The sequence below is a fragment of the Polypterus senegalus genome, chromosome 11 (genome assembly GCF_016835505.1).
Source record: "Polypterus senegalus isolate Bchr_013 chromosome 11, ASM1683550v1, whole genome shotgun sequence".
Lineage (NCBI taxonomy): Eukaryota > Metazoa > Chordata > Cladistia > Polypteriformes > Polypteridae > Polypterus > Polypterus senegalus.
Window position 1 is genome coordinate 49,328,149 of NC_053164.1, and position 576,716 is coordinate 49,904,864.

The 576,716-nt window shown below is 38.4% G+C and overlaps 4 protein-coding genes across 11 annotated transcripts in view; 2 read left to right on the forward strand and 2 right to left on the reverse strand.

Annotated features, from left to right (window-relative positions):
- Positions 1-5,938, forward strand: part of LOC120538942 (protein phosphatase 1 regulatory subunit 3C-B-like) — an 11,080-nt gene extending 5,142 nt beyond the window's left edge. The window contains exon 2 of the mRNA XM_039768570.1: positions 4,611-5,938. Coding sequence (XP_039624504.1) covers positions 4,611-5,583 — 973 coding nt within the window. The 3' untranslated portion in view covers positions 5,584-5,938. The remainder of the gene's footprint in view (positions 1-4,610) is intronic.
- A 23,540-nt stretch (positions 5,939-29,478) lies between these two features.
- Positions 29,479-58,219, reverse strand: LOC120538943 (phytanoyl-CoA hydroxylase-interacting protein). Its single transcript, XM_039768571.1, has 5 exons — positions 57,900-58,219; positions 52,745-52,917; positions 38,506-38,680; positions 37,175-37,292; positions 29,479-30,600 (listed from the first exon to the last, which is right to left on the reverse strand). Exons 2-5 carry the CDS (start codon positions 52,907-52,909, stop codon positions 30,057-30,059), a joined length of 1,002 nt encoding a protein of 333 aa, XP_039624505.1. The 5' UTR covers positions 52,910-52,917; positions 57,900-58,219; the 3' UTR covers positions 29,479-30,056.
- A 29,792-nt stretch (positions 58,220-88,011) lies between these two features.
- On the forward strand, positions 88,012-116,598 carry polr3d (polymerase (RNA) III (DNA directed) polypeptide D). 3 transcript variants are annotated; one of them, XM_039768580.1, is made up of 10 exons: positions 88,012-88,182; positions 95,158-95,330; positions 95,453-95,496; positions 98,109-98,263; positions 101,759-101,883; positions 102,560-102,734; positions 102,835-103,085; positions 105,299-105,451; positions 108,331-108,464; positions 114,209-116,598. In XM_039768580.1, exons 2-9 carry the CDS (start codon positions 95,169-95,171, stop codon positions 108,448-108,450), a joined length of 1,185 nt encoding a protein of 394 aa, XP_039624514.1. In that variant the 5' UTR covers positions 88,012-88,182; positions 95,158-95,168; the 3' UTR covers positions 108,451-108,464; positions 114,209-116,598. The 3 variants fall into 3 exon arrangements, with proteins under 3 accessions (XP_039624514.1, XP_039624513.1, XP_039624515.1); XM_039768579.1 differs by lacking the exon at positions 114,209-116,598 and adding an exon at positions 112,115-112,856; XM_039768581.1 differs by lacking the exons at positions 88,012-88,182; positions 114,209-116,598 and adding an exon at positions 88,223-88,500 and having other exon boundaries at positions 108,331-109,276.
- A 4,810-nt stretch (positions 116,599-121,408) lies between these two features.
- On the reverse strand, positions 121,409-416,628 carry ank1a (ankyrin 1, erythrocytic a). Of its 6 annotated transcripts, none has more exons than XM_039768574.1 (44): positions 416,417-416,628; positions 363,409-363,510; positions 303,596-303,694; positions 300,010-300,108; positions 286,741-286,839; positions 284,409-284,594; positions 283,922-284,020; positions 275,459-275,557; positions 275,251-275,349; positions 274,855-275,052; positions 274,547-274,645; positions 269,245-269,343; positions 268,306-268,404; positions 258,994-259,191; positions 258,754-258,852; positions 257,199-257,297; positions 256,644-256,841; positions 253,301-253,399; positions 252,187-252,285; positions 251,669-251,767; positions 248,187-248,279; positions 248,022-248,094; positions 245,669-245,689; positions 227,802-227,913; positions 226,219-226,306; positions 221,589-221,701; positions 219,242-219,466; positions 218,706-218,860; positions 215,695-215,906; positions 215,402-215,606; positions 215,152-215,248; positions 213,904-214,132; positions 202,022-202,150; positions 199,748-199,867; positions 184,892-184,976; positions 184,420-184,494; positions 182,433-182,564; positions 177,835-177,981; positions 149,573-150,098; positions 148,795-149,131; positions 132,067-132,150; positions 131,389-131,544; positions 131,063-131,158; positions 121,409-126,262 (listed from the first exon to the last, which is right to left on the reverse strand). In XM_039768574.1, the coding sequence occupies exons 1-43, from the start codon at positions 416,441-416,443 to the stop codon at positions 131,087-131,089; spliced, it is 5,781 nt and encodes a 1,926-aa protein (XP_039624508.1). In that variant the 5' UTR covers positions 416,444-416,628; the 3' UTR covers positions 121,409-126,262; positions 131,063-131,086. The 6 variants fall into 6 exon arrangements, with proteins under 6 accessions (XP_039624508.1, XP_039624507.1, XP_039624509.1 ...); XM_039768573.1 differs by lacking the exon at positions 416,417-416,628 and adding an exon at positions 385,640-385,675; XM_039768575.1 differs by lacking the exons at positions 245,669-245,689; positions 416,417-416,628 and adding an exon at positions 385,640-385,675.
- Positions 416,629-576,716: the final 160,088 nt, after the last annotated feature.

The following is a 576,716-nucleotide window of genomic DNA, read 5'->3' on the forward strand; positions in this document are numbered from 1 at the left end:
GTGATCTCAACAGTTGTGTTTCTTTGACTTGTCCTCTATTGTGTAACTTAAAAAATCCCAAGTGTGCCAAAAGAAGAAATGACAGAAAAGGAGTGATTGTGTGGAAATTTAATGTTGGCAATGTGACAATGGTTCAGCTGAAAGGTTTAATCAAGTAAGTGTATTCTGATTTGAAGAACACTGCTTTTGGAGTGATGCTTGTGTAAAGTTACAAGTGATATGCAATGTTCCTCCCATTTAGAACTTCTCTTTAAGCCAGTCCTCTAAAATTAGGTGCTCCTTTCTCACTACTGACTTACTGGTAGATGAAGGCAGCTCCAGAAAGAATAACCATTCCTGTTTTGTAAGTCACCTTAAACTGGACACCAATGGGAGTCTTTGCGGCCATCTAAATCCTCTGGCCTCATGGGTCTTGGCAGTCCTGTGTAATTGAAGTGAGAACGTGTCATGTTTGTTGCTTCTGCATGACAATTCCTCGTACTAAAGGATGAATTCTAGGGGGTGTAAATGGCCCACTGGGCTGTGGGAAAACCTTACAGTTGGTGGATATTTGACGTGACCACCCCTTAGGTGCTGTGCAGTTAACGGGGTCAGCATGCTTCCCATTGTTTCCTAGGGTGTGGATCTGCGGCTTTGGCTTTTCACCTTTTGTATTGCTGGCAAAGCTGCTGCTAGCTAGAAGACTTTGGAGTCTTTATTTGCAGTTTGTTTTTTAGTGTGTAGTCACACAATCACTCATTGAAATGTTTTGGGTGGGACGGAGTAGATTTTTGTAGAAACTTGTGCATTTTATAGTGGAGTGGATCAACCAGAAAGCTTGTTAGGCCAGTTGGGACGCATTTGTCAAGTTTCTTGCGGTGGGGGGATGGTTTTGGAGATTTCTGTTTTGCACTCTGCCTGCGACAATAAAGCCCAACATGGATGCCTCTGCAGTGATTTTCTGTTACCATAGAATCTACGCTGTACTTTGCTACATTTTGTGTTTGTGTTTTTTTTCTTCTGCTCCTTTGCACTGCAGTGATGAAAGGGTTTCATTGGAAAGACCCACCCATTTAATGAATGAATAACCTTACAGGGATTATTAGGGGTGTGAGGTAGGAATCTCCCCTCACACTGCCATCTTGGGCCACACTAACTCGTATGGGGCCAGTTTGGAGTCCTCGGCTGACTTAACATGCGCACCGTGGTATCCAGGGAGGAAGCACAAGCACTTTTCTGTTCTATGGTGCCGGGACTGCAAAGCAACCCATTTTAAAGTGGCCAGTTAAATTCTGCATGTTTGGGGGATTAGTTTAGGTTGAGGCTCCTGATGTAAAATGCATGGCCAAATTAGAATGAAGCAGTTGGCCTTCGGGGTAAACCTTTGTTACAGCTTAAGCTTTTGTAGCTTTTTTTTTTCAGATTTTAAAATCTATTTTTATATTGAGGTGGTTGAAATTTTTGTTCTAGTTTGGTTAGTAAACTCAATTCAGTTTATTAAGCACATCTACCCTAATATAACATAGAATGAGATGTTTGAATACTCAAACCAAATGAAACAATGGAAGCTTATAAGATCTTCTCAGAAGTATAAATGAGTACATGTGCCCCCTTTTTTTTCCCTTCCACCCCCCATATTACTATAGGTAATTGTTTTTAGGTCTTCAACCTCAGTTTCTGTATTATATTACATCTTGCCCGAAGAAGCGGCCTGAGTTGCCACGAAAGCTTGCATATTGTAATCTTTTTAGTTAGCCAATAAAATGTCATTTTGCTTGGCTTTTCTCTACGTTCATAATGGCTAACACGGTACAACACCCTAGTACTATAGGTCTTCAACCAAAATATATTAAGGGAACCTTGATGAACAACTTTTTAAACCTCTCATTATCTTCAAAGTTATTCAAGATCCATCTTGAATTGTTTCCGATGGGGCTTATTGTTGCCCAACTATTTAAATCCTGAGGGATGAAGTTGAATAAAGGACCATTATGTAACAATGCAAAGAGGCAGACCTCTTGCTATCACAGACGCCGACAATGGATTGAAATATCTGACTTTTAAAAGTAGTCTGATGCACATTCTTTCTCTTCGGTCTAATTGAATGCAACTCATAAGGTAAACCTCTCGTTTATGTAACTAAATGAAAACCTTGAAAGAGCACTGTAAATCACTGGCAGCAGCTCTAGCAGGAGTTTGCTATGAGATGGTAATGGGCCTTTTAGCCTTGAATTAAATCCTAAAACCAATGGGCCTTCTCTAATATTGCTAGGCCCTATAGCTCAAGGCTGCACCCCTACGTTAGTTTGATTTATCCTTGGAATATTGAGGAGACCTGCATTTTAATGTCCCCCTGGAGTAGAGGGGTGTGTTCTGTACGGTAAGGGGAAGCTGCACTATTTGACTTTAGAAAGAAGGTATTTTATTTGCCTCAAGGTGAAATGTGAACTTTTATTGAAGCTCAAGGAGTAACCAACAACAGCCACCCTCCAAAAGCACATGTAACAATTACAAAATTGATTGTAGGTGTAACTAGAAAACGGTGAAGTGATTTAAGAGCCGGAGTTCTTTGTTCCAGTTGTGATCCTTGCTGCCGTGTTTTGAAAACGCTGCACTGATTTGATTTAAGCAGCCTGAACATAAAGCATTACAATTGTCCTTTGGGCTGCAGGCAAGTAAATGAATCGGCTCTTCAAGTTCCTGAAGCTGCCTGACCATATTAAAGTAATTGTATATAATGTTAATACTCTGGTCTGTCAACGTGGTTATGGTCAAATTCATGAGGCTAGACCAGGGGTGGGCAAACTCGGTTCAGGTGGGTGGCAGTGGCTGCAAGTTTTTGTTCCAACCCAGTATTTTTAGGGTGCTTTCACACCTACAGCATTTGGTGCGCACCAAATGTGTTTGGTCCCTTGGTTCGGTTCATTTGCGTTGATATGAATGCTATCTCGGTACTTTGGTGCGCACCAAATTAATCGATCCGAAACCTGCCTGAAGGGGTGGTCTCAGACCGCTTTATCTGCTCTACTTTGGTACGGTTCGTCTGGTGTGAAAGCAACCAAACCAAATCTGACGAAATGGTATAGTTTAATGCACTTTGGGTATAAGATACGGGGTTGTGGGTAAAATTCTTTTCACTTCCTGTTGACACCATTAAATTTTTCAAGCTATCGACTCGCGATTGAAATCAAACCGCGGAGAAACATGGAGTGCTGAAGAATAAGTGCCTCGTAGATATATGGTCGGATGAGTATATCCAAAAGCAACTGTCCACGGCGCATAAAAACGGCTGCATTTACGCGCTGTTCAGTAAGCAGCTAAGGGAGAAACGATATCCTCGGACAGTTGAACAATGCCGTATTAAGACAAACTTTGGGCGAAGTATATAGAAGTGCGTGATGCACTTGGCAAGACGGGAAGTTCTGGAAAAGAGAGAGAAGTTTCCCCGGTGTCGATGGGCTTCGCAGTCTATTTTGGTTTGTTTAGAACTCGGCATATGTGAAAGCAAACCGTACCCACGTCTGTTTACTACATTGTAACATTTTTCTGACTGGTGCAGACTAAAGCAATCGAACTATAGGTGTGAAAGCACCCTTAATTTAATTAGACCAAATAGTGTGGTGTGAATACACAGGTGTAAATGGAAACATGCTAAATGGAGGACTGCTGGTTTTTGTCATTTAAATCTTATTGCTAATAAGGAGCAATTTAAAAATCGCATACATCTTTAAGTCTAAAATAAGCAATCTTCTTTCGGCTGCTCCCGTTTGGGGTCACCACAGCAGATCATCTTCTTCCATATCTTCCTGTCCTCTGCATCTTGTTCTGTTACACTCATCACCTGCATGTCCTCTCGCCACATCCATAAACCTTCTCTTGGGTCTTCCTCTTCTCTGGCAGCTGTAACCTTGGCATGCTTCTCCCAATATACCCCGCATCTCTCCTCTGCACATGTCCAAGCCAAAAATAAGCAATAAAATTTCAAAATCCTAACAAGTGAATTACTCAGATGTGTGTTAAGCACTACTTGGGCTCCTTCATACCAACAGCATTACGCCTGCATGATGCCTCACTCTGACAGCCAAGTCGGAAGTCTTTTTCGTTATTTGGGTGTTCAGACCACGCATGTTTTTCTATTTAATGAGCTTCTGTAAAAAGACAAATTCTATTATGGGTCTGAAGCTATTCCAAAAATGCTATGTATTTTTGTTGGTACGTTTTAATTCCGTTCAAGTTCACAGCGTAGGTCTCATTGCTAAAAGTGACCAGTGCATGGAGTCGAACGCTATCGAGGCTGCAAGTCTCAGAATGTGCCTGCATTATTGATGCTGCCCAATGGCTGCTTGGCCTTTGGTTTGATTCTAGGTTGAGATGCCTTTTGGATGGAGTTTGTGTCTCATCTTGGCCTTGTCCCCAGTACAGTACCCTCAAGGTGTACTGGCATACCATAGGTTCCTGGGTTAGTCTTACCTAACCCACTACTTAATCACCTATGACCTCTCTGTGGAATTGCCTTTTCTCTTTTAAAAGATGTGCAGCTTGGTTCATTTCAGCCTAGTTGAGTGTGTGTTGAGAGCTCTACTTCTCTGCAGTGTTCCTCGCACTAACCACCTACTTCTCTCTTAAAACAGGGTCCTGCAAGTGTTTGGTGGTCGTCCCATCTCCTCACCCGTGATGCCCGTGGATTTGGCCATGCGGCTCTGCCTGAGCCAGTCCCCTCCCTTTTGCCGTTTCTTCAGCTCTTATGAAGAGCTGCGAGGAATGGGGGTCCCTTCGTTGAAACCGCTGCGACCCTGCCTGAACCCCAAAGTGAACCAGCAGCCACCGGAGTCTTTATCATGGGAGGACCATCAGAAAGCACCTGAAAATGAGAACTCTAAGAAGAAGAGGGTGGTCTTTGCCGACTCCAAGGGGCTCTCTCTGACAGCAGTACGCTTCTACTCGGAGAAGGAGGAGGACCGGTTTGACTTGCCACTGTCTCCATCAGATTTTTGGCTAGATGACCACAAGCAGGACCTCGTAGAGAAGCCACCAAAGACCCTTATTCTTGGATTTTCTCCTCCCTCTGCTGATTATGTGGCCTTCCGTAGCCGGTTGCACCAGAATTGTGTTGGCTTAGAGAGCTGCTCAATTCACGAGCGCTCCATCAACGGCACAGTGAAAGTACTCAACATGTGCTTTGAGAAGGCCGTCTTCATTCGCATCACCTTTGACTCTTGGGGCAGCTTCCGTGACATCCCTTGTGTTTACATGCACCATGGCTACGGTGGGGCCGATACCGACACCTTCACTTTTGATATTGCTTTGCCAGATCTGAACCCCAAAGAACGCATTGAGTTCTGCATTGCCTTCTCCGCTGGCCAGCAGATCTTTTGGGACAATAACGCTGGGCAGAATTTCAAAGTGGTGTGGGCAGGCTCTGTTCCAGAAGCTAACTGCACTCGGAATGTCCGGAAAGTGAATCCTGTGGGTCAGGCTCTAGGTAAAGCAGGAAACAAGTTGAAGAAGCTGGAGCCCCTGGTTGGGTCCCGTGCTGCCTCGGAATTCCTATTACGCCAGCTCCAGCAGTGGAGCAAGATTGGGAACGTCTCCCCCTACTGGTAAAAGGTGTATAATCTTCTACTTAAACTGCCTTCTGAACTGCTGCCGCCTTAACTGACTCATTTCAGTCCTCTGAACTCTGGTGTTTGATGGACTTGCACTGAACTGTAGCTGTGCTTTGAATTTTAAATGCAAAAAAAATTGAAAAAATAGCAGAAGAGAAGCTTTTCCCTCCGTTTCACATGGACTAAAAATTGACATGATCCAGTTTTCTCGGGCTCAAGTCGTAGAGTGTAAATTTTTAATATTTAGCCCACAATTGACTGCTGCTCTACTTTAAATTGCATAGAAATATTTTTTTAAGAAAATACAGTATTTATAGTTTTTTATGAATAAATAGTATCAAAATAAAATCTGAGCATCTGAAGTGTCAGGTGAAATTTATTTATTTTTTGTCCAATTATTCTTAGCTGGTGGGGCCCTCACAAGGAGCTGGGATCAATCCTGATCAGAAATCTGTACACCCACCATCTCCACAAGGTGGTTATCCACTGCACAAATATAAAGATCTGAGATCCACCTGTGCAAATGAAAGCCATGACAAGCTTGTGTGAAAAGGAGGTGTGACATGCAGGCCATCTCTGTGCAGAGGAGATCAGAACCTGAGAAACAGATGTGACGAGGGTGGACACTTCATTTCTATGGGCAGATTGAAAGTGTAGAGAAGGCACTCCATGTAAAATGCAACTCGTGAGAGAGCCTGCAGGTCGCCATGACCAGTTTTGGATATCTGAAGTATGTCTGGTATTAAATGTGCATTGGGGATGCCTACGTAGTTTAAATCTAAGGTTGTTTGTTTTTTTGTGGGAGTTTGCCAATAACTTGGATGTATTTTTAGCCCTGAAGTTCAGGTATGCTGACAAAGATTACAATTTAAAAATCCCTCTGGCTCCAGTTGGAGCTTTAATTCATGCTTTTACCTCGGGAGATCTCTGGTGGTGATGCTAAGCCATTCTAAATGGATTGCTTTTCCTCATTTAGACGGTTTATCCTGCCCTACCATTTTGCTTTGAGATGTAACACTGAATTAGTGTTTTTGTATGCATTTCCTCAATTTTGGTAATGCTTTGGTTAAAGAGACCAAGTGGAATTGATTTACTGTGACCGAGTGATAATTACAGTAATGCTGATAAAAAAAAAAATCGGCAACATGAATGTATGTAGTGAATTTTTTAGAAAAAAAAGCTGTAGTGGGTGCTTACCCACATGTCTCTGTTGGTAAGCTGTTCACTACAGGGCACTGCTGAGATTACAATACCAGCCTTTGCTAGTTGGGCTAAGGTGCAATATGAAGCTTCGTGGCTGCTGCTGCTTTGTGTTTTGTCTTTGTGCTCATGTACCTGACATCTAGAGTAACTTAAATAAAATACAATCTGACACAGTTGTGAGATGTTTCTTTTTCTCCCGCACCCTATTGAAAGATTATCTGCATTGCAGCCTGGTCTGTCCTTGCAGAGCTAGTGTTGAGGAATCCCCCCCCCACTATATTCAAAGAAATCCTTCTCGGAGACCAGACGAAAATGTGGAATGATTCCTCATTTGCACTTGGATATGCACAAATATCTCAGGCAATGGAGTGAGCAATCAATTCCTTTTTTATACTTTTTTTTTTTTCTTTCCTATTACAATATCTAATACAACGCATCGTCTGACTCTTAATAGGCAGAATTCTACTGTCTTCGCCAATCCACTACATTCTCCAATTTTGTATACATGTTGATTCTTTCTTTTAAACATTTTTTTTTTCATTAGTTATGGTGTCCTACTGCTTTTCCCATTAATCATATCACCGCTTGTAATGGGCTGTCTGGACGTTCTCACTAGTTTTGTTCTTGCTTTTTAAGGCAGTGTTCATTACACATCTTCATTTTAACCTTAATGTCTACCTTGGTGGCTCCTTTTTAGATGAAGCAAAAGCCTCACATGGCCAATCGTTAAGCCATGTTTAGTTAACCATTTAGTCCTTTTCCTTGCACTTTTAATAATCCATTGTTATAACTTAAGTATATGCTTTTATTAAATTATAAAAAAAACTAGCAGACTACCTGCGCTTCACAGTGGAGAAGTAGTGTGTAGTTATGAAAGGGAAAATTTAAAAAAAATAACGTAACTTGATAAGGTAATTGTTTTGTCATTGATACGAGTGGTGTTGTCATATCTATCTAGCAAAATACCTGCGTTTGGCAGCGGAGAAGTAAAAAAGGAAACATTTTAATAATAACATAACATGATTGACAATGTTAATTGTTTTGTCATTGTCATGAGTGTTGCTGGCGTGTGTGTATATACACATAAACATATATAGCGCAAAATACCCACGCTTTGCAGCGGAGAAGTGTGTTGAGGAAGCAATGAAAAGGAAATATTTTGAAAATAACATGATTGTCAATGTAATTGTTTTGTCACTGTTATGAGTGAGTGTTGCTGTCATACTATATATATATATATATATATATATATATATATATATATCACACACACAACTATTGTATATGTTCAAGTTCTGCTTAAATTTTAAATGGAAGGAATTTTTATTTAGTTGACAGAATATTATTCCGGAATAAATCAACTCAAACCTTAACTTATTTTGCACTCCATAAAAATATATCCTGTCTAAATTATACAAGTTAGAAATAAAGTAAGCGTTAAAAGAACAAACATTCAAATTTCTTTACTCTTATGTAATTTTATATAAAAATAAACTTAAATTTTAAATATCCCAAAAGATTTTGCTCTCCATAAAAATATATCCTGTCAAAATTATACAAATTCAAATATGAACATGCTGCATAACAAAACCTGGAAATATAAATAAAATGTGTTCTTTCAGCAATAACAAATCAAATCATTCAGTTGTCTTTGCTCATATGTCATTTTAGAGCTGGACGCCTGGCATCTTTTTGGCACAAGTTCGTTTCTGTTTGGTGTGAGGTTCTGTGTTGTGGAGATTCTCAGGATGGACTGCAGGTGCTCATCAGTGAGGCGACTCCTGTGTGCTGTTTTGTTAGTCTTTATCACTGAGAAGAGCTTCTCACACAGATATGTGCTACCAAACATGCACAAGGTTCGAGCCGCATGTAGAAGGAGCTGGAGCATTTCAGCGGGAATTGAGTGAATAAACGGTGCGGGCCCTGCAGTATCGTACTTTGCCTTCAGTGTGCCATTACACTGCAGCTCAATCACCTCCATCTGAATCTGCACAGGTGCAGTTTCCACATCGACGGCAAATGGGTTGCGAAACAACTCAAAATTCTTTTTTTGTTCTTCAAAGTCACCAAAGTGCCGTGCGAACTGAGTTTATCAGCAAAGTGCATATTTGGGAACACCGTAGTGCCGACTTGGTTCAACATTACTTGGCAACAGGGAAAGTGGGGCAAGTCGCACTGGTGCATTTGTGTCTCCCATAAAAGTAGCTTCACTTGAAATCACTTTGTGATTTTGCACGGTAAAACGCTGCTGAAGTGTCAGATTCTTCTTTAACTCTTCTGCTTTCTGTATCTTGTGCATTGCATTCAGGTCTTTCAGGTTATCTTGATGTTTTGTCTCATAGTGCCGTCTTAGATTAAATTCTGTAATTACAGCCACATTAGCTCCACAAATGAGACACACGGGTTCAGTAAACATATACTCAGCCTCCCATCGGTTTTTAAAGGCTCTATGTTCAGAATCACCTTTTCTCTTCGGCATCGTGTGAGCTAGCTTCGCAATAACTTGCAGCATCATAAGCTAGACTTGATTAACGCGGTAAGTGTTCGGCAAGGCAGCTGAAGTGCTGCATTATGGGATCTGTAGTTTATTGTTACCAGCGCTTCATATCCCCGGGCCATTAATAACAATAATATATAAAATGATCTTGCGGGCCGGATATAATTACGCGGGCGGATGTGGCCTGCAGGCCTTGAGTTTGACACATATGGACTAAATAGAACTTGAAAAGATATATTTTTTCAAATGTGATCGCGCAATTCAGATCGAGTTGACGCGCACTACAGTACATCGAGCCCGTGTGCTATTGTGCTTTTGCCTGCGTGCCTCAATAAGTGATCCTCCCCTTGCCCTTACTTTTTTACCGTTCATCTAATGAATACACTGAGTATGGCTTTACCAAAACAATCATTGATGGCGAATAAAGTATCCATTATTCATAAAGCTTCAATTGGTGATCTGTCTTTCTGCTTTAACCGCATATTTTTTCATACGTCTCAAACCAAGGGGATGCGAGGCTAAAATGTATCGGGAAGCGCGCGTACATACTTAGTGTATCCCCTCTCGGGAATCAAACCTCGGAAGCCGTCGCTAGAGGCAAAGCCTCTACCATTGCACCACGGCGTGTGGTTTGTCTATTTGAGCGTAGCAGTGTAATTCAGTTTTTGTTCAGCACTCTTTGGAACTGTTGCTTTTTGTCTGTGCACTGCGTCAGTTCATGTGAGCCGCTGAATATGGTTTTATATGTCACTCGCTCGCTTCTAATTGTTTCGCTGCCTTCTTAATTATATAATGTATGTTTTCTTCAGCGGTTTTTGGAGCTCTTCCTGGTTTTCTACGTTATGTGTGATTACGTGGGAGGCGTGATGATGTCACACAAAACTCCGCCCCCCACGACTTTCGAGCTCAACTCCATTACAGTAAATGGAGAAAAATGGCTTCTAGTTATGACCATTATGCGTAGAATTTCGAAATGAAACCTGCCCAACCTTTGTAAGTAAGCTGTAAGGAATGAGCCTGCCAAATTTCAGCCTTCTACCTACACGGGAAGTTGGAGAATTAGTGATGAGTGAGTGAGTGAGTGAGTGAGAGAGTGAGGGCTTTGCCTTTTATTAGTATAGATTATGTATTGGTTACAAATATTAGAACTCTGTTCTGGTAGCATGCCCATTATAAGGCACATCACTACTGTCACTCAGTTTAGAAATTGCCTTTTAACTTGCATTATCTTGGGATTAAGCCCAAAATATGGTGGCAGTAGTGGTGGCCATGGTGTCCTCTTCAAAGTGTTGCAAACTTATCTTAGTTGTACAGATTCCTAAACACAGGATGGCAGGACTGAAGGATGTGTAATAAAATGTCTGTTGAACATCTAAGGGGGAGTGCATGGTGGTTAGTACTATTGTCTCATAGTTCCAGAGACCTGGGTTTGATTGCTAAGAGTTCAGAGGTGTATGTTTAGATATGTTAGTTTGTGTGTGTGCGTTAATCTATTTCCCTCCTACATCAAATGGCCTTTTTCTCAGCTCTAATATAGGCCAAAAATGAGTCTTGATATGTGACGCAATGGTTTCTACTGTGGAACTTTGAGGTAAGCAGATTGTATGATTTTCAGAATTTCAAAATGCAGTTGCTCTATCTATCTACAAGGATGTTGGGCTTCTGGGATGACTTAATCTCAGTCTCTGGATTTCATTGGGCTCATGTGGAGGTTTTATTCCTATTGTCTATCCCTGTCGTGCTCCTGCTAAGTAGTATTAAAATAGAAACATTGGATGGGCTTATCCTGCAGGTTTTTTTTTTTGCTGAGCCTATGAGTTTTCAGCTGGATCTCCTTTATTCTCTCATTCCAGCCCTGCCACTGTTTGATTTCCTCATCTTTTGTTAGGATTTTGTCACATTTTTTATAATACTTTATCTTGATTCCTCTGAAATACGTTGTCTTTTGAAAGTCCCTAAAGTCCTAGTGTCTGCTACCATGCTTGGTATTTTATTCCATGTGTGTCTGGTTCTCCGTGTGAAGAAAAAATATTTATGCACAGTTGACCATTAAATTTCCAACTATGTTCATGTATGAACTCACTTTAAAATAACAGTGTCGATCCACTGTGCTAATTCCCTTCATAATTTTAAAAACTGCAATCATGTCAACTCTTAATCTTCTTTTGCTTAAACTGAAAAGGCTCAGCTCTTCTAATCTTTCCTCATAATTCATCCCCTGTAGCCCTGAGATGAGCCTGGCCTCTCCTCTCTCGTCTTTTTCTAGTGCTGTTCTGTCCTTTCTATAACTTGCAAACCAAAACTGCACAAAGTACTCCATCTGAGACATTGCCAGTCCATTATAAAGCTTGAGCAGAACCTCCTTGGACTTGTACTCCACACATCAGGGCGCTATATAACCTAACGTCTGTTTGCCTTCTGTCTGGAAGTTGATAGCAATAATTCCACTATGACCCCAAGGTCTTTCACATAAAGTGTATTTTCAATTTTCTGACTAACATTTTTACTTACGTGAAACACTTTCCATTTACTTTAAGTTAAAGCTTACCTAGCTTGGTATCATTTGCAAACTTAACCATCTTGATGTTTGTATTCCTTTCTAAATCATTTATATACAGTGAATTAAAAAAAAGTTATGGCCATAGCACTGACCCCTGAGGGATGCCACTTTTTATAATCGCCTAATTCTGGTTGGGTTCCCTGCACCCTACTGTAGCTCTCTGCTTCTCTGCACCCATCTATGCACTTCACCCTGAGCTCCCACTTATTTTAGTTTGATGTCCAGCCTCTCATGTGGGACTTTATTTATTTTCTTTGTTTCAGGAAACATTTGATAAATAATATGCACCACTCCTTTTGTTGCTTCCTTATAGAATTCCAGCATGTTGGTAAAAACATGGCCTCCCTCGTCTGAACCAATGCTGACTGCTCAGTAAAACTGTTTTTGCCGTGTGTTGCTCAGTCTTATCCTTAATAATTCTTTCCATTGGTCTCTCCAATTGATGAACTTCTTTTTTGTGGAGACTTCTTTCTGCATTTTGCTGTTTATGAATGTCATTGTCCCAAACTCCAACTCTTCTCTAGGCACTAAAGTGAATAGCCAATAAAGTCTGGACTAGACAGTGATGTGGCATGTAGATTTTTGTGTTACAGTGCTCAAAGGATGACCCCACATTACTTGGTGTCGGATTCCCTTTTTTATTTGTGAAACTGTTTACTGCAGATAAAATCTTTAGAATAGAAGACCATCATCTCATGAGCAAATTGGCTCACTGCTGTAGCCCAGGGTTGCATAACTGACCGCTCCGGACTGAACTAATTTTGGAAGCTGCTGGGCGGCTTAGTGTTTTTTTTTCCAATGAGCTTTTTGAGATCACTGCTTTTAAAAGGGTTACTGTTTTCATCCCATCTAATAAGCTCAAACCATGACCCTTTAGGAGGGATGACTTTAAATGGCACCTTAAAGTGTGGCTTGCCAACCACTTAAGATGTTATTGTTTGCCCAATTTTAGCTTACAAGCAGCAGAAAGAAGGCCTGACACAGTGTGAGGTTATTAAAGCCTGCAGTCTTCAGCAGTCAACCATTTCACTTACCATCCACGCAAGGCTGCAGGGATCTGATGTAAACTGTCACAACTGAGCATGAATCGAGATGTGGACCCACATGATAGCTTGGATAACTTGTCTTTGGAATTATTAATAATTTTACTGCACTTAAATCTATTTCCCTGTCTGTTTAGTCCAATTAAGAGCCATAACAAGTACCCAGTTTCCTCCCACAGTCCAAAGACATGCAGGTTAAGTGCGTTGGTGATTCTAAATTGTCCCTAGTGTGTGCTTGGTGTGTGTGTGTGTGCACCCTGTGGTGGGCTGGTGCCCTGCCCAGGGTTTGTTTCCTGCCTTGTGCCCTGTGTTAGTTGGGATTGGCTCCAGCAGACCCCCGTGACCCTGTAATTACTGATATAGCGAGTTGGATAATGGATGGATGGACAAGTACCCAGCCCTAGATAGGGTGCCACTCTATTGCAGAATGTGCTGACATCAACACCCATGCTCAGGCATACAGGACAAATTTGCAGGTAACTTTCTAAATAAAGTTGCTTTTAGGAAGCCTCATGAGTCCCAAAAGACCCAAGCAGATGAAAAGGTTAAAAAATGGCAGCTGTATTACACATAAATAAGGCAAACTGGTGAAGCTAAAACAAGGAGTAAAAAATAACAAAATATTAAGAATGAAAAAAAAAGGTTAGATAGATAGATACTTTATTAATATCAAGGGGAAATTCAGGTTGTTGCACTGACTAGCTTATGGTGGTCCTAGTGAGCTTACTCACAGCCTATCGCACAAAAACTCCTAACTAGAGATGGGAAACCTCTGGGGTCAGCAGACCTCCTCCAGCTCCACCGAGGCATCTCCACAGAAGCCTGGCCAGAGCGTGTGTGCCAAAATGTAGCTCGCAGTTGCCATCTACTGGACGGATTTCTAATGCATTAAAGTGTGTCTACGAAATGAAAGGTAATGTATTGTAATAAAAAATCTCAACTACCATTGTGTTTAGGGTAATAATTGTCATGCGTATGGAGAACTGTAAAATACTTACTTGTATGTACTCATCTGCTTTCAACAAGCCGCCACCCTCTGGTACCATAATTAATGAGGAGAACTATCTTACCTTAACACTTCTGTATTTGTTACCTTAAATAACTACCTTACAGTAAAACTTCTTACGAAATGATAATGTTGGCCCACTTATTAAAGTCCACGACAAGCATATTTATATCGTTAACAAGATTTTACTCCAACATTTCAAAAATTGTGATTTTTCTGTTAACATCTTGTTACTTTAAGGAGATTACTAATTAGTTTGATGTTGTTAACATTTTTGTTTATTTCCAAATGTACACTCACCTAAAGGATTATTAGGAACACCATACTAATACGGTGTTTGACCTCCTTTCGCCTTCAGAACTGCCTTAATTCTACGTGGCATTGATTCAACAAGGTGCTGAAAGCATTCTTTAGAAATGTTGGCCCATATTGATAGGATAGCATCTTGCAGTTGATGGAGATTTGTGGGATGCACATCCAGGGCACAAAGCTCCCGTTCCACCACATCCCAAAGATGCTCTATTGGGTTGAGATCTGGTGACTATGGGGGGCCATTTTAGTACAGTGAACTCATTGTCATGTTCAAGAAAGCAATTTGAAATGATTCGAGCTTTGTGACATGGTGCATTATCCTGCTGGAAGTAGCCATCAGAGGATGGGTACATGGTGGTCATGAAAGGATGGACATGGTCAGAAACAATGCTCAGGTAGCCCGTGGCATTTAAACGATGCCCAATTGGCACTAAGGGGCCTAAAGTGTGCCAAGAAAACATCCCCCACACCATTACACCACCACCACCAGCCTGCACAGTGGTAACAAGGCATGATGGATCCATGTTCTCATTCTGTTTGCGCCAAATTCTGACTCTACCATTTGAATGTCTCAACAGAAATCGAGACTCATCAGACCAGGCAACATTTTTCCAGTCTTCAACTGTCCAATTTTGGTGAGCTCGTGCAAATTGTAGCCTCTTTTTCCTATTTGTAGTGGAGATGAGTGGTATTCGGTGGGGTCTTCTGCTGTTGTAGCCCATCCACCTCAAGGTTGTGCGTGTTGTGGCTTCACAAATGCTTTGCTGCATACCTCAGTTGTAACGAGTGGTTATTTCAGTCAAAGTTGCTCTTCTATCAGCTTGAATCAGTCGGCCCATTCTCCTCTGACCTCTAGCATCAACAAGGCATTTTCGCCCACAGGACTGCCGCATACTGGATGTTTTTCCCTTTTCACACCATTCTTTGTAAACCCTAGAAATGGTTGTGCGTGAAAATCCCAGTAACTGAGCAGATTGTGAAATACTCAGACCAGCCTGTCTGGCACCAACAACCATGCCACGCTCAAAATTACTTAAATCACCTTTCTTTCCCATTCTGACATTCAGTTTGGAGTTCAGGAGATTGTCTTGACCAGGACCACACCCCTAAATGCATTGAAGCAACTGCCATGTGATTGGTTGATTAGATAATTACATTAATGAGAAATTGAACAGGTGTTCCTAATAATCCTTTAGGTGAGTGTATAATGTACATAAAATTATTTAATTTCTTTATTTAATAGTGCTGTGCTGCAAATCTAAAATATGATCATTCTCAAACCTGCTTGATCCAACACAGGGTCCTGATGGACTGGAGCCTATGCCAGCAGAAGTGGGCAGATAGCAGGAAACAGCCCTAGACAAGGTGCCAGCACATTGTGGGACCTGAAATTGCAAACCTATATTTATGATGGCACGAAGGTTAACGTGTCCATTAGCTCCTTGAATAGACCAAGTTCATATACCTTGTGTTGGTCATTCTGCTAATGGTACTGCCTCAGAGCTACAAAGATGACAAAATAACAACACCCAGGATTGCCGTTTGGGGGTGGCTGTTTTCAGGGGACAAACATAACAGGTGAATGTTGAGGAAAGGTGAAAACGTAGACAAATGTATGTGTTTTTAAATGAAAATGCATTAGTGTCGTCTGGGCCTCAGAGTGTATTTAAATGCCAGAGTTGGGATTAATAAAGTATCTATCTAAAAACAAAAAGAAAGACTTTATGATACTGTATGTAACATCTAAAAAGAAGATCCATTAGATATCCCGCAGGGATACAGGGGTCTGCTGGAGCCAATCCCAGCCAACACAGGGCGCAAGACAGGAACAAACCCCAGACAGGGCGCCAGCCCACCGCAGGGCACACACACACATTCACACACCAAGCACACACTAGAGACAATTTAGGATCGCAAATACACCTAACCTGCATGTCTATGGACTGTGGGAGGAAATCGGAGCACCCGACATGGAGAGAACATGCAAACTCCACGAGCAATCAATGTAATATAATATTTGTGGTATTGATGGTAACAATGTTGTAACAAAATAAACAGAGCACAGGTAAAGGGTTAGGGACCTGCATGGTAACTCCATTTAATGCAAAAAACATTAAATCGAAATGTACCTTGTAAATAAACACGCTGTAATCTCATGGACCATCATTCTGTAACATAACAAAGGCTGTTTAGCCAATACTAAAAGAACTCTGGTGACTGAAGTTCTGTCCCCTGCCAAAGCTGGCGCATCAATAAGTGATGTTCTCTAGCGTAGACTTTACTTAAATACCAGCCAGAATGGGAGAGACAAAGCTTCCAGGAGATGGGTGGAAGTGACACAATGCGTTGGTGACATCTTCCTTCACTTTAGAGGTAAGGAGGTATAAGAAATGTGTGACCTAGTGGTGTAGCTAGGGGCGGGCAGAAGGGGAGGTCCACCCTGGGCGGCATTATTGACCAAAAGGCTCAGTACAAGTCATGTGTAAGCAGCAGGGTTCAGAAAAATATCATTCATGAATGAAAAAAGTAAAATTCTCTGATTTTTATCCACAAATGCTTTAAAAATAGTTTTCAGACTGTCCTTCTGGACAGACACAGTAGTTGAAATTTATGAGGCAATAACAAAAATAAACATAAAGATTACACCAATTATAACTTCTAGGAAGATAAGCAATTAATTTATAATTTTGTTTTGTTAACAATCCAAATTCGTTCTTGCTCTGCGCAGAAAACATCCCCACCTATCATTTGTTTTCGCAGCGTAATTTTATTAAACCAATAATTAAAACACGGCTTATCAGTGCATGTATACTATATTCTTGCTTAGTTGATGCTTATAAATAATTATATGTGAAAGATTATTGATGTTTCTCTATATATGAATTAATCTATGCAAAATGTATCTTCATTTTTCTCTATACATCATTTTAATGTTTCTATTTAAATAGCTTAACATTTACAGATGTGTTGGAGGCCAGCAAAGTTTACCACCACCCCGCCCCAAGCGGCACGAACTTGAGCTACGCCACTGGTGTGAACTTGTCCGTGGGTCTTACCTATTCAGAACTCATAAAACACTCCCTATGCTCACATGTTGGATAATGTGTAAATAATATAAACAGTATGCTGTATATGAAAAAAATGTTTAAATAAGCATAAAGCTTACTGAGTTGACAGACCATAGTCACATATTGAATTTGATAGACTACATGGTTGCCTCCTTGACCTCTATCTTCTGGATGGCTTGCTCAGTAAAGTTCAGCCATTTTATGTCACATTTACTTGGGTTATCCCTGCATATTCCTGTTTCTTCTGGCATCCCAAGGAGGTTAGATGAAGACCCTGCACACTGCCTCAATATGGTGTGTGGATGAGTGTGCCCAGTAACAGAGTGCCAAGCTGCTCAGTGTTGATTCCTGGTAGCGTTGCCTTCAACTCCTTGAGGCCCCATAGTGGAAAATTGTTGTGTGATGTAGCAGAGCCCCAAGTCACAAATCAGAACATGATGGTGAATGTGAAGGAGTCATAACAGCCCTACTCTTTAGGAAGAGTGAACTCCTTTCAGTCTTTTCCACTTGCATGTATGGTGTTATGGAACTTAATGTAATTCTACCCATGCAGTTCAGGAACAAAGGCACCCCGGAGACTCAGGAGGATCGAAGAAATTAGGAGTCCCAAATGGGGTGCCAGTCCATCTCTGGCACCTCAGATTCACACTTGCCCTGCCTCACGTGGACCAGTTTAGAGACTTCATATCGCCTAACACTCATACAGTACATCTTAGGCATGTGGGAGAACACTTCATGAAAACAATTGGCGCTTATAAATATCTGAATTGAAATAAGAAACCTAATTGTAAAACACAGACAGAGATTAAATTCAGATTTTTTTGTATAGCACTCTTCACATTGAATAGAGTTCTACAGCAGTGGTTCTCAATCTGTGGGGCGGTCCCCCCAAGGGGTGCGCGAAGATATGAAATAAAGAAAACAAGAATCAAAAATATGAAAAATATATCTATTGAAACCAAAACAAATTAACTTAAACTGCATTCTGATACTAGAAAAATAAATATAAAGTTAGATATATATCGATAAAAGTTAAGTAGGTATAATAAAATATGCATCTATGATATACAGTATCATTAATTAAAAAAGAACAAATTGGTATTAGTGGGCTCCTATCAAAAAAATATTAGGGGGGCGGTGAAGGAACAAAACTAATACATTTCAGAAGGGCAAAGCAGACAGAAAATACTAAATAAAGCGACAAGTGATACAAAAGCAATAGAAATCAATAAATATGTAACTTCATCATATTAAAAATAAACCTCACATATAGAGATTATCCGACAGAATAACTAAAATCGAATTATACATATACCTGAACTACAGTCATTAACACTGAAGTGGCACTACACACGGGTTCATCATGGATTCTTGCTGAGCAAAGCATACAAATTTTGGTTCATATAAAGTTTCATGAAATGGATACTAAAATTTATTTGGAAGGAAATTTACCATTTGCAAAACGTGAAACTCAAAGTGTTTATATTTTTTAAATCTTAAAGAATTTTAGGTTTGGAAAACAATGAATATTGCTCACTAAATTCTCCTTCACATTACTGTGTTTAGCTGTGTTCTTCTCTGAGCTGTGTAATTCATGAAATCTGTCACCAACTGTTGAATTCATTAAGTTTATTCCTCACATTCAAATGACAGCGGAGAACAATGGTGCGCTTTTTACTTTGGACCCTTCACCACCATAACCTATCATCTTTGCGGGAGAAGCGAAAGCTTGAGATTCATCAAAAATGTAGATCTCCAGTTTTTGACAGATCTCGACGTTTTAGGGTCCCCTGATACGGAAACATCAATATTTTGGTGTGTGTCTGTGTGTCTGTCTGGACAGAAAAATACCTCGAAACTTAAGCCTGTTATGAGATGACGATGTGCTGATTAGTTTTTGAGCCAAATCATGAAAGAGAAAGAGGCACTCTAGATGAATCCTCAAATACCGTAATTCTGCAATTAATTATGAATTCTTCTTGACAATTGCTATCATAATGACCTATTTTATGTTCAGAAAGATCAACATCAGAGCTGTAAATAATTACTGAAATGTTACAGAGTCGTTCAGGTAACTTGGTCCGTAGGGCGCAAAACCTACTGACACTCACGTCTGAATTTTTAAAAATGTGACATGCTGCATATTTTCGACATGAAGAAAAACCAGAATGACCCACTCTGCACATTTCTGTGTTTTCCTCACCGCACCTCCACACCAAACGTGGTGGGATGCCTTTAGCCTATACATGAAGCATATCAAAGGAGTGCATAGGAGCCTATTGTTTCTTAAATGTGACAAATAAGTAAAAGATCAAGAGCTACACCACTGTACAAAAAGCCAGGTCTGACAGGCTGTAGTACCTTTTCGAATGGTGTAAAAGAGTGCTTCCTATAGGCCAAGGAGCAGACCCCCTCTTACCTCCCCTGCTGGCCCCTCTGATGTTTAGATGGCTCCTTCCCAGTCTTGGCCCATATTAATTGCTCCTAACCCACAGATAAATATCTTTAGCTTCTGTAAATTGAAGTCTAGACTGAAGTCTATTTAGCATTTTCGCTCATTTTCTTGGCTCACTCTGATTCTCTTGAAAGAGGTGGGTTTTGAAGCTCAGTAACACTCCACATTATTGGTTTTTATTATTTTTTAATTATTGTATGCCCTGTCACTTTGATGGGTCATGGAGCTTGCAATTCATTAGATTTTGTAATAAAATAACTTTCAAGTCCATAGAGCTTCCCTTTTCTTTTCTTGAAATTGCCATCGTTTTGGATGACCCTCACTATTCCATTCTACACTTTGACAATAATGAAGTCACACCCTGCAAGCCCTGGTTTACTTGAGACCTGTTTGCTAACTGTCCAGTCAGTCCATGCATTGTCAGGAGACATGACGGTCAGCTGTAGAGCAGGTGTTCCCAGACCCTGGGAAAACAGAAGCTCTTAAAGTTGACATAAAGCTTGAGTGTTCCCTTCAGAGGAGTGTGACGTGTCAGGCTGTTTCTCAGTCTTAATTCAGTGTATTCATATAGAACGCTGTACACGGGCTCAGAGCACTTATACCAACTCACAAATGTATACATTCTGTACATACACATCTAACATGCAGTACATACCGTACTGATTTAAATGGACAGTATGAGAAATCATGGAATTGATAAGTGGGTTGAGGTGAATAAATGAATGCATGAATGAATGGCAGATGCATAAACTCTGACTCTACATTTCAAAGAGAAATAAAAGACTGTACAGTCTAGATCAGAGCTTCCCTAGACCTTTAGAAGATTATCATCACCAGATGAAACCAGACAGGTGACATGGTGAGAATACTCAATGAAAACGCTGAAATCAGAGGTCTACATGAAGCACCAAACAAGCAGCTTAGGAGGTCAAATCCCAGATTTATTTACAGGTGAGAAGTAGAATACAGCTCAGTCGTCTACTAGGTGCTCTCTCAATGTCCTCCATGAATTCCAATTTTGGAGAGAGGGCTATGGTGATAGTTGTTTAAGGAAATGTCTGAAACTGAAAATAAACTTTTTAAAAAGTGGTGAAAGTATTAGAATTTTTCATCATCAACATGATTTCCTGATTGACAAGTGGGGCCGTTGCTCACATCCAGTCGATAGCTGTAATGTACTGTATTTACAAGGTGATGTCATCTGTTTTGTTGTCTTTGGATCAAATTACTCAGTTGGTGGGATCTTCTTCTCCAAAGTGTGGGTATGACAGATGTGGAATGAGACACCTGCACTTGTGTTGGAATAGTTTATCATTCCCTGGCTTCCCCTACTGTACTTATGGCTCCTGCATCTGTTGAGGTCAAGACGCAAAATAAGACAAAGGAAGATACACCTACTTTATTACATCAAACGAAATGTATTTTTTATAACATTATTATGCCACTATTTCATTTGTTCTTTACGAGCACAAAAACTGCCATTTTGTTGTTAACGACTGTGCCCTACTGCTTCCTTTTGCAGGCAGTGCCAAAGAATTAGTAAAAACCAGAAAAACACAAAACTTTAAATTTATCCAAAAATGTATCCTACTGGGTTATGACAGAGTTTCTCAACCTTTAAGTATTTGCGACCCGAGTTTTCATAACAGTTTTAATCACGCCCCCCAATTTTTTTTTGAAATGTAGATGCATATTTTATTATACCTAGTGTAATAAGAATGAGTCGGAGACATCATAAAGATTTGCGACAGCCACCCGTATAATTGAATCGGCTGCAAAAAGTAGTTTTAAATAGCACAATGTGCTTAGTTTAGAGTCCAGAACAGAACTGCCTGTACTGAGGCAAGATGGCAGTTTTAAAGGGCTGGAAGGGAAATGACGTCATCTATGCCGGAACTGGGAGTGGTGTCCTTGTGCCCGGAAGTGACGTCATCCTTGGGGCCGGCAACATGCGGGATTTCCGGAAAAAGTCTGCAAGGGACTGAGAGAGATAGTCAGTACACTCCGCCACCCCCTGGCCTGGCGTAGAATTACTAGTGTTTAGGCCCTTCAGCTGATTCCCATGCGCACATGTGTGACACTACTTAACTTTTATCGACATTTATCTAACTCTATATTTATTGTTCTAGTATCAGAATATAGTTTAAGTTAATTTGTTTTGGTTTCAACAGATTTTTTTTCATATTTTTGATTCATGTTTTATTTTTTTCACATCTTCGCACCCCCCTTTTTGTTACTTCACGTCCCCCCTAGGGGGCCCGCCCCACAGGTTGAGGACCACTGGGTTATGAACTTACCTTGACAAAAGAAGGAGGTATAGTGTGGCATGTGAAAGTAGGTAATGGGACAGCATGGGTGCTGTTAAAGGAGGCTGCACAGGGAATCACCATGGGTGAAGGTTGCCAACATTTCAGCATTGCTTAGTGACGCTGTAAAGCATCAGGTTAGGTATTAGCTAGAAATGATCTGTGCAAGAAAGTGAAAGATCCTGAGAAAATGTTCAGGAGAGAGTTACCTGAAGAACGTTCAGAAAAAGTGAAAAGTGAAGGTTCATTTCATGTGTTTGCATGCGTGTATGGGTTCATTGAACCATAATGTGGGAGATGATTGTATGCAGCATCACATGTATACCAGTGTGCAAGTCTATACGTGGGAATGAGAGTGGTATTCAACCCAGATTGGCTGAAGAAATCCCACTAGAATATTTAATGGTGCTACTGTAAGATAGAGTGAGGAGACTTTTCATATGATTACCTGTGGAGTCAATCTGTGTGTTGTACCCAGGCAGTCTATTGCAAGTTCATTATTATGAGGAGAAGGTCTTGTAGAGCCTAAGGTGAAATCCTCCATACTGTTGTTAAAGTGAAGGTAGAAGCTGTGGTTGAAAGAGGTTGCAGATGATGGTGGAATTCATCTCATCTGCTAATCCTGAGTGGTAATTTTGTGTAGTGGGCTAATCATCATGGTGAGCTAGATGTTGTTGTCATCTGTTATTTCCATTGTACATGACTGATTTGTCTTCCCCTTAGCAGTCTTCAACAGAGGAGAAGAAGGGGAAATGAACTCATCTTTTATTATCATTATTATTTGCCTCTTATTTTTTATTTGCCACACTTTTAATAAACATTTGATAGTTTTTTCATAATTTTGGTCTGTGTCTTTCAGTTCACTCTGGTTACTTGAATCTAACTCCAAATGCCCAGAGTCCGAGTACGTACAAAGGTGCCATTGCAAGGGGGCATCACACTACCATGTGATGGGCACAAGTTCTGACACATGACATCATCAGGTTGTCTCCTTTTAAGATGGTGGCACACTTTCAGTAGCCTCTTTATATTAGGATTGACAAGCATACTTTGTCTCATTATGTTATAAATATTTTTTTAGTGAGTTTCATGTGAAGTTTTGACTTTGGCTTACAGTTAACATATTGAGCTCTGATGTTTTTCTATTTTCTCAGACCCCTGCTTGTTTTTGTTTCTTTTTTTTGGCTTTATCTCCTAGTCCTGGAAGCCTATTTGACTTTTGGTTTCTCCACCTTGGCATCATGGAACGAACAAAGGAGATTTCTGAGGACCTCAGAAAAAGAGTTGTTGATGCTCATCAGTCTGGAAAAGGTTACAAAACCATCTCTAAAGAGTTTGGACTCTACTGATCCACAGTCAGACAGATTATGTACAAATGGAGGAAATTCAAGACCATTGTTACCCTCCCCAGGAGTGGTCAACCAACAAAGATCACTCCAAGAGCAAAGCGTGTAATAGTCAGCGAGGTCACAAAGGACCCTAGGGTAACTTCTAAGCAACTGAAGGCCTCTCTCACATTGGCTAATGTTCATGTTCATGAGTCCACCATCAGGAGAACACTGAACAACAATGGTGTGCATGGCAGGGTTACAAGGAGAAAGCCACTGCTCTCCAAAAAAACATTGCTACTCGTCTGCAGTTTGCTAAAGATCACGTGGACAAACCAGAAGGCTATTGGAAGAATGTTTTGTGGATGGATGAGACCAAAATATAATTTTTTGGTTTAAATGAAAAGTATTATGTTTGGAGAAAGGAAAACACTGCATTCCAGCATAAGAACCTTATCCCATCTGTGAAACGTGGTGGTGGTAGTATCATGGTTTGGGCCTGTTTTGCTGCATCTGGGCCAGGATGGCTTGCCTTCATTGATGGAACAAAAAATTCTGAATTATATCAGAGAATTCTAAAGGAAAATGTCAGGACATCTGTCCATGAACTGAATCTCAAGAGAAGGTGGGTCATGCAGCAAGACAACAACCCTAAGCACACAAGTCATTCTACCAAAGAATGGTTAAAGAAGAATAAAGTTAATGTTTTGGAATGGCCAAGTCAAAGTCCTGACCTTAATCCAATCAAAATGTCATAGAAGGACCTGAAGCGAGCAGTTAATGTGAGGAAACCCACCAACATCCCATAGTTGAAGCTGTTCTGTACGGAGGAATGGGCTAAAATTCCTCTAAGCCGGTGTGCAGGACTGTTCAAAAGTTACCGGAAACATTTAGTTTCAGTTATTGCTGCAAAAGGGGGTCACACCAGATACTGAAAGCAAAGGTTCACATACTTTTGCCACTCACAAATATGTAATATTTAATCATTTTCCTTAATAAATAAATGACCAAGTATAATATTTTTGTCTCATTTGTTTAACTGGTTTCTCTTTATCTACTTTTAGGACTTGAGTGAAAATCTGATGATGTTTTAGGTCATATTTATGCAGAAATATATAAAATTCTAAAGGGTTCACAAAATTTCAAGCACAACTGTACATTTGGATGCCCCTTGGTCTTACCTAAACGGGACAAGTTCTTCAGTTTGCTGAGACCTATTTGTGGGGGCATGAATACCTGGAGAAGCCTGCTATAAAAAGCAGCACTTCAATCGAGTCTCTTGGCTTCTAAAGCCCTTCGTCTTCTTACCTTATACCCAGTGCTGCTGTGATCATCACTGGCTCCCAGTGACCCTAAACTGTGCAAATTAAATGTACTTCTCAGCACATGCAGGATTAAATACAGTATATGCCTATAACTGTGGTTCATTTTTTTTTTTTTACTTGACTTCACACTATGCACATGCTTAACTTCTTCCTCAGCTGTCATCAGACATCCATAGTGTGCATGAGCACAATGTTCCTCCAACAGCAGCAGACAAAGTCTTTGTGAAAAAGGCAATACTTTTTTTTTTTTTGGAGTGATGGGAATAATCTCCCATAGTAAGGCAGTGGTGCATATCTGTTTGGTTTTTTTTAATGCAGGCATTTTTTACTTTAAGAAAATAGTTTTTAAGATACCTTACTTTACAAAGTCATCAGACTATGTAATGCATGTTAGTTTTAATGTGTGTGGAAGAAATTAAGTTGCAAATATATTAAAAAAAGAAATCTTGTCCTCAAACTAGGACCTCTTTGAGTCAGGAACCAGGCAGGAGGAAACTTGTCCATTACTCAACAGCAAATGCTGAAGAGGGTCATTCATCACAGTAGTCTGTTGCAGAATGGTCAAAGAAATACTGAATTTTACATAATAGTGCTGAATTAATGCATTAATTTAGTCTGATTGGTTTGTTGGCTTAAACCCAAATAACTTAGTCAAATAAAAGTTGATACTATTACATTGTTGTTCTTCTCATATCTTTTAGGTTCAGCTATTACTCTTGAAATTTCTGTTTACACAACAGCTGTCCAGTCTTGTTGTTTACAGGACATCTGCTGATCTCTTAATCATTTCCTAGTACATTTTGTGTATTATATCAACTTTCTCCTAGTACATTCTTGTCTTATATTTATTTAAAACAAATGCTTATATACTTCAATATGCAGCGCAAACCAAAATACTTAACTATTGTTACCTCTAAATTATTCTTTCACATGTGTTACCCCTAACACTGTTTGTGTAAATATATTCTTTTATCTTCAGACATTTCATTTTAGGGCAGCACGGTGGCGCAGTGGTAGCGCTGCTGCCTCGCAGTTAGGAGACCCAGGTTCGCTTCCCAGGTCCTCCCTGCGTGGAGTTTGCATGTTCTCCCCGTGTCTGTGTGGGTTTCCTCCGGGTACTCCGGTTTCCTCCCACAGTCCAAAGACATGCAGGTTAGGTGGATTGGCGACTTTGAATTGGCCCTAGTGTGTGCTTGGTGTGTTTGTGTGTGTCCTGCGGTGGGTTGGCACCCTGCCCAGGATTAGTTCCTGCCTTGTGCCCCGTGTTGGCTGGGATTGGCTCCAGCGGACCCCCGTGACCCTGTGTTTGGATTCAGCGGGTTGGATAATGGATGGATGGATGGATTGCATTTCATTTTATCACTATTGTGGTCATTTGATCTTGCCACTGTTTTGTTCTCATTTTTGGCGATTTGCACTCCAGTTTTGCAATGATGCCAGTCTTTTCAGACAGTCATCATGATTACCATAACATCGAGAGCATGTTGAGTGACATCATTGCGCAGCAAATATTTAAGTCTGCAGTTCATCACAGCTTTTGGAAACTTTCTGCTAAAATCTCTGCATTTAAATCATGTTTCTTTAGATTTGGTTCTCGAACGTTTACTTTGGTTTTGATTTGTACTTTGAAATTTAGATTTATAACTGAAATTTCCCAAGGATTTGTTTGCCGATTTGTTTGATTCTGATCAAAAATGATAGTTGTCACAGATGACTGGGGTTCTGACCTGGCAGGGACGCCTAAAAAGACCAGAAAGTCACAAGAATAGCTTCCGGGCCACGAGGGGGCAACTGCCCTGGAGCAGGAGAGGACCATGGGAGAAGAACAAAGAGCTTCTGGCCTGTTGGGACCCGTGGCCTCTGCCAGAGGGTGCCTCAAGCCTCGTAGGACTCGGAAACAGTTACTTCCGCCACACTCGGCAAGATTGTGGAGGAACCTACCAGGGACGCCCGTAATGCATCCGGGGCAAAGGGCAGCACTTCCGCCACACCAGGAAGTGCTGCCGGAAGGATGTCATCAGACACCTGGAGCACATCTGGGCAGGAATAAAAGGTGCCGCCTTCCAGCAATCTGGGAGCCAGAGTCGGGAGTGGGAGTAGGACAAAGCTCCTATGAGGAGACAGGCGGCCAAGGATTGAGAGAGAAAGGACTTTATTGGGGTGATTATTGCTTTGTGCATTGTGTGTTGGTGTTCGGGACTTTACTCCTGTGATTACTGATGAATAATAAACATGTGACTTTTATAAAGATGTGGTCTCCGACTGGTGGTGTCCGGGCTAGTCTCATGTAGTGCTCCTTCATTCTGTGATCTTTTCTTTTACAAATTCCCTTATGGTGCTGACTGTTTTCAGACAGGCCATAACATAATGGAGACTGGGATAAGAGAATAAGAGACTGAAAATTAGGGATGAATGGGAATGAAGCAGTATGGGATATTTCTCAAGAGTAGAGGAACCCAGGAATAAGGAGTTTTTGGTAAGTCATCTATCAGGTAAAATGGAAATGAAGTCTGTGACTATGTGAAAGATCATACAGGTCTAGAAAGACTCAGAATAAAGTAATCTAAACACCACCTGCCAACTGAACAGGCAATAAGGCTGTTTAGCAGAAGCATTGAGTGTTATTTTAATAGAAACAAGTGAAACTGGAGATAACGTGAGTCTAATGTAAAGGAATTAAAGATGTCTTAGGTCTCAAAAGATTGAGAATGTGACCTTGTTACACAGTGATGGCCTCTCAGCCAAGGAGGGATGGTGAAGAGAAAACTCTCTGTAAACCCTGACACTTGAGCCCTGCAGTCCCACAGACAATGGTGACAGATGCAATTTCCTTAAAGAGCTGTAAATTTTACTGGCATCAGTTTAGCGCTGATAGTGTTGTGTAAACTCTAAATATTTTTCTGAAATGGCGACTGACTGCACTCAGTATATCGAGTCCTACTACAAATGAGGAATAAAGTGAACTTCAGCAGTCAAATTCAAGAAGACTGTGCCCTTTGTGTGGAGGATTAGGATAAGAAAGAAGTATCAAGTCACCTGTGTCTGACGTCTGACTGGTCTCTTTAAAGACTGCATCCCGATGCAACACCTCAGCTGTGAAAAGCGCCTCTAATCTGAAGCAATATAAGGAGATTTACTTCAGTCTGAATTAAAGTGTTAAGATTACTGTTGACCCTGGACCCATTGGAGGCAGGCGAGGGGGGTGGCAGTTGTGTTGAGAAAGGGCTGATCCTCCTGGCATATGCTCATCATGGGTTGACCTCGACAGTTACAACAGCTGAGGAGAAAGTCTGTGAGTAATAAAACCTGCCGAAAGCACTCTGTAAAAGTCAGGCACAAGTGAGTAATGGCTTCTACCATGCTGCCGCATTGCCCGAGCCACAGCATTGCCGTGTCAGCTCTGCCTCCACATTATATCATCTCAGTCTTCAGCGGCTGCAACTCTAAAGAAAGACTAATCTGTCTCTTCACACCTCTATGGTGGACCAGCATGGTCTGCTAGGCTGCATGGGATGAGGATTTTTAGAAGCTCACATTGTAGGCTCTGTCTTCTCACATCTCTCATATCCTTCTCACTTATTCTGAAAGCACAATTTAAAAATGAGTGGGTAAGCAGCTTATCTCTTGACCAGAGCTGTGCTGTACACAGAAGCAAGTAGAATGCCCACCACTGTCTGACTGTGTAATGTGACACTGAATAAGCAATGCCAGCTGCCTTGTTTCATTTATACAGAGATGACTGTTCTCATGATGGCACCGTGGATAGTGGCTAGTGTCAGTGGCTGCCTCATATTGATGCATCCAAATTCGATTCATGATTGCTGTGCATTCCATGTTTAAATTTCATTTTCTTCTTACATGTCACTCAGGGTCCATGCTCAATTCATCTAAATTGCCATGGCATACGAGTATATCTTGAATGGCACTCTGTCCAAGATGGGTATTTGCATAGTGCCTGTTGCTGCCAGGTTAAACTCACAAATTGCTGACTACATAATTTGATCAAGAAAACTTACTGAGCAAATACACACTTGTAAGGCTGCTGAATTACAGCTCCAGAGCCCTGGAGACACTATATAAAATTTTGATTGTCTCTTATCTTGGCAAATTGGAGTTAAGTATCTTCAATGACCAACAATATGGCCTTGTTATCTGATAACATCTAAGTTGGATGAAGCAGGTTGCAGGACACTTAGCATGGAGATGTCACTGTTGTACGGTTAAAGGGACGTGCCTCATTAGGACAAAGGGCAAGAGTGGTTGGGCTGAGATGGCAAACACACAGCCACCTTGGATTGCAAAAACTTCTTCTTGACACCAGACCTTCAACATGTCTCACAAAGGCTTCCTGAGACTTCCTGTTTACCATTGGTCTACATTGAGCTTTCACTGCTTTTAGATAGATAGATAGATAGATAGATAGATAGATAGATAGATAGATAGATAGATAGATAGATAGATAGATAGATAGACAGATCAGGAAAGAAAAAAACTGTTACTTCAATTTAAACAAATTAATCAATGGATCAGGGTCCTTTGACATAAAGGATTTAGCTTTACCAGATACCCATTACATTCTGACCAGATACAGGAGCGTGGTCTGACAAACTCGAGATTTATTCCATTTCAGGATGGGTTTAACTAAGCTCTGTGGGAGCACCTCAGGACATTCTTACTGGATGTTCATCATTCATATATGACAAAAGTGACACCTCTCTCCCATGGCTAGCCTGGACAACCACAAAGTGCTTCAGACTTTGGAGTCCTGAGATTTCCCTCTCATACTGTAGAACATTCAATTGCAACCATTTATTAATGCAAGACAGAAGAAATAGCTTTTCTACAACTAATCACAAATTAAATCTCAAGAATGTACATTTTGTTACATTGTTATATTTGTGCTTCACCATTTCATTTTACTTGTCCTCCCTTTGTCCGTCTGCCTCTTCAGAGGATTGCTTGAGCTTTTTTTGACCCTGTAGTTTCTTCACAGTATTACGCCACTCTGCTGCCCTCTACTGCCCACTTGTAGAACACTCACTTTCCCATACATGTGCTATGCATTCTTTTGTAGATGACAAAGGAGTAGCCGTGGCTGGAAAAAGTCTGCCATGACTCCAGAGATTTTTTTTTAAGAAGGCAGTTTATCAGTCTGGACATGCATAAAGAAGGGAATTGGGGCCAGTCATGGCACACCAGTTAATCTGTTTGTTTTTGAGTTTCTGTGCATATAGAAGCATAAAATTTTGTGACGCCACTGTGGAGTCTCATAAAGAGAGCCTACTGAAAAAACACAATGACGGTGCAAGTGACACTAATGGGGGCATGACGACACACTCGAGATGCACTTTTGGGTCACCAACATGTCTTAACGGCCTACACTAATGTTGCAAGTCTTACAGCTAGGGTCCTTTTTGGCATTGGCTGTGGACAGGCTCATCAACTGATGGCCACTTATCTCATTCAGTGTGCCATAGCAAAGGGACACTGGTTCAGTGAAGATCACCTCAAGAATGACATCATGCGCGTGTTTGTAGACCGGCTCTGCCTCCTCCGTCTCTGGGATGGTGTAAGTCAAGAACGGGTTGTTGGTAGGATCCAGTTCTGGCAGACAGCTTCTGCAGAAGACATCTCCTTCAGAGTTGACAGGCGCCAGCACCAGCACCACGTAATGGTAGGCAGTGTACATGCAGTAAAAATCAGCAAAATACAACCGAGTTTGAGGATTGAAGAGGTATCCAGCAGGGATCTGAAATCTCACAGGTCCATAGGGAGAATCATTAGGGGGCATGCCAGTGTCAAATTCGGTGTTACAGCTGAAGAAGATGCCTCTCAGGGTCCCACTGATTGGAGAACCATGACTGCCACTGTTGTCCTTGAGGGAGGGCTGCATTACTCCGGTACATTGACTCCTAGTGGAAAAAAGGCAAGAAAGTCAGTAAGGAAAATGAAAGGCAAAGATTCTTAGCGCTGTATTATGGATTGGTGATCTACCCGGGGCTGATTCCTCCCAGTGGCGTAGCTAGAGTCCGTGCTTCAATTTTCCACCCTCCAACATATCTGAATATTTTAACCTATTTAGATAGAAAATTAAAATGATGTATAGAGAAAAATGAAGATACAGTTTGCATTTATTCATATACTAGGCTGACCCGCCTTTTAAGGCGACCAACTTTTAAGTTGACCACTTCTTAAGGCAATTCAATATGTAGATCAATTTGGTATTTTATACAAACTCATTAATTTGGTTATATTGCATTTGAGCGGTATTACTTTAATACTCGTAGTTTCTGTTATTTTTTGTGATTAAATTAAAACTTTTTTTCTATATTGAGGTCGGCCTTTTGAACCCCCCTGATATTTACTACGCGGTGAGGCATTTGTACTCCATCAACATTAATTATTTCTGGAGACATAATTTTGTCTATTTTTCCAGCGCATCGCGCACAAAAGCAAGGGAACGATGGGAGCACCAGAACTCTGCTCACATCATGTCGCTTTGTACCGCAAGCTGCAAGTAGTAAGTCTGTGATAAGCAGAATACCGCTACACTTTCCACTCACGGGACGGAAGGACAATCCCGACCACTTTTATATAGTAAGAAAGAAGAAGAAGAAGATATCGCACTGTCTGGAGTAGAAAATCATCTTTTACCTGGAAAAACGAAACTACAAATCCCATCGTGCATTTCAAAATGGACGGGGTGTGTGTCAAACTCCGCGCCTGTGTAGCACTCACGGGACGGAAGGACAATCCCGACCACTTTTATACAGAAGGATAGAGAAACAGCAATAATTGTTCACATATAATTATGTATAAGCATCAACTAGACAATAATATAGTATAGACGCACTGATAAGCCATTTTCTAATTATTAGTTTAATATAATTACGCTGCGAAAACCAGAACCAGTGTCGTGGTTCATGACAGGTGGGGATTTTTTCTGCGCAGAGCAAGAATGCATTTGGACTGATAACGAAACGAAATTATAAATTGTAAATTAGCTGTTTATCTTCATAGAAATTATTATCAGTGTAAAGTTTATGTTTATTTTTGTTATTGCCTCATAAATTTCAACTACTGTGTCTGATGCCATCACAGAAGCACAGTCTGAAAATTATTTTTGAAGCTTTTGTGGATAAAAATCAGAGAATTAAATTTTTTTCATTCATGAATGATATTTTTCCAAACCCTGCTGCTTATACAGAAATTGTAATGAGCCTTTTGGCCAATAATGCCGCCCCCAAAAATGTGCCGCCCGGGGCGAACCGCCCCCTCTGCCCCCACCCCAGCTAGGCCAAAGATACCTCCCTACCACTGGTACTGGGATAAGCATAATGGATCTGCATCTCTTTGTATGTTTCCTGACATGAATGATACAATAAAAGTTTGAGTCCCCAGTAAGAAGTCAAGTACCCAGCCACCCAACAATGGTTCAAATGAGCACTTGATGACAATCATTACCTATCAAAAGAAGGTAAATCATATATATAGAGGGAGACTGAGATATAGAAGGTCTGCGGCTCAGAAGAAAAGGCCAGTTTTTAAATATTCTGTTTCGCCGTGTCAGTCCCCTTGGACGCGATCGTGCAGCCTTCATCGGCTTCCTGCAGTGCGTGATTGAGGTGCTGCACCCACGGTAGCCGTATAAGAATGGGCCGGCACAGAAGTGAAAAGGGACGTAAAAGAAATGAAAGAAAGGCTGCGAGAGTGGATAGCGCAGTCAGGGGTCCCATGTGGAGAGAAGGGTCGGCTCTTTATGGAAGGATTGCTCCCACTGATGATGTAGAAGAGTGGGTTGATCGTGGAGGATCAACATTATTATAGACAATATAGATAATAATACAACATTATAGACAATAATGGCAACATTTCAAAAATAAGGTGTCAGTTTTCAAGGTGTGCAGGGATAGTTTAGATTGCTGAAATCCTAAAATGGAGTCTGTGGATGTGAATGCATTATGTTGTGTTGTGTTATGTTTGTTACATTGTACTATATTATTTTCTATTATTTTATGTGTGTAGTTATTACAAAATAAACAATATAAAGTAAATTCAATGTGCATGCTCTTTGTCATGTTTTCTCAAAATCTGGAGAGAGTCTGGTCTCATGTTTACCTTGTTTAGATTACATTTTATTCAGTATGGCAAACAAATGCAGTTGTTTCCATAGTATTGTAATCAATTTGTCGATGCATGTTGCTAGAGACTGTGATGGATTGAGTGATTGAAGCATTTGTGCTGCAGATGACTTGTGTGAAAAGGAGAATGTTTAAGATGGCTGTTGCAAACACCAAGGATGTAGGACTTGCCATTTGGCTCTGGGGCTGAAAGAAATATGTACAATAAAAAAGAATCTGATTGAATTGAGATTTCCAGGTGACTAATTGGAGCTTTGCGGACTGAGTGATTTTTAACTCTGACTCTGGGATTGCTTGTCTTAAATCAGTTCAGCCGATAGACTTAGCTGATCACTGGTTAAAGGCACCATGGAGAAGGGAAGTTTGGTTTTAATTACAATAGGTGGAGATAGTGAGCTGAGCACAATGAGTATTGTTATGGGATGGTTCAATATAAAGGTAGGGAAGCTTTAAATGAAGCCAGTTTTTTCATTAATGATCCAGGGAGTGGTGATTTCATTGTAATAGTTGATTTACATTAATGAGCTATATTTGAGTTATTCTGTGTTTCACTTAGTAATTAACAATTTGTGTACTTTCTTTGCATTCTTTTTAGAGGGAAACCTGATTGTAAATGGTATCCAGGATCATTTAATAAACCCATAAAGGGTATTTTAAAAGGGTTTATAGTATTTTGAATTTTAAAGTTCATGAATTTTCATACTCAAACCAGACCCACTCACTGATAAACCAAGGTGGTGGCAGCGAATGCTATTGTCTGACAAGTAGCTGCCCCTGTTGGGTAATTCTGGTTATTGCAGCATTTTGAGCAGCAGGACAAGTGATTTATTCAGGGCTACACAGCGTGTCTGTGATAGGGAATGTAGCAGAAATCTTGAATTTCGTAGGAACACTTCATCATAGGTGACTCTCACTACATATTTACATCTTGTAATAAACCACACAATTAAAATGTCATTTATTGCTTAACACTAGAAGCACTATGGCTAATGCCAACTGGCATTGTGTTTTTGAATATTTAACTGTTTCATCAGTATATGTGTCACAATTCTTTCCTTCTTGATTTTTCCTAATTTGTTGTACTACAAATGTCCATGTTATTGTAACTGAAATTCTGTTCAGAAAAAGTGATTGACAAGATTTTTCTTTGTCTTTGTTTTACACAAATGACCCTCTATTACTGCTGTGATCAATGCCATTGACTTTGATACCCAGGTGTGAACTGCAGCTTCTCTCGTTCAACTCGTATTTGAATGCATCTGCATATCATTTTTATCTCAACAAATCTTCTCCTACCACTGTTATTGACATTACTGAGCATTGCTCCCCAAATGTTAATTGCATTCTATCTTTTGCTGACAACTAGAAAATAACATCTAATTAAATGTCACAGTTATAATCACTTGCATTGTTTCGCTACCTGTGATGAAGAAAATAATAGACAAATTTGAAAACTGTGGGTGCTCCAGTTATATCCATTAGGTAAAAATATATATGTAGAAACTTGCCTGAAATGACATTGCAATGTTTTTCACACAATTTGGAATATAAAGTACATAGTCAGCACCAATTTGACATGGGGAAAGGAGAACACACGAGCTGGCACATTGTGGACAGAGGGAGCCATAAGTGAAGAGCACAGTACTGGAAGGCAGCTTATAAACAAATTTTAAACAGACACAACAGACCTTACAAAATCGCAAATGCCAGAATAAACAGGAGACATTTCCCTTTTAATACAATATATGAATTAATTCTATGTTTTGCTCTGAATTATTATATGTATTATTAAAATAACTAACAATTTTTGAAAATTAACAGTATGGATATTAAAGCTTGCTGCTTTTATGTCATATCATGTTACATCACTGTTCTTATATTAAGAAAAAAAGCATTTGGCATACAGAAAGAAAATAAAAAGACAAATCCTCACAAAAAACTACCTGTAATCCCTTAGGTTAACAGATCAGCAGAGGGTTAAAGAAATCTCACTTTTATTTGTGCCTAGTTAGAGCTCAGTCTAGAGATATCATACAACATTGGATCATTCGTGCATCAATAGTCACCCATTGCTAAGCACGGTTTTAATTAAAAGGGTCCACTATTATCCAAAATAATGTGACTTTTGTTAGCAGTAAAAGAGATCCAAGATCATGTTCTTCTTTGCATCATAGGGTTTATATTAGTGGGTTACATTTTTGGGGACCTTTACTTTAAAAAGGTTTGGGAACCCCTGGCTTAAAAGATAGCATCACACGATTGATACAAAAGCTGCCCAATCTGTTTTTAAGCAGTTGTTGAAAGTGGGCTCTTTACAAAGAAAACAGGCAGCAGAGTTGCCAAGCAGACTGTGTGTTTAACTGCACGAAAGGAGGTGAATTAAAGAGCTGCTCTGTGTTACGAGCAAAGTAGAGAGGGTTCAGTGTAAACAGTTTGGAACTTGATCTGGATAAAAGATGAAACAATGTTTCATAACCAAGGTTTTTGAAGTAAGTCTATCTACCTAAAAACTTCATATGGTTAGTGCTAGAACAATTCTAACTAGCCAACCCACGGCGTACCATACGCCACATAATCAGGTCGGTTTTTTAATGATTTTTAAGCACAGGGAGAAAATTAGCATTTGAAAAATCAGTAATGTAATAAATCAGCAAGAAAAGCAACATTATAACAATGCACGGAATGAACCAACACAGTAAAACAGTTTGCTATGGTGCACACGGTCGTGCGTCGTAACCGAAAACTCGTTTTTTAAAGACTGCTTACTTCACTGTGTTTTAACCTCAGTTGTAAACGATTGTTTTGAGGATCCCATGGGATACCCCTCGCAAACCATTTAACACGCTGCATATGGCGATTCACCTCCGCGAGAAACATGCCTCTATGGACAGTCAATGTGGCTTGAAGGTGCCAGGAGTTGGTGGGCGTTGCTCATTCTGCGTGCGCCATAGGTGTCTTACTTGTCGGCGGCTCAGTGAGTCCACGCCCCTTCCGGCGTGCTTTACATGGTTGTGTTGCCTTTGTGAATTATATATATAGATATTTAATATTTAGGCACCACTTAAATGCTGTTTTTGCCATCTGCTGATATCCACAGTTTCTGTCTGATCTATTGGGTTTCACTGAGTATGTTTTTCAAATAAAAGAAATCACAATGACTAAAGCTATTTATCTTTTTGACAATCGGCTTGAAGAAATTAAAGGAGCTCTCTAGTGTTGCTAATTTATATGTGTCATCGTCTGAGAAAAGGATGTGGTTTATATCCTCTGTGGCCTCGTGAGTGTAATAGTTTCAACCAATATTTCATTACTTGACACAAGGGCTTTAATCTGTCATCTCAAATGATCGTCTCCCTGCCCTTGCCTTGCCTTTTTTTCTTTACTGAAAGTAGTTTGTCTGTTATTTTTATTGTTGCTGCAATTTTCAGTTCATTCTTATTAAGCACATTTTCACTTATAACCACACTGCACCACATAGCACAAAAATTACAAATATACTTTGAAAAATGAAATGCGAAACAAAGCACAATGTTGAAACAGAGAAAAGTCACACATGCACCTTAGGATCACCTTCAGGGCTTGACTAAGGTACGTGATTCTAAGACTAACAATTTCCTCTCTTCCATCCACTGTACCGAGAAGAACTTTGGCACCTGACCCCACCCCTGAAGCTCAAAGAAGCAGACAAATTTAATTTTGTTAAAAGTTATACTCATTGCTGTGGCTGATTTTTGTTATTATGTAAGGCTGGATTGGCCAACTTTTCTTTCAGGGGTGAATAACACATTTTCCTGTTTTATTATTTGTTTAAACAAAGTTTGGAAAGGTCTACTTTATGCTTGTAACCCTTAAAAAGTATTCAGTTTGACTCCAATAATCCTGCAAGGCTACAAACCACTAGCTTTAAATAGGAGCCAAATCTTTATTGTCACCAAGAGGTAATCCATGTGGACCAACTTTAGTAAGGTTCAAGGGTTTGGTTAATTCTAAGTTTCAAAGTGCAGAAACAGGACAATAGGACATGACTAATAAGTTAAAAATATGGATCAGCCTTTCTTAAAGACTAGTGAAGTTAAAAACTGAAGCTGAGTTGTGTGGGCCTATACTGTAGGTCTTCTGGAAAGAGAAGGCTGCCAGGACCACCCCTTAGACACTAGCTGCCCTGACACTGGGCTCACTGGGTGTTGAGGCACATTGACCTCAATTCACTTTTATGTGTCTTTTACTGCTTTGAATCCATCTCTAATGAGCTCAAGAATAGCACTCTCTGATACCTCTTTCATCTGCTAGATTTACACAATATTTTGTGAGCTCCTGTTGGTCTTGTTGACTTTGCTTTCCATACCTCATGTATTCAAAGTACTCCTGATGCTGGTTTCGGTAGAAGACTGAAAAGTTTAGCATTCGGCCAGCGACAGATTCTGCCTTCTGTTGTAGCTGCAGTAGGTGGACCATGGTGTAGTCTGCAAGAGTGAAAGAAGGACAAAGAGGTAGACATTATTACCTTGCTTAAAAACACCCTGACTGAAGCCATTTAGGCACAGTGTTCAAAAAAGATCTAAGTTAGAATCAAGCAAGGATCCCTGTTGTCTGATTGTCCTTAGACTCATTCTGATTAACATTGGATGAGGAGATCTTTGTGGTGGGTTGATCCCTTTCAACTCTCAAAAAGAAGTTGGAAAAACTGCAAAGCAGTTCATCAAGAAAAGTCAGTCTTTTAAAGTTGTACATTGCTGATCAAATTGAAGATATGAAAAAAATACATGGCAGGATCAGTCTTCTGAATGGTGATTTACAGAAGCAACCTGAAGTACAGATCTACTAGATAACTGTAAGCCCATCGATATACCGGTATAGTATTTAGCCAGAGGCTGGTTTGTCCTATTTGTCGAATAGAGATTGACCACATACCAACATGGCAAATCCACTCCAATAAAATGCAATTCAGGGGAATAAACATTAGAGAAGAGGCACTGATTAGGGGTGAATAAAAGCCACTTACAGAAAGAGTAGGGAAGATGCAAGAGTCCAAGGCAACATCAGTAATTGGGATCAATTAGTGGGGTTAGGTGGTCAGAGGTATATTATGGACATGGTCTGGCAATCCCAGTTCAATGCCAGGGTTAAACTATCAACAAGTAATTTAAAGACCTGGTCATCAGTAAAGCGATGTATAGATATGGTCATCAATGCAGGTCCACAAGCAAGATTAGATGGGTGAATGTCAGCTTGTGAATAAGGCCTGCAATATTTAACTACTGGCATGGTTGGCATAACAAATGATTTTCCTTATATTCCAGAACATTTGTATAATTAGACTGATAAAAGTGAGTTTATAACTATGTCCATCAGAGATTTATAGTATTTACAGGTTTAGTTATAGATAGATATAAGGAGGAAGACTTTTTCCCCTATACCAAAATTCCATATATTGAGTAAAAAAACAGCAGAGTGGAAGTTATGTATCTAAATATGTCATCTCTTTCATTTCCTTCAATATGTGGGTTGAGTAACAATTGTGCAAATACAAAGAGATGTCAAACCCTTTTTCAAATGGAACCATTTTGTGCTGCACAAAATTAATCTGGGCCATTAGTTCATTCGGGTGTCACAACAATAATAACTCATTAACAATGAATTTGACATCTCAGAGCTGATGTCTTCTTTTGTTTTTACCTCCAGTGCAGAACTCCACCACTTCACTCCAGTCTGACACCAAATACTCCCCATCGGGCTGCTTGACTGCCGTCTGGACAGACACACTGTATTCTGTTCGAGGACTCAAAAACCAGTGGCCACGAACCATCATAGGCAGAGGAACAGCTTTGGCTACTAGTTTTGTGGGGACATCCTACATGATAGAAGGACAGAAGCAGTTAGAAGACCAGCAACTGTGAAATACACCAATAATTTCTACATGTTTAATAATTTGGCATATGAAAGACAGTTTGTCTGTTTAATGTTTTCTTTAAAAATAACAAATAAAAACAGGAATATTAGATAATCTGTAATTTGAATGTACACCAAAATTCAATAATTTCTTCACTCTTACTTTCTTTGACAGTAAATACAGTACTGCATACATGGTAACCGGTCATATCATGACAGTGTCTTGAACATTGGTCACTAGTGAAAGGTTTTTCATATCTCAGTGTGACTCATGAATTAATTCATGTGGGTGTGAAAAACAAACTGAATTTTTTTCATTGTTAATGTTAATTTTTAAAATGCTATTCTTATGTGAACAAAAACACTTTGTGAATAAAAAATGTAAGATGAGTCAACGCTCCATGGGGCCTACGACTTCTGGAATAGTTCACATGTGGGCTGTCAATTCCATTCTGAAGTATGGCATTTGTTTAGCTGTTACAGAATTAAAATAAACATCAAATCTGCAGAATAACACATACGACAATAGTTAAAGGCCTCATTGAAAATGCTCTGAATTAAAACATTATGTAATATTGTCTATGTGGGTTATCTTTCAGCATTCAATGAGTAACATGTAGGCTAGTGTCTAATTAAAACACAGCGGTATGCATGTGTAGGATGGACATTTTCAAACTGGGGATGATCTGCATATTCAGTACACACTCTAATTTAGAACACTTTACAATAGAATATGTACTAGCTCTTAAAGTATTCTAGAACATTTAATATGTGCTAGCTTTCATGTGTGCGCATACAGAAGATCACATGACTGTTCTTGTGTAAGCTCTCATATGATATTCTAGATTTTCCAGTATCTGTTGAGGCCTCTTGGCCCAGAAATTACATTTTACTGAGTATATTCCAGTTATCAGGATATTGAATGTTCAGTTAAAGATTTGTCTATTACAAAAATTATGCAGTAGACTATCTCACAGACATATTTATTGCCAAATAATAAATATTTGTGCTGTCTTAGCTTACCCCAGAGATGTAATTTTCTAAAAGACAGTCCATTTATTGGCCATCTCAGAATACTCACAAATCTAGGAAATCATTTATTATAAAATGCTCTAAGAGATAACCATCAAGATAACCCAAATAAGAACATAAGAACATGTTTGATGGGAATGGGCCATTCAATCCAGCCTAGATCGTTTATCCACTTTCCACCTATTTCTTTCAAAAAAACATGTTGAAATGTGAAAGTCCACAAAGTACTATGATTTACTCCATTAGTTGGTCACGTCTGCACTGTATCAATTGTTCTCTGTGTGAGAATATTCTAGGATAGTGTAGAAGTGAACGTGCAGTAATATTCAGGAATATCCTGATAAGTTACAGTATGTATCAACCACTGGCTACTGCTTAAGTGTCTCATTTGAACATTCCATGTCGGTCAGTTGGCAGGCAGTCAAAATATTCTTACTTGGTTGCTTGTTGATGGGCACACACCCGAGGAAGGCTCAACATTACCTAAATGTTAGTCTTCTTTTGAGAATTCCACTGTGACAATAACTTTTACTCATATATTAATTTTACAGATCGATAAGGGTCCCTTTCTCCAACTTTATCTGACTGTTCCACAATAGCCTCTCTTTTTTGATATATCCTTGATGAGTGAATATTGCAGTTAGTAACAATTTAAAATATTTTACAGCAGTCAGCAGGATGAGTGGTCTACAATATTCAAAAAGTGTGAATTAGTGTAAGCCATCCTGATTCAGGGTGTTCATAAGAAATGTAATGATTTATTTCTTGAGGTGGATGTACATTTGAAATATTAAAATGTGTGCTTCAATGTAAATGTTTAGAGTCTAAATATTCATGATTGCGATAGAAATTGGTAATTTTTTACCCTCTGATAGATGTCCATAGAGGGTTAGATCCCTAGTAAAATATGAAATATCAAAAATAGCACCATATTAATAATCACTGACCAAGGAATAGTCAAAAACGATACCCCACATGCTTATGCTTGAAATTTGTCATTTATAATCTTCTGGGAGTGGCTCTTGGAAGCCTAGGAGAATGGAGGAAGAATCAAATATCAAAAATATAATTATATGCAGAATCAGGAACATAGAAATAACATTAAACTTTACATCATATTGTTTGTATTACTGATTTTTGTGGAAAGGACTAACTTTGACCCCACATATTTCATTAAGGGGTGGACTCCTGGGGGTCAGTTGATGTGGCATGCATCAAGTGCTACTGATCATTTTTGCTGAAAACACCTATTGGTTTAGATTTTATCATTAAGATGTAATTTCCTGCAGAAAGTATGGTCCAAGAATAAGTTTTTTTGGGTCTAGCAGGTCAACCACTAAAAGCTTGATGTCTTCCATAACTAGAGATCAAGACGAGTCAAATGATATTTCATATGTTGGGTTTTTCTCGTATTAATTAGTCACAAGACGCCAGACAGAAAAAAGCTGAATTGATTTCAAAACATTTAGCAGAAATTCTTACAAACTCAAAAATATTCCCACATATTCAACTCTATGCTAGGAAACTCTTTAAGAATTGTATTACACCAGGAAATGTCAGAGGTAAATGTCAGGAGGGAGTTTTGTTATTTCTTAGAAAATGAAAAAAAAAGATTTACAAAACAGGATTATTTGTGCCACTGTACATGTAGAAAACTCTGGGTTATCTATAATCAAGAATTTTTGAAGTATGTTAGAATAAAATGCAAAAAGCAACAAATGTTGTTGTTATGTCTGTCTGTCCATCTGTCCTGTGAAGCCACCAGAGGGCGTACAGCCACCCTAACCCGGACATACACGGGCAGGACACAAGTTCAACACACAACAGTTTTTAGAGTGCACAAAACACCAACACCGCAACACACCAATACGCAGCCCATCCACCTCCACTCTTCCTCAGGCTTTGTTATTTTCCTCCCGACTGTGGTCTCTCAATGGAGTGAGGCAGCTCCTCTTATTCATGTCCCAGGAATGTTCCAGGTGGCTCATCAATATCACCTGTAATCACTCCCAGGTGCGCTGGAGGTCCTTTATAGGGCTCTGCAGCTCCCCCTGGCGGCCCCCCATGGAACCCAAAGGCAACTTGGCTCTCAGTGGACCAGTCTGGTACATTTATTTTTCAACTACATTTTCAATGAGATACTTTAAACAGGATGCTCTGTACACATTTTTGAAAATTCAAAAGCTGCCAAAACATTGGCAAATTTTTGAATTCATTTATTTTGCAACAGAGGAACATTCTGTACAATCTCAATTACTGATTAATTTGCTTTTTCAGATTTACATTGAAAGTAAATTTTAACTTGTACATTTTCCTCATTCCACACCCAATAGCTGCTCCTAATGAGTCAGAGTTCTGGCACAGTCCACGTGTGTGTAGAGTTTGAACATTCTCCTCTTTTGTGGTAAGGTAATAAAACATTAACAGTTTTACTCCTTTTCATGACAATAGGTGTGGCAGAAAAGTAATGAGACTGGCAACACTGCACGCGATCTGGCAACGCTGCGCTGTTGTCCTTGATAGAGCACGTGTATCAGTACCCTCCCATAGCTCAGTGCGAGTTTCAACTCCTTCCGTTAACTACGTGATTTTTGTGACTGCTATTAGCGAAGTTGTGTTTTGGTTGTGTGTCACGCAAAATGGAACAGCGGAATTTGGAGCAATGTTGTGCCATTAAAGTTTGTGTTAAGCTTGGAGAATCGGCAAGTGTGACGTTTCAAAAGTTAAAACAGGCCTATGGGGAACATTCTTTATCCCAAGCTCAAGTTTTTCGCTGGCACAAATCATTTTTGGAAGGCAGAAAACACGTTGAAGATGAACACCGTTCAGGGAGGACTTCAAGTTCGAAAACCAATGAAAACATCGAACGTGTGAACACTCTTGTGAGATCAGACCGTCGTTTAACATTAAGAATGTTGAGGGAACAATTAAATTTGAACAGATTTACCGTTCATCAAATTTTGACTGAACATTTGCACATGCGAAAGGTCTGTGCCAAAATGGTGCCGAAAAACCTCACAATTAAGCAGAAGGACAATCCAAAAAACAAGTGTCTTGATCTTCTTGACAGAATCGCTAATGAGCAAGATTTCTTTAGTCTTGTGATCACAGGTGATGAATCATTGATTTTTGAATACGATCCTGAGACCAAGAGGCAAAGTCAGGAGTGGCACACTGCAAACTCTCCTCGACCAAAGAAAGCTCGAATGAGCAAATCGAAGATCAAATCAATGCTGATTTGTTTTTTTGACAAAAGGGGAATCATCCACAAAGAATTTGTTCCTCCCGGACAAACTGTCAACCAAGTTTTTTATAAAGACGTCCTTGAAAGGCATAGAAAAAGGGTCATTCACGTGAGACCAGACATTGCAGATAAATGGATGCTCCATCATGACAACGCCCCATGTCACACTGCCCTCTCCATAACAGAATTTTTGACCTCAAAAGGCATTCCTGTGGTTCCTCAGCCCCCTTATTCACCTGACCTCAGTCCGTGTAACTTTTTCCTTTTTCCTAAACTGAAAAATGTCCTCAAAGGACGTCATTTCGGGACTTTAGAAAACATCCAAAAGAGTGTAACGGACATGCTGAAGACCATACCGGTTGAAGACTTCCAGCGCTGCTACCAACAGTGGGAACAACGTCTCCATCGGTGTGTAGCTGCCCAAGGGAACTACTTTGAAGGGGATAACATTGATGTTTGAAAAAAATAAAAACTTTGGTAAATAAAAAATCAGTCTCATTACTTTTCTGCCACACCTCGTACAACTACAGACTATTCATAATTCTATTTTCCACAAGCTGTTGCCAATAAAAAAAATCTATGACTATCCATTAGATGACAGCATTGTAGTTGGTAACTTAAATGCTGCAGAACAAATCACCAGCAAGCTACTGCATCTATCATGGCTGTATACTGAGATATGAATGATATGACAGGCTCAAAGACATACAAGTTAACATGTATCTCACATTCAAAGTGTTAAACTGAGAAGGTTCAACTCCTTTAATCTTTCCTTATAACTCATACTTGCAATCCGAGAATCAGTCTGATCACTCTTCTTTGGACTTTTTTCATGCTTCTATGTGCTTTTTGTTGCTTGGAGACCAAAACTTTACACAGTACTCCAGATGAGGCCTCACCAGTGCATCATAAAGCTTGAGCATAACCTCCTGTGACTTGTCCTCTACACATAAGGGCGCTATGTAATATAACATTCTGTTAGCCTTCTTAATGGCTTCTGGACACTGTCTGAATGTACTGTCAATAGTAACGAGTCCTCTGTGACTCCCAGGACATTCTCATAAGAAGTGCTTCAAAGTTTTAGACCTCCTGTTGTCTTTCCATTTACTTACATTAAATTTCTTCCAGGCCTGTGTGCTGCCCAAGCCCCTTTGTAATAATTAAATTGATTCCAGATTATCTGCCAATCATCTTGTTATCATCTGTAAACTTAACCAGTTGCTTATATTCCTTTCCATATCATTTATATTTAAAAAAAAAAAGGTAAATGATCTCCGTAACCATAAAAATAAAAAATGCAAGCCAAAAAACAAAAAGTCACTTAACTTTCCTAGAAGTGCTTGGAAGATGAAAGCACCTCCATTAACATGGCTCAGTGAGCTGTTAAGCGTACAGTGAGCAAATGTACGCTTAGCTTAAGATACACTTAAGACAACCTCACAGCTGCATTACCAGCAGATTATAATAATTTAATATTTTACTGACAATATGATTTACTGGCAAAGCACCACAAAGGCCTGCTGCACAGCATGTCAACACTATTGCAACCAATAGTTTTAACTTGAGATTTCAACATAAATTGTAATTCTCCATCAGGTACTTCTTTCAAAAATATTTTTTTAAGAAATACAAATTACATTGAGCCTTAGATCGACCACAATAAACAACGAACAACTAGCAATAGGACATCATCAAGTTTTTCATCACTTGCCGCTGGACAAGGCAAGGTTATCTATTAGGTGAATGAGAAGATCAGAGCTGTAAACACAGCAAAATTAAATAACAGAAAATCCATGAATCAAATGGCAAAGACAAAACACAAAGCAAGTAAACTTGGAAATAACTCAGAAGCACCAACAAACTTAAATTTCACTTTCCACAATCTCAGATACATCAGGCTGTGCAGCACCAGTTATTTAAAGCTCCACACCAGTAACATCACACAGTATGACATCTGAGACTACACCCCAGGAAACTGAGCGATGCATCCTGATAACACACAAAATGGCAGTAACTATGGAAAGCACAAAATGTTTTTGTGGTAAAACAAAAAAGTAATAATGATCTTTACTTAGTTCCAAAAGTTTAAATGTAATAATAAACACACAGAAAAAATATACTGAATGGACTTGGCATCCATCTTAGAAGGAAACTGCTACCTGCAGAGAGAGTCTCTTTGGGCTCCGTTTTTGACTACAGTACGTTATATTGTAAATTGCCTTTAGCAGACATATATTTTATGTCTTCTAACAACACATCTAATAACAGTCAATTCTCATTGTTTTCAGGAATGTAATGGAAGAATGGGGCTAGTTCTGGTGGGATGCCAGCTCAAAGGACGATAGGATGCAGCAGACATGCCGGTCCTCCACTCTCTTCCATTAAGGCTTGGAAAATGAACCTGCTACTGTTTCAGCTATGGGGACCTTGTTGCAACTTTTATCTCCTGTATAGTCAAATTCGTTTGTCTTCGAGGCACTTTGCCAGAGACCGTAACAGACCACAACAGGAATGATCTGAGGTCCTAACTAAAACATTCAATTGGTAACAGTTACAGACAGTTTGTGCAAAGTGCAGGGACTTATTCAGTATGAGTTTATGGGAATTCCTTGGAGTACAATTGCAAACCCTGATCCCCATTATGATTGGAGTTCAATGGCTTAACCACGCTTCTCGACACCAGGTAGACACAAGCTGATCCATTCAGTATACTGTGTAGTGTTAAGTTCTGGACATCTAAGGGACTATTATCAGAGCTGAATCTACTGTGAGGGCATTCTAGGTGTGTGTCCAGGGGCCTGTGGTGGAACGGAGCTTTTTTCGCTCCTCTACAGCCCCAACTGCTCATGTGAAATAACGCACATCACAAAACTACCAGGTGTCTGCACACTACATTGTTATTAGTATAATCAGCTCTCTGTCGAGGAACTATGTCAGCCAGTGGTCTGTGGTGGTTTTAATCCAGGTTGGCTGGGTATTACTTAATTTTCATATATCGCTTAGGTGATCGGCGGAGTGGTGACTCTGAGGCTAGGGTTTTGCACTGGCAATTGGAAGGTTGCCGGTTCAAATCCCGTAAACGACAAAAGTGACTCTTCTTCATTGGGTCCTTGAGCAAGGCCCTTAACCTGCAATTCCGCCATCCTGGGTATGACGTTAATCTTCATCCAGCTCTGTATGTAGGCCCTCCAACCTGGAGGGAAAATCTTGGGGGTTGGTGGAAGAATTGGCACTCCAGCCACCATAAAAAACCTCACAATGGTTCTATTCCATCTGAACTAGTGTGGTGCTGGGGTGTCACCTGTTGCATGGCTGCACTCAGGTCCTAATCTGGGATCCCAAGTTGGATTGTCATGTGGTGGGTCCAGCAATGCACTGTATCAGCGTATGCTTCTAACCTCTCTCTTATGTGAGTAGACCTGGGTGTTGCAAAATGGGTTACACTTTTACAATAGTGTAGTAAGGATTTACTGTACATTCTGTTCTTACTCTAATTTTTGACCATGAATCAATATTATGAAAATAATTAATAACAATAATTATGATGTCTGTCTTTGATGAATTTTGGTAAATGAACCAAAATTTTTAAATGCTCCAACATTCATAACAGTCCCCAAATGCAGCTAATGTCATGCCTTGTAATATTTTCTGACTTGCCTTCTATTAACTTAGTTGTATTGCTATTCTCTAACATGAGGTCAGGCTTCCTCCGTTCCTGCAATTCTGAATAAGCCTGTGCTTTGCTGCTCTGTTCGTTATTCTGGGGACTCATTCACATCTAAGAGTCAGAGAGATAAAAGTGACTTACAGTTAAAAAAAACACCCACCACAATGGCTCCTCAGGACTGGAGCAGAAAGTCTCCAATTTACACTCTTCATGTCAATTCTTAAATTTTCTCACTGTTTTGTACTGGTTGGTGCTTTCAGATTATGAGTCTCGTGGCACACTCAATGATGTGTTACATTCGGATCACGTGAAACATTTAATTTAACCACACAGATCTGGTAAGGCTTCAATGGTAAAGAGAAAAATGCAATTGGTGAACAAAGTGACATTTTGGACAAATAATTGTGGTCGGTTTCATATTTGCAGCATAGCTGATTTAATAAAAGTATTTCTTTGACCAACGGTAAAGTCTTTAATCCTGACCTTATTAAATGACACTTTTTGCTTGTGGCTCCCAAATCTGACATTTAAGTTGCTATTAAATCTCTGAAGCATTATAATTTCAAATGAAGTGTGCCATTTGTAATTCAGTATAATGTGCTGAGTAAAGGGTTTTGCTGGGATCCTCGTTGATCCACATGGCGGTCTTTCACGTCGATTACACAGCTGAGATCTCATCAGGTTTTGGTTCTCTTGCAGAATGCTGCAGTGCTGGAGAGAGATACAGAATTGATCGACGAGAGGCTACATCACTCACCCTGGGAAGAATAGACTGAAAATCAATGGACTGCCACAAAAGCTTAATGGAGCTTGAAGAGAGCATTTTGAAATTAAAAAGGAAAATCTGTGGAAATGAGCAAATCCTACAAAGAACAACAGCTCTTTGTCTCATTTAGCCTTGTTTTAATGATGTCCACAAGTGCGAGCTGGACGGCCTGAGTGTCCTTAATTGAATTGAATTAAATTCAATTTAAATTAATCCAGTTTTGTTAAACAACAGCCCATCTTCACCTAAATTAAAAAAGAAGTCACAGCCAACAACAGGTAACCATAAAGCTGAGGTGACAGCAAAATAGATCACAAGTCCCCTCTCCTCCCCTCATAAGCCAGAAGATATCAGATACTCTAAATAAAAGAATGATGTGAACATCCAGAGCAAGGTGAAAAGGTCATGAGAAACAGAAAACCAAATGGAACAGCATGAAAAATAACAAAACAGCCAGAGCAATAAGAAAGTAGCTGGGACATTAGGATGTGTCTGAGAAAAGGACGGAACAACATGAGACCAACATTATGGACATGACCAGGAAAATAGACAGAGCAGCTGAGATGATTTGTAATTATCTAGAGAACAGAAGAAATGGCAGATCGGAATACAGTACAATTAACTGGGAAAATCCATTGGGGAAATATTGGAGTGGCCAGCTAAGCATGAAACAAGGGAGGTAAATGAGAAACCATGCTGGGAACTATGGAAAATTACTTAGGGCAACATGAAAAATACAGAAACAGACCAAATGAATGGGAAATTGAGTGAGGTACAGCACAGAAATATGGGAATGGCCAAATGAGCACACAATAAGCACAGAATTTCTCTTTTGTTGATTTCTGCTGTTTTGGATTTGATTAATGACCATTTGACTTCTTGAGGAATGAAGCTAAAACCACCACTGTCTCCAGTTTTTTGTTGCACAAAGATGCTTGCATATTGTAAAAAGACTATTATGTAAATCTCAATGTATAACTTCATTATGGCCTCTTAATTAGGTATACTTGCTCATTAAAGCCAATAGCCTCCTCATAAACACAGCTAGACATCTGGATACAACTCAGTGTCTAAGTCACTTTGAATCAGTGCAGCAGCAGAGAACTGTTTTGAGGTCCACTTCTGTCAACCAAAAACTGGAAGATGAGGCTACAAAAGGCACATAATCACCAAGACTGGATGAATGAAAGTTAGAAAAATGTCAGCTGGCCTGACTCTTTGCAGTGTGTAGATAGTCACATCAGAATTTGTGTAAACTGCAGGCATCCATGATTCCATCCTACCTTATGTCAATGGTGCCAGCTGGTGCTAGTAGTATAATAGTGAGGGGGCACATAAAGCCCCTTAATATCAGCCAATTTTCATTTGAATTCCACAGTGTACCTAAGCATTGTTGTTGATCATGTACATTCTGCCAAGGCTACAGAGTCCATCGCATGTTGAATGAAAATTTGTAGCAGGATAAAGCACCATGCCACAAGGCTTGTATTATCTCAAGCTAGTTCTATGAATATGACTGTGATTTGTTTACTTTAAGGGCCGGTATGGTCCCCAGACCACGACCCAATACAATCCCTTAAGATGAGGAGGGCTGGAAGTTTATGGCTGGAAAATCTGCTAGAGCTGCGTAAATCCATCAAGTCCCTGTGGAATGTTTCCAGAACTTGTTTCTATCAATGCCTTAAAGAATGTGCACTTAATTCTGGGATAAAAGGTCACCCCGCACAGTACTAGAGAGCTGACTTAATAAATCAGTCACTGACTGCCTGCATGTATATTGTATCAGGAGGGGCGAGAGGATCAAGGTGGACAGTGAGAGCCTGGTGCTGTGTAACAGGCACCCGCGCACATAGAAGGCTGACCTGCCGTCGGCCCTAAGAAGTTCTCCTTTAGTGTGACTGGCTAAAGAGGCTGTTTTATGAATTCTAAGCCCTGAGTTCAAGTTTAGTCACTAGTGCTGCCTTAAGGAGGACAAAGTAGCTGTTGGACATCGCTCTGAGCAAATATACTATTCTATATGAAAAAGAATAATCACTTATTCTCTTATGTTTTTATAGGAACACTTCATCAAATCAGTTGTTTAGCAGCTTGAAGAAACTGCAGTGCAAAACAGGATTGTCTTTTGAAATAAAGGACATTGGATTTGTGAGGCTTCAATCAAGTCCAGCATTATGCTGTGACAAGTTTGTATCCAGAATTCTTCACATGGTCAAAAAGTGAATAACACCTTTCTTTTAACTATAATTAACCTACCACTCTAAGACAATAGTACAGGAGAAGGCCAGCATTCATGATGAAAACCATGAACTACTTCTTAATTGGAAATCAGGAACTTTCGAGCTGTTTATATGGGCAAAGCAGAGTCATTTCCTGGAAATGACTCAGAGGTACTTGGGCAACTTATCTATCATTCAGCCAATCAATCTAAATTTATTAAGAAATCAAAAAATCAACACAAAGCAACACAAGCAAGATAGCACAAAACAATCCAATTGAGTCAGTTGGACAGATTGGCCTCCTTTGACTGCATCCATTCTTGTGGTCCTCTTTCTTTGTTTGTGATGCTGTGTTGATCCTCTCCTACTCTGCGTCTCCTTAACTTCAGCTCTCCTTTCAAAACTAATAACATGAGCTCTCTCCAATAATGTTTGTGTAGTCATTATTTTTTGGTGACTAGCCCAGTTTTTTGCAGCTTCTTGCTATGTTGTAATATATATCTTAATAACGTTTTGTAGTTCTTCCAGAGTTATGAAGTAGATTACACAGTAATAGTCTAATTTAACTATAAGAATGACAATGATTTGGTGTTTTTGTAAGCTCTGAAAATGCCATAATCTGCATGGATGAATGCCTGCCATCTGTTTCTTCTGATTCACATGTAACACCTATCTCCTGTGGTATCCCACAGAGTTCCTTGCTTGGTCCAGTTCTGTTCACTCTTTGTTACCACTACGATAGCTGATTAGGCAGCATGGCCTTATGTTCATTTTCATTTTGATGATACCCAAGTCCTACCCTAATGACAGAAGTTAAATATGTTTGCTAGACTTCTACAAATGACTACTAATTTAAAACATTCATTTAGCATGGGGACTTTAAGGGCTTCCTATAGTGCTTCTGTCACTTTTTTCTAAGTAACGTAAAAGCCTATGGTGAGATCTTGTTGCATAGCAGTGATTAATATATATGATATACTTTAAATACCCCATGTTCTAAACTGTTGTCAGGTTTACTTTGCAAATTTAAAACCATAAAAGCATTGTTGACAGTAGTAATAGTGTAAACTGTCTAAAACATGCGCGTAAGTAGCTCCATTTCCAATCTTGAAATCAACAAGCTTGACTCCTTCTCAATGTATATTTAGTTCTGCAGTCCTTCTTTAGCAAACACTGTGGAATCATATTCAGAAGCAGTTTCGCTCTTTCTGACACAGAAATAAATCTCACCGAGTTTCACCCAATTTCTCGAGATAGATGTAGACTATACAATGTTAGCGCATCGTGTAAGCTTCTCAGTGGTTTTTCAAACCTGCACAAAATCTAGAAGAAATCAGTAAAGATCATAAATTCCCTACTTGCAAGGTTTGAGATACATTCTAACACAATCCAAGTGGCTTGTGGGCTCCTAATCATTTTTTGGAGCTTGAGTTTATCAGAGGTCCTACAGGTCGGTTCTATATTTCAGTTAACATTGACCAATTAGGAACTCTGTGTTCCTGGTTTTGCAAATACATCTTCAAAATATTTGTGGATGAATGGGAAAAAAAAGGATAACTTGCTTGAGTTGTGGAAAAAGAACCATTCACTCTATGATGTTTCTTCTAAGAATTAATAATACGATCGGGTCTTCAAAGAAGAAATAATGAGAAACATTGTCCGGCAGCTACAACTTCCTGATAATATTGCATGGGTTTACTTTTAACAGATTAGTACAAGTGTTATAGCCCGAAAATCATAAAATACAGGCTAATCAAGTGAATGAAGATGGCAAGCTCAGGTACATTTAACCTAGTGCAAAGACAGAGATGCAATGCTATATTACATTATTCTTCACAGTCTCAGTTTGAATGGCTACCAAGGTCTTGCCACACAGTCGCGTGAGATTGTTGAAAAGGCCTCCAGACATTTGTGACCCCATAAAGACTCATAAAGTATTCCGACTTCTGATCAGCCATCTGTACAAATGAATCATTACATACGAGCGGACCCCCAAACTCCAGATAGTGTACACCTGTTACACCCTCACAACCTCTCAGCTGGTTAAGTGCAGTTTACTTTTAATGGAGACCCAAAATGAAATATTAACTGAGTACAAAAGTCTCAAAATGCTGCTGCCCGAACCTTGCCCTCGATCAAACTAATTAATTTTGCCCCCACTGGTTTCTAGTGTAAATAGAGAATCTTCTGCTCCACACCCACAGAGCTTGTGACAGACAGCAGGATACAGCCAGGATAAACCCTGGCAGGAAGGATGGACAGGGGATGATGGCAACATTTCTGTGTCAGTATGCCCATTCCTGGGCCTGAGGCAGGAGCCTGCTGGGAGTTGCAGTGCCATTGGGTAGCCGTACTAGGCTCTATGGGTGCCAACAGGGTGGGTGCCTGACCAGGAAGTGATTACTCTTTGTCACTAGGAATTACTCCTGGGTGTGGAATAAAAAGGGCCACCTCCGTCCACTTGGGGACTCAAAGTAGAGAAAGGAGTCAAGCTAAGCTGGGAGGAGTGGAGGGAAAGAGGCTTCTGCTATAGTTGTGGGCTGTGAAAGAAAGAGGAATTTGTAAAATAAAACTTTCTTTAATATCTATAAAGTTGTGTCAAGGGTTTGGAGGCCTTGAGACGCCCCTACAGGCCACAAGCTATAAATTCCACCTCCTCAGAGTATCGGCTCTACTGTGAGTCCATTGAAATCTCCATTTACCAGCCTTCTTACCAGCACGGATTCTTTCTATGCTGCTTTGAGAGAGCATTTATTTAGTTTTGAGACTCCTACTTAACTGAACTGGCCATGGCATTCAAATTTCACCTACAGTCCAATCTTCTGCATGTGTTATCTGCTCTTCTTGGATTTACTAATCTTTAACAAAATCACGGGAAACTACAGGGTACAGGCTGCTGTGCATAAGTTCTAATTTTCATTCATTTCAATTTGGTGCCATATTTGTAGCCATTCACTCTTTGTTATCGATCTTTGTTTCCAATCATCTTCTAATCCATCTTGTCTCGCTTTGTTTTGCATTCTTATGTTCTTTTCTGGTTATTGATAAAAAACAAATATTGATTGATTTATATTGTTCTTATTTAATAAAAATGTACTGACCCTGTGTTTGAAGCGGTTGGGGTCTTTCACCTCCTTTCTGCTTAAATCAATAAAATAGTGAGTGACCCTGCTAGTATCCTCCATTGACATCTGCCACGAGATTTTAAATGAGTCGCATGTCACTTCTGTGATCTGGATGTCGTGTGGCATATGCAGCATGTCCATTCTGGTCGCTGGGAAGGAGAACAGAAGCAAAATTTAGAGAGCATATTAAGAAATGTCACTGCAGGGATCATGACAATAAAAAAGTAGTACATAATGATCTCACAACAGCTTCAAAATTGTGACACCCGACAACAAAAACAGAAGTTCTCAAGTGAAACCCCTGGAATGCTGCCCACCATAAACAGATAAATGAAAAAAATGAATCATAATGTCTCCTCATATTTACTTCAATCTGCTCCATTTAATGCATTCTGATAGGCAAGAATGGCACAAAACAGAAGAAACGTTGCTGCAGATGTAGCTGCTCTTCACTTTGACACGTCTCTCTGCCGAGTGTACCTCCACCAGGCTCCCAGGACTTGGACTCAGGTTCCACACCTCTCACCTCACACGAACAGGTGAGCCACAGAAGAACTGCAGGAGCTCAAGTGACTATCAGGCTTTTGAACATGAGGATGTCTCCACATAACAGCAGGTTCTTTTAATTTGAGTCTCATTTAATAGATGCACTTCTCAAATTTACACAACAAATAATAATATCATTAATCATAGTTTCTGGATATTTTATTTGTCAATACAAAAATGGATTATAGTAATAAATATTAACAATTGTATATATTGTAACATGCACAGTATACTGCAGTAGTGACACTATAGTGGTCACTACCACAAGGCTGGTGGAGGCTATTGTGCTTGTGTGCTCACTCATTTGATGGAATTTTATGGTGGGTTAGAGTTCAATTTTGCTGTAGCAAATGGTCTTTCTACACAGCTAGCAATAACAAAGATGTTATAAAATCTCTCAAAAATGCACCCAAAATTTTACCTAATAACCTGAACTTGCTATACTTTGATGCATCTAAGTTGGAATAAGAAAAAACGACTCAAGTTTAAGTTTAATTTCATGTGTGCAGCATACAATAATTTTTTTTACAATTAAAAGCAGAATTTCATTTAGGAGTTCATGGTCAGTGCCTCCAGATGATTGTGGTGCACAGTGAACAAAAAGAACACAAGTGACCAGGAGAGTCATGGCATCTGGATATATCTGTTTGGTAAATTCTTGTCTTCATTTTTATCTGAAATTCTCCTCTGCCATAGTTATCTGTTGCTCAAATTTTGTGTTAGCATGTCTACCTGAAAGTGTTGATTCAAACCCCTCTTTAATCACAAGAGCTGAATTTCATTTTGGTCCATGAAGTGTTTTTTTTTTTAATACTTCTCAAAACTGTTAAAATCACCTAGAAAGGATTTGCAAAAGCAGACCGTTTATGTGTTGCGCTGTAATCCACATCAATGATGCTCTTCTCATCAGTTGCAGGTAATCCATTAATTAAACAGTGGGTTCTTCTTAAATAATTTAGGCATGTATCCTTTGTGAAGTTAACTCTGCACTTACGTATTATCTTTTAAATACAGAATTTTGCACTTGATGTCTGACAGCTTTTAAAGCAAATAGCAGTTGAATGTTTTTGTAAAGGTCATATCAAAGAGAAATATGAGTCCAATATGTAAAAAATAAGTAAATAAATAAATAAAAGAGAGACAGAGCACAGAAGTGGAACGTGTAAACCATAAATTGGGACTATTGTGGAGAAGCCTTTCTAGCAGTTGCTACCGATTTAGTAGACTTTAATCTGAAGTTACTGCCTCACTGCATGAATTCAACAGTGTAAGGATGTATATAGCACCATCTATTGGAATGTAGTGGAATTGCTGACTGCATATCTCTGTATGTATAAAATCCAATGTCTCTCTGTCTGTCTGTCTGTGTGTAAGCATTTCACGAGAGAACTACTTAATGGATTTAGATCGGGTTTTTTTCTACAATATGCTTGAACATTCTGGTTGATTTTGGGACTTCTGTCATTGAGCTAAAAATCATAGTTCGCTTGCAAAAGCGATATATTCACACTAATCCGAGACAGAGGCTGCAGGCCGAGAGGAGGGGTACGCGCAACATCAGGATTGGGGAGTTAAATTCATGGCAACCCCATGTGCTCTGTGTCTGTTATGAAGGTGGAACTCTCTCACGTTAAGGCAGCTTAATGGAGTCCTGCTGAGACTTGTTTGTGGATAGCTGCTGGAAAATTACGGGCAATTCAAAACTAGAAAAAATAGTAAGTGTCGTAATCATTGTGAGTAAACAAAGTTTGAACAATGAAACAGGCAACAACTAAGAGTAAAGAGCAGGGCGAAAACAAAATTGAAAACAAATGACCATGGAGAGCAACCCAGTAAGATTTATAGAGAATCCGAAGCTAAACTGACTGAAGCTAAGGGATGGCTGTGAGTTACCTTACAGTTAGGTCCATAAATATTTGGACAGAGACAACTTTTTTCTAATTTTGGTTCTGTACATTACCACAATGAATTTTAAATGAAACAACTCAGATGTAGCTGAAGTGCAGACGTTTAGCTTTAATTCAGTGGGTTGAACAAAAGCATTGCATAAAAATGTGAGGCAACTAAAGCATTTTTTAACACATATTGGCACCCATCCTTAGCTAAATGGCACAAGTGAAAGTTGAAGGAGGGGAAGGCGTGTGTGTTCTAGAGGTAGTCCGCACTGCCAGAAATCACCTGGAGAGATCTTTCATAATCAGATTTCTTATGTTCCTCCTACAAATTGTATCTGTAAGCAATGCCACTAGTAGAGGCAAGCACCATTGCTGTAGTGTATCTGCAATGACGGTTGAGGTTACCAGAAGGGTGCACCACATGCTGGCCTCAAGGCTTTTCAGATGCGCTCAGAATTTTTTATATGGCCTAACATCATTGCATTTGCAAACATTTTCACCACTGTTTACATGTCTGAAAAAAGCCATTATGTTTAAGACCTATTGTAAAAAGAAATTCAGATGCATATTACATGCCAGTAGAAACTGAAGCTTCTTTAGAATGAAACCCTGATCTGTTATTTTCAGATATAAATATTTATATCTCGTCCACGGTGTTAGATCAAATGGTACAGATAATCCGAGTCGAATAGTTTCTTAATGCAATGTGTGTTGGGAAATGATAAGTCCTGGCCTCTATACCGTTGTCACAAGTAATTAATTTAAAAACTGCAATGGTGTGACATTTAATTCATCAAACTCCTTTATTAGCACATTTTGCAGCTGGGTTCTCTATCACACGTTTTCCTTTTTTCCTTACATAGTTCAAAAGAGGTGTCTCTGTGTTGGGAAATGGAGGGGAAAAATGCATATATAAAGATTTCTTGAAACATATCTATTGTTCTCATAAAACTCTTTTACATATTACATATAAAACATGTTAATGCAGTTCTTGTTATTTTCTCTTTTAAACGATGTCCTAACTATCGAGGAGTACCAGATATAATGGATACATTTAGAGTACTGTTGCATTTCTAAATATCAGTCCAAAGATGGCTATAGTCAATGTGTCTAAAGTTTATTTTTGAAGTTTAACTTTTGCTGATCATATTTTGTAAATCTTTAGATTTCCCTTTCTTCTAGAAGTTTTGCATTTTTTGGATTAAACAAATATTACTAATAAGAAAAGCTCACCTGGAAGTTTACCCTATGTTCCAAATGTAAACTGAAAAGTGTCTTTAATTCTTATAACGCACACGTCTACTTATAAGCCATCTACACATCCATACATTAGCATACATGCTTCATCCATTTCAGGGACATGAAGACTGGAGAGTTATGCGGAAGCCATGAACCAACCTTGGACTGGATGCCAGTCCATCACAGGCCACATTCACTCATGATGGGCCAGTCTGGAGCTGCCAATGAATCTTAAACCTGCAACTGTGGAATACAGGAGGAAAACTAAAGTAAGGGGGTAAAAATTACACAGGGAAAACATGCAACCTGAACATAGACATTGAGTGGGCCCGGGTTCAAACCCAGGACTCTAGAGCTGTGAGGAAGCAGCACTAACTACTGCATCACAAAACATAATGTTAATACACCATCAGAAAAACATGCAGTATGCTCAAAGAATAATGTATATATACATTATATACAGAATATATGCAGAATTATTTCACCTGCACCTATTATTCAGTCTCAGTAACAGAAGGCAGTGAACCAAAGGATGACAAAACTGTGCCTAATGAGTTCAGGCCTTTAAATACATGAAAAATATATAGTGCCTTAAATTTGGAAACATAATATTCAAAATAAACTCCCAGTGGCGTCCTGTGTCGTTCTGCAGCTTCAACACATTTAGGTGACTCTCAGGCTAACTTAGAATGACACAATGAAATTTATAAATGAATGTGTATGACTGATCAATCAGTTACTAATTTATGCATTGTTGCTCACCGCAGGCAACACCACAAGCCGCTTTATATAGCAAAGAAGAATGCAATGTTGAGCTGATCCTGACTCCAGATGACACTGGGTAAATTGAGAGATGAGGGAGATTACTGACTGAGATCCCTGCTGAGGTTTTTGTGACCAGTGCCCTGCCTTATATATGTAAGTAGACTGGTTCCTCCTCCTTCTGCTTCTTCTTCTTCTTTTCCTCCTCCTCCTCCACCTCTCACTGTCTTTACTGTCGTCCAGTTTCTATTACATTCTCGCTTTCAGTATTTTAAGCTTAAACTCACTGCAGAAGATTGCTTTATGATGCTTTGGGCGACTGCCCCGACTTCTCTTCTTGTCTGCAGTTCCAAGAGAAACTCAGAGTCACTGGGTTTTGTTTTTGCATGAGCCCACGACCCTACACCGCCTACCCCAAACAATCCAAAGCTTCTGCCATCTCCCCTTACATTGCAAGCAAATGATACCAAGGTGGACCATGTCAGCTAGTGGCCCCAGAAAACTGAGGGAGCAGATTGTAGGGACCTCTGCAATGCAGTTGCTAATGACAGCTGTCTCAGCTTTACTGGTTTCCACAGTAACCAGCGGTTAACTCATAAGGGATATCACATCACTGAGGGCTCCAGGATCCAAGTCTGTACCCTTTGTGCGGCAGCTGCAGCGAGGCTAGAAGGGGATCAGAGTCTTACCTGGCGAAGGAAGAGGCTTCAGCGAGAAAGAACAGCTTAGTGTGCTCTTCGTCTGCAGTAGAAAACAGATTTCCCGGGAAAAGTAACGAGGGAGTGAAGTCGTCCCTCTGCCTCTTGCTCTGTCTCCCTCACTAGCAGCGCTCTGTGGACGCCGGGCTCCCTGCGTTGTGTTCACTTGCCTCTCTTTGCAACCGCATTGCTTAAACACACGAAAACACACACATACGCATGCACTTGCACACAAGGACAGACCCCGACACCCCCTCTCTCCTCCACACTCCTGCTCCTAGCCAATCACATCTCTGAGTTGCCTTGCCTCGACGGGAGAGATGTCAAATAACTCATCCACACTTCAGCGGTGCAGTGCGCTCAGCTTCAAAAAAGAAAAAAAAGGAGGAATTAAAAAAGGCACTCAACTCAAAGCATTTACCACTCTGCAGCAGCAGGGGTGTTATCACTCATCATAAGCCCACAGCCGCTTCTTTTCTCATAAGTGAAAAGCGTATCCTACAAAATGAGACCTGCAAGTTTAACTGCAGCATACAGAAGTACAGGACTGAGAGAATTAAACTCTAATTACGCACACTGGGCCAGAAATCTGCCCAGCCTTGTTGACAACCTGAGGTGTGATCAGGCATCTAACTGTGTCAGACAATACGTGATAAATGTCTGACAGCATCAGGCACCTAAGCATTAAAGATAAATGAGGGAAACGAATACAATTGTACATGGTAGAGCTACAGATTTGTAGAATCTGACAGGATCAGACCACTCAGTGCTAAAGTTGCAGGCATCTGATTTTTAACAGAGTCAAACTTCAAGTACTTGAAGCTGCGGGCCAATGAGGTCTGCCATGTTCATACTCTACACGTTACAAGCTGCAAGCATCAGAGATCTACCAAAACATTCAACAGCAGAAAGACGAGAGCTTATAAGAAGCAACACAACTGGGCGCACTGCTAAGAACCAGTAATTCCCTCAGATCAGAGCATTTCAAACTCCACATGGTCTGTCATGCTCGGCCATTAAAACATTAAAGCTGCAGGCTTGTGGGATCTGACACAACCAGATTTTAGTGTTATCATCTCAGACTTCATGACCAAACATCAAAGAGTTAAGTCTGGAAACACAGATATTTAACTTTAAAAAGTTAAAGCTGCAGGCTTCTAAGAGCTAACAAGATTAGGCAAAGTGGCAGAAACCTGAATATCTCAAAGGTATGACTGATTCCTACTTCATGATAAGCATGAGATTCCAAGCCGCAAGTTGGCCACATTCAGCCTGTACTTGCTAAAGCTGCAGGCCTTTGAGTTTCTCCAGAATTACATTCCACAACTTAAAGACACAGCAAGCTGCAATAAGACATGATCAGATTTAATCCTGTAACACTGCAGGTCACCAAATACAGCAAGTAAAGTCTGCAGCATGAACATCTAATAGAATTAACACCTAAAATGTAATGGCCTCAAAATTCTGAATCCTTCAAACTCCAAATTGCAAATTTGCAGGCTCCTGAGATCTGGCAGAATCAGGCATCAAAGAGATAAATCAGCAGGCCCCTGATTTATAGAGTTAAGTTTAGATCTAATATGTTCATTCTCCGCATATTAAAACTGCAGCAATCTAACAAGATGAGTCTTGGTGCTGTAAACCACAAAGTATGCTGGGGTGACAGTTATCGGGTATTTATTAACCAAAGACTCAAGACGATGGAATGGTTATTTTTCAGATTAGTTTCATTTCACAGTTACTTGCCTAAGTAAAGGGTGAGCAGATCCCCCCTAACAGAATACAGGTCTGGGCCTGCATACAAATACATTTACGCTGCTCATATACACAACAGCTCTAAAGAATAACACCAGACAAACCCAGCCTTCAAAGCCATTCTTACAATCAAGTACTTTATTATCTGTGTCCTTTAAAAAACAATTTATGAACATGCTCGGGCTTTTTATTAGTTTACAATGCTATCTACAACCACTTTGACACTGCTTGCCTATTGACTTCAATTGAATTGAATTAGAAAGCCTTTGTCACACATGCACATCAGAGGAACATCTTCCTGGGTCATCACAGGTATGTAATACCCCATTCTGACAAGAGGAGGGCGCTGTCTCACGCAGTCTCATCTTGAGACTTCCTCTCCAGCCACAAGAAGACATCCCTTGAGGAAAATTAACCCCATTCCTTTCACCTGAAAGGGTTCTAAAAGTCTGACGCCTCATTATTCATTATTCATGGGAGTATTCTTTTATAATTACCAACATAAATTTGTTATTTTCTGTGCTAGTATGGTGATGGGTTTAGCTCACCTATTTTTTTGTTTAACATTAGAACATTCAAGACGAGAACAGGCCATTCAGCCCAACAAAGCTCGCCAGCTCGCTCATGTTGTCAGCATCTCATTTGGACCCAATCCTGATAAAGGATGGAACTCCCCATGACTAACCACTCTCTAAGAGCTAAAATAAGAGCTTTATTGCGGTTATTTATGTTTTATGCCTGCCAGCACCAATCTTGTTACATTTCTGTTCAAGAATTATAAAGAATGACCCTGCTGGCACCCCAAAACATTTGGGACTCATCCTGCATTTATTCACCCATCTACACCTTACACAGCCACTCAGATCTTATTTTATTTATGCTGCTGAATGTATGCAAAAATCCCCTACATGTGCATAAATTGTGTCTGCCTCAAGTCATGGCCCACCTGGCAGGTATTACTTCTTTTAGGTGTCTTTATGTTTTTTTGCCATTGATATGCAGAGTAATTGTAAGAGCCATTTTCCTAGTTCTATAAAATGTATGAATATTTACTAGATGATAATGCATAAAATATGGGAGGTTCCTAAAACCCCCGTGAATAGAATTGAGTTGGTATTTTCCTGTCATTTCTTAACAGTTTTTGAGTAAACAATGTTCTATAGTAAGTGTTTAGCCTTACCTTGTGTAAGGTACAGAGGCAGACGGTTTTTTAACCGTGTCCTTGAAAGAATTCTTTTTATGCTCGCGTTCGTGCTTATGCACGGTATTGAGCCTGGCGCATATCTAAGTGCCAACGGCCTAAGGGTCTTTTGAGTGTAAAGTAACTCGTAAATTAAAAGATCTAAGTTTTGAACTGTATGTTTAAAGCATACAGAAGAAGAAGAAATAAATAAACTTTAAGTACAGAAGTAACCAAAGTTTCATAAGAAAAACTAAGTTTATAGAAGATACATTTTTCCCTTTTTTTGCCTTTATTCTTTGTGTGTAACTATTTTTCTTTTTATTCTTGTATGGATTATTTGCCTTTAACTTTCACTAAATATTTTTAAAACGAACTTTTGGACTGAGAGATTCTTTACCCGTGCCTGACTTCACCTTACGCAAAAGCGGCTACAGTAATATCTCTGAATTCTCCATAATAGGACATCTATAACCACATGTTTGGCTTATCAATTTGTTTTTTTTCTGAACTTTTATCAGAAATTTAAATTGTCTCTGAAATTCTTCATTAACTGCGGTGGGCTGGCGCCCTGCCCGGGGATTGCCTTGCGTCCTGCGTAGGCTGGGATTGGCTCCAGCAGACCCCCATGGCCCTGTATTAGGATATAGCAGGTTGGATAATGACTGACTGACTGACTGATTCTTCATTAATCGAGCACACACATGTAATCATATCGATGGATTAAACACAAACCTTTATATCTAATCACCTTGATATCTCACTTGTGTAGCTTTGTGCTTATACTGTAAGCTTCGCTTCATAATTATAGAATATCGTGAGGATTGAAGTGGGGTGGGGTGGGGTGTGTTTCCTGGATCATGGATTGCTGGAAGTTACCCTGATAGTAAATCAGACATCTGAAGTCTATCAAGATCACCCATGATCATGAAATATTGAAAAAAGTCTAACAAATTCAAACTACACAGCTTTAATGTGCAAGTTCATCAAATCTAATATAATCAGAATTCACTCTTAAAATTTTAGATTCTTCATCATCTAAACGGTTCAAGCTCTGAATGGTAAAGCTGCAGGATTCAGAGGTCTGGTATGAACTAGCATGAAAGTTTTAAAGCTATTATCTAAAAATCAAACAGAATCCAATAGGAAAAGAGTAATGCTTGCCTCTGAGATGAAGCTTATTAAAGCAAAAAATGTTTGAAATCTTCCACGATAAAGTACAATTCTGTAAAAATGGAAACTGCACAACATAACATTCCTAAACCCAATTAATTCAATTGAATGTTATAGGGGCCAGAGCCTATCTTGCCAGAACTAAAGAATTCTTTTATCTGATTGGATGGCCCAACACTAACTCTGCCATAGAATGCCCAGGAGAGGTTAGGCGGCTCCATGACTTTGACTATGTCTGACTTTGTCTTTGACTCTCTCTCTCTTACAATTCTGTCTCCTCCTTTGTCAACTGGCCATAGTTCCACAATTAATTAATGGACAGATATTTGTGTGTGCTAGTTCTGTATTTAGTGATTGGTATAATTTTTGTATTGCATTTTTCCTTGTGAGTCATTGCCTGCACTTAGTGAGGGCCGTTGTGCAAGAACAGATTATATTGTATTATTATATTGTGTTTCTGGGTGGCAATGATAGATTGGCCATCTAGCTATGTGAACAGAACTACTTATAGTTTGTTTTGTGTGTTGCATTGACCTCATTTTTGACAGCCATTGCACGTCTTAACTACCAGGAATGACGTCTCTCTTTGAATTGTCCTTTCCCATGATTTCTTCCTCTTCTTCCTGTGAGGTTTCCAGGGTTTTTTTTCGTGTCTTAGAGAGTCAAGGCTAGAAGGATGTAAATTAACAGGGCCTTTTGAACCCCATGAAGGCGTTCTTAGTGTGATTATGGGATATACCAAAATAAATCATTGTTGTTGTTGTAAATATAAGGCAGGGGACAGACCTTGATGAGGTTCTAGGCCATTATAGGGTCCACTGACATGCACACCCAGTCTCACGATTTAAAATGGTTAGTTGACCAAACCTACACATCCTTGGTGATGTGGGAGAAAAACAATGCAGACATCATACAAACTCCACAAGGGTTCCCTCCACATTGCAAATGATGGGTAAAACCATTTTTTTTTATTAAAAAAGCACAGAAACGGAATAATATGTCACCCAAATTTTTACAAAAGGCAAAATATATTGAATGCTATGATCATATTACAGGCTCCAAACAAAATAAATTTTGGGGTGTCAACCCACCTATCCCCATTTAGCTATAATTTCAAATTAAACATAATGCTTGATGGCAAAAATGTAAACAAAAATCAATGGCCACCAGAATAATGTGGCTAGCATTAGTAAGCCTTTCAGGTCTTTCGGGTGAAAGTGACATCTCATTGCAGGTGGTGGTGTTTTTATCACCCAGGGACCGGCGGGGTGGAATAAGTTTCTGTTACTGAGTGGCTTCTCTGTACTGCAGAGGGAGAAAAAGACTTGACAGTTAGTAGCAGCGCCCCCTCTCGGCCTGAGGTAGTATTACATACATGGAAAGAACTTGGAACGTGATCCTCTGACATGCACTCGTAAGACAGAAGTAAAGTCAGCATTAAAAATTTTAAAAGAGAAAGTTAAATATGAAGAATGAACACAAGCCTGGGGCTAATGTGAATTTACCATTAGTACTTGAAATATTCCTGAATGGGCCTAAGCCATTCATAAACCTTTTTAAAGTCCCAGTAATGTAATTAAATGAGAGAGATAAAATGAATCCCATAAAATGAATTCCAATTGGCTTGATTTCTACCTTATATAAAATAACTGAAACTATAGTTAAAGACTTTAATATAGTAAGTAGTAAAACAGGGCTTGGAAAGGGAAGATCATGACAAACAGATGTTACATATTTTTCTAAGGCACCATCTTAGGCAAATGAGAAAAGCAAAGCAGGTGACATGTGTTTCCACACTAAATCAAACATACTGGCATTAAAAACTACTTACGACAATGTCCTGTAAGCCTGAGGGATATGGTTGCATGATAGTTGGCACTGCTGCATTATGGCTTCAGGAGATGGAGCTCAAAGCTCACATCCAGTTGCTGTCCCTCGGTGTCTGTGTGAATTTTTCCTCCCACCTTGCATGCATGTGCTTGTTAGGGAGTGTGGAGACTTTAATGTCGGCCTATTAGAGTGAAACTGAATGTTTGTGTGAATTTGTCCTGCGCAGAGGTGGGTAGTAACGAGTTACATTTACTCCATTACATTTACTTGGGTAACTTTTTAAAAAAATTGTACTTCTAAGAGTAGTTTTACTGCACCATACTTTTTACTTTTATTTGAGTACATTTGTGAAGAAGAAACACTACTCTTACTCCGCTACATTGGGCAACACTCGTATCATTACTTTTTTTTCCATTAGATACGCTATATTTTTGCCAGAGAAAAGCCGCCAGTGGATCTACTGCATGACTGTTTCACTAATCAGACGTATCAACAATAATCACAAGACTCTGTTTCAACAATCAGATGTAGCAACGATGATCAAATGGCTCCATTTCACAAGTCAGATGTAGCCATGCAGTCACATGACCACACACAAACTGCGGCATCATAGCGGCACAAACTCCTTAAAGACAGCGGACAGGGAAAGAAAGAATACATGAAAAATGAGAGCCAACTCCTGCTGAAGCTTAACCATCACTTCACTGAGTGAAGAACAAACACATTTTAACCAAACATACACAGACAGTCAAGGTAAAGTGAGACTTCTTGTACGTGCACAACCTGCCTTGTTCTAATGTTATCTTCAATCAGCTGTGCTATTTGGAGGGCAAGTGAATATGCAGTATTATACTGTCAGTGTACAGGATATCTTGTCACTGTAAGTAGTTTGCTCTGTTCAAACATGCATGTTACCTACTGTAGGTATTGGCTTCAAAAGCTTTGTTGTGAAAAACTAAGATTTGGAACTTTGTGTTATTTGTGTTTTATTTTGTAAAGATGGTATTTATTTTTACTCATTTGTTTATTTTATTATTTGGAAATAGCAGAAATTGCACATTATTTTATACTTTTGTCTGCCTTATCACAACATCTATAAAAAATAAATCATTTATTATGTTCAAACAGTTTCTGAGCACTTGAGTAGTCTTTTCACCAAATATTTTTTTACTCTTACTTGAGTAAATTTTTTGGATGACTACTTTTTACTTCTAATTGAGTAATATTATTTTGAAGTAACGTTACTTGAGTACAATTTTTGGCTACTCTACCCAGCTTAGGTGCTGTGGCAGCTGAACATATGTGTTTGACTCCTGACTTGTGCCAAATTTGCCTGGGACAGGCTTCAACTCCCTGCAGCTCTAAAACTGGGCTACGTGGGACCAGTAAATGGAAATCTGGCTGAGCTGTAGAACTGTACTTGTATAGAAATAACAGAGCAGAGAGAAGAGAAAAATACCTCACTTGGACTGGGGTCATCAGTGAAGTCTCTGAAGGCTGTTAAATGTTTCACTTTTGCAATAATGGCACTGATTCAGATTTAGTGAACTGGGTAAACATTTGGAAAATCCAGGTGAAGGGAACATTTGTTTCAACAGAAAACCAAGAACTTGAGGACATTGATAATGAGACATAAAACCAAGGCCCTGACTGTGGTCATCAATGATCCCTGGGTATCTTTTGAAAATAATCTGGTCATTCCAACTCCCTAATCATCATTTTGACCCCCTAATCATTCCCATTTCTAATTGGCTAACTCTCTCTCTCTCACACCTCTTCACTTCTGGCACAATGATCAGAAGAACTAATTTGCAAAACCAAAAAGCTAATCGAAATTTCCTATGTCTATTATGATTTTATGATTATGGAAGGGCAGCATGGTGGCACAGTGGTAGCGCTGCAGCCTCGCAGTAAGAAGACCTGGGTTTGCTTCCCGGGTCCTCCCTGCGTGGAGTTTGCATGCTCTCCCCGTGTCTGTGTGGGTTTCCTCCCACAGTCCAAAGACATGCAGGTTAGGTGCGTTGGCAATCCTAAATTGTCCCTAGTGTGTACTTGGTGTTATGGGTGTGTGTGTGTGTGTGCATGTGTGTGTGTGTGTCCTGCGGTGGGCTGGTGCCCTGCCTGGTATTTGTTCCTGCCTTGTGCCCTGTGCTGGCTGGGATTGGCTCCAGCAGACCCCCATGACCCTGTGTTAGGATATAGCGAGTTGGAAAATGACTGACTGACTGACTGGTTATGGAACTCTACTTTTGTTCTATTTTGTGGTTTTGCTGTCTTTCTAGACATGTGGTGTTTTTTATCATTTTTCTTATGTTTACCACACCACCTTTTAGTTTTCTGTTTTCTGTAAGGGGTGCTGACATTTTATGCTGTTTCTTTTGTTTTTGGTCATCACTTTGTCTCTGAGAAGTTGTAGCACATGACATCACAAGGCTGAAAAGTTCTGGATATTCCTGAACAAATTTTTGTGAGTTTCTAAACCTTATTTCTTATCACGTTTGGTGTGATTGATGACTGTGTTTTTCTTGTACATTTTTTCAGGGATTTGCTAATTTTTTTGGGAAAGCAGGTTTTTCTTTTATTTCAGAACACAGGGAAGTCAAATATACTTAAACCAGTAACGGCACACAGCACGATGACATGTAGTGAATACACTTGACTTGAGCATTCCTACTTTTCATCATTCTTTCTCTGTACGTTTACCATTTGTTTGCTCAGAGGATGATGCGCTTGCTGCTTCCTGAGCAGCTCTACTTTTCTCCACCCTAGCAACCCACTGCTTCTCTTAATCCGTCAGCATCTTTTCATGTTAAAACTGATTAAGTCAGTGTTTTTGTTGCAATTACTTAGTACGTTTTCTTTAATTTTTCACTTAAGCTGGCATTTAAGTCTTCAATCTGCCTCAAGAATGATTTAAGATATGAAGAGGTTGGGGAAGTGACGGCGAAGGTGGTAGGGAATGAGAATGGCGCTCATACGCATGCTCCGCATGGCCGCCCTGCTGGCTGCTGCCAAGAGTTGATTCTATAAAATAAAAATAAAAAGAGGAATAACATTGGAGGTCAATCATCACCCCAAAAGCAGATAGTAGACGTCACGTAGTATAAGCACCTTGAGCATGGGAAAGGCGCTATACAAATAAAATTATTATTATTATTATATGTGTACCAAATTTCAGGTCAATAGGCCAAACGGTTTGTGAACTACAGGTGATTTAAAATCATGGACAGACAAACGGACAGCCACAGTGCAGTATTATATACAAAGATTGTTTTATTACATTTATATTTGAGGCTCATTACATATATTTACCATTAGGTTTTGAATTTCACTGCTCTGTCACTTTGTTTCCAATGGGCACTTCCATTTTTAGCGCCATTTGCTATGATGCAATGACAGGTTGCTTGAGGGCCATTTCCTGGAAGCTGTGTCATGTGATGTCATCAGCATGGCAGTATAAAACTTTGTCCAGGTCTGTGGATACTTCTAAGACTCTGTTCTAGAGTTGCTCATTTAGTTTGCTGGTCAATAACTCTGCTTTTGTACTTCCTGTCATGATTTGTCGCCAAAAAAAAGAAATCTTAAAGGAGATGGAAACAATCAAAAATGAAAAATCCTGATAAAAAAACAAAGAATTAAATGTTTTTAATAAAAAAGTGCAAAAACCATAAATTCCTAAATTCAAAGTACAAAAATTCTAAATTAAAAAATAGCAATGTTGAAAAATGATATATACATTGAAAATCAACCCTATTCTTTACATATAAATTGATAACAAAATTCCAAAACAGAAAACAGAGATTTAAAAGCAAATTTCACAATCAAACATAATTAACAAATGCCAAAATTAAAGAAAAAATCCAAAATTAACAAGCCTAATCAAAATTCAAATAAGCAAAATTTATAACGAATTCCATAAGAGATAGAAAAAGGGTTAAAACAAAAAAGACAGAGGAGCCAGCCGCTAAAGAAACAGTGCCACTCCATAAAAATGGAGCCTGCAGCCTCTTAAATAATTCCCAGGATCTTAAATAAAAAAGCCTTATAACAGCTGAATAACGACAGGCAGCATGGGAGGGCCAGCTACACCAGGGTCAACAAGGCTGTTGGTCGGTGATTTCTGTGTGGTTTTGCAAGTCTTTATTAATAACATGCTTGCCTGCTTGAGAATGAAAAGGTTAATGGAGTTAACACACCCACAAGCTGCATAAAGCTCAGTTGTGACTGCTGACCTTTTAGCTAGCTTATGTAACTGACATATCTCATTAATCGTGTGTCATTTTAATCAAATAAATTTAATTTTATAAATTAAGTTTTACATAAGGGGATGTTATTTATTTATTTATTTAATTGTATAGCCCATCAAATTCTAAGGCTACAGCCTTACAAATATCTGCTTTTAACAAAATGCTCTTGTGCATTGTGCAAGAGTTGAATTTGAACCTGAGTTGCACTGAGTCTCACATCCTTCTGAGCTTATGCTTTAAGGCTGAAGCTGTTATTTTATTATTCACTATGATAAATGCATTTTTTGTTGTGTTTATATAACACTTAAGAGAAAATGTTATATCTTAAGGTATAATCATTTTCTATTGTAAGGCTTAGTACTACGTTTCCTGTTGATGTACCCAGCTGAATTATAAATGAGACCATTGTTTGACAAAACCATGAGAAAAACATGATGAATGTGCAAAATCTCACATCTCTTAAAATAAAAATAATAACAATACATTTAAAAAGTCAAATACATCCTAAACTAACAGGACTTCCAAATCAACATGCGGATGGAGTTAATTGTGGTCATTTAAAGTATCAACGTTTATCTTGTCCCTTTAGCAACTGGGTGTAACCAATCACGTTATAGTTTTCTGATTATTTAATGAATCCTTTTTGAGTAGTGATCTAATGAATGAATTGTATAAATGCAGCGCAGTGGATGCTCTTTTCTTTGCAACACTTTTTAATAAAATATGCCATTGCCTCTTGCAAGATTTAGATAAAAAACAATATTGCTTAAACCAGGGCATTCCGATGAGGGGTGTCTGTTTAAAAATTTTCATGAACAATTATTATTACTTAGACAATTTATTTTGCACTTAATTTTGTTTCAAGGTCATTTGAAAATTTTAGAAGGTTTTGCAGAGGTCAGAAGCTCCCTGTGTGGATGGCTACTAATAGAATAATTTAGAGTAATAGAGTAATAGAATATTTAAAACATATTTTCTATCTCTTGCCCTAAGTGTACTTTCAGCGTCTTTCCTCTGTATTTACGCATGTGAACTTCTCTTCACTGGTGCTCCCTCTTTTGAGCACATTCCAGTAAAGTCTGCTTCTCAGACTCTCTCCTTTCTTGCCTCCTGTCCAGTTTTATTCTTTCTGCCTTTGAAGGCACCTCTGTCAGCGTGCTTCATACACCTTTACTTCTTCTCATGTGTCACTCACTCGCACGTCCTCTTGTCGTGTGTCACCAAAGCCCAGCTGACCAATAACACCAAAGCCAAACCGACCAATCAAATTGCTCAGAGGGACTGGACACACATACCTTAATGTTTTATTATATAGCAGATTGTCTCTAGTCATTTCTTGATAACTATTATCAGTATGTGTTTGATTTACTGCAACCCATTTTGTTTATACATTGGCCCTGCCATTTTGAGTGGCTGTTGCTTGAATGCAAATGTGGGAAGACACATTGTGTGCTTTAAAAAGCCAGGCGCCATATGCTCTGTGACATCTGAGATTAGTGTTAGTAGTTTCCAGTGTGCATGCTTCATCTAGTGATTGTCGGTTTAAGAATTATAGCGAGTCCTTTTTTCACTATGAATTTCCAAAGCATTTTTGTATTGGTGCCAGGATCTCTTGGTCTTCTGGTTTGACTTTTGCTGTGTCCAAAGTTATAATCCATCATCTTTTTCGCCAGCTTCTTTTTGTAGCAGGGAAGTTTGGCTTTAAAAAAGCAGATGTGTTTTGCTGATGCTGTGACGCAACTGAATCACTAGCTGTTATTTGTAACATTTATGTATTTTTATTTTTGCCCTATTCATTTCCGTGGAAGTACATGCATATCACCATTTGTTAGAATGGTCCTTTCCATCAATGACATGGCAATGCTCAAGCACAGAATACGACAGCATCTATTGAGCATACACTCAACACAATCACAACAGAATTGATGTCACATAAATAGCGACAAAAATAAATTACAGCAAAAATAATAACATAAATATGTACAAAAATTTTAAAAAAATTGATTGGGGCAATTAACTCCATCTGCAGTGGTTTGTAACCCTGATCTTGAGGACTAGGTGTGGTTGCTGGTTTATTTCTCAATTACTTTCTTAATCAGAAGCCAAAACAGGTTGTTAATGAAATTGTTTGTTCCTGTGCTCATTCTGCAGCATCAGAAATTCCTAGCCATGTGGATCTTTTATTCAATTAATTTTTATTTATCACCAGCATACCTTAGAGCAGTGGCATTTAAAGGGTTTTCTCTGCTGAAGCCATGTAACAACAGACCACCTGTTAGCAAAATTCTGTGATACATTTCCCAAATGTATTTTACAAAAGGCTTTTGTGTGAAAAATACCAAGATTGTTGAATTAGCTTTTCAAAGTCCCAGATTTTACCCAGCATTGACCGCAAATATCAATTAACAGGAGGCAGTCTGTCAGCACTGATACTCACGTCACGAGCGATATGGAGTTAAAGGACTGTCTTGATCAGACCTGGGCTCTCCAAGATGACATCAAAGTAAGTTTAACCAATAAACTAAAGCTGAAGAAGCATTGAATGGGACAGAGGGGTGACCAGAACAAGCACTCAGGCGTTTTGCAGAAAGGTGTAGAATTGAAGCCAAAGATGCTACCATCCACAAGAAGTTAGATGGTGTACTCTGTGGTGGTAATTTAAGAGCAATTTCGAATATATCTAAGAGTATCAGTTAAGTATCTCCGATAACCTCTAGCAGCAGCCTTGGTTGTTACAAATAAACACTAAGTATATAACAGATAAAAATATCTGAACAATTTAAAATTCCCTTTGCCCTGATGACTGTCAACTTGCAGACCACCTGACTCACACTTGAGGATCACTGGTGGCATGTGGACTACACTTTGTGAACCACTGCCTTAGAGTGCAATTAAGACTTGCTGCAGAAATATTAAAGATACAGTGACAATATAATAAATGTTACAACACCATGACAGGAACATATTAACAAAAAAAAGGGATGACAATTAATCAACAAAACAATATCAAAAATTAGTAATGAAGCGACAACAATAGTTTATTTTCTTGGGTTTTACAGTGGAGTGATTTTGGTAACATGGACACGTACATTTTCACAGTTTTTGATCTAAACCATTTACTTTTACATTTGCATTTATTTGCCGCTTTTATCCAAATCAACCGACAAAAGTGGTAGAATTTGGGTAGGGCCTGTTTGTTCCGTAAGTGTAATAGGACAGGTAACAAAAGTTGATTCCTACAATTGAAAAGATATAACTCATGCATTTACAGTCATAGATTACAATCACTAAAGTAATTCAACTTAAACAAATTAACCAAGAATGTAAAAGATATTGCAGAGCATAGTTTGTTTTTCATCAATTCAAGAGATATTCACAGAACAGATGGGTCTTCAACCAGTTCTTAAATACATTGAGGGATCCAGCAGTATGGATGGAGGTGGGCAGCCCATTCCACCAACTAGGAACTACACAGGAGAAAAGAGTCTGGATTGAGACTTGATACCACACAGTGTCACAAGACATGGTTCCCTGGTAGACCACAGTGGGAGAGAAGGAGTACAGAACTTCATCAGTGTCTTCACATACACAGGAGCTGATCCATTGCAAACTTTGTAGGTAAGCGTCAGGGATTTAAACTTAATGTGTGCTGTTACAGGGAGCTAATGTAGCAACCTCAAGTGAGGAGTGACATGTGTCCGTATCGGCTGGTTAAATACAAGACAAGCTGCTGCATTCTGGATCATATGGCTTGATAGCAAATGCAGGTACTCCTGTCACAAGTAAGTTGTAGTAGTCCAGACATGGCAAGACGTGCTGCATACTCTGTTAGATAAGGTCTGATCTTGCGGGTGTTGTACGAAAAAACATTAGAAATGTGGTTAGAAAAGGTAGCTGCTCATCAGTCATCTCCCCAAGGTTGTGTACTGACTTGGCAGGTGTTGGTGAGACTGAGCCAAGCACACAGTGAACCACCTTTGCCAAGTAGAGCATTTTTGTTTTTTTCACAGTGTTTCATTTGTGCATTGCTTTCATTATGTGAGCTTTGGACCTTCAAGATAATGGACCAGTCACAAAATGTCTAGTTTGTATTCCACTGACTTCCACAGCATATCCCTTATTTTTTTTAAACTCTGCTGCCTTCAAAAATGGCCGCTTATGCATAATATTATAAAGACACTAAGGTACAAGTGGAAATCTCCATACCCCACTGGGGCTACAGTTCAATGAACTAATGCTGTACATGGTATACTGAACTAACCATCTGCCCCTTGGCTGGCCAGGCTTTCCAGTGAGTGAGCCAGGCTGCCATCTGTTAGTCTTCACGATTTGTGGAGTGGGCACAGAGGGAGATCTACTGAAAGAGAAACAGAACCACAGGGTGAAGTGCTGAGAGGCTGGAAAACTATACAGAGCTGTAGAATGACTGCCTGTTGTTTAGATTGCATGACAGAAAGATCTAAATATATAAAAGAAACAGTCATAAAAAATCCCACAATCATCCAAAGGCTAACCACTCGTGTTGACATGCCTCAACATAAAATGTCCTGCAGAATTTCCTTCTGTGCTCTCCAGTGACCTAATCTGAACTGTAGATTTGTGGTCTTGACTGAAGAGAACCCTGGGGCGGGTAAGACTGGAGGAGACAGAAGCTCTCGATGACGTCATCTAGTGATGGCTGGAGGCTTTCCAGATCAATGCTGATCTCGACGCAGCCAGCCATTGTAGGCTGGACGTCTGCTTAATATAACTCTCGATTTTGTTACATGCTTTCAGAAGCTAACCCACAAGCAAACTCCCATGGAACTCAATAGGAAAAAAAATCTCCACAAAAGTGCATATGCTGGTATATGCAAGAGCTAATTTCTGCTCAATGAAGCATTTTACTTTGCTTTGACAAACATTGTGTCATTCTCATGATGTCCTACAGACAAAAACCGCAGTGGCACACACATTCTTCTGAAAAGTGCTTGAAGGTAAGAAACAGACATGCCTACTCAGCTTTTTTCCCCTCGAGGAAACATAAGTGTGACTGGAGAAATGGAAACTTGCCACTCAGTGCGGGAGCAATAAAGAAATAAAAATATGAGGAATTGTGCAATTTTTCCAGAAATCCTTCATAATATCTCAGTCCACTGGAGATACATCAGCTAACTTTTGCAAGCCCAAAAAGAAAGATTCAAATTAGAGCAGTCAGTTATAATAAGCTGTCACTTTGGTTAGAGATTGGCCTAACAAAAGAATGATCATTACCGTACAGCACACAAGAGTACAAAATGCTCAGACTGTCATCATGACAGTGTGGTGGACCCAAGAAATTCTGGTTATATGTAGTTTCTGTGGTGTTTACATAACTCTCCCAAGTGACAGGTCCTAATATACATAAGATTAAGGCACTGTCCACACGGGTGTTCAAATTTCGCTTAAATGAATGCGCTCTGAGCGGCCTAGGCGTTTGCAGTGGCACTTAATTGACTTCAACATGACGTTACATTTGCATTTGTTTGCCTCTGGTAAATGCCAACCTGCAATCCAGATTGTAGTTCTATGTGTTTACCTGTGTGGGTCAGTTATCAGGCAATCCAGAGTGTTTTTAACCTGTGGGCATTGATGTTCATCCTTCATTGGTTTTGCAAAATATGGATCAGTTAGCTTTATTAGACCTGAACCTTGACTTCCTTGTGTTAAAAATCCTCCTGATATGGTGACATAGGCAGAGAAAACATTGCCGCCACTACTGGGTTCACACTCTGACAGCACAGCTTTTGTGTAATGAAAAAATGTGACGATTTCACAATAAGTTCTACAAATACTGTTGATATCAGTTTTGAGATTTGATTGGCTGACAACACCATATTACATGGCGGTCAACCAATATGCAAGTCAGTGTTAGCCCTGAAGCTAAAAAGGTTTGAGAATATTATGTAAAATGAATGTAGCAGCTTGGTGAAGATGCATATATCAGAATCACCGCTCTGAACTCATCTATGATTTATTATACTTACCTTTAAAAACAAATCATGTTCACTGCATTATTTTTCAAGTAGCTGACCTTGCAAACACATCTGGAGATTGTATTGTAGAGTGCTCTTTACATTATTGCGTGCCACTAAGTCGCAAACCTGTAGCTGCAAAGAGGTGCCTGTCACGTGCCTCACTCCTCCTTTGGGACAGCTTAGACATTAACTAAACAAATGGGTTTGAAGGACTGAATGATCTCCTCTTGTCTGTCAAACTGCTTATGTTATTATGTGCTACTGCTGAGATGCTTAAGACGTTCTGCCACTCAGTCACTCTTACATAAGTACAGTAAGTAAGCAGCGAAGGCGGACTGGGGTCTGCCAGAAAACAATGCAATAACAACATCAAAACACAAAATTTGCACAAAACACCAAAATTAAAAATAATCAATTGATTTTATAACATACCATTACATGTAATAACTTCTGGGGAGATCTAGACTCTTGTATTACTCTATTTGCCATCAGTCCAGTGCAATAAGATTTTTGTATGAATTTAGCAGTCTACGGATTTATTCTGTAACATTTACCATCTGCTCTTACATTTTCTGTTTCATTTACTGTTCCTTAATACTCGTATCTACTGTAGTTTAGTAGTTCAAGGAGCTCAAGAGACTGTGGGAGAGCGGCAGGATCAAGTCCTGGATGGGGTGGCAGTTCATTGCAGGTCCCACATCCACACTTACTCATTTGAGCCGAGTCTCCTGTAGGTGGAAGGCAGAAGTGATGATCATGGTGTCATTGTGTGACAAACTATATAGAGGGATGTAGAAAAAGGAGGAGTTCATAAAAATATGCATGTGAAAAAAGAGATGACCCTAATTAGAATACTAGAACAATTATGACAAGAAAGGGCCATTCACCCAACAAGCTCGTCTGTCCTATTCAGTCGATATTTGAAGGTCCCTAAGGTCTTCTACTCCACCGAACTACCTGATAATTAATTCCATGTGTCTGTGTAAAATCTGCCCTCAACAACATGTCCCTGTATTGTTGTCATTTTAAAGTAACAGCTGAGATCCAATGTACTAATTCCCTTTATAATTTTAAACACCTTGATCTTGTCATATTTTTATTACTATTTGTTTAAAACATAATTTAAAGTACAGATTTGTTCACCACGCTGGTGGCTGCCTTTTACAGGAGTTATTTCTATCATAGTTTCTTAATTTTTTTGGACAACTTTCTTTTTTTTACGATTATTAACTATTTATTTTTTCTATTAATATCAATTTTTGTCCTCTGCCTTCTTACTAATAATCTTAAATTCATTTCAAATTGAAGATATTCTGCCATCATCAAAGATTCAGACCGAAGTGTTCAGGCTGTATCAACTTCCTTTTGGTCAAGCTGGGAACTTGAAAGTTGTCACAAAGTGAGAAAAGTCTACCTGCATATATAACATCTGAGAATGGGGACACAAACAATCTGGACTGTTGGAATGACAATGCCTTTAAGGGTAAACCTGCAGTACAACTGAGCAGATCTGACCACAGCCACCTACAAGCCTGTGATAGACAGCAGCAGCTCTGTTATTCAAGCCAGAAGTTCTTATGTGTAAGTTTTTGTTGTTTAATATACAGTATATTATATGTTTTATTATTTTCAAAAGTTTTTGTTAGATATTAATATACTTTGTCTTGAGACTTTGGTTTACCTTTGGGAAAAATATACTACATCTACTGTAAAATGATAAAAGAGTTGAGGTACCACTTTAGCAACCCTGTATAATTTCACAGATTTTATAGAAATAAACACATAATTAGTGGAGGAAATGTCTTGGCAGACACAAGCCCAAAACAGAACTGAAACAGGTAGCTGTTTTTCTGGGTTATAAAGAAAGATGGTAAGAAGGGGAAGGTCCAGGAGAACAGACATAATGGAGAATAACATCACTGATAGAAGGGCTGTTAATCACCTGGGGCCTCATGTATAACGCTGTGCGTAGAACTCGCACTATAACATGGCGTTAGCACAAAAGCCAAAATGTGCTTACGCACAGAAAAATCCAGATGCAGGAATCTGTGCGTACTCCAACTTCCACTTCCTTCTGCTACATAAATCCCGATCAGCGTGAAAACTAACGCTCGTGCACGCATATTATGTAACGCCCCAAATCCTCCCAGAATTACGCCTATTTGAATATGCAAATCAATATAAATCGCCCTTAAGCGCAACCTTCTGTGAAAAGACAATGGGAAAAGCACGGGGGGAAACATAAGAATTTCAGCGAATACCAAGTGGAGGCAAAGGAAAAACATACTATTTGTTCAAATAAACCGTGGTATAATCAACAAAAGGAAGTTCATCGAGTGACATAGCGTGTTGGAGAAACATGAAAGCTCACATCCACAAAATCGCACAGAGCCGGAAATAAAAAAGAAGTCACATATCGAAGTCGCCGTGGAAAGCCAAGTTGTAAGCCCACTGTCTGAGTGTCATATGAAAGCTTATTAGGGTACAGAGAAAAAAGCCACACGGTGGGGAAAAAGCACTAAATGTCTACTTCAATCTCGACATTTCCACTTTAATCACGTAGTTCATTTTGTCATTAAAGTAGAACATCATAAAATTCATCTTAAAATTGTTTAATTAACCAGTTTCTAAAATCACATCGTAATTAAAGTAGCACGTTAAATGCTTTGTTTTGTATTTGATTTTCTATGTGCTCTATGTGTGTGAATCACTACTTGCTTCTTAAACGGCTCTCTTCCTCCAACTGGACACAGAGTCCATTACATTCGTGATATTACAGCTCTCTGAATAACTAAAATACTGAGATGTATACGTGATGTCTTTTTCATGATGATAGGAGTTAAAGCACGTTATTAAACATGTTTCACTTCGATGAAATAATGTATTGCAGCAGTACTCAGGGGTGGCTCTAAGCTTGTGGTGGCACTGGGCAGAGGAAGAATCGGTGGCTCCTTCGCCCGCCAATGTCATGCACGGTGGATGGCCACGTATGTTGCAGACACTAGCCGCCTCGTGCTCATGACACAAGCATTTAACTTTTGCCGAAATTTGTCGCTGCGTTTTTAGCTGTGTTGTTATTTTATCTTTCTGTTTTATATTCAATATATATTGGCGTAGCCGTCACTGCAGTCAGTGCTTTTCTTTCCCCAAGTAACCGATCGCCATACAATCAGCTCTGTAATAGACGTTAAGCCATCTGTAAGCTTAGCGCCGATTCTTCAAAACGTTTAAAGAACATTGAAATATCTTCGTAGTACATGTTTCCATCCATCCATCCATTTTCTAACCCGCTGAATCCGAATACAGGGTCACGGGGGTCTGCTGGAGCCAATCCCAGCCAACACAGGGCACAAGGCAGGAACCAATCCTGGGCAGGGTGCCAACCCACCGCAGGACACACACAAACACACCCACACACCAAGCACACACTAGGGCCAATTTAGAATCGCCAATCCACCTAACCTGCATGTCTTTGGATTGTGGGAGGAAACCGGAGCGCCCGGAGGAAACCCACGCAGACACGGGGAGAACATGCAAACTCCACGCAGGGAGGACCCTGGAAGCGAACCCGGGTCTCCTAACTGCGAGGCAGCAGCGCCACCGTGCCGCCCCTAGTACATGTTTAATTATTCTATCCTTAAAGACACTCCCAGTGAAGAATATAGATTATTTAAATGAAGTTAAAGTTTTATCTGTATAATTTAACAAACATATTTTGCTGCATTTCACCTTAAAAATGATATCGTCATCATATGTAAATACGCGCTTTATAAAGTGGCTCAGGTTGTGCGATATTATAACTGTAGTGCAAGTTTACAGTGGGGTGATTGTACTTATAAGTACAAACAGTTCTACAAGGAGCACTTGATTGGCTGCATTTAAAGTTCTTGGGATTAAACTGTTTTGAACCGCGAGGTCCGTACAGGAAAGGCTTTGAAACGTTTTGCCGTGGCAGAGACAGCGTGTGCTTAATGCCGTATACCGATAATTCTCTTTCTGATCAGCTGCTGCTGTGATTCACACTCAGATACAGTGATATAAATACTCCGAGTGGTGCAGTGAGAGAAATATGGAAAAAGATGATCCGCTGCGGCAACTCCTAACGGGAGGAGCTGAAAGAAGAAGAAGAAGTGAGAGTAACAACGCTAAAGCAGTTATGGCATTTGGAATACTATGGCTGTTCCCTGGACCATTATATTGTTACGAGTTAATTACAATCAGATGCATTACACTAATAAACAATATGCGGTTAGTTTCTGTGTGTTTATAAAGCCACGTCATGAAAATAATGAGTAATCACACAAGAAAAGTACCATTGCTTTGACGCTGGGTGCCGCCAGTTTGCAAAACTTGGCGGAGAACTTGCGTATGACAAGGCATGAGGTACCGTGGAAAAGTGCGTGGCTTTACGCCAAGTGTAGGTTTTATACATTGCGATTTGAACGTGGAAAAGTTCTTACGCAACATTTCTGTGCGTACGCACCGTTTATACATGAGGCCCCTGGTTTTGCAGAGGAAGAAAGAGAGATAGGATCATAAAACAGTGGCAGCCTCTGCCTTGGTGGATAAATATATCATTTAGAGCCCTTAAGCCGTCAACCATGGGCATGTGTGTGACACTATCTATCTATCTATCTATCTATCTATCTATCTATCTATCTATCTATCTATCTATCTATCTATCTATCTGTCTGTCTGTCTGTCTGTCTGTCTGTCTGTCTGTCTGTCTGTCTGTCCAATATGTAGTATGAAAATAGTTCATTTTTGCAGATATCTCTTCATAAAGTTGATCAGCTATCATTCAGTTCAATGTTCATTGTTTCTTGTCTTTCTGATTTTAAATTAAAGTAAAATGTTATACCTGTTTATGACAACAGGGAACAAATAATGTCTGGCATTTATGGGGGAGCTCACCCCATATAAATGAGGTGGCCAGTATGCAGAGTGGGGCTGGGTGAATTAGAGGCTGGGTGAGGTCAGTTTATCTGCTCTCAGTACATGATGATCCATAAGAGATAAGTGCTCTTCTGCGTCACAGTAGACACACAGGCCATTGCATAAAATTGAAATTGAGGAATACAAACACATGAGATCAACAGCGGCTGACACACACGACCTCATGAGTTGAATGAAGTGAAGCAGTAGTAAGCTGGGCCTGAAGATTCACAGCAGTACATTCATGCAGAGATTTGGAATGCATGTCTGGATTTGAACGCAGTACACTAGATCCATAAAGCAGCAGTGTTAAGTATTTCACTTCCATGTCATCCCATAAGAAACTCTTATTAGTTTTACTGATACATTAAAAAATACTATATGCTAACTATAGTAGAGTTTTTCGCAGGGTTTTTTCCACAAGGTTTTGGATAATGGGAGTATAGAGACAGAGGTAAGGATTACATACAGTACATCAGGGGCCTCATGCATAACGCCATGCATAGAATTCACACTATAACATTGCGTAAGCACAAAAGCGGAAATGTGCGTATGCACAAAAAAAATCGAGATGCATAAATCTGTGCGAATGGTCAGCATGAAAAGTAATTGACTGTGCACAAGCCTGCTGTCCCACCCCGTCTCCTCCCAGAATTATGCCTCTTTGAATATGCAAATCAATATAAATAGCCCTTAAGCTCAGTGTTCTGTGAAAAGGCAATGGCAAAAGCATGGGGGGAAATAGAAAAAGTTCAGTGAATACCAAGTAGAGGCGAGGAAAAACATACTATTTCATATGAAAGCTTATTAGGGTACAGAGAAAAAAAAATAGGTACACAGTGGGAAAAGAGTATGAAATGTCAACTTTAATCTCAAAATTTCCACTTTAATCACGTAGTTTATTTTGTCATTAAAGCAGAAAATTATAAACTTAATCTTAAAATCGTTTACTAGTTTCTCAAATCCCATTGTAACTAAAGTAGCACGTTAAATGCTTTGTTTTGTATTTGATCTTCTATGTGCTCTATGTGTGTGAATCACTACATGCTTCTGGACTTTCTCTTCCTCTGACAGGATACATAAGCCATTACATTCATAATATTACAGCTCTCTGAATAATTAAAATACTGAGATGTATACTTGATATCATTTTGATGATGATAGGAATTAAAGCATGTTATTAAACATGGGAACACTGTGGTGCAGTGATTGTGTGCGACCTTCGATGAAATAATTTATTGCAGCAGTACTGTCTCTTTCAAACATACTAACCCCCAATTCCTGTCCTTACTTTTCTTCCTCCAAATACCCAATTGCCACACAATCAGTTCTGTAACAGACGTTAAGCCATCTGTAAGCTTAGAACACTGATTCTTCAAAACATTTAAGGAACATTGAAATAACTTTGTAGTACATGTTTAATTATTCTATCCTTCCAGTGTCACGCAGTCCCAGCATGCATACAGTGCGAGGCAGGAACAATCCATGAATGGAGCGCCAAATCCTTGTTAGCGCAGTGACATCGTGTCCTCACATGTTTATTTATTAACGATATAGATTATTTAAATGAACTTAAAGTTTTATCTGTATAACATAATAAACATATTTTGCTGCATTTCATCTTAAAAATGATATTGTCAGCATAAATAAATACGTGCTTTATAAAGTGGCTCAGGTTGTGCAATATTATAACTATAGTTCAAGTTTACAGTGAGGTGATTGTACTAATAAGTACTATGGCAAGTGCATTTATAGTTCTTGGGATGAAACTGTTTTTAAACGGCAAAGTCCGTACAGGACCTTCCCGGGCTCCATGAGGTTTAAGGCACCTCCTGGCGGTGGCCACGGGTCCCAATGGGTTGGAATCTCCTCATTCCTTTCCCGTAGTCCTCTCCTAACCATGGGCGGTTGTCCACTCGTGACCCGGAAGATATAAACTCCACTTTCCGGTCCTTCCAGGCATCCCGGCTGGGTAAGGACCCTGCAATCTGTGACAGCGGTTAATTTCAGTGTATTTATAAAGATGTCTCAGGGATGTGGATCTAAAAAAGAAAGGGAAACCACACTGGAACAGTAGCACTGCTTTGACGCTGGGTGCTGCCAGTCTGCAAAACCGAGGGTATGAGCTACCGTGGCAATGTGCGTGGCTTTACGCCATGTTTAGGTTTTATACATCGCGATTTGAACGTGGAAACAGGCTTACGCATTTTTGTGTGTACAACATTTTTGTGCTTACTCAACATTCATACATAAGGCCCCAGATCTTCTGAGTTGTGTTTTCGATTAAATAAAATTGAGCTATGTATTTCTATACCTTTTTATTTATCATTGCAGCAGACAGTGACAGCATGTTGCATGTTAGAAATGTAAGTAATAATTTGACTGTCTGTGGAACATGACAATTCTGCTAGTACTAGAACTGCTTTTTTTGATGGCATTGTGATCCAGGGCTGACAGAATGATGGAGAGAATGAGGGCAATTTGAACATGAAAATAAAGTGTAAACAGCCTTCTGAATAAACATGTTTGACAAGCTGCTGTCAGTGTGGACAAGAAAAAGACCATTGTAACATTTAAATGCCAAGATGACAGCCTTTGGGTAAGTGGAAGAGTGCAAAGTAAAGCTGGAGGACTGGACCACTACATGCCACTGATATTAGTTCAAAGCAATGCATGTCTTATCTTTCTTAAGTGCAAGAGGCTTCAAACCTTAAAAACCTTATTTGAAACTGCGTACAGTACATACTGTACTGTACCCAGAACTTGGTTACTAGAAAGTCTTGAAGTGCAGTTCAGCCAAAACCATCCAGAAATTTCAGGCACAGGTTTAAATGGTCATTATTGGTGGGTTAACAAGGCCACTGAAATCCAACCCTATGCAGATGAAAACAAGACCTAGGAGTTCTACAGTGCCATCTAAGGAACTTAAGGTCCTTCTTGATGTAATGTAGCTCCAGACTGGACTTTACATGGAGCAACACTCCTCAAAGACAAGCAACAGATTTTGGATCGTTGGGCAGAGCACTTTTGAGAATTGTTGAACCAAAAGAACCCAGCGAATCCTTCAATTCTCGAGAAGATCACCACACTCCCTCAGGTCCCCGAACTAGATGAGTGTCCAACTCTCCACAAAGTCCAAATTACCATCCAAGCCCTTAAGAACAAGAAGGCTGGTGACAATATGGACTTTATGGAGAGTTGGTGGTGAAGACACTATACATGCCAAAATATATAAATATGGGGGACTTAATCTACTTGTCAAATTGACCGATTTTTTCACTCTGTGCTGGAAGCTTGGCAAAATTCCCAACTCATGGAAACATGCCACCATCATAGCCATCTACAAGAAGAAGGGGGACCAATTGGACTTTGGTAACAGTCCAAAGTATTTCACTGCCTGGATGTTGCTGGGAAAATACTTGGCCGTGTCATATTTCTCCGGCTATTTCATCATGTTGCATGAATAGTAACATCCTGAGTCACAAGCTGTCTTTCATCCCAAAATACAGCACAATTGACATGATCTTCGTTATTTGCCAACTCCTGGAGAAGGCCTGGGAACACCAGCAAGACATCAGCTTCCCTCTTCACCAACCTGTGGAAAGCATTTGACACCATTAACTGTGAGATGCTTTGGGAAGTACTCCATTAGTTTGGATGTCCCCCATAATTCCTCACTATACTCTGTCTCTTCCATGATAGAATGAGGGCAAAGGTCCTTGTTGGCAGTGAAATATCTGCTTGCTTCGAAATCACTGTTGTTGTCAAGCAAGGCTGTGTTCTGGCTTTGGTACTTTTCAACATTTACCTTGTTGCCATCATTCTTCTCTCCAGAAATGTGTTGGACACCACTAATTGAGTGTGGATCGGTACCAATTGGATGGCAATTATGTTCAAACTCTGAAGATTATCAGCCCACTCAAAAACCTCCTTGACAATCATTTATGAGCTCTAGGTTTGCTGACAATGTTACCAGCATAGCTTTTCACACTCAATCCTTTCTGTACCTTGGAAGCATAATATCTTGTGATGCCTCTGTGTCTGAGGAAATTGTGCACCACCTCAGACTAGCCTCCTCTGCATTTGGCCACCTACGCAAGCATGTCTTCTGTAACTGAAATCTTTGCATGGCAACAAAGGTTGTGGTATATTACACAGTATGTATATCAACATTTCTTTATGGATGTAAGTTCTGGACTCCCTACCGCAAGCAAATCTGCACACTAGAAGCGTTCCACATCCAGTGCCTCCAGAAGATCCTGTGCATCACTTGGTAGAAAAATGTTCCAAAAAATAAAATTCTGGAACACTGCTTATCAACTAGCATTGAGGCTATGCTGCTTAACCATGTCCTCCACCATACCAGACACGTTACCCATATGGTTGAGTCTCGGCTTCCCTGGATGGTCCTTCATGGTGAACTCACTGATGCGTCCTGACTTCAAGGTGGACCACATGAATCATTTTCTCAAGGCCTGCTCCATCCTACATATGCAGTTTGAGACACTTGCGGAGGACTGTGCGCTTTGGAGACGGACAATAATTGAAGGAGTCCATCACTTTGAACAACAATGGATAGTATTACTATCTAACCTCAAAACTTTATTCTTCTTCACTTGAAAAATCTCGAAACACATTTATCATAATCTAGCAGCAACAAATTATTTCTGTAGTCTGTATCCTTATATCCTTGTTTTTTATGTTTCTGCTGCTGTATGCATCTGAACTTCCCCATGGGATTAATAAAATTGATCTAATCTAATCTAATACAACAAATGTTATAATACATTCTGTTACTTCAGCAGCCTTCAAAAATGGCACTAACAGGAAAAGCCTTATTGTTTAGCTATCCTAAAATCCATATAGCACAAAAAGTACATAGTTTGTGTTGAAAAGCATCTTAGAGTAGTATGCACTTATTTGTTTCACTATAGAGGATGCTGCCTTATTCTCTTTCAAGGATACCGAATGTTTCCAAAGCTATAAATATAGTCAAACTGCCAGTGACAAATCATAAAAAGGAGGTGACTTAAGATATAAGTTTGACACGGTCATAACTTTATCAGTGGCCAGATCTGTATACAAGGCTGTAGCAGCTGTCTCTCTGAATCATAATAATGTTTGAGCCCCGCATCACTAGATTCATATTGAAAGGCTTTTATGGTGCACAACCCATGAACTAGTTTAATCAAGTCTCTGTGTTCAACATAGAGTGCTATCTTCTTGGATGAATCAGATTCAATGCTGGGAATTATACCGTGGAAAGGCCAAACTATATAATGCACTAGTGAGACCACATCCAGCATATATTGCACTGCACTATAAAGCCATTAACATCTAACTCTCCTTAGCAATAATTGTATTTGGAGCTTGATTAAAAATTATGAAAGCTGTGGACATTGACAAGTGTTTCAGCTCTCTTGACATATTTAAAATAGCAACATCCAAAAAGCACAACCTGACAGATAAACTGATGTCCAGTACTCTTCACAGGATTGAAGCTCTCACTCCAGACTTCATCTTCCATTCAAGAACAGAGATCAGTGATCTGAAAAGGTCTCAATTTAAGCCTCTAATTACTATGGCAACGCAGATTTATTTTTCAATCGCACTGTTACATAAATATTGTGGTCTAGTGGGTAATGTTTTGAACTGCAAAAGCATCGCACCCACTGTTCACTTATGGCATGGCTTTAGACTAGTCACTTAACCTGCCTGAACTCTGATTTTCATAAATATACATAAATGTAAACAATTATAACAAAGCTCTGAAGTGACTGGTCTGGGATTAGAGTTCAAAAGAAAATAAAATAAATGTTATTAAGATGTAAGAATGGAAGCAAATAATTATATCTTATTTTATGTAGTACCTTTCCATATTGGACGCAACTTTTTTTTTACTCATGGAGCAGAAGCAGGTTAAGTAACTCAGATGTTGTCACGGGCACAACGTGACCTGTTCATCTCCTGACAATGACACCATATGTGGGAGGAAATTGGAGGTGGTATAGCATGGTGGTGGGCTGATGGACAAGTCAGGCCATGTGCAGTGAGATCCAAAGGGTAGTCAGTTTGCATCCTTTGTCTCTTTTGTGCTTTGGTTTGCTCCCAATACTCATCCCTCCCTGTGTCTTTGTATCTTTAATAAACATGCCTTTTTGAATTACTCTTGTTTGAAGGTGCCAACATATATCCATGTAGTTTATTACCTTGGCTGCAGAAGATTAGCTTTAGATTAGCTGGTTAGACTTGCTGAAAGTCTGCAGCAGGCCTGAGTACATAAGGGTCAAAGTTTAATACCAAGCGAAGACAAGATGCAGCAAGAGCTAAAGGTGCATTTGGACTGTGTTTCAATGCTGTCCAACCCAAACACCATTCAGTGACAATGAGAATTTAAAAGGGGCCAGAATTTACTGCGGGGGACTGCTGCTGCTGAGTGACTTCAATGCCTCCAGGGATGTTTGAGTTTTATAATTGTGTTTAATCTCTGACAGTTGTTACAATTGTGTGTCCGGCCTTATGTGGGTCTGGTAAAGTTAAGATTTAATCTCAGGTATGAATGACCTACAACGGCTGCTAATGATGAATCCAGTTATGGTTATAATATTAAAAATCAAGGCAGTCCATTAATCCTTCCATCCATTGATTTTGTCAGACTATGTAGTCTATTACAGATGGAAGATCAGAACTGATGCGCTAAAGAAATAAAGCATGTATTATCCACCTATCCATTTTCTAAACCTGCGATTTCCTGAGCAGATTCACAGGGAAGCTGGAGCCTGTCTCCATAGGACTCAAGGCAAGAACAATGTCTGGACAAGGCACTGGCCCATCACAGGGTGAATGATAAGACATTCACTAGGGCCAATCCACCTAACCTCCATGTCTTTGGACTGTGGGAGGACACCAGAGCACTTGAAGGAAACCCACGTGGACATGGGGAGGACATACAAACTCTGTGCAGGAGGGACAGGAATGAGAACCCTGGTCTTCCTGTTGTGAGGCTGCAGCACTTCCACTGCGCCACCCAAGGCATGAGTTACTGGCATTTACAACTATTTGTTATTTTTTATTTCAACACAAAATTAAAATTGCTAATAACAAGAGTGGATAGAATGACAAAGAAAAGAATAATAAAAACAGTAATCTGGAGTATTGCATTGTATGGAGCAGAGACATGGGCAGTGAGAAAAGGGGATTACAATGGCAGGCAAAATATTCAAAAAATATCGAGGTGCTTGAATTTCACGTTAAACACTGCTGGATCCATCATCAGAAAGTGGAAGGTTCATTACAGCACCCAGACTCTTACTATAATAGACCATACCTCAAAACTAAATATCAGAGCGAAATGTTAAGAGATGAGAGAGGCTACTAAAAATGATTGAAACTGGAGTGAAGCTGCATGGTTCCACAATTTCAAGAGCGCTCTATAAAACAGGTGTCTACAGAGGGTAGCAAAAAAGAAGCCATTTGTTAAGACGGTACACATAAAAGCATGTATGGTATTTGCTATAAAGCATGAGAAAGACCCAGTTAAGATGTGGGAGAAGGCTTTAAGGTCAGATGAGGCCAAAATAGAACTTTCTGCCCAGACTTCAAAAAGGTATGTGTGGAATAAAACGAACACTACCCACGCCTCAAGGAACATCATAATTCCCGCGAAATATGGTGGTGGCATGATCATGCTGTGGGGATGCTTTTCATGTGCTGGGACTGGAAATCTTGTCAGAGTTGAAGGGACAATGGATGGACAGAAATACCACACAACATTGTAGGTGAACTTGTTCCAGTCTGCTATGAATCTACAGCTCAGGAGAAGATTCATCTGTCAACATGACAATAACCCTAAGCGTAAGGCCAAATCAGCACTGGAACAGCTCAGAAACAAAAAGGTGAATGTTTTGCAACGGCCAAGCCAAAGTCCTGATCTTAACCCTATTTAGAATCCGTGGCACTATTTAAAAACTGCTGTCCAGAGGCACAATCCCACCAAACTAGAGGATCTCTGTAAATTCTGCTAAGAAAAACTGGGAAGGATCACTCCTGAACAATGTGCAAAACTAGTACATACTTACCCCAAAAGAATTAATGTGTAGGGCTTGAATACTTCTCCAAAAACTTGAGTTTTGAGTTTTTCATCTTCATTTAAATATCCAGGAAATGGCTTATTTTTACTTTGGAAATGTATTGTTACAGCATTAAGAGTTCACATTAAAAATACTGTATGGGAAAATGTGTACAAATATTTTGTCATTCAGAAAATTATGATGACTTTCAAAGGGATTGAATACTTTTGCACACTCCAATAGATTAGAAGCATTTGTGCTGTGGCAAAAGAGAAGGATGGAAAAGATCAGTTGGATGGATAAAAACAATATTACAGAATGACATGCCTTTACTGTATGGCTGACTGTATTTCCTTTGCTATAAAACTTTAATATACAAACAGTTTCTGCGACGTTCTTTTTACTTTCTTGTATACGGATCCGAAAGTACATTTTTGGAATGATGTATGTGTGTGTGTGTGTGTGTGTGTGTGTGTGTGTGTGTGTGTAAACACGATAACTTGAATACACTTTCACTTTGGTCAACCAAATTTTGCATACAAGTATTAGGTACAAAACGTAGATTTCTATCAACTTTTGGGGTATTTCCAATAACCGGAAGTGGTACTTTACCTTTTATTCAAGCCCGATTTATTCAACTTTACTTTTATAATCAATATTTCAAGATATTATTAATTTGATTTGTTGTTGATGGTTCTTTAACATACTTAATATAAAAATATAATTATTGTCTTGCGATTTACTCCTCAAATATCCATTCGCAATATCTGAATATAGCCTACGAGAAAGTCTCAGGGAGACTACTCCCGATTTTTTAAATTACGTTTCCTCTCCGTGTTTCATCTCCCTGCCCTACTCAACCTCACATCCACCTACCTCACCAACATGGCGGTACAGTGAGGCTGCCTCGGCCAAGGGTCGAAGGTTATAGGTGACGCAGCATGTCTGCCTCCTTGTGACCGTGTGTTACACGAGGAAGTCGGTAAATAATGGAACCAAAATCGTTTTAAAGCGATTTTTAAGGCGAAGGTGGCACAGACACTTGGCTGTTGCAGAGGCTGAAAAAATTAAATCGGCATTTGTCTTAAGGTAAAAGTATTCATTCCGATTTGAAATGGTTGAACCGAAGTGAGGGTTTAATTATAAGCCGACCGAAAAGTTGGGATACGACAACATTTATTTCTGTAGCACATTTTCATACACAAGATTCATCACAAAGTGCTTTACAGGATGTCTAAAGGAAAAAAGATAAAACGAGAACATGTTGTTGATATAAAACTAGTTACTGTGTGCACTGGTTAAAAAGCCAGCGAGTGTGAGTGGGCAGGTGCTGCCGCGCTTGGAACGGAGGCGACGGCCACCGGGTAGCTCGACACGCGGCGGTGCACAGGACTGCATCTATTGAGGGTATACACAGTAAGACTGACGTGTACCGAGCGGCGCATTGCACACGTTCGGTCTCGGTAAACGTGGGCAGCTTGCAGAGGGATGAGTGGGCGCGGAAGGGCCGCGGAGCTGCCTCGCAGCCTGCTTGCCTGGAGTTAGTTTGGCTTCTTTAGTTTTCCGTTTCCGTCATCGCGTGACATGTCGGTGCCGAACATCCATACACGAAGGACTCTTTATAGAAAACGACACTTTATATATAATCTGTTTTGCGTTTTTATCAGAGCGCTTGCAGTGTGCCGGTCGGCCGAATGTAAGGGTTAAACTGTGTGGCTTTACGTGGAGGTTAGTTAGGATTGCTACACACATTACAATTTTTGTTCAGACTGTTAAAGTTAATTTTCTAGGTTGCTTCTGATTATCATAATCATTTAATATGACACTAGCTGAATTACCCAGCGTTGTCCGGGAGGAAAGCATTTTTTTTTTTAATTGTTTGAGAAAAATATAATAAAAAAACACAACAATAAAAATAAATTAGCAAACAATGAAGACTCACTAATGTGTTTGTCTTGTATGTATGTTATCATCCAGTTGACGCTCGGAACCAGCCAACTCTATTTAACTTCAAAAGCAACAGGGGTGCGGTTGATTTCACCCTACAGTATTTTAAGTCGATCAATGAGAAACTTGTGTACCAAGTGTCATGAGAATCGCTCCAGCCGTTCGGAAGTGATGCTGGAACATACATACATATACACACCCACGTACATTGACTTAATGAAACAGGACAAACTTTAAAAATCAATAGATTTTGGCACTGTATATGATCATGTTCAGCTCTGATGGGAAGGTGTTCCCCGCGTGGGCAGAAAAGCACATGCCCGTGAAATCTCTGGCAATTAGCAGCTACCCTCTAAAATGCACGTAGCTCTGATCTTTCTCACAAACACGTCAAACTTTACTCCTTAACAATCAGTTGATGATAATGTCTTTTGAACTAACGGGTATCGCTAGCTAAGCGGAGGCAAAGTGCACTCCAACACATGGTGGGTGAGACGTAGACTAACTCGAACAGAGGCAGGCGAGGGAATGAGGAAGTCCCCGCCCCCTGCTCTTGACCCACAACCACTGTGTTGGATTTGCATAAATACATCGGTACCGCAAGCGAACTATGGTACTTAGCACGATGAGAGAAGTCACAAAATCAACCGGAAAGTTCAAGCAAATTATAGAAAACAACCAGATCTAAATCCTTTAAGTAATTCTCTTGTGAAAAGTGGACAGACATGCAGAAGGAACACGCTTGGACCGTGAAATTTTTAAAACTGTTTCTTAGCGAGCACCTATGGGCCAAGGGTAACCTACATTACAAATTTCAAGTCCTCATGGTTTGGGAGATTTCATGATGAGTGAGTCAGTGGTATTTGGCTTTTATATATATACTAGCAAAATATCCGCGCTTCGCAGCGAAGAAGTAGTGTGTTAAAGAAGTTATGAAAAAGAAAAGGAAACATTTTAAAAATAACATAACATGATTGTCATGATTGAGTGTTGCTGTCATCAAGGATTTGATTATCATTTCTTTCAATCAGGTTCGTATTTGGAGGATTATCTATCTATCTAATCTATCTACACACACAAACTGTGTAAGCCCGTGCTGTTAAAAGCACAGGATCGTAGCAAGTAATGAAATTATCAGAACTACTCTGGGCATCTCTCTCCTAGGAGGATTTGTGTTGCCGACTTGATCACATTGTTTGTGTATTAGCAGCTAAGCGACTGTCTTTCTTCGGAGGTTTCCTTTTGCCAGTGTGCTGGCCTCGCTTGCATATTCTCGGAGCTGGAGCCCTTACTCCGACTCCTCGTCTCACTTCCGGGCTTGGCAGACACACACACACTTCCACGTATAGACGTTTATATATGATGTATATGGCTTTTCGAGTCACAAAGACAGAATGAGTCCTAAAATTATATTTTTATATATATATATATATATATATATATGATTTATAAAGTACCATACAGACTTGACACTATGTTTTGCAAGGTTATTGTGGTAGAGGTTAGCAGTATCATTGTATTGTAGTCCGTTGTGTGTTGTTCAAGCAACTCTGACTGGAATGGTAAGGCGACATGGTGTGATAAAGTCCTAAATATCCAACGTGTAACAGTATGCCCGACTGCATAACTGACTCCTTAAGTAATGTGTTTGAAGCCAAGAACAGAAAAGGAGGGCTTCAGCTGGTGAGCGCCACCATCACAGTCGTTTTCATAAAATCGCCTCTCATTCTCCTCAACTCCTAGATACTGTATCATTATGATACATGAGATGATGCACTTAATTTATATTTATGTAATACATATCACTGGACAGGTGTCTCAAAAGAGTGGCTTTTCTTTTCTTTCATTCCATCAATGGAATGAATCGAACAAACAGATTATTTTTTGAGATGTGAAACAATAAATGAGTAGCAGTAAAATATACAAAATTGGCAATTAAAAAACAATAAAATGTATGAAAGTGCCAGAATGCTTTCTCTGCTCTTTAAAGTACTGCTTTCCATTGCCACACTAGATGGAGTTCTCGTTGCAACTTTCCAGGCTTGTCGTTTTTATGGGCATCCCTGCCGCTGGTGATGGAATGCCAGCTCATACTATAGTTGACTCATTCCTGGTTGATGCAACTTGTCAGTGCCTTTATATAGACCACCTTTCAAAGTTACTGTCCCTAGTGACTACTTGTTTGAAATGGTTGGGTGGTCTTTGTTTCTTCTGCAGTCGTGTGGTCACTGATAGCAGCACTTCAGCAAGGAGTTTTCTGCAGTTTGCTGTTAGGTGGCACTGCATGCATGTGAAGTGCAGCACTGTCACATGGTGCCTCCTTATGTGGATCGGCAAATGTTCCAGTCGCTTGGCTGTTTTTCTTTATTAAACTGTCACTGCAAACACCTTTCCAGGTCTTGGCTTTGAGGCTCTCCCTACGCTGCTGCTTTGTAATGCCACTGCAATCTGCCTTGTGCCAGCATGGTTTTATCATTGACTCTGCTTCACACACCTTGGCTCAGGTCAGTGATAACGTAATCTATCCCCCTTTTTCTAGTGCACCCAGGGCAATTGACCATAGCAGATGGAGAAGTGTTAGTGGGGCTGCAGGGGTAGCAGTCTCTCAGCTGTCTTACCTCCTGTACTGATGCTGGGATCGACACTCCACACCCCAGATCTTGATCCTGAGAATCTCCAGCAACTCTTCAGAACCGCCAAGCAAATTCACACTAGATGAAATTCTCTTTACGGGCTCGCTGTTTTTATAGGTGTCCATGGCACTGGTGATGAAATGCAAGACTCATCCCTGGTTGATGCAACCTGTCAACGCCGTCACAGTATAATATGAAATTGAATGTAAAACTAAATTCCACTCTATCACACATCCGCATGCTGTTTCAAACTGCCCGGCTAAATGACTCTCTGAACCCAGGCCTGTGTTCAAAGCTGTGCTCGCTGGTTTTATTGTGTGCACAACGCAACTTAGAATTAAGATGTCCTATTGACCAGTGTTTATATAAAAAAAAAGTAATTATCTAAATCAGAATAGCAACAGGCAAATATAAGACCCTAATAAAAATGTTTAAATAGAGAAACTGTAAAGGGTTAAGGGCACCACTCTTATTGAGATGTGAGATGTGTAGAACTGAAACCACAGAGTGCGTTGAGCATTAATGGAAGAGGTATGCCATTACTTTTGGGATAGCAAGCAGGATGGTGACTTAAAAGTGTATTTAGGATTATGTGTTTGGGTAAACAGTACCCTTTTTTTACTAAAAAGCTGCAGATTTCATACAGAGGTGTCTATTATTGTCTTGAGTGACGAGGGTAAACTGGATCTGACCAGTACAGAAAAAGAAGGGGGATGGCCCAGATACACATACAAAGATAATACCATCAGAGTGTATAGGTTGACAAACAAATGCTCTACAGTTCATCAGTTGGCTTCTTCCTTATGAAAATACTAAATACCAGTGTCTAGTATTCTCTGAAACAGTAAACAGATAAATTTGGGATGCTGGCCTTAGAGGCAGAGTTTCAAAGAAAAAGCCATATTTGAAACTGGCAAATTTAAAAAAAAAAAAAAGGTAAAAATGGACTGAAGAACTCCAACACTGGACAGAAGATGGTTGGAAAAGTATATTATGGTCAGCCTTCTGAAGTTGTCTTTTCACTTTTGCAGATTACACTGGTATTTGGGGGAAGAAACCACTGGAGGACCTGTAAGGCATTTGTTTCCCAAACTACAAACTGATATATTTACTGTATCCTCTTAGACAGTTGTGCACCTGAGCCTTCCCCTTCTGTCACTGTTCTGCTTAGATCCAGTTTTTTGCCTTCTCTTAAGACATTTTTGTAGAACATCTTTATAGTTTATTGGTAGTTTGTCACATGGAATAGCTTTCATTCTGCAAAAAAAAAAAAAAAAGAACTGTCATGTTTCTTGAGAAAGCGTATTAAATTTTGGCCAGTAATAAACCCAGAACTGAATTTTAGGAAACTAGTACCTTGCAGCCCAAGTGAACAAATTAAAAGGTTAGAGCAATGACAATGTAATTGCTAAAGTTTCTCTAATAACCAGTTAGCATTTAAAATGACTAAATAAGAATAAGGCAATGGAGTTTGACCATTAGGATGCTGAAAGGAAGGCTGCTGAAAATTGGACTTTGCAGTAATATGTGAATAATAATAATTTCAAGCAGTAATTGCCAGTATCAGCATTAATAATGCCTTGGTTATATTTTTAAATCTAATACCTTGATTTAAAAAAATTAATTTCTATGAGAAATATATACATTTCTGTCTAAACCTTTGGAAGCGTGTGTGTGTGTGTGTGTGTGTTATTCAGGTATATACCTGAATATCTCCATACAGTTGAAGTCAGAAGATTACATACACTTAGGGTGAATTCTTTAAAACTCACTTTGTAACCCTTCCACAAATTTTATTCTAACAAACTATAATTTGACATATCTTTTAAGATATTATTTTGTGCAGTGTAAAAATTATTTTTTACAACAATGTTCACAGATTATTTCAGTTTTTGTTGGCTATATCACAATTCCAGTGGGTCACAAGTTTACATACACTTCAATAATTGTGCCTTTCAACAGCTTGGAAAATTTCAGAAAATGATGTCAAGCCTTCGGGCTATTAGACAATTATCTTTCTGATAGCCAGTTAGGCTAATTGGAATCAACATATGAATGTATGTAAAGGCCTACCATCAAACTCACTAACTCTTTGGTTGACTTAATTCGAAAATCAAAAGAAATCGGCTAAAACCTCAGAAAAAAAATGTAGACCTCCACCAATCCGGTTCATCATTGGGAGCAGTTTCCAAATGCCTGAAGGTTCCACGTTCATCTGTACAAACAATAATTTGCAAGCACATGTGAGCAAGGAGGCCTACGAACCTGTCCCAGATACATCAGTTCTGTCTGGTGGAATGGGCCAAAATTCCAGTAACTTGTCATAAGAAGCTTGTGGAAGGCAACTCAAGATGTTTGAGTTAAGTTAAACAATTTAAAGGCATTGCTACCAAATATTAACAGTGTATGTAAACTTGTGACTGGAATTTTGATATAATTATTTCACTTTTTATTGATCTGTATTTATTTATCTGTGAACATTGTTGGAAAAAATTACCTTTGCCCTGCATAAAGTTGATGTCTTAAACGATAGGATAAATTCTTTAAACTATTTTTAACCCCGCCAAAGATTTTATACTAACAAGCTATACATTTGTCATAAGTGTATGTAAACCTCTGGCTTTAACTGTATCTATCTATATTGGAAGTGAAGGTCTGTGATACAGTTTATATATTTGTAGCTAGTAATCTACAAAGGGGGAAAATGAATTGCGTATCTTACACAGGAAAGTGATTAGACATAACGGAATCAACAGCAGTATATAGCAAATAGGCAGGTGGTGTGGATCAATAAGGTGGGGTTCAGAGGGTGTTGGTTATAAAGTCTTTATTTTTTTTCAGGTGTCCTTCTTTTTAAGTCTGCTTATGCTGGTTAATTGTCCAAATGTCTTCTGTTGATGTTTCCATTTGAGAGTAATACTTAATTCAGCTCTCTGGCACTTTTAGTATTAGCCCTGAATTTACTTGAACAGTTTCCCAGTTAAAGGTATGTCTGGTTGAACTTGTTTGTGCTTGTATCAGAAATTGTTGTTCCTTCCTTCTGATATTGTTGCGATATTCTTGTGTATGTCTTGTAAGTGTTTTAGATGTTTGCCCCACATATACCTGGGCATGCATTGCATGGTATTCTGCATACCGTGTTCCTTGCATCCTTCCATCTCTGATGTAAATTTTTTGTTTTTGGCATTAGAAAGAACAGTTTGTGGAGTGTTTGCAGGTTTATGGGCAATTTTGATGCCTGATTTGGAAAAGATGCATGCTGCACCTTCTGTTTGCTGATATTTAATTCATTTTCTCCCTTTGTGGGTTACTAAGTACAAAAATAAATAAATATATATAATGGAGGTGAATTTAGATGTATATGGTTCACTTTGATTCCGGTATACTGTTACAGAACTAGAAGTGTTTCTGTGGGAGATTCATTTTATCATCTTGGACTGTGTCATGTTTATTTTGTTTTCTTTCTATTCTTTAAATGCTAAAGGGTGAACAGTTATGTCAGAAGGATCATCTGGGGATCCTGGCACCCCTGGGGGATGCCGACCTTCACTGTCCATGGGGAGAGGACTTTTAGGTAGGAGACCATCAGTTCCTACCACTTCCAACCGACTGCCCTCCATACGTTCCCGGGACCTCACCCTAGGAGGAGTTAAAAAGGTGAGACAGGGCAAAAACAAAACATTTGATGCCTTAACTTGAGTGAAAGCCCTTGTTGAATGCAGTTAACTTGTTTAGTGAAATACTATGCCTGCATCATCATCTGTTCATTTTTATTGCAGAAAACCTTCACTCCAAATATCATTAGCCGCAGAGTGAAAGAGGAGTAAGTATTTATACCTTTCAGTTCATACCTTATACCTTTCAAAAGTAACCCAGACTGCAATAGGAGAAAAGTAGGCACTTTTTAGGAGCAAAAAAATCATGATTTAAGTGCGCATCTGTCTGCTATTACAAGCCAAGGCAGAACATAACCACTACGAAACACAATCACTGAGGTGAAAGTAGGAATATAAGCAGAATATAGTTTGGCTCTGGGGATTTCACACTAAAATATTGATAAATTAATCACCTCATTAAACAAAGGTAGCCCATAACCTGTAACCCATTCATAGAGGTTTGTGGTTGTGAATTGAAGATCAGACTCTTGTCCATTTGTTTTAGGAGAGAAGCAGGTCTTCATTTTAAAAGCGCAGCCCCATGTGAAAAAGTTCCAAGTTGTGAACTACCTTCATTTTAATGGACAAGTCTGTTTAACAGTAGTTTATCAAGAAATGCATCCATTTCGCATGTTTTGAGCGTTCAGCTGGATGACTTTGCGTATGTGACAGGAGTAACATGAGATTTATACATGGATGTTTTAATATTGCTTGCTGTTTCCAGCTTTGGCTGCTATTAATTTCCTTTGATGCAAAATCTATTAGCTCCATTTTGCATTAAAACATAAGATCAAAAATTTTCCTTGGCAATCACTACAAATTATGTAGGTTAAGTAATATTGAAAAAAAAAAAAAGGCTTTCTTCAAAATGAGACCCTAGTGTCCTTTAGCTCCATTAAAAAACAGAAGAGCTAGCTAGTGTTTTTTCAAAATTTTAAAATATTTCACTTTAATTTAACGCAAATTAAATTACACCATAATCACAAAGAAGTAACTTGGTGGGGCAAAGTTAACATTGATGCAGTTAAATGAGGCTTTAGTTTCTAGTCTGTATTTATGTATATCACGTGTGTGGCCTTAAAAAGTATCATCTTATCCCAGTAATCCTGTTTGTTGGGTTTAATTGGTGTCCTGTATTTGTACCGGTGTTTCTTTTACATTTCCATAACACTGAACCAAAATCCGTTACTCCAAGCATTCAGTAAATTGCGGGCATTACTGCTGATCCATGGCTTGTTACTATGCACAGGAAACAGATTATTCTGATTTTAATTGAATTGTTTTTTAGGGGGAGAGGGGAGGGATTAGCGTTCATGCTGCAAATGTCCCGCATTTGTTGTCATTCCTTCAGATTCCCTTGATACGTCATGGGACCCAAAGGAAGATCAGACTAAAATCATTGTGAGAAATATGCAGGGTAAAAAAAAATCTGAAAGTTGGCAAAAATGTATTGTGTGTGTTATTGTGTTATTTTTGATTAAGCTGTGGGACAGTTGCATTCTACCAATATATCCCTGTGCCCCTCCAAAGTTTATGATTCGGATCCCATCTTAAAGAAAGGATGAAATGGAATTTGCAAAATCTCCCTGTGTCCTCTTGTGTTTTCTCCAAATTGTCCACTTTTTCTTAAACCCTCCAAAGACATGCTATTTGGATTAATGACTCTTCATTGACTCAGTAAAACTGATGTCACCTTATGTGACTTATTGTCATAGGGTATGAGGATTTGTTCATCACAGTTGCTAATCTTGTTGTACCATATCAAATTACACGACTGGAAATTGCAGCTCATGTCACATTTGCCAACTGAACACCAGTCTTCCAGCACAATCACGCCTTGGATATTTTTACAAAAGCCAATGGAGCTGGCACTAGTGTGACATAAGCTTAAGTGTGGGAGTTGATGTTCCTATCCAGAGTTGGTTTTAGCCTGCCACCTTATCTGCTTGGAATGACTCTAGTTTCTTGCCTTTCAGCTTTGGAGTAAAAGCTATGTCAAATTAGACCACTTTTCCAGCAATTTCAAATCGATTGTAGCCTTTATTTACATAATCTTGTCCAATCTGAGTTAGTTGCCAGCTGATTGTTTAATGTGACTTACCCAATGACTGAGAGCAACTAATATGGCTAGGATAAAATCAAAGAGGTTTCTGTTTGATTTGAGGAGCATGTGAGAGTTGAGAACCAAAGAGCATTCAGCGGGAAGTTCAATGCGTAGAATGTAGTGATGAGAAATAAAAATGCATGTTTTTAAAATAGACGTTTGTCTGTCGCGTGTTTTATGTACTGAGACAGAATCAAAAAATACAGCCAGAAATTGCTGTGGAACTTGCTGCAGCTATTAACACATCACTGGCTTCGTCTTACAGGATGCTGTTGGATGTCAGAAAAAGGGACGAGCACAGCTACACTAGAAGGTTGCGCTAATTCAGTAAACATGACTTGGGTTGCAATTACCAATCATGTAATTTGACATGGTGCAGCAACAAGATCAGTGTGTAATGGAACATCGGCTTAAATGCGTTTGGAAAATGGATGGATGTATTTTTGGTGTTGCAATAAGATGATTAAAATGCATCTCTATTCAAAATTAAAATTGTTGCTTCCTGTGAAAGCTAGACTGTGTAAGAGAGACAGAGTGGCAGAATGTTTTCAACAGGTAATAATTTGGTAGCTCCAAACTTCTTAATTGGTTTTATGATGGTTCTATATTGGTATGATCTGGCAGTGTGGTTGGCACTGATTTTTTGCTATTAATAGTCTTCTTGCATCTCTTTAGATCCAAAGATGATGAATCTCGGAAGAAGCAAGCAAAGGAACGAGACCGAGATCGTCTGAGAGAAGGCAGGGGCCGAGGCCGTGGTCGAGCAAATGTCATCCAGTCTCACTCCATTTTTGAGCAAGGCCCATCAGAGAGCATGGTCAGAAAGAGAGGTGCTTATTCTTTGCCAATTCTTAATGGACAACTTTTATTTAAGAAGGAAAAAAAAAACAAGGTGCTGGTTTGCTGTGTGAACATTTTATGTTGATTTTAAAGCAGAGTTCAGCTTGTTTGGGATGATGGTTAACAGATGCAGCAAGTGTCTGAAGTTTCTGCTAATTATGTAGTTGTTCATATTGGTGTAGCTGATACAATATCAGTAATCCATTAAACAGTCAAGGGGCCTTTTGGGATTTGTAGGAAATCTTAATTTTTCTTTTAAACGTTCTCTGCAGCTTGTTACACAAACAACATCTATATATATATATATATATATATATATATATATAATTCACTAAGGCAAGACACCCATGGAAAGCACGCCGTAAGGGGCATGAATTCACTAAGCCGCCGACAAGTAAGATACCTATGGCACACGCAGGGAGGAGCCATGCTCACCAACTTCAAGACCATTGGATACAACGACAACTCGCAGAGCCACGCCTACCAACTCGGGTGTGATGACACAGAAAGAATGCCATCCTTTATATTCGTCTGTCGTAGAGGCCTCATCTTGACTGTTCATAGAGGCATTTTTCTCACGGAGGTGAGTCGCCATATGCAACGTGTAAAACAGTTTGCGAGGGATATCCCATGGGATCCTTAAAACAATCCTTTACAACTGAGGTTAAAAAAAAAAAAAAAGAATTAAGCAGTGTTTTTAAAAACCGAGTTTACAGTTACGACGTGCAACCGCGTGCACCATAGCAAACTGTTTTACACGCTACATACAGCAATTCGCATCTGCGTCAGACATGCGTCTTCTTCACTCACGGACAATTATATGTTGCTCTCTCCAGAGTTCCATCTTTTCATTTACTTTCTGTTGTATCCTCAAACCCTCCCTTTTTAGACAACTGTGTCTTTCCAGAAGTGTTCAACCATCAATAAATAATTATGCGGCGTTTGTTATGCAGCGGGTTCGCTATTGTGTTGTATTTTGTTCTCTCCAGAGTTCCATCTTTTCATTCACTTACTGTTGTATTCTCACACCAACCCGTTTTAGACAACCGTGTCTTTCCAGAAGTGTTTAGCATTCAATAAATAATTATGCATGAGATTGAGCGTGTTTGCGACCAAACCCTTTGTGCACACCCACCTCGCTACTACTGTGGTTGGGTGGATTATTATATAGAAAAGCAGTCAACGACTCAAGTGACAAGTTGGAGGTGGGCACATGAGTGGGCAGTACATACTGAATGAGAATTCAGCAGACTAGCATGACGGAGGGAGCTGAATGGGTGTCCTACTCCTCTCCTCCCGTTCCACACTCCGTGCCGTGCACCCCCATCCCTCCGTCTGGCAAGAGAAGGCGCGTTTGTGGTCCGCCAGTTTTCAGTCACGGACGATTGTGTGTTGGTTCGTTCGTACATTGTTACAATGTTGCTTTTCTTGCTGATTTATTACATTACCGATTTTTCAAATGTTAATTTTCTCCCTGTGCTTAAAAATCATTGAAAAACCGGCCTTATTATGCAGCGTATGGTACGCCGTGGGTTGGCTAGTAAGGTATAATGTAGCTGTCCTTGCCATGTTCAGTATTTGTTTTTTGGAAATTGCATATTTATTTATTTTATTTTATTTTATTTGAAGAGTTAAACAAAGAAATTAACATTTCAAGCAATCTAGTCGAATTTAACAAACCAGAGTTCAACCTCCCCCTCCCCCAGCATGATCAAATCTCTAAAAAACAGCAAAGAATGATATCCATGATATAAATGTGTATTCTAAAATTTTATTAACTAGATCGATATATTTTAAAGAAGTTTTGAGCAGATCCTCTAAATGATTTTTTTTTTTCCATTTTCAAATAGTATAGAACATCAGTTATCCACTAGGCTGGGATTCTTGTAGTTGAGCAAGATACGTTTGCATGCTAGTAGTGAAGTAAAGGCAATTAGTTTGTTTGTCCTTCTCCACATTTGGGAGTCCATCAAAAACAGCTGTTAATGGGTTAGGAGTGATTGTGACACCAAGGTTCGCTGATAGGCATTCAGAGATTTTGCTCAGATTGATGCCAGTTTGGTGCACACCTAAAACCTATGACCCAGTAAGGTTGGAGCACGATTGAAACATTCACAGATTGAATTTTGGCTTGGATACATTTTGGACAATTTTAAATGAGATAAATGTGCCTGATAAAACATTTTAAATTGAATGATTGAATGCTTTGTGTGTATGGAGCTGGAGTGTATTCTATGCATGGCTGCCTTCCACTTGTTTTCTGAAATGTCAATTAAAATATCCTTTCCCTGTACCCTAGGATCTTTTGAAAGGAAGGCACTTTAATATGTTTTTATATATTATTGAGATGCTGTCTAAGTTTTCAAGACTGATAAGCCTTTCTTCTGGAATTGAAATGGGGGGAGGTGAGGAAAATTGGGCAGGTTTCTTCAGGAACGTTTCAGATTTGAAAATAGTGGAGAAATTGTGTTGATTAGAAGTTAAATATGAAGCATAATTGTTCATAATATGCAAAGACATTATCTATGTACAATTCTCTAAGTGTTTTAATCCTGGATGTTTTCCAAACATTAAATACTGTGTAGGTGTGAAAGTTTGCAAAAGTTGATTGTGTGATACTCTTGGAAAAAGGTGATTATCATGTAGAGGTGCAACAGATAAAAGCATCTCTGCCCTGAAATGCTTCCTGCATTGGTTCCATATTGTTTGCATTTTTATTATATCAAGATTTCTATTAGTATTAATACGAAGAATACATATTCATCAGATCCATTTCATGGGCTTAATTTAAAAAGAAAATGGCATTCAGAAGCTGTTTAGAAACCACATAAACACAGCAGTGAAGCACAATATAACAAAAACCTTGTGGAAAACTGCAAAACCACTTTTAAGGGCTTGATCACATAGAAAACAAAATCATTTTAACACTGTGTAAAAAAATCTATACTCTAAGAGAAGCTGCCAGAAAATGTCAAAATGTATTCCCTCCCAAATTTAAACTTGGGGTCCAAACCTCTATCCATGATATCATCTGCTGTTCATCTTAAAATTAAAACTATTTTCCTTGATTGGTTTGTCCCATCATGTGGAGACAAGGAGCAAATGAAAGCTTAACAAAAAAAAAATATGCTGCTCCTCACTAAGACCTAGAAATATGTGGTAATGCAAGTAATGGTGGAGAGCTCAAGATTTGACTGATGCCTGCTGATCATGCTCTTGTATGCACCTGTCTTGATGAGGTCCATATACTGCTGCTTATCATTATAAAGTAATTTAAACACCTAGTATCCCTAAATAAATTAAAAGCCTTATCCATTTAACTTAGTTGACATACAGTGGTAGCTTTCTGTGCAAAATGAGTAACAATTGAGGTAAAGTTGAGCTGTCTGATATTTGCAGTATGTATGACTAGACTGACTGTCACAAGTGCACAGATCTTCCAATGTATTTTTCCATCAGAACTGTATTCCTTCAATTTCTTGCAGGAGAGTGGGACAGTACAAAAGATGTTCCCAACATGGGCCCTTCACCTATCATCAACATTAAAAAAGAGAAGAGAGAGACTGAAGAAGAGACCAAGGAAATTCTCCGCATGCTTGAGAGAGACAATGTGAGTTGTTCATATGTGAAAATGTGGTTACTGTTTGGAGGAAGTAGCCTATTTTGATTCATTGTAACTCTTGAGATCTTGCACCCATGTTTAGGGAGTGTTTGTCTCAAGTCTCATAGATGACCTCGGGGCTTTCCTTCAATATGCCCTGGTTGAAAACACAAAGGCTATAATAGGCAAATGCTGACTTCTGTTTACAGGTTGTGGTTACCATTTTAGAGCTGTCAGTTTCAGTCTAACCAGTTTGTGACAGTTGTTCTTGGCATTCAAACTGTCAGTGCAGTCTCCTTATTTTTCCTTTGAGTAATGGAGTTTGGCAGCCTGTTGACAGTCACTTCAAGTCACTTGTCACTGAGGGAGAAAATATTTTGTGTGAGAACTATGCAGCATAGAAGAGATGAATTAAAAAAGCTCCTTACATTTTTCATGAACAGATTTTGAATTATGCAGAGGTGCCAGGTCTGCAGGTAGCGCGTGCAGAGCAGTCAATATCACAATAACTAATAAACTATGCTTATTTTTCAGAAGCTTTTGGTACTGTTAAGATAATTTTTTTAAATATCTGTCTTAGTAGAATACTGTTTTCCACTTATGTTTCTATTAGACTTCTCCATAATTGTGGCTCAAGTTTCACAGAATTTCATCCTGATGTGTTTTATTTTCTATTGTACTTCAGTTTCTGGATGATCCCAGGTTGCACAATGATATTCGCAGTTGCCCTGTCCAATTGCCCCTGGCAGTTTCAGGGTGGCTTTTCAAAGAAGAATCCAAAGAGGAGGAAGAACCTAAAGGGCAAATGTTTAAGAAAGAGGAAGTAGAGGATATGGAGCTGGAGACGCCTCTTGTCAAAGGTAAAGTTTGAAAATCGCCACTAGGTTTCACGGAACAGTGCCATATCAGTTTGCAATAGCAGCTCTGCACAGTTTTTCTCTTGTTTTTCATCATTTATAGTGAAACAGGAACCACTGGAGGAAAGTGTGTTGAAGACTGGACCACTTTGCAAAGCCCCTCCCCTGCCTCCATCTGTCGGACTACCAGAACTGCTAGACAGTTGGGCCCAGTGTAAAGAAGAAGAACTTATTTTCCTGCATCTACCAGACTCCTTGCCTGGACAGCCACCCACTCAGGATCAGAGGCCAGTTAAAGGTGATGTGCAAATGGAAGATGGGCAGGCACTTTTGGTCAAGTCGGACAAAACTCAGGTAATCCCTATCAAAGAAGCAGAAAAGGCAAACTAGTGAAATTGGTTTCTGAAGGGGAGCTGGTACTAACACAACTAATTTTAAGCTAAAGTTTAATACATCCTAGAGTGACAGGCTCGGGGAATTAAACATGTTTAGTCTCAAGTGAAGGAAACCGTGAGTTAATATCATTAGGTCTTCATAATTCTCATTCATTGATAAAGTAGATCCATCCAAATTCTTTGACGAAATGGCATATCACATATGTGAGGACACCAGTGAAAATTAACCATAAGTGCATTTAAGACTTGATGCCAGCAAACACTTTACTTGCATTTGTGGGAATTTGGAACAAACTATATAGTTGTGTAGTTGAATCAGAAACTTCGAGAACATTAGATGAGCCATCCTGACAGCTTAGTTATTAGCCAAACAAACAACCTTGATGGACTGAATGGTCTCCACTCCTTTGTCAAATTTCTTATGTTCTTGTAAGTTACTGCAGAGGTACTACTGATCCATTGTCTGCTTTGAAGTTTAGAACCCATTAAGTAAATGGTTGGTCTCGGAGGACATACAGTGCATCCAAAAACTATTCGCAACGCATCACTTTTTCCACATTTTGTTATGTTACAGCCTTATTCCAAAATAGATTAAATTCATTTTTTTCCTCAGAATTCTACACACCCCATAATGACAATGTGAAAAAAGTTTACTTGAGGTTTTTGCAAATTTATTAAAAATAAAAAAATTCAGAACGCACATGTACATAAGTATTCACAGCCTTTGCTGTGAAAATCAAAATTGAGCTCAGGCGCATCCTGTTTCCTCCGGTCATCCTTGAGATGTTTCTGCAGCTTAATTGGAGTGGCAAATTCAGTTTATTGGACATGATTTGGAAAGGCACACACCTGTCTGTCTATATAAGGTCCCACAGTTGACAGTTCATGTCAGAGCACAAACCAAGCATGAATTCAAAGGAATTGTCTGTAGACCTCTGAGACTGGATTGTCTCGAGGCACAAATCTAGGGAAGGTTACAGAAAACTTGCTGCTGCTTTGAAGGTCCCAATGAGCACAGTGGCCTCCATCATCCATAAGTGGAAGAAGTTCGAAACCACCAGGACTCTTCCTAGAGCTGGCCGGCCATCTAAACTGAGCGATCGGGGGAGAAGGGCCTTAGTCAGGGAGGTGACCAAGAACCCGATGGTCCTCTGTGGAGAGAGGAGAACCTTCCAGAAGGACAACCATCTCTCTGCAGCAATCCACCAATCAGGCCTGTATGGTAGAGAGGCCAGACAGAAGCTACTCCTTAGTAAAAGGCATATGGCAGCCCGCCCGGAGTTTGCCAAAAGGCACCTGAAGGACTCTCGGACCATGAGAAACAAAATTCTCTGGTCTGATGACACAAAGATTGAACTCTTTGGTGTGAATGCCAGGCGTCGCGTTTGGAGGAAACCAGGCACCGCTCATCACCAGGCCAATACCATCCCTACAGTGAAGTATGGTGGTGGCAGCATCATGCTGTGGGGATGTTTCTCAGCGGCAGGAACTGGGAGACTAGTCAGGATAAAGGGAAAGATGACTGCAGCAATGTACAGAGACATCCTGGATGAAAACCTGCTCCAGAGCGCTCTTGACCTCCGACTGGGGCGATGGTTCATCTTTCAGCAGGACAACGACCCTAAGCACACAGCCAAGATATCTTCAGAACAACTCTGTGAATGTCCGTGAGTGGCCCAGCCAGTGCCCCAGCCAGTGCCCAGACTTGAATCCAATTTAACATCTATGGAAAGATCTTAAAATGGCTGTGCACCAACGCTTCCCATCCAACCTGATGGAGCTTGAGAGGTGCTGCAAAGAGGAATGGGCGAAACTGGCCAAGGATAGGTGTGCCAAGCTTGTGGCATCATATTCAAAAAGACTTATGTTCATGTGATTTTTCAGTTTTTTTATTTTTAATAAATTTGCAAAAACCTCAAGTAAACTTTTTTTCACGTTGTCATTATAGGGTGTTGCGTGTAGAATTCTGAGGAATAAAATGAATTTAATCCATTTTGGAATAAGGCTGTAACATAACAAAAGGTGGAAAAAGTGATGCGCTGTGAATACTTTCCGGATGCACTGTATACAGTATATATAAATCAAGGTGCCATCTTTCCCATTGGTAATATATTTTCAATGTGTATAAAAACAGTGCTCAGCTTTTTAATGGGCCCATATCTCTCTTTATAGGATGTACAGCAGTTGGACAACATGTGCTCACTAAAGGACCTAGCAGAGGGGCAGGTCGGCAAGCTTCTTGTGAGAAGATCAGGCCGAGTACAACTTGTCTTGGGCAAAGTGTCACTGGATGTTGCCATTGGAACACAATGCTCATTCTTACAGGTACTTTATAGTAGGAGTGCACAGCTAAAACATTAACTTTGTTCTTTTTCAATTTGTTGTATTTTGGGTGTGCTCAGATGCCATCATCTGCCTAACTTTACCTGTTCCAGTGCATGCCTTTCATCATAAAACATCACTTTACACGGATGATATTTTACTGTTAGTTGGAAATGTATGGCGTTATTTCAGTGCCACTATTCTGAGTGCACGTAAAAAAAATATTGCAAGTGCAAGTGTTGCATTTTGAGGAGAAATTTATTTTGAGCGTACAAAAGCTGAATTTGAGTGAACAAAATTCATTGCTGCGTGCAAAAAATGTATTTCAGTGTTTGCGCTTATCCATATACACACACACAATAGCACCTCCTCTCGCTCAGTTTTTTCATTTGCGCTTGCTCGTAATGTGTTGCTTGCGCTCACAACATTCTCTGCTGCGAGCGCTCAACTCTCTGTACACCGTTATAAGTGTGCCACAAAACCAACCAATCACAGACTTGGTTTCAAAAATTCTGATTGGCTCTTACGGTTTTCAATCAGCTGCTGTTCAGTATTCGACGACATAAAAGAGAGCTACTCAAATATAATTTGGAGAGTCAGTTGGCATGGTTGTATAATGCAACTACATTATACTACACCAACGATAGTCTTAACAAATAATATATTTTAAAATAAAATAATTAAAGATATTATCCGCAAATTGGGGTTTAATTGAGTTTAGCTGGATTTAGCTACATTTCGGACTGTTTCCGGAATGCAGCAGCTAGCGAGCTGATTGGAGACCGTAAGAGCCAATCAGAATTTTTGAAACCAAGTCTGTGATTGGTTGGTTTTGTGGCACACTTATAACGGTGTACAGAGAGTTGAGCGCTTGCAGCAGAGAATGTTGTGAGCTAGCAACACATACGCAAGCGCAAATGAAAAACTGAGCGAGAGGGTGCTATTGTGTGTGTGTATATGGATAAGTGCAAACACTGAAATACATTTTTTGCACGCAGCAATGAATTTTGTTCACTCAAATTCAGCTTTTGTACGCTCAAAATAAATTTCTCCTCAAAATGCAACACTTGCACTTGCAATATTTTTTTACGTGCGCTCAGAATAGTGGCACTGAAATAACGCCATAGAAATGCTTCTCTGTATCCTCTGCATATTCTGAACTTGCTTAAAATCTTTCAAAATCTATTGGAGTATAAGATTAATGGGGCAAAATTTGTCCCTGTCCTCCTGAATTCTTTTTATCAACAAACTGTCTTTACCTCTGTTCCACTGGCCAATTCAGTCAAAAGTCTTTGTCTGGTAGGTTTCCCCACTTACTTTCAGATGCAACAATTTCAAATTATCGTTGCAGCCATCAAAGTGCTAAATTTTTACAAACATTATGATCTTCCCTTGCTTTGTTTTTTTCGCTCTAGATTAGCAATGAAAATTAATTCACGGCTACGGTCCAATTTTATTAACACAATGCTGCCTCTCCCCCACCAGTCAAATGTTGGTCAGAAGTTAAATCCTTCCTCTCCTGTCTTTGTTTTATTTTATTTTTGGCTGGAATTGGCTCCAACAGACCCCCGTGACCCTGTAGTTAGGTTAGGTTATTTCTGGAAATGTTATGATTGTCCTGTTTTTTTCTTTCTGGTTTAACATTGAAACCAACATGGTGGCTCCTTGGATCTCTCTGCTCTTAAAGTTTAAGTTGAGATCTTTAAAAGTAGGTGCCATCCTCTAGTACTTGGCATTTTGTCCAGAATGGATGTTCTTTTACCAACAACAGGGTAGTAGTGTGTGCTACAACCAGTACCCTCCAAGTCTCGCTTCGCTCACCAGCCCCCCCAACCTGTGCTACGCGCCAGCCACTTTGTGTCTCTGCTGCTCGCGTATGGGGATTTCACTTTCACCTAACAACAAATCTTTTAATTCTCACAGATACGCCTCTTCCTTGGGAAGAAACACCACTTCCCTGATGGCAACACAAATTAGACATAATCTACAAGTTTCCGACTATTTTATAAAATAAATAAATAAATAATACAAATGTCATGCTATAGCGCTTGCTGGGGACCTCCTCCTGTCATTTTATTTACACAGTTGACTTTTGAGGCATTATTACATATGTTCTGGGAGAGCCCCTCATCTGCTCTGCACTTTCCAATGTTCTGTAATCTGCCCTACTGATTGTCTTTCCTTTCTTGCTATAAATCTTTCTTTCTCAGACTTCTTGTTCTACTTACCATTGGAGACTGTTGTGCTTAGCAGCAGTAACAACAGACTTTTGCTTGCCTCATGCTGGAAATCCCCTGACTGCATTAATGTTTAGAAATCTGGTCATCTTAATTTAACCTTTTATGAGCTCTCCGTGGTTATCATCAATCAGGCATATTTGAAAAATGGCTGTTTTTGGTGTAGCAGGTTCAGGGCCGAATGGGTGATTGTCATTACCACACGTCTTAACTACTGATATTTCAACCAATGTCAATGCCTTTCATTTCTTTTGCAAGGTTCACCTAGTGGTGTTTGAATGGGTTGCTGATCCATTTGTTTATTAATTGTTTAAATTTTTTATTTTTTTTATTTAATTTTTCAGAATTTTATTACAAATACAGGTTTAAGCATACAAAAAAAAATCTACCAGTCTAACAGTTCCTAGAATGCTGCCTGTTCAGAATGCCGGTGATATGAATGGGCATATCAGTCCTCTGTGTTCTTTGGCATGGAGAAAGTCCAGAGACATTGGTTTCTTTCATGGTGTGTCACTTGTGGCTTTACGGGATCTTCATTACTTTGTTGCATCTGCTGCTTAGAAAGTCATTTTCACCTTTTCTCATAGAATGCCAAATCCTTGAAAATGGCCTGTGTTAAAGCTCAGTTCTCATTTTGTTTTGTAGGAGCTGGTGTCTGTGTCGGTTGGAGAGAGTCGTGTCGGTGACCTAACTGTTCTTGGACATATTAAACACAAACTGGTCTGCTCTCCAGATTTTGAGACTTTGTTACAACATAGGCAGTGAAGGAAGACTGAAATGTGAGTTGCCTCCAGACTGAAGTTTCCATGCAGACATCTCGGCATTTCCTAGAGAGTGGGGTATCTGAATGTGGAAGGTGTGGCAAAGCACTGTATCAGTGACATCAAAGCTGTTTGGTAATGTGGACATTATGGAGTGAACTCCTGACGCTCTAAAAGGGAAAACCTGGCTGTGGGTTTTCTGTCTTGTTGTGCATGACTTTCCTCCCTTAATAGGGTTGCACTTTAAAATATTTAATCAATATGGTACCTGGACCAATGGCATTGTGCCAGGCAAAACACAGCATGCCACTTCTGTGCATACACTGCACTTATTAACCTGAATACCACTAATATTCACCATAAGGTAATATATTGGAGTGAGGATTTCAAGAGATTTTATTGTTGAAAGCCATTCATGTCGACCTGTTGGGCACCAAAGTGCGTTGAGAGCTTGGAGTGCCAGCAAATACTTCAAAGTGTTTAGAGGAGTTGGCGTTGGATTTATCTTTTTGCCATTGTAAGCTTTTGCCAGTAGAGGGTGCTGTGTCCTTTATTGTCCATGGGTGACTTTATCCATTGCATCATTGTGCAATAGTAATAGGGGAAGGCTTTATGGTGGAAAAGGTGCAATTCTTTACTTAAAATAAAACGTAAAATTGTATAATTAAAATGTGAACTGATTTTTTTTTTAATTCTGAAAGGCTTAACAAAGTGACATTCTGCTGATGGTGGGTGGAAGAGTGATGGAGGTCATTAACCAGTAGTAGTCTACAGCATAGGGGTGGGCGGTATGACCAAAATTCTATATCACGGTATTTTTCTAAATTATCCCGGTTTCACGGTATTTGACGGTATTTTTTCCCCCATGCATGAGTGGATGTTAACCACATTTTCCACTGCAATTACTGGCTAATAATAACCTATTCCACTGTCAAGAGTATTGTACATTGTACAAAAAAAAACCAAAACATTTTAATGTGCACACAAATATTAATACAGGTTTGCATTGCCCCATAAAGTGATAGTTTTCAAGGGGGTGGCACTAATGGAGAAGGTATCACATTGCATGACAGATGCAGTCAAAATATAGAACCTTTTTATTGAACAACTTTTGCAAAAACAAACCATAATTTTGACAACGTATTTTCAACCATACAAAGAGGCATTTAGACTTGTCAAAAATTGTATTGCACTTAATATGTCTTAGAAAAGGAATAAATAGTAAATATTTCTTGTAAACAAACTACACTTTCTGTTAATGTTAACAATCTCTGTCCACTGACACATTAAAGTGACTTTTTAAACAACTTTATCATCATTAAACTGCATAATATTTAAACTAATAAATAATAACAATAAAATAAATAGTATTATTACTGATAGTTGCACTATTTCTTCAAGACTTCAAGCCCAGGTGCATTACACAGTATTCACCAAATTAAAATAAAATAAAACAACTGCAACTTGGTGATGACATCTTTAGCAACTGAACCATCATTTAGACAAACTGCATTAATATTGACCTTGCTTCAAGCTAAGCTATACTGGGAAGAAAAAAACAAACTATATGTCGAGAACAAAGTCAACATTTGCACTTTATTCTCGACGTTTATGTTGAGATTAAAGTCGACATTTCCACTTTATTCTCATAGTTTACTTCATAATTAAAGTAGAATGTCGTAAACTAAACTTCTTACTAAAATCAATGTTTAATCAATTACATAATTTACCCCGCCATAAATTAATGCAGCACATTAAATGCTTTGTGTTACGTTCCCCGACCCAGTGGTTAATCACTACGCTTCTTAAACTGACTTCCTCCGCACTAAGACAGCAATCACCATACAGAATCCATTCATTTCATGATATTCCTGCTTTCTGAAAATTTAGAATGCTAAGATAAATGCTTGATATCATTTTCATGATGAAATGCATTAAAGCAGGTATTACACATGCACGGTAGTGAGACGGTAGTGCTGCTCCCTCGTAGTAAGGGGTCCAGGTGTATGTTCAGTGTAGAGAACTTTATGGCAGGTGTGACGAGGCTCTGATCTGCTGGTCGGAGACACGAACACAGAATTCAATGCATGTTCTTCTGAGCGGGCTATCTTTATTGCATGCATCCTGTCTCTATCTGACGTACCAAAACCCCAGTTCCTTTTTCCTGTCTTCCTTTTTCTTTCACCACATAACCAATCACCACACGATAAACATCTTTGTGAAATTAAAACTAGCTATAAACTTAGCCCACGGAGTGTTCAGAACTTTAAAAATATCTTCGTTATACATGTTTAATTATGCCATCCATTCAGAGTTGCGCTCATCTCTGAACGAGTCGCCAGCACATCGTAGGATGAATACAAGCAAAACATACACTAGCAGGGTCAATATAGCACAACAAAACCCCACATCCTACATGACTTTGAAAGGAAACTGAAGCATGGCCGAGTAAACCCACCAGAAAAACATGCAAATGCAAGGCAGGCACGCCGCCGTGCCCCCATATGATTAATGCATGCTTTAATGCATTTCACCATGAAAATTATATTAAGTATTTATCTTAGCATTCTAAATGTTCAGAGAGCAGGAAGATCATGAAGTGAATGTATTCTTGCGGCGATGCTGCGGCCTCCTCTTAGTGCAAGAAGAAGTCAGTTTAAGAATCACTTAACACAAAGCATTTAATGTGATATATAACTTATGACGGGGTTTGAGAAAATCTAGTAAATTAAATATTCATTTTACGATGAAGTTTAGTTTACGATGGTGTACTTTTAATGACAAATTACGAGAATAAAGTCAACATGTCGTCACACTATTACACAGTACCCAGGTACATTACACTGTATTGAAAACGAGTATAACTTGGCCTGCAGTATTATCCAGTAGTATAGAAACAGTATTTACACATCTGACCTTTTAAAACTAAAGTTATCTCCAGGCGACGGACGTGACTCCTTTTTTTCGGCAAAAGTTCTTCTGTTCATCATGTTCAACTTTACTTTTAGTTCAGTTTCGGAATGCTCTCTGTCCATTTTCACCGCCCACTATTTGGTGATGTAGCAGTGAAAAAGCCCTAGTGCAACAAATCTGTGTTTAGCAGTGTAGCAGTGATAAAGGTCCCCACTTGAACAGTTTCCCGCTGCGCCACGTTCTGAACGTCGTTTAGGCAATTTAAACCGGTGTTGCGGTATAAGAAAAATCCATATCATAAAAAAAATAAACGGTTTTCAATATGAACTGGTATACCGCCCAGCACTACTACAGCAGTCACTCTTGTTTGGAATGGCCACAGGTTTCAGGAGGTTAGTGGATGGAGAAACTGGATCTGTCAAGGCCAAAGGTCACTTGAGTCACCAGAAATGCATGGTGGGAGTGTGAAATTCTCACAAGATTGAATTAATATTTCTGGCTTGGTATTAAAACTTTGACTAGTTAATGAAAACAGAATACACAATTTAAAAGGGGACACATTCAGCACAAGAAAGCTTGCCAGTCTTCTACGCCTGATTTCTCCAAAATAATATCAAATCAAGTTTAGAAGTTGAATGACATTAAATAAGAATGTTCATTGAGTAGTGGTCACTGAATTACTCTTTCCATATATACAGTATTTGTGTTGTAATTATTTTTACTTGGAATTTATTCATAATAGTTTTTTTTTACAGATTTGAGAACTTTACTCTGTCATGAGAATGAAAAATCTAAACATCCGCAAAACCAAAGAACCTGTTATTGATTTTCGCTGCACCAAATAGCCTCTCTGTCCAGTCGCTTTTTAAGGAGTGGAGGTAGAGGGGGGGTCCACATAAATTGGACTGACCTTGGAACACAGAGGAACTATATAAGTAAGGGCAGAGCAGGCTCTTCTTCCTTAGGACTGTGTTCCTTTAGTGTGGGAAGTGACATCCTTCACATCTTCTACAACTCTGATGGCCAGTGTGATTTGCTGTGCAGCAGTGTGCTGGGCTGGTAACATCACTTCAAGAGAAGCCTCCTGATTCAACATGCTCATTAAATGGCCAAGCTCAGTTATAGGACACACTCTGGACCACCTGGAGGTTGTAGCAAAAGAGATAATGAAAACAAAACTGCGTGTTGTGAACAATGCTGCACATTCTCTCTTTGACACAATAACAATGAGGACTATCAGACAGCAAGTTATTCAGCATAAGTGTGTCAAGAAACACTATGGGGGCTCCTTTATACCAGCAGGAATACGTCTTCATAATGGCTTGCTGCAACTGGGACTGCAAAGTCAGAACTTTTCCTTCTTTTGAATTTTCTTGCTTTATAGTCATTCTGGTGTGTGTATGACCAAAGTGTATGCTTTATTTATTTATTTAAAGACCACCTGTATGAAACCAAATTTTCCCCTTAGGACAAATAAAGTTCTATCTGTCTAATGAATGGTGAGCAGCCTGGCTCTTTGCTGTAGTGGCTAAGGGGATGTGTAGCTGCCTTTTCCCAAAATTACCAAAGTTCAGCAGCTCTAACTCAAAAAATGGGATTCAACAAAAGCCTGACGCGCAGAAATGATTCCACAGACAAAATGTTTGTTTTTAAAAGTTTAGTTAAGTTTCAAAATAAAACAGTTCATACAAAAAAGAAAATTAAAATAGCAAAAAGAGAAAAAAATAATGTTAAACGTTTAGTTCTAAGCTTAATCTTGTTACATCTCATATCGTTACTATTTACTTAACATTTCTGAACCATTTCAAAACGATTTTTCCAAACCATTTCATAACGGTCAGAAAACTGTCTGCTTCTCCCATCTCTGAGTAGAAAAATCTGTCTTTTAAGTCCCTATGTACTGGGACCTGTTCTAAACGCAACAGCTGAGCTATTATCACACTGTATCTCAGTTATAGCAAGAAGGTTCTATCTCTTACTAACTTATTGGGGGGGAAAAAGACTATACCATTTTCTATGACTATGGAAGAAATTTATATTCTATTCAAATTAAGCAAACATTAATATGAGTTTAACTCAAGACTTTAACTTTCTAAGATTGGCTCTTGCAAGATGATTTAAATTGGCCATTCAGTTTGCAGCTCTGACTGCTTCTTTATGACCCCAAACATGTTTAACTGACTAGGGATTTTATTAAATAACAAATCTAAAATAGTGCTATGCTTTCAAAAGGCCACAAGGTGGAGTGTCCTGTGACTTTTCCTCTTTTCTCAAGTTTTAATCAAGGACAGCATGTGTATGTGTGGAGCTGAGCTCCTTATTTAGATGGATGTTAACATTTAACTAACGAACCATAGTTTTATGTTGGTTAGGAAGTTCAGGATTTGTCTGTTTTTAAATTTGCTGAGGGGAGCTGTTGGTATTTTCCATTTCTTTCAGAATGCTGGTTACATTGGTCATCAAAGATTTTGTCACAGAACAACTTAGGGTTTCTTTAAAAGTACTTTTTAAAGCTGATTTAAGATGTGCACTCAAATTTTCTGTCACCTATAGTTTAAGTTATGTCTATTTTAGGCTGTGTATAAATCCTTATTGAGGTGTATAGTTCTTTTTTAAGTTACATTTGTAATTAAAATGTTATTGCTGTTTGTTAACATTTTATAATTTTCCAGAGGGGCATAAAATAAGCCTGCTGTGCTGGAGTTTGCAGGCTGTAAGACATGTGGACATTTTGTGGGAGGCACAACTCCCTGCCAGTGGGTGGTCAGATGTCAAAGTGTAAACATCTACTGTATATGTCTACAGCTTTAAAAATGCATTACTTAGATTCTCATCTGGACTTTTCCCAGGAGACCCTTCAGCGTTGAGGGATGAGCGTGGTGAACTGTTTCATGAGGACATTTCTGAAATGGAAATGTGATACCAAGGCAAGTGGAGTCCCAGTATGCATGCTGACTACTGCTGGACCCTTTAAGAGGGCAACCCTGAGGCCAAGAACAGCAGGACATTGTGCACTTCTACCTTTTTAGGTGAGAGGCTCCCAGCACGTGTAAAAATCTGTTTCATTGTGTATTACTTAAAATCCTTGTGTGATAAAATCTGATTAGCTGTTTAAATTAAGGACACAAATACTGCAAGATTCCCCAGCATTCCTATATTTAATCACGTGACAAAAGCCAAGTTGAATGTTATTTAGTGGTGTTAGAGTGGTGAGAGCACAAGGTTACAACTGACTCTCCTTTATGGAGGGCTGCTTCTAGTTCTTATTTCTAAAGAGAGCTTTGAGCTGTTGTAGTTTGGTTTTTGCCTTGTATGTCGAGACTGACTTTGTTTAGCATGTTTGTCAGATCCATTTATAAATGTCAAGTTTAGTAGCCATTAGGTTTCTAAAATTGTTCTGCTTGTTTTCACAATTAGAAGAAATCAGAAACTCGATTTGTGCAAAAATAGACCTTCACTCCATCATACCAGGCAGCACAAAGTCCATGTTAACCTGTGCCCCCCTTCTAGAATGGAGTAATATATATGCTGCATTGCAACACCCAGGAGCTCCTTCGTGTTTGTCCACACCAAGCTTGTCAGTGGACTTGCTGCTTAATTTGCAGAATGTGAAATGAATTCCTGGGATGGCCCTGCCTGCAGCTGCTTTGCCACCTCTGAAGCAGGAGGCCTCCTTTTACCAGCTCTGAGGGCATCGCCAACAAGAAGCGAGTACCTGAAGTACCTCCATTATCAATTCTGATGCCATATTTCGATGGCCTGTTAACAGGTGCTTTTTCTTGGAATGAGCTGTTGGGCTTGCAGCAGTTTGAGGTAATTTGGATTTGCCTTGAGTGCAGCTGTCACTTTAACTGGTGAATCCCATAAAGGGCAGAATTAACACCAAGCACTTAATTATTTTCTCCAGTGTTATTGATAAGTGACCTAGCATTTGAAAATGTCATTTTCTTTAAAATATTGTTTTCTCAAAATATCAATATGAAGTTTTCGGAACTGCTGAGTACTGACCACAAGTTTAGTCCTGGTGTCCACTGCAGCTGAAAGTTTTCATCCCAACCAACTTCTGCTTCTAAATGGACTAATGCCTTAGTTAACCTCTGTGGCATTAGCCCTGAGCGTGACTCAGGCTCTGAATTCAGTGTTAATACAGTTAAACCCATGTCAGACTCGGGGTGGCGTGTAATGATATGCTTTATGGTGTTTAGCCCAAATAATGCTCAAGGCAGAGTTGTGCTCCCAATTAGGGGTTGAAATAATGTCAGACTCCAGGAAGTCATGAATATTATGCATTCTTTCACTTTATGGTAACTCATCTAAATTAATTAGTCGGGCGGAGCCTTCAACATAAAACACATTGGCAAATGAAAGGCTTGTAAATCCAGCTTTGGCGCAAACAAAGAAACTAAACCTCAAAACTCAAAGCAAGTGACCGTGATGATGATGATGATGTTAATTGGTCATCAGACATAGCACCAGTTTCACTATCCATGTCATATGGCACTGTACTGTATGATTTTTTTTTCTTGTTTTTCTGTGGGGTAAACATAACGCAAAAAGCTGTTACTGCTCCATTTCTACAACTTAAAGTGGGTCTGCTAGTATTTTCTTGGAATGTAGCTTGGTTTTTAAGGTTGTCATGTTCAGCTTTTCCAGGTGTTCTGGTCATTAAAGGTGTCGTTCAAGTGGATCCTTTACTGGAGTAGCTGCGGCTTTTGACTTTCAGTGCTGTCTGTTGCTGTGTTTCGTAATTGTAGTTATTGGCCTAAAACTAAGAGAGCAAACGTCACAAAAAAAAGTTAATAGCTAACAAAATAATTTTACAGTTAAAGTTACAGCTGGAACATAAATATTTCTAAATGTCTTATGTATGTAAATCTCACACTTGGGTGTTTTCTCACTGAAAACCATGAAGTTTGTTTTCAGGAACCAATGAGCTATGTTCTTGTGTTCCCACTGCACAACAAACTGTAACATTTATGCAATTTATGACATGCAAAAAAGAGTGATGTGTTGCAAAGTGTGACATGATCGAGATACCCCTACCTTTAAAATGATTGCAAGTTTACAGGGGCTATTGTTTAAATGTAGAGCAAGGTGTGGCACTCCACCTTCATTGACATTTCACTAAAGTCCTACATTTACTACGATTACTACTATGGTTCCTATATTTGTGATCAACCAATGAACACAATTCATCATCTGTAAAAGACTCTCGAATAAGAGCTAAAAAAAAAAAAAAGCATCAGGAACTACGAATGGCCTGTGGTGGAAATACTAGAAACTCAGGAATCTTTGTTGCAAGTCCAGGGTTCCCACGGTGGGAAAGCACATAATGTAGCTCTTTTGTAAATAGATTGTTGCGTTTTGGGTTCAGACTTGCACAAGTAACACTCAGAAGAGTCCTTTTAAACACCCTTTATTTTTGAACTTGGAAGAATGATACTGCATGCAGTCTTTTAAAGGCACACCGCAACTGTGATAAACTTCTTCAGTCGTCCTGTAAATTAAAGGATTTCAAATGTGTCTCCATCAACGCAGTCATGCTCCATGAACGGTCTGCAAGAGCGGAGTTGTGAACCATTTGTGTTTGTACTGAAACAGTAATAAAGTTTTTTTATTAACTTGAGGTGTGAGACTTGTGGATCTGCTCCAACTGTTAATAACAGCAGACTGTCTGACGGTGGAACAACAAAAGTGAAGGGTGACTGCTCAAAAGACAAATAGCTGGAAATAAGGAAAAATGAGCAGCTAATCCAGCAACATGATGAATTCAAGGTGCAAATGATATGCTGATTGTCACACAGACTGAACTTGTGATGTACTGGGGCAGCCAGCCTTCTCAGCAACTATTAGGGGCCTCAAGGTGCAGCAGTGTGTTGCCCTTATTCACGATTGTCCCCAAGATGACAGTGCAATGGGGAACAGACCTCTTCCGTGTAAAACAGTTGAAGGTCTGAGAGTCTGTCTACCCCCGGTTATCTCCCACAGCACCACTTTTTGAAGAGGAGGTACTTGGGAAGAAGGCTTTCTAGGCCCCTGCTGGTAAGACTACACCTAAATGGTGCAATTGGGGTCACTTAAAAGTTCAGAGAGATCTTTCAGCACCTCGCCAGAAGATATGCATTGATGTGATGTTCTTCAGATAACAGGAGCTGATGACTGTGAAAGAAGAAAGGCTGCAGCTGCTTCAGTGTCAGACCTGCTAAGGTGCTTATCAGTAAAATTTGGAATAGGTAAGCAGAAAATCTAGAAAAGCAAAGTGAAAATCATGATGATGAAGAAAATCTTAAAAGAGCATGTAAATAAAACATGTAACACACAAATCCTTGGCACATTCTACTAAGAGCTGACGAAACTTAGTTTTGTGATTTGCACATTGACCCCCCGTCGTAGAAGCAGGGCATTCCCAGAGTACAGTACAACAGCCTCATGGGGTCCATGGCCGAGTTTGAGAGCCACTGCTTTAATGATGAAGTTCTTTTATATGCTGAGTGCACAGACAAGTAGACGAGTCGATAAACTCTTAATGTAACATAATATGGTGGAAGGTGCAGTAAGCTGCCTTCTGAAATTTTTCAGATAAGGAAGTCCAAAATCTGAAGGTGTGGTTGTTCTGCTGCCTAATCGTCAGAATTTTCCTGGACTCTAATGACCCTCAAAGCTGAAAGATTCATTGTAGGCTCATGACCCCCCATAATTGGGCTCTCGCAGGCTGGCCTGAAACCTGATTGCCTGTTAAAAATGAAGTTGTCCAGTTCCCGGTCTTTTCTATTATCTTTTCTTTCATCCCAAAGTCTCCATTTCTTTTTTTTTTTTTAATTTATTAAATTAAAGTTGAGTCCATGTTGAGGTCTGTCTTATGGTGTGGACTGAGAGCAATAGAAGGAGAGCAAGTAGAAGAAGGAAGTGATACGGTAAATGAGAGCCCAAAGCAGGCACTGCAGGACTCGACGATTAAACCTGTGTTAAGGCGCTCTCGGAGTATTGAGCTCTGAGTTGTGATGTTTCACCTTCCCACTTAAGTGCGTTCTTGTGGGTTACTGGTCAGACTTTCAGAGAAATGTGAGATTGCTTTTGATTTGTTACTTGGTCTGGAAAAAAAAGCAAATAAATAGCAAAATCAATGTATTAAATGTGTATCACTTCTCTGCAAATTCAGTTTGACAAAAAAAATAGCATTTTGTGCTGACCTGGTTATATGTTTTATTTTAAACAGCTGACAGAAGTGAAAGGTCAGCGCCACGTCACAATTCAGACTATTCAATTAGCTTGGTTTTACCGAATTGTCCGGGTTGTATTTCTGAGTTACTAGAATGTTCACATGGAATTTCCAACTGTCCGAGAGCACGTGAACACAGCATAAATCTTGGCTCCCACCTTTTGAATAATAAGAAGATGATGACGACAACAACTAAGCTCCAACCAGGACAGACTACAAGTGGAAAATTTGAGTTTCGAGAACAGCGAGGGTGACCTTATTTCTGTAAGGTCACACATGACATACAGCAGCTCCTTTTGTCCACACTATTCTTCTTTTTTCAATAAACTTTCTACACTCATGTGCTGTCAGGATGTTGCTGAACCGAATTTCTTCTGCTGATTTTTGGCCAGCTCATTTCCAAAGAGTGAATGGGAACAAAAAAAAAGATGAGTCTGACAAACAACAGGAGGCCATTTAGCCCTTTAGGCTTGTGTGGTCTGCTAATTCCTAAGCTGTTCCACTGTTACCTCCAGGCTCTTTTTAAAGGTCTTCAAGAGTTTCATTTCTTTCTTTCACTTCCATGCTTGTGTTGAGTTGTCACAAGGAGATAAAACTATTTCAGGGTTTGTTTACAGTTTTATTGTCTGCTCATCTTCAGTTTAGTTGGTTCAAGACATTCCTGTGGTCCTCCAGAGCTTAGCTTGTGCACCCACTTGATGGCCAATTCAAGTCACCCACCCCAAATCTGCCATCACTTTCTGTCTGTATGATAGACACAACTCTCATACTGTTAGGGCCATAAATGATTTTGCCTTGGCCATTGAAAGTTACCTCCACCAGTGAATTTTGTTGCCGAGTTAGTAAATTCTATAGCACCTTAGCTTGACTGGGTGGAAGACAAGACGTCTCAAAATTCACTGAAATTCTAGTAGGTGTTGGACCCATCCATTGATTTTTACAAAATCCCCATGTCCAGTGGCAACACTGGATTTGAGCCCAGACTAGACGAATTCCGGCACAAGCACTTACTCATAAGCACATGGGAGGAGAACCGTACGGACATGGGATTTGAGCCCAGGACTTGGAAAATGAGTGGAAGCAGCATTCACCAGAGTGCTCTCCTCTTGTCCATCTGTTTTCTTTCTAAAGCTTCTCCCATGAAGGAATAAACATTTTAAATAAGGAAAGCTGCTTATTGCCTCAGTTTTTACCCAAGGCAATCTATTTTAAATCTAGTTTCTTGTTCCTCAAATATTTGTCCCTTCATCTTGTAGATGTAGTCCATCTTGTTGGAAAAGAAAAATGTTTACAGTGAAAGACATTCCTGTGACTGAGGAAAGAAACATTTCCTTGTTCCCTCAATGCCTTCATTCATGCTATATTATGGCTGGATGTTAAGTTCTGTTCCTGTAGTTTTTCTTCCTGGATTTCTGGGATGATCACCGTTTTTATTTTGCCGCTTAGCTTGTTTTGAGGTTCTCTGTGCAAGGAATATGCACTTGTCTTTCTCATATCATTTGTTCCAATATGAACTATAAGCAGAGGATCTGCACCTGCCCTGGCCAGTATATGGTCCACTTTTTAGGGTCCACAGGGGACTCTCACTCCTGGTAAGCAGCACACTGTTGTTGACTCCCACTGTTGTTGACTGGTATTTCCCTCCTTTGCCATTCATTCACTTACTTTAACTTGAATGCAGAGTTTAAAACATTCCAACTTCAGCCAGACACCCAACCCCCCTAAAAAATCACTAGCCCATCTTCCTGTACGGGGCAGGGGTTGGCTGTTCATTTTCATGTACGGCTTTGTTAAATTGTATCAAGTCACGTAGCAAAGCAATGCACAAGGCCATCTTTGTTTAAATTCTTTATTAATTTTTGTAAATTATTTCAGCTGGTGTAGAGGGTAAAATGATCTATACATATTTTTATTTTCAGAATGAATCTGATTAAAAGGCTCTTCTTTCATAACAATAGAAAAAGAAATTAAATCAATTTAAAATTCCTACAAAGCATTTATTTGACATGTCTCCTGCATTCTCCATGAACCTACTTTCTTGGAAGCTAAGTTGCTAAGTACAGCCGTAACATAGCTCTAAGTCCTGGATAGCAAGTAATAGTGCATAGGCATTCTAATTAAATAGATCTTATATATTTTATATATGTGTATGTACATAGGCACACATACATACACACATATACTGTATATATATTTATACATATATAGATAGATATAGATAAACTTTAAAATGTATTTTTTTTCTGTGCATGTGCGTAGAAGCATTCCTTAGTCAAGAATAATATACTATTGCATTAATTAAACTTCAAACCATTCTACAGTAGTATGTTTGCTATAATTTGTTTCAATATTTGTACATAAACTTTTCTCTCTTATTTCATAAATATCCATAACAACAGAAACCCTCTGCCCTTTGTTCCCAAAGTGTAGCCTCCTCTCATGCTGAAGAGATGTGTCATTTGTAAAAGTTAAAGGGGTTCCCACTCCAAACCCCTCACCCCTCAGAGCTATATGCTGGGCCCACTGGCCCCCCATCCCGCCCCCAAGCCCTTTTGCAGGTAAACCTCCTCATTGGTTTCAAGAATTGAAAGCCCCACATTGTCTTTTTCTGTTCAATAGGCGTAATGAGAAAAATTGTGTAAACTGCTGAACGAGTTAGGAGCAGCAATGAGTAGAGCCTCAAGTCCGACATGGCTGGCACGATGGTTCAGCTTCCTTTAAAATTTTCAGCTGCTGTTTGAAGTTCTGGAGACGTTCGATTAACTCCTTTTGCATATGGAGTTACTAAGACCGAGGACAGGCATCCTCTGTGAACTCTTTGTACTGTAAAAGGGGACAAGACACTCAATGAATTATATCCTGTTTAATTCAATTCAGCGGTCCCTCCAGCCCAGTGACAGGCGTGTCAGACAGTCTTGGGCTTTGATCAAGATGTGTGCTTTCCAGCTCGCCATCCACGGCCACCCTCCCTTTCACAAATGGTTGTGATGTTAGAACTATCAACGTGAAACCAAATCTCACCATCTCCTGCACTTCAACACTGCAATACCGTCGGTGCATAGTCGCATCTGTAGAACGCAAAAGAGCAGAAAGGAGTTTACCCAAAAATATCACAGCCAATGAAAATTGAGGTATTAGAAAAAAGCAAAAAAAAAAAAAAATCATCCCAGAAACCACTAAAGTCCAGTATTCACATTAAATTTCCTTTTTGACTTCTGTAGTAAAGTTCAATCCCAACCTTCTTTTAAATATTCATGAGGTCCTTCTCTTCATGTTGCTTTCCTAATGTTTCCTAGATGGTGTAATTGTTACTGGAGTGCTGCCAGATAAAAGGGAACATCTGGTCAAAGCTGCTGCTGCCGTCAGCCCTCCAGGGCCAAAGATCAAGAGCGAGTTTATGGTGGCGGTGCAGTACCCCCTGCTGTTTTAATCAAATCAGAGTACAAACTCCGTGATTCTATATTAACTTGATACTGAACCATAGGCTCGAGTACTCACAGGCAACTTTTGGTTTATCACTGGCTTCATTCAGTTTATGGTGATCAGGGACTGGCACTGCTAGATATAAGGCAGGAACCAGTACTGGATGGGGTGCCTTTTCAAAGGATTCACTGCAGCCCAAATTAGAGCCTCTATTCAATGCGACTGTGCGTCTTTCAATTTTAGAGAAAACTGGAGAACTTTGTGAACATGAAATGCAGATGGCATGTCAGCCGGGATTGCAGTCGGGCCTGAGCACTGTGAGAAACGTGCATGAATACAGGAATAAGTTGGCAGGCTTTACAGCGATGGTGAGTGGACTGGGATCTGAATACAGAACTCCAGACTTCTTCCATTCTGTCCCTAATTAATTAAATAAAGGAAGAAATGGATGGCAATCAACGTGATGGATTCTTTAATGCAATGTAGAACAAACAACCCACACGCTCTTACTGCATGGTTAACACAAGACACCCCAGACTATTAATGCACTGCTGGAAAAGAATGTTTGCTTTTATTTATTGTCACAGCATTTCTTTAATAGATCCTGACAACTTAATTTCTCCGTCTCCGCCCCTTCTCTGCCAGCCATGGAGGAGCCTGAAGGCCTGGAAGATCAGACTGCATGATAACATTGGTGCCAGTTGCTTGAACAGAAAAAGACCGATCTTCAGAATTGAAATTCCTTCATTACAAAGGAAATTTAAGCCCATCTTGCATTCAGCTACAAAATAAAAGCTTATTGGCCGTGTAACGTGAGTTACAGAAGGCACCTGAAGTGCCACTTGGTGTTTAGTATTCTGCATAAATTGTATTGAAACCTACAAATCCAACTCTGTGTGACAAAGCAAAGAGTCTAGTAAAATACGTAATTGCTGAATGGATTCTATTTCCACTTTGGCCATTTCACGATTTTCCTAAAATGCCAATGAGAACTGCAAGCTGCTTACACTACCAAGGTTAATTAGTTTTGATGCCCCCCTCCTCAGCTTATGATGCATCTCTGATCTCTACTCCCCATCTGTCAGATCATAAGGCTGTTTAAAATAACTACTAAAAAAAGACAATCTTTTTGCACCTTCTGTTTTTTGCTGATTGTGCTAATCTATGCTCGTCACGGGTAACAGAACTTGACTAGCTTAGGGGAACCTCACTCCATTTTACCTCTACATTAAAAGAGGAAAATAATAATATTAAAAAAAAGATATTCAAACAGATAACTTAAAGGAAAAAGAAAGAAAACAAAAAGAAAAAATATCCTCTGGACTGAGGAAAAGCTCCAAGAAAATTATGGTCAGTGCAATTTTTTCTTGCCTCCTTGGAGGACATAATATAGTGCCATCTTGGCTTTTTGTTAAACCCCAGTTGAGACTCTTGCTTGGTTTAATTAAGATGGTTTGAGGGTGCATTTTCTTTTTCTCTGCAATGCAAGAAAAACAATCAGCACTCAAAATAAAAATAATTTCTGTTTCTTGGCAGAATGCTGGATTGTGATCCAGTCTTTCTCTTCCTCCTTAGGAGTTCCTGATATTTTGCACTCCTCTAATGGAAGTTCTTCCTGATGTACTTTGTTTCGGTAACCCTGTAGCCATCATTATGCAGGTGGGAATGGTGGTTATAGGGGGCTAAAGATATTCAGATTATCTGGATAAGGGTTCTTTGACTTGCCCCATTTGCAGTGCTCTTCATGTTATCTACAAAATAGAACTGTGCATCAGCAAACCTCAGTTAAAAATGCCTAATATTTTGTTTACTATCATTCTCCGATATTAAGTCCCTGTTACCCTCAAACAGGTCATAAATAAATTTGAGAAAGGAAAATTTGTTCTTCTTTTACTTAAAAAAGTTTGCTTTGCCATACAGCACCCACCTCCAGTGTTGGCTCACCAGACCCAGCACTGGTCTGCAGGCTCCAGATGGTGAGAGTAGGTTTTCGAGTTTGTATTTTACTGTTATATTTAGCTGCCCCTCTTTCCTTACCTTTTTTACTTTGCTTTTTTTTTCTTTTTTTTTTTTTGGATGAAAAAGCCCTGACTGTGTCAAGAATGGAAGCACAAGGATGAAAAGTGCAGGGATTTCCTACATATTATTGCTGTGAAAAAAAAAAACCCAACCCAAAAACAGTATTCAGGCCAAAAGCTCAGCAGATCAGTGTGAGCACGATGAGTGGTGTAGCAACTCATCCCCTCTCCCTGACCACGGTCCCCCCTGCTCCCTATGGGTCGGTCCAGCATCCTGAATCACAGTAGTGGGGTCGATATGATCTGCGGTCACAGTGCTTGATTGCTGCAGTTGCTGTTACCAGCTGACTCCTGAGTCTGGACACATCTGGCCTTTTTTGTTTGTCTTCCTTAACCTTTAAACAAAGCTCAAAATGGGCAAAATGATTTACTACAGATAGGCATCATGGCAACAACTGGGTGTACTTGCAGTGTCCCATTAGATGCAGCAGGAGGATAGACGTAGTCTGCCATGCAAGTGACATTTTAGACAATTAGAAGTCATGCATTTTTTTTTTCTTATTGTAACACATTGCAAGTCAAAGGACTCAGAGGCTCCTTAAAAACAACTCTGTTCAGGTAGGAGTTCTGGGGAGTGAAAAATAATTGAGCAACCTGGCAGGAATCAGGAAGAAAGCACCACCGCCCATTCTGTCTGTGGATACAAATACAGCAGCCTCAGACATTCTGGGTTAGGAGGCTGTGGAAGACAACTAATACCTTGAAAAACAGCATAGTGAATAAAGAAATAGATGGAGATTCGGTCCACTTAGCTCATCTCTGCCCTCAGCATATTTAACTTTTTAAATACTATGTTCATACAAAAAATTATCCAGCATTTGTGATACAATCAACAGGAAACTTTGATATAGTCATATGATCCAGTCTTAAAATTATATCAGAAGTGTAGTAAAAAAAAAAAATAAAGCCAAAACGGCTCCAAAAGCTCCACATGGAATATTTGCAAATGTTATCTTAACACCAAGTATTTGTGCCTCTGGTTTGGGAAGGTCAGCTCCCGTCCGATGTCTACACTTAAGCATAATAGCTACATTGGCCATAGTAGAACATCAGATCATGCTGTGCTGCTTTCCTAAAAGTAGAAAACTCTAGGATAACCCATTAAAAGCAACATCTGTTTGGGTAAAATATAAAAATCAAAAATTTGACTAGGAGATGACATCAGAACAGCCATGGACGTGTCCAATTTAAACATTAGATAAAGCCAAGTTGTGTTGCTCTCTCATCACATTTGTGTGAGAGCGAAACTACAGGATGTAAAAGGCAGAGTTAGTATAGCCAAAACTGTAACAACTTAATGATTCTGTTTCCAGTGAAGAAGTCTTTCAGCTGATAACCTTCTTTCCTTCCCTATCCTGTCAGGAGGTGCCTAAGAGATTAAGGAATGGTGTCCTTTTTTTTATAGTCAAGAGTCTCGATAAGGAAGATGCAAGGGCAGACTACGAATTTCCTCAGCAATCCCAAAATAAGAAAATGTTTAAAGGGAAGGTTTAGATTTCCAACCCCAGCCCCTCGATTAACAAAATGAATGTCCCAGGTTTCAATTGAAAAAATGATTTCAGGGAAGACATAACAGCCTATTAAGCAGAATCCCATCCTCAGCACCATCCCCCTATTTGTATGGGATCCAATGTTTTTCTTTTTGACGGCCAAATATTAACCAATATTGAGTACTATGAAAACACTCGTAACAAGTGGTTGACAGACAGGATTATTCTGTTCCCAAAAGGCAGGTGTAAGGGCCTTTGAGTGGCTGGACACAACACCAAAGAGCTGGCTACTCGAGGCATGGGAGGACTTCTCATTTATTAAAATGGTCCTAGAATCTCCCCACCACCCCTACCCTTCTTCTCACAGTCACACGCACACACACGCACACATACACACACACACCCTCAGGCATTGGGGTATTAAATGTCATGCTTTGGCAGTCTGTCATGCTGATGCAGGATACAGGAAGCTCTCTTTTGGTAAAGAATTCATGCCTCTAGCCTATTTAAAAAAATAATATAACAAAACTGTAAGCAGATCCTGATTCAGCTTGTCTATATTTCTCTTATTCTTCTTGGATTGTTTGTTTATTTTCCCACTCCTTCATTTGTTTGGGATCTTCCTATTTTCTCCACTTTGTCCAAAAATCACATTGTTTGTTCTGTCATTTATTTAGGGGTGGATGTGATGTCCTGGAAATATAAAAAAAAAGAGAAGAGTCATGAAAAATGGGATCATGTGTGTTGCAGTCAAATGTCTGCCCGCTAACTGCTACAACCTAAAGGGCACCCATAGGTTGCCAAACAGTGCCTTCTTAGATCCAAGCATGCCATCACATGACATGTGGCATCTTTGCTATTGTTTCAGAAACATAAAGGGCTATTTATATTGTTTTAGATTGGGGAAAACAGTCAGTAGCTTTAGTGAGGACTACCATATTTCTCTGTTATAAGCCATTGGTTATGGGATTTGTAAAAGCACTGTTAATAGTTGTGATCCCCCATCTTTTGGAATGACACATGTAATGTACTATATTTTTATTACTAAAAATGTTTGTGATGTGCCATCTATTGCAGTGACAGAAAAATAGCAACTGGATGGACACACAGACAGCCACACGGACACTTATCCCATTATTAAGGTAGATTGTAAATGTTGTGTTAATACAGATACCTTGGTAACAGCTGGTGTTCAATATACCTGATTCTGTGTTTAAGGGTCATGCGTTTTAAGCAGTACTAGTAGAAGCAATGTTACACGTACAGAGTCCAGGGAAAGACTTACTTGCATGCTCAACTAAAATGCAACTTGTTGACACTCCTGATGCCAATGATAAATAATACTTTTTAATTTTTGTTGAAGGGCAGATTATATACAATTTGTGTGGCTGATATTTGCTTCTTCTTACTCTTTTCCATTTACTATTATAATGGGTGCTAGACATTAAAAAGCCTGAACTTATTCTATAAAAATGTTACTGGGTGGTTTCTGAGGTTGCCATTTACAAATTTATACATTCTTCAAGCTCATCATTCCAATATAAGGGCAGAGAAGACCACAGTTTATCATGGCTATACTGGGAGTAAGGAAGAAACCTTCTCAAGATGGGATGGCAGGCTGCTCCAGGGCCAGATAATTTGGTTATCAATAAATCTAACCTTCATGTTTGTAGATCGTGAGGTGAAACCGAAGAAAGTCCAAGCACACATGAGCAGAACATGCAGATTGTTTAAAGACAGTGGCAAGCAGCCAGAATTATATTATTAATTATAGGCTACTTTTTGGGGTCCCAGAGCTCAACCAGATTTACACCTTTGATAACTTCCTGATTAAAAAATATATATAAAAAAGGCCAATTTATTTTTTAATTATACCAAAATTGGAAACACATTAATGTTTAGCAAAATACAATTAACACATATTGTTTTCAGGTGAAATTGTAAACATATCCTAGTTGAAGAAGCACTATAAACTTTGTGACTTTAGACCTTGCCCCATACGGAAATAAATTATGGTTATGCATCAGTATTAGGAAGTGTTGTGGATCACCAGGAGGTAATGGTGAAGGAGAGAATTAAAACAAAACTGAGTGCCATTATGAACAATGCTGCACATCCTCAATCTGACACACTAAACATGAGGACTTTGAGCCAACAAATCATTCAGCAGACGTGTGTCAAGAAATGCTACCGGGGCTCCTTTATACCAACAGCAATACGTCTGCATAATGGCTCACTGTGACAGCCAAGTCAGAACTTTTCTTTCTTTTTAGTCAATTTTAGTCAAGTGTGTTCAGACCAAAGTGTGTGTATATTTACTTATTTATTTAGCTACCTATTTATTAAAGCTTCTATAAAAAACCACACATTTCCCCCTGGGGACAAATAAACGTTTTCTTTCTTTCTTTCTTTCTTTCTTTCTTTCTTTCTTTCTTTCTTTCTTTCTTTCTTTCTTTCTTTCTTTCTTTCTTGTCTGCCTGTCTAATAAATGCTGTTCAGAGCACTGCAGCCTATACTGCCAGTGGCCAGCAAAATAAGAGAAGCTGTCTTAGATGAGACTAGAGCCAAGTCACAGGACCTGACTTAACATCCTGTGATGTGGGAGGTAACTTTATTGCCATGGGCAGCACTGAATTTGATATTAAAAACCTTTCTTGGTCAGCTGTCTAAGCTCCAGTTGAGGATCACAAGGGAGTGAGATGAGCGTAGAGTGGCACATTTTGAATGTCAGAAGGAGTAGATGAAAAAAACAAAAAAAACTAAATCAGTCTCACACAGTCCTCTAGATGGGATACCAGTCCATCAATGGTTAGGATCATTCTGGGCTTTAGAGATGACATTTGGCCTGGGAGGAAAGCCATACGAAGTGTGCAGAATCAGAATCCAAGAATAATCACAAATAACTGATTGTGAGACTGATTGTTTGGGCCGATAAAGAGCCTAAGATGCAGCTGGAAGTCAATTCCAATTAAACTGGTAAACTTCAATTTTTTGTACAAAACTAAATGCAGTAAGGCTTTGTAGTAATTCTACTCAATGCTCATGAGTAAACTGAAATCAAGAAGAATGTGAATCAGAGACCAAAGTATTTAAAGCTATTGGCCTATCAAGGTATAGCGTGTCTCAGAGCAAATGGATTTGTATTCAGTTTCAGCGGACTGGAAGTCTAGAGGTTTTTATACACATGCATTTTTATAGCAGGAGCTCAGGGGGGTGTAGTATTTTTGTTAGAGATATACAGAGAATCAGAGGTGGGGATTGTTATTGGGTGGTTTCTGAGGTTGCCATTTACAAATTGCACTAATGTATGTGGCTTCAAGTACAATGCTCAATCCTCTATGCAATACAGCAGAGAGTAACAAATATTTTTAAAGAATTCTTTGTCACAGAGTGACTACTTGGGTCCCTTTATGGGGATGAAAGTAAATGGAAAAACAGATGGTGTGGTGGTTCAAAGCCAAGAAAGTAATATTCCTGTCAGCTTCTGCATTGGCATCAACACCACAGGCAGAGGTGGACAACCGATCCTGAACATCATTACATCCATCAATATATCCAAAAAGGAGACTCCTTCCCTCCCACAAATGTCTCTTCAACCCAGAGCCTAAAATGACTGTTTGATTGCAAAGGGAAGTCACAATGCACTCATGAGAAAACCAAGTAAAGGATAAAGCGACTGTCAGCTGTGTGCATGTGAACCTTACTCCTTTACCCCTCTCCTAGTTCTTCTAATAAATGGGGAACCTGTTTTGGTCCCCAAATCTTTTCCAGTGCATTTTGAAAATGTATTTATAGCTGATATTCAAAGGACTAATGCGAAAAGCGTAATTTGAGGCCTTGGAGTCTGCAGTAATGGGTTAAAATGGCTGCCTTCAAACTCTTGGGTTTTGAATTCCATTTGAGCAGGTGTGGAGTTTACACATTCTCTTCCTGGCTGCATGGGTTTTCGTTAGAGATCTGGTTTCCTCCTACAGTCCTTGCACAGAATGTCAGGCTGCCAGTGGATGTGAGTGGAGCAGACTGAACAGCTTCTTTTTTTGGGATTAGGTATATTGATGACCCTGTTGTTGGCAGGATTACTCACTAATCACTCTTTTCATGTTTTTATAGCATATAGTGTATTTGTGCTCTTATTGCTGACAATATCATATTTATTGAGTGAATTGAAATGCTTTCAACAGGCTGGATTTTTTTATATACAGTAACTGCTTTAAACAAAACACCTCATTGATTAATAGTGTTGGAGAATGTTACTTGTAAAAGTAACTTAGTTATTTAACTTATTACTGACAGAAAAAATAACCCATTATGTTTTATAGTTACCACCAAATGTAATGCATTACAAACGATATGTTACTTTTTCTTTTTTGTAGGAAAACCTGCACATTTCACTGCCCAATATTTGTTACTAAACCCTAAGCTAAGCCCATGTGTAAACCTTGATGAAAATGACCTGTGGTGCAACAAAATGTAGTAATTTTTAAAAAAATGTGTATTGTGCTTTCATTCATGTCCAAAGATTGTGTGTCATAACTAAATGCAAAGCAAACCTATCTTAGTAGCAGTCTGAATATACTACATTTCAGTTTGAGACCACACCTTAATCTTGCCAAAACTAAATGTAATTAAATGACCAATCAATGTCAAAATATGTTACTACAACCTCTCATTTCATTGCTGGACCCAGGACATGCTAAAAGACCACAGACGCTGGCCTCTTCAACACTGGGAGTTTTGAATTGTGGCTATCCTTAACCTTTCAATGCTCTAAATTGCTGTATACTCTGACAGCACCTGGAAAAAATAACCTAGAGCACCTCAGTTACCTGAGATATTCACTCCTGGCCAATTTTATCAGGCGGTCTTCTAACAAAGGCTGACAGTGGATTTGTATTCTGAAGAAGTCTTAGGTGCTAGCTAGTTTTAAATTGATTTTTTGTGTGATGAATGATTTCTGTTGTTGTTATGGTTATTGTATATGTTGTGGATTTTTTCACAGAGTGGTTTCCAACATGGAACCAGGTTCATCTGTGGAGGTAATATTCTCTGTTGGACACAATAGCCCTCCATTCTGAGGCTGCTGGCTGAGCCGGGGAGAAGCTCATCCCCAATTTGTGAAGCACTAAAGTTGTCGGGTTTTGATTGTGAATATTGTATAAGAAATAAGAAATACAGCCTTAGGACATTTAAACAAAATACAGTGAATTTGTCACCATGGTAGAACAAAGTACAGGAAAATGTTTGAGGGATTATTGAGTTAGTGGCAGAGGGCACAGTTATAATTACTTCAAACATCTTACTGACTCTGCTGCACAAATCTCTCAGTTTACTCCTACCAAAATAATATAAGCACCAAATATATTGTATTCAAACGGCAGTTCAGAAGGAAAATAAAGCATCAAATGTTAGTAAAGAAGATTTGAAAATCTGCAAAGACTAGATAAAATCTCTGTGCATTCAGGATGGGATGGCATGCAGAACACAGAAGGGTACCTGGTCTGTTTGTCCGCCTGTGCCTCACTGCTTTACCCGTCTCACACTGGCACACTTCACAATTTGAGCACCTTTCTTTCCTTCCTTTACCTCAGACTAGGAGGGTAGGGTGGACAGACAGGAGCCAAGGCAGTGAAGGTGATGAGTAGAGAAAGGGAAAGAGATAAACAGACAAATAGAAACAAAGGAAAAAATGCAAGTCAGAAATGAAAAGCCAGAAAAATAGGGTTAGCATTCTCTTTAGCAGTTAGTAGAGCAAATATCAGCCATTGTCTGAAGTTCAGAGCCGCCTCACCTCTGCATGCCCATTGATATCATGGCCTCACCTTGTTGCTGTTATCCCGCCTTAGAATGGCATAATTCATCAACTGCTCAGCTTCTGCTTCAAGCTCGGCTGGCTCCTGCAAGGCACCTTCTATACTAACTTCCTTTTCCTCCGGTTCATTTGAAGTTTTCACAGTTCGCACCACCTTTCGCACAATCTGAGAATACAGTACAATAAGAAGTATTTAGGTCTACACCTAACAAACATGGAACTCTGAAACAAAGAGGTCAGTTAATTGAAATGAGGCAGAGGTAGGTGATGAGCTGGTGAAGTCAGAAGTAAAAGGCTTGTAGACTGTAAGGACCAGCATGCACAGAATGATAGCTTTAATCATGGCAATTGTGGCATGAGGAGGCCAAACATTTTGAGATAATAAATTGCACATTTTGATGTCAAAACACCAGAACATGTAGGCTAGAAACATTATAAACATCACTGTATAGATGATGTCAGGTTTCAATTGGCAAGTTATACTGGTTAAGAATCCATAATTTTTGATAATACATTGAAGATTGTAAGCACTAATAAATAGTTAACAATGACCACAAGGTTGAACATGGTAAAGGTTAATTATTTTTTTTAATCTACTCGTTAAAGGAATATTAGACCTGCACAAATTGTAAAGTACAAGCTTCTCTTAGAGAATTAGACTGCACAGACATAGATTTATTGTTCTTACCTTTTTGGTGACGATATTCCCATGTTCGTCAGTGAATTGCTCCTCACTAACCTGCTCCTCTGGAATGTCCTCCACTTCATCTCCCTAAAACAAACAGAAAAGTGTCATAGTTCTGTTCCTTCAAATTCAGATTCCTATTCATACTTCTAATTAACAATTTATTTGTTCTCTTAACTATCACAAATTGTAAAAAAAAATGCCAGCCCTGGCTACTGGATTCTGGACTGTAAACTAACACACTTTCATACTGCCCTGGAAGAGCCAAGCAAAATGACACCTTTTATTGGCTAACTAAAAAGATTACAATATGCAAGCTTAAAGAAGAAGGGGCCTGAGTTGCCCCAAAAGCTTGCATATTGTAATATTTTTAGTTAGCCAATAAAAGGTGTCATTTTGCTTGGCTCTTCTCTACATTCATAATGGCTAACACGGTACAACACCCTAGTACTACATATTGCCCTGGTTAATTGTCCTTTCCTAATTTCAACTCCATGTAAAGCAGTAGTTCTCAACCTTTTTGCCTCTGGACCCAAATTTTTTCTGTTTTTGGTAACTGATGATGACCCCGGCAGCATTTTCCCCTGTAACATTTAATAACAGCGTACATTGATGAAATACAAAATATTCTGTGTATGCAATTAATGACTCGGGGTTATGCCACTTGGAGTTTTGAGTTCATTGGTATGCGTGTGTACATCAAACACTCGGGGGCGGTCCCCCAGGATCGATAGATAGATAGATAGATAGATAGATAGATAGATAGATAGATAGATAGATAGATAGATAGATAGATAGATAGATAGATAGATAGATAGATTGATAAATACTTTATTTATCCCCAAGGGGAAATTCACATACTCCAGCAGCAGCATACTGATAAAAACAATATTAATTAAATAAAAATGCAGTGCAAGTAAAAAAATGCAGAGCGATGCAGAGTGTGAGGCGGGTATAACAGACAATAACTTTGTATAATGTTAACGTTTACCCTCCTGGGTTGAATTGAAGAGTTGCATAGTGTGGGGGAGGAACGATCTCCTCAGTCTGTCAGTGGAGCAGGACAGTGACAAAAGTCTGTCGCTGAAGCTGCTCCTCTGTCTGGAGATGATCCTGTTCAGTGGATGCAGTGGATTCTCCATTATTGACAGGAGCCTGCTCAGAGTCCGTCGCTCTGCCACAGATGTCAAACTGTCCAGCTACAATACAGCCTACAATAGAGCCTGCCTTCCTCACCAGTTTGTCCAGGTGTGAGGCATCCATCTTCTTTATGTTGCCTCCATAGCTCACCACCGCAAAGAAGAGGGCGCTCGCTACAACCATTACAATTACAATTACAATTGATGTAATGAACACAATAATAAAAGTATTTAATATATGAAGAACTAGGAGGAATTCCTCTTTGGTGTTTTGAGTGCGGACATATATTAGGGGGAGCTGGGTGTTTGGTGTGTGGGGTACTCATACACTAAACTTAAGCTGGTAATCCATTGGTTGAGAAACACTGATCTATAGAAAGTGTGATGATGTTTGTCCTGAGCTTTGATTCTCCTTATTTTGTCATCCATCCATCCATCTATTTGGTAAAGGACTTTGGGTGTTGAACCTATCCTAGCAATGGAAGTGACGCTGGATGTAGCACTTGTCTATTATCCATGACGCATATCTACTTTACAGTCATCAGCTATGGCAAATATGAATGCCTATGTGTCACCCTCATTTGTCCCATTTTCATTAATTTGATTGAAATGCTTAATGAAACTTGAATGCAAGACAGGATCTTCTAGAAGTATTACAGTATATTTAACAATTTCCATCCATTATCCAACCCGCTATTTCCTACCTACAGGGTCACGGGGGTCTGCTGGAGCTAATCCCAGCCAACACAAGGCGCTAGGCAGGAAAGGAACCCTGGGCAGGGTGCCAGCCCACCACAGGGCACACACACCCATACTAGGGACAATTTAGAATCGCCAATGCACCTAACCTACATGTCTTTGAACTGTGGGAGGAAACCGGAGCACCCGGAGGAAACCCATGCAGACACGGGGAGAACATGCAAACTCCACGGAGGGAGGGCCTAGGAAGTGAACTCTGGTCTCCTAACTGCGAGACAGCAGCGCTACCACTGTGCCACCTTATTTAACAATATTTTACCAAAAATACATGTATTTGGGATGTTGTGAGCATATGACTGGATAACTGATATGGATTATGCAACACAACTAAATGGAAATTTTTTCATTGACATTTTGATATTGTTTGCTATTTGTCCAGTGTTGGTCCCCTTATAAGCCTATTATGTCAGAACCGTAGCTGTCTACGCTCACCATAAAACATGACATTATAAATTTGTCTCGACCAGCGCTATAAACACAGACTAGAGTATTCCTTAAAATCTGTTTACCTGGGTATGTTGCCGCTGGCAGGCTCAAGGAGGATCCTGGCTTTGAACACCAGTGACCAGTGTGAGGCTGAGCTGGAGGTATAAATGCTTAGGCAATGAAACTGAAAGATGGCAGCGGCATTGGTGGACAGCTGAGGAAGGAGATGACCTCCAGTAAACCTCCCATGAGGAAGCAAGAAAAAAATACTGTGTTTCACATTATTTTAGGCTCCTGCCTAAGAGGTGATGAAACGTCATTCGAATCAGTAAAAAAAAAGTTCAAGCACCAAAAGGACAGTATTAAAAAATATCATCATCAACATCATGTATTCAACACTGAAAGCAGTAACACAAATGAATATTCATCCATTTTCTATTTTTGTTTAAGGGACAATTGGCTAAATCATATTGTATATAAGTAATCAACACAATTCATGATAGTGATTACAACTACTCCAAAACAGCAAGACGTGCAAGTTCACACACTTTGTGAATTGTGTCGCAAAAAATCAATCAATTGCTTACTTTTAAGGGTTTGGCCTTCAAGGCCCAAAGAAAGAACTGAAAAGTTGTGGCTGAACATGTCTGCCCAAGCAGCCTGGAAACAGGTTAGTGGCACCAGGCAGAAAGAAAATTGCACATAATCTAAAATTAGATATTTTTCTAGACAAGAAATTGCATTGAGCATATCATGAAAAATTCACAAGAAAATAATTACGATAACAAAACTAAGTTTACTCTAAACAGTTTAATAAAGCCTCAAATTCTTAATGTGAGTTTACTAACTATTAAATGTTGCACACCAGCTCCACCTTCTGGAGGATGGGGGCCATGCACAACCTCCCCTTAATGTAGAGACACCACTGCAGAAAAGTATGTGAGTGAGGCACCTCAGGTAGTCACCATGCACTGCTGTTAAATAAGAAACTACACTGACATTCAGAGGAGACTCAGAAGTGAGCACAAAGTCAAACAGAAAATGTGTGGATTCTATTTGTCAGGATATTTGACCACAAACACTTTAATGATTTACACTGTACTTGATAAACATTAGAGGCGTGTAATCTGGTGGGAGTCATGGGCTCTTATTTAATGCTTTAGCAGCCTGGATTGAACTTTGCTTTGTGTGCAAGTATAATGAAATACTATGAAGTTGGGTATGAAAGGGATTAAAAATAAAGTCCCTGTAGCCATCTACTTTGATGCTTTGATAGTTTAAGCTTTTACTCAGAGTGAAAAGATTGTCCCACATCCAATACAATATAAGACTATAGGGAGTTGGTTTGTGCTTAGGTTGCTTATAATAATTTATAAGTGTTATGTATCCCACTTAATTGTCTGCATTTGTGAATTGTGTCAGGTGATCTACTCAAAGAGATCAATAGTGATGGGTATATTCAAGCATGTGAAAAAATACAATGTATTATTTGTAGAAGAACTGAACAAAGTGAAGACAAAAAGGCTGTATGTCCTCATTCTAATCATTGCATCTCCTGCCATGCCTCTAAATAGTGTTTAGAAGGTGCAATTCTTCACTCTTTAAATCCAAACTACATTGTGAAACTTCTCTAAGCGCGCTACAAATATGGTGGGAGAGAGTTCAAAAAATGTATACAAGTGCAGGTGTTATTACTTAGACAAAAATGTACTTAAGTAAAACTATTTGATGTGGAAACAACTCGAGTAAAAGTAACAAAAGTAGGCTCAGAAAAATGACTCAAGTAAAAGTGCAATTTAGGCACTTTAGAAGACGATATTAACCTAAATTTGAAAATATCCTCAAATATCAATGATGGAAGCACTAGCAGGACATACATAGCCATACAACAGATTGTATTTATCAAAGGGCATATTAGTGACATATATAGGGTGGTCCAGATCTAATTATGCAATTTTCATTACGCTATAACTTATTAAGTTTATTACATAGAGAATCAGCCGAAAAATCCCGGACCATCGAGAAGTGCGCGAACTGACGACATGAAGAATCGTCTTTGCGCCAAACTGGAATCGTCCCTGCATAAATCAAAGTCATCCAGATGATCTGGATCTGCATAATTAGATCTGGACCACCCTGTATTATATATAAAGATAAAACTTTTCTTTCACGGGTCGATCTTCTTCTCTGTCCTCGCTACTGTCATGTGCTGTGTGTACCGAAAAAATGAGATTGCAAATCCAAGTAACAGAAATGCCATCTCATTGCAGGGTGCCTGGGTTGACACTTCATGGTAGGGCGAGAAGCTGAAAAATTCAGGAGAACCTCAAGGTAGAGTCACTGCTTCTCTGGATTAGCTTCTGTTTAGGCACGTCCCACTAGTTGGAGACTCTGCAGCAGAGCCAGAACTCGCTGTAGGGAGTATATGTCTTATCTGGTTTGGAAATACCTGGGAGTTCTACAAGAAGAGATGAAATCTGTAGCTCAGGAGAGGGAAGTCTGGGCTGACCTGCTTAGCCTGCTGCCACTGCAAACCTCACCAGGATTTCAGGGGGAAAAAAAACATGTGTTTTTGTGTGTTTGTGTGTGTATATATATATATATATATATATATATACATACACACACAAACACACAAACACACAAAAACACACACACACACAAACATACATACATACACTTGTGTAGAAGGAGAAACAATAAATTGTATTTTATTTTATATGGTGCTTCAATTCCATTGTACAAACACATTAAGTCTGTAAATGTCTATAAAATACCAAACCAGTTTGTAAAAAAATCTAAAGAAACCATAATAAATCCTTACTGATTTCAGATTTTGTACACTTCTAGCAAAATTCAAGTATATTGTACCCACATCACTTGAACAACATCTAAACTAATGAAAACAGACAACATATTTTTATTGCTCGAAGTACACAATAATAATTAAAATATGACTTTAATATGGTTCTTAGATTTTTGTTTTACAGGTTTGAGTAAATCCAAAGTTTTTGGGATATAGAGTTTACGCTGCATGATAAAGCTATTTTGTTTTTTATCCCTGAGACTGAACAGTCCTTCAAATCGGTAAAAGGGATATACTTTTCCCTTTTTGTAAAGAGCACTGCTGCCACCACTACATGGGACCAATCTGCCATGTCTTCCATTGTACAAGTATCCTCACGTGCAGCAGAAACAAAGTCACTGTAGTCTGTAATGAGGCAGAAACATCTTGAGTGTGTACTCAGTTATTGGTCAATAGAATGGACTGTCACATCATGATATACTTAGAGCCAGAAAGAAATACGTGGCCGTTGTGTTACTTTCTCAAACGCTTAGTGTGCCTAGATCATAAACTATGATCGCAAAAATATTTGCATTTTATTTTAATCTGCCACTGTGAACTCTAGATTTTTAAACCCTGACATTCCACTGTACTTTTTAGCAACTGCCTAGAAAAGTAGAATTGTTATTAAATAGTATACTGTACTTTTTATAAAGAGTAAAAATGACAATTCTCTACATAATCTTTTCAACTACAGTATCAAGATTAAATGTAACTCGTTAATTTACACCACTCCCTACAAGTCACTACATTTTGGAACAGCTGACTTAAGAAATAATATTAAAAAATAACACCTGTTAAAATGGTACAAAGTTAAGTGGTAAACTGGCTGTGGTTAAAAGCAAAATCTGAAAAATAATGGAATTTTTAGAGTTATACAAAAAGACCCTTTCATGGAATTAGTAATAAATTAAAAACGTATAGATTTTCTACAGCAGAGGCAGTTAATTGAGCCTTGAAAGTTGATGCAAAGAATTCCTGCAGGTGTCCTGTCTTTTGTTGATTACTTGTAAAGCTCCCATCTGTACTCACAGACTCTTTGCCTTTCTTTGCAATTTCATAAACGAAAGACCTGCATTTTTAAGGGTCCTAGTGGACATAATAGCAGCAGTGCAATACAGTGCAATACTGTCCAAATAAGCTTCAGAGGGTGTAGAATCACAATTTGTTCCGACACGACCTTTACATAGACTACTAAGTGTTTAGGCATATAAAGGGGATTTATTTACAGTTTAGTAAAATTGATCATTCGTCAAAAAAACAAAAAACAATGGACATTTTATTGAATGTATTCTGCTCCCCTGTGGATGCAGCATGATATTGTTGACTGCAGGCAACCATATAGTTACATTTATTTATTTAGCTGATGCTTGGATAAACTTGGCTTTGAATATCTAAATGAACTATAAAAAATCAAAATGATCATACATTTAACTTCCTAGTAAGGGATGTATTTAAAGTTGAATTTGTCCTGAAATTATATTTTAGCAGTAGAACGAGGCTAAGGAGAAACCTTTACACATATTCAAATAACAAAAAATAAAAAAATAAAATACAAAAATCCCAAGAACAAATATAAAAGAAATTAACTTAGTGTATTCACAATATATTTAAGTGGTGTAGTGCTGGCATAGACAGAAGAGAGTCTCCCAGCTTGCTAAGACACAGACAGGTAAGATGACAGCCATACCTAAACCTCCAAGTGAAAGCAGAGAGCTAGTGAGAGCTCCACAGAAAGATCTACAGGCCACTAAGCAGCAGCGGTAGTATTGTCACATGAAATTCATATATGCATGTCTGACCAACATTAAACAAGTCACCACCCACAGCACCAAGAGAAATAAGAATGCATTAAAACACATAACAACAGTTTATTTAATAGAAAACGCAAATCATCTGACCTAATGTATTCCTTTGCATTATCTGACAGTACTTTCTGCTGTTGCCTCACAGCTGTTATGCTGGAGCACGTAAGCAGCATAGGAAACAGGATCAACCAGGAGAAGAGTCATAGTTAAAAAACCAAAACTTAGTCGGAAAAGTCAACAATACTAATACCAAAACCAAAATATGAATCAAAGTTCAGGAAACAGAACTTAGATTATTAACCAGGAAATACTTTAAAAGATAATTTGCTGTACAAAGTTCTTGTTCTTATCCACAATCTCATATAAAGATCTGAGAGTAGCACTGACTTTTAAACCAGTCACATCAATGACATCATATGACATGTTTATCTGGTTTGTTTTATTGGAAAACAAAATGGCATTGAAAATGATGCAAAATAAATTTTAACATTTAAACTGCTGCAAAATTGGAATTCCCCATGAATCTAAAGCACAAATGGGTTTAAAATAAAATAAGCACAGAACAAAAACCTCACAAAAATAGAAACAAAATGAATTTATAGCGATAACTTTAAGGAAATAATGCATAATCCCTCACTTAGGAAAATGAGAGTATAATTCCTTTTAAAGAATGAGGTCAGGGTGGCAAAGCAAGAGTATATGGCCACTGAATGGAATGTGTTGGACCATGATTACTCTTTTAAGAGCTGTGCAGGATTCAGATAAAGTTTTTCTTTACACAAAGAACGACAGACACTTGGAATAAGCTACCAAGTAGTGTGGGAGACAGTAAGACGTTAGGGACTTTCAAAACTCGACTTGATGTTTTCTTGGAAGAAATAAGTGGATAGGACTGGCGAGCTTTGTTGGGCTGAATGGCCTGTTCTCATCTAGAGTGTTCTAATGTTATAATTAAAAAGCTGTATGCAGTCAGAACAAGATGCCTGTGATCAATACGGGATTCTGGGAGAGTTTTATAAGCCATCAAGCCAGAGACACCTTGACCCTAGAGTGGAATATAGAAGTAGGGTGAAGAATCACTAGCAAGAGGAACAGAGAGCAAGATCATGAAGATCTGAGGAGAAAACCGTCTCATAGTACTGGGGGAATAACCAAGCAGGTGAACAAACTAACCTGTTAATACTGAGAAGAATCTATAAAAACTAGGCAACGTTTGTTAGGGTTTTGTTTCTGTTTTCATTTCTTTTGGTATTTTTTATTATTCTCTTGTTTGTGTTTTGTTTTGTGAAATAAACACACAATTATGACTTCTTGATATTCTGGTGTGTATTACTTAATATATACATGCATTTTATACACAACATACTTCACAACATTTTCATTTAACAGGAGGCTACTGGAATTAAGTATTAAGCAGGAAAACATGTTGTGAAATAGTTTTGTATTATTTATTTTAACTAGGGGGCTTAGCCCCCTGCTCGCTTCGTTCGCCCATCCCCTATGGGCGCGCTACTCACATTGTGAAGAGGGGGGCTGAACACACACTAAGGAGATGCGGTCACTCCTCCAAAACACCCTCTTAAACGGTGATACAATGGGAAACAAATACATTTTTATTTTACCTCCTCTTTGTTCGATCAGCTGCTGGATTGCTGTTGCTGCTGCCGTGCTGTGTGATCTGCATGTCACTCAGCGCTTTGAACATTTAAAAGACTGAACAGCAGCTGTCCTTTTGTCTCACTACCTTGTCTCATGGGACGTTAAAGTGTCTCAGAGAAAATTATGTCTTGTCTCCTTCCAAGCCTTCTAATATGTTATTTATAATAGAGAGATACACTGTACATTTATTTTGTATAGGTAAATTACTGAGGTTTTCTTAAGATGCATATTGTATAGTCTATCCTGTTTGTGACAATCAGAGCAGTGGCTATAGAGAAGGACACTATGCAGTAAAGGAACAAATAAAAATGCAGCTGATTATTCTGTTAAAATTAAGAGTTCAAAAGGTTACCTACAACAGTTGACTACTAACACTACATTATAGGTTCATTCATTAATTTTCTGGCGTAACTTCTTTCAGTTCAGGGCAAGGCAGGACCTAACAATTCACACATTTAACTGTCAATCATAACGGGGCAGTATAGAGTCACCAGTTAACATGCACACCATTTGGAAAACACCCTCAAAAAATAAAAAAAACTTCATAAAAACCTACACAGCCACAGTTGAATGTACAAAACGTACATGGACATAATGCACTACCCACTGCACCATTTCCATATCACACACAAATAAAAATGTTCACACTTGCTTTTTGCCTCTCAGTTTTCATTGCTTATATTCTGTCTTTTGGACAACCATGAAACAGACTGACATACCAACCAACATGCCCTATATAGGGGAAACATTAGAGGATATACCACAGAAACTCTATTCACATTTCCTATGCAGAACGTACAATCACCTGTTAGATTTACACAAGCAAGTCTCTAATTTTCAAAACATATAAACAAATCTAACAAGTCTATACAAAGACATTTTGATGTCAAATATTAGTACATCAAGCAGCTTGGGAGATTATCACAGCATGAGTACAGGGGATTGAATCTGAACAAATGAGCACTGAGTTGCAGGCTTTGCTCTACACAAAGATCTATTTCTGGCTCTGTTATTTTTAAATACACAGCATAAAGTTTTTTTTTTCTGTTCCCTTATGACTGTCTTTCTTCAACTCATCTCTTACTCTCACAGTGCACAGGCAGATACCTTGAGGATGACCCTACGGCGCACGACTCGTGTGGTCACAGCCTCCTCATCGTCGGCGACCTCCTCCCCCTCTCCCAATTCCTGGTCGAGCTCCCGGTGGATATACTTGAGAACAAATTGGATGGAGCTAGTTACAATGTGCAGTACATTTTGACAGCTGATCACAAAGAAACCCAGAAGGACCAGGCTGATGAGGAGCTCCGTGAGCAGCGTCCACATGCTCCCGGATGCAAAGATGGCCAGCCACACGTAATCTCTCTCCCCCTCAAGGGTGTCCTGGTGCCGCTTCAGCTCAGCTGAAGTGAAACCTAAGCTCCCCCATGACAACCAAACTTGCAGCCACAGTGTTTCTGTCACCCAGACCCTGACAGGCTCCTAGACATATGACTACCAGCTTCAAATTCCTCCAGCAAGTATTTCTGAACACATGCGTTACAGCAGCACTGCTGCAGATTCTGTGCTTACCAAAACAATCAGGATATCTTCTGACTTTGTTTTAAGTGGCATATGATAATTTTTTAAAATAAATTGAGCAAAGTCATCATGGCGTTGTTCTACTGTAAAGGTAATCAACATTTAAGCATCATTTAAATTTACATTTACTGGGGGATTCACAGATTTCCCCTGAGTAAAGCACATGTCAGAATGTTCTGCCTTTTTACTTACTTGTAAGACTCCAATGCAGAGAGCTTTAGTATTGACCTCTCAGCACTGCAGTATACTGACAGATGCTGGTGGGCATAAAGAAGGTTAATAAATAGTTTGAGTTTCACATACAGCAATGCATATGCACCAGTCTGTTGACGTATAACAGAAGGAGACTGGATAATGCCCATCTAACCAGCTGTACCATGACCTAACCTACTGAAAGAAGATTGACCAGTGATCCTTAAAAATTGCAGTATCATGAAATCTGCTTGGCAGAATATAACATAAGGTGACTGCCCAAAATACTACCATTATTATATAGAATATGACCCATTGAGGTAACAGATGGCTGTCCTTAATGTGAAATAAAATAGTGCAAAGGCTCCTTCAATTGAAGGTCAGCTGGTAACACCTTTTTTCCAAAGATAACATTTCTTACCACTATATGACAACACTTACTAGACGGCTCTAACACAGCAGGAAACAACTAAAAAATTTTACTTAAAATGTGGATTCATTATAGGAAAGCCAATAGCTTAAGTAAAGAATGAATGTCTTTGCACTGAAAACATCTGAAGTGATTATGCAATGAAGACATTAGCCTGCTCCTCCTCTCTTCAGTGTGGCTATTTAGTGACACCTAACATCTTTTGATTTGTTCAGTTAATTTTGTAGCCAGATATGTTTTCAAAATAACTGGACTTAATACGTCCATACCCTCCTCTTTGATGTTCCTCACATCCCTTGGAGATATCTTGTAATGATTTTCACTCATAATCTATTCACATTGTCTTCATAGCTGTGTATATCCCTTTGTTGTCCATTCTTCATTAACCATTTGGAAATTCCTTCTGACAATCTCTTCTCAAAACCTAGCCACATGTTCCTCTTGGTTACCTCTCATAGACCTTCACATCATGTTCTTGTCCGTCCTCCATATCCCAATTACATATTTTTCTTGTTTGTCCTTCTAAACGTATTTACATATTCCTTTTACTTTACTAGACCAACTTCTCATTCATTACTCATAATCCATTTGTCATGATTAAGGCTGAAATTTGAGGTCTTATAGCCTTTTCCTTTTATGGAAGCCATTTTTGTATACCATTTTCACGGTCATGTCCTGAGTTTCTAGGAGAATGGTTCTCGGGGTCGTAACCTTGAATTAATCAGCAGACAGGATAAAGGGTCAGCCTTTTGCACTGAGCCTTATTTGATCTGCGGATAAAACCTTTTTGAATTCTCTTTGTGATTATTTTCATGTCTTTCCTGATTTTGAGACTTATTGCCTGATTATTGACTGTCATCTGGGTTTTGGTCACTTTGTTTTATTTTTTATTTTCATTTGGTTTGCCTTTTGCACACATTTTCTGGCTTAACTCAAGAAACTAGTTATTTGTTTTCCTGTCAAGTCAGGACACCATTCCTATCTTCCATATGACTTACAACCAGTTCAAGTATTGTTTTTAATACCTTTCTAAATAATATGATTTGTTTTGGGAAGTATCTACTGTAGATTACTCCCTAAACCAGCTGAGCAAGTGCCCTTTTCTTATGTCTTTCCCACTTTAACTTGGTGGTTACCCAAGTTCCACTAATTTAAGATTATTTTTAATCAATCTGGATTATGCAGTCCAGGAAATGCTTTTATGTTTTAGTCTCCCTACTTCTTCTTCTTTTTACTTTCACACGGTCCTCAGTAGGACTACAAATTAAAATGTCATTTCCTTCATCATATTCTTTTCCTGTCTTCCTCTGTCTTTAAATATGAGTACTGTCTCTTCTGCTTATTCTTCCATTAGTCCATCCACTTTTCCAATTACAGGTTTATGGGAGCTACAGGCTGATCCTGGCCACAGCAAGAAGTAAACCTGAGAGAGAATGTCATTGTATCCACTTCATCTCTGATCACCACTTTTTTCATGGAGTGTAATGCATTTTTTTTATTTTCTATGTTTTTTTCTACCTTGCTTTCTGTTTTATTAACTCTTTAACACCCTAAGTTATTCAATTGAGGGGTGTGGATGGTTCTGTGAGAATTTAGTGGGCTGAATTCTAGAGACACTGGTATTTAGGTTACTGCTACATTATTAAAGTTAGTACCTATGGTTGTACTTCCAGATTGTCATTGTAAGTAATGCTATTTGAAGGAAAATGCTTTCTGTCTGATTCAATAGTTAAACTAATGCATATGTGCACCTGTCTTTCTGATGCACTCTCGTCCACTGATGGCAGCACTTACACTGAGCATAACTTTTTATCAAGCACAGAAATTTACAAAGATAACTTGTATCTCTCAAAATTCTTGACTGGGTGCCAGATTTATCAAGATATGCAGCTGTTGTCTCTTACTCAATAATAAAGCAGTGGTCACAGCCATGACAGAGAAACAAGGTCACACAGTCCATCCACTTCATAAATATCAACATAACAAGGAGTTCATCTTCATTTTACTCTAGGCATGGGGATTGAAACTAAATAGATAAAGGTGTACCAGAGGATACAGGGATTAAAGTAAGAAATTTAAAGAATACACCAGGGCTGGGCATAGTCATGTTAAAGCAAGAGATTCTGACTTTGATTTATACTTTTGACACTCTCTATTTGGTGCATTCTTAACCCTGGCCAAGAATAAACTGCAGTTCAGCCTGTCCAGGTTAATCTAAGTGAATTGACACTCCAGATCAGTTGATTTTAGCTATGGGTCTGAAGACTGAGGCTAATTTCTTAATTGGAACCTAATTTATAGTGCATACAGAATATGCAATTAAACTAGGCACATTACTCTTACCCCCGTGGTACTACCTTACATTTCCAGGGACTAATATGACATGGAGCAATGCTTGTTAGTACGACATTAAGGAAACAGGGTTGAGTTAATTTCCTCACTGTTTGGTTACCTTTTATTAACTTCCTTAGTGTTATGTTTACCCCTGGAAAATTGAGACACAAGTGCTGACTTCTTAAAAAAAAGCCAACAACACACACACACACATTATATATATATATATATATATATATATATATATATATATATATATATATATATATATATATATATATATATATATATATATATTCTGTTGCTTGTGCATGACAGAGTAAAATATCAGTGCCTGACCCATGCGATCAATGCACTGTTATGTTACTGTAGCCTGCCTACCAAAGTGCAAGGCATAGTGACTTTCACATTTCCCAGCGTGAACATTGACAGTTGCTTCATTGTGAACAGTGCTTTGGGGAAAGAAGTTTTTCTTGTCCTCCACTTGATTGCAAACATTAATCTTTTTGCCGCACAGCTACTGCACCATGCTACAACATGAAGTGTTCATGCAACCGGAGTCACCAGGTGTATCGTGGCACTTAGGTCATACAATGTCATATACATCAGTCTAAAATTTCAAACAGATGTAGAAACTGTCCCTCATTATATTGTAACCTTGGTCAAGAAAAGTGTCCAGTAGTGACTGCACAGATGACGTGCTATATTGACTGTACTTGTCATATCACTTGGTCTATCAGTGTAAAGTATTGCGTTCCAGATGTACCCAGAGCTTGTTTTACAAAGCATGTATACCTTCATACCAAATCGTGCCAGTTTGTATGCAGTGTAATGCATCCATGAAAGCCTTCCCTTGTAAATATACTGTATGTGTCATTATCAGGAACACACATCCTCTACATATTTTTGATGATTGCCAGATACACATCCCACAGTTTGTATAATTCTCATGCAGGCTGATTGGCTTCATCATAGTCATCACTATTAGTGAAATGCAGGCACTTCATAATGAGTAAAAAATGTCACTCACTCATACTGTAACTTCACCAAAATGGTTGTCTGCAACATGTGGACCAATACCATCTGTGCAATGGTATACTCACTATGTCCTGCAGTATAAAGAAACTGAAAAACACCAAAATGTTGTCTCCAGTGACAGGCTGCCAGTGACTGCAACAAGCAAATGGTTTACTGTCACTTTTCCTACACTGCTCAGCATAGCGGTTCGTTTCAACAACTATTTTCACTCAGGCTTGACTCAGGCTTAACCTTTTTTTACACAGAATTCTGAGTCTGATGCTCTGAGTTGATGCCAAGGAGATTAAGAAGTAAGTGGACAAAACTGAACCAAAAATAAAACAATATGGGAATTTCTTGGATTACAGCTAGAGATATCGAAAAATTAATCTAATTTCTTAAATAAAATCACTTAGGAACAGAAACTTTTTTTTTTTTACAAAGACAGTGGTTGAGATGAAATATTTTGCTGAATCCAAATTGTTTTAGCCAGAGGGTGCCAGAAAATATCATGGTAGAAACAGGGTTAAGGAAAGAACCAGCTGAACATATGGTGCCATCCACTATGGAGTGCGTTCAAAAAGAAACCTGACTTACTCTTAGCAAAACAGTTTAGAAGCAACAAACAAGTTAACCTTAACATTTGTGGTTTGTTGCAGGAGAAACAAAGGTAAATACATGAAAAACTATAAGGAGAAAATGCAAAGTTAACTACTGTGCCAATAAGACGTCCCGACAGATAGCCTCATTTATGACTAGTGATGTACTTGAGAGATTTCAGTTTATAGCACCTTCACTTACATGGCTAAGGTGGCATCCTCATTTAAACAATAACAGTGAAGCTCAGGGAGCATCTCACTGTTGCAAGGAAGTTACTAAACAAGAGCCAGCTCACATCACAGATCAGTGATGACATCAACATTTCTTTAATAATTTTTATAGAAATATTTATAAATACACCTTTGAAAAATAGCATTGAACAAAGAGAAACTAGAAAAACTTTTGACAGTTAAGAACACCAACTACGACCCGTTTGTTTAATTATAATTAAAAAATTACCTTTATAATTTACTTCAGCATTATTTTCCCATAAATTACAAATGCTTATATTAGTGAACTTTCTGGTGCTGTCGTTAGGAGATTAATTCTTTATAGTCAGGAGACAAGTGAACAGTTATAGTAGCAGATATGACTTAATTTAGCATATTGGAGAAAAGGTGCACTCACAAATAACAAAATTTGCCTGCAGTAGTAGCAGAAAACTGTACAGTAAATGGAATAGATAACTTCATATAGCTAGCACTTATTTCGTACGAGACTCACTTCATCTTTTAATTTCCCAACTCCCAGATTTAGAACGCACCAGCTCTTGATTGAGGTCACCCCCTCTTTTTGTAAGCTCTTACTCCTGACTGTCTGCTGTTAGCATTTTCTAGTCAAAGTCTAAGGTGATGAACACAATTAGAAATACAAAATATTCTAATAGCCAATTTAACAGACAAATTGTGAGAGAATAACAAGCCTTAAGATATAATGCTGCATTAAACAAATGATAAAAACAAACCAATGCAAATGATTTATGATTGCACATCAATAACATCCAGAAGCTTGTTTGTGCTGTATGTTCAAGAGAGGCAGATCGCAGGTTGAGAACTTTGGATGTGGATTATCATGGGTATGTGACACTAAAACCTCTTATATTCGACATGTAGGAGAAATTATGATTTCTAAAAGTGCATGGCATGAATATCTAACTGCCAAATGCAACTACATGTTTGTTCATAATTTATAGCATTGTAGTGGATGGCCGGGACCCTTGCCCGGCCAGGACGCTCCAAGTGTGAAAGGAGCGGGGAAAAGAGGATTGTCAGGACAGTTTCTTTCCTGGGCCAATAGAGGGCAGCCCCTTTGGTTTTCAGTGGGGTCACAAGTTATGAGCATGGAGACTCAACCCTGTTGGAACCCGTGGAAACCACCAGGGGGGCACATGGACCTTTCCAGGGCCTTATGTGGTCACGCTTCTGCCACACCAGGAAGTGTGGCCAGAAGAAACTTGTGGTCAGAGTCGGGAGGACAGGACAAAGCCTAAAGAGGAGTGGAGGGAGAAGGACTGGCGGCAGAAGGGACTGAATGGTGTTAGTGGTGTTGTGTTGTACTTACTGGTATTGTGGACTGGTAAAACTGTAAGTAAACGTGTGGAGTGTGGCAAAACTTGTCTCCTGCCTTCTTGTGTCTGGGTTAGGGTGGCGGTATGCCCCCTAGTAGCTCACAGCATCTTAGTTTCCAGATATTCATAAAATAACTGGCAAGACATGTGGCAAAGACCTCTTAAAATGTACTAATAACAATTGGTGAGTTTTTATATTAAATTTCAATGTATATTTATTAATAAAGCACATTATATTTTTATTGTAATTTAATTTGATTTTCTTTCTATTTGTATTTTTTTGTAGCCTGCATGTCCTCCAAAGATGACCAAATGGATGAAAGTTCAGAAGATGAACAAAGGCAGATGGACAGATGCCTCTTTCCACTTCCTACCTGAAAGGTCCCTCGCAGTCGATCTTCAGCTGTTGACATCCATGTTCTAAACTCATCATCTCTGTGTTGAAATCCCAGACCTTTTTCAAAGGACTGTGGACCAAAATAATGCCCATGCAGTATCTCAGAATGGCCCATGTCTCGGACAGACTGGAGTAATGACTCCTGTGACACCCGTGGGTGTCCAGAGTCCACAGTCTGCCCCCCTAACATAGAGGTCTCTGTCAAATGTGGCTGAGACCAGCTGTGTGATGACTCTGGGACAGCTTGCCAAGAAGCTACTGACTGATCCTGTATGTAGGACAGGAAGGATCCCATGCCAGACTTGTCCAAAGACCTGTGGAACAGAGATTAAAACTCAGAAGGAAAGAAATTTACAGAAAAATACTGAACTAACTGGAAACTATTAAGACAATACGGAGTTCAAAACACTAAAATGATATTTTAGTCATTTTAAGTAATATTGCAACAAGTATTAAGATGGAGAAAGGCTAGTGGTAGATACATGTCCAAATGCATTTGCACCCATATGGTTAGTCTGGTCTTATGGTTGTAACCTAATAATCAAGTCATTGTTCCCACATACTGCAGGAGGAATTCAGCTGTTGAGAAGTTAACAGTGTGACCTTTACCAAATATAATTGAAATCCTGCTATGGAAACATTGCTTAGATAGACTTGTTAGTATTAGGAGATGACAAAGGTCAGTCAATAGTTCTTTCTAAAGCTGTTTGAATGTTTATACTTCACTCTGCAAGGGCACAGAAAACTCAACTCACCTCTCTCCATTCCTCTCTGGGACTCGACTGAGAATGGGAGAATTGCTGAGCCGAGCATACACCCGCTGCTGCTGTCCTGAAATAAGAGAAAGTCCATCCTCGGTACTGAGCTCTGTGGCTGTGGCCTGTTCTGATAGCTCTTGCAACTTGTCCTCCTGTTCCAACCTTCTGACCTCTGACCTCTGACCCTGGTCCAGCCCGTTGGAGGCTAGGTCCAAATCCACCACCTCATCCTCAACAAGGTCCAGTGAGCTGCTGATGGCCCTCCCTTCTAGTGTGGCATCTGAATCCTCTGCATTACTGCACTCCAGCGAAGAGTCCTCTACCACCACTAGTGATGGGCTTGCCCCAGAGGGCCACACATGAACGTCCGACATCTCCATTAGGGTATCTTCTTCCGTGGTGGCAATTGGAGCACATTCAAGGCTCGAAACCTCCTGCCAGTATGGGTCAGCACCCAGTGGGGATGGGAGACTGTACTGCATTGAAGCAGGGGAGAGGAGCTCATCCTGAGCCGGAGAGTAACCTAAATGAGGGGCAGATAGAGCAGCACACTGACAAGGGCCCCTCTCACTTCTAACACTGCCGCCTGCTGGAGGGGCAAATAGCCTTAGGATATGGGGAGCACAGCGGCAGGAGGGAAGGTATGAGAGGGGTAATGTAAGCAAGATCAAACAATGTGCAAACAATAAGATGCTACAAAGAAGAATAACAAGGTAAGAATTGACCTTTTGATGCCAAAGAATCAGGCTCTGGCTTGAAAAACCTGCAGAAAGAACATAAATGTTATTTACTCCCTTCTTACCTGATAACACCACTGTGCGCATCAGGCAAACTGTTAAAAAAAACAAGAAAACCACACAGACAACTAAAAACAAAGTGTTAATTCCTTCTTGTGGTCCAGGATGAGGTACGGTAGGTAAAAAGAACCTATAAACTAAACAAAAAAATAATAACGTTTACATATCAAGTATTTAAACTGTTCAAAGAGCAGGAAACATATTATCCATTCTGCCACGAGTTCTGTTATTCTTTACACCTTTCTTAAACGTAACACTTCGCTGCAACAAAATCATAATGTTGAGCCAATTTCAAGGGTTGCAACTACCTGATGCAAATTCTGAAAATAACAGGTTCTGTTGACCTACAGCAAGAGATTGCAGACATTTAGATGAAGATCAGGACTGGTCAATCTATGTAATGAAAGATGTCATGATCATGGAAAGCTTTTTGCTGATGTGGTTTCCTAAATGTTTCAATGATCCTAAAGAGGCAAAGAATTCACAAAATGAGAGACAAAAATTAGAAATACATACAGACCTCACTGAAAGACCATCCCTGTCAAAGGATGTGAAAGAAATGCAGTTCTGAACGATTCAGGCAGGAGTGGGGTATGAAATTAGTAATTAAACCGTTTTTTGAAAAAGGGTAATGAAAATGAACTGACACTAAGAAATGAGACTTGTTTTCATTCATGTCGAATACAACTTAAAAGGTGATAATAACTTACTTGTCTTCTTATCACTTATCTACAGGATAATAAAGTATCTATCTATCTGTCTATCTAATAAGCACTCTGTTTGGCACTGTATGATGCAGCCATGTTGGGAAGAGCTGTAAAGTATATTCCCCTATGTTGATAAACAAAGGTAAATTTATTGTTTGGTATACTCCGAACTCCAACAGTACCCATCTATATAGGGGTTTACAGCTGTTGGGGTTATGGACTGGGAATAGGTAGTCTTGCAGAGTCAGATGTATATTCTGGAGACAACTATGAGAGAATTTTTTTTAAAAGATGATGGGAGCATTTAGACAACCCACTGATTGTCACATTTCTGATTCAATGCAACACCTCATAAAGGCAACACACAAAGTAGGGGCAGTGAATTTGAACTGTAAAGAGCGATGGTGCTCTCGTAAACCTGGTCCGACATAAAGCAGGCTTCTGATTACCAAAAACTCTTTACAGCTGAAAAGTCTCCCAAAAAGACTTCTATTAAACATAGTCTGTCAAATGTGCAGACAGAACATTGTACATTTTAAAATAAAAATGAAATGTTGTAAGGGAAAAGGGCAGCACGGTGGCGCAGTGGTAGCACTGCTACCTCGCAGTTAGGAGACCCAGGTCCTCCCTGCGTGGAGTTTGCATGTTCTCCCCGTGTCTGCATGGGTTTCCTCTGGGCTCTCCGGTTTCCTCCCACAGTCCAAAGACGTGCAGGTTAGGTGGATTGGTGATTCTAAATTGGCCCTAGTGTGTGCTTGGTGTGTGGGTGTGTTTGTGTGTGTCCTGCGGTGGGTTGGCACCCTGCCTGGGATTGGTTCCTGCCTTGTGCCCTGTGTTTGCTGGGATTGGCTCCAGCAGACCCCCGTGACCCTGTGTTTGGATTTAGCGGGTTGGGAAATGGATGGATGGATGTTGTAAGGGAAAAACCTTTCTGCAAAATCAGATTATACATTGTCATAAATTACGATATGTTGTCGCAGATGCTGTTTGTGTTTTCTGTTGTTCAGTTTCGATGATAGTATTGGAGTCAATGTAAGGTTGAAAGCATAGGCAGCTATGTTAGTAAAAATATGAATTGCAAAATATGCATCCAAAATAAATGTTGTGTCACACCTCATCAAAAGGAAGTGAAAAGAGAGCTGATAATGATGAACCACAGGAGATGCAGATTTCACTACTTAAAACCCTCGATTCAGTAAATGTGCCTAAGCATGCTGACATGACTGCAGCAGAACCAGAGGCGAGGCTGCACAGCATCCACCTTTTGACTGCGAGTCCAAACAAATAACTAAAGGAAATTAACATTATTGTCTAATTGTAAATACACAAATGACATGCCAGAATATAACTACAGTATTTTAACATATAGTATGTACCTAGACCATACGTAACTTATCTAAGCCCTATCTGTTGTTGTTATGCCATATAGCAGCGGTTCTCAACCTGTGGAGTGCACTAGGGAGGTGCAAAGTAACAAAAAAGGGGGCGCGATGATGTGAAAAAACGAAAACAAGAATCGAAAATATGAAAAATACATCTATTGAAACCAAAACAAATGAACTTAAACTACATTCTGATACTAGAAAAATAAATATAGAGTAAGATAAATGTCAATAAAAGTTAAGTAGGTACTGTATAATAAAACTTGTAGCGGTGGATTGGCAGCAAAAAATATAGGAATAAATTTTATTAGGGTTTCAAAAAAACGTTAGGGGGCGCGATTAAAACTGTTATGAAAACTCGAGTCGCAAATACTTAAAAGGTTGAGAAACGCTGCCATACATATAGTGATGCAATACTAAAAATGACTAAGATATTGTAGCAGACAGACGCACTTCTCAAATGTGTGGAGTCAAGTAACTGGAATGGTCTACACGTGTGTGGGTATCTGTCACCATGATCATCAAAATATACAACTTAATCGTTAAGGTTCATTTACCTTGAGCTAATAAGATCCCAAATGAATTTTATCAGTTTTATCTTATTTTCTTCTAGTGCTTTGTTGTTCAAATTCTTTTGTTCTCACCTGTCTTTTCATAGTTAATGCATTTGCCTAATACAGTGGTTCCCAAACTCGAACCTGGGGACCCCCTGTGGCTGCAGGTTTTTTTTCCATCAGACTCACAATAGGTGATAATAATCAAAATCAACTGATCTCATTTAATTAGCTGTCGTATTTTTTTATTCTTCTCTTATTCTGCATTTAGAAAAACACAACAGTACGGTTTTTACATTCAAAGACATTTAGAAATATTAAAATTTTTTTCTAAAGCTATAAATGCTTAACTCTCTTTTATTGTTTTTCTGTTATTTTTCCCTTTTCCTGTGTAGTTTACTCCCTTCATTTGACCCTAACAGTGACAATTAACAACCAGCACAGCAGACACCCACTATGGTGATAGAAGCAATGACTTCAGTGTCAGACTCACTAATTAATAAATAACCAATTAAATATCCAGGACACCTGGAAAAGCAGAATGAAAATATTGTTAACGACTTAAAAAAAACTACATACAGTATTCCCCATATAACTGCTTATTACATTTTAATAAAAATCTACCAAAACCTAGTCTGTAATTTCTACATTGGCTCCAAAACACAGAAACTGGTAAATAATGGCTCACTTAATTTGGTTAAGAGTCCAATGAAAAATAGAAGTTGGTTGGAACAAGAACCTGCAGCCACAGTGGGTCCCCAGGATCGAGTTTGGGAACCACTGGTCTAATACATGAGAAGAACTTTTTTTGTGGGACACTGCAACCCCGGCCATTGAAAGTACATTGACTGAAGGAAATTGTGGGTGGGTTTTTAGGAAGAAACCCTGTAGGTGGCGCCTTTTCAGTGACAGAGATTTCCCTGCTATTCACTACAAACGAGATAAGTTTTTACTGAGTTGTCCCCAGATGTGTATTCTCGTCTGAGAATCATGTCTGGCTCTGCAACACTAGGGAATACGAGTCTCAGTAATAATGAGTGTAAGGCAGGAATAAACTATTGACAGTGGACTGGGCCATTGTGGGCAACTTCATTTACATTGCACTCTTATTTTATGTTCTGTGACTAAAATGAATTAAGACAGATGTAGGGCATTACTTGAGTAAATTCCTAACTTGCTTTTCATACAAATAAACTACAGCGATGTAGGGGTAAATGCTGTCACATAACACGTGAAACATTATTTGTCTAAGTGTTCGAACATAATAAAAAACATGGTTAAAAAGTAATTATTGATTAAAACCATTGTATTGATTAGATTTTATATTGCTCCTGGAAATTTCTTTAGACTTTTTAGTAGAAATTAGGAGCAACTATGTTAGTCTGCATACCCTGATTGGAGTCACTGATTAGTTGTGCATATTATATCTCTGCTAAAAAAAAATGCAATAATCATGAACAAGTCTTAAGCATCCTCTACTCCAGGGTTATTAAATTACAAATTCAGGTGGGCCAGATTTTCAAATCAAGAAATTTAGCTGGGCCAAACAGTTTCAGTTTCCTATTTAAATTTGGTTACATCTGACACACACTCATCAAAAAGTGCATAAAAATAATAAAGCTATAACTGCACAGAATCTGACCTAAGTGCATAAAACAAAATAGTATAAAGTATTAGCAGTAACATTTGTTTCCCTTTTTAAATAAAATAAATATTGTGGTCATATATGACTGAAGTAGGCTTCAGTTACCCTGCTGACTGACTGGGAGAAGTGGCATTTTTTTTTCTGAACGAGAGCAGTGACTTTGTGCTTGTAAGATGTCAATGCAATCCGAAGGCATTGGTGAAGAGTACGATCAATCAGGGAGCAACAAGAGCAGCTTTTTTATTAAGTTCATGTGTGAAAAGCTTGATTCACTTTTGAATGTTGATCCAAACATACTGAGCATGATGATTGCGATCTTCATAACATTAGGGAACTGATGTACGTTGACTTCAGTCCAAAACTTCACAGGCCTGTTAGTGAAAAGCTCTTGTGAGATGGTTACTGATGACTGCATGTCAACAAGTTCGAGTGTGATTTTCCTCTGGCGGATAAGTCCCCTTCTGCTGCAACAGTGAACGGGGTCTCTGGCAAAACCCATCACCTCTGGGGGCAGAGCAAGTCCATCCAATCAAACAGCAAAGTTCTATTTCAGCCTTGCAATGAAATCTGTCATCACAGCCGTGATTTGTGCTGAAGACGAGATGCATTTGTGGAGTGTGAGAAAATGCAGCATTCGGCCTGTGCTCAGGTCAGTCACAATATGGTCCAGTTTGACTTGGAATGCTCACTTCAATCCATGGCAGTTTTGTCTCTGCCTTGCAGTCACTCAGATGTTTGAGTATGTTGTTCAGAACACAGACATTGGCCATGAAGTTGTTGTCCAATATGCGATTCAGGTGTGTTTCTACCTTTTTTTGCTTGCTGCTGTGTAGGAAAATTGTGTTCTCTCTGAGATCACAGAAACGCTCCAGTGTTTTGTCTATAGACAGCCACCGACATCATTGTGCAAAAGCAGATCATGGTGCTCAGCAGACATTTCTGACAGCAGCATGCGGAATAAGCGGTGTTGGAGGTTTGATGTGGAGCAAACAAAATTAACTGTAGCTATGATGCTGTCCATTGTAGTTGTGAGCTCCCTGCTTAGATTTGCACACAACGCCATCTGATGCACAATGCAGTGTAAGGATATCATCTGAGGTTCAACAGCGTACCAATGTGCTGCCAAACCACTGACTTTTCCTGTCATGGACAAAGCCCCATCCGTCACAAGCATGCACACATGCTTCACATCCAGACTATTGTCTTTGGGGAAAAAAGCTGAAATTTTCTCAAAGACTATCTCGTCACTTGTTTGTCCTTCTAACAGCAGTAACCTGATGAGTTCATCGCGGAAGCATTTGGTGACAAATAATTTGGAATATATGCACAATTGCGCAGTATCAGTCTTGTCTGTGGACGCACTTGCTATAGACATGACGTCGGCTTTCTTCAGGTCTTCTAACAGCGTTTCAAACACACCTGTAGCAAGAATTTCAACCCTGAGAATGTCTGAAGTGTCTGACAGGGGTTTAATAGCAGAGGTTACACTTGTTTTAATTTTGTTGTCACTTATCACCTCATCCACAACTTCCAGCACACAGTCTTGCACGGTGTATGAGTCTGTGAATGGCCATTTCTTCTTTGCCAAGATCCAGTTAACACGCAGGGAAGCTGCCTTAGCTCTCACTTAGGCTGTGCGTGGTAGTGCAGCTCCGTTGTAAGATGCAATCAAGCTCTGCACTTTTGCAGCCCTCTCCTGTAAGTTTGTGCAGAAACACATTGCAATCTTTCAGTACCGCAACGCACTCGTTGCAAATGAAACACATCAGCTTGACATTTGAATTTTGGAGGTAAAATAAACAAGTATTTGTCAGTCCAGGCAGGGTTAAACCGACAATTTGAATTGTCAATTTTATGTTTCTGGGTTGAGAAAGACATGTTGTTAGATTGTATTGAGACATGTCTTGACACTGCATAGGCTGTGAAGAATGGAAGTTGGGGTTGGAATCTTGGGAGAAAGCACTTTGTGAGGGCTCAGGGTACCTCCGTAGAGAGAGTTGAGTGACAGGATCAGGGTGAGAGGGAAGCAAATGATAAAAGGGCAGGGAGAGACACAAAAGTGGAAGGTTGCCTGTTGTTTTTTTATTTATTTAACTTTTTAGGTGTCCCTGCGACCCTGAGAAGGCCCAGTAGGGTACAGAGAAGAGGATCCTGTGTGTCTTATTCGACAGGTCGTTTATGAGATGATACTACTGGAGATTCAGGGGACCATGAGGCTGGACATCTATGGAGCCCTGTGCTTTCAAATAGTTCAGCACGATATGCAAATGAAACATCTCAATGAGATGGGGAGGCCCTTGGGAAAAGGGTGAAAGGATTACAAGAGACAGGATGGATTGTGGAAGGTGTTAAAACACCCTATCTTGGAGTTGGTGAGAAGGAGCGTCACTTGAGCAGACGAACAAGAGCAGCAAAGAGTGCAGGAACAGTGGAGAATGAATGAGCAAGTAGATGAGAAGGAGAGTGAAAGGGCGATGTGCTTCTGGGCCATAACACTTAAGCAGAAGATGAGCAATGTAGAGGGATTAAATGAGTCTGATCGCGATTAAAAAGTTGAGGTATCTCTCACGGCCAGTCAGGAAGGAATGACACAAGTATACGTTTCAGGTGTTTAATATTAATGAGTTTTTACTTTCTAACTAAACTCCCACTGTTCTGGCCTTGGGGGGCACCTCAACTTTTCAATCATAATTGGACTCATTTAACTTCTCTACACAGCTTGTTTCTGCTTCAGTGCCACTGCCCAGGAGCACGCCGCTCTTTCACCGTCATTCTCCTCTTCTTGCTCGTTCACTCACAGGGCCCTCCCTTTTCTCTCACCAACGCCGAGATGGGACGTTTCTGTTCCAGCACCTTCCACCAGGCAAATCAACAATGCGCTGCATTTTGGGTTTAGTTTTGCTACACTACATAGAGTGTTGCGCTCATCTCTGTTCTACTGTAGGAATTTGTGAAGGTTCGCAAAATGTGTTTTTCTGTGGTTCTCTCTGTAATTCTGGTGGGACCATGGGCTGGGCCAATTGGAAGTTGCTTCTGGGCCGCATGTGGCATGTGGACCACCACTTGAATAAGCCTGCTCTACTCTGCTTCTCTCCTTGGTGCCACTTCTCTACTTTGAACCTGTTTTCCTGTCCATGGCAAAGACACTTGATATACTAGGAGAACCTTGAATTTAAAGGATGGAAAGATTCTATCATCATTATATGACAGCCTGGCACATACTTAAAATGTATAATAAGTAATGTTCAAGAAGAGGTGGGTGGCCAACTGTTTGAAGTCTCCAGGACTGTGACTGTGTCTGACTTTCTCTTTTGCAGTATAACTGACTGTGTATCTTTTAGAAATGTATTTTCTTCAGAGATACTGCTGACTTGAGTTTTCGTTTTCCTCTCCTCCAATCTCAACTGGCCATAGTTCCATGGTCATGTCAATGGACAGAAATCATTAGGTTCCATTTATGTTAATCAGTTTGATACTGCTTTGTCTTCCTGTGTGTTTAAACAATTCTAAATCTTTGTATGGATGTGATATGTAATTATTAATTTGTTAGTTGCAGTAAGGAGATCAAGGGTTCACATACCGGGTCCTCCCTGCATAGAGTGCTTTGAGTAGTGAGAAAAGTGTTATTGTTATTATTATTATTAGTAAAGCTGTCATTGCATATTACCTGTGAACTTGCTACTCTCCACTGAACATTCAATTAATGAAGGGCGCTATACAAAACTTTACTGAATTGAACTGAACAGAACAAAGAAGCTACATCATCAGCAGTAAATGGGCACAATATGACTGACATAGTAGGCAGAAAGTCCCATGAAATATACAGTGTGCATTGCGTAGTCAGAATTCATGGGGGTATGTGTAGAAAGTCAAATGCCATGGAGTGAGAGGGTCAAACAGGGATTAGGCTTGGAGTTCTGATGCAACTGTAAATCAAATTTCACTGGATATTCTTTGACTTGCTGGTTTGGTTTAAAACAAATTAAAAAGGGAATGAAAATAGTGTACAATCCAAAGACATGCAGGTTAGGTGGATTGGCGATTCTAAATTGGCCCTAGTGTGTGCTTGGTGTGTGGGTGTGTTTGTGTGTGTCCTGCGGTGGGTTGGCACCCTGCCCAGGATTGGTTCCTGCCTTGTGCCCTGTGTTGGCTGGGATTGGCTCCAGCAGACCCGCGTGACCCTGTGTTCAGATTCAGCGGGTTAGAAAATGGATGGATGGATGGATGAAAATAGTGTAAGGCACTACACCTACTAGAAACAAGCTCAAAAGGAATAAGTGTTTGAGGTGATTTAAAAAAATTCATTCTCCAGTCCTGCACAGAAACAATTTAAAGACTAATTAGAAAAAAAAAAAAAAACTTGTGATGTATATGGATTGACACAACTTCCAACATTTGCAATAATGACAAACAAAAAGAATCTAACTGATAACTCTCTACTAAATTTTAGTCTCCAAAATGTAATGAAACATGATGGCATAATGGAGTATTACATGTGACAAGGCAGCATCTGGCTGTGCAAGAATAGCAAGGACCTGAAGACAGGCAGTCAGAAAATCCAGGCACGGATTTGATACACACCAGGTCAAACAGGAACAGCTGCCAAAATGAGAGACTAGAAAAGATCAAGCGTCGAAATTAATAATCAAAGGACACCTGTCTGAAAGAGTGTCACTGCCACAGCCATCACAAGAAGCCGACTAAAGCACCAGCGAGGGAAAAAATGGAAAGTAAATAGCAACCATTAAAATGGAAAGTTAATAATCGCTGACCACAAATCAAGCAACTTTGGGAGACAATATTTGGAAATTGTGGTGCACGACAGAGCGGAAAAGGCATATGTAGCATTCCATATTGAACAAAACCGAACAGAAAAATGCTCTGCTGTGAACAGACCTCTTTGGCTGTGAACAGAAAAGGCAATGGTGAAACCTAAATCATGCTTTTAAAATAATGAATGTATCAAAAACTTTTATCCGTCTGAATGATTTTATAGGGCAGCACGGTGGCGCAGTGGGTAGCGCTGTTGCCTTGCAGTTAGGGGATGTGGTTTGCTTCCCGGATCCTCCCTGCGTGGAGTTTGCATGTTCTCCCCGTGTCTGAGTGGGTTTCCTCCCACAGTCCAAAGAGATGTAGGTTAGGTGCATTGGCGTTTCTAAATTGTCCCTAGTGTGTGCTTGGTATGAGTGTGTGTGCCCTGCAGTGGACTGGTGCCCTGCTTGGGGTTTCTTTCCTGCCTTGCACCCTGTGTTGGCTGGGATTGGCTCCAGCAGACCCCCGTGACCCTGTAGTTAGGATATAGTGGGTTGGATAATGGAAGGATGGATGATTTTACATTAAAAGTAAAAAACATAATCAAAGGTAAAGGAAAGTACTCCTTTACACAAGTAATCTTGTTAATCTGAAACAAGCAAATTGCATATCAGTTATAAATTACTGTATTAAAGTGGGAGCTAACATCTGTACCACTGGGAATATGAAAATCAAATGATAAAAAAATAATACAACAAACTCACCAGTTTTCTTTTACTTCATAAGGAATTAAAATGGTTGTTGGACGATATCTAAAATAAGGACTGCTTTTGTTTTAAGTCTCACTCCGATTTCTCGGCCTTTTCAATTTAACAGTAAACTGTTTTAGTGACCCCATCACAGACTGCAGCCCTATCCAGCTCTGGCTCTGGCCGTGTGCCCAATGCTACCACCTCCGTTAGACTAAAAGGCGCTGAGAATGCTGTGTTCTATTCAGAATGTGTACTGTGCTTTAAAAATGTAAGCTGGTATCATTTCTTATTTTCCTTGCTGGGAATTAAGTTTGAGTGACTGCTTTTATTTACAGTATATATTTATATTTTTTAGGCAAGGCTATGAAGAGTAACCTGAGCTAACTTCAGTCTCACCAGAGTGCTGAGTGGACAGAGAGCATTAGTGACCAGCTTTAGCAGTGGTTGTGCAGACATCACTGCAATCTACAGAAGTGATGAGCCTTCTATATTTGTCCCCAAAGGCAAAAGAGTCAGTGGGCTGTGACTGAGAGAGGCCCAAACTCAGTAAAGCTCTCTTTACTGAAAGCAAAACTATTAGTATTATTACAAATGTGAATTACTACTGATAACCTGATTAAAATTCTGGAGGTTACGAAAATATGTTTTGTTAATTATATATCTGCCTTTTATAGTTTTGTCTAAAATAAAGATCACTAGTTATTTGAAAAGACAGTCTTTCAGAATTTAAAACAAATACACTGTAATTAGGCGGCACGGTGGCGCAGTGGGTAGCGCTGCTGCCTCGCAGTTAGGGTTCGCTTCCCGGGTCCTCCCTGCATGGAGTTTGCATGTTCTCCCCGTGTCTGCATGGGTTACCTCCCACAGTCCCAAGACATGCAGGACAGGTGCACTGGTGATCCTGAATCGTCCCAAGTGTGTAGGGGTGTGTCTGCCCGGGATTTGTTTCCTGCCTTGCGCCCTGTGCTGGCTGGGATTGGCTCCCGTGACCCTGTGTTAGGATATAGCGAGTTGGAGAATGATTGACTAACACTGTAATTAAGCAAGGGTTACATTATGGCATACTTGGTTCAAATCATTTGTCAAGTTTTTGTCTTTGTTCACTTTGTATGTCATTCCTATGTTTTACTTCCTTTTTCCCTCCAGTTACTAATGTTTTGTTTGTTTGTTTGTTTGTTTGTTTGTTTGTTTTTTACACAGTTTAAAGATGTGTGTGTATGTGTGTTTGGCAATTGTAAGCTGGACCCTTGGATGTGTGCAGGGTTTTTTAATCTTGTGCTCAGTCCTGCCAGGACAGACTCTAGTCCCACATAATCCTGAACTGGATTAAGCAGGTTTCAAAATGTTACGTATTTTGTAATTCGACTAGCTTTGCACATGCAATTTGATGGGCTGTAGGCAAATGTGTGAGAGGTTACATCCTCACTTAAACCACAGAGTGTGTGCTTAGTCACAGCTGTGAAATGGACTTGCAGCTCCACCTGCTAAAATACTATGAACACTGCAATCTCAAATGTTATATTCTTAACTATATTTCTATAAATCACACAGTGTTCTGTACTTTCTGTTACTGAGATGGCAAGAACATTCAAAGAGAAGCTAAATAAGAGACTTTATTCAAATGCAAAAATATTAGTAAGAATATAGGACAGAAGGAAAAGGTAAATGAATTAAGATGATGTTCAACAAGAAGATTTTGGGGAAATAAAGGTTAGAAAATGTAAGAGTGAGGTCCTGTAGCATAAACTGTTAACGTCTGTTAATTAATATTTATTTCTGCCTCTTTCAAAAGGAATATACTAAAATTGGAAGACAAAGGTCCGCTGAGCACAGACGGTTACAAAAGTTGCTTTTTAGTTTACAAAGAGTATAATAAACAGAGAAAGTGCTAAATGTTTATTAGTGTTTTGTTGTATGAATCCCAATATAAATTTGTAAAAGAATCTGAAGAGTTCCTTGTGAAATTAAAATGGAATCAAACTGTGCAACATCCATAAAACGATTACTGTACAAAGACTTTAAAATGGAATGCTAAAATTTGAGAACTTTCCAAGGAGCTGCGTTTAATACTATAATGTGATGAAGGGTAACTCATAGTCCTGCAGTTTTTAAAACACTTAATTTACATCAAATATTTCAAGCTTTACTGACAGTGTTATAAACATTTATTATGTAACTCTAGGTATATCGAGCTTTGTGGAACCTGTTGCCTAGAATGTTCTCCATAAGATGGCATACCTTTTAACTCAATTGAAAGTGTCCCCTTTACTTCATTGCATTGTAATTAAACTTGATGTTCATATACATGCCACATGTTTTCACTAATGGTTCATTAGATTTTTTCTTCATTCTTACATTGTCATTAAGTTTTTATCCATTGTGAGAGATGGCTGGCAGTTTATCCCGGCCAACACCCTCACACCGCTAGATGGAGTCCTTCCTGCAACATGGAGGTGCCCCGAATTCCCGCAGGGTGTCATGGACAATGGAGTTTGGCTTCACAGCCCTGCTGGATATCGTGGGGGCCACCAGGGGACGCTGCAGGGAGGCATGAGTGTTTCTATTATAGCCCGGAAGTACTCCCTAGTCACGGGGATGGAAGAATTGAAGTACTTCCGGGCTGAAGGAAAAGAAGAATTTCCATCTGACCTAGAAGTGCTATGGGAACACATGGACTGAAAGACAGAAGCAATTCTGGGTCAAGGGCTATAAAAGGACTATGGGAAACCCAGCAAGCCGAGCCGGAGTTGGGAGGGAGTGTGACAGAGCTGCTGGGTGGAGAAGAGGATTTATTGTATTATTGATTATTGTTATTGTGTATCGTGGAGGTGGAGGTACTTTGTGCACAGTATTGAAGAAAGTAAATAAGTTCTTATACTTATACCTGGTGTCTGAACGTGTTGTCTGTGGGTTTGGAGGAGCGACAGCGCCCTCTACTGTCACACCATCCATTTATTCTTTGGAAAGTTGTGGGAAGCGGTGTACAATGCCAGCAGCAACAGGTGAAAGGCAAGAACCAACACTGAATGGCAGCGCATTCTGTTGTGAAGCCCACATCTACAGGCACTGTGATTAGGGCCAGAGAAGGGGTCTTGGGAACTGTGAGTTCAAAGTGCAAACCTCTTTGCCACTGTGCTGCTCTAATATTTATACATACTGTACAGTATATATAATTGAGGTTGTGTAGTATAGTGTATGTTATCAACACCTATGTGATTATAAATGGTTGTTGTATTTCTAATGCTTTTCTGTGTTGTTCCACGCACTGACAGACACTACATTTGTAGATGAATTAAAAGGTAGATAATGTGGCACAGTAGTTAGAGGTATTTGAATTTAAGCTGCAGAGGCTTCTAGTTTAGTAATTGTTTAAAACTGCTTGGATGACCCTAAGATGGTCACTTAGTCATGCTATGTCCTAACTGTATTAACAATGATAATAAAAATAATAACAAAAAAGTGCAATGCTCTATCAAATGTGATTTAAAAAAGGAAGACATGGAATAAAACATTAAACGGACATGGCACCAAAGAACTAACTACAAACAAGGTTAAATGATTTTATGTGACACCACGTAAGAGAATGCTATTATTTTACATACTCACATCTTACAGTAATTAAAATACTAACTGTAATCTGTGGGTGGCACAGTGGTAGCGCTGCTGCCTTGCAGTTAGGAAACCCGGGCTCGCTTCCCAGGTCCTCCCTGCATGGGGTTTGCATGTTCTCCTCGTATCTGCATGGGTTTCCTCCGGGTGATCCGGTTTCCTCCCACAGTCCAAAGACATGCAGGTTAGGTGCATTGGCGATCCGAAATTGTCCCGTGTGTGTGTGTGTGTGTGCGCCCTGCCTGGAGTTTGTTTCCTGCCTTGCGCCCTGTGTTGGCTGGGATTGGCTCCAGCAGACCCCTGTGACCCTGTAGTTAGGATATAGTTGGTTGGATAATGAATGGAATCTACAATATTACTAGTGGTAGCTGATCCTTCTTATAACTGTTTAGTTTAGTTTTCTACTGTGAGATTATAAATATGTATATAAGTATGTACAACTGAATAAATCTTCATGAAACAAGGTGCACTGTACTACTGTCTGAGTATAAACACAGGTAACTGAGGAAATGAAGAAAAAAATTTGTAAATAACAAATAAATGAAATCAAAGACAGTTTTTTTCATTGGAGAAATACAAATTAAATCTTATTGCCTTACGTACAAGCACAGAAATCCTGGGAAGACTCATTTTCTCATTATACTGGATGCTATGGTTTGGGAGGATAAAGAAGATGGACAGGAACTTTGAGGGAGGGCTAATGTTTAAGTCAGACATAAGAAGAACCTTCAAGAAGAAGACTGCTCAGGTTGCTGGTGTTTTATGAGGAACAGTGACTAACATATTGCTGGAATGGAAGCTCACAGAAACGATACCACCAGGTAAGGACAACTGAGGACATAAGCAGAACCGGTGCAGTCCACACACTGATTTGTGGTGCAAAAAAAAACTGAAGATATTGTGGATAATTTGACTAGAAATATCCATCTCAGGCAAGAGAAGGGCATTCTGTCAAGAAGAGTACATTGAGAACTTCAGAAGGAGAAGTTTGTATGGTTGGATAGTCATTTTTTTTTATCTTGCTGCCAATAAATATGGAAAAATGGTGCTTTATAACTGCAATGCAGTTCCAAAAATATGCAGAATCTATGTCAAGGTATACTGAATCTGTCCTGGCAGCTTCTGGTAGTTTAAAACCCTATAAAGTTTACATTGGTGATACCTTTATTTTGTCTCTTTGTTTATAAATATTAGATCTGCACATTTAATCGTAATATATTTGTGATCTCGATTAACCCTATGACTAAGCGCCTCATATTCGCTGTAACCAATGAATGTCCATAGTATGTGCCACTTAACATCAAGCACACTGTGATATGTGAGTGTAGAAGAAAGTTTTTCTTCTTATTCAAAATAATTAACATTAAAAGATTTCTCTTATATTGGTTGGAACAGTCAACAGCCTGTACTGTGCAAACAATGTGTTGTAGTGCTGGCAGCACCACAAGGCAACCCCACAAATGGATACAACAAAATGAGGAGGTATGAAGTCTAAGAAAACTCAAGCGCAATCCTCATACCATACTGCTTTGCAAGTCTCCGTAACTGGCATATTGTTTAATGCCTCCCTTTATCAGTCAAGCTCCAATAGGGGTAAGAGATTGCTTATCACTTGGTAAAAGAGATCATGCCTGTTAACACTGAGCACTGCTACATACTGTATGATATTATTGCCTAATCTTCTTTGTTTATGTTTTATACATTAACTTCCTTCTCATTTCAATTTGTAAATCACTCTGAGCTACATTGTTTGTATGAAAATGTGCTATGTAAATAAAAGTTGTTGTTGTTCAGTAGCTGATATTAATACTGATATTACACTAAGAAGACATTGTCTGCAAACTGCTTTTTACCCTGCTAATCACATAGGTAAGAGGAAGTTCTTGTTTAATGGAATTTGCAGGGGCAGAAAATAAGCTTCAAAACAAAAAGTAAATGCTGTTTCTTTTATCAGATAGCCAGTGTTTTGGGCACAGATTATATTTTATTTTGATTAGCTTTTATTTGCTTCATTGTTTAATTGTGCATAATGGCTATGATCAAAATTATAAATAAATAATAATGTGCAACTGCAATCGAAAATCTATGGGATGATTTGAAGCAGGCTGTACATGCTCGGCAGCCATCAAATTTAACTGAACTGGAGAGATTTTGAATGGAAGAATGGTCAGAAATACCTCCATCCAGAATCCAGACACTCATCAAAGGCTATAGGAGGCATCTAGAGGCTGTTATATTTGCAAAAGGAGGCTCAACTAAGTATTGATGTAAAATCTCTGTGCCCATATTTATGCACCTGTCTAATTTTGTTATGATGCATATTGCATATTTTCTGTTAATCTAATAAACTTAATGGCACTGCTGAAATACTACTGTTTCCATAAGGCATGTCTTATATTAAAAGGAAGTTGCTACTTTGAAAGCTCAGCCAATGATAAACACAAATCCAAAGAATTAAGAGGGGTTCCCAAACTCTTTCATATGACTGTATATATACACACACTCACAAACACACACTCAGTTTCTGCTATCCTAATAAGACATTTAGGTAAGCTTCTCTACAGTATTACCCTTCTATATAAAAGCGGCCGGGATTGTCCTTCTGTCCCGTGAGTGCTACGCAGGCTCGGAGTTTCACAAACGCCCCGTCCATTTTGCAATGCACGATGGGATTTGTAGTTTTGTTTTTCCAGGTAAAAGATGATTTTCTACTCCAGACTGTGCGATATCTTCTTCTTCTTTCTTACTATATAAAAGCGGTCGGAATTGTCCTTCCGTCCCGTGAGTGGAAAGCGTAGCGGTATTCCACTTATCACAGACTTACTACTTGCAGCTTGCGGTACGAAGCGACATGATGTGAGCAGAGTTCTGGTGCTCCCATCGTTCCCTTGCTTTTGTGCGCGATGCTCTGGAAAAATAGACAAAATTATGTCTCTGGAAATAATTAATGTTGATGGAGTACAAATGCCTCACCGCGTAGTAAATATCAGGGGGGTTCAAAAGGGCGACCTCAATATAGAAAAAAAGTTTAAATTTATTCATCACAAAAATAACAGAAACTACGAGTATTAAAGTAATACCGCTCAAATGCAATATAACCAAATTAATGAGTTTGTATAAAATACCAAATTGATCTACATATTGAATTGCCTTAAGAAGTGGTCAACTTAAAAGGGGGGTCAGCCTAGTATTATAATAATGTTATTTGTTTTTTTAATCATATTTAAATTATCCATCCATCCATCCATTTTCCAACCCGCTGAATCCGAACACAGGGTCACGGGGGTCCACTGGAGCCAATCCCAGCCAACACAGGGCACAAGGCAGGAACCAATCCTGGGCAGGGTGCCAACCCACCACAGGACACACACAAACACACCCACACACCAAGCACACACTAGGGCCAATTTAGAATCACCAGTGCACCTAACCTGCATGTCTTGGACTGTGGGAGGAAACCGGAGCGCCCGGAGGAAACCCACGCAGACACGGGGAGAACATGCAAACTCCATGCAGGGAAGACCCGGGAAGCGAACCCAGGTCCCCTAACTGCGAGGCAGCAGCGATACCACTACGCCACCATGCCCCCTATTTAAATTATGCTTGATTTTATTTAAAGAATATATTCCTAATTGTATTTATATTTTGTAATAACATGTTATTATGCACAAACCAGTGTAAGTTAATAAATATGCATAGTTTTTTTTATTTTTTTAAGAATCATACCTTAAAATTGTGATTTAAATTCTAAGCCAAAAAATTGTAATTTCCATTCAACCAGGAACCATGCAGCCCTAATAAATATAAAAGTATATTTGTTCATCCTGTTGAAACAACTGCAGATTAAATATTTAAAAGCTCATCAGCTCACCCAGGAGACAGATTACAAAAAAGGTTCTTTGAGAACAACAGGACTGCCTGTGTATTAATAGGATGAGATTGCAGCATTCAGGCAAAACATGAATACTAAGAACAAACACTAGAACAAATTTGACGAGAGCAGGCCATTCATCCCAGCAAGTTCATTAACTCTATTATCATCATTTCTTCAAAATAATATCAAATAAAGTTTTCAAGGTCTCCAAAGAAATACTATTTATCACACTACTTGTATTCCATATCCCACAAAAAATCAAATGTTAGTGTGAAATTCACGTGTTCTCATTGAACATCTCATTTTAGAATACCAATCACTTCAGCAATTTATCTCTGTTAACTTAAACTAAAAAGTTTCAACTTCTCAGATCTCAAATCTCAAACTTATAGTCTTCATATCTGGTTAGTCACTCTTCTCTGGAAACCCCCCAGTGCTACTATGTCGTTTTTTTTCTTTTGTAGAATCAAGACCAAAAATTGTACACAATTTCCAGATGAGGCGTCAATAGTGCATTATCTTAAGTAAAACGTCCCTTGACTTGTACCCCACATATTGGAAGATATAACCTAATATCTTATTAGCCCTTGTAGTAGCTTCTGTACACCGTCTTGATGTAGTTAGTGAAGAATCCACTGCGACTCCTAGGTCCTTTTCATGAGGTACAAAATATTGCTACCCCCTGCCCCCTCTAGAATTTTAGATTGTACATCAATGCGCTGTTGCACAACATCTGTATTGTCTGTCAATTTATCAATAATTATTGACATACAATAATCAACCTGACTGATCCCCTACTTTATGCCATACTTTTCTATTTATTTGACAAAAACATTTTTGCTACAATAACCTGTTTTGATTGCATTGTGAATTCTGAATGTTAGCTTTTGGCTAATCAGTAAAAGTTACTTGATTGGGTACAACCACTGTGGAATTTTATGAGAAAAAAACTCAGACGTGAGCATCAGTAGGCTTTGTGCCCTAGGAACCAAGTTACCTGTACTATAACATTTCAGTAATTATTTACTGCGTTGATGCTAATCTTGCTCTTAATCAGCTAATGATGCTGATCGTAAAATGGGTCATTACAATAGAAACTGTTGAGAAGAAATCATAATTAATTGCAGAATTACGGTATTTACCATAATTCATGAGATATTATCAAAAATTAATTTGAGGGTTCCTTTAGAGTGCCTTTTCTCTTGAAGGACTTGTCTCAAAAACTAATCAGCCAAACGTCATCTTAACAGGTGTTTGCTATTTCAACTCTAGACAGTCCTCAACAATCTGTGACACACAGACACACACTCCCCCATCATGGAGATGTTCATCAATGTTTTTGGTATCAGGGGACCCTAAAACTTTGAGATCCATCAAGAACTGGAGATCAAAAGTTTTCACAAATCTAAAGCTTTCGCTCCTTCTCCATAGATGATAGGTCATGGTGGGGGTGAGTGCAAAGCAAAAATGAATTCAAATGATTAAACTTGTTCATTTAAAATGATAACATCAAAATGAGTTTAGTGCAATGTGTGTTTGATGATTCCCTGTCAGGATGTGAATGGAAGTCAACATAATCAATGCAGATATGTGGAGAATTTGCAAACTCTATGCACACAATGAATGGAGTGAAATTTGAACCAGTTTCATGAATTTGTAGCAGCACTATATACCTACTTAATCAACGTTTCGATTAGTGATGCTCTTAAAATATCTCACCTCTAAGGTTTAAAGACATTGAGTTATAGGAATGGATTGATGGCTGTTAAATATAATATCAGTGTTTTCTGAGGAAAATGAAGGGTATAATGATAGGTGCTGAAGGAGTTTTTCTCTTTGCATAAATTCTCTGATTCATTATTATTTCAGTGCAGCACCAATATAATATGAATAGCAAATTGGTCATAAAAATCAAATGATTAGTGGTGTCAGTTGACCGCATGACACAATGAACAAAACAGTAGAAATGAAGAGGTGATAATCCAACAGATTTTCATCTCATTGCTATATAACTAGGCAAATACAAAGAAAAATGAAAAAAAAAAGCATTCAAGAATAAAAATATACACCAACGAAACACAGATGAGCCTCAACATTTTAATGTACACACACTGGAAATAAGTTCTTTATCAATTAATGGAAACCTGAAGAACAAATGCATGTGCCAGAAAAAGATGCAATAGACATTAACCAGCATGCCATGCAACAGCAAATTGTTAGTACACAACACATGTCTTCCAGGAACACAGAGAAATGTCTCCCCAAGAGAGGAGAAACTAGGATTTGGTCAGACACATGCACCAATCCCAGAGCAGGACAGTATTGACCAAGAGAACTGTTGAGGTGTAGACAGTGGATATGCAGCACTAAAAAGAGGATGACAGGGCCAGAGGTCAACATGAGGCCAGAGGTCAGAGGAGAGAGGTGACAGGAGGATAAGGCAAGATGGTCAGAAGGGCCACCCGCAGAGCAGCAAGAAGGTGACATGTTTGAAACAAAAACAAAAAAAAAAAACAAGAAAAAAAGACCAACAACAGGGGACAGTCTGGAAGAACTAAGATAAAGAGAGACAGATAGAGAAACAGATTTCAGTGTGTAACAGTTGGTGCAAAGGGCCTAGCATACCAGAACCCCAAAATGCTTCTTTAACAGATGACTCTCAGAGAGGACATTTTGGAAACTCTTGTCTTTTCTTTTTATTTTCTTTCCTGACAGACAAATGTGTTTTTACCAAAAACATAGAATATTAAATATAACAGGTCTCCATTTCATGACCCTTCTCAGGCCGATACAATAAATCCTTAAGCAGTATGTTTCACAATGTTAGCTGTGTGCTTAAAAGCATATTATAATTCCAAACTCTATTCAGTATGTATTCTCTACATTCTTTCTTATATGTCATTCTTGTTCTTCTTCTAGGCACCCTTCTACTTTATCAAGTCTCTTCTTCACCTTTCCTAACACTAACAATTACTGAAATTCACTTGTAATGTTGTCATATAAAGCTTACATTCATTGCAATATTTTTGGTGACAGATCAATTATTTATGTTTAAAGATCATCATGTAGTTTTATGAGATTTGACACCATTTAGCTCTACATTCTCAAAAAACAGTAGAGAAGGAATTAGTTTAAGCAAATTAAACAAAAAAGAAACAGAAACATTGTTTATTTATCTCTGTCTTTTACTTTAAGTTTTGACCTTAATCTGCACTGAGACTGCAAATTAGGAATACATAATAAATATATTCAATCTGATAATGAAGAATTCAACATGAGATGAATATGAGGAAGAATAGATTAGTCTTATTTAGGAAATGTAAAAGATTGAGTGAGAACTGGGAAAAAAAAGCCCCCTGAACAAAAGGTAAGGAACAGTGTACATAATGGAAAGCTGAACTCTTACGGACGGATTTAAATTTTTGGATCCCAGGTGAACATACTAATGAAATAAGCTTGGAAGTAATAAAACATGGTGTTTGGATAATTGATCAACTGGTTTTATGATCTATTCCTATTATGGTTAAGAGACTCCACTGAGAAGATAAAGGCAGCAACACTGTGTTCTCTTTGGCTTAACTGTGGTTAGTGACACTTGAGGTAGAACCAAAACTGACTTCATTCTCACTGTGGAGATCATCCTATTGTGCATGTGTGCTTGTGGTTTTGGCTTTCAGAAACATTTTTTCTTTGGTGAAATAGTTCTCAGCCAGGAATACTGTTTTTTCGCAACCCCAGCTATGCTCAAAAGGAAGTAAGCAGCTAAACATGAGCCAGATTATGTCAGTATCACTGGGAACAGTAACACTGGATGGCTGGAAACTGCATACTTCACTCTTGGTTAGGAATGAACTCTTTCAGGGCTGATGTCGGCTTTTGTCAAAATTTAGGAGTAGAGGATGGTAATGAGCTGTAAACTGCAACAAAACTCACCCTTACATTTTAGTTTGACTCTCTTTGCTAGAAGGAAAGAGGCATAGCTTTGTTGATTTAAACTCAATTCTATTTGCGTGCATGAACAGCGAAGTGCAAACAACCTCTAAAATGGCACTGACATATGGCGAAACACCAAAGCGAATGTGCAAAGCAAAACACTCCATATTCCATTTTATGTAATTTTGTTGAATCGGACTCTGACTTGTCGGAATCCGAGTTTGATGGAAGTGATCTGGAGATGGATATCAAAAACAAAAGTGAGGTGCCAGTATCATCTGATCAGTCCTCAGCTGATCGTGGCGCTAAACACTTTTGTGAAGCTGATGCGCCTACACAAACGTTTGCCTGGTAGGACCACCACTTATGATGTCAAGAGGTACAAACCATATTGCGTCACACTCTGACTGCCACCGCCACCTGCCCGCCAGGCAGCTGGACCACTGTGCATTCCTGCTGACCATCGAGGTGCCCCTACGCAGCCAATGCCGCCAAAGAGATGCTGAACATGTGCCAGCAGAAGCCACAGCACATAGCAGCAGATGTTTTATGTTGACCTATGTGTGAAACCATTGCGTTGTGTGCTTTTCAGAAAATTGAGTGTTTTGGAAAAAATATTCAGCCCTCAAAGTGTTAAGTTCAGTTTTTAGTTTAAGAAATTGACCTTTCCTATCAATTAGGAGGTGTAGAGATTCTTATACTTTTATGACAGACTCAGATCTTTAACCATTCAAGTAGGTTCTACCAGTAAAGTAGAAGATAAATTCTATAATTTACTATGACAATGTGCATTGGTTGGGGTGGACAATTGCTGTTAATTCCAGGCAAAATGATTCACAGCCTATAAATTAAACAGCTTAAAAAATCCAAAAAATAAAATCATGGGCAGGTTCTTCTTGTTAAATATTAAGAGTGACATAGATTTGATTGTTTAAAAACGCTGAAAGGTCTGTTATTTAGGGTATAGGTTGGTTATTTTCTTTAAATATTCTTTCAAATTCTATCAAAAATGTTAGGTTCTATTGGTTAAACAAGATGAGAGGTTCAATCAGTTAGAAAATGGCCATACTGTGGTTACGCAGTGTAATAGATTCAAATAGTAAACTGATAGACAGATTCTCTTGGTTAAATACAGTCAGACAGACTTGATCAGTTAGGAGATGGACAGGTTCTAGTGGTAAAATAAAATGGAGTTAGGAAATGGATAGGTTCACTTAGTTAAACGATTTACAACTTCTATTAGTTAGTAGATGTAAAGATTCAGATAGCTCTATTAGTTAGCAAATGAAACATTTCAATTGATTAGAAATCTGATGGAAGCAATTAGTTAAAATAAAGCCAGGTCCTATTTTAAATAATGATTTTATAGATTCAATCACGAGTTATAGAAGTTGTCCTAGTTTAAAAAGTCTTATGGGTTAGACAAGTTGTGATGTGGACAGTGTTGTGTTCCACTCAGGGCTGCTGACCTGACTCAGGTTTACTTTTTGTCTCTTTAATGGTCTTCTTAGTTTTCAAATATCTTTTGTCTTTTTTATGTTGTTAATTAAGTTTTTGGTTTTGATTCTTTTTAAATATGTCATTTCATGATTTTATATTGTATTGTTTATTAATCATTCAGCATTTATTTATTCTGTAAATATCTTTTTTTATACATTGTCTTCTGTGGGTGGAACCTCTGAGGTCCACCATAATGTCACTGCTTACTAAGGGCCAAGGTCCTTCAGAGTAGCATTGAGAATTGTGGAATCCATAAAATTATATTTTATCTAAAACAAGGAAAAAATCTAATTATACTTGCAGAGAAGTATGCAGATGTTCTTTTGAACTGGGAAAGATTTCCTTAGTGTTATTCTAAAAAACATTGGGCTCCTGCTTGTGTCTCTGCTAATCTCCTATTGTTTAAATTAATGAGAGGTTGTATAACACAGTGAGCCTCATTTTATTACTAATTATGTCTCTGTTTTGGGTGAGGGTGGAAGTTTTAGTGTGGTTTATGATTATAAATCTTAATTATTTTGGTGATATATGGGATTTATTGTATTTCTGATTAGATAGATTTTTTAATTTTGTAATTGTGTTTTATTGAAACATGTGTTTGATTATTATATTATAAAATTTATTCTATAATGCATTGATCTGAAACTATTAAAACTTCACAAAGGGAATATTGAAATTAAGTTCTTCTTTGTGAGTATCATTTCGATTTTCTGGCTTTTGATATTTTTTGTTCTGTTTTTGTGGATTTGAGACTTGGAATACAGACTGGCTTTGGTTACTTGGGGTTAACTTTTTAAGTAATACTTTTGTTGTTTTCTTTTTTCCTATTTTTGTTTATTTTTCCTACCTTGCCAGTCTGTGCTTTTTTTGAATAATTTAATTAATTCTTTAACTATAAAGGAACTTTGTTAAGTTTTGTCCCGAAAACAAAGGTTTTTGAAATCCCTCTTTGATTACCCTTTATTACCTACAGGATGTTTTGAAATTCTTGCAAACTTTCAAAGAATTAGCCCTGTTTTTAGGCCTGTGTAGGGAAGAGGCCTGTCTTATTGGGTTTAGGGCTTGGCTGTCCTGGATGAGGGTTTTTTTCTTGGGGTCCAGACCTGTGCTATGCGTAATGATGACAGACATGTTATGTTTGATAAACAGCTAAAAGACAAGCAAGTTCGACCCATTCAAACATGCAGAGTTCTGTCAGTTGAATAGTTCACTGAAATGTATAAGCTGTACACTTTTCTGTATGTTCTGAGAATAATATATCTATTTGTCAATCTCCATTACCACATTGCAGTTATCAATTAATCCAGCCCTGATCATGCTCTATGTGACTTTCCATCCAGGACCATCTTCTTGCCATGGTAGTGGGGCTTGTGGACCATAGGGATGCTCAGCTCTAGGCCATCTGTAGGTTTGGGCTCCTGATAAGGTCTCCCTGGGCAAAAAGGTTTGGGCTGAGAGGTCATACAAAGAATGGCTCACAATGATCATCATGATGGTACATATTGGAAATAAGTGTACTCCACCCCTGAAACCAGGTCTGGGGCTGGTGAGTATCTGTTGGTTAGGCAGCCCACATAACCTGGCTAGGCTCAGCCCGATATGGGTATATGGAGCTTTTTTGTTGGCTCGCCACCAGCAAGATGAAGTGTAAGGATTTGGAATGATGCCAGTTTAGTGGCAGGCATAGGTGGGAAGAACCTAGATGAACTATGCTCTGGCAAATGTGAATGGCTTTGGGAATTTGGAACATAACCTCTCTGAAAGAAAAGGGAGCCTGAGCTGGGTGCAATAGTTAGAAAAGTACCAGGTACTGTAGATATAGCTAATATCATTTCTATGCATACCATGGGTTTTGAGGACAAACTTCTTGATTGGTGGAGTTCTCTTTCTTACACTTCAGTTCTGTTTGGTAAAAGGCCTTTAGTGGGAGTGGAGATACTCACAAGCTCCAGGCTGAGGGATGTGCAACTAGAGTTTGCCCCAGTGAATGAGAGGGTTGTCTCAATGTGGCCATAAGACACAGACAGGAAATCTCTGACTGTAGTCTGTGCATATGCACCAAACACCTGTTTAGAGTATTCAGCCTTCTTATGGAAATGTGGTGAGGTGTTTAAAAGGTAGTGCAGCCCACTGACTCAGTGGTCTTACAATGCTTACATTGGCAATGACAGAGGTACCTGGAAGGGTATGATTGGAAGGAACAGATTGCTGGATCTAAATCAAAACAGTTAGTTGTTATTGGATTTCTGTACTAGTCATGGATTATCCAAAACAAACACTATGTTTGAATACAAATGCAAGCTCATCAACTGGCCTTAGTGGAGGAGTTCAGGTATGTTAGGATCTTGTTCACAAGTGACAGAAGAAAGGAATGTGAGATTGATAAATAGATTGGAGCGGCAGCAGTTCTGCAGATACTACATCAAATACCTCTGTGCTGGTGAAGCAGAAGCTGAGTCTAAAGACAAAGCTCTCATCTTATAGGTTGATCTATGCTCCTGTCATCACCCACGGTAATGAGCTATGGATAACGACCAAAAGAATGAGATCATGAGTAAAGGCGGCAGAAATGAGGCTTCTTTCCAGGGCTGTTGTTCTGACACTTGGATAGGGTGAGAAGATCCGCAGTTCAGGAGAGTCAGATGAGATTGTTTGAGCATGTTGTAAGCTTATTTCTGGGTAGCTCCCTCTGGAGCTGCTCTGAGCACATCACACAGGGCAGAAACCCTGTGGCAGACCCAGGCCAGTAAGGTATAGTGGTTAAGGCTTGGATTTCAAACCATGATATTGTGGGTTTAAACCCTGCTACTGACACTGTGTGACCATGAGAAAGTCACTTGACTTGCCTGTGCTCCAATTGGAAAACCAAAAGAAATGTCACCAATTGGTCTGGACTGACCTTCTTGGCTTGCTACCTCCATGACCCTCACCAGAAAAATGGATTTGAGAAGATGAGATGAGATCCATGTGATTGCTGTAGCTATCATACCCTTTACTCTCATAAATTCGGATGTCATATTACTGGTGAAAGTAGTTGCTCGTTACTATTAAACTGTAATTAGAAACTAATGCACCAGATCTGTCATTATCTATCAGGTCTTTTCAGGCCTTTGACAATATGTTTATCCTCATGGATGCTATCAGTTCTACTTATCTTTACCCTCCCCTGCTGTCATTCTCTCAATTGATACAGAGAAGGCTTGTAACAGAATGAATTAGGCCTTTCTATAGCAAATTTTAGAACAAAGGAGTTTCGGGAGTAGATTTATTAATTCAATAAAACACTTCACTTCTCATATTCTACAATCTTGTTAACAAACTCAGATATCTGCCTGCCATGCAACATTTATAAAGATGTCAGACAAGGCTGAACCTGTGCCCATTGCTTTTTGTAACTCCAGCCTGTCCCCTCTGATAACTTTCCATTACACACACAATAAGATGTATTTACAGTACTGTATATACTGATGTTTTACGTTTTCTAAGGATACTCCGTCTCATCTTCCATTTGTGATTAAACTTTATTGCTTCTTTGAGATCTTCGCAAGATACATTAGTAATAGGCCTTAATCTATCCACCTTCCCATTAACCATCTTGCATTCTCAATCAAATATCTTGGTATTGAGATCTTGATTTTACTTCAGAATATTGCCATATCCAGCTACAATTATGTTTTAAATTACTTGACTAATCTTCCTTTATTCGATTACTAATTTTAAAGTTAATATTGTGCCCCATTTTAACTTTGTTAGTAGAATGCCTCCCTCCCCACCAAAAAATTGATAAAGCATATATTATAGAGTACCTTGTTTAGTTTGAATGTTCTGACAACCATTGCCACAATAGCTTCAATTTTCAACATAGCATTAAACTACTGTTCACTTTCCACCTGCACAATAATTACAGTGCCAACAGCACAAGTTTACTTAGTAGTAAATTAGGAAACAACAAAGTGGGAGGCAAAATGAGTAAGAGAGTCTGGTGAAAAAATAGATAAACAGACATAGAACTGAAATTACAAAAATGGAGAAAGAGAAAGGGATCTCTTGGGATAGATGGAACGCATTAAGTCACATTAAACTTTTACAGTATATCTTTTGTGTACTTTGAAATTAGTAATATGCTTTACACAAAACCTCTCTTCTAGACTCTCAATTTACTCAGGCTATCTTGATATTTGATGTCAATCTTTGAACAAGATCGATATTATACTAGAATGTACCTTACAGCAATAGCTCTGTTGCTCTGTTTTCCTGCCTACTAAATGGTCTGCATGCTTCATCTCGATAATGGAAGTATTTATTAAAAACACAGAGTCTTGTGAACAGCCTGTGTTGCCTTTGCCATTCAGAGCAAATTAATAAAACATTGTTAAAAAATAAAATAAGAACTGTTCAGTTGTAGAAACTGACAGCAATATTTGATTGGTTTGTTTGATTGGAACTTTATTAGGATAATAAAATGCTGCCAACCTGACCTGTCTAATATCTCAGTCACATACAGTGAGTGCATGGTAGCTTGCAGGAGGAATTTCGAGTCACACTCAGCAGTCATTTAAAACAAGAATGCCACTCTTCATGAATATATGTGTACTGTTGTGTTGGATCCAAAATCTCTTTTTAGAATCCACTACAACTATGGATTCACAGAATGACAATGAGAAAAAAAGTCTAGGGATGGCATATTGCACAGCTACTGTATGTGCTCTGCTTCTTTAGTGACCCGGTACCCACAAGATGACAGGCCCACTTACCATTCATCATGGAAGGTGACAGAAGGTGGTCTCTATCTGACTGTCTCCGACTCTCTTTGAGCACACGTGGTTGGGATCCTGATCCTTCTAACATGTTGACGATATCAGTCCTGTCAATGTTTTTCAAGGCTGCAAACAAGCTCTCCACTAAAAGTAAAGAGAGACAAATTGAAAATTCATGAATGAAGCAAAATTTGAGCTGCTAAGACATATAAGTGAACACACTTGCAAGAATTAGACATTGAAATTTTTTATGTATATTCTCTGCTAGTACAGACAGTGAAAAAAATCAATGTTTGATTTTGTTAGTAAAATTATTAAAATATTAAATGTAATGTTTTTATTTGCATAAATCAGGGGTAGGCAAAGTCATTCCTGGAGGGCCGCAGTGGCTGCAGGTTTTTGTTCCAACCAAATTGCTTAATAAAAAACACTTATTGCTCAAGTAACACTTCTGCTTCATTTTAGTTGTCTCACTCGTTAAGATTTTGAACCCTTATTGCTTATTTTGTCTTAAAGAGCTGTAGTCTCAGTTTTTAATATCTCCTTATTAGCAATAAGATGCAAATGATAAAAGAAACTAGCATTTCTCCATTTAGCCTGTTTCCATTTACACCTGTGTGTATTTATTGTGTGCTATTTGGTTTAATTAAATACTTGGAAGGAAAGTGAAGAGAAAAAAGTGAAGGACTGAGAATTACTCATCCGTTTAACACTTCAAATCTTTGGGTGATGTCCTTAGAAAGGAAAACAGAACCTAGGATATCAGAATGACCTAGATAGATAGATAGATAGATAGATAGATAGATAGATAGATAGATAGATAGATAGATAGATAGATAGATAGATAGATAGATAGATAGATAGATAGATAGATAGATAGATACCTTTATTAATCCCAAGGGGAAATTCACATACTCAAGCAGAAGCATACTGATAAAAAACAATATTAAATTAAAGAGTGATAAAAATGAAGGTAAAACAGACAATAACTTTGTATAATGTTAACGTTCCACAAACCCCCCGGGTGGAATTGAAATGTCGCATAGTGTGGGGGAGGAGCGATCTCCTCAGTCTGTCAGTGGAGCAGGACAGTAACAGCAGCCTGTCGCTGAAGCTGCTCCTCTGCCTGGAGATGATCCTGTTCAGTGGATGTATTGGATTCTCCATGATTGACAGGAGCTTGCTCAACGCCCGTCGCTCTGCCATGGATGTCAAACTGTCCAGCTCCATGCCTACAATAGAGCCTGCCTTCCTCACCAGTTTGTCCAGGCGTGAGGCGACCTTCTTCTTTATGCTGCCTCCCCAGCACACCACCACGTAGAAGTGGGCGCTCGCCACAACTGTCTGACAGAACATCTGCAGCATCTTATTGCAGATGTTGAAGAACGGCAGCCTTCTAAGAAAGTATAGACGGCTCTGACCTTTGTTACACAGAGCATAAGTATTGGCAGTCCAGTCCAATTTATCATCCAGCTGCACTCCCAGGTATTTATAGGTCTGTACCCTCTGCACACAGTCACCTCTGATAATAATGGGGTCCAGGAGGGGCCTGGGTCTCCTAAAATCCACCACCAGCTCCTTGGTTTTGCTGGTGTTCAGGTGTAACTGGTTTGAGTCGCACCATTTAACAAAGTCCTTGATTAGGTTCCTATACTCCTCCTCCTGCCCACTCCTGATGCAGCCCACGATAGCAGAGTCATCAGTGAACTTTTGCACGTGGCAGGACTCCGAGTTGTATTCAAAGTCCGATGTATATAGGCTGAACAGGACCAGAGAAAGTATAGTCCCCTGCGGTGCTCCTGTGTTGCTGACCACAATGTTAGACCTGCAGTTCCCAAGACGCACATACTGAGGTCTGTCTGTAAGACAGTCCACAATCCATGCCACCAGGTATGAATCTACTCCCATCTCTGTCAGCTTGTCCCTAAGGAGTAGAGGTTGGATGGTGTTGAAGGTGCTAGAGAAGTCCAGAAATATAATTCTTACTGTGCCACTGCCTTTGTCCAAGTGGGAGAGAGATCAGTGTAGCATATAGATGATGGCATCCTCCATTCCCACCTTCTCCTGGTATGCAAACTGCAGAGGGTCGAGGGCATGGCGGACCTGTGGCCTCAGGTGGTGAAGCAGCAGCCGCTCCATGGTCTCCATCACATGTGACGTCAGAGCGACAGGCCGGAAGTCATTCAGCTCAATAGGATGAGATACCTTTTGGACTGGGGTGACGCAAGATGTTTTCCAAAGCCTCTGGACTCTCCCCTGTTCCAGGCTCAGGTTGAAGATGCGCTGTAGAGGACTCCCCAGCTCCAGAGCACAGGCCTTCAGCAGTCATGGCGATACTCCATCTGGACCCACTGCTTTGCTGGCACAAAGTCTCCACAGCTCTCTGCTCACCTGGGCTGTAATTGTGGGTGGGGATGTCTCTCCTATGCTGATATTAGCAGAAGGATGGGTGGAGGGTGCAGTACTCCGAGGTGAGAGTGAGTTAGGGTGGTCAAACCTGTTAAAGAAGTTGTTCATTTGGTTTGCTCTCTCCTTGTCTCTCTCGATGGTGGCACCTCGCTTTGAGCTGCAGCCATTGATGATCTTCATCCCATCCCACACTTCCTTCATGCTGTTGTTCTGCAACTTCTTCTCCAGCTTTCTCCTGTACTGCTCCTTCACCGCCCTGAGCTGGACTCGGAGTTACTTCTGCACGCGCTTGAGCTCATGCTGACCACCGCCTTTAAAAGCCCTTTTCTTCTGGTTCAAAAGGCCTTTGATGTCACTTGTAACCCATGGCTTGTTGTTAGCATAGCAGCGTACTGCTCTTACTGGAACTACAATGTCCATACAGAAGTTGGTGTAGTCAGTAGTGCAGTCAACAACCTCCTCAATGTTCTCACTATGTGACCCCCTGCAGGATATCCCAGTCCGTAGTTCCAAAGCAGTCTCTCAGAGCCTGCTCTGCCTCAGGGGACCACTTCCTGAATGAGCATGTGGTTGTAGGTAGTGCCCTCACTCTTGGTTTGTAGTGAGGCTGAAGCAGAACCTGGCAATGCTGAGTAAAAGCACTAATAAGCCATGAAATTAAATTATTGGCAAGGATTGGTTTCTAATTAAGCAATTGGTTTGTAACAAAAACCTGCAGCCACTGTGGCCCTCCAGACTGATTTTGCCAAACCCTGGCATAAACAGTGAAACATAAGTTATTTTTTTTTATTATAGTTAAACATTCAATGCATATTTTTCTTATTATCAATTTTGAAAAAAATTAAATACATATTTTTGTCATTATTAGTGCATTATATATTATAAGAACACCAAGTACACCAATGAAGTAGTACCAAAAATTATTTCCCAGGACAACTTGGATGGATTACATATCTTGCTTAGGCTGTGAGTGCCTGGAGATGCCTCAGAAGTACTGGTAGATTGCAATAGAGTGATCTGGTCTGTTCTTTCTGACAATACAACCCTCACCAGGATTACGTGAAAGAGAGTGTGTGAAAATGAGTAACTGACAAATAAATGCATATTTATGGATATTATTAACTGATTAAAAAAAAATAACCATTTAAATAATTTTAGTAAATTGCAAATTATATCTGACTGCTATGCTAACATGTGTTTGAAGATTTAAAAACTTCTTACAGCTTCATTATATAATATTTTTTCAAGCCAGCAAGCGCAGGGTAACTTTTAATTTATTACTGGATATCACAGTTTAATTTCGCTATGTTCCACAAATGAGTAAGTTATGGCCTTTTTCACAATTGAGCTATACCTGTTGCAATTACTTTGAAAAGGCATGGCAGAACTTGATCATAATGATGACATTAAGGACATAAACATGTATCTGCTACAGACACTCATGGTGTCCAAGGACAACTTTGAGAGCAAACAGAGCGGGAGATGGTTTCAAAAACCCGAATATGTAATCAGAGAAAGCTGTTGGTGAAAACTATGGAGACAAAACAAAACCAAGCAAATAATGACCAAAAGGACAAGACAAAATTGAGAAACAAAGGCAGAAGAAGATCATAACCAGGATTCAAAATCCTACTGCTATGGACTACTGGAAAAAGAAGCTAATTAGCCCTAAGAATTGTTGTATCCACCAAGGGCAAGAAATAGTGCACTCCCTGGCATATCAATACAATCACTTCCTGCAGCATCTTCAACTTATCACTCTGGTAAGGTTACATGAAACGTAATGAAAAACAAAAACAAAAAAAAGCACATTAAAGTAAAGACCAACATTTTCAAATTGAAATAAAGCAAGAGAATAATGTTTGAAATGAAATCTGTACATTTAACAATGTAACACATTTATGCATAACTTTGACTGTATTGCAGTATCTAAACTAAACAACACTTGAAGCATGTGTGAATGATGACGATGATGTCAATGAATGCGGACTGAGAGTAACTAACTTACCTCTACAGAAATTTGACCAACACTGAGTATAGATTAATAATTGTGTAAAACCTCTGCTTCTGCTTCATCAAAATTAAAATCACAATAGTAAAATTGAATTGAGATAACATAAATTATGGTAGAAACTGATAAGTATGCAGATTAAAAATCTCCAAGCACAGTGAAAACTGCGTCTTACTCTTAGCTCTTTTTCCTTCACGTGTGGCCCAAAGGTTCAGCAGGGTAGAGCTCTGTTCCAATAAGGAATTGGGATTTTCCACTCTAATCTTGTTGATGTCATCCACACTGAACTGTAGCTCTCTGGCCAGCTCTACAGAGAAAAAGAACATAAGACACAAACTAATAACAATACCTGCCAATAGTTACGGGAGCTGGGCAAAGATTGACATCAACTTTCTTTTTTAAAATAAATTGAAGTTTTAACATGAACATTTAACATTTACATTTACAGTATGTTTGATGTACAAACACAAACACAATTTGTGTACCTTGGTCTTGACAATTTGACTGAATGTCCACCATGCTAACTACTTGACCAATGCTGATTAATTTTCATGTTGAAGTAATTAGACAAAACTTCAATTCATTAAAATGTTTTTTTTAAATCAATTTGTCTACGCTGGTCTTGAACCTTCGACCATTTGATCGAAAGTCCAACACACTAACCACTTCACCAACACCAGTAATTCATATATATGTGTGTTGGCTAAAAGCACTACATATGAGTGTATTCGCTTAAAGTATAATATAAGAAAATGAGAAATGAAAATTTCACATAATTAACGTACATATCCTGGGTGAAAACTGATGAAATATTGCATTGGCACTGGAGATCAGCATACATGTAAAGTTTGAAGGATATCGGTTTGGAAAAAGTGGATAAAAAACATAGATTGCAAAATTTGACCCAGACAAACAGAGAAGGCAAATTGAAAAAAATCGCGTAATAAAAATATTGTTTTTGGATGCTTTTTAAGGGCAAATTTTGTAGAAGTTATATTATCATTAACATTCTTCTAATATCCAAATGTCATCCTTTTCGCACTTTCCCCGAGTTCTGGGTAGGAAAACATACTGAATTGTATTAATGTAATCTCACTGACATTGGTGAGCCGTACATCAGATAGGATGTACTGTACATATTATAGTGTTCCTTCTAGATAGTAATTTGTTGTATGATTTCTGCACATTTTATCTGCTTGATTGTACACTGTACTATTTTCTTGAATAAAATTAATTAAAAAAAGATTGGGATGTACAGAAATATCTTACCAGTAAATATAAGTGAGTTTACCCTGTAAAATAAAAATGGCCATATTGCACTCACTCAGTGTTTACAATAAGAAGACAGAGAATAGCTACTAACATCTAGAAACAAATGATGGTTGACAAAAGAAAGAATATAGTAGTGTTTATAGTTGTTATGGATGACGACCAATTTTGACATTTCTTAGATAAATAAACAGTTACAGACCACTTAATCCATTGACTATATATGTAAAATTCCTAAAATTTTAAAATTACTAAGGATCGTCTACCTCTCTGAGTCTGTGTAGCATATCATCATTCCATCTACTGTTATAAAACAAGTTTTTTTTACCTAATCTACATAAAATCCTAATAGCTGATACTTTACAGACATAAAAGAGAATACCTAAAATTATGCACCTGAAAGTTTTTGAGTAGCTATTTTGTCCTAAAAATAATACTAGGAAGATAAGTCCTCAATTTGGCAAGAGTGACCCACCAGATGGAGCTCATAACAGATTGAACGTAACTTGCAGCTAAAAGCAAAACATCTTTTCTTTTCATTTGTACTCTGAAGCCCAAAGGGCAAATACACTGAAGAATATGCCATTTGTTTAAAGTGTTGGACTTGAAACGGGACAGCCTGATTGGCACTCTCAGATTTTTCCTTTTTGCACCCTGTCATTCCTGCACTCGGCCACACAGGCAATGTTAAAACCCTGAAAATTATTAACCATTAGAAGTTGGGCTGTAAAGTGCACATGTGCTCTGTTGCTTTGTTGAGTTCTTTCCCTTTTTTGTCTGGGTGATGACCTGCTCTTGCTTCCAAAGTAATAAATAAGTCTGGGGCATTTGTGGAGAGACTTGCTGTCCACTGAGGTCTACAGTTAATTAATGCAGAAAAAAAGAACACTGACCTGCCCAACTGAGGCCCAGTTGTTCTGATATTAATGCCATCTTCAATTCAGTTCTCTCCATGGCACTCATAGAGGCTGCAAAAAAAAGAAAGAGACATCATGCCCTGTTTTCTTTTTCTATTTAGTTATACAGATAAATAAATCACACTAAATGTATCTCTTCTTGACAATAGATGCACATAATGGCTACCGGTTAGAAGTTCACAGTACATTGGTAAATATAAAAAGAAATATAGTAATGTCTGCAATTTATTAAAAAATAATTGACAGGGTTTAAAAAAAGACAGTAATGAATTTTACAGTAATAAAATTACATCCCTAAGAACTTTACAGGGATTCAGTCTGTTCTTAGCTGGACTGATAAATTAAAGAAAAAATCACAGATTTATTTACAAGTACAGACATACATGACTCTCTTTACTTTATCTGGAAATTAAAAAAAAAAAGAAGAAAAACAAACAGAAATCCTTACCCATGGCTGGCTCATTCAAGGCACTATACCGCTCCCGCAGTGCCAGTGGTGTTAGGGTTCGTCTCCTGTCTTCACTGCCCACTGTCTGCCATACAGAAAAGTGATGTACCGTTACACGGTTATGAAAGCAGAGAGCAGTAAATAAGTGAACATGGCCCAAGAAAAGAGCGCTGACCACCTCCTACCCTCCTTATTGAACTCTGCCTTGGTTTAAAATGATCTGGATGTTATCTTCACCCCCCCTCCCCATTCTAAAGATGTTAAATATTAATGGAAAATGTTCATTCTACCTTGTTATACTTCCCCTCCTATGACGTAATATACTGTTTATGCAGTACATGAAGCAAATTCAGATGGCAAAGCCTGAATGATGGATACATTTTGTGTTTTGTTATTTTAGTTTTCAGCCACAAGCCAAAAATTGAGGTTTCCGGTGGGTTCTGTAATGTTCTTAATAATTGTTTTTTTCAATGGATTTAAACATAGCAGTATAGTGTTGCACCATGTTAGCCATAGAATGATACAGAAGAAAGTAGATAGATAGATAGATAGATAGATAGATAGATAGATAGATAGATAGATAGATAGATAGATAGATAGATAGATAGAGTTAGGTTCATAAATATTTGGACAAAGACAACTTTTCTTCTAATTTTGGTTCTGTACATTACCACAATGAATTTTAAATGAAACAACTCAGATGCAGTTGAAGTGCAGACTTTCAGCTTTAATTCAGTGAGGTGAACAAAAAGATTGCATAAAAATGTGAGGCAACTAAAGTATTTTTTTTAACACAATCTCTTCATTTCAGGGGCTCAAAAGTAATTGGACAATTGACTCAACGGCTATTTATTGGGCAGGTGTGTTCAAGTCCATCGTTATGTCGTTATCAATTAAGCAGATAAAAGGCCTGGAGTTGATTTGAGGTGTGGTGCTTGTATGTGGAAGATTTTGCTGTGAAGACAACATGCGGTCAAAGGAGCTCTCCATGCAGGTGAAAGAAACCATTCTTAAGCTGCGAAAAGAGAAAAAACCCATCCGAGAAATTGTTGCAATATTACGAGTGGCAAAATCTATAGTTTGGTACATCCTGAGAAAGAAAGCAAGCACTGGTGAACTCATCAACGCAAAAAGACCTGGACGTCCACGGAAGACAAAAGTGATGGATGAAAAGGCTAGATTGGACTTTGCTAAAGAACATCTAAAAAAGCCAGCACAGTTCTGGAAAAACATTCTTTGGACAGATGAAACCAAGATCAACCTCTACCAGAATGATGGCAAGAAAAAAGTATGGAGAAGGTGTGGAACAGCTCATTATCCAAAGAATACCACATCATCTGTAAAACACGGTTGAGGCAGTGTGATGGCCTGGGCATGCATGGCTGCCAGTGGCACTGGGACACTAGTGTTTATTGATGATGTGACACAGGACAGAAGCAGCTGAATGAATTCTGAGGTGTCCAGAGACATACTGTCTGCTCAAATCCAGCTAAATGCAGTTGAACTGATTGGGCGGCGTTTCATGATACAGATGGACAATGACCCAAAACATACAGCTGAAGCAACCCAGGAGTTTATTAAAGCAAAGAAGTGGAAAATTCTTGAATGGCCAAGTCAGTCACCTGATCTTAACCCAATTGAGCATACATTTCACTTGTTGAAGACTAAACTTCAGACAGAAAGGCCCACAAACAAACAGCAACTGAAAGCCGCTGCAGTAAAGGCCTGGCAGAGCATTAAAAAGGAGAAAACCCAGCATCTGGTGATGTCCATGAGTTCAAGACTTCAGGCTGTCATTGCCAGCAAAGGGTTTTCAACCAAGTATTAGAAATGAACATTTTATTTCCAGTTATTTAATTTGTCCAATTACTTTTGAACCCCTGAAATAAAGAGATTGTGTTAAAAAATACTTTAGTTTCCTCACATTTTTATGTAATCTTTTTGGTCAGCCCATTGAATTAAAGCTGTAAGTTTGCAGTTCAACTGCATCTGAGTTGTTTCATTTAAAATACATTGTGGTAATGTACAGAACCAAAATTAGAAAAAAGTTGTCTCTGTCCAAATATTTATGGACCTAACTATAGATAGATAGATAGATAGATAGATAGATACTTCATTAATCCCAAGTGGAAATTCACATACTCCAGCAGCAGCATACTGATAAAAAACAATATTAAATTAAAGAGTGAAAGCAATGAAGGTATAACAGACAATAACTTTGTATAATGTTAACGTTTACCCCCCCCGGGTGGAATTGAAGAGTCGCATAGTGTGGGGGAGAAATGATCTCCTCAGTCTGTCAGAGGAGCAGGACGGTGACAGCAGTGTGTCGCTGAAGCTGCTCCTCTGTCTGGAGATGATCCTGTTCAGTGGATGCAGTGGATTCTCCATGTTTGACAGGAGCCTGCTCAGCGCCCGTCACTCTGCCACAGTAGGGTGAAATGACACCTTTTCTTGGCTAACTAAATAGATTACAAATGCAAGTTTTCGAAGCAGCTAAGGCCTTTTAATCAGGCAAGGGGCCTTAGCTGCCTCAAAAACTTGCATTTGTAATCTATTTAGTTAGCCAAGAAAAGGTGTCATTTCACCCTACTTTCTAATGGATTTAAACAGTCATTCATTCATTTATTTATTGAACACTCTTAATTCAGATTTAAGGTTATGGGCTAGCAGGTAATACGGATAGTATGAATTGACAAACAGGAAGTAACTCAGAACAGGGTGCATTTAAAGGTCTTTATTGGCAAATGTAAACTGAACTGCTTGGTTGAGTGCACAATTAAAAGCATCGCTCTTAAATTTACCAGTGTATTGCAGTCATTGCGAAGCTTCTAAAAGTATTAATAATTACACTAAATGTTTTGCTTGCCTTCAATGTTCATCAAAAATTTACAGTCTGTTCTGTGGTACAATTTTCTTGTAGCTGTTTACATAAACTAAGGGTATGTTTCTTATAACAAATTGACATAGGTTTCTGTGCATAAACAAAGCAGAAATAGTGATATGTTTGAACTTTTTTAAATAAAAGATTATGAAAATGGTAGTTTTTTTTTATATCTAACATGATTATAAATTATTATTACATTCAGAAATCCAAAAAAAATCAGATGGGATAAAATTCTGCATAAACTACTTTCTGTACAGAGAGTAGTCTTTACTGTATTTAACAAATGATTTAATACATTTATAACTGGCAAACAAAAATCATTTACAACATACTCGGTTAGTCGTTTTCCAACCCACTATATCCTAATACAGGGTCACAGGGGTCTGCTGGAGCCAATCCCAGCCAGCACAGGGCACAAGGCAGGAACAAATCCCCGGGCAGGACACCCACACCCACACACAGCAGGGACAATTTAAGATCACCAATGCACCTAACCTGCATGTCTTGGACAGTGGGAGGAAACCGGAGCACCCGGAGGAAACCCACGCAGACACGGGGAGAACATGCAAACTCCACTCAGCGAGGACCCGGTAAGCGAACCTGGGTCTCCTAACTGCGAGGAAGCAGCGCTACCCACTGCGCCACCGTGCCACCCTAAAACATACTGTAGTGTCATTGTTAGTAAAATACATGTACAGATTGTGCATGTAATTGCATATATATTGTAATCAGATATCAGTTTTGTTCAGGTATGTACATTGCACGCACCATCCATAACTCCTAGTATAATGTTAAGGCATGTTTTTTTTTTAAATCAGCTATTATTTTTCCTTAAAACAAAAAAGAGAGAGTTACCAGATAGAGAATACAAAGGAACAGACCAAATAAAACAGCCCCAGATTCCCCAGTAAACCTGGCTTTAATAGGCCTGACACCTGTCTCTCTGTTGGTATGGCTCACCCTTTCCTGCACTATCAGAAACCACAAACACTATTTGTCTTCTAATCTCACATTTCTCTTATGGCCCTGGTCTCTTTCTACCAAGCCAATTCTCCTTCTGACTCTACAGTTAACAGCACAAGGCAGTTGTAATTTCCATTATCACTGCACCCACCCCACGTCATTTACAACCCTATTTGGCTACAGGGACACCAAATTCAAACCCCTTCTAATAGCCTCTCCTCTCAATGCATAGCAAGTCCTCTGAATTCCTTAGAGAGATATATCTTCAAAACAGCCTTTTGCCTGACTGCCTTCTGAAAGGGTCAACATGGTCACTTCACGGGCAAGAACTAGAGACTGCCCCAATGCAGCAAAGTAGAGAAGTACTATCCTCTTATTCGGCCTTCATTTAAATCATCATACTATGAATATGAAGAACAGCATAATAAGGTTTCAGACTATATATAATATTCCAATTAGTACTCTTTCAGATTCAAAAACTGTTCATCAATAACATAATAAGGGTTTAGCATCAAATGTTAACAAAACAAGGCCTCAATAAATCGTTTTCTTAATAGCTTACATATACCACAGCCATCAGCCACAATGCATAAGCGGAAACAATGGACCATTAACACTGTCTGAAATGACAAAAGCCATTAAATACTTACAAAATGAAAAAATGCAGAGTTGGAAGTGTGTAAAAAATTTCTTCTAAATTATTGCTCTTAGTATTAGCAGTGCTCCTCGAAGCAAACAGAAAGAATCCCTACCTAAAATGCTGTGCTAGACATCTATATCAGGCTTTCCTAAGGAGAATAAAATAATAAATTGTGATTTGTCTTCTAAAACATGATGATAAGATTCCAGTCAAGGTCTTTTAAATAGAAATAAGAAAGCAAAGCCTTCTCATGATCAAGTTGTGTTTATTAAGGATCAAAAATCACTACTCAACATACAGTGTTTGTTCAATCTAACATATATACTGTCTATATCTGATTTTTCTAAAATATTGCTATCTGTAAATGCAGAAAAGGCTCTGAATGGGACACTTTACTCATTACCTTATGTATTTTGATTTGGAATAAATATACATATGTCAATAATGTAATTATACTATAACCTGAAGGCTTAGTTCATTTAAACAATGTAAGATGTAAATGATGCTGCACTGTGTCAATAACTCTTTTCACTATTGTAATCAAGCCACTTGCCTGAGGTGTCCCGCACATTGACAAAGTGGCAGTGCAGGGCTGCTAAGAGGTGGTATGCCCTGCATATGTGTTGGGTGTCCTGACAGAGTGAAAGTAAAACGAGAGTGGAGCACAACAAAGAGCAGACAATTTTTCCATATACAGTTTTAGGGTGATTCACCTAACATTGAGGGATGTGTAACTGTTCGTTAAGGGAGACACTTAGTCTAGGCCGGGCAGAGAAAACACTACAATACCTCAAGCTTGTCAGGTGGCAGGAAAGGATTCCTCCTTATAACTGAAAGGACCTCTTATGTTTGTGCTGAACAAAGATGAGTACAAAAAGACTTGCACAGTGAGTGGTAGTGATCATAGAGCTTGTTTAGCAAGGTAAAGTCAAAGACTATTTATTATCAGAATCAAAAGTTCAGAAAGCTAACAGGACACATCAAAGTGGACACCAGAAGAGTTTTCCTAAATTATTTTTATTTTTAGTTTGTTTGCTTGAGTACTACTTTCTTGTCCTCTCTTTAATTGTTCAAAATGTTGCTGGTGTTTAATACAGGTGGCCACAAAACTCATAAGATCTTAGCCCCATAAAATCTACAAACACAAAAATGAAGGCATGCATGCAAAACAAATAAACAGACACAGGAATAACAAAAAATATTCATAATCAAAAGTATTTATATACAATAATGTATAAAACAAACAAATAACCTAATTAATAATGAATAAAATTAAATTAATTAACAATGAATTCCTGACAGTACCAAGCTGACTCGTGAAAAGTAACCAATTAAGTAAACCGAAGCTTTGGTCATGCACAACACAAGGTGCTCTGAAATTGAGTTCTTTGGTGTCTCTGAAGTAAATGTAGGGCAAACCTTGTCCTAGTAATGATTTCATGTTAAGCCCAAGCTTAAAAGATGTGTGACAGCCACAACATTTCAAGTCAAGAGAAGAATCTGGAGAGAATGCTCAGTTGCTGGAGCAGGAGATAGGGGAGAAGAGGGAGAGTGACATTAATGATAGAAAGGGAGAACTTCATTGAGCTCCTAAGGCAGGGAAAGGGATGAGAACCACGCAGATAGTGAAGCAAGATCCAAATAGTTAGGCCCACAATGTTAAACAGGGTTTTTCTGTTCAGTTTATTATGGGGCATCCTGTGCTTCTATGTTCAACCCACCTCTGCTTGTGTTTATTTTTGTTAATTAAAGATCAATTTTTGTTTATATTTTGTCTTGTTCATGCTATTACTAGGTTGCTTCATCCTAAAATATATTTTATGTGAATATACACTCACCTAAAGGATTATTAGGAACACCTGTTCAATTTCTCATTAATGCAATTATCTGATCAACCAATCACATGGCAGTTGCTTCAATGCATTTAGGGGTGTGGTCCTGGTCAAGACAATCTCCTGAACTCCAAACTGAATGTCAGAATGGGAAAGAAAGGTGATTTAAGCAATTTTGAGCGTGGCATGGTTGTTGGTGCCAGACAGGCCGGTCTGAGTATTTCACAATCTGCTCAGTTACTGGGATTTTCACGCACAACCATTTCTAGGGTTTACAAAGAATGGTGTGAAAAGGGAAAGAACATCCAGTATGCGGCAGTCCTGTGGGCGAAAATGCCTTGTTGAGGTCAGAGGAGAATGGGCCGACTGATTCAAGCTGATAGAAGAGCAACTTTGACTGAAATAACCACTTGTTACAACCGAGGTATGCAGCAAAGCATTTGTGAAGCCACAACACGCACAACCTTGAGGCGGATGGGCTACAACAGCAGAAGACCCCACCGGGTACAACTCCTCTCCACTACAATAGGAAAAAGAGGCTACAATTTGCATGAGCTCACCAAAATTGGACAGTTGAAGACTGGAAAAATGTTGCCTGGTCTGATGAGTCTCGATTTCTATTGAGACATTCAAATGGTAGAGTCAGAATTTGGCGTAAACAGAATGAGAACATGGATCCATCATGCCTTGTTACCACTGTGCAGGCTGGTGGTGGTGGTGGTGTAATGGTGTGGGGGATGTTTTCTTGGCACACTTTAGGCCCCTTAGTGCCAATTGGGCATCGTTTAAATGCCACGGGCTACCTGACCATTGTTTCTGACCATGTCCATCCCTTCATGACCACCATGTACCCATCCTCTGATGGCTACTTCCAGCAGGATAATGCACCATGTCACAAAGCTCGAATCATTTCAAATTGGTTTCTTGAACATGACAATGAGTTCACTGTACTAAAATGGCCCCAACAGTCACCAGATGTCAACCCAATAGAGCATCTTTGGGATGTGGTGGAACGGGAGCTTCGTGCCCTGGATGTGCATCCCACAAATCTCCATCAACTGCAAGATGCTATCCTATCAATATGGGCCAACATTTCTAAAGAATGCTTTCAGCACCTTGTTGAATCAATGCCACGTAGAATTAAGGCAGTTCTGAACGCGAAAGGGGGTCAAACACCGTATTAGTATGGTGTTCCTAATAATCCTTTAGGTGAGTGTACACTTCCGCAATTTTGTAAAGCAGTGAGGAAACTGGCAAATTCAATCTGGTTCAGTGTAAGTTGTCACACACTTGCACATGGGAGGCATCTAAAGGGCTTGAATGAGGGCAATTCAGAACAAGACCGGGATAGGGTAGAGTGCAATGATTTTTTTTCTCTCGCTTCCCTGCAGACCATTCATGGGAAATTCCACCTGGCCCTGGTGACGTCACTTTTGGGTGTGAACCTATAGATGAAGACCTTTCCGGTTCCGGCCCCCTTGATGACATGTCTGTGCCCGAGCCTATGGTTGAAGACCCTTCCGATCCCGGCCCTTTTGATGTCACTTCTATCCTGACCTTTATAAGCCTCCACCTTTTCCCTACTCCCTCAGTTCTGTTTTGGACTCTGATTTGTACACTCCAGTGCTATATTTTTGGAAAACAATATACGGGTGGCTGTCCCAAACCTTGCTATGGCCCGTGATCAAGTTTGTAACAAAGTGTTTGTATGTTGTGTGATTAACTGACCTTCCATTCGTCCTGTTTCTTTTTTTTGATAAAACAAACAAAAGCACTTCTTGCTAGTGCAGGTTACGTAGTGATAAAATCCATCCATCCATCCATTATCCAACCCACTATATTCTAACAACAGGGTCACGTGGGTCTGCTGGAGCCAATCCCAGCCAACACAGGGCACAAGGCAGGAAACAAACCCCGGGCAGGGCGCCAGCCCACTGCAGGGCACACACACACACACTAGAGACAATATAGGATCGCCAATCCACCTAACCTGCATGTCTTTGGACTGTGGGAGGAAACCAGCGCACCCAGGGGAAACCCACGCAGACAATGGGAGAACATGCAAACTCCACACAGGGAGGACCAGGGAAGAGAACCTGGGTTAGTGATAAAATGCTTTACAATTTTATAACACAGAAAACACAAATTAATAAGCAAGGTAGTGACAATTAAAATAAATAAATATTAAATACCTAATAAATAAAAAGACACTAAACATACTAGATTTGCACTGATTAAGTTTCTCCTGAGCAGTTTTGATTGCTGATTTTTTAATGAAAATTGGCCAGTCTGAATGTGATTGTACACCCATTCTTTGTGTCATATGATCTATTCAAACACACTTTGTGGAGAAAGACGTGGTAAAATTGAATATATTGAGCAATTACTGAAACACATTTTCACAGCTATGTGCACTAAAGATGAACAGTCACAGTTATCTGGAACAATACAGCTGTTTTCATATACATGTACTGTACTGTAAATCAGCAAAAATAAAACAACAGATTAATGATGTCACTGGTCTAGTGTTGCACTGAAGAAGAACTCAAAAATAAATAAATAAATAAACTCCAAAAGATAACGAGTAGGGGTGGGCTGGTTATGAACAGCTTAGTCCACAATGCCAGTGTGACTTTCCCTACTTCATACAGTGTCAAGCTGGTAGTATGTTATACAGTGTAGGTACATTACAAGATGATGTCATTTCAATAAAATTTATATTTAAAATGCATTTAACTTTAAAGGCAAAGTCTACAAAAATAATACAAGCACTTCTATTCCGCACAGTAAAATGATAAATCATTGCTTGCACTTTGTGATGGGTTAGGTTCCAAGATTTCCTGCAAAAAACTGAAATATTGAACAACCCCCCTCAACAGACACAAATCCCACTCCATAAAATTAAATCAACACACTGCAAGTAATATCAACTGTGGTGCAGGAGGTGTTGCCCTTCACCCCATACACATTGTGATGGATGGCTGTGGCACTTTCCCAGGCGGGAGGCCAATATGTTAGAAGGACCGGGGAGTGAGCAGATGTGCACAGGACACTGCCTCCCCAGGAGCACTAGATTGCAGCCCCCCAGGGTTGCTGTGGCAGCTCGGATTCCCACAGGGCTTAACAGTAGTTTGCTGCGGCCCTGCTGGGTTCCATGGATGCCACCAGGGGGAGTTTTGGAAGAGGCAGAGCCCTGCTACTTTGGGCTTTCACCACACATGGGAGTGAATCCAGATCTGGAAGACGAGACACCTGGAGCACTCTCAGGAGCAGCATAAAAGGAGTGGCCTCACTTCACTCAGTGAGCCAGAGTCAGAAGGAAGAGGAGTGGAGGTGGAATGAAGAAGAGAAAAGGAAGAAAAGAAAGGACTGTGTTGCATTGTGCTTTGGAACTGTGCTACTTTGGGGAGTGAAACAAAAGTCCTTCCCCACTATAATAAAGATGTGCTGGGTGGCAAGACTTGTGTCTGTGTCAGTCTCTGTCAGGTATGGGTGACTGGAGCACCCTCTGGTGGCCACAACATACTTTATACAGTAAATGTATAACAACACTTGAACCATCAGGAATTATTTCAGCAATATATCACCAAGGTTAATACAAGTGGCCTCTGAATTTTTTTGTTCTCACTAATGCCCTTCAGCTTGGCATATTGATCCTTACTCCAAAAAGCCATAGCTAACCAAATACAGCTTGAGTGAACAAAAAAATAAATAATTTACTGGCACATAGCATATTAGCATATCACTTATATATAGTGATATATATATATATATATATATATATATATATATATATATATATATATATATATATATATATATATATATATATTTATATATATATTCATTTTAAATGCTGGCATAAGCTTTCAATAAAAAAATAAACAAACAAAAAAAAGTGCAGGGTTGCATAGCCGCAAGACAGAAAACTGCTTCAGTATTTATTAGCGAAAAGCATAACAACACAATTCATTCAGCTGTACACATAAAATAATGCATGAAGTACAAACTAATATTTAATGGTGACACTTTACATTGTTTTCTTTTTCTTTTATTGTGTGTGTTCACAAATTTTATAGTGGATCATTCCACTGGGAGCTAGAAGGATCCAAAGGGTTGCTGTGACACAAACAGCTTTCCAAACCTGTTCTCCAATTCAGTAAAAAGCCACTTCAGTATTTAATTTTAAAAAGCAAAATTATACTTTTCAGTAAACGTGAAGAATAAAATATATTAAGTAAAAGCAACATTTTTCTATATACATTAAATTTTCTTCTTCTTTCGGTGGCTCCCGTTAGTGGTTGCCACAGCAGATGTCCTCTGCATCTTGCTCTGTCACACCCATCACCTGCATGTCCTCTCTCACCACATCCATAAACCTCCTCTTAGGCCTTCCTCTTTGCCTCTTGCCTGGCAGCTCTATCCTTAGCATCCTTTTCCCAATATACTCAGCATCCTTCCTCTGCACATGTCCAAACCAACACAATCTCGCCTCTCTGACTTTGTCTCCAAACTGTCCAACCTGAGTTGACCCTCTAATGTACTCATTCCTAATCCTGTCCATCCTTGTTTCTATATACAGTAAATAATTAATAAAATTACAGCATAACTAACATAGTTCAAAAATTATGTAAGTAAAAAGTAGGCAACATGATGGTCTGAGTATAATAATGTTTACATCACTAATCTGCTATAATTTTTTTTAGTCTGAGCGGCTCATGCTCCAAAAATGGTGCACTGTATTTATTTTTATTTAAGCAAGTAGTTTATTTGCAAGTGACTTTTCTCACATTCCTGTGAAAGGCTTACAAGTCACATCACCAGTTACACTGTCATTTCCTGGCCACCAAGTATGGTCTTTCTCCATATAGGGAATAGTATCTAGTGTATACAGTTATATTTATTACTTACATGAACAGAGTCTTGGATTTGTTTGACTTTAACTGAATAAAATGGCATCAACATTTTATCCGGAACAACTGCTCATCAATGGGTCTGTCTGCCTTACTTATAACATATGAGGCAGTTCTGCAAAAGGTGTGCCAAGTGTTTGATATAGCAGCAAAACTGTCAGTATACACAGCCAACATCAGTTTTATGTGGGGAAAATTGAACATGCAAGATGGCACATTGTGGAGAAAGCAGTTCACTTCCAATGTTTTTACATCTACTTTGTACGCAAATACATTTAGAATAAACATTTGGTTTTCTTTGTGTGTTTATGCATCTACAATCAAACCATGTATGTGAATCAATATGTGAGATTACGTTTGAATGCAATTCAAAACATGTGCCAGCATTTCAATATAACTGTACTCAAATCATATTTTTTCTCCAAAAAGGAGCCTTATTTGTGGTCTAGTACGACACTGCATCGGTCCGTCCATTTTCACATAATAGTGCACCACTTAGTCTCACATTTGCAGGCAACATCAGGTCTGCCATGTCTGTGAAAGCTTTGCCCATGAGCTGCCATCGCAGTTGTGTTTTTTACATGGCTCAATCACAGTATCTACTATGTGCCACTTCGCATGTTCTCTCTTCCCCATGTCAAATTCATGCTTACTGTCTTCTTTTTATTCCATGGTTTGTGAAAAACATTTCAGTTTAATTTCATGTGTGCTTATTGTTAGGCTTTTACCTAACTGAAATAAATAAAGGGCAAGGACCACAGCTTTCAGATATGTTTTCTTTTCCATCATGCATAGTGAAAAAATGTGAGTGATTATAAGTATGACATTTTTTCATTGATCATTTTATAGTTGTCTGATAAAGACAGGCAGCAATTCACATTAAGGAAACAATGTTCAGTAATGTTGATGATAGCAGCAGGAGAAAATTTGACAAGGTATACAATATACAAATGCAGTTAAAGTGTCAGCAGGTTGACAGACAGCAATTCACACCTGGGTACCAATGTTCAACGACATGGCTTGTGGCAGAAATAGGGGGTCTTTCATGTTTAAAAAATAAGAAAAATACCAGTGTTTTGAATTAAATTTCAGAGTTGCAACAATATGGGCATTTGAACTGCAGAAATGTAGAAAAATATAATGAAGGACAGGAGTGTGACATACACACCGATTAAATAATTAAAGATTTAAAAACAAAACGCATCGGCCATGGCATTTCTATTACTAATAAAACATGAAAAGCATACTTATTAATGTTTAATTAAAAAAATTAATAATAATAAAAAATATCTGTACAAATCAAAAATATTACCTGTTATCTAGATTATCTTGCCATTTACTACTTTAGGCATCAGTGTTCAAATCACTAGACAGGTCAATGTGCTGGTTTTGCATCTTTTCATTGTTTCTGTTTAGATTTTGATCATTAAGGATTCATTTTAATGTTATTGCTATTTGATCACAAAAGCTAGAGCCCATCTTTACAGCTTCTGGTGCACCAGCAGAAAAACTTTTGTGATTTCATTTTATTGCATTAACAAACCATAGACTCATTCATGCTACATTTATGGCCTACAGACGTGAAGTAATGTCCTGCTTATATTATATGAGGAGACACTTTCTCTTTCAATCTGCAGGATGACATGCACTATGACTTTTAACATGTTAGAAATACTTGTAGAGTGCAGATGTTTTAATCCACTTTACTAGCAGAAGTGAAGACCTAGAAGTGCAGTGTATATGCATGTGCTTTAGAAAAAATTTTCCCCCCTAAATCACAAGACTGGCTAGCGATCGGTAAGTTACATGTTGCTTACATTTTTCAAGCAAAAACCAGCCACGTCCAATCTTTTGGAAATTAACTGGTAATATGAATCAGACATAATAAGGTCACAGGTCAAGTATATGATTGAACGGGAATAATGTTCCTGCTGTTGATTCTGCTTGAAAATCTAGCCCTATGTTATTGAATGTTTCAAAATCACTAACTAGACGACAGGAAGGCAAATGTTTTGTTTCCAGAGTGTGTGGAGTTTGAGACTATGGAAAAGGGCATCGTTCAAATATCATTTAACATAAATGTTCTGTATGGATATAAGTATTTCTTTAGATGTTAATTAGACCACTGAATTTCCTCATGAGATTAATAAAGTTTACCTAATCTAATCTTTTATCACCAGCTGCACGGCCTTGCCATTTTCTACATGCAACAGACTACAGTGCATCTACTTAGTATGTTCTTTGCTGTGCATTCACACACGTTAGTGATGATCTGGGGGATACAGGTTTTGTCAGCCTACTTAAAAAGGAAAGGAATCGCTGAGCCTTCCTAACAAGACAGGTAGTTTCGAGTGAGAAAGTGATGGTAGATACGTGAGAAGGCAGAAAAAGTCTTTTTTGAAGGTGCACAAAAGCAGTGGAACCTAATAATCATCAGACTTGGAAAATGAGATGTTCACCTGTATAAAAAATGCTGATTTTTTTTTGAAAAAGAGAAGTAAGCTGAGGTTACAATTGGTTAGTTACTACTTGAACTATTATTGACCATTTGGTAAGTTCCAGTGATAAAAAAAAAAATGGAGCAGTAAATGGCACGTTGAACGTCAGGCAGCATATTCATACTGTGATCAAATGAGGTCATGTAAAACAGTAAAAAGCATTCTACTCTAGTTTTGCTGCCCTAATGAGCATAAAAAGGTACTGCAACATGAAAATGAGCAATAAGACAGCTGCATGCTTCATTAATCTAGAAAAAAATTATGTATGAGAGTAAATCAAAAAGCAAAGGCAATTTGAAAATAATGCAGTAACCACAATGGATAGAAAATGACACAATTCAACATGTCTGTGATGGCTTATACTGTAGGTAGTTTGAACATGCACAGCACAGCCCTCTGCTGTTAGTATAGCTGAAGCCAAGGGCAAATGAACATGGACGGTCCGTTGTGGGATTGCATCATTGTTGAACAGCTCACCATAGTGAGATTTGTTTGGGCGGAGGGAGTGAATCATGTTCACCAAAGGATGTTGGCTCAATATGGATGTTAAAACAGCATGATTCTATGAAAAGTTTGTGAATGGGTAAAAAAGGTTTAAAGTGGGAAGAACAAGTGTAATCGACTAAGTTTTATCTGGTCGACCAACAACATCATGCACAGAAGCCCACATCAACATGGCAAATGTCTTTAACAGAGAAGACCAACAGATTGCGTTGTTTGCTGTAGCTGCAACATTTGGATCTCGGATCTCAGTTATGGATCAGCCCATACCATAATGCATAGTTTCATAAATTCCCTCTTCTCAAAAACAATCTCAGTATGGCACTTTATTCAACAATGGTGCAATCCCACAGGTGATCGTACATGTATGTGTGACCTTGGCTTCAGCTAGACTAACGGCAGAGCACTGCACTGTACAGGTTCGAACTACTCATCTACTCATAAGTCATCGTACAGTTACCATATCATTTTCAAATTGCCTTTGGTTTTTGATTTACCCTCATAATTACAGACAAAGGCCTATAAATGAATTAAATATACACTTTCCTTTGGCAATCTCATAATTTCTTTTTGTTTCTAGGAAATAACAAGAACCAAAAGTCCTACGGAGACATGCTCATACCTTGGTACATGGTGGCATAGTGATGTTCAAGTTGCACAGGACATGCTGATTATCTTCATATTTCGTTGGCTTCCGTAGGAATGAGAGGAACCCTGAAGGATCTTTGCTGCTGTCCCGCACCTATGAGCAAACAGAAAATGAGAGCTACTGTTGTTCCAGAACAAGGAGAGATTCCTTTTCTTTCTCAGTTTGATTTTTTTTCTCTGCTAATTCCAAAACAAACAAACCTAAGGTAAATAACAAAAAAAATGATTACAAGCTGAGCTAGTTCTCCTAGTTAATGTTGGCTCTTTGTACTTTAAATTTCTCTGTTGCCTGATAACTTTATACTTTCCTGACAAAAACTTAAATACATTATAGGTATATTGATTTTTGAAAATTGCCTTGGGTAAAACTGTCTCCTAAATAAGGTCTAATGTTTACATAAGTGCTGTGATAAAGTATTCAAGCTCTGATGGCAAACTCCAACAAGTAGTGATATGTGAACTGTAAGAGGCCCCTCTGGTATACAAGGAAATCCACACATCTTCAGCTTGACCTTATCTTGCTGCTTCAAACAGAGACAATCAAGCAGAACAAACACCTTAAACTAGTCATACAGTTATTGTCATCCTTTTAAAAAAAGCTGCAACCAAAACAATATAGTATGCTTATTGTCAGGGGTCCCAGTTAGCAAGATGAGTGAGAAGGCCTGAGAGACAGCAGGGTCTTTTTTATGTACTGTATGTGTTTTCTTGTTACTTGTGTCCTCTTCATTGATACCTGGGTGTTATTTTTACAGTAAACATACACTATTTTGTTATTTTGGGTTTCTCAATATTACTGCTTCATTCTGGGTATAGAGTTATGGTTATGAAGACACTCTTCATATTGTGAAGGAACAGACGCAGGGACAGGCGTCCTGGCTGGGATTGGTAATATTCCCTATAATGGACGGGAGGCCAATATGACAAAACAGTGGAGGAAGTATTCAGAAATATATGCCTCCCCAAAGCACTAGATGGCAGCATCCATGGACAATTGCAGGGCATGCTGGGACTTGTAGTGTCGTGAGAGAACCCTACTGGGGTCAGTGGGTGCCACCAGAGTGCACTTGTGCACTTCCTGCCTAAACACACTTCCAATTGACTCAGAAGTACTTTGCCCTGCTATGCCCTGGCACGGGAAGTACTCCAAGATAAAAGGAGTTGCTGATCCTTACATGATCAAGTTGAAGTCGGGAGGACGAGGGCAAAACTTGTGGTAGAAAGAGTAGTCAGGAGAGGAGTCTTAAGAAGAATAGAGAAGGAAGAGAACTGGTTATTTGTGATGTTTTGTGGAGGAAGGTATGGTGGATAGGGCGGCATGGTGGCGCAGTGGGTAGTGCTGCTGCCTTGCAGTTAGGAGACCCGGGTTCACTTCCCGGGTCCTCCCTGTTTGGAGTTTGCATGTTCTCCCCGTGTCTGTGTGGGTTTCCTCCCAAAGACATGCAAGTTATGTGCATTAGCAATCCTAAATTGTCCTTAGTGTGTGCCCTGTGGTGGGCTGGCACCCTACCTGGGGTTTGATGGCTGGGATTGGCTCCAGCAGACCCCTGTGACCCTGTAGTTAGGATATAGAGGGTTGGATGGATGGTAGTGTGGATAATAAATATCCTTTATTTGAACCCGTGACTGTATTTGTGTTAATTGTGTCTAGGGTTTGGGGCTCAGTGGTGCCCCTAGCTTCCCCAATATTAACAAACAAACAAAAACTTTTAATTTATGTCATGTCCTGAAACAGACAATATCAGCGCTTAGGGTATGTGGTAGAATCCTTTATAATGGTTATCCTGCAACATACTGATCTATATCCAATCTGGATGGGGCACTTTAAGGAAATCAAAGATTGCACTATCGTGTGATTTCCATAGCCTTATATCAAAGTGTCAGACTCCCCTTTAAACTAAAATATCTAGCTCTGGCAAGTGGTTTTAGGCTAACAAGCTAGAGGAAAGAAATCTATAAATACAAATACCTGTATTTCTAAAGAGGATATGCAACATCTGTAAAATTAGCAAGATAAAACCTAATATTTGTTTTTTTTGCCATTACATAATACCCTCCTTATTTTCAGGAAGACTGACTATATCATGCAATCGTTAAGGAGATAAAATCCTTGTTTTCTAAATCATCATGTAGAATGAAGATAGGTACTGTATATCACATCCATCTGCTCCTTTGTGAAAGTCAGCACAAGCAGCAGAGTTCAGATAGGCAGGATATACAGATGCATTAGGCACCCTTTAATACAAACCTTGACAGACACTGGAAGCCTATTATCTCGAAATGCCTGAAAGCTGAAGCTTCGTGGTTGCTGGGTGGCTTTACGTATTGGGACCAGGTTTCCTGAACACTCTAGATGAAGCGGCATTCCCTCTAGAACCTGTAGGTTTATAAGATAAAATCAGATCATATTTGTAATTCTTGTATTAGACCTCTTAGGACATGGAGCATGATCAAGCTGAAGATCCCATATTTAAATATTGTACTACCATTTATGGACAAATCAAAAAGCTATTGAGCACTGCAAAAAGAAAAAGGCAATGATTAGCAAATAATAAAACAGCTTAGATTTCTCAACAAAATAACTCTATGTGAAAAATATAGGCAATCTGGCCAGTAATGTGTAGAAGGTCAGTCTTATTAGTGTAAGGGAGATTAATAAAAAATACATTGAATTAAATTAAGCATATTTGTAAATCAGAAGCACAAATTAAAAAGAAGGAGCTTTAAAATTAGTCATTATATGTAGTTATAGTTTTAATTTCTACCTTTTTTTAATGCATGACCACTGAACAAAAAATGAAAACAAAAAGCAACTGTATGTATAAGAAAAGGAAAACTCAGCTGAAAAAACAGCATTCCACATTCGATTAAACATGATTAACAAGGATAATGGATACTGTCCCACGATCAGGAGTTGATGAAATATACTTGCTTTTTTCTGTTTACTCAGAAGACAGTCATGCCTTTTATCAATCTCCTCCCTCACCTCCAAGACCCACCAATATCAGTGATAACCTTTTGTATTTTAAGGAAATGAGGGAGGATATCTGTGGGGAGCTTCTAAGTGAGAGGTATGCTAACCACTACGTTCTGGCCAGAGATCTAAGGCACAGCAAGGACAAGCTACAGAGACCTGTCTGCTGGCCTAGGTGCTTCTCTAAGTTCCTCAAGAGGCTGTTTCTATTTCTGGCTACTGAAAACGTTCTTCTATATGTTAACATAGTGATATGAGACTCTCACACTGAGTCTACTGGGAACAGTTCAAGTAGACTCTACTTTTTTCCTATTCAATAGCTTGCCTTTCGCTGTTTCTACCGTCAAGATTGAAGCCCAAACAGGACTTTATAATACATGCATTAAAAATTAAATAATTAAGTAAAATACAACAAAGGACACCTCATGAACACTAAGGTAATTTTGTTAAGTTAATTAGCTAAAAATATGTAACATCATGTAAAATCAAGCTCCCTATAATGAGTAGTACTATTATATTATAAGAAGAACTGTGCTGTAAAAGAAAGCGTATCTTCCTATATTTTTATATACATATATATTTTTATTTCTATTTTTTCATAGATATGCAAATTCATATATTGCTTTTGTGGAACAAATGATTCTAGTTAGATAGATAGATAGATAGATAGATAGATAGATAGATAGATAGATAGATAGATAGATAGATAGATAGATAGATAGATAGATAGATACTTTATTAATCCCAAGGGGAAATTCACATAATCCAGGAGCAGTATACTGATACAAAGAAACAATATTAAATTAAATAGTAATAAAAATGAAAAGAATTAAAATAAAATGAATGTTCCCATTTACTCCCCCGGGTGGAATTGAAGAGTAGCAAGGTGTAGGGGAGGAACGATCTCCTCAGTCTGTCAGTGGAGCAGGATGGTGACAAAAGTCTGTCACTGAAGCTACTCCTCTGCCTGGAGATGACACTGTTAAGTGGATGCAGTGGATTATTCATGATTGACAGGAGTTTGCTTAGTGCCCGTTGCTCTGCCACAGATGTTAAACTGTCCAACTTTAATCCTACAATGGAGCCTGCCTTCTTAACAAGTTTGTCCAGGCGTGAGGCGTCTTTCATCTTTATGCAGCCTCCCCAGCACACCACCGCGTAGAAGAGGGCACTCGCCACAACCGTCTGGTAGAACATCTGCAGCATCTTACTGCAGATGTTGAAGGATGCCAGCCTTCTCAGAAAGTATAGTCTGCTCTGAGCTTTCTTACATAGAGCATCAGTATTGGCAGTCCAGTCCAATTTGTCATCCAGCTGCACTCCCAGATATTTAAAGGTCTGCACCCTCTGCACACAGTCACCTCTGATGATCACAGGGTCCATGAGGGGCCTGGGCCTCCTAAAATCCACCACCAGCTCCTTGGTCTTGCTGGTGTTAAGGTGTTAGACACTCCTTAAAGATGTCTCTGGTCACTTTCTTTTCTTTGAAGACTTTGAGGTAGTGTAGTCAGTACCTTTCCGCAATCTATAGGATGGCTAACTGCTTTCTAACTGTCTGACATACAGTATGTGTCCAATCTGTGTATTTAAAAACTCAGACATTTCTTTATGTAGTTAGAACAGTCAAGCTGAAATGCCAACAGACTTCTTAATCTAGAATGCTTTTGCATCTACTCAGGTGCTGGATGAGAGAGGCTCCAGGTGGGTGTGGTGATACTTACAATACCCAAAATGTGTACCGTACATCTGATGTTTAATCCAGTGGATTAGAGGTGTCCCTTATTGTGACTTTAAGTGACAAAGTGGAAACTGATTGTTTTTTGTGCATGCACCGAACAGCTATTCAGAGTATTTGTTATTTTTACAGACATTAGATTTGGTACTGGAAAGTGTACTATTTATAGACTCTGTAGTTCTATTAGGAGAGTTCAGCATTCATATGAGAAATGACAGATATATGTAGAGGGGAATGACTAAGCGAAATTACTTGTTTGATCAAAATCTGAGTAGTAAATTCTTAAGCAAACAGACATAGCAACACAATGCTGCTAGTCAGTGTACCTGTAGTTGTCTGGTCTGATTTGGAGCTATATGCTCTAGTAAAGAGAGATGCTCAGACAAATGAAGCACCTGATGAAGAGGCTTGAAAGACCCAAACAGGTGGTGAGTATGTGCTAGGAACAAATATTCTGTATAAGTTCAACCCCAACTTCATATGGACAACGCTGAAGACCTCAGCAGTGGAAGCAGGTGCAGGGTGTTTTGGCCAAAAGTTTGTTGGTGTATGTCATGGAGGTAAGGAGGAAACAAGCCTTGCATTCAGAGTTACCAAGAAGGTCTCCAGATAGGAATAAGAGATACTGGCAGGTCAAAAAATGTCTATTTTGTGGTAGGTTCTACAACAATATGAAGTACTGGGAATTGGATTCCAATACATATGTGTCTTGTTTCTGATGCTGTTCATGATTTTCATGAATATGGTATAAAGGCATTGCGTGTTTGGAGAGAACCCAGTTTGGGAATCCAAAGGTTACTGTACATCTGTGTTATGTGTAGATGATGATGTCCTATTGACTTTGTCATAATATAATCTCTTGTGCACACTGGAATGGTTCTGCACTAATAGCGATGCGACTGGATTGAGAATTAACACCTCCAGATTTGAGGTCATGGTCCACATCTAGATAAGAATTGCATATTCTCTACAAGCATTACAGGTAAGCAACTGAGCCAAAAGGACAAGCAAAGTACCTTGGGGTCTTGTTCACAAGTGACCATAGAAAAGATTTTGAAATTGACCAACATCTCTGCACAAAGACAGTAGTTTTCATACCAAGATGTACTGTTGAAGTTGAAGCTAAGTTCATAGACAAAGCTGTTGATGTACCAGTCAGTCAACAACACCATCTTCACCTATGATCATGACTTCTGGGTAGTAAGGGAAGGAATGAGACTGGCAGTACAATCAGAAAGAATGAGGTTCATGTACTGTGTTGCTGGGCTCACTCTCAGTGTCTGGAGGTTGAGCTTGACAAAGATCTTGGAACAGACCTGCTGCATACCCAGATCAAGTGGAGTCAGCTGGCATGGTCTAGACACATAGTTAGGATAGCCCTGTGTGCCTTCCACCGGTGGTGTACAAAGCACAACCCACTGTAAGAAGACCAAGGAGCAGACACAGCACACAGTAGAGTGATATACTATATATCTCTTGATTATCCTTGGAGCATCTGGAGATGACTAAGTATTTAAATTGGGGTTGAGGTAAAGCAGCTTAAAAGATGTGTTGGACCAGGGTAAATTATCTGTGATACCAGCCATCCCGACAATGCCCTCTTTTCTGTAATATGGTCAGGTAAACACAACAGCTGCCTAAAGTCTAGCTCCAAGAGACTGAGGAGGAGTTTTTCTTCTACAGTCCATATGTATCTCTTGAATAAGGAAAAAACATTAAGTTATTTAGGTTATTAATTTATTCATTTAGTTACTATTTATTACTATCACATACTTTGCATTTAATAGATTTGAATGATTTTTTATATTTATGAAGTCATGTATTATTGTTATTATCCTTATATCATTCTTTTAAAGGCACAGTCATTGGACTTAAGCATTTCACTACATATTGTGTGCATAATTCTTATGTGAAAAATAAAATTTGATTTGATTTGAAACCTTCAAGGTGCCTATACATACCCATGTACTTCTCAATTAAAAAAAAGAAAAGTGGAAAATATATAAGAAGTACAGTACATACTACGTAATGCTCTTAATCTATTTGAGCAATATCCTTCAGAAGTAATACCACCAAGCTCCTTTATGGTGACAGAATTAAGCCATATGAAGATTTCAATAAATGTTCAAACTCATAATACTGAACAAAGAACTATGCAATTCAAAATTCAACGTGTGGCTCACACAGAATATAATGAGACTACCATTGATTTAACAGCCAACAATCAGGAAACCCGGACGTTTTTTTCTAAACTAAGCCTTCATAAACTATGACTGTGAACAAATCATTGAACTCTGGATTCTAAGCTTTTTTCTCAAACAAACTAATGTGTAGAATTATTTGAATCTCTTAAATGACTATTTACTAATAATCTAATAATCTAATAATCTAATAACAAATCTTAACGCACGTAAAAAATCTAGGCAGTGCGGCAAAAACACCAATAATTTAATTGAAATTACTACTTCAGATCAACACTGCATTAAGACTATAAAACGGATTGTAGATTACATAAAAAGTACACACAGAGCGGCGTTAACAAAAATAACTTAATTTTTGTTCCGATTACCGATAACACGCATAAAATTCAGCTCTGCCCTTCAGAAACATTAAATATGGCACTATTAAATGTTAGAGCTTTAACTAACAAGACATTTTTTATAAACGATCTTATTAGTGATAGAAACATTGATTTTATTGCGCTAAATGAAACATGGCTTAATTCCAATGGGGCGGCAGTTTTAATCGAATCTGCGCCTCCGGATTACAGTTTTACTCGTGCGACCGCCAGGGAAAAAGGGGCGGTTTGGCAAACATTTACTCGAGCCGATTAAAATGTAAAGATGTTAGTTTTGGTAAATTTAAGTCCTTTGAGTATCTCGCCGTTGTTATTCATGGAGATTCTCACGTTCTCGTATTATCCGTGTATAGACCTCCTAAATATAACGCGTCTTTCCTTGAGGAATTCTCTGACTTAATGTCAATTTTAGTTACAAACTATGACGCACTCTTAATAGTCGGCGACTTTAACTTTCATGTCGACAATCAGTGTGACCAAAAGGTAAAGGAATTCATGAACCTCCTGGACTCTTTTGATTTGAGGCAGCTCGTAAATCAGCCTACACATAAAGCAGGTCATACGTTAGACTTAGTGATTACTAAAGGACTTAAAGTTGATATAAAGCAGGTCACTGATATCGGTCTATCAGACCATTTCCTTCTACTATTTAATATAGAAATAAAGATAGAAAACGCTCATGAGAAGCATTTTGTTAAAAAACGCTTCTTTGACTCATCAGCAGCTTTAAAGCTTACAACTATTCTAAGCAATCAGTCCGTTTATAATGCCAGCTATAATAGCGAGGATAATGTAAATAGTAAAGTGGAAAACTTTAATTCTAAAGTAAGAACTGCTGTTGACATAGTTGCACCTGAAAAGACAGTTAAAAATCCTCTAGTACTGTTATTCCATGGAAGACCCAAAGAGTGTCTGATTTAAAAGAACATGTCGTAGAGCTGAGCGTAAATGGAGGAAAACTAAACTAACTATCCACTATGAAATATTAAAAGTTAAAATAACAGAATACAATAACACTGTCCGTCTTGAGAGGCGCTGCTATTTCTCTAATATTATAAATAACAATGCTAGTAATCCCAGAGTCTTATTTTCAACAATTGACCGTCTGTTAAACCCAGGTAACACAAAGGAATGCCCCAGAATACTTCCAGTGAAACCTGTGAGAACATTGCTGTATTTTTCACTCAAAAAATTAATGATATTAGAGATAACATAGTATATCTCCCCAACACTGCAGAACCTCCAAAGCCCCGGTACTCCGTTATAAACAAATTAAATGCTTTCACCAGGATAGATTTACCTGAATTACATAGTATAATCTCTCAACTGAAACCTCCACCTGCGTCCTTGACCCAATACCAACCAGGTTTTTCAAAGAAATATCAGGCGTTCTAATTGACAATATTCTGGACATAGTAAATTCGTCATTAGATACGGGGGTCTTTCCAGACTGTCTTAAGACTGCTGTAGTTAAACCCCTTCTTAAGAAACATAATCTTGACCCCTCTGCCTTTGAAAATTTTAGACCCATTTCTAACCTGCCCTTCTTAAGTAAAATTTAGAGAAGGCAGTCATTATGCAGTTAAATGACCACCTAAATAAACATGCTATTCTTGATACTTTTCAGTCAGGCTTCAGAACAAATCACAGCACAGAAACTGCACTTGTTAAAGTAGTAAATGACTTGGTAAATGCAGACAGAGGCCATTTATCTGTTCTCATCCTCTTAGATCTGAGTGCTGCATTTGACACCATTGATCATAATATTCTTAGAAATCGCCTTAGTCAATGGGTGGGCCTCTCTGGCAGTGTCTTAAATTGGTTTGAATCCTACCTGGCAGGGAGAAAATTCTTTGTGAGTTGTGGTAATCAAATCTCAAAGACACATGATATCCGATATGGTGTTCCACAAGGCTCTATCCTGGGTCCGCTGTTATTCTCAATCTATATGCTTCCGTTAGGTCAGATTATCTCAGGTTACAATGTGAGCTACCACAGCTATGCTGATGACACACAGCTGTACTTATCTATAGCACCTGATGACTCCGACTCTTTCGATACACTAACACAATGTCTTACTGGTATTTCTGAATGGATGAATAGTAATTTTCTCAAACTAAATAAAGAGAAAACTGAAATTTTGGTAATTGGCAATAATGGATTCAGCGAGGTTATCAGAAATAAACTTAATGCACTAGGATTAAAAGTTAAGACGGAAGTAAAAATTTAGGGGTAACCGTTGACTGTAATCTGAATTTTAAATCGCATATTCATCAGACCACTAGGACAGCATTTTTTCATTTAAGAAACATAGCTAAAGTTAGACCTCTTATATCATTGAAAGATGCTGAGAAATTAATTCACGCTTTTGTTTTCAGTAGACTAGATTACTGTAACGCACTCCTCTCAGGACTACCCAAAAAGACATAAATCATTTGCAACGAGTGCAGAATGCAGCTGCTAGAATCCTAACTGGGAAAAGAAAATCCGAACACATTTCTCCAGTTTTGATGTCACTACACTGGTTGCCTGTGTCATTCAGGATTGACTTTAAAATACTGCTTATGGTTTATAAAGCCTTAAATAATCTCGCTCCATCTTATATATCGGAATGCCTGACACGTTATATTCCAAATCGTAACCTTAGATCTTCAAATGAGTGTCTCCTTATAATTCCAAAAGCTAAACTTAAAAGAAGTGGTGAGGCGGCCTTCTGCTGCTATGCACCTAAAATCTGGAATAGCCTGCCAATAGGAATTCGCCAGGCAAATACAGTAGAGCACTTTAAAACACTGCTGAAAACACATTACTTTAACATGGCCTTTTATAACTTCACTTTAACTTAATCCTGATACTCTGTATGTTCAATTCTTCATAATAACTATTCATGGTGGCTCTAAAATCCGTACTGACCCCTACTCTCTCTTCTGTTTCTTTTTCCGGTTTCTTTGTGGTGGCGGCCTGCGCCCCACCACCTACTCAAAGCATCATGATGCTCCAACAATGATGGACTGAAAGCCAGAAGTCTACGTGACCATCATCATCAGGTCCTTCCATGAAAATATGATGATTTATGTTAGGTAGAATGCCCAGAGGGGACTGGGCGGTCTCTTGGTCTGGAACCCTACAGATTTTATTTTTTCTCCAGCTTTGGAGTTTTTTGTTTTTCTGTCCACCCTGGCCATCGGACCTTACTCTTATTCTATGTTAATTAATGTTGACTTATGTTTATCTTTTATTGTGTCTTCTATTTTTCTATTCATTTTGTAAAGCACTTTGAGCTACATTTTTTGTATGAATATGTGCTATATAAATAAATGTTGATTGATTGATTGATACTGTATTTATCATTTAAACACTGTTTATTTAATGATTTGAACCGTGTATCTTTCAGATCATTCTTTTAGAATCTCAAACAGACTGCTAGACATATTTTTGGAATTTATTAGTCTGGGGTAATTAGAATTAGAAGGGATATCAGTCTTGACTGATGTGCAAACATTGGTTATTCTTGTAATTATTGTTAAATCTTATGTGTAGAAAGGTCTTTTAAAGTGGGGTGCATGTTGTGCATAGAAGGGGAACAAAAAAGAAGAGAAGAGAAGAGAGAAGATCACCACCCAGATCAGATGTCTGCATTTCCAAACAAATTGGCAAGACCTCTGTAGACTGAACAGAAAATCTGAAGTAGATATCAACCTAGACTTGAAAGAGTCAGCTTCCATCATCTGCATCTTTACATAAGTGTTACTCTTTTCAAAACATTTTCTAACTGTATAAGACTTTTGAAATATATTTTCTAATGTTGCGATCATACATTTTAATATGTTTTATTAATATTGGTTTATAGGAATACTGAATTTATATTGTTTGATTGGATCAAGGTATACTGTTTAAAGAGCACCTGGGGCCTCATGTATAACGCCGTGCGTAGAACTCGCACTATAACATGGCGTAAGCACAAAAGCCGAAATGTGCTTATGCACAGAAAAATCCAGATGCAGGAATCTGTGCGTACTCCAACTTCCACATTCTTCCGTTACATAAATCCCGATCAGCGTGAAAACTAACGCTCGTGCACGCGCATTATGTAACGACCCAATTCCTCCCAGAATTACGCCTATTTGAATATGCAAATCAATATAAATTGCCCTTAAGCACAGCCTTCTGTGAAAAGACAATGGGAAAAGCACGGGGAAAATATAAGAATTTTAGCGAATACCAAGTGGAGGCAAAGGAAAAACATACTATTTGTTCAAATAAACCGTGATATAATCAACAAAAGGAAGTTGATCGAGTGACATAGCGTGTTGGAGAAACTAGAAAGCTCACATTCACAAAATCTCACAGTGCCGGAAATAAAAAAGAAGTCACATATCAAAGTTGCCGTGAAAAGAAGAGTTGTAAGCCCAGTGTCATATGAAAGTTTATTAGGGTACAGAGAAAAAAGGCACACTGTGGGGAAAAAGCACGAAATGTCAACTTCAATCTCGACATTTCCACTTTAATCACGTAGTTTATTTTGTCATTTAGTAGAACATCATAAACTTCATCTTAAAATCGTTTAATCAACCAGTTTCTCAAATCACATCATAATTAAAGTAGCACGTTAAATGCTTTGTTTTGTATTTGATCTTCTACTCGTATGTGCTCTATGTGTGTGAATCACTACTTGCTTCTTAAACTGGCTCTCTTCCTCCAACTGGACACAGAGTCCATTACATTTGTGATATTACAGCTCTCTGAATAACTAAAATACTGAGATGTATACGTGATGTCATTTTCTTGATGATAGGAGCTAAAGCACGTTATTAAACATGTGTTTCATGAGCCTCGTGCTCATGACAAGCATTTAACTTTTGTCGAAATTTGTCGCTGCGTTTTTAGCTGTGTTGTTATTTTCTCTTTCTGTTTTATATTCAATATATATTGGCGCGGCCGCCCAAGAGTCCTTGCTTTTCTTTCCCCAAGTAACCGATCGCCATACAATCAGCTCTGTAATAGACGTTAAGCCATCTGTAAGCTTAGCGCCGATTCTTCAAAACGTTTAAAGAGCATTGAAATATCTTCGTAGTACATGTTTAATTATTCTATCCTTCACGACACTCCCAGTGAAGAATATAGATTATTTAAATGAAGTTAAAGTTTTATGTGTATAATTTAACAAACATATTTTGCTGCATTTCACCTTAAAAATGATATCGTCATCATATGTAAATACGTGCTTTATAAAGTTCTACAAGGAGCAATTGATTGAGTGCATTTAAAGTTCTTGGGATTAAACTGTTTCTGAACCGCGAGGTCTGTACAGGAAAGGCTTTAAAACGTTTTGCAGTGGCTGAGACAGCGTGTCCTTAAAGCTGTATACCGATAATTCTCTTTCCGATCAGCTGCTGCTGTGATTCACACTCAGATACAGTGATATCAATACTCCGAGTCGTGCAGTGAGAGTAATAAGGAAAAAGATGATCCGCTGTGGCAGCTTCTAACGGGAGGAGCTGAAAGAAGAAGAAGAAGAAGAAGAAGAAGGAGAAGTGAGAGTAACAACGCTAAAGCAGTTATGGTATTTGGAATACTATGGCTGTTCCCTGGACCATTATATTGTTACGAGTTAATTACAATCAGATGCATTACACTAATAAACAATATGCGGTTAGTTTCTGTGTATTTATAAAGCCGCGTCATGAAAATAATGAGTAATCACACAAGAAAAGTACCATTGCTTTGATGCTGGGTGCCGCCAGTCTGCAAAACCGAGCGGAGAACTTGCGTACGACAAGGCATGAGGTACCGTGAAAGAGTGCGTGGCTTTACGCCAAGTGTAGGCTTTATACATCGCGATTTGAACGTGGAAAAGTTCTTACGCAACCGTTTATACATGAGGCCCCTGTTGTGAGTGACTGTCATATTCCCACAGAGTTAGTAGCTGAGAAAAAATGGTGTCAAAAGAAGGAAGAATGTTGTGCAGACACTTGTTTTGGTGACTGGCGCAGGTGTAGCTCAGGTATAAAAACCATTGGGTCTGCTTACACTGTACCAAATTACTATCTCTCTTTACTTAAAGCAGCTGTCCTTGTGCAGATAAAGTAGTACACGTGGGGCAGTACAAAGGAGTATATCTAACACACATACATAGTTAAAAGTAACTCTAGCATAGGCAAAACAAAATTAGGAATAAAAGTACTTCCATTAAAATATGCTCAATGTATAGTGTTAAGAACACTCGGTATGGGTGATTGCCATATTCCCAAAGGAATTAGCCGCTGGAAAATGACATCTTCAATAGAGTAGTGACACCTGCTTGTAACAGGTGTAGCTCAGGTCTGAAGACAACCTTTTGTCTGCTTGTGTCATGCTAGTAAGTCTCTTTGCTTGAAGCAGTTGTCCATGTGCAAACAAGGCTTTACATGTGGGAGCTGCAAAGCAGCTGTATTGAAGTACATGTACATTTCCACAATTAAACAGCTCCAAAATAAGATACATAGATGGATTTCATGCATAATAATCTTCTCATCTCATCTCATAATTGCCATATACTGTACAAGGAAATCCATGCCAATAACAGGATCAGTAGTAATAAGACACTACTAAGAAAAAAGGTTTAAGAAAAGTTTTGCCTAGTATTACTACTTGAAGATTCAATTTTAACGTAGTGCTTTCAATTTAAAACTTCTGAAATAAGACTTCATTTTATGATATTTTTATAGAGTTTGTTACTGCAATGGAAACACTTACAGGGACTGAACCAAGGTTAGAGTTACAGAGATTCAACATTTTAATAAAATCATTTCAAAGTTTGTTAAAATAATGGTATTTTAAAACAAAACCTGCTGCCCTTCTTACCTCTATGTCTCGGCTGCGTGCTACCTCTGAAAAATTCTCATGCTGCTCCAAAGTCTTGTCCACCTTGTCATCAGTCATACAGTAGCAGCGTAGCCGGCCTTCCCGTGCCTCATTCATTTTGGCAAATACCACAAACTTTGCCATGTAAGGCACAGCTGAGAGTTCCTTGTATAGCAGATTAGCAAATGTCACAGCCTCTGCTGTACGTGGACAATCAGCTAGCCAGAACCTGCACATTGGGAAAGAATGAACCTAATAAGTAAACAAGTCTTGCTCATAAACTTTGGCACTTAGAATAAGCATTATATATTTTGAAATCCTTAAAAGCAACATTCTCTTTGGATAGAGAATCAACAAATAACATAGGCAGTCCAGCAGTTTCTTTACATCTTGCATTTCTTCAATCAATATAGGGGTTATATATACAAACCCTTAACATTTATTGTTCTGAAATCAAAATTAACATAGGAATCCCTACAGACTAGAAACCATTTAAAAATGGAAATCAGACCAACTCTGATAATAATGGTGTGAATAATCTCAATGTGCATGACAAGGAAATTACATTTAAGCAGGGAGAAGAACAAATATCAGATATCAGTTTGTCATGGAAGTGTCTTCAAAAGCTCTTGTCTTGCCCTTTCCAAGTCCCATTACGAGCCACGACTACACAGCTCAACTAAGAGGATTCTCAATCGATTCCAGTTGATCACTTACGAAGTGGCAAATATCAGCTTTTATTTTACTCCCAAAGCATACTGGTATTTGTGTTTTTAAAAAAGTTCCTTTTTAATTTCACTTTAAGTGTCTTGGGAATGCTGAATTTTAACAGAAAATGCAGGGTGGCACAGTTGTGCAATGCTTAGCATTCCTACTTCACAGTTGCAGGTATGCCCATTTTGTATGGGTTTCTTCCCACAGTCCAAAGTCATTCATTTGAGATTATCATGTGAACTACATTTATTTAACTGGTATTTGTGACTATTTGAATGACTGACATCCCTTATTTCTGGCTTTACCCCCAAACCTCTCTAATACTTACAGTGCAATAGAAATGTAACATGAGATAATGCCACATATTGTTTAAAGTTTTACATTAAAATAATAAAAATGTGTTTGCGCATTAGGAATGGTACAAATATAAATATTTAAAATCAAACCTCAAACTGTTTCAGCAGTGGCATTACAACCCATAAAATAAGACACAAATACAGATATGAAAGCCCAGACATTTTCAGTATCTCTTACCGTGCAGAGACGTTGGTGGTGAAGTTGGCACAGTCTTTGGCATAGATAAGTTTGGTAGTTCCTGTGATATCTTCCCACTGAGCAGGTGCGGTACCACCTGCAAATGTGTTAATAAACAAGAATGGTAAACTCTTTCTCACATTCATTTCTCGTCACAGCAATATTGAAGAATTTAACATATTTTCACATGTGGATAAATGAGCAGTCCTACATCACTGTTTGATGATTTTTGTTTAATTTGTTGGCTCACCAATTACACTGCATAATAGCCGCAAACTGGTGGTATCTCCCTCTCCTGAATCTCTTGGGCTTTCCCTCCATGATGGCGGCAAGGGGATGCGCAAACCAATTGGCCGGTGAAATTTTCTTCTCCTTGGCTCCACAGTCACCACTGGGCTGAAAGTAGCTTGATTCCCTAAAAGCTTGGCTACCAGTTCATCGGGAACAGGTTGGGCCTATTGAGTTAGAGACAAAATTTAGCAAACAGACTGACATGGCCCATGTGAACTAGTATCTGAAAAAAAAGGAAGTCAACAATATTACCTGGAGGCCAAGTCGAACCCGTTTGGTGACAGCAGTTTCAGGGAATGTGGCTTGTACCAAAGGGACAAGCCTGCTGTTGATCAAGCCCCCTTCTGGGCCAATAAAATCACTGTCCTGTTGAATTCGAGAAACCACAGCAAAGTAGAGGGGAAAGTCGGTTGAGATGATTCTGCGAATTCTCTTTTTATCCAGCTCATCTTGGCTCTCCAGGTCTGCAATGTTATAGATAATCTGGTTGGAATATTTTATTATATATTTTTCTTTCATGCCACTTTTTTGGCTTGTTTATGAATGTGAAGAGTAAACAAAGATAATTAAGGTCTTACTGTAGTAATTGATGCTAACTTGTAAATTGTCCGCTTTAAAGGGGTTTTGGGAAACACACAAAAAGTAGCTCTGATATTCCGTATGTACACAGTAATATTGCTCATTAATTAGTAAAATTATTTGTTTTTGGGAAATGTAGCCTTGATTGGATAGTGACATCAAGCACACATGTATAAGCCATACATTATTCACCCATGCGAGAAGTACACAGGGGAGGACACTTACAGTATACATGCATATCACTTCTGAAAAAATGGGCAGGGAGCACAGATCGGGTAGTGACTTCCCCAATCCAATCCAAACCCAATCTAGGTTTTTCCCTGCAGGTTGGAGGGCCTTCATGCAGGGCTGGATGTAGATTAACATCATATCCAGGACGGAGCAATTGCAGGTTAACGGCCTTGCTCAAGGACCCAACAAATTAGAGTCACTTTTGGCATTTACGGGATTCAAACTGGCAACCTTCTGATTGCCACTGCAGATCTCTAGCCTCAGAGTCACCTCTCCGCCCCACAAAATAAAATCAAATAAGATCACAGTATATTTAATGTGAAAATGGCTTTGGTGAATTTTGACAATCAACTCTACTCTCCACTTCCTCCTTTATGGTGCTACACCAAACAATATTATCAGCAAAAAGCATGAACCAGGAGATTGGTCTTTTATCTCACAAGTGAACCAGGTCAAAGAGGTAAGGCAGTGGTTCTCAACCTGTGGGGCGGGCCACCCTAGGGGGGCGTGAAGTAACAAAAATGGGGGCACGAAGATGTGAAAAAAAGAAAACAAGAATCAAAAATATGAAAAAAAATCTGTTGAAACCAAAACAAATGAACTTAAACTACATTCTGATACTAGAACAATAAGTATATAGTTAGATAAATGTCGATAAAAGTTAAGTAGGCATAATAAACTATGCATCTACATTTCAAAAAAATGTTAGGGGGACGCGATTAAAACTGTTATGAAAACTCGGGTCGCAAATACTTTAAGGTTGAGAAATGCTGAGGTAAGGGATTAAAGAAGGTCCCTGGAGCAGACCTACGCTATCTGGAACCTTTTCTTTAAAATGTAAATTACCACAGCAGAAAATTGATATACAGTAATCCCTCCTCGATCGCGGGGGTTGCGTTCCAGAACCCCCTGCGATAGACGAAAATCCGTGAAGTAGAAACCATATGTTTGTATAGTTATATTTATATATTTTAAGCCCTTATAAACTCTCCCACACTGTTAACATTATTAGAGCCCTCTAGACATGAAATAACACCCTTTAGTCAAAAGTTTAAACTGTTCTCCATGACAAGACAGAGATGACAGTTCTTTCTCACAATTAAAAGAATGCAAATAGATCTTCTTCTCTTCAGGAGCAGAGAATTTCAGAGGGAGAGAGAGAGAGAGCGCAAAGAAAAGCAAACAATCAAAAAATCAATACTTGTGCTTTTAAGTTTGCCGCGGCTTTTTTTAGAGGAGCGTTAGTATCTTCTAAGTAAACAGCCTCTGTGCAAACAGCCCCTCTGCTCACATCTCCTCTGTCAGGCGCAGAGAACGTCAGAGAGAGAGCGAGATTAAAGCAACAATCAAAAAATCAATACGTGTGCTTTTGTGCTTTTAAATATGCCGAGCACCGCAATAAAGCAGCATTTTTTTAGAGGAGCATCAGTATCTTTTAAGCAAACTGCCTCTGTGCAAACAGCCCTTCCGTCAGGCGCAGAGAATGTCAGAGAGGGTGAGAAAGAGGCAGAGACAAGCAAACAATCAAGCTCCGCGCGGGATGCATATCTTATAGCATTGAGGAGTTTTAGTTAATATGTAATACGTGCTCTGATTGGGTAGCTTCTAAGCCATCCGCCAATAGCGTCCCTTGTATGAAATCAACAGGGCAAACAAATTGAGGAAGCGTGTAGCATAAATTAAAAGACCCACTGTCTACAGAAATCCGTGAACCAGCAAAAAATCTGTGATATATATTTAGATGTGCTTACATTTAAAATCCACGATAGAGTGAAACCGCGAAAGTCGAAGCGTGATATAGCGAGGGATTACTGTAGATCATATTACAAATAATGTTCTATATGATCTTTGTCTTCTTGAAGCTAAAAAGAAAACAAATGTTATTAATAATTTATTCAATACTTCAAAATGGCTTCTTTTAAAATTGAAAGTTAACAAGTAGCAGACAGTACTTCAAGTGACAGTTTGTCCTCAGCAGGAACTACTGGTTCTGTTCCATTTGTACCTGTGGGCTCATTTGTCAGGTTAGTGATTGAAAAACAAACAGCTTTGGGAAATTAATATGGAATAAAATATAATAATCTTTGTGAAATTACTCAATGTCAAGTTCTGCTATGCAGTTTTTCTTGTGCTAATCAGCCTCTCTCAAACATACATGTATGATTTCCCCTCTGACTGTATCCATTCTGTTATGTTAACATAGAAAAACTGTAGTTCTTGTTCAACAGTTAAGTGATTGTAGTGTGTGAGCCCTTCAGACTTTGCCTACTTGTACTTTTCTAATGTCCCTTAGTTATTTTATTTTATTGTTGCCTGAGCTTATAAAACCAGTTTTGAAACCCCAGGAGATTTTGTTATCTTGTTTTAAAGAAACAAACTACACACATCAGTGTAATTTATGCTGCAGTGAAGAACACTCATCATTATGAAGGATCTACATGTTTGGTACAAACCTTCATCCATGCCATTGAGGATTGTCTCCAGCAGCTCTTCCCCATATCGATTACGGTGCTCCTTCCAAATGGAGCCACTCTCGCTCCTCAGAACCACAAGTTCCCTGTCTCCTCGTCCCAGAGATGCAAAGTGGGGTATTTCTACAATCACTGGCCTATACAAGATAGCAAAACAACCTATGTGAACTTTTTAAGCAATACTATCTGAAGTCAGTGAATATGGACATAGTACAACTTCAAGTAGTTCATACTTTGGGTGAGAATTTAGTGTCTGGTAATCACTACTAGCCTTTGAGGATTTTGTTTTTTGCATAATGCAGGAAAGCCTCTTGTTTACATTAAGGCAATCATAAAGCACAGTAAGGCATTAGTTTCATTTTTATTCTTAAATATACAAAGAGTGTACTTTTACTGAAGCAACTTTAGATTTGTTTCATATGCCTTACTTAGCTATGAAACCCTACTTGTCTCACTGTCTCCCAAATGAGCAGAGTGTAATAATTACTCTCACTAGTTAAACCCAAAGACTTACTTACCCCAAAAACTGGGCTCCTGCAGGGCCTAAAGAGATGATACGACTTGCAAGGCCCTCGCCCTCCACAAGAGGAGGTGGGACTGAGAGTTTCTGTGGTTTGATTAGCCGGCATGTGATACGAGTGGGTGCTGCACAGGTGCGGGGAGGAATAATCACACGCAGACCATTGTGACGGCTACCACGCATAGAGCCTCCTCGAGCATCCACCATGAAGCTGACCAGGAAGCTGCAATGAAAATAGGTGCAGATTTTAAAACAAAGAATGTACAGTAGGTGTTCTTCACACAAGAGTTAGTGGCTTGGATCACTTAAGGCAGTGATGGATACTGTCATAAATGGCTACAGTTACTGCAGGCCTTTCTTCCAATCAAAATCAATGACTAGAAGATAAATTACACCAGTAAGAAACCCCTTACCAGGTTACTGTACTGTACTTCTTGTTTTTTAGTTAGGCTTTCGCCATATATGAGCAGATAATTGTTTTGTTACTGAGCTCCCTTCTTTGTTTTGACTCTTTCCAATCTTTGTTGCTATAAAGCAGCAGTTTTCTAGCCCAGCAGGCATGGCGTATAAATGATAAACTATATATTAATACCTTCTATTTACAGTAGTACAGTTCATCACACATAATCACATATAAATAAAATAATCTTTCTCTACATTAATTTATATATATATATATATATACTAGGGGCTTTGCCCCCTGCTCGCTTCACTTGCCCCCACATCTCTGCCTCTCACGTAGTGAAGATGGGGGCGGAACGCATGCTAAGGAGATGCGTGTGCTCCCCTGAAACCCCTTCTTAAACGGTGATACAATGGGAAACAAATAATTTTTTTTTAAGTTCCTCTATGCTCGATCAGCTGGCTTACTGCTGCTGCTGTTGCTTGTGCTGTGCTGCGTGATTTGTATGTACTCTCTCTTCTGTTTCTTTTTCCGGTTTCTTTGTGGTGGCGGCCTGCGCCACCTCCACCTACTCAAAGCATCATGATGCACCAACATTGATGGACTGAAAGCCAGAAGTCTACGTGACCATCATCATCAGGTCCTTCCATGAAAACCCTAAATACAAAGAGGACTGTTTGACTTATGTTAGGTAGATTGCCCAGAGGGGACTGGGCGGTCTCTTGGTCTGGAACCCCTACAGATTTTATTTTTTCTCCAGCCTTTGGAGTTTTTTGTTTTTCTGTCCACCCTGGCCATCGGACCTTACTCTTATTCTATGTTAATTAATGTTGACTTATGTTTATCTTTTATTGTGTCTTCTATTTCTCTATTCATTTTGTAAAGCACTTTGAGCTACATTTTTTTGTATGAATATGTGCTATATAAATAAATGTTGATTGATTGATTGATTGATTCAAACATTTAAAAGCCTGTACAGGAGCTGTCCTCCTTGTCTCGCGGGAGGGAAAAGTGTCTCAGAGAAAATCACATCTCAACTCAAGAATTTTTTTATATAATAGAGAGATATATATATTTATTTCCCATTTAGTTAAAAAGATGAAATTTGGACGGGTGGTGTATTTAAGCAAGTAGCTGTCTGAAACAGAAAAACAAAATACCCCAAAATCTTAAAAACAGTTTGACTGATTTGATTGACAATTGGTGACATTATACAAAAGAGAAAATTAGCCAAAAGGGTTTTTTTTTATTTCTAAATAATTACTTGTTACTGCATCCTTACTTTGCTTCAGCAATAATTGTGTGAAGACATGGAGCATATGGTTCATGCAAATATGCAAATGAACGTGGCTAGCAGAACGGCACCATTGTACAGGCTGAGGCTGTAATCACGTGGAGAAAAGGGTGCACAAATTTTTCTCTGAATACACAGTTTATATATAAAGATTTACCAAGGTTTTTGTATTTGCTCACAAAGACCTTTTAAGACACCTAAAATTTTTCACAAAATTTATTTCCCTATATAATTCCTTTATAGCTCAATACTTCCTAGGTCAAGAGCATTTAATGCAATAAAATCCAGTAGATCAAATCAAAAAACAAATTAAGCTTTCTGGTTTCAAATTAAGTTGGCAGTTTTCTTTTTGTGCAGTACACAGTCCAGTAACTCCTATATCTACTAAATGGTATTCGTAACAGACGTAACAAATTATTTAGTATAAAAGTGTCGTTTTCACATCTGATGGGTGGTGGCACCTTTATGCATTTCAGCTAATGAAGACAGTATCAGATGGCACCCATTTTCTTGCAATTTCCCTTTACATTACAGTGGCATCAAGTGGTTGAAACAACAATATGTCCAGACACAACGAACTTTAATTAAATAGAGGATCAAATAGCTCCTTGCAATGTACTCATTTAATATTCCAGAGAACTTACTTACCCAGTGTGGATGGGACTTGCCACAGGACTGACATTATCTGAGGTTTCAGTAGCAGGGCTACTGGGAATTAAAGAATCTTCATCATATTCTTTTGATGGTGGTAGTGGTGTTTGCTAAAATGCATGAAAAACAACAAATAGTTAGATTTAGTTGTTTATAAATGAGAAGTGGGTTAATATGCTATATTACCTACTCAGCCAGTGATGCTGCCATTTAAAACAGGAAGGAAAGAACCGATGGGTTCAGTTGGAACTACTAATGATATAAGTAACTTTGAAAATGGTATGGTAGCACACACAAAATATAAGCAGAATAAATGACATTAAGAACAGCAGTATGGTTTGGGTTTCCACATATGACTGTGCCATAACCGGCGTATCTCCTGCAAAAGTGGAAAACAGTGGCTTAAATGACTTGTACAGATTCCCAGACATTTTTTAGTCATTCAACTAAAGCAAGAGCTGAACAGTAGTGTCAAATGAAGTAAATCAGAATATATACTAAGTGCAGCCTCATGGAAAATTGAGTATAGGTGCATAATAAAAGAAGGTGTTACTGTGGCAGGATAAGAAACACAGACACCGGAAACATAAGAACTTGTAAGCATTGCCTGGTCTGGACTGATGAATCTCAACAACTGCTGTTTAACACTGTTTGAAACACTATGAAGCAAGAAAAATCCAATTTACATGAATGTATGTATGTTGGAGGAAATGTTTTAGTGAAGGGGCCAAGTAATCATGGCATATACTGAATTCTTTAAGAAGATTAGTGCAACATTTGATGCCAAAAAATGCATCCTTTCATTGCAGCAGTGTACCAGTCTGAAATAAGAGTTGTCAGCTGTATAACGGCTGAAAAGTCATGATGCTGCAAAGCAGAGAAAGTCTTCGGATTGTTCAAGAACATGACAGTGATTTCATTTTAATATCCAATTGTATGATCACAATTCAATCAAGTATATTTGCAAAAAGACTGAACAGGCTATTTAGAGTGGACACCTAAACAAGTACGAGACACGCTGGAGCCAACATGGGTTGGTGTCCTCTGCACAACATTCAACATTTTGAGTTCACGTTCTAAGGAACTAAGATTGTTTTGAAGGTAAAAGGAACATAAAAGTGTGATATTACGGTAAGTGTACCATTCAGTGAATTGCAGTCAGTTAAAGACTGAACTCAAAATTGGACTGTACTGCAATGAAACAAGGGAGATGGCCCTTAACATAAAAGCAGTAACTAATTAATGAGAATGCCTCTTTTTTCTCTTTTCTCTTAATGCATACAATTTCATGCACTGTGAATACAGGAATCCGACATTCTGCTTAGCTCCAGTTATCTTATCAGAGGACTACTGACAACTTTCTTCAGCGTTGACAGCCCCTAACCACTGCTTAAAACAGAATTTGCTGTAATTATCTTATGGTTAGGTTAAAACAGACCCATTACAATTCAGCATAAACTGTTTTGAATGATTTCTTTTTTTAATAGGAAATCATATTTAGTTTGACATTCTTTAAAACACATCTGCTTCCATCTCAGATAGTTACTTTTTGTAGCAGATGTGTAATGTATTTCTGTTTTACTGAAATGGAAAAATCATCATTGTGAGTAATTAGGATACTGTCATTTTATTTACTTGTCAAAATGCCTGCAAAATGAATAAGCCTATTAAATAAATATCTTGTAAAAAATGGGGTAGGCAGTCATTTCACATTAAGTGCTTTACAAATCAGAATAACAATACAAGGTACCTCATTAGAAATGGTTTTAAATTTTGCGAAACATGCAGTGATCTGAGCCATTTGTAAAGGAGAAAATTGTAAATGACAAGTGTCTTTATCATAATTTATGCAAAACAATAATTTCATGGTTATCCCAATATACTTTAAATGTAAAGTATTAACATTTACACAGACACGGTACTATATACACTTGCCTCATAATATATAACATCCTTACATAAAAGCCTGCCAATCAAGAAAACTGATTTACATGCCAAAAACATCCATACAAGAAACAGAGAGAAATATACAATTTACTTTTCAAAACAAATCACTAAAATAAAAGTGTTGTAAAGGAGATCATCTATCATCAATTTCCAGTTTCAACAAAATTACCTGCTAATTAAAAAGATTCCATTATTCCCAGACATACCTTATCAGTTATGCAAATGTTTTGATTTTTAAAAGCAACAAGGTAATGTATCCCTCAAGATATGTCCTAATTGTCTAATGGCAGAATACTTCTGTTATTCTTAGAAAGATGGGATCAAATCTGATAGCAAATTGTTAAAAAATGTGTCTGAAGGGAAATGCATTCATAACTTTGGATTCTTCATTTGCAGTGGTTCATTTTTTCTTCATCATTTTGTTTAAAATGTGCTGGTTATAAAAGGTTTAAGTATCAACTAATGTTTTCTTTATTATAAACCATCAGGAGGGCGTGACAGCATGTAAACTAATACCATTAGAAATTGTTATATTCTGGCATGTGCCAAATGCAATGACGTTATCTTCATTAACCTGGCTCAGCTATAGTGGCTTTCTGTACAGTATCAAATTATGTTTAAACCTCTCCTAATTATTTTACATCAACCCAGTTGTTACCTGCCATCGTCATTATTAGATCTTACAAATCTACAAGACAACTTATTGTAGGAATGAAGCTGGACAGTTTGACATCTGTGGCAGAGCGACGGGCACTGAGCAGGCTCCTGTCAAACATGGAGAATCCACTGCACCCACTGAACAGGATCATCTCCAGACAAAGGAGCAGCTTCATTGACAGACTGCTGTCACCGTCCTGCTCCACTGACAGACTGAGGAGATCATTTCTCCCCCACACTATGCGACTCTTTAGTTCCACCCGGGGGGGTAAACGTTAACATTATACAAAATTATTGTCTGTTTTACATGCATTTTTATTACTCTTTAATTTAATATTGTTTTTTGTATCAGTATACTGCTGCTGGATTATGTGAATTTCCCCTTGGGATTAATAAAGTATCTATCTATCTATCTATCTATCTATCTATCTATCTATCTATCTATCTATCTATATATCTATCTATCTATCTATCTATCTATCTATCTATCTATCTATCTATCATATAGTGCCTTTCATATCTATCTATCTATCATATAGTGCCTTTCCTATCTATCTATCTATCTATCTATCTATCTATCTATCTATCTATCTATCTATCATATAGTGCCTTTCATATCTATCTATCTATAGTGCTTTTCATATCTATCTATCTATCTATCTATCTATCTATCTATCTATCTATCTATCTATCTATCTATCTATCTATCTATCTATCTAGGACCTGTGAAGCCAACATTCCAAAATTCAAAACTCTAAATGAATGCTAATTGAGCTTTATGGCTTCTGCTCCCATTTCCGTAGGTCACTTTGAGAAGCTCTACCTGTGGACCCTTTCAAATCTCACTTAAAGACTCATCTGTTTTCTTTAACATGTCAGTCACTTTGGCAATAAGAGTATTCTTACTACATTTCTTTGTAACAACTTTAAATCTGCTGTGTCTCGAGCTGTTCATCTACTGGACTGTATTATTCAGTTTGTCTTTAGATAGATAGATAGATAGATAGATAGATAGATAGATAGATAGATAGATAGATAGATAGATAGATAGATAGATAGATACTTTATTAATCCCAAGGGGAAATTCACATACTCCAGCAGCAGCATACCAATAAAAACAATAAATAAATAAATAAATAAATAAATAAATAAATAAATAAATGTATGTATTATATATAAAGTTCAAACTCTAAATCTAACTTGTAAACTACAAGCTGTTTTATTTATTGATCATTTTGCAATGTACCCTTGTCTGCTCTCTACATAACCTTGTGATGCCGTATTCTCAGAATGGAGCTGTATTAAATAAATATTGATTGATTGATTGATTGAGAAACATGTATAAGAACAAAATGATTTCACAAAATTAAACTTATTTTGAAATAAACTTTTGTCTCAGGCAGAAGGAGTGGGTTAATAAAATTGAAATTCATCCTTGTTTTCAGCCCACTATTACTATTACAAGGTCACATCAAGAACAAAACTGTTCTGGGAATATTAGAAAATGACAGAAAACATCAGGGGACGGAAAGACACTCCACTGCAGAGTGTGCTGTTGAAAACACTTAAATTAGGAAAATAAAAAGTTGCTGAAGAAGTCAACTTGAATGTGTTAGGAAGACCAAAGTACCCAGAATAAAAGCTGCACAAAGACAAACATAAGAAGCTCCAAAGACATGGTGACCAGGTCAAGATCTGAACAAAGCCTTCTAGAACTTCCCACAATATAAACTGCACTCATGTTTTGTAAAAAAATGAATTTCATTTTGCTGGTGATTTTAAAAGCTGAAAAGAATAAACAATATGCACAGTTAAACAAGATGTTACATCATGGGCTCAGTGGACCTGCTGACTGTTAAGACAATGGCAGAAACAAAGGCACTATCATTTTGAAAACAGGAAATTTGAACATTTGCCTATTAGTGTACTATAGAAAATCATAATCTGGGTCTGCTAAAATCACTGAAAAGTACTTACAACAATGACGTTTACAGTTTAATGTTTACAAATTAAAGTCAAATACCTGCTCGCCATGCAGCATATCCTGTTCCTTAAGGATGACAGTCTCTGGTGAGACACAGGGGATTCTGGGAATGGGAGGAGAGTAAGAGCTGCAAAATGAATAAAAAAAAAAAAAGACAATCATACACTGAACCAAAAGCTTAGAAAAGCAGAAAGGTGTTTCCTTTGTTTGCCAAATGTTTACTTTTTATTAAAATTAATAAGTTAAAAGAAAGAGGATCAGATAAACAAATCATGGAAAATTCATAGGTGAATGATACATACAAGAGTGTTCTTTTTTCTACATATCAAGGAAATCATTTTAAATGTTTTCATGCTGACATTACTGCCTGTTTTATAAATAATAAATGTAAAAACAATAAGATCAGGGGTAATCTTTTATACAGGTACACAATGTGTGAGTTTCCTCACAGTAAAGAGGGCCTTAAGGGATTTCTTCAATTATTTTTTGATAGATTCAATTTTTATTACATAAGCTGCCCAGTTTAATGTTGAAATATGTAGTTCACGGGCTATTCAAGTATATCAAAAGTAATGATCTGCAGATAATTTACATTTACAACCTCCTGTTGAACTATATCATTAGATTGGTTTCTTTTTTGCAGGTTGAATGTCTAGCACACGTAGGATGTGGGCTTAGCTTAATAAAATATTAAATTATGACAGCCTAATGTGGCTTTACAGGGAAAGTATTTTTTTTTTTTTTAAGATGGCTATTGTTTATACTAGGGTGGTGCAGTGGTAGCGCTGCTGCCTCACAGTTAGGAGACCCGGGTTCGCTTCCCAGGTCCTCCCTGCATGGAGTTTGCATGTTCTCCCCGTGTCTGTGTGGGTTTCTTCCGGGCGCTCCGGTTTCCTCCCACAGTCCAAAGACATGCAGGTTAGGTGGACTGGCGGTTCTAAATTGACCCTAGTGTGTGTGGGTGTGTTTGTGTGTGTCCTGTGGTGGGCTGGCACCCTGCCCAGGATTGGTTCGTGCCCTGTGTTGGCTGGGATTGGCTCCAGCAGACCCCTGTGTTCGGATTCAGCGGGATGGAAAATGGATGGATCTTTTATACTAAGTCAACTTTAAAATATAAACTAAAATACTGTGGTGGTTCATATCTCAGCCAGGACACTGTTGTGACTAAATATATTTACTCCTGGTACTCAGGGTTCCTCCAACATTCTAAACACCCACAGACTGCATTGACTGGCGACTCTGTATATGTGAGTGTGGGTGCAAGAGTGAAAGTGCTCAATGCTACCAGGACACAATCTACCTACACTGTGATCCTGCTCTAAAATAAGTAGGCTTGGGGGATGAGAAAAGAGAGAATAAAGGCTCATAGAATCAAAACATAAACATACCATTGATCTAAGCCCGGACAATCAAAAAATGCATTCAAAATAAATATCTAAAGGCTTTGTTGTTGCTCTGTAGTTTGGTGTCTGCCAAATACTTTTAGAAAGTAAATTAAATTAATATTATTTGTACAATACATGCAGCTTAGGAAGGGCATAGGGTTACATGCAGAAATGTGGAACAGGATCTGATTTCTTAATTGAAATTATTAATTATGTTATCCCGAATGAGATCCTTACGTTGGTCCAAGTCCACTCTCAAAGTCAAGAGACTTTTTCGGAGAAAGGAAATCATCATCATGATCCTTCAGCTCATCTAGCTTTGGATAGGGTGCTACTAGAAGCTCCTCACCTAAGAAATCAAAAGGTTATAGGACAATTAGAAAGTATGCCAAGAAGGTGAAACTGCATTTAAAGTAAAAAAAAAAAAAGATTTTTTTCCATTCCTCTATCTGGGGATTTCAGCATTCTTGAAAGACAATTATGAAAATGTTATGATGCACTGTGTGCTGATTATAAAGGTACAGCATTTACAATAGGAATATGACAACATTAAAGAAGACACAGAGGAGTCTACATTGAAATTGTGTCAGTAATGCAAGAGCTCAACAAAATGGCAGGTTAAATGAATAGAAGCATGAAACAGAAATCCAAAGATGATATGCAGCAAACATACAGAAAACCAAAGAGCACTTTAGTATCCAGATTTGAACAAATATATCAAATATGCCTTCCATTAAGAACTTTGATTGTCACTGTAAGTACAGTATCTAATGTAAGGTAAATAAATACTGAAATTAATAATTTCAAATACAAAAAGTATTACCAGTTACAAATGGCTTTTGGGCACATGACCAAAGCTCTTCTTATGATGACACAAAGAAAATCTAAATACATGCCCATGCCATCTCTGGTTGAGGCAGAGTTTATACATAAGACATAAGGACTAAGTATAGTTCTTTCCTTTTGTTACACTAAAATACTGAAAAGCAACTTATTCAGCCAACACTTTTCTATAACTGTTGTTTGTGCATTGAACCATGATCACCTGGTCTCTAAAGAGAATAAAACTCTCCTTCTTGAATTCCATCATTTACAGGAGGGCTCATACCATTCTTATCATTTCATGTTTATTTTGCAACAGAATATGTGATTTACTTTACTCTAATTAGAGAGGGGATCTGAGAAAATTCTGAAATTAAAATTCAGCCTCAGCCACAACATTCAAGGACATCCAACCAAAATGTCAAAGGCACGAAACAAAGAGAATCCAATAACCTTTTTGAGATGCTCACCCAAAAATGGAGACAAAGGTGAATCACAGAAAATAAGTAAAAAGTTGTGTGGAGAAAAAGTATGAATAATCTCTCCATTGATACTGTTGAAGATGATTATTCATTTTTATGGAATAACTGCTGAGAGTGAGGGACTAGAACAAAACACTTTCTTATCATACAAGCTTGATTAATGGACTGAATTAGTTAATGTCATTTGAGAAATTTTCTTTAATGTCCCACTTTCATCTATATTTAGTTATACATGTAAAGAATATTGCAAAGATCTTACTTTAATTACGTGAAATTCTGTTTATTTAGGCACCCTTCAATAAATCTTAGTATTCTGTACTAATGCCAATCTCATCAATGTTAGCAGGGGATAGAGCCCTTTAATTAAAAAAAAATACCCAAAGCATCCTACAACTTTACCAAAATGGTCTGTACTAGTGCCACCCAAGGCCCCGAACGAACATATGTACAAGTAGTCTTCAATCTACAAAGTGCACAAGTTGCTTAAGCTTATACTTATGTAAAAGATGCATAGAAATACAAGAGAAACCACTGAGCTTTGGATACAGGCCTTCCTTATGATTCTATTTAGATCTTGATTAACACAAGCTGGACTACGCATCAATACGATACGGCTGTCAAATTGGAAAGTTTCATTTCTGATAGGGCACAGTGTATTGAAGGATGTCTTATTTTATCATTGGAAATTGCTTTTTTCCATATCCTGTATTACCAAACATCACAAACTACTCTTTTTAATGACAAAATGTCTAACCTCCCATCACACCCACTTTGTCAGTTAGTTTATAAGGAAAAAGAATGAAGCAGGGAATTAAATAAATGAAAATGTCTTCATATTGTTGTGGATTTTTAAATGGATTTAAGCTAAATTGAGCTAAAAACAAAATCTAACAATTCAGCTATCAAATGATAAATGAGAATTGCATGTCTGCTATTATGTAGTACTGCGATTGTTCATTGACTGTATTATGACAGTAGAGAGTCCATATCTTACTGCAGAAACTGAAAAAGGAAGCACAGATGACTGTTTGTTTGAAACTCAATGGAAGACTAATCAGTTACTAACTCAAAGTACCTGAGAAAAGGAAAATTCACTTCTTTTTAACTGTTGGCTAGGGTTGCAAAGTACACTTTTAAAAGCTTATTTTCCTTCATTCATTGCTCTGACAACTCAAGTAGATTTCACTATATCTTTACTGTGTACAATATATATCCATCTTACAATTCACCACCTTTGTGTATCATTTCCTTCTCTCGTGTATCTCATTTTGCACAAACAAATAAGTACAACGGGTTATATCTACATTTAGCTATTTTCATTTTCTTGTTAAATATTTTAAATGAATTTAGGGCTGCTATAAGCTGTTTCAGAACCAACTGATTTGGAGTATTAACTGATTTATGGTGCCGAGTGGTGTGGCTGGCCCTCTGCTTGTCTTGTTAATTTATGTTTTTATTTTGTCCTTGTGTTATGTCCAGTGACTACTGTCCAGTGATTGTGTTTCTTTATCTAACGTCTTTTCTTGTATGCTATTTTCTCGACTTTCTTCTTCTGATGAGACTTTATTTCAACCGCCACCCTTGTTTTATTCATCTCCTGACTTCTTTACCTGGATGCCAGTGTTCATCTGTATGACTGAGCTGAGTACCCCTTGGAGACGTAGACTCTACCGACTCCGTTGCTGTGAAACAACGGCGGCTCAATTTTTCAACACTGGGCTTGGATTTTCGGTGCCGGACAGTCATCTTTGACCCATCCACTCCTGCACAGGATGTTGACCCTGGCTCTTAGGCGATGGATACTGGATTTAATTTCTCCATCTGAAGGCGGAATCACTCTTTCCCTGTGCGTTCAAGGAGAGTAAACACTGCTAATCTTCACACACTCACCCAAAACTGTTCGGCAGCAAGCTTTTCTGCGTCTATCAAGGCTGCTCTCTTGAACGTGAGATCAGTGTCCAATAAAAATCTTATCCTGCAATAGTTTATCACCTCAAAGAAACTGGACTTCTATTTCATCAATGAGACCGGGATTGTTAATGGTGACTCTTCATGTTTTACTGACTTGATACCACCAGGATATTCATTTTTGAACTCTCCTCGGCTGTCACGTCATGGGACAGTGGCTCGGCCATTACCACTGTTCTTAAAAGTATCTTCTTTTGTCGGGGTCTCACAAGAGGTCCATTTTGTAGCTTTGAACTGCAACTTTTTTGAAGTGTGTAGTTCTTCCTCTTTGCTGTGTACTGTGGTTTATAGGCCTCCAGTAATTAATGATACGTTCATTTCTGAATTCTCCAGTCTTTTGGCTGATATTAAGCTCTCGTAAGATAAAGTACTTACTGTTGGTGATTTAATATGCACGCTTGTTGTCAATCTAAACCTTTGGTTAATGACTTTTTATCGTTATTGGAATCATTTGATTTGATTGACTTATGAAAATTACCACCATAAAAAGAGAATGTTACAAATAATAGTATTTGAAGATGAGACTGACAGTAAAAAAAAATGGCTTCCTTAACATTCCCTGCTCTTTTCTGGGGTCCAAGTACATTGAGTACATTGGGCAATTCAAAGACTAAATGTTTTAGATATGGGCCAACAATCAGCTCTGTATCATTCTCACTATTTGTGGTTGCTTCTGTCCCCCCAAAATGCTAAGCCATTTAGGCTTTCGGGTGCTGCAATAGAAAAGTAGAATAAAAACATTTTCACAGTGGCTTTTGACATGATGATCAGTTGGATTAATTAGTTTTTTTTTTACCAATGGTGGTGTTTTCATATGGTTGTTCATTACTCTTGTTGTTATACACCTAACAGATATATTTTTGTATATACAGTCCCTCTTAACCTCTTTCAGAGTCACATCATAAACCAGTCTTGCATCTACATATTAATACGAGTATACTTAATACACAAACAGCATAAAGACACAAACCAATACCGTACATATACCAACCAATATTCTTCATAGGGATAAAAACCAGCATTTTATTTATACAAGACAGTCGTAAATATACACACAAATTGTATAAAAATGGATAACACTATTACAAATACAACTACATGATGTATGGTCTGTTTGGCCTTTCATATCCTGGGTCCTTAAGAGATGCAGTATGCTTTGCCCTAACATGCAACAGCAGGCTTTTAAAAGTTCAAATCTTACTTCATGCTGGGAATTTTAATATTCCTCAAATTTTTTTTATAAAGTTAGTTATCCATAATCTTATGGATTTAAAAAAGAACAATGGAGCAATATTTTGGCAATATCAGACTATACAACTTGTTGTTTATGTCAAGTAGAAAAGTGAAAATCATTTTTTATACCCACTTTTTTCCTTTTCAAGGTCACATGGAGCTTCATTCTGTCTTGGAAGCCATGGCCACTTGGAAAGTACCAGCCACGTTGGGAATGCAGGGAAAAACAGGGTGCACAAAAACATAATTACAAATACTTTTCAGGGCCCTTTAGAGTTGCCAATCAATCTAATGGGTATTGTTTTTGAAGACTACAGGAAACATACACGGCCAGCTACTAGGACAGACATCTAACCTGAGGCCCAAGTGCTGTTCAGCGGCAGTGCCACACACTGCAGCCAGATGTTCTCTATACTTCAAAAAGTTGAATTGGTGTTTAGGAGACATCGAATTGTTTTTCGCAGACTGTCTAGTCTTAAAATGTATAGATGGTAGGAAACACTGCTTTAGAACTTTACAAAACAATATATCAAAGTAATGACACCATATTTTTTCACAGAATGAAAAACGACCTTAGCTATAATGCTCCACAGCCTATATTTACTAAATGAATACACTGCATGAAAGATCAGCTTGTGAAACAAAAGAATCCATTGGCAAAGTCAGTTGCAAGAAAGGTCATGATGGCACACAGAGGTACACATTAAGATTAAAAACAATATAAAGAAGACAGAAACAATTAGCAAAGCAGATGTCACTGTAGGATGATGTTGCCTCACCCTGAGTTACTGGCCCAAGAGTAATATTAAACACAAGAAGCCAAGCTTACTGAAACCATATGAGATGATGACTAATTTTGGAGAGAAGTACTTCTGAAAGCATTTTAATGAATGAATAAAAAAGTGCTATTTAGTTTTCAATATCTTTTAATTCATTCAGCACGTTTATTGAAATAAAAATGAAAATAAATCATATAACTCTGATTTCAATAGCTTTAAAAATCACATATTAATACTACTGAAATGTATATTTTCACTACAAAATAGTACCTTCTTTTTAACATAACCAAGAAAGTACACATACCAGTCAGACTCCCTACTTCTATAATTGACCTAAACTAAATTGGAATTAACTAAATTGTTGTTGTTCAGATTAATAAATTCCTTCCTCCAGTTAACTTTTTTGGAGAATAAAAATATAACTTTGTCTGACTGTTTTTATTTAACATTTTATGATGATATTTTACTAAAAATATGCTCAATCAAAAAAAAAAACACAATCTTGTAAAATTCTATCCTTTAATCATAAAGAGCATTATTGTTGATGGTTGATTTTATTATTCACATAAATGTGGAAAAAATATCGTTAGCTAATATTTACAGGACATTCCTGCTAAATTTAGTTGGTCCAGTTATATCACAATCACCCAATGGACCCCATTATGACGGTCAAAATGTATCTATTCCTCCATTAAATAAAATTATCTCTGATAACTAACTATCTATTCTGTTTGACTTGCTCCTGCGAAGCACATTAATTCAAGAACAACGTAACGTCTATATTGCAAATTTACATCAACATCTGTCGACAGTGTGAAAAATTCAGACTAGTTTCTAGGGAAAAACACAGATTAGCTAACAAAAAATGATAATGTGCTTCTGAAAGAGACTTTGCATAAAACCATCCCAATCAAAAGAAAAGTGAATAGAAAGAAACTTAGCTTGTTTAATGTGAGCATGAAAGCTCTTAAATTAGAATGCAGAAAACTAGAGAGGTGGTAAGCAAAAACATTACAGGTCTTCTGAACTGCATCAATACAGAATATTAAAGGGTACAACAAGCTTATTTTTGATCTGATCTAAATACTATTCCAGAATAATACATGAAAGAAGAAATAACTCTCATACTAAAGAATAATTGCTCACTTGACATATGGGAAATCTGAACTACCCTCAAACATCAGGAGTATGGGTTTTATGAACTTCTTTATTGAATATTTAAAATATACCAGATTTGAAAGTCAATTTAATTTTTCAGTTTCAAATTCTATCTCTTCTTAGGCATATTGCCTAAGCCATTTCAATATCAGAATTGAACTCATAAATGTAATTTATAGAATGAAAGCTACTACCTGTCCCTTAGAAACAGTACCAATAAAACTGCAGAAAATCTCAATTTGTGGCACTGTTCTGGCAGCATCTGTCCTTAATAGTATTAATAGATCATTATTGACTTGCACAGCTTATAATGCACCAAAAGGGTCAGATGTCAAACCACTAATGAAAAAATAAAATTTATACTCAAAAATGCTTAATAACTGTATACCGGTTTCTCATTTCTTTCTAATGGATTTTCTAAATGCACTTTTTCTTTGTGAAAAAGTTGTTGCTACACAGTTTCAGTTTCACTTTACTCATAACAACATGCATGAATAATTTCAGCCTGACTTTTGTAAAGGGTCACATTACAGAAACAGCATTAACACATCTTGGCAAGGACATTTTAATGTCACCCGTTGAAGAAAATGCCACCGTTATTGTTGTTAGACGTCAGAGCAGCCTTTGACAACACAGAGCACTGTACAGTATATTGTTACAATGGCTGGAAAATGATATTAAGCTCTCAGACATTATCTCTGCAAAGTTTTGTTCATAGCTATCAAATCAATTTTAATGTGTATAGGAATGTGATCATAGTACAGTGGTACCTCGGTATACGTCTGCTTTGGAATAAGTCCAACTTGGTATACGTCCTGTTTGGACACAAAAAATTTTGCTTGGTATACGACCTTTGTTTGGAATATGACTCGCGTGCTAACCTTGTTTACCTCTCTCGAGACAAAGCCACGACTGCCCACGAGCGTTAGTGCGCCAGTTGCTAGCATTCAGTGAACAACCCGCGCTATAACTCTCTGTGAACTTTCACGTGTGTGATATAGCGAGTCCACAGCTCCTGTCAAAGTCCAGCTTTAAAATAAATAATCACCGCGCTCGCAGCTTGGTGAGGGGGCATGGTGGTTATGTGGCTGAAGGTTGTCAGGGCGATTAGCAATGTGGGTGTTTCTCACCAAAATGCACTTGTGAGGGACCGTCCGCATTCATGATTGTTCCTGGGGTTGCTTATCTTGATAAACAGAAGCGCGAGTCGGCTTGAAGGGAGTAAAAAGAAAAAAAAGACGGGAGGTTGAGTGAGTGATAGAGAGGGCTGCTTATCTTGATAAACAGAAGCGCGAGTCAGCTTGAAGGGGAGTAAAAAGAAAGAACGGACGAGAGAGAGAGAGAGAGAGAGCGAGAGCGTGCATGGATAAAGTGGCTGAAGCAGGCAGAGCGAAGGTCAGCTGCAAGTAGGGCGACTCCCCAGTTGGGAAGCAGGCACCGGGCTTCTTGGTTTTTTTTAAAGAATGCTTCCTGCTTTTAACCGTTGTTTTTAAGAAGACTTTTTTCTATTGTTTTTAACCTCCACGTTTCACTTCTGATTTTATGGATTATTTATTGGAAATTTGGAGACTGCACTTTCATTTGAACACCTTGTTTTGTTAATTGTTTTAATAAAAGCACTTTGCACTTTTTCACCATCCCCTTGCTTTGTTGTTACTGATGAGGTTAGCAGCGCGGCACATTACCGACAGTGTAGGATTCAAGGGCTCCCTGGCAGAAAATGGGAGCATACAGCAAACCTGCATCGTCACAACGTGATTTTGTGTTTTTTTCATGTAAATTTTAATTGATTGTTGAAAAGTATGAAGGTGGCATGCGTATCCGGGACATGGCTGTTGCATACCGTTTGGCAAGAACGATGGTATCTACGATTGTGAAAAACTGTTATTAAAAAGTAAAGTGAGGTAAAATTTTCATTTATTTCATCTAATTGCTTTTGTATTTATGTATTTTAGTATTAAGCAGTGTTTAAATTATTTTATACAACCCCATCAATGTATAATATGCCAACAGAAATAGGATATTTTTTTTCATGGGAACGGATTAATCATTTTCCCATTATTTCTTATGGGAAAAATTTGTTTGGTATACATCCTGTTTGGTATAAGTCAAAGGGTCTGGAACGAATTAAGGACGTATACCGAGGTTCCACAGTATTTCATTATTAAATTCCAAAGGTATATATAATTCAGTACTCTGAGTGTGATATAACTAGAAAATATTCACTTTCATTTATATACAGATGGTACTCCACTATATTTTTAATTTATATCAAATTACTTTGTTCTAATGGCTCCTTAATTTTGGCAATAAGTTAAAAAGTTGTCTTTCAATGCAGCAAAAAATGAAATATTAATATATTTTATTATATAAGAGTAGCATTACCTATTTAGCACACAGTTGGGCACTTGTATAATACTCTATTATAACACTATCTTAAGCCTGCATTTTCCAGCAAGAAAAAGAGTAAAAATGTTTTCTAACCATTTGTGACACAGAAACATTAATTCATGTATTTACTTATAGCAAAACTAACAAGAAAACCAAGTAACAGGTAACTAACAATTAATCAACAGCTCAAATTGTGTTCTTACTTACAGAGAGTTAGTTCAAAATTCCTCTGCAAGAGTCACTACTAGAACCTGAAAGTACCACCACACAACTTCTGTTCTTAAGTGCTTATACCTTTCCTCCTCTAGTTCAATTTTGACTCATTTCAACATTCTCCTTCTTAGATGTACAGCATTGAATGGTTCAGGCCCTATTTACTTGTCTGAATTCATCAGTACACACATACCATTGCGTACACCACAGATTCAAATTACTGGTCTACTAAAGGTTCTAAGAATTGATAAAACAACAATGAAAGGTTGAACTTTTTCCAAAGAACCCCAGAGTTGAGGAATGGTAGCTTGTTTAGGTAAGTGAAACCCCATTAGTTTCTGCATTTAAATCCAAGCTGATGAACTGTTCTTTATATACTGTAGCATCTCTGTTTGTTAGACATTTGCTCAAAAATACAATTTTAACAATCGTTATGAAATAATACCAAACCTTCTTGCTCTGTTTCCCTTGTGGGCACTCTGCTGTGGCCCTTGGTTACACTGGCAAGTTGCTACCCCTGCCCATGGAAAGCGACACTAGGAATGTTAGGAGTCTCAGAATCCAAGAATAAAAGGATTTAATCTTCTTATGTAACTGGCCAGCACACATACTTATTGTATTGCAGAATGCCCGGGTGAGTATAGTTGGTCAAGGTCATCAGAACTGTGATTTTGTCTGCTTGGACTATGAACTTTGTTGTAACCAACTGAGGATCCTTAGGGCTCATTTATACTTCATGCTCAGAATGCATACGTGCACGCATCATGGCTGCTACGTGTTCCCAGCATTCATTTGACGCGTCCTCTGAGCATGTCCTCAGAAATTAACGCGACGCGTGTGCGAGTTGCAGTTTCAGCAAAATGTCTGGGGCCACAGTGTGATAAAAGTTGGAATGTGACATCAGAGCCTCTGTTTACTGTCTACATGTGACACAAAGCCACTTTGAGGATCCTACGGGATCAATGTGCGCGCTTCAATGTTTGATGAACGGTTCGATGTGGTGAAGCAAAATGCCGACATACAAATGCATTTGTGATGCTTTCATATTCAAGCATCGCATATTCCCGATTGTAATGACACATTTTAATGATACATTTTAAAAGTCTCACATACCATCTTTTGTACCGTCTTTTTTTTTTTGCAGCTTCACAACAGCAACATAATGTACAGCGCTGTATTTGAGCAAGTCAAGTTGGGGAGCATGCACTGGTACAGTGCGTTGCTGCACCCACTACACGGCGAAACAACTCGGAAACCCGGTTTGCAACCCCCCAGGCAGACATGTAGTCCAGTCCCACCCTCCGGAAATGACCCGGAAATGATCCCTCTATCTGCTGCAGCCAGGTATTACGTGGGCGACCCCTTGGCCTGGTTCAGCCACTCAGGTCCCCAACAATGAGAATCTTATGAGCCGGATCATCTCGGAGTAATGTGCCTCATCCGGGACTCCATGAGTAACCGCTCATTCAACACAAAGTCAAACCAATGGTACCCAAGGATTTTCCAGAGTGACACAGTACCAAAGGAGTCCAGTCTTTGTCTCAGGTCACTGGATAGCATTCATGTCTTGCAACCATAAAGCAAGACAGGAAGCACCAGGACTCTAAAGACTTGGACCTTCGTCCTTTTGCATAGATATTGGGAGCACCACACACCCCTTTCCAGCGACCTGATGACCCCCCATGCTCTCCCAATCCATCTACTGACTTCATAGAAAGAGTCACCAGAGACATGAATGTCACTGCCAAGGTAAGTAAACCTCTCAACAAGGTCGACACTGTCTCCACAGACAGACACACACTGCTGATGGCTGTGCCCAAGAGGTCATTAAAAGCCTGGATCTTGGTTTTTATCCAGGACACTCGCAAGCCCAGACACTCGGACTCCTCGCTTAGTCTCTCGAGCGCCCCGATCAGAGTCTTCATTGACTCAGCGAAGATCACAGCATCGTCAGCAAAGTCAAGATCTGTGAATCTTTCTTCACCAACAGATGCCCCACAGCTGCTGGACCCCACAACTTTGCCCAACACCCAGTCCATACAAGCACTGAACGGAGTAGGAGCAAGAACACACACCTGACGAACCTCAGAATCAACTGGGAAAAATGCAGAGGTCCTGCCTTCAATCTACACAACACTCACTGTACCAGTGTACAGGCCAGCCATGATATCCAGCAATCTCGAGGGGATCCCGCAAACCCTCAGGATGTCCCACAGGGCAGCTCGATCCACTGAGTCAAACGATTTGTGAAAATCGACAAAGGCTGCAAAGAAACTCTGCTGATATTCGCATTTGCGGTCCATGAGAACCCTCAGTGCCAGGATGCGGTCGATGGTAGACTTCTTAGGCGTAAAAACAGACTGTACCAGTTGCTGATAGGTGAGCAAGTGATTACGGATCCTATTGAGGACGACCGTAGCAAGGACATAACCTGGCACCCAGAGCAGTGTTAACTCCCTGTAGTTGCTGCAATCCAGGCAATCACCCTTCCCTTTCCACATAGAGACGACAAGTCACATTTTCCAGTCAGTTGAGATGATGCCAGTCTCCCAAATGGAAGCAAAGATTGCTGGCAATGCCAGGAGGACAACCTTACCACCAGCCTGGAGAAGTTCACCCTGGATACCACAGATCCCTGCAGCCTTTCCCCCCCTCAGCTGGTTCAACACCTGTGCAATCTCAATAAGATCGGGTGGTTCACAGCTAATTGGAGGATAATCTTCAAGAACCGTGGACCCAGAGATATCCAACGTCCTAGCCAGAGGATCAGCTTTGAACAACTGCTCAAAGTAGCCAGCCCAGCGGGTCACAACTGCAGTGTCATCCGTAAGGACTGTTCCATCAGCCGCCCTGACTGCGACTCTCCAAGGAACAGATTCAGATGTGCGTTATGCTTTGATTCCTCTGTAAGCAGGACGTGGGTCGCTAGACTATAAATGGTGTGTCACTTGCTCACAGATTCCTCTAACAAACGCCTCTTTATCTGCCCTCAGAGCCCTCACAGCCGTCCTTCTCAGTTCCCAGTACAGACCAAGTCCAGGCTCATTTTCCTAGTAGTTGGTAACCTACTGGACCTAAGCTGGATCCTAAGAGTAGCAACAACAAGTCTGTGGTCAGAATTCACAAACTGGGCACTTCTGTATACCCTGTAGTTTTGTAAGAGCCTCCAGCGTCTGTCCACGAGGATGTGATTGATCTCCTTCACCGCACCACCAGTAGTGGAGTACCAAGTCCAACGATGCGGTTCAGGGTGCTGGAACCAGGATCCAGTGATTCGCAGCCCCTTTTGCAAAGTCAAGAAACATGGAGCCACTTTCACCACGGTCACCAGACCCATGGGGACCAAGACAATCCTCATAGCCAGCCCTGTCAGTGCCAGTTGTTGCATTGAAATCACCCAAATGACCAGACAGAAGCTGTGAATAAAATGTCTCCCTTGCCGAGACATCACTCACCACAGTCAGAGCATACACTGAGACAACAGACAAGGCACCCAGGGAGTGCCATAATCTGAGTCCCATAATACTCTTGTTGAAAGGAGTGACATCGGACACCACTGGAAGAAGCCAATCCGCTACAGCAACAGCTATTCCCCGAATATGACATGCATCAGACGGACCAGACCAATAAAAGGTGTATCCAACTACAGAGATCTGGCCAGTCCCCGGTCTGCGCACCTCAGAGAGTGCCACCACTGAAATGCGGAGTTTATGCAGCTCCTCCAACAGCAGAGGAAGATGATCATCTTGCCGAAGAGACAAGACGTTCCATGCGCCCACCCGTATGGGATGCTTCAAATTAGGACCCGAGTGATACCGTGCAGCAGGCGATGCCTCAGCACCACACCAGTTCAATCCCCAACAGACCTGACCCTATTGGCTCTCCAACGGTTTCGACTCTTCCGGGGATGGGGCTCCCAAGGGCTTTCTCCCATCCCCTTCATGATGCGAGCAGCCTTCCTGTGGGCGGCTGCAGCAGAGCTACTCCCGCGGAGTGCAAAAAGGAGTCCTTTATGTAAGTTTTTTTTAGGTGGCTGGAGTGCCAATCTTGCCACCAACCACCATGATTTCCCTGCAAGTTGGAGGACCGGATGCAGGGCCGGATGCAGTTTAACGTTATACCCAGGCCAAAGTATGAGTATTTGAGCCACAGAGAAAAAAAATTAAGGACATGGTGAAAAGGTGTATTTTGTAATTAAAGTGGAAATTTCAGTTTTAATCTTGAAATGTCCACTTTAACCTCATAGTTTACTTTATCATTAAAGCAGACCGTCGTAAACATCATCCCAGTTTTTAATCTCTACGAGCTTCTGGGCATTCCTCCTGACCTGACAGCAGCGGCAAACAGCAATAGATCACCACACAGAACACATTAAATGTGTGATATTCCAATTCTCTGCACATTTAGAATCCTTAGATTTAAACTTGATATAATTTTCATGATGAAATACATTAAAGTATGTATGTTACATTTTTTCAGATAAATCGTTAATTCCGTTTAAATAATGAATACTTTTAATAATTACTTACATGGGGGAGACATCTTGGCGTAGCGCTGCTGTCTCACAGGGAGTCATGTTGCTGATATTCCCTGCCTAGAGTTTACTGTTTATGTTTTCCTGGTGAGTTTCCACAGTGTGCTGAGGATTCCTTCCAAAGATATGCAGATTTGGTTACACTAAAACGACGCTAGTGTATGTGAGTGTTTGTATTCACCTTGAGATGAGCTGATGCCCCATCTAGGGATTGTTTCTGCCTCGTGTCCAATGCTGGCTGGAATGGGTCAACATCCTTTTCAGATATATTGTGGGAAGGTGTCATCGGAATTTAATGGGTGTTCTAGGCAATTCACAACACAGTGAAGCCGAGCGTTTTTTCACCGTGATAATATCTGGCACTGCCAACTGGTGGATTCTTCCAGATTTACGTAAAGTATGCCCAAGTATAAACAGTAAAATGCTTGCGTAGCAGTAGTGTCCGCTGGAGCATGCGTCGTGTTGCGTGAAGTTTAAACCTGGTCTTAGAGATTAATTTTATACCCTATTTTGTCTGACTGGAGTTTTTGCTTTTCTTTTCTCCATTGTGAACTAAGCTAACTCAATAAACTGATAATGAGCATATAGTGGATTTATGTATGGTAAACAAACTGAATTTGATCTGTTTTACTGTTTGATCAACCTAATGTGTGTGCGTAGGAAAATAAATGAAGTATGGTTTTATTATTTCTGTCATTGTGTTATAGCCGGAAATTAGTGCAAGTGCTCAGAACAGGAGAAAATAAATGGAAAATTATTTTTTCTATTTTTACAACGTCTTTATTTCCTGCATGACTTAGAAACGCACATGCAGATCTGAGCACAGATAAAAACATTTCTTGAACAGCTAGAATGCATTTGAACTAACTAATTATGGACATGGATAAAGACAGACATTAATATTACTTGACAATACAGTGGTTGAGCCTCCACAGCTCTATACAACAATCAATCCATCCATTATCCAGCCCGCTATATCCTAACTACAGGGTCACAGGGGTCTGCTGGAGCCAATCCCAGCCAACACAGGGCGCAAGGCAGAAAACAAACCCCGGGCAGGGCGCCAGCCCACCGCAGGGGGCGCACACACACCCACACACCAAGCACACACTAGGGACAATTTAGAATCACCAGTGCACCTAACCTTCATGTCTTCGGACTGTGGGAGGAAACCAGAGTACCCGGAGGAAACCCACGCAGACACGGAGAGAACATGCAAACTCCATGCAGGGAGGACCCGGGAAGCAAACCCGAGTCTCCTAACTGTAAGGCAGCAGAGCTACCCACTGTGCCACAGTGCCGCTCCCTATACAACAATGTCACTTCTAATACACTATTATATCATGCAGTATTAAAACATAATGAAGTGCAAAGTGTGAGGTTATTTTTAATTTCTACTTTAACAACATTTACTTAAAAAGCATGTTGCTTACCTACTGAATAGCGCAAACCACAAAGAAGTTTCACTGCTAAAAATAAAACTGTATCAACACGTAAATTGCTCCTTATATATATATATATATATATATATATATATATATATATATATATATATATATATATATATATATAAATATATATATATATATATCATTTGTAAATTTCTAGGTGAAGAGCACAGCCAGTCCAAAGATGTGGCAGTGGTCTGTTCGCCTATACAGTACTAATAACCAGTACCTATGTTGGGTTTGAGGAAATTACAGAATTTCTCAGGTATTGAGGAGTTTATTACATAAAGTATCAGTGATTAAGAATTATCTGGAAGCATCTACAAAAGTGGATCTCACACAAATTGTAGCACAGTAAATGTTAATATTGGATGATTTTTCTAACAGAATATAGAATGCTGAAATATGTTAAAATGAATTCAGGGTGTAGTTGGGCTGAAGCCCATCCTGGTAGGACTATACACACGTCAGAAATTAACCCTGGATGGGGCACACTCACACACAGTGCAGGAACTGCTAAATAAGAAATGATTTAAATGAGGAGAACAAAAGAAGACAGTATTTGGATGCTGATGAGTTCAATCGCTGAAGTAAAAATCTGCATTTAAACTGCATTTAAGGGCAACTCCCTGTTCTCTGAAATTATAAACACAATACGTTAATTTGGGTACTTATTGGAAAAGAAGGGCACCACAACCTTTTTCAACTGAGTGTGACAAAGGCATGACTTCATCACAAAAAAGCAGTTCTGTTTTTGTACAGTCTGGCTTTGCATTTCACATTTGAGTAAATGACCACTAGCTGCTGCTTTTCAACAGAAAGTTGGATTAACTTAAACTGATATGCCATGTGACAAAATTCATTTAGAAGACTTGTGTAACATTTTAAAAAGTCTTAGTATGAGCAAAAATGCACCTTTTTTTTCCCCATAAGGTTCAAAGGACTAATGTAGGTCTATGCTTTGGTCATAAATGAAAGCAAAAGCCATGCAGGTTAAGTTAACATGTAATTCCTGCAGCCACAAATGTAAATGCGGTTAGAGACTTTAATCAGATATGTTATTTGATTTGAGTTTTTAAGCACAGCAATAGACTAAAGGTATAATGGTTTAGGCCAGTGGTGTCGAACTCCAGTCCTGGTGGGCCGCAGTGGCTGCACGTTTTCATTCTAACCCTTTTCCTAATCAGTGACCAGTTTTCACTGCTAATCATCTTCTTTTCCCTTCATGTTTTTAAGGATTCAGGCCTCTGAATTGATTCCTTTCTTCATTAAATGGCAGTCAAACAGAAATGAGATGTGAAATGAGCCAAAAGATGAGCAGCTGAACTGGGTTTTCAAACTCCAACCAATTTCACTCCAACCAATCTCTTAATGAGAAGCTCATTATTGCAGTTAATTAAACCCGTTATTTAATTCCACAGCTCGTTGCTGCTCTCATTCTGCTACAGCAGACATTTCTAAAACTGTTGATTTTTCTTTTTTTTCTAAGAACACCATCAAAATGTTTGGGTGACCTGAGAGATGAACCTTACAGAGACTTTTACCATTCTTTATTTTCTGATATTGTGTGAGGAGCACATGTGAGCTGGTCAGGTAGCAGCTTGTTTTGTGTCTCATTATTGTTTGGCTGCTAATTAAGGAAATAGAGACAACTAAAGGGCTTGAGTCAGGTTAATTAAAATAAAGGCAAAGGACGTTAATTAGCAGCAAAAACGGCTCACTAATGGTGAAGAATGTTAGAACGAAAACCTGCAGCTACTGCGGCCCTCCAGGACTGAAGTTCGTCACCTGTGGTTTAGGCCATGGGCTGCCTAAATAAAGAAACAAACCTGCAAAGATGCAAAATATAAGTTATCTGTACTTCATTTACAATACATTATGATGGTTATATGAATAGGTCCATAACACCATCACTGTTCAAATACAAGACAGTGGTGTGCAAGAGGCAGAAACACTAGTGCAGCTATAATTTCACGCACATTTCACTGACACTCTTTTGACCATTTTCATGCTGTATGACTACAGCTGTTAGATTATTACCAAGCCATGATTTCACAATATTTGAATACTGACTGGCCCAAAAAATAACTGGAGTCTTTCCATTTTCTGCTTATCAGTTAAAGCTGAACTGGTGTAACCAATCCTGAAGAACATTTCATCATCTTCAATGATTTTTACCAAATGGCTTGACTGGCCAAATTAACCAACGTTTTTATCAACTGCTTCCTTTCTTCCTTATCTTATTGTTAAGCTGGCTGAAATAGTTATATTGTAAATGAGATTTATATTTTCTTACTGATTTACCTCACAGTTGTGTGGCTGAAAGTTGTTCTATTTTCTCTTGTAGATGTTCTGCCCTTTCCCTTTTCCTTCCTTTGATCTTAAAACAATCATCCTAGATGGAAATTTACTTCTTTCACTTGTGCAAACGCTTCTATTTTTCACAGTTAACCAAGCCAGAGTACAAAACAACAATAAATGTGTATATGTCTGAGAATGAAATATTTATATGAAAGATGGACTGTGTGCATATTTACAGTATGTGTCACTACTTAAACCAGTTATTCCATTGAACAGTTGAGTATCACAGTTTATAGGTAAGCTAAACAAAAAAACTTGCATGCAGACAAGAGAGACCAGCACTCAGCTACGTCTTACAAAAAATAACTGACAGGATCTGCACAGGATAAATTTTGACAACACGACACTCTGTATACAGGTAAATATAAAACTGTTCTTACTAAGACTTCACAGCGACATAAACTGAACACAAACAAATTGGTTATATCAGTTTTCTGAAAGAAAAAGATATCTGCTATAGAACTGAAACAAGGACTGAGGACTGGGCATTGCCAATGAGACTTTAAGAAAACTGATGCTGAAACCAGGTTAGATTAGCTAAAGGCAAAAAAAGCAGTGATTAGCTTCAGACCAACAATACACTTGACAAAATGTGATGTTTAGCCACACTCTAAATGAAGCAAATGTTAGCATGGGCATGAGCAGGACGGCAGCTTGAGATGAAATCATCACATGATTACTAACAACTACATCAAGGCAGAAGTAATTTCCATACCTAGAGTGAGCTGCGCAATTCCTAAAAAGTAAGAAAATCATGATTTAGCTTTAAACGTTTTATTTTATGTAAATAATCATTTATTTATTTGCTCAAATTTACAGTTTCATTTACTAATAAATGTAATGCGTTAATTAAATTGTACACAGGAAATGTTAATAACAGAGTTTAGGTCACTTGAAAAAATGCCGTGCTGCTTTTAAGTTTGCTTACTAGTTAATGATAATACAGTCTTAGGGAGCAAGATGAAATCTAGTATAATGTATTAACACTAGTCATATCATGATTACTGAACAATCTATGCAGACTATCCGTTAAGAAAAAAAAAAAGTGCAATTTTTTCAGCAATGTTTTTCACAGTGAACAAATCTTGCACCTAATTTGCAGTAAACAATGCAAATGTTTTTATGAATTATTTGTTTACATATTAGCAACTCAGTAACACTTCAGTTTAGGTATCCATTAAAAGTAGCCATTAACAATGTGCATGCTATTACAACATTAGAAAAACTGTTGTGACAAAATGAAACATATTACAAGCTTTACCAACATATAAAACAAATGACTAACATATTTAAAGAGTCTTTGTTTTTCCTAATAATTTATAATTGCTTGTTGAATGTTAACAGCTGGTTTATAATCGATAGACTAGCAGGTCTTACTTTGGTATGAAAGTGGACTTGCTAGCACAGATTTCTTTCAATATTCATTCATGGCTTCTTTTAAATACTTCCAGACAGTGCCAGCATTTCATACAACATATCACTAAATGTTCTGATATAAAATCAGCTTCAAAATAAGTGCTGCATACTAGCCCCATCCACTCCGATATTATAGCAAAAGCAATATGCAGGTTTCTACTTGACATGTGTCTAGGAGCTGCAGTATTGGCATGTCACAGTATTTTGAGCTGTTCCTGCACAGCTGTTGAATTGGTAAACACCTACAACAAATGAATAGAAATTGTGAAGTATTCACCAGCACCTTCTCAGTGCTGTGACAATGATGCTAAGCTGCAGACGCAAAAATGAAATTCATTTAATTGCTTGAAGCAAGAGAGAGAGGCTTTTAATGCCTCTCTAGACTGCAATTTGCAAATGTTCTCCTGAGTGCCAGTCAGCTTACTTTTAAAAACAACAACACACCATGTTGTATCTCCTATATCACTCCTATTTAGTCTTTCTATATTCTTTATCATAAAAGATTCATATCAATCATTTGGTGATAATTTTATATTTTGGACTTTTTTTCAGTAAATTTAATTGTTGCTGTTTAAATTTGGTTCTGCTTCTTTTTGTCATTGTATAATACATTCATCATGAACTTCTGGCTTGTTGCACTGGACATTAGGAATATTTTGGTGTTGCACATACACAAGTCATGTTGTAACATAGTCAGTGTCATCTTATATAGTAAAAACGTGTGGCTTCTTTATGAAACAAATAAATCAATTCAGGAATCATAAGTTCACTGAATCTGTCACTTTCCTGACTTTAAACTTTGGTTTTGAAAAATTGCATTTCAGAAATATTTTGATATACATATTTTTTAATTTTTAATTTTAATTTTGGATTTAATATTTTAAGACATAATATCTGTTTTTGAATATATGTAGCACACATAAACAGTGAATTAACTGAATAAGATCCATCCATCCATCCATTTTCCAACCCATTGAATCCGAACACAGACGGTTATAATATTTGTTCTGACTTAAATATTTCAAAAAAATCTGCTGCAATATAAAAGAATTCAAAACATTGTCATATTTAAAAAAAAGTTTTTTTTTATAATTTATTTTAGGAAAATTTTAAGGTAAAAAGTTACAGTTCTGAGAATGTTTTATTTTTATCTGTATTACAAAAAACAAATAAAATCTATACATTTAGCATATACCTTATACAGTATATCCAGAGTACTGTAAGTATAGGTCGAAGCATGATTTGAATTCCAGTATTAATAGAATTTAATTTTATGCACAAATAATTATTTATCAATAGTGGTAACAGCATTGGCCCATAATGTAGAAAAAAAATAATTAATTAACCCTTTATTGAATTTCACAGCTCAAAGCGTTTTATTGTTTTAGTAAGCATTGAGATTTGCATTTCTTGTTTTCATTTCTTTATGTTTTAGGTTATTAGTCAGTTTAATGTTAAAAACGTTGATATATTAAAAAAAAAATGATCTAAACATTCAATGTATTTCCCATGTAAGTTAGTGTTACAGATGATGTAGGCAGCAGAGTTTCATCTATTGTAAGTTTACTATTTTGTGAGATTCTGCAATAGTTTTTTGTTTAGTTTTGAAATTTTAAATTTTGAAATAAAGCCCCTTTCCATTTGATATTTACCTTCATCTTCAGAAACATCTAAGATTTCATCAACTGTTTCTGGAAAGCTCATTCTGTGCTTCTCTATAGTCATCTGAAATAAATTAAGATGAATATTAAATATTCTATATTACGAAAATCGTTTCAATGAACAAAGTGCTTGTGTTGAATGAAGTTCAAACTCACCACTGACATGGTTTCTTCTGTGACAATTTTCAACACATCGATCACAGAGATATAGCCAAGTCTCTTTGCAATAGCAAGTGCAGTGGTACCACTCTGACAAAGATACAATAAGAATATGAGAAAGCAAGTAAAATACATTTTCTTAGTGTTTCATTTGGATCAATGACAATAAAAGTTAATCAGAAATGTTACATTTAAACTTACTGTAAGGGCTCACTTAAGGCAAGCCATGACAATATTAAGCTTAATGTTTTCAGGTAAATAAATTGCTTGTCTCACCATCTTAATAACAAAATTTCTTAACAAGTTTTGTTCTCTATTGAAACTTGTTTAAGATTAAGTAAAGTTAGCTGACTTTAGAATGTCCAGGAAACAAAGCCTAAATTCAAGTCAGGTCAGGTTGGGGAGCACGTACCACCCTGGATCCCAGCAGCCTTCCCCACCCTCAGCGACCCTGAGGATGAGGTGCTGGAACAGCTAGATCAGGCCAGATGTCCAGTAGCCTTCACAGAAGACTGCCTCCTCCAAACTGTTATCTAATAAGTCTAACAACATCCAACAGGACTTGCATTGCACTGAACTCATAACTAAAATTTGAGTTAGGATTACTAAAACTCTACTCAACATTTTTTTTAATGCTACTGAAAGCACCCTATAGGCAAAAGAGAAGAATGCTAATTGAAAAAACAAGATTGGGCGTTAAAGTTGTTAAGTGTAAATTGTGAGATTCATTTTAATCACAAAAATGATCATTTGTGAATAAAATGAGAATATTTTGAATTGTATTGTCTTGATGAAAATTACAGGAAAGGTAGATTAATTACAGTTATCTTAATTGAGTTTTATCATTCAGTTTAGGTGATCACTTACAAACTTTCTTAAAAAAACAAAATGTTACAATTTTTTTTTTTTTGGGTTAACTATGGTATTTGTGTAGAATGCACTGCTGTGTCTGAAACAGCACTATTCCTGGATTAAAAGAAATAATGGCATACACATGGCAGCTATATCACTTTAAATTTAAATGTATATGCACAAGAACAACAAAAAACAAACCAAAAATGATATTAAAGCATGGCTTAAGACACAGTCACAGCCCTCAGCTGTCATACATAACATACTACTGTATAAATAGTTGGCATTGCAGCTTCAAATCATCTGAAAGGCAGTTCTGCATATTATACAAAATAAAACAAAAGAAAACATACAATAAGTAAATATTGTAGTAATATATTTATTTTGGTTTAGTTACTGTAAAAGTCTGAAATGAACACAACAGAAAGATAAAAGGTTCAAAAGGAATGACTGTGTATATTATCACAGAGTAAATACGTTTTATTAAGAAGTGATGAGATATGCTAAAATTTGAAAAGGTTTTGATGTCTGATGCAGAACCTCTACAGTTTCCTTCACATAACCTTTTTGCAGTTTGAGCCATAGGTTTATATATGAAAGTAGTAAAAAAAAAACATACAAATGTCATTGATGAAAGGTGGAAGGGGTAGTGGTGGGAATCAGACAATAGTGAGACTTAAAGGAGCTTTGAGATACACAGCAACACTAAAATATGCCGATAATCTCAGAAAGAATCACGTAGATAGATAGATAGATAGATAGATAGATAGATAGATAGATAGATAGATAGATAGATAGATAGATAGATAGATAGATAGATAGATAGATAGATAGATACTTTATTAATCCCCAAGGGGAAATTCACATATTCCAGCAATATACTGATAAAAACAATATTAATTAAAGAGTAAGTAGACACCAAATTGAAATTAAAATTAGGAAAACACTAAAGAGTAGTGAAGAATCATGCACAGTAGAAATCATATACAGTGCATCCGGAAAGTATTCACAGCACTTTTTCCACATTTTGTTATGTTACAGCCTTATTCCAAAATGAACGAAATTCATTTTTTTCCTCTTTCCATTTATCCTGACTAGTCTCCCAGTTCCTCCCGCTGAAAAACATCCCCACAGCATGATGCTGCCACCACCATGCTTCACTGTAGGGATGGTATTTGCCTTGTGATGAGTGGTGCCTGGTTTCCTCCAAACGTGATGCCCGGCATTCACACCAAAGAGTTCAATCTTTGTCTCATCAGACCAGAGAATTTTGTTTCTCATGGTCTGGGAGTCCTTCAGGTGCCTTTTGGCAAACTCCAGGCGGGCTGCCATATGCCTTTTACTAAGGAGTGGCTTCCGTCTGGCCACTCTACCATACAGGCTTGATTGGTGGATTGCTGCAGAGATGGTTGTCCTTCTGGAAGGTTCTCCTCTCTCCACAGAGGACCTCTGGAGCTCTGACAGAGTGACCATCGGGTTCTTGGTCACTTAACTGACTAAGGCCCTTCTCCCCCGTTCACTCAGTTTAGATGGCCGGCCAGCTCTAGGAAGAGTCCTGGTGGTTTCGAACTTCTTCCACTTACGGATGATGGAGGCCACTGTGCTCATTGGGACCTTCAAAGCAGCAGAAACTTTTCTGTAACCTTCCCCAGATTTGTGCCTCGAGACAATCCTGTCTCGGGGGTCTACAGACAATTCCTTTGACTGCATGCTTGGTTTGTGCTCTGACATGAACTGTCAACTGTGGGACCTTCTATAGACAGGTGTGTGCCTTTCCAAATCATGTCACATCAACTGAATTTATCACAGGAGGACTCCAATTAAGCTGCAGAAACATCTCAAGGATGATCAGTGGAAACAGGATGCACCTGAGCTCAATTTTGAGCTTCATTACAAAGGCTGTGAATACTTATGTACATGTGCTTTCTCAATTTTTTTATTTTTTATAAATTTGCAAAAACCTCAAGTAAACTTTTTTCATGTTATCATTATGGGGTGTTGTGTGTAGAATTCTGAGGAAAAAAATGAATTTAATTAATTTTGGAATAAGGCTGTAACATAAAAAAATGTGGAAAAAGTGATGTGCTGTGAATACTTTCCAGATGCACTGTAGATACCAAAAAAAGAAAATCTATGAAGTTGCATCAAATTCAGAGAATATGAGAGAGATAACAAAGCAGACACTAAAATACATTTTAAAAATAAACTGGAAAGGGACTAAACAGCAATAAAATAACATGTGCCATTAAGGAACAATGCAAAAGAAACATAACATTAAAGATCATAAAGATGATAAACAACAGTGTTAATCAAAGAGATTTTAACAATAACAGAAAATAATCAGAAAAAAAAAACACTAAAGCATAGTTAAATGTAGAGTGAAAAGCTGGAGAGGAGTAAGGGGGATAGAGAATAAGAGTATTGAGAATGAAAGATACACTAAAGAATATGTGAGATGAAAAAACAATAAAGAGTAATGAAAAGCAAAAAAACTAATGAGCAGTTAGAAACCAGAGGAACACCGCAGAGCTGTGAAGGTTAGAAAAAAACAAAAGATTTCAAACAGAGAGTCTTGCCTGCAATTCAGCAATGGCTTACAGAGGTCCACTAAAAAAAGAATAACTCACCGTTGTGGTCTCATTAGGAGATGCTCCGTGCTTCAGAAGTAGAGTGACAATATCAGTATGTCCTTGCTGAGCTGCTTGGTGTAGTGCTGTGTAACCCATCTGTGGGATGTCAAATAAAGATGACTGAGATTTTTACTTTATATTTCCAGTAAACTGACCTCATGTGAAAGGAACAATGACTTGCAATACCAAGACCATAAGAAGTCTTAATAAGTAAGTCTATAGATTAAGCATAATATATACTATATATATACTGTATATATATATATATTAATATACACACATTTCAGTTAAAAATCCTCAGATTCCTTTTGTTTTGATGTACCAGTTTTAAAAATGTTTACAAATTAAGGCTATTTCTTACTTGTTCAGTAGTAAAGTACAAGAGCAAAAGGAGTTTAATTAATATGGAGAACTAAATTGCCATCAAAATGCATGGACATTAACCAAGAAACAGTTACCTTAAAGAATCAGCTATGTATTCCAAATTCTACGTTACAAATCAAATATACAGTTACCTTTGTCTTTGAGTTAACGTTAGCTTGGTTTTGCAAAAGAAACTTCACCATTTTTATGTTTCCATAGTGGCTAGCTATGTGGAGGGGTGTATATCCTGTCTGAAAAATATAAAAACAGCAATAACAATTTGAGTGTTTATTGAAAATGTACTTTAATACTGAATCATAATTAGTAAAAAGTATACCTACAGGGATTATTTAAAAGTAGGACCACCCTGAAATTTGGAAAATTAACTCTTAACTCTGCTGGCAACTATTTCTCCATATCATAATTATTTAAGTTCTACCATCCCTGCTTCAGTCCCAGTTATGACTTTGTGCAATATAAGATGCAGGTAACTGAATAATCTTGATTCATGCCAAATTTCCACATCTTTTCAATATAGAAAGAATCTGACGAAGTATTAGCATTAATCAGATTTTTAATATTTACAAACCTTCCTACTTTCATATATTGCATTAAAAGCTTATTAAATCAGCACAAAGCAGAGCAGAGCATAATCATCGACAGTCAACCATCCTGTGTCAGTTTACAGCCATCAATAAACTTTATATGCTAGTCTTTTAGACTACTCAGATTATCAAATGAAGAAATTGACAATATTACTTCTGGACATACACGCACTATGACTTCTTTGTCAGAAATTACAACTGAACCATTCAGACTAGCTGGAGGCAAAACCAAAGCAGGATGGTCAGGTACAAAATTTCACCTTTAACAGAACACACATTCTAAATGAGTAATGAAGATATTTTGAGCTGTTATAACAGAAGTTTGAGATTTTTTTTCAGTGTTTAACTTTTCATTTTTTCTACACATTAGGATGATGAGTTTATACAAATTATACAATCAGAATATGTTACAAACAGATTTTATTCACAACAGGAGGAAAGTTAAATGACTTGTACAGATTAACATAGTAAAACAGAAGTGAGGAGTGAACCAGCAACCTTACACACTACATAAACACAGAGAAATTTTAGGTAAATCAATTCGTATTAATAGTTGTGGCACACTGCAATAGCATTCTTTGTCAAGATGGATCACAAGGCTGTTACTGTGCCAATTTTACATGTGCGTTGGTGGGCTCTTCTTGCAAAGGAAATGTCTTACCCTTGTTGCTGCATAGACAGAAGCTCCCTGCTTGACTAGTATGTCAGCGATGGGGACATGACCTTCCTGAGCCACCAAATGGAGAGGTGTTAGCCCACTCTAAGAGAGACAGAGAGTGACAGGGACAGAAAGAGAAAATACAAATATTAGTTTAACATCGTACGAAAGGGAAGTCTGGGGTAGAGAAAAATGATAAAGTAAGGCATAAGACCAACCTGTACATAAACTGGAAACCCAAAGACTCATGGGAGCCACTTTTTAGATTGAAAGTAGGACTCTTGACCAATGAATGACAAAGAGATACAGGCGTTCAAGTCAAAAAGGCAAGTTTTTAAGTTTACTGCTTTACTGGTAATTCAGAAAATACCTAGCAAAGTTTTAGCAAAAAAAAAAGAATTGTTTTGTTAATTTTGAGCTAGCGACTGGATAAAAGATAGCGGATTAAGTGAAACGAGTAATGTGAGGTGTTTTTTTTTTTCATTTTTCAAAGGACATTTTTTTTTACATTATTTACTGTTGTACAGAACTTGTGACCACTAAGCTCTGTTATACGATAAACGTCTTTCTCTCTATTATCCAGGAAAACATGAGATTAAAAAATTTTCTTAGCCACCACTATAAAGTACATATGGTAATTAACATATAAAACAATATATTTTTGGGTAGAGTATTTGATCTAAATACAATTTACAAAGCCACCTTTAACATGATTGTGCAATGTGGTATATTATGTGCAACTTGTATTTTATAAAAATGAGTTGATCATAAAAGGGCTTTATTTAGACTTATTAAGCACTGACTGAGGATTTTACAGGCTATGCTGGACTGCTGAGAGACATATTTTGTATCACTTAAATCATTCCAAAATTATTCTAGTAAATGATCCATTAGGAGTTTATTAGTTAACCAAACACTATTGTGTATACCTTTTTTGTAGTATTAGCTATTATTTATCGTAAAGAAAATGAGTTGAAATCATGCAGTTTAAAAACGTTTTAGTTAAATGTCTTATTACATATACTACAGTATATGTTGATTACTGCTACATGTTATACTTGTTAGAAATGAATTAAGACTCTCTCATGTGTTAATAAAGACTTTGACTCTAACAAGTAGTAACAAGTAAGTTGTTGCAAGTTACTAAGGCAAAGTCATATTGTCTGTATAACCCAAGAGTAGCATTGTTTCTGTTTTCTAAATTGAAGTAGACATACTCCGTACATTATCGGTACTTTGTAAGTCTTATTAGAACCAAACTAAGTCTATATTTTTACAGCATTGTAGTAAGTAACTAATGCACTAGTAAACCCTAAAGTGTTGCCAAAATTATATTCTGTGAGTGTCTTCCATCCTTTAAGGACCAGACCCTTGTCTTTTTCAACATGTTATGGACTGTCTAAAGCAGGGGAGGACAATGTCAATACTGGAGGGCTGCAGTGGCTACAAGGTTTCATTCTAGCCTAATTTCTTAACCCTTAACTACTCGCACCATTTCTCATCTCATATTAAGTACTTGCGTGGCGTACTTTATGCACCAGTGTTAAAATTGTTATTTATATGCATGCTGTGAAGTTGTAATATAAAATACTGCAGTAATTTTAAATGTAATATAACACCATATTACTGAACAGTATGACACAGTCAAGGACTATCTGCAAACAAAGCTGATCCACTTCTCCAATGCTCATTCATCACCAGTCACACTTCCATCCACTGCAGAATTTGCACATGTATCACGTTTCACTTTACTTGTTGAATGTTCTTTACAAAGTCACTGCAAGAAGAACGTCTCATTGCTGCAATACATCCATAAGTACCCTCACGGTGCTCCAAATCCACCATATGGAACTTGCGACTGTACATCCACTCCTAAAACTGGCTTTAGGAAACCACTGCTATTGCAGTGTGCCACAACAAGGGAAACCAATGCAACACTGTACTTGTAGTGAATCAAGCCTAGGATAGATGGCATAAGCTGCCGGTAGGTTCAAGTAAAATTATGTTGGACAAAAATAACTGAGATTGGTGTCAAAAATACACCAGCGTGGGTAGTTAAGGGTTAATTAGAAACCAGTCCTTGCCAGTCTCAGACCTTATTTAATTTTATGGCTTTTTAGGTTGCAATGTTAAGTTCTTATATTGTGGATTTTTTTTTTCTTTCCAAGGATATCATCCAAATGATTTGAAGCCTAAAATGGGTAATTTTCAGTCACGTTTTTCTATTAAGTGTTTTTATTAAACCAAATATTGCAGGATGAATCCACACAGGTGTAAATTAAAACAAGTTAGATAAAGAACTGCTGGCCCCTTAGTCATTTGCATCTTATTTATATATAAATAATACACGTGGAAGTGTGTGTGTCTGTCCAGCCCGGAAGTGAGAGGCGGAGTTGGGGTAAGAGCTCCATCTCTGAGGATATGAAAGAGAGGCCAGCAAAATGAAACCTCCGAAGAAATCAATCGCTTTGCCGCTAATACAGAAGCGAGGCGAGTACATCAGCAAAACGGTATCCCTTTTACTTTTCCTCCTGCCGATAATACACAAGCAAGGTGAGCACATCAGCAAAACAAATCCTCCTGGCAGAGAGATGCCCAGAGTAGTTCCTTTCAATTACCTGACATCTCTACATTTCAATTTTTTTTTCTGAGAATTTCAATAGTTTCTAGGACCCTGGTGCTTTTTATAGCATGGGCTTACACAGCTAGTTGCTAATAAGGAGCCATTAAAAGCAGTAAATGCAGCTATTTAAGACTAAAATAAGCAATTAAAGGGGGAAGCTTAACAAGCAAGACCACTAAAATGAAGCATTAAAATGTCACTTGAGTAAGAAGTGCCTCATCAGTAATAATTGACTTCTCATTAAGAAATTGAGCTGGAACATAAACCTGCAGCCATTGCAGCCCTCAAGTACCAACATTTCCCACCTCTGGTCTAAAGCCATATTTTAGCATTTATGACTGGTTGCTTTGCTATTTGTTCATTACCTTTCAAGGAAAGAAAAAATAAAATGGGATTCACATTTGATTGTCTGCAAACTTGCTGCATGTAAATATTTTATGAAATGAACATACTGAAAAACAACATCCTTCCAAGAAGTAGCTATAACTTAAGCATTGTGTTGTTTGTATCTTATTCTTTACTGTATTACACGTGCGTCATAGCTGGGTGGGACAGGTCTACTAACTGAGTACAGTACATCTTAGCAATTATTACAATAAATTTTAAAACAAATGCATTCTGTAATATAAGATTGCATTATTAAAAAACATACTGCTTGCATCTACATTGTATCTCATCTCATATAGATATTTCAGCCATTATTTTGCATTTCATTTCATTTACCTTATTCCCAAGGTTGACGTTGGCTTGCTTGGAGATAAGCAATGCCACCATCTCGGGTCGGCCCTCTTGGGCTGAAAGATGAAGTGGTGTGATCCCTTGCATGGATTCTGAGTTTGCAGAAGCTCCATACTGCAGTAAACTGCTGGCTACCTCCAGTTGATTTTGCTTGGCTGCTATGTGGAGTGGGGTGTAGCCATTCTGGAGAGGGACACAGTTTAAGTAAAATGTGCCATGAAAATTGATGGCATTAGACAACCAGAGACAAGCTCATGCTCCCATCACCTTTAACATTAATGGAACATATTCTTTTCTTGAATATTTTGAGGAGACATACAATGGACATTTATATCAACCATAACTTTGCTTTGGTGAGCCTATAAATTATTTAAGGCTTTCATGGAACCTCACTAGCTGCATCCTCTTAATATAATTAAATCCAAATGCTTCATCACAGCATCTTCATGGCTGAAGTGTGAAAATATTTTGGGAAGCTTTGAATTTTCAAGTTTGCATTCAGTATTATTTTTTCCAAAGGTCATCTGCTATAGTTCTTACCCTTGCAATGTTGTGTGGTGACCCTCCTTTGCTCAGCAGTAATCTGACCATGTCCAAATTGTTGTGATGCACAGCGACATGCAGAGGAGTTAGTCCATTCTGTAACGATATCAGAACATAAATCCCCAACACTCATAAACCTAACACATTTCATTCAGCAGGGGCCTCCATGTGAATACTTGCTTTCTAAAGTGATGTTTTGATAAATTCTTCTTAATATATGTCGAACCATATGCCAAATGCTTCTGAAATATATCATTCACCAACCTACAAATCTTGACCTAGGCTGGAATACAGTATATCTTTATTTAAAGATTTTCCATTTTTTAACCTTCTAGTGACTTTCTCGATTTGCAAATTTCTGAAATCATATTAACACTCCACCTATTTATTATCACTATTTATCAATCGTACTGAAGTGGACCAGTAGGTATCGAAGGAGCCTATTGCTGATTTAATCGGTGATAACAAAGTTCAGGTGCATTAGCTTTACAGGCTTCAGTCCTCACAATGAGCCAAGTATAGAATGCAATTTTAGAAACATTTCACTAAAGTTAAGTAAAACCCACAGCATTCTGTTTTCTGAGAATCATGTTTTACTGTAAATTATCCATTTCATTTCCAAACTAGTTTACTTTAGAACAGGGTCACTGTGCCAGAGCCTATCCTATCAGCAATGAATACAAAACAAGAACCAAATCTGGATGACATGCCAGTCACAATTAACTCTCCCCAGGCTAATTTGGAGTTTCCGGAAGTGGAAGAAAAAAGCAGAGGACACTATGAAATATGTTCATGGACCCAGGGAATATTCAAGGTACACAGTGCCACCACTGTTACAAACAAATAAAATAAATAAATAAATACAGTTTGGAATGAATTATACACATAGTTCATACATTCTCATTACTAGTCATACTCCAAATTACAGGGCTGTCACTTACACCTCTGTAAGCATTTAATGTATAATAAATACAACTATCAATTAATAAATCACTGATAATAAACCTCAAAAAATTAAAAGCAGGCTTTCTGTTCTTTCATATGAGAACGATATGAACAGGTAATGCTCATTCTGTCACTGATAACAAATTACACCTAAGTTCATGCTTCAGTTAATGCAATATGAATGATTTCTGTTGTCCTTTTACATTAGACTATATGCATCACATCAATTGTACTTAATCTAGCTGTTTGAAGGTCTGTTCTTACTGATCTTGTGAAGCACTTTGTTATACTATAAACTATGAAAGATCAATCTGGCCATCCATTTTCAGGGCACTGTACAAGTCCTGGGGGCTCTAGTCCTTCACAGGGCACACACAACACTAACACAAACTGAAGATTTACAGTGACTAATTTACCTGGCATACTCAAATTTTAGATAATGGAGAAAAACTGGAGAAAAACCCATGAAGACACAGGGAGAGTGAATAGGCAGTGACTATGAAAAATGTCATTCTAAATTATTAAACTTGATTTCATTCTGAATGAGATTCGTAGAATAATGAACAGGTTCCACACTCTTAAATCTCTAATGTCTGGGCATACTTGCCTTGCCTGCAGAGTTGGGATTGGCTCCCCTGTCCAGGAGGAGCTCTGCCACATCTACTTTTCCATATTTTGCTGCTACATGCAGGGGTGTGAAACCTTTCTGAAAACATAAGGAAAAATACATAAAAATATGAGGCTGTATCTGTCAATATTGAGCAAAATAAAGAAAAGCATAACTTGCATGAAAAACATCATTAACTCACAAGAATGATGTAATATGTTGTGTGTGAGACTTTCTAACCTTGGTCATTTTTGTCTGTTGAGCCTGTCCATCCAGTAGGATTTCAGTAGTCTGTGCATGACCTTCACGAGCAGCAATGTGTAGTGGTGTGTGCCCAGCAGTGGTGGCTGAATTGGGGTTGGCTTTATTTTCCAGTAACAGCTGTACCATTTCATGGTGCCCCATCCGTGCAGCACAGTGCATTGGCGTCTGGTCATCCTGTGAGTATAGCAACAAGTTGATTAAAATTAGCCTCACAATTTGATCATTCTGACTAGAAATGTAGGTTATTATTAATAATTTGTGTTTAATTGGTTAGTTCTAATTATATACAATATATGGAAGATGCTGATGGGAGAAGGCACCCTAGTGGCAAAAGAGAAGGAGAGAGACCAGAGACAATTTATACTTATGATAAGCAGGTAAGCTGTCCCCACTAATATTCTGAATGTCTAGCACCTATAAAGTAGGCCATGGCTGCTCATTGATGTTTGTTTATTTGTTTTTCTATGTGATATGCCTCTCTGTTAGCCACCCTTTGTATTTTGTTTAACCAAATTAGGTGTATGAATGCTTAAACACACACATGCTCAAAACTGGGCTTTTCCATTTCTCTAAGGCTAGACACTTGTCTCTTGTTATTACATGATTAACGATTCTCAGCTTCACCTCAATGAAATATTTTTCCCTCTAATTAAATTTCCAGCTTTAGACTACATGAAACCTCAGAGGCCATTTTCTCACTAACATGGCACAGCGTTTATTGAACAAAGCCTTTCTCCCTTGATTTTATAAGGCTACAGAAGATAAATCTCATCGGCTAAAAGGCAATCATATGTCTTCCACATCTGTTTGTCCAATAGGTGCCATGAGGGTGCAGAAGTGATTCTTGCATAATGGATATAAGGGCATATGAAAAAGTTCAAAAGTCCTTAGATGGTATATCAAATACACATATGAGTGTTTTGTTTTGTGGGAGGTAAAGTGACTTCTGATGGAAACTCAGTAGCAGAAAGCACACAATTTGAGTTTGGAACTTTTAAACTATGAAAGCTACCAATGAGCCACCATTCTGCACAGGATCAGAGAGTGTGTTTCATGTGACAGCAAAGACAGCTTACAAAATATATAATTTCAAGATAATTTCTTTAATTAAGAAGATATCAAATAATAAAGGCAAAGTTGGACTTGTTTCATCATCATCTTGCTAAATAGGCCCAATATCCAGATCACCACCTTATCTCCACATCACACTGGCCATCTATAAACCTCCTGCTACTAAATATTTTAAAATCTAACCTGAAGCTGAGAGCAACTTAGTGTCTACCAAGCTATGAATTATATACAGTACATTTGGAAAATTGTAGTGCTGCAAATTTCAGTTGTAAGTACTTTTATATTGATCATAAACTACTGATATGTTTTTTCGAACAGCCCAGAATAACTTCAGCTACCTTTTTAAATTCATCTACAAAGTAAAAATTATATAAACATCATCACAAGCACAAGCAGTGAACAGCTTAATGTTGAGACTGTCAGTGTGCCAACTACATAGTATTGTTTGCTTTGGAGAAGGTCACCTTGAGCCATATAAATCTGAAAATCACTATATATTATTTAATCATTTTTGGTAACCTAAATGTTTCCTTTTTTAGTCTTTGGCAGTTTACCGCTTACCTTTGTACCATTTTAAGTTATTCACCAGACTTGAACAGGTTACATTTAAAAAAAATAAAAAAATACGGGTGTTCTAAAACGTTTGACTCGTATTGTACAGTATATGCATGCAATCCATATCCGTTTCCTTATGTTATACTGTATAGATAATTCAAATAAAACATTTGTGTGCTCAAACGAGTAAGGGCTTAAAAGTCTTACTTTATGTAAAAGTAACAACAACAGTTCAACATAACTATGCAAATGAAAACAATTACATGGAAAGGGAACAGTATATATTTTTAGAATTTTTTCTTTGACACTAAGGCCGTAATCGAATGTGACCCTTCTTTGCCACGTTAGAAGATATTTTTCAAACATGGTTGTAATTTTATAACTTTCAATTAGTTTTAGGGATATTCTCTCAAAGTGAGAGTATGCCCACACTAATTGAAGAAATTGTTAGGAACAGCTGTAGACATGCAAGAAATTAATTAATTAATCAATCAATCAGCTGATCATTGCATAAAATCCTGCAGATACAGGTCAGAAGCTTTAGCTGATATTCACATCAAACACCAGAATGGGGAAAAATGTAATGTCAGTGATTTTGAACATGGCATGAATGTTGGTACCAGATGGGTTGGCCTGAATGTTTCAGTATCTCCTGGGATTTGCACACACCAGTAGTCTCTACAGTTTACTCAAAATGGTGTAAAAAAGAAAAAACATCAAGTTACTGGCAGTTCTATGGATGGGAATGCCTTGTTGATGACAGGGGTCAGAAGAGAATGGCCAGACTGATTTAAGCTGATAGAAAAGCTATGGTGATTCAGATTATGGTGTAACATTGTGGGGATTTTTTTTTTTATTTTGGCCTCTTAATACCAATCAATCATCACTTGAATGCCATGGCATGTTTCAGTATTGTTGCTGACCTTGTGTATCTCTTTATGGTCACCCTCTACCTATCTTCTATAATGCACCATGTCACAAAGCAGAAGTTGTCCTAAACTGCTTTAATGAACATGACAATGAGTTTAATGTCTTTCAATGAACATCCCAATCACCAGATCTGAATCCAATGATAGAACTTTGGGGAGTGGAAGAATGTGATGTAATTCAAGGAATTCAAGGAATGTTTATGAAATTTTATGGAATCCATGGCATAAAGAATCATGGCTGTTTTTAGAGCAATTGAGAGCAATATAAAGCCCCACCTTTATTAGTATAACGTTCTTAATAATTTATTCAATGAATGTATAAGGGATTAGGGTTCTGCAATAAGTACTAAGCAGACTTCATTACTTATAAATCTGGATAGTATAAAGCAAGTGGTAGAGTCAGTTATCTTGAAAACAGGGTGATTTTTGAGATAAGTTTAGTAGCTTCATTCAATAAGAAACAGTGCCAGAAGTGAAGTCCTTAACCTTTTGTCACAGGGTATAGTGATTTTTAGGGTGACCCATATTTATGTATATGATTGAAAAGGCATTGTCAGGAAACTTCCGATGTTATTATCAAGTAACATAATGGAACATGAACATTAAGAACCTTAAATGTTTTTTCATCCTCTGTTCTCCATGGTGTGGTCCACCAATGCACCATCCAGATCGATATACGCCTGAAGACAAAGAGCAACGTTGTCACATGCGGCTTGGCACATCTGTACTGGTATCCTCTGAAATTCTTCTGTGGCAGCTGCACATAGCTCAGCCACATTGTGGTTGCGGTGTTGCTACACCTTGTCTTTTAGGGGTTGCCTGGTCCAACACATTGTTACTCCCATTCTCAGGCTACACAGTGATGTCATGTTCGATACTTTTCGCGCAATAGTTTAAATGCTAGCTTGTGAAACGTCATATACATAAATATGGGTCACCCTATTTAATAGGAAAATGGGGGCTTTTTTACTGTGCTGGAAAAAGAGAAAATTAATTTGTACATTTATTTCAAGTAGAGCAGCCTAGTATAGTATTTTATTTATAGATATTAAAGCTGTTGTGATTGTATCTTTCAGTTTATTGAAAATACTGCCACAAGAATAATTTACCAGGACTATAAGTACAACCACATAACTGTTGTTCTTAAGTTTCTACATTCCCTTCTAGTTAAGGTCATAGCTGATTTCAAACTCTTCATTTCAACATATCAATTTTAAGCACTCTGTTCTCATTTATTTTTTCAGATCTTATTAATAAATACTTATCAGAGCATATATTGCAATCGCATCATGCCTTCTAAAATTTCAAACGATAAATAGAATTATTGAAAGATGTCACACCATTAGTTAGAGGGTGCCCAAAGTGTGGAATGATCTGCGGACTTACTTAAGGAATTCTCACCTCAGTTTCTGCATTTAAATCCTGACTACTCAGTTGTATATTTTGTTATAGCTGCTCACTAGGCTGTTTATATTGCAGTTCTGTTACTTTTTTCCAAATAAAATAACAGTTTGGTCAATTTTCAGATTATGAAATATTACTGACTTGTTACTATTAACTTTCTCTAATTGGTTTCCTGACAATGTGTTATTACTACGTTGTGTGGCTACTGCTTCTGACTATGGAATAAATCATCAGACTAATGGGAAGCTAAGGCATTTAATAGTTATTGACTTAATACCATTCCATCCTCATTCCTGCTTATGAAAGAGGAGATTGTGCAGGAGATTTAAAGGAAGGCAGACAAAGTTCATCATAACTGTGACTTTGTGCATAATACCTAACCAGGTAATCTTCTTAAGTATATTTTCTCCTGGCATGTAATTAAATGCAGATTTTATTTTCCTTTACTCCACTGTCAACTGGCCATAAGTCAGTTGTTATGTTAACTGGAATTTACTTGTATTAAACCACTGAGGAACACTTCTGCTTCTATGTTCTTTGGTATGTGTTTTTATGGATGTAAATATATAAGGAAATGTAACTACTTTTTGTTGAAGAAAGACTCACTGATCTTGACTTTGCCAACGATGCCGTGACCTTTGTGGTGTCAATGGAGGCTCTGATCGGAGCTCTCGAGAGACTGAGCGAGGAGTCTTGAGTGTCTGGGCTTGTGACTGTCCTGGATAAAAACCAAGATCCAGGCCTTTAATGACCTCCTGTCTGTGGAGAGAATGTCAACTGTGTCGAGAGGTTTACTTACCTCGGTAGCAACATTCATGTCTCTGGTGACTCTTCCTATGAAGACAGTAGGCGGATTGGGAGAGAATGGGGAGTCATGTGGTCCCTGGAAAGGGATGGGTGACATTCCTGTGATCGTAGCAAAAGTAGAAGGTCCAAGTGTTTAGAGTCCAGGTGCTTACTGTTTGCAACATTGGTTGTGAGCCATAGGCTCTATTCAGTGACCTGAGATGAAGACTATGTCTCTTTAGAGAATCCTTGGGTACTGCTAGTTTGACTTTGTGTTGATCGAGTGGTTGCTCACGGAGTCCCAAATGAGGTACGTTGCCTGCATTGTGAGGGAGCATTGGTTACGGTACTATGGTCATGTGGCGAGATTCCCTAACGGTGGTCGGGCTCACAGAATTCTCATTGTTGAGGACCCAAGTGGCTGGGCCAGGCCAACGGGATACCTATGTAACATCTGGGTGAAGCAGATAGATGGTCATTTCCTGAGGTTGGGACAAGACCGCGTGTCTGCCTGGGGGATGCCAGCTGGGATCCTGAGCTGTTTCATAATATGGTGGGCGCGGTAACATGCTGTATGAGTGCATGCTCCCCAACCTGACCTGACCTGACATTGCATTTGTACTTCATGAAGATTTTAAAATTAATTGATTTCTGAAAAACGTGTACTATTTGCAAAGGGGAAATTTGACCAGAAGAATATACAACAAAATTAGACATGGAGACCACTGCAAGTCAGCATATGTAAAGCATAAGTAGATGAATCATATTATACTGTATAAAGATACATAGTCTACGAACAAAACACACACCAATATCATACAGTTACAGCACTTTATGTGACCTAAGCGCACTTCGCTGCAGCTCAGTTCAATTTGTATCCCACTGAACAACAAGTCCCGTTAAATTGCCTGTTGATCTTCTGTCAGCGCCCCCTGTGTATTCCAGCTGACTGCTAGGAGGTCCATGTAGTAGCACTGAGACGGGTTCATCCCAATAAAAGGCTTGTTTATTGATCTACAATATATAGCATCAGTGCACTCTAACAACCTAAAGAGACCAATCATTTCACTTCCCCATTTAAATTTATGGGGCAGAGGAAATACCTTCAAAACTGATAAGAAACAGCAACATGATGCACCTGGCTTATGACACACCTGGCATCCATCCTGAACACTGTTGGTATCAAGGTATCAGCAAACACTATGACATCCTTCTTCATCACTGAGATGATGCCCTTTACAGGCAAGTATTTACACCTGTGTGGGGTTTTCCAATTTATGTATTTCCTAAGAAAGTTTCCAGCCCCATTCTCCAACCTTCCTGATATAAAGAATGTGCTCTTTTTCCGTGTCGTATGGCTTCTGCTATTCAAACATCTAGTCCCTCCCTGCACAAAAGAAGCCATTTAACCTTTGTGGCAAGTGGCCGCCACTTCTGCTCACTGGTCAGGTTCATGTAAGGGATGGGGCCGGCCACATGCACAACTAACCAGCATGGAAGCAGAGCACAAGAAACCTTAAAGATGTCTAACCCTGCCCCCATACACGTGAAATAATAACAAAAGATTTACTAATAATTACAAAATGTTTCTACCTTCTTGATGGAGGTAAAAGTTGTCAAAAACTACCCAGACAGATCAGAAACAAAAAATAGGCCCCTACTGCAAGACTGCAGCAAGTAAACAACAACTAGAAACAAAAAACAAGGTAGTAATCACCTGAAAATTAAGCAGAAACTTCAAAGCAGGTAAAAAAAAACTACAAAAAGGAGGTTTCCTTACAAAACACAGAAGGTGCCAGTCGCCAGAACAAGTTGCAGAATTCCTTAAAAAAAGAGGAGATGCCAATTGTATGCAAACAACAACAAGGTGAGCCAACCTGCCTGCCACCTGCTGACTAAGCAAAAAATACAAAGACAACGTCTCATTGCAAACATACAAGGTTTCAGACCCCTGCACAGATTGCAAAAATCCTTTAAAAACAAAGAAAAGACAGCTATCTTCAAAAACACAAAATGCCACCATGAGTAGAGTATACAAACATACATATTTAAGTATAAGGCATCTGCAGACTGAAGAAAAACAAAAAAAATTGCCACCCCACAAAAAAGAGGAAACATACAAATACTAGTATGATTTCATTGTTCTTATAATCATTACCATTGCTGTTATTAGAATAATCTTGTTACTAATACATAATACCACTAGCTGTTATTAACAGAAGTCATTTAATAGTCTGGGGAAAGTGAAAAATTATGGAAAAAATGGAACCAAAGATTGGAGCTTTCTGAGCCTACAGCCAAACACTCATGTTGCCTCATTCAGATTATGAAGGACTTGCAGTCATTTTCTAGTCCTGCCTGTAAACATTTTTTTGTACTTTGCTACAATATTTTCTTGCAGACTTAGCAAACAGGTAATCTGTGATCTTCGCAGAGTCAAAGAATGCTTGAGAGACTGAGCGAGGAGTCTGAGTGTCTGGGCTTGCAAGTGTCCTGGATAAAAACCAAGATCCAGGCCTTTAATGACCTCTTGGGCACAGCCATCAGCAGTGTGTCTGTTTGCAGAGAGAGTGTCGACCTTGTTGAGAGGTTTACTTACCTTGGCAGTGACATTCATGTCTCTGGTGACTCTTCCTATGAAGTCAGTAGACGGATTGGGAGAGCATGGGGGGTCATGAGGTTGCTAGAAAGGGGTGTGTGGCGCTCCTGATATCTATGCAAAAGGACGAAGGTCCAAGTCTTTAGAGTCCTGGTGCTTCCTGTCTTGCTATAAGGTTAAGAGACATGGACGCTATCCAGTGACCTGAGATGAAGACTGGGCTCCTTTGGTACTGGGTCTCTCCTCAAAATCCTTGGGTACCATAGGTTTGACTTTGTGTCGAATGAGTGGTTGCTCATGGAGTCCCGAATGAGGCACATTACCTGCTTTGTGAGGGAGCGTCAGTTACAGCACTACGGCCATGTGGCGCATTTCCCCGAGGGTGATCCAGCTTGTTAGATCCTCATTGTTGGGGACCTGAGTGGCTGGACCAGGTCAAGGGGTCACCCACGTAACACCTGGCTGCGGCAGATAGAGGGTCATTTCCAGTGGGTGGGACTGGACCGCGTGTCTGCCTGGGGGGTTGCCATCTGGGATCCCGAGTTGTTTCGTTGTGTATCGGATGTGGCAGCGCACTGTACCAGTGCATGCTTCCTAACTTGACTTGACTTGTATAAGATTAGCTTTGTTGTGTCTAGTTATTTAATGTTTGCTCCTTGTTTACTTTATGTGGAGTCACTTGACAATGCAGCTGGCGGACCATTCCCATAGGTCCTTAAGAGGAAGCTGCAGATGAAACAGCTGCTTTGGCACTGAGATTTCTCCTGTCTTGTGGATTACATTTTTCAGTTCAATTTTTTACATTCCCTGATTTCCACTGAGAACATCAGTGGAAATTATGGGGAAGTACTGTACATTTAAGGAAGCACGTCTTTATAAAACGAGTTGTGCAACTCTCGAACACTCTACAGAGACACGTAGTTGAAACAGAAACCTCAATAACCTTTAAGAAGAGTCTGGATGAGATATTGGGACAGTTTAGCTGTTAGCTAAAAATAAAGGCTTGATGGAATAAATGGTCTCCTCTTGTTTGTCATTTGTTATGTTTCTTATGTCTCCAGTTGCTCCTGCTATTTTAGTTTAGCCAACTAAACCAATTTGTGTTACTGTAAGTAAGAAGCTGCCAGTCTCAAGTGTCTGTTCTTTTGGACTTCTACAAACAGCACCTACTTCTGCCTTTTTAATTAAGCCACCAACCAACAATAAAATTCTGCAACAAAAGTCTGAGATATCCTACAGTAAGTATAATGCACTGCTTGCATGTTAACTTATTTATCTTACTCAACTACCTTCCTTACTCAGTGTGAAAGTGATGCCTTGTATTATCTAAAATGAGAATAAATAAAATTTCCACTGCTTCTTAAGAATTTGGCAAGAATGTTGATCTAAAATAAGTCTGCCTTGATTATCTTGTGTTTGTTTTCATTTTTCCTTTTGATGTCCTGATTTACATGAGTAGCTTACCTGATATTGGGCTCTTTGTTCATGTACAGTATTTCTCTAAACTTTGGGAGGGGGGCTGAGTATGTTTTCATTATTTTACTAATGTTTTCACTTTTTTACTAATTGCATTGAGCTTTCTTTTACTTATTGCATCAACTACTATAAGATTAAATATAACTTACTATAAAAAAGAGAAAATTACAGACACAACTTTCTTAAGGTCTTTAATATTGCTTAATGTATACTTTAAGTAAAACTAAGTTCATTTGGTAAAAGTATCACAAAAGTAGCATATTCTATTTATTTATTTTTATTACTAAACTGGACAGCAGAATCAGGCATAAGGCTCCTGGGGTGTTGTAAAAACCCAGGTTGTGTTTTTAATCTTGAGCAGTTATTTTTACATTGTGGCAAATGATGAGACCAAGAATAATGAACATCTTCATCAAGCACACACTAAACCCTTGCTTCTTCATAATTTGTTGCCATTCGATTACTCACCTTGGCCTTTGCATCCGCCTGCGCTTTATTTTGCAGTAAGAACTTAGCCACCTCATTGTGTCCAGCACGGGCTGCCATGTGCAGTGGTGTTTCCACTTTCTATAGTTCAAGAATGAAAAAAGTCACACAGATCAATGTGCATTTAAAATGCACTTGTATCCAGTATACAAAGAAAATATTTGAGCTAAAATACTAAATTTCACCCCTAAGGGAATAGTAACATGATTCTGTGTCCTCTCAAGGGTTCCCAAAGAAAATAACTCAAGAAAGTATCTAGAGGATTGTTTAAATCAGCAAGAGGCTGCCGAGAGGAATACATTTTGAATGAGAGCTCAATAAATATAAACAGTAACACATGAGGACAGTAGTGTCAGGAACCTGACACAAGCCCTTCTTTTGCCATTAACTGAGATCATTTCAAGGTCTTAAATGACAATGAAGTAAAGTACATGGAAATGTCAGACTAGTCTTTCTCTTATGCAGCACGGCTTTTATACCCAAAACCCTATCAATCTATCATAATTTGTATCCTTATTTTCTTCCCTCAGAGTAATCCTCATATTCACAACACTTTTCAGGTAGGCATGCGATCTTTCCCATTTATACCTTTCTTCAATTCAATTTTATTCTCTTCATACTATTTTGTCTAATGCATATACATAGGTTGCACATTGGTATGCATATCTATGACCTCGTTTACCTTCAGCAATACAACTTCACTGTATTCTTGTTTATGACTAAATCTCTCCTTCATATAACAGGCTTATAAAAGCAATCAGTCGCTCAATATTTCAAATTTAAGTTCAAGTTTATTCTCATGCTCACCTACTATAATAAAAGTCTTACTTGGAGTTAATGGAGTGATTTTAAAGTGGGAGCAGCAGCTCTATGATTCTTTCACCCTAATTATGTCGCAATATGGAAAACATCTTCACTTACCACATTGGAAACATTAGGAGAGGCTCCTCTCTGCAGCAGAATTTTGGCTATGTTAAGGTTTCCCATAAAGGATGCTACATGCAGCGGTGTCAAACCTGACTGTGAAAACACATGAAAAGATGGGGTGAATAGCTCATTTATTTAAATCTGACATATCTCACAAGTTTTATAGTCAGGCATGAAAGTTGGTGAAACCATTGTAGTTTTAGATTTTTTTAAACCACAAAATAGATATTTTAATCACAATCTTCCTAATTAAAAGTACAGCTAGGCAGAAATTTTGAGTATTTTGAAAAAAAGAAAACATCATGCAGCAAAAGAATATACATGGGAATTATGCAAGGGCAAAAATAACTAAAAACCTTAGTGATGAAACACAGTTTCTACTTCTCTTTAGATTGCAAATGCTAATGTTAAAAAGGTCTGAATATAAGCACATCTTAACTAAAATAGTTCTGGTCTCTTTCCATGTGCTCAAGTCAGTTGTTGACAGGCTAATAAATGTCTCGTCACCCTCGGGCCCCAGAAGCCCCACGTGTGAGTTATCCTGAATACCTCTATAAAGTGTTGTGCAATGTAAATGTTTCTCCCATTTCTTCTCTTCACCTTCCATGTCACAAAATGGAGTTTTTTTTTAGCAGAAGATGTTCCAAGTGAATTTATTTACATGATGCTCAAAAACTTTTTGTACAAGAGATTTGATGGATTACTAATGCGCACTAATGATTAAGACATCCAATCGTTTGCTTTTGAAAAAGTGACAAATTGCCACCAAACAATAATAAAAATATATATATTTTTTAAATTTTATTTTATTAATTTTATTACAATCCATACATAGCAATCAAGTTTTTACAAAAAAAAAGAATTATGTTAAGAACAGATCGATCCCCACCCTTGAGAGAGAGAGCAAGCCAAACGGTGTAAGATTTAAGGCTTGTAAACATACCTAAATTAATAAATTCTCTGTGCTTTAAGAGCTTATTTTAAAATATTACTGATTAGATCCTGCCATGTTTTGAAAAAAGTCTGTACAGATCCTCTAACTGAGTATTAGATTTTTTCCAATTTCAAATAATATAACACATCTGTTTCCCACTGACTTAAAAGAGGAGAGTTTGGGTTCTTCCAGTTTATCAGAATGAGTCTGCGTGCCAACAGTGTAGTGAATGCAATCACAATTTGTTTGTCTTTCTCCACTTTAAACCCATCTGGAAGAACCCCAAACACAGCTGTTAATGGGTTAGGAGGGATTGTGAGTCCAAGACTGTCTGAGAGGTAATTAAAAATTTTTGTCCAGAATAATGTTAATTTGGAGCAGGCCCAGAACATGTGACCTAGTGAGGCTGGGGCTTGGTTGCAACGTTCGCAGGTTGGATCATGCCCTGGAAACATTTTGGAGAGTTTTAGTCGAGACAGATGTGCTCGATATATAATTTTGAGTTGTATAATTGTATGCTTTGCGCATATGGAGCTTGAGTGAATTCTCTGCATTGCTACTTTCCACTCCTTTTCTGATATATTAATTGAGAGATCCTTTTCCCAGTGTCCTCTTGGATCTTTGAAAGGAAGGGATTGTAAAATGATTTTATATATTGTAGAGATGGAGTCTAATTCCTCAAAATTGAGCAATATTTTTTCCAGTGTGGATGAGGGTGAACGATGAGGAAAATCTGGAAGGTTCTGTTTAACAAAGTTCCTGATTTGAAGATAGTGAAAGAAATGTGTAGAATAATAATATTTTTTTATGTGTTGCCTTTCCCCTGCTCAATGCACATAACATTAAGATTTTTTAAATTAACAAAAGAATTTATGCACATAATTTGAGGCCTGCTTCATCACCGATTTTACAAATAACAAATTTTTAAATGTGTTAATGGCAATAAGAAGCAACAGGAATAAAAAAAAAAAAACCTGCTTCTTGAAAAGTTTAACTTCAAATTATTTAATGCTGTCGGTTAACTTGTAAAAGTATAGAATATTTGTTTTTACCTTTGTCTTCTCTTCAAGAGATATGAGTTGCCTGCCTCCTTCATCTTTCAGTTGGTATAATTAATTCATTAGAAACATTATTAGCATTAAAATTATATTTATGGCGTCTATGAATAAATAACATCTGAATTTAAGATGGATTTTTAGAAATACACGTGAAATGAGTCAGAGTGGATCCATTGTAACCCTGAGGTATAAAACAAAAAATCTTAACTATTTGGCCTTGTTTCAAACTCGACTGCTCACACCAAGAGATATGTTAGTAAGTTCATTATTAATCAAATATAAAGTTTTTTACTTGTAAATTTAGACTTACTGTTAAATATTGTATTGATATTTTACTGAACAGTGTTTTGTTTGTCATCTTGTTGAGAGATATTTAAATTGCATTTGTTTTCAAATTCTGCATATCAAATTTTTCATTAAATATTCAAATAAAGCACAAATTCATATGTCTGAGTTATTTGGGCAAAATTAGTCATTAGATTAATTAAGAAAATAATGGATAGATTAATCATTTACAAAAGAAATAATCTGAACAAACCTGAAAGGTAATGAAAGTCTGTTTTCTGCAATGATTAGTCTAAGGGCTCGTTTATACTTCACGCTCAGAACGTGTACGTGCCCGCATCATGGATGCCACGCATTTCCAGTGTTCATTTGATACGTCCTCTGAGCAGGTCCTCAGAAATTAATGCGACATGTGCGTTAGTTGCAGTACCAACAAAAAGTCGGGAGGCGTAGTGTGCTAAAAGTTGAAATGTGACTACATGTGACAGAAAGCTTTGTGGATCCTACGAGATCGGTTTGCGCGCTTCGATGTTTGATGAATGGTTTGATGTGGTGAAGCAAAATGCCGACATACAAATGTATTCGTGGTGCTTTTATATTCAAGCATCGCATATTCCCGATCGTAATGACACGATACATTTTAAAAGTCTCACATATCGTCTTCTGAGCTTTTCTAGGGCGTCCATCCGGTCTTGACAGCAGCGGATAGCCAGCTATAGATCGCCACAGTGAACATATTAAATGTATGATAGTCCAACTTTCTGCATATTTAGAATCCTTAGATTTATACTTGATATCACTTTCATGATGAAATGCATTAAAGTATGTACCGGTATGTTACATTTTACAGATAAATCGGTATTTTCGTTTAAATAATGAACACTGTTAATAATTACACACATGGGGGTGACACGGTGGCGGAGCGTTAGCGATGCTGTCTTGCAGGGAGTCACGTCGCTGATATTCCCTGCCTAGAGTTTGCCTGTTTTCCTGCTGGGTTTCCTCAGTGTACTCCAGTTTTCTTCCAAAGGTATGCAGATTTGGTTATACTAAAATGACGTGAGTGTATGTGAGTGCTTGTATTCACCTTGCGATGACCTGATGCCTCGTCCAGGGATTGTTTCTGCCTCGTGCCCAATGCTACCTGAAATGGACGAATCCCTGGACTGATAGAATTAATCATTAAACATCCTTTTCAGAGATATTGCTGTAAGGTGTCATCGGAATTTAATGGGCGTTCCAGGCAATTCACAACACAGCGAAGTCAAACCTGTTCTCACCGTGATAATATCTCACACTGCCACCAGGTGGATTCCTCCAGATTTACGTAAAGTACTCGCGCAAGTATAAACGGTACAACGTTTGCGTAGCAGGAGCGTCCGCTGGAGCATGCGTCGCGTTGCGTGAGGTATAACCTCGGCCTAAATGTAACTATTTTGGAAAAGCAGGAGGCCCTATTTTTAGCAAACAGCCAACACTGCCTACCACCAGCACCACCCTATCATTACTGTCACTCATGATGGTGGGACTGTTCTTGTATATGGCTCATTTTTTTACTCTGAGCCTGGACAATTTGACATGATTAAGAGAATCATGGATTCTGAGAAAAAACTTTTGGAACAAAAGACGTGTCTGAGGATTATTGAAGGAATGAAAACAGGACCAGGAGAGTGTCAAAAGACAGAGACAAGTCAAATCAATGATGTGATATTAAAAAATGGAAACAGAAACCAAGTGGCAAGTTAGGACCAAAACAAATTTAAAACCAGAAGCACAAACCTAGCACTATGGCCCATGAACCTTAACTCGAAACAAACTAAAGAGAAATGTTTCCTACAATGTGAATCCACCAAGAGATGATGCCTACTGAGGCTGCTGCATAGAAATATTGCAAAAAGGTTTTGTAGCAGATTCTTGTAAATGAGGGGTGGGTAGATGTCAAAGTCAGTGAGATTTCAGACAAAACACTTATTCATCACAAAGGTTTCCATTTAATTCAATTATTTTTTACACAAAAATAACCTGGTTATTTGTTAAATGTAACAGTCAAATAATCTATGAGTTCAAATTCCTTCTTATATATGAGAAGTCTTTAGGATATTTATTTATTTATTATCATTAATATTATTATTGTTAATGACCATCTTGAAGGGTTCACACACTTTCAAGTATGACTGAATGAACATTAAATTACTGAAAGAAGGAATGAAATATAAATTTCTGATTCACTGAACTGCACTGAACTGAGTAAAGCGAAGGCAACTGAAATCTGAAAGTTCACATTTCCAAAGAGTAAAGCAGTGGCACTTGAGCATGTAACAAGATCATATTCTCTATCAAAAAGCATTGTGTTATGGCTAAAACATGGGCCCAATTTTAATATCGAAAGTAGGGAAGAATGTTTATTAATATTGTTGAAACAGGGAAAAGTCAGATTTCCTCATACTCAATTTTAGCTGATTCTATAGAGGGAAAGTTTGCAGTTTTAAGGTCAGGATGCCATGCTATGTTATTTACATCTGAGCCATCAATGGTCATCTTTAATAAAAATAAAATAGACAATATACTGGTCTTATAAAATGGCCTAAGACACAGACTTATTATACATTATACCCAAACACTAGATTTTGACTGACATCTAAGATAATGGGAATAAACTTATAGGAATCTTTTTACATTCAACATTATTGGGTGAAGCAACAATAAAAAAAGATTTGACTTTATGGAAATGATTCTGTACCCTGTTTATATCTAGCAGGCTGGGGTAAAGCTGCAGGCCTGTAAAATGTGGCAGAATCCCATGAAATAGCTATAAATCTCTCCATACTCTAAACTATAACAGGATAATAGCCCTAGGTGGTAACTGTGAAGCTAATACATCCATATTTACTTGCCACATAGTCTTTCATTCAGAAATATCAGAATTAGACAATATCAAAATAAAGGTACAATTCTGCAATGACAATCTTAAATGGCAACATTCATTTTGTAAAGTTGCTACTGACAGATTTAAAGATACCTCTGTTACAGCCTCAAGTGATGCAGAGTGTTTCAGCAGCAGCTCCATAACTCGAATATGGTTCTTTTTGCAGGCGATGTGTAGCGGAGTGAATCCATTCTGAGAAATAAGTAGAGAAAAAGAAGCAATCAGAACAGATGCCGATAGATTATTCTATTTAAATATTTAACTACTCAAGCTATTTTGATCCCTAATCAAAAGTAAATATCTACAGAATATATATCAGGCAGTATAATATAGTTTTTTCACATTCTTACTGTACATACATCATTTGGAAATGCAATTTTCAATTAGCAAAATTAACTAACCAGTGCACGGGCATTGGGCTTGGCACCCTTGTCCAAAAGAACTTTAGCCATTCTGTGATGCCCACAGTGTGCTGCCACATGTAGTGGAGTCAGATGATCTAAAGTGATATCGTCAATATCAGCATTATACTGAAGGAGCTGCCGCACACAATCAAGATGATCTCCTTGTGCTGCCATGTGTATTGGAGAGAGCCCATTCTTGAGGAGAAAGATGAAAAGGTTATTTCATTCCACAGCTTTTCTTACTTTCATCCAAAATGTCCAACGTACTGTAAACATTATGGACAAGAAAGGCACCTTTTACACACGCATGATGCCCTCAAGTCTCTATGAGGCACCATTATTTCACTAGCATTTTCAGGCTTATTTTCGAGCAAAGAATTCTTGAATGCCAACCTTGGTTTTGGCCTGGATTGGTGCACCATGGTCCAAAAGGATCTCAATGATTCTGACATGCCCATTCCGTGCCGCACAGTGTAAAGGTGTCAATTCATCCTGAACACCAAGAAAATTAACATTACAGCCTTTGGCTTTAACATAATGTATGATTACACTAGTGACAGATTAATGAAATAGGAGAGGCAAGCAGCCAAATAAGAGTCACCTTGGTCTTGGCGTCAATCTGAGCACCTCTGTCCAGCAGGAGTCTCACCATGATTATATTCCCTCTACGTGATGCAATGTGAAGAGGAGTGATTCCATTCTGTAATGCAAATCATAAAAAACTGTTTCTACCTCTAAAGGTAACAAAGCAGCAAGACCCAGAAAGACTGGTTAAAAAAAGGTTTTTAGCCCTATGACTGAATGACTGTGATCAGTTAACACTGAGACTGTTAAATGGGATAATCTGGTACTGCTTTATTGCAGATTGTTGAGTGCTGGTGTATGTTATATTATTTTTCTATACTCTATTTGACTCATGGTATAACTGTATTTTCCATTTTTTATTTATTTTAGTTTTTGGCAGATTAGACTCCAGTGACCCAAATTCAAATTTTTGTCCATTTACTGTGTGCTTTTTGCATGTTGTTGTTGTTCTCCCTTTGCACACATTTATTTTGTCTAGGTATTTTCTCATCTCGAAAATATGCAGGATGGGTTAACTGATCTGCAGTTCTAAACTGTTCCAGGGTGAAGGAGGTTGTCCTGCATTGGGCTTGTGCGCTGGTTCGGGGAGGTTTCTGATGTGTGCCTTATGCTGTTAGAATAGACTGTACCCCTCTCTGATTTCAAATTAGCATAAGAAGAAAATGGATGGATGAACAAAGTTTAGCACAGCAGTCTTACATCCCAAACGACATGGATAAAAACCGTTTTATTGTATCTATGTGCATCAAAAAACAGTATAATCATAGACAGCAATTGAGCTGACCTAGAGTTTATTACATTTAAATACTGAACATTCCTTCTTCTGAGAAAGATAGCAGTAGTGATTATCACTGCTGTCTACATACTGTACCAGCTAATGTTGAAGCTAGCATAGCTCTCGGTATCCTGCCAAACGCTATAAACAAACACCAACAGGCTTATCATGATGGCTTTCACATCATAGAAAGTACACCTGAGTATGTCTACTCCAATATTATACGTACATATAGCTATACCCCTCCCCCACTCTCTCTACTCCTCATTCACTCATACACCCCTCAGCAGAAAAATAAAGCCATACATAAAGTCTGTTAAAACATGGCATCTCTCAACTACAGGTGCCTCATGTATAAGTGGTGCATACACACTAAAATATTGCATAATATTGTGAATTTCCCCTTGGGATTAATAAAGTAATAAAGTCTATCTATCTATCTATCTATCTATCTATCTATCTATCTATCTATCTATCTATCTATCTATCATTACCACGTTCACTTTGAGATGTATAAAAAGTAAAGTTTGCCTAAAGCCACACACATTTTTATGGTAGCCTCATACCGTGCATACACAAGTTTCTGCGTGGTGCTACTGTTTCTGCTTCTGCGTAGTGTCCCTTTTTTTTTTTAGATTTGCATCTATGATGCAGAATTTATCAAATACACCAAAATTAATTGCATATCCACCCATCCGTCCATTATGCATCCTGCTATATCCTAACACAGGGTCACAGGGGTCTGCTGGAGCCAATCCCAGCCAACACAGGGCACAAGGCAGGAGCAAATCCCCGGGCAGGGCACCAGCCCACTACAAGGCTTAATTGCAAATTGTTTACAAATTTAATTCACTTGACTGTAATAATTTTGTAACAATATAATAGTGCACAGAATGGCCAAACTTTTCCAACTACCAGAGCTGCTTTAGTGTTGTTAGGAGACATCTCAAATGGTAGAATTAGAAGACATTGCATATTTACAGATGATGATGACTAGCTTCTAAGTCAATTTCAATTTCTTAGAGCTATCCTCTTGGGTTTTTAGTCACAGGAGTGTTTCAATGTGAACTTGCTGACTGATCGAGTATTGTGCAATCATCACTGAGTCGTGCCATTCCATCTGTATGGGATTGTACAATCTGCTTCTCATCCAGATACAGTATACAAGATTTCCTTACACTGTGGTTGAACTGGCAAACATCAAAACTCAACTCGCAGCAATGTCCAGTTTTCCAAATTTAATTAGAGCTGTCAACTGCACACACATTGCTATTGCAACAGTGCTGGACAAGGTACGTCTGCCAGGTATGAATCACCAAAAGAATGAGCTGACATTGCATCATCTATAGTAGGAAAGCCTACAAAAACAGCAACTCCACACAGTTCCAGGTGCTTTTTCCAACTAGTGCGGCAAAAGGTAAGCAATCTTTTTAAACATGGAGAGTACCTCAAATGTAAACAGCAGAGAATCCATCCATTATGACGCTCAGCGCTGACACTACACTGATAAGGCACCTTCAAAGAATTAATTTGCTTATGTAAATAGAAAGCATTTCCACTCTATTAATGTGCTGCTCTATAATCTACAGAAAGTGTGTCGCATTGTGCAAGCATGTAGCATGCTGCATAATGTGGCACATAATCGTGGCTTGCCTATACCTGAAGAGATGCAGTATGATGAATTTTACCTTGACCCACCAAACAGCCAAATCAGACAGCGGTACAACTTCATTTGAATATCATTAGCAGAACATAAAAACAGGTAATTTGTAAAAACTGGTCCACTAATGATGTCATGGATATAGCTCTCTGGGCCATTTGGATCACCAATTGACAATTGCTCAGCTTTCATATTATTATTCTGGAGACAGTAAACTGTCTAACCAGGCTTTCTATCCAAACCCCCCCCACTCTTCTGTGCCTGGATAAAGGTCTTTCTTATCAATCACCCTCAGACAGTGAAACCTGGCCCCAAGTTTTCCTAAACTTTCTCACTCATTACCAATTCTCCACATGACTGCAGTCCTGCCCACACTAATAACACCATCATCAAATATGCCGATGACACTACAGTTGTTGGACTCATCTTAGAAGGGAACAAGACTTCCTACAGAGAGGAGATCCTGAAACTGGAGCTCATTGCTCATTACCTGACACTGAACACCATGAAAACAAAGGAATATCACCTTTCACTTCAGGAAAAACAATGTAGACTTGGCCCCCCTCCATATCAACAGGGAAGGTGTGGAGAGTGTCCCAGCCTTCAAATTCTTGAGTACCTTCATCTCTGCCAAACTGTGTTGAACTGCAAACACTAAAATGGTCACTAAAAAGGCACAGCAGTGACTTCACTTCCTTAGACAACTGAAGAATAATCTGGATCAAAAGCTTCTGGTAAACTTTTAGAGAGCATGCTGACATACTGTAGCAATGTGTGGTACAGAAGCTGCACTGCAGCAGACAGGAGGGTGCTTCAGCACATCATCAATGCAGTCCAGACGACTGTCAGCTGCTCTCTCCCCTCCCTACAATACTTCCTGCTCCCTTAGCAGGGCAAAAAAAACATTTTGATGGACCCATCACATTCTGGTTTTCACCTGTTTGACCTGTTGCAAACAGAATCGGGGACAGTTTCTTTCCCAGAGCCATAACTATATTGACTCTCAACATACACTCAGCATCTCTCCCTGTGCCTCTGCCTCTGTCTCTCTCCCTCTCTCTTAACTCTCTCCCTCTCTACTCCCCCCACCCCACTCACCTTTTATTTTGGATTGTTAATAATCCTCTATATAATAATCTCAGTCTAGTACAACATTGCTCTATTTGTTCTATGTGCAATATTTTACATTATTAATATTCTCTTATTTAGCATTCATCTCTTCGGTAATTCATGCATGATCAGTAACATTTCTTGTTTAGTAATACCACATCTGTTGCCTAGTAATACCGCATTATTACCTATTAATTAGTATTTTTTATATATTCCTGTATTTTATAGTTACTGTAAAAATGATTGATTTATTCTTTTTTGTTGCATCTGAAGGAGTAGCTGCTCTTTAATTTTGTTATACATACTATAATGTCAATAAAGGCTTCTAATTGTAGCTGACGCTAACACTCTCTGTTTAATATGAACAAAATTAAGTTTGCATGTTATTGTTGTTGTGGATTTCCTTAGTCAACTTGATACATTCCCAGAAATAAAAGATGTATCAGTTTTTTAGCTAGTATCTTTAAATTGATCTTGGATGAGTAGGAATTACTGATAGTGTGGCATGTAATTGACTCAAGCTCAATCCAGGAATTATGACTGTCTTGCACCTAATTTTGTTTAGAGAAGTTTTGGCCTTCTATCACCTTGAAACAGAATAAGCACATTCTGAAAATGAACAGATGAATAGATTTTTGTCAGTTTTATAAATATGGTTACTGCTATACATTTTACTTCTCTACATTGCTTTGTGACATCTATTATCACTAAATGTACTACATAGTGCTCAGCATTGTGTTTTTGCTTCATGAAACGTTGTGTTTTAGCTTTACTACATTTGTATGCAGTACATAAATATTAAAAGCTGAAAGTGTTCATAAGAATTCATGTGAAGGTTGCAGTCACTGATCTGTATGCATCACACATTCACGCCTTTCACTTGATGTGTGTTTGCAAAAAATCTATTCAAAACGATTTACAGATGATTCTGTAAAAGGGAGGCTGCTGCTCCTTGGGATGATGGAGGTGGTGGTGACTGGTTGTCTTGCCTTATAATGATTCTGTTTTTCATTTGTTCTACTATAATCTACCTTTCACTTGTTAACACTGATTATACATACTGCACAACAACAACAACAACACGGAAGTAGGTTAAAGTTTCTACAAGGCTTTCAAATTACAGTATACAGACAAAAGTATTAATGCATTGTTGGCAACACATTAAGCTTGCAAACCGCTACACATAAACTCAAAACCAAAACACATCAGAAATGATATTGCCAAAATCATTGACTGCTGTGTTATAATAAAAAAAAATCTGCTTAATCCAGATCAGGGGTGCAGGAGCCTATCCCAGCTAGCATACTGCACAAGGCAGGAAGAAACCCAGTCCGTCATGGGTCAAAACACACACTCACACACCAAACGCACACACAGAGGACAATTGAGCATCTCCAGTTCACCTAACCTGCATGTCATAGGACTGTGGGAGGAAACTGAAGCACCCAGCAGAACCTACACAGACACAGGAAGAACATGCAAACTCCATGCAGGGAGGACACAGGATGCAAACCCTGGTCTCCTTAGTGTGAGGCAGCAGCACTACTACTGTACCACTGTGCCACACCGCGAACAAATGTAAAGTTTAAAAAAAAATGTTTTCTCTTAGTTAGAGTTGCTGATCTGGTTGTTCTCTGTTGTTCAGACAAAAGGTTACACTGAAAGTATAGTCATACTCTCATTGAGGAAAAGTGCTTCCACATTTGCCAGGGTGTATACATCATATACTGATTCCCCTGCTGCACTCTTTATTCACGTATGGCTGAATGCCTACACAAAATTCCAATTCCACCATTATATTTGCTAACGACACCACCATTGTAGGACTGATCACCAACAATGATGAAACATTTTACAGAAAAGAGATTTGCCATATGACAAGGTGGTGCCAGGACAGTAATATCATTTTTAATGTCAGGAAAATCAAGGAGCTGGTAATAAACTTCAGGAAGTAAGAGACAGACCACACTCTTCTCTGCATCAGGAGGGATGCTGTGGTAAGGGTTAGCAGCTTTAAATTTCTGGGAGTCCTTATCACTTAAAATATGAAGTTGGCACAACACATCTTGACTATTGCCAAGAAGGTTCACCAATGCCTCACCATCCTCAAATGTCTGAAGAAAGTCTGGATCTACTCAGCTTCTATAGGTGCACAAGGGATGATATGCTGGTAAAACACCTTGTTAGTTCAGAGTTACTGGGCACTAAATAAAATGGCAAAGTTAGCTCATAATAGTCCTAGTTCACAGCTCCCTCCTGTCCAGAATATACTTTATATAACAAATTCTGCCATAGAAAGAACTTTTATTAGTAGTCTTAGTTTTTATCCACATGTCAAAAGCCAATCATATTGACAAATGTATGATTGTTTCTTGTGTAAATATGACATATCATTAAATGTATAATAAAAGCTATATTTCTTTCAATTACTTCAAAATTGTGCAGAAATATTTACAAAAAAAAATCCACCAAGGCTTAGACACCCCCATCATTTTGGAAATGTAACTTACATGTTTTAGAAAGTGTCAGAAATGGAATAATCAACTTTCCTGCTGTCTGAATTTCTTATAATTCAATACTATACTCATTTTACCATAATTGAAGAGGCTGATTTTAGGAACACATTTGTCCTTTGTCAGATAAACCAAAACATTCAGCCACAAAGGATTAGTCACAAGAACATTACACCCCATAAATGTTTACTTCCCAGTCACTGTCATTGTGTGTTTGGAGTGCATTTCTGAATGGTTCACCAATTTAAGGATAAGTTCTCTTTTATACACATATACTGGACATACATTCTCCAGATGAAATTGTGCAATATATTTTATGAATTTAAAAAGAATGTGCCTCTTATTGCAGTGTAAAACAGTAGGCATGGGAAACTAGACTCTAAATATGAACGCAAAAGCCTTAAAACTTGCCAAGTACTTCCATTTTCAAACCATTGAAGTATTGATCTAAATCTTAAGGTTGTATACATATTGTAAAACGGAGTACTGTATTTATGTAATTTTCAGCAAAATATAAATATACTTCTTGTGTAATTCTGCAATGTTAAAAAAGACCAGCTGTGTTCTTCACCTTATTGCATGTCTCCCTCATTGACAAACTTTCATCCACCAAATGATTTCATTAATATTTAGATTGCTGTTCCTACTCAGAATGATTTGATTGTTTAGAGTGTGGTCTGAGCCAAAATTATTTTAAAAATATCTGGTATTTTTTAAAATGTACTTTTTGACAATACAAAACACATTGACTTGTCGAGTTCACGTTTCCCACGGGCTAGTTAAGTGCCTTAATATCTGCTTTTGAGTTTGTGTTTTTTAACGTAATATATTACACATCGGCCATGGTGTCATTTTACTTTACTTATAGTAAAATGTTTGCTAGCTAAATGTTAAGCAAACAGTTAAACCAACTGTTATTTTAGTAGACCTGTTAGCTACATGCAGAGCTAGACTGATGCATTGTAATCTTTGAATTTCTATTCCTACATTTTTATTTTGTTTTATTTTATGATCTTCCATTGCAGTTGCACTGACTGGTACATTTAGTGCTGTATGGTTGGCTTTCTGTATGTGTGAGCCTGGGTGATTATTCATACAATCTTCAGCATGTTTGGTTGACACAGCCTCTCGTGACATTGGGCTTGTTGAGTTACAGTGTTAATATGTGGCTCTTTGTTATGTAGAATAGAGTTCTGCTTGTTCTGGTCATTTGCTTGGTGTGTATTTATTGGCAGTTTTATTGGAATCTTGCATTGCCTCTGGTCTTTCGTTGTTCACAGTAATCCTTGGGCTCTATAAACATATCCATTACACACAACTTCACACACTTGAGTAGTTTTGTGCTATTTTACTTCCTTATTCCTTATTATACTGCTGCTGGATTATGTGAATTTCCCCTTGGGATTAATAAAGTATCTATCTATCTATCTATCTATCTATCTATCTATCTATCTATCTATCTATCTATCTATCTATCTATCTATCTATCTATCTATCTATCTATCTATCTATTCATTTCCATAGAAACTCCACAGCTTTTGCTGTGAGCAGAAAAGTGAACAGGAAAAATTTCCTTATCTGCACAAAAATGTTTTTGTTTTTTTTGTTGTCGGCATACCACAGAAACACGGATGGCATATTTTCCAAAGTTGAAACCTTTACCACTTCAAAGTGGACATATTCAGAATGTTTAAGTCTTTGCTATTACATTTGGAACCCCATAGACCCCATTTTAAACTGTTCTCACAGGTATTTTTAAAATTTATACAAAATGTTATACTAATTGACACAATTTCTCGTGGCAAATTAGTACACACAAAAATTGTGAAAAAATAACTTGAAAATTCTCTAACTATCCTGTACCATAAAAAACAAACTTGAACTTGAGAAGTGTGAAAAGTGGAGTCTAACAACAATTAAAAAACATTACATTATGTTATTCGCACAGTACCATATACTTAATATTTAAAGCTTTTAAAGTAGACTTGTGCACAGTTGGTGGTTGGGTAGAAATGCAGCACACAACACCAGTATGGGACACAAGAAATAAGAGAGACAGAGCTGAAGCTGAACATGCCCGACACAAAACAGGACCTCATCTTTCCTTAAAGCCTCAAGTAAGGGCATTTTAGGCAGTTGTAAAAAAGTCTGAGTGCAATTTCCTTTCATCTGTGGGTCATGGAGTCATCTTTATCATGATCTAAATGTCACAACTTTACAAACTGTAAGGATTAAACAGTGTAGGGATTTATATAGCAGCCTCTATCAACATGTAGCATAACTGCACACTTGACGTGATCAGATATGAAGCGGTTTCCAAGAAGGAATGAACAATCTAACATATACTCACAACCATGCCAAGCAACTGTAACAAAACAAAAATATATGTATTCCACATTTATGTCCCCAAGAACACCTTACCTTTGGAGTGAAATTAACATTGGCGCCCCTGTTGATCAGAAGCTGTGCTACATTCAGGTTTTCATAATGAGCTGCAATATGTAAGGGCGTGAATCCGGTCTGCAGAGAGCAAAGGGATGTGGATTAGATCATTGTTGCAAAGGCTCAAAACAAAACTTTTGTATGCATATATTCATTCAATTTGATTGTCTGCTCTTCTTGATGATAGTTGGTGAAGCCATCATTTTACTTAAGAAAATATTTCTTGGACACGACTGAAATAGATCACTCATTTCCTCCAATTACTGAAGCAGTAAAACCTGTCCCCAAGCTGCTTATACAGAAAAAGAAATAAAAGCTCTTCTTACCTTTCTCAAGGATTGGTGCTTAGTGCTAATTCCATCATTTGTGTTTGCTTTTTGGAACCTGCTGGTGTCCAGCTTTCTCTATTATGCAATTTAATACACATCACTATTCAAAGTCATGGCAGTGTTTGATCCTTAATTACCTTGGACAGGACATCAGGATTGGGATCATTTTGAAGCAGCACAGCTGCAGTTCTCGTGTCATCATTTCGAGCAGCTATATGCAGTGCTGGCAGCCGTACTTTCCCTTTGGTTCCATAATTGATGAGCAATGCCACAACATTTTCGTGACCCTGCTGGAGAGCGACAGCCAGTGGAGTAAAGCCATCCTATATGATGAACAGAGAATCAAGAAGCCATATAGGCCCACATTAATATACCACAAATAAAATTTACTGTTTAATAAACAATTAAAAAAAAAAATAGAAAAACTTGTAAAAATAAGGCTATAAAAATGTCACTCCCATTTACCTAACAGAATGTATTAAAGGCTGTACTCCAGAAAATGTATGGAAATCACAAGACGGAAAAGGCTCTCTATAAAACCTTGAAGGAAAAACTTGACTGTTGCTGTTGTGGTCTTTGAAATGATTTACCTCACAAGTCTCATTTTTCAAATCAAGATTAAAGACTCACTATTTTAATCTGACATACCATTATTAGAGCTGCTAATTCATCTGTTAATATTGTTTGTTAGCTGTTTGTCTAAGTATAATTGTGTCCAACATCACGACTGACTTTGACTGGACCTTATCCAATTCTACTCATGGTATCCTCCTCTGGAACTTAATGGTTCCACTTCTATGGCAAGTTGGTAAACTTTGACATCAGTTGTGACACACAAAGAATATCGACTCTAACATGCATTTTACAACATAAGTGCCAGATAACTTAAGTCTGACAAACACTGAATTTGTTGGACGAGATGAGACAAAGTGTATTACTTTATTAGATTTTTAAACTTTAATTTATACAAATGTTGCATGGTGTTATCTCTTACTATTTATTTGGGTAGGAACTGCCAGGTACAAGTGATATGCTATGATAATGGTAATGAGTATATTGTGATTATTTCTTGTTCGCCGTACAGTATGTAGTATTACAATTTAGTTCTGTAATATAACATGCCCTTTCTTGATAAATAATTTAAAAAGTCTTAAATACTGTACAGTTTCCAAATACTGTTACATTTTTTCACCCCTGTTAATCTTAATTGCAGCTCAGGGCAGATTTACAGTCTCTCTAGTCATGTGAGCAATGTGTTAATAATGACTGCCAACAACAGATTATCTCAGTTGAAGTTTTTTGTAGACAAGATCCTTATAGTTCCAAGTGTACAACAGAAAATAACAGACAAGTGACAAAAAACAAAGAATTTATTTTTTCACAAATACCAATGAGCTGAAGAAAAGAGACACAAGTTTGTTCATAATTACCTGACAAAGTATTTTGAATTGCATGTTTCAAATCAAACTCTTTTCTTCCTTGTAGTTAAACACTCAACCAAACACAATCTCTTTTATGAAGCATAACCTCATCTGAACACGATCTGTTTTAATTAAATCTCTGCAGCAGAGATTCATTCTGTATATGAAAAGCTTGTTATTGAACATCTTTTAAAAAAAATATCATTGTGGTCCAAATCTAACAATGGTGAATTGATCAAAAGGCTGGATTCAGCATGAGGGAGATAAGCTTGATACCCCTGCATTAACGGTATACCATACCATACCATCTATGGTAAAGAAGAAGCTAAGTGTTTTTATAGTGGTTTGCCATCTGTATGAATGTTGAAACAATGCATTTTGTTATGTAAGTATTAAATAAAATTAATTGCTTTTAAATTCCTCAAAAGAAAAATTCTTGACACTTTTCGGCAGGTGTCTGATGATGTAAGGTAACAAAAAATATTGCAACAGGACATTTTTGTATATCTGCCGTTTAAAATCTGTTTAAGTGCTCTGAGTCTGTGTGCACAGAAGACCACTGTATAATAATAAATTGAAGTAAACTACACTTTAATTGCTTTTTTATTTTAATTCAGACATTTTTCCATTACGTTAAACAATAAAACAGTAAAAAGTGCAGAATTTAATTTCCATTAACATATATTCGATTGTGGAAATGTAAGATGCCTGGTGATTATTGTGAGCACCAAAAAACAGAAGATGATCCAGAAATCATTGTCAAAACAAGGATCATAATACTGGAAGAGGCAAAACAAGAATGAATAAACAATATTCAAAAAGCAAAACAAAACTGAAATCAGATTCAGAAAAACAGTCTCAACCAGAACATAATTTCCTGCCACTGGGAGCTACTAGAAATGAAGCTAACTATTACTAAGAATATCGAGAGTTTTTGCATCCACCACATTAATAATAAATATTCAGTGACGTCACCAACAAGACAGATTTGGTCAAATGTAGCAAAAATGAGCAATAATAGCACTCAGTTAATCAAAAAGGAACTCACCTCTGTTGCAATGTTCTGATTGGCTCCATTCTCCAACAAGAACTTGACCACTTCGAGATGGTTTTCTTGTGCAGCCATGTAAAGAGGTGTGAAGCCTTTCTGCAAATAACCAAAAATAAAAAAATACTAGGAACAATATATATATATATATATTGGTAAAATTCTGTTACAATGAACTGCCAGGAACCTAAAAAATATTTTGTTGTATTGAATATTTTGTTGTAATGAGATGCTGTATTTGTCACTATAGTGCTTTCTTTCACTTGCATCCAGGCGTTTGCAATCATTTCAGTAGCTTCTTTCACGTTAATTTTAATCTCCTCCTGTCTACAAGTTATGCTGACGAGAATTTTTCTCAGCATTTCCTTGTGATAATACACTTTCAGGGTGTGAATGATGCCCAAATCCAATGGCTGAAGCGCTGCTGAGCAATTGGATGGGAGGAATTCAACGCGAACATTATATAAATGTGGAAGCATGTTGTGGGCAGCACAGTTATCAATCAGAAGCTGAATGATACATTTCTTCTTCCTTGGGATCACTTTCACCCAACGGGAACAACATGCTGAAGTGCGTCCCGAAGCGGATTGCCGTGTCTGTGTAAGATTGCTTGTCCGTTGCCGGGGTAGGGCAACAGCAGGCTCACTGCACTACATTGAAGTGACACAGAAGCAAATCCTAAAAGACTGGGGCCACACTATAAGTCCCTGTCTTGCACCCCAAAACATGAGGCTGAGTCTCAGTACTTTAGCAAAACCAGCTTTCTTTAGCTTGAAACAGGAACAGCATGGTTATTTATTGTAGCTGGATCTGCCACTCTCTGATACACAGACACAGCAGTCAGGCAGGGATGTGGCTAGGTTAGTGGGCAAATAATTTTGTTCCCTGCATTTACAATGTTCCTTGCATCACCCATTGAGATCTTTTCTGCTTGCTTTGGCGGAGAGACGCTGCAGAGCTGTGAGCCTGCTGTTGCCCTGGCACAGATAAACAGTCTTCCACAGACATGGTGATCGCACTTCAGGACGCTCTTCGGCATGTTGCCCAGTTGGGGGAGGTACCAAGAAAGCTTAGAAACCTCACATTTTCTTGAATGAGTGCCACATTAATAGGAATGTATCTTGAATGAGCAGCACTGAACCACATAAAAACGGCTTTTTCGACATCTTCAAATGCAGAAGTTCGCATACGTTTGCAACCTGAGATTTTTCTTATTTTTTTGCTCGGTCTTTCAAGAAAGTTGACAGTGTCGCTGGTGAAATTCCGAATTCACTGGCAACGTCTTTTTTCTTTTTGTTATCGTTATCTGTTATTGTTTTTTCGTGTCTGTTGTTTCTATAGGAGGCTGACAATAAGTTAAATTCCAATGGATGTTTTTCAAATGTTAACGAGCAATAAGCAAAAGGTATCACTGAAAACCACCGAAAACAAAAACAGCACAAAAAAAAACAGTACGAGGAAAGTTCGAGGAAAGAAAAAAAAAAATTGACAGTGTTTCAGTTTGGGGGATCGTTGTGCACAACTGAGCTGCAACCACAGAACTAACTGCTCTGTGGATGATTTATTCAGGCATTTCAAGGTCTTTTGGGCACTTCGTTGTAATGAAAAGTATCTGCTGAATTTATTTCGTAGTAACAAGATTTCTATAGACTCATGTCATATGGGGAAACTGTCGGGACCATAAAAATACTTCATTGTAATGAAAATTTCGTTGTATATATATCTATATCTATCTATCTATATCTATATATCTATATCTTGAAAGTACTTCCTGAATACTATCCTTTGAAAGACTCTCTTCTAATAACTTTTATCACATTCAGAAGCAGCATGAATAAATAAAATAAAAGCGGACAAAAAGTTCAACATATAGCAGTAAAAGAGTGAGGCAAAAACTGCCTGCCTGGATAGACAAAACTGAAAACAAGAGTTCTGGACACAGTAAACAGTGTGAAGAGCAGCACTATCAAGTGATAGTTTTTAAACGTGTCAGCTGATAAATAGGAATATTGGAGTACTGAGAACTGTTTTCAAAAACAAGAATGCAGTTTTAAGGGTTGATAATGAGAGATTTGTGTAAACAGTTTGGTAAATATGAGTCAATAGCAGAGAGAGTATCTTTTGAAAAGGAAGAGGAGAATAAATATAATTAGGAGTTTCAGTGAAAGACAGAGCAGGCTTTGAAATCAGAACATAGTTGACAAAAGAGTAAGAGGCTGAGACAGGATAATCAAATATGAAATGTATTTGTCAGAACACACATATCCCTATTAAAAGTATGAAAATTTCCAATAATTTTATTATCCTGAGGCTGAAGACAACAGAGAGCAAAGAAAGGAGTCCAACTACGCAGTTTTAGCCACCAGCCAATCTTGTTTTTAACCAAGCAGAAAGCTTTAACAGGACAGCATACAGAACTTGGAGTGTTGCATAATAGGGCTTGCAGATATACTGGATAGAGCACAAGGTTCCAATGGAAGTAAAACATAGGTTAAGACAGATAAACGGGGTTTTAAAACAAATGCCCAAAGAAAGACCTTAAACCTGAAAAAAGTCCAGCATCTCTTCTGGAGTTGCATCTATCAAATTAGGCCTTCTAGCATTCCAGATTAACTGGAAATTACAGACTTTGTTTCATTAGTGGTCGAGACCACACAATGACTAACTAACACAACTGAAGAGGAACCATTTTTAGTTTAAACAGTTTCAGCATGCGCAAGTAAGAAGTATGGTTTAATTAGGTAAGAATGTCAATGTCCAGGTATGTGAAACAGGAAGTTAATTAAAATGTCAGTTTGAAGATCGCCAGTTTGTAAACTGATAAATGATGGGGTGTCAGGAGGTGCACGATTTTAAAATACATTTTTACTTTCGGTGTGGTATAAAATACGGAGATGTGAAATTAACAGGGCTGTGAATATATGGGGTCTGAAGCAAACAGCAATTCTGTCTGTGGCTCAAGAGACAAAGTAAGCATGGGGGAGATTAAAGACAACTTTGACAGGAGTGTCTCTGTACTCAGAATGGGTGAGATATTTAAATTTGCTATGACAACTGTGGAGGGGATGAAAGATGATGTCTTGATCTTTTTGATAAAATTGTTACTAAAGCTAATGTTTTGCTAAACCAACCACAAGCAAGACTAGTGCACGTCTTTAAAGGTGTCTAAGTAACAAGTAAATGAAACTCTGCAGAGGAATCTAGACCAGCAGCTGCATTAATATTATGCAGGTGTCTATGAAAATTATGTAAGGCGTGATCTGCGAGAGTAAAACTGATTAGATCACTGTGTTCTCTCTCAGAGCCACAGTTTGTAAAAAAAAAATATCAGTTTTTCTCAAAGTTAAGGATGTGAAATTTTGATACAGTAGTATGGCCTTACTGTGTTTGATCACCCGAGTAACAGTTACAGTGTTTAAACTCTAGAGCAGATAGAAATTCCTAATGTAAGGTTGTAACATTGTGATGAACATGTTACCACTCTGTTGCCTGAAGAAAATGACAGCTCATAAGGGATACCACAGGGAGACAAAGGGTTCCCTATCCTAATTGTATTGGTATGGCCCAGTAAACATTAAATGTGTGTGTGGTGTGATGCCCAAAAGCAAGGACGGGCATCCTGGCTGCGATAATGAATGGTTTCATACCCATTCAAGAGGCCATAATGGAAGGACTGAGAGAACAGGCTCACCGGGAGCAAGTCATTCCCCAACACGGCAGGTGGCCGTGTCCTCAGGGCTAAACCCGATTAGGACAATCGCATGGGTAATGGAGTCCGGAAACGCAATCCTTTCGGGGAGTTTGGGGATCACCAGAGAGTGCTGCTGGAGGAGGACTGCCCTGGTTTTCATATGACCCGGAATTGCTATGGACAAGTTAGAGAGGAGACTGGAAGAGGTTTCCAGGTCAACTTTAAAACAGAGCACACTGCCTCATTTGGACTGCGTCAGAGTCAGGAGGCAGTGGGCTACGCTCTTGGAGGATGATGGAGAATTTTGCTTGGTGTGTTTTTTTTTTTGGTTATTCTTGTGAAGATGGTGTAGGGCCCTTATTTTGAGCATAAAGTATGTTTGGGCCTTATTGTGTCCTGTTTGGGAAGCTGCAGCGTCCCTTACTGGTCACAATAGAAATGTACATGGAAATTAAAAATCTTAGATTTGAATATACGCTAGTCTAGTTTTTCTAATGGCGTCACATCCAGACAATGTACAGACATGAGTAAGAAGGTAAATAGCATGGGAGGTTTCATAACACTATATGTTCAGAAAAGCAGCTAGATTGAATCCAAGACAGTGTGAAATAAGGCATGAGGAAAGATTGAAGAAAATTAAATATTTCAGTTTACTCCAATGAAAGCTAAGATGAGACATCACTGAAGTGTACAGAACTGTAATGGGAAATAGTATGGTGGATTTAAAAAGAAGAAAGGGGTGCAGATGGAAGCAGGACAAATTTCTGACAAATGTTGGAAGGTTTTAATTCATAAATATATAGAATACCTTACCAAGTAGGGTGGAATATAGTAGTACTTAAGGAAATGTAGCTGAATGACCTGTTCTTGTCAAAATTATTTTCATGTTTTAACACTGCAGAAATAATGACTAAAGTTCATGCATACTCAATTGTACCATATTTATTTTAAAGGCAGTTCTTTCACTCTCTGTTAAATTTCATGAATGTGTCTAAAAGTATATGAGATTCTGTCAAGCTAATCTAATGTTCCTCTATTCTGTTCCAGTGTTTGGTCAAGGATTGTGTTTATTGGAAAATTAACGTAATTGCTAAATTTCTTTAATGCTGGCAGCTTGCTTGTCTGGCAGTAGGTTTGGAATCACAGGTTATAAATTGAGCTAGAAGGGTCAAGCAGAAAGAAAGACAGGGTGAAAGACATGGTTGAAAATAATGTCTTGAGAGAGAAACATTTCCATTAATTAACTACTGACACTACACAGCTCCAACACCAACAGCTGTTATCATGAAGAAATCTCAGCAGACAATTATTTGATCACTTTGGACAAAAACAATGGCATATCTGTAAAGTACACTGAAAAAGTGAAACAAATGTCATCGTTGTGAAATCTACTGACTATATTGTCCAGTTTATGCTCATTCTGTCACATTTATTGTGAGCAATTTAAAGAAACACAGATGAGAGTGGTTGCAAAGAGAGTCACATGCCCATGTCCTCCTTGTAGTCTGGAAATGGCTGACTAAGAAGAAAAACTAAAACTCTGCAGCTTCCACCCAGTGCTATGCCTCTTTCTCTCACTCTAGTATATGAGATCAGCAGATGATCATTGTGTTCTTTTATAACAGTAAAATATTTCCAAGAGAGATCCACAATAAAAGTTCATGTTTGTACCTATTTTCCTGTGTACTTCTTTCAGAATATCTTAAATGCTCATTTAAAAGCAGTGGTTTTCAAAACACTCTTTGAATTTGTTAAACAGAATACATCCATTTCTCTTGGGGATACATAAACAACATTTTTGTCAACATTTGGTTCACTGGATATTGGTTCCATGTTAACTTAATTTAAATAGTAAAAGTCCTATACTTGTGTGTAAACCATTCTTATTGAACTGCCTAGACCCACAAAAATCAAAAGTCACTTACTGGTGAGCCTTCTCATCAAACTGATATGAAAACATTCACATATTTCTCTAGCAATGGGCTAACCATGCTTCATGATTGCAGCAGAGCAGTCGCCTGAACGACAGACACAGCTGACCTTCCACAGGTCCAGGTCCCTGCTGTCCCATGGCTACAGTAAGGCTCCCTCTCTGGACCTAGACCCAGTTCCCCAAAAACCAAGGAGCTCACAATGGGTCTCTCAATCCAAGCCTCTGACTCCTGCTGCCTTGTTGGGCTTCTGTGGCCACCTGATCACTCCAGCTCCCCTAAGTCGCTCAGTTGGAGCGATCCACTACAGCAACCCCTTGGCTGAGGGCCATCTGTTCTTCTCCAGGGGCTCTCCACACAGCTGGCTGCCAGTGTTTCCACTCCTTCCGCCTCCCCCCTCCTTTAACCTCTGTTCTATTCTCCCCCTTTCAGATCTTGCACTCTCTTTTATAGGATGGGGAGCGGTTGTAGGTGGGATCACCTGATTGATGCCCCAGGCTGATAATGAGACAATCAGACCACCAGCATGTGCCGGCAAGGCCATCTGACACCATCTCACACCATCCCAGAGATAAACAGTCATCACAGCAAATCATTTGCACCTGATCCACTCCCCAATGTGAGTGCGTCCATTATTTATTTAATATCAGCCATCCTTTTTCTTAGCTATGGACCCGTTATACCACTAACACTTCTAATAAATTATATACACTATGTATTTCAATATCATATGCTTCACAAATTATTATTAATCTAAGCTATTTTGTGTTTTCTTTTCCAGTTTTTCTATAACCACCAGTGATGTCTGGAGGAATGTGGGCAGTCCCCCTATCAATGGGACCCACTGAATCGAATCTTCTAGGATGAAGCATAAAAATAAGAAGGAACTACTTAAGCACATCTGTGTTTGGTAGAATATCCAGTTACAGTCAGGGCAGGCATTTAGTCTTGGAAACCCTGCAGGTTTATTTTCTCCAGCATCGCGGCAGTTGGAATTTTTATTTTTATGTCCTCGCTGGCCATCTGACCGCAACATCAAACTTATCATTATAATCCTTATATCAATTTAGCGATTGAATCCATATTTAAAGACTCTATCTGTTACTTGTTTATCTCTACTGTGTACATGCGTATTGATTTATTCTCATGTATTTTTTTTGGGATTTCACAAGTCACTCTTAAACTTATTTATCTTTAATTTATTTTTTTAATACTTCCAATTTTTTAGCATCTTGTAAACTACTTTGAGCAACATGTTTTGTATAAATATGTGCAATTGAAATTGATGTTGATTTACAACAGAACATGATATTCTCCACTGAAAATAATCATAATCAATTGTTCAAGTGATTAGATTAAAATTAAATTTTTTTATTTACTTGTACAAGTAACATATTTTCAGCCTTTCACAATTTATGACTTTCAAAGATACACCGGTACTATGATTGCTTTCTTAGTCCACGAATAGCTGTGTTACTCGGCTCTGCCTGGTAAATTTCATTAAGACAATGGGCATCAGTTATAGAGCTGACAGTTAATATTACTAGCAGGCTGCATGGTGTAGTAATTAAGACTTTGAACCTAGAACTTCAAACTCTGAAGCTGTGTGTTCAAATCCTGATACTGACATTGTGTGACAAGTCACTTTGCCTGCCTGTGTTCCTAATAGAAAAACAAAAGAAACTTAACCAACTGGATCTCAAATATTGTAAGTCATCTTGAATAAAGGCATCAGTGAAATAATAAGTAGTAATAATAATATTATTAGGTCACTGGTGCTGCTTACTCTTGAACATGCTATGCACAGTTGTATGTAAAACATTCCTGCATTAGATCAATTTCTGCTTTTCCTAGTGACATGGTTTTTGTAATGGTCATTGCAAATACAATTTTTACAGGAAATGGTGTATTCTTTTGAATTGAAATTGTTAATCAGTATGAGTAATATGAAATTTGAGCATATATTATTATCATTAATGAGATATTTACAATTTTCATTTGTTTATACTATATACTGTAGTTCAATTAACTATATTTATTTTCATGTTTCTAATCTGCTGTATGTGGTCTCTATTTATAAAGTCCGCAGATGTGAATGTATATGCAAAGCAGTGTTAGAAATGAATAGACATAGGTGACGGTACCCTGAGTGTTACACTGATGTACAGTATTAACATGAAGAGCAAGGCATTGCACAATTTGAGTGCCACAATCTAAATGCAGGGGGTGGGATTGGGAGGGGGTCAGGGAATCTCCCTCAGAGTTACCAGCGCCGTGTTCAGGGGCCAAAGGTAGATTGAGCGGAATGGATAACTATGATGAGTTACACATGTAAGAGAGTTTTTAATAAAAAGCAAAACATTCCAGAGAGAAGGAGAATTAGACATCTCTATTTAAATTAAGCAGCTGAGCATGCAAATGTAAACAATTTCAGAGATGTTGGGTGGGGAAATTCAAAGTCTATAGATGTGAATGTATATTACAATGGAGTAGCTTGAGGGGACACTGCAAGCTTAAACTAATGCCGTCTGTCCAAGGGCATCTCTAGGTTGGCACACAAGGACCTACATGAATATAAATCAAATAAACTGAATATATAGATAGATAGATAGATAGATAGATAGATAGATAGATAGATAGATAGATAGATAGATAGATAGATAGATAGATAGATAGATAGATAGATAGATAAAATTTTTATTAAGAAGAAAATTAAACCTTTTTAAACTGAGGGAAAATATACCAATAATTATTTGTTAAGGATCTCTTTGTATACCACATTGTGAGTTCGGCCCTCCGGTTGTAATATGACCAAGCTGTGCGCTCAGCTTACTCTTGAGCATGCAACGTACAGTTGGCCATGTGAACAGTAATCTTGTTTCAGATCTCACAGCTTGGATTGCTGTTGTCATAATCGGTTTGAGTTTCATGGTTTGTTTCAATTACGACAGTATTTGTAGGACTTGTGTTGAAGAGACATTCGGCATCTGTCAAGTGTTGTAAGTATACAACCGGTTTCATCGGTAACTTCACATCCAGCTTTTGAGAGTTTAAACATTCATAAACATCAAAGTGTCCACTACTGAAATAGTCACCTGTCAATCTAAGATGTTTAAGAGGCATTGGCGGTTGTTCAAAGGTGTAAAATATTTGGCCATTTCGGTACACTTGAAGCGACAACCGAACAATTCACCGGCAGCCATCAACTAATATGCAGATGCATAGGTGAAGGGCTTAAGGATTTCACTCTTATAGTGCTCCTGTGTAGTATCATTATCTCCTGTACCGTTATCAGTCCACACCTTGAACTTGTCCCAGTCATTCAGTACATAAGACACAATGTTCCTCTGGATATCAAGAGTGAGGCTGATATGGCCGTGCAATATGTAACAAAGAGAATGGAAAAGGCAGGTGCCATCTCCGAGCATGGAAACCACTCGGTAAGTGACAGTTCTTTGATCGATGGTGATCACCTCGATAGACATGTTAATGGGGGTACGGTCAGAATGATAAAGGAAATGGGTACCTAAACAATGTAAAGTAAGTCTAAAATACCTATACAATAACTATAATCGTAATAAATGAACAATAAAACAGCAGAGAAGCCGTGGATTAAATAAAAAGGCTGTAGTTATCAGTAGGGAGACGTGAATCCTGTGGCGAAACAAGGAAGGGAATGTAGAGACCGGAGTGACGGACGGCCTTATATAGGCAGGCAGCCAACAACGTGGGAGGCGTGGGGATGGGGGACCCAACGTCGCCTCACACGGTGACCGAGCTGCAGGCTATGGACATATATATGTACTTAAGTAGGATTCAGTTAGCATTGGGAATCCGCGTACCAAATTTCTTGAAGATGGGTCCATAAGTAACAAAGACCATTGAAAAGTTCAATATGGCGGCCAACAGTGGCATCATACCACCGAAATAAGTACCAAATTTCAGCCTTCTACCTACATGGGAAGTTGGAGAATTAGTGACGTTGGAAAGTTCAAAATGGCGGCCGACAGTGGCGTCTTACCACCGAAATAAGTACGTACATCGGTTTTGGTAAGCGCAGGGAAGCCACCTACCAAATTTTGTGAAGATGGGGCCATAAACAAGAAAGTTCAACATGGTGGACGTTGTCAACCGTTATGACCGTTATGTGTAGAATTTCAAAATGAAACCTGCTTAACTTTTGTAAGTAAGCTGTAAGGAATGAGCCTGCCAAATTTCAGCCTTCCACCTACACGGGAAGTTGGAGAATTAGTGACGAGTGAGTGAGTCAGTGAGAGAGTAAGTGAGTGAGTGAGTCAGTGAGTGAGTGAGTGAGGGCTTTGCCTTTTATTAGTATAGATGAAGAATCAGAGGGTGACTGTGCTATCATATATATAATCAAGTAAAAGATTGGGGGCTGGTGTAATAGTTCAGAGGCTTAAGCCTCTAAAGCCCCTAGCCCCCTGCTGACTCCCTTTTCACTTCTGGCTGATCTTGCATCAGGGAACACCACTTCACTTTCACTTCTACTTCTCTCTCATGCCATTTTTATTTCTAGAGAAGCAGCATCCCTGCAGTGGGCTGGCGCCCTGCCCGGGGTTTGTTTCCTGCCTTGCGCCCTGTGTTGGCTAGGATTGGCTCCAGCAGACCCCTGTGACCCTGTAATTAGGATATAGCAGGTTGGATAATGGGTGGATGGATGGAAGCAGCACCCTTCTCACAGCCACAGTGCCAGGGATCAGCACTTGAGGTTTATAGAGCACTGGCTAACCACTAACCTTTGCATCTTCTTTGAGCTTTGTAGAACATTCTCCTTCTATTTCATACCTGACTGTAGTTGGCAAACATGATCACATCTCATCTATCCTGTCCAGGACACGGCCTCTTCTTCAGTTGTTCGTCCACCCTACTGGTTAGTGCTGCTGTTCAGCCTATCAATCGTCGCTGCTCTGTTCTTTCTTTGCATAAAGCATGGTCTCAGTGCAGAGCACAGAATATAAGATAGCAAAATATTATTAAATATCAACAAATAAAAAAAAATGGACTGGCTAATTTTTAATATTACTAAATTTCAATCAGATCCATCAAAGCATTTCTGAGATTTTAGGGTATTTACTTTTTCTATTTTAGGGGGAGTTTGTACCATTAAAATATGATATATCGAAATGTCTTTTCTTAATGGATATCTACCGCCCTTCAAGTACCATCCATCCAAATTTTCATCTTTGTAACTAAATATTGCTGATGAGTGATGAGTGAGTGATTAAGTGAATGAACCAGTCAGCTTTGCATTTCATATACATATATGAAGAAAGATTGCTGGAAAATGAACTGCCAGGAATATATTGTAAGGCTAAAGAAAGTAACCATTGCAGTACTGTTCCACCCATATATTTTCTATTTAAAAAAAAAATATTATTACATGTAATAACCTTAGAAATAAATAAAACCCTGACTTCAGTGTTAACCTCACTTGTATCAGTGATATAGTAATAATGTTATCATGTTAGACAGTTTGTGGTATGTCAATTTGCTATTTGTAGCACATTGTCGTGAATACTGTCCTGAAAAATGTATAATTATTAAGACTTTATTTTTATTTATATCCTTTTTGATTTATTGTTATGACTGTCATGACGCCATTTTGTTTATTTAATTGTTGATCATCCCCTTTTTGTTTGTTAGCAGAGTTTCATAGTTGCTGCAATATTGATTATGGTCCTTATAACCATTCCTAGTCTTGGAAAGGTCTTTTCACCTGGTGATGTGCTTTTATGATGTTCAGATCCATAAATGGATATTCTTTAAAAAATATTCAGAATTCAAGTTTAGTTAGGAAAATGTTATTTAAGCAACAGGAGTTTCAACTTGTTTATCTTCTATTTTGATTTTTGCCTGCCGATTCTGCTTCAACTATCAATCCTTCCTCTTTCTGCTTTGAATCTTGCTATGTATTTTAAGTTATAATCTGCATGGTTTACTGTCAATCTCCAGGTCTGCATTCTATTTTTTCTCTGTTTCTTATAATTCTCCTTAGCTGCAGTACACATGGAACCTTGGCCATATGTCACTTCAAATGTAGCATATAAATGTTAAACCCTAGCTGGTGGTGAATCTCTAAAAATACTTCTTCATCGTGCTGCTAATACTAAAATGGATTGAGACCAGATTGCTTAAAGGAAGACTGCATTAAAGTAAATTATAGCATATTCCTTGAACAATTATATAGATTTTCTTGCCTTGTAACATAGAGCATCATTCTACCAAAATGTATTACATTCATTAGACAGCAATTTTCAGATATCAATACAATTGAAATGTTTCTCTCTTGATACAGTAGAAGAACCAATACGTATATTTAAAACACACCATTTACCATTACCCCTATAGGCTTCAGCTTATAGAAAAATTAAAAAGCTGAAAGAATGGCTTGTGGCAGATTGCCAGGGTCATTACCTGGCCGGGATGCCTGGAGGGACTGGAAAAGGACAATAGTAGCTTCCGGGTCACAAAAGAGCAACTGCCCTGGACTAGTAAAGGACCACGGGAAAGGAGAGAAAGGGTTCTGGCCTGTTTGGACCCATGGCCACCACCAGAGGGCGCCTCAAACGTCATCAGACCTGGAGAACTGTCACTTCCGCCACACCAGGCAAGATGGAGGATGAACCTGCCAGGGACGCCGGAGTGCTTCCGGGGCAAAGGGCAGCACTTCTGCCACATCAGGAAGTGCTGCCGGAAGATCGTTTCCAGCCACCTGGAATGCATCCGGGCGGGAATAAAAGGCGCCGCCTCCTAACAGTTGGGGAGCTAGAGTTGGGAGTGGGAGCAGGACAAAGCTCCCAGGAGGAGATTGGTGGCTAAGGACTGAGTGAAAGAAGAGTTCATTGTGGGAGATTATTGCTGTATTTTTTGTGTCGTGTTTGGGACTGTGTTTATTTGTGGATGAATAAACGTGTGACTTTTATAAAGATGTGCTCTCCCACTGGCAAGTCTCACAGGCTGTATGGACCCACTAGTCTATCACAACTCCTTGTCTAACCATTATTAACTGGACTGAAACTTGACTTGGTTTTTTTGGTTTTCAAATCAGGTCATAGCACTCTTAACACCTAAAGTTTTCTAAAGTGGACATTTGGCCTCCTGCCCAACACAGGGGAAGGGAAAACATGACTGGCTAGGTAAAATATTAATCAAGTCAATTATCCAATCTATACCTTAACAGTATAAAATGAGTTTAAATCCTAGCTTAAATAGCTACAATAATTGAATGGTCCATTGCAGCTGATGCATGATCACAGTAAAAAGTTGGATTCATGGAGCACATTAGACTCCCATGGGATACAGTAGCAACTGCCCTGTGCACAATTTGCCAGGGTAGCATTTTATGAAGTGAAGCAAATCATTAGGTTCAACTGGGTAAAGCTGCAGGACAATACAATATGACTGGACCATCTGTTAAAACAATGATTTTGACGTAGTTTAAAGAACTCTGTGTAAAGGTTTTATGATGCTGTCTTTTTCTTATGTTCAAATTTCAAGGAGTAAATCTGGAGGGCACTGGTTTTATCTTCTCATCCTCACTGATACTAACTAACTGGCACATGTTCTTGCTGTAAATAAGACCTCGGGTTCCTTTACCCAGTTTTGCAGTTCCTTTCAAGTACTTACCTGAGATTGTGCATTCACATTGGCACCATAATTTACCAGCTCTGTCACCACTTGCTCTTGGCCAGCCAGGGCGGCAATGTGGAGTGCAGTGTTCCCTTTCTGTTTACAAAAGAGAGTTCAAGAGTTAAACTAAGAGCAAATGAACATTCAGAATAAAAAAATTTCATCCAACTTCTGTCACAGGGTGTGTGACCACTGAATATAAAAAAACACCTGAGATCTTACAATATGTAATAATAACAATAGGTTGTGGTCTTGATAATGGGTTACTGTGGGGACTGAGATGCTAACACACTTCAAGAAACACATGCAGGCATAAAACTAGACAGGGTGGAAGAGGTATGGATTCTTTTTGTATTGCTACAATCAAGGAACTATCTTTGTTGTAAATAATGATCATAACATAAAAAGACATTAATCTTTCATTAGTATTTTCAATGGCAAAAACCAAGATTCCAAGTTGCAAAGAAAACCTTATCGTAAATCTGTTTGTTTTGTTGTATGATTGAGGTCTAGTCTCTCATAGAGTCTTCCCAAAGTGCTAACACTTCACTGTTTGCATCCTTCTCTTAAAGAACAATTGTTCAATGCCACCAGATGTGTGCCATGTTGCTCAGCAGCATGCAGGAGGTGTACCCACAAATTAGCAGACATGATTCCAATAGTCCAAAATGTGTAAATGTAACAAAAAAAAAAAAAAAACAACAGAAAGCTTCATGAAAAAATAAACATTAACATCAATATTATTTTATACTTTTAAACTTTAAGCCATCATCATTTTGCATAATATTTAAAAGGCTCCAAAGCTTGGCTTTTGCTGGCCAAAGAGGTCTTCTGCTTTATTAATATATATTGCTTATTGTATGACTGCAAGAATGTGTTTATTTTTTACTACATAGCTTCTAAGAAATAAGCGGTTATTTAGGATGTTGTTCCTGAAGAGGTATGGGGCAATCAGATTAAATTAATTCAATTACCTCCTATGAAAAACAAACAGTACATTAAGGTTTAAGAGCAGTGGAAGTAGGCAGCACTGCTAGTAAATGCACTGTGGCCATGGTGCAAACATTAAATGCATTTCTAACAATCTAAATTTTTTTGTAATTTTCCACATCTTGTGCTCCGCACCTCTGCACCATGCATGTAAAGCACAGGGCTCTCAAATATATTTTTGTAGAATGAAGTACATGATTTCAACCAAACTAGTTTCAAAATCATACAATATCAATAGTCTTTGATAATCACAATTGATCTTAATAAAGAAATATTTAATGTAAAACATCCACCTAAATAGCCTTTATATGGAAACTATATCTGAAATGAGAGTGGTCATGAGCTGCGATTTTTTTACTTCGCCACTGGAGGTCAGAAGTTTACAACTGAAATGAAATGAAAGCCGGAATTTACAGATAACTAATGTGTTTAATGACCAAATGACTTGATCTCTGAGATTTTATAGGGCCTGCGAGACCATTCATCTTGCAAAAGTTATCCAGCCTGTTGCTGATTTAAACATAAGCGCTGCAGAAGCCAAGTCATTCATGTTTGCTCAAACTCTGTTTCCAAGATAAAGGGATGGGCAGATTGTATCTAAAGAAACATGATTTTTTTCCTTGAGGGTTCTTTCCATCTGCCAGTTTTTATCCAGCAGAATTTTGTATAATTTTTTTCTCATCTACAGCATGACAGTAGAGTTGGAAGTCATATTGCAGATTAATTCATACTTCATATTCGGCCACTTGCCAGACTTTGTTATTCAGCACTGACATATTTCAGATAATACTTGTACTATGCGTGAGTAAACAGAGGAACTCTCCAGATAATAACCAATGCGCTAAAACTGTGGGGATTGACAATGTTTTGAGAATTAGCTCAGAATTTTGCCATTTACTTTATCTCTTTATGTCTCAACATATGCTGAGACATTGAAATCTAAAATTGAGTAACGTGTTACCTCACTGTAAAACAATACAGTCTTTGTTCTGAGAATAGAATAGTAGCTCAACTCCTCACATGTAGTGTACTGATTACCAATAAAGAGAATGAAACAGACTACAAACATCAAGGGGATTATAGCAGTCAATAATGGGGGTTTGAAAAGTGCCCACTAGAAAGCAAACATAGAAAGTAAAAGTCCTTAGCACATCCTCTTGAGAACATGAAAGACCACTATTGAGGGAACTAGGAATTCTGTCTTCTTCTCTAAAGGGACTGGAAACATTATGGTCTAAAATATGCCTCAGAACTGCAAGAAAATTCAATAAGTTTTAAAACTCAATCCAGGCGAACAAAATGAACTATGGCTGGGGACACTTTTTTGGTTATGCCCATTTCGTAAATGGAACTTAAAGAAGGGGGCAGGTTGTTGTTAGAATCCAAAGTGGCTAGACTTTACTTGCTTCATGAGACTCCATAAAGAGAACTGAAAGGTTGGTGGATCAGACCATAATTTAGTTCAATTTGAACTTAACTTTTAAATTACAATTGTAATAACATCCTGAATGGATGAATTTAATCTATATCCTTATATTCCTGTATTAGGGTCTACAAAGTGACCCTCAGCTGTTACTGCATCAACTAGTTTTGTGTAAAATCTCCAGAATCACCTACAATGAAAGTGGCTGAATGTGTGTAAAGGCTCATAGTAAGTGTTCCAATATTCAATACTCAAAACTTCAAGTTGTACTTTTTAATAACATTTTTATTTTTTTAGGTACATTATCATATGATATGGGTGGCACTGTGGGTAGCACTGCTGCCTCACAGTTAGAAGACCTGGGTTCACTTCCCGGGTCCTCCCTGTGTGGAGTTGGCATGTTCTCCCCGTGTCTGCGTGGGTTTCCTCCAGGTGCTCTGGTTTCCTCCCGCAGTCCAAAGACATGCAGGTTAGGTGCATTGGCAATTCTAAATTGTCCCCAGTGTGTGCTTGTGGTGTATATGTGTGTGCGTGCCCTGCGGTGGGCTGGCGCCCTGCCTGGGGTTTGTTTCCTGCCTTGCGCCCTGTGTTGGCTGGGATTGGCTCCAGCAGACCCCGGTGACCCTGTGGTTAGTATATAATAGGATGGATAATGGATGGATGGATGGATTATCATATGATCATGAGCAGGGCAGTCTCAAGGGTACATTGCACCCCTAGGCAGTGTTTGTTTCAAGTGCCTAAAAAAGAGATACCTAAAAGACCCCTGATGCCCTCAAGATCACATAGGAAATCAAAGAGCGGGTGAGGTGGAGGAGTTATGTCCCACTTGAAGATCAGCACTTGAGATCGACAAGCCTATCAGCTCAAATCTGTGGACCCGGGGTGGAAGATCAAGAAGGGTTTTTGATGAACCCCCCCAAATGGGCATGGCATTCCTAGGTCTATGCCTAGCCAGTATTGATGAGTAAAATATGTATGAAGAAAAAAAGAATAATGCTCTAATTCCAAACTTAGTATTTATTCAAGAATAACGAAAGTAAACTAATGCACAATTTCCCTCTCTAGTATTGTCTTTTCATATTCACTACTTCTCTAGCATTAGGTCAAGAGCAATTTCCTTTTGTCCAGTATGCATCAGTGCATATACCCCATCAGCTTTTCACTTACCTTGGTTGTTGTCTCCAGTGTGATTCCATTGTGCAGCAGCTCCAACACCATTTTGACATGTCCTTCTTTGGAAGCCAGATGAAGCCCATTGAGGCCATTCTGCAAAGAGAGAAAGGAGAAGCACAGCAGACTTCAAACAAGACCAGCTTTAAGCAGAAAACAAGTAAGCTACGAAATCATGTGAATGGCACTGCCCTTTTTATGTTTTCTTCCACTACGCGGTGATCTTACAGGATTTAAATTTAAGGTAAGGAGCACTAGAATGACCCAAAACAATAAATAAATAAATAAATCAGGATCAAGGATAATCTGTATGCCCATTGCATTACAAATAGCAAGAATTCAGCATCATTGAACTTAACGCTGATTTTACTTCATCATACATACATCAGAAAATTCCTAATGCACATAAAAACCTGGTTTATTTTTAAAATCTGCTGAAGATAACAAACTTCAACAAATGTCATGGCTATATGTGCAATGTTTAAACTGACATCATGATTTTCCCAACCAGGGTAAAATAATACCATGAATTAATGGCAGTGGAAATCCACTTTATAGAATCTTAAATCGGAAAAGTAAACCACACCTCTCTTCTGCTACTTCTTTTTTTTAAATGATACATTAAGTAGGATTCTGTATTAAATTATATGGAGGCAGCTATATGCCAAAAAGATGGAGCTAGTTATACAGGAGCTCTGGAGTCATGCTAAATTTTAAATTAAACATAAATATTTTACCATTGGGTTTCATTCACAAAATAGAGAAATGTGCAAAAATCAATGTATTAATCCAGCAAAGCTATCAGAAAGGAAAAAAGAGAAGTTAAAAGTCAAACTGAAATAACTAACACAGAGAAATTACCACCATAAATTGTATACTTGCTTTGCAGCTCAACAGAAAAACTACAGGCACTCACAAAGTTTCTCCTTGGATCCCTAAACTCTTTACAGATTAACAAACTCTTGAATGCATGAACATTTTTAGCCTCTCACTGTTGTACCGGAATGCAAAAAAAAATATATATATATATATATATATATATATATATATATATATATATATATATATATATATATATATATATATATATATATATATTAATGGGACTAACAACATAATTACATTACCCTGGACTTACTCCTCAACAGGCAGAGATCTTAAATAACAACACTCCTGAAGGCTACTGTGTCTGTAGTCACTCTTCACCCATGAATATATAGGGTGGTCCAGATCTAATTATGCAATTTCCATTACTCTATAACTTATTAAGTTTATTGCATAGAAAATCACCGGAAAAATCCCGGACCATTGAGAAGTGTGCGAACAGACAACATGAAGAATCATCTTCGTGCCGAACTGGAATGCTCCCCGCATAAATCAAGTCATCTAGACGATCTGGATCTGTATAATTAGATCTGGACCACCCTGTACAGCCAAATAAAGAAGCAACTCACTCGGTTAATGACACCAAAGTGAATTAAGTTCTTACTGTTGCAAACTAGCTGGGGAGATTAAAATGAAAAATAATTAATTTTTTCATGCTTGCTGGAATACTGGTGCAGTTTTATAGTGTAGAAACAAAGCAACTTTGCGGTAAATACAATTATGGTCATAAACTAGGCAAAGGGTTGTAAGTTCATAACTAATACAAATTTTTAATGATAAATATTCTTTACAAAGGGAGAACCTAAGGTCACCATCACAGTGAGCACGTGTCAAAGCCAGGTGGGCCAACCAAAAGCAGGGTATCCCTAAACAAGAGCTAATCCAAAATGTCAATGAGTGGTGTGCCAGCAATCAAAATCAAAAATTCTTAAATTGAGACAAGCCATCAATTCATAAATTAGATGGTCACATATACAGGATATACTCAAAGAAGCTTATGTTTAGATCTGGGTAATAGCTCCACAGGCAGAAAGGAAAAGGGCAGCTGTCTGTAGATTGAGGGTCAAATAGCTTTACCAAGAAGCAGAAAAGAGGCATTGAAGAAGAATGCAGATGAACTGTTTCTCAGCAGCTCTATAGCTAAGCAGAAGTACAGCATTCTGCACAAAAATCACCTTCCCAGAGTAAAGCAACACAAAGAGTGCTGCACTTGTCAAATGGATTTAAGAAATTCCATTTTTTTTAGAAGTTGTTAATATTGTGTTTCATAATATTTATATGCCTCACAGTTAGAAGACCCAGGTTCACTTCCCAGGTCCTCCCAGCGTGGAGTTTGCATGATCTCCCTGTGTCTGCGTGGGTTTCCTCCGGTACTCCAGTTTCCTCCCACAGTCCAAAGACATGCAGGTTAGGTGCATTGGCTCTAGTGTGTGCTTGGTGTGTGTGTGTGCGTGCCCTGCGGTGGACTGGCACCCTGCCTGGGGTTTGTTTCCTACCTTGCACCCTGTGTTGGCTGGGATTGGCTCCAACAGACCCCCATGACCCTGTAATTAGGATATAGCAGGTTGGATAATGGATGGATGGATGGATAATATTTATAAATGTATATTGTTCACTTGAAATTTTGGATATTTACATTGTACAACAAGAATTACATTAGACACTGGACACAAACAACAGTACACATCTGTAATTCCTTGTACTTAGGCCGTACAGAAAAGATATTATCATGCAGGTGGGTGATCCCATTATTCTCTAGGCACAAATGCATTCCCCTGGTATGTCAGTAATTTAAATATGATCATTTCTAAGCATGCTACTTAGGAAACATGCACTGTTTTTTAATTTTATTAGCATATCCAAGAGGTGCATATTATGTGGGAAAACAACAGGCAGTTTGTTCACTGCTGTGGCTTGAAAAAATGTCTCATTCTTCCCTAATGAAAGTTATATAGTAGGACAAGTGGGCTTACTGAAATAATCTGTGGTAACTACCTTTCAAAAAGGTGAAGTCAGCTTATATGGAAGTGAAAGCGTTTCCAGAAAACAAAAACAGAGAAAATGGTTTAAGCATTAGCTGACATAATCCAGCAGGACCAGAACACCAAAATATCAGCTAGTCACATCATCCCACATTCTGTTGTTTCATTATAGCTGAATGAAATTATTAGTGTGTATCAAGCTAAAGTAACATTTCAAAGCTCTCTGAATTTCTAGTATGCAGTATGCCACAATGTCTAAAGTTAAAAATTGCAGCAATGCTGAGTCAGGAGAGTATTCTCAACATCGCGTCTGACATCCTTGATGAAATTGTTTCCACTGGAATCAATTTCTGAGCTGATGGGCTGCTTACCATTTTCTGCAGTTCTAATAGTCTTTTATTTTCCCTGCTTGAATGGAAGTGATACCCACTTCTAAAGTACTAAAACCTTGATTAGTGTATTCTATATGTGTGAAGGACCAGATAAAATGAGCTGTTGTTAAATGAGTTAAGGAGGAATGTAATTTTTTAAAAAAGGAATGTATTCTGAATACTGATTACTTCAGCTAGGCAGAATGACATACCATGAGCCTAAGATGGCTGATGCCTTGCTACCCCAATGTTTTGGGTCATAATCTGACGGGGTCCCGAGGCTAGACAAAGCTAGTTGTCTACAAAGTGGTATAAATTGAAATCAGGTTAAAAATGACAACAACCAATTTTACCATAGTATGCAAAGCAATTTGAAGAATAACCCAGGGCCTGACGAACCTCATGCATCTAGAAACACATGAGTGGATTCTACAAAAAATGAATAATAAACAGTTTTACAATGCTATGAATGTTAAAGACAGAGCATCAAAATAAACAAAAGACCTTCTCCTTTCTTAAGAAATTAAGTCCACAAGAATTCAAATATTGGCTCTGACTTCAAGTGAGTAGCATAAAGCGGAGATGGCAACATAAATGTGCAGGAGGCGGACGTGGCAGAGAAAAGATCACTGGAAGACACTGCAGAATATAAGGGCACTAGCAATATCTATGGAAGAAGACACTCCAGCAAACCTCACATAATGGTGAGAGACACAACGTACCAGACTACCAGCACCAGTGAGGATAAAAAGCCATAAAAAAACACACACAGACAAAATGTAGATCTATCAACCCATTATTTTGTCATGCAGTATAACCACCAAATGACAGTTTTAAAAGATATATCAACATAAAAATCAAATACTTAACACCAAAGGCAAAAACACTAAAGAATATTCCTATATTTTCTAATTTTGATCAGTGAGTAAATTAGCTGTGCATCAGCAGTGATAATCGCTGCTACAACATGTCACCCTGAGCCTAAAATCATTTATTAAATGTGGAATTTTTTCTTAGAAGGTAAAATATGCTCAGCTAGACATTTCAATCACAGCATAATGTGAGCCAGGTAACACTTTCATTATCAACAAGGAAAAGCTTCTATATTAACACTGGTTAAAAAAAAAACGCAGACTACCAAAAAGTGAAATTAGGAACTCTGGCCAATATACTCCTCCATGGATCTGAGAGCTCTGGAAATGCAAAGATCTCTGAGCCATCACTAGCTGCCTCAAAATATGTCTTTACTGGGGGTAACCAGGTAACCTAAAATATTTTACATTACAGTTTTAAGCCTTAGCCTACCACTAGAAGAATTACAAAAATGCAATGGAAGTAATAGCAGTACGACTAATAGTACATGATTAAACATGTAAGTTAGTAAAGGAGTGAGCCTTCATACAGTTTTTCAAACAAAACACTTGTTTTGAGTAGTATAATGACTACAACTCCTTGTGTAGCTGCCTTTAGCTTCATATATACTTCTTTTGTCCATAAGCACATTGCATGCTTCCTAGGATTTAGAGAACACTAATTGCACTGTTATTGTAGCCAACATCCTTTTACAACAAATTTTACAAATATAACACACTTTACATTTACATACAGTATAATGCATTTACAAAGAGTATCTATTAAAGATAAATTTGTTATTTTACAAGTCAATGTTATTTTTCACAATTAAGGTATACGTTAATCTCCCACAAGAAATTGTGTTCTAAAGTGAAGCATTGTTTATAAATTAGAAAAAATACATAGCTAGCTCTGGCATTTTATAATGGAGGTGAAGCTTACCGGGTCTCAATATAAAAACAAAAGCATTAAAACTTACCAAAAAAAAAATCAAATAGTCAATTTTTCAAGCCAAAAGTGTTATCAAGTAATGACCCACATTGTCTGTAGATAACTAGACAATAATCACTGGCAAAACTCACTTATGACTGCACAGAGGTTTTCACTATGCAGTAAAGATACTGCCTGCCACCATCCTGTATCACCATGCATGTTTTGTTTCTGTGGTCTAGCAAGAGAAAGACTGAAGACACGCATAGCATGTAATCAAGTGAAAAAAAATGAACAAATGATACAGGCATACAATTATTGTTAATCATGTGGAAGCTGTTTATTATAAATGTTTTAGAATAGGCAGAGTGGTTGTGCAGAGCTGTCATTCCTGCCTCAAAGTGCTATTTGACTTTCAAAGGTTAAATTTAAGGTTATTTGTATTCATACATAATGATTGGTAGAGAGACAGCTGAAGATCTGGACTGAAACCTGTGGAATGTAAGAAAGAAATGAAAAAAAAAATGTGCATTATCAACAAAGAGGTGGTAGGAGAGGCCATGAAAAGAAATAACATTGCCTAAGGAATGAATATAGAGAGAAGAGAGAAGTGGACCCAGCACTGATCCGTGAAGTACACCTGTGGAGCATTTCTGTGGAGAAGACCAGAAGTGAGACCAGTAGACACAAAAAGAAAGGTAGGACTTGAACCAGTCCAAAGCAGAACCATGGATGGTTAACAGTATCAAAAGCTGATGGAAGGTCAAGAAGGATAAGGACGAATGAGCGAGAGGCAGCTTGAGCGGCTCTAAGAGCATTTGTGACTGAAGTCAGTGCAGTCTCAGTGAAATCCAGACTGAAGAGGATCAAGTAGATTGTTGTTAGAGAGATAAGAGGACTGTGTGTTGTACAGCCTTGGACAACAATGGTCCAAGAAGGGTGACAAGACAGCATTTTTTAATGGAAGATGGGTTGAGAGAGAGCTGAGAACCTAAAACAAATGTCTTTGAGGATGTGGGAGACAACCTAGATAACCTGGAGGAAACCCCACATCAACAAATGAAGTAGGTACAAACTCCACTCAAATAACAACTTGGTGGGGCATTCAAACACGAGACTGGATCTGTGAGACAGCAGCACTAGTCACTGTGCTGCGAAAAAATTCTAAAGTAATTAATGAATTTTTTTACTATAATTTTGATTGATCTAAAACAAAACATTATTTAAATGAAATGCTAAGGTCAAACTGATAAACTGCACTATAAGAGACAGTCTCATGCTTGGTGGCCTCACAACAGCACAACCCTTAATGAAGTCTACTTCTCAAGATTTCTGATAGACTGTCTCCATTATACTTTTCCTATACTATACAAATAATCAACATATGTAAAACGTGTGACTTCATGATGAAATTTTGACTTATGAACCTCAAGCATGTGTTAAGACTAAAAACTGCTGTCTAAAGCATTTCCAGATCTGCTTTAAACTAATTAATTTTGTATAATTATAGATAGATAGATAGATAGATAGATAGATAGATAGATAGATAGATAGATAGATAGATAGATAGATAGATATCATTCTATAGTAAACCCAATCATTAAAAAGAAATTCTCCATCATTCTTTTACACTGAAGCTAGAAAATGTGCGTACTGTACTGTAGTACCATATTTTGGCACACATTTCACAGATCGTTTTAAAAAAGAAAAGTATGTAAAAGTGTAAATATTTTTGGGCAAAAAAAAGTGTTAAGCCTCCCACTGGTAGATGCTGGCAATGCTTTTAGAAGAAAGAATAGTCATTCTTACTGGCAGGCTGACAGCTCAAGACATATTATCTGCTAAAATTTGTTTTCTAGGCAAATCAGCTTCTCCTCATAGCGTGTATATTGTATCAGATCCTTAAAGATCAATGAGAAATGAACACCTCACCTCACCACACCTTCCACCTCAGTCCTGTATTCCTTTAATGTACTGTGTAAAAAAAAAAAACTCTTCTGTGGTTTACATTTGTGTTGAAATAGGTCCAGAGACTACACTATTCCTAAACTGGCCTAATTAGAGTATTTAAGTCACAATTTTTCTACTTTCAGTACATTTTAAAGTTACCAAGGATATTTTACATCAGTTTTCATTTCAGGGGTAAATGATGATACAGTGGCAAGTATTACTATCTTACTAATTCAAAGCCTGAGAAGTTTGTTTGTTCCCATTGGTTTTCCACAGATTGCTCTGCTTTTCTTCCAATTTGAAAGACACTCAGATTAGGGATACTGGCTACTTCAAAGTATCCCAGTATTGTTGAGTGTGAACTTGCAAATGATTGTGCTATGTAATAAACTTGCAGCACATCTTTGTTTGGTTACCACTTTATGATCAATACTGCCAGAATCAGCTCCAGCTCCCAGTGACCCTGATAAGCAGGATAGAAAACGGATGAAAAGAATTTAATTTTCACATTTTTCATTTGCTAGCTAAAACTGTGATAAAGACAATATTATGATTCAAATACTACATGGGAATGATGGATTATTCCTTGATCATTTAGCCAGACCTATTAAAAATATACAACATATTTTTTGGTATATGTGTAATCAGAGGTTAGTGCTGCTGATTCATGGATCCAGAATCCTCAATCCCAGGCTAAGTAACATCTGTGTAGAGTTTGCACATTCTCCCTGTTTCAGGAAACGTTTTCTTCAGGTTTTCTGCTCACTTTCCAAAGACAATTGTGTTAGGTTAACTGATAAAAATTAATTGACCATATGTGAATCTAAAAGTGCATGTGAGCATGAGTGGACTCTGTGATGGACTGGTACAACTGAATTGTTATTAGCAGGCTTGAGAATGCTGTGTTAGTATCAACTGATGACACAACACCAGAAACACTAAATATGTGGCTTCCTGTCAGAGTTTACCAGTGGAACATTCCAAATCAGTGCCATATACAATAGTTGAAGGCATACAAAAAGTCCCATCACAATTTGTGATTTTATCAGCTGGATTGCATTAAAAATAATATGTTCCTGCACATCAGTATTTTCTGCTAATGTGCTTCTCGGAACTCATTAAGGTATTCTTTACTGTAGTACAAGCTCTTAAAAAAATAAAAAGCTCAAACCTACTTCCACTCTAAACTCTTTTTAAAAATATCTGTTTTATGTTTATTTTTAATCATATTATAATAATACCTATGATGGACTCGGTTGGTTCCTTCATTGCGCCTAGTGCTCCGGCAGGTGTTATTATAGAACCTGGTTGAAGATCATTTTTTTAAAACTCAATCTTAAGCACCTACTGAGTTTTGCCTTACATCCTAAAAGCAGAACAACAACTTACCTCAGCGGGAATCAATCATGAAACTGACATTTAAAAATACTGGGCATGCATCTTTCTTAACTTCTACTTATTTTAAATAATAAAAAATAACATTTTTAAATTAAACTGGATACCTGACGAGCAATTATAAGTGTCTTCATTAGGGTCAAATGGGAGTTCCATCAAATATAAAACAATATTCTGTCCATGCTTACTAACTGATTAAGCAAAATATAAAATGTAAATATAAAAAATAAAATAAGTCATTAAAGACATACATAAAATGAAAGGATATTATATACAGTGGATTTGAAAAGTAGACAGACCCTTTCACTGTCTGTGAAAGTGAATCAATAACATTATAACATCTGTAACAGTTTATTGTGCTGTATTTATTAAATATCAAAAACTGAGATCTCTGACATCTCTTAAAATAAGTACTCGGACTCTTTGCTGTTGCTGAATCCACTCTATATTCTTTTTATATATTAAAAATATTGCATGTCAGTTAGACAGGGCATCAAAGTTTACTATGTTAAGTACTATGATGGTAGGGTCTTTCATAATATAAATAAAAGATATTATAAAAGCATCATATCTTATACAGTTAATAGGTTGTGATGCTTTTCTGCCCTGCTTATAGTTTATACCGTGGCACAGTGCCTGTGATTATTAATGAACAAATACACGTTTCAGTGGTACAAAGGTATTACAGTATAGCATTAGTATTCACATCTTGTTTGCCTTTCAGGCCTTAAAGTGTTTATATATTCAAAATTCAAATGATCTTCAAAGTAGACCTTGTTCTTACTGTAGGAGACACAATTGAATTGTTAGAGCTAATTTGACTTTATATGGATTTGCCAAGGTTGGCTTAGTCTCAGTATAAGCAAAGCCAAAAACCAGCTGCTGGAAGATTCAACAAAGGTTAGTAGTGCTACTGTTGAGGTTGGAGAAAAACAGAAAAAAAGTGTTAACAGCCACAACTGTAAATTCACAACATATCATACCCTCAGAGAATGATTCCTAAGATGATGATGATAATGAAGATGACGATGAGAATGATGAACAGTCGATGGCATGTTCCGGTCTCCGGGATTGAAAGAATACGAGCCCTTTGGGATAGGTCTGACCTCATATATCCCTCCTTCAGCACTACAGGACATGTGAGGTTGGACCTTTCTCAAAGGACTGATATTCCACAGCAACAGGAGACCACAATCTACCATCTTCCAGCCTGGGAACTGACACCCAAGCAAACTGAGAAGTCAAGACAGTGCAGAGTGGGTGACACTGAAATTATGCTGGCCAGCCATTCTGCTGAAGAGTAGAATTAATCATTAGAAAGTAGCTGTGCAGGCACAAGCACACATTTCATAGGGCAGATACTGAAAAAAGGAACCAGCTGCCTGCCTCCAAAATAAGTGAACACAAGTTGAACAATAACAGGAAAAAATGAAGGTCAGATTATCAAATTCCACAATATAATCTTTCTATACATTATCTAAAAACACTTGTTCCAAGAAAGGTTCATAAGGAGCCAAAGGCTATCCTGGCAGAATCAAAAGCAAAACAGGAACTAATTCTGGATGAGACCCTAGTTTATTGCAGGACTCATCTATGAACTAAAGCTAATACAGAGTCACTAATTAACCTAACATCGCATCTTTAGGATATAGAAGATGTTCAGAGTACCCAGAGAAAATTCTTGCTAAGAAAGAGATGAGACAAAGTGACAGTTCTATGCAGACAGTGAACAGGCCAGGTTTCAAATGCGGCCCCTTGGAGTTACGATGTAGCACTGGTAACCACTACATCATCATGCCACCCAGTTTTATAGAATAATGTTTACATGACTTAAGGAGGCAGAATTACACCAAACTGTTATTGTACCAAGACGGAGGATATAAAGAACACAAAATACATCTAAAAAGTATATCATAACAGTAACATTAAGCCCTTTACTTAAAAATATTTATCTCAAAATATTGCAAACATGACTAAATCTACAAACTAACTAAAGTTATGCTTTTCAGGGACAGAGAAACTAATTCTACGTATAAATACAAAAATTGCATACTGGATGAAATAGTATCCCAAGATAACATAAAACAATTTAAAGCACCCTGATATGTTTGGCACTCAATTTTTAAGACTTAGAAAAAAGTCAACTCTAGCATAACATTTAGAAGAAAATTAAACTCCTATCTTTGTATTCAGAAGCTTTTTGAACTTATCAGAAATAAAGGCTGCCAAGCATAGGATAGGCTCTCACTTACCTTTGCCCTTCTTTACATGATTTCTTTGAAAAGGTATTTATATAAACAGTCAACACATACTTTCTTCTTGCCAGGCAATGTTGAAAACTTTATTTCAAAGATTAAAAGAATCAATGGAATTTCATGATTAAAAGTTCTTGACCCTAGCATTATGTCTTTCTATTATTCATTTCCATTTGTTCATTTTCTAACATGGCAAAGGCCTGCCAGGACTAGAGTAGATAACAATGAAACAAAAGTTCTCAGAGATATTTCTCAAAGAAGAATTACTCAAGTAATTTTGGAAACAGGTGCCACTAGAAGGAATTGATTTAAAGGAAAAAGCACTTTGGACTAACAAAATGTTACCTACAGTATATTTCCCTCCAGCTTCTTAAAATCTTAAAATGCGCTAGACAGTCTTGAGTGAGCAATTCTTCTTAATGAAAATAGGTGTTTAATTTTAATCAAAGTTTATTATATTGACCAAGAACAATATACAAACAATTATAAATAAGCACCAAACTTAACATTACACAGTAGATAATTATAAGCTGAAACACACACTATTTGTACAAGTGTGAATATACAGTATGTGCTGTATACACACACAAGCAATGCATAAAATTCATTTTTAAAGTGAGGCAATAACCTCTTAAATTTAACATGTTAACATTCCAGACATTGTTTTAAATGTCACAACATATTCTTTCTAAGTTTATGTGTACAGTAGTTTCTAACATTGTAGTAGAGTTATCAGCCAGTGTTATTTTAAGTAGATAATTCATTCATTTTGCATGTTGAGATTTCCACTCATATTTAGGCAAAAAGCCAGACTTACACAGGAAAAAATAGCTTCAGCAAAATAACAGAAATATACTAAAGAAGGGAAAATAAAGTACTATACTCTGCTGTTCTTCCCATCAGTTGACAGCTGAGAAGTCAGCAAAAGTTTGTAAGTATATGAATGCTGTTAATTCAGGAAATTTTAAAAGTATGCTTAACATATTCTTAGCTTAAGTAGCCCAGCCACTATACAAATTCAGCTCCTCAGTATCTGTGTGGCATTTGCATGTTCTCCCTGTGCCTCATGTCTATATTCTGGGTATGCCAGTTTTCCTCTCACATTGTCAGAGCTTTGCAGGTTTGGTTAAACAGTCCCAGTGTAAGTGTGTGTGGGTGTGTGTGAATGAATCCTGCAGTGGACAAGTACCTTGCTCAGGCCCTTTGTGCCCAGTACTGCCAGGATAGGCTTTCACTCCCTGCTCCCCTGAATGGTAGTAAGTGCATTTGAGGATGAATATTATTAGTTTGCCAGTGAAGATGTTTGCTTTGAGTTTACCATGAACTGTTGCCCAAACCAAAAAATATGTCTAAAAGACCTGAACAGAATATAAAAGTGTAGTGTGAAGTGGTGTTAAAAGTAAAAGTGCCCTGCAATGTCCTGATTTTTCAATTAAAATATCTTCTTCAAAGTTTGAGAGGTAGCAGCCTTCACCATGGATACAGCTGCAGCAGAATTTCTTGAAAGGTATCAAATTCTTTGAGGACTGTTTCTTATCTTTTGTGACTCGTTAAATTTACATTTCAGTTTCAAGTTTAAATGCTGTCAGTCCATCATAAACACTTTAAAGAAATGATGATTATAAGTGTCACAACCCAGCCAGTAATTAGAAGAGGTCAGTTCATCAAATAAAAAGTTATAAAATGTGTGCATGGCATACTATTCAGGTGACTTCTGTAACCCTCAGTGGACTGAGTTCAGCAGGTTAGTTCTAGAACTTTCTCATCAGGGTTGTGGGGGCCAAAGGCTATCTCACCAGGTTTAGGAATAGGATGAAAACAGGCCTGGACAAGAGTACAATCCATCGCAAGAGCCATCCTAAATCACACACACACATAAACACATACACACCATATTCACACGTCAACAACTTTCTTGTAATGAACTCCTTCTTGGTTTAAGCATGTATGACCATTGTAATTTTCATAAAATTGGACTTTAAAAGCTATTCAGCTATGACAAGCGTTACGGAATAAAAAAGTAACCTTTATATACAGTGAGTGACTGTTACAGATATCAGGCGAATGTTGCACTCTGATAAATGGTAAATGATAAACAGTAAATTATAGGGTGACTAGATTTTCAAAGTTTCAAACCAAGACACTCCTGAAGCATGTATGCCCCCACATAAAGCTCATACTTATTTGTTTCATGCTGGCTTTATCTCATCATTATCAGAGAGGGATGAAGGCCTAAGAAAAAACACTTTCACAAATGAACACGCAGTGAAGTGTAAACAAGTAAATGCTAATCCTGCCTGTTTTTGTCTGCTTTTTAGTCATCCTCACAATCCAAATCAAATTTAACACAAGTTCTTAAAAATGCTTTTCTTGTCATAGGTTTGAACGCATTATTATTTGTTTATTCTGGTGGGAGTTTGGGTTAGGGATGGGGTTTTGTGCCCCTTGGAGTTTTGCAGGTGCCATGCTAAGTAAATTGAGGGGATACTTGTGTCGACAGAGCAATGCTTTATTAGATGGACAGCCTTTTAAAACCGGGACATTTTGATATTTTTCAGTTATTTATTTGGATGCATAGCCTGAAATTGGGACCATAGCTGTCACTGGGAAGCCTGGTTACCCTAATAAATGATAGTGTCCGTGAAATAGGTAATCATTATAAACTGCAGATAATGTAGAGCTGTAAGGTTGGTTAAGTGTTAGGTAAGCACTGAGTAAATGTTTACTCAACAGCTTACATGCCACAAGGTACTTTCTTTATATCTAGAAAACAATTTGTTCTCTGTGCTGGCATTTTATATTTCAATGGTTTGGAAAATCATTCAACTTACCTGTTATGACTTAAAGCATCCAGAAGACCAAGGTTCTGATACACTGCTTCTCTTTTTTTTGCACTCAACCTGCAAACAACTTGCTGATGTAGAGGCTTCCCAGAGTGAGCTCATCTCGACTTGTCAATGTAGGATTGCTATCCCACACACACGCACGCACACAAGCAGTCAGAGCAACAATGAATACCTACCCACGCACGCAGTCTGCTGGTGTTTCATTAACTTGTATTAGGCATCAGTTTGCCACCAGTAGCGGCTATCGAAGGTGAAGAAAAATAAAATATACAAAATATATATGTCAGTTGTCACAGACGGCTGGGGTTCTTACGCGTCCGGGATGCCTAGAAGGTCCGGAAGGTGGCAGTAAAAGCTTCCGGGTCAGGAGGACACAACCGCCCTGGAGCAGGAGAGGACCACGGGAGAGGAGGAGAGACTTGGCCAACGTGGCCACCGCCAGAGGGCGCCTTAAGCCTCCTAGAACCCAGGAAAGCATTACTTCCACCACACTTAGCAAGATGGCGGCGAAACCTGCCAGGGACGCCTGGAGTGCTTCCGGGGCAAAGGGCAGCACTTCCGCCACACCAGGAAGTGCTGCCGGAAGATTGTCACCAGCCACCTGGAGCACATCCAGGCGGGAATAAAAGGCGCCGCCTCCCAGCAATCTGGGAGCTAGAGTCGGGAAAAGGAGCAGGGCGAAGCTCCCAGGAGGAGATTGGCGGCCAAGGAATGAGAGAAAGAAGGATTATTGGGTGATTATTGTTGTATGCATTGTGTGGTGTTTCGGGACTGTATTTATTTATGTTAAATAAATGTGTGAACTTTATAAAGATGTGGACTCCGACTGGTGGTGTCTGGGCAAATCTCACACAGTGTAATCACGTCATGTTAAAATTGAAACTGTAAACTATTTCATACTTGAAGTCGCATGAAACTTTTCTCTTCTTTAAAACACAGGAGCTTGCAAATCATCAATGCTTTTCAATAGGAGATTTTGAAAGTTTACAACTGTGTACATAGCATGTATTCAAGATATCTAAATGAAAATTGAACCCTGTCGACAAATCTCCTTGAAAAGTAAGTGTGCCATATTTCACCAAAATTGATCCATGAGGACAGTCAGGCAGACAGATTAACAGTTATGGGTTATTGTAATAGGTGCTTCATGCATGATATGTGAACAAACCTTAAAAGGGGTGAAATTGAATATAAATTCATGAATTAGTCCAACAAATTCCTGAATTTTTGTATAGGTTTGAGCTCAAAAATATATTTGCTTGTTTTAACCTTCAACATAACGAAGTGTAGTCAAGTTTTTTCCAAAGCACAATTTAAACGCAGGGTCACACACAATAATTCTTGCATCGGCCATGTCTTTGACTCCTGCTCTGCACCTGCACAGTTTTATTGAAGAGACAATCAGACTCCCAAATTCAAAAGAAACTGCAACAGGTCGCAACATCCTATGTGTCAAGTTTAATCAAATGTAAACCATGTAAAAAATTAATTCCTAAGTAACTAATAAGGCACAATTATAAAATAGTAATTTTAAAAAGACATTAAATATTCTTGCAACATATAAGTGCGCACACACACTAAATAAATTATAATGTGATACGTGAAAGTATATATATTAATATATATTAATCCATAATTTTTATTCACAGAGGTACTGGTGCATGAACTTAACATTATAGTTAACTTTGAGGTCAAATACATTATTATTGATTTATAGTTCATAGGACCACTACATGATATGCATGGCTACAGAGTTAATAACTTCACCCCATCCTGCACTCAGGAGACTTTGTAAGTCCATTTTTCAAAATTCCTCTGAGGCATGAACTTGACATTAAAGATTTTATAGGTCATACAAAATTGCTAACAGAGAAGACATCCTATTACTTTTCTTTTTTAATTCTTTTGAGTCTTAATAAACAGCGCAATATAATAATACATTGCAACCATATCTCCTGTTACTTTATTTATTACTGCCTTCATTGCACTCTCCTTAGAAAGCATGGAAGAGAAGAAAACTGATTGTTCTGCAAAAAGAAAATTTTGTTCTGAAACAACCTAAATAGTTATAAGCACACATCTAATCTTCATATCCTTGTGCACTGCACTTATTTTTGAAGACAAGAGTATTAATACTCTGTGTACATATGGAGAGAGGAAAAAAAGAGTCCTTCAAGTCTACAGTGACTATTGTCAAGTGTGGTATTACAGATGTTACAGATTACCTAGACTATAATATCTATGAGCTAAAACCACTTAGTAGTAATGCTTATGTACAAGCTCTGCACTGCAGCATTCTTTCATTTTCCAGTCTATAATGTTTTAATAAACGTTGCTTAGGATTTTTCCACCACATCTAGTGTGCTTGCTTTGTATTAACTTTATACTTTATATCTTTTCAGTTTTAAAAGCAGGCATATTTTTTTTTTTATTATTAGAAAGTGAAGATCTCTCCAATATAGGCTCTGGTGTTTTTGCCTGATGTTCAAGCAGGGCTTGCCCAAGTCTGTTTTAGTCTGCACTGCTCTTTCCATAATTGCATCTACAATATGTGATGAAAATGTCCATGTCTTTACATTTGCTCAACTGCTCTGCTTTACCATGAATAACAGGGAGTGCTTGGATAGTGATATAATTAAGCAGTCTCTCTCAAGGTCTTCAAAAGTCCAGTCCATCAAATACATCCATGTAGCATTCATTACAGCAGATCACCATAAAAACAATAAAAATGATTGTTAGATGGGTGCTTGGTGTGTGGGTGTGTGTGTGCGCCCTGTGGTGGGCTGGTGCCCTGCCTGGTGTTTGTTTCCTGCCTTGCATCCTTTGTTGGCTGGGATTGGCTCCAGCAGACCCCCCGTGACCCTGTAGTTAGGATATAGCAGGTCGGATAATGGATGGATGGATGTTAGATGGAGTACTTAATAATGTGCATAACTGTGACTTGTCTATTGTATTGAAATGTTAAAATCAATAAAAAGTATTACTATAAGAACATTAACATTTTAGTGTAAAACAGATTATGCAGTTCAACAATTTTCAGTCCCATCTCCCCATAGTATTTCAAAAATATGACTGTGGTAACAACAGCAGCAATGCTTGGTTCTCCATAAACAACCATAGGTACTGACTGCTTTTGGATGTTATTGCCAGCAGCTGTTGACTTTCATCTTTCTCTCTTATCCCATTTTTAAAGATCCATACCCTCATTTCATATCTTTAATCAACACAGTTGATGGAGCTTCCTCTTCTGTGAAGGAAATTATTGTAGCTCTTTAATTTAAGTGAGCTTATTTCAACATATTGGGAATGTACAATTCTTGCGTTCTACTCACACATTCCATGGAAACATCTCAGTTGTAACCCAGCAGATAAGTAAATACTGATGCTGATAGGATTAGCTTCAGCTCCCAAGAACTCGGACATGAAGACATGATGCTCAAATTCAGGAAAGGGATTGATGCATAATCTGGTTATCACAGACTTGGTGAAGCTGGACCATTGTCTGTTATGCCATGCTGTAGTGATGAATTTTCTAGATTATGTCCTATTTTCTAGTACATCTCATTCAATGTCAAGTAAAGTTGTACATGTGAAACAAATTTATGACACATTTAAATATAAATTTAAAAGAAAGAAGACTACTATTCAGTTTCCTTGCCCAGGTGAAGTAGAGTACACTGTATAACTAAAAAAGCTTTTGTTTTATCAAAGACATTTTCGGTTTCCATAACTTTTTTGTAGCTACTGAAAAATGCTGTGACTTAATATAATTGACTGCACTATTCTCCCTATTTGTAATTGATTCTTTCCACATCAGTAACTCTTCTTTACATCACTGTCCGCTGTCATTTTTCCGCACTGGGTGTGGCCTCCTTCCCTGTCATACCTGACAAGTATTTCAGAACTACAGTGTCACTTTCTACCATTATACTGGGTGTTCAATACGCCCACAGCTCATCTCTTAGTCACCTCACTCGAATTTCCATCTAGAGGTGCTTTGTAAAAATATGCATCCATTCATTTATCTTCTGTACGCATTATTAGGGACACTCCTATCAGTATTTTTTTGAGGCTGATACCAATCACTGGTTACAGGGAGTGTTCTTGTAACAAAACATCATGTGCATTTCCTCTAGTATCATAATACTTTGTGTAAAGGACTACTACAACTTAATTACCATAAAGCTTAGAAATTCCAGAGATGGGCTGATCTTTCCTATGAGTCGATATGAGAGAAAATCGCCAAATTGGACGTAGCATAGCCACCTATTACTCTATTTTAGCCGCAGCATCAGGTGTAAAGCAAGATCTATTTCAAGATGGCTCCTTTATAGGATAATTCAATTAAACTGCCAAACACATTTACACACATTTATATGATTTTTCGGATTTGGAAAGCTATGTCAGTGCTCACAGAAAAAGAAGATGCAAACTCCAAAACTCCAAAAATCAAATGCCTACAATTAAGCATTGTCATTGTCATATTGTGTACACCTCATCTAAAAGCTGCATAATTTTTCAGTGTACCATTTCAAATTTACACACTGCTTTCAGGATCAACCTATTATTTTTTTTTTTTGGTTGGATTTTTCTTATTGTCATTATAAAAAGGAATGTACTTCTGTCCAGTGAAGAAGTTCTTTTTCAAATACCAGCTTTCTGGAGGAATGCCATTACAGAATGTCTTTGCTCTCGATTTCAACTTGGCAAGCAAACTGAAGTTTTGTATTATTTAAACTCCTGTTAATTACACTCTTGGCAGAATCTTTTATACTTCATGCAGATATGCATTGCATACACAAAATGATGAAATCAAAGAGAAGATGGAGAAGCACAAACGTTATCCTAAATGTTTCTTTCTACCTGTCATGCAAAGCAGAGCTGCTGGAATTTTGCAAGGCAGAAGCCCTAACAAATTTTCTTATCATTGGTCAAAACATTACACATGGTCATTAATTATTCTTTGTTACTCACAGCTTTCTCTTCTGTTACATAACATGAGGTTACAGTACGTTTTTAATATATTCTTCTTTATGAAGGTGGCAGAGAATAGGGTCATGTTATATGCTGGTCAGACATGCAAGTTTGAATTTCACCGTATGTATACTGAATACACAACAAAGGTACTAATACAACTGGGTGCTTTCACTGGCCATTTTGTCCACATACAAGAATGTCTGCACAATGATCAGATCATATCAGCTCTTAATATCATTTTAGAAAAACCAGTTCCATTATTTTGACATTCTTTTGTCTTTAATAGCTTTTGCAATTTGCCTTTCCATTGCTGGGTTTCGGTGAGCTTCTTCTGGGCTTGCCAATGAAGGTTCTAATCGGATTTTGTGATACTTTTGGAGGCCTCATAGCTCTTCCACCATGTTCCTGACTCATGTTCGTAAGAAATCCCAGCCAATACCCCCAAGCCGCCAGGTGAAGCCCTCCCTGCAGTATGGAGGTGCCCCGAAGGCCAGCAGGGCATCATGGACATTGGAGTCTTTATACACAGCCCTGCTGGATACCATGGGGGCCACTAGGTGATGCTGCAGGGTGGAATGATGTCTATTTGCCATACACCCCGGAAGTACGTATTAGTCACATGGACAAGGGGAATGACGTACTTCCGGGGTGAAGAATAGGACTTTTTATAAGAGATCACATGGAGAGGGGATTGGAACACTTCCAGGTCAGGGAATATAAAAGGATTATCGGAGCTCCCAGACGGAGAGCTGAGCTGGGTGGAAGGGTGGCAACGCGTCTGGGAGTGGTGGAGAGTTTATTGTATTTGTTATTGGTGAATTAATGAATATTGTGGATAGGAGGGTGCTTTGTGCACTGTGCTGTATTAATAAAGTCAACATTTGGACCTTTATCTGGTTTCTGGCGACTTGGACAAGGGTTCAAGGGAGCGATAGCGCCCCCTATCTGTCACACATTTTACTTTAATTTCCTATTTTAAGAATACAGTATATGCCTTACAGAAAATTATTCTTTACTCTCTTTTCCATATCACCATTTTTAAGATCCTTCATCAATCACTTTATTGGTTAATGGATTTCTGAACTTATTTTAAAGCAGTAGAAGAATCTCCTTTTTATCCTCTCCTAGAAATGTACAGCTGGGACTTAGGGGTTTTCTCATAGTCCATGAATTTGCTATAAAGTAAACTTGAGAATGATTTACGTCAACTGGAAACTGTCCTAGAGTGAGATTGCACCTACTCTGAACCACCTGTTCATATTCCCTTATGCAAAGGCACAACCTTCACATCTTCACAGCTCCCTTGTGGAGCAGAGAAGTGAGCCACTGCCAACTTACCTAAAGGAACATTGCTTAAGCATGGGAGATTGATATGGTACTATATCTAATTTGAAATTTCATGCTGACTTGGAAAGGTTACTTCACAAATTCCAGGGTGCTAGATTAAAATCCCAGCCCACAGCACTCCCTTCCTGTATCTGCAAATTAGCTGGCAAGAGTTACTTGTGGGTGTGTGCATGAATGTGACACGTAAAGGACTAGGCTGGTCCCGGCCTTATATATAATGCTGCCAAGATGGGTCTGTCTCTCCAAACCTATACTGAAATCAGCAAATATTATAAATGAATGAGTGAGTGGACAAGTTACGTGAATAATGGTCTATAAAGGAGCTGAATAAAAAAATAATGAATTCCAAGATGCAGACACAAATGCCAGGGATGCCAATTATCTGAATGTACCTTCAGTGCTAACCTGCCAGCCCGACCTATTCCATTTAGCTTGGGCTCATTGCTGTTTATCTCTTCTGAGGTAACCTCCAAAACAGAGACATGCTATGACCTTGAACTGGCAAACCTGGTCCAAAAAACAAAATAAACGAACAAGCAATTTACCCTTCTGACCTTACATTTGTCTGTGTTTGGGTCTTGAATATACTAGTCTTACATGCAATTTCATCAAAGACTTGAACAGTAGGATTGTAAGTTCTAATGTCATAGATATTACACTTGCAATAAGAAGTACTTATCCATTCTTAAATTTGACATGATGCATCTGCAAAGAATGGACAGTAAACAAAAGCCAGTTAAGGTTCAGGCAGAGATAATCTGAGATGGTCAGACTGAAAACTGGCAAGGATTTACTTTGAAGGAGACAAAATTGCAAGCCCTGAAAACGCTGTGAAACAGTTAAACCCTCTAAGATGTGGTGGGGTGTAACTGACAAAGTTACAGATACAGTGTCTGAGGTTTTACAGAGCAACACAGAGGATTGTAGATAACTCACAAAATCAGATTTCTAAGCGGCAAAGGTGATGGTTATAGAGAGCTGACAGAATGACATTTAACCACAGGCTACTCATACTCAAGACAATGTGGCTCCAAATTGGTTAAGTTGTGTCTGACAGGATCAATCTCCTACTTGAAAACGAAACAGGATCCTACAAAGTGGTAAAGCTGCATCTCCTTGGGACCCAAGGGGATCCGATTTTATGACAGAGAAGCTTTTAATAAAATGTACATAGACTTTTTCAGTATTGTGACTGTCTGATGTCGCATCCTGCAGCAGTGTAGCTCAAACACTCCCCCCACCCCTAACCCACAACGTCCACTGCTTCCTCAATTTGGGGGGATGATGAGTGCGACTGGTCCAGTTAATGATGATTCATAGCAAACCATTGAAATCCCCTTCTTCTCAGGACCCTGCGGCAGGGAAGGAGCCCCTTGGCTTCAAGCCACACTCATTGTGCAGGCCAAACACGTTTCTGTCTAGTCTTATTAGTGGGACATTAGTCGCACAGAAGTAGACGGTGCACTGCACAGACGCAGAGCCCCTCTTCCTCATCCGTATCAGGCAGAGACAGCTGGGGGTCTTGCAGTGGAGTGATGACACAGACAGCATCTCAGGACTGCATGTAGAGCAGGGCAATATTTCCTGTACACCTGAAGGATTCTGCAGGCACCCTTTAACAAGATTTAATTTGCAAGCAGAGGCCCCCTTGGTCTTGCTAATGCATCAAAGATGTAAGCATTGTGATTTTCATGTTTTGCAAAAATATATTTTCTATTTTTTTTAGATTTATGCTTTTTTTAACCTTACAAAATGTAAACATTTTGTGGTTATGTGTGTATGTATGTGTATGTTTTTGAGTAAGTAGCACTTAGAGTTGCATCAGGCAAGGGAATCATTAACATTATAGGGTCAAATACCAAACAACGCTTCCAAAAGTAAACAAAATATTGCAAAATCAAAAAGAGATCCTGCATACTGTATATCAATGGGTATAAATACAGCAGCCTGCTTGAGACATAACTTATTGCTGGAGTTTAAAAATGTGTTATTGGTAACAAAAGATTTAGCAGCAGAGCACAGTAACAATGGTTTCATGTAAGTGAAGTATTAAAAACTCAGCCATGTATGGGGGGCCAGAGGGGATATTCCACAAAGTGAGCTAAGCACATACACTTTGCCTAATTTGACAAGCCAGATTGACTCCAGATTTGTTGGCTACACCAAACAGGATAAGAGCAAGTTGTGCTCTGTAATATGAGACAACTATGCATCACATCTGCCTGTTAGCTTGGCATGACATTCTGGCCAATAAAATAATGAAACTCCCAACTGACAATGAACAAAACTTCAAAGAAACGTCACTTTTTCAGAATATCAAATGGTGTTGCATTCTCAACTACACTGTTGTTCAAATGAATCAGATATGCTACGTTCAAAATAGTAAAGCATTAAATGCTGTACTGTCCATTGAAGAAACTAAGAATTAATAATATATGTTCCATTAAGCTGATTGTATTAACTACTGATAGTATCAATACTAAATCAATAATTTTCTAGGTGTCCAGAGTACAGTAATACCTTCAATAACAAATTCTTTGAGAATGAGGCTCCTTTATAACAAAGCTGGCACAAAACACACTGCAATGAGTGTGCAGGTTCAGGTATCAGTCTTTCAGAGTGCTTTGCTAGTAATTCTACAACCACCCCATATTGACTACTAGCAGATCACTTGCGCTTCGCTGCAGTCGCTGTAGTTGGAATAATTATGTATCTACATGCAACTTATAGAGCTTCTTTATATACAACATTTTTGGTTTGTCCTCCTGGAGAAAAAATATATAAATTTTCTCTATGACTAATTCGTGAACATGCTACATAAAAAATAGAAACGGGAAAAACGGCAACACCGCCGGGAACAACAGTAAATGAGATAAAGTAAAAATCTCCCAAACACTAAATGAGATAAAGTTAAAAAAAGGGCAACAGCGCCAGGAACAACAGTAAAAAACAACAGTAAATGAGATAAAGTAAAAGTCTACTAAACACTAAAGTACAAAAACGAAGTAGAAAGTAACAGCAAACTGCAACACCGCCGGGAACCCCAGCACACCGCGTCTACTAAACACTAAGAAACACTAAGTAGAAACACCAAAGGAAAAAATACTATTCAGTAAGTACTGCGTCTAGTAAACAGTAAATCAGTAAAGGAGAGAGGACTAAACACTAAGGAAAAAGAACGGCAAGCACGCATCAGCTGCGGAGCTCAGCTCGGAGCGAAATGAAGTGAATGAAATGAGGTGAATGGGAGGGGAGATGATCACGTGACTCCCCCACCTGCCTTAACTCTCCATCCCTCCACAAACACACAAACACAGTCTCTCGGATCTCAACTCTCCTTTATATGTATAGATTTATTGTCTGTGTTTATTATTGTGTGTACTACAAAATAAGAAGTTACTATATGATTGCATTTGTATTTGACACAAACTGAAATTTTTTAAATATTTCAATAAGGTAATAAACAAAATCTGTGGTGAGTTGGTGCCCTACCCGACGTTTGTTTCCTGCCTTGCGCCCTGTGTTGGCTGGGATTGGCATAAGCAGACACCCGTGACCCTGTAGTTAGGATATAGCGGGTTGGATAATGGATGGATGGAATAAACATAATTTGCCAATTATGTCATAAAAATATTAAGCAATCACTTAAAAATTAAAATTAAGATTGCAAAGAAGGTAGAAGCTGGGGAAAAGAATTTCCATATAGCAAAATCATTGGAGGTAGCATCCAGCCATGAAAGAGAGCCAATGAACTGTGTAAAAAAGGGCCATGGACAGACAAGTTACAGTCATATGAAAAAGTTTGGGAACCCCTCTTAATTCTTTGGAATTTTGTTTATCATTGGCTGAGCTTTCAAAGTAGCAACTTCCTTTTAATATTTGACATGCCTTATGGAAACAATAGTATTTCAGCAGTGACATTAAGTTTATTGGATTAACAGAAAATATGCAATATGCATCATAACAAAATTAGACAGGTGCATAAATTTGGGCACAGAGATTTTACATCAATACTTAGTTGAGCCTCCTTTTGCAAATATAACAGCCTCTACAGTAGACGCCTCATATAGCCTTTGATGAGTGTCTGGATTCTGGATGGAGTTATTTCTGACCATTCTTCCATACAAAATCTCTACAGTTCAGTTAAATTTGATGGCTGCCGATCATGGACAGCCTGCTTCAAATCATCCCATAGATTTTCGATGATATTCAAGTCCGGGATTTGTGACGGCCATTCCAGAACATTGTACTTCTCCCTCTGCATGAATGCCTTTGTAGATTTCGAACTGTGTTTTGGGTCATTGTCTTGTTGGAATATCCAACCCCTGCGTAACTTCAACTTTGTGACTGATGCTTGAACATTATCCTGAAGAATTTGTTGATTTTGGGTTGAATTCATCTGACCCTCGACTTTAACAAGGGCCCCTGTCCCTGAACTAGCCACACAGCCCCACAGCATGATGGAACCTCCACCAAATTTGACAGTAGGTAGCAGGTGTTTTTCTTGGAATGCAGTGTTCTTCTTCCACCATGCAAAGCGCTTTTTGTTATGACCAAATAACTCAATTTTTGTCTCATCAGTCCAAAGCACTTTGTTCCAAAAAGAATCTGGCTTGTCTAGATGAGCATTTGCATACAACAAGCGACTCTGTTTTGTGACGTAAGTGCAGAAAGGGTTTCTTTCTCATCACCCTGCCATACAGATGTTCTTTGTGCAAATTGCGCTGAATTCTAGAACGATATACAGATACACCATCTGCAGCAAGATGTTCTTGCAGGTCTTTGGAGGTGATCTGTGGGTTGTCTGTAACCATTCTCTCAATCCTGCCATATGCCGCTCCTGTATTTTTCTTGGCCTGCCAGACTTGGGCTTAACAGCAACTGTGCCTGTGGCCTTCCATTTCCTGATAACATTCCTTACAGTTGAAACTGACAGTTTAGACCTCTAAGATAGCTTTTCGTAGCCTTCCCCTAGACCATAATACTGAACAAGCTTTGTTTTCTGATCTTTAGAGAGTTGCTTTGAGGATGCCATGCTGTCACTCTTCAGAGGAGAGTCAAAGGGAAGCACAACTTGCAATTGACCACCTTAAATACCTTTTCTCATGACACACCTGTCTATGAAGTTCAAGGCTTAACAAGCTAACCCAACCAATTTGGTGTTGCAAGTGATCAGTACTGAGCAGTTACATGCATTCAAATCAGCAAAATTACAAGGGGACCCACATTGTATTCACAGGCAGTTTTTCACATTTGATTTAATTTCATACAACTAAATATTGCTTCACTAAAAATCTTTGTTTAGAAAACACCCCAGTACTCAGATGTTCCTAGGAAATGAAAGAAATATCACTTTTATCTTTTTTGTTGAAAGTAGAGTCAATTATTATGCAGGCTGAGAGGGGTTCCCAAACTTTTTCATATGACTGTATTTATGAATTAATAATAAAAATGTGTGTTCCATTAAGCTAATTATATTAATTACTGAACGTATCAATACTAAATCAATAATTTTCTAGGTGTCCAGAGTACAGTAATATCTCGAACAACAAATTCTTTGAGAATGAGGCTCCTTTATAACAAAGCTGGCACAAAACCCACTGCAATGAGTGTGCAGGTTCAGGTATCAGTCTTTCAGAGTGCTTTGCTAGTAATTCTAAAACCACCCCACATTGACTATTTATTGTCTGTGTTTATTATTGTGTGTACTACAAAATAGGAAGTTATTGTATGATTGTATTTGTATTTGACACAAACTGAAATTTGTAAATTATTTCAATAAAATAAACATAATTTGCCAATTATGTCATAAAAATATTAAGCAATCACTTAAAAATTAAAATTAAGATTGCAAAGAAGGTAGAAGCTGGGGAAAAGAATTTCCATATAGCAAAATAATTGGAGGTAGCATCCAGCCATGAAAGAGAGCCAATGATCTGTGTAAAAAAGGGCCATTGACAGACAAGTTGCTTAAAAACAGGAGGTGTGTCTCTTCTGTGAAAATCCACTGTACTTCATGCATGGCTTACCAGTCTGACTTCCTTAAAGAAATTAGCTTGGATTAGTGAGTGCAGAGGGTGTTGCCTCTAACCTAAAGTGTGGGGTTAGACGCTGCCAGTGACATGAATACACTGGCACTGTACAAAGCAAATGAATGTGCATGGAAAGAGCCATGTAAGATCAGGGAGATGGCTAAGGAAAGAGATGGCAGTTTCAGTTGTGGAATAAACAATGACAACACCGCCGCCATTCCCCCACCCTTCATTGCAATATATACTCATATTTTTCCTATGGTACTTCTACCACCGATAATTACGTTTCTTATAACAAACTAGTAACAATAATAACAAAATCTAGGAACATATCCACTTTGTCGACTGAGGTATTACTGTAATGTAACATACAAGAAGAAAATGCCACACTTCAGGAATCACACTTTAGAATCAACCACAGCATTCTCCGTTTAATGAAGATCATGGACTACATTGACCTTTTAAACCACCACCACAAATAATAATTAGGAATAAAGCCACTTGTCAATTTGATATTTGTATGTACGCTGTCTGTGTAAAATGCTTTCAGAACATTACTTGTGAATTTATTAAATGGATTTCATTGCAAACCTCAATATTTAATTGCATGCAACATCTTTATTAATTCACTAAAGATATAATAGATGCTAAATCTTCTTATATAATACACTACCATGGCTGTTTGTTTGTCTGTCCAGGATTTTAAATCACCTGTAGCTTGCAAACCGTTTGATCTATTGACCTGAAATTTCGTGCACATATACTGTGTGATGTCTACTATCCCCTTTCAGGGTGATGATTGACCTCGGAGGCTATTCCTCTTTTTACTTTTATTTTATTTTATTGTAGAATCAACCCTTGGCAGAAGCCAGCAGGGTGGCCATGCACACATTTGTACAGGTGCCATTCTTATCCCTACCACCTTTGCCGTTACTTCCACTACCTCTTCATACCTTAAATCATTCTTGAGGAAGGCTGAAGACTTAAGTGGCAGCTTAAGTGAAAAATTAAGGAAAACGTACTATGCAATCGCAACACAAACAGGACTTAATCAGTTTTAACGCGAAAAGATGCCGACGAAAGAAGAGAAGAAGTGGGCCACTAGGGTGGAGAAAAGAAGAGCTGCTCAGGAAACAGCAAGCACATCAAACTCTGAGCAAATGAAAGCTAAACATACAGAGAAAGAGTAGAAAAACTAGGAATGCTCAAGTCAAGTGTATTCATTGCATGTTATCCTGCAGTGCGCCATTACTGGTGTTTTATAATTTAGTATTTGCTAGTAAAGTAAAACAGTTATTAATAAATTATTATTTACTCTGTTATATGAATTCATAAAGATTGTTATAATTATAATTAATACATAAAAAATCAGTTTGCTCTTAATGACCCTTTAGGACCAGGCATGGTATACCTGTTTCCTCTGAGTATCGATTATACCTTAGGCTTTTACACCACCAGAACCAAGACTGTTAAAAGACAGGACAGATTCCTTGGCAATTCCTGATGACTCTTTTTATGAGATATATAGATTTGCAAAAAACAGCCTTATAAGGTTTGCAATTAACTGAAGCTATGTATTGCCAAGTCGCATCAAATGCCAGACCACTGTGTAAACAGTCTTCATCTGGTTGCACTTTTTTGCATCTGGCACATTTCCGCTAACTGTGATGGACTAGCATAGCACCCTGTCTAGGGACTTCTTCCTGCATTTGAGCTCTATGCTGTCTGGGATAGGCACTAGATCCTCATGTGACCCTGGTCTGGATTAAGAGGGGTTAGAAAATGGCATGACAAGACATGACATTTAGCCCTGTGCTGGCCATACTGAAATTCTTGGATAAGAATCAGTATATCAGGAGCTTCACAGAGTATAATTTGCACTAGAGCATTTCCTTAAAATTTTTGTTGTGTTTTCTGAATTTATTGCTAATCAAAATTTTGTCAGTGATGCTAGATAATGTTCTTTATGCTTTCTAAATGCTATAGGTTAAATAAACTGGATTCATATGTGAATAACAGCACTACCAAATCCATTAGAAGCTGAATATGTAAACTGCAAATCATTCTGTAGCATCAAAGTACAGGTAAATCTTGTTTCATTGACATTCTGATGCTGGGCAAACTACTCAGCAGCACTGAGGTTCAAAGCCGGGGGCATCCCACACCTGGCAGAAGCAACAGCTTACTTTTTGGATACTAAAAGTTCAATAGTACACAGTTTACAATCAAACTGGTCACTTCAAAAGAAAGCTTTTCATTTCAATAATACCGATAATATTAAAATTAAAATTCAGAATTGTTATGTTCTTAAGGCGATTTATTCACTGCCCCTTTTGCTTTCTTAATAGCAGACACATTTCCTTATTGTGTTATTACAGGTTTTTGTTGTCTGTATATGTGAAATATTACTTCTTCTTCAGCTGCTAGAAAGATATGCTGTTCTCTCTGATATGTGTTCTTCTATTTTACATTAATTAAATAAAACTCCAGGCAACAAGATATTGTATAACTCGTGTCTTTCACTTTTCCAAGCTATACCGAAATGCACCATATATTCCATTAGCTTCACACTTAAATTAAAAGGCATTCTTTCTGTAGATGTTACACTCTCCTCGGTTACTATCCTGTAGTTACAATTTGGAAAATTTGAAATGTTTTTATATATTACAGAAATGCTATCTGAGTCCTCAATATTTATTCCGGAATAGAAGTAGGTGGGAGGTGAGGAAAATTAAGAAGGTTTTATTTAGCAAAGTTTCTAATTTGGAGGTACTGAAAGAAATGTGTTGCTGTAAAGTTACATTTAGAGTGTAATTGTTCATAGGTTCAAAGACGTTGTCTGTGTACAGATCTCTAAGTGATTTAATCCCAAATGTTTTCCAAATGTTAAAATCTGCGAACATTTCAGAGGTTGGAAAAAGGTGGTCATCACACAGAGGTGCCACAGATAAAAGCTGCTCCGTCTTGTAGTACTTCCTACGTTGGTTCCATATTCTGAGTGAATGAAGCACAGTTGGGTTGTTAGTATATTGGTGATAACTTGCATTTACTATGGTAGAAAGCAAGGAATAAAAAGAAGTACTGTAGGATTTTATTTCTATTTCAGACCAAGCCTGTATATGTTCATCTATCTATATGTGTCAATGTCCAGGTTTTTATAGCTTTTATATTTGCCGCCCAGTAATAAAATTAAAAGTTAGATCAGCCATGCCACCATCTGCTTTAGGTGTTTGTAGGGTCACCTTTGGATACATGGATTTTTTAATTCCAAATAAATGAGTTTTTGAATGAATCTAACTTCTTACAAAATTATTTATTGATGTATATTGGAATGCTTTGAAATAGAAAAAGAAACTTAGGAAGGATATTTATTTTAACAATGTTAATTCTTCCAGCAAAAGTGAGATTAAGGGTAGACCATCTATGCAAGTCCTGCTTACTTTTTTCATACAGATGTCAAATTTTTGTTAATATAGTGTTTTATGTTTACTTGTGATGTATACCCCTAGGTATCTAAACTGATCTGCAATGATAAAAGGGAAGGTGTCCAATCTAATATTGTCTGCTTGAGAATTCACTGGAAATACACACTTTTATTCAAATTAATTCTGAGACCAGAAATCTTTTGAAATTCTGTTAGTGCTGTTAAGACTGCAGGCATAGTATTTTGTGGATCTGATATATACAGTACCATATCTTCTGCATAGAGAGAAATTTTCTGTTCAAGTCCTTATCTGATAATCCCTTTTATCTCATAAGCATTTCGACAGTGAACTGCCAGTGGCTCAAAGGAGAGTGAAAAAAGCAGTGGTGACAAGGGGCATCCTTGTCTACTACCATGTTCTAGTTTAAAGTAGTCTTAAATAATGTTGTTAATACAAACTGAAGCTTCCGGAATGGTATACAGTAGTTTGATCCATGCACATATGTTTGGGCCAAACCCAATTTTTTCCAAAGAAGTGAAAAGGTAGTTCCATTCAACAATGTTAAATGCTTTTTCTTCATCCAATGATAATAATATCTCTGAGGTGTTAAGACTTTGTGAATGAATATATTACATTAAACAGGCACAGAAGATTGGAAGCTAACTGTCTGCCTTTAATAAATCCAGTTTGGTCTTGTGATATTACCAACGGAAGCATTTTCTCAATCCTAATAGCTAGGACTTTGGAGAGTATCTTAACGTCATTATTCAAAAGTGAGACCGGTCTGCATGATGCACATTGTAATAAGTCCTTAATTTGCTTGGGAAGGACGGCACTTAATGTTTGGCAAAAAGTTTGAGGTAGAATTTTAGTGTCTCTAGTTTCTGTAAATGCTGCTAATAAAAGGGGAGCTAACTTAATTGAGAATCTATACTAATAAAAGGCAAAGCCCTCACTCACTCACTCACTCACTGACTCATCACTAATTCTCCAACTTACCGTGTGGGTGGAAGGCTGAAATTTGGCAGGTTCATTCCTTACAGCTTCCTTACAAAAGTTGGGCAGGTTTTATATCGAAATTCTACGCGTAATGGTCATAACTGGAAGCAGTTTTTCTCCATTTACTGTAATGGAGATGAGCTTCAACGCCGTGGGGGCGGAGTTTCGTGTGACATCATCACGCCTCCCACGTAATCACGCAGTACATAGAAAACCAGGAAGACCTCAAAAAAGCGCTGAAGAAAACATGCATTATATAATTGAGAAGGCAGCGAAACAATAAGAAGCGAGCGAGTGACATATACAACCATATTCATGAGTTCTGCTACTTCGGAAACAAAGCACGATGTAAACCTACACTTTAAATGAAGTTCATAGACAGGCTGCGCTGGCGTTTGTAATTTAGTGCCTGCCCATATAAGGCCGTCCGTCAGCGGCAATCCAATAGCAAACTGCCACGGGTAAATATTCACGGGTGAAGGACTGTGCTTATGGAGAGGAAGATGAGATGGTCAGGGTGGTGTTTGACACAAACTCAGCGAAACTGCGAGAGAAAGTTTTAAGTGCCAGGACTAAGGTAACATTAAATACAGCCATGGACATAGCACGAGATGGCACCAGCACAGCTGGGAAACTTCGATGCATGTACACGAGTGGCTCACGTGAACTGGCGCAGTGCACAGATAAAAGCAACAGTTCCAAAGAGCTGAACAAAAGCGAATTACACAATTGAAAAGGCAGCAAAAATATGAAGTCGTCTGATACTACAAGCATATTCATAAATCCAGCTACTGCGGAAACAAAGCACACGTTGGAAAAAGTCAATGTCCGCTAAAGGAAGACAGTGTAAAAAACCCGTGCATGCAGTGTGTCAGGTCTCAGATAAAGAAGAAGGCGAGCTGTTTATTGATGCAGTAAGAAACGAATCGATGAATGAAACCTGTCATCTTTACAGCGATTGACAAACACGGAATGTAACTTGAACACAACACATCCTACAAATACGAACCTGATTGAAAGAAATAATGATAATCAAATCCTTGATGACAGCAACACTCAGTAACACTCACAAAACAAATACTGTATATTGACAGTCATGTTACGTTATTTTTAAAATGTTCCCTTTTCTTTTTCTAGCTTTTTTAACACACTACTTCTCGCTGCGATACGCGGGTATATATATATGTATATATATATCCCGATCTACATACTCGAATAATGGATACTTTATTAGCCATCAATGATTGTTTTGGTAAACCCATACTCAGTGTATTCATTAGATGAGCGGTAAAAAAGTAAGAGCGAGGGGAGGATGACTCATTGAGGCCTGCAGGCTGTAGTCTTGCGTCAACTCTATCTGAATTGCGATCACATTTGAAAAAATATATCTTTTCAAGTTCTATTTAGTCCATATGTGTCAAACTCAAGGGCGCGGGCCACATCCGGCCAGTGTAATTATATCCAGCCCGCAAATCATTTTATATACTGTATTATTGTTATTAATGGCCCGGGTATATGAAGCGCTGGTAACACAATAAACTACAGATCCCATAATACAGTGCTTCAGCTGCCTTGCCGAACACTTACCGCGTTAATCAAGTCTACCTTATGATGCTGCAAGTTATTGCGAAGCTAGAGTTATTACGCACTGAGTTTGCACGGCGCTTTGGTGACTTTGAAGAGCAAAAAAAGTCCACAGCACACAGGAGCCGCCTCACTGATGAGCACCTGCAATCCATCCTGAGAATCTCCACAACACAGAACCTCACACCAACCAGAAACGAACTTGTGGCCAAAAAAAGATGCCAGGCGTCCAGCTCTAAAATGACATATGAGCAAAGAAAACTTAATGATTTGATTTGTTATTGCGTAAGGCGGAGTCAACCTTTTAACAAACAGCGTATTGCACTGATACGAAATAGCTGTGTGTGTATATATGTATGTATATGTATATATATGTTTATATATGTGTGTGTATATATGTAGATATATATATGTATGTATATATGTGTATATGTATAGATATGTATATATATATATGTTTATGTGTGTGTGTAAATATATATATATATATATATACAGTATATATATATATATATATATATATACATATATATATATATACGTGACAACAACACTCATCACTCACAACAGTGACAAAACAATTACATTGACAATCAGGTTACGTTATTTTCAAAATGTTTCCTTTTCTTTTTCATTGCTTCTTTAACACACTACTTCTCCACTGCGAAGCGCGGGTATTTTGCTAGTCTCTTATAAAGCTCGGTAGGGTAGCCATCAGGGCCTGCTGCTTTCACACTCTGAAGTGAGTTTATAGCATCTAGTAATTTTGATTGTACCAGAGATTTAGATAGATAGATAGATAGATAGATAGATAGATAGATAGATAGATAGATAGATAGATAGATAGATAGATAGATAGATAGATAGATAGATAGATAGATAGATAGATAGATACTTTATTAATCCCAAGGGGAAATTCACATAATCCAGCAGCAGTATACTGATACAAAAAAAATACATATATTAAATTAAAGAGTAACATAATTCTTTTTTTTGTAAAAACTTGATTGCTATGTATGGATTGTAATAAAATTAATAAAAATAAAAATAAATTAAAGAGTAATAAAAATGCATGTAAAAACAGACAATAACTTTGAATAATGTTAGCATTTACTCCCCCGGGTGGAACTGAAGAGTCGCATAGTGTGGGGGAGGAACGATCTCCTCAGTCTGTCAGTGGAGCAGGACAGTGACAAAAGATTTATCCAATTCCTCTGCACTGCGAGTGTCTAGATGTGGTATATGTAATGAATCCACATTCTCATTAGGCTGTGTCTTGTCCTCTTTAAACTGAGTAGAATATCAGGACTTAGAGTAGTTTCTAAATATGTGCATTATATTTGTATGGTCAATGATATTACCTCCGTCTTTGTTAGTAATTACTGGTATTGCATTGCAAACATCCTGCTTGTGGATTTGTTGAGCTTAAGTCTTATTAGCCTTCTTTCCATGTTCATAGTTCATAATGTCTTGATTTAAAAATTAGTTGTTCTGTTTGTTTAGTTGTCAAGAGGTTGAGTTCTGTATGCAAAGCCTGATTTGGACACCTGGCATGTCCTTGATCTATTCTGGTAATTTCACTGATTAGCTCTGATACCTTCTTGCTTTCTGATTTATTTTTGTGAAAAAGATATGAAATAATCTGTCCTCTTCAGAAAGCCTTCAGGGTTTCCCTGAGTATTCCTGCATGTGGGGATGTATTTGTCTCTAATTCGATTTGCTTGGATATAAATTCTACACAGTTCTTATCTGATAATAAAGGTGGATTAAGACGCCAGCTGCGAGATGAGTATGTGGGGCATAGTGATTTAAGCTCCATGATCAAAGGGTTGTGGTTGGAGATAACAATAGCGTTTTAATCATACTGTAGGTAAGAAATTGTTATCTATAAAGAAATAATCAGTTCTTGAGTAACAGTGATGCACTAGTGAGTAGAAGGAATATGCTCTTGAGTTTGGGTTTAGAAATCTCCAGGGGTCTGATAAGTTGTGATCGGTTACAAACTGTATAATTGTTTTTGCTGTGTTAGATGTCATTCCCCTGTGGCAGGAGACCTATCTAGGTCTGGATTTAAAACACAATTAAAGTCACCAGCCATTATAATTTTATGAGTGTTCACATTGGGAATGGATGCAAATATGTTTTGGGTGAAGTCCTTATCATCCACATTGGGTGCGTTGATATTTATCAAAATCAGTTTACAGTTAAATAAATTTCCCATGACGATCACATATCACTCTTCAGAATCAGATACTACATCTGATACTACAAATGAGATCTATGTATAAGAATTCCATCACCTCTAGATTTTTTTGTAAAGCTGATATGGAGTATTTGGCCAATCCAGTCTCTGTGCATCAAAAACCGATCCTTGCTTAATAGGTGGGTCTCCTGTAAAAATAATATTTTAGCATTTAGACCTGTTAGGTGAGAGAATTCTTTCTTTCTCTTTAATTTGTGATTGAGACCTTTAATATTCCAGTGTTTATTTTATATTTAGGTGTTTGGTCATGGAGGTATTGCTTCTGAACTTTTGTTGACATTTTATAGTCTTATTTTAAGATAGTACATTATTACATAAGATAGCTTTGACCTTAATTTCCCATTTTTCCAGGTTTATTGCCATAAAGCCTATTGTTATGCTGGCTCTTACAATTATAATGATTAAAGTGATAGATTAGAAATAGCTTCTCTCTTTCACTCTTCTCCCAATCCCCCTGCCCCCCATTTTGCCTCCTCTCATGAGGCTAGACAACACTTCATAAAGTCCCAGTCCTCTGACATACCTAGAGACAGAGCACGTCCAAAACAAAACAACCCCCCAGCAGTGGTGTATAAGGATTAAAATAGAGATATCTATTGACAGTACACTTTGAATACTATAAACATAAAATATAATCTTAAACAGTCCTGAAAGAGTAAACCCAGGGAATGATGTTAAACAGTAGCCATAGCCCTGGATAAGCAGCTAATGTTTGATTTTAAGCCCTAATACAATAAACCAAGGGTATGATGTTAAACAGTCCCCTATGAAAAAAACATACATACGTACACTCATATAATTGTAGATAAAACATAAAGAAAAAGTGGCCAAGAAGGAAATAGGATGTATTATTACGGTACCAGTATTATTGCGAGCGGATCAGACAACAATTAAGGTCTTTGCCATGTCAGGACCCCATGCAACTCATGATCATATTTTAAAAAGGGATCAGTGTTCTTAGCTATTTTTTCTTTCCTCCACAGAAATAAAAATGTAGATCTTGCCTTGAATGTCTACTTTTCAGTTTGGCAGGATACAATAGGCTGTATCTGATCCCGGCTTTCTGTAAGCTCTGTTTGATGCTGTAAAATGCAGCTGTTGAAGGTGAGAATTCAGGGAAAATACAAATGTGGTTATTTCCAAAAAAAATCTCTTGTTTCTGTCTGAGAAGTAACATTATATGTAGTTTAAATTATAATTTTTCAAAGAGCACAATGAAAGTCCTAAACGGTAAGCTGCTGAAATCTCGGTGTCTGATTTGTCCTCTCCGATAATTTTAGAGAATAATTCAGCTATGAATTTTACTGGGTTTGGACCTTCACAATTTTCAGGGAGGTTCTGATATTATTCCTTCTGTATCCATCTTTTGTGCAGCTAGTCTGTCTCTAAGCACTTTGCAACCAGAATTTGCAGCCGTTACTTTTCCATCAGCGTTAGATGGCAGTTGTTCAGCTACTTCAATATGAGTCGTGAATGTTTGTTTAACGTCTTTAAACTTAGATGCATTTTCCTGCATTTTGTCCTCAATTCTTTCAAACATACCTTTAAAGGTTACCTCAAAGTGATTACTTGAATGTTTTTTCTGCTCTTTAATATCTTGAAGCAGCTTCTTGTATGTTTTTATTTCTTTCTTTATATCATTTATATCCTTCTTTATATTATTCTTGAGCTCCTTTATGTTTTGAGTGGTGGCCATTGCAACAATCATTGCCTTCAGTTCGGACAGATTGTTTCAGTCTTCTCCATGCTTTGCAGGTAGTAAGCCCAGTTGGAGGGTAGATGACAACGCAGACAGTAAGGCCATTCTCAGTTTCAATGAACCTTCTGGATCGGCGAGTTATCCTGGCCTGACTCACTTGCATATCCGCTCCCACTTTCGCTCTCGGCTGGAGACGATGCAGCAGCGTCAGGTCCCAGGAAATCTGTACTTTCACCTATCTGTTCCAGGTCAGTCTCTGGCAGGCCGTTCCTTGAGCTTGATACCTGTTTAGGCTTGCATGAAACTTTAGCTGTCTTTTCCTTTTATTTCTGGGTTTTTTTCTACCACTCATGCTTGTGTATGCTTGAATATATTGTAATTAAACTCCATTGGGTTGAGTAATTACAGGATACTTCGGGATGATAAATGAAAAAAGAGAAAATAATATGCTGCTAATGAAGTTCCGCCTTAGATGGCCATCTCCCGTAACGGACGAGACCAAAATTCTTTTTGTATTAATTTAATTATTTGTTCATTTACAGTATGTATCTCAGTGAAACTGCTCACAACATGAAATAAGACATGAAATGAAAACTGTCACTTTTACGTGTCAAAGTTGAGATAGTGGGCTCTAGCAAATACTGTTTTTTGACTGGTGTGTCATCTGCAGAATGGGCACATGCACTTTGTTTCTTCTGGTTGATATACAGTACATTGCCAAAGTTGTTACTGCACATGTCTGTGGCAGATGACTGCAACAAAATCTGCCCAGAATTACCGTGCAAAGAATTACTACTTTAATTCAAGAAACTCCAATCTCGTCATTAGGAGTTTGCATCTGAAGTGTCTGCTGTAACTGTGGTAGTTGATGGCTGAAAGCATCCACTCTACTGACAATTCACCACTGAAAAACCAGCACTCGCTTCAACCCACCTTATCAACTTTGCAAAGTGAAAATAACAGCTTTCATTTCAGAGCATACTTTATGTTAATTAAATGTGTAAAGAAATAAGCAAAAAAATATAGTTTGTGACACATTTAATTATTTATACTCACATTTCATGTTTTTATTATTTGTTGTTACATTTCACAGTACGTTTATTTATTTGCATATTTATTTAATGTCTGAAATATTCCTCTATAAGACAGGAGATAAGTAAAGTAATGCTTGTCTGTGTAGGGGAAACAACTTATTTTCTTAATCACATCCTGTCAACAGTAATAAATATTATTGCACTCCAATGTTAATGGAGTCATGAATTCTGGTGTACTGTATAACATCCATCCATTATCCAACCCGCTATATCCTAACTACAGGGTCACAGTGGTCTGCTGGAGCCAATCCTAGCCAACACAGGATGCAAGGCAGGAAACAAACCCAGGGCAGTGCACCAGCCCACCACAAGGCACACACACACACACACACACTCACACACCAAGTACACCCACTAGGGACAATTTCGGATCGCCAATGCACCTAACCTGCATGTCTTTGGACCATGGGAGGAAACCGGAGCAAACCTACACAGACACGAGGAGAACATGCAAACTCCACGCAGGGAGGACCCGGAAAGCGAGCCTGGCTCTCCTAACTGCAAGGCAGCAGCATTACCCACTGCGCCACCGTGCCACCCTGTATAACATTCAGTATTTTATTTTATAGTTAACCAATTATCGATTTAGATATGCATATTATATTAATGTCTAAATGTATAAAATATATAGGTTGCTAAAAGATGACAAATGATATGTTAAACGTGCTTATGTACACCAGAAAATGCAAACAAACTTTACTATAAACAGCACCTTTCAAAATGTTTTCTTGCTACAAGGAGCATTACTAGTTAAGAAGTTTAGAAAGGTTGCTTACATTTATTTTATTTTTTTATGCTTACATTTATTTTATTTTTTATTTTCAGTTTTAGCTCCTTTGCCACAAGGACACATTGACTGCTAGTTTACATACCGAGGATAAGGCAACTCCACCAGAACATTCTTCAAAGAACCAGAGCAGGCTCTAAATCCATGTCAACAGTACAGACCTAAAGAATGGTGCTACTGTCATTTAGTGATCTTCATCTGCATTTTTGAGGTCTTGAGTTTCTAATCCTCCTTATACACTGCAGATAAAGATGGACTTCTTTAACTTGCCTGGGGTCTTGAATTATTACACAATATCACTGAACTTCCTCTGATTTTCTCTGACATGAAACATGTTACAAGACTTGAAAAACCACCCAACAAGTCAACCACAGCATGCCCTTAACAGATTACAGATTTGATGGAGGACCATTATTCATGAAAAATGAAATGCAACCAATGAAAGATTTTTAGCCTTAGCCATTTAATACTACAGTGGTCTATTAGGTCATCATGGACTGTATCTTACTTGCAGGCTAATCCCTGTTAACCCACCTTTATTAACTTTTTACCCTTTAAAATAATGTTGATTTTTGTCAAAACAGATTTGGTAAAAGTTGAACAAAGGTGCATAGCTGAAAACACATTGTTTTTCAAACCTATGTTTAGGCAGTAAAATATAAATAAGCATTTCTGCAAATTCTGCCCTTAAAAAAGACATCTCTAATACTGTAAAATTTGATATCAGAATCATATTTGAAAAACAAGCACACTGTACTGAAGATAATAAAATAAGCACAATTTTAATGGCAAGTGAACAATTATCTTCTCTTTGGAGCCTTGGCATATAATGTGAGTATTCTATTGGCTCTGTAATGCTTTTAAATAGAAAGTACCATTTTGGTTATGGAACACTTTGCATTTTATTCTTCAACATTCGCCTTAGTCTTTTCACACTAAGGCTTTGACACTTGTTAGTCAAGTGAAACTAGGGAAATAAGAATAAGCTATTGGACCCCTGATTACTTGAATGCTTAGCTGGCAGACATATTTTTATTCTATGCAAGTGCTGTAGGTAGTCCAAAAACTTTGCTCTAAAATTACAAAAGCAAGTCACATATCATTAATCTTAAAATTCTATAAAAATTATTGTCATCTAAATGCTTCGTGCTGGGGCTCAGTGTGAGGTCATAGACATCCAGTCCTTTTGGGGACTGACCACACAATTATAAATTGTTCAATATGGTTTATTGACATATGGTGATCTTCAATGCCAATAGTCTCACAATTCATATATATATATAGGGTGGCACGGTGGCGCTGCTGCCTCGCAGTTAGGAGACCCGGGTTCACTTCTCGGGTCCTCCCTGCGTGGAGTTTGCATGTTCTCCTCGTGTCTGCGTGGGTTTCCTCCGGGCGCTCCGGTTTCCTCCTACAATCCAAAGACATGCCGGTTAGGTGGATTGGCGATTCTAAATTGGCCCTAGTGTGTGCTTGGTGTGTTTGTGTGTGTCCTGTGGTGGGTTGGCACCCTGCTCGGGATTGGTTCCTGCCTTGTGCCCTGTGTTGGCTGGGATTGGCTCCAGCAGACCCCGTGACCCTGTATTCGGATTCAGCGGGTTGGAAAATGGATGGATGGATGGAGATATATATATATATATATATATATATATATATATTCTGACTGGTATATACATATAATAGAGTAACAGAAAAGTATGAAAACATAAACATTTGCATAGCACACTTACCTGTTAAAAGAAACAGCAAGATCCATACTAAAAAAATGTTTACAAAAATCCAGCTAATCAAAGATAGCAAAGACTTATTCTTGACATAATTTTGAATTGATATTAATTTCATCATCGAGCACAAGTGCATGTCTCCTTTTGCTATGTAAGAAACAGAAAAAAACGAGAGAAGCAAAGCACTTTCCAAAGCTACAGTAGGCAGCCTATGGTTTGCTATCCCATATGGAAATAAAATAGGCTATATGATAACATTTGGTATTAATTTTACAAAAAATGTATAATAAATATTGGTTACTGGTCGTGTTGTTTTGCATGATGTAATGATGAGAAAGGTTGCTGTAATGTCAAGCCGCAAATATTCACTTGGATTATAATGCCAGCTTTTTTAGTTTGCTTGTTAAGGTTTTCAGATGCTTCCCACTATTAAAGATTCATATAACTGTTTTTTTACATCATACAGTGTTTTCTGCTTACTAATTCAAGCAGATGGCAATAAATAGATACACCCACAGTCATAAATTGTTTGGAAAAATATATTGTGGATGTCCCACAGGTGCAGGTTAATGATTGGCCTCACAACCGAGGTAATAAAGTTGTAAACACTAACAAGCTATAGTTTTGCAAAGTGTGATCTGTATGCATTTGTAAAAGAAAATAAGCTACCATGCACCTTAGTTATCTACTGCTACTGATTGAAATGTGAGAATGTGAGACTGTTGCTTAGCACTACTCTTACGTTAAAAGATAGAAAGTTATGGTGTCCAGTAGCTGCTATTTGACAGAAACCAGGGCAAACAACCAATGAGGTGCATAACTATTTTGCTCTCAGTGTAACCTGTTTGTAATTGGAAATTGCAAAATGGTAGGCACAAGCTAGGGATGCATCATAACGGCTCTTTGACATCATCTGCAAACACCAGTCAGAATTAAATCTTTGTCAGATGAAAACAGACCATCACTAGAGTATCATTAAAATAAGAGCTGAGCAGTTAAGACTAAAAAAGGAAAGGGCAAAAATAATGTGACTTTCTTTTAATTAAAGTATAATATCAGTTAAATTATGCACTTGCAGATTGTAGCTGAACATTTGTTCTTCTCTCTCCACTGTATTAATATATTTAATGTTGTATGGCAGTAGCAGGCAAGCACCTCCACCAGGGTTCCAAAACGGGCCCCAAAAGTTGTTGCATCCTCCTTATGTAAAGGCAAAAATCAAGTCTTGACAGACCGATGGGTCAAAAAGGAAATTCATAACACATTTTTTGTGTTTGAGTCACTGGCGCCTAGCACTTCGTCTTTTGTGGTGAGTAGATCAAATCTATTGATTCCCCATCATGACACCGTTGAGAATATTTCTTTTTGACAGGACTTTTGTTTAACTCACCTTTGAGGATGTGATTTCTCATAGCAGCAATTCCTCTGGTCTCAATGTAGGGCAGCAAAAATGAAGCCTTCATAGTAAATTTAGCTATTCTCTGTAACAATGGGGGTTTTTAACGCTGAAGAGTGATGTCAATCGTACACTCACTCTGGAATGACTCAGGCACTTGAGAACAGAACATGAAAGCTGTTTTACAGCATGAGCTAAAGTGCAAACACAAATTGTGTTGCATTTTTAAACCAAATTGTTTGAGATTAGCAGTGATTTGTATTTATCTTTATGATGAAAGCAGATCCTTGTTAACATATTCCCTGGAATTTGATTGTTTTCACTTAGACTCAAGTTTGTTGCCAGAGTTCAAAAACAACCCTGTAGAAATGCTTCAGTGTATGATCTCATATGAGTGAGTGATAGTGCCCTCTGATGGACATTTGAATATTTTTTGCTTTAGTAATGATAACCAAAGCGCCTTTACTAAGAAGATGAACCATGTAACAATCCCATTGTGTTAACAGTAAATGCAATAATAGTATTATGCATCAAAGCAACTTCATACAGTATAGTAATGAGCAAGTAATATGTCCATTTTCAAAAAACTGATGAATACAATTTAAATAGCTAAGCGTAAAAGGATGATTTAGGCAGGTGCCAGTTTTTGATGGATCCATTTCTGGGAAGTTTTAATTGCTTTATATATTAAGAGTCTTCTCTTTAATAATGAAAATGATGTCATTATTTTTATATTTGTTCTGTGTTTATATTTACCCAATTTTTACAGTATAAGCAGGCAGGAGGCCTAGTTTTAATAGTTCTTACTATGAAACTGAAAATCTGACTGCACTTAGAAAGGAAAAGTTTATTTTTGCCTTGTTTTTGCTACTGAGAGATCTTAATATAGTATTTATTAAATAATTGTACTTCATGTTTCTAGATCATACTGTTGTAATTTCTTTTTGAAAGTATATTGCCCAAAAAAAAACAACTCATATATGGTGCTAGATAATCAGTTCTAGAGTATCCCTGAATATCTAACCCAAAATAGGCACTTTATGAGGAGAAAAAACTTTGATTTGATGTGCTATGATTTAAAATCTTGCTATAACTAAAGGTAGCTGTATCATAACTAGATGGGAATTCTTTAATTATATATTGTATTAGGGAAAGAAAGTATACGTGCAGTAGAGGTAGTGTAGTCTCTTTTCTGATATATCTGACATAATCCATAATCAAGGACAAACATTACAAATTTGTAAATAGTACAATGGCCAATGAAGTTACACCTAAATTTTCAGAGAAATTAAAAACACAGAATTAAAGGTAGGTAGTAATTTGTGTCCAGGATTAAAATGTGACAAATACTGTCCTGTAAAGTGCTCCTTCTCGCCTTTTGAGACACTGCCCTCTAAAATGTCTGTGCACGTCACTGATCAGAATACTGATAGAGCTGTCCATCTGCAGCTGTGTCTTGCCGATAATAGCAGAGCTCACCCTCCCAGTGACACGCCTTGTACAAAATTTCCCAAGTTCACAGGCTCTTACATATAAGGCAAAACTCACAGCAGAAGACACTGCAGAAATCATCTTTCTATGGAAACTACTCTACTGTGCAAATCACCTTCCCTGCCAATCAGCCTACAATGACCACAGCATTTGTCTTAGTCTATCTGCTCTAATTACTTGACCAATGAAATTATTTTTCTCTTTGTAAGTCATAATTACTAGTTAAGTACAGCAAAATCTTGAAAAGTAACAGGAGTGTCTTAAAGCAGGTAAAGTCTGCAGAAGGTAAAAACTGAAAAAATAAATATTTGAACTAAAATTTTGAATCTGTGACTAACAGCTCACTTGGAATAAAAATCAACACACATTTGTGTTTATGTCTTTGTTGCTTCAGGCGAAACTGCTCGGGAACTTCAATGACAGAAGAACAAGTTTACAAACCTTTTTAGCATAATGTTAAAACATTTCCCCTTTAATGTATCTATATCTGGCCCTGATCTCCAAATTGAAGGCATAGCCCTATCTGTTCCAACTTCAATTTGAGAATTTAAAATTGGTAACATTGTCATTGGTTCCATTTATTATTGTTGACTCTTACTTCTGTGCATTGTCTTATAAACTGACTATTATTTTCTCTGGCTTTTCGTATCAATACAGACAAACACACGCACACACACACACACACACATATATATATATATATGTGTTTATATACTAGAGGGCTGTACCCCCTACTCGCTTCGCTCATCCACCCCACAACCCCCACCCCCAGTGGTGTGGTGTAGCTTCATGCTAGGCACTGCGTCACTGCCGCTCGCGTTGTGAATGGGGGTGGCTGAATGCACCCTAAGGACGGATCAGCTGCTGGCTTGTTGCTAGCTGCTACCGAGTTGCGTATCTGCATGTCATGCTGCGCGACGATCATTTAAAAGCCTGTACAGCAGCTGTCCTTTTCTCTCAATTTCTATATAAAATTTTTTTATATAATAGATATTTATATATATACAGTATGTGTGTGTGTGTTTGTGTGTATACAGTGGAACCTCAGTTCACGACCATAATTTGTTCCAAAACTCGTAAATCGATTTGGTCGTGACCCGAAGCAATTTTCCCCATAGGATTGTATGTAAATACAATTAATCCGTTCCAGACCGTACAAACTGTATGTAAATATATATATTTTTTTTAGTTTTTAAGCACAAATATAGTTAATTATACCATAGAATGCATAGGGTAATAGTACACTAAATGTAAAAACATTGAATAACACTGAGAAAACCTTGAACAACAGAAAAAATTAACACTGCAATAGTTTGCGCTATAGTGCTAAGAACCGCTCGCTAAAAACACTTTTTTTTAATGAGTGTTAAGTACAGGGAAAAAATGAACATTTGAGAAATCCATAATTTAATAAACCACCAAGAAAAGTAACACTGCACGCTACGAACCGATCGCTGTAAATAGAAATGAAAACAAAAACAAGTCCAGTGCATTCTTTAACTGCCTTCTCTACCTTATGCGTCCAGCTCTCTCTATCATGTGTGCATGTGTCTCTCTCTCGTGCGCGCGTGTGTGTGTCTCTCTCACGTGCCTGTGTGTGTGTATCTCTCTCTCTCACGCACCTGTGTGCGTGTGTGTCGCACTCTCTCGCTCGCTCGCTGAACAGGAAATGCACAGGAAGAGACTGAACACGTACAAACAGAAAGGGAAACAGGCTTGTTCGTATACCGAGTGTGTGGTCGTAAACAGAGGCAAAAGTTTGGCAAACTTTTTGGTTGTAAACCGATTTGTACGTGTACCGAGATGTTTGTGAACTGAGGTTCCACTGTATATAGTATGTCACACACGTGCGCATGGTAGGCAGCTAAAGGGCTTGAGTAAGGGCAATTACAAATCATACTGGGATGTGGCAGAGTGCACTGACTGTTTTTCTTCCTTTCCTGCAAACCATTCACGGGAGATCCCACATGGTCCTGTTAATGTCACTTCCGGGTCCGAGCCTATGGAAGAAGACCTTGCCGGCTCCAGCCTCTGCGATGTCATGTCCGGGCTCGAGCCTATGGCTGAAGACCCTCATGAGCCCGACCCCTTTGACTTCACTTCCTGTCTCCCCCTTTAAAAGCCTCCACCATTTCCCTATTCCTTCAGTTCTGTTTTGAAACTTGGTTTTGTGCAGAGCAGTGCTATCATTTATGTCAATTTGCAGTCAGGAAGCCAAATATACGGGTGGCTGCCCCAAACCTTGCTATGGCTCTTTGTGGAGTTTGTGATAAGTATATACACACAAACAAATAAAACTTACATCACTAGTATGTCATATCGCGCTGTGCCCAATCATTTAAAAGCTTGTACAGCAGCTGTCCTTTTATCTCACTTCCTTGTCTCGTTCGACGTTAAAGTGCCTCAGAGAAATTGTTTGTAAGTAGGGTGTGACTTGCAAGTAGTCTCGCGGAACTTCAATGTGTCTCTCCGAGATTATCACGCCTCGACCCAAGATTTTTTTTATATAATAGATATATATATGTGTGTGTGTGTGTTTGTGTGTATATACTATATATAAATAAATAAAACTTACATCACTAGTACTCTTACTGCCTATATTGTCTTGAAATTTGTTGGAAAATCCTTTTTGCAGTGTGCCTTGGGATGATACTTACAGTGTAAGAATTCAAAATAAATTATTTTTGATTGACTGATAGGCATAATGATGTAAACTGCTGCACATCTTCGGATAGCAAGTCTATAACAAACTCACACAGATGTATCATAACTAGTGAAATAAATATGATGAGCGAAGCATCAAGGGAAAACAAGTAGTATGCTACTGACAACACATTCCCACAATACATTACAAAGCAGTCTCTAAATGGCACATATTCTGGCATAGACAGAATATGAGATTAGCCGCAGGAAGATATTTCAGAAGCGAACAGAATGAACTGCAATGACCAAAAGAATGTCATGTGTATAATGGCCAATAAATGTTTATAAGACACCAGTTTATTCAACGTAATTAGAGATGTTACGTGATGAATTTAGGCCTAATACACTCTAATATGATTAACTGACAGCTTTTGTTGCGTTTTATTTAAAAATGTTTGTATGGACTGATGGATTTGTAAGTGTTGCCTGTGAGAAAGTCTTATAGAGTAGTATTGATCAACTTTATTTACCCATTTCAATGCAGATCTATTGCTCTGTCAGAATCAGATTGCTAGCAATAACACCAAATGCTCCTGGGATTTAAGGGAAAATCAAATGTTTTGGGGCACAAATATTCAACCCCATGTTAAAAGAGAAGTTTGATAAAATAAGCAGGAAGTGGAACATCCATGCCTGTTATTATTATCACTGCATATTTCATCCAAGGCAACTTACAAGAGCAGGATACATTACTATGGTTTATTTAAAAACATTTTGGACTTGCACATAGGAAAACACTGAGTGAAAAATGTAACTGCAGAAAGCAACAAATAAATAATAAAAAAAAAAACTTGGTGATGCTTCATTTACCGAAGTGTTGGATGATTTTGACAGTATTGATGATTCAGTGGTTGATACTGTGTAGCCTCTTTGTAAATCTTGCACATTCTCCTCATGTCTAAGAGATGAGAAGGTTAGTTTAATTGGTGTTTGTGCAAAATAATCATCTTTCCTTATAAGTGATTCAAGTGTCCAGACATGAAGACTTAGTCTATTCCATAAGAAAAGTAAATGATACCCCACCTCCAATCTCTATGGAGAATTTCTCTTTTTACATTATTATTTTGTATGTCATTGTGCACAACTGCATTGTAACAGCAGCAGAGCATAACAACTCCATGTAATGGCAGTTCAGTTAATGTAATTTTAGGGTAATTTTTAGATCAACTAAAGATGCCAAAGATAGCAGAAAGCAAACAGAATCCTAGGAACATTGTTAATATTATTTACAATGATACATCAACAGACGTGCCAATTTTTAAATCATTACACAAAACTTGAAAACATTTGAACAATACTAACTGGCTGGAACAAAGGTAGGAAGGTGCAATGCAGAAACACTAAGTGTAATTTGCTTCTCTTTGATTCCTCCACATTTTCTCTTACATGACTGCTATATACAGTATTAAGGTATTGCAGCGCAGCTTAATAAGGTGGGCACGATCAGATGTAGGTAGCACATAGGTATGTCAACAGATGAAAGTGAAAACAACTGCTGACACTAGTGTTGCAAATGAAAATTACTCACTTGCTGGATTGTAATAAATCATTACAGCTGATGATGCAAGTGCAGAAGATGTACACAATAATAAAATTACCTAGGAAGTGGCCTTGGAATAATTCATTGTGACAAAATACAAACCACTTATAAAAAATTAGGAAAATTCACATCCCTTGAGGCACAAATTTTATTAAAATAGATATTAGCACAATTATAGCGCCAAGGCCATATGTATTGTTCATGACTGAATTTGGCAACCTTTTAACTGATTTGGCTATAAATTATGATTATGTAGTGTTGATGGGGGGTTTTAATGTACACACTGATGTGGAAACTGACACTTTTAGCAAATATTTTACTTCTTTGTTAAATTCAATAAGATTTTTTCAGGTTGCCAATGGTCTAACTCAGTGGTTCTCAAACTGTGGGGGGCCCCCCTAGGGGGGCGCGAAGTAACAAAAAGGGGGGCGTGACGATGTGAAAAAAGAAAACAAGAATCAAAAATATGAAAAATACATCTATTGAAACCAAAACAATTTAACTTAAAATACACTCACCTAAAGGATTATTAGGAACACCATACTAATACGGTGTTTGACCCCCTTTCGCCTTCAGAACTGCCTTACTTCTACGTGGCATTGATTCAACAAGGTGCTGAAAGCATTCTTTAGAAATGTTGGCCTATATTGATAGGATAGCATCTTGCAGTTGATGGAGATTTGTGGGATGCACATCCAGGGCACAAAGCTCCCGTTCCACCACATCCCAAAGATGCTCTATTGGATTGAGATCTGGTAACTGTGGGGGCCATTTTAGTACAGTGAACTCATTGTCATGTTCAAGAAACCAATTTGAAATGATTCGAGCTTTGCGACATGGTGCATTATCCTGCTGGAAGTAGCCATCAGAGGATGGGTACATGGTGGTCATGAAGGGATGGACATGGTCAGAAACAATGCTCAGGTTTAAACGATGCCCAATTGGCACTAAGGGGCCTAAGGTATGCCAAGAAAACATCCCCCACACCATTACACCACCACCACCAGCCTGCACAGTGGTAACAAGGCATGATGGATCCATGTTCTCATTCTGTTTACACCAAATTCTGACTCTACCATTTGAATGTCTCAACAGAAATCGAGACTCATCAGACCAGGCAACATTTTTCCAGTCTTCAACTGTCCAATTTTGGTGAGCTCGTGCAAATTGTAGCCTCTTTTTCCTGTTTGTAGTGGAGATGAGTGGTACCCGGTGGGGTCTTCTGCTGTTGTAGCCCATCTGCCTCAAGGTTGTGCATGTTGTGGCTTCACAAATGCTTTGCTGCATACCTCGGTTGTAACGAGTGGTTATTTCAGTCAAAGTTGCTCTTCTATCAGCTTGAATCAGTCGGCCCATTCTCCTCTGACTTCTAGCATCAACAAGGCATTTTCGCCCACAGGACTGCCGCATACTGGATGTTTTTCCCTTTTCACACCATTCTTTGTAAACCCTAGAAATGGTTGTGCGTGAAAATCCCAGTAACTGAGCAGATTGTGAAATACTCAGACCAGCCCGTCTGGCACCAACAACCATGCCACGCTCAAAATTGCTTAAATCACCTTTCTTTCCCATTCTGACATTCAGTTTGGAGTTCAGGAGATTGTCTTGACCAGGACCACACCCCTAAATGCATTGAAGCAACTGCCATGTGATTGGTTGATTAGATAATTGCATTAATGAGAAATTGAACAGGTTTTCCTAATAATCCTTTAGGTGAGTGTACATTCTGATACTAGAACAATAAATATAGAGTTAGATAAATGTCAATAAAAGTTAAATAGGTATAATAAAATATGCATCTATGATATATCATTAATTAAGAAAGAACAAATTGGTATTAGTGGGCTCCTTTCCAAAAAGCGTTAGTTGGGACGCGATTAAAACTGTTATGAAAACTCATAAATACAAATACTTAAAAGTTGAGAAACGCTGGTCTAACTCATAATCATAAGTACGCAATTGATTTAATTGTAACACACAGAACTGATATTCAAAATGTAAATTTTACTTCTTTAAATGAAATTATTTCTGATCACTACCTAATTACATTTGATTTGGTTCTGCCCTTACCAATACATTCACAGATTAAAACAGACAGTGTGATATCTAGATTGTAACTCTGCTTCAAAATTTCTAGATATTTTGAGTAAGTCAAGTGTAATCGTGGAAAACAGTATAGATCAGCTAACATCAAATTTAATATAACATTGAGAGAGCTTTGGACACAATGGCTCCCCGTAAAGTAAAACATGGAGAAACTCACCCTAATTGAATGAAAGCACTTGAGATCTAAAATTAGAGTGTTGAAAACTGGAGTGTAGATGGAGAAAAACAAAGTTGCAGGTGTTTTGAATTGCATGGGCAGAAAGTGTTAAAAAAAATATAAACTAGCTCTCTTTAACGCTCACTCAGGCTACTATTCTAAAATAATAGATAACAACAACAATAACCCTTGTGTACTGTTTAGAACAGTGGCTAATTTAACAAATGGGAGTTCAGAACTACAGTGAATAAATACCAACGGACATCAGCAGTAAAGCATTTATGAACTTCTTTAATGAGAAAATCCAAAATATAAGATCCCATATCTCAGCATCACAGTGCAAACTTCATACAGTACTAGCTTGGCAAATGCTGTCTCGCATTGCATAAACACTTTAGAAATTGTAATCCTGTAACAGAACTGTAACAGAACAATTCTTAACTTTAATTTCTAAAATGAAACATGAACTAGATCCAGTGCCAACAAAACTAGTACCTGATGCACTAAAAATGTCAGTTACCAAACTATTATTTAAAAAGTTAGACATAGACACACATACACTTTATAATTTTTAAACACTTAAAATTTACCCTTTCTCTCTAAAATACTTGAAAAAGTAGTTGCGAATCAGCTTCAGTCTCACCTTAAGCATCACAATTTATTTAAGCAATGCCACTCTGTCTTCCGCATCAGTCATTGTACAGAAACACCACTAATACGTGTTGTAAATGACATTCTGATGCCTTCTGATGAAGGAAATTTCATTGCAATTATTTTATTAGATTTAAGTGCAGTGTTTCACACCATTGACCATTCTACTTTACTACGCAGACTGGTAAATGATGTTGTGCTTGCCTGGTTTAGTTCTTATTTATAAAATTGATTCCACTACGTACAGGAATGTGCTGACGGTATTCCATCACTACACAGAGAAGTGAGATGGTGTCCCGCAGGGCTCAGTACTGGGACCTTTGCTGTTTTCACTGTACATGCTTCTATTGGGATTTACCATTAGAAAACATGTTAATTTTCACTTGTACACAGATGATGCCCAGTTATACATTTCTTTTAGACTAAATGAAGTTTCTCCGATGTTGTCCTTAATTAGATGTGTAACTGAGTTAAATGACTACATGGATGTCTTTAAACACAAATAAATCAGATATGTTAAATATTGGAGGGAATGATGCTGATTGCAACAATATTTTATAATTATTTAATTTAGTTAGAATCACCATTAGTTTTACTGAATCAGCCCACAATCAAGGCACTATTTTTGACACTAGTATGTCATTTAAAGCATATAATACAAAACAGTCCAAAGCATGTTTTTTCCAATTTGAAAATGTTGGAAAATGAAGCCATTTTCTAAACATGCAGGATACTGAGAAATTAATTCATGCATTTATTTCTGGTAGGATAGACTACTGTAATGCGTTGTTCACTGGCTGTTCAAACTGTTCTTTATACAACTTTCAGATAATTCAAAATGCTGCTGCAAGAATTATTACTAGAACAAGAAAATACGAACACATACGTAACATCCTGTTATTATATCCTTACACTGGCTCCTGGTTAAGTTTAGGGCAGATTTCAAAATCCCCCTTTTAGCATATAAAGCATTAAATGGCCAAAGCCCTGTTTACTTTTGAACTTTACTTATACTTATATACTTACATATATATTATATTATATATTACATATATATTATATTATATATTATATATATATATTAGGGAGGGGCACAGAGTATAGCCGCTACTCCTCCGCATCAAGAGGAGTCAGATGAGGTGGCTCGGGCATCTGATCAGGATGCCTCCTGGACACCTCCTTGGTGAGGTGTTCCGGGCATGTCCAACCGGGAGGAGGCCCCGGGGAAGACCCAGGACATGCTAGAGGGACTATGTGCCATGGGATTCTCCCGGAAGAGCTGGAAGAAGTGGCCGGGGAGAGGGAAGTCTGGGCCTCTATGCTCAAGCTGCTGCCCCCACGACCCGACCCCGGATAAGCGGAAGAGAATGGAATGGAATGGAATATTATGTATACTTACTTATTACTTATACCAGAGTGTACATTAAGATCTCAAAATGCTGGTCTGCTTAAGATTCCAAGGATTAATAAAATAACAGTGGGAAGTCATGGTTTTAGTTACAGGGCTCTGAAACTGTGGAATGGTCTGCAGGCTCATATAAGAGGTGCCACTTAAATCCCTGCTGAAGACTCACTACTTCAGTTTAGCATACCCTGAGTAGAGCTGACTAGTTGTGCATACTCCATCTCTATGGTTAGTCATTAGTACTACAATGTAAGTACAGTCAAACCATGGTTTGTGAGCATAATTCGTTCCGGAAATGTGATTGTAATCCAAAGCACTCATATATCAAAGTGAATTTCCCCATAAGAAATAATGGAAACTCAGATAATTTGTTTCACAACCCACAAATATTTATATAAAAACAATTAATACAAGATATAAAGTAAAACGTAAAACAAATTAACCTTTGAAAACAATCATGGCTGGTGTGAGAGAGATGAGAGAGAGAGGGGAGAGGAGGAGGAGGAGAGTTATTGTGTAGGATGACCTTCACTCTAACTAACAGAATCCCTGCTATCTGTTGGCTCACTGGAATGTTCTTTTTTTGCAACTTTAACAAGGAACCTATCCAATGATAGTTGCTTTTGCCTGAACAGTCACTACACTTGGACACAAAATAAAAAAATGCTTTACTCACTGTAAGGTTTCTAAACTCTTTTGGGATTCCTCAACATTGGGACAACACGCGGAAGAGCATCCCGAAGCAACCGCAGGCTCCCAGAGCTGTAGCAGTTCGCCATAAAAGTGAATCAGAAAAGATCACGGTAAAGCTATAAGTGCCTGCCATCGATGGGTGATGCAAGGAACATTATAAATTCAAGAGCACAGTATTACTTAGCCTCTAACCTAGTCATGACCCTGTCTTATAGCTGTGTCTCTGTATAGGAGAGAGGTAGATCCGGTTACAATAAATAACCGTGCTGTTTCTGTTTCACGCTGAGACTCAGCCTCGTGTTTTGGGGTACATGACACGGACTTGCATGCTACAGCACACACACATGGTCATCATGCTATAGTAAACAGTATACACTCATACGGATGTTGACTCTATGAGTTAGGAAGCCCACTGAGAACAAGCATGGGAGACGATTACCCACAATCCCCACATAATGCTTGGCGGACAAAGTGTATACGTACTACTCGTATTGCAAAACCTCGGTCGTTTATCAAGTTAAAATGTATGAAAAATTTTAGCTTGTCTTGCAAAACACTCTCAGACCAAGTTACTCACAATCCAAGGTTTTACTGTAATATGAAAGTTATAAACTGTTATTAATGCTTGCCTGCTCTGTTTCTCTTCTTGGTATTCACATCTGGCACTGCTCTACTGCCAAGTTGTTTGCTTGTCTATGGTAAAGTCATGTCTGAGAAAGGAGCATTAGAATCATTGGGTACAAGGGTCCTATCAACAGACTGTCCAGCCCAGCACTGATTCAGTAGCTGTGGAATGGCCTGTAAGGGGGAGGCAGCTTGTTGGCTCCAGGACAATACAGTTCTGTATTTAGTAAATAATATACAGTAATCTATTCTTGAAATTTGCTTTGCAGTTTGTACTATTACTATTGCACTATTGTACAGTATTATTATATTATATTCAATGATAGATTGGCCATCTAGGTCTGTGAAGAGGATTAGTTGTGTGTATTTACTCCATTTTTTGACAGCCACTCCATGTCCAACCTACCTGGAAAGTGGTCTCTCTCTGTATTACCCTTCCCAAGATTTCTTCCATGTTTTTCCCTGCAAGGCAATTCTGGGGGGCTGTCAAAAAACAGGGCCTGTTAAAGCCCATTGCAGCACTAATTGTGTCATTTTGGGTTATACATGAAATAAACAGTTGTTGTAAAGTTGTGAGAGTTGCAACAGTTCTTTTACAAGTAAATGAAGAATTGTGACTGTTTATGTGAATTCACTAAGAGCAAATGGGGTTGATTAAACACTAAAAATGACATTTTGCATAAGCATAGTAAAGTCAAATTAAATTCTACTCAAAACTTACTCAAAAATGACGGCATTTGAGCCTGTAAACTTCTCTCGCTCTCTCTCTCTCTATATATATATATATATATATATATATATATATATATATATATATATATATATATATATACATATATATGCTAGAGGGCACCCTCCTGGGCGGCTATGGCACCACGGACTACTACTAATAATAATAATACATTTTATTCATACAAGGCGCCTTTCTGAAAACTCAAGGATGCCGAACAAACAATAAATAAATAAATAAAAGGCACAATTATAAACAACTAAAAACATCAAAAAATATTTAAAACCAAACATAACCACTGTAATCATTAAGAAAAAGCCATTTTAAACAGATGCGTTTTAAGTTCACATTTGAAGGAAGAATATGATTTGATATTTGCTTGGCAGGTAATGAATTCCAGAGCTTGGGAGCAGAATGGCTGAATGCTCTGCTCCCCATGGTGGTTAGACAAGCGAGAGGGACAGTCAAATGTATAGAGCAAGAGATTCTAAGGTTATGGGAGGGAATGGCAACATGAAGAAGGTCAGACAGATATTAAGGGGCGAGGTTATGCATGGCCTTAAATGTTTTTAACAGAATCTTAAAATCAGTTCGAAACTTAATCGGGAGCCAATGGAGCTGCTGCAAGACCGGAGTAATATGGTGAATAGATGAGGTTCGAGTAATGATGCGTGCTGCAGAATTCTGGACTAACTGAAGCTTATGGAGAGATTTATTAGGGAGACCAAACAGGAGTGAATTGCAGTAGTCCAGCCGAGAAGTAACAAGACTGTGAACAAGAATGGCAGTGGTATGAGGAGTGAGGGAGGGGCAAATGTGTTTAATATTACGTAGGTGGAAGTAAGCAGACCGGGTGATGTTATTAATGTGAGATTGGAAGGATAGAGTACTGTTGAGGATGACACCAAGACTCTTGACCTGAGGTGATGGGGAAACAACAGAGTTATCAATAATAAGAGAAAGATTATTGGTTTTGGATAACGATGATTTTGACCCAATGAGGAGAACCTCAGTTTTGTCACTGTTTAATTTAAGAAAATTTGAAGAGAACCAGGATTTAATTTCAGCAATGCAGTCAATAAGCCAAGTTGGTGGAAAAGAGGAGGTGGGTTTACTAGCAAAGTAGAGCTGGGTGTCATCAGCATAACAGTGAAAATTAATGTTATACTTATGGAAAATATTGCCAAGGGGAAGAAGGTAAATGATAAAAAGAAGAGGCCCCAGGACAGAGCCCTGGGGCACACCTGAAGTAGCAGGGTAGTAGGGTTCGGAAGTGAAGGTTTTAAGCTGTATGAACTGAGTGCGGCCTGAGAGGTAGGATCTAAACCAATCAAGTGGAATGTGGGTAATGTCAATCAAAGATAATCTATTATGGAAAGTGGTATGACAAATAGTATCAAAGGCCGCACTCAGATCAAGGAGGATGAGAATAGTGATTAGGCCGGAGTCAGCAGCCATAACAAGGTCATTTGTGATTTTAACAAGTGCCTTTTCCATACTATGAAGGGGGCGAAAACCAGATTGGAACTTTTATATAGATTATTATGAGATAAATGGGCATGAAGTTGGATAGCTACTATTTTTTCAAGAATTTTGGAGATAGGGGGCGGCACGGTGGCGCAGTGGTAGCGCTGCTGCCTCGCAGTTAGGAGACCCGGGTTCGCTTCCCGGGTCCCCCTGCGGGAGTTTGCATGTTCTCCCGTGTCTGCGTGGGTTTCCTCCGGGCACTCCGGTTTCCTCCCACAATCCAAAGACATGCAGGTTAGGTGGATTGGCGATTCTAAATTGGCCCTAGTGTGTGCTGGGTGTGTTTGTGTGTGTCCTGCGGTGGGTTGGCACCCTGCCCAGGATTGGTTCCTGCCTTGTGCCCTGTGTTGGCTGGGATTGGCTCCAGCAGACCCCCGTGACCCTGTATTCGGATTCAGCGGGTTAGAAAATGGATGGATGGATGGATTTTGGAGATAAAGGGCAAGTTAGAGATAGGGCGAAAATTATTGAAGTTAGTAGGATCACCACCAGGTTTTTTTCAATATTGGGGTTATAGCTGCAGTTTTGAGAGATAAGGTAAAAATACCAGTAGTAAGAGAAGAGTGAATGATGGCAGAAATGAGAGGGACTAAAGAGGGGAGGCAGGCTTTAACCAGAACTGTAGGCAGGGGGTCCAACTGACAAGTAGATAACTTAGATTTGCAGATGAGATCTGAGATTTCAGAGGATGTGGGAAGCTGGAAAGAAGAAAAAGAGTGAATAGACGAGTGTAATTCAGAAGAAATACCGAGAGGATCTGGACAGAGGTGCTGATGTATCCTCTGGATTTTCTCATTAAGAAAGGACATTAGAGAATTACAGAAAGCAGTTGAGTAAAGGTGAGATGGTAAAGAGTCTGGAGTAACTGAGTGTAATAGTTAGATTTGGTTTGGGCTATACAATCCTTGTAATAGAGTACATGATTTTTATGCATCTCTTTGTAGACAAAGAGTCCAGATTTTTTATATAGCCTTTTAAGTTGCCTGCCCTTAGGTTTCAGGAGCCGAAGTTCGGGTGTAAACCAGGGGGCAGAAAAAAAAAGGAAACAGTTCTGTTTTTTAGCGGAGAAAGAGAATTAAGTATACCATTAAGAGAAATGTTATAATATGAGACCAGTTCAATGGGATTGGATAAATTATAAAAGTCAATTTGGGAAGCAATTCTAGAAGACAGCAAATTCAAATTAATATTCTTGATGTTACGAAAAGGCTATGAGACGGGGGGGCTTAGAAACAGAAAAGGTAAGTTTGACATTGAATGAAAGGAGAAAATGATCGGTTGTAGTGAGTTCATCTGCTGTAAGATCGAGAGGAACAACACCAGAGCAGCAGATCAGGTCCAGAATATCCTTTACAATGGGTAGGAACATCAGTGTGCTGCTGGTATCCAAAACTCTCCAGACAAGATAAAAAGTCTCTAGTGAGAGGGATATTGATATTGTCCAGGTGTATTTTAAAATCCCCCAGCAGAATTATATTTGGTGTAATTACAGATAAATGGGTGAGAAAGGTAGCAAGATCATTCAAAAAGTTGTTTAATTTAGGAGGACGGTAGACAGTTGTAATGATGGTAGGAACTGGCCCAGACAATTGACACACAGTTGATTCAAAAGAACTAGCAGCAGGAGCAGGCAATGCTAGAACTTTCCACTTCTCGCGGTAAATTATCGCGACTCTTCCACCACAGCCAGAGGCACGGGGTTGATAAGGGTAAACATACCCTGGGGGATTCATTAAGTTGTGAGAAGTCTTGAGGTTGCTGCCAAGTCCCGGTTAAACAGAGAAAGTCAAACTTACGGTCAATGAGGAGATCCTGAATGAGATGTCCCTTGCTCGTGAGTGAGCAGATGTTCAGTAGACCAAAGCTGACAATGCTGCTGTCACATTCGACAGTGGTGTTAGTTGACCGAGCTAAGCTGACCAATATGCTGTGGTCAGCATTCCTATCTGCATTATGCGGAGGGTGCCGAAAATCAGACCAGAAAGAGTTAATTTCTTTCGAGGCGTCCATTCAGAATCTCCAGCGGGACCCACAATGGATGTATCTCCGACGAGGGAGAAATATGACGTCCGGGTCGAGATACAGCAGCGACATTAGAGGCACAGGCTGGAGTTGGAGTTTCATGCAGCCCTGTTGGTTTAGTGGGGGCCACCAGGGGGAGCTGCACAGCCTTATAGTGGACTTCTACCACACCTGGAAGTGATTCCAGGTAATACTGATGAGCCAACTGGAACACTCCCAGAACCTGAATAATAGAAGCCGCCTCACTCCATTCAGGGAGCCAGAGTCGTGAGGAGGTGGACGAAGCTTGCTTGAGAGGGTGTGGAGGTGGAAGGATGGAGGAGAGAGGAAGAGAATAGAAGAGAGAGAAGGAAAAGAAGACTGTGCTTTACTGTGCTGTCCTTTATGTACTGTGCTGTGGGGAGCAGAGAAAAGCGCTCCCAGCTGTAAATAAACCGTATGTATTGAACTGGAACTTGTGTCATCCTGTTTGTGTCGGGTTAGACCGGTGCTCCACAAGTGGCATCCCAGATAGAACTTCCTGGCCATCTGTAGGCAGGAGACTCAGTTTAAATAATTCTTGTAGTGACCTGACACAACAGCGCAAGGCACGCACACGGCAGAACAGCAGCACATCCAAAGCTCATTGATACCCTGTCCTTCAGCACTGCTCCTGACCAGATGGGAAAGAAGCAATCAAGAAGAGGCCAAAAGGCAGCGAGCGGCCACACACACACCGTCACAGAGGTAGCCCTGGAATGGCGTGTCATGGAGAAAAGCCACCCGGAAAGAAGAAGCTCAGTAAGACGGGATCCGTGATGAGGTAGGCATCGGCCCCAGGGGTAAGTTGCCCTGAGGATGCTTTACGTCTGTTCCATCTGCCTACCTCTTAGATAGCAAAACAATGGATCTGCATTGGTGGCGGGGGCACAACGCTTCATGGAGTGATGGTAGAGTGAGCTATATATATTTTGTTGACCATTAGTTGCCTAACATCACTTGGTAAACTTCTCATTTTTTTCTTCTGCCAAATTCATTCTGGTAGAATAACCAATCCATCACACACATGCACTTTCTCTCAACAACACATACACACACGTACAAGCACTAAATCACACTGAGTAACCAATAACCTAACCTTGAATACCTTAGAACAGTGTTTTTCAACCAGTGTGGCACAGCACAATGGTGTGCCATGAGTGTTACCCAGATGTGCCATGGAAATAATAGTGCAGTGCATCTGGGTCTGAAACAGAGGGGAACAAGCTCCACAGGTGGTTGACACCTGTCTGAGGAGGACAGGACTACATGGAGAAGCTGGCATTAAAGCAGTTCAGCAATCACTATGCTATAGCAATCTGGAAGTGTCTCCTGACTTTTAGAGTCCATCTGCATGGGTGTGTGATCAACAACGAACCTCACTGGGCTGGTGGATAGTGGCCATAACAGATGCCTGGACAAAGCTGTGAACGCTGATCTCGAAGCTGCTTTCTTACCAGCTTTCCCAGCAGTCCCGCCCATTCGGACAGTTGAGCAAGTGAATGAGATATAATGTGTTTGTCATTAGTAAAATAGTGGCGTGCCTTGGGATGTTTTTGGTTACAAAACGTCTGCCACCACAGAAATAAGGCTGGGAAACACTGCCTTAGAATATGCAAGGAAACTGCTGTGCCTGATGAATCATCCCATGGTAATAAACAGAACATTCACACTCTACACATAGAGTGTCTAGGCCAGGAATGAAACCCAGAATTGTGTCACCCTGTCACGCTATGAAAATGAAAACAATATAATATTCAGTATGTATTATAATTAAATTAGATGTAAGTTGCATAATATAGCATAGCACTACTGCTTCACAGCTCTAGAAAACTGTGTTTGAATTTTGTCTCATCATCTCTTTATAGATTTTGTAGGTTTCTGCCATGTCAGTATATTACTTTTATTGAGTAGTTTAGCTGAACTTCATCCTACAGTCTCAAAACCAAAGTGAAAAAGTACAAAACATAATAAAAAAGAATTAAAAGCAAACCTGTAATAATTTACAATGACAATTAGAATGGGAAAATCATATTTTTTATTCATAAACACCAGCTAAATCATATATCAATGTGACATAGACTATAATAACCTGAAAGCTGAAAACTAAAGTTTTCTTTAGTATATTTTATTTAGCCATAACTGTAAATTATGAAAAGCACCCCTGATAATTGTTATGAATATAGCAGAATATAAAGAGAGATAACCATTAAAACTGAATAACTTAAATTAAAACTGAATAGATTAAATTGGAATCTGATAGCAAGTTGTCTTTTAACAGGTAACAATCAATGAATTAGCTAACTTTTTTTTGAAGTGATGAAGTACATCACAATATGCAGAACATATTTTTTCTTTTGGTGAGAGATACATGATTGAACTTGTGACATTCTAAACTCTCTTTATAACTATCTTAATGATATAGCAAAATATTTTCTTCGGCTTGTAATGGAGAGGCATAATTTTCCTTCGATTGTCTGTTCTGCTCTGTTCTGTTAGCTAATGTAGGTGAAATAAATAAAAATACACATTTTACTTTTCTTTAAATATACAAGTAGTATTTTTCCTATTTGTATCTAAAATTTTAAAAACTGATTTAAATCTGTTTGATGGGCTTTATGTGCAGACCGAAGTAACCAAGGAGATAAAATCCTCTATATACTTTATAAAACCATGTGTTCAGTACTTTATAATGCCATGTCTCTTACACAAAATATGTGAAAATAAGACTTATAGAGTTATATTGAGCTACATATTGAGCATACACTTTGAGCTACCTTTTTTTGTATGAAAATGTGCTCTATAAATAAACGCTGTTGTTGTATTTTCACATGTTCTTTTCAATTTGGGTGGAATAGTGACACAATTGCTGGTGTCTAGAATTTAGGAGACTAGATTTAGTTCTCATCCTGGTTACCACCTCTGTTGAATTAGCATGTCTTTCAGTTATTTATCTGGATGTTTCATCAGGTCCTCCATTTCCTCCTGTGTGCTAAAATTACCATTTTGGCATTAATAGTGATTCCTTTTGCTCTGTAAGAATAAGCATCAACATGTTCATGAGGATGCTGCAATGTATTGTTTCTGAATGCTACTAAGATAAGTTTCAGGTTCAGAAAATGTAGGGATATTGCTCTTTTAGGTTTTGTCTGTTACACTGATTTTATGTTAATCCACCCTGAAAATCATTTCCATTACTTTAAAGGATATGCTTAAAGTGTATGATGTTACAATGCTCTAAAATAACACATCATGACAAGTCTAGACACTGCTCTCAATGTAAATTGTATCACAAAGATGTTAATGTTTAATTTCTTTTACCTTTTTCAGTTTAGTTATTGGTAACTCACCTGATTGGCTGTATTAATGTCTACACCGTTCTTCAAGTGGTCCAAAGCCTTGTCCAAGTTCCCTGATCGGGCAGCTCGAAGAAAACTTGTGGCGGCATCAGCCTATAAGAAAAAACACAAAAAGGCATCACTTTTTTTGTTTGTTACCTTCTTTCATAGAGTATATTTGTATATTTGTGTACCCTCTGGGCCTATTTTAAGCACAGCATAAGCATCATAATTATACAATATGGATTTTGGGCTGTTCAGTCTGAATTGCCAGATGTTAATGTGCTAAAAGGTTTTATCATAAAAAAAAATGACATACTAGTTGAATTTATTCTTTTACATGCTCATTCATTTATAAACATCCCATTACACAGTCATGGAGACACAAAGCCTATTCTAACAGAATATGTCTGTATGTATGTAAGTATCTGGCACCCCATCCAAGGATGGTTCCTGTCTTGAACTCAACCCTGGTAATGCCTTTAACCAAAATGCATTGCTATGTCATGATAGTTCATAATTTACATGTATTAAAATATATATATTTACAATCACAGACAGGTAATGTAAATATGATTGTCAGCTGTAATGCAGATTGCAAGTAACCTACAGTAGATTAATAGTAAGAATTTAACTGTACTCTGCATGCACATGTGACAATAAACGAGAACTTGAACAATGATCTATCCCACAAAGCCATATCAACCAAATATCAGTGCACCTAATCTGTCATACTTGAAAATATGTTAAGGGTCTATTCATGTATATTTCATTGGACCTTAACGAAAAATACTACAGAATTTAGCTCTCTCACTGCTTTCCCTATGCAAAAAACAAAACTTTGTAACTTTGTCTCCTATTGCAATGATAAGGACGACAGTGATATCTACAAATAAATGTCCCAAAGACTGGCTTCTACTAAAAAAAATAAAACTAAAAAGACCCTTTTCTCATGAATATAAAAAATGTAATATACCCAAAACTTCAGCTCATGGCAAATAACTTCCTCAACAAACAAACAAAAATACAAACTAGTCATTCATTATTCAGCAGGCATTCCATTCTTAAATCCAAACCCAAACAGCAGTGTAATGAACCAAACTCTTTAAGTGAGTAAGAAGATATTTATGTACATAAATATATACAGTGTAACCTCGGTTCATGAACATCTCGGAACATGTACAGATCGGTTTACGGTCAAAAAATTCGCCACACTTTTGCATCTGCATCCCCCCCTACTCTCTTTTCTGTTTCTTTTTCCGGTTTCTTTGTGGTGGTGGCCTGCGCCACCTCCACCTACTCAAAGCTTCATGATGCTCCAACAATGATGGACGGATTAAAAGGAAGAAGTCTACGTGACCATCATCATCATCAAGCCCTTCCGTGAGAACCCTAAATCCAAAGAGGACTGTTTCATTTATGTTAGGTAGAATGCCCAGAGGGGACTGGGCGGTATCATGGTCTGGAATCCCTACAGAATTTATTTTTTCTCCAGCCGTCTGGAGTTTTTTTGTTTTTTCTGTCCCCCCTGGCCATTGAACCTTACTCTTATTCGATGTTAATGTTGATTTATTTTTTATAATTATGTCTTTCATTTTTCTATTCTTTAATATGTAAAGCACTTTGAGCTACTGTTTGTATGAAAATGTGCTATATAAATAAATGTTGTTGTTGTTGATCTGTTCACGACCACACACTCGGTATACGAACAAGCCAGTTTCCCTTTCGGTTTGTGCGCACCAATGATTTCCGCACGTGTTCAGTCTCTCCCTGTGCATTCCCTGTGCAGAGAGCGAGAGAGAGAGCTCAACACACACACAGAGAGAGAGACACACACACACACATGTGCTCGCGCGAGAGAGAGACAGACACACACACACACACGAGAGAGAGAGAGAGAGAGACACACACACACACATGATTGAGAGAAAGAGTGAGAGAGAGAGAGGGCTGGACGCATAAGGCAGAGAAGGCAGTTAAAGAATGCACCGGGCTTGTTTTTAAAGAGACAGATTCGAGCAGTTTTAACAGCGATCGGTTCATAGCGTGCATTGTTGCAATGTTACTTTTCTTGGTGGTTTATTAAATTACGGATTTTTCAAATCTTTTTTTTTGTGCTTAAAACTCATAAAAAAAAAGTGTTTTTAGTAAGCAGTTCGTAGCGCTATAGTGCAAACTCTTGCAGTGTTAGTTTTCTCTGTTGTTCAAGGTTTTCTCAGTGTTATTCAATGTTTTTACATTTAGTTTACTATTACGCTGTGCATTCTATGGTATGATTAACTATATTTGTGCTTAAAAATCTTTAAAAAATATATATTTACATACAGTTCGCACGGTCAGGAATGGATTAATTGTATTTACATACAATCCCATGGGGGAAATGACTTCGGTTCACGACCAAATCGGGTTATGACCAGAGTTTTGGAACGAATTATGGTCGTGAGCCGAGGTTCCACTGTACATTTATAATTTTGTAATAGTAAAGTGAATGGAGTCTTCAAAGTTTGTGGTAGCTACCTACCGTTAGTACGCATTGGAGCTCAGATGAAAAAAAAGAAAAAAAAGAAAACCCATTACTTGCAGCCTTATTGTTGCCAACAGGCTGAATCTAGACCAAGAAACTAAAAATGCACTATTCCTATGAGAGCTTTAAACTACAGTACATAAAGCCCGTTGCCCAGATTTGAAAATGACTGGTCTTTTGAAGAAGCTCTTCGTTTCTTTCTTGACTCTTGCAAAACAAGCCAACTGGCACTTTGTCCAGATTACCATTCGCTCGCCACCACTATGGAAAACCACCAATCCTTCTTCAAATCGATTCACCAAACAATTCAAAAGTACCACAATCTTCTTAAATCCTGTGTCTGTCTTTTTGTTGTTTGTTGAATTTATTTTTACTATTATTCATATATCAAAAATCACCCACAGGGCCTCTGTCAATGCCAGCATGCATCATCCTCGCGTGCTCCAGTTGCTCTTTTTTTTCTCCCCCAACTTTCACACTTTCCTTTTCTTCCTTACTAAACAACCAATTGAAAGCATAACTGCCTTGAGGAACAGAAATTCGTTTAGTAATAAACATTTGCATTTTAACAGTAGATCAGTTTCCATGAAACTGAAGCAAATAAAGCTCCAGACAATGATTTATCTCTATGTAAAATAAATAATTTTTGAACAAACATAGTATTAATTTTTTCATAGCAAAGATTCAAGTAATCTTCTAGGGTGATACATAAACAGTTTTGTTTATTTGATTAACTGTCTTGTCACAATAATAATTAATGCGGTGGTATTTAGCATCATATACATATAACTACACTAAAATTTTAGCTACAGTTCACAATTATTTTTAAAGAACAATCCATTCAAAGTTGATTTGCATTTTCTAATCCTACTAGAGTGTTTAATTTTGCCCTCCATTTGTAATAACTATACAGTATGTGACTATTTATTTCACATAAACCAGACACTTTTGTCAGCTACAAACAACATGAAAATAATGAAAAACAATTTGTAAAAAATTCACATCCAATCATATGACATGCGTCTGATAGTAAGATAAATACAGAGCTTTATTTAATTATGACTCTTGATAAAAAGCATTTGGTAACTAAATAAAAATGTATGCAATAAGTAGCAATGTGACACACTATTAGAAATAGGTTATACAGCATGCCCTTAATATGTTGTTTGATCTCTGTTTGCTACAAGGAACCAAATTAATACATCTTATCTATATTTATTCTCCCACTCATTCCAGTGCAATTGAGGTTTAAAGCATGACATTTTTTTTTTCCAAAAGTAATGTGTTTGCCTCCTAATTTCTGCTGTTTTGCTCTGCGCAACCACTGCACCACTCTGTAAAACAGCTGTTAACCAGTCATTATTTAGACTGTATCATATTTTGTGGCATCCAGATGGATAGACAAAGCTCCACTGGAATATTGAGGGGGTGCAAAAGTTGGAAATTAATTCTAAAAACTGTCTGTAAAAAAAATGAACACTTACTGAAATATGAGTACAAAGATTCTCTGTCACAAGATTCTCTATTACAAAAAATGTAAATGGGTGAGTAACTAATACAAATGATAGGGTACAGGAAGCTATTATTAAAAAAAGAAGGTTAGAAAGAAAGTGTAATGACTGGAAAGGAAAGGAGCAGTATGATGTAAATATTGTAATAGTAATAACAAGCCACAGTTGGCATTGGAAGGATAAAAATCAAATAAACAAAGGCCAGGATGTCAGACAAAATAGTAGATTGAGAAACACAGCGAGAAAGTCTAAAGCCAAAATAGTTCACATCGCCTAAGGCAAAGCACAAGACATAAATCAAAATCAAGAAAGAGAAAAAAAGAGATTTATTTAACAATAACACTATGATCTGCGGTGGGTTGGCACCCTGCCCAGGATTGGTTCCTGCCTTGTGCCCTGTGTTGGCTGGGATTGGCTCCAGCAGACCCCCGTGACCCTGTATTTGGATTCAGCGGGTTAGAAAATGGATGGATGGATGGATAACACTATGATTTCTGTTTCGTTTTATTCACAATCTTGGACAACCAGGAATTGACCTTTAAATCATTGCAGTTAAGACGTCATGCATCGTACTTGTTCTGTCATCCTGCTTAGCAACACCTTGGCAATCCAACATCACAAACATCAATAAATGGGAGGATGTATTTCAAAAACAAACATCTTCAAAAATGTCACATCAAAAAAATTACATAACAATTACATTTTTCACTACTAAAAACTCTTTATCTCCATTATTTTCAGCGGCCAATAAAAAAACTGTAAAAATTTAAACAAAGTCCACTTAATGACAGAAAGACAGTTCCAAGCACATGGGATCAAAACTCAGCATATTGACTTTCAGTGTAAAATCTTCAAATTCTCCATTTGCTGATACATGTGAGATAAACGTGTTTCTGTACATTAGTTGTAAACTCTGAACTGGTGTGAATGAGTGCGAATGCTGTATGCATGACTATTCTCTACAATGAAGCATACATTTTTCTGTGCATAAGCACATTTCGGCTTTTGTGCTTACGCCATGTTATAGTGCGAGTTCTACGCACGGCGTTATACATGAGGCCCCAGGTGTTTATTTCTGCTGGAATTTCTATAAGTAGGCAATTTTGTTTTCTTCTTGTATATTTCAGGCTAGTCTTAATTTACTTTCATTTATTTACCAACATTAGTAGCCTTCAACAATTATGACAGTAATGTTTAGTAAATATCATCATGTACTATGTCATTGGGGGGACGGCACGGTGGCGCAGTGGGTAGCGCTGCTGCCTCGCAGTAAGGAGACCTGGATTTGCTTCACGGGTTCTCCCTGCGTGGAGTTTGCATGTTCTCCCTGTGTCTGCGTATGTTTCCTCCAGGTACTCCAGTTTCCTCCCACAGTCCAAAGACATGCAGGTTAGGTGCAGGTTGGTGTGTGGGTGTGTGTGCGTGTGCTCTGCGGTGGGCTGGTGCCCTGCCCGGGGTTTGTTCCTGCTTTGTGCCCTGTGCTGGCTGGGATTGGCTCCAGCAGACCCCCATGACCCTGTGTTTGGATATAGCGGGTTGGACAATGACTGACTGACTATGTCATTGTAATTTATAGTTTAAATGTTATGCACATATTTGTATTTTTTCTAGTATATTTACAAATTCACACATGGATTTAGCTTATGTTTTAACAACACATATAAAAATTTCAGCTTGTATTAGTAATTTTGGGTGCTATATGAGCTGTACAACAAGGCCTCCAAATTTAAACTTCCAGAAAAAAACATCAGGCTAAAATCAAGCACTATATCTGTTAGATAATCAAGACACTTTCTAACATAGTCTGGTTAAGGAGAGGAAAAAAGAGAAGAGGTGGAATCTAGAACAATTATATTATTTACTGGTCTAATTCTTGCTAACATTATTTAAAATTTATGACAAATAAATATTTTCTCCCTGAATCTATGGTAAAGAAAGCTGGTGCATTCCTGTTGGAATTCATTGAACCCTTTAGCCCACAACTTTTTCTCCAAACCAAGCCACAGAGACACATCTCAATATCCAGGACCTCAGCTACGATCAAGAAACTTGCCTGCATGACAGTAGTACCTGAGACAACTGTTCTGATGAGGTTTCTGCCTTCTTGTGTCTCCACATCTGTTTAAAACGTATATTGCCATCAGAAGTAAAGCTACCTGCAAATAGTTTTTTATTCTTTAATGTTCAAAAGGTTTGTCACTTTCTGCCTGTTGTAAGATGCATGTGTTTGGGCTAGTAATAGGCTTCAAGTTAAAAGAATTTACATTGAAAAGCAGGTGCAATCTGCAAAATACAGCAACCATAAATCTATAAAACAGTATTAGATTAGATTAGATTAGATTAGATTAGGTAAACTTTATTAATCCCAAGGGCAAATCCACATGCATACAGCAGCAGAAATATTAAAACAAGGATACAAAATCACAGAACAAATAATACAGCCAATTAATATGTTTGTAAATAAATAAATAAATGTATATTGTTCAGATATTTCAAAATAAATGGAATGAGTGAATGGGAGGAAGCACTGAAATGCCTGATAGCAGTGGACAGAAAAAGTCCCTAGAGGTACTTCTTAGCACATATTAATTGTCTAAATGAATATGTGACTGTACAAGGGTGCACATCTTGAGTGGTGCTTTGTATTTTATTGCTTTATTTTACTGATTTAAATTTATGAATCTATGCAGTGCTTTCAGAAGAGAGTGGTTAAGAATCAACTTAAAAGAAGTAAAATAACACTCCATGATAGCAAAGGAATTATTGCTTTAAACGAAGGTTTAAGTCAGAACCTATTAATTAACTATAAATGTTCACAAATTAATAACCTTTTTTAAACAGAAGCCTATTTAATTAGTAAAGTCAGAATGGAAAAAAACAGAAGCAAACCTATCCATACACACATTCATTTATTTGGCCTCACCAAGGGTGAATGAGAATTGAGGAAGACAGAAAATAATAAAATGCAACGATTACTTAGAATTTTAATAAAATGTGTTTTTGGTGATATTCCAGGTTTTCTGGAGCACTGGTTTTAAGCCTTTAAATATTAGGACTTTCAGCAAAACACACAACTACAGCTGGGGCATGCATAATGTTTGAAAAATAAACATTGGCTTACACTACACAAAATTACAATCAACGTGTGAATTTGTTGGAAATGTTTACGGTTTCTCTTTGTTAACTGTGTAACTCACTTGACCACTGCCATCCCAAAGGCAGCAGTTTAGGATGTAAGGTTTCATTAAACTGGTATTAATGTGGGTAAGGGTGTCCTGTAAAAGACAGACACTCTTTCAGTCTTAGCATCAGCCTTCTGTTCATTGCAATTGAGTACTGAACTGGATTAAACTGGTTTGATAGCAGAAGATGTATATACAAAGTTTACCACCAGAGGGCATGCTAAAATTGCAGGGAATATAAAACACTGACAGAAAAGCATGCTGCATTATTGTACAAGGGCCACAAAGTATTAGAAATGTGTCAGTTTATGAAACAATAGAAAGTACTTCAATTAGATTAATTAGGATAAGATAAGAATCCAATTATTCAGTTTCAGTTGTTTTCAATTAGATAATATACAATGCTACTTCGTAATGGCTGTAATGTCTTCCAAGCATTCCGAGTGCTTTATTGCTGCATCAGTTAAAATCATTTATATGGGAAACAATTATTTGCAGTTTGGTGCACTGAAAACTTTTAAAATTATTATTTGTAAATAATGATGGGCAGCACAAAGGTGCAGAGGATAGTCTTGCCACCTCAAATCATACAGATGCTGTTTCAATTCTCATTTGGGATGATTACTGTGTGCACAGATGTTCAGTTTTCACTACGTTCAACTAAGTAGGTTAAGAAAACGGATGGTTAGATTTTGACTGAATGTGTGTGTGGGTGTGTGCCCTGAAAAGAACAAAGTTTATTAATTAATTTATTTATTTGTTGTGTGGACACTGAAATTTTATTTTTTAAAAGTACATGTCATTTAAAAACTATGTAAAAAATTTGTCCTGCAGCAAAACAAAAGGCACCACAAAACAGATCTAAACACTAGCATGGCGAATTGTTCGTATACTAAAGTTACTATAGCTGCAGGTGGAAGTCCCATTTTACTTTATGGTGCCAAGCAGAGTTGTGTTGCGGTTCAGCAGTCTATTAACCAGCAAAAGCGCTGTGAAGAAGCTGTCTGTTGTTACGGTTCTGCCTTTGTCCAGTCTGATAGCGGTCACGAGACATTGTATCTTTGATTGCAGGTGAAACAAATAATTCTGAACAGGCATCAGCCACAGCATCCACTGTGGTCATTGCTTCTCTTGTGAAAAGATTGGAGATAAACAGCATCAACTCGGAGAGAGAGAAGCAAGTTTGTTTTACCACGTGAAAATCGCTGAGAGAATGAAACTGAATAATAAAAAAAACAAGTGCTAACTTTTACAAGTAGCCAAAATTTACACCAGGTGTTACAGACTAGAATCAAATATGTTTTTATTATATTATAGTAATAATAATACTAATAATAGCAGCTCACTACTCAAAACGCAGAGCACCCGGTCTCGAAACCAGGACCTTTGGGTTATACCACAGATAAACTCCCTGTCAATTGACATTTGAGCTTGGGATTTTAACTCATTGACAGCAACACGTAAATCAAATGCTTTTTTTTTCTTTGCTTATATTCTTGAATAAAAGCACATGTGTTTATTTGATATTTGGACTAAATACTTCATACATTATACACTTCACGCCATTATTATTATAACATGGAAAAAGTTTCTGCTTTAAGTATGTAAATCAAATGTGTTTTTTTTTCTTCGGTTGTATTCGTGAATAAATGTGCACGTGTATATTTGATATTTGTTCTAACATCTTCATACATTATACACTTCACGTCATTATTAGTATAACATGGAAAAAGTTTCTGCTTTAGGCATGTGTTCAGTATTTCCTTTCATCCTACACTTACCCAGATCTTTGTAGACACGGAACACCCATAAAATGCACGTATTCCAAATAACGATATACTGTATTCTTTACCCTATACAACTCCAGGAACCTCACATGCAGGAGCCTTGGCTTGAGCTGGGAGAACTTTCTGCCCGTCAAAGGTGGGGATGGGACAGCAGGCTTCTGCTGATCGACACATTTACAAAACAAAAGATGCTGATGGAGAGGTGCAAAGGGATTTAAGGTGGGCCGGGATTACGAGTTTTTTGTAGGCTTTAGGGATTCCAGTGCTAAATTGATAGTAGGTCTCTTTTTAAAACCCAACCTCCTTGGCATACAAGAAGGTAATTAAAGAGTTTGGGAATGCACAGAATCACCATGTGGGCTTCAGGGGGCATATTCTTAAAGCAGCTGTTCCATTCCAGGACAAAATTAAAGGAAGGTAGCTAATGCTTTTTCTTCAAACAAGCCAAGTATTCAAAGAAGCCAAAAAAACAGAGACCTGTTTAAAACATATTAAAAGCAAATGATGACTGAAGTGAAAATATTATGAAGACATTCTTGGCATTTTAATATTTTATGTTTTATTGGTTCAGTTATTGCTGCTGACTGAGTCTTAGGCTTCCAATATTTGGTTAGGTATAATACCCTCATATAAAGAAAAAAAAAATTATCAACAGTGTTTTTATCAGATTAAACAAGAGACAAGACATCTGAGAAGTGCAGGGCAAATAATCATGCAAGTAATGTCAAGGTGATTTATAGCTGAGACACTTCAATGGGTTGTCTGTGTCAGCTAAGTGGATAGCAAATTATTCGTCAATTGCACAAGCCACATTATGGAGATAAATAGAAGGAAAATCTTTGGTTTGGAAAAACACAGCTTATGTCTCTTTTTGGAAGGTTTTATAGCATGTGATTTTATATGATGCCCATTTGGTATTCTATGCCATAAACAGAAAACTTTTAAAAAGAGAACTTGTTAAAATCTGTATGGGTCACTAAGTTTACTTTTGTCCAAAACTCTCACTTACACAGTTGTCATTATCTTGATCTTGGTTTCTAATCTATTAATCATTTTTCTGTCAATCTGATGGTGTTATCCAAAGACCAGACCCTAACAAAGCATAAAAATATAATATTGTTACTAGTGGGACATTTCCAGTGTAATCAAGTTGGTTGCACACCAAGTTAGTTGCCAAAGTTAAAAAAAAAAAAACGTCTTTGGGAAATCAACCCTTCAGATACAGTGAACAAATGCTGTGGAACATTCTGTCTGCTTGAATAAGAAATTCCTCATTATTCTCAGCATTTAAATTCAGTAGTAAAGACTAACTACTTTAGTCCAGCATACTCTGATTGACCAAAAAGTTGTTTGTAATTTAAAAAATACAAGCACAACAAACAATCATTATGAGCTGTTTCTGATCTTCCTCTATTCTGTTTCTCCTGTCAGTATCCTGCTTCTGCATTGCTAAACTACTACTACCATCCAATGAAAGTGACTCCACAGATATTCAGAGCTTAGGGATTAAAAAATAAAAGGATTTGATCTGCTTTTTATTGGACCATTCATCACATACTAATGAGGGAGGAAGAGGGTGGCCATTTAGCCCTGGTCATCACAACTGTGACTTTGTCCGTTATAACCAACTGTGGAACCCCCAGTATTCTCCAGGCAAGCTGCTGAGTATGGTTTTTGCTTTCCCCCAAGTCAACTTGTCATCTAAGTTACAATGTCATGAATTTTATATTGTCATAATTTGTTTTTGTTAATTATACTAATACTGCTCTAGTTTATCCAACCATCCATTATCCAACCCGCTATATCCCAACTACAGGGTTACGGGGGTCTGCTGGAGCCAATCCCAGCCAACACAGGGCGCAAGGCAGGAAACAAACCCCAGGCAGGGCGCCAGCCCACCGCAGGCTCTAGTTTATTGTGTATTTAATATGTTGCAGCATCACAGCCCCATAATCCTGCATTTTTATCTAAGCTTGGTCATTGTCCATCTCCATATCTGCATGTATTTTTTTCTCACATCCTAAGTTAACTTATAGGCTAACCTAAATTGAACCCATGTGAGTGTGTGCATGAGTGTGCTCCAGTATGGGCTAGTGTTTAGTCCTCCACACACCTTTTGAACAGAAAAATGTGATTTAGAAATGGTATAGAAAATAAACAAATGGATCATCATAAACAACTGTTGTACATGCATTTCTCTGCTGTGTTTTGTTGGGGGTTTGCATATTCAAATTTGTCTACAGACCCCAATTATTTATTAAATTTAAAATCCAGTACTTCTATGTGTTTTTTATAACAATCACATCTGGCCTATTGCATTTGTTACTAAGTCAGTCAGTCCATTTCTAAAGTGTTTTGTCTTGAACAGGGTCATGGGGGTTTTGGGCGTGCTGGAACATACCCTAGCTAGCATAGGGCACAAGGCAGGGCAAACACATACTCACACACAGGGGCCAATTTAGTATCACCATAACATATAATGTGTGATGCAGACAAAATTGAAAAACATGTCAAAAATGAAAGCCACTAATGGTCATGTTATTCTGTATTAATGTTAATGCATTAATATTAATGTTCTTCTGTACTGTAACTTTCTTTTTAAATTCTGTTATACTATGTTTTGTTAATATATTTTGAAGTGTAGGCAGCTTGTGATGCACTGTGTGGGAGCAGAAGGGGTGGAATGCTGTGCAAGTGATGGGAGGGGGTGAAGGGCTTCTGTTCTATTAGGGACGGGCACACCTCTTAGGAGAGGAGCGACAAGAGAAGGTAGGAGAAAAAGGAAGGTGTGGCAGATGTAAACTTTGAGTAGAGAGTAAGGACTCAATACACAGGAGTGTTTGCAGTGTAAAGAAAGACAGAATGCGAGTGGAAGGAGATATACTGATTGGTAGGGAAAGCTTTCTTTTACTATTTTGGAGGTGTGCCCCATAATCCAGATAACATTTGTAACGGAACAAAGACTCCAAGGAAAACGTTGAGAACTCCAGTACCCCTGAGCTGTGTTTGCTTATTACACTGGTTGTTACAATATTATATGAATTAATTATTTTTGTTGATACTTAATTATATTATTTATTTATTTATTTATTATATTATTATATTTATTTTTGTTAACATAGTTTTGTTTTGTAAATATATACAATTATTTGCTAAACTAATCTAATGTATACCATTTTTAAAGTAACTGTTCTGTTATCCGTCTTTTCTCTCAGCCATCACGGCCTAGGTTCTGATCCTTCATGGATAATATATATACAGTTGACTCCAATTTGGTGCCCCACCACAGTTACCACACCCTCCCTTATCATTGTGGCAGAAAGTACAGCACTTTAAGGACTGTCCTTTTCAATGCCAAAAGCAAAAAATATATACGCACTCATGTACACACCAGCTGTCTCAGTCTATGATTTTATTTTCTGTGCAATTGAGTAATTGAGTTGTGCCAACAGAGACAAAAGCAAAAGAACCATTGAGTGGTCGTATGTATCCAAAAAATGTTAACTCTTTCTGCCCTCACTTATCATTAATTTCAAAAATATTTTGAGCACTCTTTCAGTTTCTCAAGGAAAGCTTTACCTTTCTAACAACATAGAGGACACTTTCCATCAGTGGGTTTCTCAATTGGTAAGTTTATATAAATCCAATATTCATAACTGAGTTCCATAGTACCACAGCAATTCTCTTTAATCATTTCTTTGTTTGATAATTGTCTCTCGACAATTTACTAATTTAAAATCTATTTTCCTTGAATTTCATCAAAGCTGATTTTACTTGGACACAAGCTTCCTTTAATTGTAACTGCCAGATGGACAAAAATAAGCTTATATTATATAGAAGACAGGCTCTAAAAAGCAGTGTTAATGTTTGTGATGTGCAATCTTTTGGGGTAGAAGATTCAATGCAATTGCGTTTACCATATGTATTACAAACTCTAATGTTAAACATACCCAACAAAGTATACCTGCCCAGAGGACAGAAATCAGCTTATATGGTATAGATACAGTACCTACATACAATATATTGAGTATTTTGAACAAACAAGTCCGTGGAAAGTATCATCTCTATATATTTAAAATCCAACGTCTGTCTGTGCGTATGTATGTCCAGTATTAATGAGAGAACTACTTAACAAATTTAGATCAGGTTTATTTCTATAACTTGCTTGAACATTCCGGTTGATTTTGTGACTTCTGTCATTGCGCTATGTATCATAGTTCGGTTGTGGCACAGATTTATTTGCGCAAATTTCGAGAGACACGCAGTGGGCTGAGGGGAGTGGAGCAAGGCCCTCCTCACTCACGTGCCAGCCTCGGGGAGTTCCTTACCTACATTTAGCTAGCAAACAAGAGAACTACTTAACAGATTTAGGTTAGGCTTTTCGTCTATAATTTGCTTGAACATTCTGGTTGATTTTGCGACTTCTCTTATTGCGCTAAGAATAATAGTTCACTTGCAGGAGCAATATATTTGCGTTAATCCGAGACAGAGGCTGCACACAGAGGGGAGTGGGAAGGGGAAGTGTGACATCAGGAGTAGGGAGCCAGGCAGGGCCTCCTCACTGTCGTGTTTCACTACTACGCTGGCGAAGTCGCAGTTGACAGCTAGTAGGTTCTAAGCAGAAGCCAAGAGGAAGGGGAAGGTATAACACAGTATGTAACTTCCTTTCTCTCTTTTTTCTTCAAGGGAAAAATTTCTTCCTAGAGGACAACTGATCTCATTTCTGCCCTGCTCCTTGATGTCTTGCCTCTTCTGGTCCTTGTTCTACACAAACAGCACAAACATCAGAAGCTGACATTCACTTTGGGAACTGTTTCAGTGCAGGGTAGAACTCTCTAGTCAAGAAGCTTTCGTAACCAACCAGCAGCATCTTCTCCCACCTGGACCTAATGGTCTTTGCAATATTTTCATTATTTCTACAGAAATCTGTTGTAAATGTTATGAATGACCAGAATGTAGATTCCAGTAATTTTCTGTTCTGCATTCAGCACTCTCTGCTGTATTTTATGAACTTGAGTCAAGAAAATCCAGTACCAGGATTTTATGCAGCCAGTGAGAACGACTCTACTTTGCACCTGTAGAAGTTAGAGAGAACAGATGGACATATGCAAGCATACCTGAGGAAGAATAGGTGCTGCTGAGTCCTTGAAAATAAATGAAATGTGATGTGTCCACTTCAGTATATCTGTGACAGTCACTCCAAGAAATTTAAAACTGCTCACCCTTTCAACAGCCTTCCACTATGAAGCAGAGGGGAATGTGCTCCACCTTCTGCTTTATAAATGTGCTGGCCAGCTCCATCATTTTCATGATATTAAGGGTGAGACTACTGTGCTGGAACAATTGAGTCAATGGTGTCACACACGTGCGCTTACGAGGCAGTCAACAAGCCCGGAGGTGAGTGATATTTTGTCCGATGGGGGGTTGAATTGTGGTACTGATATCTCTCTCTCTACCTTTACAGAACCAAAGAGGACAAATAATAACACACAATCAGCATCAACAATACCAATACACGAAAAGGGCTCCGCAACAACAACTCCTTCAGATTCATTTTCACTTCCGTCTCCCGCAGATGACGTCGCTTCGGGTCCCTCGGAGATGATGTAACTTCCAGCCTATCCTGATGACATCACTTCCGGCCTTGCTATAATGATGTCACTTCCGGTCTCAGCTAACTTCCTGCCACATCATTTCCTGTAGCCATTTTGTTCTCTGTATAAAAATGAGCCTCAAACCATGGTTAAGGTCGAATGTTTGATGTATTTTTTCATTGCAATTTGACCAATTTGGATACCCGAGATTATACGGGGCAAAACCCCAAACCTTTGCAACGTGTTGTGAACGTTATTTATCACAATGGGTAGACTTTTTTGTCTTATCATTGTAGGTTATCAAGCCTATGATGGTGGTGTCATCAATAATTTAATTACAGAGATTAAACTTTGTGTGGTCACACAGTAAGAGGAAAACAAGGAGAAGGAAGTCCAAAATCCAGTGACTAGGTCCTAAACTGAGGAGTCTTGTGATCAGCTTTGCTGGTTCAACAGTGCTAAATGATGTGTTGTAAGTCTATAAACAGGACTCTGGAATAAAGTTTTTTATCCAGTTAAGCCAAGATGATATGGAGAGAAATGAATATGGCACCTTCTGTGGGCCAGTTGTGACAATATGAAACTAGAGGTGATCATAACAATTTGAAATATTTTGTTTAATGTGTCTTAGTACTTTTCAACCTAACTACTTCATCATGACTGAAGTGAGTCCCACTGGTCTATGCAATTCAAACACAATCCATTCAGAATCAAAAATGTTTACTGTAAAATGGGATGTATTAGTGCATTGTATTCTGCACCTCTGTACTCTATATTAGACAGAGGAAGAAAATTTTAGTTCTGGAACATTTCATTAAGATCTTGCAGAAAATTAGAGAAAGGCATACAGTGTCAGAACACCCTGTACTGTATATTATGGTCTGTCACATGGCACAGCACTGTTCTTTAATGGGTAAACACTTATGGACTGTGTTGCAGACTCCTGTATGACATGTCCCTTCAGAGGCAGCATACGAAGACCTTGAGATGGACACCACTTCAAAGGGCTTAAATTTCCTATATTCTACCAGGTTATGTTAACTCTATTAAAGTGATTGCTCTCTTACGTTTTCTGACCATTTCAATAGCAACAAAATCAGCATAACTTTGTACGTCTGACAAAAGTGTACACAGTCTGATAGCAAGAGAAACAAATGACAAAACTAATACATTTGTGATTTTTTTTCTCAGTGCATTAATGAAATATAGTACTTGTAAAATCCCCATCTCAGCATCACAGAAATGACAGAAAATGCTACTTAAAATTATACCAGTAATATAAGAGTACTATTCTGACCTACATTTCTAATATCCCAAGGAACTGGCACTAGGAACATATCCACAAAAACTCCCATCTACACTCCCAGCAGGAAAAAAAAAACATTCACAAAAGCAGAAGCAGCTTACTGAGAACTTTTAAATGGCTATTACATAGTGGAACTCCTGCTTAGCAACTTACAAAAATGGTAGTGCTTCAATAGAAAAGCATGTTGTCAATCTCATTTGAAATTAACCACAGCAAACTGTTTATTACAGAATGTACAGTACATGATGTTTGATATTAAACGAGCAAGATGTAGATTGCAAAGAGTCTCATCCAACAACAATGAAGTGTCTGTGCATTTTTAATGGACTGTTACTGGTCTGACACAGCACCCAGCTACCTTCGGAGAGATTCATTAATTTAAGGTCAAAAACACACACATTCATACTCACATACAGAAGCCCAATGTTTAAATGTCAGTTAACTTAACCTGCAGGTCTTTAGATTGTGAAATGAAATAGAAGTGCCTACAGAAATATTATGAAGAGATACGAAGAACTAGCAAAATCTACAGAGACCATGACCAGCTATTTTATTATTTAATGCCATTTTTTTGGGGGGTCATTAATATGTTCTGATGAGTAAAAATTATATTTTTGAAATCTGTAATTTCTGAATACTACAGTATATATAGTATTTCTGTGAACTGAACCACTGTTTGCATCTTCAGTAGGTCTGAAACATGAGTAGAATACTAAGAAATATAATAATGATTAGCACTGCTAAGCATGTTCACAGGCCCTGTGGTGTATTTATGTTTTCCTTTCAGGTACTTTGGATTTCTTTCTTATTCAAAAGAAATGCATTTGTTTAACTATAGGTACTGTAAGTGTGCGAATAAGTGTGCCCTGTGATGGACTGGCTTCCCGTCCAGGGTTAGTTTCTGATTTATACCTGTTGATGCCTAATTAGACTCCGGCACCTGCTAAATTGAATACGCAGTTTTCGAGAAGGTATGGATATATTGCATGTTAGTGCCATGGTGGATCAATGTTAAGCACAGCTACTTCACGACTACATACTCCTAGCCTGTGTCGATTTACTGTAGCACATTCTCCTTGTGTCATATTTTAGCCCAGGTGTAATTCCTGGGTTGTGTTTTTTTGTTGTTTTTCTGTGTTTTTGTTTAAAGCATTATTTTTCCGTAATGTATTGTATATATGTAGTTTTGTTATTATTTTTTGCTTTACTATTTCTTTATTTATCATGTGTTTTCCTGTGTTCCATATATTCTCTGGTTGGTACTCCAAGATGTGGGGCCACCCTGATATCACTGCTGTGGTGACCTCCCTCTGGCTAAATACTGAACCTGGGGAGAGGATCTCAGCAGTGGTACATTCAGTTCATAGTGGAAACATTTGTAATAATTAATTTTAGTTTGCATTTACTGGTGTTGTGTTAATTGTTTTGGGATTCTACTTCTGGATAGTGTATGGGACTTCTTTGTTTGGGACTGCTTTTTAGGAAACTCATTTATGCTGTTTTTGAGCTTCTTTTAATATATTGTTTTATTCTGTTACTACAAATTTTTACTAGATTTACTAGACTCTACAAGCCAGATTTGATCAGTTTCTCTTCCTCATAAGCCATTTTGATACATTTTGGAACATTTCTAGTATTTTTGAACCTCGGAAGCCAAAAACACCTTTTAAGCCTGTTTAAGTTGAAGACAGTCAGTAGAGTACTGGGCTCAGGGTGCTGTAGGTTATGTCTTTTCTAGGTCTCACCAAACCTGGCTTTTGAGGTTCATTTTGGAGGTCTCACACCCATTTTCACCATGCCTAGGACTCATAACATCCTGTATATGAATAGTTTGTTAAAGGAGCTGCTGCCAGAACAATGATTGGTGTTCAAATCCAACTGTCAATGTGTTTCAAGATGGATGTGTAGTAGCTATGAGAGAGATGAGGCCAACAGGCATCAAGTGAGTTTCTCAGTAGTTACCATAACTCATTATGCACCATGATGAATTGGTTCGCCATCCAAGATTGGTCCCTGCTTTACATACTGTATGAAGTTGCTAGTACTGATTTCAGGCAATAATAAGCACAGATTAAGTGCATTAGGTTAAATGGTGACCCTATTATTGCCCCAGATGCAAGGAATTGGCACCTTGGCCTTGTTCAGGGTCCTCCTGACCACAAACTGAATAAGCAGGTTACAAAATGCATGGATCAAAATGATAGCACTTCTGCAGTGCACTTCCATGAATTAGCAGTTAAGGCAAATATATAGTGCAAATGGCTACTATGATTAATACACTATGCTTTATATATATTCTGTCAGCTCACCAAAAAAAAGGCAAACCTACAGGGCATTAGCCTGAAACTATGGAGTCACCATTAGTACTGAAATACCCCAAAATCAGTACGGTATCTCTTTGGGAACCTCCTTACAGATTTTCCCCAATGATAGATACATTACACATGCCAAAAGTGTGCTAGAACTGTTAAAGTGAAATAAATCAACATGGATATATGAAGTATTTTCTTTTTTATGCTTCTTTTGTCATAAGATGCTTTGAACTCTATTGCTAAATAACATGTTGCTTGGGAAAATGCATTTGTAATTGATGCATAGTTTTGTTGGAATTTAATTGTGCTCACTTCTCACATGTTTTTCTCATCTGATCAGGCTACTCATTTATCACACAAAGCAGACGTCTTGGCTCTCAGATAACACCTCTCACCAGCAAGAATCGGCCTTGCATTTCTCATCCCAGCGGCACTAAAGAGATTTGCAGCTTGCAAAGGGGAGAGGGAATCATTTAAAAGTGGTGTGGCGTTGCAGCTGCCTGCTTTTAAATCCGCAATTCTTTTTGCTTTGCGACAGGCTTCACATAGCCGCCAGATAAAATACAGACTACAATCAAAAATTAAAAACCTCGGCTGAGATCCTCCATTTGCTTCACAATGCCCATCAGAAGAAAATTCTTGACAGTAATTGCAATTTTTCACGGCCAGACACACTGCTAAATACCTTGCACTTTCTCTCTCTCCCTCTCCCTTGTGTTTCTACTGCCATTTGCTCCAAGTCCTGACTGCAAGGAAACCCACAGGAGATCAGCTGTAGATTACTAGTCCCACATGGCAGCAGTCTGCTTTGGCACCAGAGAGCACATTTATTGAACTCTGGGTGCAAAAAGGAATTATAACAGAATTGTGCAAAAAAATGAAGAAAAAATAAATCAGCAATGTGTTTAACAGTAAAACCGCTTGCCTTCTGCATAGCACGACTATAAGCCCAGGATCCCTGAATTGCTATGTCTGAACATTTTAAGCAGTTTGCTTTTTGCAAAAATAAATTACAGCAGCTGAATTCTTAATGGTGTATTAGAGCCATCTAGTGTAAAACAAAAAAAAAATAAATAAAATAAAAACTTGCGTGAAATGCCCTGTAGTTCTCATATCAAGTTTATAAATTATTCACAACAATGCTAAATCATATCTGTTTTCTATGCAAGTTACAATTAGGTTATTGAAGCATTGTATGCTGTGCCCTCACATTCCTATAGTACCCTTTACAATAAAGAGACATTGAGCAATAATCTAACAATATGTTTAATGAAAATAGTCATGGCTTCGTAAACATAATTTAGAGGCAACAAGGCATCAGGTTTTGGTTCCAGTCAATTTCTTAATTTAATTCTTGCTTTGCTATAAAACTGTATTGCTGCTTTGCCATTTTTTTCTATGGTGCTCTGTAGAGTTGGTTCCTACGTTATACCTAGTGCTTTTTCTACAGGATTTGGCTCCCTGCAAAAAAAATAAGTGGGTTTAGAATATTGATAGTAGTGCTACTTTGTGTGGAAAAATAAACATATTTTTGGTATAGAATATTCTGCAGAAGTACATTGATCTACTGTAACTGCAAGAAGGACTCACTATTCCAGAAGTGACCTAACCCTAAGCCTAATTCTAACCCTAACCCTAATCCTGGACTCGTCCATTGTTAAGCAACCACAAGTTTTTTCAGCCAGATCTATGTCAATATCATTTTAACTAAAGTTTATTCATTTCTACATTTCTGTTTACTTAACTTTAAATGTGTATGTGTATTAACTTAATGTATTATATCTGTTAATTTGTTTATAAATTTTAAAACTGTCCTTAGCGAAGAGGGCTATTAAAATATACTGAATGCTCCCAAAAGATTTGAACTGGGTAAGCTGGTTGAAAATTAATAAATGAACTAAATAAAAAAAAAGTTTGGATGGCTCTTTGGGTACCTTACAGTTTCAGGACTTATATATTGATTTGTGTACTATTTATACAGTACATATCTATAAATAATGAATGCAAGGGTTAAGTTCCTGGTACTATACCTCTGCAATCGATGGGGCTCTTTCATATTTAGTAGGGTAAAACTATGTTGTCTCCTCTAAATCATGTTGTTAATAGAGATAGGTGTCTTATCACTCTGTTGAAAAAACACAATCAGTAATCATCCACTTGTATCACTATCATCATTGTATTGCGCAATTATGAAAAATGTTCATGCACACCAACACCAAGAAGTTGATGCATTAAATACTTAAGCATATTGAAATGTAATTTTGTAAATACTTCAAGAAATCTCAAATATTAAATCAGCAACGTGCTGGCTTCTCCAAAAAATACTTTTCTTAAGCATGTAGCGTTTTCAGAAGTGTTTAAGGTTATGGATGGGTCCGTAATCAGCTACAGCACAATGCTGTCATGCTGCTGCCATTGATCTCTGGCAAATCTAAAGATGATCTAAAGGCAACTTCAGAACTTTCACATATGAGGAATAAAACATTCCCATTGTTCAGTACAATAGGTTTCTATGTCATCATATAAAATTAAGTAAGATGTTTCATTCAGCTAGTGTAACCTTCATTTTAGTTTAAAAAAAATATTGTGTTTAGGAGCAGAGCCTTATTTATTTATTTATTTAGCACTTTAAAAACAACATCAAGGCTAACCAAAGTGCTGTACAATAATGCCCAACATATAAGATACATAATAACCAAAGGGTAAAAGAAACAGTAATACATAAGAGCGGAAGAAATTCATAATAAAAAAGTACACAGATAGTCATTAACTTTGTATTTAGCAACTGCATGCATTTTATTAACACACTACATTTTATATAGTGTAGAATGAAGGAGCCTCTGAGAAATTATGGAAGGGCAAATATTGGCACAACAGATTGTAATCTAGGCAGCATTTTCATGAAGAAAAGACACAAATGCTAGATGGCTGGAATTGTTTCTCTTTTACGGTTAAAGGCACTAAGTAGTGGGGCTATGCAGGAGGAAATACCCTGGAGAGATGCACTTGCTTTTTATTTATAATGCAAAATGCTAGGTAGTTGTGGTATGGGGGAAAAATCATGCTACATGGGTAAAATTGTGTGTTACGCATGTTCATAGACACTAGGTGGTGATGGCACAAGTGAAGGATAGTGGGCCAAATTCACTTGGGGTGGCAGGCTTATCGATGCATCAGCTTGCTCTTGAATTGTGAAAAGCCACTATACACCTGATGAGTCCTTCTCATTAACCCTCACTTTAGCTTTACGTCTGATCTTTAACTGTCCCAATGGCAAACTCTATTGAAAATTAAAGTTGACCATTTGTACCAAAAATGTTATCTAATTAAAAAATATACCAAAACTTAAATTAAAGGAAATTTAACCTAAGTCCACCAAATCAAAAGAGAAACAAGAACTTTGTCTTTAAAATTAGTCTTTAAGTGTGTATACAACACTGCCTACCTAGAGAAGGCAAGTTGTATCTCGTTAATACTTGGTTTGAATGAATGATTCGGCAACCAGCTGCATGCCCTATACAGCCTCCTTAGACAGCACCATTTCATTCACATCAAAAAGCAAAACTTGTGGAACTGAATGACACCTATCATAGTTAAACGTGAAAAGCATGCAATTCAAACAAGCTGCCTGGAAGTGGTGTTCAGAAGTAATCTGTCAGTAAAGACTCTTAAATTTAAAAATATTCTCAAATCAAATGCTTCAGTTCCATTGAAATACCTACTGCAATTTGTGAAGAATAAAATTCTGACATTTGCTGGTAGAGAAAGTCCAGCTCTTGCCTCAAAGAATCTGCCTTGTACTCTAAACATAGGGTGAGATTCAGACGTTTTGAAAGGCCTACAAAACAAACTGCAGCAGCTGCCTGACATTTACAAGTTTGCCACTCTGTGACGCTTACTGCTTTCCCCTGCCCTAAAACCCGCCTGCCTATTTGCCACAAATGCAGCAGTTGAATTCAATAAATCCTACTCATGCACCCCGAACCCTGCGCAGATTCACCTGTGCTGAATTTTCAGATCTACTCACAGAGTGCTGGCTGGCATGCCCACCTCGTGCTGCCATAGGGACCCAGATTCACTTTCCAAGCTGAAAATGAAACATGACTCAATCTCCCCCCCATCACTCACCAAAACATTTCTCACTGTTAGGAAAATGCTCAGCCGGTCAACAGATCTCTGCTGTTTGAAATAGTAGAGCTAAAAATATTGCGTAGCAAAATATACCAATACTTTTCACAACCTACTCAGATTTGAAAGAAAGCAGAGGAAACTATAAATTTGAAACAGCACAGACACCTTGCAGAGTGAACAGGTACTATTGGAGGAAAAGGGGGCAATGTGTGCCTTTTAAAAAAAGGTGTGTCATTAATGCCTGTTGAACAGTTTGGCTGTGTTAGTCTGGGTAGGCAGGAATTCCTCTGATGTGTGGCTATTAGAAATGGCGAAATGCACTGGTCAAAGTAGTCTGTATTTTTATTTGATTTGTGAATTGCCATCTGCAGCTGCCCAAATAGAACACCTGTTTGCATGTTTTGTCATGAAACAGGGCATCGCTATGTGCAAAACCGCACAATGTGGCCTATAAATGTGGTACCCGTTTGCAAACAAAGCAAGGAAAAGTACTGTTTCATCTTCAGAATGCACGTGGGTATGCTTGCTTACTTTAATGGTATTATAGATCCACTCCTCCCTGAGTCAAGTCAAGAGGCTTTATTGTCATACTACCCATGCACAGTATTGCAGCAGTAGTAGGAAATAACATTCCCCAGGACCATATGAGCGAATGTGGCAGAACAAGTCGATACTATTGCCACACATTCTTAGACAATGGTGAAACTTGGTTTCCTCAGAGGATACCGCCGTTGCTGGTGATTTCACTCTCCAGAAAGTTGTATTATTATGGTTTCAAAATACACAATGCCCTTTTCTTGGAAATTTTTCCCAGTTTTATGATCTGCTGTAAGTTTCTCCAGTTCCTCTAATGAGATGTTATATAACTTGAAAGATTTCCAGTTCTAAAAACAAAATAATATAAAGGAGACAAGATTAAGGCACCTGTCTGACCCACTAAGCAGCTGATGGATATAATCATTGACTCCATACTCTAAGATCCTGTTCTTCAGGGGATCTCAGTGTGGGGGACTTTGTCTTGCTACATGATCTCCAGAATCTTCTGAAGGCAGCAACTAGGGATGGCCTCAAGATGTTTTATATGATGGTGATAAAAGAGGGCAGTCAAAAAGGTGGAAAAACACACAGCATAGTATACAGCAATCATGGTTGGCAAACAAAGGTCTAGATTTTAAAACACCCACTGTTGAAACTGTCTGAAGGAGGAAGGCATGTGCTTGAATCTATTTTGAATCTCAACGTTTATCAGTCCATTTTCAATGATGATGTTCTTAAGGTAGATGAAAGAGTGGGCTTAACTAACCACATTAATGGCAGGTGTGGGCCAGGAGTTTTGAAACTAGTGTGGCGGACGGTTAGGGACGCCTGAAAGGACCGGGAAAGGGACAATACCTCCCCTGGGCCATGATAGGGCAGCCGCCCTGGTCTGCATCGGGGCCACAGGATCAGAGCTTAGACGCTCAACCCTGTTAGGGCCCGTGGCCTCCGCCAGGGGGCCCCCAGAGGATTGTGGAGTCCTGGATTGCAGCATTTCCGCAACACACTTAGAAGTGCTGCCAGAAGAAATTCCAGACACACCCGGAGTGCTTCCAGGTGCTCATGCGGCACTTCCGCCACACTAGGAAGTGCTGCCAGGAAGATCATCACAAAGCACCTGGAGCACATCCGGGGCGTTGTTAGGATGTTGGGAGGAAGAAGACAGAGCGTGTGAGGAGAGGAGTAGAGGCGGCAAAAGAAGAGACTGTGAGCGATACAGCTGATTTGTACATTGTGTGGTGCTGTACAATAGTGAAGAAAATACTAAACATGTGTGTTTATCGACATCTGGTGTCTGTCTGTGTTCGGAGCTGAACCTCCACACTAGTTATTATTATTGTAACTGTTTTTGATAGTTCACTTTCAATTTGAGGCTGTGATACTAGTAATCCATAGAAGAGACAATATTCTGGAAGGCATCTTTAGCATACTGAAGCTCAAAAACTGTCAGGGTAGAGCTATTGGATTGCACCTTTAGACAAGGTTAAAAAGGCCTCATTCTAATCCGTATCAGATTTAAACATTATCCTGTTCTTCTATGATGTTTCTGGTGACTCCTACAAGATAGCTATACAACATGATAAGACAGTGACCCTTTATCCAGGGTTACAAAGCTGCTGGGCTAATTTATTAGACATTTTAAAAAAGTTAACTGTTCTGTTATAAACAAATTACACTGGCGATTCTTAACCTCTGGGGCACGCCACCGAAGTAACAAAAAAGGCGGGCGCGAAGATGTGAAATAAAGAAAAGAATCGAAAATATGAAAAATACATCTATTGAAACCAAAATAAATTAACTTAAACTACATTCTGATACTAGACAAATAAATATAGAGTTAGACAAATGTCGATAAAAGTTAAGTAGGTAAAATAAAACTTGTAGCGGTGTATCGGCAGCAAAAAATATAGGAATACATTTTATTAGGGTTTCAAAAAAACGTTAGGGGGAGTGCGATTAAAACTGCTATGAAAACTCGGGTTGCAAATGCTTAAAGGTTGAGAAACGCTGAATTAAACTTATGTTTGACCTTAATGCCACTTATCAGATTATTGCTGCACTCACTTTGATTCAGTTCATGTCAATATTTTTGCTTAAAATCCAACTCTTTAGAAAATTTTGCACTTCCTCCGAAGTGCATTTGCAGTTTTGGCTTCTTTTAATACTAGCAATGCTTCCCTCTTTGCATTGCTTGACCACAAAGTCACTAATACGCTTTCTGATGTTCCAATATTTAATTACAGTTTCTAGCATTTTTCATGATCCTGGTTAAGTAAACAATTTTTCTGAACAGTTCATTTATGTACAATGTTTGAAATAAAATTCTATCTTGGAGGCCCTTCTTGAAAGGTGTCAAAATGTTTAAGTTATCAAATATTTGAATATACAAAAAGAAACTGTAAATGTTTCATGGCTAATGTTAAGAGAAAGTGCCATCTCACTATCATCATTATTGAAATAATCAATGCACTAAATCAGAATGGGTGCACATTACTACACACATATCTGCCTTCCACCCGACAGCAAATATATAACATAAAGAAAAATCAAACCAAACAAACATGTTTAATTATTTCCTGCACTGTTACCAAAATTTAAACCTTTTAACCTTTTTAAATCTGTGGGCAAATAGCATACAGTAGCTTTTTTCTCAAATCAATCTCATCAAGTGAATGGATGAAAATTTCAAATACCTTAACACAAGTATTGGTGTATTAAACAGTACTAATTTGCTGACAGATTTTACTTTTTACAAGCACTTAATTTCCTCCTGTCAATGAAGCAGCTGCAGCTGCTACCTTACAGAAAGAAATCATATGGAAACTTTGCATGCAAACTCCTGCAGCTTCTGTGTTTGTAGCTGTTCCTGTGCCTAAGATTTCCTTTTGGCAGATAAAAAATATTACTGTGTAACACTGATGTAAAGACAACAATTTTCAGTTTCCTAGATTATATGATTGTTTGCATGATGCCCATGTGTCTATTTTATGTATCTGCTTATTCGACTACAGAGTTGCACAGAGACAGTGTTAAACACAGCTTCACCAGGCTCAGTGAAGAAACTATTTCTTAAAGGGAAACCAGGAAATTAGAGGGAAAATACACATACTGGCCAATTTAATGTTGGCAGTTGACATAAACTGAACATTTTTAATGAATAAGGAAAGCATAACACCCAAAAAAGAGCATCTAGGGATGTGAAGCAGCAAAATTAACCATTTTGCCACCTTTCTGACAGTGTGAACATTCATATATGCTAGCTGGCTATTGATTACGATTGTTTAATAAATAATCACCATCAAACACAATAGGAAAAGAGCATTTGCCAAATATAACATTGGTGAATCGCCAGCATCCTGATAGCATTGCTTGCCAACTTGAGGTCACTTTCTGTTTGAAAAATTACTGGTTTTATTAATTGGTCAAAACGTGCACATTTATGATGAATATTCTTTCCAAATTTCTTAGTGAATTCTTCTTCGGGTCACATACAAGCTGATGAGATTGTACAATTTATTGACTAAACATAAGTAAGTGTTGTATTGCATAGAGTGGTCAGAAGGACAGTTAGAATTAGTTGTGGATCAAAAGATGAAATAGGCCAAGATCAAATCCAGGTTGTCAAATTGCAGACAACTAAGCTGAAACACTGAACCAGAACAGTAGTCAAAAGGAGACAATGCAAACATCTTTACTATGAAGTTAACAGAAAGAAACACACTCATAAAGAGTCATGAATTTCCCAACGGTGATGTCACACACAATACACTGGGCATTTCAATAGTGAAACAATGGCACACATATCATAAAGTGGCAGCACCCACAAGAAAACTCAAATTGTATCAGAAAAGAGGTGTTTTATTTTCAATTACAAGAAAATTAAAACAAAACTGGAAGCTGATATCAGAAATGGATCCAGTGATCCAAAATCCTAAATTCATCTGCATAAACAAAAAATAAATAAAATCATAGCCCATTTATAAAGCCATGCATAGTGTCATGTACTAACCTTTACCAACACCCCACCCCTTCCCAACATTAATACTGTTGTTCGATTGCACCACAACTATTTTGTGCTATCAGAATGCATTGTGCAATATAGATCTACTACTGTGGACCTTTCACAAAAGCTTTCACTCACTCATACATTTGTGTTAATTTTGGAGACAATAAAAGTGACTTGACTTGACATGGGTGAGAATTCCCCAGACTACAATTCAATTTTATTACAACGCTTGGCTCAGAATACAATAATGCTGGAAGTTTAAATCTGACATTTTGATAAACCTTAGATTGCGAGTAACTTGGTTTGCGAGTGTTTTGCAAGACGAGCTAAAATTTTTTATAAATTTTTACTTGATAAATGAGCGAAGTCTTGCAATACAAGTAGTACGTATACGCTTTGTCTGCCAAGCGTCACGTGATCACAACTGAGCTGATGGTTCTTCTCTCCTCGCTGCAGGATTGTGGGTAATCGTCAGTCGGCGTGCCACATTCATATAGTCAGCCTCCGTACAAGCGTATACTGATTACTACAGCATTGTGACCGCGTGTATGTGTGTGTTGTGTCCCCGTCTTGCACCCCAAAACATGAAGCTGAGTCTCAGTACTTTAGCGACACCAGCTTTATTCAGCTTGAAACAGGAACAGCGTGGTTATTTATTGTAGCGAGATCTGCCACTCTCCTATACACAGACACAGCAGTCAGGCAGGGTTGTGCCCAGGTTAGTGGCCAAAAACTACTATGCCCTGCGCATTTATAATGTTCCTTGTTCCTTGTATCACCCATCGACAGCAGGCACTTATAACATGTCCGTGATCTTTTCGGATTTGCTTTTATGGCGAACTGCTACAGAGCTGGGAGACTGCGATTGCTTTGGGACGCTGTTCCGCGTGTTACCCCGTTGGGTGGAATCCCACAAGAGTTTAGAAACTCACTCACACCAGCCATGATTCTTTTCAAAGGTAAAGTGCAGGTTAATTTGCTTTATGTATTTTTACTTTCAATTTTGTATTAATCAATTTTATATGAATAATTTTGGGTTGTGGAACAAATCATCTGAATTTCCATTATTTCTTATGGGGAAATTCGCTTTGATATACGAGTGCTTTGGATTGCAAGCACATTTCCGGAACAAATTATGCTCGCAAACCGAGGTTCCACTGTATATTAAGTATTGTAGTTTATTGCAAACACTTCACCCAAATGTAATAAGCAATTTCATCATAGAGTTCTTTTACTTCCCATTCTCTGTGAGTCACAGGAAGAAATTAAGAGAGAGATATCTCTAGTCTGTAGTCAGTTGGATTATATGATTTTTTTGATAATGCCTAAAAACCCTAAAAAACTGTCTCTTTAGGCACTTCTCTAAACTCATAACCCTCATGCATGTAAAGATAATTTCTGTGAAGAATTACTATTTTTTAGCTGTATAGACAATACAGTGCAAGCATACGGACATAAGTGGGAGACACAAGAAGACATTCTGTATTATCATTTGGCTAATGCCTTTATCAAAAGAAACTTATAAACTATATGAGATTCAATTAGTTGTTGGGGATGTGAACCCCAAACCTCAGGGACTGAAGTCCAAATCTTTAACCACTATGCCACACTGCCATAAAACTTTTTGGAATATTTTATGCATTGCCACAAAATTAAAAGATCAATTGGTTCTTGCTGTCACTAACCAGCTAACTACTCAGGAGGGGTGAGATTTTAAAATCTCACAATCATCTATATCAGAGATCAACTTCCAACTTTCAAACCACGACTGTGTGTTCCGGCATATCTCAGCATCTGCAGAGTAACACAATCTACACATTTTGTTACTACTCTGTTTTAGGCAACCTGCTTATGATTCTGATGGCTGTTCAACACAGTTTTTTTATCGTCATTTTAATGATTTTTTTTTCCTATAATTTCTGGGAGTTATGCCAACTTGCCTTCTGGGCATTCATTCAGAAACTAGCTGTATTTTGATGAAAATCTGGCCAAAACCCATCAACCCACTCTTAAATCCAAGGGTAGTTATGGCAACAGATGAATCATTTATCTTGAATCATGTGTAGAAAACATCAAGAAACATTGCTGTTCTTTAGGGCTCTCCTTGGAATCTTCTTCAAAGAAATATGCACTTCTCCACTCATTACTGTATTTTATTGTTGCCTCAAAAGTAACACTAATGCAATAATCCAGAATGCTTCACAGACTTTTAATTGCACAACAGCTCCCAATTTTCAATTTACCCACTTAAAGCTTCCATCTCCAACTAGGTTTTACTAGTACCCACCTTCTTCCCAATTCAGCTGCCAACATTTCTTTCATAAAGTTTCTTTTCCATTTACGTGAACATAGGTCTCTGTTCAAAACAAGTGATTAGGAACTCCCATTCCAAACTTGTGGAGGAGCCCAGTCTGAATTCTAAATCAATAGCACTACCCAAATTCCATTTTCTAGGATTCATTAATTCCCATTGTTTTTTTCTTAACCAGTAAGACTTACTGGGTTTCAGCCTTCATTCTAAACCAGTCAGATGTAGGGTTACCCAGTCTTTATTGTAAACATGTGTGATTCCCTACTACTCAGTTATTATTGTAAACCAGTAAGACTCATCCACCTCTATGTCCTCATTCTATAGCAGACTTAATGACTCTCAGTCTATTTTTACAAAACAGAATGGCCTCTCTGGAACTGTCTTAAGTCTATAAGCTCAACTTCACTGTCTTTGTTCCTAAATGCTGCATTACCCAAGACTGACGAGACAAAGCTAAAAGTCTGAATTATTAAACAATTCACAGCCTGCATGTCTGAGTGTGTGTCATTTGGCTCGTTCAGCTACTGCAAGGAGTCACTTTCTTTTTTTTTTTTTTTTTTTTTATTTATTAATTTTATTATAATCAATACATAGTAATCAAGTTTTACAAAAAAAAGAATTATGCTAAGAACAGATCGATCCCCACCCTTGAGAGAGAGAGCAAGCCAAATGGTGTAAAATTTAAGGCTTGTAAAAAATACCTAAATCAACAAATTCTCTGTGCTTTATAAACTCATTTCAAAATATTACTGATTAGATCCTGCCATGTTTTGAAAAAGTCTGCACAGATCCTCTAACTGAGTATTTGATTTTTCCAATTTTAAATAATATAACACATCAGTTTCCCACTGACTTACAAGAGGAGAGTTTGGGTTCTTCCAGTTTATCAGAATAAGTCTGCGTGCCAACAGTGTAGTGAATGCAATCACAATTTGTTTGTCTTTCTCCACTTTAAGACCCTCTGGAAGAACCCCAAACACAGCTGTTAATGGGTTAGGAGGGATTGTGAGTCCAAGACTGTCTGAGAGGTAATTAAAAATTTTTGTCCAGAATAATGTTAATTTGGTGCAGGCCCAGAACATGTGACCTAGTGAGGCTGGGGCTTGGTTGCAACGTTCGCAGGTTGGATCATGCCCTGGAAACATTTTGGAGAGTTTTAGTGAGACAGATGTGCTCGATATATAATTTTGAGTTGTATAATTGTATGCTTTGCATATGGAGCTTGAGTGAATTCTCTGCATTGCTACTTTCCACTCCTTTTCTGATATATTAATTGAGAGGTCATTTTCCCAGTGTCCTCTTGGATCTTTGAAAGGAAGGGATTGTAAAAGGATTTTATATATTGTAGAGATGGAGTCTAACTCCTTGAAATTGAGCAATAATTTTTCCAGCGTGGATGAGGGTGCAAGATGAGGAAAATCTGGAAGGTTCTGTTTAACAAAGTTCCTGATTTGAAGATAGTGAAAGAAATTTGTAGCTGGAATGTTAAATTTGGAATGTAATTGTTCATAGGATGCAAAGGCGTTGTCTATATAAAGATCTCTAAGCAAGTTAATTCCAAATTTTTCCAGATATTAAAACTGCATATGTTTGTGAGGGTTGAAAGAGGTGGTTCTTTTGCAGGTGTGCCACAGAAAGAATCTTCTCCGTCTTAAAATGCTTTCTACATTGGTTCCAGATTCTAAGTGAGTGGAGCACAATTGGGTTATTAGTGTATTGCCGATAGCGTGTGTTTATTGGAGCAGAGCAAGGAATACAAAGAAGTACTGCAGGATTTTACTTCTATTGCGGTCCATGCCTGTGTATGTTCTTCTATTTGTGTCCAGGTTCTTATCGACTGTATATTTGCCCCCAGTAATAAAACTGGAAGTTAGGTAGAGCCATGCCACCTTCTGCCTTTTGTCTTTGTAGGGTCGCTCTTTTGATGCGTGGATGTTTAGAATTCCAAATAAATGAGGTTATTGTTGAATCTAATTGCTTAAAGAACGATTTATTAATGTATATTGGTATGTTTTGAAATAAAAAAAGGAGCTTAGGAAGAATATTCATCTTAACAGTGTTAATTCTTCCAGCTAGTGTGAGATGAAGGGTTGACCATCTATGCAAGTCTTGTTTAATTTTTTCCATGCAGACGACGAAATTTTGTTGATAAAGAGCTTTATGTTTACTTGTGATGTTTACCCCGAGGTATTTAAACTGTTCTGCAATGATAAAAGGAAGGGTGTCTAATCTAATATTATATGCTTGCGAATTCACGGAAAGAGTACACTTTTATTCAGATTAATTCTGAGACCAGAGAGCTTTTGAAATTCTGTGAGTGCTGCTAAGACTGCAGGCACAGAATTTTCTGGGTCCGATATATACAGTACCATGTCATCTGCATATAATGAGATTTTCTGTTCCAGTCCTTCTCTGCTAATCCCCTTTATCTGATCAGTATTTCGACAATGTATTGCCAGTGGTTCAATGGCAATTGCAAACAGCAGTGGTGACAAAGGGCATCCTTGTCTTGTGCCACGTTCTAGTTTAAAGTAGTCTGAGCAAATGTTATTGATGCAAACTGAAGCTTCTGGGTTAGTATACAGTAATTTAATCCATGCACAAATGTTGGGCCAAACCCAAACTTCTCCAAAATAGTAAAAGGTATTTCCATTCAATCATGTCGAATGCTTTTCTGCATCCAATGATAATAATATTTCTGGGGTGTTTGATTTAGTTGGTGAGTATATTACATTAAACAGGCGTCGAAGATTTGAAGATAAGTGTCGGCCCCTAATAAATCCAGTTTGGTCTTGTGATATTACGAGGGAGCACTTTCTCCATCCTTCTAGCTATGATTTTAGAGAGTATTTTAACGTCGTTATTCAGAAGTGAAATTGGTCTGTATGATGCACATTGTAATAAGTCCTTATTTTGTTTTGGAAAGACAGTGATTAGTGCTTGGCGAAAGGTTTGTGGAAGAGATTGGTTATCTCTGGCTTCTGTAAATGTTGCTAATAGGAGGGGAGAATTTCTTGTAAAACTCTGCAGGGTAGCCGTCAGGGCCTGCTGCTTTTCCACCTTGGAGTGACTTTATAGCATCCAGTAATTCTGATAATGACAGAGGTTTATCGAGTTCCTCCACACTAAAAGCGTCAATTTGTGGTATCTGTAATTTATCCAGAAATGCATTAGATTGTATATTGTCTTCTTTAAACTCAGTAGTATATAGGGATTTATAGTAGTCTCTAAAAGTGTACATTATATTTTTGTGTTCGATGATTTTATCTCCGTTAGTGTTAGTAATTACGAGATTGCGTTGCGTACATCTTGCTTGTGAATTTGTTGCTAAAAGCTTATTAGCTTTCTCTCCATGTTCATAATAATGATGTCTGGATTTGTAAATTAGTTGTTCGGTTTCTTTAGTTGTCAAGAGGTTTAATTCTGAATGTAGAGCCTGCCTCCTCTTATGTAGAGTCTCGCTTGGTAGTCTGGCATGTTCTTCATCTATTTTAGTAATTTCGCTTTTTATCTCTGCTACTTTCTTCGCTCGGATTTATTTCTGTGGGAAAGATATGAGATAATCTGTCCTCTTAAGAAGGCCTTAAGAGTTTCCCAGAGTATTCCTGCAGAGATCTCAGGGGATGTATTTGTCTCTAGAAAGAATTCAATTTGTTTGGATATAAATTCAGTACAATTCTCGTCAGCTAATAGAAGCGGATTGAGGCCATCTGCGGGGTGAGTGTATGGGGCTTAGTAATTTCAGCTCCAAGATCATCGGAGCATGGTCTGAAATAACAATAGCATCGTATTTACAAGATTTAATCTTAGGCAAGAAGTTATTATCTATAAAATCAATCCTTGAGTAGCAATGATGTACTGGTGAGTAGAAAGAATATGTTCTTGAATTTGGGTTTAAAACCTCCAGGGATCTGATAAGTTGTGATCAGTTATAAACTTTGTAATTATCTTTGCGGTGTTAGTTGCGTTCCCCTGTGGAGGAAGTCTTATCTAAAAGTGGATTTAGAACACAATTAAAGTCCCCAGCCATTATAAGTTTATGAGTGTTCAGATTGGGAATGGATGCAAATAAATTTTGTATAAATTCCTTATCATCAACATTAGGTGCATAAACATTTATCAAAATCATTTTACAGTTAGATAAGTCTCCCATGACCATCACATATCTCCCTTCAGGATCCAATACTACATCTGATGCTACAAATGGTACTGTTCTATGTATGAGAATTCCCACCCCTCTAGTTTTCTTTGTAAAACTAGAATGGAACATTGGCCAGTCCAGTCTTTTGCAGCGGAACTGATCCTTACTTAGTAAGTGGGTTTCCTGTAAAAATACTATTTTAGCATTTAGACCTGTTAGGTGAGAAAGTACTTTCTTTCTCTTTAATTCGTGATTCAGGCCTTTAACATTCCAGCTTACGAAGTTAACTGTCCCATCATGGAGACACTGATTCTGAGTTTTTGATGTCATTTATAGTCTTAACTGGAAGTGAAATAGTTTAGGTCTTAATTTCCTATTCCCCCAAGAGTTGTTGCCATGCAGCTTATTATTACGTTGATAGTTATAATTATAAAGATTGAGATGATAGATTAGATATAGATCAAGCCTGCTCTCTTTCTCTTCCCGCCTTAACCCCCACCCTCCCTTTTTGCCTCCCCAGGTGAGGCTAAAACCCACTTCATGCAGTCCCAGTCCTCTGACATACCCAGAGACAGAGCACGTCCAAAGCACATCAAGCCCCCATGCAGTGGCGCTTTAAGGTTAAAAGATAGAGATATCTGTTACCAATATAGTCTTTAAAAGAGGAAAAGGAAAAAAGAAAAGAATTTTGCACTTAATATATACATATATATATATACACATATATATATATATATATATATATATATATATATATATATATATATATATATATATATATATATACACATACACATATATATAATCTTCAGCAATTTTAGTGCATTAGGAGTCACTTTCATGATGACTTCTTAAAGGTGTGGCAGTGTGAGGAGCTCAATGTAGCAGTCTGATAAGAACCCGCACCCTGGTCTTATGCGTTGAGATATCATACTAAAACAGCACCATCCACTCTGAAATTACTTTTTAAATTTGACCTCCTTGGAGCAATGCAAAGCAAAAGGCAAAAAGACATGTTTATAGTGAAATTGCAACCCATTTTCCCTGCATATTTCTAATCACCTTTTAGAATACTAGGAAGAAGTTAGCCGTGCTTGGCTTTAAAGCTAAACAATAATAGATACTGTAAAGAATGAAAAATATTCTGGGGTAGTCAACACAGTTGCTGTGAGTTCTTAGTCCAATTGGTTCCTTAATTAGAAACACTTCTTGTAGTAAACAGAACACACCATTTCATGTGCCTTATGTGTCCTGATGTCCCTAGACAAGCAAAGATGTTCAAGCTCAAGGTAACAGTGATAATAATACAATATCGACAAAGACACAAACAAGGTATACATAGCATGTAATGTATATACAGTATACGGTAAATACAAACAATATATATATATATATATATATATATAAATGCATAAAGCTGTTTGATGAAAGTTTATCTTTATTAATGTTAGTTAATGTTCTGATCACATTAATTTCTCCAGTGACAGAAGTTGGTTGTAAGAAAGGGTTTTGGGACCAGCTTACGACCTAATTACACAGTCCAAATGTCACTCTACATAAATCTCTAGAGGAAAGGATTTGGTATGTTGTTTATCCAATTTACTGTATATAGAAAATAGTAACTTTAGCACTAAATTGCTTGATCAATTAAATTAGTTGGCAAACATGTACGCATGGGAGTCCCTAATGGGGAACACTTTCCAGATAGGCCAGGAGAGTAGTGGGGGAGTTAGAATGGTTATTTATGGAGTTTCTGTTTTCCTATCCAGAATGGTAGAACGCTGCCCAAAAGAGGATTGGCGTCATTTTCTTTCTGCCACTTCTAGTCTGGATGAATAAAAATGTTACATTATCACAGGATGTCATCAAACGACCAGTTTGCAACACTCCTGAAAGTTCTGTTTATTCACTTAACAACTCATTGTTAAGGAAGGAGACATATGATGCACTATTCTTACCAGCTTTTTTCTTTCTCTTGCCTATTGGAAGTTGCAATTAAACAGGGTCTCCCAAACGGAGCACCTAATCTTTTTCTTCTCTTGTTACCTTCATACATAGTTTCAATCAATTTAGATTAGATTTATATTAACGAAAGACCTGTGTGAGTATATGGATAGTCTGCTCAGCTCATTCTCAACCATAGCCACAAGAGTTGGTGTGAATTCTATGAATGATGTAGAAGCTTATGCAAGTGTGACTTGCACTTGGTGAGATGACGCATGCATGCACTTTTACATTTTTTTGGCTCTTGCATGCACCTTAGTTCTCATTCAACCCAAGCAGAGAAACTCAGCTTTGTGGTACATGCACAGTGTACATTCACACAACGAGTTACCATACGTTTGCCCGAGATAGGTTCCAGCCTGTCCTACTCTATTTGTACCACAGCTCCACTTGACTACACGTCCGTCTCGGACAAGATACAACCTGTCCCAGTCCACTTAGCTGACACCTCTGCAAGTTCACCAATCTAGTAAAACTGATAGAGAGACTCCGGGTTGTTTTTTGTCCACAAAGACCACATGTAGCTAATTTTTTTTACATATAAGAGCTAATTGTACTAACAGTTCTTCAATTTTATCTATATATATATCCATCCATTGTCCAACACGCTATATCCTAACTACAGGGTCAAAGGGGTCTGCATATATATATATATATATATTATGGGGTACCAAACTGGCAACTACATTGATTTTCTGCATATATAAAGTCTGCGTCAGAATATATAAAGTCATTCCCGAATATATAAAGTCAAAACTTGAATATATAAAGTCACCGTCGGAATATATAAAGTCAAAACATGAATATATAAAGTCAGCGTCGGTATATATAAAGTCAAACTTGTTTCTGAATATATAAAGTCAAAAGTTGAATATATAAAGTCATCGCTGGAATATATAAAGTCAAAACGTGAATATATAAAGTCTAGTTAGATTTAGTCATCACTGCATAACTATTTCTTTATCATAGAAATTTAAAGACTAAATTCAACTTCCATTCCTACCAAAGATACTTCTGGGGACTAAATAGAATCTATTTATATCCAAATTCGAGCTATTGAGCCATCGCCTGCCTGCCTGAATAAGTCACCTCTCGCTTCGCTCTTACTTTTTTACGTTCATTTAATCATGGCTAGTGGCGGAAAATTTATAAATTGGAAGGAGGATTACACTGAGTATGGCTTTACCAAAACAATTATTGATGGCGAATCGATTATTCATAAAGATTCAATTGGTTATCTGTTTTTCTGTGTTAACCTCATATTTTTTCATCACTTCTTCTCAAACCAATTGGGTGCGAGGGTAAAATGAATCGGGATGCGCTGATCAATGTAATCGGTGTACCAGGAAATCATGCATTGACAGAAGTTCCCCCTTGCTTGGAATTGAAAGTGTGATTAAATGCATTATTTTTTAACGCATTATGGAGCACATGCATCGAAGCTTCTCAGCTGTGCTTGTGCTAAGAAAAGAAAACATTTTAAAAATAACGTAAAACGATTGTCAATGTAACCTTTTGTAAGTAGTGCCTGGAGGATTCAGTGTGGAGAAACTCTACAGACAGCGTGTGTATTAACTTGTGGGTTTTTCTGTGAGTATTTGGTAGCAGCGTCACAAAGTCACTTCTGTAAGACTGCGTCAGCTGCGGAGCTCAGCTCAGATCGAAATGAGGTGAATGGGAGGGGAGATGATGACGTGACTCCCCCACCTGCCTTAACTGTCAATCCCCCACAAACACAGTCTCTCGGAATTTGCATAAGCACAGCCCTTTACCTGCAATTTGAACTTAGTTACAAAGTGATCAAAACTCTCGTTTATATCCTGCGTCCTCTCATTAAACTTGTATCCCGCATTACCCGTGGGCATGACAAACGCCAGCAGCAGCATGTCTATGAACTTAATTTAAACTTTAGGTTTACACCGTGCTTTGTTTCCGAAGAAGCAGCACTCATGAATATGGTTGTATATGTAACTCGCTCACTTATTATTGTTTCGCTGCCTTCTCAATTATATATTGCATGTTTTCTTCAGCGCTTTTTGGAGTGCTTCCTGGTTTTCTACGTACTGCGTTGACAGTCAGTTCACGTGATTACATGGGAGGCGTGATGATGTCACTCGAAACTCCGCCCCCCCACGGTTTTCGAGCTCAACTCCATTACAGTATATGGAGAAATATACCTTCCAGTTATGACCATTACGCGTAGAATTTTAAAATGAAACCTGCCCAGCTTTTGTAAGGAAGCTGTAAGGAATGAGCCTGCCAAATTTCAGCCAGTTGGACAATTAGTGATGAGTCAGTGAGTGAGTGAGTGAGTGAGTCAGTCAGTGAGGGCTTTGCCTTTTATTAGTATATATATATATATATATATATATATATATATATATAGTATATACATTTATACATAGAGATAGAATTCTTTATTGTCATTATGCATACACATAACAAAATTTTTGTTGGCAGGACTCTGTGTCTAGGCAGAATACTAAAAAAAATACACAATACACTATAAATAATAAAATAAATATAATAAATATAAAGGACAGCAGCAATAAAACATTATCAAGTCCAGACTTTTCCTGATTTAGTACGCCTGCAGAGACCAGTGATCTGTGTGCATGGGTCTGCAGGGGAGGAATACAAGTGTGTGTGTTTGATTACAAGGGAAAGTGCATGTGCATGTCTACAAGGGGGCAGGTTGGGGGTAGTTGTATGTGTGTGTATCAGCAGGGGCAGATGGACATTACAGCTCTGGGGGAAAAACTATCTTTCACTTTGCTGGTACTTGTTTTTATGTTTCTGTACCACTTTCCTGAAGGAAGTACTACAAACGGTCCATTTCCCAGATGGGTGAGATCTGCAGCTATACATTTGTCCCTCTTCTGCACCCTTCCAGAATATATAGAGTCCAGAGATGACATCCCATGATCCTTTGTGCTGTTCTCATCACCCATGCCAAGCCGTTCTTGTCCTATGCTGTGCAGCTGCCATACCACACTGTCATAATGTGACAGAAAATGTTTTCTGTAGTGGATCTGTAGAAGTTTGTGAGCAGCCAAGAGGAGAATCCAGCATGTTTCATCTTCCTGAGGAAGAAGATTCTTTGTTAGGCCTTCTTTACCAGGTGAGATGTGTTCAAAGACCAGGTCAGATCTGATCTGATGTGGATACCCAAGAACTTGATATTGCCCACACACATTACAGCCTCCTTTTTATGAATATAGGAGCATGTTCTGTTCTTCTGGACCTCCTATAGTCCACAATGATGTCTTTGGTCTTGCTGGTGTTCAAGATGAGGTTGTTGGTTGAGCACCATAGTGCTAGATGTTGCATCTCCTCTCTGTAGTGAGTCTCATCATTGTCTGATATGAGACCCACCAAGGTTGTATCATCCGCAGGCTTCACAACCAAATTTGTGGCATGGATGGCAGAGCAATCTTGCGTGAATAACGTGAAGAGTCTTGGGCTGAGCACACAACCCTTTGGCGTACATGTGTTCAGAACTAGTGTGGCTGATGTACGATCTCCAGTTCCAACCACCTGAGGCCAGTTGGTGAGAAAGTATATATATATATATATATATACTGAAGCAGCCTGCCAAAATTTATGAAGCAGACTGATGGTAGTTAGCAATTGGTGAAAAATAAACAAAACAAGGAGTAGCCTAGTACTCCAAATTGTTTCACTACTAATCCCAACTGCTTCCTTACTGGTGCTGAAAAGTATCCCATCGCTTTTAATCTGCAACTCTCACTCTTCTGTTTTTATAGTCCATTATGTGTTCCTACATTATTCATTGTCTTTTTTATTTCTTCTGTTATTGTAAGAATCTTAATTGCAATGTAAAACAGAAAAAATCGATTGATCGATAAAAGCAGAGTTCATGTCAGTAAACCAACTTGTATAGGTTTTATTTGCTTTTCTAAAAATAGCCACTTTTGCTTCTACATTAGCATGGGTTTGCACTTCCTCCAACACTGTTACTTGCTATGCTTGGTCATAATGATATTATATACTTTTATTCACTAACACAAAGAATAATTCCACAATTACTTGCATGCACAATGCTGGGATAAAGTATAACTGAAATTTAAAATGCAAAATAATAAGATTAAATGCTATGTCTAAAACAGATGTCAGACAGACGGAAAGATGGTGTGATCTGAGACTGGGAAGCATACAACAGTAATTTAAGAACTTAGACATGCATACAGTACCTACACTTGATTCAGCTTTCACATCCTTCTAGCTTTGCCAGGCTATATTAAACAGAGTTATTTTTATTGCTGAAATCACCCAACCTCAACCTAAGTCTGCAAATCAGCAATCAAGTGGTAAACATCCATCATTCTATTTTCATCCATGCATTTTCGCATCCAGAGCAGGGTCATGAGGAAGTCAGAGCCTATCACAGCAAGCATTGTAAATAATTGTAGATAAACCTGAAATAGGCAGGTAACAAACTTATACTGCGGAATGTTGTTTTCACCTGCTGTTCACTGTTCTGTCTCATGTGACCGGCAACAGTAAATAAAATGGTGACAGCCATAATCAGAAGATTAAAAAATGGAAGTGCCAGTAAAAATTCAAATGGTGTTATGTTCAATCAAAATTCATCTATAAAAAATGATAATGTCTGTCTACCTGTCATGCAATTACTCACAGACTAAGGGTGCTACAACCTTGATCTTGGTCTTAATTGATAACTTATGACCTGATATGTTCTGGAAATTTAAAAAATGTCACATAGCAACAACCTGCTGGCTGCTTTATTGGATGGGCATTAAAGTTTATTGTAATTAAAGCACAGTCCCTGCAAGCCCATCTCCTGATAATTCTCCCTCACTTGGTACATGCATGTTCATATTCATCACCACACAAGTGTAACTTCTTACATTTGTAACTGATAGGTGGAGACTGTTTATATCTAACCTTTTGAATCATTTTATTTTTTATGAGTCCCACTTTTTGTTTGCTTTCTTTTATTTACTATAACGATGGGATCTGTAATTGTCCTTCAAATTTAGAGTTTTGTCAAAGTTGAAATATCTGATCAAGGCACTTTAACAACATGCAGGAATTGTCAAGAAAGACAACGTTGGAAAAGAGCTCTGCCTCTTTTCATGGAGTGGGTTGGTGCAGACTGATATTTTTTTGTGCAGTAAGTGGAGTCGTCTCATGTTATTACGCACAGCACTCTCCCTGACAGGAACTTGTAATGTGCTTTATATAAACCAATTACTGTTTATGTTTGAACTATTACTCTGTTTTTTAAAAACTGAAGGAAAAGCAGACTCACAATCTTGCCCAAGGCATTCTCCTCAGGACGAAAAGATTTACATTAGGCAACAAATTCACCTTTTCTTCATCAAAGAGGCTTTTCTTTTTCTTTAAAAAGTAAATTTGCTGATTTAATGAAATTAACAATGTCAGTTTGAGACGTTTTGTGCAAAGCAGTTAGTCAGGCTGCAGGTAATTAATCTAGTCCTGTCAAATTTTGCAGCAGCAATTTTTTATGCAGTATTATTTTCGGCCAGATGTGAAAGGCTTGCTGGAGTTTGCAGGGGGGCCACTTTAAGATGCTTAAATGTAAGAAACTGCATTTTACTCATAGCCGTGTTCATTTTCTTTATAATTGTGGAATTTTAATTGTCTCAGAAACAAATGGTTTTTGATTTAATTGTGTGTCTGCAAAAACCCTAGGTGTTGTCACTTCTGTCTATGAATATTGCAGCAGCTTGCTCTGCATTACATATGAAGCACTAAACACCTACAGCATGATGTTTATGTGAAAGCTTTTCTTGAATCCACCCAGGGTATAATGTAATACAAGCCGGCAAAAGAAAAATTTTTGAAGCGAGCATTTGGTAGACAATTAGTTTCTGCATTAATAAAATGTAGACGGGATGTAGGTGCGCTTTATAGGAAAATGACCCTCAAGGCAGGACTGAGACATTAATACTGAGACGACTGTGTGCCACAGCCAGGCAGTTCATCTGCAATATTTTAGAGAAGCTGCACATCTCTGTTCAGATTTTAAAGCAGCAAGCTTTATCCTTAAAACCTGATCAAAGCACAATGAGCACAAATAGCTTTCCTTGCTGCACTGATTAATGATTAAACCTTATTCACATAATAGTTATCTATATATGGTTTAAATAATACATTTTCAGTTCATGCTGTAAAAAAAAACACAGAATTCTGAACCTTTCTTTTCCAGTTTATTGACCCCCATCTCCTACATTATTGCACAAGTTGCTTGTCTTTCTAATGTCACTTTTGTATGAAGTGCTCTGCACAAAACACCTTCTATCACGGCATTAGATTCCTCCCACAGTCCAAAAACATGCAGGAAGAGAGGACTGGTGATACTGAACTGGTTCTAATGTGTGTGTGAGGATGTTCACCCTGTGATGGACTGGCACCATGTCAAGGGATTGTTTCTGCTTTGTGCCCTATTCTTTGCTGGGTTGGGCTCCATACTCAGGATTAAGCAATATTAGAAAATGGATGGATGGATGGTGTAAAACACCGATATGAAAATAATCAACAATGTCTAGAAAGTTATCAAGTACTTGCCATCCTTTGATAATATCCTACTGGCCATTACAATGATTCCCGATCTGTGACAGGTGTTCAAATGACATGTAGTTGGTGATGTACAATACAGATTATTTAGTCATACAACATCTATCTGTCCTTTGTTTCTAAACTGTTTTTGATGATGTGGTTTTCAGATACAATATTCAAAACCAAATACTAAAGAAAGGACATAACCTTGGCTTTAATGAGAATTTGACAATATGCAGATCTTCAGGGTGATCGTGACAAGACCACCTGCCTTTCCTGCACATCACTATGAAGAAACTGCCTTCTCCAAATTTTACATGCCCATTTTTCCCAGGGTACACTCTGGGATTCTGTACTGTACTTTTTTCCCCCTCACCTTATTGGTGCAATTACATGTGTGCCCTATCAACTAGCTTACCCCCAGGCAAATAATAAACTGAAATCAAATATAATTAGAAATGCTGCGATGGGAAAAATAATAATTAATTTAAATATTACAAGTTTAACTACAAAAAGAAAACTTAAAAATATATACAAAATCTAATAAAAAACTGGTATACTGAAAATCATTTGCAATGTCTTCTCCCTTTTACTTGTCTTAGCACTACTTTGCCAGCTCATTGCTCAACTGCAAAATAAGATCAATTTATAGACTATAGTACGGTTCCCTGGGATATTGTGCAATTGTAACTTCAGTGCTTTATTTTTTCTACTTTTATTTGCAATAAATTCTCTAATGGTGCCTCAGCACTTTGCATTTGTTCCACCACATTTACTGCCATAATGTGCAAATTCACCTCAAAAATTCTCTATTTTTTGACGATTGGTAAAGTTTTCTAAAACTGCTTAGTCTAAATATGAATAAGCTCGACTTTTTGAAACTTGGATGAATTCAAGAGAAATAAGCAAGTGTGAGATTAAAGGAGTTGAGTTCGAATAAGTGCTGAGTGCTAATGAGAGAAAAAGTAAGAAGAGAGGATCCCACAAAAACCTTTTGATGTAGTTTGTTTAACACAACATTCTATATCTACATACTTCAGATATGTGTGCTCAACCATATGTTTGTATTTCATCAACTAGCTACTTACAGTCCACACATGGACACACTCTTCTTCTTCTTCCTTTTCTTGAAATTGTCTCAAACCTGTTAAGAATCAGCCACTCTGATCCTCTGTCTCTGTTTATTTCTGTCTGCAATATCCTCTGCCCTCAGACCCATCACCTTCAAATCTCTCCAACTCCATGTCTCCACCTCTCAGCAACTATCATGCTTTTCCAACTGTGTTGTCCGTACCAAGCCACCTCACTCCAGTTCTCATGACTTTTTCCATAAAATGCCTGACCTCTGCCATTTTTCATAGGTAATCATTTGTTCTTCTTTTTCTTAAAGTAGCCATCTGAGTATACACATTTCTGTTATGATGAGTTCCTCCTCCTCTTCCTTGATTCTAATGGTGCAAGTTTCACACCAGTGCAGCAGCACTGGTCGGATTACAACTTTCACTCAAGATTTCATGGCATCCTTTCATCATTTATAACTCCTGTTACATCCTTTTATCCATCCTGTTCTAAAAGTCTTTTATTTCTATTTCACAACAATCTTATGCCTTGAACAATAATCCCAGATACTTGTTGGAACTCTACATTTCTTCTGTTTATGACTCTGTTTATTATTTCATCCCCTCCATTACTGCACACCCAATCTTCTGTTTTTCCAGCATTTAGCTTTAATTCCATGAGTTCCAGAGCTTCCTGCAACTTGCTACTCTTCTCTATAGCTCATCTCTCAGAATCTGTTACTACCGCTAAATCATTGGCAAAGATTAGTTCCATGTTGTATCTCGACATTTCTGATGTTTTTCTTACCACATCCATGATCAAAGGTATGGGCTAAGCACTGACTCCCTAATGTAAACCTATATTTATTTCAAAACTCTTCATTTGCTCACATTCCAAATGTAATCTAATTATAATTTTTCTGAAAAACTCATCCCAGACACCATGATACCATCTTCTTGGACACTCTGTTAAATGCTTTTTCTGAGTCTATGCAGTATCACATGCAGTACTTTATACATGTAGTAAATAAGATATCACTCCCTAAGTGGTATGATAGACACACAAATATCCTAAAATAATGATTTCATTAAACTAACCACAATGAAAGAATGACTGCAGAGGACAAAATGTCAAATAAAATTATTGCTTCTTTCCCACTGGGCATGTTTTTCCAGGCAGAATGGCTCACTCACTCACCTTCTAATCTCCATACATTTTTCATACTCTGTTCTTTCTTGCCAATTTTCTGACTATCGTACTTTCTCTGCTACCCTTTTTTCTCCAGCTCACTTCTTGACTGTAATGTTCATTAGCAGCTACTGGAGTGAGGCTTCTTGCTGGGGTTTTTTCTGTGGCTATAACCAAAATCACTTTTAGGGTTAGGGTCTCACTTGAGCCTAGTGTATCCCTACACCCTTACTTTCATTCATTTAACGGTGACAGCGTTAATTACAGCCAGATTGCCTTATCATTAGCATAAGCAGTACAATTCCATATATAATGTTTAGAGTTCCTTGGTTGGCAACTGCTGAACAGAAAACAGAAGCCATTAATTTGTCTTTGCTGCATGTTTTTTCACTCTATGCAGAATTATCTTCCAAGACACCCTTTATACAGATGTTCAGTGGGTTTTCCACTCAACTTTGAGGACAACAAGGGTAGTTCAAGGGTATTTGCTGGATTTACCTTTTCTCTCAGGTGTATATTTTTACTGAGATGCTGGAGAGTGACCTGTTATTATGTTTTTTTTGTGCTCATTTGAACATTACATTAGAACATTGGAACAATCTAGATGAGAATAGGCCATTCAGCTCAACAAAGCTTGCCCCTCATGGACCCTGTGATCATCAGAGGTGACTGTGTGCAGAGGGTGCAGACCTATAAATATCTGGGAGTGCAGCTGGATGACAAATTGGACTGGACTGCCAATACTGATGCTCTATGTAAGAAAGGTCAGAGCAGACTATACTTTCTGAGAAGGTTAGCATCCTTCAACATCTGCAATAAGATGCTGCAGATGTTCTACCAGACGGTTGTGGCGAGTGCCCTCTTCTACGCGGTGGTGTGCTGGGATGGCAGCATAAAGATGAAAGATGCCTCACGCCTGGACAAACATGTTAAGAAGGCAGGCTCTATTGTAGGAGTAAAGTTGGACAGTTTAACATCTGTGACAGAGCGACGGGCATTAAGCAAACTCCTGTCAATCATGAAGAATCCACTGCATCCACTGAACAGTGTCATCTCCAGGCAGAGGAGTAGCTTCAGTGACAGACTTTTGTCACTGTCTTGCTCCACTGACAGATTGAGGAGATCGTTCCTCCCCCACACTATGCGACTCTTCAGTTCCACCTGGGGGAGTAAATGCTAACATTACTCAGTTATTGTCTGCTTTTTTTTTTCTTTTTTATTACTATTTAATATTGTTTCTTTGTATCAGTATACTGCTGCTGGATTATGTGAATTTCCCCTTGGGATTAATAAAGTATCTATCTATCTATCTATCTATCTATCTATCTATCTATCTATCTATCTATCTATCTATCTATCTATCTATCTATCTATCTATCTATCTATCTATCTATCAGTCCCATCTGCTTAATTCTTCTAAAATAACATCATGTCGAGTTTTGAAAGTCCCTAAAGTCTTACTGTCTACCACACTACGTGGTAGCTTATTCCATGTGTCTATGGTTCTTTCTGTAAAGGAAAACTTCCTAATATATGTGCAAAATATACTCTTAACAAGTTTCCAATAGTGTCCCTGTGTTCTGGATGATCCACTGTGCCAATCCCCTTCATAATTTTAAACACTTTAATCACGTCACCTCTTAATCTCCTTTTGCTTAAACTGAAAAGGCCCAACTGTTTTAATCTTTTCTCATAACTCATAACACAAATTAGCCTAGTCACTCTTCTCCGGACTTTTTCTAGCGCTGCTGTGTCCTTTATGTAGCCTAGAGACTAAAACTGCACATAATACTCCAGGTGTGGCCTCATATGTGCATTATAAAGCTTGAGTATAACCTCCTTGGATTTATACTCTACAAATCAGGGTGCAATATAACTGAGCATTCTGTTCATCTTTTTAGTGACTTGTGAACACTGCCTGGAAGTTGATAGTGTCGAGTCCACTATGACTTCTTAATCCTTCTCATAGGTTGTACTTTTGATTTTTAGGTTTGAATACTCCTATAGTGTACTCAAACCTAACATGTTTACTTCCTATTTGTAAAACCTTACATTTACCATATATACTCACGTTTAAGTTCTCCCACGGATAAGTCGGAGCTTGATTTTACCATATAATTTCCGGTATTTTATAATGTCGGTCGTATAAGTCAAATGCAGAAAACTCACGCTATTGGTCTAAGAGATTATGATACGCTAACGTCCACCTGAAAGAGTAACCACGGAGCACACTGCCTTATTTTTCTATGTATTGTGGCTACATGACCACACGGTAAAACCCAAAATATTCAGAAGCAACGTTTGCACTGTTTTGTGTTTTTTATATCTCACACCCTCATACATCTTCGTCTACAATGGAGCATTCGATCAGAAGAAAATATGAAGCTGGTTTTAAATTAAAAGTCATTGAAGTGACAAAAGAAATTGGTAACTGTGCTGCTGCAACAAAATTCAATGTGTCTGAGAAACTGGTGCGAGATAGGAGGAAGCAAGAAAATGTTAAAAAAAAATAAGTGTCGCATTTTTGAATGGACATATAAGTTGGGTTCTGATTTTATGATCGATTTTTACACATGAGTAAATACGCTAGTTATATTATATTTCATCTGCCACGAATCTTTAGAAGCCTGTATGCTGTCCAGGTCCCCCTGTAATGATTCAGGAGATTCAAGATTATCTGCCAATCCCCCTAGTTTGGTATCATCTTCAAACCTTACCAGCTTGTTACTTATATTCCTATTCAAATCATTTATATATTAAAAATTGCAGCAGCCCTAGCACTGACCCCTATGGAACAACACTCTTAACATCAGGATTCCTCTCACCATAACCCTCTATTTTTGTTTTCATGTGACTGGGGTAAGGTAATATGTATTTATCTCACTTTCATGTAAAAAAGATGATGCTATTTTTCTGTTCAGACTATATAAGTGTGTTAGGCTGCATGATATGGTAGGAGTTACAGTTCTGAGAAAAAAATGCCTCTCTCTCATTTTTATGCACTTTTTCTAACTTTCATTCACTGAAGCATTCTTATAAAAACCACAGGTATTCATTAATCTTAATGTAGCTTCGACAAACATAATTCAGCATAGATTCCCTGGTTTTCATGATGCTTACTTCATCATCACCCAAATAAGGCCCTTAATTTGCCTGCAGTCAATAAATGAAGGAAATTACTGTTCAAACATGGCTCATTTTATAGCATGCAAAGGTCTGTAGAATGACAAACTAGGTGTATGGATAAAATAGTGATTTTCTTAGTTCTTTGTTACTGCTTTGTTAATTTTAATTAGCACTTACAAAAAGGTACCGTACGTATTTTGCTTATATATTTTATTCTATGCTGAATAATAGGAACTAAAATAAAATTAATGTGGGGGTGTCTATGAGATAAGCGTCCTCTGTAAGACATCCTGGTCAGCTCACTTGTTTTATTCCCAAAGTATCCTCTGCAAGTAAATGATTACCCATAAAATGAAGCTACTGACTAATCATTTTAAAAGATCTGCTTGCAGACCAAGGTGTTTCTGGTCAACTGTGACATGATCAGCTTTAAGACAGACAGGCCAAATCCACAAGTCCTTAATACTCTCTTGCAATGAGCCCCTAGAGGAGCACACCGCAGGCTCATAGACGCCATTGCAATTACAAAAAGTCCCTCTAGCAATGTGCACTGGAAGATCTCAAGAGACTGTACATACTGACTTCATCAGCCAACGTTTGAGCGGAAGTGTTTAATCATCTATATATTCAGCTTTTAGAGTGCTGCGAAGCTTGGGTTAATTCGCCATTTTAAATTGGCTTGTGTGAATGTGAGTCTGGGTGCACACATGAGTGGACAATGTGATAAATTGGCACCAGGCTCAGGGCTGGTTCCTGACTGAGAGCCAGTATTGCCAGGATAGGTCGTGGGCCCCCTGTGACCCTGAACTGGATTATGTAAGCTTCAGAATGTATGTATCTATGCTGCTAAACAGTGGTCTACAACTACATAGCTAGGTCGACTTAGTCATTTAAAGATGGAGAGTTTACTTTTAGCTATTGACTAATTCTGCAGCATGGCTGCCTCATAACCATTATGGATCAGGGGTCATATTTATAAAGGTTCTGCATGCACAAAAAGAGGTCTGAAATGTGTGTAAACAACTTTTCATGCAAAAGTCAGAATTTATAAAAGAAAACTTTACGGAAGAGTGTGCACATATTTATGGCAGCGCTGATCCATCAGTGGGAAATGATGACACATTTGATCAAGTAGGGATATGCAGCCAAACCAGCAAAATGGTGACTCACACACAAAAATTCACATCACTGGGCTGTTATAATAATGTGCTTTGAGCCATTCTCATGGAATTATGTGCCGAATTGGGCCCAGCATTAGAATGACAAGCTAATCAGGCTGTACCTGTTAATATGCAGGTTTTAACAACGTTTGGCTTTCTGGCAACAGGCAACTACCAGAGAGATTGGCTGAGAGGTCACAAATCTCTCAGCCAAGCGTCATAAACAACTGACAAGATGCTATTTTCAGTTTCTGTATGGTGTGGATGTACAGGCCAAGATAAAATGCAATTTGTAGCAGAGTCCGGTTTTCCTAACATAATCATGGCATTGACTTCTTTCATTTTACAATAGGGCCATCTAGTGAGAAGCTGCTTTTGTTTATTGTAAGCAGTGGCATTCCATTAACACACAAGTCATCTGTGATGCTAAGATGAGACTGGCAAATGTCGTGGCTCAGTGGCCTGGGTTAACCTGTGACTCATTTATTTTGAGGCAGAGTAGCAATGGAGATGAGTTGCTGATGGTGTTGCACGTGAAGGCTGGCTTGTTGTTAAGGTAACAGGCTGAACTTCAAGTGTTTCATATGTCCTATGCTATTCCTTATAACAGCAGTCATGCCATTACATGTGCCAGGTGATAATGGCTACCCACTCCAATGCTAGCACCTTAAGCCTTTCCCCAACTCTACATCACAGAAGAGAGGTGCTGCATTGCCATGAATGATCTTGCATGCTCATTTGTGGAGTGCACCATTGGACTCCTCAAATGTAGGTAGCAGTGTCTGGAGATGTCAGGTGGGATTCTGCTCTACCAGTAAATGAATGTCTGCAGCATTGTGATTGCATATGTATAGTGTTGATGAGCTTGGTCCATATATGGTTGTTTCAGGGTTGTAACCAGGTGGGGTTCAAGGAGTGTTCTCATAAACACATTTACAAGATGATTGTGATTTATAAAAGTTAATTGCACACAAATGTGCGTATGCCAAGTTTTATAAATCAGACTTTTTGGGTGTATGCACTGTTTTACTTCACACAAAGTTTTATAAATGAGACCCCTGGCCTGGTCATTGTCTGTGTAGATGTACAGTAAACATTATTACTGTGTTCATGTACATTTTCTCCTTGTACTCTGCTTCCCTCCCACAGACAATGTGAATGAGGGGAGTTGTGTATGTCAATGTGACTGGCTTCTCACTCAGTGCTGGTTGCTTTTATACATCTAATGCTACCTGTGAAATACTAGTGGAAAAATCTCATTCACAAAATGAATAGGATGGATCATCTACTAATTTGTTTTTAGATTTATTGTGCTCTCACTCTTTCATCTCCAGTTTCTCACAGACAGATTTGTTGATTGGAAGTTTAGCACTGTTTCCACTCAGTGTTGGTAGCTTTTATGCATCTAATGCTACCTGTGAAATTCTAGTGGAAAAATCTTATTCACAAAATGAATAGGATGGATCATCTACTAATTTGTTTTTAGATTTATTGTGCTCTCACTCTTTCATCTCCAGTTTCTCAGAGACAGATTTGTTTATTGGAAGGTTAACACTGTTTCCACATTTCTATGTATTTCTAATTGCTATCTTTGTGTTTAGTTGAACTCTGATGATGGTTTATTGAGGTCTGAGCAACTCTGTAATGCAAGGCTCTTCAAAGGGCACAAGAAAAAAGAATTCACCCTACAATCTGTCATGCTGCTCTCATTCCATTTCATCTCCCTTTCACAAAGAGTGAACTACATGAATCAGGCAGTCATCCTGCATGGCTTGAGTTGCATTGAAACACATGTGCTCACACTGACTAATTCTGCATTATCGATAAACCTAATAACCTCTTTAGGTTGTGTGAGGATCCTGGAGTCAATATGCATTTTGGCTACTAAAAATCATCTGGTGCCTTTACAGTTATTTAGCTCTTGTTATACTACATGTATTCTGTGATTGGCTGGCATGCTGTCCGGGCCATTCCACCCTGTGCTCCTGGGATAACCTGCAGCCAATTGTGACACTGTAAGAGAATATATGTGTGTATGTAGTGTAAATAACAGGAGCAGTAGTGTGGCAGAGAGGTGGCTTTTTATGATACAAAACTGCAGGTATAAAGGCTTAATTCTTGGACTGTCACTGGTGTGACATTTATGAAATTCTGTTGTGTTTCCAAATTTAGTTTCTTCTCAAACCCCAAAGATGTGTAGTTCAAGTTAGATGGACCAGTGATTCCAATTTGCTAATTTATGGGTGTGATTGAGTTTGTCTGTACATCTACTGCACATCACAACAAGCATGCATCCCATCCAGGCGTTGTGCCCATTGCAATTACAAAAGGCAAAATCTGCCTGTAACCACGAAAAAGAAAATGAAAAGATAGATGGATAGACTGATTGATGTACTGGCCCTAGAATAGCTATCTCTTTGACGTTTACACACTCTCCCTGTGCTCATGTGAGTAAACCATTCCTCTCATATGCCAAAGATGGGCAAGGCTAGGTTGACTAATAACTGTAAATGTTTATTAATATGTATGGGGGTGTGTCTAGTAATGGTTTGAATACCAGCCGAGAATTAGTTTAAGCCTGATGCTGTCAGAATATTCTCAGTAAGCCTAAAAAAAAAATCCAAATTCAGAAAATAAATTGATAGATGAAGGGTCACAACTGGCGCAATGGTTATTGCTGCTGATTCACAGCTTCAGGGACCTGGGTACAGTTTTCAGCCTGACTACGGTCTGTCTGCAGTTTTCATATTCTTCTGAAATTTGCTAAACACAGTTTACTCCCACATTTCAAAGGTGTGAAAGTTAGGTACATCTGCATTGTATGGCTATGGGGTGTGGCATCCGGCCGGGGCTGGGACGCCCAGGAGGACCGGAGAAGGGCTTGTACTTCCTCCAGACCGTGAGGGGGCATCCGCCCTGGTTATGTTGGGGGCCACGGGTAAAGGGCTTAGAAGCCCAGCCCTGTAGGGACCCGTGGCCACCACCAGGCGGTGTCCCGGTGCCTGAATATCCCTGGAGCCCAGCACTTCCGCAACACCAGGAAGTGCTGGGGGGAAGATGACAGGGGACACCTGGTGCACAGTCGGCACTTCCGCCACACTGGGGAGTGGCTACGGAGGAGTGCCGGGAAGCAGCTGGAACCTATCTGGGTTCCTATTTAAGGGGCTGCCTCCCTTCAGTCGATGGTGGAAGTCGGATGGAAGAGGACGGAGCTAGTGAGAGGACGGGAGGCGGCCAAGAGAGAGGCACAAAGACTGTGAGGCCTGGACATTTGGGGGAACATTGCTGGAGGCACTGGGAAGTGCACTGACGTCGTTATTGTAAATACAACTGTAAATAAAAGTGTGTTGGGTGGAATTAAGATGTCCGCCTGTCTGTGTCCGGGTTCAAGTCCACAGGGGATTGCCATTTGTGTCAATGTACCCTGTTGGCTGGTATCCTATCTTATGTCTACTCCTGTCAGAAAGGTCTCAGGCAACTCTAACATGAAAGAAGCATAATCATAAAATGGATAGAGGGTGCCATGTGTCACCATAGTGGCACAGTAGTTATCGCTCCTGCCTGCAATGCCTTTAACCTGGTTTCATTTTTTTTATTTTCTTATGGGTTTTCTTTGATTAATACAGTTGTACTGCATTAGAATGAATTTAATCCATGGAATTGTTGTTAATTATGATGTAGTTCTGCTGGAATAGAAAATGAAGGGATTTATTTATGGGCCTAAAAGCACATTGAATCTATAGCTCAGGTATGTTGTCTGCTTCAATAAAGAGCTAATGTTATGCTCAGAATTTGTATCTTATTAAGAATTCAGCTAGAATGTAAAACTGTGTAGACCACACTTGGCAATACCTGTAGTTGTACAAGAATTAGAAATTTTCTTGCTGTGTTTTTTATCCTGATCACAAGCATCAAGGAGGAAGAAAAGGAAACCTCCATGCTGTTAGCCCTCAAACGGCACTCAGGATCTGTCTCCATACGGCAAGGTGCAGGGCTTGCAGGAGTGCCATAATGTTTCAAATTACTGCCAGCACAAGCTCTGGAGAGCACTGCCAACAGGTTCACATAATGAACAACCTTCTGAACAAGTAATCAGTGAAAACATTCTTTTCTCTCCTATTTCAGTGCCTCCCAAAGGTTTATCAGTTAATATTTGCTATTCCATAAGACACCCTTGGACTTTTTGTTTTTTTTTTTTTATTTCGCTTTTCGCCATTATGAGGTTTCTAAAACTGAACCAGACTCCATCAACATATTTTTCATTGTGATCCTGACCGCATATCATTTATAATATTACAGCATTTTCCTGTTACCATGGTCCTGCTCTCATGAGCACTGAGGAAGAAATTAAATACTTTGCACAAATTGGTTTTGCCACTGAAGCTGCCCATTCGAAATCAAGCCCACCACCACATGTCTTGTGCTGTCATGCATGCAGAAATTCAATATGAACACTAGGATGCATGTGAAAACTTTCTCTTTCATTTCATTTACAGCACAACACTAAAAGCCAATTATTGATGGCAGGTGCAACAGCCCAAGAAAGCGAGCTATCGCTGCCCTTTTCTACTTACTCTACAGGTGAAGCTTTTGGCTGGCATCTCTTCTTTTGTTGCTTTCCTAAATCCCAGAGGATGTGCAGTCTGCGACTCTCGAGTCTCCTCTCGGCAGCACAGATGAAGCCTGAGCGGTGTGTTTGCACACACTCGCACATGTAGACACACAAACACGCCCCACTCAGTCGCCGGCTGCTGCAGACTTGATGGCAAATGTACTCAACAGCAGCTTAACGCGAAGTTTAGGGAGGGGGTGGCGTGCTGGAGGGGGATGTGGTGGAAGCTTATCTATAAGGAATGCTACTTCTATCAGAAATGCACACTGCTTTGGTGGGGCACTCTCCTCCTCCTCCTCCTCCCTCCCCTCCCTGCCTCCCTTCCTCTCTCCCTCCCTCCCTCCATCTTCCCTCTCTCTCTCTCTCTCTTTACCGCCTGTCACAGCACTTGACTTACAGTTACAATACCAACAGCAGGACATCTATTTAAACTGCTGGAATGAATGACAAAAAAATGGAGCGCTTTCTTACTGCACAGTGCTTTTAATATGGGCTCCGCCATTTCCTGCTATAAAAACCCTCCTTCTGTTTTCATTAAATGTTAAGGAGGCCTGCTCTCCTCTGCCATGCCTGTGACTCTCTGCTCTTAATCCCCACTTTGGCTTGTCAGTAAGTCTAATACATTGTTAAAGAAATACTTATAACAATACGCAACACTTTTGTAACAGCTCAAGTTAATGAAATAAATTTCAAAGGGTCCAGCTCCAACGTGCTTGGGTTGCCACCCATGATATTTACATAAAAGATAGTCCAGTTTGCAGACTCTGTGTCATTTCTAGTTGAGAAATAAAATAATAATAATAATTCTTTACATTATATATACAGTGGCTCTGAAAAATGTTGACCCCCAAGGAGTTTTAAATTTTACTGTGTTACTGTGGTGTGTGGAATCTTAACGTATGGTACTTTGTGACAGACTTTCTGTTCTTTGGCAGGTCAGGTGTAATTTGATTCTTTCTGCAAAAAGGTTTTTTTAGTTTTTGTGTCTATCATCATGTCTTTGTGTTGTATTTCACATCTAAAAACCGATTCTCATAGCAATAAGTTACTTTGAATAGATCCATTTTCACATTCTGACTTTTTTAAAACGTTACAGTAAGGTGACAGGTAAGGCTATCTAGACTTTACTTAAAAAAAGAAAGAGTTGACTCTAAAAAAAAAAAATAAAGTTTTGATAGAATGTCAGTTACTGATACAGTATTCTTATACAATATTTATAGTACTAGGGTGTTGTACCGTGTTAGCCATTATGAATGTAGTGAGAAGTTAAGCAAAATGACACCTTTTATTGGCTAACTAAAAAGATTACAATATGTAAGCTTTCGAGGCAACTCGGGCCCCTTTTTCAGGCAAGATGTAATCACTATACAATATTTAGAAACTTATCATGATTGACAGAAACCTTCTTGTCTCATGGTCATAATTTCTAAGTATCATGTTCAAATCCCTGAAATCTACAAAAAATATTTCCCTTTAAGCAGAGAAACACTACTGCTGGTCATATTTTTCACATACTTGTGCTGAGGTATGCTTAAAATCCTTGAAATCTTACAATGGATGCAATGAGCCCACAGACAAATGGATGGAAAGGAGGTAAGCGTACCCTGTAATGAGCTGATTTTCTACCCAAAAATGGTCCTCTACCCTACACCGAACATTTCTAGCATAGTCTGCATCACACCACAGTTTTCTAACAGGACAAAGAGGTCTCAAAGCGTGCACTTTACAGTCTACTGGTAACTCACTCAAGTTTGGATCAGCCCAGTGTTGGTTAGGCAGTCCTGAGCTCGCCAAACAAACTGAGACTACAAGGTTGGAAGGCTGCATAACTTTTCATATTAATTATCAATAAAATAGGTAAGAAAAAAGAGGTTAGATTAACCACATTCATCAGATGGATGCGTGAGTACATGGATGGTGTGGTCTGTGATGTACTTGCACCTAGAGTGGGCTTCTATCTGATGCCCAATATTTCTGAGATAAGCGCTGTTCTTTGTGACTCTATGATAGACTGCAAGTAAGAAATGGATGGATGTGTGGTTAGTCTCACCTGTGATGAACTTTATTAAATCCAGAGTTGGTTTCAGCCTTACACATTATTTTCAAAGGAGTACAATTTACTCTTATGCTAGTGTTTCTCAACCTTTACTTATTTGCGACCCGTGTTTTCATAACAGTTTTAATCGCACTCCCCTAACGTTTTTTTGAAAGGAGTCCACTAATACCAATTTGTTCTTTTTTAATTAATGATATATCATAGATGCATATTTTATTATACCTACTTAACTTTTATCGACATTTATCTAACTCTATATTTATTTTTCTAGTATCAGAATGTAGTTTAAGTTCATTTGTTTTGGTTTCAATAGATGTATTTTTCATATTTTCAATTCTTGTTTTCTTTTTTTCACATCTTCGCGCCCCCCTAGGGGGGCCCGCCTCACAGTTTGAGAACCACTGTCTTATGAAGTGTTCTTCACTGAAGACAAGATTACAACAATTAAAGAAATCTACAAATATAATATAGAAGTCATAAAGGATATAGCCACACAAAATTTACTTTACCCAGCATATCTATATCTATGCGAATTCAGAAGTGATTCCTTGGGTTAAAATGTAGTTAGTATCATATAAATAGACTTCCAACCAGAAAAAGTAATAACCAGTTAGCTACAGAGAAGAGGAGAGAAAACACTTAAGTTACTATTACTATTGCTAGAAAAAAATCAAACTTTTTCTCCTTTTTAATAAGTAGATTCACTGTTCTGCTTGTGGTGTTACTGCTGCCTCAGAACAAGGAGGCCGGGCTTCACATCCCTGGTCCTGAATGTCCTTGAATTTACATGTTCTCCCTGTGTCCACAAGGGTTTCCTGTCATATTCCAATGACAAGTGGATTAAGTGGATTAGAGATGTTAAAATGTGTGTGTTCACCCCATGATGGGCTGGTGCCCTGCCCCAGGGATTGTTCCTGCCTTGTGCCCTGTGTTTGCTGAGATATGTTCCAGCTTTCCCGTGACCCTGTTCAAGATAAAGCAGGTTTAAAAGGTGGAGGGTTGGATTTCATTATAGGCCTGGCTTACTATGACTCAGAAAATGAATAAAGCAAGTTCACAAATTGCATGGATAAATTGATAGTGAACATGACTTTTGATGACCTGATATCCCACTCTGGGTGGGTTCCTGTCTCATGCCTGATACTGCTGGGAGAACCCACAACTGCCTATGACCTTGTAATGGACACATAAAGTAAAAAAAATAAAATCCAAGGACGCATGGCAAGTATGTCTTTGCAAGGAGCAGACATTTGGTTGTTATTGGTGTTCTCTCTTTAGACAGATACTCTAGAAACAGGACTAGTTTCACTATGATCCAGCAATGAACAAAGTAGATTCAGAAAATAGATACATGCACAAATATATGGATGAAATGGACATCCTCTGAATGGCAGACATTCCAATTAAGATAATTCCTGCAGTACTACGCCTAAGACAGGATCCAAAAACTGGCTCCTCATTTCCCAATCAAGAAAAGGGCAGGATATACAGTGAGTGATCTCATCCAGTGTTAGCTCTGGTCCTACCACCCTGTGAAAGAGAGACCATAAAATTAATGTTTTTTACTGTCTACACAAAAAGTAGACTCTAATGAAAGTAAAATGAAAAAATATACAAATAATATAAACATAGCATTATCAAATATTTAATCCACTCCAGGGTTAGAGGGGGCCACTCACTGTCAAACTCGAATACAGTGAACTTGAAATCAACAAGTAGCAAAACATGAATGTGTTTGGTGAAATTGGTGGAAAAATAAGGTACTTGGAGGAAAATATATGTAGACACAGGAAGAATGTACAAAATCTACCTTGGTAACAACTTGAAACAGGATTCAAATCTAGGATGCTTGATCCTTAAATTAGCAGCTTCCCAATGTAACAAAGGCGCTATATGGGCGCCTGACCCGACACAGATGGACACGGAGGCACGTATAAACAGCACAAAGACTTTATTAGTTTTCTTCGGCTGTGGGACACATCTTCCCCGTGCCACACAGCCCAAACACAGTCCCAAAAGCACCAAACACAAACAATTCTCCACCTCGCTCCACCACTCCTTCCAGACAAGCTTTGTCTCCTTCCTCTTAACTCTGGCTCTTCGAGTGGTGGTGGCTGGGCCCTTTTATAGCCCACCCGGAAGCGTTCCAGGTGATTAACCACCTGGTCCTAATTGCACTTCCGGGTGGGGCTGAAGACTCGTCCAGCCGGGCTGTGGGAAGCAGACAGCCCCCCCTAGTGGCCACCCCGGGTCCCAACCAAGCTGTGGAGGACTCCATCTCCCATGGAGCCCTGCGGGCGGTTGGGAAATTACCGTCGGCCGGGGAGGCTGCCACCAAGCGTCCCGGGGGAGGTATTGGACTGGCTATGGCGGCTCCCCCGGAACATAAGCAGCAGGGGCGTCCCTGCCGGGCATGGGACCCGGCTGTCCTTCACACCAAGTTTTGGTTCACCATGCCTCATCAGAATGACAGATACTTCAAAATTAATCTATACATATAAAGGAGAATTGGGATCCGAGAGACTGTGTTAGTGTGTTTGTGGAGGAATGGAGAGTTAAGGCGGATGGGGGAGTCACGTGATCATCTCCCCTGCCATTCACCTCATTTCATTCACTTCATTTCGCTCCACTGAGCTCTGCAGCTGACACAGTCTTGCCGTTCTTTTTCCTTAGTGTTTAGTCTTCTCTCATTTACTGATTTATATAAAGGAGAGTTGGGATCCGAGAGACTGTGTTTGTGTGTTTGTGGAGGGATTGAGAGTTAAGGCGGATGAGGGAGTCACGTGATCATCTCCCCTCCCATTCACCTCATTTCATTCACTTCATTTCGCCCCGAGTTGAGCTCCGTATCTGATGCGATAGCATGTTCACGAATTAGTCATTGAGAAAATTTATATATTTTAGCTCCAGGAGGACAAGCCAAAAATGTTGTATATAAAGAAGCTCTATAAGTCACATGTAGATACATAATTATTCCAACTACAGCGACTGTAGCGAAGCACACAAGGTCTGCTAGTTATAAATAAAAAAGCAGAGGCGGTACGGTGGTGCAGTGGGTAGCGCTGCTGCCTCGCAGTTAGGAGACCTGGGTTCGCTTCCCGTGTCCCCCCTGTGTGGAGTTTGCATGTTCTCCCTGTGTCTGCGTGGGTTTCCTCCAGGTACTCCGGTTTCCTCCAACAGTCCAGACATGCAGGTTAGGTGCATTGACAATTCTAAATTGTGCTTGGTGTGTGTGTGTGCCCTGCGGTGGCCCTTTCTGTGTCCTGCCTTGCGCCCTGTGTTGGCTGGGATTGGCTCCAGCAGACCCTCGTGACCCTGTAGTTAGGATATAGCGGGATGGATAAAAAAGCAGAACATGAAAAGTCCACAAGAACTGTACACAAGACCTAGTGCAGTCAGGTCATGAGTTCAGTGTATGATGAACATGAATCATATGCATTCAGATTAAATATACCAATGTGGCGGCTCAGGAAAGTCCCAAATTTGGCTAGTTTGTTATAATTCATTTTATTTTTTAAAATTTCTCAGCCTCTATTTACATCTTTTGCAGTTATTATTCTTCCCACCTGGTGCTTTTTAAAGTATTTAAAATATCTGGTTAATTTTTGTAAATAAAATGTATTTAATAGTGTTAAGTTATTTTAATTTCTTACCATGACTCCATATTGATTTTCAAGGGCTTTGCCATTTTATCCGGCAATCTTACTGTTACTAGCAAGGCCAGCTGAAATACAAAATTTGTGATGTCATGGGACACAACCTTATAATTGTTAAGCCACTTACTTCCCCTAATTATCCAAGTTTGATGAAAAAGCCTATAAAACACAATTGTTCAATTTCGATCTACTTTTTCAAAATGAAAAGATTTTGGTCAGTGCATTGCAAAAAATTCATATACAAAAGCTAGACAAAAACCTTAAATGGGAGTTGTTTTGGTTGTATTTAGCAAAATATATGCCACAGGGGTAGGCACAATTTATAAGATTTCTTAAAATAAACTAAATAATCATAAATGCAAATTTTTGGATAAGTAAATCGTTCTTACAATAAGAAAAACTAGATTTAATGCAATGATTTAAGTACTTTTCACTTGGCTTAGATTTCATTTTTTGCAGTACGATTTTTTGAGTAAGATTTTTGGGATTTTTGTTGGGTTTAGCAATTACAATCTTTGCGTGTTTTTGACTATTTCCCTTTTTCAAGTTCTCCTCACTAAAAGGCTGTCTCACAAATTGTTTGTGTCAGTATACTAATGAAACTACATCATGTAGACAAAGAAGCTCTCAAATCAAATCTAAGCGACCACAGCAATTCAAAAAGAACTTCTCCAAGCTTAAGAGAAGAAAATGTATATAAAGAAATATGGCACAACCATCTATCATTGCAGAGTGTGCTGTCACTCCATACGTCTTTCACAAGTCACTCTCACACATGCTCATTAATGTTGGAGCAGCTCAAGCTGGATGTTTTTAGGATGTCAGACAAACAAGCAGTGAAAAGTGGACCTCACAGCGGACAAAAGAAACAAAGTGAAAACTAGCCATGGTTCAAACCCATTAGGGATGCACAAATGATTGCTGATGGAAATGCAGGCACTTTGTGCTGGCCTGCTTAAGCTGTTATCAGGATGCCAGCCTACATTAGACCATTCTAAGGCACATACCCACACATTCTCACACTCATTTAAATTAGACTCATCAGTTACTGAAACTTGCACACCTTTGAGATGCATAAAATCTATGCTCTCATGGACAGAATGTGCAAATCGCAAACTTAAATTTACTGAGCCGAGAATCAAATGCAGTTTTCTGGAAGTATGAGTCAGCTCCTTTAAATCCTAACCTTACCAAGTCACAGACACCTCAGTACAGCATTATAGAAATCCAGCTATCCATCTCTAGTACAGAATGTGAGGCAAACTGCAGGCTTGATGCCTGTGCTGTTAACTGTGAGAGGATGAATTTGAGCAACAGACAGGCTGAAACAAATTCTTTCTACTGTATCATCAATGGAAAAGGAAACAAGAGAAAGCAGGGGAGCCTTATCCACCCCCAAAAAAAGGTTAAAGATCATCTCCCTTGGACAAATAAGGAGGAGGTGGAAGCCAAATGACTGGGTAATTTGGAAAGTTTCCTGAGAAAACGGGCTCTTGAGCAAACAGTCTCCAAGGGCTTTTAATCAACTTTCTGTGTCTGTGACAAGTGATTTAAAAAAAAGTGCAGCATCGCAGAGGTTTATACATTTTCTTAATTTGTAAAAATGGAAAAACAAGACCATGAGAGAAACTCCACTTCTTTCCTCCCCTGCATTGCAGGTTTTTTTATTCTGTCTTATTAAGACTCCATTGGCTATTCAGACTATATGCTCTCTCAATGCCTCTGTGGCTTTCTGAGGTAAAATTCACTTTTCCTGTTCTGCAGTGTCTTATGCTTTCCAAACCATGCAATTTCTTGTTTGATTGATTAGTTCCTTGTAATTATCAGATTATGGCTGGTGAACCAGAAGACATGATCATGTAAATATATATTAAAATGTTTAACTGAGGAAGTAATTCAATTAATCAAGATAACTGCAAGCCTGAGCTATAATGAAACCCAGCAGATATTGCTGCTCTCAAGGACAGTCCTGAAGTGTGTCATGGTACTCAAAGCTAACATCTTCAGCTCTACAACTTTATGTTATTTTCCATCTAACATACAAATAATAACTAATATAAGCTGAGCATTTACAATTTTATTATCAAAATGAGACTATTAATTCACCAAGCTTATTTGGCATCTGTCGGTGAAGAAAGATTCACAGATCTTGACTTTACCGACTATGCTGTGACCATAGAGTCAATGGAGGCTTTGATCGGGGTTCTTGAAAGACTGAGCAAGGAGTCTGCATGTCTGGGCTGGTGAGTATCCTAGATAAAAACCAAGATCCAAGCCTTTAATGACCACTTTGGCACAGCCATCAGCAGTGTGTCTGTCTGCGGAGAGAGTGTCGACCTTGTTGAGAGGTTTACTTACCTTGGCAGTGACATTCATGTCTCTGGTGACTCTTCCTATGAAGTCAGTAGACGGATTGGGAGAGCATGGGGGGTCATGACGTCACCTGAAAGGGGTGTTTGGTACTCCCGATATCTTTGCAAAAGGACGAAGATCCAAATCCTGATGCTTGCTGTTTTGCTGTATGGTTGCGAGGCATGGACACTATCCAGTGACCTGAGATGAAGACTGGACTCCTTTTGTATTGTACCTCTTCCAGAGAATCCTTGGGAACCACTGGTTTGACATTGTGCGTAATGAGCGGTTTCTCACAGAGTTCCGAATGAGGCACATCACCGGCATTGTGAGGGAGCGTTAGTTACAGCACAACTGCCATGTGGTGCAATTCCCTGAGAGTGATCCGGCACACAGGATCCTCACTGTTGAGGACCTGAGTGGCTGGACCAGGCCAAGGAGACATCCATGGAACACCTGGCTGCTGCAGATGGATGGTCATTTCACTGCGGTGGGTCTGGACTGCGTGTCTGCCTCAAGGGTTGCCAATCAGGATCCTGAGCTGTTTTGTAATGTTGTGGGTATGGCAATATGCTGTACCAGTGCATGATCCCCAACCTGACCTGTTTGGCTAGCTAATTTCTAGATTGTCCCAGTATCTCATTCATGTGATTTTAAAGGCCATCAGCGCTCTCCTTCAACTCAATAACCATGTAATAGGTTGCAGATTTCCTTGATAATTTCATTTTGGCATATTTTCTGTTTGTGTTTCACATATTTACAACTGAACCAAAATTGAAATCACCATAAGCGCAGTAACACTTTATTCCAGACCTGCAGTGTAATCTGACATGATTAAAATTTGTGTGTCGTTTCATCATATTCCAAGCAGTTTAAAACATTTTAAGAATGCTTAGAAAATACAAAGGTGGTTGAGACATGAATATTTCAAATTTTAATATTACGAATTTGGCCTAAATTTGGAGTGGTACAGTGATGTTGTTTAAATGTTGCAGTTACAGGGTTTTGCTGGATTTGTCATTGGGGTGTGTACTCTATGTTTCCCATTTTTATGTGGATTTCTCTTGGGGACTTTGGTTTCCTCCCACTGTCCATCACATGCCTTGAAATTGACTGCCACCTTCAAAATTATGTGAGTGGATGCTGCCCTGCAGCCATGCCCTGGATGAGCAATTTATGAAAATGGATGGATGGATGGATGGATAGATGCATGGATGGGAGTGATGATATGAAAACACAATTTCAAAAAATGAAATGACAAGAAGTCTGTTACCCTAACATGAATTATAGCAGGCTAGTGAAGCCAAAATGGAGGTGAGTCATTAATCCATAGTTTCAGTAATCGTTTATTGAATGATTAAGTATGCTCATTTTGGACTGTCACTTGTGATTACTATGTAACATTTGACTTTGCCATATATAATACAAATTCCAACTGGATAGTCACATACTTAGGGAGTAACACAATACAGGTTTAAACTCACATAATAAATCAGTGATGCCTGGTGCCTTGCTACTTAGACATCACCCATATCTAAGTGTAATTATGCTAATGCAGCTAGGATTGCAATGCCCATAGTTCCCTGCGAGTTAGTTCCACACTGTGTGAATCAGTGTTCAATGACTATACCTGAAACAGCTGATCAGACTTATCAGAGAGATGTTGTGACAGGCTGCTCTGCTTTGCATGTGAAACAACCAAAAATATGGCCTTCAGTCATAGGTTCATACCTCAGACCAATGACAAATATAGTTCTACACTCTGTTATGTTATGTATTACATCAAGATAATTTGTAGTCTTTTGATATCTGGCCAGAGTAGAGAACTTCTACAGAGCAAAAGCAAATATGGAGCACAGTGCTATCTGGCTGTTTAAGAGCATTTGAACATCAGGGTCTCATATCACTAAGAACTACTAAGAGATTGTTAGGGTATGAGTTGTTCCTGACGTCAAAACACATTCTGGTCTCACCCTAGCAGAAACCATTCCCTGGCAGGTAGAACATCAGCCCTAGAGTGGTTGGTAACAAGGGGGTGGAGCAGCACGTTTTAATTATTTGATTCTGTTATAGTGAGTAGGGTGGTCAAATATGTAGAATAAACGAAATTGGCAGCAAAAGCAATTCAAAATGAATTCGACAATCTTCAGACCTGGGCAAGTAACAAGAATATCATTTTAATGTAGGAAAATGCTTACTGTTGCATGCAGAAAAATGGAACATTAATTATAAATACAATATGGCAAATATAGCAAACTCTGTAAAGAATAAAGTGGTTTACACTGATGCAACATTCCCATTACTCAAGAACTGAGCAGAAGCAACAGAAAAACTGAATAAATAGTCAAATTATATAGTAAATACTGTGTGTGGCACGCGGCTGGAGGTGGTACCCAGCCGGGACACCCAGGAGGACCGGAGGAGCGCTTGTGCCTCCTCCAGACCACGAGGGGGCGACCGCCCTGGTTGTGTTGGCGGCCACGGGTAGAGGGTGGCCGCCACGGGTGAAAATAAAACGTGTGTGGTGAACCAACATGTTTGCCTGTCTGTGTCCGGGCTGTACCCCACATGCGTAATATATAATTTATGAAATATTAAAATGAAGATTCTATAATATCATACCCAGGCTATATCTGAAGTACCATGTGCATTTCAGGTGACTGCAGAACAAAAATGATTTAGCAGCCGATCGACAAAAGGGTAAGAGAAGTGAAATAAAAGCACTCATATGACCGCTAATATGGCTTTTTGTGGCATGAAATAACTTCTAAAGGTTTAACTAACAAGTGCTTGTACAATTTGGGTTTAACTGGAAAATGCTAAAGAGCAATGCACACCTTCTTCTGTCTGCTGGGAGTGATTATGAGTAGAGGTGGTGGATCCTCACTTGATAGTTTGAAATGAAAATTGGGATAACTTAATGCATAGGGCCACTGGAACTCGTAACGACAGATTCAGAGGCAGTTTTTATCTGTAAGTCACAGGTCTGCTGAACAGTTAATCATAAGAATTCAACTTTTATATAAACATTATGTATATTGCGTGCTACGTTTACATTTAACTTTCATTTTTGTATTGTTTTGTTATACACTGTTCTCAAGAGACAAGCAAGTAAATATTATTGAACTGAATAAACATTTGGATATTTTGACTTGACTTGACTTGACTGGCTAGCTACAGTGGCCAGAGATTTACTTTAAAAGGTGATCCAAAGAAAAAGCTTTCTTAAAAATGGCTAATGAAAATAAATTGACATTTTTTCAGCTCTGGATGTGGCACTTTATCGCAACTAACTTTGTAACTGTAAAGGTTAGAAAAAGTGAATGGGACAAAATAGAACTTTAAAAGGGTCAGAAACATATTCTTGATTTCCTCAGTTTTGAAAGTTTACATAATTAAAGAACTTTACATTACAAAGGGAGTAAGTATGTAGATTCCAAAAAAAGTTCTTAAAAATAAATTTTTCAACATAGCAAGCCCAGAAGAAAATTTTGTGAATATAATTTGAAAATATTTCTTCATTCAGATAACTAAATATACAAATTACAAGGGGCATAACTAATCAAGCACAGATGCACAGAAATTAAGCAGTACACAAACCTATTAAGAAACACAGAATAATGCAAATAATTAACACAAGTAACACTATTAATATAATCAAAAGAATCAAAAATGGTCAAAAAAGAAAAAAAAGGAATTTGAGCACCAGGCAGGCCTGAAATATCCATCCATTATCCAACCCACTATATCCTAACTAAAGGGTCAAGGGGGTCTGCTGGAGCCAATCCCAGGGCTCAAGGCAGGGCACGCACACACACTAGAGACAATTTAGAATCGCTAATGCACCTAACCTGCATGTTTTTGGGAGGAAACCCACACAGACACGGAGAGAACATGCAAACCCCATGCAGAGAGGACCTGGGAAGTGAACCGGGGACTCCTAACTGTGAGGCAGCAGCGTAACATACATAACATACATAAAATATGGCACTTCCAAAAACCCTTTTCTTATTGAATTCCATTAATGACCTTTACATAATAGAAAACTAAGCTTTTTGAAAGTATCCTTTATTTTCACCCAACAAGTGGGTCTTGAGAGCCTAACAGCCCACCTCAGCATTAGCAGTGCAAGGCAGTGATTGAGATTGGACTGACGGACGAGCCCTCTAGCATTGTCTCTAATAAACTGCAGAGCTAGGCGAGGACCAGCAAAACCACCGGAATGTGCAGAACTTACTGTACATACTGTATTCAATTATGGATGCTAATTTTTAAATATCATCATCATCACTATTATTATTATTATTAGTAGTAGTAGTGGTATTAGTTCAGAAGAATATTTTAGAAGTATCTTTATTGTACTTACTGTATTTTTAAAGTAGTTTGTAGTGTTGTTTTGGTAATACACTTTGAACTGCATTCAATGTAAATAAATTAAAGTGGTATTCGCTGTCTAAAAATTGGATAGACTAGGTGGTCTCCTGTCAATTGCCTGAATTAAAACATTTTGTTTACTTCACTGTGTTTTCTGGTACTAAACCAAATTCAGTCATAGAGTAAGTGAAGCATGAACAACTTGTACGCAAGCTTTGATAGGCATGTTATATTCATGTAGCAGGAATCTGAATTGCATCATTATTATGTTGCATAGTTATTAGGATCACTAATTTTGACTTTCGTGAGAGCTTTCTCCCATAATATGACACCCATTGAAATTTAAACTCCTTGTACTTTTTTTAGCTTGAAATTCCCACCACTTCTTTTACACTATAATTTACCACTTAAGTCAACTTGAATGTTGCCTTATCCCCACAGTAAGCACAATTTATTTTATTTATTCACAAAAAGAATATGTAATAAGCTCTTCAAAATGTTTCTTTTCATTTTGGATTTTAGAGATTAATGTTTCAGTAGTTACTTGAGATTCTTATTTTATTAAACATTGCATTCAATTCAGACAAAAAGCACACACACATATATATTAATAGCATTCGTAGTCTGAGTCCCGATCTGATTGTATGGGTGGTTACCTACCAGTTGGCAAACATCCACCACACCCTCTCAGTTGTGAGAAGCAGAAACTATCAAATAATGCAAAGATTATGCAACACGTGTTTCGCCCTTATTTGGGCCCATCAGGCGTACACACTCCACCCCTCGCGGGGATCGAACCTAAGACGTCAGCATCGAAGCCCCTTTACTCTGCGCCACGGCGTGTGGTTCGTTTATTTGACAGACTGGCGATCGGAGTAATTACATTCATAGCATTCGTTGTTTGAGTCCCGATCTCTGTGGCGCAGCGTAAAGGAGAGGGCTACCCAGAGGGTAGGGCTACGCCCAGAGGGTGTGGTGGATGTTTGCCGACTGCCAGACCAACCACATGCGCTACCTGGTAGGTAACCATCCATACAATCAGATCGGGACTCAGACTTCGAATGCTATGAATGTAATTACTCCGATCTCCAGCCTGTCAAGTAAACGAACCGCACACTGTGTCGCAGCATAAAGGGGCTTCGTTTCTGACGTCTGAGGTTCGATCCCCGTGAGGGGTGGATTGTGTATGCCTGATGAGCCCAAATACAGGCGAAACATGTATTGCATACTCTCTGCATTATTTGACAGTAAACTATGTAATACAGTATATATATGTTATCCCAGCCAAGACACTTAATGAAACTAGTAGGACTCAAAGGTGTAAATAGATTTGTTTCCAGAGATTCATCTTCAGCTATACAAAGAGCAAACATTATTTGGCAGGAATTTATTGAGTCAAGGTGGAAATTACATAAAGATCCCCTTCAGCAAGCCCTTTTCATTTTCATTCTTTATCATAAATGTTAGTGCTCTCAGATGTTCTAGTCTGTAGTGATCAGATCACTTCCTAAGGAGTTACATAGCTGCTGCCAGAGGGTAATCCACAAATCCACAGAGCACCATGCTGATGGGGGGGTTGTATAAGGGGTGTGTGGGCACCAATGCAATTTCGAAATGTCTTGATTAGCTAAGGAAGCCATAAAAACCAAGTGTTTCTAACTTATTATGTATTGAAAGTGTCTAAGGTGCCTAACCTGTTGCTTAATATTATTTAAGGGACTGAAACATAGATTGCATTCATATGATTTTACACTATTTTGCACCACACATCATATAGTCCAGATTGGCAAAACCCATGGAGAGTCTAAAATAATATAACAATCTGCAGCAAACTAGGAGTTCATGCATGGAATTAATAGGGGACTGTGTCATCAGACAGACTCCACTGCAATAATTTAAGCGTGCAGAAATGACTATTGCAGTTCACACCAAAAGCATTTTGTTTTTCTTTCAAGCCATCCTGTATTTTTAATGGCTATTGAAGTCCTCATTAGTCTTCGGGCAGGATTTCCATTTGTCTTACAACCTGTTGACTGGCAAAAAAAAAAGAAATGAATGCATGCATGTGCGTAGAGAAGCATTTATCTATGACAGGACAAATAGAACCTTTTATTGTTACTTTATTTTGCCCCTACAGTAAGATAAGATTTGGTGTCAACATCTTGCAAAGAACAGAGAAGCATTAATGCTTGAACCATGATGCATGCTTAGTGATACTACTGCTTGACTCACCAATTGATATACAGAGGGTCTCTGATGTAAGATGCCCCACCTCATCTTGTATATATGATGTGGATTATTTCAGATCATGTTACACTTTACAAGTGTTTCATCACTGGAAATATGTTATTGACTTTAAACAAATGACAAAAACATCTCAGAGGAAGAAAGTAAAAAAATACTTTCTTGAGCTTAGCTTACCTGCAAAAAATTGCCTTCCCATCTTTGATTCTTTTCATTAAAGTGGCATCAGGCCACCAAATATAGTCTTAATTACATTGGACAATTAAGATTTTGCTTTCTCAAACTTCTGGGTGTATCTTATGGATTTTCAACTGCTGATCACAAAAATCAACTTTAAGTTTTTCTACCACGTACTGTTCTATTGCAATCAACTCTATTTCTGTTCACTTCTGATATTATAAATATGCATCAATTATGTAATAAACCACTAAGGTCCGTGTGTCCAGTCCCTCAGAGCAATTTGATTAGTCAGTTTGGCTTTGGTGACATGAAGAAAGAGTCAGTGTGAGTGTGAGAGTTTTTACAAGTTATTCTATTGCCTGTCTTTGACAGGTATCATGGCTAGTATACAATAAAACGTCTACAGTTGGAGCATCTCTGGTGAGCTAAGATCATTGGTACTGCTACTAAGAATGCAGCTCAGATATACCAGGTACTGTGAATGGGACAGTCATGCTAAAGAGTCTCATTACTGGCAGTTCCATTGGTTCCAAGGAAGAAAAGTGTGGCATACAAGCCAACTGTGAACTCAACAAATATATGTATGCCACCTTTTCATATACAATTTAGACTTATTCATACATCATCATGGAAAACATCATGAAAGTGATGAACAAGGAAAGTGAAGGATTTCAATATTTAAGATAAATTTTTCCACAAGTAAATAATGCCAAGATTGGCCAACAAATCAGACACATCTTCGATGACAATAAAGATCTGTTAGTGGGGTCTGAGGAAGTCTTAGTAAGTCATTCAAAGATACTGTTGGGAAATTTCTTGGAAGCTGCAGAGCACCAAACTATCTATTGACAGCATACTTCAATCATACAAAATCATGAAGTGCAAAATGTCATTTGCTGCATTCACACTTGAACATCTTCCTGCCTAATCTTTGTGCAATCAGTGACGAACATGATGAAAGGTTTCACCAAGACATTACAATGATGAGGGCAAGTGGAATCCATCGATGCTAGCTGACTATTGTTGGACACCGAAGGGAGAAGCATCAGATGCAGAGTATAGATGAAAATCAAACAGCCCAATTGTGCTCCACTCACTTAGAATCTGGAACCAATGTAGAAAGCATTTTAAGATGGAGAAGCTTCTATCTGTGGCACCCCTGCAAGAGAACCACCTCTTTCAACCTTCACAAACATATGCAGTTTTTAATATCTGGAAGAAATTTGGAATTAACTTGCTTAGAGATCTTTATATAGACAACGTCTTAGCATCCTATGAACAATTACATTCCAAATTTAACATTCCAGCTATACATTTCTTTCACTATCTTCAAATCAGGAACTTTGTTAAACAGAACCTTCCAGATTTTCCTCATCTTGCACCCTCATCCACGCTGGAAAAAATATTGCTTAGTCTCAAGGAATTAGACTCCATCTTTACAATATATAAAATCATTTTACAATCCCTTCCTTTCAAAGATCCAAGAGGACACTGGGAAAAAGATCTCTCAATTAATATATCAGAAAAGGAGTGGAAAGTAGCAATGCAGAGAATTCACTTGAGCTCAATATGCGCAAAGCATACAATTATACAATTTAAAATTATATATCGAGCACATCTGTCTCGCCTAAAACTCTCCAAAATGTTTCCAGGGCATGATCCAACCTGCGAACGTTGCAGCCAAGCCCCAGCCTCACTGGGTCACATGTTCTGGGCCTGCACCAAATTAACATTATTCTGGACAAAAATTTTTAATTACCTCTCAGACAGCCTTGGACTCACAATCCCTCCTAACCCATTAACAGCTGTGTTTGGGGTTCTTCCAGAGGGGTTTAAAGTGGAGAAGGACAAACAAATTGTGATTGCATTCACTACACGTTTGGCACGCAGACTTGTTCTGATAAACTGGAAGAACCCAAACTCTCCTCTTTTAAGTCAGTGGGAAACCGATGTGTTATATTATTTGAAATTGGAAAAAATCAAATACTCAGTTAGAGGATCCGTACAGACTTTTTTCAAAACATGGCAGGATCTAATCAGTAATATTTTAAAATAAGTTTATAAAGCACAGAGAATTTATTAATTTAGGTATGTTTACAAGCCTTAAATTTTACGCCGTTTGGCTTGCTCTCTCTCTTAGGGGTGGGGATCGATCTGTTCTTAACATAATTCTTTTTTTTGTAAAAACTTGATTGCTATGTATGGATTGTAATAAAATTAATAAAAAAAAAAAAAAAAAAAAAAGAAAATCAAACAGCAAAACATTTTTAACTCAAATGAACGAATGCAATGTATCAGCACCATTAGATAGATAGATAGATAGATAGATAGATAGATAGATAGATAGATAGATAGATAGATACTTTAGTAATCCCAAGGGGAAATTCAAACAATCCAGCAGCAGAATACTGATCCAAAAAAACAATATTCAATTAAGTGATTAACCTCAGTAAATTCAATAAAGGCAAACTTCATGTCTCTTGGAATAGTGGCTCTGAGGCTAAGGATCTGCGCCAGTCATCGGAAGGTTGTCGATTTGAATCCCGTAAACACTAGAAGTGACTCTACTCCATTGGGCCCTTGAGCAAGGTCCTTGACCTGCAATTGCATTGTCCTGCGTATGAAGTTTACCTGCATCCAGCCCTGCAAGCTGGTCCTCCATCCACTGTAAAAAAAAACTCACACTGCTCCAGTGTGGTGCTGAGGTGTCACCCACTGCACTCGGGTCCCAATCCAGGTGGTTCATCGTGTGGTGGGTGCGGCAATGTGCTATCAACACATGCTCCCAACCTCAAATGTCTACATTATAGAGTCAATCTTAAATGATTTTTCTCATCAGCTTCAAGCTGCCTATCATAATCAGCAAAAAATTTTCAGGAAGCAAAATGTTTGCAAAAAGTGTTCTCCAGTATAATTTAAATACTATATGGTATTTACAAAAGTAAAATATTGATTTGTGAGGATAGAATATTAATGACCAATGAGGAAAGATGGACTATACAGTAGAGCATAAAAAGTGACATTAATAAAGACAATTTTGAGTAAGCACTGCTGGTGGGACAGGCTTTGTATGCGGCTTTCTCATTGGTTATGTGCTGCTCTTTTTGAAGGATGTAAAGAAAATCCTGATTATCTTGTCATCAGGCCTCTTCTAATTTCAGAATTACATTTCATCTGAAAACCACCAGCCGCAACAAGCAAGACACTTTATCTTCTCAAGTTAAAAAAAAAAATGCTTCATTAACTGTCACTATTTAATTGCCTTAATTGATTAAGTATGCACTGTTTATTTATTAAATTAACAGTGTGCTATTCAGTATTGCCTTTTTTTACTTTAAATATTTGTGTTAGTAAGAAAAATAGAAATGCTTAGTTCACCTTAACAATGTTTTCCTTTATTTCTCTCATGAGGAATAACATTGCTACAAAGTGTACCACTTTTTGCCACACCTTTTAGTACATATTAACATTGTAAAGTGGTGAAAGGTGGCACTGATTTACACTAAAGCACATTAAATCTGTACCTGAATATCAAAACTATAATACAATACAATTTATTTTTGTATAGCCCAATATCACACATGAAGTGCCACAATGGGCTTCAACAGGCCCTGTCTCTTGACAGGTCCCCAACCTTGACTCTCTAAGAAGATAAGAAAAAACTCCCAAAAAAAAAACTTTTTGAGAAAAAATGGAAGAAACCTTGGGAAAGGCAGTTCAAAGAGAGACCCCTTTCTAGGTAGGTTGGGCATGCATTGGGTGTCAAAAAGAAGGAGACCAATACAATACAATACGATACACAAAACAGAACAAATCCTCAATACAGTATAAAATAAAAATATAACAAGTACAGAGCAGAATTTAACAGCAGATGATATCACATAATATGATTTGGATTTGTTTAGATTTGTTTAGATTGATTTGTTTGCTTTCTGCAAATGGCACTAATAATAGTGGGATCATAGGAATAAAAACATACTCAGTACAAATGTTACAAACAACATGTCATCAGTCCTGATTCTTTTACTTCTCTCATCTACCTTTGATGCAGTCAACAATTAGATCCTTCTTTCTAGACTCTCTGGCCTTGGCATCACCAGGACTAGTCTTAGATGGTCTGAGTCCTACATCTTGAGCAGATCTCACTGTGAATCCTGGCAAGTAGAGATGTCAGGGGTGCATGAGGCAAGCACAGAGGTGCCCCAAGGATCAGTGGTGGGTCTTCTGCTCTTCTCTCTCTACATCACCTCACTGGGCCCCATTATCCAATTCCATGGTTTATCATATCAGTGCAACTCTGATGATACACATCTTTCTGATATTTCAACCTGGATGAAGAGAAATCATAGACAGCTCAACCTGGCAAAGATGGCACTTCTTATTTTGGCCAGCCAGTCTGTTCAACTCCCCATCTCTGTACAGCTTGGCTCATTGCCACTAACACCTGCCAAGTCAGTACCTTGGGGTGGTGATTGATGAGCAGCTATCTTTCTCTGACTACATTTCAGTTGTTTCTCATTCATTCAGATTCTCTCTGTAAAACATCCTCAAAATCATGTTTTGTCTGACTGAGTATGCAGCACAACCTCTGGTCCACATCGTTTGTTACATCTGGATTACTGCAGCTCCCTACTAACAGGAGGACCCACATGTGCTTTTAAGCCACTTTTAAGCAGATGGTCTAGAATGCAGCAGCCTATCGTGTATTCAACCAGGCAAGGTAGGCACATGCCACTTCTCTCTTCAGGTAGCTACACTGACTCCCTGTAGCAGCACACATTGAGTTCAGATCCTTCATGCATGCCTACAAAGTAAGCACCTGTGTATATGGAGGCACTGCTGAAGTCCTACATGCCTTCTCACCAACTCAGGCCATGTAAATGAGCTGCCCATCTTCATCCAAACTGATGGCTCCCTCAGTGTGTTTAAGAAGTGACTGAAAACCTTACTGTTCTGTGAATATAATATAATTTAGGCTTCACGGTGATAGAAATAGTAAAGATACTTATTTAGAATCAATATTAAAAGCATTTCTTTTTCTTTCTTGCTCTTCCCACTTGTATCTATGGTGAATGTTTATATTACATGATAATATTATTTTGTCATTTTGCTTTTACTTAAGAAAATGCATAATCAATATGCCTGATATGCTTGGATCAGGCCTAGCTGCTACCCACCTGTCACAGAACAGCACAGAGAGCAGCTCAGCAGGGCATCTGTGAATGCATAGTGTTTTGAAAATTCAACCATGCACAGTAAACAGAGATTAAGGTGTTAATAATGATTGGTGTTCTTAATTAATTTTTATTCACTTTCCTGAGGATTTCCTCGGACTTCTTGATAGTTATTCTGGGTTTTCTGAGGTTGACACTAGGGCTGTGTATTGGCAAGTATTTTGCAATACGATACATATCATAATACAGAGGTTACAATTCAATATATTGCGATATATTGAAATACTGTAAGCAAGGTGATGTAGTGCAATTTTTTAAAATCTAATTTTAGGAAAATTATCCTGCTTTAAAGGTTCACAGTATGCCACACTATGTTTCAAGTAGTTTATAAGAAATGACACTGGAATCTGAATAAAGTAATTAACATTTATTTACAGTATATCAGTAAAAAATAAAAGTGCTTGCAGGATTCTTTAGGTCACAGGTGTCGAACTCCAGTCCTGGAGGGCCGCAGTAGCTGCAGGTTTTCGTTCTAACATTCTTCACCATTAGTGAGCCGTTTTTGCTGCTAATTAACGTCCTTTGCCTTTATTTTAATTCACTTGACTCAGGCCCTTTAGTTGTCTCTATTTCCTTAATTAGCAGCCAAACAATAATGAGACACAAAACAAGCTGCTACCTGACCAGCTCACATGTGCTCCTCACGCAATATCAGAAAATAAAGAATGGTGAAAGTCTCTGTAAGGTTCATCTCTCAGGTCACCCAAACATTTTGATGGTGTTCTTAGAAAAAACAGAAAAATCAACAGTTTTGGAAATGTCTGCTGTAGCAGAATGAGAGCAGCAACAAGCTGTGGAATTAAATAACGGGTTTAATTAACTGCAATAATGAGCTTCTCATTAAGAGATTGGTTGGAGTGAAATTGGTTGGAGTTTGAAAACCCAGTTCAGCTGGTCATCTTTTGGCTCGTTTCACATCTCATTTCTGTTTGACTGCCATTTAATGAAGAAAGGAATCAATTCAGAGGCCTGAATCCTTAAAAACATGAAGGGAAAAGAAGATGATTAGCAGTGAAAACTGGTCACTGATTAGGAAAAGGGTTAGAATGAAAACATGCAGGCACTGTGGCCCACCAGGACTGGAGTTTGACACCCCTGCTTAGATAAATGAATTGAGAAAATTAAAAAAAATCAGTGTTACATATAAATTCAGACAGTATATATATTATCTGCTTTAAAGGTTCACATTCTATTGCAGCATGTAGGCCATTTTAAAATTTTTCAATCTGAAGTGGTTAATAAAAGAAAATGCATTGTCCCTGTAACATCCAACATCATAACACTATATTTTCTGCAATTTGAAAAACAGGAACTACATCTACCTATATCAGTGAAAATTAAAACTGCTTGCAGGATTCCTAAAGAAAATATTAAACAAATGTAAGAAAATATGTATATATTGATAGTGAACATTTTTAGATCTTAAACTTGGATTGCACGTGTTATTACAGTTTGTATGTGTGTCAGTGCTTATTTTTTAATGTCAAGGTTTTTGTGGAGGAAGATAAGCTGGTCAACATGCCCAGGTTTCAGAACACTTCTCTGTGGTAACAATGTCTCCTGCAGTGGAGCTGAGAGATTCCAGTACCTTCATTTTTCCCTCCTTGTACAACTTGGGCATAGCGATGTCAGTGATGTGTTATCGGGAGAGTATGGTGTAACGAGGCTCGATTGAATTCACCATATTTTGGAAGCCTTCACTCTCTATAACACTCAGAGGGCGCATGCCTTTGCAAATGGTATAGAGTGTTGAGCAAGTTATTTTGTTTGCACGAGTTGAGGTCTGTGCTAACTTCATTGTTTGAGCTTGTTCCATTAGTAAGTTGAGAGGGACCCACTTTTTTCACGCTTGCCGTTTGTTGCACCTTTATCTGTACATCAGAATGGTGTATTGCTAAGTGTGCTCTCAGATTCATTGTGCTCCCTGAGTATTTGATTTTGGCATGGCACAATTTGCAGATGGCATGGCTCTTGTCAATCTCCTTAGTGCCTTCTTTATTGTGAAAGCTAAAACGAGCCCACACTTCAACTCTGTACACCATGGGAGCCGGTCTAACTCCTCTGGATTCAGCCATCGGTTGTTGTGTTACTAGTCAGCTCGGTTTGTCACTGCACGATCCACGTTGTCTGCCAGATCCGCTCACCTGAGTATTGAAAGCCTACGTACATCAACCCTTACCCTATTTCCTGTCTCAATTTACGTTGTCACGTTAGCTGCTATCTTGCAATCGGGGGTTTAAACACAACGCAAAATGAACTGTGTGCATGAATCGTTGAATGTAAACAAGTCATTAAAAATCGATACTATGTTTGTATGTCAAAAAACATAATATTGCAATACTCAGGTGTATCGTTATTTTTTTACACTGCTAGTTATTTATCTTAATTCCTGACAAAGTGGAACTATTTTAACATCTTTTCTTGATGTCATTTTAAATATGGTGAGTTTTGTGTTGACTGTTGCCATGGCAATCTCACTTCTGTGACATAATCAATGCAACCATATATAAGGCCATCTTATGTGCCATTTTGGTATCTGTATTTGAATAATTCTAAAAGACTTTAAGTGTGGTTCTCTGCATTTTCGGTCTTGGTTTTCTGACAGTTCTGATTGTCTAACTAACCCATGGTAGAAATAATTTAAATGTAGTAGTTTAGTGTAATTGTTTCTGTATTTCCACAACTGAACAACTGACAAGTTATGTGATTTGGTGAACTTTATAGATTTACTTCATGATGGTAACTGAGCCTTCAGTCTTTTGTTTATATCCTGAAGATTTGTTAACTGTTATTTTATGAAGTATCACTCACTGTATAATCTTCACAAGGGCATTCACAAAGCAATACAAATATAATACAGCAACATTATAAAAAACTGGTTAGTACAACAAATATTATGAAATAATAGTACAGTGACAATTAATAAGAACAAGTGAGGCAAAATTTGAACGATGCATAAGGTATAGTCCTTGCAGACTGTAGCACTAACTGAAAAGAGAAGCTACTATGGATATCTTGTAGGAGAGCTTTGCATGGCTTACTTGAATTATCTGAACCTATATGGAGAGGTGAGTTCTGACTTAATCAGTGACTACTGTAGCTCCTAAAGACGTTGGACACACCACAATCCTGAAGTAAAAAGTATAAGGAAACACAATACAAGCACGTGGTCAAACACAACCAAGCTACGTGCAAAACGTACACAAAAAGCAACCAACAATAAACACCAAGCAAACAGAAAGGAAAAGTTGCAAAGAAATCCCTAACACAGCACTTAACTTTCTAAACAACCAAAACAACTTAACCTGAATCCTTTGACTCCTTTGTTGTGCAATGGCACTCATCAGAGCATGGAAACTGAATAAATCCAGATGTGAGAACACACATAAATGAGGCCCATAAAATTGTGCAGAGTTTCATAAAATGTCAAGAACCATGCACAAAAATGTGCTCAAACCAGACATTCTTAATCAGAGAGATTTTTTTTTTTTTTTGCAAAAGACTCTTTTATTTTGTAAAATATTTTGAAGGTAAAGTTCAGATAAATGATGTCATCTTTAAATTCCTTGGAGTCCATTAAAATTTGATTGGCACACATACTCACCATATTGCTGCAACAGCAAACCAATGACCAGTACCAACCCACATGACACAAATATTAAATGATATCATCAAACCCTTATCAGAAGAATTAAAAAAAATATTACTACAGAGTACAAAACATTTGAAAAATTACAAAAACATTCAGACATAAAAGACAAAATGACAGTTATATTAAATAAGATTTTCCTTTTTGTCGCATCATCTTTCCAGGAGAGACTTCACTATCAAGAGATAGGAAATTGATAGTGGAAAACTGAAGTTACACTACATGACTTTTATTCATGGGGCATGTCAAACTTGCCGATTGCTGTTGCTGATCTCATCTCTGAACCATGTCAATTTAAACGAGTGGAAATCTAATATACCAAATGCGTGGTGACCTTTCAGCACAGTCAAGCACACTACTTTTTGTGACTGGTAATAGTGAGCTGCCTGACAGAGCCAGTTTCTTCCCTCCTTTAATTTATTTTTTTTTTCATTTTGTCTTGGCACATAAAAAACACGACACATCTGATAGAGGCTCTCTTCTATTTGTTCGGTCCAAATCACCCACACTCCTTATCCCTTGTCGTTGCATTATATGCATTATACTTTTGGATGAGCATTCATTGGTTACCAGCTCTCATGCACACAGAGTCCACCCCCTTGGAATAAAGACAAAATAAACCTACGAGTTGCGTACTAGTAGAAGTGATTTGTTGAGCAAGTTACATTATACCTCTGACTCGCTTTGAAAATAAAAGCTAAAGGTGAAAATTGCAAGAAAGTCACATAATGTGACATGTCTTTCAAGCATTTCTATCTTGGGTAGACCCATCTTTTCGTATAGTTTTCTTCCATCATAGGTAGAATAAGACTCAAACCCCTTAATTTCTTCTTAGTAGAGTCAGGATTGACATTGTTAAACACCTTTGTTTTGAATCACTCCCAGATATGGTAATATCAGCTTTCAGGTGGTATTAATCAGAAAATGATTGTGCTCAAAACAAAATGATCTCCAACAAAGATTGGTCCTTCTGTCTAGATCAGGGGTGAGCAATGTCGGTCCTGGAGAGCCACAGTGGCTGCAGGTTTTCATTCCAACCCAGTTGCTTAATTAGAAACCAATCCTTGCCAATTTCAGACCTTATTTAATTTTATAGCTTGTATGGCAGATGGCCCGGACACAGACAGGTAGACATGTTTTAATTCACCCATACACGTTTATTTACACTATATACTATTTACAAGGTGCACACAACCCCAAAACTCCCCCAAAGTCCAGGCCTCGCAATGCCTCTCTCTTCTCTTCAGGCCGCCTCCACTCCTCCCCTCCAGGACTTTGTCCTTCTTCCACCCGACTCCAGCCATTGAATGGAGGGAGGCGGCCCCTTTTATCTCTACCCATACGTGCTCCAGGTGCCTCCCGATAATCTTCCGCCACCACTCCCAGTGTGGCGTAAGTACTGGCTGCGCACCTGGAAGCACTCTGGGTGTCCCTGGTCTTCTTCCCCCCAGCACTTCCGGGTGTGGCGGAAGTGCCGAGGGCCAGGGCTCCTCAGGCATTGGGCTTCCAAGCTCTATTCCCGTGGCCCCCAAAGCCACCAGGGCGGTTGCCCCCTTGTGGTCTGGAGGAGGTGCAAGCCCTTCTCCGGTCCTCCTGGGTGTCCCGGCTGGGTAGCACTTCAAGCCACTCGCCACACTTGTTAGTCTGCGCAATGTAATGTTCTTATATTGTAGATTTTTTCCTTTACAAAGATATCGTGCAAATCATTTGAAGCCTTAAACGTATAATTTCCAGTCTTTCAGATTTTTCTATTGTGTTGTATTAAATCAAACAGTGCATGATGAACCTACAGATATGTAAATGGAAACAAGTTAGATGCAGAACTGCTGGATCTTAGTCATTTGCATCTTATTGCTAATAAGCACTTTATGACTGACATAAGGAATTAAAGGTGGGGAACCTTAACAAGGAAGACCACTAAAATGAATGCCACTTGATCAGTAAGAGCTTCATCAGCAATAATCGACTTCTCATTAAGAAAATGGGTTGGAACAAAAACCTGCTGCCACTGCGGCTCTCCGGGACCAACATTGTCCACCCTTAGTCTAGATGATGGGTTTTCATGATGACAAAATTAGCTTTTTAGAAAGAGCTTCTTATCTGCAGGCTTTTCCACCATCTCAAGTATAATCTGCACTATTTTAATGTATGCCTGCATCCACTCACTTATTTCACACTTAATAATTACTGTCTCTTGTTATCTGTTCTATCAAATGTGTTATCTTTGAATCTATGTAATGCTGCAGAACTCAGATTAAACTTCCCTGGAAAAAAATGCAAACAGAGATTTAACGCTTTATTTACAAATGTGCTTATTACATTCTACTGGATTTAACACTTAAATTCTGACCAGTTTTATTTTTAATTTTATCTTATCAATGAGAATTCAACCTTCAAAACTCCACCAGCCAGACAGCTAAAAGCTTAGTCAACTTTCATTTCCCAATCTTAGCTGTAAGCTCCCTTAGCTACTGTACTGAAAAACTGCAGCTAAAATACAGGCTGGAATAGATAGCAGTGAGTCATATAAGAAAAGAGCAACTAGTCTGGTAAAGGTTTAAATGAAACCACATGCAGGTGCCGTACAGCTGAAAAGCAAACCTAAGAGTAATGCCTGTTAAAGTGATAGTCATCAAACACAGGCCATATAAAAGGGCTGGCCATCATTATAAGCAGACTGGTGTCACACATATTTTACATAATTAATAGAAGGCGGTGGGGCTTTCAGAGTGCTGCAAAGCTCCCACAGATGTCCAACTAGGGTACTATGTTCTTTATAATGGAGCATCAAGACAGAGAAAGTATTAGAGACCAAACAGCAGGTTGTTAATCTGCATACTTTTTCAGATTGAAAATACAATCTTATTTTAAAATGTGGTTCGTGTTTAGGGTCTATGTTTGTGATGTTTCATTCAAAGAAGTGAATCAATCATTCATGCTCATGTGAGTGAAGCCGTGTTTCTGAGTATGCATTCAGGGAAAGTGAAGAAAGGCTGGTGCTCAAGGGGTGGCAATAGCTTTTGTGGACAGATGTATACCCTTATTAATTTACACTTTTACATTTGAGTGATTAACAATCACCCGGACTGAACAAACACCCTCTCCCGAAATCACTTTCCCTTACTACTAATTCTGCATAATTACTTTTAAATAATTAGAAATTGTGTGTGTTGGAGCTGCCCAAGACCAAGAAAAACGAAGAAGACTGGCAGGAGGGCTGTCTTTATCCAGAAGCATTGAACTGGAATGGAGTTCAACTTAGCACACAATCACCAATCACCACTGTCAGAAAGGATTCTGTGAAGTCACCCTGAAACAGAGAGATCAAGTACCGCTGACGGTGCCTGCTCTTACCAAATGATCCAAATATCCAGCAAGTACATGTCTACATAAAATGCCTCACACTGTCCTGTTTGCATTTACATTTATAATTATTCACTTAGAGGCTTTTATCCAAAGAGGTCAACACAATCGAGTAAACATCAATCTTGGAGCTGCATTAAAACAAGAACAAGGTTATAAAACTGACCATCACGAGTAAAGAGCTCTAAACCAAACAGAACAACACAAGACTAGTTCATCTTTCTTAGTGACTATGAGCCTAGCACCAAAAGCTTCATTCACATTTATGGGTGTTCACATAGTTCCAAAAAAACACATTATATGGTTTTGACTATTGCTGAGTAATTTATAAATTCTAAGTAAAGTGAAACCAACATTAATATCTCACTCACTGTTGAATGCAATGAAACATTTCTCAGAATTCATCACTAAAGTTGGACATAACCTGTCGACAGCCGTAAATGATAGTGTCCCTCACTAGTCACACATTGAAGCATGTACAGTAACTGAGAGGGTATATTATGAATCAAGACATGGTCAAGGTTATTATAATCTTTCTGGAATGAGATGCAAATGACAACATGTCCTGGCCGGGTATCCAATAAAATAGTCTAGTTAAGCCCCTGGCACACATAATGCATGCTGAGTCTGGAGTCACATACTGCAGAGGCATCAGAAAATTCCAAAGAATTACCCAGGCAGGGGATGTGGACCCAAAGTAGTGCAGGAGTTATTTCTAAACAATATTGCTACTTCTAGAATTTATCGTTGTGGTGTGAACACTGCTGACTGATTGTCATAAGCTGTACTCATTGCTCGCAGCAGCCAAGTTAGTTTAATGCAAATAAATGTTTCTGTGCTGACGTTCACTTCAGTGCATGCCCATGTAAAACAGATTTGTTTCTATGGCTTGCAATACATAAGTTAAGGTATGACACAAAATTCAACATGAATAATGCATACCTAGCAGCAGTAAGCTTTACCATAGAACATATGTCATATATGACTGATAGAGAGGTGCATGACATACACACCTAGTGACCCGATAAAACTCATGGTGTAAAGTAATACATTATTCTTCTGGCTTATTTTTTGCCTGTTTTGCTCACTAGTACCCTCCAGAGACAACAACTGCATTAAACTGCATAGTATCTGATTGATATAGAGGAACTGGACAATATTTACTACCCAGTAAAACTGCCCCATAAAAAAACGATAATGGATGGTGCCCTAGAAGTATTCCCGGGATCTTATTTCACACCAGTTAGACATCTTGTCTTATGAATTGCCTTCTGCAGGCTTCTTTAGGTTTGTCTGCCCATTTAGATATACATTGTGATTCAAGTATGCAGAGACAGCAGAAAGAGCTCTGAGAGGAAACACAAGGAGTTCTGTAGAGAAGATCTGTCCCTAGTAAAGAATTATCAGAGGGAAGCTTAAGCGCTTCTTCTGATAAACAAGAGTGTGTTGGGTGAGAGGAGGAGAAGAGATAAGGCCAGAGTTGTTGGAAGAGAAGAGTAAAGTAAGGAAGAGTGTATTGTGAGGTTCTTGGGGCAAACTCACAGATTAGATATGGACCCACTGTTGTTAATGGTAGGCTAAAGGTGGCTCATTTTATTATCCATCCATCCATTATCCAACCCATTATATCCTAACTACAGGGTCAAGGGGGTCTGCTGGAGCCAATCCCAGCCAACACGGGGCGCAAGGCAGGAAACAAACCGCGGGGAGGACACGCACACACACACACACACACACACACACACCCACACACCAAACACACACTAGGGACAATTAAGAATCAGCAGTCCACTTAACCTGCATGTCTTTGGACTGTGGGAGGAAACCCACGCAGACACAGGGAGAACATGCAAACTCCATGCAGGGAGAACCCGGGTCTCCTAACTGTGAGGCATCATTTTATTATATGTGTGCCTATTTTACTCCTTCTATAAAGCCATTTTCTTTTTATCTGGACCTCTGAGCAATGACATCTCAAGAGTGCCCCCAAAGGGGTCTTTAGTTAATGTTCCTCTTCACACTGCATTTCCTGGTGTGCTTGTCACTGCTGTATATCCAACACAAACGGGTTTGCCTGCAGGGTCTGTACGTTAATAGTTTGATGGCATACTGAGAGTGCAGGGAGAACTATAGATATCTCTGAATAACAGGATGTATTTTGGAGGTTTGTGAACCAGAGACCACTTTTAAGGATGCATCTCTGTAAATAGAAGTGACTTTATTAACAGAAGCCTGCTATTTAATCAAATTAAAGCTTATTTTCTAGCTTAACATGACTGCTGAGGGATTCACAGACAACTCACCAAGTCTCTGAAAATTGACTTGTTTGGACAAATCTGATTATTTTTCAAACTGAAGTTCTCCACTTATTTTACTTATGTTCTTAAAATACAACAGCCAAACTTCATATTAATCTAATAATATTTTAAACCTACTATTTCTGTTATTAACACATAATTTGAGTTTCTTTTTCTAAAAGGCTGATAAAATGGACTACCATGCCTGCATGAGGCTGGAATTAAAGGGGACAACAGTAGAAGCAGAGACTATATCCCCAAACACCATTGTTAACTCTGGTTCCTTCTCTAAAAAGATAAAGTCTGCTCAACAGTGAAAAGCTTTAGATTGGTGCAAACGAAATGTGACTTACAGCAACCTAAAGACTAGCTGAAACTTTAAAGACCCAGAAGGAAAAAGTTACAGCAACCCAAGAAGAAGAGTCAGAGAAAACACAAGTAGACACTGAGCATGAGAGTGAAAGAAACACACAAAAGAGCCCTTGTGTCTTGACCTTAGCGATCTGTCCATAATCTAAGATCTAAATACTGTAGATCTAAATCAAATAGTTCAAGAGGGAACAGGCCCCACACTGTTGAGAAACAGTTCTGTTGTTTATGTAGAATATTATTTTGCTGCAATCTGTGATACTTGTCAGTTGACTTGGAAACTGCTGTCACAGTTTACATCATGAGTCTTGTTATTCAACTTGTCATTCGTGATAAATGAATAATTGGCAGAAAATGATTTCCTTTTCGGTGCTCCTTCCATGTTTGGCTGTTCCTCTCTAGGATGGACCACAACCCTTCAAAAATGAGTCTGAAAAAGTGGATACACACTTTATGAATGAAATGCTTATTTAAGCCCTCCCTTATAAAATTAAATATATTGTGACACAGCCAAAAATATGCGGACATATCTTGCAATATAATGTAAATTGTGTAAGATTACGTTTGAAATACAGTATAATCAAACATACATTTCCCTAAATTTGTTTTAGTAAACATACGTGTAAATTCATTGTGTATAAAACATGCAATATACTGTGCATTCTGTTGTATGATTCTGAAAGATCATTTATGGCTCTTGTGTTTGCCTGGAAAAGCTTAAACTTTCAATTAATCTAATCTATTGGTGTCATCCCATGTAAGCTGTGATATATTCCACAATAAAACATTTACTGTAAGCTTGATCTTTTTTGACGTTTTTGACAAGTTATTAATTTGTTAGATACATATCTCGTCAATATTAGTTTCGAGAGATAAATAAATCTAGTGTCAGGCAAGCAATTTTAACTACAACTGGAAAATTAGAGCATTCATTCTTAAGTATATTAGTGGTAAGATGATATATAAAAAAGCCAATAAATATTAAAATGTAAGGAAATGCCTACATATTCTAAAATATATTGTATAGTATATTATGATTAGAATTCACAGTATATTTGCAGATATGTTGTAATATTTATACTTTACAGTTTATTATTTCAATTTTAAAATATAAGGAGAAGTATATTTATACTAATAAAAGGCAAAGCCCTCACTCACTCACTCACTCACTCACTCACTCACTCACTGACTCACTGACTCACTCACTCACTGACTCATCACTAATTCTCCAACTTCCCGTGTGGGTGGAAGGCTGAAATTTGGCAGGTTCATTCCTTACAGCTTCCTTACAAAAGTTGGGCAGGTTTTATATCGAAATTCTACGGGTAATGGTCATAACTGGAAGCAGTTTTCTCCATTTACTGTAATGGAGATGAGCTTCAACGCCGGGGGGGAGTTTCGTGTGACATCATCACGCCTCCCACGTAATCACGCAGTACATAGAAAACCAGGAAGACCTCAAAAAGCGCTGAAGAAAACATGCATTATATAATTGAGAAGGCAGCGAAACAATAAGAAGCGAGCGAGTGACATATACAACCATATTCATGAGTTCTGCTACTTCGGAAACAAAGCACGATGTAAACCTACACTTTAAATTAAGTTCATAGACAGGCTGCGCTGGCGTTTGTAATTTAGTGCCTGCCCATATAAGGCCGTCCGTCAGCGGCAATCCAATAGCAAACTGCCACGGGTAAATATTCACGGGTGAAGGACTGTGCTTATGGAGAGGAAGATGAGATGGTCAGGGTGGTGTTTGACACAAACTCAGCGAAACTGCGAGAGAAAGTTTTAAGTGCCAGGACTAAGGTAACATTAAATACAGCCATGGACATAGCGAGATGGCACCAGCACAGCTGGGAACCTTCGATGCATGTACACCGAGCGGCTCACGTGAACTGGCGCAGTGCACAGATAAAAGGCAACAGTTCCAAAGAGCTGAACAAAACCGAATTACACAATTGAAAAGGCAGCAAAAATATGAAGCGTCTCATACATACAAGCATATTCATAAATCCAACTACTGCGGAAACAAAGCACACGTTGGAAAAAGTCAATGTCCCGCTAAAGGAAGACAGTGTAAAAAAAACCCTGTGCATGCAGTGTGTCAGGTCTCAGATAAAGAAGAAGACGAGCTGTTTATTGATGCAGTAAGAAACGAATCGATGAATGAAACCTGTCATCTTTACAACGATTGACAAACACGGAATGTAACTTGAACACAACACATCCTACAAATACAAACCTGATTGAAAGAAATAATGATAATCAAATCCTTGATGACAGCAACACTCAGTAACACTCACAAAACAAATACTGTATATTGACAGTCATGTTACGTTATTTTTAAAATGTTCCCTTTTCTTTTTCTAGCTTTTTTAACACACTACTTCTCCGCTGCGATACGCGGGTATATATATGTATATATATATAACCCGATCTACATACTCGAATAATGGATACTTTATTCGCCATCAGTGATTGTTTTGGTAAAGCCATACTCAGTGTATTCATTAGATGAACGGTAAAAAAGTAAGGGCAAGGGAGGATGACTTATTGAGGCATGCAGGCTGTAGTGCGCGTCAACTCTATCTGAATTGCGAGATCACATTTGAAAAAATATATCTTTTCAAGTTCTATTTAGTCCATATGTGTCAAACTCAAGGGCGCGGGCCACATCCGCCCGGCGTAATTATATCCGCCCGAGATCATTTTATATACTGTATTATTGTTATTAAAGCCCGGGTATATGAAGCGCTGGTAACACAATAAACTACAGATCCCATAATGCAGCGCTTCAGCTGCCTTGCCGAACAGTTACCGCGTTAATCAAGTCTACCTTAAGATGCTGCAAGTTATTGCGAAGCTAGCTCACACGATGCTGAAGAGAAAAGTTGATTCTGAAAATAGAGCCTTTAAAAACCGATGGGAGGCTGAGTATATGTTTACTGAACCCGTGTGTCTCATTTGTGGAGCTAATGTGGCTGTAATTACAGAATTTAATCTAAGACGGCACTATAAAACAAAACATCAGGGTAACCTGAAAGACCTGAATGCAATGCAGAAGATACAGAAAGCAGAAGAATTAAATAAGAATCTGACACTTCAGCGGACGTTTTACCCGTGCACAATCACAAAGTGATTTCAATTGAGCTGCTTTTATGGGAGACACAACCACTTGCCCCACTTTCCCTATTACCAAGTAATGTTAAACCAAGTCGTCACTACGGTGTTCCCAAATCGCACTTTGCTGATAAACTGAGCGCACTGAGTTTGCACGGCGCTTTGGTGACTTTGAAGAACAAAAAAAGTCCGTCTACATGCGGCTCGAACCTTGTGCATGTTTGGTAGCACATATCTGTGTGAGAAGCTCTTCTCAGTGATAAAGACTAACAAAACAGCACACAGGAGTCACCTCACTGATGAGCACCTGCAATCCATCCTGAGAATCTCCACAACACAGAACCTCACACCAAACAGAAACGAACTTGTGCCAAAAAGATGCCAGGCGTCCAGCTCTAAAATGACATATGAGCAAAGACAACTGAATGATTTGATTTGTTATTGCTGAAAGGAACACATTTTATTTATATTTCTAGGTTTTGTTATGCAGCATGTTCATATTTGAATTTGTATAATTTTGACAGGATATATTTTTATGGAGAGCAAAATCTTTTGGGATATTTAAAATCTAAGTTTATTTTTATAAAATATAAAATTACATAAGAGTAAAGAAATTTGAATGTTTGTTCTTTTAATGTTTACTTTATTTCTAACTTGTATAATTTAGACAGGATATATTTTTATGGAGAGCAAAATATTATAAGTTGTTTAAGGTTTGAGTTGATTTATTCAGGAATAATATTCCTGTCTGTTTTTACCATTCCTACCAAAGATATTTCTGTCGACTAAATAAAAATTCCTTCTATTTAAAATTTAAATAGAACTTGAACAAATCGATAGTTCATAATATCCACGCAGACTTGCACGTAAGAGCGGGTGTCATCCGTTTTAACAAACAGCATATTGCACTGATACGAAATAGCTGTGTGTGTATATATGTAGATATGTATGTATATGTATATATATGTTTATATATGTGTGTGTGTATGTATATATATATATATATGTATTTGTGTGTATATATGTGTGTGTATGTATGTGTGTATGTATATGTATAGATATGTATATATATATGTTTGTGTGTGTGTGTAAATATATATATTTATATTTATATTTATATTTATATATATATATATATATATATATGACAACAACACTCATCACTCACAACAGTGACAAAACAATAACATTGACAATTATGTTACGTTATTTTCAAAATGTTTCCTTTTCTTTTTCATTGCTTCTTTAACACACTACTTCTCCGCTGCGAAGCGCGGGTATTTTGCTAGTTTTTTTATATTTTGGAAAATATATTGCTATATACAAAGCAGCAATAATATACTTATGTTACAATTCAGCACACAACAAGATATTGTAACATCTTTATCTTTGAAGTAAATTATAAGATATTTTAAAATAAATTCATGCAGTTAACAGTATATTTTTTAAAAATATATTTTAAATGTATTTCATTTTTGGAAGAGTTTTTCATTGGAAGACCAAAACAGACAAGAAAACAAGTGAAGAAAAAGTCAAAGCACTTCATGCTTCTACAGCAGGGGTCCTCAGTCCCAGTCCTGGAGAGCCGCAGTGGCTGCAGGTTTTTGTTCTGACCTGGTTGCTTAATTAGAAAACAATTCTTGCCAATAAAGCACTAACAAGCTATGAAATTAAATTAACTCTGCTATGTCAGGTCATTCTCGTATCCTAGATTTTATTTTCCTTTCTATCATGCAAATGATTTGAAGGCTAAAATGGACGAGCAATTCTCAGTCCTTCACGTTTTTCTCTTCATTTTTCTTCCAAGTATTTAATTAAACCCAATAGTGCAGATAAATACACACAGGTGTAAATGTAAATAAGCTAAATGGAGAAATGCTGCTCTCTCTTGTCATTTGCATGTTATTGATAATAAGGAGCAATTAAAATAGCCGTTTAAGACAAAATTAAGCAATAAAGGCTCAAAATCACTAAAGTGAAGCAGAAGTGTTACTTTAGCAATAAGTGCTTTTTATTAAGCAACTGGGTTGGAGCAAAAACCTGTAGCCACTGCGGCTCTCCAGGACCGTGATTGAGCACCCCTGTTCTACAGTAATGTAAGTGGAGGAAAAAGACAACAAAATGCTGCTGGTACATAAATTCAAAGTATATAACATAAACATCCACGTTCAAAGACATATTCAGGAAGAAATTATACTGATGGACAAGGAAGTTGATGCCCTGACTGATTAAAGAAAGAAGAAAAAAGCATGTTATTGATGTTGGATTCCTAAAGAATGGCACGAAAAGGGAAGACTTCACACTTCTGCATGATATTGTGCAGTAAGTAATACTGAAAGCACGGTATATCAATAAATGAATATACACAATGTCTGGGGCCTGACGAGTGAGTCTAGAAACTGGGTGAATTATAAATAAGGAAATAAAGTTATGAAGTGCAACCCAGCTATGGATAGTGGAGGCCTCACTGTTTGAAAAACCAGAATCAAAAAATAAATGAATGAATGACTTTAAATTTGAATACCTTATTACGATATCTTTTATGTATTTATTTCTCTCAGGGAGTCATGCAATGTGGGTGAACAAAAAGCACAAAGGGTTCAGTGGGTGATGCCAAGACTGTGCTTTCAAATGAAAGGACTCCATGTTAGCAAAGCAGTGAAAGATTCACATTTAGATTATTATCTTAAATCATTACAATATACAAGGGAGGTAAATCAACTCTATATATGAGTCATTTTATCATTAGTTCATACTATATATTATCCATAATTTATATTATCCATCCATCTACCATCCAACCCGCTATATCCTAACTACAAGGTCATGGGGGTCTGCTGGAGCCAATCCCAGCCAACACAGGGTGCAAGGCAGGAAACAAACCCCGGGCAGGGTGCCAGCCCACCGCAGGACACACACACCCACACACCAAGCACACACTAGGGACATTTTGGAATCGCCAGTGCACCTAACCTGCATGTCTTTATATTACTTCTTTTGAAAATACATATTTATAACAACTTTCTCTTACCCGTTTTTTCACTTTCTAAAACCCAATTTTTCATCACCTTGGACAGGACACCAGACAATCATGGGACACATGGACAATACCACACATCCTAATTTTTCAAATTAATGTAACCTTCCTGACTTTGCTGGGAATTGAACCAAGATCTCTGAGGATACAAGGCAATAACTCTAACCAAATGTGCAAATGTTGACAAAGAACAGCTATTTTGCATGACACTTTACAGTAGAAGAAGAAAATAATTTGCCACAGAAAATTCAACTTTTAAACTGAGAAAAGCAGCTTTTGGCTGTAAATTCAGTTGGTTACAAGTCTTTAATTTGCTTTGAAACAAGAAGAGTTAGCACTGAACAGTTTGAATGTATTAAGAAAAAAGCACACCTCGTCTAAAAGAACAGCGTCTGACAGAATTTGAAACACAGAATCGATTGTCATGAATATCCTGCCCTCTTGTGTTAGATCTGTACAATCAAGGAAGGCTAACATACAAGCACAGCACAGAACTCTAAAACAAAGTGACAGGACATAGCATAAAAACACTAAACTGGGCACAGTGCTTCTCGTCCATAAGCTGCATAGCCCAAAAGGCTCTCCTGTTCTTTCAAAGTCTGTGTTTTTAGTCTGTTCAGCTTCCCTTATAACCTTCCTTCTGGGCTGAAGAGGAATTAATCCTTTGAATCCTTTATCCGTGTATTAACTGACACACTCAGTTCAATTTAGTATTAGGAAAGGAAAACCAACTGGATAAACATATCCAGGGACAAGAGAATTGCCAGGATGACACAGGACTGGAGTAATTTCCAAGACAAACCACAAAAGAAGAGTGGGTGCAGTGGGCATATATTGTGGCATATCAGTTTGGGAACATAGAGGGTGCTGAGGTTAGTATGTTCGGTTCATGGGCTGTTTGTCCCACAAGGGCAGCAGGCCATGGTTTTAAAACAAGTGAGACACAGGGATGCAACCAGAGTGGAAATATATCATGTTCCCCCAGGATGGAAAGGGAAGGTGAGACTGAGAGACATAAAGCAAGAGAGGCTGAGAAAGAAAGAAACAAGAGGAGAGAGAGTGCAATACCTCCTGGGCAAGAACGGTGGGTACCACTAAGTCACTTGCTGAGGAATAACTGAAATTAAACCCTGCTGAAATGAAATATCTAATGGATACTATATTCAGATCACACCAAGATCTTGTTTGTTTAGGCAGGGTTCTTCATTCACCATTAAACTAAAAAAACAGACTGGCAAAATATTTTGTAATAATGTCTGTGTTAGTGTCCTTCATGACTCTGTGAAATCTACCTACGTGCACATTGAACATTGCTTACATGCTGACTGAATGTCCCAGATATTGGACAATGACAGCTGTAAAATTTTTTACAGTCATTCCTTAATCTTTAAAAAGAACCACAACATTGTTCTTAGGGATTTGGCTGGCCAAGAAACACAATTTATTCATTTATTTTGTATGTAGACACCTTCTTAATAAAGATTAAAATAAATGTTTTCCGACATTTTATTTATAACGTTATGACTTATTTTTGCTTTGGTAGGCAAAAAGTTGCCAGACAAGATCAACCAGAAGTGTGCAGCACATGACATCACCTGGTCAAAGGTAGAAAGGCCAACATCATGCAGTTCCTGGTCGCCCATTTATAAGGATAACATAAAGAAAAACATGGCATTCTCATTGATGTTTCAGTCTGACGTTTGGCAATACACTAAGAAATTAATTTTATATTTTTTAGAACCTTAGAATAATCTAGACGAGAACTGGGCATTCAGCCTAACAAAGCTCCCCAGTTCTATCTACTCAATGCTTCATAAATAATATCAAGTCCAGTTCTGAAAGTCTGGTAAGTCCTATTGTCTATCACACTACTTGGTAGCGTATTCCAAGAGTCTATGGTTCTCTATGTAAAGAAAAACCTCCCAATATTTGTGTGAAATTTAACCTTAACAACTTTCCAACTGTGTGCCCATGCTTTTGATGAACTCAAGTCACATTCTCGATCCACTGGACTAATTCTCTTCAGAATTTTAAACACTTCAATCATGTCTCCACTTCTTCTTTGCTTAAACTGAAAAGACTTGGCTCACTTTTAATCTTTCTTCATAACTCATCCCCTGTAATCTGAGTAGTCACTCTTCTCTGGAGTCATTGTAGCTATGGACTGCTATGTCCTTTTTATAACCTGGAGACCAAAACTGCACACAGTACTCCAGATGAGGCCTCACCAGTGCGTTATAAAGCTTGAGCAGAACCTCCTTGGACTTGTACTCCACATATCAGGGTGCTATAACCTAACATTTTGTTAACATTCTCAATGACTTCTGAACAGGCTTCTTGACAGTGACAAATCCGCTACGACTCCTAAATCTTCACTCATAAGGCGTACTTCTGATTTTCAGATCTCCCATTGTGTATTCAAACCTAACATGTTTACTTCCTACATGTAATACTTTACATTTTCTGACATTAAACATCATCTGCCCAAGTATATACGAGGTGTGGCAGAAAAGTAATGAGACTGCCAACACTGCAAGCGATCTGGCAATGCTGCGCTGTTGTCCTTGATAGAGCACATGTATCAGTACCCTCCCATAGCTCAGTGCGAGTTTCAACTCCTTCCGTTAACTACGTGATTTTTGTGACTGCTATTAGCGAAGTTGTGTTTTTGGTTGTGCGTCACGCAAAATGGAACAGCGGAATTTGGAGCAAAGTTGTGCCATTAAACGGCAAGTGTGACATTTGAAAAGTTAAAATAGGCCTATGGGGAACATTCTTTATCCCGAGCTCAAGTTTTTCGCTGGCGCAAATCATTTTTGGAAGGCAGAAAACACGTTGAAAATGAACACCGTTCAGGGAGGACTTCAACTTCGAAAACCAATGAAAACATCGAACGTGTGAACACTCTTGTGAGATCAGACCGTCGTTTAACATTAAGAATGGGACTTTAGAAAACATCCAAAAGAGTGTAACGGTCATGCTGAAGACCATACCGGTTGAAGACTTCCAGCGCTGCTACCAACAGTGGGAACAACGTCTCCATCGGTGTGTAGCTGCCCAAGGGAACTACTTTGAAGGGGATAACATTGATGTTTGAAAAAAATAAAAACTTTGGTAAATAAAAAATTAGTCTCATTACTTTTCTGCCACACCTCGTATGCTGTCCAATTCCCTACATAATAATTCAATGGATTCTAGATTATCAACCAATCTACCTATCTTGGTATCATCTACATATTTAAACAGCTTGTTACTTATATTCCTGTCCAAATCATTTATATATATTAAAAATAGCACCGGCCTGAGCACTGACTCCTGCAGGACACCATTTTTAACATTAGCCAATTCCTTGCACAATAATCCTTTGTTTTGGATCTGGTTACATGAAATTATTTTTGTTTTCAATTTCTCTGTTATTTTTTTTTTAATTTTTGGGTGTTATGATTTGTAGCTTTTATGCCTTTTGTAAGGTGTTTTTTAAAAACATTTGTATAATTAAGTTTTTTTTAAGGAGTCTGAATTTGCATCCAGGAAGCATTGTTTAATAGTTGATTAAATTGACTTTCTTTTCTGTGACACCATTTTGTTTGCCATGAGTGATGGCCTTTTGTTAAGTGGTTGTTGTCAAACTGCTAAACAATCAACCTATAAGTGTGTGGCTGGTTACATCATAGGGATGCCAGTATAAAGTTCATCTTGAACGCTTTGTGTTTATTTAAGTTTATGGAGAAATACTATAAAGATGAGTAAGTGTTTATTTAGTTAGCGGTAAAATGATCTCTGCTCTATGCATTTATCTATCTATCTATCTATCTATCTATCTATCTATCTATCTATCTATCTATCTATCTATCTATCTATCTATCTATCTATCCATTTTCTTCAATGATTTAGGGTTTTGATTTATGGTTTGATGATTATGTATATTTGACTTTCCAGGTATAAATCTTGCTGGTCTTTTGGCTCACTTCTCTTTTTCTTGTCTCTTATCTAAAACATTTTCTGTCAACCTTTCTGTGGCACAATACTGGGTTTATTTATTAGAGTTTTGCCTTCCTGGTATTAAACTCTGCCTGTTAATAAAACCACAAGTCATCTCCTGATTCCATCAGTACAGTCAACAAATCGGGGATGTAGCAGCAGTTTGATGAAAGCTGTTCCAGACTGTGATAGTGAGGTGGGAACCAAGTCCTCAGTTGAAGCTTTCAACTTACTGGTTAGTCAAAGTATTTATTATCTCTTATGGTCACAACTTTTGGGTAAGAATAAAAATAAAAAATAATCATACTGCAAGTATAAGCAGCTGAAATGAGGTTCCTGTTGAAGGTTGATGGGTTCACTCTCCATGACAGCAATGCAGGAGAAGCTTGAACCACAATTGATGCTTTTCTGGATCAAGTGCACTGACGTGAGGTGGTTTGGGCATGAAGCTAGGATGCTTTATAGGTGCCTCTCATCAGAATCGATCAGAATGAGGACAATGTGGAGGTATTTTCTCTCTCAGTTGGCCTGGGGACATCTGGAAATTAGCCACAAGCAAAGTAGAAGAAACCGATAAGGATAGAGTGGCCTGGTGAGTCCATTTTGATTTTCAGTCAGTGCAACTCACATTTGGATAAAAAGAGTGAATCTGAAGTGAAGCGAAGGGGCTGGCACCATACACCTAAATTATTCCCAGTTCTAAACTTGGTGCACTTAACTGAATAGACTGAAGCTAATTAATAAAACTAAAATAATGGTGAGGATAAACCTTTTAAGAGTGTGTCCTGTGTGGGAAAACCAGAACCTGATACTACTAAAATGCAAGTTAATAAACTGCGCTTGTTGTTTTTATCTGATCAACTTATTATCATAAGTGGTGTTTTATTATTACCTCACACATGTAGCATCCTGGCTTTGAATCCTCCATTCAGATGTTGTGTTGTGGCGTTTTCACAATCTCCCTGCATTTATAAGGTGTTACAATTACAATTACATTTCCTGGTCAGGTTAACTGCCAACTGTAAACTGGTACTGCATGAGTGGGCATGAGTAGGCCCTGCAATGTTCTGGCACCATGTCTAAGGCTGATTTCTGCTTTGCTCCAATGCAGGCTCTGAGTTAGATTTGATAGCCATATCTATGAATAAGCAAACAAATATCTAGTGATTGCCTGCAATTCCTTGTAGTTGTAGCACTCATTATACTTTGTAAAAAGCTGTACACACGAAGGCCCACTATTTGATATGCACCATGAGGCTGAGATTGTATTCACAGTCCATTAACTCGTTTTTATCAGCAATGTGATATTGCAATTAAAACTCCTCAATGAAGTACAGTGAATGTTTTTCTTGTCTATGATCTGACATGATGTGGTAAAGCATGAAGCTGGCTGATAATATTTTTACTTATCATCACCTGCACACATCTCAAGGGAAACGCTGTCTAATGGAAAAAAATGCCACTTCACAGCTCTCATAGCAGTTTACTGCTCAACTCCTTTAAAATGTATGTTTTCCTTCACAATAGTGTTTTTTTTTTGTAGTTATCCTCTCATTTATATCTAATAGACACTAATAACCGTCTCAAGCAGGAGCTCACTCAGAGGCCATTTGCTGCATAAAAGGAAGTCTGCAGCTCAGGCACTTGTTTCCAGTGTCATTAGTCGAGATTCTAACATCATTACCCAAAGTGCACATGTTTAACACATTTTAGCCTTTAAGTCATGAGGACTGAAGAACATTTTTAAGATGTTCCTCCTTAATTCTTCATCTTTTAAAGCGGCTACTTTATCAACAAGGGAAAAAAAATGAACTACTGATTTATGTTTAAATATATCAAAACAAGACGTTCTCAAATTGGCCTTGTAGGGGCCGAGCCTTGTCCCAGAGCCAGTCATGGAAAGTGCTGGGCCGACTCGTGTGTGCACACCAACACTGAAATGCCAATGAAGCCTTTTAGACAAAGCCCCACAGACACAGAAAACAGGTTACAGTGTAAATAAGGTACCACAAGACTGGTCTTGTATGTAGACTTGGTCAGCTAAATTTATTAAAATTATAACTTGCAAACTCTACATAGATAGCAACCACCTCATCTCAGTGTCTTGAATCTCTTCCATTGAAGTTTTTCTCTAACCATTTGATCATATCTTTAGTCTGCCAATATACAGTTTGATTGTATAGGTTTGTACAGCATGACTGTCCATCACTGGGCACACTGACTCATAGCAGGCCTATGAGAAGCTGCCAATCAATGCATGTTAGATGTAGGAGGAAACTGCAGGGAGTTCTCTATTGTTCTTTTTCCCCAACTCTTTATTTCCTATGTCTTTTTTCAATGACTCATGAGCAAATCACAATCTGCAGGATGAAAACCTATGGACAGGCATGTTCCATGCCAGCCACATCTGAAAGCCTACATTTACACTGCAGTGTATTTCCACATAATTATTTTATATACAGCCTAGTACCCTATGGATGGGCGTGCTCCTTGCCAGCCATGCCTGGAAAAAAAACTAAATTTACACTGCAGTGTATTTCCACATAAATTATTTAATTTACAGCCTGGTAAATGTTGACAGTGTTTTACAACAGCACAAGCTGACTCAGCACTCCCCAAAGCCCAATGGCATTAATCAATCTGGAGAGAGGTGATCAAAATGACGTTAGCTATACTGCAGGAACCTGTCACTCCAAAACTGGATTCAAATATTAAATTAAAATGGCTAAGTATTTTCATTTTTCAGTTACACAAATATGTTGTATTTAGTATAAAAGGATTTTTGTGTATTGCTCATATAATCATATGCAATACTGATTAAGTTAATTTGGCTGAGCATACATAAATAAAATAAATCATAAAGATAAAATAGAAAGTAATATACTCCATGGACTATATCCTAAAAGTAAATTATAATGATGTGAGGTGAAAAAACCTGTTCATCTTGACCAATAATGAAGAGAATCTCCACTTCAGAAAAATGTGATTTGGTAATTGAGTCTGTGTGCTCCAAACTCACTTTACACGAACTTGATATTGAAATTTGCAGATACTGTATAAACTCATCAAACAAGTGAGCACACCCTTGAGAGTGAGTTGTGGGATCAAATGCAAGTCCTTCTCCATAGACATAGTCAAACAAACTATAACACTGAGCAATGAATTCACATGCAAAGCTGAAATGCTGACAAAAGGTGAATACGTGAAAATCTCAAAATAGCACATAGTGGTCTACTGAAAAGAATTCAGCAAAGTGCAATGTGGCTGGCTGAACAATAGAAAAGTGAAAACAGATACAAATCACCTTTTAGCAAAGAAGTCACCCACTGCTTTTGAGGAAAGGTTTCTGCCCAAAAAGTAACTATCTGTTATTCAGCTGTACAGTATGTGTGTATTTCATGGAGTCCTGAAATGCAGTGCTAAACTTTCAAATGTGATAAGAAAGTGAAAAAAATAATAAAAACACATCAAAATATTTATTTACTTCATTTAATTTTACTAATAGTAGAGAAAGCACTACAGTACCTCCTAGAAAGATTGTCTTCTATTAGGGATGGATATCCTCGAGTCACTTCCACACCGAGCACTGGAATTCCTTTCAACATCAAGGCAGCCCTCTTTTTGACAAGAATGCCAGGATACAGCTACCTATGTCAGCCACAGCATCCCTGAACTATTACATTACATTTAGCCTTGAATGGTTGTGATCTCACAATCAGCCACCAACTGGGTTCCCTGTTTCTGCATTAGAGCCCATGTTCAGTAAATTAATGACCCTGAGTTGTTGCACTGAACTTCTACCAGTCTTCTTTGGCCTTATTCTGAATGGGGCTGAAATATAGGCAGGTACGAATACATTACTCCAATTCTTAAATTCTTACACTGACTCTCAATTAAGCTTAGGACTGATTTTAAAACCCTTCTTTTAACATATAAAGTCTTAAATGGCCAAAGGTCTGTCTACTTAACTGAACTTACCAAAACTTACAAACCAGACCATGCATTAAGATTGCAAGATGCCAGCCTACGTAAGCATCCAAGTATTAACAAAACAGCAGTGGAAGGTCGAATTTTTAGTTGCAGGTCTCTGAAGTTGTCAAATGCTCTGCCTGCTGTGTACATAAGAGATGGCTCTTTGGTATCGGAATTTCAATGGAGGCTGAAGACTTACTACTTTACTCTAGCATATCCATATTAAAGCTGTTGAGTAAATGTACACACTCTACCTCTATTTGTTAGTCATTTCAAAAGAACTATAAGTAATACAATATTTATAAACCATTACTAACCCTTCTCTATTCTCTCTTCTCTGTATCCTGATGTGGCACTTGGTGCCACTGTTGACTGCCCAGCTACTCTCCTGATCATGGAATAGTCAGTCAGTCAGTCATCGTCCAACCCGCAATATACTAACACAGGGTCATGGAGGTCTGCTGGAGCCAATCCCATAGTTCAACAATTAAATAATGGATTGGTATTACTGGTTTCCTTTTATGTTAATCAGTACTTTGTTATTGGGTCTGTTAAAACAATTTATAAAATCTATGCTTGCATTTTATCTGAGAACTTGTCACAGCACTCTGCACCTAAACTTAGTGAAGGGCACTATACACAAATTATCCATCCATTATCCAACCCACTATACCCTAACTACAGGGTCATGGGAGTCTGCTGGAGCCAATCCCAGGGTGCAAGGCAGGGAACAAACCCTGGGCAGGGTGCCAGCCCACCGCAGGGCACACACACACACCAAGGACAAATTAGAATCACCAATGCACCGAACCTGCTGGTCTTTGGAAAGAAACCGGAGCACCCATAGAAAACCCACGCAGACACAGGGAGAACATGCAAACTCCACGCAGGGTGGACCCGGGAAGTGAACCCGGGTCTCCTAACAGTGAGGCAGCAGCACTACCACTGCACCATGGTGCCACCCCATGCACAAATTAACTGAACTGAAAATTGAACTACCCTGGGATCACTCTCAGCTTTAATACTGAGGTTAAGGACAAACACACCAGCTCCAAGGGTATCCTAGAGTTTAAGTACCCTCAATAACTTTGACTTAAAAATATAAAAATACGTATATCCAGTACATTCTGTTGAAAAGTGACTTTTAGATTTGGGTTTTATGATTTATTCTGGATTTTTGCTTTGTCTTGTTTTGTGATTATTAGACTATGTACTGGACTTGTTAGCCTTGGGTTACCTTTATGGGAAAACTTGTTTCTTTTGTTTTTGCCTTTTTTACCATTCTTTACTATTATTGTATGTATTTTAGTTATTATAAATAAATTACTTATTCATAATATATATGTTTGTATCATTTAAGCAAGAAGTTTACAGCATTTGGCTCCCTTGAAGTACTTTTTTTGCATGTTTGGGACATTTAGAGGAATTTTTGAACTTTATAAAGCTGTGCCTCATTTTGAGCATGTGCAGCACTTGAGTCCTGTCTGTTGATTTTGGGGTCAGCCTTTCTGGAGTGAGGCCTATTTTAGGGTCAGATTTCATCAAGTCACAGTATGGCTGGTGGTATTCATACATCTACCTACTCTTTTTGCTATTTTGTGCAGCAGCTTCATTAAACAGGGCACCATTAATATAAACTGTGTCTACTGCTACAGAATCCCATTTTCCCAAAATAGTATGCAGAGATGTGATGACATTGCCAAAGGAAGACACTGCCACAGGCTCCTGTTGAGACTGTTCCTTTCACTACCCTGATTAATATTTGGTAGCTGGGTGTAATTTTTTAAGAAAGGAAAAAAAAGTCAGTATCCTTTTCGATCACAGATGCAATTCTAGTTGAGTTAACATCAAAGCACAGTCAGAGGCTTAGCTGTGTTTTTAGCAGAACTTGGCTTCTGTCAAGTATTGTGGGCCATGTACCCAGTCTAGCTCTACTCATTCTTCAGACCATCTTAAATATGCTGTTCCGTTATCATTATGCTCAGCACGTCTGTTACGTCTCTGTGCGGACAAGTTTGACACAAGTGCCAAATTACTTGCAGTAATGGCTTTCTGTATTTTGCAGGGTTTCTCAAGGATTTCCTGGAGTTTTCCAGCATGAAGTGAGTCAGACAGGCAAATCTATATCTGAAACTTACTCAAGTCCACCAAGGTCAGTTGTAAGAAAACATTGTTTTTTATTGTGCACATTTTGAAAGTTCCAATATGTCAGATGAATTAGTGTTGACTTGACAGTGTAATGTACTGTATACATATACAAATATAAATTCACAGAACAAATTATTATGAACTCTTGTACACCTCCTAATCAATGGAATTTTCCAATCTGCCAATCAGAGCTTCAGTTCACGTTCACTTTAAACATCAGAATGATCTCAGTGATTTCAACCATAGCATGATTGTTGGTGTCATACAGGCTGGTTTCAGTATTTCTGTAATGGCTGATCTCCTGAGATTTTGACATACAACATTCTCTAAAGTTTACCCACAACTGGAAGAAAACCAGAAAACATCCAATGAGAGACAAAACCAAGGACCTGGTTATTGACGTTCACTGCACCAAAGAGCCTCAATGTCCACTCAAAATTTAAGGAGTGGATATAGAGGTGGTCCACGCCTACAAGTACTTTGAGGTCCATGTTAATTCCATGTTGTACAGCAGGCTCTTCTTCCTCAGGAGACTGTGATCCTGTGAGTAGTGACATCCTTCACATCTTCTGCAACTCTGTGATGGCCAGTGCATTTTTTCTATGATGTGGTATGCTGGGCTGGTAACATCACTTCAAGAGAGGCCCACAGAAACAACAAGCTAATTAGAAGGGCATGCTCAGTTATGGAACATACACTAGACTTCCTGAAGGTAGTAGCAAAGGAGAGAATTAAAACACACCTGAGTGCCATTATGAACAATGCTGCATATCCTCTCTCTGACATACTAACACTGAGTATTTTCAGCCAACAAATTATTTGGCAGAAGTGTGTCATCTATTTATTTCTGTTACTGTGGAGGAAATGTGCAGTTGATGAGAGAGGTGAGAAGAGAATGGCCAGACTGGATTGAGCTGACAGAATGGCTGTGGTAACTCAGAAAACTACTCTCTACAACTGTGGTGAGCGTAAAAATATCTTAGAACACACAACATATGAAACCCTGAAACCTCCAACAGCAGAAGACCACATTTGGCTCCACTCCTGTCAGCCTTGAACAGAAAGCTAAGGCTGTAATGGGCACAGACTCACCAGAACTGGACAGGTGAAGACTGGCAAAACACAGTCTGAATCTCAATTTCTGCTGAGGCACACTGATAGTAGCGTCAGAATTTGGCCCCAACAGCATCAATCCATACACATAACTTGCCTTGTGTCAACAGTCCACGCTGCAGGTGGTGGTGCAATGTTGTGGGGAATGTTTAGATCTCTTAATACCAATCAAATCATTGTTGAAATGTCACAGTATATTTGAGTATTGTTGCAGACCATGTCCATCGCTCCATGTCCACAATTTCTGATGGCTACTTCCAGTCATGTCACAAAGCAAAAGTCATCTCAAAACTGGTTTTGTGCACATAACAATGAGTTCAGTGTTCTTCAGTGGTCTTCCCATTCACTTGATCTGAATCCAACAGAACACCTTTGGTATGTGGTAGAACAGGAGATTCGCAGCATAAATGTGCAGCTGATAAATCTGCAGAAATCATGTGATGTAATACTGTCAGCACTGACCACAATCTCAAAGGAATGTTTCCAACATCTTGTGGTATCCATGCCACAAAGAACTGAGTCTGTTCTTAGAGCAAAAGGAGGCCCTTGCCTGTATTAGCAAAGGGCTCCTAATAATGTGCTTGGAGGGTACATTTCCTTTAAACGGATATCTTGCATAATCTCAGACCTGAACATTTATGACTGCTACTGACTGTGATTCTTTAAACTGTGCCCAGCAGTAAACAGATAGGTGGAAACTGGAAGTACATTTCCCTATAAAATACTGCATATATAACATGAATATTGAATGGATCAACACAACACTAAGAGTAGCTGGGAATCCAACAAAGGAAATGAACCACACACCCTTTACAAAACAACATACAAATTTTAACTAAAAACAGGTATCAGCCTTCATCTGAAAGTAAGTAAAGCGACTGAAAGTTTCAAGCAGATTTGTCCAGGGCTACACAGCAAATGGCAACATGCGTAGAAACCAACTTATTAAACAAAAAGCTTAATTAACTGCAGATATTTAACAGTAGCCATGTATGGTAACGGAAGAACAGTGTTTAAAACCATTGAATTGACCTAATGTAAAATTCAGATAGATACTTAAATATTTATGTAAAAATAGACGAAACCTTTAGCAGAGCACTACCTTACAAGAGACTGCACAGTAAATGTATTTTTCAGATAACTATATACACAGTTGAAGATTGACTAATGCACTTTCTTTCACAGTTTCCAAGACAGCCCTAATGATGAAGGTCCTATTCCAAAAGTGCATGGCTCCATGTTTCAAAATGCTTACATTGCTCCTTTAGTTTCTTAGAAACCATGATTTTTTTATGACATCTTGCATTGCCCCACTCCTATACACACAAAATTGGAGATTATACAAACAAAATACATCTTAGTTTCACGTCTTGCCACTACTGTAACACAGGCCACTCATGATCTTTAGTTTTTGTCATAGCTTAGTGTGCCCCCAAAACATTCAGCTTGTCTACTTACTCATAACCACTAATCTTTCACGCATGATCACTAACCCCAGTATAAAATCTGTTTATCTAAATCCACCATGATGAGGACATTTTGAAGTGCACAATGTGCAGTAATATGGCTACATAATGTGTCCAGTTCAAACTGAGTTCAAACTGAAAAATGCAATATCACACACTTGATATGGAGTGCAGCTTATGATTCTGAAAGAAGGAACAGTGTAACTTTGTTAAGCACTTTTTGTTTTCTTATTGCCAAGTATAAAAGCTGTGAAGACAGCCAATTAATATCTTTTTCTTCTTTCGACTGCGCCCATTAGGGTTTGCCACAGCAGATCATCTTCTTCCATATCTTTCTCTCCTCTGCATCTTGTTCTGTTACACACATCACCTGCATGTCCTCTCTCATCGCATCCATAAACCTTCGCTTAGGCCTTCCTCTTTTCCTCTGAACAAACTGGTGAGGAAGGCAGGCTCTATTGTAGGCATGGAGCTGGATAGTTTGACATCCATATCTGCTACCGATCCGGTATGGAAATTTGTTTAGTTCTCCGCATATTGATTTGGCAAAATTTTAAACCGGATGCCCTTCCTGACGTAACCCTCCCCATTTATCCGGGCTTGGGACACTGGTTTGTGCATCCCCTGTGGCTGGTTTAAAGACAGCCATTTAATATGAGACATTTAAATAAGAATTTCAATGAACTATGTAGCGTACATAAAACAATACAGTAAGTTTGAACTTGAACATGATGGCCACTCTATAGACATTCCAGAACAAAGATGTTCATTAAAAGGGAAAACTTTAAGAAACTTATAGATAACAAATGACTCACCAACCAACCCTCTTATTAAAATTTCACAGTCTGTTACTGGCCAAATAAAGATTAGCTTAACTTTGAGCCTAAATTAAATGGTACATTTTAAAGGATATACCTGAAATGTCCTGAACAGAGTTAACAATAATAGTCGATGGAGACAGAGTGTCATGTACCATAGTCATACGAACTAATGGATGAACGGCAAAGTTCATTTTCTGCCCAAATCTCATGAAGTAATATTTAAATCTCAAAATGAATGGGCATTAAGAGCAGTCAGGGCAACCTCTAAACTTCAAAAAATAGGTTAAGTACTTTAGTAAAAACTCAGAAGCACAAAGTACATGAAAACATGTTCTGGAAACAATATACATTAAGAGTAAAGTCACATGTGCCATGCTTGCATTGCATAGCATACAGACAGCCAGCACAGCCACAGCTCTGCAAGATCATCAGGTTCTCATGCTGTTCATAAATGAAGTGAAGAATCCATGAAGAACTTGAACACTCTGAAGTCTAGATAGCATCTTATATCATGTGCACTATCAAACACATAAGACTAGGGGCTCTGCCAAGGTAAGAACACATGGAAAAGAAAAGCGTGTGACACAGTCATGTATTAATTTTCTCTCTTTGCCCTTAGAATGAAGGAAGACACTGGAAATAGTCATTGACACCACTTTTCTCAGGATTACAGAAGTTCCATCCCTTCTGGTTGAAGTGCTGCTTAAACAGCCACAACAACTGAAGTCACCAACATTTGTAGGACCAGCTTCATAGAAGGATTAACCTCTCTACTTGAAGCCTTACTGCAGAGTCAGAAGGAGCCCGCAATACTAACGAATACTAGAACTGTTGTTTATATGTTGTCTTTGCAGGTATCTGTACTAAATTAACAATAGAATCCCGAAGCCTATGAAAAAAGCTGGAATGCTGAGCCACCTTAAATTCCTTCACACCTCTTCATCAGCGTCTTTGTTTTGCAAATGTGTCAATCAGCACAAGCAGTAAGCAGCCTGCTATCCCAAGAAAGACATGTTGAATACATAACTAAAACTAAAAGTAAACATTCTTTGGTTGTAATCTTGAATAAAAGTGTACTTGTTTTGTTATACCTTTTGTGAAAGTGTTTATTTGACATTTGGACTTCAGTCTTCAGGTCAGCAATTTGTCATTATTACTATACCAAGAAAAACGTTTATGTTTTAGTTATGTATTCACCATTTCTTGCCTCGCATTTCTAGTTATCCTACATTTACCCAGATCGTTGTAGACTCAGAACACACATGAACACACATGAAATGAATGTATTCCAAATAACAATATATTATTCAGCCTATACAATTCCAGACACCTTACACCCAGATAGATCGATTTGAGCTGGGAGAATTTCAGCTGCGGTGGCGGGAGATGGGATAGCAGGCTACTTGCTGCTTGTGCTCATTGACACATTTAAAAAGAAAGACGCTAATGAATAGGTTTGAATAAATTTAAGAATGCCAGGCATTACAACTTTTTTTGTAGGCTTCAGGGATTCTAGTGTTAAATGGGGTTTTCCACCTGGAATCCTACATATTTTTATACCTACCTACCTTTTTTGCTACAGCAACCAATATCCTTTAAGATCACCACTGTTGTTCCAGAGCCGAAGAAGTCTGCAAACACATACGTCAATAACAATTGGCTGGGGACACTCACCCCATCACCTCAGCTTTAAGTGGCTGGTCAAGGCCTAAATCAAGAGCAGCATCTCAGACATACGGGGTTATCATTAGTTTGCCTACCACACAAATAAATCTCTTGAGGATCTAATTTCCACAGTCATCACTGGAGCTTTAACTTGCCCAAACACAAGGAAGACATTTCTTAAAATGCTGTGTATTGACTTTAGCTTGGCATTCATTACCACCTCTCATCAACAAAGAACGTAACTAAACACACCTGGAGTCTGAATGCCCTGACTGCTGCACTGGTAGCCCTCATACTGCCTGTTTCCTTGAATGCACATCTAAGTCAATTTGAACCCCAGATCACCTCAGGGCTTTTTTGTACCAGCAGGGCATTTTCAGTATATGACATAAGGAGAACATACTGAATTGAACTGAAAATAAGTTAAACACAAGCACACAACCATTTTGATGCTGGTTAAAGCCTGGCAAGAGTGTGACAGGGAAAAAGGGTTACAACTGGATGCCAAAAAAGGCAGATTCAAGTCCCAGTGCCAGAAGGAGGTGTCCTGACATGAGTAAGTCTCCCCTTGGTATTATCTAATCTAAACTAATCTAAAGTCCACAAAGGTCTGCCTGAGTTGTAAAGGCTACATAAAGACAGTAGGCTGGGGGCAGAATTATGCAATGCTTTTCTAAAATTCTAAGAAGGATGCAATCCAGTAAATGCCTGGTCCCCATAATCTTTACCTTATAGAGGAAGTGAGGCCTCTAAGGGTTTGGCAGGAGGTATACCTCATGACCAACAGGGGCAGATTATGATCCCACGCAATGGGAGGCCATTTTAAAGGTGGGGACTGGAAGCACACAGTTCATCACTAGAAGAATTTGGGCTGCAAAATCTCTTTAACACAAACAGCATGAAGTGACTCCAGGGCTTGGCTGGAAATGTTCCAGGGAAGGATGTTTAAAGAGGCTTCATGGACAGAGGTTTCTTGAATCTAGAGCTAGTAGGTGAGGAAGTGGCCAGAAGCGAGAGAATGAGAAAGGAAGAAGATGTGAAAGGTAGGGCTTGGTAAAATTTTGGCATGCAAATATAGTAGGTAAGCAACGGCAGCCGGTAGACAGGGTACAAAACCATTCCATGAGTGGCTATTTATGTGACACTTTGCTATCTCTCTATATTCCTCTCCATCTGTGACTTAATTTTGTTAATGGAGGTGTGATTTTTTTTTTTTGTCTTCCTGACAACCTTTAATGTTTGGCTGGCTGCAGCATTCTTGTCACTCATGAACCCAGGACCATCGATAGCCACGTACCAACATGGACCTGGACAATGAGGACACAAAACCATCAAGAGGAAGGTGCAAAGTGCAGCAGTGCCTTTATTTTCATAATCCAGACAATGTGCAAGTACTGCAGTGCAAGTTCTTCAATAAATAACCCATCTATAAAAACAGGTGTTCATGAGGAGAATAGAAACACTAATAAATAAGTTAAAAAGCATGGTCAACCATGCAGATATCAGGTTATTTTCTGCTCCTGTCAGCAAAGCATGTCTCTCTCTCCCCATCTCAACCCACCAGAGATGCCAGTAGCTGCAGTCCATTCCTCTGGCTTTCATCCCGACTGCCTATGTCAGCATCTGCTATGAACCTCTGAGCAAGATGTTAGTCTTCTTGCACACGCCCTCTTCGGCATCTATGGAATCCCTAATAGGCTGCCTGATCATTCACCTCTCCTCTCTTGTGTTCAAAGGGGAGCAGTCCTCCCCTGGAATTTTAGCCACTCACTCCTCTGTGGGGTCACCAGGCGCAAGCTTTGTCAGAACTTCCTGAGTCTGCCTTTGGTTACTAATCTGATCGACCCCCACTGTCTTGCCCAGGCTCCTTTCCAGCTAATAAGGATTCAGGTGTGCTAATCATGGACCCTTAAGTGTTAACGAGGCAACTGGCTGAAGGACAGTTCAGCATGTGAATGCCTGGCCTGTCAACTGTCCATCAACACCCGGAGCCACTATGCCATGCTACTGCTCGTGCCTATATCCCAAGCCTGAGCCCATCGCTTATGATAAAAATGCTAACGTGCCTCACCAGTGTTTACATGAAAAGCTTCCTGCTCTGAGTTAGAAGTGGTTTCTGATATGTGCTCAGAAGCTCTAAGCAGATGGATAAAGATTCTGAGATAGAAGAATATACCTCTGAAGAGATGTTCTGAATGGACATCTCCTCTAAGTATTAAAGCAAAAAGCCTCACAACTCAGAGCATGACCACCAAATGCCACTTCAGGCCTCTGGGATGACAGTTGGGAGGATGATGTAAATTAAGAAAGCATAAATTTTACTAGCAAGTGTATTACTAGCATGCCACTCAATAGAAAAATGCCCTCCCTTTGCAGACATATTTTGCTTCCAGAACAGTAGCTAAAAGAGAGGCTGATGGTCAGCTTTTCCTTAATTCTCTTAAGGCTGAGACAAAAAAATCTTCTGCACTCTCTTGTTTATGGCAGGTTGCCCAAATATTTGGGTGCAAGTTGTTGTTGGTGTTCAGGGTTGAAAAGGGTTGTTTAATGTTTTTTTAATTAGTGCTTACGGTGCAGCTTCTCCGGGGTTAGTGGAGTACAGCCAGAAAAAGACCAACACCCCACAACCCTATTAATCTGCATTTAATCGATCACTACTATTGATTGTCAGGCCGGATCCATTGCACTGGCAGTAAGTGAGCAGATTATGTGTTTGCTTGAGTTCTAATGAGTGTAGCTGTCTGCTAAAAGGTGAAAAGCCTTTATGGACTTTGCTGACCTGTGCCAAAATAAAAATGTATTCTTTTAGAGTAACTGCTATAATGTAATTAGATATACTTTACGTTACTTTATTCCATGCATACTTTTAGATGTTTTCCAATGTCATCCAATATATGAGACATTATCAACTTTTAATTTTCATGGGACCTTTCCTTGGGCTTTTAAAATAATGATAGTAAAAGTGCTCTGAAATTGAAGTGTGCCTCATAAAAATAAACAAGTTACACAAATATCGGTAATGGGTGGCAGTGCTGCCTTGCAGTTTCAGGGAATTTGGGTCAAAGCACAGTCAAGCAACTTTCCATGTGGAGTTTGCATATTCAGCCTTTGTCTACTATATTTTTTCTCCAGGTTCACTGATTTTCCTCTTCTATAAAAAAAGAGGTAAGCTGATTAAAGTAAATACTGATTCCAAACTGGCTAAGTATGGACAGAAGTGTACTCTGTGAATGACATTCCTTACTCATGACAGTCCCTCAGTAAATCTACATAGTGCTATTGTCTGATTGGACACAGAGTTGTGCTTGGTGATGTGAAAAAGTGTGTGATTAGCTTAAGTATCATTCCTTGTGACATCTGTTTCTGATTATGGCGTCGACTCCTGGCTGACTGGCTGATGCATTCACAAACCCTTTTTCGCACTATGGAGCCATGTTTATGATATGCAAAGGATTCATCAAAAACAGAATTTAACCAAATTATCTTACTTCTGATAGACCTATTTGGTCATGGTCCAGACATCAACCCTATAAAGAATTGATAATGTGTACCAATCGTCAAGATTAACTTTGGTCTCAAGTTATATGCTTGAACGTCAAATGGTTTTGGCATTTTTACACTATTTTCGGTGTACTTCTATTAGTGACTTTTGGCTCATTGCTCCCATGTATTGTGTGTTGAACAATTGAGATAGATGCATAAGGATATAGTTATATCAGTTATATATATATATATATATATATATATATATATATATATATATATATATATATATATATATATATATATATATATATATATACAGAATATACGGTATACTCTGGACCCCCTGGATGCCGTAGCACAGGAGAGAATGAAAAAAAAACTGCACATACTCTCTGTAACACACTAACAGTGAAGACTTTCACACAACAAATTAACCAGCAGAATTGGGTCAAGAAACAATATTGGGGCTCCTTTATATTTACAGCAATATGTCTGCATAATGCCTTATTGGGACTGGGACAGCCAAGGCAGAACTTTTCTTTCTTTTGAATTTTCTTGCTTTAAAATTATTATAGATCTATCTATCTATCTATCTATCTATCTATCTATCTATCTATCTATCTATCTATCTATCTATCTATCTATCTATCTATCTATCTATCTGTCTCTCTGTCTGTCTGTCTGTCTGTTTGTCTGTCTAAATATCTATCTATCTGTCTATTTATCTATCTGTCTTCAACCAGCTGCCCATTTTGATTCTGCCAGCATAGTCATCCCTAATTCCCTAGATTTTTATCTTCAACCCATTTGTAGCTAACATGAGTGAATAGGGTTTATGCTATTTGAAGTTCAGCACTTGAAACTTCCTCCACTTGCAAGCTCCTCCAACATTTTGGCTAAAAGAGGTCAAGTTTAACTTGCTAAAGATTTCACTTTCTGTTGTTGCACCTAACAGCTCACATTAAGCTGTTTATTCAAGCAGCCAATCCATTGGTGTTCAGAACAGGTCTGGTGCAAAATCTCTATGGTCCTTTAACTGAAAAAAACAGTTAAAAAAATGGATAGAAGATATGGACGTCTGCATGGCAGCTCATATGCAGTAAACCAAGAGGTGCAAACATGCAGTAAGCTAAACAAGGAAAAGTATGTGGCTTCTCTTCCTAAAGTTAATAATAATCTTTAACCATAATGATTACTAAAAAATATATATACTATATATATAGTCCCTGAACCAGCCAAACTTTAGATTAGCTACTTTTGTAGATGTATAGGGTACACTGAAATTCTTCCTTGAATTTGCTAATCAACATACAACACATCGACACTCTTTGGCTCCATGATTAGAAAGTATACACACTTAAACATTGTGGGTAGAAATATTGTTCGTAATTCCAGCTAGTATTTGGTATTTGTAAATTTGTGCATTTACCCAGAGTATTCTTTCTGTTAAAAGAATTTAGCAAAATAAGCAGAACTAAACATTCACTATTAAAGGTGGGACCAAACGTCTTGTTAAATCAGCATACATTTCTTTATGTCACAAAGACAATAATAAAGATAATTCATAAAATAAATTCCACAACATATATTTCATAGTGAATAAATATCCATCATTCAGCAGTCCTTCATACTAATCTCAATATTACTGACAGGCAAGGTCCAGAAGCAGAGCACATTCTCCCTAAGGCAGCTCTGTTACTGTCTAACCAGAGAGCCCAAAAGCAGCCAGCTGTTTTAGGCAGTGATGACTGGCACACTCCATATATTTATGATGGTCCCCAAGACATTAAGCTCTAGTTTTTATGCTGGCTACCAAAACAATATCACTTGAACAGCAACAGAAGCAGGCAGAGCCAAACATGTGCTACGATTGTGGAGATTCTGAAGACATAGCATGCACATCACAGTCCTAACCCTTATGCAATATTTAAAAATATGTTATACTTAGGGAAACATTAACCAAAACACTCAAAACAAATCTTAATGTAAGCACCACTGGTAGTTTTCCAGACATCAAGGAAATTAGCTTTTTCTTCTCATTTTCTTCCAATCACTTCTTGTATGATCACAGCTGCTGCTGAGGCAATTCTTTTTTGCAGAGGGATTATGAATCAGATATTTTCAAAACAGATAATTATTTTTCAGATCCTCACATGAAAAAATATAGTGCTGTTGATTACAGCTTCTGGGAAATAACCCTCAAGTTGCCAGGTAGTAAAGAGGTTGGAAAAATTAATAAAGATGGGAATTGCAATATTTTTGTCACAATATACCAACAATACACTCAGGGCCAGATTCAGTTTTTTTGTTTTTGTTTGCTTTCTTTGCAACTTGTGTAAGTATTACTGTAAGCAGGGCAAATGTTTCTGGGCTACCAAATGTGTGAGAACGAAAATAAAGATGGCACACCACAAACATTAACATGTCTTTATACTGTTTTTTAATAATGCTACAGCATAGGAAGAAAGTGTTTATGTATTGCCACACATGTGCACCTGGAGACCACTTTCCATGCTTTTAGGAGGTAGGCAATACTACCCCAGGACAAAAGGGGGCACTGGGGCTAACAGTACTGTCTCTTTTCCTGTAGCATGAAAAAATTACCCAAGGAGGACACCCAGCTCCACTCACAATGGCAGAGAAGGCTCCACTGCTTTTGCCACAGACGCCACAAAACCAGGCCGCTCCCAGAAGGTAGTATCAGATCTTGACTCAACAACTGAGGAGGGCAGAGCTTGAATGTCTCTTATGATTGCTTTATTAAAGGGGTGACCTGGCTGGGTCACAATATGTAAATAATATTAGGAAACAGCTATAACCAAGAAGACTGCTGAGTATCCTAAAATCAATTTCCACAATTAAAAAGCTTTAACTGGTGTGATGGACGGTCGGCAGCTCCACCAGGCTGGGATGCCCAAAGAGTGGAAGAATGGAAAAAGGCAGCTACTTTAGGATACTGCCTACCCCAAGACACTAGATGGTACCATGGGATGTGGAGTTTGGCTTCACAGCCCTGCTGGGTACCGTGGGTGCCGGCGGACCTTGGGACTTCTACTTTCTACATAGCCCGGAAGTACTATCGAGACATGGGAATGGAAATCCTGAAGTACTTCTAGCTGACGGAAAACCTGACTTCTCCTTCTGACCCGGAAGTGCTGGCAAGTCACGTGGCTGGAACAGCAGAAGCACTTCCAGGTCAGACAATATATAAAGGACTGCTGAAAACCCAGTGGGCGAGCCAGAGTCGGGTGGAGGTGGTAAAGCTTGCTGGGAAGTGTAGAGGGGAAAATAGAGAAAGAAAAAGAGAATTGGATTGATTATTGTAATTACTGGCCTCTTTATTGTGGCTGTGGTGCTTGGGGAGCACTGTTTTTTAGAAGAAAAAGAATTAAAATACTTTTCAGTGCTTTTACTTGGTGTCCTGAGTGTCCGTCTGTTGGGTTTAAAGGGATAACAGCGATCCCTGGCATTCACACTGGGAAGAGAGAGTCAAGAGTTTTCTGCACTAGGTGTAATAAATTGACAAATTTTTTAGTCAAAATAACAAAGCAATGCCTGCCATCTACTAAGAAATGAATCACAATACTTAATATTTTAAAACAAAAAAAAGTGTTTCCTGACTTTTGAAATAACTTCATTATTTTATGTATACTAAATCAGGTCAGGTTGGGGAATATGCACTAGTAAACCATATTGCCGCACCCACCACTTGACGAAACAACTCAGGATCCTGGTTTGGCAAGGCAGACACACGGTTCAGTCCCATCTCCTGGGGATGAACATCTATCTGCCGCAGCCAGGTGTTACGTGGGTGTCCCTTTGGCTTGGTTAGGCCACTCAGGTCCTCAACTATAATCCGTATCACCCTAGTAGAATCACTCCACATGGTCATAATGCCTTATCTGATGCTAACTCACAATGCAGGTAATGTGCCTCATTTGGGACTTAATGAGCAACCACTTGTTCTATAGAGAGTCAAACCAAAGGAGTCCAGTCTTTGTCTCAGGTCACTGGATAACGTCCATGTCTTGCAACCATATAGCACCAGGACTGTAAAGACTTGGACATTCATCCTTTTGCAAAGAGTCACCAGAGACATCAATGTCACTGCCAAGGTAAGTAAACCTCTTGACAAGGTTGACACAGACACACTGCTGACTGTGCCCAAGAGGTCATTAAAGCCCTGGATCTTGTTTTTTTATCCACAGCAACAGCTACTAATTAAGTATGACAGGCATCAGAGCAACCAGACAAATAAAAAGTGTACCCACCTACAATCTCAGGTCTGCACACTTCAGAAAGTGCTGCCACTGAAATGTGGAGTTTACAAATCTCCTCTGACAGCAGAGGAAAATGATCATCATGCAAGAGAGACAAGACATTCCATGGATTAGACCAGTAATAAGGTTGCCTATTCCGGCTATTAAAATTGAAACATCATTGAAGATTCCCCTGGTTTTTGCAACCTGTAGGACCATCAGATGACCCATTACTGAAAACCATCTTTCCATAAGTTACATATAGTAACACATGTGTGGCTGGTAACTACCTTCCTGGCTCTGATGAGGTAAGCAGTCCTGCTCTGGAATGAGAGGGGGCACCGCTGCTAACTGTATATTCTCCTACCACCACAGTCCCAACAAGAAAACCACAGGAAATGCCTGATTCTGCCCAGTCTACTAGAGTTGGCTCTACCCCTTACACCTTGGACATCATAAGAACAGGTATCCCACAAAAGATATTGTTGGCTTGAAGCTGAACATTCAATGAGGAGGGGGCTCTACCCGAGAGACCTCTCAGTGGATGTTTAGTGCAAGGCTACCTTACGTTTGTGCCCTAAACATGGTTTGCTTATTTTTATTTTATTAATTAAAAGGAGGTTTACCCAGCTGGTGTCCCAACCTTCCTTTTTGGTGCCCTCAGTTTGTTCCTCAATATAAATAAATGAAAAATGCATTTGGGACCCCATATCTGATTGCCGATTTCTCTGGGGAATTCCATTTTTATTCCACACCCTCAGAGACAGGCTGGCAATTCATCTTCAGTGAATATTTGTGGGCATTTGTGTATTCTTCCTGTTCAGGGATTTTTGCTTCCCTGTCACCTTGAATTCGATTGAGCAGTTCAGAGAATGAACAGAATTATCCATTTTTATTAAGATGCAAATGTAGAAAATGTAAAAAATATATTTCTTTATTATTGTAATGCAAATGTATATTTCATCCTTTACTTTTTAACTTTTTTTAAATGGGAAAATTAAAGAAATAAAAAAATGAAAACTTTCTTAACACTTCTCATTAATGACACAGACAGGCTACATGGTCTGATTGGCATCAGCTAGGTGAATTCCATCATGATGATTGACACTTACTGTACAGCGTGAGCCAGAACGGCAGGCAACTTCACGAGTTCATCCTTGAGTGGAGGCCTTTTATGTTGTGTAGGAAACGTTTCAAAACTAAGCCTGGTTTTCCAAACAAAAAATTGATAATCTAGCTCTGGACATGTCTAAACATTTGCATCACCTATCCTGTATATCTTACTTAAAATGAACTGCATACTGTATTATCTACAGTATATCTAATAATATAAGGGAAAAGCTAGGAAGTCATAGGCAGCTTGCCAGATTAAACTCCATTATACTTTCACTACCTCCATAAACAACTTGGCTTCAAAGTGATAGTTAGGAGGCTTTACAGTGTGTACAGTAATTTTATTGACTTGAGTGGAATATCTGATTTCAAAAGAAAAATACTCCAATTTAAAGTTTCCCTTAACACAAAGAAACTTCATCTCAAGATGCTATTGCAGTGGTTCTCAAAGTTAAGCTGTGAGCAAATGAAAGGAAGGTCCCAAAAGACCATTTGCCAGTAATGCTAAATGGTGCACAGATGTACTTGCTGGCACATGTTTCTTAGTGTGTGAGAGCTTACACACAACTTAGGATCAATATAATGCAAAATTTAGATGATTATTTATTTTAAAAGACAAAAACTGTAAAGTTACACCAAAACAACAATAAAATGAATGATGGAGTATGCGGAGGAGGTCATGCTTCCATGCCTGCCCTGAAGTTGCTATAGGATGCATGCCTCATTTACACTTCTCATCAAACGGCCTTGCTTAATAAATTGTTTGTTGTAGCTTTTTTATACCGGCTTAACTATTTATCTCTCAGCACAGGCAGGTACTTTTGAGTATTTATTTTTTGTAAAAACAAGGGAATGGGGTTGGAGTCTGTTTGACATTATTCATCATTCACTATAACTAAGTGCTCTTTGTTATTCTTTGTTCTTCTCAATAATAATTACAGCAGATCCTACAATGAAAGCAGATAGGTTATATTTTTGCTCTTGTGTGGGTTTTTCATTATAATGTTAAAGAGCTCTAACCCCAATTTTATTTATTCTATGCACATATCAGTAGTACTAGGCTGTTGTACTGTGTTAGCCATTATGGATGTAGTGAGAAGTTAAACAAAATGACACCTTTTTTTTGTTCTTTATTTCGCTTTATACAATTTCTTGTGTTAGGAATTTGTTAGTTTTCGCATACCCCTTGGGGTCAGAGCACAGGGTCAGCCATTGTACAGCACCCCTGGTGCAAATGAAGGTTAAGGGCCTTGCTGAAGGGCCCAGCAGAGTAGGATCTCTTTTGGCAGTGATGGGGATTTGAACCGGCAACCTTCTGGATACCAGCGCAGATCCTTAGTCTCAGAGCCAGCTAACTAAAAAGATTACATCATGCAAGCTTTTTAAGGCAACTCAGTCCCCTGCTTCAGGACATCTTGCTGTCATTTTGCTTAACTTCTCACTACTATGCACATATCAGGAATGTTGTTGTGAATACTCATACATTTTTTCATAGAGTTGTGGAATCCAACAAATTCCTACAGGGAGCCTGTAGTAGAACAAAGTAATGTATATATATATATATAGTTTTTAAATGTGTTCATTATTTTTCTCAACATAGGGTTGTGCTATAAAAAAGGAGAAGGACTACTGTGCGACTGACATCAAGCAATCAGTTCTAGTGTCTTCCTTGATTTCATGCCCCAGGGCGCTATAATATTTTAAAGGAGATAGCATAATGCTGAACAGTATTCACAAACAAGTTCACACAATGAACCATGCATAGGATTTGAGGCTGAAGACTTACAAGTCCACCTCCCTGGTCAACAGGTCACTCTAACTATATCAACAATATTACATCATTTATCATTTTTCATTTTTCTTCATATTTTTTATTTTATTTTTTCAGTAACATCTGCTTTGCTGTAAACATGGCTGGCCGAATTTTAAAGTAAATATGCTCATCATCTGGTAGACACATTGAAAATGACATAGGTGAGGTGTGTTTTTGATGAAAAATGTGCTCCAGCAAGTCAACTTATGTGAGTACACATACATTACAGACATAAAGGGCGCCTCCACTAACCTGTAAATGCACAGTAAAAGTAAAGTAGCATTCTGTGTATAAATATCTGCAATGAAATAATCAAAACAAATCAAAATGGTAAAGATTCTAAAAATACGCCTTAATCTAAGTGCTGTTACACTCAAAAGCTCCAAAGTCTCTCACCTGTGACCTCCCTGACATCATCATAATAATAATAATAATACATTTTATTTATATGGCGCCTTTCCCATGCTCAAAGCACTTACAGAATATAAGAAAGAACGGCAGGGTATACAGTATATAGCACTGTACAAACCAAATAAATAAATAAAGAAGATTAAGACAGTAAATTCAGAGATAAGCCTAACAGACAACATAATTGATGGTCTCGCACACACACACAGGTTACATGAGCATCTTGACAGAGAGGTAAACTGAGAGAAGGGGAATAAAGTCAAGTAGAGCTAAAAGTCTTCCTGAACAGATGAGTTTTGAGTTGTTTTTTAAAAGAATTCATGGAGTCAGCTGACCTGATTAATTTCCGTAGGTCATTCCAGAGTCTGGGCGCTATACAGCTGAAGGCCCTGTCACCCATGGAGTGTAGATTAGTGTGGGGCACAAGAAGATTACCAGAATCAGAGGACCTTAGTGGGCAGGCAGGCACATAGTGATGGAGAAGGTCACTGATGTAGTTTGCCGCGAGGTTATTTAAGGCTTTGTAGGTTATTACTAGGATTTTATATTCGATTCTGTAAGACACAGGGAGCCAGTGAAGATGGAGCAGGATGGGTGTGATGTGCTCACTGCTGCTGGTTCGAGTAAGGACTCTTGCCGCTGAGTTTTGAATAAGCTGGAGCTGTGATATAAGATTAGAAGGGGAACCTGCCAGCAGCGAGTTACAATAATCGATGCGGGATGTGATAAAAGCATGGTTAAGTTTCTCAGCATTAGAAAAGGCGAGGAAGGAGCGAATACGGGATATATTACGGAGATGAAAGTAAGAATAATGTGATTTATTTGGGCGGAATAAGAGAGGGAGGAATCAAAAATGACACCAAGATTCTTTGCAGTAGAGGCAGGTCTGATGAGATCACCGCCAAGATGGACTGGGAAGGAGCTCATTTTATTAAGTTGCATTTTAGTCCCAATTTGCAGGAGTTCAGTTTTGTTGCAATTTAATTTTAAAGAGTTCTGCTCCATCCAGGTTTTAATTTCACTAAGGCAGGTTGTGAGCTGAGAAAGCTCTGATGAAGTACCATTTTTAACATTGAAGTAGAGTTGAGTATCATCTGCATAAAAACGATAACCCAGTCCATAGCTAAGAATAATATGGCCAAGGGGAAGCATATAAATACAGAAGAGAAGAGGGCCGAGGACAGAGCCCTGAGGAACTCCTTGTGTGACTGGCACCGAGCTGGATCTGCTGTTGCCAAGACTAACAAACTCTTGCCTCCTTGCCTTCTATGTTTAATTATTCTTTACTGTACCTTGTGGCAGAGGAAGTGGATGTAAGCAGGACTGTACTTATTATATATTACTGTACTAAAATATACTTAAAATTCTGCTGGCTTTAAGCTTAGTCAAAAATACAACTGATAATAGCAAACATTTTTTGGTAATCAATTATTTATGGAATAATTCAGTATAGTAAATAAAGCAATTATGCATGACTTTTATAATACCATCCATATATTGATGACTACCCCACCCCGCCTTTCCACCTTATCACCCACCCCCTCCCATCTTCAGTCAAGAAGCCATAAATTAACAGTAGCAGTAAGGCGCAGAGGACATAAGGATTTAAAGGACTGAGCTGTGGTAGACTAGCCCACAATTGTTTTAATGAATACTTTATTAAAATGAGATGCAGACAACTCCACATGTAATAAACTGTAAAATGGACATACCCAATTATCATTAGTAACAGTTTCTGGGGTATCCAGTGTGAAGCAAGGAGACGTTTACCAACAAGAGTGCCTAAAAGATAAGGATCTCTGGCTAAGAGGTGAGAGGCAGAGAATACAGAGCTAAAAGAATTAGAGTTTCATGCGATAGTGGAATATCAACACACAGGAAAGACGACAAGGAACGATATACAAATAAGACACAGAACCAGAACAAGTGCAGACAGAAAACCGCCTGTGACACCTAATGTGCAGAGCTGACAATGTGGATCAGGATCAAGATCCATCAGATAGTGTTTAGGGGAAGCCTAATGACAGTCTCTTAACAAACATGAATTGGCTTTGTTGATAATTAGGATTGTAGGAATAGCACTTTACATTATGAAAAATGGTCACCAAAAGCAGGAGAAGTACAGGGAGGAGAGAGGTCTCTGAACCAACTGAAATGACAGGGAGAGGTTTAAAACTGGAGTTACATAATACAGTATAGAGGCTGGAGGCTGGACACTTAGAGGGGGAGAAAGAGTGCAACAGGAAGCAAAGAGGATGAGCAGGCAGAGCAGAGGAAAGAGGGTACTGCCTGTTCTTAACAATAAACAGATTTGTAAATTAAAACAATTGGGAGTGTGCTCCCCTCGACTTTCTCATTTACTGAGATAGAGGAAAAGGTTATCAGAACCACTTCCAGTTGCGTAATATTTCTCAAATATCATATCTCTTTGTTTCTCATTATAACTGATTAATAATAGTTAGGGAGGTCAAAAATGGTGGTGGAATTTTTTCATGATCACATATGCATGACCTTGGTTATGTGCAAAGTCAAAAGAGTTATAGTCACAGAAAAACACAGAAAAAGTGTTAGTATTATATAATATTTGTTGTAATAAATTGCTATAGGTAAAACTGCATTCAGCTACATTTAATTATGTTAATGAGGGCAGAAATAAAAAAAAAAATCATAAAATTAAATGTATTACCAGAAACATGATGGGGACATAGCAACTTATTTTTCCCATTACATCTTTATATTTACATGGCATGTTGAATGTTTACACGTTATTGTTAAAATGATGATGTATAAATTAAAACAAAATTAATAATAGTTATTGAAAGAATGTGTTATACTGAATTCGGTTTTTAATATTGTATACACATTTATATTTCCATGATACAAAAAGTCCGGATGGTTGTTTAAGTAAAATACTACTTCAGGGTGAGTAATTTTTCTCTGTTTTCTTTTTATCATTATAAATATCTATACAAAATTTGAATTATCTATCTGTAATTATAACCATAGTTGAATACTTGAAATTTCACTGAAGTATTCAGATAAAGTATCACTTCCAGTTGCACGATTTTTCTTAAATTTCATATCTACTTATTTTTACTCATTTCTAATATCCACACAAAATTTGAATCATATACAGTATCTTTATTTATAGCCATAGTTTACTTGAAAAAAACTGAAATGTGTTCAGGCAAAGTACCACTTACAGTCGTCGGAAGTGGCTTAAAAGTTCTTTATTTTTGATATAAAGCAGTACAAAATCTCACTGACCTAGTTCAAAGCGTTTTCGAGTTACCGTGTTTACACACAGACTGACACACAGACACGCAGACAGACATCATTTCAAAAATGGTATTTTCTGACTCAGCAAGCTCTAAAATGCCAAGATTCATCATAATCACAAAGTTGATTTTTTTCATGATTCCTATATTTTCTCTATACTATGTATACAAGAAAGTAAAAAAGATGAAGAAACAAGAGAAAATTTAGACAGGTGAGTCTAGAATGGAAGCAGCTCAACATTTTTAAATATGTCATCATGTTTTCCTAATCCTTGCACTCTGCCAAACAAGGTAAACACATGGGTGACCACTGATCTTAAAGGCTTTGTTATGAAAAATAGAGGCCTGTGTATGCCATTTCAATGCTGCACTAGTGTGTCTGTATGATGAGACCAAAACTGAGCTTTTAGGCCATTAAACTAAATACAGGGTGGCCCACAAAAAAGTAGCCCGCCTTCCTGCCAGAGTGGCGCGCCGATTGACTACCCTCATTACAAAAGCTGACATGTATTCCATTCCACAAAGAATCATTTTCAGCACTTTCTATAAAGAGTGAGTAAAGATTTTTGCATTTCAAGTTTCTTTCTTTATGGAAGGGCGCCTTTGCTCGCCAGGGAGGCGGGCTACTTTTTCGTGGGCCACCCTGTACAATATCTGGCATAAGTGAAAAACTGCACATTATCTTTTGACACAACATCCTCACCATAAACTATGGTGGTGGTGGCATCATCCTGTGGGGATTCTTCTGTTGTAGTGTCCAGATGTGAAAAGCTGACAAAGAGAGTGACCTGTCCAAACAGGCTAAATGCTGTCATGACTGCCAAAGGTGCAACTACTAAATACTGACTTGAAGGGGGTGAATACTTAAGTGGTCAATAATGTTGTATTTAATGTTAATGGTGGCACAGTGACACAGTGCTAGTGCTGCTGGCTTGCAGTAAGGAGACCAGGGTTCATGTCCCAGATCCTTCCTGCATGGCGTTTGCATGTTCTCTGTGTCTGCGTGGATTTCCTTCCAGTTAGGATGACTGATGGTGCTAAAAATGGCTGAGGAGTGTGTGTGTTTTCACTTTCCAATGGCCTGGCACTCTGTCAAGGGATTGCTCCTGCCTTGTGCATTCAGCTTGTTGGAATAGGCTTCAACTTCCCTGCAACCCTGCTCAAGGCTAAGCAGACTTAGAAAGCGGTATGGTGTGTTGTGATTAATTTAGACCACTTTGACCTGTTTTTACTTTGACATTCAACAGTCATTTTCTGTTGTTCAGGTAAATTATATCCACTGTAATTTAATGATGTATAAGAATTTGATGTAAAAACTTCTAAAATGGTACATACTTTTTGTAGGCCTTGTATCAGGCCAACTTAGGAATTGCAGTCAATTTAAATTGCACATATTTTAAAAGTCATTGAAACTGAATAACCAATAGAAAGATTATTCGCTAATATGAAACCTTTCATAGAGAGCAGCACAGTGTTCTTTGTAATTATTAAACAATACAAGTAAATAAATGTATCTCTCTACACTAATTTACCACATTAAAAAACAATCGTCTCTCATACAATGGCTTTGAAACCGCTAAAGTAGAACTGGTGAAACTGTGACAGTCATAAATAAGTTGAAATGTATGTTAAAGAAGCAGACAACTACTGAACTTGGTTAAGGATCATCAGAAAGTTACTGGTAAAGAATTAAGATTAATGAGAGAAGAACAGCAGTGCATAATATTAGCATTTCACAAAAGGGAGAGTTTACTGTTACCAACGTGGCTCAATTGGCCATCGCTCCAAATGGACTGTTACAGCAGTTTTTTATGCAACCGTCTGAATTATTCATGCAACAGCACAGAAGACCTCATATCTGAGTGTAGGCTTTTAAAATAATAGACAGCTATTAGTTCAGGAGACAACTCAGCACAAATCCAAATCCATCAGATTGTCATCAAAGAGTTGTGAACTGGGAAGATTTGACAAGAGAAACTGCAGAAAAGTTGACTCAGGAAGCATTTTTGTAACAACTAAAACCAAAGGCAACTTTTGTTGAAACTCTGCACTTCATTAATGAGACTCTCTGTTGGATAATAGACTATATATAACTCTGGTCATCATATCACAAAGAAACATCAAGCACAGAAGAACAACCAAGTTCACCCCAGACCTCAGAGGACATGTTCCACTCTGACAAGTTAATTAAACATATACACTTAGTACTGAACAGAAAAAAGCTAGGTGGAGACCTAATTCATGTCTTCAGTGCTGTCTAAGCTGATCCAGTAGAATTCTTCTTGTGAAATAGTGAAATCACATATTCATGGAGAATGGTGAAAATGAAAGTACATTCAAATGAGATACTGGACAGTGCTTCTTCATTTGAAAAGTTAAATGATGATTGGTTGACATATTGGGACAGCTTAGCTATTAGATAACAAAATGAGTTTAATGGACTGAATTTATAAAATATCTTATGGTGTAAAAAATAAAATAAAATATGGCTTTCCTTTTTCACTTTTCAATCTAAAACATGACGTCATGTTGACAGACAACTCTACAACTCTACATTGTGTTCAGAAGAATGTTCTGAGTTTTTTTTTTTTTTGGATTTTATTAAACTAGTAAAAATATAGTAAACAGATAAATTAACAAATTAATAAAAATTAGTAGAGTAAAAAAAACGGGACAGAATTTGCTTCCTCAATTAAAATGCTTATTCTAAAATGTTATTGTTTACATCCAGCCAGGTTTTGAGAAAGTTTTGTACAGATCCTCTTAAGTGAGAATTAGATTTTTTTCCAGGATGTGGTGAGAGAGGACATGCAGGTGATGGGTGTAACAGAACAAGATGCAGAGGACAGAAAGATATGGAAGAAGATCATCTGCTGTGGCGACCCCTAATGGGAGCAGCTGAAAGAAGAAGAAGAAGAAGAAGAAGATACAGTATAACATCAGTTATCCACTGACTTAAAAGAGGTGAGTTAGGATTCTTCCAGTTGAGCAAGATAAGTCTACGTGCCAATAGTGAAGCAAAGGCAATTACAGTTTGCTTGTCCTTCTCCACTTTAAGCCCATCTGGAAGTACACCAAACACAGCTGTTAGTGGATTAGGAGGGATTGTGACACCCAGGCTATCTGACCATCTGTGTTGGTGATTGCTGGGATTGCATTGCAAACTTCCTGCTTGTAGATTTGTTGATCTAAGATCTTATTAGGTTTCTCTCCATGTTCATAGTAATGATGTCTTGATTTAAAAATGAGTTGTTCAGTTTCTTTAGTTGTTAAGAGGTTGAGTTCTGAATGCAGAGCCTGAGCTTTTCTATGAAGTGCCACTCTTGGACACCTAGCATCTTCTTGATCTATTCTAGTAATTCCACCAATTAGCTCTGATACCTTCTTGGTTTCCAGTTTATTTCTGTGGGAAAGATATGAGATAATCTGTCCTCTTAAGAAAGCCTTCAGGAATTCCCAGAGTATTCCTGCAGAAACCTCTGAGGATGTATTTGTCTCTAAAAAAATCTGTTTGTTTGGATATAAATTCCATACAATTCTCGTCCGCTAATAAAAGTGGGTTAACTCGTTGTTTCCAACATATGCTATAGCTCTTCACTACCCTGAGCAGTGTAAGTCAGTAAGAAAATAGTTGACTGTAGAGTTAGATGTTTGAAGTGGAACTCTATTAGGATCTTCTCTGTAAGCCTGTGACTTGGGGAGAGAATAACATGAATGTCCCTCTTGCAGGTTATACTAGACAGCTAAGGGAGACAGGTGTCAGGAAAGGCATCTGTCCATACCAAATTTATTTTCTATTATCCCTTTGATGATGATGAGATGCAAAGGTATTATACAGCATGGGTTGAGTACAGAGTACCCAGTGTATCTCACCTGCTTACATCAAACAGAAAGCTGGGGAAACTGTTCAAACCAGATTTTTAATGTTCCTAGACCTGATGTACTGTGGGAATTTGAGTTTGGTGGAGAGTAAGAAGAAGTAGAGGTAGGGAATTAAGTGGTATGAAGGAAAAAATATAAGGGTGTTGACTTGGAATACCAGGAGTATAGTGGAACAATTAATCAAAGTGGAAGAAGAGCTGAAAAGAAGGAGAGTGGATGAGTTTAGCAGATGAGATGGAAAGGTAACGGTGGGAATAGTGGGAAGTATAAGTACACCTGGCAGATGTGCAGTCAGGGAAATGCTGGGGTTGGTGTACTTGTGGAAGAAAAATAGATAGACAAAATGGTAAAGTTGAAGAGGGTGAAAAAGCATGTCATGTTTATTAAAATGATTGATTGTAAGTGAGTGATAATATGCTGTAGTCTCATCATACAGTCCTCTCCCCAGGTTGACAGAAGATTGGGCTGATAGAAGTGTCACATAGGGTTCTTCAAAGAGAGGTGATTGTAATAAGTAGCAACTTGAACAGGCATGTTGGAGCCAGTGTGAATGGTCATGAGGAAGTCCACAGGGTCTTTTGTTTAACAGACATGTTGATGGTGGGAGGATATTGGGGTTTAGTGATGAAAGAGAAAGGGTTGTGTGTAATACTATGATAAACAGAGAAGAAAACATGAATCTGGCTGTCCAAGGAGCACAATAGACTATTCGTTGGTGGTGAGAAGAATCAACTGAAGTATGGTAAAAATGTGGTGCTTGCAGAAGCCTATGAATCATAACATTGTTTTGTTGTAAGAGATCTTTTAGTCAAATGCAAATAAAAAATTGGTAGCAAGAACGAGATTTCAGAAGTGACAGCCGATGCCTGGATGAAACCAAAAGAAGAAGTCAGCAGTTGAACAAAGGGACCATTAAGACATTAGGAAAGATGGTAGTAGAATACTAAGATAGAGCTGGCATTTGAGGAAAAGGTGATATGCTCTAAGGAGTGTAGAAAAAAGACAGAAGGTTACAGAGTGAACTACAAAGGAGCAAAGTAAAATACTACAAAAAGCACTTGAGAGGGTGCAACAAGCTAAGAAAAGATCATTTGCAAATGAGCTGCAGAATGAGGAAGGAAACTGAAATGTGTTCAAGACTGTGAAGCAGGTGGCAAAAAAGACAGGATGTAATATGTGTGAATTGCTTGAAAAATGCTGAATGGAACACTGTGATTGATAGTAGTGGGATTAAGAATACCTGGAAGGTGTACTTGGAGAACTTGCTGAATGAGAAGAATGAACGGGATAATGATGTCCACTGTGAGAAAGTAGAAGGACTGAGCTGTAATTTTTCAAATGATAAGGTTGCTAAAGCATTGAAAAAGATGAAGATAAGTACAGCAGAAATATTAGTGGCAACAGGAAGATCATGGAATTGGATCGTTGACAGACTTGTGTGAAGGGAAGATTCCGGAATAATGTAATATAAGTGTGCTCATTCCAGAATACTACTACTACTACTACTACTAATAATAATAATAATAACAGATTTCATTTTTATAACACACTAAAATAACATAGTCAACCCTAGGTGTGTTACAAATCAAGGTAAGTAAAACAATAAACACTAACAATATTAATATCTAAAACCTGACATACATAATAAAATATAAAATTTTAACAGAATAAAACAATCAAATGTTACTATAGATTATTAAACAAATATGTCTTTAAATTCTTCTAAAAATATTCACTGTCACAGAACTTCAGACAGACTGCTAGAACTTGTTCCATAAATGAGGGCCAATAGAACAAATGATTCAGTCACCCATTGTGCTCAATCTCGTCTGTAGAACAGCAAAGAGGTTGGGGGACCCTGAGTGCAAAGAACTAACAGGTGTATAAATGTTAAGCAAGTCTTAAAGGTACACGAGGCAATATCAGCAATATATTAGTATATTAAGAGAACGATGGATCCTCTATTTACTAGGTAACTAATGCAATTGGGGTTATTTTAATGATTTTACAAAGTTTGTTAAAAAGTACATGCCACACTGTTTAGGACATACTATAACCTCTGAATGGTCTTTCCAGGGAGACCAACAGATAAGGAATTACAGTAGTTGAGACAACATGTTATGAAAGTATGAACTAATATTTCTATATTCTGTAAATGATAAAATTAAATTCTGGACAAGAATGCAATGTGACTTTGAAATGAAGTTGAGAAATCTAATTTGACCCCAAGATTTGTACCTAAGGAAGATACAGAAACTAAGTGACTATCAGTACAGATATATTTTATGCTGGGCTTTTTTATCTGGCAAGGAGTGCCCAGAAGTAAAACTTCTGACTTATTCCTATTTAACTGCAGATAATTATTATTCATCCAATTCTGAATATCATTAAGACAGCAAGTATGTATGTAAAACATAGGCATCGAGAATGGGCTGGTGATAAATTGGGGTATCGTCGGCATAACAGTGGAAGGACATGGTGTGCTGATGTAAGAACAAACTTAAAAATGAAAAGCTAGCTTAGAAGCAAAAGGTCTCAAGGTAAACCAAGGAATGACCAAGGAGATGATTGGAGATGAAATAGTATTTGAAGATGTGGGTTCATGAATGTGCGGACAGTGCAGTAAATGGGTTTTGAGAAACACAGTCCAATAAATGGGTTGTCAGAATTGGGTGCAGGCAGTGAGTACAGCAAGTATTTTTTTTGTAGAAAGCTTGTGCAAAATGCTAATGTAATAAGTGTAAATTTAGATACAGCCGGTGGAGCTATTTTGAAGAAAGTAGTGAAATTCTGCTATTTCAGTGACATGCAGAACACAAACAGATGCTCAGGTAAAGCAGTGATAAGATGAGAGGTAAGTGGAAGAAAATCCTGGAAACTATTCCCTGTTCTGACTACTAAAGAAGCAATATGTTCTGTGAAAGTGAGATGTGGCTGATGAAGATAGGACATGAAACAAAACTGGAGAGAAGGTAGATGGGAATGATCAGATGGATATATTAAGTGTCAAGGAGTGAGAGGAAGATACATGTTGAGAGACTTGGTGCAGTGGCAAGGTTTACTGCTGAGGAGAAGCTGACTAAGGTGGTTCGGACATGTTTCATTGGTTGAAGAAATGCACTAAAATGGGGGGTGGAAGGAATGAAGCCCAGGAGGAGGTAGAAATCATGGCTGGAGGTTGTGAGAATTCCATCTCCAGCCAGAAAAGAAAAGATCTTGTTCAAATGGATGACTAGGATTGTGAAGAGTGGAGAAAAAATATTTTGGAGGAAAATAGTTGTTATCTTCATCAATGAGCAACTGTGAAACACCCAAGAGAACATAATGTGTTTGTTAGGTTGCTTGCAGGCCTAAACTGGTGCTGTGTGTGCCAGGACACTCTGTGATGGACTGGCATCCATTTATAGTTCAATAGGCTGCAGTCTCCACAGTCTTTACTTTAAACAGGTTTGATAATGGCTGTGTATTCTTACCATGCCTGTAAAACATCTATGAACATCTATGTATCTACCATAAATGTATGAACTTATTGTTTTTATTATTTAATCAGCCAAATGGAACACACCCAGTGTTATAAACATCAGCATGAATAACTACGGAGGATTAGAAGTATGTCGTTTTCAAAGAATTAAAGTGTGCAAGCAGGCCCAGGGCTTTAGCTATCATTGTTTTGAAGCACATTAGCTAATGACAAGAAATGTTTGCATTATTAGAAAGACTTCAAGTAAATGGAGGAAAAACAAATTATGAGATTTACAAGATTTGAATAATTAATGAGAAAAGGATTTCTTCCTTCCGATTATTTCAACTAAAAAAACAGTTAGTCTGACGCTTCCAAAGAGGATTGATTTTTTTATATTCTGGTATGAAAGTTTTAATTTCCAATCTAATACAAAACTCATGTATGCAGGACCAGCCAGAGACAGTGTCAAGTTAATGACTCCTTATATCTTGACTTCTGACCTTATGTGATCACTTAAATAAATTACTGCTCACCTCTAATTTAACGTAAGTATTCCTTAAATAACATTGTTGTAGTTATGAGGCTAAAATCTGACTGGTGAGAAGAAAGATTTGCTTTAATTTTGCATAAGGTTTATTGTGGTATTGAAATGTTCTCACGAAAACTAATTTAAAGCACTTGCATAAATGCACATATATCAATCTGCAACAGAAAAATGCAACACCATGCAAAATAAAGCGTACATGAACATATTGAAACATTTCAAATTACACAGAGTGGCCACATTATGAGGTATGCCTGTCCCTCACAAGTCACTGAAGGCTTAATCAGAGCCAATTTCTTAATGTTATTTAATCTATTTGGTATAGTGATAGAGCAGTTTGTTTGCTACTTTACTTGCAAATGTGTTACCATGCTCAAGTTGTACACAGTGAAGAGTGCTATACAGAAATAAAATGAATTGAATTCAGCTGACCAGTTAGCGCTGCTGCTGACCAGCACCTGTCACAGGTTACAGAGGTTTGCCTTGGCACTGCCTGTACGGATTTTGTATATTCTCCCCTTGCGCATGTGAGTTCTTTGAGGTACTCTTCTTTTCCTCCAACATCCTAAAAACATGTGCATTTGGGTAATTGGCAACAACAAAATTAGAAGGTGTTTTATAATATTTGAACAATTTTGAAGAGGAGGTCCCAAAGCCTTGCTCTGTAACAACACGGTAATTTATTTCACATGTCTATCATTCTATATGCGAGGAAAAGCTTTTTACATTGGTGCAAAATCTACCATCCACAATTTTTCATCTGTGACCCTGTGTTTTTTTGAACACTTTACTTTAAAGTAACAGCCAGGCCCACCTTGCTTACTCCCTTCATAATTAAATAACATTTCAGTCATGCCTCCTCTTAATCTTCATTACCTTAACCTATAAAAGTTCAGCTTCTTCAGTCTCTCCTCATAGCTCATACCTCTCTGCCCTGGAGTCTTTTGCAGAAATGAAACATACTGTTCATTCTGTATAACAATTCGTAATATTATTGTTAGATAATTCTGCAAATAGTATGGCAAAATATACACATCCTAATTTAATAGACTTTAACTTTAGCTTAGCTGAATTCATCAAAGATATACAGTATCTTTGACAATCCTTTAATTATCACATGTTCACAATTTCAACATTTTTGGAAATTCTAGTGTTAAGGGACAGATTGTTTTCCTCGTATCAGCTCACTAACTTTTACTGATGAGTCCTACTACTGTTGTATCATTAGCAAACTTAAGGAGTTTATTTGTACTGGATTTGGCAGTACAGTCATGTGTTAACAGAGTAAAGATCCCCAGCCATCCACCACACTACAGGGTGGTCCAGATCTAATTATGCAGATCCAGATCGTCTGGATGACTTTGATTTATGCGGGGACGATTCCAGTTTGGCTCGAAGACGATTCTTTATGTCGTCAGTTCGCACAGTTCTCAATGGTCTGGGATTTTTCGGGTGATTTTCTATGTAATAAACTTAATAAGTTATAGTGTACTGAAAATTGCATAATTACAATAAATACAATACAATACAGTTTATTTTTGTATAGCCCAAAATCACACAGGAAGTGCTGCAATGGGCTTTAACAGGCCCTGCCTCTTGACAGCCCCCCCAGCCTTGACTCTCTAAGAAGACAAGAAAAAACTTCCAAAAAAACCTTATAGGGAAAATGGAAGAAACCTTGGGAAAGGCAATTCAAAGAGAGACCCCTTTCCAGGTAGGTTGGGCATGCAGTGGGTGTCAAAAAGAAGGGGGTCAATACAATACAATACACAGAACAGAACAAATCCTCAATACAGCATAAAAATAAAAATTTTAGAAATACGGAGCAGAATTTAACAGTAGATGATATCATATAATAAGATTTGGATATTTTTAGAGTCCTGGAGACCTTGATCATAAAGCTGCCTCCCCCATTTGGCCATTCCATGGCTAAAACAGTGCTGGGCCAGCCAATCCAATGAAATGATTCCTGTGATCCTAATTAGATCTGGACCACCCTATAGCAACCCTCGGCATGCACCTCTCCCAAAGCACAGCACACCAGGCCACTCGGCCAAGGTTGGTGTAATGTCTTTCACTGCCCCCACATGTTGCTCTGACTCTTTTCCTGACATACATGCCTGTGCAATGTGCTTCACTGTCATTCTGTTCCTGTCAGCAACACATGCTGCTGTTGTTTTCCTGTCAGCTATGACATACATCTGCATTGCAGTCCTTTTAACTTTGCCCTTTTACCTTTATTGCACATTTCAAGTTACAATTAGACTCAAAAGGCTAAAAAGGAAACAGAATAGCCAGAATCAGCAGCATGTCACAAACCATTTTACATTTACTTCACATCTACAGGTATAATGATGTTGCTTAGAACATCAAATAATTACTTAACTGCTACTCATTGAAATATAAAGCAACAACAAACTCTTTTAGAAAACTGTTTACAGGAACAACAACAACATTTATTTATACAGCACATTTTCATACAAACGGTAGCTCAAAGTGCTTTACATAATAAAGAATAGAAAAATAAAAGACACAATAAGAAAACAAAATAAGTCAACATTAATTAACATAGAATAAGAGTAAGGTCCAATGGCCAGTGGTCCAATGGTTTAAAGAGAACAAGATTTATGAAAGGGTTAAGCTCAAATAAAAAGCAAACAGAAACCATCAGAATCAGCAGTGTGCTACTTCCAACACGAGATAGAGAGACAGTGAGCGGGTGTTACATTTCTTAATAGAAAACATTTAGAGCCAAATCTCCTAATGCTTGAGCATTAAATCAACCAACTACACACACAACACAAGTAGCAAACGAATGAGGCATGAGGTGAACAAAGCTCAAACACTGAGTGCCGGAGAGGGACTGAGGACCTGTGAAATACCTGGAGGCTACAGCAGGGTGTGCCTACACATCACTTCATTCGTATTGATTCGGTGTAGTGCTGTGTTTTGCCTTTTAAACCTTTCTGGATTTTTTTATATATTTTTGATATGCGGCTGATTGAATCCGTGAATACGTACTGCCAACTGTACGCGTTTTTTTCAGATGTAGTTTAAAAGTATTCCATATTACATTTCATCAAGTAACTGTATTCTTGAATACATCTTTAGAAACATACCACAAGCGGAATCCTGAATACTTACTTTTGTATTCTGAATACATAACACCGGTGTTTGTTTTCTGGTACAGCCCAGGTCATGAGGCAGGATGTTGTGTCACTACCTGCTGTGAGAAGGACCCATAGGATCCAAGTGGACACAGCTGTGCATTTTCTGGCAGCCAAGTTGTGTGGCCACTTCTCTGCTTGTCGTGAAAAAGTGTCAAACCACAATTTCAGGACCACCATACGCGGTTGCATGGTTCACACCATAAGCTGTAGACTGAAACCAAGATCAAGCCTCAAGGGCCAGGGGTTTGTGACTTTTTGTGTGGCAAACAGACAACCTTTATCATTTTATAAATAGATGGGAAAATCAGCTGTTTATGTCTGCCATATGCTAGTTATATAAATAGTACCATGTTTTGTTTTTTTTTTACTAAACCACTGATTTTTACACCTAAATTTCCACTTTGGTTGTCATAGCACTGAGTGTAGTTTCAATGGGTATTCTGTGCATTCATCAGAGTATTGGAGTAAAGAGGTGCGGAGATGGTGGCCAGTCTACATTGTACTGTATCTAAATAATTTCTTTTAATAGGTTCACATTTTGTAAACTGATAAACTAAATAAAATGACCCAAAAAACAGTTGAACAAAATTATTGTTCTCTAATATTGCCACATTTATTTAATGGTATAAATTGCTAAGCTTTGCAAATCATAGCAGAAGGAATGCTTTACAATTTGACTTGTAGGAGAACAGCATGTGCTCACACAAAAAGCACCATTTTAATGAGGTTCCAGTGTGTCATTTATAGTATGTGTCACGGGAGCCAATGAATCCCTGGAAATATTAGGAAAAGCTGAGTGCTATATAATATGTAATGTCATGCGAACTCATTCAAATTAGTATGCTCTTCGTGCCAACCGGAAACATTGGGAATACTTTTGCATAAAGATTTAACAGGTCATTGAAGTCATCGGGGTACATCAGACTTGCGGCCCACCATGTATATTTGTAATGTTAGTGAAAAGATTACATTGCAATTTTTTTTTTACAATTTAGGGAAAATTAATAATATTTTAACACTAAGATGTCCTTAATAATACTAAAATATCTTTGCTGAAGTTCTTAAATTCTGTCACAGTTAGTACACAAAGAACAGATAGTGAAATTGCCAAATTGCAATGAAAATGCAGAACAATATGTGCAAAATAAGTGCCTTGACATCACACACTGATAAGAATGTGCTGAAAAACGCTGTTCACAGCATAGAGACATTATCTTTGTGTATGGTTGCTGACTTTTCAGTAATCCCTCATGTAAGTACCTAAAAGTACGCCAGTACAGTTCCTCTACAAGGCATGCTGGTCATCTGGAGATCACTTTCAACACAATCCTGATTCTATTATGGTGCTCTGTACACATCCAACATCCATCAGATTTTGCACACATCTTGTGCCTGTTTTATTTGACATATTAATATATCAATTTTTACAGTTTGAGTATATTTATTTTACAGTTTACCTACAGTTTGTAAAATTGCTATGTCTACCTGACTACTGTTAATTTGTGAAGCCTGCTGTAACATTGCTATTATTTACTGCAGTGTCCTTGAAATCTGTCTATTTACCTACCAATCGAAATGAATGAAAACATATTTTTCAGTTCTTAGGGGTTAAAAACCAAATGCTGATTTTGCCATTCGCTAAAAGGAACATTATAAATGAGGCATGAACCTCTTTAGGAAGGTCACACCCGAAGAACTACTGCGAATCACCAATGCATGTTTTTCTTAATGTTGCCTCTTACAAAGTCTGTGAATTCTGCCGTCAAGTAAACAATCTGGTCTCTGTTTTCACCATAGCTCTAAGACTGTTCTAAGACTTACAAAACAGCATGAATATCATCTTTTTAGAACCAGGTGTTCCTTCAACTATTTGGGAAACATATCTAGAATACACCTGCCCTCCCATTTCAGCACCTTTAGTAGACTGCATAACTACTTCAGTGGTCTTTTTAAGTTTATAATTAGTTTGTATTAGCCACTGTGCAAATTGTTTTGCTACCAAATAGCCCAATTATTACATAACCTTCTCAGCTAGCTCGATCTTTTATCCATGAGTTCTATTGCCCTCAAGTGATGCTGTTTAAATTAAAGCCTGCCATTTAATCTTGTCTCTTGCCACCATCACTTACAGTTTCAGAGAGATTTCACTTTAAATGGATAATAATGACTACTGTCTAAGTTTTAGAGTGAGTGATAACTTAGGATGTATAAAACCAGCTCCTTGCTTTATTTTGTTTGAAAGCCCCTACTAGAAAATAGACATCTCAAAACAAGTGATCCTGATTACAAATTAAGTAATTCCATAAGTGGGTGATAGTTGAATGAATCATGTTTTACTTCTGTGGATAAAGGGGCAGTGAGATAAGTCAGCTATTCAGGCTTGGGATCACTGCATTCATTCATTCATTAGAATATCCTGGAAGGAACTCAGGCTCAGTAGACACTTAGCAGACATTAGGCCCAGGTGGTTCTCCTCTCAATTCATTTCTCTGGTTGCTGCAGGTTCAGCATACTATTTCCAAAGACATGGTTGCCTTTATTAGTGAAAACGGAGACTAATGACTAGTGAGGACAGGATATCTGTCTGATGGCCTTGACCCTTCTTCCCATAAGCAAGCCTTTGTTGCAAGTGTCATTTAGCATTCATATATGGAGTCTCCTTTAGTTCTTGCTAAGGGTTCCACACTTTACCTCACTGTCATTTGGTCTTGCGCATGCAGGTAAAAAGATTGTGGTGTGCCTACAGTAATTATAATTGTTAGCACACCTAATTGGTCCCTTTTTCCATTTGCATTCCCATTACCAGAGTGGCTTTTTCTCTGTTACTGAAGTCCTTGTTCTGCCTCTGTCCTATACCTCAATGGTGCCATCTTGACAATAGGAAATCTTCATAAATCTTCATAATGGGAGATTAAAATACACTTTCTAATTTAGAGTTTTATTATTAAATGCCATCTAGCAGTAAACAAATATCTTAACATTTCCTGAGCAGAAAGTACAAAATAGTCTAGACGTTAATGCCATACCTTGTTGCAGGGCTGATTCCTTATTAGCCTACCAGGACTGTGTAATCAGTAACTTGACAAAAGCTGTTGAAACAGCACTGACATTTTTACTAATTCTGAATAGGAATACAATTAATTATTTTTTACATGTTCTAATTATGGCTTTATTTCCTACACCTCATTTTTTGCCAATCTTTCCTGTAACTGACTTTACTTGTTTGTGTACAAACGACTCTTTTTTGATTACTGCTATATTTTACTCATAACTGTCAGTCTCACAACATCTTAGATGTTGATGAAGGCCTTACTGAAGATGAAGAATGTTTTTGGTGATAGCAATGCCTCAGAGCAGCATTACTTCAATATGTCAAAGCACATGCCAAAGGACCCGGTTTTGGCACACGTTTCCAGATCTCCCCTGACGAAGGCCAATTCTGACCACAAATCCCTCAATTATAATGCACACTAAATGTCAGGTTTATTTAAAGGGAAACATTTTCTTTTCTCTTCCATGTCTTTGGTCTTTTGGCATTCCACTAATAGGATTAGAAACAATCCCCACTAACAATACAACAGGCTTTGATGCAGTCAAACCTTTGCTGTGTAGCTTTTGCACAGTCTGCATCTAGTGTGGCTTCAACCCATGCCCTGATCTCCAAAATCACCTCTGAGTACTCGTCTCTTTTTTGGCATGTCGCTTACTAATAGTTCAGATGCTAAACAATGGATTCCCCTTTTCCAATATAAAACACACATTGTGCCTGATGCGGTCTTTCCATTTTTTTTTTTTTTCTTGTGAGGAACACATTCCTTTTATAGGACACTGAGACGGTAATCAGAAAAGGTAAAATTAATTAACTAAAGGCATTGATTATTACCCAATAAAAAGGGGAGAAAATAAATTTAAAACCAAAAGCAAAAAGGTTTAAAAGAAGCTGAATGAGAAAACAATTTTTTTCAGCCAGAAAATGACTCTTTCTTTATAAGAAACAAAGTGATGATGATTGCTGAACATGCTTTTAAATAAGATGGCTGCCAGTACCACATGACCATGCCTCTGCTCCCAATGCCATTATATGCATTGATTATGGGACACTATAGATACTAATGCTACAATGGGGATGCATAAGAAAGTCACCAACATGTGACTGAATAACAGCAAAAACATGCCATAAAAAATAAAAACATAAAGAACAACACATTAAGATTAATTACATAATTGTGTCACAGTGTTATAAACCCAACAACTGTTCAAGTTAGTTGACTTTAGATTCCTGTAGTAATGCAGCCTGCTTACCCCCCAATGACACACTGCATGTATGTGTGAAGACAGATGGAGTTCTCATCTGTAGTGCTGATCGTCCAGATCTTATTCTTCTTTTAACTCTGTTTTCCAATTATTAACACATGAAATGGCCTGCAAGATTAGTCAGGATGACTAATGGCATTATGTGTTAGAGAACACTGTGTTAATGTAAAAAACAATTAACCAGAGGATTTGTATCTTTTTTTCAGAAACAACACAAAAGATTTCTTGATTGAGAACTAAAAGTAAAATATATAACCAAGAAGGGTACACATTTCTGAAGGCTGAATTTGTTTTTCTAAACCAAAGGGCTTAACCATAATTGTTGTCAGGTTAGAACTCCACCCATCATAATCGTATTAAATCATTAGAGCAAAACACGAAGACAAAAACTGAGTCAAAATGAAAGAATGAAAGCCAGAATATCAAAAATGAGGTTTACTAAGAAGACTTATTTACCAATTGAATCCATATAAGGAACCAAAGGCACAACAATTATGAGAAAAAATCATAACAAACTCTCTTCTAGGTTGAAGAGGGTAAATAAAGGAGATGTTTAACTCCAAGAGGCCACTTATTTTGGTCAGTCACAAAGGTGAGTTGTATGCTGGATTTTGTTAATTCTCACTGGTGAAAATGCTTAAGTAAATTTGGATTCTTCACATAAGTGTTGGGTTAGTGAGTCAATGACACAGGATATCAGAAACAAATATTTGTCTCTATACTGTGGAAGTAACATAACCTTACTATGTAATTTAGTCCCAATGTTTTGGCATACTCCCACAAGCATGGAGATATTGCAAGTTCTCCTTAAGACAACGGGTTTATCTCAAATGAATTGGTGAAAATGGATGAATCCATCTGTAGTTGTACTGCACTATTTGTTAAATCTATAGATGGGTAGCCCAAATCCTAAAATGGTTCATCCAGATTATAATCTAGAGATGCAATTATACATGTCCCCTAATCCACTCTCATCAATCTACACAAAAAGCACTTGGAATGGGTTTGACTGGAAAGACAGCAAAAAAGAATCCTCCAGCCCTAAAGGCTTCAGTTCCCTTTCAAGTGTCTATCCTGTGGAGCTGACTTTGTGTTTGTTCTTTTGAAGGTGACAGTCAGACTAAAAACTGTGGTGATTTTAATTGGCCTGTACAGTGACTTAGGTATTGCTTTGTGTGATTAATAGTTATTCTAGATAAAATGCATGCATGTTATAAAAAACAAATTTCTTTGACCTTTTATAGCATGTCATAATTTCAGTTAGTGAACACAGGTGCCTTATTCATGAAATGTACCTGTTAAACAGAATAATGGTGTAAAAGTTTAATTAAGACTAAATTATTATGCAGGCTGAGAGGGGTTCCCAAACCTTTTCATATGACTGTCTTGGGCTAAGGGGGGGATCGTGTCACGCGCACACGAGTGGGAGACTGCGGAAGGATCTTGACACACCTGGGAAGACATTCGCCGGCAGGGAATAGCAGGGTACTAACTTTCTCCTTTCTCCAGACAGACGGGTTGGTGGAGCGATTTAACCAAACGCTCAAGCAGATGCTCCGCAAGGTAGTCGACGCGGACGGCAGGAACTGGGATCAGCTCCTCCCGCTCGTGATGTTTGCCTACCGGGAGGTACTTAAGGCCTCTACGGGTTTCTCCCCCTTTGAATTGTTGTATGGGCGACAACCCCGAGGCATTTTGGACATACTAAAAGAGGGCTGGGAGGCTGAGGCCCTTCACTCCTCTAACATATTGGAGTATGTGGCGCAACTGCGTGACAGGCTCACAAAAATCAGACCCCTCCTGAAAGACCACGTGACTCGTGCGCAGGCAGCGCAGGCCCGGTGTTACAACCGCAACTCCGTCCTCTGGGAGTTCCGCCCGGGGGATTGAGTTATGGTGCTCGTTCCTACCTCTCACTCCAAGTTGCTCGCTCACTGGCAAGGACCATACGAGGTTAAGGAAAGAAAGGGGCTCGTCGACTATTTGGTGAAACAGCCCAATCGTCGACCGAGCGAAAGGATCTACCATGTGAACTTATTGAAACCTTGGAAAGACAGGGAGGAGCCTCCCGACTCCCGTAGGTCCCTCTCCCTTTTCTCATGCACGACTGCCCTTAACCTCGGTGAAGAGCTAACACCCAAACAACGGCAGGAGTTAACCCAGGTAATCCGAGCCATCCCCGAAGTAGTGAGCGAGTCGCCTGGCCGGACCTCGCTGATTGCACATGACATAGTCACGGATCCCGGAGTAATCGTCCGGGAGAGAGCCTACAGACTCCCAGAGGCAAAACGCCCTGAAGTGGAATTAGAGGTGCAACGAATGTTGGATATGGACATCATTGAGGAGAGCCATAGCCCTGGTCCAGCCCTATCATCCTCGTTTCCAAGCCAGACGGCTCCTGGAGATTTTGTAAAGACTTTAGACGTCTGAATCAAGTCTCCAAATTCGATGCCTACCTGATGCCCCGCATTGACCGACCTCCTTGAGCGGCTGGGTACGGCTCAATACTTGACTACTCTTGACATGACGAAAGGGTATTGGCAAATTCCGTTAATGGCATCCGCAAAAGAAAACACGGCCTTTAGCACCCCTAGCGGGCACTGGCAGTACAAGGTCCTCCCATTTGGGCTGCACGGGGCCCCAGCGACCTTTCAATGTCTGGTGGATAGAGTGCTGAAGCCCCACCAGTCCTATAGTGCCGCCTACCTGGATGACGCCGTCATCTATTCCGGCACCTGGGAGGAGCATCTATTGCAGGTCTCTGCTGTCCTCACAACACTAGCTAAAGCCGGCCTCCGCATAAACCCTCGAAAATGTTTTTTTGGCTTAAAGGAGGCCAAGTATTTAGGCTACCTCGTGGGGCGGGGACAAGTGAGACCACAGTGTACAAAAATCAAAGACATCTTGGAATGGCCCGTCCGAATACCAAGAGGCAGGTGCAGGCTTTCTTGGGGTTAGCGGGGTTCTACTGCCGGTTCGTGCCCCGTTTCTCCGAAAGAGCAGCACCCTTGACCAATTTGACAAAGAAGGGCGCTCCCTTATACGTGATGTGGAACAATAAGGCGGAACACGCATTCAGTGACTTGAAGAAGGCCCTAACGTCGGCACCTGTATTGAGGATGCCCGATTTTGGGCTCTCTTTTATTCTCCAGACCGACGCTTTGGACACAACCTGGGTGCCGTGTTGAGCCAAAGCGTCGACGGTGTCGAGCACCCCGTAATGTACCTGAGCCGGAAACTGATGGACCGGGAGACCTGGTATGCGGCGGTGAAGAGGGAGGCCTTGGCCATTAAGTGGGCGGTGACCCATCTCCGTTATTACCTGCTGGGTCGCGAATTCACTCACGCGGACTGATCACGCTGCACTTCAGTGGATGTCCCTACATAAAGAGTCGAATCTGCGGGTCACCAGATGGTTTCTGGATTTACAACCCTATAAGTTCACCGTCACTTATCGTCAGGGCACCCTTCAGGCCAACGCCAATGCTCTCTCTCGTATCCACGACCTCTCGGTTAGGTCTGCCCGACCTGACGGTCTTGGGCTAAGGGGGGGATCATGTCACGCACGCGCGAGTGGGAGACCGCGGAAGGATCTTAACACACCTGGGAAGACATTTGCCGGCAGGGAATGGCGGGGTACTAACTTTCTCCCTATGCTTCCTTACAGGAAAAAAGACGATCCGCCACCATAAGCCGAGTTTGCCCGCACTACGTCTATTTCCGCCCTTCCTCCGCCATCTTTTCTGACATCATCGATCCCATCTTCCCTCACGGTTCCTTCCCAGCATTCCTCCACTTCCGACTCCTCCTCCATAAAATGGCCGCCGACGCCATGATTTGTCGTCGTGCATATGAAAAGTTTTTGTTTATAGTTTTGACCATATTTTTGAGTATATTGTGGATTGTCTGCAATATACGGGGCCAGAAAACCCCAAACCTTTTTGCTGTCTCCTGCTATCTCTTTTACAATATATATATACTGTATACTGTATATGTGAATCGATTAAAAAAATGAATCACACAAATGTATGAAATTAATCGAGATTAATTACATCTAACGTTAAAATGTATAATTATAAAATTAATTCTTAAATCATGAAGCAAATATACACTGAATAGCAAAATGAATGTAGAATTAACGCAAAGGAATTAAAAAACATTAATGGCATAGTTTAAATTTAAACAGTGACCTTAAACCTGAACTTTCAACAAAATACTGTTTGAACAAGAACAGCCTGAATTTGAATGCCTTCCTAGTTGAAGTTGAAAAGAAGGCAATAAGAAAACGAGGCCAATGTATTAACTTTCAGATTGGCATGGTATATGAGACATAGACGTGTCATAGTAAAAAATGATCAAAATGACTGTTGACTTTGAATGCACTGCAAAAGACAGAATTAATTGAAACAATATGCATCTCTAAAAAGGGGTATACATTAAAAGTTGTGTTAAAACTCCACAAATTCTCCCCTTTATTGTTCATCACCATCAGCAATTGAAAATTATACTCTACACAAGTGCTGTCTCTGCAAACAGCAGTCTCCAAGCTGCTTTTTTTGTCAGATTATTGTCTTTTTGAAGAATGATGTACTCCATGTGACAGATTGCCAAGAAACTGAAGATATCATACAATGGTGTCTATTGTCTCGAAAGAAGACATGAACTGATCTAGCCAGGTTAGAAAAGGGGAATGCCCAGGTGCTTAACTGCATAAGAGGATAAGAACATCAGAGTCATCACTGGCTTCTTCCTAAAATACACACCAAATACCAGTACAACCTGATTCAAGGATGCTGACCATTAACATTCTTTTCTAGTTAAGTTTGTTCATGTCTGTGTTTTTCTGCTCTTTTTAACTGTTTCTTTTTATTTGCCAGTTTTAGATATGGCCTTTTCTTTCAAACTCTGCCTTTTCAAATGAGAAAGGAATAAAGTCAAACATGTGTAAATGTTGTTCATCAGTAATGTGCCCTGACTGCCCCTTGCCAGTAAACACCTCCACCTCAGTCTGCTAATTGCAAAATATCTCTCTGCCAGCAGATGGGGACAGTGAGCCATTCCTGCCAGTATTGCATTTCATCATGAGGTTATACTTGAAAAAGGTTGCTGGTGATTTGTTGTGGTCACATTTTATGGGGCTTTTTTTAAGTCATCACTTGAGACCTCTCACCTTCCCATATCATTAATAGTGTCATTACTGAATGGAATAACTAGTGTGAAAGCCCTGGGGATGTACATCTCCCCAAACTGGACACAGACAGGCACTGAAATACATCACACAGTGCAAAATACCACACTGTTTATTTCTTCGTGGAGCAGCTCTGTTTTCCGCTCCCCACTTCAGAGCACAGTACACAATTATCCAGCACAACAATACTGCTCAGTGCCTCCTCTCTCTCTCTCTCTTTTCTTCCTTCTCTTTTTCTTTGCTGCCTCCACTCCACTCCCAGCAAGCTTTGTCCTCTACCTCCCGACTCTTGCTCCTCGAACGCAGTGAGGTGGCCACTTTTTAGTGCACATGGAAGTGCTTCAGGTGCTCTCAGATCCTCCTCCAGCAGCACTTCCTTATGGGGCGAAAGTGCTGCAGTCCAGGCACCCCCGGCAGTGGCCACGGGCCCCAGCAGGGTTGGGCTTCTAAGCTCCAAACCCGTGGCACCGATGTAATCCAGGGGGGTTGCCCTCTCGTGTTCTGGGAGAGGTAGTGCCCTGGATATGTCCTCTCCCCGGTCGTTCCATTATAGGGGCGCCCTGGCCACCCACCACACCAGTAAAAAGCATATTAAACAAGAAGACCTCAGTGTCATCATAACTGTATTCAAGGCAAGCCCTTAGATTTTTTTTGTCTGGCTTCTGTTCAACAACCTAATTTAAAATTACAAGAATTAGTTACAATGTGAAAGAATATACCCAGTACCACCAAACCTAGATATCCTAATGATGTTAACGTCCTTAACCTGATCAGAAAGATTTCTTTTCAGCAATCGGCCTCATCTGGAACCAAAACTTTAACATGATACATTAATGATGCTGTGCAGGGGAGATTTGTATTAACAGATACTAAATCGCTCTTTCCAGTCCAGCATTTTCAACAACAACATTTATTTATAGCACATTTTCATACAAATGTAGCTCAAAGTGCTTTACATGGTAAAGAAAGAGAAAAAAAGGCAAAGTAAGAATTAAAATAAGAAAACACTAATTAACATAGAATAAAAGTAAAGTCTGATGGCCAGGGAGGACAGAAAAAAAAAAAAAAAAAAACTCCAGACGACTGGAGAAAAAATAAAATCTGCAGGGGTTCCAGGCCATGAGACCGCCCAGTCCCCTCTAGGCATTCTACCAAACATAAATGATCAGTCCTCATTGTATTAAGGGTTCTCATGGAAGGACTTGATGATGACGGTCACATGGACTTCTGACCTTTAATCCATCAATGTAGGTGGTATAGATGCTCCCACCAGAATCCTTATGGTCCTCTGTAACAAGGGACTTGGTTGGGCCTTGATGGAAAGCTTTCATCACAGAATCACTGTCAGTGCTCTTAACAATCTGTTATTATTCAAAGTGGGTTCTCAAATTCTGCTCATTAATTTCTACTCTACAATGTACACACTTTACTCCTGTCTGTTTCTGACACTGCACTTTGGCTGTAGGTGGCATTAAGGCTGCTGGTGATGATTGTTGGAGTAGAAAAGAACAAGCAAATGATGAAGGAAGGGGAAAAAATACCTGTAAAGCAGGTAATGAAGAACCATCTGGTGATGGAGGTGAAGGTCATGAATCTGTGACAAGGGTAAAGTAGATACAGCTGCTGATGGAGGAGGACAGTGTTCATACAGGTGCTGTTGATGAGGGTGGTCATTGTTGGTGTTGTTGGACGATGAAGTGCAGTCCTGGCTGGGAACTAAGGCTGTTTGTATTTTGATATATGATGTTTAAATTGTAGTGTGGTGCAGTAGTAGCACTGGTGCTTTGCAACAAGGAAACCAAGGTTCAAGTTCCATGTGTTCCCTGCATGGATTTTTCATGTTCTTCCTGTGTTCATGTGCGTTTACCCTGAGTGCTCTGGTTTCCTCCTACAGTTGAAAGACAAGCAGGTTAAGTGAAATGGCATAATTAAATTGGCCCATATATGTATATGTGTGTATGTTTACTCTGCAATTTGCTGGTGCCCAGTCCAGATGTTGTTACTGCCCTTTGCCTGGTAGGTAGGGGTGCCGGGGTAGGCTCCAGCCGCCCCATGACCCTTCCATAAATATGTAGGTTAGAAAATGGATGGATAGATGGATGGACGAATGGACAGACGGATAGGTGGATGTTTCAGTTATACTGTTCTAATAATAATGGCTGAACAATAGCAATAATTAAAATGTGTTCCATCCGAACAATTCAAATTACATATTATAATAATACTAGCAGAATACCCGCGCTTTGCAGCGGAGAAGTAGTGTGTTAAAGAAGTTATGAAAAAGAAAAGGAAAAATTTTAAAAATAACGTAACGTGATTGTTAATGTAATTGGTTTGTCATTGATATGAGTGTTGTTCTCAAATCTATATATATATATATATATTTAAGTATATATATATATATATATATATATATATATATATATATATATCAAAATACCAGCTTGGCAGCGGTGAAGTAAAAAGAAAAGGAAACATTTTAATAATAACGTAACATGATTGACAATGTAATTGTTTTGTCATTGTCATGAGTGTTGCTGGCATATATATATATACTGTATATATATTGTCACACACGCGCGCATGGGAGGCAGCTAAAGGGCTCGAGTGAAGGCAGTTCTGAGCCATGCCGGGATGTGGCAGAGCGCACTAACTCTCTTTCTCACTTCCCTGTAGACCTAACCCGGGAGGTTCCACCTGTCTCTCTGGACGTCACTTCTGGGACCGAGCCAATGGAGACAGACCTTGCCAGCTCCGCCCCTGATGTCACATCCGGGACTAAACCAATGAACAATGAACACGTGCCCGACCCTTATGACCTCACTTCCTGTCTCCCCCTTTAAAAGCCTTCCCTTTTCCCTTCTGTGTCAGTCTTGTTTTGGACTCTGTTGTAAGCACTTCAGTGCTGGTATTTGAAAGAAAACGAAGTTGCAGCCAGGATACCAAATTACATGGGTGGCTGCCCCAAACCTTTTCTGTCTTTGACTCGTTTTGTGACAGTGGCGTAGCGCAGGATGGAGAAGTCCCAGAAGAGAAGGGGACAGGACCTGCAAAACACCCAGGTGGGAGCGCATCGGGCCGAGTATTCAGGCGGGAGGGTGCCCGTGGTTCGGCGAGACCGGTGCGGGCTCCGCTCCCAGCACGCAGAACTAGGCCGCCTAGAGAGGCCAGGGAGTGTGCGGGTGGGGCTCACCGAATTGGGCTGCCCTGGAGGGGGAGACAAGAGGGACTCAGTATGCTCTCTTGGGGAGAGTGCCTGCCCCCAGTGAAACCACAGCCCCTTTACCACCTTGGGGTGCCCCAGACTGGCAGGTGAGTAAAATAACAAGTGGAGGTTGGACCCTGAGAGGCCGACCAGTAAACAAGCCTGGTCCTTATGGGCAAAAGTATGGCAGTGGCTACGGCCCTTGGAAAACAAGCCCCACCAGGTCATTGAGCAGGTAGCGTGCTATCTGCTCCTGAAAGCACTTCCCCAGGGCTTCACCCAGCCGGTCTGGGGCGTGCAGTTTAAGAACATGTCTGAGCTCATAGAGCTTCTGGAAACACAGAGGGCGGCCTCACACTCTGGGAGAGCAGAACCGCCCTTCTGCCAAACTCAGCCGGGTATGTCCCAAGACCTAGCCCCTCCCTGTATAACCCGGAGCTTGCATCGGCGTCCGCGCGCTGGCACGCAAAACCGCTTGGAGGCGAGGAGGAATGCAGGTGGAGGGGAGGAGGGCTTGGTGTGCTCTGACAAACCCGTTGACGGTCCCGCATACAGACGCGTGGTGATCGTTAACGGGTTTAAAACTTCCGCTCTGCTCGATTCCGCAGCAACATTTCCATTGTTGCCCGCCGCTTTGTGCTACCGCGACAATGGCTAAAATTCAAGACCAGTATAACCTGTGTCCACGGGAAACCGCTGGTACAGCACCGCCGCTGTGTCATTAGCTACGGAGGATCAGTCCAGAAAGTAACCGTGGCAATCCTTCCTGATCCTCCGCACCCGGTGATACTAGGGCGGACTGGTCTGACATTAAAAGCGGTGAGACACATACCACTCCGGGGTTAAGTTGGGCCTCGTTATGGACGGAGATGAACCGTCTCAAGCTGCCTCCACGCCGTGTAATCAGCCGGCAGAGAGGTGAAGCAGCCGTCCTGGCTGGCGTGGCAACTCCGGGCCGCCGCAGGCTGACACGTCATCCACCAACGCCGCGCGGAGCGGGAGGAAACCACGCCCATTGAGGTCGGCGCTGACCCTCTCTCCGTGTTGCGGTTTCAATTTAAAAGACGCCGGCTTCTTTCAAAGGGAGCAATGGAATGACGACTCCCTGAAGTTTGTAAAAATGCAGTGGTCCTTGTCAATGGCCAACGCACTAGTCAGTCGATGCCACAGGGCCCCTACTTTGTGTTAGATAATGACCTCCTTTACCGTGTAGCAATGCATGACGGGCAGGAGACGAGGCTGCTGCTAGTGCCGTACCTTCCGGCAGGTCTGCGAGCTAGCACACGCCCACCTCCTAGGTGGCCACCTGGGCACCGAAAAACTCTGGAGCGGATCAAGCTCGGTTTTACTGGCCAGGAATTAATGAGGAGGTTAGCTTTTGCGCTTCCTGCCCGGAGTGTCAACTGCGACAGATTCCTAGGAGGGACCGTGCTCCTCTTGTTCCTATTCCCTTGATTGGCGTTCCCTTCCACAGAATCGGGTCGACCTGGTGGGACCTCTAGAGCCCTCAGCCCGAGGACACAAGTACATTTTAGTCCTCGTGGATTATGCTACACGATACCCCGAAGCTGTTCCGTTGCGCTCAGCTACCTCTAAAGCCATCGCACGGGAATTACTAGGGGTATTCGCGTGCGTGGGGATCCCCAAAGAAGTCTTGACAGACCAGGGGACCCCCTTCACCTCGGAGACGTTCAAGGAGACTGCCAGGTTACTGAAAATAAAGCATTTGAAAACCTCGGTGTATCATCCTCAAACCGACGGATTAGTAGAGAGGTTTAATCAAACTCTCAAGCAAATGCTACGTAAGGTGGTCAGCGAGGATGGAAGGAACTGGGATCAGCTCCTCCCCTCGTCCTTTTGCCTATCGGAAGTCCCACAAGCCTCCACGGGTTCCCCCCTTTGAACTACTGTATGGGCGACAACCTCGGGGCATATTGGATATTTTGAAAGAAGGCTGGGAAGAAGAGGCTCTTCCCACCACTAACATACTGGAGTATATCGCGCAGTTCTGCGATAGATTTGGAAAGATTCGCCTGTCCTTAAAAGTCACATGGAGGAGGCTCAAGCAGCACAGGTTCGCTACTACAACCGCTGCACGCCTCTTGGGAGTTCCACCCGGAGATCGGGTCATGGTCCTAGTGCCTACCTCCCACTCTAAGTTGCTTGCCCACTGGCAGGGCCCCTCTGAAGTTAAGGAGAGGAAGGGACTGGTCGACTATTTGGTGAGTCAACCCAATCGCCGGCCAAAGGAGCGGTATATCATGTGAACCTGCTGAAACCGTGGAAGGACAGGGACCCTGATCCCTCCTCCGGCCAGCCCGCTCACTCTTCGCCACACACACGACCTTAACTTTGGCGCAGACTTGAGACCCAGGCAACGGCAGGAGCTGGAAACAGTTATCCGGACCGTTCGAGAGGTAGTCAGTGAACACCCCGGAAGGACCTCTCTGATTGAGCACAACATTGTGACAGAGCCCGGGTTGTTGTCCGAGAACGCCGCACCGTCTTCCCGAGGCAAAAAGGCTGAAGTGGAACTGAGATCAAGCGCATGCTGGAACTAGGTGTAATTGAGGAGAGTTATAGTCCCTGGTCCAGCCCCATTGTGCTCGTCGGTAAGCCTGACGGAGTTGGAGGTTCTGCAATGACTTCCGTCGGCTTAACCAAGTCTCCCAATTTGATGCCTATCCAATGCCACGCGTGGGCGACCTCCTCGAGAGGCTTGGACAGGCTCAATACCTGACCACACTTGACATGACAAAGGGTACTGGCAGGTTCCTTTAACGGACTCCGAAGGAAAAACCGCTTTAGTACCCCTAGCGGACACTGGCAGTATCGTGTCCTTCCATTTGGGTTACACGGGCTCCAGCAACCTTTCAGCGTCTGGTGGACAAAGTGCTTCGGCCTCATAACTCATACAGTGCTGCCTACCTAGATGACGTGGTCATCTATTCCAGCACATGGAAGGAACACCTACAGCATGTCCAAGCGGTATTACGGACACTTGGTGAGGCCGGGCTCCGGATTAATCCCAAGAAATGTTTCTTTGGATTAAGCGAGGCCAAATATTTAGGCTACCTGGTGGGTCGGGGTACCGTAAGGCCACAGTGCTCCAAAATTGATGCCATTCTGAAATGGCCCGTCCATGAACCAAGCGGCAGGTCCAAGCCTTTCGGGTTAGCGGGTACTACCGCCGGTTTGTACCCGGTTTTGAGAAAGCGCGCCTTGACTGATTTAACAAAGAAGAGGGCCCGAACATTGTGGTATGGACTGCAAAACAGACGCTGCATTTGGTGACTTGAAGAAGGCCCTTACGTCCGCACCTATTTTGATGGCACCTAACTTTTCTTTGCCTTTCATCCTCCAGGCGGACGCCGGACACAGGCCTGGGAGCCGTGCTGAGCCAAAGTGTCGATGGTGTGAACACCCGTCATGTTCCTGAGCGGAAACTGTTGGACCGGGAGACCAGGTATGCGGCGGTGGAGAGGGAGGCTCTGGCGATTAAATGGGCGATCACTCAGCTGAGGTACTACCTGTTGGGCGTGAGTTCACCCTTGTCACGGACCATGCACCTCTACAGTGGATGGCCCTGCACAAGGAGTCGAATCCGCGGGTCACCCGGTGGTTTCTTGACCTGCAGCCGTACAAGTTTTCGCTCGTTCATCGCCGGGTGCTCTCCATGCCAACGCCGATGCTCTCTCTCGGGTTTACGACCTCTCGGTTAAGGTCGCCCGACCCGACGGGTCTGGGCTGAGGGGGCCTTGTCACACACGCATGGGAGGCAGCTAAAGGGCTCGAGTGAAGGCAGTTCTGAGCCATGCCGGGATGTGGCAGAGCGCACTAACTCTCTTTCTCACTTCCCTGTAGACCTAACCCGGGAGGTTCCACCTGTCTCTCTGGACGTCACTTCTGGGACCGAGCCAATGGAGACAGACCTTGCCAGCTCCGGCCCCTGATGTCACATCCGGGACTAAACCAATGAACAATGAACACGTCCGACCCTTATGACCTCACTTCCTGTCTCCCCTTTAAAAGCCTTCCCTTTTCCCTTCTGTGTCAGTCTTGTTTTGGACTCTGTTGTAAGCACTTCAGTGCTGGTATTTGAAAGAAAACGAAGTTGCAGCCAGGATACCAAATTACATGGGTGGCTGCCCCAAACCTTTTCTGTCTTTGACTCGTTTTGTGACTATATATATATATATATATATATATATACATACAGACATACTATGGGATGCTAAACAGGCAGATACATTGATTTTGTGAATATATAAAGTCGGCGTCAGAATATATAAAGTCAAAACTTGAATATATAAAGTCATTCCCGAATATATAAAGTGAAATCTTCAATATATAAAGTCAGCGTCAGAATATATAAAGCACTGACTTTATATATTCCGACGCTGACTTTATATATTTAAGTTCTGACTTTATATATTCCAGCGCTTACTTTATATATTCAGAAATATTCCAACGCCGTCTTTATATACTCAGGTTTTGACTTTATATATTTAGGAATGACTTTATATATTCAAGTTTTGACTTTATACATTCCAGCGCTGACTTTATATATTCAGGTATTGACTTTATTTATTCCGACAGTGACTTTATATATTCGGGAATGACTTTATATATAAAACTTTTGACTTTATATAGTTACATTTAGTCATCATTGCATAACTTTTTCTTTACCATAGAAATTTAAAGACTAAATTCAACTTCCATTCCTAACAAAGATATTTCTGGCGACTAAATAGAACCCATTTATATCCAAATTCGAGCTATTGAGCCGTCGCCTGCCTGCCTGAATAAGTCACCCTCGCTTTGCTCTTACTTTTTTACCATTCATTTAATCATGGCTATTGGCGGAAAAATTATAAAATGGAAGGAGGATGGCTTTACCAAAACAATTATTGATGGCGAATCGATTATTCATAAAGCTTCAATTGGTGATCTGTTTTTCTGTGTTAACCTCATATTTTTTCATACTTCTTCTCAAACCAAGGGTGTGTGAGGGTAAAATGAATCGGGAAGCGCTGATCAATGTAATCGGTGTACCAGGAAATCATGCATTGACAGAAGTTCCCCTTTGCTTGTATTGCAAAGTGTGATTAAATGCATTATTTTTTAACGCGGTATGGAGCACATGCATCGAAGCTTCTCAGCTGTGCTTGTGCTAAGAAAAGGAAACATTTTAAAAATAACGTAACACGATTGTCAATGTAACCTTTTGTAAGTAGTGCGGAGCTCAGCTCAGAGCGAAATGAGGTGAATGGGAGGGGAGATGATGACGTGACTCCCCCACCATTAAACTTGTATCCCGCATTACCCGTGGGCATGACAAATGCCAGCGGCAGCCTGTCTATGAACTTAATTTAAACTTTAGGTTTACACCTTGCTTTGTTTCCAAAGTAGCAGCACTTATGAATATGGTTGTATATGTCACTCACTCGGTTCTTATTGTTTCGCTGCCTTCTCAATTATATAATGCATGTTTTCTTCAGCGCTTTTTGGAGCTCTTCCTGGTGTTCTACGTACTGCGTTGATAGTCAGTTCACGTGATTACGTGGGAGGTGTGATGATGTCACACGAAACTCCGCCCGCCACGGCTTTCGAGCTCAACTCCATTACAGTAAATGGAGAAAACAGCTTCCAGTTATGACCATTACGCGTAGAATTTCGAAATGAAACCTGCCCAACTTTTGTAAGGAAGCTGTAAGGAATGAGCCTTCCAAATTTCAGCCTTCTACCTACACTGGAACTTGGAGAATTAGTGATGAGTCAGTGAGTGAGTGAGTGAGTGAGTCAGTCAGTCAGTGAGGGCTTTGCCTTTTATTAGTATAGATAACCTTAAAATGATGAAAGGAAGTTACAGCAATTGATCTTACGATCAGCGATATCTAACTATGTTGCCAAATATTTAATATATAAAACAGGAAATGAAACTAGCATAAAACTAATTTTAAACATTTTGAATTAAATGCATTTTGTCTGTGTCAATCAATGTTTTTCAATTTGTACAATTCACTGGAAGAGAGCGTATTTCAGCAAATTAAGGGACATGTCCTGCAAATTTACTTATATAACAACACCCATACAAACACTGATGATGCTTTCAGTTTGGTGTTTTGACTGCATTTAAGTGAGCCATATAAATTGTGAAACAGCAAAGATCGTTCTTTGTATTTGTTATTTTTGGTCAAGATATATATTTTCAGTATGTTGTACTGCAAGTCGTACAAGTAGAGGCATAAAGCACAGACAGTATGCAAAAACAGAAAACAATTGGACATCACAGTATTATAAATTAAGAAACCTTGCTCAAATGTACTGTATATATACAGAAAGATAATTAGAAATAATTTATTATGCCGTATGTAACCAACATCAGGCATGTTACAAGTTTGAATCTGTTAAGGGTGAAGCACATGGGACGCACATGTTCACTTGCAAAGATGAAAAGATTTTTTTAATTAATTTAAACAGAGTAAAAATCATTTTGTGTACAGGTATAGTTGTAGCATGTTGTACACTTAATTATTTGTGATAATCGACTGGTCTTTAATACCATTACCTGATTCAATAAATAAAACTCAAATTCATCAGTGATATCACACAAATAAAATTTCTCATGTTAGACAGCAGTAGACTAACGTTTTCTACAGCAAAATCAGAACACTCGGTGAGTTGATATAATTACAGAATTCATTTTTGAAAATATGCTGATAATTCTATGATTATCTTTCTTAATTTAGCTCTAGTTTTGTATTTGGATAGACAGTGATATGGTAGTTTTGTAAGTTAGATAGAACACAGTAAAAAATTTTGCATAAATCCAATGTAATACGGTAAATAAACATCCACTTGACTCCAACATTTAGCCCCTCCCCAAATACCCATTTCCTCTGCAAAATCTAGCTCCACCCCAAACATTCAACTCCTCCCAATTCCATAGGTGGCAATGAGGACAGTCTCCCTAAGTCTGTCAGTTAGTTCAAACTGCAGAGACTCATAAAAATCAAAGTATTTTGCACTCATGGGGCTCCAATGTTTTCAATACATTTATATAGACTATTTTCTTCTGAACTGGAAAATGTGAGCAAACAAGATGAATGGGTTCCAGTTATACATGCATATGATTATAGTGTGCATGGTTTTGCTTATGATGAATGTAGGCTACGCCTATATTTCTGCAAGTATCTTATGAAGTTATTTAAACATATAATTCAGTTACAAGATTAACTTCTGGTATGATTTAAATTTTACGCATGTTACTGCTGCACGTATGCTGAAACCTATCTCTGTATTCCCATCAAAGTAAATGTGTTTAATGTCATCAGGAAATATACAGAACTCATTACTTTGGCACTGGGCCCAGGGCAAAAATGAATCCTATGAGGAGCAGTAGCCACAATAAATCACTAGCAGTCACATTCCCAGTAGCAAACACAAACACACACATTATGACCAAGACAACAATTAAATCTGCCCTGAATCAACATGCCATCCACAAAACTAGATAGATAGATAGATAGATAGATAGATAGATAGATAGATAGATAGATAGATAGATAGATAGATAGATACTTTATTAATCCCAAGGGGAAATTCACATACTCCAGCAGCAGCATACTGATAAAAATAAACAATATTAATTTAAAAAGTGATAAAAATGCAGGTAAAACAGACAATAACTTTGTATAACGTTAATGTTTACCCCACTGGGTGGAACTGAAGAGTCGTACAGTGTGGGGGGGAAATAATCTCCTCAGTTTGTCAGTGGAGCAGGACAGTAACAGCAGTCCGTCGCTGAAGCTGCTCCTCTGTCTGGAGATGATCCTGTTTAGTGGATGCAGTGGATTCTCCATGACTGATAGAAGCCTGCGAGCGCCCGTCGCTCTGTTACGGATGTCAAACTGTCCAGCTCCATGCCTACAATAGAGCCTGCCTTCCTCACCAGTTTGTCCAGGCGTGAGGCGTCCCTCTTCTTTATGCTGCCTCCCCAGCACAGCACCGTGTAGAAGAGGGAGCTCGCCACAACCGTATGATAGAACATCTGCAGCATCTTATTGCAGATGTTGAAGGATGCCAGTCTTCTAAGGAAGTATAGTCGGCTCGGTCCTCTCTTGCACAGAGCATCAGTATTGGCAGTCCAGTCCAATTTATTATCCAGCTGCACTCCCAGGTATTTATAGGTCTGCACCCTCTGCACACAGTCACCTCTGATAATCGTGGGGTCCAGGAGGGGCCTGGGTCTCCTAAAATCCACCACCAGCTCCTTGGTTTTGCTGGTGTTCAGGTGTAAGTGGTTTGAGTCGCACCATTTACGAAAGTCCTTGATTAGGTTCCTATACTCCTCCTCATGCCCACTCCTGATACAGCCCACGATAGCAGTGTTGTCAGCAAACTTTTGCACGTGGCAGGACACCGAATTGTATTGGAAGTCTGATGTACATAGGCTGAACAGGACCGGAGAAAGCACAGTCCCCTGTGGTGCTCCTGTGTTGCTAACCACAATGTCAGACCTGCAGTTCCTGAGATGCACATACTGAGGTCTGTCTGTAAGATAGTCCACGATCCATGCCACCAGGTTTGAAACTACTCCCATCTCTGTCAGCTTGTCCCTGAGGAGCAGAGGCTGGATTGTGTTGAAGGCACTAGAGAAGTCCAGAAACATAATTATTGCAGCACAACTGCCTCTGTCCAAGTGGAGGAGGGATCGGTGTAGCATATAGATGATGGCATCCTTCGCTCCCACCTTCTCCTGGTATGCGAACTGCAAAGGGTCGAGGGTGTGTGGCCTAAGGTGGTGAAGCAGCAGCCGCTCCATGGTCTTCATCACATGTGAAGTAGATGCTGTATGCATAGATTTTGTTTCGTATTGACTACAAAATCCTTGCTCAGTCTCTTTGTACCTGACCCCGGAGGAAAACAAAAATGTATATTCAAGCAATGTTAGCAGTTGCAAAGTAGCAATACATTTGCAAAATAATGCAACATAACAATAATTTTAAAATAACACAATTAAAAGGTTTTCAGCAGAGGGAGAAAGCTTCTAGTATGGAGAGGGAAAAACAAAAAACTTCTTAAAATGTTGTGAATTAATCTAAAATTTACATGGGACTTGTTTTCAGAAAGGAGGACTGGGAAATGAAGACACACAAGGGTACAATATTAACTTTCACAACAAAAAGAACAGATCCTGACAGTAAATCCATGTATGTTATTATACTGAGTTTTCACAGGAAGCAATTTGTCATCTGGCAGTTACTTTTAGAACTGCCAGGACAACAAAACGAATATTTAAAAATAAAACAGCAGTGATGTAGGAGGTATGCTGCAATGAAGCAAGAGGTGGCAAGAAGCAACCAAATTGCTGCAGGTAAACATGACAGTCCTCTGGGCTCAACTGTACTTAGCTGGTGCTGTGGGTTATTAGAACAGCCACAGTATGTGGCCCTTATTTGTACAGGTAGGCCCTGTGGGTCATAGGTCACTTGTTTTTATTCCTGAAACATTTACTCCTTCAGAAAGGCTATTCAGTCCTGGTAGTAATATCGTTATATGCCAGATATTTTGCCTCACACCAAACAGCAAGAATTTGTGATTTTATGTATGTAATGATGAAGGTACTTCTGCTATGAATAACATCTTCATTTATTTTTTATTTATGTCTTGTATTAGTGACAAAAATTAATTATAAATCTTTTTGGGTGTTTTTGAATCCAAGGAGGTAAATTTTACAGTTTATGTAGTTCTTAGCACCTTTTATTTAAAATTGTTAATTTATTAAATGCCTTTCTTGTCATCCTTTTGGTTTTGTCACCATTGGTGTTGTTTTTATTGTGGATGTCAGTCACCATTTTGGGATCTTTTGCATTGGTGTTGTCATGATGATATATCCTATGGTATACAAATACAAGTAACAGCATGCAAAGAAGCAGTTGTCTAAAGGCCAGGCATCTCTGGAAGATTTATTTGCAGCTCCACTTCCATAGTTGAGTGCAAGTGCCAAAGAAATAACAAAGTGAAGCACTAAGACCATTTTTTTTTATTTTTTGGTCGTTGAGAACGATGGGTGCCTAAGTACAGCATTTCCTCATGCACACACTTTAATGGCCCTGTATTTACAAACTGTACAACAAGGCTGAGATGACTGTGAGGGAAACACTGAAGGATGCGCAACGCATCTCAATAGCTACAGAAGGCTGGAACTCCATGGCAAGCCAGAGTTACATCATATCCTATGCTATGGAAAAAGGTAAGTTTTGTATTTCATCCATCCATTTTCCAACCCGTTGAATCCGAACACAAGGTCACGGGGGTCTGCTGGAGCCAATCCCAGCCAACACAGGGCACAAGGCAGGAACCAATCCTGGGCAGGGTGCCAACCCACCGCAGGACACACACAAACACCAAGCACACACTAGGGCCAATTTAGAATCGCCAATCCACCTAACCTGCATGTCTTTGGACTGTGGGAGGAAACCGGAGCGCCCGGTGGAAACCCACGCAGACACGGGGAGAACATTCAAACTCCACGCAGAGAGGACCCAGGAAGCGAACCCGGGTCTCCTACCACTGCACCACCGTGCCTCCCTTTGTATTTCAGACTTTCCTTTTTTTGAAACCCTCCCTGGTGCTGAAATTGGTTGTTTTCGAGTGGGAGTTAGAAAGGGCTAATCGCAGAAAGTTATTGATAATACCCATAACAAGGATATACCAGTCAAAAAGGTTGAGTGTTTCCGTCATATCAGGGGCTTTGTACATATTTTAAATTTGGCTACCCAAGTGGGCTTGGGCTTGCAGTGTGCTAGTCAACTGCTTGGCTGAGTGAGATGGTTCATCGATTTTTTTTTGTCCACTAGAGCCCCACAGCCACTGCTGTTCTTGCCATCAAACAGAAATTATTTGTATTTTTGTTACCTACGCTCTTAGTCAATGTTTAAACGTGATGGAAAGCAAACTGGAAATGCTCGACTGATGTCTTGAGCAGCATGAAGCAACAGCAGAACCCCTCACAAGTATGGAGATATGGTGAAACACCCATAAGATTAATATGTTGGATGGTCCCGACATTAGCGACACCAAGGACATTGTACAACTGCTTAAACTCATCAAGACAATCACAACAATGCTATGCAATGAACACACTCCTTCTCTGTCTCTCATTGTTCCCCAAATGCACATGACTGAGCAAAGTATGACACAAAACCTATGCTTTTCTTCTTGAGAGCACTGAAATGGATACCAAACTTCAAACTCTGCCACTTCTGGACCCCAAGGTAGAACAATACTATTTCAGGTTGCTGAAGGAGAAAGCAAAGCAGTTGCACCACAGGCGGGTATTTATTCACACTGTGTTCACTAGTTAAAATTACATTTTGCAAAATACTTTAGTAATACAACAGCATCTGGGATAATCAGCTGACAAAGTATCCACTGCTTTCCCAAATAACCAAAACATATCTGTCAGCAACCTCTGTTTCAAGTGAATGTGTGTTATAGACAGTAGGAAATCTTGTGAATGCAAAGGTCTCAGTTGTCACCTGAAAATGTGAATATGCTTGTGTTACTAAAAAAACATTTGTTGATGTAATAGGCTAAAAAACTAAATCAAGCTTCGCTCTGCTACACTTTCATATTCAGTCAGATTTATTTTTTGAACACTTTTTTGCACTAAACATTTTTGAAAGAAAAAATAACTGCGAAAATAATTTAAGTTGTATTTTAACACAAAGAATATTAAGCAGAGTAATAAGAGTAATTCTGTGCTTTAAATGGCTTTATTAGGCAGATGACTATTCACCCTGTTACTACGTTCTTTAAGTAGTGGCAAGGAAAATCCACTGCTGCCTATGAAATATAAGAAAGGGCATAAGGACCATAAATATAATCTTAAAATTATACTTTTTCTTCATTCTGATTTTTTTTTAAATATTGTGAGACAGTATTGAATTGTGAGCTGAGTGCATTGTTACCCCCATACCTGTAAATGCACCAAGACAAGTCTGATTGACTTTCATTTTGTCTGCTTAGAGCTGCAGAGTCCACTTTCTTTAATCATAAATGCAAGGGATACAGAAGCGCTGCACTTGAACTGAGGATTAAACACATTTGTAAAATTCCTACCTGTTCCTGTCGTGATTCTTTATTTGACTTTTATACAGATGTACCTAGGAAATCTTCCAGTCCCGTAACATCATTGGCAACCTACCCTTTAGTCAATCAAAGATCTGACCAAACATGAACTAATTGCTTAAGTAAAAGAGGTGTTTTGGAGGAAGTGTGTATACATCACACAGCCATGTACCTGACATGCAGATATAAACAAATAAAACTTATAATTACACAAATGTGTCGATATGTGTCTTTGCTATAAGATGTAACAGAAGCAATTCTGTTCATCTAAAAGTCAGCTACTATCAAGGGAGAAAGTAGGCTAAGTGAAGAATTTATAAAAGCATTCTCTTCTAAACATACACACACCTAAAGGATTATTAGGAACACCTGTTCAATTTCTCATTAATGCAATTATCTAATCAACCAATCACATGGCAGTTGCTTCAATGCATTTAGGGGTGTGGTCCTGGTCAAGACAATCTCCTGAACTCCAAACTGAATGTCAGAATGGGAAAGAAAGGTGATTTAAGCAATTTTGAGCGTGGCATGGTTGTTGGTGCCAGACGGGCCGGTCTGAGTATTTCACAATCTGCTCAGTTACTGGGATTTTCATGCACAACCATTTCTAGGGTTTACAAAGAATGGTGTGAAAAGGGAAAAACATCCAGTATGCGGCAGTCCTGTGGGCGAAAATGCCTTGTTGATGCTAGAGGTCAGAGGAGAATGGGCCGACTGATTCAAGCTGATAGAAGAGCAACTTTGACTGAAATAACCACTCGTTACAACCGAGGTATGCAGCAAAGCATTTGTGAAGCCACAACACGCACAAACTTGAGGCGGATGAGCTACAACAGCAGAAGACCCCATCAGGTACCACTCATCTCCACTACAAATAGGAAAAAGAGGCTACAATTTGCACAAGCTCACCAAAACTGGACAGTTGAAGACTGGTCTGATGAGTCTCAATTTCTGTTGAGACATTCAAATGGTCAGAATTTGGAGTAAACAGAATGAGAACATGGATCCATCATGCCTTGTTACCACTGTGCAGGCTGGTGGTGGTGGTGTAATGGTGTGGGGGATGTTTTCTTGGCACACTTTAGGCCCCTTAGTGCCAATTGGGCATCGTTTTAATGCCACGGGCTACCTGAGCATTGTTTCTGACCATGTCCATCCCTTCATGACCACCATGGACCCATCCTCTGATGGCTACTTCCAGCAGGATAATGCACCATGTCACAAAGCTCGAATCATTTAAAATTGGTTTCTTGAACATGACAATGAGTTCACTATGCTAAAATGGCCCCCACAGTCACCAGATCTCAACCCAATAGAGCATCTTTGGGATGTGGTGGAATGGGAGCTTCGTGCCCTGGATGTGCATCCCACAAATCTCCATCAACTGCAAGATGCTATCCTATCAATATGGGCCAACATTTCTAAAGAATGCTTTCAGCACCTTGTTGAATCAATGCCACGTAGAATTAAGGCAGTTCTGAAGGCAAAAGGGGGTCAAACACCGTATTAGTATGGTGTTCTTAATAATCCTTTAGGTGAGTGTATTTTATTTTCATTCATTTTTAAGATAAAGTCTTAGCCAAACACCATCATCACCACTCCAAAAGGTTCAACTTGTTGTAGAATCACACAACAATCTGTCCCAGTTCAGACATTTGCTCTATGATAACTGCCCAAGTGTTTTATCATGGGATCACAACAGAATTTGTCCCAGTTTTGAAACTTGTTCTGCAATAACTGCCAGTAGTCAGCTGAGAACCTGCAAAGTCAGTTTTGTAAAAGCCTTCCGAAGCAGTTGCCTTTTACGCTGAGCAATAGCAGAACTTGTATGCACATGCATGCATGGACCGCCTCTAAGCACTACAAGCAAAGCACATCCTGTTGACATCAGCTGAGCTCTCTTTCTCACTCAGTCAGTCCCCACGTTTGCGCAGCACCGTCACTACATGTCCACAGTCCTAACTCTGCTGCCAATGCCATGTGTTTACTTGTGGAATCACCCTACAATCTGCTCCAGTTTTGACACTTTCACTATGGGAACTGCCAGTGATCAGCTACAAACCCATAATGTCTGGATTACAAAGGCCCTCAGAGCAGCTGTTTTTTACACTTAGCAGTAGCAGAGCTTGAATGCACATGCATGCATGGATTGCCTGTAGGCACTGCAAATGAATTACATCCTGGTGACATCTACTGAGATCTCTACCTCTCACTCAGCTCCCACATTTAGCACAGCACTACACCATGATCTGTCTCACTTCGGACATGGTAACTGCTGGTGGTCACCTGAGAACTTGTGACTTTTTGGATTACTGAGTGCTTCAGAAGTAGCCCCATTTTCTACACCATAAGCAATAAGAGATTGCTCAGCATTTAAAATAGCTACCACTGTACAAATGTCTGAACTGGGATGGATCGTGGTGTGATACTGCAACAATTTTGATAAGTAACAGTTACTCTTGCAAAGCAACAGCCATCATTACATTTGTTCAGATTGTTTAGAAAATGAAAAGTTGTCTGTTTGAACGAATGATTAATTTTATGATAAGAACCATAAGCATATTCAGTGATTAAGCATGAGCTAAAATAAAGGTTTATTAATTAATTAATTCATATCTAATCATACAATTGACTTTAACTGTTAGTTAAATAACATTTTACATATTATGGAAATGTGTCAAACTTGATATAAAGCAGCAGGTTTTGATTGCACTAAAGCTACAGTTGCAGCTTAGGCAATTGATGGTGGAATTTTATTATTGGTTGAAATTTCAGATTTTTATGTGCCAAGGTGAAAAATATTTATATGCCTGCTGTACTGTCCAAAAATGAATTGGTAATTAATTGCATTCTTAAAATAGATGAGTATTTTCCTCAGGCAAATACTCCCTTATTCACGCCTGCCAAGCAAACACTGTGTTTTACTTTGGCTCATTGTATGGTTTGTAAGAAACAGGCAAGACTTTGCCAAGGATTTGTTTTCCCTGCGGTCCTCAAATTATACAAGACTTGAAAGAACTCATTTCTGGGAAGAAAACACTCCGAGTTACATCCTTATTATTACTATGCCAAGGCCTTCAACTCCAGATATTTACTGCACCTCTTTGCTCGTTGCCGTTCTTTCTGAGCACTTTAGCTTCCATACTCAGAATCAGTCAATTGAAGAGAATCATAAAACACTTAAGTCTCAACATTCATGCATCAATGTATAAATTTATCTTCCTGCTGAACAAAACTCTGATGGGGCAAATTAAATCTGAGATAATGCAGTGGAAAAGTTGTCATAAATGCAGGTGGTATACATCTCCTCCAACAAAAAGCAAGAATGGAAGCAGTTATGCCTCTCAGCCATGTCAATTTGATGGTAACCTGCACTAAGAAAGGCATGATAACCCATTTAAGGACATTTAAGCTTAACCTGACTAAAAAAGCATGACTGTAAATACTGGAAAATCTATACATTAGATAGTTTAATTTCAGATAGTTGGACTTATATGTTACATCTTGGTTCCTCGGGAAGTCATTTTCAGTAAAAGAGAATGCAAATTTTAATCTAACTGATGCCAAAATTTGCTAAAAATAAGAAAAAGCTATATGAGTACATGATATATTTTTATAATTCTAAGTGAGAGGGTGACATAAAAATAGGTTTCCTGCAGGAATGAGTAGATTCCATAGCAAAATAAGGTCAGAATGAAAGTTAGTGATACACATGGAAATGACCAACTTGGACTTGAACGTTATTGCCAGGTAACATAGTAGCTAGGAATTCCTCTTGGTGTTCCATCCACACACATAATGAGGTAAATACAGTTAATCAACTCAATATTCAATGCGTGACACCATCACAGAATTATATACTGTAGTAATGAAAAGTAATATATAGAAAAATATAGTACATCAGAATTACACTTGTACCTAGTAATATACAGTAAGACTTTATAAAATAAACATAATTGATGTCACTTCTGGTGTCCACCTGCCTGGACCCTCCTCTTCATGCCGGAAGTCATTAACAGGGGACTCCGCCATATTGAATCAGTCTACTTGGAGACTCACATCTGCAACAAGGTTTTCTTTTCAACAATGTTTATAAACCATATTTTGTTAAAATTATATGGTGTTTGCCTATGGCTGCCTCAACACTTTACAGTTGTCTGTGTTCTTTCTTACAATATAAACCAAGAGTATCATTTTTTGCTAATGATCGTCTGTTAAACTCATGCAATGGAATCCACTTTACAGACATCAAATTCTAATTGTGATAATGTGAATTTTACAGAACAAAATAAATAATATAAGAAATAGCAAAATTCAAACAGTGAAAATAGGCCTTGTAGAACCACAATCTGTTTACTGCATAAAAAGTTAAAAACCTTTGCTTTAATAAATTCTTCATTGCAGAAAATAATTCCCCATATAATTATTAATAATTAATTAATTTAATTATAATTATACTTAGGGCGGCACGGTGGCAGCGCTGCTGCCTCGCAGTTAGGAGACCCGGGTTCGCTTCCCGGGTCCTCCCTGCGTGGAGTTTGCATGTTCTCCCGTGTCTGCGTGGGTTTCCTCCGGGCGCTCCGGTTTCCTCCCACAATACAAAGACATGCAGGTTAGGTGGATTGGCGATTCTAAATTGGCCTTGGTGTGTTTGTGTGTGTCCTGCGGTGGGTTGGCACCCTGCCCAGGATTGGTTCCTGCCTTGTGCCCTGTGTTGGCTGGGATTGGCTCCAGCGGACCCCCGTGACCCTATTCGGATTCAGCGGGTTAGAAAATGGATGGATAATTATACTTAGTTATTAATTATAATTAATGATCTACACTGCAATCCAGATGCCTACAATATCTCGATACCTAGATATCATAGATCACGGTATTCTTATTAATCACCTAGGGAGAGGGTTGGCCTTTTTGACAATGTACTACAGTGGTTTAAATCATATATCAGGTAGAAAATATTTAGCAAGTTATGGAGACTCTATGTCAGTGATTCACAATATTGAATATGGTGTACCACGGAGTGCATTCTTGGCCCACTGCTATTTTCACTCCACATGCTCCCCTGAGATCATATTACTTCAAAACATATGGTGAATTATCACAGCTATGCTGATGATACACAGCTTTATTTGTCCATAGCACAAGATGACACAGATGGCTTAGCCCTCTCATCCAGTGTCTTGCTAACATAACTGACTAGTTGAGATTCAACCTCTTTGAGTCAAAAGAGAAAAAAATTCAGCTTAAAATATTGACAGCAACAAGTAAAGTGAGAACTTCAAAAATAAACTTGATATTTTTGGCTTAAATATCAAGTCAGAAGTAAAAAACCTAGGTTTGAACATTTGAACTCATCATTGCACTCATCTTTAGACACTTAACAAATAAAACAATATATAAGGAATCTACCAATCTACTAATTATATATCTATTTTATGTATGTTTGTACCAATGATTTTATTTTTATTATTAATTCATTTTTGTATTACTGAATTTAAATTATTTCTTTTTTTCTTAGATTGATTTTTTTAATCATTGTAAAATACTTTGAGTTACATTCTGTGTATAAAAATGTGCTACATAAATAAATATTGCTCTTGTTGTGGTTTAGTGGCTGTTAATGCTTCCACATTGGTAATAACTGAAAGATATGATGGCCTGGGCGAGTGTAATCTTCGATTATATTTCCGGCTTGTTTCCTGCATACAGGGCTACAGTCTTTGCTGCTGTCTGTGTTTCAAATAAGTAAATGCACTGTCATACCAGAGTGTTATGGAGAAACTGAGGATGCTTTCAATAACAGCTCGATAACGCCTTATCAGAATTGACTGGGACAAGGAAAACTTTTTAAGCTGATGGAGAAATGCGATCAGCTGGTGACATTTTTTGATTAGAGCAGATATGTTTTCATCTCATTTCAGACTGTGAGTGAGAGTCGTGGAAAGAAGCTTAAATGAATCCACATTTGGTGACAGTGACATCCTTTATAACTAAGGGTGTAGGAGTTGAGGAGCATCTCCCAAAAGTCATGATCATTTCTATTGTTTTCAGTGTTTCATGTTTGTTGAAGATGCGCCAGCTGGTTAGCCAATCCACCTCCCTCCAATATGCCACCTTGTCCCCATCTGTAATCAGGCCAATCAGGTTGGTGTCATAAGGAAATGTCAGATGGGTCAACGGAGATGCAGTCACTGGTGTAGTGAGAGAGAAGGAAAGAAGACAGGACACAGTCCTGAGGGGAACCTGTGCTCAGGGCCAGGGGCCCTGATTGATATTTGCCCATCTTCACTGTCTGATGTCTGTTCTTTATAAAGTCAGCAATTAAGAGACACATGTCATGGTCCACATCTATAATGAGAAGTTTGCTATGGAGAAGCCCTGATATGATTGTGTTAAATGCTGAACTGAAATCTAGAAAACAGATCCTAGTTTAAATAGCTGAGGTGTCTAAAAGCTGCAAGATGTGGTGGAGAGTCATGCTGCCTGCATCCTCAACTAACCTGCTGACATGGCAAGCAAACTGTAGTGGGTTAAGGAGAGAATTTATGAAAGACTTGAGATGCTAAAAAATTAGATGTTCGGATGTTTTCATTATTACAAAGGTTGGTGCCACTGGCCTGTAAGTATTTAGAAAGGAAATATTATGCTTCTTAGGCACAGGGGTGAAACACGCTGCATTGAGCAAATGATTGAATGACAGTTTTGGTACATACAGGCGCTAACTGGGAGAAATGTTGTCTGGACCAGGAGCTTTATGACATTTCTGTCCTGAAGAGCAAACAGACCTTCAACAAGAGAAATATAAATGAAATGTAATAACAAAAGCTTGTAAGTCAGTAAATATTTCGCACTTTGCATTTAAACAAGTATTACAAAGAATTAATGCAAAAACCAAGCACCGTCAGAGCTATAGGGCTAAAACATGTAGCCAGAGGCACAAATACATTCAGAAAGCTGTGGAAAAAAGCACAAGTGAGCAATTAGCAAAGGAGTCATTATTATTATTTCACTCCTCACTGTAAAATAGATACTGACTCTTGAGAAGAAGTCAGTAAACAGATTCTACAGAATCAACTTTATGGATAAAGTGCAATTCTGATTTGAACACATTGCATTAAATTACACAAATGCACACCAGGGACTTAGTTAATCCACTTTTACCTTTTATAAAAAAAACAGACCACTCCACACAACACACCTTATTCACATGATGTGCCCCATGAAGTTCCCCAAATTGCTATAGTGACATCAGATAATGCGTTCAATGTATTTATAACCTTGTGCATTGTACTTTTATAAAGTTCCCACCTAAGATTATGAATTCTTGCTAAAATACTTGTTATAAATTAAATGCTAGCATGCCTTATTGTGGTTTCATTCACAATTATAAATTCTACACAATCGATTTCCCTAATCTGCTTTTTTCACCATTAGGCTGTAAATCTGAAAGTGCTGCAGCTTGCAGTGGTGATCTCCACAGGACCCATTTTCTAAACCATTATATAGAAAAAACAAATCCTCACCAGCTACATTACTGCTTTCTGCATTTAAGGCCTCCTGCTGTTTGACGATTAGACTTTACCTTTCCAAAAAGCTTTATGAAAATAAACATTTGGGACTTGCCCTGGTTGGCTTGGAATGAGTGTTATGAGTGTAGCCTGGTAAGCCTAATGCTGCATGCTCCCTCCACATCCCTCAGCAGGAAAATGGATTGAAAATGGTCATGATGATGATAACTGCATTATTTTTTACAGTGTTCTATGTTTTCAGGTTCTGGTCTTTACTAACACAGAGTTTATTTCCTAAGCACTCCAATTTCCTGCACTTTCCTTGCACAGGTTTGCTCTTTTAGCCTAAATTGTTAGACAGTACTTTGATCTTTACCCATTAAACTCCGAGCTTACTAAGCTATTTTCTCCAGAACTACATATCAAATGCCTATTTTCCATTTCAGTTCTGCTATTCTTTTTCTTTAATCCTAAAATATAAATGTGTATATAATTTAAAAGAGTAAGCTCTGCTTTGTACATGCTTAAAGCATAAAACAACCAAGCCATCATTTGTGAACTGTGAGTGAACATAGTGAAACATTTACGGCATATCAATCTCTATCCAGCATGGCTTCAGTAACAACAAAAAGCAAGATATCTGTGTATTATAAAAAAAAAAACTTGCGACGAGACAAGACTTTTTTCCAATGAGATCTCTTGAAGAGAGACAGAGACACTTTCACTTCCAGCGAGACGGACAAGCCACTTCATACTTACAACCTTCAGACGCAAGTCCCATGATACACATGCAGAGCAGGTTAGAGATAATGGAAGTCGTAAAATCCGAAAGTCTCCAAAAATGAGAGTAAAGATCGCATTAGCACAAAAAATCTGAAAATATTACTTGGGGAAATAACGGAAAAAGCAAAAAGACATCAAAAATTCAGGTGCTGTACAGGCTTTTAAATGTTCGAAGCTCAGCACAAAATGCAGATCATGCAGCATGAAGCAGCAAGCCAACAGCTTCTCGAGCAAAGAAGAGGTGAAAAAAACACCTGTTACTTGTTTCCCAATGTATCACCGTTTTAGAGGAGTTTGAGAGGAGCAGCCACGTCTCCTTGGAGTGCGCTCAACCCTTCTCTTCATAACAGCGTTTACCACTGGCTTTGTGGGAAGGGTAGGCGAGTGTGAGGGCAGCAGCAGCACGCCAGCAGCTAATCAAGCAAAGATTTTTTTTTCTCTAAGACTGTGAAGAGCCTTGAGCATGGGAAAGGCGCTATATAAATAAAATGTATTATTATTATTAAAGAGGAGTTAAAAAATGTATTTGTTTCCCATTGTATCATTGTTTCAGAGGGTTTTCGGAGAAGCGGCCCCTTGCAGGGAGGGAAAGGGGTTGGCGAGCAGGGGACGAAGCCCCCTAGTCAACTAAAAAAGAAAGAAACAAAACAATTTTAAGATAGCCTCTCCAGTTCCTGTCTTCTGCCAGATGCTGTCAGAATAAATCGTAGCCCTTTTAAGACCCTAAAACTGGATTAAGTAGGGGGAGAACTGTAAAGAGATGTATAGATTTTAAGAACTCTCTTACCTAATATGTTACATTTGAATGATTATTTTCTAACACATTTGAAAAAGATTTGGTACAGTTTTTATTTTCTTTTGCAAATTGATATTATTATCCCAACTACTGTGTATTGAGTTCTGGTGAGACAGACACAGAATTAACTTAAATGTAATGCAAGGACACACAACAAGCAGACTGGGGTTTGTGTCCTGATTGCTCCGTGAAAGGAGTTTGCATTTTCTCCTCGTGTCCACGTGGGTTTCCTCCCACAATTCAAAGACATGCAGGTTTGGTGAATTGGCATTGCTAATACTGGCCCAAGTATGCGTGTGTGTGTGTGTGAGTTCATCCTACGCTGGACTGGTGTTCTGTCCACAGATTTTGCCTACCTTATGCCCAATGTTTGCTATGATTGGCTCCAGCATCCCCACTAACCTGCACAGGATGAGTGAATTTGAAAGTGGATGGATGGTTGGATAGATGGACAGTAACATAAGTAAGACTATTTATCAACTTGAAAATGAAAATCACTAAAAGAATTTGGTTGAAGGTACAGATATACAGCACTTATACCTGGGAACATTCTTACAGTGCTGTACGTGCATTCGTGTTCTTGCCAGTTGAATCTGTCTTCCCGATTCTTAGGAGGATTTTGATAAATTAAATCACAAACTACACTCTACTGAAGACTGAAAAAGACACACCACAATTACTCCCCGATCTCCTTTATCTAAAATGTATTCTTTGTGTTTTATTTTGAATTTGTTATGTAGGTTTGCTCTACTAAATGAGAACTTGCTTTAAACTAAACAGTAATGTGGTCTCATTCCGACTGTCACCATCAGTGTGGTGTTTGTATATTCTTCCTGTATCCACATTGGTTTACTTGTCTTTCTTCTGCCTATCCTAAGATGTACAGTACATGTTGTTATATTTGGGGATTTTAAACTGTACATAATAGCTACAGGTTATAAATCCAAATAATTTCTTAAAGAGAAGTGAATTTTTGCTGTTAATAATCACATTCTGAAAATACTGTAGATTGCTTTTTAATTAATTTATTTTGTTATACCTGAAATTCCTACAAGCCTACAATGCGCATTCATGAAAAAACAGCTTTAGGCAGGACAGAATCAATAATCCATACAGCACTGCAGCCTGGCTTAATCAATGTACATACTGAATGCCTTGAGCCACAAATATAAAATATACTTAAAAGGAGCTTAGGTTACTGCAGAAATGCAGACATGCTTGTTGAAGCCAGCAGTAAGGTAGCTAGAGCATATTAGCTTTACAAAACCTAGACATGTTCTGGGTAAAAGGCAGAGAGGACAGACTGTTTAAAACTTAAAAGTAGATCTTTATCATACCTAGCACTAGAATTACCAGAACCTATGAAAAAACTCGTAGATCCGGCCCACCTTAAATCCGTTCGCACCTCTCCGTTAGCTGTGTGCCGATAAACACAAGCAGCAAGCAGCCAGGTATCCCATCCCCCCACTGCTGCAGAACGTGCACAATGTTCCTACAGCTCGTGCCTTGATTGATTATCTGGGAGTGAAGTGCTGGAGTTTTAGAGTGGAAATAATAGATCGTTATTTGGAACACGTGGATTTCATGTGTGTTCCATTTCTACAATAATCTGTTTAAACACATTGTTAAAACAGAAACCTTTTCATATTTTAGTAGTAAATGACAAAATGTTGGCATAAACTATATAATTCGTGAAGCCTGCAGTCCAAAGATCAAATAAACACTTTAACAAAAGGTTCAAGGGTGATACAACAGCTTCTATGGTGTAGTGGTAAGGTTTGTTGACTTGTAATCAAGAGTCCCTGGTTCAATCCCGACTGCCTTCTATGTTTGCCATTTTCAGTAGTGAGCTGCTCTTATCTATACTAATAAAAGGCAAAGCCCTCACTCACTCACTCACTCACTCATCACTAATTCTCCAACTTCCCGTGTGGATGGAAGGCTGAAGTTTGGCAGGTTCATTCCTTACAACTTCCTTACAAAAGTTGGGCAGGTTTCATTTCGAAATTCTACGCGTAATGGTCATAACTGGAAGCTGTTTTTCTCCATTTGCTGTAATGGAGATGAGCTTGAACGCCGTGGGGGCGGAGTTTCGTGTGACATCATCACGCGTAATCACGCAGTACATAGAAAACCAGGAAGACCTCAAAAAAGCGCTGAAGAAAACATGCATTATATAATTGAGAAGGCAGCGAAACAATAAGCGAGCGAGTGACATATACAACCATATTAATGAGTTCTGCTACTTCGGAAACAAAGCATGAAGTAAACCTACACTTTAAATTAAGTTCATAGACAGGCTGCCACTGGCGTTTGTAATTTAGTGCCTGCCCATATAAGGCCGTCCGTCAGCGGCAATCCAATAGCAAACTGCCACGGGTAAATATTCACGGGTGAAAGACTGTGCTTATGGAGAGGAAGATGAGATGGTCAGGGTGGTGTTTGACACAAACTCAGCGAAACTGCGAGAGAAAGTTTTAAGTGCCAGCACTAAGGTAACATCAAATACAGCCACGGACATAGCACGAGATGGCACCAGCACAGCTGGGAAACTTCGATGCATGTACACCGAGTGGCTCACGTGAACTGACGCAGTGCACAGATAAAAGGCAACAGTTCCAAAGAGCGCTGAACAAAAACCGAATTACACAATTGAAAAGGCAGCAAAAATATGAAGCGCCTGATAAGCATATTCATAAATCCAGCTACTGCGAAACAAAGCACACGGTGGAAAAAGTCAATGTCCCGCTAAAGGAAGACAGTGTAAAAAAAACCCGTGCATGCAGTGTGTCAGGTCTCAGATAAAGAAGAAGACGAGCTGTTTATTGATGCAGTAAAAAATGAATCGATGAATGAAACCTGTGATCTTTACAACGATTGACAACAACCTCAACCTTGATGACAGCAACACTCAGTAACACTCACAAAACAAATACTGTATATTGACAGTCATGTTATGTTATTTTTAAAATGTTCCCTTTTCTTTTTCTAGCTTTTTTAACACACTACTTCTCCGCTGCGATACGCGGGTATATATATATGTATACATACTCGAATAATGGATACTTTATTCACCATCAATGATTGTTTTGGTAAAGCCAAACTCAGTGTATTCATTAGATGAACGGTAAAAAAGTAAGAGCGAGGGGAGAATGACTTATTGAGGCATGCAGGCTGTAGTGTGCATCAACTCTATCTGAATTGCGCGATCACATTTGAAAAAACATATCTTTTCAAGTTCTATTTAGTCCATATGTGTCAAACTCAAGGGCCATGGGCCACATCCGGCCCGGCGTGTAATTATATCCGGCCTGCGAGATCATTTTATATACTGTATTATTGTTATTAATGGCCCGGGTATATGAAGCGCTGGTAACACAATAAACTACAGATCCCATAATGCAGCGCTTCAGCTGCCTTGCCGAACACTTACCGCGTTAATCAAGTCTACCTTATGATGCTGCAAGTTATTGTGAAGCTAGAGTTATTGCGCACTGAGTTTGCACGGCGCTTTGGTGACTTTGAAGAACAAAAAAAGTCCGTCTACATGCGGCTCGAACCTTGTGCATGTTTGGTAGCACATATCTGTGTGAGAAGCTCTTCTCAGTGATAAAGACTAACAAAACAGCACACAGGAGTCGCCTCACTGATGAGCACCTGCAATCCATCCTGAGAATCTCCACAACACAGAACCTCACACCAAACAGAAACGAACTTGTTGCCAAAAAAAGATGCCAGGCGTCCAGCTCTAAAATGACATATGAGCAAAGACAACTGAATGATTTGATTTGTTATTGCACGTAAGAGCGGGAGTCAACCGTTGTAACAAACAGCGTATTGCACTGATACGAAATAGCTGTGTGTGTATATATGTATGTATATGTATATATATGTTTATATATGTGTGTGTGTATGTATGTATGTGTGTGTATGTATGTATGTGTGTGTATATATGTGTGTGTATATATGTAGATATATATGTATGTATATATGTGTATATGTATAGATATGTATATATATATATATGTTTATGTGTGTGTGTGTAAATATATATATATATATATATATATATATATATGACAACAACACTCATCACTCACAACAGTGACAAAACAATTACATTGACAATCAGGTTACGTTATTTTCAAAATGTTTCCTTTTCTTTTCATTGCTTCTTTAACACACTACTTCTCCGCTGCGAAGCGCGGGTATTTTGCTAGTATATATATATATATATATATGTTTATATATGTGTGTGTGTATGTATATATATATATGTATTTGTGTGTATATATATGTATGTGTATGTATGTGTGTGTGTATGTATATGTATGTGTATATATGTAGATATATATATATATATATGTATGTATATATGTGTGTGTGTATATATATGTGTATATGTATAGATATGTATATATATATATGTTTGTGTGTGTGTGTAAATATATATATATGTAGATATATATATATATATATATATGACAGCAACACTCATCACTCACAACAGTGACAAAACAATTACATTGACAATCATGTTACGTTATTTTCAAAATGTTTCTTTTTCATTGCTTCTTTAACACACTACTTCTCCGCTGCGAAGCGCGGGTATTTTGCTAGTCTATACTAATAAAAGGGAAAGCCCTCACTGACTCACTCACTCATCACTAATTCTCCAACTTCCCGTGTAGGTAGAAGGCTGAAATTTGGCAGGCTCATTCCTTACAGCTTACTTACAAAAGTTAAGCAGGTTTCATTTCGAAATTCTACACATATTGGTCATAACTGTCGATAACGGTCAACAAAGTCCGCCATGTTGAACTTTCTTATTTATGGCCCCATCTTCACGAAATTTGGTAGGCGGCTTCCCTGTGCTAACCGAAACCGATGAACGTACTTATTTCGGTGGTATGACACCACTGTCGGCCGCCATATTGAATTTTCCAAAGTTACTAATTCTACAACTTCCCGTGAAAATAGAAGGCTGACCCCATCTTTACGAAATTTGGTAGGCCACTTCCCTGCGTTAACCAAAACCGATGTACGTACTTATTTCAGTGGTATGATGCCACTGTCGGCCGCCATATTGAAGTTTCCAATGTCACTAATTCTCCAGCTTCCCGTGTAGGTAGAAGGCTGAAATTTGGTACTTATTTCGGTGGTATGATGCCACTGTCACTGTGGCATATTGAAATTTTCAACGGTCTTTGTTACTTATGGGCCAATCTTCAAGAAATTTGGTACGTGGGTTCCCAATGCTAACTGAATCCTACTTACATATATACGTCCATAGCCTGCAGCTCGGTCACCGTATGAGACGGAGTTGGGTTCCCGATCCCAACGCCTCCCACGTTGTTGGTTGCCTGCCTATATAAGGCTGTCCGTCACTCCAGTGTCTACATTCCCTTCCTTGCTTCGCCACGGGATTCACGTCTCCCTGCTGATAACTACAGCCTTTATATTTAATCCACGGCTTCTCCGCTGTTTTATTGTTCATTTATTACAATTATAGTTATTGTGTAGGTATTTTAGACTTACTTTACATTGTTCAGGTACCCATTTCCTTTATCATTCCAACCATACCCGCATTAACATGTCTATCGAGGTGATCACCATCGATCAAAGAACTGTCACTTACTGAGTGGTTTCCATGCCCGGAGATGGCACCTGCCTTTTCCATTCTCTTTGTTACATATTGCACGGCCATATCAGGCTCACTCTTGATATCCGGAGGAACATTGTGTCTTATGTATTGAATGACTGGGACAAGTTCAAGGTGTGGACTGATGACGGTACTGGAGATAATTATACTGTACTACACAGGAGCACTATAAGAGTGAAATGCTTAAGCCCTTCACCTATGCATCTGCATTTGAGTTGATGGCTGCCGGTGAATTGTTCAGTTGTCGCTTTAAAGTGTATCGAAATGGCCAAATATTTTACACCTTTCGACAACTGCCAATGCCTCTTAAACATCTTAGATTCACAGGTGACGATTTCAGCAGTGGACACTTTGATGTTTATGAATGTTTAAACTCTCAAAAGCTGGATGTGAAGTTATCGATGAAACTGGTTGTATACTTACAACGCTTGACAGAGGCCGAATGTCTCTTCAACACAGAAGACACAAATACTGTTGTAATTGAAACAAACCATGAAACTCAAACCGATTATGACAGCAGCAATCCAAGCTGTGAGATTTGAAACAAGATTACTGTTCACATGGCCAACTGTACATTGCATGCTTAAGAGTAAGCTCAGCACCCAGCTTGGTCATATTACAACCGGAGGGCCGAACTCACAATGTGGTATACAAAGAGATCCTTAACAAATAATTATTGGTATATTTTCCCTCAGTTTAAAAAGGTTTCATTTTCTTCTTAATAAAAATTTTAAGGCAGTACTTCGCCAAGCTGCGAAGGGCGGGTATTTTGCTAGTTGTTAATATTATACAGTACACATTTGGTCTTCATCTGTAACAGACGGTGCACCTTATGGTCTATGATGTCAAAAAAAAACAACTATTTTCACTCAAATGTTGTATTTATCGCAATGTTATCTCTTTTATTTATGGGCACCACCATTTGAGCACCATTTGCTATGATGCAGGTGTAATGTCAGGTGACATCATTGGGAAGATGTTATTTAAGCCAATGCCACATGGGACTCACTGTCAAAGTCTATCAATAACTCCTACAACCTTATACAAGCATATTTCACTTGGTTCTTTCTTTAGATGATAGTTTGATTCCTGGCTTTGACCCCCTGTTTGTCTTAAGGTGAAGATTTACTCTCTTGGGGCCTCATGTATAAACAGTACGTACGCACAGAAATGTTGCGTAAGAACGTTTCCACATTCAAATCGCGATGTATAAAATCTAAACTTGGCATAAAGCCACGCACATTTCCCCGCTCGGTTTTGCAGACTGGCGGTACCCAGCTTCAAAGCAGTGCTACTGTTCCTGTGTGGTTACCCTTTATTTCTTAGAATCACATTCCTGACATGGCTTTATAAATACACTGAAAGTGTATTTATAAGTACAATCACCACACTGTAAACGTGCACTAGAGTTATAATATTGCACAACCTGCACCACTTTATAAAGCGCGTACTTACATATGATGACGATATCATTTTTAAGATGAAATGCAGCAAAATATATTGATTATATTATACAGATAAAATTTTACCTTAATTTAAATAATCTGTATTGTTAATAATAAAATAATAAAAATTGCGCTGTATATTTACTGAGGCTGGCGCGACACTGGAAGGATAGACGGATAGAATAATTAAACACGTACTATGAAGATATTTCAATGTTCCTTAAAAGTTTTGAAGAATCGTCATTGTAAGCTTACAGATGACTTAACGTCTATTACAGAGCTCATTGTGTGGTGATTGGGTATTTGGGGAAAAAAAAGTAAGGACAGGAATTTGAGGTTAATATGTTTGAAAGAGACAGTACTGTTACAATAAATTATTTCATCGAAAGTCACGTATGGCACAGCAGCATCTTGTGTGAAACATGAACAATCACTGCGCCATCGTGTTTCCATGTTTAATAACATGCTTTCATTCCCATCATCATGAAAATGATATCACGTATACATCTCAGTATTTTAATTATTCAGAGACCTGTAATATCACGAATGTAATGGATTCTGTGTCATGTCGGAGGAAGAGAAAGAACGGAAGCACGTAGTGATTCATACACATAGAGCACATTGAAGATCAAATACAAAACAAAGCATTTAACTTGCTACTTTAGTTACAATGGGATTTGAGAAACTAGTAAATTAAATGATTTTAAGATAAAGTTTATTATGTTCTACTTTAATGACAAAATAAACTACGTGGTTAAAGTGGACACTTCGAGATTAAAGTTGACATTTTGTGATTTTTTCCCACTGTGTGCCTATTTTTTTTTCTCTGTACCCTAATAAGCTCAGATGGTGGGCTACAATTCGCCTTTTCACGGCGACTTTGATATGTGACTTCTTTTTTATTTTGGCACTGAGCGACACGCTATGTCACTCGATCAACTTCCTTTTGTTGTTTATACCACTGTTTAAATCAACAAATAGTATGTTTTTCCTTTGCCTCCACTTGGTATTCGCTGAAATTCTTATATTTTCCCCCGTGCTTTTCCCATTGTCTATTCACAGAAGGCTGAGCTTAAGGGCGATTTATATTGATGTGCATATTCAAAGAGGCATAATTCTGGGAGGAATTGGGGCGGAATGGCAGGCGCGTGCACGTGCGTTACTTTTTACGCTGACCGGGATTTATGGAGCAGAAGAATGTAGAAGTTGGAGCACGCACAGATTCCTGCATCTGGATTTTTCTGTGCGTAAGCACATTTCAGCTTTGGTGCTTACATCAAGTTATAGTGCAAATTCTACACATGCCGTTATGCAAGAGGCCCCTGATCTTTTACTTACTTTATCTTTATGTGGCCTGCCATCTTTTATCTGTGGCAGAGCACAAACAAGTCTTCTTCCACCTCTAGCAACTTTGAAAAGATAAATGTGCTGCTGGACTTAGCCATGTTTTCAAGAAATGAACTTCAACCATGTAACAATAATTAGCTGGGTTTAAATGAATACAAGGCTGCCGCTTTCTTGAAGTTTGATGGGGTAGATTAGGGCAGTGTTTCCCAACCTTTTTTCTGTGGTGGCACACTTTCTACAATCAAAATAATCCCAAGGCACACCACTATTTAATTAACCACCAACACATTATATCTCAAACACATACTTGCTCAACTGTCTAAAGGGGAAGGGCTACTGGAGTTGACAAAAATAAAGCAAGATCGGTGTTCTCAGATGCAGCACTCAGTGAGCACTTTTGCGGAATGTCAGCTGCTGATCACACACCCGACATGTCCAAAGTGCTCCAAGTGCTATGTCTGCAATATAGCATTTGCGGAGCTGCTTTTATGCCAGCTTCTCCAGGTAGTTCTGTCTCCCCCAGACAGGTGTCACCTCCTATGGAGCTTGTCCCTTTCAGGTTCAGACCCAAGCTGCTACACTATTATTTCCACGGCACACCTGGGTAGCTCTCACGGTACACCACTGCATGATGGCACACTGGTTGAAAACCACTGGATTAGGGGATAGGCTAACCATGCTGATATGCCGCCATGATAATTCTTGAAACTTGAGTTCTTTCACCAGGTCCATACAGTGTTTCTCCTAGATTTTTAAAATGTTATTATTAGGAGGAATTGGTTGCTGAGTAGGTGAGGGTCTCCTCTTGGAGAGATGTCATCAATAAATAGTTTGATGTAATAAATGATGTAAAAAAACTTCTTTGTAAAATAGAAACAGGAATACATACCAATCTAAATTAAATTATAATAAATGCATAGCCAAAACAAAGACACATTGATGTTTTTGAATTGAATTACTTTTTCTAACTTGGTATAAACAACAGAAAACCAGAGCACTGTTTTAAAGTTAAAATACTGAAAGATGTGGAGCGATGCAAGAAGGGAATCTGGCCTAAAAGAAGGGCCAGATTAAATCTTGAAAGAATACGCAACAAGTTTCAGATGAAAAGCACTTCACATTAAGGACTGCAGATGCTAAAATCTCACCACTCCTCAGTCGATAGAGTTGTTGCTAATTACTAGATTGTTTTGGAGCTTTCACGTTGATTCCAAGACATTTATCACATGTGTAGTGCAAGGTTTATAGCGTCATTATTGTCACATTTAATGGAGTATGGTGAAATTCTAACTTGCATGTGCTAATCAACATGCGCCATATATGAATAATTCTGCCAGCCTTTTGGGCTAAAGAACAACAGAATATGAAAAGGAACACTGTGTGAAAGTAAAGGCAAACAAACACTACAGACACCTTGGACACTGTGTGTCTCCTTCGAAAACTCAGTCATTTAATAAATTAATTCAATTTGATTCAAGACTGAAATCTGCAAAATTGGCTAAACATAACTAGGTGGCCTGCCAAGTAATTTCAATGGTAGGTGACAACTACAACTCTAGGCCTGTGAAGTCACTACTGTTTCCTGGTGATTTTTTCACCATTTTTTTTCAAAGGCTTCAACATCAAATGTACCTCCCATTGTTAAAAAGTTAGCAAAATTGAATTTCATTTTCTAACCATCTTAATCCAGACCAGGGGCACTGGATGGATGGAGCCTATCTCAACTAGCTTAGAATGCAAGGTAGGAACAAACCCAGGACAGGGCGCCAGCCTAACACAGATAGCAAAACGTCAGGTCTCTATATGTGTCAGCTTCAAATAATACTGGGTGCCTGTGTCATAAGTTAATGCAGTTGAGCTGACAGATATCTGTCCCTTCTACAAGACTAAAGGTTAATCCCACATCTTTCAATTGTGAACCACAAGGTATATTATGTAGAGGCACATTCACAGCAGCAAAATAAAAATCAAAATTAAGAGAATGTGAATAACGGCTCACTTAAAGGTTCACTAAGTATACAGCGTAAGACAAAAGAAACTAGGAAGTGAGAGGACATTTCTATAAGTGTGTATTGATTGTGGAAAAACGAGAAAGCTAGGATAGAAAGAGGCTTGCTTTACATTGTTCTTTGGGTTTAACCTTTTCAATACATTCCCTCTGAGCGTCCTAATCAACAGGAATGTGTTCTAGGGGAATACAATGGCAACTGATTTTCACTGCTGCTTTATAACTTGAGAATAGTCCTGAATACCAGACCTGACCTCAGCACTTTGTGTTTGAACATTCTCCTTGTGTCTGCATGGGCTGTCTTATCTCAAAGACATGCAGATAGTTTTATTGAAGACTGTTTCCTGCCAGGATAGGATTTGGGCTCCCTGCAGGTCCTTGGCGTAATGAAATAATTAGACTGGGAAAATGAAGGAATATGAACAATAGACCACTGGTCGGCACTACTCTGACAGAATCCAAGGTTCTCAGCTCCGTCTGTGTGGAGTAAGCGTTTAGTTCTCTGGCTGCATGGACTTCTCCAGATAATCCTGTTTTCAGCCATTTTCTAAAGACACACATGAAAGCTTGATTTGAAACTCTAAATTTGACTGGAAGACCTGAAAATGAGGGCGGCACGGTGGCACAGTGGGTAGCGCTGCTGCCTCGCAGTTAGGAGAGCCGGGTTCACTTCTTGGGTCCCCCCCCCTGCATGGAGTTTGCATGTTCTCCCCGTGTCATTGTTTCCTCCCACAGTCCAAAGACATGCAGGTTAGGTGCATTGGCGATTCTAAATTGTCCCTAGTGTGCTGTGTGCGCCTGGTGGTTTGTTTCCTGCCTTGCACCCTATATTGGCTGGGATTGGCTCCAGCAGACCCCTGTGACCCTGTAGTTAGGATATAGCGGGATGGATGGACTTGAAAATGGTTATACGATTGACAACAACCAGTGCTGCCAAGAAAGCTTCCTGTTCCGCACATTCCAGCCTTGGAATAAATGATCTCAACAGCAGATGTTTGCTGTATCTAGTCGGAGTTGCTGACATGTGCTATATTATGATCCATGATTGGCACACAGAGGCAGGGGTTTGAAATATGAAGAGATGTGAATTCTGTAAAGAAGTTTTTTTTCTTTACTGATGCCAGTATGGTTTGCTTAATTATATTTCAACTTACTAAAATTTGGGTACATTTTAAGCCTAGCTTATTGAAAAATGTCACCGGAATTGTAGGTTTGGATGATGCTACCACCCTACCAATATTTGATTTGCAAGTTTGATCTGTGTCATAGCATGTCTAGGAAATTGTAGTCCGCTTGTTTTCTGTGTGCTCAAGTGTATTTTATAATCAGGATTTCTCAGTGCCATTACTGCTTTCAGAAGATTGCTTTACCTTTGCCTGGCCTTCTTAGGGACATCTTGAGACAGCTCTAACTCTTAGTCTTTATTGTGATCTCAAACTCATTTGGCTTTCAACAGCATTTTAAGACAATACAGTCTACAGTATATGACCTCACCATCCCATGAACAGTGGGCAGCTTCTATGTCTATGTCCACTTTGGTTAACCCACTCTGTCTTTAGTAATATCTTTGTCTGAGCAGCTGTGAATGCTCAGCTACATCTTACCTTATGCTGGACATCTGCCCAGGAACACAGGTTAGAATGCTGATTTTTTTGTTAACATTCAGTTCTATTTTAAGCTTGTATTACCAAAGCTTTTTAAAGCAAAAGGAAGGCAGTGGGTGCTTACATAGAATGCATTTTATCACTACCTTGAGCGTGCTGCCGTTCACCTGGGAATTGCTAATGGCCTCTGGTTTTCTCTCTCTCTCTCTCCTTTCCATTCTTCTCCATTTGATATGCAGAAAGCCAGGAACTGTTTCACTTCAAGGACGTTGGACTATATAAAGACACTTTGATCAAGAAAGATGGAAATCTAAAACCTTTAAATAGTTAACACCTATCAGATTTACCAAAAAACAAACCTTTTTAGAATGGAAAGCTTAACTTATTACTGAAAGAGTGCTATGGGAAAGACATATTGAGCTTCAAATGAGTACATGATCTAGACTCTAGACCTTACTGTCAGCCATGACTCCATGTCCTAGCCCTGTCCATGCTTTTAAACAAAAGTGTATCAGTCCATCTCAGTTAACATTCTTTACATAGTGTCTTTGAAATATGTTTGTGATTTGAGATGCATCGTCTTTTTCAATATGGTTTAAAACAATTTATCTCATCAGATCATTTTACAATAATCTAAAATTACAATTTAATAGTTCTTAGTTTTACCAATCTTATTTTTTGCTTTGCACCCTGCCCAACTTAACCTATCGTCTACAGTGGAGGAGTGAAAGCTTTAGATTCGCCCAAAAATTTCTGTTTTTTGACGGATCTCAATGTTTTCATGTCCCCTGATATCAAAAACATTGATATCTCAATGATGGGTGTGTGTCTGTGTATTACAGTTTCTTGAGGGAGGTCTAGAACTAGAATGTCTGGATGGAAAAAAACATACTTGAAACTTAAACCTTTTATGTTGTACTGATTAGTTTTTGAGCCAAATCGTGCAAGAGAAAGAGCCACTCTCATAATTCTGCAAGTAATTATTAATTCTCCTCATCAATTGCCATTGTAATGACCTTTTTTATAATCAGAAAGATTAACATCAGAGCGGTAAATAATTACTTGGTTCCTAGGGTGCAAAGCCAACTGATGCTCACTTTTTTTTTTGCATTTCAAATGGTGTCACAGCTAGACCTGAATTGTGCCATGCACTGCAACAGGCTTGATGCAGGTGACTTAAACAAGGCTTCACTTGCTTAAAGAAAATATAAAGCTTATAATAAAACTCAGAAAAATGTCTCTGTTAAGTCATGGCTTGCAATTATAAAAATGAATATTGTCCTTCATTTTTACTTTATCAGCTTTGTATTAACTCTACCACCCCCAACACCAGAAACTGGTCCAAAGTAAAGTCATTGCTTTCTAACATCTTATGGAATGGCAAAAGACTATCTCTTAATCATTTCAGTTGAATAAGATGCAGACACAAGAATTGAATCTGATAGCCATCGAAATTAATCCAAGTATAGTTGTTCGATATACGTATCATGAATCTACAAACAATAATGGACATTGCATGATCGACCTGTGTGAGACCAAAAATCTATGACTGGCGCAAAGGCATTTCAGACATTGAAGTGGCACACTATGGGCCTGAGAAAATCCAAACTATAAACTGGAAGATCCTTTTGAGCCTACAACACTGTCAACATGGACTCTGATCATCGAATCGTTTATTCAGAAATCAAAGTCATCATTCGTATTAAAGTATCCTAGGCCAAATGGAGGAAGTTCAATTTTGAACTACTCAAAACCAAAAACATTCAACGAAACTTCAATCTTGAAGTGGAAATTTTGTTCACTGCCTTGTGTGAATCGACTTCGGATTCTGCTCAGGGGGCTTACAATGCATTGGAAATATCTATTGAGACATTGTGCAACCAGAATCTGGGTGTCAAGCCAAAGCAAAACTGTCCCTGCTGGGTGAGGACCACAACACTAAATCTACTGGAAAAAAGAGATAAGAGGAAAAAGATATATTTATCCACAGAAAGCATTTTATCAAGCAAACACTAGATGGACCTAGCTCAACAAGTCAAAGTTTCATATAAGGCAGATGAAAATGCTCATCTCAATAATCAGCTCAAAGAGTCAGAATATGTTGCCAGAACAAATAAGTTAAGTGGGACATAGAAAATAATAAATATTCTTAGCAGGAGAAACGAGAGAATGTACGCCGATCTCAAAATACTAGATGGAAGTATGCCCATGACACCCAAAGATCTACTTGAAGAATGGAGGTGATACTTTGAAACATTGTTAAATGGTAAGCTTTCATTGAGCAACAAATCTCTTCCAACGCCAGTGGCCCACAACCTGGAAATCAACACAGACAACTTCACTGAGAGAAGGAACTAGACAGAGCAACTGAATAACTACAAAACAACAAAGCCCCAGACATTGACAGTGCAGTCCCAGCTGAAGTGTTGAAGTGAGGTGTAAGTTTGTACACTCACAAATGTTGAACATCTGCCAAAATGTCTACAACACAAATGAGGCCCCCAAACAATAGACTACCAACATCATTGCCCCAGTGGCCAAAAAGGTTAATCTCCACCCAGTAATGAACTATGAAGGCATCTCTTTCATGTCAATTGCAGCTAAAGTTTACAACACTATGTTTCTTAATTGTATGTATCTGATCGTCAACAAGATTCCTAGAAAGAAGCAGGCTTTCGAAAGGAGCAAAGCTACATCCAGCAAATTCACATCTTGTGTCGATTGTTTGAAGGAGCAATGAGAAGAAAAATTAATTTATGTTGCTTTTATCAACTTCAACAAGGTGTATGAGTCCAGGAAGCACAATGTCTTTTTTAACATTTTACACAAATATGGAATTCCGCAAAAATTAGTGTAAGCAATAAAAGACCTCTATGAAGACTTGAAATGTAAGTTTCTAACAGATAGGCAATTTCCAAATGAGTTTAGTACTAGAACAGGAGTCTTCCATGGAGCAGTTTTGGCACCGTTTCTATTTATAATTGTGATTGCCTATGTCATGAGTAACACGGAAGAACAATTTGGCTTCATTACACACCCTAGACAAAGCTCGCTAAGCCTGAGCAATGGCTCAACGACTTAGACTATGCTGACGACATAACACTTCTGGAGATGGACCACAAGTGATCACAGCAACAGCTAGAGAAATTGTGTCAAATAGCCAATTGTGGTGGTCTCGAAATAAATATTAATAAAACTAAACAAATGAAAATAACTCCATGTTGTGCCCTCACTTCTCATTAGAGCTCAAGGGAGAACAAATCAAGATTGTGGACGACTTCAAATACTTAGGATCAATGGATGCCAGTACAATCAACAACATTAGAACTCAAAAGGTCCAAGACTGGAGAGCCTTCTGGAAATGTGAACGTATCTGGAAATCTAACTTACTAACTCAATTCAAGATCCGGATATTTAATGCATCATGCCTGAGTATTCTACTGTATGGAAGCAAAACTCGGACTCTGAGCGAACAAATTAAGAGTACCTTAGACAGTTATGCACCAGATTACTACAGATTCACTGCTGAAAACAAAGCATACTGACCACATCTCAAACACTGAACCTTAACCTATCAAAAATCATCATTAAAAAGCAACTCATATGGGTAGGGCACATGCTCTGATGAAACCCTTAACAACCCATAAGAAAGTACGTCCTCTACGAATCATTTGAGAGGCTCAGAATGCTTAAAGTTGGTTGTCCAATAACAACATATATGCAGCACATTGCCAATATCCTCAATCATGATATTAAACCATTATCAGCTGAAATCGAACGAGAAGAGCAAGATCGGGAGTCATGGAGGAAAGTTGTTCTCGCTTGCACAAATGACAGCAGCAATGAGCCTACTGATGATGATGCAGACAGAGTGGTGGAGAATCCCTTCCTAACCTTTAATTCTATAATCGGGCATTCACCCTGTGCCCTGTCTGGCTGAGGCTTTGTCCACCCTTCCCATCTGCCCACATACCTTCTTACAGAATCAAATTTGTCTGCCCCTCATTCATTGAAAGATGTATTGTTAATCTTCTTAAAGCTAAAAACATCAAGGGTGTCTTTAGTGCAGGTGCTATATTATGAAATTGATTAATGGCATCTTGCTGAGAAAGCTTCTATACCCTACTATAAAAAGAACATACCCATTATTCCTCATGTAATTCCTATTTTTTTCCTCAGTTTTGCTCCTATTGTTTCTTTAAGAAGCCTGTTTCCACTCCATATTCTTTACTCTATAAATCAATGTGAATTTAATTTCACATTTTCAATTGACCCTTTTAATTTGTGTTAAATTCCTTGAATCAATAAAAAAAAATGATCACAATTAAATAGGATCTCTTACATGAGTGACAATAGCATCAAACCTAATGTAAACACAGTTGTGTGACGTACAATAGGTGGGGTGAGACAAGAATAGTTTATACCTGTGTGCCTTCCTCATCTGTTAGTTAGCAAAACCTGCAGGGGTTCCAAGGCCAAAAGTCCACCCAGCCCTCACTGGGCATTCTACTTAACATAAATGTTCTTAAATCAAACCTCTTAGCTATCATGGAGAGTGACACCTGCAGCCTGAAGTATTCGGTTGAGCCCAAGATATCCCCTTGTAGTAATACATAGTCCTACCTGGTGCCCAAGCATCTCTCAGCCTCTAGTAGTCCCCTCTCAGGCAGTTTATCAGCTGCCCTTCTCTAAAAGGAGCCAAAAGGCATCTTTTCATTAAGTTAAGGACCATATGCTGTTTGCTTGCAGTAGTTGGGGAAGTACCAGTCCCCCAGAGCTCACCCTTGCTGTACTCTTTTGCTTCTGAAGCATTATGACTCTTTTCTGCATTATTCTGTGGACAAATGCAATTCCATCCAAACTGAACAACACTGATGTTTAAAATTTGGAAGCAAATTAAACACACGAATGACTGTCTACTGTATTAGTGATTTTTTCATATTTTACAGTTTTACCAAATTGTTCTCAGTGCTGAGTTCCCTCTGTGTGCCCAGCTGCCAAGGGCAAAGGCCTCTTCGTGATGGCACAAGACAGAGCTAAATATAATGGCAGATCTCCAGGATAGAGAAGAGGCCATGCTGGCAGCAGCAGAAGAGATCTTGGCAATGCCAATGAGGGAGCAGAGGGTCCACCACAGTCAAGACAAACCAATTTATTTTCATATAACACTTCTCTAAGTCTGGGTCAGAGTGCTATAACAAGTTTGAAACTAAAATATGATATACAAATTAAAAAAAAAAACCACACAATGATTTACAAATTCAAAAAATACAGATTATGATAAAGCCGTAGCAAAACAGAACAATTTCAAATTGATTAATCTAAACATATCCCGACACTACAAGTCCATTACTTTCATAGTTTAACAGGATAGGAAAACTAAAACTTCAAGTTAGTAGTACTGAAGGCCCAGACCTACTAGCTGCCCACTCCATCCTGGGAATTTTACTGTATTACATTCTTTTTAATCTGGCTTTCCAGTAATTTTAATATAATATAGTGATATGATTATACACTTAGCTCTTTGATGAGTTAATAAGTACCCAGCATTAATCTATTGCTTTTTCATTTTTTTTGTCTCCCATCTTGCGTAGTGTCGCTATGCAGCTCCCACACCTTCTCAAAGCACTCTATTCTGCAGTATTCTGAGGTAATGGAGGAAACAAGGGGGACTTGGACACCTTTATTTTCAAATGTCCTAACTGTATCAACTTTGCCCAGTGGAGGGTGGGTGATCAGCTGGCCTCAGTCATTCTGACTTTCATTATGAAGAGACAGATTACCATAAGTCCTAATTACTTGATTTGTTTGCTTCTGTCTTCCTACTGTGTCACTCCAGAGGTTACTTTTTCTCCTATGGCCCATCATAGACGTTTTTTGTTTTCCTCTCCTCCATGTCAGCTAGTGAACTTATCACATTCAGGAATCAAAAATTCCATCTACATCATAAATCAACTGAAACCACTATGGACTGTTTTATTTGCTTTTGTATCTTTTCATTATTTTTCATGTCATTTCATACTATTAATATACCACATTTAAAAGACAACAAGTGTCAACCAAAGTGCTGCATAATAAAATCAATTAAAAGAAGCCAAACATTTAAACAAGATAAAAGAGAAGTGTAAAAAAGATATATTTTAAAAGGAATAAAACTGATTAAGGAAGCAATAGAAGGAGAGAACTACAATCAACTGACAGCAATACAACACACAACAAGACAGGTCAGTGGAATACATAGTCTTTAAAGTAACTCAAAAGCCTGAGAAAATAAATAGGTTTTTAAATTTGATTTAAAAATATTTAATGTTGGCGACTTAATGAAGATGGTTCCATATTCTTGGTCCAGCTACAGAGAAGGCCCAGTCACCCTTAAACCTCAACCAAGAGTGTGGAACAGTTAAAAACATCTGGTCAGAAGACCGTAGGGTATGAGAGGTAGAATGAATGCTGACAAGGTCAGAGATATTGCCTGGAGCTATGCTATGGAGAGCTTTAAAAACAAATAATACAAAATTAAATTTCACTCTGTATTTAACAGGCAGCCAATGCAAGGAATGCGAGCACAGGAGTGATACTCTCTTTTCTAGGTACTTGTTAGATACCTCACATCTGCATTCTGGATCAACTGCAGGTGTGACAAACCTGACTGACTGATACCCAGGTGGAGAGAGTTACAATAGTCAAGATGTGAAAAAGTAAAAGCATGAATGACTATTTCCACATTCTTAGAAGACAAAATATGTTTGGAGTTTTGATATATTCCTTAGTTGAAAGAAGTTACCATGAACAACTGAGTTTACTTGTTTGTTGAATTTGAGAGCAGAGTCAAAAATAACACCAATGTTTTTTACATGACTATGTACATTAACTGACAACGGGCCCAAGTCATTTGCTATAATTCTGAGTCAGAATTGCCAAATATGACAAAATCTGTTTTGTCTTGGTTTAATTTAAAATAATTCTGTCATTAACTTTAATAACATCAAATTGTTTTTACTCAATGGGTTGCCATGTATATATGCCTCAGTAAAACGTAGATATTGTCACACATGTGAAACTAGGAGGGACCTGAGTGGAGCAAGTGGAGGTAATTACCCACCAGGCCAGGGGGTGGTGGGATGCTCTAAACCTATTTCTGTTATCTCTATAGACCATCCATCCATTTTCTAACCCGCTGAATCCAAATACAGGGTCATGGGGGTCTGCTGGAGCCAATCCCAGCCAACACAGGGCACAAGGCAGGAACCAATCCTGGGCAGGGTGCCAACCCACTGCAGGACACACACAAACACACCAAGCACACACTAGGGCCAATTTAGAATCGCCAATCCACCTAACCTGCATGTCTTTGGATTGTGGGAGGAAACCGGAGTGCCCGGAGGAAACCCACGCAGACACGGGGAGAACATGCAAACTCCACGCAGTTAGGACCCGGGAAGCGAACCCAGGTCTCCTAACTGCAAGGCAGCAGCGCTACCACTGCGCCACCGTGCCGCCCTCTCTATAGACCAAATATGGGAAAACCGGCTTGATGTAACATCACTTCCGGCTCTGTTGCCCAGAACAATGTCACTTCTGGTTCCGGCACCCGGGATGATGTCACTTCCGGTTCCGGGCAGATGACATCACTTCCGGCTCACAGCATATAAAGACACCATATTCCAAAACCTTGTCAGCTCAGCCTTGGAACTCAAACCAACCCGATCATTCTTGTTTTCAATACCCTTTTGCAGCCAGGGACAATATATGGGTGGCTGCCCCAAACCTTTTTTCGTGTGTTGAGACTACTTCTTTTACAATATTTAATGTATATATTTATTTTTATATATATTATTTAGATCTGGTTGTTCTATTGTAAACCTTAATGTATAAATATTTTAAATAGAAAACCTTTTTCTGATAAGGTGATAAGTGAAGGTTTGTTTTGCACTTTAGTGGATAAATTCTGCTTAACAATAACTGGTTGATTTTTTATTTAGTATGCTTATGTTTATTAGAAATTATTATAGCATTAATTAATGACAATAATCCAAGTAAATGTGGTATATCTTTATTTGTTGATTAATCTGTGGAAAGCACTTTGAGCTGCATGTACATGTAAGATAAGGTGCTATATAAATAAAGCTATCATTATTATTATTGTTTGTGCTACAGAAATAACTTCTTCTTTTGGCTGCTACCGTTTGGGGTTGCCACAGCAAAATTTTACATCGGATACCCTTCCTGATGTAACTGTCTAGCAACAACAACATTTATTTATATAGCACAATTTCATACAAATGATGCAGCTCAAAGTGCTTTACAAGATGAAGAAAGAAAAAAGAAATATATAAAAATAAGATTACGCAATACTAAGTAACAAAGAATAAAGTACGGTCCAATGGCCAGGTGAACAGTACGAACAAACAAACCAAAAAAAAACAAAAAACTCCAGAGGGCTGGAGAAAAAAAAAAATCTGCAGGGGTTCCAAGGCCTCAAGACCACCCAGCCCTCACTGGGCAAATAACAGCTTGGCATTCTTGCAGTCCAACCAAGAGCCACATATAGAACAGAGAAAGGTAAGTAACTGTTTTACTTAATTCTACTGTTTATATTTTTGTGCAAATGATTAACAAACAAGGAAGATTAACAACAGAGATGCAATGTGTTCAGCTAATCAGAAACTGTAATCAGCGTGTAATATGTGGAATTGTTTAAAAAATAATTTTGTGAGCTGTCAGCCGTTAGCCTGAATTTAAATTCTGAGCCATATGGTGCATAAGCTGGCAGATCATTCCATACCTTGCAGTTTTGTAATTAAAGGCTCAGCCTTTCCCACTGTTGTTTTGTTAATCTTTTCTAGACCGACATTTTGAAATTGTAACGCACACTCCAGTTTGTATGTAATAAGTTCAGACTTGAGTGGGGCAAAGGTTTGAGGTCCATTTGTAAGTCAGTTGTTAAATGTCTGCTGATTTGTAACTTGTATTCTTTAATGAGTATTTTCTCTCCATTGTATTTGGGTGAAGAGGTCTACAAATAGGGTCTCCAGCTATCCCCCATATTTCCAAAGAAAGTGTTGTGGTGTCTCTAATGCACATTAGCAGCTTTTCTTTCTTTGAGTTTATTTGTTTCATATATGTGTTAAGAAAGGCACACAGCAAGCACAGAATAATAACTTCCTGCTGTGCTAAATTATAAATGCCTCCTTGGCAAATAACAGTATTTTACCGATTATATCACAGATGAAATGTTCATATAATGGTGTAGTTATTGTGTAAAACAGCAGACACAGATTCATTCAAATAATCTTGTGATTCCACCCCTTTAGATTGGTACCCTGCAATCTTCATCTTACATATTCATTTTCAAATTAAAACAATATTGATCAAAATACATCTTGTAATGTCAATAAGTCGCCATTTCAGCCAAAGTAATGAAATTCTATACTGTAAAAGGAGGATGTTAGCATAGCATGGGCTGAACTCTGTACTGCTTAGTGAAAAGGAAAATTAGGTTAAAATCAAAAGGGTTTACAACACTACCCTACCTTCACTGACTTTTGAAGTATACAATTAGAGAAGACACTTGGACGATTTTAATGTTCTTTACCAACATCTTTCTGGTGAAGATTAACCATAACACACTGGGTACTTTGATTTTTGTGAAATATTATACTTTTTTTATTTACCTAATTTTTGGTTTTTATGATGCCTTACACAATGACACTTTGTGTTCCTTTCCAATAAAAGCCTTTTTCTTTGTGTTTTACGTGTATGTGATACTATAGTATTATTAATGTTATTAATCTCATAATTGACCCTTAAATATAATAGGGAATAAAAGTTAGTGAAAAATCTTCAGCGTAACCATTTGTTATAATTATTTGCACAATAATCTACCTCAAATCACAATTAATGATCAGCACAGTCCTAATACCAAAGTGTGAATGCCTCTAACCTTCAGTGAATGGTAGACATATATACAGTATTTTTTAATGCCCCTTTGAATAATTTTTGCACTAATCACTCATTTATTGAGTTCCATCTTTAGAGCTGTGTGGTGAGAGGAAGCATGGAGACAGTATGAAGTGGGATTTAACTTTGTACGCAGTTTACTTCAAAATATTACCCATTATGTTATTTTTTTTTAGATACTAAACGGGGTAACTAGCACTGCCTAGGGATGGGGGCACCATCTAAATTTTGGATTAAAATATCGTCTGTTGTGTTCCTCTATACAAATGGGAAACTGTGCAAAATATGGGAGGAATAGCTCCGATAGTGTGAGTTTGCATACCAGGCAAACTCAAGCTGGGGTATCCAAGTGCTGCATGGAATGGGGGCACCAAAAAAATTCTAGAATGAAACATAACCTGCGGACTACTCCTGTACAAAAGGGGAAGCGTGCAAAATTTGGTTGAGATACAGTATGGTCAATGGTCCCTGCCTGGGGTTTGTTTCCTGCCTTGTGCCAGGAAGGATGACCCTGTAGGATATAGCGGGTTGGATAATGGATGGGTGGGTGGTGAATGGTGTGGATCTGCACACTGGACCAATACACACACAAAGACACAAAGATATAAATTTATATATTTTCTTTTACTTTCGGTTGTACTTGACTATGTCAGTTAAAACACAACCTGTTAATACTGTGATTACAAAAACACCTAGAGGACCATATACACCTCATTTGAAACCTGGAAACATCTTTGTTTTAGGGTTACCTGAAATAAAAGTATTTTCTACTATAAAGAAATTCAGCTCTCTACACTGTTTACAGATATATCGCTCCAAAGGGCTCATTAGCACACTGACAAGAGTTGCCATACACACTTAGGAAATTACTACAACTACACCATGAACAGAATTTGTTTGGGAAATTGTGAATTTTCTTTTGCTTGGACAGTTTATATTTTTTCTTAAGTTACAACAATGCTTCATAAAATTCAATTAACAGGTATCTACTATACTGTATAATGATACACTACTGTGTGTGTGAGCATCTGTTCCCTCCGAACAATATGATTGGTCAGTTTGGCTTTCGTCTGATTGGTCAATTTCACTGTGTTTGCTGAGTTAAACGTAATTAAAACAGGACGCACCAGGCAAGAGAAGTTAAAACACATGAGGATACTGAAGAAAGGCATAGAAGGAATGCTGACAGTCACCTTCAAACATAAGAAGCATTCATAAGAATACAAATGATGTTTTCACAGTGGTTAATGGTGGTAGTCAAAAAGCGCACAGGACGTGAACAAGGCACCTCGAAATGGTAGACTGAGAATCAGACTTTACAGGAATGGGACCAACAAGTTGATACACACAATGATACAGAAGAAATGTGTTAGGCAAATGCTGACTGTTCACATCAGGCAAGAGATAGCAAATATTAAATATTTTTTACATTTATTCTATTACCTGTGATAAACAGGTAACATAGGTAGTCCATCTTAATGCATTTTATTATTTTTTTTCATCTGCTCCATTCTTCTTTAACTATGTCCATAATTATGATCTATCCAACATTTTTCTTAAAGGAATACCCTACCCAAAAATGTTATTTTTTTGTATGTCAAGTCAAGAAAAAAGTTTCCTCTTTTGAGCATTTTTGATATTTTTTTTCCTTCTTATTAACACTTATTTTTATATAAATTTTTGTTGATGGCCTTTTTTAAGCCAAAGGTGTCTTTATGGCTTCCTATCTCTTGAATATATTTATAGATGTTGGGACATTTTAACAACAACAACATTTATTTATATAGCACATTTTCATACAAATAATGTAGCTCAAAGTGCTTTACATGATGAAGAAAAGAGAAAAAAAGACAAAGTAAGAATTAAAATAAGACAAAATTAATTAACATAGAATAAGAGTAAGGTCCAATGGTCAGGGAGGACAGAAAATACAAAAAAAAAAAAAAACTCTAGACGGCTGGAGAGAAAAAATAAAATCTGCAGGGGTTCCAGACCATGAGACCGCCCAGCCCCCTCTGGGCAGAATTTTAAGAATATTTAGAAGCTGAAACTCCTATTATGCCGAAGTAAGCTATTAGAGTGTGGATTCAGCTATTTAGAGTAAGGCCTATTCTAGGCAGGTAGAGGAGGAGGCCTGGCTTGGCTTGTGGACCCTCCAGGAGGCCTCATGCCACTGTTAACTATGGTTCTGACACCGAATCACTACACTAATAATATTTTTAATACCTGTCTATGTGATTAGATTTTGTTTTACCTCATGGGATGAATAAATTATTCAGCAAGGATAACCAAGCATTTTGAAAGAACAGTAAAATCATTACTGAGGATGCCATATGCTCTGCCCTTCACCTCTTCCTGACACATCTGGATAAAAAAGACACATATGTCAGGATGCTATTTATAGACTTTTGCTCTGCCTTCAACACAATCATCCCTCAAAAGCTGGTTGTAAAACTGAGCAAGTTGGGCCTGAACACCACCCTCTGCAATTGGATCCTGGTCTTCTTGACAGAGAGGCCCCCAGTCAGTTCGGATGGGCCACAACTCTTCCAGCCTCATCACACTGACCACTAGAGCACCACTGGCTGCGTGCTTAGTCCACTGCTGTTCACACTGCTGACTCACGACTGCATAGCCATGCACAACACCAACCACATCATCAAGTTTGTGGATGATACGACGGTGCTGGGACTGATAAGCAGGGATGATGAAAGAGCATACAGAGATGAGGTGAAACGGCTGTCCGCACGGTGTGAAGACAACAATCTATCTCTCAATGTCGACAAGACAAAAGAGATAATCGTGGACTTCAGAAAATCACGTTCTGCCCACATCCCACTCAGCATCAACGGTTTAGATGTGGAGATTGTTAGGAGTACCAAGTTCCTCGGTGTGCACATAACTGAGGAACTTACATGGACACATAACACCTCATCACTAATCAAGAAAGCCCAGCAGAGACTACACTTCCTAAGGCAGCTGAAGCAAGCAAGTCTTCCCCCTTCCATCCTCAACATGTTCTACAGAGGCTCCATGGAGAGTGCTCTGACCTGCTGCATCACTGTCTGGTATGGAAACTGCAACATATCCGACTACATGCGCCTGCAAAGGAGAACATTATTGGGGTGCCTCTCCCTTCACTACAGGACAAATTTTACAAACACAGAGTCCGCAAGGCCTGCAGCTCTGTGTATTACCCCTTACACCCCTCAGATGGACTTTCACACTTCTGCCATCCAAGAGAAGATATTGACGCATCAAAGCCAAATCTGCCAGGCTGCAGGAGAGTTTTTGCCCCCAAGCTGTTAGACTCCTTAACACCAGGCTGCCCCCTGGGACCTTCCACACTGCCTCAACCACCTCTAAAAACAGAACTTTTATACATGAAAACCACTGTCCTGCAAAGATGAGTGTGCATGTAGAAAAGAACTGAAAATCTCATACTGACCTTTAAGTATTTTGACACTCTTGATATCCTTCTGCTGTGAAACATTCTGACCTGTCATTGTTTACACATGTCTTAAACAACTATTATCATACACTGATAATTTCTGTATTATCTATATCTATTATTTATTATTGATTTATTATATTACATATCTTACACTTCAATATTGCTGCTACTTCTTTGTCCTATCTTTGCACAATGTCTTGTCTTGTTTGTATTTTAATTTTAAAATTTTTTAATTTTAATTCTATTTTTAATTTATTATTTGCACATCATGTTGTTACACTGTGGACCCTGAGTTTCGCAATTTCGTCTATCTGTATACTTGTATATGGTTGAGATGACAATACAGTTCATTTTGACTTTGACATGATACTTATGCTGCAATATTCCTTTAGAGTTATTTAGTTACCTACTCCTATCTTTTTGGAATATTTTATATCTTGCCTCTCTTTTTGGAATAGATTATAAATAATCTGTAGCTTCAGATTAACATTTTGATCTCAAAACATTATATAATGACCTGGTGTTTCTAGAAAATACACTGTATCTTGTTAGGATGAGTTAGAACCTCATGAGAGTAATTTATCATTGTCAGCATCAACAGCATTTGTTAATTTATTATGAGAATTCTAGTGGTCCCTATTTTGATTTCCATATATATTTGAAGGTTTTCTACCCAAAGGATTCTGGTGGTGATATTGTTTTTTCACCTTTTGGCTTAGTTTTGCTTCCATATAATTATTTGTACTGTTTTCACCACTATGCTGTGTATTTATCAGCGGTGCTATTTTAAGCTCCTGTTGTTGGGTCAGGGCCCACATTGTTAGGTATGTGTCTTGTGTTCTGAGTTCATGAACCATCAATCACGAGGAAATTATACAAGTGCATGGAATAGTTGTTTCCATATCTGAGTACATAGATTTCTAAACAAAACCCTGTTTTATTGCTTTGCTTAAAAACTTTTTTTGATACTCTGGTTTTTGAAAGTCTTTTGACCTTTTTCTAAGTACAAATTTTGCTTTGTGTTTTGGCTTTGGTCACTAGTATATCTGATCTCCTGCTATTTGATCTTCACTTTGTTTTTTTTTTCTTTGTTTTTTTTACCTCAGCTCTTCTCCCTGTAGCCTTCAAAATAAAAGTGTCTCAATGGGTATATTCCATGTTTCTAGGACCTCCAAAGTTCACTTTATGAGGAAATGATCTGAAACATTTTGGAAATAGCCAAATGTAAGGATTAGTTATTGAGTGTGTACTGTCAAAGCCTTATTTTATCTGCTTTAATCAGTCATAAAAAATAACTATGAAAGGTGTTATAAAAAAGCAGACCTCCCTTGGGCGAGTTCATTAGTGTTCTGTTCAGGAATGGAATACAAACCTGCTCTGAACTGTGTCCTACTTAAATAAAGCATTTTGAGATAGAGAGAAGCTGGATTCAAAGTATTAGTTTTACAAAAAGAAATTAGGAATAATTATAGTTTGTTTTTCCTTGCTGTAAATGAGGTGCTCTTGAATAGTTAAAGTAATTTCATGATACATAAAAAGTGATATTCTTATGATATATTTATTTTCCTGGGCTGCGATATTGTTTTACATTTCTATAAACCCCATTGGGATGCTCAAGATTAGTATCATATGCAAATAAGAAACGTTTCTTATTTATACTCCGAGTTGACAACAGTTTTTTTTTTTTTGAGTGCAGCCTGTTTTATTATGCAAGTTGTACAAGGCAGGCCATTTGCTTTTACTGAGTATATAAATTCTGGTTTATTTCATTAGTTCATACATTCTTTAGCACATCATGATGTTAAAAACTACAGCTACATGTTTAATCTATAACCTGTAAAATGTGGCATGATTTGCATTAGTATTACATCTTTAATTCTCATATCATGTCATGGGGAGTTGAAGTCTATCATAACAAAACTGGATGTAAAGGAGGAACCAGCTCTGGTCAGGTCATCACAACAACACACACACTCAGGCTAATCTGAATTAATCTAATTAACCTAATCTGAGGTTGCTTGTGAAAAACAAGAGCACCATCAAGAGGAACACTCACATAGAATGTGCAAACTCTGCTCAGGTAATTTCCACGCATGAGACTCAAACCCAGTATAAGAGCAATTCTTAGTAAGCTAATGTTCGTGTTATATACACATAGGTACAGTATCTGCTTAGTTTAGAAATGCTTCAGTTTAGAATATGTAGTTAAAGAGATACGTGTAAGATATTATTACTGTTATCTTAGCTACCAGAGTAGCTTACCAACCTGCTGCATTCCTATAACCAGGGATGTAGACTTACTCACCCAAATAACTTTTCTACAGCTCCTTCCATCCCTGTCATACCAACAAACTCTCTACATCACCTCCACGGTGATGAGGGGGACTTAACAATAAGTTTCTTCATTGATTGAGGATACCCTTCTTATATTGTGGACAAGGGCCTTCAGTCATGCCAGAAGTCGACCTCATAACATCCACTCTGAGAGGAACCCCAATAATAAAATCTACATCTCACTGGTTTTTCCATTCAACTCTAAAACCTATCTCTCCCAGAGACATCCAAATTGTTCCTATTTTGCAGACTGATCCATTCACAGGAGTCTTAAGCCCTAAGCCAGTGGTTCTCAACCTGTGGGGTGGGACCCCCTGGGGGAGCGCGAAGTAACAAAAAACCAAAACAAATAAACTTAAACTACATTCTGATACTAGAACAATAAATATAGAGTTAGATAAATGTTGATAAAAGTTAAGTAGGTATAATAAAATATGCATCTATATTTAAAAAAAATGTTGAGGGGGGAGGGCACAATTAAAACTGTTATGAAAACTCGGGTCGTAAATACTTAAAGGTTGAGAAATGCTGTCCTAACCCTCTGTTGATCTCGATCTGTTGACCACCTAACCTACACAAACATCTCGTCCATAGCCTATTTCACAGAAAGGCCAAATTCATCATAAGTCACCTTGAGCAATAACAGGGGCCACTGTGTCACTTGCAAATATGTTACCAACAATACGCTTGTATCTGGCCGCTCTGGAAAATTCAATACTAAACAACGGGCCTCTTGCCAGTATCAAAATCTTGTTTTCTGCTTTTCTTGTAGGAAGTGTTCAGCCATTTGCACATGCAGATCAAGGAAATGGCTAGCAGGTTTGAGTCATTAAAACACCTTACAAAGCTGATTGTAGTACACTTCACATCCCATGATAATAGCCATCTCTCTATTTGTGTTACTTTACTGGGCTTCAAAGACACTTTTCAAAGGAAATCAGAAGAAGTTAAGCTCATTCTTAGCCTGGCATCACATATTTCTCCAGGCCTTAATGACTGATATACTTTTTAATCTCTCCATCCATCTTCTCTAATGGAAGCTTTTTCTCACCTACTCTTACCTTTTCTCCTTTCATCTGTCCTGGCTTTGTTCCCATGTTACCTGCTCTTTCCTTTTCAGTTACACACCTAATGAAAGCTGTACAGCCTTAACAATGTGTCTTGAACCTTCTTTACTTTGCAGCAAGGAAATAACCTTTAACCTTTTTTTCCTTTGCAGATGCTTGATGACAGAGCTACACTAGCTCAGCTTATTTGTTTTACAGTAAACTAGCTGAAGTACCTGGCATTGTCCAGGTGTACAGTATTTGCAGAACGGGTTAAGGAAAGAAAGCAAAGGTTTATGTTTTTGAAATGGTGATACTGTTGTTATTGCTGGCTGTCCCATCCGTCATCCAAACTCCCTCTCTATCAATGTCTGTGCTGTTTGGAGCTGAGGATTTGTTCTTTAAAAGTCTGATTGGATAACGCTGTCATGTCTAACACTTAATTCAAGGTGGACAGGTCGTAGTACTTAAATTATGGAGAAAACACGACAAAGCAGAAGTTAAACAACAACCCTTTGATTCTCCTTTGAAAATTTTGGATTATCTTTTGAAATTGAAAACCAACTTGTTTGGTACATGGCATTTCTTATGCTATGCATCATACTTAGTTCTTGAATATTTGCCATCACTGTAGCTGTAATTATTTAAGAAACAAAAGAAATGAAACTACAGCAAGGACACTGGATCCCTGAAACAGCAACACTACACACTGCAGTATCATTTGGTCGTTTCGTATTACATTTTGATTACTACTTCAGCAAACATACTAAATTTAGGCAAAGACAGTTTAAATGTATTTTTGCTCTGTGTGTGGGATAGACAAGGGCATTACTGACAGAGCTTTACTCTGCTGCTCAGCTCAGACACTGTGTCTGTGAGCAAGTGACGCAACGATGCAGTGTGAAATATCATTGATATCATGTGTTAGAGATTAACTTCTATGCAGAATGAATGCTGCATGGGACAATATTCCAGCACACCATCTGCCTTTGCTGAAAGCTACCTTTCCCTGTTCACAGCCTAATATGACATTGGAACCAAAAAGGATTTTCAGATGTGCTAACTCAGCACGCAGATTGGCTGTACCAGCATGAAAATGCAATTTGGTTTATATATTCATTTTTGTCATAAAATTGTGCCAATAAAAGCCAGCTGCACTACAGAATTATACTAACAGAATGCATTGGTAATACTGTATATTCTCCAGATTTCCAAGCTCAATCAAAAGAAAAAAAAAAAAAGCAAAAACAAAAAAAAAATTTTTTTCTCCTCCTGGCTATCTCAGAATTATTAGAACATTAGAACAATCTAGACCAGAATAGACCATTCAGCCCAACAAAGCTCACCAGTTTTATTCACTTAATTCCAGTCTAGTTTTGAAAAGTCATTAAAGTCTTACTGTCTACCATACTTTTTGGTAGCTTATTCCAATTTTCTATAGTCCTCTGTGTAAAGAAAATCTTCCTAATGTTTCTGGGAAATTTACCCTTACCAAGTTTCCAACTGTGTTCCTGTTTTCTTGTTGAATTCATTTTAAAGTAAGAGTCTTGATTAACTGTGACAATTCTCTTCATAATTTTAAACACTTCAGTTATGTCATCTCTTAATCTTCTTTTGCTTAAACAGAAAAGGTTTAGCTCTTTTAATCTTTCCTCATAACTCATCCCGTGTAGCCCTGGAATCAGCCTAGTTGCTCTTCTTTGGACTTTTTCTAGCGCTGCTATGTCCTTTTTGTAGCCTGGAGACCAACGCTGTATGTACATAGTACTCCAGATGAGGTCTCACCAGTGTATTATATAGCTTCTACATAACCCCCTTGGACTTGTACTTCACGCATCGTGCTATATAACCTAACTTAATGGCTTCTGAACACTGCCTGCAAGATGATAGTGTCAAGTCCACTAGGACTCCTAAATCCTTCTCATAAGGTGGGATTGATTTTCAGAACCCTCATTTGTATTCAAACCTAACACTTTTACTTCCTTATATGTAATACTTTACATTTACTGACATTAAATTTCATCTGCCACAAATCTGCTCAAGCCTATACAGTATCCTGTCCAAGTCTCTCTGTAATAATTTAATGGATTTCAATTAATCTGCCAAGATTAAGTTTGGTATCAGCTGCAAACTAAAACAGCTTGTTACTTATATTCCTATCCAAATCATTTATATATATATAGTGAGCTAGGGGACTGATCGCCCCTTCAGAGAATAAAGACGTTCCTGAGAAAACCCCTGAAAAATGTTGACATACTACCTTCACATTGCTCCTTATCTTACCTGCAGCTTTGTCATGTGATAAGCCTCCGATACTCCACTTACTTAAAAGCCTGTACAGCACCTGTCAGTTTTGGAATTGATTGTTTTGCTTCTCTCTCTCACTCTCAGACATTTCCTGCTCCTGGCGCGTACACCTTTGAAGAAGGAGATACATTTGCATTCTTTTAATTGAGAGACGGAACTGTCATCTCTGTCCTGTCAAGAAGCACGTTTAAACTTTTAAAAAGAAGAGACAAATGTTTGTTTGCAGTGTTTGAATAAAGTTCCTGTCTTCACAACCTCCTCTCTTTCTGTGCAAATCTGTTACTCAAGCGTGACAATATTTAAATTACCAGCGGACCTAGCACTGACCCCAGGGGAGCAAAACTCTTTACATCAGCCAATTCTGGTAAAGTTCCTTGCACCATCACCCTCTGCTTCCTGTGTCTGAGACAATTTTGCACCCGTCTACAAACAACACCCTGAATTTGCACTTCTTTTAGTTTGATGCCCAACCTCTCATGTGACACCTTATCAAATGATTTTTTAAATTCAATATAAATAATATAATATACTCCACTTTGATCAAATTTTTTTGTTGCTTCCTTGTAGAATTCCAGGAAGTTAGTAAAACATGACCTCCCTCTTCTGAACCCATGCTGATTGTTCAGTAAAACTCCTGTTCTTCCCATGAATTGCTCAGTCTTATACTTAATAATGCCTTCCATTATTTTTCCTGTGATGTATGTCAAGCTTACTGGCCTATCATTGCTTGGAACAGCCTGGTGACCCTTTTTACATAACGGGATAATATTTGCCATTTTCCAGTCCTTCAGAATTTTCTTAGTGTGCAGTGACTTCCTAAAAATATGCTTCAAGAGTTTATATATGTAAGAATTCCTCCTTTAGAATTCAAGGTTGAATATTATCTGATCCTGGAGATTTGTTTGATTTCAGCCTATTTAATCTAAGCAGTACTTCTCCCTCTACAATTTCCATATCATTCAGTACCTCCTTAGTAGTCCCTTTTACTGCCTGGAGGTTATCTACTTCCTCACATGGAAAAACCTCAAACAAATGACAGATCAGAGCATCTGCTATTTCACTGTCTGTATTTTTAATTCCCTTTTACTATTCCTGATGCACTTCACCTCTTCCTTATCGGAACTTTTACTACTAAAATACTGAAAGAATCTCTTTGGGTCTTCTTTTGCCTTATCTGCTATATTCCTCTCCAACTGTCTTTTAGCCTCCCTGATATCCTTCTTAATGGTTGCCCTCATGTTCTCATATGTTTTATGATTCACTTTGCAGCCATTAGTCTTGTATATGCCTTATAAAATATTTTTTTACTTTGCATCTTCTTTTTCAACTCTTCATTATCCCATTGTGGAGTTTTTTTTAAATTTCCTACTGATTCCAAATTTAAGTATGTAGCTGTCTTACATTACATGTAAAATCTGTTTCACTGCTCCTCGAGTGTCTCCATTTTTAAAGGTTTATTGCAGCCTATTCTCTTTAGACTTTGCCACATCTTCTCAAAATTTGCTCTACCAAAGTTAAACTTAACAGTTTTAGTCTTTGCATTTGCATTCTTCCAAAACACTGAGAATTGTATATTATGGTCACTTGACCCTAGTAGTTCAGTCACCTCTAATTTTCAATTCTATCCCAGTTATTACAAAATACTAAATCCACACACGCTTTGCTCTGTGTTGCTGCTTTAACATACTATGCTAAAAAGCAGTCACTTGTTACTTCTAAAAATTCCTGATCTTGCACTCCGCTATTTGCAAGTTTATCCCAATTAATATTTGGGTAGTTAAAGTCACCCCTGACTATAATACCCCTTGTAAACTTGCCTTTTTAATATTACTAAAAAGATGTACATTGAAATTGCTGTTGGCTTTGGGCAGTTGTAACACACACCTAAAATAAGATCTGTTTCCCTAATACTTTCTAGACTAAGTCACATGTATTCACTAAGATGGGGCTCATCATCCAACTGAAGAGGACTTACATTTAAACTATGCTTGAAATAAACAGCAAACCCACCTATTTGTCTGTTCTGTCTTTCTATCCTAAAAAATGCTCATCCTTCTATGGTGTACTCATCCCCATCTTTGTTATTTAGTCAGGTTTCTGTTATTGTTATAATATCATAATTATGCTCCTTGATATATAACTCCAACTCACTTGTTTTACAGTATTTTTGATACTTCTAGAATTAAGGCAAGCTATTTTAATGAATTACTCATTTTGCTTTTGCATTTAAATGTTGGGTTAGAATTTATATTACTATGCAGTTTTACTTTTTACACTATTGTTTGTTCCTTCATGTATAGTACTGAACCTGGCCTGTCCAAAACTCCCTGCCCCCTATTCTCTAGTTTCAACCTCGACTATCCTACACATATGCCTCCGCAATACATTGGTGCCCCTCTGTTACAGATGCAGCTAGTCGGGGAGGAGCAGGTCATATCTGTTCCAAAAGGAGCCTTAGTGCCTAATAAACCTATACCCTTGTACCCTACACCAAGGTTTGAGCCATAAATTAAGCCTTCTAATCTCCTCAATCTTACCTGGCCTGGCACGTGGCACAGGCAGAACTTTGGAGAAGACTACTTTGTCAGTTCTTCACCTCTAGCCTGGCATCTAACTCTTTACATTTGGATTGCAGAACTGACAGACTACCCTTTTGTATGTTATTTATTCCAACATGGACAATGACAATGGGATCCATACCTGCCCTGGCCAAGAGCCTATTAACCCTTCCAGTGAGGACCCCCAGCTATGCATCCGGAAGGCACACACCTTGTAAAACTCTCTGTATCAGGATCAAACCTGTACTTCAATCTCCCTAATGACTACGTCCTCAACCATCATAATCTTTCTCTTTCTGGTACATTGATTTGAGGTGGCCCGTTGGGGCTCCTCATGCCTGCCTGCCACGTCAGAATCATCAGCAACACCATATAGCTCTACAAGGAACTGAAAACTGTTTGACACTTCCAATTTTGGGGTTGATGTCCCCAGACAGTGTGCAGCTGCTGCCTTTTTTCCCACTAAGGTATTATTGTTTCTGTTACTTATAACTATTTGTTACTACAATGATGGCTATTTAATTACAGAGATGCCAGTGTCAGCTACTGCTGCTTATTACCCTGCCTTGTCTTGCCAACACTAATTGAATAAAAATAACAAGAACAAGTACAAGTAACTTTTCTAAATGCTCCCCGAAACACTGCATTACTGCAAAAAAAAAAAAAAAAAAAATTTCTAAAAGGAAAAAAAAGCTTTAAAAACACCTACATGGCTTCTTAGCAGTAACTAAAACTTTACTAAAAATGTATTTTTTCAATTGACTCTCACACTACAGAATGCAAAAACTCTCTGCTGCTTCTCTTTCGTTTGTAAGGATGACATCAGAATGTCAGTACATCTTGGTCTAATTATGAATAACATTTGCTTATTTGCATCTATAAAAATTACTCATTTTCAAAATCTGAAATTTTCAAAATCTATATGGCAGCTCCCCTGGACGGAAATGGTTCCCCGGATTCCCACAGGGCAGCATGGGACATGGATTCCATTTCTTCAGCCCTGTTGGGTGCCGTGGGTGCCGCCAGGTGGAGCTCACCAAGAACCCAGGGACTATTATGGTAACGCTAATCCGGAAGTACTTCAGAGTCAGGAGGACGGAAACCCACAGTACTTCCGGAATATTTGAAGAAGGCGTTTGACCCGAAGAAGGAATACTTCCGGGTCATGGACTTTAAAAGGACTATGAGAAACCCAGCAGTTTTGAGCCAGAGTTATTGATTATTGTGATTGTTGTATCAATTTATTATTGAGAATTGTGGAGTGTGCAGTGCTTTGTACACTTTATTGAAGAATTATTATTAAAGAATCTTCTTGGTGTTTTAAAAGTGTGTCTGGGACATCTGTCTGGTGGGTTCAACAGGGTAACAGGGACCCCTAGCGTCCACAAATACTAATAAAAGACTGCAATGTGTAATAGTAGAGCTCCTGTGTAACTTGCCAAAGTTATCATGTACCTGCACTTCTCTATCACCCTTACAAACCAAAATGTAAACAATGTGATGTTAGTATTCTTTCACTTTAATAACATTTTTTAAAGAAAACTCAGCCTTTTTCATCCTTGGGAACGCTGGCTGAACACAAATTGCCCCGGTCAATCAAATAACATAACTTTCTCAATCTCAGTCTCTGAAACATGTAAAAAATATCTAGAGAGGGCACCAATTAATTGCAGGGCCAACACACAAACAAGGAAAATTTAGAGTTGCCAGTTAACCTAACCAGTATGTCTTTGGGAATGTGAAAGATGAAGTCATGAAGACACAGGAACAACATAGGAACAACATTGAAACTCCATAAAAATAACAAATAGGCACGGGACTCTAAACCAAAAAACTGGATGTATAAGGTGGCAGTATAGCAAAGTGTATTCTGTCCATTCTAACTCTCATTTATGAACGTCCCCTAAATGACGTATATAATTAATAACATATCTGTTGTACATTGTAGTATGGGCACTAATTAACATTACACTCCATACGTAGGGCTTCCCTAAAAGTCAGTAAAACACAGAGTGGATGCAAAAGAAGTACAGTAAGTCCATATTTTCAACTCTCTTCAAATCCCTTCCAGATTTAATTTATTTGACAAGTCTATTATGAAAAAATGTTCATGTGTATGATAAGTTGAACTTAGTTCTAACATGCAGATTTTGAATGATTTAAGTTTGAAGTGTTTTTAAAAAGTTAACGTTAGTGTTTTTTTACTGCTGTGCCACAGTGTTTTGATTTAAATCAGCTTGGTGTACAACATAGTCTACAACATGGTGTACATTTTGTGCTATAATAATTTGTGTTTTGTAATAACTAGTGTTCAGTTTGATTGGCACTGGTAAGAAGCTGTTTTATGATGCCCTGTTACTTTTTTTATTTTTGAAAAGGTATGCTATTTTATTTCTTGTTAAGAATATACTGTACAGTGCATCCGGAAAGTATTCACAGCACATCACTTTTTCCACATTTTGTTATGTTACAGCCTTATTCCAGAATGGATTAAATTCATTTTTTTCTTCAGAATTCTACACACAACACCCCATAATGACAACGTGAAAACGTTTACTTGAGGTTTTTGCAAATTTATTAAAAATAAAAAAATTGAGAAAGCACATGTACATAAGTATTTATAGCCTTTGCCATGAAGCTCAAAATTGAGCTCAGGTGCATCCTGTTTCCCCTGATCATCCTTGAGATGTTTCTGCAGCTTAATTGGAGTCCACCTGTGGTAAATTCAGTTGATTGGACATGATTTGGAAAGGCACACAACTGTCTATATAAGGTCCCACAGTTGACAGTTCATGTCAGAGCACAAACCAAGCATGAAGTCAAAGGAATTGTCTGTAGACCTCCAAGACAGGATTGTCTCGAGGCACAAATCTGGGGAAGGTTACAGAAAGATTTCTGCTGCTTTGAAAGTCCCAATGAGCACAGTGGCCTCCATCATCCGTAAATCGAAGAAGTTCGAATCCACCAGGACTCTTCCTAGAGCTGGCCGGCCATCTAAACTGAGTGATCAGGGGAGAAAGGCCTTAGTTAGGGAGGTGACCAAGAACCCAATGGTCACTCTGTCAGAGCTCCAGAGGTCCTCTGTGGAGAGAGGAGAACCTTCCTGAAGGACAACCATCTCTGCAGCAATCCACCAATCAGGCCTGTATGGTAGAGTGGCCAGACAGAAGCCACTCCTTAGTAAAAGGCACATGGCAGCCCGCCTGGAGTCTGCCATAAGGCACCTGAGGGACTCTCAGACCATGTGAAACAAAATTCTCTAGTCTGATGAGAAATAGATTGAACTCTTGGTGTGAATGCCAGGCGTCACGTTTGGAGGAAACCAGGCACCGCTCATCACCAGACCAAAACCATCCCTACAGTGAAGTATGGTGGTGGCAGCATCATGCTGTGGGGATGTTTTTCAGCGGCAGGAACTGGGAGACTAGTCAGGATAAAGGGAAAGATGACTGCAGCAATGTACAGAGACATCCTGAATGAAAACCTGCTCCAGAGCGCTCTTGACCTCAGACAGGGGAGACGGTTCATCTTTCAGCAGGACAACGACCCTAAGCACACAGCCAAGACATCAAAGGAGTGGCTTTAGGACAACTCTGTGAATGTCCTTGAGTGGCCCAGCCAGAGCCCAGACTTGAATCCGATTGAACATCTCTGGAGAGATCTTAAAATGGCTGTGCACCGACGCTTCCCATCCAACCTGATGGAGCTTGAGAGGTGCTGCAAAGAGGAATGGGCGAACTGGCCAAGGATTGGACTGTGCCAAGCTTGCGGCATCATGTTGAAAAAGACTTGAGGCTGTAATTGCTGCCAAAGGTGCATCGACAAAGTACTGAGCAAAGGCTGTGAATACTTATGCACATGAGATTTCTCATTTTTTTATTTTTAATAAATTTGCAAATACCTCAAGTAAACTTTTTTCACGTTGTCATTATGGGGTGTTGTGTGTAGAATTCTGAGGAAAAAAATTAATTTAATCCATTTTTGGAATAAGGCTATAACAACAAAATGTGGAAAAAGTGATGAGCTGTGAATACTTTCCGGATGCACTGTATGTGTTTGTAAAGCTCTAATAATTTTTTGTGTGAAGTTATGAATGTTATAAGTAATCTTATTATAATAAAATGTGAAACATAAATTGTAAATAATTTTGTATGTAACATATATATTGTAATAAAAAAAGAAAAAATTCTGACATGAGCCTCAGAAGGCATTGTGCCCTAGGAACCAAGTTACCCGAACTATTCTATAACATTTCCGTAATGCTCTGATGCTGATCTTCCTGATTATAAAACAGGTAACTACAATATCATTTTGATGAGGAGAATTCATAATTAATTGCAGAATTATGCTATTTGACTCCTGTTGCAGTGCATGGTACAATTCAGGTCTAGCTGTGACACCATTTGAAAAGCAAAAAAACAAAAAAAAAAAACGTGAGCATCAGTAGGATTTGCACCCTAGGAACCAAGTAATTATTTAGCACTCTGATGTTGACCTTTCTGATCATAAAATAGGTCATTACAATAGCAATTGATGAGGAGAATTTATAATTCATTGCTGAATTATGGTATTTGAGGGTTCCTCTACAATGCCTCTTTCTCTTGCATGATTAGGTCAAAAACTAATCAGGACATCACTATCTCATTACAGGATTATGTTTAAAGTTTGGTATTTTTCTGTCCAGCTGTTTTAGCTCTAGACTGTCCTCAAGAAACTGTGACACACAGACACAGACAGACACCCGTCATTGAGATATCAATGTTTTCAGTATCAGGGGACCCTGAAACATCGAGATCTGTCAAAAACTGGAGATCAGAATTTTTTATAAATCTAAAGGCTTCACTCCTCCCCCATAGACGATAGGTTATGGTGGGTTTTGCAAAGCCAAACTGCAATGTGGATTCTGTAGGTGCATAAGTAAGAAGTTTTTATGGCTTCCTGTTTTTTTTTGTTTATGAAAAGGGAAATAAACATCTGCTCCGCCTCTACAAGTTTCTCAGATGACTTTGCTGTGATTCTACATGTAGGGTGACATGTTCCAGTCTGCTACAGCAGCACTACTCACTGCACTACAGTTGCCGTCCATGGCAGACTGAATCTAAATATGAGTTACCAACTAAACAAGTATATTAAATTAGTCAAGAAGAAAAATGACTTTACAGGATGTTTACTAAATTAATCTCCCCACCTGTCCATCCATACATTTCCAATGCAATATATTAACTGCTCAAAATAATATGAAGATAAAGGCTACCCCAATAACAACAGGCACAGGGAAACAACTGGCACCAAGATGGGGTGACCCTTCATTGTAAGTCTTATTCCAGCAACAAGAGCTTTACATGAAGATGTTACCTTCTGCACTAAAAAATGATGTCCTTTTCAGGTGATCTGTATTGTTTTCTCTATTGCTCATTCTGCTATATGTAGAACCTTGAATAGCTAAGGAGTTAAATCCTCAAGCAATGCACTAAGAATTGTACACTGGGGACAGGGGGTTCTGTTTGAGAGCGGCTTCTACCAATCTGCTTCTCTTCTTTTATTGCCTTCTTTTGCCTGCCTCATTGGAAAAGGTGGTTGGTCGTGAAATGAAGTGCTATCTAATAAATCTTGCAGGGCCCAAGGGGGCCATTCCATAGTTAGTGTTTCACAGACCATGATGTTGATACAATCTTATTTAGATAGGAGCCTGAAGTGTGTCTTTGAACTGCTTACTCAGGGCACAGGACGTTCGCTCATCTTGACTCATCTGGGAGTAGTGGACTTATCTGGGTAGTCAGAAATCAGACATTGTAATAGAATGGACTATCTAGTGGTCTTACAGGATCATGAGTTCTGTTTTCTATTCGCCTAGCTGAGGGTGGTGTAACTGGGACAGTGATCCTCTCAATTGATACAGAGAATTTTCCAGCAGCAGTGCTGAAGGAATCTCTTCTATGAATATAACCCAAGTCTCACTCTCATATATAAGAGTTGTGATATACACGGCATTGTAGACTACTAACAGAAGTAGCTGACATTGCCTGAGCATATTTGTATAGTGGGTTTAGATAAAAAAAAAACATATTTATGTGTTTTTTAAATGTTCACTCTTTTGTCATTGTTGGCTGAAGTGTCCCTCTCATCATCTTTACTATTTCTCTATAAATGTCTCTGCTCTTGTGAGTTGAGAATTTGCTCTTTTTGTTCTTGATTGGATTTTATAATTGTGGTAACTTCTTGATGAGTTGGAATCCAGAATGTTTTCTCATGAAAATTCAACAAATTAACTGGGTTGCTTGTTGAATAATTTTATCCATGAAATACGTAAAACATCTACAGTAGATGTGGCTGGGGGTCATTGGGGTTCACAGAAATTGCTACAGGTCTTTGTATTATTACAGAAGACAGCATCAATTGTGGTATTTGATAGTGCTCTAAAATAATTCAAATCAATTCATTCAATAGTGATTTAAACTTTCTTCAAATCACAACTCTGTATTGGAATACAGCTGGAAATTATAAGTGCCTCATCATAAAATGGAATAAATGTCTACCACTGAGAAAAAGTCAATATTACTGACGCCATTGTTTGTTATTCTGTTTCTGTCATATTCTGAACAGCAACTTGTAATGCACTAGAAATAGACTTTCATTCTCTTCTATCGTGGATTATATCTATTGTACTTTGTAATGATATTCAGTTGTATGATAGCATTGTTTTTTAAAAAAATGTATGGTTTTGCTTTGATAAAAATTTTCATGCATGTACAGTGAAATTAAATTCCTATCTGTATGCTTGACCAACATGCACCAGGCCAGAACTGTCTTTGTCCAGCAGAACAAATCTACTGCTGTAGATTCTGTGAAATAATATATTACAAAATAATAGGTAGTAAACCTTTCACACGCTAAACTTCATTGATTTTGCAACCATGAAAAAGAGTGTTTTGGAGCTTAAAAGTTTTTTGAGGAATCAAAAGAAGGAAGCATTGCTACTTAAGGTATGGCAACACTGCACCTCTTTTGGACCCAAAACTTCTCAGAAAAATGTCCAGATGAAAATAAAAACAGAAAAACGGTCTTGTGGAAATTCCACATGGCTATCAGGGTATGTACTTTTCATTCAACCAGGGACTATTGTGAGTGGGGCTTAGGTGATGAAAAGCTCTGGCCTATCTTACATACATGTTAGCCACCACACTGACTGGCCCATCTTACAAACATGTTAGCCACAAACAAACCACCCTCCCACTCCAACCCCAACGACCCCTCCAAGGTGAGCCGTAACATACACTTAATGAAAGCAATAATGGTGAGGTATGGGTGGAAATCCCTATGCCTTGCTACACACTCATCTTTGAATAGCACCAATTTTGCAGAAAATGTATAGGTCCTCTTGGTCAGTGGAAATGTAATACACAAAAGTGGCCAGGGTACCACAAGTGTCCCAGAACCTACATCATACAGGACCTCATTGGTTCCAAAAAACAATTTTCATGCAGGGGGAAAGTGCCTATTGACAGACAATGACCCAGAGGCAGTAATTATCAAACCGAAGAGGTAGCTGAATGTTCAAAACTAGGTCCTGGGAGCATTGGGAAATCCAGAGAATCTGGAAAAGTATGCACAGAGTCTAAATGTAGTAAAGTTGCAGGGAGCCCTGCAAGCAGGAAGCTGTAGCAGTCCTGTATCAAGTAGGGAAAAAAGGTATCGAACAAGGATTTGAATGAAATAGCTAAGCAGGAAGAGATAAGACAGATCTTTTATTACTACAGAAAGAAAAAACACGTTTGGAGAAGTGGATATGTGTTAAATGTAGGACTGAGGTCATTGAATATCATGCTGAAGTTTATAATATTTGCAAAAGGTGAGATGGTGACATTTCCTATATCAGTATTTTTTAAATTTAAATCCTAATGGGATATATTGTGGTTTCAGATTTTTGTTTAATCCATCTTAAACTACTGTCTTATCTACAAAGACACTGAAGTCTTTTCCAATAAAGTTCAAAAGATTGATGTCATAGCTTTTAATAGGCATGATATTTTTGTCTTTAAATTAACCCTTTAATGTTTTTTCTTAGAACAGCTGTAATTGACACCTAACACAATGTTTTGGGTAAAAACGATTTCTTCCTTAGCTTCCTTGAGCATAGCTAACATTGATGGATTTAACCTGTTAGATAGCTTTTCAATAAAATTCTGGTGGAAATCCAGCTAGGCCTGAGACTTTCCCACTCTGTAACAGTGTGATAGCATCTCTCATTTCTGAAAGGCTCAATGGTTTGACAAGATTCTCTGTACATGATGTATCAAGCTGAGCCATTTGAATTTAATCAAAAGACACTTTGGCAGAAAACTCACTTTCAACATTTTTGGATGTGTACAACATCTTATAGTATCACTTAACTTCTTACTTCTTTATGTTTCCATCTATATTATTAAATTTATGTGAATGGATTCCAAATGTCCTTCTTATATAATTGCCAGGTCAGCATCTTATTAGCCTTTTTCCCATGCTTGTAATACATGTCAATAATTAACTGTCAGTTGCTCTGTTTCACTTGTGCTCAATACGTTGCGTTTTCTTTACAATAATTGTCTTTTTATAAAGGTTAGTTGTTGGTGATTCTAATTATTCCTGACACTCAAAAAACAATTTTATTGTGTTATTTTGCAAAAAATATTATGTTATTTTGCAATAGAATAACTTATGTGTTTTCTCAAAGAAAAAGCCTGTTGCTGCCAGTAACAATATATACACGCATGGCTTCAGGCATCTGGTGACAGATACTGAGTGAGAAATGACACCTATTTGCAGCAGGTAATATCATCATGAAATAACACATAACTATTGGGAAATAATGCAATACTTTTGTGAAATAATACAATAAATGCTTATTTTTGTGTGGTAGGAATAAGCTTCAATATTCTGCATACTTGTCATATATTCAACATTAGATATATAAATATATATATTTATTCTGATGTCATTCTGGATAATACTTTATTTTTGAGTAAGAAGTAAAAAATTATTTGTTTTCTTATGCTTGATTCCAGTGTTTCCTAAAGTGTTCTGGTTGATTCATTACCTTCCAAAAAAAGTCAATTAGTGTAAAAATAAATGTTATAAATTCTTCATTTTGCTATTGATGATAGGTTGGGTAGCCAGTTTTAAGTTGGATTGATGCTTTTAAAAAATTTAAACTCCAAGACAAGAGGAACATGGTCAAAAATAACTATGGCATTATAATGACAAGAATTAACAGTGGGAAGCAGGTTGTTCATAAATAAGTGTGATGGACTAAGGAAGGCAACAAATATTGTCTTGAATACAGGTAAAGAAGTCTTCATGGATTAGTCATGGTAAAGTCCTTAATAAAATATGAAATAATTACAGCTTTAATAGACATAGATAGTCAATGATGATTTACCTGAAACAGGAGAATACATAATTAGAATCTCTCATCTGTATGAGGTTCTGAGTATTCATAATAGGCATTAAAGAGAGAACCTTCCCTCTTTATTTCTTATTGTTCTACCTTAGTTTGTAAATGATAGGCAAGGTGCATTTAATTTTGTTCAGTGTCACAACATCTATAATGTACTGCATGTCTGAATCAGAGATTTACATTAGTAGTTGCAAATGGGATTGCCTTATGAATCAATGTCCTCTCTCTTCTTGTCATAGCTGGAATGAAATACCTGGCCGACACAATCTCTTTTAAGCTTTTAATATCTGAATGAGTTGCTGGCAGCAAGATTTTTTTTTTTGTTTAGATGTGCTGCTGAACATTTTCTTTTCGGTTTATAACAGCAAACTAAAAATGTAATGATTTATATGTTACCAAGTTTTTTCAATTTAGAATTCATATTTCTTGAAAATAAAAGATTTATAAACATTTTTTCGGCTTAAATGTTGATATTTTTTAGACACTGCACCCTATCACCAGTAACACTATAGAGTAGTTTTAACATATGTTTGTATGTGTATTTTTGTCTAATTTGAAGATTTTTTTTATCATGTCCTGTTTTGTTATGTATGCCTACCATCTCACCTTATGATAGTTCTTGGCAGATGATAAAAACCTTTTTGATCTTCATGGTGATAGTTAGCTTTCTTTCCAATAAGACCCTAGTATTAGAATTTTGGTTTTAGTTTCAACCCTCTTCTGAAACTGACTTTCGATTTTTGTTTTGTCCTTTGAGTCTGGGTACTCATTTTTGCTTTGGCTTCTCATGTATTCTTACTTCTGCTTGTCTTTTGATTAGAATTTCTCATTTCTCTCCACAACTACTTCTACTACTACTACTACTGTGGTTGACACAGGACATGCTGTAGAGATTACATGTCTTAGCTTGCTTAGAAATACTTGGCAATTTTCTAGAAAGAGCTGTATATCTGTGGCTGGGGACAGGGAGGTATAGCCTAACCTAATTGGCCTGCTGGTATTGCAACTCTCACCAGAAAAAGTGCATTTATAAAATGAGATGAGATGAAATAAGAAAGAACAATTTAAACAAGCAAAATCAACAAATAATTCCATCCCTCTATTATAGGACAAAATCATAGTTATCAGATTCCTAAGAAGCTAAACAAGCCATATTCAACAAATCTAGATACAATAAAAGCGTAGACTGGCAATGAATGACACAGTTAGAGAAAAAAAAAACAGTTCAATTAAAAGGAGGAACTGATTCAAAGAAAAACCTACAGCTACATGGTTCTTGAAGTGTTTAGATTTAAATAAACCTGAGAGAAAAATCAGTGAAAGATGAACCAGGAAAGAGGTTCAAGGTATCAGACCTGGAAAGTGATAGTCATGAAGATGGCCAAAGGATATTGTGAGATTACAGCTGAAACATGTCAAAATGAATGTAAAAGAAAAAGAAAAAATAGCACAGCAACAAACTGTGATTTTGGGATACATTTGCAAAGAGTTTCAAGTTAGAGAAGTGTAGTGTGCAGCAAATATATGAATAGTGTGACACTGTGATTTATGCTATAAATGCTTATGCAGACTAATGTATGTTTTTTCTTGCTACATCTGCATATTTGTATATAGATGTAGGTTATACATTTCCACAGATATGCAGAATTTTAACTTCTACTAGGAACAATAAATCTATGCTAATAAAAGGCAAAGCCCTCAGTGACTCACTGACTCACTCACTCACTCACTGACTCATCACTAATTCTCCAACTTCCTGTGTAGGTAGAAGGCTGAAATTTGACAGGCTCATTCCTTACACCTTCCTTACAAAAGTTGGGCAGGTTTCATTTCGAAATTCTACGCGTAATGGTCATAACTGGAAGGTATATTTCTCCGTATACTATAATGGATTTGAGCTTGAAAGCCGTGGTGGCTTGGCGGAGTTTCGTGTGACATCATCATGCCTCCCACGTAATCACGTGAAGTGACTGTCAACGCAGTACGTAAAAACCCAGGAAGCGCTCCAAAAAGCGCTGAAGAAAACATGCATTATATAATTGAGAAGGCAGCGAAACAATAATAAGCGAGCGAGTTACATATACAACCATATTCATGAGTGCTGCTACTTCGGAAACAAAGAACGGTGTAAACCTAAAGTTTAAATTAAGTTCATAGACACGCTGCCGTTGGCGTTTGTCATGCCCACGGGTAATGCGGGATACAAGTTTAATGAGAGGACGCAGGATATAAACGAGAGTTTTGATCACTTTGTAACTAAGTTAAAATTGCAGGTAAAGGGCTGTGCTTATGCAAATTCCGAAAGACTGTGTTTGTGGGGGATTGATAGTTAAGGCGGGTGGGGGAGTCACATCATCATCTCCCCTCCCATTCATCTCATTTCGCTCTGAGCTGAGCTCCGCGGCTAACGCCGCTTTCCGAAGCAACTTCGTCAGACTGCCACCAAATACTCACAGAAAAATCCACAAGTTAATACACGCTGTCTCTAGAGCTTCTCCACACTGAATCCTCCAGGCACTACTTACAAAAGGTTACATTGACAATCGTGTTAAGTTATTTTTAAAATGTTTCCTTGTCTTAGCACAAGCACAGCTGAGAAGCTTCGATGCATGTGCTCCATAACGCGTTAAAAAATCACGCATTTAATCACACTTTCAATTCCAAGCAAAGGGGAACTTCTGTCAATTCATGATTTCCTGGTACACCGATTACATTGATCAGCGTTTCCCGATTCATTTTACCCTCGCACCCAATTGGTTTGAGAAGAAGTATGAAAAATATGAGGTTAACAAAGAAAAACAGATCACCAATTGAATCTTTATGAATAATCGATTCGCCATCAAAAATTGTTTTGGTAAAGCCATACTCAGTGTAATCCTCCTTCCATTTTATACATTTTCCGCCACTAGCCATGATTAAATGAACGTAAAAAAGTAAGAGCGAAGCGAGAGGTGACTTATTCAGGCAGGCAGGCGACGGCTCAATAGCTCGAATTTGGATATAAGTAGATTCTATTTAGTCCCCAGAAGTATCTTTGGTAGGAATGAAAGTTGAATTTAGTCTTTAAATTTCTATGGTAAAGAAATAGTTATGCAATGATGACTAAATCTAACTAGACTTTATATATTCAGGTTTTGACTTTATATATTCCAGCGATGACTTTATATATTCAACTTTTGACTTTGTATATTCAGAAACAAGTTTAACTTTATATATTCTGACGCTGACTTTATATATTCAAGTTTTGAATTAATTTTTTTCCAGCGATGACTTTATATATTCAGAAAAAGTTTTGACTTTATATATACCGACGCTGACTTTATATATTCAAGTTTTGACTTTATATATTCGGGAATGACTTTATATATTAAAGTTTTGATTTTATACTGTATATTCTGATGCCAACTTTATATATTCAGAAAATCAATGTATTTGCCTGCTTGGCACCCCATAGTATATGTGTCTGTGTATATATGTACTCATGTATGTATATATATATATATATATATATATATATATATATATATATATATATATATATATACTGTGTATATATATATATATGCCAGCAACACTCATGACAATGACAAAACAATTACGTTGTCAATCATGTTACGTTATTATTAAAATGTTTCCTTTTCTTTTTACTTCTCGCTGCCAAGCGCGGTATTTTGCTATATATATATATATATAGATGTATATATATATATATATATATATATATATATATATATATATAGATATATAGATATATATATAGATATGACAACAACACTCATATCAATGACAAAACAATTACATTAACAATCATGTTACGTTATTTTTAAAATTTTGCCTTTTCTTTTTCATAACTTCTTTAACACACTACTTCTCCGCTGCGAAGCGCAGGTATTCTGCTAGTACAATATAATTGGTACAAAAAAACTAGCAATATCTAGTAAAAAATATACAGCTAGGTTAGCTGCAATATCTTTTATAATACTAGAAACCTGCAACAATATTTCAGTTGCAAAGAGAACGAAAGTAAGTAAAAAGATTATCAAGTGGGTTGCTTACCTGACTAATTTTTGCAAATGACATTTGAATAACAAGATACAATGACAGCTAACAGCACCTGCTGCATGCTGGCTGTCTATTACAATGATCAGTATTTGAGTGATGCCCTGTTGGAATTCTTTGAGCCGTCTAGTTTTCTTTATTTTCTAAAACAATCCACCTAAACACAGCTGAACTCAGTGATACACAAGAAAGCTGTCCAGCTGTCTATTGTATCTGAGCTCCTTCATTTGATGATTTGCTGCTTTCGTGTTCCTTGGCAGTTTTTTGTTTCTAGACATTAAATTGGTGTTAAAAGTCAAGACCTATTTTTTACCTTTTGTTCAAGTATTCTGTTGATCATTTTGAGGTAAAAAGACCAACGATTGGGCTAACTAGTTTTTAATTTTTTCATTTTTAATGTCATTTCTGTTATGTTTTTTTATGATTTAGTAATTGTGTACTGTTATTTTAAATGAGCTGGCATTCTGAGTACTTAGTGGGTGGAGCATCAGGAGGGGGGACCACCCTGGCATCAATGCAGCTGGGATCCCCCTCTACCTTTTTAAAGATACTTTTACTTGTCTCTACAAGCCAGAATGTGACACTTCTCTTCTATGTAAGATATTTTAAAATATTTGGGGGACTTTTAAAGCAAGCTCCTCTTTCTTTGGCCTATATAGGCTGAAGCCAGGAAGTAGTAGTTTGGGATTAGCTGGTTTCAGGTGAACCTCTTCTGGGCAGATTCAGTATGATCCTGACTCTGTGTCACAAAAGAAACATGTAACCAGATCTAAATCGTTGAATACTAATCGTACACAAGAAGCAGAATAAAAATTTCAAAACCTGACACTGAGAAACAAAAATAAATGCAAACAAAGGACAAACGGGGAATGCAAGACGCTGACCTTTACAGTGTAAGAAAGAATACAGAAACCTGTTAAGAGTTGGGGCACCGCAGACAAACCCATATAATATAAACAAAACACGGGTTATAAACATGTTGGAAGAAAACAAAACATTGTTTTTAGATGTGAATCTCCAAAATAGACTATTCAGGATGGTAGGGCTCTTGTTGATAAGGACTTCCAGCAGGAAGAGGCGGACAATGGAAGTGATGTCAAGGGTGTTAAAGCTGTCAGTGTTCCAGTCTGTAGTGGGAGGAAGATATAAGGTGTTATTCAACTGCACCCTTGTGTGTTTTGGTGAGAAATTACCATAATCTAAGCCTTTAAGATGCCCCCAATGCGCACACGAGTGACAATAGCTATGACCTGACGATACTACACGTCAAACTCTTCTGCTTAATCATGCGTAGAAATGGTATAGAGATCATTTAACAAAATACTAAAAAGTGTCATGGGTGAGACATTAATAATTTTTAACATTGTGAAACACACGTCATTTTTAAAGGTCAAGGAAAATTATGCAGAAAATAAAAAAAAATTCCAATTATGACCGTGGCCAATGAATTTACATTTCATTTAGATGGTGATAATATGAACTGTTTTAAAGACAACAGGAAATATACCTATACTCAGTCAAAAATAGAAGACAAAATAATAACAATATAAAGATTAATAAAATGGTTACAAATGCAGTGGTCATAGATCTGTGGTTACACAAAGGAACTTAAGATAGTGAAAGGAAAGACAGGAAACAATGAGTTATTGAACAACAATGAGCACTTAAATTACTTCTGAATATTGGCAAGAAGTAGTGAAAAAAAAGGAAAAAGTTTAACTTACACTAAAAATTGTAAGGTGGACCAAATACCAAAACAATGGTACATTTAGTCATGTTTTGTAGCTGTTTTCCAAAGACAATGGTTATTCTTTTTTTCATATAATTGTGCAGTCTAACTCATTAGGCTTAGAAGTCTTCCACAGTAAGTGCTTGGCTTTAGTTAAAGTCAGTTTGAGTTTAAACAATTTCACACAATCAGGGCTGTGTTTGCAGCTCCATGGAACAATGAAGCATTACACCAAATGAGCAATAGTGCACTCGGAAGGCCATCAGCGCTGTGCTGGGCGATTATGAATTACTGAAGATTCTACACAGAACTTCCCACTCAGCAGAATTTAATATCTAGCATAATAAAAAGATCCAAACTTGAGCTTTATAACTTATTCTGGCACTGAAAGTCATCAGATAACTGAGCCTATGCCAAGAGATCAGGGTTAATTTGGGAAAGACATTATAATTCAGAGGAAGATACTGTAATTGGAGAAGAGAAACAAATATTACAGAGAATCTTTAGGCGTCATAGAGAAAAGGTTGGCAGACAACCTGTCTAGTATCCTTCACTCCACAACTACAAGCTTTCTTGGCAAACTCACTCAACTGCTTTTTGAAAATGATGCCCGGATTTAACATTAAGTATCTTGTGGGAAAGTGGTGACTTTGGATTCAAGGGTTTAGTAAACCCTACCTTTTGGGAAATCCTGCCGTATTAAAGTGTGTATAACTGAAGGAGTTGAATGTGCTGGTTTGTTTCATGGTCAAATATCATTCTGTATGACATACAGTAGTAGTTGATTATTCACATTTATTCTTGAGTTGCAGTAAATTGTTATATACTGTACATTTTTTATCCTAGAAGTTTTATCCAAAGTAATTTG

Excerpts from the sequence above, each read along its gene's own strand:
- LOC120538943 (XM_039768571.1), bottom strand. The coding sequence starts at position 52,909 with ATGGACATGCTGCATATGCCACACGACATCCAGATCACAGAAGTGACA. Across the intron at positions 37,293-38,505 it reads GGTGGAGTTCTGCACTGGAG|ACTACACCATGGTCCACCTA; the intron begins GTAAAAACAAAA and ends TCACTCTTGCAG. Across the intron at positions 30,601-37,174 it reads GAGTACTTTGAATACATGAG|GAGTCAATGTACCGGAGTAA; the intron begins GTATGGAAAGCA and ends TTTTTCCACTAG.
- polr3d (XM_039768580.1), top strand. The coding sequence starts at position 95,169 with ATGTCAGAAGGATCATCTGGGGATCCTGGCACCCCTGGGGGATGCCGA. Across the intron at positions 95,331-95,452 it reads CCCTAGGAGGAGTTAAAAAG|AAAACCTTCACTCCAAATAT; the intron begins GTGAGACAGGGC and ends TTTTTATTGCAG. Across the intron at positions 102,735-102,834 it reads GGAGACGCCTCTTGTCAAAG|TGAAACAGGAACCACTGGAG; the intron begins GTAAAGTTTGAA and ends CATCATTTATAG.
- ank1a (XM_039768573.1), bottom strand. The coding sequence starts at position 385,675 with ATGGCAGCACGAGGTGGGCATGCCAGCCAGCACTCT. Across the intron at positions 215,249-215,401 it reads GCTATTATGCAGTGTAATTG|GTGGTACCGCACCTGCTCAG; the intron begins GTGAGCCAACAA and ends ACACATTTGCAG. Across the intron at positions 131,159-131,388 it reads GGCGGGATAACAGCAACAAG|TCTGAGGTAAAGGAAGGAAA; the intron begins GTGAGGCCATGA and ends CTACCCTCCTAG.